The sequence below is a fragment of the Misgurnus anguillicaudatus genome, chromosome 22 (genome assembly GCF_027580225.2).
Source record: "Misgurnus anguillicaudatus chromosome 22, ASM2758022v2, whole genome shotgun sequence".
NCBI lineage: Eukaryota > Metazoa > Chordata > Actinopteri > Cypriniformes > Cobitidae > Misgurnus > Misgurnus anguillicaudatus.
In genome coordinates this window covers 36,125,747-36,588,229 of record NC_073358.2, presented here as the reverse complement: position 1 = coordinate 36,588,229, position 462,483 = coordinate 36,125,747, and the positions used below count along the sequence as shown (strand labels likewise).

General features: G+C 37.3%; 14 protein-coding genes across 44 annotated transcripts; 8 read left to right on the top strand and 6 right to left on the bottom strand.

The window, feature by feature from the left end:
• Positions 1-1,009: 1,009 nt before the first annotated feature.
• On the top strand, positions 1,010-12,765 carry naaladl1 (N-acetylated alpha-linked acidic dipeptidase like 1). Its single transcript, XM_055199155.2, has 19 exons — positions 1,010-1,342; positions 1,502-1,674; positions 1,854-1,975; positions 4,724-4,843; positions 4,931-5,120; positions 5,216-5,309; positions 5,474-5,578; positions 5,662-5,747; positions 5,837-5,956; positions 6,664-6,749; positions 6,858-6,921; positions 7,013-7,080; positions 7,157-7,245; positions 7,696-7,789; positions 7,887-7,968; positions 9,244-9,417; positions 10,774-10,861; positions 11,470-11,562; positions 11,716-12,765. The coding sequence occupies exons 1-19, from the start codon at positions 1,146-1,148 to the stop codon at positions 11,891-11,893; spliced, it is 2,223 nt and encodes a 740-aa protein (XP_055055130.2). The 5' UTR covers positions 1,010-1,145; the 3' UTR covers positions 11,894-12,765.
• arvcfb (ARVCF delta catenin family member b) lies at positions 12,642-304,913 on the bottom strand. Of its 17 annotated transcripts, XM_055199147.2 has the most exons (24): positions 304,625-304,913; positions 234,255-234,334; positions 197,896-198,006; positions 173,450-173,565; positions 172,879-173,113; positions 107,528-107,686; positions 107,170-107,190; positions 104,670-104,798; positions 97,289-97,908; positions 84,666-85,168; positions 74,679-74,862; positions 63,917-64,034; positions 63,167-63,338; positions 62,025-62,042; positions 59,573-59,644; positions 35,449-35,576; positions 31,571-31,721; positions 30,750-30,942; positions 28,039-28,150; positions 27,847-27,934; positions 22,985-23,038; positions 22,349-22,428; positions 18,743-18,855; positions 12,642-14,817 (listed from the first exon to the last, which is right to left on the bottom strand). In XM_055199147.2, the coding sequence occupies exons 5-23, from the start codon at positions 173,092-173,094 to the stop codon at positions 18,754-18,756; spliced, it is 3,120 nt and encodes a 1,039-aa protein (XP_055055122.1). In that variant the 5' UTR covers positions 173,095-173,113; positions 173,450-173,565; positions 197,896-198,006; positions 234,255-234,334; positions 304,625-304,913; the 3' UTR covers positions 12,642-14,817; positions 18,743-18,753. The 17 variants fall into 17 exon arrangements, with proteins under 17 accessions (XP_055055122.1, XP_055055120.1, XP_055055124.1 ...); XM_055199145.2 differs by lacking the exon at positions 173,450-173,565; XM_055199149.2 differs by lacking the exons at positions 104,670-104,798; positions 173,450-173,565 and having other exon boundaries at positions 304,625-304,912.
• A 690-nt stretch (positions 304,914-305,603) lies between these two features.
• tango2 (transport and golgi organization 2 homolog (Drosophila)) lies at positions 305,604-336,033 on the top strand. 2 transcript variants are annotated; one of them, XM_055199156.2, is made up of 10 exons: positions 305,608-305,761; positions 306,282-306,402; positions 306,808-306,927; positions 312,162-312,250; positions 317,775-317,894; positions 323,432-323,546; positions 330,266-330,333; positions 330,518-330,665; positions 335,280-335,384; positions 335,474-336,033. In XM_055199156.2, exons 3-10 carry the CDS (start codon positions 306,872-306,874, stop codon positions 335,592-335,594), a joined length of 822 nt encoding a protein of 273 aa, XP_055055131.2. In that variant the 5' UTR covers positions 305,608-305,761; positions 306,282-306,402; positions 306,808-306,871; the 3' UTR covers positions 335,595-336,033. The 2 variants fall into 2 exon arrangements, with proteins under 2 accessions (XP_055055133.2, XP_055055131.2); XM_055199158.2 differs by lacking the exon at positions 306,282-306,402 and having other exon boundaries at positions 305,604-305,761.
• A 5,214-nt stretch (positions 336,034-341,247) lies between these two features.
• Positions 341,248-355,533, top strand: tmem150aa (transmembrane protein 150Aa). The gene is made up of 8 exons (XM_055199166.2): positions 341,248-341,457; positions 344,221-344,465; positions 344,856-344,903; positions 344,986-345,072; positions 345,156-345,223; positions 345,830-345,957; positions 346,367-346,544; positions 352,840-355,533. Exons 2-8 carry the CDS (start codon positions 344,401-344,403, stop codon positions 353,133-353,135), a joined length of 870 nt encoding a protein of 289 aa, XP_055055141.1. The 5' UTR covers positions 341,248-341,457; positions 344,221-344,400; the 3' UTR covers positions 353,136-355,533.
• A 1,137-nt stretch (positions 355,534-356,670) lies between these two features.
• On the bottom strand, positions 356,671-359,774 carry rnf181 (ring finger protein 181). Of its 3 annotated transcripts, none has more exons than XM_055199168.2 (6): positions 359,656-359,774; positions 358,971-359,072; positions 358,746-358,879; positions 357,283-357,398; positions 357,045-357,119; positions 356,671-356,931 (listed from the first exon to the last, which is right to left on the bottom strand). In XM_055199168.2, the coding sequence occupies exons 2-6, from the start codon at positions 359,054-359,056 to the stop codon at positions 356,872-356,874; spliced, it is 471 nt and encodes a 156-aa protein (XP_055055143.1). In that variant the 5' UTR covers positions 359,057-359,072; positions 359,656-359,774; the 3' UTR covers positions 356,671-356,871. The 3 variants fall into 3 exon arrangements, with proteins under 3 accessions (XP_055055143.1, XP_055055145.1, XP_073716398.1); XM_055199170.2 differs by having other exon boundaries at positions 359,583-359,718; XM_073860297.1 differs by having other exon boundaries at positions 358,971-359,081; positions 359,656-359,710.
• Positions 359,775-359,877: 103 nt separating this feature from the next.
• On the top strand, positions 359,878-375,093 carry LOC129440079 (uncharacterized). Of its 5 annotated transcripts, none has more exons than XM_055199163.2 (26): positions 359,878-360,042; positions 360,434-360,493; positions 360,711-360,817; positions 360,906-360,969; positions 361,748-361,849; positions 362,059-362,310; positions 363,257-363,370; positions 363,501-363,608; positions 363,742-363,811; positions 363,939-364,068; positions 365,923-366,015; positions 366,114-366,226; positions 367,028-367,157; positions 367,294-367,416; positions 367,738-367,863; positions 367,979-368,167; positions 368,448-368,510; positions 368,794-368,895; positions 369,025-369,216; positions 371,056-371,288; positions 372,345-372,471; positions 372,552-372,635; positions 372,790-372,998; positions 373,074-373,149; positions 373,263-373,481; positions 373,629-375,093. In XM_055199163.2, exons 2-26 carry the CDS (start codon positions 360,436-360,438, stop codon positions 373,692-373,694), a joined length of 3,150 nt encoding a protein of 1,049 aa, XP_055055138.2. In that variant the 5' UTR covers positions 359,878-360,042; positions 360,434-360,435; the 3' UTR covers positions 373,695-375,093. The 5 variants fall into 5 exon arrangements, with proteins under 5 accessions (XP_055055138.2, XP_055055139.2, XP_073716394.1 ...); XM_055199164.2 differs by having other exon boundaries at positions 363,501-363,614; positions 369,025-369,207; XM_073860293.1 differs by having other exon boundaries at positions 363,501-363,614; positions 372,793-372,998.
• A 580-nt stretch (positions 375,094-375,673) lies between these two features.
• Positions 375,674-380,586, bottom strand: ccdc117 (coiled-coil domain containing 117). 2 transcript variants are annotated; one of them, XM_073860295.1, is made up of 6 exons: positions 380,434-380,586; positions 379,625-379,835; positions 379,489-379,536; positions 379,142-379,417; positions 378,674-378,820; positions 375,674-376,675 (listed from the first exon to the last, which is right to left on the bottom strand). In XM_073860295.1, the coding sequence occupies exons 2-6, from the start codon at positions 379,762-379,764 to the stop codon at positions 376,423-376,425; spliced, it is 864 nt and encodes a 287-aa protein (XP_073716396.1). In that variant the 5' UTR covers positions 379,765-379,835; positions 380,434-380,586; the 3' UTR covers positions 375,674-376,422. The 2 variants fall into 2 exon arrangements, with proteins under 2 accessions (XP_073716396.1, XP_055055154.1); XM_055199179.2 differs by having other exon boundaries at positions 379,489-379,539; positions 380,434-380,585.
• Positions 380,587-380,738: 152 nt separating this feature from the next.
• On the top strand, positions 380,739-386,946 carry tcn2 (transcobalamin II). 2 transcript variants are annotated; one of them, XM_055199177.2, is made up of 10 exons: positions 380,739-380,906; positions 381,328-381,397; positions 383,502-383,685; positions 383,847-384,016; positions 384,110-384,262; positions 384,439-384,611; positions 384,712-384,886; positions 384,996-385,176; positions 385,322-385,440; positions 385,608-386,946. In XM_055199177.2, the coding sequence occupies exons 2-10, from the start codon at positions 381,337-381,339 to the stop codon at positions 385,667-385,669; spliced, it is 1,278 nt and encodes a 425-aa protein (XP_055055152.2). In that variant the 5' UTR covers positions 380,739-380,906; positions 381,328-381,336; the 3' UTR covers positions 385,670-386,946. The 2 variants fall into 2 exon arrangements, with proteins under 2 accessions (XP_055055152.2, XP_055055151.2); XM_055199176.2 differs by having other exon boundaries at positions 384,712-384,901.
• A 1,077-nt stretch (positions 386,947-388,023) lies between these two features.
• Positions 388,024-402,831, top strand: rabl6b (RAB, member RAS oncogene family-like 6b). Of its 4 annotated transcripts, none has more exons than XM_055199173.2 (16): positions 388,024-388,158; positions 388,377-388,511; positions 389,117-389,164; positions 391,813-391,842; positions 392,240-392,292; positions 392,382-392,473; positions 393,665-393,805; positions 395,614-395,719; positions 396,042-396,145; positions 396,374-396,753; positions 397,332-397,497; positions 397,584-397,778; positions 399,672-399,987; positions 400,073-400,253; positions 401,338-401,393; positions 401,474-402,831. In XM_055199173.2, exons 1-16 carry the CDS (start codon positions 388,026-388,028, stop codon positions 401,657-401,659), a joined length of 2,322 nt encoding a protein of 773 aa, XP_055055148.2. In that variant the 5' UTR covers positions 388,024-388,025; the 3' UTR covers positions 401,660-402,831. The 4 variants fall into 4 exon arrangements, with proteins under 4 accessions (XP_055055148.2, XP_055055147.2, XP_055055150.2 ...); XM_055199172.2 differs by having other exon boundaries at positions 392,379-392,473; XM_055199175.2 differs by lacking the exon at positions 391,813-391,842.
• Positions 402,832-402,951: 120 nt separating this feature from the next.
• Positions 402,952-405,111, bottom strand: LOC129440085 (uncharacterized). The gene is made up of 5 exons (XM_055199180.1): positions 404,955-405,111; positions 404,495-404,791; positions 403,963-404,052; positions 403,812-403,831; positions 402,952-403,410 (listed from the first exon to the last, which is right to left on the bottom strand). The coding sequence occupies exons 1-5, from the start codon at positions 404,995-404,997 to the stop codon at positions 403,357-403,359; spliced, it is 504 nt and encodes a 167-aa protein (XP_055055155.1). The 5' UTR covers positions 404,998-405,111; the 3' UTR covers positions 402,952-403,356.
• Positions 405,112-405,941: 830 nt separating this feature from the next.
• On the top strand, positions 405,942-413,956 carry imp4 (IMP U3 small nucleolar ribonucleoprotein 4). The gene is made up of 9 exons (XM_055199181.2): positions 405,942-406,092; positions 408,989-409,097; positions 409,183-409,266; positions 409,364-409,473; positions 409,953-410,085; positions 410,293-410,447; positions 413,297-413,391; positions 413,483-413,556; positions 413,634-413,956. The coding sequence occupies exons 1-9, from the start codon at positions 406,090-406,092 to the stop codon at positions 413,744-413,746; spliced, it is 876 nt and encodes a 291-aa protein (XP_055055156.1). The 5' UTR covers positions 405,942-406,089; the 3' UTR covers positions 413,747-413,956.
• Positions 413,957-414,870: 914 nt separating this feature from the next.
• Positions 414,871-431,791, top strand: araf (A-Raf proto-oncogene, serine/threonine kinase). The gene is made up of 16 exons (XM_055199182.2): positions 414,871-415,013; positions 421,446-421,658; positions 421,826-421,929; positions 422,044-422,146; positions 424,194-424,348; positions 424,440-424,532; positions 424,629-424,773; positions 424,981-425,005; positions 425,188-425,315; positions 425,397-425,599; positions 425,732-425,908; positions 427,275-427,321; positions 428,702-428,820; positions 430,220-430,351; positions 430,502-430,636; positions 430,769-431,791. The coding sequence occupies exons 2-16, from the start codon at positions 421,551-421,553 to the stop codon at positions 430,907-430,909; spliced, it is 1,815 nt and encodes a 604-aa protein (XP_055055157.1). The 5' UTR covers positions 414,871-415,013; positions 421,446-421,550; the 3' UTR covers positions 430,910-431,791.
• Positions 431,792-438,435: 6,644 nt separating this feature from the next.
• Positions 438,436-447,129, bottom strand: LOC129440089 (tetraspanin-9). Of its 3 annotated transcripts, none has more exons than XM_055199185.2 (8): positions 446,848-447,129; positions 445,966-446,043; positions 443,457-443,645; positions 441,614-441,688; positions 441,412-441,519; positions 440,794-440,904; positions 440,561-440,644; positions 438,436-439,237 (listed from the first exon to the last, which is right to left on the bottom strand). In XM_055199185.2, the coding sequence occupies exons 2-8, from the start codon at positions 446,020-446,022 to the stop codon at positions 439,169-439,171; spliced, it is 693 nt and encodes a 230-aa protein (XP_055055160.2). In that variant the 5' UTR covers positions 446,023-446,043; positions 446,848-447,129; the 3' UTR covers positions 438,436-439,168. The 3 variants fall into 3 exon arrangements, with proteins under 3 accessions (XP_055055160.2, XP_055055159.2, XP_055055158.2); XM_055199184.2 differs by having other exon boundaries at positions 445,966-446,063; positions 446,776-447,126; XM_055199183.2 differs by having other exon boundaries at positions 446,776-447,122.
• A 4,527-nt stretch (positions 447,130-451,656) lies between these two features.
• lman2lb (lectin, mannose-binding 2-like b) lies at positions 451,657-456,227 on the bottom strand. Its single transcript, XM_055199186.2, has 8 exons — positions 455,986-456,227; positions 455,520-455,638; positions 455,254-455,371; positions 455,085-455,167; positions 454,653-454,814; positions 454,460-454,574; positions 453,092-453,211; positions 451,657-453,005 (listed from the first exon to the last, which is right to left on the bottom strand). Exons 1-8 carry the CDS (start codon positions 456,188-456,190, stop codon positions 452,863-452,865), a joined length of 1,065 nt encoding a protein of 354 aa, XP_055055161.2. The 5' UTR covers positions 456,191-456,227; the 3' UTR covers positions 451,657-452,862.
• Between the last annotated feature and the right edge of the window lie 6,256 nt (positions 456,228-462,483).

The following is a 462,483-nucleotide window of genomic DNA, read 5'->3' as shown; positions in this document are numbered from 1 at the left end:
TATTGGTATTTTAATGGAGACCATTAGAATTTTCTGTAATGGTTTTATTGTTTTTTTTCAGCAGGGTAATAATTTCTTAATGGCGACTTTAAGTCCTGTTTCATTGTGACTTTAAATACAAATAATCAAAAAATATATAATTTTAAATTAATCATTATAGGAAAGTTTTGTTTAGTAGTCTTTATACCTCTTACTGGTTTAGATTATTTTTGTCCAGATTAGGCTATTGTAAATCCAATATGTAAATAAATACGCAATGGCTAACCTGCAAATACAACCAAACATTATTATTTTTATAATAGTGTTATTATGCACTTGTAAGTTATTTTAACCAAAAATATATCACCAATTTAACAAAAATAAAAAAATGCAACAGTATTTAAAAAAATACAACACGGGGTGCCAACTTGGCACTAACCAAATGTCAAACTATGAAAATGAACAGTGCTCTAGTTTTAGTATTCAGTCCACAAAATCGAATCTGCTGCCACATCCGAGGGTGCTTTCACACAGGCAATGTGTTGGAAAACTTATGATCTTAATATAAAAATACTTTTATGATAAAACAAGACATTCAATTTTTTCGATCTCCTGAGGTTGATAACAGTTTTTGAAAGTTAAGGTCCTTTCACTGACAGATTTCACTGTTTTTATAAGTTCAATTTGTAACCTCTTTGTAGAAAGTGCCATATACCTTTATTCTTCAAATTAGCTTTAGTTACACTGAAGAACTATTATACATTACTTTTTGTGGTGGTCATAAAGTGTGATAGTCAATAAACTGAGTTATGTTTATAACCTCGGTGTGTATTGAAATTGAAGTGTGACGTCTAAGTGTGTCCAAAATGTCGGTGTATTTTAAGCAAGAGGATAAAGTTCAATATTGACCGTTCATAAACATCATTAATGAATACATTTTATGGTTAAGATGGGTGTCTCTTATCAGCCAGTTAGAATCTTTATCTTTACACATTTTAATCTCTATGATCTACGGTCAAAGCATTTATTTCACACCCTCCTGCCTACAACTCCCTTTACAGACTAGATTAGAGGAGGATAAAGCTGAGTGGAAGTTGACACATTCAGATCTTCACTTGTGACTAGTAACCATAGAAGTGTGAATTCAGGTCTCAGATACTAACAATATGCTTAAGGAAGTGCTCTTGGGTCTCCTCATAGCAGCTGTAGCGCTCACTGTAGGAATCCTGCTTGGTCATTTTGGCATTAAGAAGGGAAGTTCGGTACCAGAGTGGGTCCAGGATGCATCCAAGGATGTGGATGAAAGGATTATTGAGGAATTCCTTGAGAAACTGGACAACATTCAAATACAAGAAAATCTTAGGTGGACTACTCATTACACATTTATTGTTTAGACATTGTGGATAAATTGTGTGTTTTTTTTTTAGGAAATACAGAACATCTAAGAAGCTGACATTAAGCAGGCTTGTGAATATAGTAGTTGATCAAAAAAAAGATTTACTTCTGACTCTTTCATTCAAAGGGAACTGACCAAGGTTCCTCATATGGCCACAACCCCTGGAGATGAGGCAACAGTGAATTTGATGTTGAAAAGATGGCAGGACCCAAAGACAGGCTTGGACAGCGCATGGAGGGAGGACTACGATGTGTATCTGTCATTCCCAAACAAAACTAACCCCAATAAAGTATCTGTTGGTAAGATAGAATATGTCTGCAATGAAAAACAATCATTCAATACTAATTGTCATTACTGCTCCTGTATTGATTTAGCTTTTAACATACTATACAATCATATAGGCTACAATTGTAGTATTTTTAAGAAAAATAAGACTGAAAGGCATTTTCCTTAAAGTGTAGTGTTTCTTTTATAACAGTTAAATCAAGTGACAAAGTACTGTTCACGGTAAGAGAGAGAGAAAAAGCATACTACCCAGAGCAGGACGATCCGGAGGTGGTGCAGCCTTATGCAGCTTATTCTCCAGCAGGACACGCCAAGGTGCACATCCTCATACATCACTTTAAACATTGTACACGTACACTTATGTTTTATTCTCCATAGTCTCTTTTTAAGAATACAACCAGAAAAGACAGGAAATTTGTAAGCAGTATTAAAAAACGGTATAAAATTATAAGTTAAATTGTCAAGTAATGAAACCCTCATTTCTAATTCTGGACCAAATAATTTTTTCAAAAGTCATTTTGCTCTGAATTTTTTTTATTTTAACTCATTCCCCACAATTGAGGAGTTATCTTGTCAATTAAGAGAAAACCTTTGCCTGACAAAACTTTTATGGTAATCTGTAATACCGCGATTATCCACTAGACCCAATTTATAGCAAAACATTATTTATTTATTAATTTTACACTACGATTATGTTTTGATAACCGTTCTGAATCTGATCTCTAACAAAAATCCTTCACAAAAATGCAATTATTTTTTAAGAAAAATACCCATATTTAAGAGTTTATAAACAGAGAAAAAAATAAAGATAGGATGAAACGGTTTTTCCCCATTTTGTATGTTTGTTTGTTTGTTTGTTTATTGTTCATTTGAAAGCAGAGGGTCTGTTCTTTCATTTGATATATTTGTATGTTTATATATTTTTAGAAGAACATTTTCCTGGAAGTCATTTTGTAAATATCACAAAAAATGCTGGCGGGCAACTTTAAAATAATAATAAGGCTGTCGGGGAATTAGTTAATTTTGTGTACATACACTGGCTATAAAACTATTATATCATATTGAGGCAGTTTCCCGGACAGGTTTTAGAATAATCCAGGACTAGGCCTTATATAAGGATGTACAGTACAAGTAGTTTTTACAAACATACCTTACAAAAAACATTACTGATGTGCATATTGAGATTAAACAATGGCACTGATACATGTTAAGATATGTCAGGGCAAGATGTTTTTAAATTAAGGCAGCTCAAACATGCATTTTAGTCTGGGACTAAAATAAGCCTTGTCCGCAGTGGTGTATACGCCGTATGCCCACTAGGAAAGGTCAAGGATTTCCGTATACCCACTTAAAATAGCGTGAGGATACGTAAAACGTCTTGTGACACATTTCACACTTTCGTTCATAAATTTAGATCTGACCATTTGCTACATTGGCGGGTAGAACCGCATATACAGTAGGCTGGCTATATATTTGGTGTGTTTGATGAACTGCGCGATCCGATCGCTGTCTGAAATCAAATTACCTTGGCGGCGCGAAAGTGACTGGAGAGCAGACTGGTGTGGCACAAAAAGAACCGACAAGCGCATGACATGAAATGCGAGAGCGATTCGATAAATCAAAAGGAGAATTCCTTAAAGCAACACTAAAGAGTTTTTGCTCTTTGCTCCCCCTACAGGTTGGAAGCGGAATTGTCCATTACCACTGTCGTAAATAATTTAGCCTACTGCAGCAAAGCTGGCTCTGATTGGATTGTAGGTTTGCCGTAAAGCAAGTTTTTGTAGTTTTCACTCGAACTACAAGACCGCGACCCGACGGTTGGAAACTTCTTTAGTGCGATTTTGGCTGATAGAGGGCTGCAAAGCGAATGTGAAAGTGCCGGTCACCCTGTTTCGAGTGGGTGAACCACTGAAACTTTTTTGGAAATATTATTTTAAGGTAAAAAAACTCTTTAGTGTTGCTTTCAAGGGACTTTCCATTTATTTGGAAATATGCTCATTTTCCATCTCCCCTAGAGTTAAACACTTGATTCTTACAGTTTTGGAATCCATTCAGCTGATCTCTGGGTCTGGCGCTAGCCCTTTTAGCATAGCTTATAGCACAATCTATTGAATCTGATTAGACCATTAGCCTCATGCTAAAAAATAACCAAAGTGTTTGGATATTTTTCCTTTTTAAAACTCGACTCTTCTGTAGTTACATCGTGTACTAAGACTGACGGAAAATGAAAAGTTGTGATTTTCTAGGCAGATATGGCTAGGACCTATACTCACATTCTGGCGTAATAAACAAGGACTTTGCTGATGTAACATGGCTGCAGCAGGCGTAGTGATATTAAGCATTGCCCGAAAATAGTCCACTGCCATTGAAAGTAACCAAGGGCACTATTTTCGGGCAGTGCGTAATATCAGTTAACAGTTAATAACAGTTTATTACATTTTTGTCCAAAATGGTCCATTATTAAATTTTGTCTGTGAGTTAGATGTTGTTTAACACTAAATCAGTCCATTTTCCCCAGTTGTAAATGCCATTGGCTGTTAAAGTATTTTCTTGCTTATACATTCGGTTCATGTGTTTACATGTACACTTTCATAATGCTCTCAATTACATAAAGATGCATACTATATGTATCTGTGAGTGTAATTTTGTTTATGGGGTGTTGCTCTGGAAAAATGAGCATAAGGGTGAGAGAGGAAAATCACAGTATACTCACTACAAAAATCTAGACTACACCACTGCCTGTCCGGGTAACCGCCCCATAGTTTATTGACATTATACAGATGGAATACTGACAAAGGTCACACCGCATGGCACCATAATAAAGTTTCCTTGCAGCTATTTATCCTTCTTTAACTGACGCCCTGCTGTTGACTTTTTAAACCAAAGAGTTTGATGTTACATCTTATCTTGCTTTCACTTGGTTTATTATTAAAAGCTGATAAGATTATGTCATTGTAGTCATATTAAAGAGATATGTCTAAAAAAAAAATTCTTAAATTAAATGCAATTTAACTGTTTTGATATGGCTCAATATATTGACATATCTATCTTTATTACATGCAGGGAAAACTAGTGTATGCGAACCAAGGTAAACTGAGTGACTATGAGCTGTTAAACGCAACACTGAATCTGACAGGAACCATCGCCATCACCAGATACGGAGGAGAGGGAAGATCTGGAAAGGTGAGAAACATTTCTGGGACATAAATGAAGAAAATCATCAAATTACAAGTTAAATGCACTCTCATCATTATGTTATCATTGTAACAGGCTATCAATGCAGCAAAGTTTGGAGTTGTCGGGGTGCTGGTCTATACAGATCCATATGACATTAATGATGGAAAGTCAGATGAAAGTGAAACTTACCCTCACTCCTGGTACCTCCCACCCTCTGGTGTAGAGCGAGGCTCATACAACATTGACTTTGGAGACCTATTGACACCCTACCTAGCTGCAAAGAGTAACCAGTGATATTTTATTTAACATTAAAGCACATAAGTTATATATGAGATAAAGGAACAACATTGTATATTATGTAAATGGTTTTATTTGTAGAGGACACCTACAGAATTCCAAAGGAGCAAATAACAGGCATCCCACCAATTCCAACACAGCCGATAGGATTTGAGGATGCCTATGTATTAATTTGGTAAGTGAAATATCTTCACCCTTCTGTGACTCATTTTCTTTTCTATTTTTTACATTTTTGTCATTCTTTTTTATCGACTGAGCTCTGTTAAATCATACAGTGTGTATGTTCATGGTACACGTTTATATTTATGTGTATTCAATTCTGACTCTATTGTATGACAGTGAACTTGATGGGAACGATGCCCCTGATGCATGGCAAGGAGGTTTCAACTGCACATACAAGTTTGGTGGACCGGGCTTTAAATCCACATCTCAATTCAGTGACAGGTATAAACGTTTTCATTTCACACTAAAACTGCAGTATTTGAATTAGTTTGACAGTGTTGAAAAATAACTAGTTTGTCTGTTAGCGATGTACAGTTGGACATTTACAACAGAGAGGAGATAAAACCTTCAGCGAATGTTATGGGAATAATTCGAGGCAGTGTGGAGCCAGGTAGATTATATTTATCATAACTAGCCACCATAAATGACTGCCGTTCTCTTAATGGACTTCTAAAGTCAATATACATGTGTGATGTTTAGACAGGTATGTGATTTATGGGAATCACAGGGACAGCTGGGTGCATGGAGCCATTGACCCCAGCAGTGGGACAGCAGTGATGCTAGAGATCACCAGAGTGCTGGGGACAATGGTAAAGGAAGGCAAGACGTCATAAGATGTCAAATACATTTTTGGTGTCCCCAGAGTACATATGTGAAGTTTTAACTCATAATACCATATAGATCATTTATCATAACATGTTAAAATTGCCACTTTATTGGTGTGAGCAAAAACGTGCTGTTTTAGGGTGTGTCCTTTAAAATGCAAATGAGCTGATCTCTGCACTAAATGGCAGTGGCGTGGTTGGACAGTGCAGATTAAGGGGCGTTATTATCCCCTTCTGACATCACAAGGGGAGCCAAATTTTAATTACCTATTTTTTCACATGCTTGCATAGAATGGTTTAGCAAAACTAAGTTACTGGGTTGTTCTTTTTCACATTTACTAGGTTGATAGAAGTACTGGAGACCCAATTATAGCACTTAAACATGGAAAAAGTCAGATTTTTATTATATGTTTTCTTTAAATTTTCTTTAAAAGAGTATTTACACAGCAATGCCATAGAAAACCATTTTTGGTTCCCCAAAGAACATTTTACTTTATTTGGTGACATCATTTAGATGTAAATATAAGAAAATAAATATAAATGTACATTTAAATTCATTCTCCTAATAAGAACGCACGTCGTTTGATCTGTAAATAATTTTAGCTGAAACAAATGCAATTGACAAAATTGATAAAAGTTGCAAGTCAAAATGAATGATAGACAAAATGGAATATTATTGTAATTTCATTCCCTATCTGAAAGGCAAATGGAGACCTCGACGGTCCATCATCTTTGGCAGCTGGGGAGCTGAAGAATTTGGCCTTATTGGATCTGCAGAATACACAGAGGTGGGTTGATAAACATTATTACACAGATTTTGCAAACACCAGTGCTGTTAAAGGCTGATAAAAAATAAAGATTATTCCCCAACATTAACCAATGCGCTCCACCTTCAGGAATACTTCAGTAAGCTGATTGAACGTACTGTGGCCTACATCAATGTGGACATCTCAGTGTTCGGTACTGCTGGATATGTTTTTTCTTCAGACTCTATCCTTCACCCTGGGGAAACTCATTTTAGCTCATGTTTTCTTTATCCATCATACTGTAGCTAATGCCACCCTGAGGGCATCTGGATCCCCTTCAACACAGAATGTGATTTTTACAGCATCCAAACAGGTAAGGATGGAGAGCCCCGCATTACACTTCCTGCAGGGTGACTTTTATGTTACTTTGATGAGTCATATGCTTTCAGGTAAATGCACCTGGTACCACTGCATCAGTCTACGACAACTGGATAAAATATTTCAACAGGACCAGCCCAAATTATGGGTTAATACCAAAGTATGTTCACGTTATCTAATGCCCTGTCCCAAATGGCACACTCCAGACTTTTGATGACATGTAGTGTAGACCTTAGGGACCCTCGCACCGGAGTCGTATTTTGGGATAGACTCGAGGGTCACGCCGGAACTAGTGGTGATAGTGTTATTTCGGACTCCTCCCATCAGTCATCTGATTGCTCTTTCGCAAGGACTTCTGGGTTGGTAAAGTCAAGTGTGTGGAGCCAGTAGCATCAAGGGTGCGCTGATGAGCACACTTCAGAGCCTAAAAATGACAAATGGGACATCCTACGAACTCGTAGACTAAGCGAGCACGCGCAATTTAAGGCCACAAAACCGAAAGTTCATATGAAGTGCGCCCTTTGGGACAGGCACTGCCAAATTTATTATAGTTACAGATGATTAGCACTACGGTATAATAACTCCTAATAGATGTTCATTGTATCCGCAGTGTGGGGTTTTTGACAGGAGCAGGAAGTGATTATGCTCCTTTTATGCACTACCTAGGAATAACATCTATGGACTTTTCTTATACCTATGATCGGGTATTTAGCTCTTTTATGATCGAGCACTTGGCATTTCACAAATGTAACCCAAGGTCTTATTTTAAACACATTTTCAATCATTTCAATCATATTTCAGAGCCAGACAAGAGCACGCATCTACCCCGCCTACCATACTGCTTATGATACATTTGATTATTCATCTAAATACATTGATCCAGGTAAACTGAATACCAAACATTCTCCCAGAGAACAGCATGTATGCCTGTGAAAACCCAGCTAAAACCATTTTTTTTTATTACAAAAATCATCCTACATAAAGGACATTCTGTGAAAATATAACCTTAAAGGATTAGTCTATTTTCTTAAAAAAAGAAATTCAGATAATTTACTCACCACCATGTCATCCAAAATGTTGATGTCTTTCTTTGTTCAGTCGAGAAGAAATTATGTTTTTTGAGAAAAACATTTCAGGATTTTTCTCATCTTAATGGACTTCAATGGACCCCAACACTAAACAGTTTTAATACAGTTTAAAATTGCAGTTTCAACAGAGCTTCAAAGTTCTCCAAACGATCCCAAACGAGGCACAAGGGTCTTGTCTAGCGGAATGATTGTCATTTTTGACAAGAAAAATAAAAAAGAGGCACTTTTAAACTACAACTTCTCGTCTATCTCCGGTCCTGTGACGCGCCAATGTGACCTCACGTAATATGTCATCACGCTGAAAGGTCAGGGATGACCTATGCGAAACTACGCCCTAGTGTTTACAAGTGTGGAGAAAGACGGCCATTCCAAAATTGTTGTATATGCAATGATACTAATTAATGTCTTTGTGTCAGTTTATTGTTTAAAATGGTCCACAAATGTGTGTTTCATATATGTAGCACTTGACCTTTCCACGGCATTACGCAATTACGTGAGGTCGTGCTGGCGCGTCACAGGACCGGAGATAGACGAGAAGTTGTGGTTTAAAAGTGCATATTTTTATTTTTCTTGTCAAAAATGGCAGTCGTTTCGCTAGATGGGACCCTTGTGCCTGGTTTGGGATCATTTAGAGTTCTTTGAAACTCTGTTGAAACTGCAATTTTAAACTGTTACATGTTGGGGTCCATTAAAGTCCATTAAAATCCTGGAATGTTTTCCTCAAAAAACATAATTTCTTATTGACTGAACAAAGAAAGACATCAAAATTTTGGATGACATGGTGGTGAGTAAATTATCTGGATTTTTTTAAGTAAATGGACTAATCCTTTAATATCTTTAATATTAACTGAGTAAGGCCATGTCAAAGATTGAAACCAAACTTTGATGCTCCAAATTTCATAATTAGATTATTAGACTTTAGCATGAAGTTCACAGACATATATTTAATCATATTGTTTATTTTATTGTAGTGCTGAACCACTATAACCCCTCTTTAATATTAAAGCATAACTGCAGGCTTCCTATATTCTTGTTCTCATTTGTTGAATTTATTATTTTCCATTATGCAGGTTTCACGAGTCACCAGGCGGTAGGCAGGACGGCAGGGAACGTGCTGGTGCGACTGGCTGACAGTCTTCTGTTGCCTTTGAACTGCATTGACTATGCTGAAAGTCTGGAGCAGTATCTAGATGAGGCTGTTAAAACCTTTGGCACCAAACTTACAAATAAAGGGATCTCTATGGGTGAGCTAACAACATTTACAGTACATTTATGCACCTTTATTCGAGTATTGCACTGCATATACATTTTATCAGTATGTGTGTACCATGGGACTCGAACCCAGGGTGCATCACACTTCCAGCTATACAGGAACAAAGTGGAAATGTTTTGCTTTAAAAAGGAGAATAAATCATCCAAAAATAAATATTCTATTTTAATTTACTCACCCTTGTGCCATAGATGTGACTTACGTACCTCAACTGAACGTTAAAATTCAATAATGGCTGCATGTCGATAACACAGAATCTCATTGGTTCTTATATGTCTCGTAAACAAAAGATGCATACTGTATGAAGATATGAGAGAAAGAATGAGATATTAGTCAGATTTGAATTTACCGCATTCATCTGAATGTTTCCACAACATGATCTCACGGAAAGTCGTGCAAAATTTGATTAATTTATTCATGCCCATGGCACGAACTTCAGCTTTTTTTCGTGCCTTGAATGTCTTCTTTGTGTCTTTCGCATGAATTTCTATAAATAGTTTTTCGTGTCCATGGCACGACTTTCTTTTTGTGTCATTTTATGTATTGTTTTCTTTTTTCCCCCTATTTTTAAATCATTGTCGCTTGAGGTTAGATTTGGGTTAGGAGGATGTCCTTTTATGTATTGGTTTCTACATGTTTTTCTTCTGCTTTTAAAACTATTCTCGCCTGGATGTCTAAAATGTGACAGAAAGTGATTCTAACCTCAACCCCAAGTGACAATGCTAAGAAACAATGAGGAAACAATACATAAAATGAAATGAAAAAGAAAGTCGTGCAACGTACACGAAAAACTATTAATAGAAATTTGTACGAGTGACATGAAAAAGACATTTGTGGCACAAAAAAAGCAGAATTTCTAGCCATGGACACGAATAAATCAATCAAATTTTGCGTGACTATAACACACCTTTCCGTGAGATCAGTCTGGTTTCCCTAGATACGCTAAATAGGCTCAAAATGTTTATAATTTTTTCCCACAAACATATAATTTCACTTTAGAAGACAAATTTTAACCCATTGGAGTCTTGTGGATCTCTGCATTTTGGAGTTTCACTATATTAGCTCCCATATACAGTAAGATAACATGACGGCATTTTAATATAAAATTATTTATTTGTTTTCAACTAAAGAAAGTCATAAACATCTGCGATGGCATAAAGGTGAGTAAATTATGAGAGAAATGTCATATTTGAATGAACTATTTCTTCAATTTTCCAAACTGTAATATATGTCAATGGTAACTCATTACTAATATTATTAATAAGTACAAGTTAAGAAATTGAATTAAGGATCGTAATGTTATAGTGACAATAGAAGTTTCCAATCCCAGAACCCTTGAAGAACGCTGTGCAATTATTCCGCAACGCAGCCACAAAACTTGACACTGTGATCAGGGATGCAGATCTCGCAAATGAAACGTAAGTTAATGTGACCAGTTTATATCTGCTTAAAGGAAAACACAGTTTTTCAATATTTTACTATGTTCTTACCTCAACTTAGACAAATCCAAACAGGGATGAATTTAGAAGCCACCAAACACTTCCATGTTTTCCCTATTTAAAGACTTTTACATGAGTAAGAATGGTGGCACAAAATAAAATGTGGCGATTTTTAAGCGGATAAAAACTTCCATCAATATTACTGCACTCGAGGTTGAAGTGCTCTTCTGCCATACAATATAGTTCTCATTTTTATCTGCTTAAAAAATCTCCACGTTTTATTTTGTGCCACCATACTTACTCATGTAACTACTCATGTAATGGTCTTTAAATAGGGAAAACATTGAAGGCTTCTAAATTCATCCCTGTTTGGATGCTAAAGAATGAATGGGGCTAGGCTAAATGCTAACACAGTCACGACACGCTGTACAAAGATTAAGTGCACGCATTGAAAAAAGATAGGTATGTATTAATTCATCTAAGTTGAGGTAAGAACATAGTAAAATATTGAAAAACGGTAGTGTTTTCCTTTAAGTCCTCAACACACACAACGACACCTACTGTTTACCCTTCTGTCTCAACAACAGGCCCCTGAAGGCACGCAGAATTAACGATCAGCTCATGCTGTTGGACAGAGCTTTCCTCGACCCATTAGCGTTCCCAGAAAAATACGCTTTCAGGTACGCTATTATCAAAACATCCTGGTACTAATGATGTGTCCCTTATGAATAGTAATGGTCTTCTACCTGACCGCCCTCCATTTGCTCATGCTGTGGTCACACCTGTTCACTTTAACTACCGGAGCACTTCTAACACTCTGTGCCATCACACAGGCACGTCATATGGACCTCGAGGTCATCGAGTGTGCCCACCTTCCCCGGACTAGCAGATGCGGTGGAGAAGGCTGAGAAAAGCGGAATGAAAGATGATTGGGATCTGGCCCATAAACACTTATCCATCGTCACACAGGCCATCGCGGGAGCTGCACACACGCTGGACGATGTCATTTAATACTAGTTGAGATATAGTTATTATTAGTCTTATTTTGACATCCACAAAATACACAAAGGGAATTATGAAGCACACTAGAAAACCATGTTACAGTATGACTACCATAACCAGTGCTTTTTCTGAAACTGATAATGAACAAATATAGTGATCCAGGTAAACTGAATTCAGATGCAAAACCCTCTAAGTGTGTTTTTTTGTAAATGAGCATTTTTTATTAGGCTCTTAGGTTGAAAAGGTTATATGTCAGTAATATGCCTTCATTTTACAAATGTCTTCTTTTTGTGACTTCTTTTTTCGAGGGCGCTCAATGCGAATGGATGTTGCCTGTCATGTGTGTGGTTCCTTATTTCAAAATATGTGTACTGCGCATCGAGTGATCCTATGTGCATCGCGTGTCTTGTCAGAGTGGGCGCCTGCTGCGGACGCGTCTAGAGGGTTTATGATGGAGGATACGCTCACGTTTACCAGATACTCGCATAATCTCACGCGTAATCAAAGTTTACTGTTAAGGGCGTGTCTTGTGTGTATTTTGTGAACGTGAGCGTCTCTTTCGTCATAAACGGTTTTGGCGCGTGTGCAGCAGGCACTTGTTTTGACAAAACACGTGATGCACATGACGCAACAAACACATATTTTGAAAACGCACATGACACTCCGAACACATATCTTGAATTTGCGCCCCTCGGATGAGGAGTCACGAGCCGCCACTGGTATTTAACAAAAAAGAGAATACATTTAGCAGACAATACACTGTTTTCAGGCATGATTTATTGAAAACACACCAAAGTGATACTCTACAAACCTGTATTTTTCATTAACAAGAGCAATTCTCTCTTTTGGGTATTAGTAAAATTAACAATACATTCTGTCAATGTGGCTTTTTTCTTTAGCGCTACGAAAGCATCAACAACTAGAATCAAACCCTTGTTATTGTCTCTATCTTTTAAAAGTTTATAATACAATGTAATACAAGGCAAAACCCACCACCAGTCTATAGACTACATTGAGAACACAGAGTGAGTTAAAGTGGGGGAATAGAGAAGAAATCTGTGTGTATGTGTGTGCGTAAAGAGAGAAAGAGGAGGACAAGAGAGAGAGAGAAAGGACCAATAAAACATATAAAACACACTTATCGTCATCTAACATGGAAAAGGTTAAGGCACATGATAGTTACAAACACATCTGCTACCAAGTTGTACACGTATTTGATTTCGATGGTCTGAATTAGTGATATCTACAGGTAGGTTTCTCTTGAATCCACTTCAACATCAGTTTTATAAATATACAGTCTGAGGCAAATTCACAACCTGGGAACCTCTTGTACTACACGGTACCAAAATCCTTTGGTATTCTGCAAAAAGGCAGTCAGGAACAGACGGTCAAAATGAATGACACTACACAAGGCTCAAGTTCACAACGTTTTCATCTTTCAAGTTATTACACACACAGTTATTTTGTTATTAGACATCTCTGTTAAAACACTATGGTAAAAAGTTTGCTCTAGCGAGTTATATAGAGTCACATTACAGAAATTAGATATCAATGGAGACACATGCTGCTTGCCTCATATTATGAGGAATCTGTCTTGAATTAAAAAAGAAATAATTTGTTTATTTTGTAAAGGCTTTAAATCCAGCGTACTGGCGCCTGTTTTTATCTCCACAGAGATTCAGATTTACAAATGTTCTCTGATGGCATGCAATCTGGCAACCGAAAAAAGTAAAAAAAAACACCATTTTGATCATGCCTTCCAATTGAAAATGCATATATGGTACAAAAGAAAAGATACAAAAAATACAAACTATAAATAGACAATGACTCTCGCTGATACACATTTAACTAAAGTGATTATCTTTTTATTATTATTATTATATTATTTTTTATACAAACATGACCATGCTTTGGGGAATACTGAATGTGCTTTAAACAAACTGTTATGGATTCACATCTATCAATGTATAAAGAACATAGCAAACTGTTTTTCCCGCCTTTATATCTTTGTAACCTAATATACATTTATAAAACAACAAAATATAAAATGCTTTGAAAATCTACTTTTATGACAACAGGAGCAACCGAATCCTCCTACCATCTCTCATCTACATATTAACAAATGGAGTTTCTCCCACCTCTTAAATAAACCAAAAACACTGTCAACCAATAGCTGATAAGTGCTGGTGTTACCCAGCATGCCTCTGCAGCTCATCAAGATCAGCAGACCAAATTTGAGTCGAAACATAGCAGCTTTCAGCTCCACTATGAGCAGATGTCAGTGTGCAGGGCATGAGCCTGCTGTTAAAGTACAGTTCTCGGTGAGAAGAAATGAACACAGTGATATTATGTCTTTAAAGTTGCTTTATAAAGCCAGCACACAGAAATTGCAAAAGCGTGCATTTCGATATAGACCCCCAGACGTCTAATGTGCCCCCACACCGTTGCAATGAACAAAAAAACCTTCATTTTACCTCCATGACACCATTTCACAAACCCCAAACCTTCATAAAAAAAAATTCACCGCACTTCTGGGAAAAAACATCAATTCACAAACAAAACAGTAATCAGGCAGATACGTACAACAAAAATAACGTTTTGACATAAAAATATGTTTTTTTACATCCCAATTCCTTTCAGTACACTTTCTCGTCCATGACATCACTTCCTGTACACAATCGAATCCATTTCAACAATTGCAGATCCTCTGTTCTGGGTTCACTACGTCCAGCGGGAATGTACATATGACAAGTGGTAGTTTTTACGAATGTTTTTTGAGAAAATCTCAAATTATTGGCTGTTGAATGAAAGTTTCGCTTTTTTAGGTAAAAGTCTTCGGATGAGTCCACATCACGGTGAGTTCTGTGGTTAATGGCAGTGGTGACTTGTGAAATCCTTGTGTAGTAGAGATGTAGCACTGTTGATAGCTAAGCCTGAGGTGAAGAGGGCAGGAAAGCCAAAGACATCAGACAACATCATCACAGATATCTGAATAAAAGTGTGTTTTGAAAAAATAGACATTTTACACAATACAGACCTGATCACGTTGGAGACATGCTAGAGATGATGTTGAATGCTGATGAAATGATTTTATGAGTTGAAATTGAACGAAGATTTCTCTATAACTTGGGTCATTCTATGAAAATGGTGGCTTTTTGAACAGACAACTTTTTAAAAATGGAATTCTTTTTTATACCAAAACTCAGATAAGTCAGATTATAGTTAACCTCTTAACATTATAAATCAACTTAAATGACAGCTTAATGTATTTTTATATTTTTACTACATTACATTAAACAAATTAGCGTCGCACACCTGAAGTCAATAGATAGGTGCGTAGGATAAGACGACAAAAAGTCTCAAAATATACAAAGAACAATTCCCGCACACTATCTGCTTGCTGAAAAAAATTTTTTTATGAAAGTTGCGTCATCAGGCAACTGATGAAGATCAGTTGATCGAAACGTTGCAACGCAACTTTCATTAAAATTTTTTAGTGTGCGGGAATTGTTCTTTGTATTGCTTACTACATTACATTAAAAAATTGTGCTACATTACATTAAAAAAGCTTGTGCTGCTTTTTTTGTCATGGATGTTACCTATATTTTAGATGACAATTCAGGCTTCCCAGAATGTATTTTGACTGTTTTATTTGCACATAATCAAAGACAGAAAAAGTTAATGTAATATTAAGAAATTGTCTTGATTAGGAATAATTTACTTTAAACAGGCACGCGTAAAGTTCTATTGTGTAACCTTTTTCTATTTCTACCATTGTGTTTTTTGTTGTAACATTAGAAATAATTGAGGTTGAGTGATCAGAATTGAATGATGATATCCTTAAAATGCTTACATATGAAAGCAGCAACAATAACACCAGTGACAAATCTGCAGACACAATGCCATATCTAAGATTGCGGCCACAGTAGCTCAAACACACTTCTTAAATTGTAAATAAATCACTTAAAGGAATATTCCATTTTCTTAAAAGAAAAATCCAGATAATCTACTCACCACCATGTCATCCAAAATGTTGATGTCTTTCTTTGTTCGGTCGAGAGGAAATTGTGTTTTTTGAGGAAAGGCATTGCAGGAATTTTCTCATTTTAATGGACTTTAATAGAGCCCAACATTTAATACTTAACTCAACATTTAACAGTTTTTTTCAACAGAGTTTCAAAGGACTATAAACAATCCCAAGTGTCTTATCTAGCAAAACGATTGTCATTTTTGACAAGAAAAATAACAAATATACACTTTTAAAGCACAACTTCTCATCTAGATCTGGTCGTGATGCGCCAGCTGACCCCACGCAATACGTCATTACGTCAAGAGGTCACAGAAGACGAACGCAAAACTCCGCCCCAGTGTTTACAAGTGTGTTAAAAGAGGACCGTTCCTACGTTGTTGTATGTCAACTGATACCAATTAATGTCTTTGTGTCAATTTAATGTTTACAATGGTCCGCAAATGTGCGTTTTATATATGTAACACGTGACCTTCCTACGTCACTACGCATTTACGTTAGGTCGCGCTGGACCGGACCTAGACGAAAAGTTGTGGCCCAAAAGAGCATATTCCCCATTTTTCTTGTCAAAAATGACAATCGCTCCGCTAGACAAGACCCCCACGCCCCGCCTGGGACTGTCCACAGTCCTTTGAAACTCCGTCGAAAAAAACCGCCATGTGCTGAGTCAAGTGTTCATTGTTGGTGTCCATCAAAGTCCATTAAAATGAGAAAAATCCAGCAATGTCTTCATCAAAAAACATAATCTCTTCTCGACCGAACAAAAAGAGACATCAACATTCTGGATGACATGGTGGCGAGCAAACCATCTGGATTTCTCCTCCAAGAAAATGGACTAATCCTTTAATTATGCAATTTGAAAAATTATATTAATAAAATTTCCTTTCCTCTTCCTATAAACTGTAGAACACCAGTGACACATCTTAAAGGGACACTTCACTCATTTGCATTAAGCTTTGTATATTAAGAACCCCAATCATGTTTTTGAATGGTCATGCATCATTTTCTTAGTTGCCGCTGAGACAGGAGAAATACAGATTTCAGTGTTGCACTTCCTTCTTTCAATGATGTAAAAATCATCATTTTGCATCATTGAAAGCAGGAACTCCAATATCTTTGTTGAGGGAGTGAGACTACAAACACCTTTTTTCTCGGTCAAATAGGCACCAAATTCTAAATGTATGTTAAATTTCACCTACAAATATAACACACTTTCAATAAAGATTAATGTTTCTATGGGTGAGATGCTCCTTTAAGTCCTCGCATGAAATTATCAAATTATTTATCAAATTGCTAAAAGATGAGGAGAGAGTGCACAAATGTGCTTTTCAAAACAGCCATGCCTACAATGAATGTTTGACCCAGGAAGAATTTGGCAAGGATGTTGATTTTTTTCAAAGTGGTGGTTTTTATAAATTGTAACACCAGTGACATGAAATTGGGGGACAGGTATTCCCTGTAAATTATTTATAATATTTAGTTGATATTTTAGGTTTTTAAGTAGTCTACTAAATAACTGTACTACTTCCCTTTGTATTATGACATTTAAAGGGGGAGAATTATATATTTTTTAACTCAAAATATGTCACTAAACCACGACTCCTGACCCGAGGGACAAGCCAATTTCATGGTACTGACCGTGTTATAATACAATATATATAAAAATGGTTTGCAATATAACTGTCTTACATATGTTTTATTAATAATAAAACACTTCAACTAAAGCAAAAATATATATTTTGTGTCATTATCTGACAATTTTAAGTGTTTTTCCTGGTGGTTGGGGCTGGGACAGGAAAGCCAGCATTTTCATAGAATGACCCACTTACCAGACATTGAAAATATACATATAAAGAAAAGCCCTATATGTATGATTCACCATTATGGTGACCCTGATTTTCTGTGAGTTGTATATGAGATGAAGAATGTGAGGATGATGAGCAGATGTTTGCCAAGCATGAGAGTAAAAATAATTTGAGGATTTCGATGCTAACCTGCAGAATTTGAGTATTTTACTGTGGAAAAACTGTGTGAATTGCAAAAGCATTGTGCCAAGTTTAAGTGTGTGTCTCATTATTGCAATGGGTTGGTTTAATTATGCATAAGTGTAAATGAGATTTGAGATGAATGGGGAAATGTCTGATGAACAACTTCATCGAAATTCGATCTGTTCCTCACGTATGGGTAATCTGACCCCACTTGATGAATGGAGAGGGGCACTCGTCTCACACATCAGTTTTAGAATTACTTTAAAGAGATAGTTCACCCAAAAATGATGAAAATGTTGTCATCATTTATTCACCCTCATGTTGTTTCAAACCTGTATACATGTCTTTATTCTGCTGAATACAAAGGAAGATATTTGTAATCAAGTAGGAAACAAGAGCACCATTGACAAAAACACTATGGAAGTCAATGGTGCTCAAGAACGGTTTGGTTACAAATAATACTCAAAATATTTAACTTTGTGTTTACCGGTTTAGAACAACATGAGAGTAAAAAATGATGACACAATTTTCATTTTTGGGAGACCTATCCCTTTAAGGTATAGATGAATCCTTTAGTTAGTTTTTGTGCTGCTGTTATACTTTACATGCACTTGTGTAATCTCATTCATTCTGAATAAATCTCTGAATCTATTAATAAACAAGCATCATACTAGAGCAGATAAAATATGATTTTTTGTCAGGTGATTTAAACATTTAGTGACTGACACACAATGCACTCAAGCTGAGAAAGGGATGATGAAGGATGGGAGTTATTTTAATGAACAAGACGAGCAATAACAAAAACACAAAGATAAAAACATCCGAGTGAAACACAGGACCTACCATGCATGCATTTAGACCCAGGAGTCAACAGGCTGAGGTTTAACATCACAAGCATCCACCAGACTGACAGTTGGCCTGTTGCTCCTGATATAGTGTTTCCTATTTGTGTCATTCTGCAGCGGTGGAAAAGGGTTTCAAATCAGCAAAACCAACAGTTAAAACACACAGGAAAAAATAAAGCCAGAGTTAGTCCTTGCAAAGAGGAAGTTTGGGGAAAACTTAACAGTGAGAAATACATGCAAAACTGAAATGTTAAATGCGGAAAGAATCACAACTTCAATCGTTGTTATATTCAAGTGTACAAGCAGGGATTGATACAAAAAGAAACCCTAGAGCGCGCAAATTCAAAATAACATGATCAGTGCCAAACTATCAAAACTGTAAACTTGTCACGACATCCATTAGGGTGTACTACAAAAATGTAGTCGTCAATAATGCAGCGTGTCTACGATTATGATCATCTATAAACACAGTGTGTGGATTCTTTCAAATGCAGATGCGCAGCAAAGTATTTCAGCCTCACGCTGGGCTCTAATAACACTTATATGATGCAGTCAAATGGGACTTCTGGTGATGTACTGTAGCCTTAAGCGGAGGCACTTTATATGCAAGCCGCCCTCTCGTACAGACGCCGGTCATCTCCATGAGGAGAGAAGAGCACCAGGCAACCTCTTATTTATGACTATAATGACTATTTAAATCACAACACTGACGTTAAATTATTGGTTTAAGCACGGCATGGGGTTAACAGTAAACCATCTAAGAGAAAGCGTTGTTCACCAGTGTTCATCACATTATGTGACCAAGTAGGTACTGTTGTTACCCAAATCCCAACACCCGTCCTAACTCTAACTCCGACCATCATTACAGCCTACATACATAATTCGATTGTCAGAGACAAAGGTACACTCCGCTTTCTTTGAAAATATGCTAATTTTCCAGCTCCCCCAGAGCCAAACATTTGATTTTCACAGCCTTGGAATCCATTCAGCTGATCTCCGGGTCTGGCGGTATCACATTTAGCATAGCTTAGCATAAACCATTGAATCTGATTAGACCATTAGCATCGCGCTCAAAAATGACCAAATAGTCTCGATATTTTTCCTATTTAAAACTTGACTCTTCTGTAGTTACATCGTGTACTAACAGTACATTTACAAGTTAACTCTTCCCATTCACTTACTGGGTAACGTCAAGCGTTGGCGAACTGAATTGTGGATCCGTCGGCGCTGCATCACTGTAGTTGCTTGCAGCAGAAGTTGAACATTTCTCAACTTTTCAAGCGACAACGTGTGCATCAGCCAATCATTTCGTCTTATGCAAATAACCTAGGCAGAGTCAGCCAATTACGTTTATGGAAGACCGGAGAATGTGTTGCGGCCACTGTGACAAGCCTTCCGTCAAGCGTTAATGTTTACGCCCCATGTGAATGTACTGTAAGACTGACAGAAAATGTAAAGTTGTGATTTTCCAGGCAGATATGGCTAGGAACTATACTCTCATTCTGGCGTAATAATCAAGGATTTTTCTGCCGTAACATGGCTGCAGCAGGCGCAGTGATACTACGCACTGCCCGAAAATAGTCCCCTGCTATTGAAAGTTACCAAGGGGACTATTTTCGGGCGCTGCGTAATATCATTGCGCCTGCTTCAGGCATGGTACAGCAGCAAAGTCGGAGATCGACTGAATTTTAATTCCAAAACGGTAAAAATCAAATCTTTAACTCTAGGGGAGCTGAAAAATGAGCCTATTTACAAAAAAGTGGAGTGTCTCTTTAAGCCCAATTTATACTTCTGCATCGATTGTACCATGTAGCCTATGCATAGAGGTGTACCCTACCACCGTTGCCTGACGCGCACCCCCACAAAAATGTAACGATGCATAAATTCTATGTGGACCACAAGCGTTGTGATTGGTCAGCTAGTACCCCTCCCTCAGGTCAAAAAAATACACAATATATAGCATTGCATTTCCTTTGCGTTTTTGCCTGCGATGGTTAAAAACAAAGATGGGCCAAGTTTAGGAGCGATAGGCTGTAACAAAAGTTGCTGTCTATTTATCGCCTTTACCGTAGATGCTTCTCCAACAACATACACAACAATCTGCTTCTTCGGCTTTTGCTTTGATACTACAGTTTACAACAGTAACTAGGGTTGCCAACTGTCCCGTATTAGCCAGGAACTCCTGTATTTTCGGCTTAATTGATTTGTCCCATGCGGGGCCTCATGTGTTCTGTTTTTTGATTGCTATGCTGATCTAACCAGTGACTGATACAACAGGCTTGTTCGACTTCATATGAGGCCACAAAAACCAAGAGGCAGATGACATCAAAATCTTGCAAGAGCGATTGGAGAAATCATACCGAGGAGATTGCTTCTCGCGGTACTTTGATGTCATCCACGTGTCGGTTCTTGCGGCGCAGCATAAAGTCTAACAAGCAGCAACAGCAGTAGTGCCCTCAAGCACAATTTGTATACATTAAAGGGGGTCATATAGACCGTTTCATCGGACGCAGATGCGGTGACGCAATTAAGCATCTGGTCAGAACTTTACTTGCGGTTTCTGTTTGTTTAATGGTTTGACTAGTTGCTAAAACTGACTATCTTAAACAAATATCTCGTCGAAAATAACAAATGTTTTGGTTTCCTAGGTTATCTATGTTTTGTTTATTTTGCTTGTTATATAAATAAACTACGTTTAAAGTACTTTGTTGTTATTTATTCTTAGCGGAGTTTACCTGAAGTTACGTGTTGACCACAAAAGCCGCTTGTTTATGTTGTTACTGCTGAAACCGTCTATAATACGATTACATGTTTTCTTTTATAGATAGTGGGTTATTAAGCTGTTTGTGTATGTACGCATCTAAAATGCCTCAATGAATTTCCAACTTTGCTAGGACATTCACTCGCTTCTGATTCACAGCTTGTAAGTGTATTTTTATTATTTGTTCAAATATTTGATGTTGACTCTATGGATACAGGATCTATGTTATTTTTAGTTTGTCACAAAGATATGCTAGTAGCCTTTAAAAGAAGCAGTGATAAAAGTACACTGTAAAAAATACTTTGCTGCCTTAAATTTTTTTGTTAAATCAACTCAGATTTACAAGTCATGTCAACAGAGATGAGTTGTCACAACTTATAAAATATAGTTGAGAAAACTCAACTTAGTTTAAGGCAGCAAAGTATTTTTTACAGTGTGCCTGCTGTAAATTAACAAGCTATTAATAAACTTACCGTATGTCGCCAAGGCATAAGTGTTATAAATTAATATTAATTAGGAGATTAGCTATCGTTTTGACAAATGGCTAAAAAAATATGCATAGCCTACGGCGTAGATCAGATGCAGAAGTATAAATGAGGCTTTAGACCAGCTTATATACAGAATCTAACCAAAATAATGTCTCATATACAGCCTGGATGTTGGGGTGTGTCTAAATGTCATCTAGATAGGTACTGAAACAAAGCCATTGTGTATGGTCCGTGTGCTGTAATGGCATATAACATTCTGCTTTCTATTTCCATCATAAAAGTCATTGTGGCACCTTGAAAAATCTAATGAGAATGAAGTTATTGCTGCACTACAGCGTATCACTTCTGCACTGACCTTTAATGGTTCCCGTTCCTGCTGGTCAGAAGAGCCGTCGCTGCCTTTGTACTCTCTCTGGTCGATGGTTGAATAGCCATCTAATGAGAAAGAGAGAAGTGATCGTGTTATTACAGTCAGTGTGTCAACACCCTGAGCGTAGCTTCTTCAAACAAGCAGCAGCAGATCCTTTATCCTTCGGCACGTGCATCGATTCCTACGCATCCGGCTGAGATGTTTGTGATATGTGTGTGAGCGTCGTGTTGGTTTGTGTATGTGCAGGTGGACGGTTCTGCACTTTCTTAACCCACTCAACCAGAACCTCGCCTCCAGCCTCTGTCCAATTATTGTCAGTCAGGCTTGGAGACGACGCTGGCGCAGTGGAGAAGATCAGAGAGACTGCGGCGTAATGAAGAGGTGCTAGCAAACAAACGCTTTCGTTCAAATCTCCATTGGCCCAAAGCATAACAAACATGTTACACCGCAGGCATCTTATTAAGAGAGGGGTTGTGCAGACAGCGTTGGAAGGAACCTTTTAAGGAAGTTATGTACTGATGTTGGGGGGATATTAGAGGAATTATGTTCTTGTTTTCGCACGAAACCACATTAGTTTGTTGGGTTGTTTTAGTTTTTGAGATCATGCAAGCATCGACTTACCTGGACCGAGTTCATCCATAGGTATCATATCACCACTGCTACACCCTCTGCTGCCTGCAAACATTTTACAGGCTCGATTTTTTAAGACAATGAGACACAAACTCATTTCAAAAGCAATGGTCTGGGTTCAGTACAAGTTAAGTTCACAAATAAAGAAATGTTAGACCTTTCCTTTAGTTTGCAAAATTAGGCAAAAGTTGTATTTGCAATAAAGTACTTGCAATGGTGGTAAGGGATATAGACAAGTATAAACAAGACTTTTTAAGTATTAGGGTCAAATGACATTAATTATTTTGTGTCTGTATGGTTCAATTAAATGTAAAAGGGTTAAAATTCCAAAATAAATTTGCTGATTATTTGCATAGTTGCTTACATTCTCTTTTTTTGAGCTCTAAAATGTCTGGTTTTATTTAATTTTGAAAGAATATTTGGGGGATAATTGCAAAAATGTCAATGTGGTGTTATCGGTCTGTGTCAACTAGTATTTTTATATATTCATAAAAAATGTGGAATAAAATATAATCATCTAGTTTAGAGTAATATGATTTTTTTACATACATTTTTCATAATTTGTCAAAGATTATTTAGAAAACAGAGCTATTTTCAGCAGAACACATATTATAAAAACGCATAAAAATTTACATTTAGAAATAATTAATAAAATTATATTTTAATTATTCTATTTTTATGATTATGCTTACATGCCATCAAGGTGGATAAAATATTTAATATTTCTCATTCTTTAGCGCAATTGGCAGTTACACCATTTGACATTTCCGGTCCATTCAGTCTTAACTTTCATAAAAATGGTGCAAATGTAATTTTTTATTGCATAAAATTAACATAAATAGGGGAGAACCTTGGCAAAAGTAACGTGGGACAAACGTAACAAAGCGATTTTCTCTGAGCCCTGATAACATTTGCATCTCAAACTACAACAGCATCTTAGGCACACAACTCCTGACAGAGCTGACCAATATCGCGTTATTTACTCAACGTTTTCAGCGTGTAGATCCAGAAAGGTGTTTTCAACCATGATAAGTAAATTCCTAAAGCGGTCATTTTGTTCTTATAACTTGTTGTGTTTCTGGTTTAATGTGTAAAGTACGGATCAATCTACAGGTTATTTAGTGCTCTAACACAGTGGTTCTCAAACTTTTTCAGCGTGCGGCCCCCCTTGTGCATGGTGCATTCCTTCGCGGCCCCCCAAAGAAAATTTGCGAACAAAAACTGTTCTAAAACTCAACATTTTAATAAAAAAAAACATTAAATTATACAAAAAAAGTAGTGCTTTTGGTTAGTAGCCTATTTTTTAGGTTTAATTACCCAGAATTCATGATAAATTAATGTATTTCATAAAATGTCATAAAACTGGGGCCCCCCTGGCACCATCTCGCGGCCCCCAATTTGAAAACCACTGCTCTAACACATCCTGAAGTTTGACCTTTCTGAGTTTTTCAAAATAAAAGTAAATCGGGTTCAAATCATAGACAGTAAAAGTTTAAATGTGAGGAGATCCTGTCGGGTCGAAAGTAACAGTTGTTACTTTTGTCCCGCTGCTAATACTGTTGTATATGTTGATATGAATTGATATTATTCTAATTTGATTTAAATTAGTTCAAAACTTTAAATTTAAATTGTTCAAACTGTTGAAAAAATATTTTATTCTCAACAATTTAAGTTTGTACTGTTGGTTGCTTTTGAAACATTTGATAAAACTGAAATTTAAAATGAAAATGTAATTTCATTATTCTTTACAAAGATAAATTACAAAATATATTTGCAGTTACATATTAACGAGGTCATAGTCATGTATATATATATATATATATATATATATATATATATATATATATATATATATATATATATATATATATATATATATATATATATATATATATATATATATATATATATATATATATATATATATACATGACTATGACCTCGTTAATATATATATACAGTGGATATAAAAGGTCTACACGCCCCTGTTGAGATTGCAGGTTTTTGTGATTTGGGAAATGGAGACAAGATGAATCATTTTGGAACCTGTTCCAACTTAATTCCGTACTTCCAACCTATATATTGAAGCTAATAACAGTGGGAGGACTTTGGTGGTGGGGGAATGGCAAGTGAAGTTGTGCAGTGGCCAGGTTGCATAGGTGTGCACACCCTTAAACTAAAACTTAGTTTAAGCACCTTTAGATTTTATCACAGCATTCAATCTTAATGGGAATTTGTCAATCAATTTCACACTTTTGAATTTGCAATATTTTGCCATTTCTCCTTTCAAAAGCATTTTAAATCTGTCAAATTGGTTGGGTGTCTCCTGTGCACAGCCCTCTTCAGATCACCCCATAGATTTTGGATGGGATTTAGATCCGGACTCTTGCTGGGCCATTATAAACCTTGATCTTGTTTTGGTGAAGTAATTCCTTTGTTGATTAGATGTGTGCTTTCTGTCATTGTCATGCTGTGAGGTGAAATTTCTCTTCATTTTAAGTGTTTTAGCAGAAGCCTTTAGGTTTTGGGCCAAAATTGACGGGTATTTGGAGCTATTCATTATTCCATACACCCTGATTAAAACCCCAGTTCCAGCTGAAGAAAAGCAGCCACAAAGTATGATGCTGTCACCTTTATGCTTTACTTTGGGCATTGTGTTCATTTGGTGATGTGATGTGGGTTTTATTGCACCAAATATATATTTTGGTATAACGGCCCAAGTTCAACTTTGGTCTCAATTGACTATAGTACATTATTCCACATGGATTTGGGATATAGAAATATTTGTTTTTACAAACTTTAGATGGACTTAATGATATTTTTGATTAAAAATGCTAATAGCCCAAACATGAAGAATTCAGGAGATTTTTGTCACATGTAGGGAGCAAAAAGTACTTGCCAGATATTGTTACAATTCTTTTAATGTTGCTGTAGGCCTCTCGGCAGCCTTCCTTACCATTTTTTTTCCTGGTTTTCTCATAAATTTTAGGTGGATGCCTGGTCTTAGTAATGTCAATGTTGTGCCATATTTTCTCCACTTGTTGATTATTGTTTTTACAGTACTCAATGGTATATTCAGTGTCTTGGAAATGTTTTTAACCCTCTGTTGATTGATATTTTTCAACAATGGGATCATGTACCTGCTGAGTAAGCTCTACACAGACAATGTCTTTTTCAGTGGGATAATACACAAAAAAAATCCTTTAGGACCAGGCACACTTCATTAATAGTTAAAAAGTAATTTTAATTGATGAGAGGTATGTACTACTTCATATTTAACTTAAGTCTAAATGTGATTGGTTGCTTTTGAACACTGCCACAATCACTAGGGGTGTGCACACTTATGCAACCTGATTGTTGTGCAACTTTGCTTGCCATTTGTTCACCACAAAATCATTCCCAATGTTAATCACTCCAATATATAGGTCTGAAGTAGGGAACCAAGCTGGAACAGGTTCCAAAATGATTCATCCTGGTTTCATTCTACAAATCACAAAAACATGCAATTTAAACAGGGGCGTGCAGACTTTTTATATCCACTGTATATATATATATATATATATATATATATATATATATATATATATATATATATATATATATATATATATATATATATATATATATAAAGTTTAACACAAAAATCTATCTTGTTTCATTGTGTTACTTTCGTCCCTGCAAGTGGGGTCGAAAGTAACATTTCACTACTTATGTTTAAAGTGAAATTATACTGAAGTTGTTTTACATTTTTACAAAATTCCACCTGGTATTGATAGACCACACTTGTGAGTTACTGACCACAGCAAAAATATATCTCTGTCTATAATATTATCTTTTAAAATTAAGTTTTTCTGAAAGATTTTACTTCTGCCCCTGCTCTCCCCTACACTATATGCATTGAAATAAACTTGATGCATTCTTTTAAAAAAGTTTTTTAAAAAGATTTTGGAATTACGCATCTTGCCAAACAGTTTTTGTCACTGACCCATTAGCATAATAAAAAATGTATATACATTATTTCAATTAATTACAGCTGGCAAACAACTGAGGGAGGAGTTCAAATTATTACCAATTATTACATAGTTTCAGGAGCTTAACGCTTACTAAGGTAACCAGATTTTATAAATGAAAAGCGGGGACATATTTTAGTTCAATGATCAAAATATTGAAATCTTATTTCTATGAATTAAAATACGTTGAATAATGTTTTCATCTTTTTATTGTTGCAGGTTGGTGGAAAACAGAACATAAAAAAAAAAAAAAACGAGACTGTCCCCGGAAAACAGGGACACCTGGTCACCTTAACTTGTACTAAACCCAAAACAGTCCTTTAAGCTGATATTACTTTACATGAAATACTTTTAGGATCTAGCTTTAGATGACCACAAACATGAAATGAAGTGGTACTGATGGACGACATGATCGAATGTATTGTAGTCATGAGCATCCACACCAACAACAAAAATAAAACCAGTGAAGCAAATAAAGCCAAAGCTGTCATGCTAACTCCTCTCTCAATGAGATGTGTTGTGCTCGGGTGGACGGATGGGACTCTTTATGGCAACACTGCAGTCATTTCCTATCACTTGAATAATAGGCTGCTATACCAAGGCCCATTAATCTGCTGTCTGATCCTCATAAATCATTCTGTATCATATGACCGATTAAAGCACAGGAGATGGAAGCGACTGCACATGGCAGCAAAGCAGCGAGGGTGAGAGATCAAGCGTTGTGTTATGTGTTAAAACACAGAAAGTGGTGGAGTTTACAACATATGCTCGCCAAGGTGCACCTGAACCTCCAGAGGTCCCCTGAGCACCCGGACTTATCTCTGTTTGGTGTTTTACGCTAACCTTGGTTCTTTTCCATCAAGGGGAGCGTTGTGTCATCGTAGCCTGGCTTGCAGCTCTTGGACCCTTTGGGAGTGCCGGTTGCTAGGGGCTAAGAACAGTACAGAATCAAAGATGACGTCTGTATAGAGATACATTTGAACTGAACTAAATTTACACAAAAATGAATGTGTCTTCTGAAATGTTTTGCTCTACCTGGAAATGTGTTTTACTCCAGCCATCCTTTGTCAGGGTATTTCTCAGGTCCTTATAGCTCCAGACCGTCTGTAGTACATGGGAGGCAGCTTTAGTCTCCCGTGCTGACTGGCTGCAGTGCATAAACACAAGGGAAAGAGTTCAGAGCTCAGTGGAGAATAAATCTCACCTCGAACAACCCAATGTCACGAAGACTCAAATTTCTAACCCCTATAGCCGAAGATTTCTCTCGTTTGACTTCATTAACTTTCTCTGTGATCCTCTCTTAATTACCAGGAGTCTCAAACTTCAAAGCCACATCTCCAGAGTCAAAGAGAGAGAGAGAGAGAGAGATGCGGGCCATGCAGCCACACTTCAGGCAGACATGTACTAGTTTATAAAGTTAATCTCTCACATTTTATATTTAGTTTTGAACAAACTCACACCCAGGCAGATATAATACATAAATGATGTAACGTTTTAAATGAGGTCACATGTAGAAAGGTTCAAGGAGGTTTGTTTTACATGGCGTTCCCTCCAGAGATCAGTGCTGCTTTTGATATCTACAGCACTTTATTTAATATTCAGTTTTTCACATGCATATATTAAAGATGACATGTGTTGATAAAAATAAGTCACTTCAAAGAGCACCGTGGTGAAACTCTTGTTGGTGTTTTTCTAGTTAAGGCGGAACCAAAGAAAAGATCAGAAACATGTTGCTCAGTACTCACAGCCTTTAACAAGCCTTAAAGGAATAGCTAACTAAAAATGAAAATTATTTACGTTATTTTAAACCTGTTGTTTTTATATGCTGTTATACTTTAAGTGCAACACAATGAGAAATGGATCTCTCCTCTGAATTCTTATTTGACATATAATGGAAGTAAATGGTGATCAGTTACATCTTGCATTTAATGTCATGTGAAAATGTAACAAACAAAGATAAAAAGAGCAGAAAATTGATGTTGAGCACTCTGACTTTACTTGGTGATCACGAACATACTGTAGCCTTCATTTACATTTAGATTCATTTAGCAAATGCCTTTATCCACAATGACTTAACAAATGAGAGAGCGTTTAAGATGTTGTTTAAAGGAAAACACCACCATTTTACTATGTTCTACCTCAACTTAGATGAATTAATACATACCTATCTTTTTTCAATGCATGCACTTAATCTTTGTACAGCGCGTCGTGGATGGGCTAGCATTCAGGCCAGCCCCATTCACTCCCATGGCTCCAAACAGGGACGAACCAAGAAGCCACCAAACACTTCCATGCTTTCTCCATTCAAAGACTTAAAGACATGAGTAGATACACGAGTAAGTATGGTGGCCCCAAAAAAAAAAACGGCGATTTTTTTAGCGGATAAAAATGAGAACTATATTGTATGGCGGAAAAGCACTTACTCCTGACTATTCCCCCTCTCGCTCAAATTTCTGTCAATATTACCGTTCGAGATTGAAGTGCTGCAAACTTAGTGCTCTACTCGTGTAACTACTCATATAAATAGGGAAAACATGAAAGTAATTGGTGGCTTCTTAATTTATTCCTGTTTGGATCCTAAGGAATGAATTGGGCTAGGCTAAATGCTAACACATTCACGGTGCTCTGTACAAAAATTAAGTGCTTGCATTGATAAAAGATAGGTATGTATTAATTTGTCTAGGTTGAGGTAAAAACATAGTAAAATATTGAAAAATGGTGGTGTTTTCCTTTAAGAACCAATAAAAGGCATAAGGCCAGATTTACTAAATTTTCAAAAAGTGCAGTTGGTAAATTTCTGCGGGTAATTTTAGGGCACACGTTAAAGAACACAGATTAAAAAATCTAATTTCCATAATGATCAACACAATCTACCAAGAGCAGGCAAATTCGTAGGTTTAACACATGCTTTTTTATGCGTTATATAATGACGCAAATACCAGTAAACTGACGAGCACACATCTTAGTAAACTGCATTGCGTGATTCATCTAAATACTTTCCTCCAATACATTCTGTGTCTAAAAGGGAAACTCCTACAAATGCATATGCAATAAGGAGTCCACACCTAATTTAATCCTAACAGTAGTTTTTTTTAAAGGTGCAGTGTGTAATTTTTTGAAGGATCTTTGGACAGCAATGCAATATAATATATATATAACTGTGTTTTCAGTGGTGTAAAACACCTTACAAAATGAACTGTATTGTTTTTTATTACCTTAGAATGAGACGTTTTTATCTACATACAGTACATGAAGCTAGATGCTAAGGATAGCTAGGAAAAATTAAAGGCGCTCTAAGCGAATCGACGCGTTTTAGACCATAAAACATTTTTTATTACATACAGCAAACATCTCCTCACTATCTGCTTGCTGCCTGTCCGCTGATCAAACTGTAAAAAAACGCGATCTCTGTAGACAGCTCAGGCTCGACAAACGGCAATATCAACATAGTGGCCAAACCTAGCACAACAAAACATAACAAAGTGTTCCAGCCAATAAACGACAAGAAGGATTTGGGGGTGGGGGTTGGGCGCGTTCATGAAAGCACGGACGGGAGAGGGAGGGGGAGGTGTTAGCTACGCTCCGTTTGTTTGAAAACAGTTCAAACATCAACAGGAAGTGACGTCGCACATTATTCGCTTAGAGAGGCTTTAACATTAGAATGTTTAACAAAAGTTAAACTGTTTAAAGTTAGGGTGTCCTGTGTCTTTCATCATAATCTTGTTTTTTCTTCATCCATTTCCTACCTGGTCCTATTGATGGCCACTAGTTTGTCAATAGCTTGAGCGGTAATGAGGGAGCGAGCGTTTTCAGAACTGTCAGTGATGATTTCATGGATGGTGTTGAGAATGGCCACCACCGTATCTTCCTCTAGGTTTTTGGCTGGCCGCTGCTGGCCACTGGGCAGGTTGCTAACCAAGTCCCTCATGGCGTAACTCCCTGGAGAGGAAATAACAGAAGAATAAGAGAAACAGCTCTAGAAATAACAAAACAAGGCGCAGACACACCGAAAAAATACAACTGTGTTATGCCGTAAACAGATTTATTTTAATACATTTTCTATATTCCAATAGTTTATTGTCATTGGTAATATTGACTGTCTTATTTGGGTAAAGTAATAATAAAACTTAATTGTTCATCTTTAAATTCTGAGTCTTATATCAGCTAGACTTGTATGACTCCCTTCTTTTTATAGAGCACAAGAGGAGTGTCCTTGAAGAATTACTTTCCTTGCAATTTCACTGAGGGGGAACTGTTAGTCCAGCATCAAAATGGATTTTGAAGCACCATAAAGTGTAATAAAAAATGTCTTCGGCACTCAAGAAAAAAGATATAAGAACTGTCATATATTATTATCTCAAAGGCACAAATGTATACATATTAGGACCTTTCTAAAAGGTACCTTTAATCTGAGAATGTTAAGTTATACGATAGACTGAAATTCAGACATTTTTTCCCTCAGAAGAAAGTATAAACAACATGAGTGTTAAAACTGAATTTTTATTTTTGGGTGAACTGTTTCTTTACACAAGTAAAGTAGTGGTAAGATTTAATGTGCGGCTCTTGCCTATCAGGTCTTTGTTGCGGCGGTCGATGGACAGGTTCCTCAATGCAATGGCCACAGCTCGCACCACCTTATCCGAATCAGAGCGCAAGAGCTCCACGAGGATCGGCAGACCCTTTTCCTTACGTACAGTCGCCCGGATATAGTTGGACCACTGCAGAAATAACAAAACAAAAAAGCAGTATGAAACCAATATGGTTAATACATTCTTGTGCATTTAAGTCAGACATAATACACAGGTCATCAAATGTAAAAATGAAAGCTAAAGTTATTTATTGGTGATTTACTATACATAAAATCATCCTGTAAAAATATAATCTTGATTTATTTAATATTGACTGAGTAAGACCATGTCAAAGATTGAAATCAATGAATGAAATCAAACTTTAATGCTACTAATCTCAATTCAATAATGAGACTTTAGTCTGGATTTCACAGACACGGTCACAAATCCTTCCTCAGATAAGACAAACATTACAGAATGTGAATCAGTACACGTTTTACCCTGTTAGGATTTACCTTCATATCGCACAAAAAATTAAGGTGCAGCAATACCAATTTATGGCCACTAGGAGGAGTTAGTAGGCTTTGGAACATTTACTAAATACTACAAGGCAAAAACACATTTGCAAAAAAGAGGGGGAAATAAATTAAGAAATAAACCTCTCAAATCCTCTTATAGACCACAGCCACGAAATGTCCGTCTCCCTACGGCAGGGGATTGCGATGTGCTTGGGACTTGTTTGCATGTGTGTGGCCAAGCATAGAGATGAGGTCTGAGGTGGTGTTACCGCACAGAGAAGCTATCTGCTTATGCATGACCGCACTTGAGGTCATAAGCTGCTCCAGGAGGCACGGAGCAGGAAGCAAGGTGCGGCCGGTGCAGTTTAATGGGATTTACTCCTGTAATAGGTATGGGGGAATGTGTTTATTAGGAGCACTTCCTCTTGAAGTGCTTTTGCCACAAGAAGCGCAGAGAGCCCCACCTGCCACCGTGATGCAGAACATCGCAATTATACTCAGAGGAAATAGGATGTTTTGGCTAGGAAGTGGATTGCAAGGAGACGCAAACCCCACATGAATTACAAATATAAAGTTATAAGGATTTACTTGCAGAGAGGAATTGATTTGTATAATGCACTTTAGGTGGCCAATCAAAGTCTTGATATGGCATCTACATTGTAAAAAGTGAAAAAAGTTGATAACACCTAAAAAAATGAAGTTTATTCAACTTAAGTTTTATTTACAATGTTAAGGAGTTGGATTCTCATGCTAAATATGGGCAAAGTTGGATGTATGACAGAGTATTTCTGTGCTGAAACAGTCCATCAGGATTCGCATACACTTCAGATTTTTTATAATATGGTCCTGAATTACATCATAAAGGGCGGAATTCCTTATATGGGCACAAGAGCGAGCACACACACGACGTAACTCGCTGCTCATTCTCAACCAACATAGTACGATGCATAGTTGGAGAAACTAACTACCTAGTCACGACTGTTTTCCGAAAGCATAGTAACTTTGTCGCACATTCGTCGTTTGAACCATGTTGGTTTAACAACATAGTTGATGATGTCACGTGAGAGGTAAAATACTAATTAATCTGTGCAAATCGATTTAATGTCAGATTATTGCTGTAAATAACATAAATTGCATCAGAAGACTGATTTTGTTATCATGATTTATTTATCTGTTGTTTATTTTCAAGATATTTCATTCATGCGCAAGTTCACTCTTACGTCACTCCTCCCAGCGATTCCCCAGGGTCTTAAATCTCAAAGCACTACATGTGCAGTTTTCAAATGCAGCGCTTTAATTCTGTTTACAAACTTAAAGACGTAAAATAAAAATGTTATATATTTAGAATGATGGATATAGAATGTACGACATGTTATTTGCTTATTTTGTTCAAAAGCAAGATCAACGTAAGTCTACATATTTTAATAACAAGGAACTATGCTTCTAACGACAGGTGAAGAGCTGTCGTTCAAACCACACACGTTTGCGACGGTAGTTGGCTAACAATGTTTTGGGAAACGCACCCCAGAGCGAGAGCACGCCCATCAATGTGCTTAATATGGGTTACGGAAGTCGTCGGCATCGCTGCACAGGGCTTGATCAGAAAAAGTTTGTTGTTTTGTTTTTAGATCACAAAATCAACAAAGAAATATGCTTTTGGTTGTGAGGGACATTTAACTTTGTTCAGCTTCTCAAAAAACGTGTGTAACACACCTAGGGGCGGTTTCCCGGACAGGGTTAGGTTAACCCAGGACTAGGCATTATTTATATAAGGTAATTTAAGAAGTTTTTATAAAAATACCTTACAAAAAACACTACAGGTGTGCATCTTGAGACAAAACAATGTCACCAATAATTTTTCAAATTAGTCAGGACAAGGTGTTTTTAACTTAAAGGAGTAGTCCATTTCTTTAAAAAAAATCCAGATAATTTACTCACCACCATGTCATCCAAAATGTTGATGTCTTTCTTTGTTCAGTCGAGTGTTGTTTTTTGAGGAAAAGGATTGTTCTCATTTTAATGGACTTTAATGGACCCCAACATGTAACAGTTTTAATGCAGTTTAAAATTGTAGTTTCAAAGGACTCTAAACGATCTCAAATGAGGCATAAGGGTCTTATCTAGCAAAACTATTGTCATTTTTGACAAATAAAAATATGCACTTTTAAACTACAATTTCTCGTATATCTCCGTTCATGTGATGCGCCAGCGCGACCTCACGCAATACGTCATCACGTCAAGAGTTCACGGAGGACGTATGCGAAACTACGCCCCAGTGTTTACAAGTCTGGAAAGAGGACCGCTCCGACGTTGTTGTATGCCGAATGATACTAATTAATGTCTTTGTGTCAGTTTATTGATTTAAATTGTACGCAAATGTGTATTATATATATGTAACACATGACCTTTCGACCTCATTACCCAATTACGTGAGGTCGCGCTGGCGCGTCACAGGACCGGAGATAGACGAGAAGTTGTGGTTTAAAAGTGCATATTTTTTATTTTTCTTGTCAAAAATGACAATCGTTTCGCTAGATAAGACCCTTATGCCTCGTTTGGGATCGTTTAGAGTCCTTTGAAACTGCAATTTTAGTGTTGGGGTCCATTAAAGTCCATTAAAATGAGAAAAATCCTGGAATGTTTTCCTCAAAAAACATAATTTCTTCTCGACTGAACAAAGAAAGACATCAACATTTTGGATGACATGGTGGTGAGTAAATTATCTGTTATTTTTTTTAAAGAAAATAGACTAATTCTTTAAAGCAGCTCAAACAGGCCTTTTAGTCTGGGACTAGGATAAGCCCTGTCTGCCCCTCAGTGTGTTCTCGACATTTCAGTGACGAATGTTTTACGCTGGATTTGCAGATCGTTTAAAACGAAAAGATAGAGCGGATCCACCGATGAACGATCGCGGTCATGAGTCGGATCCACAAGCTGTAAATAAAACTGCATATAAGGTCCCTGTGACTAGCTCCATCCACGACATATCTTCAGGAGCTTGGCTGTTTTCGAAAGGAAGTGGTACAGTATGTGTATTTTATAAATGAGATAAAACTCAAGTCTCTTTGGAGATATGAAGGATTCACTTGATTACTACATTTTATTACTGTTATCGAAAGAGGAATGCAGACTTACTAGAACTGTTTCTTTTTATGTCCAAGTTATTTTTGGCCTTTATAGCTTTTATTAGATAGGATAGAGGAGAGAAGACAGGAAATCATGTGCAAGAGCCAGGAGTCGCACTCAGGTCGCCCGAAATGCTATTGCACAGTATGTCAAAACACAGCCCACTTGACTATTGGCTCGTATGTCATCATGTAATTATCTGATGCTGTTATTCACTATATGCAGTGACTTACTGTCCACTGTCCAGCGCTGAGGTTCTGCAGAGCTCCAGCTGCTGCTTCTAAAGTGTTATAGTTCTGGCTTTCTGTAAGCAAGGACAGGTAAAGACGAACCACCTCTGGCTGATAGAGTAATTCAAAACCTGCAAACAGATTTACAATAAGATTAGAAAAAAAAACAGAAAACAGCAAGGCATAACACAGAGAAGCACACACAGATTTTGATTGATTTCCATCAATGTTGTGTTTCACCTGCGAAATGAAAAGTGGACAAAATAACAGGGTTGGACAAATGCATGATTATCAGGACAGAAAATCAAAGACAGAAAATCAAAAACACTCCACTTTTACAGATACAGTAAGCGGTGCAATAGACAAAATGTCACACAGCCTGATGGAAGCTGGACTGCTTGATAGCACCACAATCTTAAACCAATGAAATCAGAAAGTATACCGATACGTGACTTGAGGTCAGTTATTCAGTAGATTCTTTCTGCAGATTTTGGGTCAGCACAAAGTTATTTCGAACTAAAGTTGGAGAGGTTTGCAGCGCATTGAATAATTAGCTCTAGAAATGCTAAATGAACCGGCAGAAGTGCTGATGTATGGATCACTGCATGCTGTTCCTGGGATTTGCTTGCATGGTTTTTTGGAAAGTTGTTCGATTGTCTGATGCTGTGATTTCTCGCAAATTAGGATTTGAAGACTGAATTGGATCTGCTGCGGTGTTGAGAATTGCAGAATATTGAGCGATCTAACAAAAACAAACAAGCATATCAAAGAACTTTGATTGTTTATTCAACACATTTTTGCAGGATATACTGACTGTATACTGACATTGTAATCGAGTTATTTGCAGACAACAGCAGGATCTATTGCTGAGCTCCAGTTAACACATCATTCGCTCTAAGGAGAAACTTGCGGAGGCGACTTTAAATTCAAGATTAATCTCAAATATGATGAAGTCTTAAAAATCATTTTTGAAAGGAACAACTTTTGTACCTTTATTTCTGAGATTGTACCGAGCCTCTCTCCATAGATTAAGATCCCACCAAGTGACATGTATTACAAAAAATGTGAATTAATATTAAAGGTGCAGTGTGTAACTTTTACCGGCATCTAGTGTTGAGACTGTTAACTGCAACCAACCGCTCAGTCCACCATTCACCCCTCCCTTTCGAAGCACATAGAGAAGCTACAGAAGCCAATATAGGATAAACATGTCGTCTGAGACAACGTATTGACGAAACAAGTTTGTAGAGCAGTTTATCAGGTTATGGCTACATGGTGGTGCAAAATGGCGACTCCCATGTAAGCGTTCTCATTCTCATCTTAAAAAAACATTATGGTTCATTATGCAAGGTCTTTGTGTGGTCCCAGTTGTGATTGATTATATGCACAATTTTAAAACATAGTAAGGGGGTTTATTTATTTATATATTTTATGCTACCATTTAATGATGTTTTTCTTTTTAGTGTTGTTTCTTATTGTCTATTATATGTATGAGGAACTGTCTGAACTTGTTTACTGAAACCTACACTGTAAAAAGATTCCGCAGAAACCACAGCATCACTGGCAGCTGGCCGCCAGCAACTCACTGCAAATCCAAATCTATGCAATTACCTGCACCATTTTGTTCAAAGTTAAATGAAAACCAAACATCAGCAACTCCCTATCCTTACAGAACAAAACCAAAATAACAGCTTCATGCAAAGCATTCTGGGAAACAAAATCTGAAGGAAAAAAACAGAAAAAGGTTGATGATAATTTTTGGTTCCCAGAATGCTTTGCATGAGGCTGTTATTTTATATTTTTATTCTGTAAGACAAAGACTTGTTAATGTTTAATGTTCATTTAACTTTGAACAAACTGTTGTCAGTAAATAACATACATTTAAATTTACAGTAAGTTACTGGCATCCAGCTGCTAGTAATACTGTCATTTCTACGGAATCTTTTTACAGTGTATAATTTACCTACGGGAACTTGAACTTTATATAGTTCAAGATCTGATAATATAGTTATGTATATTATATTGCATTTCAGTCAATAGATCCTCCTAAACTTTACACACAGCACCTTTAACACATCAAAAACCTCAACAGTTACAGCTCGTGAGAGGCGCAAATTCAAAATAAGTGTTCGGGGTGTCACGTGTGTTGCTTGAGTTTTCAAAATATGTGTTTGTTGCGTCATGTGAACCATGTGCATCACGTGTTTTGTCAAAATAAGTGCCTGCCGCACACACATCAAAACTGTTTATGATATAAGAGACGTTCACGTTCACAAAATACATGCAAGACACTCCCTTAACAGTAAACTCTGATTACGCATGAGATTATGTGAGTATCTGGCAAACGCGAGCGTCTTTTTTTATCATAAACCCTTTAGACGCGTCTGCAGCAGGCACTTATTTTGACAAGACACGTGATGCACACAAGATCTCTAGATGCGCAGAACACATACTTAAAAAATTATGAACCACACACATGATGGGCTGCTACATACATGTTGTGACGAACTTCGAACCGAGCGCCCTCGAAAAAAGAAGTCACCGGCCGCCACTGAACCTCAATACTATACAAGTTTCTATTTTATGAGGATAACAAATAGGTGGTTTGCATAACACCGAAACATGAGTTATGTGCTGTGGTTGTCTTCTCTTTCACTGCCACGTCAAGACAAGGAGCTCATGGGATCTTCAAAGGCACCTGAGCAATGATCTTTACGCAAAAGCAGCACCAAGTTTATAATAAGGTGTAGTGCAGATAAAGAAAAGATGACATCCTGTTGCATTCTAGCTTATGTGGGACTGTATTACAATATCTCAGACAGTGCTTGGCCCATCTGTGCTTCCTAAAGCTGCATCTGCAGTGCAACACCTTTAATTTAGGGAGGAGTGGCCTGCTGTATGTGGGCCTGGCCTAGAATCGCTCACTATACGATTTTATTTCTGTCTGACTGGCGGTTTATATAAGAGAATGACTGTCTTCGCCTTCCCAGTTTCCACACACTCAGAGCCTCAATTACCATTTAAAGCTATTTTAAGTCTTTCTTCTCCACACCACTTAAAAATTCATCTTGAGTGAGTGAAAAAGACTTCAGAGGACCTCTAAGAGAGAGAGGTCATGTGTGGATTAGCTTTGTAAATGCATGCGTTTACTCCAGTACTGCACTTTTATAACACTTGGCAGCAAAGCTTTTTGTCAGAAGCCATACATCACTAGTCATTTACATGGAGTGCTGTATCGCTTCTGTTTGACAATAACAACTTTCTCTTGTATCTTTGTCAAAACTGAGCGTCCCCCAAAAATCTTTGATTTTTTCGGGAAAATGTCTGTGTGCTAGTTTAACTCAAAGCACTCAATGCACAGCAACTTTAGCAATATAAAGACTTTTGTCTTGTGGGAGACTGCTGACAGATACATCTGCAAATGAAGATTTCTTTACGTAAAACTGACATTTGCGATAAACTTGCATTGCAAATTCACGTTATGACAGCCCTTTGAAATACAAAAGTCTACGTTCCCTTTTTGCTCAGCTCTTGGAGGCCGGATTTGTCTCAGGCAGAGCTGTAGTTACGAAACGGCAAATTGTAAGCTGTGATTCGGGATTAGTTGCCAAAAAAATTTTCTTCCTTCAGAGACAGATCAGAACAGAAAAAATGCACCATGCTCTGCAAATAACATCAATTCATATTGGGACCCAAAGTCCATTATATGAACAAAATTAAAGCCGAAGTAGAAGAAATGCTGTCACTTCACACGTGCACCAAAGAAACAGATATATGCTACCCCAACATAATCCCAAGGAAAAGAAAGAAGGGAAAATGAGAACAGTATGTTTTAGAAAGACTACACTAGCAAGAAGATGACTAAAAGTAGGTCACTAGAAAGTAAAGTTAAAATGAGTGAGTGACACCAAGCAATAAGCATGAAGAGACAGCTGTATTGACTCACAATTGGATGACAACGTTGCCTGTGAATCCCATCATCCTACATAATGTAAAATATAACCGTGATATATTTAATATTGAATGAGTAAGGTCATGTCAAAGATTGAAATCAATGTGACTGAAACCAAACTTTGATACTCTTAATCTCAGACATCAGGGTGGATTTCACAGACAGGGCCACAACTGGTTTAAAGGGATAGTTCACCCAAAAATTTAAATTCGTTCATCATTTACTCACTCTCATGTTGTTACACACTTGTATAAATGTCTTTGTTTTGATGAACACAAAAGAAGATATTTTGAGGAATGTTTGTAACCAAACCGATCAGAGATACCATTGACTTCCATAGTATTCTGTGTTCCTACTATGGAAGTCAGTTGGGCCTCTGATGGGTTTGGTTACAAACATTTATGAAAAATCATCCTTTGTGTCTTTCAGAACAAAGACATTTATAGTTTTGTAAAAACATGAGAAAGAGTAATTACAGATTTTTTATTTTTGGGTGAACTATCCCTTTAAATGATTTCCTTACTGGCTGCAATTAAAGGGGCCATAGTATGAAAATCTGACTTTTTCCATGTTTAAGTGCTATGATTGGGATTGCCCCAGTGCTTCTATCAACCTAGAAAATGTGAAAAGGATCAACCCAGTAACTTAGTTTTGGTAAACAATTCTCTACAAGTACATGAAAAAATAGGTCGTTGAAATTTGGCTCTCCTTATGATGTCATAAGGAGCTCTTATTATAATAATACCACCCCTTAATCTGCACTATCCAACCACAGCACTGCCATTTAGTGCAGAGAAAAGCACAATTGAGTTTTTATTGCAACAAACCACCATCATTGTGATCAGTGTTTGAATTTCATCAGCTCATTTGCCTTTTTAAGGACACACCCAAAACGGCACATTTTTGCACACACCTACAAAGTGGCAATTTAAACATGCTATAATAAATTATTTATATGGTATTTTGAGCTAAAACTTCACACATGTTCTCTGGGGACACCAAAGATTTATTTGACATCTTAAAAAAGTCTTGTGCCATGGCCCCTTTAAAGCAGTTTGACAAGTGTAGAGAATAAATCATACATTTCAAAATTCTGTCATATTTTGCTTCATACATTTCTATCAATAACCTCAAATAGCCATTTTACAGCAGTAAATCTAAGTAACTAAATGATGTAATAAATAATGAAAAATGTTGCTTGCCCTCCAACAGTCATAAGCACTTATATCTGCGGGAGTTTGTTTCAACTGAGAAAGCCGATACAAAGTTTAAACCTATCCATCTTAATATGTAAATACAGAAGATAAGAAAGGATGGATTGTTTTCCATCTCCCCCGAGGCGACCCCTGAGGGAAAACAAGCCACGTCAACTCGAGCAGCCTTGAATGACAGTCTATAGAGTCTACAGAATAGAGTTCACACTTTTTCTTTATGCGATGGCTTGTAAGTTGAATCCAAAAAGTTGCAGGAAGTTGGCTTAGATTGTTATAAGGTGTTATTTGCCTTTGCACCAAATGACAAAACATCACAGCATCTGTGCACACAAGGGCCGCCCATGGAGACAGGAACTGGGATTTTCTTTAGGGAACCAACAAAGCACCTTTCTTTTCATTCTTATCCTGAATCCCTCCACAGGCCATTGGAACAGAATGGACAAGCATGTCAATTTTATGATTTCCTCTTTATAAATTGAAAGCCTCTGGCTAGCTCCTAAAATGCTTTGGTTCATTCCTGAAAGTAGCATCTCTCTTGTGCTCTGGCTGGCCAAATCCCACTGTGACATCCCAGAGTGCCATGAGGCTGCTGAATCCAGCTTGTCACTGCTCACCCGAGGAAGTCTTTCACTTTTCACTTTTCCTCAGTGGTCCATATTAAGCAGATGCCAATCTTCAGTTCCAAAAAGAGACTTTCACTTTAACCTTCCATAGCAAAACCCCACATTTATTAACTTTTCTATGTCAATAATATTGATTTTGCACCGATAAACAAGCAGATACTATCGTAACCAGCACAGGCGTAACACATCAGTATGTACAGGAGTAATGCACTAAACATTTATGTATTCATACAGTTTTATTCGGGTTGATTTTAATCTCTATAGGCTTCTGAGTGAAGCAGGATGTTTATTTGAGACATTACGTTTGCCAATAATAAGTTTTTAACAGATGTGATCTAAACCTTCAGCTGCCTATTAAAGATTTGTTACATGTCAGAGAAAGCAAAGGAATGTCATTGCAGATATCCATGTTTATATCTGGAAATGGTGGTTAGGCACACACTGGCATGACTTGGAACGAGAACCAGAATGTGAAAGCAAAGAAAGGGCCTGCTGAAATAATATATACATATTCCTTAATCTCATGGTCATTTAATAAAGAACCCTGACAAAGTAAATTTGTCAAAAAGTAACAGTAAATTCTAGGGCTGTGTATGGGCAAGAATCTCACAATACAATACGTATCATGATACATGGGGTTGCGATGCAATATGTTGCTTTACACTGTGAAACTGTAAAGCGAGAAGATATAATGGGATATTACTTTTTTTAAGGAATATAATAGAATATAATATTTGTGGCGTGCCCCCATGCTATTAGCCTGGTGCAACCAGACTCTCGTACATTCATTTCATTTGTACAGAGAGTCTGGCCACGCTCCATTGCAAAACGTTACTTCCGTTAAGGAGGGTCCTCTGTTGAAGTTTAAAACTATTGGATCTGCCCAGAGTCACTCTGAATCTGCCATAACCAATTGCTAACGTTTGGTCGTGACGTATGTCACTCAGTCTGGCGCACGACCTCAACGTCTGCGTTCTTAGCCACTCCCCGCTGTTCGCTGATTGGACCTGCAGATTTTTTCCCGGGAAAACAAAACTCTACACAGCAGTCCCAGACGTTCTTCTGAAGCGGAAGAACTTAGGAGGGCGGAGCCAGACTACCATGCTATTACTTCCTGTCACTGTTTAAGACATGAAGAATGCTATGTAGTAGATGTATACCGATTAATCGGTTTTACCTATTAATCGGCACCGATAATTCAATGGTTGAACAATCGGCTATTGGCAAAAAAATCCATGGTGATATTTTTTTCAAAAAAAAAAACAACAACAAAAATTTATTTGCTGAATAGATGCTGCATTAGCAAAGAAACAACAGCAGGAACCTAAGTTTGTCGTCAAGGCTGACAGGACAATAATCAGGGTTCCCACATTTAGTTAACTTCCAATTCAAGGACCTTTAAAAAGACTTTCCAGGTCCAATACCCTCAAATTCAAGGACTAAATTTGGGGACACATTTCAAGTGAGAGCAAGTTACATCGTGTTACCTTTTAAGATACATTGGTACAGTTCCCTTTCGAGGGAACTCGCGCTGCATCACTGGTGTGACACTTTGGGGACGCTTCCAGGGGTAAGTGCGTCTGAATGTGTATATCAAATTCAACCAATGGTGCAGGCTTAACGACAATAACAGGGTGACGCGGGAGCCAAGAAGTATATCGCTATCTGAAATATTGTCAAAGACGGCGTTACAGGGACGCAGGAAGTATGACAAGGGAGACACAGCGCGAGTTCCCTTCTCAGGGAACAACAGTTACATACGTAACCTGAGTTGTTTTCATGTGTCAAACACAACATGCAAAAAAAGCATTGCGCTTACAAAAGATATAAGCATTTAAAGTGAACAGTTTAGCACGTGTGCTTAAAAAGTCTAGAATTTGTATGATATTATCCTACACTACACAGGGAATAATATGGATTTTTTCCAGAAAACTTCTTGCATAAAATAGATTCAAGCATGTAGATGTATGTATATTTTCACAAACTTCCCAGGGCCTTGAATTCCCCCCCCCCAGATTCACAAACTTTCAAGGATTTCAAGGACCCATGGGAATGTATGTAATAATATTAGTATTCCCTCAAACAGTTACACAAAAATACACACGGATAAATCCATCCCAAATGATTAATGTCATGATTATTATAATTGATTTGAATTCTGTTATTTCCAGCTGGTTACTTTAGTCCATAATTTAGCGGGATAAGCTGCATAAGTTTATAATGAGAGAAAGCAAACTATATGCAGCTGTCGGCTACATTAACATATCCAACTAATCAAAATCTGAATTCATTTATTTTTTTATCATCACTGCAATACATCTTTTGTTATTTTGATTAGATAATCATTAAATGTTTAAACAGAAGCAGAAGACTACACATATAATATACATCTATCTAATTTCAATTTTACCAGTGGGAGTATTTCACAGAAGTATGTACTTCAATACTTATTAATATAATTAATATATATTTTTTATTTATACAATTATTTTATTTAGCACATTTTCATGGTTCAGTGCTGTTGTTTTATTACTTTTGTAATACATATCAGGACTGTTTCACTTTGAGTGTTATGTTTGTTTTTATCCAGTATCTGTTTTAAAAACTATTGGTCGATTAAATCAGTATCAGCAAAAAGGGACCAACTTAGTTATCAGTATCTGTAAAATTCACTATCGGTTGACTGCTACTAGTGGTCGAGATGTAAACTCCAAATAAAACAATTTACATTAATCTTTTTTGAAATAACAAAATATTGCAATGCTCGCATGTATCAATATTTTCTCAAGTCCCTAGTAAATACACTAGTTATCAAAATAACATTAGCTGTAAGTTAATTGCAACTGATTAAGTTTTAAGTTGGGAAATTTAATTGAATAATTTAATTACTAAAGATCCAAAGGTCAAAGATCAGGTCAGATCACTTTAATCCTTAAAAAAAAAACTACAAATAGATTTGTAGAGATGTGTGTGTATGTGTGTGTATTCTAAGAGTAAGAGGAGATAAGAAAGCTGTTTTGTGTGTAAATTAGGTAGACCTGACAATCGTCCAGCAGCACTCCAATACAACAATCGCCTCCATCACCTTGACAAATAACCATCCATCCACACTAAAAAAGCCCTTCATTATTACACTTAAAAAGGACTTGACAGAGAAAAATTGACACGATACAAAGAATATAAATGCTTTCTAAAAATCTGATTTGTAGAGAGCTGCCTACTTAAGACTTTATTTTAAGGAATTATTGACAAACCTCCAAAGTGCAACCTGTTTGAAAAGGCCTTCATAACAGCAAGTAAACAACTAGACATCTAGGTTGAACAGAGCTTCTGCATCTTTCCTGTGTCTTTCCAAGCAATACTGAGAGGCTGAGCACTACACAAAGCATGCTGGGAAAACACCCTCCCCGCCTCTCTGGAACCCCTAATGTTAAATGGGTTGTCCAGACTATGCTACATTTTACCATTTACAAACAAAAGGCTAACGGGTTTCACCTTGAGCATGGGCTCATTACACTTTCTCACAGACAGAAATGGCAGTGCATTGAAAAACAAACAGCATGCAGAACACACAGCAAAGCCATTTAAAGGGATAGTTCACCCAAAAATGAAAATTCTGTCATCATTTTCTCACTCTCATGTTGTTACAAACCTGTATAAATTGTAACGAAATCGATCCAAATTAAGTCACAACCTCGATCTTCGAATGTAAAAAATGGAATCGTCGATGCCGCCACACCCCTATCACGTCCGGTTGGCTTGCCAAGTGGGAAAAAAAACACGTGTTGAGTGTGAGTGCGCGTCAACCTCCTCTAACTTAGCTAGCTACAGCCAGTTAAAAGATAGCATGGCAGATGCAGGAGACACCACGCGAGCTGCTCTTTACATGGGAAAAAAAAAAAAAAACAGCAAGCGCCTCCCGCCTTCAGCTGAACTCAATCAGAACAGAGAACGCATGCGTGCGCAGTAGAGCAGCGTCTGTGACAGGACCGGTCATTTTTCTGAACTGAGATCTGTTTAAGTTTTACAACAACTTATTTCAGTGTTATGAATACAGCATTTAAACATGACTTATTTGGGTATAGTCTCACAATCTCGTTCTACGGTAATAAAAGCGCGTTTTGAAGGTGCAAAGTATTGACAGGAATGTTCATCTGACAGGAAGTTTCGTTTGATCAGGTATGTGCCTGTACCATAGTTTTCCACTGGCAGCAGCACGACTAACATGGCAGGGCATCTCCGGGTTCAAGGTCAGATATTATATTTCATAAAAGTCTAGTCTACAAAATGGCATAACATTTTTGTGCTTTAAAAAAAAATGTAAAAACCGAGAATTGAATCGTGACCTAAAAAAATCGAAAATGTAATCGAATCGAGGACTTGGAGAATTGTGACAACCCGTAATAAGTTTCTTTTTTATGGTGAACACGAAGGCAGAAAGGAATAGAGACTAATATGGAAGCTAATGGGGCTCATTAACGGTTTGGTTACAAACATTCCTCAAAATATATGGCAGAATTTTCATTTTAGGGTGAACTATCCCTTTAAATCGAGCTCAGCATCTTCCAATAAGGAACACTTTTAATTTAATAGTTACAAGGCACATGTACAAATTGCCTCATAAAATACCAAACAGAAAGACCTGACAGAGATTATTAAGGATAGATGTGGTATACATACTTATTTTGTATCAGGAAGAACATGATGCACCAGACAGACTGGTGCATACAGGCCAAAACCTTTGTATAAGATCTTCGTCTTAAGTACAATAAACAGTTTTGTCTGAATTTTCCACAGAGAAATATTGTTTTAAAATCATCTATCTGGTTTGACAGACATCTCACACAAGATTGGAATAAACATGGAGTTTCAATGGAACAAGACAAAAAGCTACCGCACTTTTTGAACAAGCTGTTATGAATTCTGTGGACGGCTTCTGGCAGTATTCGATGATATGAATTAGTTGGGAAATGTGGTTTACAATTCAATAGACCCAATGCCTTTATACTGTACGAACTGTATATTATATTCCCCTAACCCCAACCATCAGAAAAACCTGTTGGCAGTCTTAAATCTATAAAAAAAAGCACCATTTAGTATGTTTTTTTAAGCTGTTCACTTCGTGTTTCCCTGTAAACCATGTTTATAGCATAGTAAACATTTCATTATACACTATTCATGTCCCCGTAAAGCACATATGCCAAAACCCCACCACACACACACACATGCAGTTGTTTTTCTATCATGGTTGAAAATGTTAAAATGTTTTGAAAAGAACAGCCAATTATATTTTCTATCCCCTGAACCTAGAAATAATTTAGTATGTTTATTAAGCTTTTATTTTGAGATGTTGGCTGGTCTATACAGTATGAGTTACTGGGTTTATGCAGAAATAACTTGACCTTGTTTAATAATGAGTGTGCACAAAGGGAAAAAAATTAATTGGAGGATTTGGAGAAAATGCCACAAAATTTTAAAATGTCCAACCTACTTTTCTCTTTGTCTCTCTCTCTCTGTCTCTCTCTCTCAGGCTGATACACTTTTTCTGTCTTCTAGCTGCACAGCGTCTTTGTTAGGCTTGTTTGAGTCATTGCTGGGATGCCGGCAGCAGATGATATGTCTGATCTGCTTTGCCTGGGGAAAGATGTCCCATTGCAGGCTTAATGTCATATCCCATTCTTCACAACCCACCTTCCTTCTGTCTCATGCTCTAGCATGTGATAAATAATCACACAGTCTCAGTTTCCTTCCCTCACCTGCTCCATATCTTCCTCTCTGGCACTTCATCTCGCATCCACAAGCCTCTGACGCCTCATTCTTCATCGGCACAAAAAACCTGCCCGGTGTGTGCCACCACAAATTACAACCTCGAGAATAAAGTGCGGCCCTCACGGACACATCGCACACTCTTATGATCAGCAAATGACAGTTTTGCTTTAAAAAGGTAATTTATAAAGTGACGTGTTTGCGAAACAGGAAACAATAAACTCTGGGAGCCCTTTGTGTAGACGCCAATGACGGCCTTTCTGGTAATCTGCGTCTAATTGCATTTGAGTATGTGTGTGTGTGTGAAGCATCTCTCTGAGAAACAGAAACATCCTCTTCTGGCTGAAAAGCAGCGCACAACGGCCCCAATGGGAGGGTAAATCTCACTCTATTCCCTCCCGGTAGTTTAATTCAGCCCTGTAATTATTGCATAAGCCATTAGGCCAGTGAAGAATGGGTTGCTGTATCATATACATGCGCGGGATAATAATGCAGATGGATGAATGCATGGCTCTTCTTCTGCTCGGCCAGGCTCTATTGAAAGATAACTTAACAGCTATACTAATAAACATAAATGCTATTAATTAGCACTTGTTGAATAGAAACTAAACAACCCCCAATCAAACACTTATTTTATATAGAGGTTATACACTGGATGAATATATGTATACTGTACATATGTATATATACACATATGCAACTTATTACAAAAATTTTATGATATCAAACTTCTGTGTTTACCTGCAGCCCATCACGTACCCACTGTCTGCCAGACCTGTTTTCACAAACAATAACATGTATGTGATGATGCATATCACCTTTTACATCCATTATTAAGTTTCATACAACCTTCTGGCATCACATACAGTTTGCAAGATCTTACAAAAGATGCAGGTGGAAGGAAACATTCTGATTAGATTAATGCAGGGCCATGACCTGCATGATGGAGCAGGTGCCCAAAAGATGGGCAGTGACAATGAAATATTTCTGGTACAATGCAAAGAAGGTAATGAGGGGCAGACCTCAAACTATTTGTGCCTACTTGTGAGTGCTGCCTAAATCCATCTTAGATGAGATTACTAATCACAAAAAGCACATAAACAGCATAGGAACAAGTGTACATTAATATATCACTTTACAGGGGCGTCTTGCAGCAAGGAAAATAAGTATTTGACACATCAGCATTTTTATCAGTAAGGGGATTTCTAAGTGGGCTATTTCCACCAATTCAATATCGAATTCATACAAAGAAATCAGAACATTTAAGTATACAAGTTGAGTCATAATAAAGTGTGTAGAATGACTGCCAAAAATGTCAATTTTGCTTTCATCTGACCATACTATAGTTTCCCAATAATCCACAGGCTTTTCCAAATGCTATTTCGCAAACTTTATGTTCTGATTTCTTTGTATAAATTCAATATTTGGCTTGATGACTACATCTGGTGGAAATTTTGTGTCAATATCCCACTTAGAAATCCCCTTACTGATCAAAATGGTGATGTGTCAAATACTTATTTTCCCCGCTGTGTAATGCCTCTCAGCATCATGCCACATTAAAGCTGATGGTCTGTTGTTGATCATAAGCTGTGCTGCTTGCTGTGGTACAATAGTAATCAATATATAATAATCAATAATAATCAATAGTACACTGAAAAAAGTATTAATTGAATTTAATCAATTTTTTTAAGGTAAGTGGTTGCAATCAATTTATTTAAGCTACATTTAAACAAAAGTTTTATATTTTATTTTACGTTACTAATCTTTTTTGTTTAAATGTAGCTTAAATAAATTGATTGCAACAACTTACCTTAAAAAATTGATTAAATTCAATTAATCATTTTTTTCAGTGTAGGAGTAGGTGTGATAATGATTGTCTGGCTATGGGATGCCAATGCCAACTTTCCCTAATCACTGTCATCATTGTTCCTGGCACACACTCAAAAATGAATTCCCCAAACACAGGCAGGATGTGTACATATCAGCGTGTTGATGTCTTTAGAGGAACTACTTTTCTTTAAAAGCTTACCAAGACCACCTAATGAGTACTAATGTAAGCCATCTCCACGTGTGTCTTCAACTTGTCTGTGATGATCAGAGGCTCCAGTCATCTTCGGGGCGATATGTGTGTTTTGCTCTTATTCCACTCTCGGGAGCGTGTGATTTCTAACATGGGAGAAAGAAGCAGTAATGGAGAGATGCCGTGAAGGGCGGATGGGAGATGATGACAGAGTGCTGTTTGTGTGAATGTCTGGGTGCTACATTCCACATGGGCGGAGAAACGGGGAGATGAGTAGAAGATGGAGGCACGATGCTACCCTGCCCATGACTGGGGTGGGATGCTGTGGTTCCTGCTTCATGCGTTATTCAGTTATATCGTGGCGCCAGCAGGGATTAATTCCCAGAGAACAGATAAAAAATATACTGTACTTTGAATTCACAAGTTGCTTTGAATAAAAGCGCCTGCCAGTACAGTAGATATAAATGTTTGGTAACCAAACTGTAGCTTATATATCCTCATATCTGGGTTACTACTTTACTTCTACATATAAACTACTTTGGTATCTGATCTGCCCCACTGCACTGTGTACACAAGCAATGGTAATGCTGAAACCGGTCATATTACATCAAAGCTAAAATCTACAACTTTTGCCTCTCTATCACCCTACAAAAAGATAAAATTGCAAATTACTTTACGTACTTACATGCAAATCTGTAACGTGGTCTGAGAATCACATGTTCATTTTCTCGTATTTGAGGTGTGGTTTACGAATGCCTAGAGCCGTTTATTGGGTGCTACCAATGTCTATCAAATGCGTCTGTACGTAGTTCATAGCCAATCGGTGTGTCGCACAGACGCCATCATCGTCTTGCTGCCCTCTCCTCGTTCTGTCATTGGTTCCCTATTTATTAAATTTGGGCCATGGCTTCCATGCTAGACTTGCAGCGTGAATAAATTCGCACGCAAGGCAGCATGGGGAAACCGAGGCTACCATAATAGTGACGAAATGTAGCTTTCGAAGTCCACTATGGAGATTTTTAGAGGCATCTAGGGGAAAGACTGTGAATTGCAACCAACGGCTCAGTCCACAGCTCACACCTCCCTTTCGAAACGCATAGTACGGCAGCCGCCACAGGACAAACATGTCATAATCTGAGACAATATAGTAACAAAACATGCTCTATAACAGTTTGTTATAATACAGGTATTTAACTCTTTCCTGGCCATTGACGAATTATCTCAGCGAGTACAGGCCTTGTCCTTGGTTTTATTTATTAAATTATGTTAACTAAGTAAATCCCTTCAAAAGTTAACTTAAAGTGTTATAGATTTAATAGTCGGGAGCGAGAGAATGTGTTATTTCAAAATCACAGCGGTGTCTCGCAGCATGTGAGAGGGAGACAGTGTTGACATAAAGTTGGCCAGATGAGGCATGTTAGTGTAAATGCGAAATGTACAGCTCAGATAAACAGAGGAGACCGTAAAGAGTTTGAGTTCATTAACAAAACATCTGACAGATAGGAAAGCGAGATCTTCAGTTTAATAGCTAAGGACTTAATCTCAGCAGTTTCCATTACGCTACTAATGGAGGACTCGAACAGATAACACAAATGGATCTCTCAAGTGTGGATTGCTGTAAAACATCCCAATTAGGAATGCCGTTCCTGTTGTTAAGAAGCACTCTAAATTAAATCGAGGGTTCACAAACAAAGCCTGCCGGCACCATGGGAAGACGGTGTTCACGAGTGAGCCATCTCATCAGATTTGTTCAGCTCTGTTCGGAGAATACGTACATCTCCATACTGGCGGAGTTGTCAGCAGGCAACAAAGGCAAATTAAATGAGATACGGAGCAATGCGATGAAAGGCATGCACGTCTCTATAGTATAGGAGAAGACTGAAAAATGTATTATTTGTCTGAATCAAAGTGATATAACCTTGGGAGATCGCATTCAATGTGCCAACAAGCGATGTACTTTGCGATGTCAATTCTAAGTAAATTATTCATCTCTATAATTAAAAAGGCATAGATACAGCACAGGTCTGGTCGCAACCTAATCAACAAGCTAAGAGGAAACCATTAATATACACTGTAACAAGATCCAGTGACAACACTTCATATTTCAGTAAACACAAAAAGGAACATCTACAATCAATGTATTAATAAAAATCCTTATGTGTACAGCTTTTGATTAAAATCTAAAAGTGCAAGTGTGTGTGTACATACTAAAAGTCCCACTATGGTGAAAATCATATGCAAATTCATCATTCAACACCATTGCTGAGTATTTTATTCATAATATTTGAGTTTTCCAAAGACATTTTATTTTCTGCCGTTTAAAATTGCCTTGGTTTGCTATGTCACACACTTGTAACCAATCACATCATACGTTTTTTTACTCACACATGCTGAACTCATGTACAATGTGTAATAGTTTAACTTGTTAACTCTTTACCCACCAGCGTTTTGTTTTAAAGTTGCCAGCCAGCGCCAGAATTTTTCGTGATTTCAAAAGTTTAATGCCTTCCAGAAATATTATTCTTTAAAACCCGTTAATTGGCGCTGTCCCGTGAGCGGGACACCTACGTTTATTTCAATATTTTCTATGTAAATGTTAATCTATCACGACAAACTATATATTGTTGGAAAGGTCTAAGAATTCATATTTCAAAACCTTTTAGCAGTAATAATAATGCAGTAACTGCAATTTATTCATTTGTGACACAAGTATGCAGCAAACCTCAAAGCAAACCAGCACAAACCTCAGTTTTTTGACAATTTTATGTATTAAAAATTATACTATATTGCATTTTTATTTATTACAAATAAATGTAAACTGCTTTAAAAAAAAATATTTTCACCTCCAGACACTTCCCTAAAAAACGTTGAAGTGTCTTCTTTAAAACCAAAAATTACCAAAATTAAAACCAAAATTAGGCTTCTAGACCAAAAAAAAAAAAATGCCAGAGTCATATTAATTTAAAGGTGTATATCACCTTTTCACCAACCCCCCACTCAAAAAGGGCTGCTCCAGTTAAAGGGTTAAATATATAAACATACAATACATCAAATGAAAGAAGCGACTCTCTGCTTTCAAAAAAAAAAAATCATCCTACCTTCATTAGTTCTCTTGTAATAACCTCTCAAATATGGGTAGGTTTCTTCAAAAACACCAAATTTTGAGCAAAAAGCTGAGATAATTCCATTTTTGTGAAGGACTTTTGATAGAGATTTTGCGCGATCCTCAAAACATACACAGAGTTAACTCGTCAATGGAGGGGAAAGAGTTAAAATCAGCGCTAAAAACAAATGTTGTTGTTAAGGGCTGCATAGGGCATCACGATTAATCATTTGCAGAATAAAAGTTTTTGTTTACATCATATATACAGTATTTGTGTACTGTGTATAATAATTATGTATATACGCACACATGCATGCATAATTTTAAGAAAAATATATATTTATATATTAAGTACTTATATATCATATAAATGATATATAAATATACAAATGTATATACACATGTAAACATTCCTTAAATATACACATGCATGTGCGTGTATTGACAAAATTATTATACACAGTACACACATATATATGATGTAAACAAAACTTTTATTCTGCAAACGATTAATCGCGAATAATCCTTATGCAACCCTATTGCTGTTCACATATGCATTGTGAAACTGGACTTGGCAGTTACGTGTCTGAAACTACCGAAATTAGCATCGATTTACTAGGGGTGTCAACGATTCTCCAAATCCTCGATCCGATTACATTTTCAATTGTAAGGTCAAGATTAAATTAGATTCTCGATTTTTACATGTTTTTTTGAAAGACAAAAAAAATGCTATGCCATTATTATTTATTATTATTATTATTATAGTTTCACATTAACATGCACATCATAAGCAGCTACGCTTTTCTCTGTCTCATGTGCACGCGCTCATGCATCTGTCCAAAGTCTAAACATAAACGAAAGTAGTAATCCTTAAGCATTTGTTCAGTTTTATGTGTTTCATGCGAGCTGGGGAAAACTATCCCTTTTGTTTAAATATAACCCGCTGCATCTTGGCGCCTCTCTCACGCACGTGCAGAGAGCTGCGCTCTGTCCGAAGTCAGATCAGGTAGTAATCCTGTTATGATATGCATTTCAAGGAGTTGTAGCAACACATCCCTCGTGTTTCAAAAAAAATCACGTTCCGCTGGACCGATGTTTTTAAAGGCACCTCTGAGGTTTGTTTCCACTTGGCAAGCCGAGCGGACGTGACATAGGGGCGTGGCAGCATCGACGATCCCGATTTTTTAATTCGAAGTTCGAGGTTGTGACTTAATTTCGATCGATTTCGTGACAACCTTACTATTTACGCATATGAAAGGGTGGAGGTGGGGACTAATTCGCATATTCATATTTATGGTCTGAGTTGTGCAATTGAGTAGAGGTGGTAATTTGCATATTCAAAAATTTACAAATACTAAACGAGGGATTTTAAAGCATATAGAAATTACTGTCACAGTAAAACGTTATGCTATTATGATGCTCAAAGATGAGTTTTAAGTGACTACAGGGAGACTTTAACTATATGTCAGTCACCATCGGACATTGACAGATTGTTTAAAAACAGCCGATGATCAGGGCATATTATATACTGGCAATCAAAATGGGCAAAAAAAAAAACGCATCAAAAGTCATGCTGTGTGATTATTTTGAATGAACACAATTGTAGTTTGTACACTCTGCACTTCTAGGATTTATGACATCATAATTTGAAACGAGGGGTAAAAAGCTAAACTATCGGTATCGTTAGATGTCTTCAAAGTAATCAAATATCTGTATTGGCACAGAAAAGTTGTACCGGTTCAACCTTATTTATGACTAGTGCTCTATAAAAACAATAGAAGTCTATAAATGTGTCTTATTTAGATTGATAAGTAAATGTGTGTTTGTGTGTGTGTCATCCCATCAAAACATGGAAACACAACATTTAATAAAGTTCTATTTAGGTTATGATCCTCCCAACATACACATACACAACAGACACTAGCAGTTATTTCACTATAAGCTTTAAAAAAGAGCTTAGGTCTTCATGTTTAAATTATAGGGTACTTGTAAAGTAAATCTAAGGCTGATTCATCATTTCTTCCTGCACCTAATGTTCACTTTAATGAGAAAGTGCTAAAAAAGGAAGAAGCCAAAGTCGGAGAAAAAAAATGTAAGTGATTACAGTAATTCTCCATCTCTTCCTATTCTTTCACACGTTTAGAGATCAAGTTTAGGCTGTTTCACGAAACACAATAGCTACGCTCACAGCCGAACTTTTGGAGCGACTCTGTAATTATCCTATTTTATTTATACAATAGCCTACTGGATCAGTGCAAATTATGAATGTGTAACACAACCCCTAAGCATATTTGATATTTTCACGATAGCTGTGAATGACAACTGGAAGTTAGTGACAATGATTCAAGTAAATATAAAAATGGCACCTCAAATAGCACCCAAAAATTATGACAAACTGATAAAATTTTATTTAAACAGTGTCATTCAAGTTGATTCCTTATATTAACTGACGGAAATCTCAAATGCTTTTTTGAAAATAATAGCATATTTGGGTCGAACCCACAGCTAAAAACTGGTGGGAGAGATAAAAGTAAAATCAAAAACTTTTAGATGACACACAGTCTCTGGGAATTACCATAAAAAAAAAAACACGACGTGCATGTGACTACACTTATAAAAGGGCTGGGTTATTTTTAACCAAGGGTTGGGTCAAAAAGGGACAAACACAACTTGGTGGTTGTAATATAACCTAAGCTGGGTTATTTAAACCTATTGTTGGGTCCAGGGGGGGATTGGGACCCAAAAATCTACCGGGAAATTTCATAGACCACCAGCCCTCTGTGGTCAAAAAAAAGAAAAAAGAAAATGGTTCGCTGAAAATAAGCAAAGACTGAAATCTAAAATTACAATAAAATGACTGCAAAACAACATGAAATACCAAGTGTAATAATTATTATTTAAAAGATCTTAAAGGCAACAGTTCCCTAGTTTTAGGTACTCTACCCATTTCCACTCCGCCACTGGTTGGGTCAATCATAAACATTTTCTGGGTTTATTTAATCCAACGGCTGGGTTTGTCCATTTTTGACCCAATGTTGGGTTGAAAATAACCCAGCATTTTTTTAGAGTGTTTACCACAGTGGGAGTGGCTATCCCACATTGCAAGACAGACACATACCACATACTAAATAAACTCATTCCCCAAAAATGTAGGGTGGTCACTTTGAAATGACTGTCATGCTCCTTTGTAACCAAACTTTAACACATTAAGAGAGACAGCTGCATTCTGGTGTTGTGTGAATGTACGGTAGCCTATGGCTTCACTGTATTGTTTACATGATAGGCACATTAGCAATGGCAAATCTCTGTTGGCACCTACAACACACTGTTTATGACCTTTAAATGTCATTACAGTCAACACAGAGAACATGCTCTCATTGTCCACTTATTGTCATTCATGATATCATTCATAATCTCTAATTACAGCTCTCCTGTCTCTTCCTTTAACGATATGAATCGTGCCGTGAGAAGCCTTGATGGCTTGCGGTTTTCATACAGGTTCTCTCTGAGGTACCAAATGCTAGAGGCAGAAAGTTCAACAATGATGCTTAGTGAATAAACAATGGGTACCCAGCTTCACTTAAGCGACTGAAATCGCTCAATGCTCCATACTCAGCCAGTCACGACTGCATCTAAACCGCAAGGTTGAAGATCAATGGAAACATCACTCACCATCAGATGGATAGCATTCCAGTGCTCAGTATATCCTGCTCTTGGTCCTTTCATTGAAAATTTCCAATCCAATCTGACATCGGATCAGAATTGCTGTTTACTGTATATTATCTCTTGGCTTTTCTAAACCCTAATAGCCTCCTCATGGACAAATATAAATCCTTAAAGCCTGTGTGCTCATTACATCCCGAAAAAAATCAGGTGAGGTTATGTTTTCCGTTTTGAATTCTAGTACAGGTCTATGACCTCTTATGTGCAACACTAAAATCAATGTTTTAAGAGCCCTATATATACTGTGTTATACTAGCATCCCAGACAAACAATTACAGATAGATTTAGGGGCATGCAACATTTATTTTTGGTTTGGTTTGTTTGTTAGCATTGGCTTCCTTTCACTCTATGAGAATGAGAGTACAGTTCCTAGCCATATCGGCCTAGAAAATCGCAACTTTTAATTTTCCGTCAGTCTTAGTAAACGATGTAACTACAGAAGAGTCAAGTTTCAAATAGGAAAAATATCCAAACTATTTGGTCATTTTTGAGCGCGATGCTAATGGTCTAATCAGATTCTATAGATTGTGATAAGCTATGCTAAAAGTGGTATCGTCAGACCCGAAGATAAGCTGAATGGATTCCAAAACGGTAAAAATCAAATGTTTAACTCTAGGGGAGCTGGAAAATAAGCATATTTTCAGAAAAAGTGGATTTTCCCTTTAAAAAACAACATCCCATTTCCAGTTGGGCTATAGGTGCTTATGGCCAAATCACAGTAATGTTAATATTCAGTGCAAGCTCTTGCTTATTAATTGCTTGGGTAATTATGTCTCTATCAGAATGATCTTTTACAGAATATGGTCATAAAGAGTGCATATTAACTTGTGGACAAGGCTTTTAAAACTTCACCCAACTTGACTAAATGAACCTCCGATGATGGCAGGAGATAATTAACACCTCAAAAAGTCAAAATAAATGAAGTAGATATGAAGTGAAGGTATTTTGCATTTGCTTCCCATCGAAACGATCTCTTAATTATAACCTGGGGTTCGAGTGGGAGCAAAAAAAACGTGACATGTCATTTTTTGAAGCTCATCTGCTTGCTTGACTTAGGTGATAAAAGGCTAAATCACCTCACATCGATAAACCGCTAAAATTAAATGTAATCCAGTTCAATAACATCCTTACTTTGCATGCTAATGTGGCTAATTAAAGAGAGAAATGCTATTGACCTTTCTCTCTCTCTCTCTTTCTCTCTATCTCTCGCTCTCTCTCTCTCCCTTTATGAGAAAGTGAATGACCGTGTACTCTAAAGTCCTGCCAGCATCTATTACACACACACACACGCATGCACGCACAAACGCAAAAATGGTTCTGGTACGCAAAAAGGTCATTCCTGGGGGTTTGAACCCCTTTAGCTTAAATAAAATATGCCTGTGTTGTAATATAAGAAAGTTTCAAAGTATTAAATAATTGGGGCTGCCTCATAGTGGCATATGTATACTATGCTTTATCTTAGGTGGTAGGTCCTATGTAATAACTGTGTAAAATGCAACACTTTGTTTCACAGTCCTGTTTCCATGCATTTAATATAGACTTACTGCTGAATGTACCCAGTAAATAATGCGTACGGTATTCAATGGTTGGATATAAAGGGTACAATAAATAACAAAGATAAAATGGCACATCAGTAATGTTTGTTATTAGTTATCATATATGTACCATGTACACTATATACAATTTATAAGTACAGTAGTGTTTCTCGTTAGTTACAGTATACATACACTATATGTGCTGGTCATTTACGTACACTGGCCAGTATATACTATACACCTACCATGTACTTACAATTTGTAAGTACAGTAGTGTTTCTTATCATATACACTATAAGTACCTGTCATTAGCCCACAGTTGCCTGCAAGTACTAGATACTTATATTGTACATTCATTTATAAGTACCATAGATATGTACACTAGATGTCGCCTTGGCTACGACAGTTCATTGGACCGAATGCGTCAAATAGAGCCGCCATCTTGAAACAGGGGGGCCCCGCATCAGCGTCACTGTAGGCAATGGTGTAACGAAAATAAAATCATTATAAATCGTCATAAATGCGATTTTCTTGGTTTTCTTTTGGTTCGTTTCAACAGTCAGACATTTATTAAGCATTGAGTCCAGAAAAAAAGAAAAAATTGATATTATGAAAATCTACTTTTTCTAACTATAATGCATAGTGCTAGGCCTAATCCATACGCAGCACAAAAGTCCGGCATCGTCCATGAATTCGAAGTACAGGCGGAGATAGCAACTTTACCTAGCTACTTCCTATGACAAGACCCCTGTTCCAAGATGGCGGTGGTTTGACGCATGCTTAGAAACCCAAAGCGACATCTAGTGTATATATCTATGGTTAGGTACAATATACATACACTGTAAGTATGTATCTGGTATTACCTACTGTAGTACTTACCTAGAGTTACATATTTACCATGTAGACACTCAAAAGTAAGTACCACACAAATGTCTGTAAGTACAACATATTTACCATATATGTACAAGCTAAGTACACATACCGTAAAATAAAATGCAACCCTTAAGGGTAATTACCTTAAATAACAATGTATTCCCACCAAAAATAATGTCACTTCCTTAAAGATGATGTCATTCTTGACTTTTGTTAGTAAAGCCAACTACTGGTTAGAGAACTCACTAATATGACGTCATCCAGTGTACTGGCATGCAGTATGCTTGAATAATGTGTTTACGACCCATAACAGAAATGACTGAAAACATTACAAAACAGTTCCTCAGCACATTCCCACTACTTCCTTCAAGCCACACACCAGCTTGCAACAAAACATCTAATGACACATCTGAAGTTTGCTGTCTTTATTGCTTTCATTATTTCCCAATATCATCATTAGCCTTTTCAATATAACAAACATAACCATGGTGTTTCTCTAATAAAAGAGAGATCAGTAAACTGTTTTCACAAGCATATATCTTTTTCAAAGAAGAAAGGTCATTTTACAATACAATACGATAAACTTTCTTTCCTCTTTACGGCTCGACTACAGTAATATATAAAAAATTAGCCTCAATACAACCTTTTGCGTGGCTCACTAAGTGCAGCTCTCGAGGTAAAATGATCCTAGATCAGTCTGTCAGGAGGCAAGAGGTATTCATGAGCTTCTGATGACTGATCTCTTTTCCTAAATCCTTTGTGATTCATTTTCAGACAACCACTAGCTAAAGGTTTAAGCTTCTCTTACAAAACCCACAAACAGCGCAGTGAAGTTCAACCTGGCTTGTCTATAATGGTAAATCAACCTCATTCTACCTGAATGTACTCAGTTAGAGATATAGCTAAGATTTACGACTCATAATGAGAAAATGCTTGGGCAGAAGAAGAGTACTGCTACTTGATACCTAGGAGCTCCCGGAGGATCTACGTATGCACTCTTCGACATACCTTACAGCTCAGTGAAAACAATGTTAATGTCCTATAGCTTTTTCATATCCCACAATTCTCTGCAGCAGGATCCTCGGCAGTCTTCTACAGTAACGGCGCATTGGCCTAGCACAGCGTTTGGGGTAATAAGGGCTAAGTGTAGAGTTGAATTATGCATGTTGCATGAATTGACTTTCCCTGAGCAATTCACCTGCGTTCTGTGACTAGATTTCTCACTTAGAGACCAAGGAGTCAGACATTTCATGTACCTTTTCCAGAAGAGTGACAGCTTAAAGATGTAATAATTCGGGGGTGTCAAAGGAAGACGTACCTTTAGTGGGTTCTGTACGCTTGGGTAGGTCCAATGTGTCATAGTTTTTGTCGTGCTCTCCGTTTTTCCTCCCTGTGTGAAGACGAGAGTGAGAGAGTATGAGAGGGAAAGCAGCTGTAAGTGTCACTGTATGAGAGAAATTACTATATGGGTATGAAAACGTCAGATTCAACTCAGTCTTAAATACACACACAGACACATGAATCGAGCTACTACACAGATATGCAGAGACAACCTGACCCTTCTGACATCAGCTCCCAATAGAGAAAAACCAAATCAATAATGCAAAGCCTTCTGCATGGAGGACAAATGTCTATAACTAAGTGAAGTAATGGGATACTAGTCCACTATCATGTTTTAGTACACACACCAAAAAGAAGAGTCATCATTTACCCCATCACATGTCATTCCAAACATTTCATTTAATTGCATTTCTTAATCGTAAATGAAGAGTGTATTCAAAGATACAAGATCACTATAGGTTTTATGTCAATGATGCCTAATGACACAGGTTTTTCAATTTTATAAAATTGTTTATCAAACTGAAACTTTGATTTTATTTATTAATTTCAATTAGGGCTGTCGTATGTATAATTGCATACAAACTTTTATTTTGTATGTGCTAAATCGTGCTTAATCATTTGAGAGCCCTAATTTCTATAAACTTTGACTAGGGGTGTCACAATTCTCCAAATCCTCGATTCGATTACATTTTCGATTCTAAGGACACGATTATATTAGATTCTCGATTTTTGCATTTTTTTTGAAAGCACAAAAAATGCTATGCCATTTTTAGATTAGACTTTTATGAAATATAATATCTGACCTTGAACCCGGAGATGCCCTGCCATGTTAGTCGTGCTGCCAGTGGAAAAATATGGTATACGCACGTACATTGAGAAAAATAAGTTTTTGAACACCCTGCTATTTTGCAAGTTCTCTCACTTAGAAATCATTGAGGGGTCTGAAATCGTCATTGTAGGTGCATGTCCACTGTGCGAGAAATAAATAAAAAAAATCCCAAAATCACAATATATAATTTTTTTAAAACTATTTATTTGTATGATACAGCTGCAAATAATTATTTTAACACCTGTCTATCAGCTAGAATTCTGACCCTCACCTGTTAGTCTGCCTTTAAAATGTCAACCTCCACTCCATTTATTTTCCTATTACCTGTTTGAGGCCGTTAGCTGCATAAAGACACCTGTCCACCCCATACAATCACTAAGAATCCAACTACTAACATGGCCAAGACCAAAAAGCTGTCCAAAGACACTAGAGACAACATTGTACACCTCCACAAGGCTGGAAAGGGCTACGGGGAAATTACCAAGCAGCTTGGTGAAAAAAGGTCCACTGTTGGAGCAATCATTAGAAAATGGAAGAAGCTAAACATGACTTTCAATCTCCCTCGGACTAGGGCTCAATGCAAGATCTCACCTCGTGGGGTCTCAAGAAAGGTGAGAAATCAGCCAAGAACTACCCGAAAGGAGCTGGTCAATGACTTGAAAAGAGCTGGGACCACCGTTTCCAAGGTTACTGTTGGTAATACACTAAGACGTCATGGTTTGAAATCATGCATGGCACGGAAGGTTCCCCTGCTTAAACCAGCACATGTCCAGGCCCGTCTTAAGTTTGCCAATGACCATTTGGAGGATCCAGAGGAGTCATGGGAGAAAGTCATGTGGTCAGATAAGACCAAAATAGAACTTTTTGGTCATAATTCCACTAAACGTGTTTGGAGGAAGAAGAATGATGAATTGCTGTTTTTTTGTTTCCCATGTAAAGAGTAGCTCGCGTAGTGTCTCCTGCATCTGCCATGCTACCTTTTGACTGGCTGTAGCTACCTAAGTTAGAGGAGGTTAACTCGCAGCACTTAACATATGTTTTTCTCCTGCCTGGCAAGCCGACCGGACGTGACATGGGGGCGTGGCAGCATCGACGATTCCATTTTATAATCGAAGTTCGAGATTGTGACTTCATTTCAATCGATTTCGATTTAAAATCGAAGTGACACCCTTATCTTTGACATGTTCTTACTCAGTCAAGGTTATAATGTTCTTTACATTCTGTAGGATGATTGTATGTAGAAGATGGTAAATGACTAAAAAAATACTTAAGCTGTATTTTTACAGGCAGCGTCACATATGAGGGTGAGAAAATGATGAGCATCCCTTCGAAGCAATGGGCAGTACGACAGGCAAAACCTAAACCTCATTAACAGATAACAGCACAGACACTTATCTCATTTTAAAGAGGGTATGAATGAGCCTATTAGCCCAGGTTTGACATTTGCTTTAAGATAAACACTGGCCAGTATTACAAAAATTTGAAAGAAGTGCAAAACGGTGGTAATGAAGATTTTAGTCTGATGAGGAAAAGGGAACATGTACTGTATGTTGAGAGAGAGAAAGTGACATTTAAAGGAGAAGCAGAAAGAGAGACTCACCTTGATTAAACCATTCCTCTAAAGTTAGCCAACACAGCAACAGCAGCAAGACCAATAAGAAAACAAAGCAGGCAGGGAAAAAGAGGGGATATTTCAGAAAGTGTGTGCATTGAAGGACTTATTTGTGAACCACTTAAAAATACATAGTAATGGGGAAAGAGTGTAAAAAAAATTTGTTTTATTCTGTAAGCATGTGTGCAGTCCAGTGTGAACTGGCACAAACTGCCCGCACCAAATTCATACTTGTATATGACATCACTGTGATTCTTTTCAGTACATATTTGCTTCTAATTATGTAAATTAAGCTAATTATAGATATGCCTTATTTAAATATCATGTCCCTGATAACATTAGGCTATCACAGTGTGCGTTCCTGGCCTAAATTTACACAACGAATTCACAGTAAACAAGAAAAGCAGCTTAAACTGTTCTGCTGTTTATAAAGAAAGTGTCAAGTTTTGTGAGCAAGACTAATTTATGCCATTACTTTAAAAAAGTGCTCAAAAATTGGGTCTGTCTTAATATCTTTCCCAAACATTCCCTAATGCTTTTAGGGGTGTGTTCTTCTGCAAATATAGATGACTTAAATCTTCAAAGTATGTCTCAAGGGCCACTAACAGATAAACAAACCTCATTAAAAGGGTCCTGTTTACATGCATTTTTGGTCATTTGCTCCTTTGGGATGTACAAGAGGAATCAATTTCTCAATTCAAGTCATTAATGTATTCGAAAACCTACACACCTGTCAATGTAAGAGAGGAAAAAATCTTAATCCAGTTGCCATGTAAAGAACTGGATGGTATCCAGACAACCCTTGTTGTCTCAGTCATATTGCAGAGTGCAAAATCGATACAATGTAATGCCACAGACGTAAAACTTACACCTAGATCCATGCAAAGATAAATATTGATTCAGTGCTGATATCCTAGACACACACTACAGCTATGAGTCATGAGCCCCATAAGATCAAATAAAGCCTCTAGCACTATTTAGTTTCCTATTATCTGCCGGCAGTGTTTTTATGATGCTGGATGAAAATGGCTTTGCTGAACCTGCTTCTCCTTATCACGACTCAAAAAAGTTCAATATGGTCTTAAAAGAACAAATCACATATATGAGATGATGTCGAATTCAATAATGACCTTTGGCCTTTTTCCCTCCGAAGCAGCCTGCGTCATCTTTCTTCTTCCTCTGAGTGCCCGCAGAGCCGGGGCCCTGAAGAGCAGAGGGGTCCTGAAACTTCTCCGCCCCTGGGACCTCCTTGTGCACGTGGTAGGACAGGTTCCTCATGATGCAAACACAATTCTCCACAGACTGAGAAGAAAGACAGAAAGAGAGGATTATTTAAGCACACTAAACTATACTATTGCATATTAGTATATGATTATTTATTACAAATACAGCATCAAATATTTTTATTTAATGACATTTAAACTACAAAACTGACTATTGTCCCAGGCTAATCTGACCGATTCCCTATATACAGTAGCTCTGCTAGTTTCATTCTGCTTGTGGTCTCTTTATTCTCATATAGTAATATAAAACAGCATTAATTTAAATCAATAATTTATGTCCATTTATTTATTTATTAGGAAGCAGCAGTTTAATAAGCATGGTAATGTACAGTCAGCAAGCCACTACTGTAAGGGGGACATAAGACCCCTCTAATTCATGTCAGGGACCAGATCATGTGTCAGGATGTGTTTTGCATTATTAATTGGCTAACTGTACATCAGCCATAACACACACGCACGCACGCACACACACACACACACACACTTTACACAGTGCATAATTGAAAATGTAGATTTTTTTCTATATTTTTTATATAGATATGTTTTAATACAGACTGATAGAGATGCCTGAGCTGGTTTTCTGCAGATGAAACTCACCTTATTGTCCATGTCTTTTTTCCCCACAGCAGACTGCAGTGCATGCAGCAGGGCATCCACCAGCCCCTCACACTCCCTTAAGCGTCTGCGTGCCTCTGCACCATCTGAACTCACATTCCTGCAGAACATAGCACAGTGTTGCCATTAGTACTTATTATGCATCATTAGATGATTTTGCTTGGTAAACTGCTTACTCTTATTTTTAATGAAATAGTTAAACTACAACCCCTCTATGTAGATATATGACAATCTGAACCCCCCAACCCTACATCAAGTTTCCTTTAGATTTTTTACGTTGACAAGCACACTGAGATTAAACTTTTTTTGCTAAATGTACTTTTAGATGCTTCAACACATTCTAACTGACCCACTGATGTCACAGGAACTACTTTGAAGACGTTTTTATTACCTTTCTGGACATGGACAGTATACCGTACGTAGATTTTCAATGAAGGGTCAACAAGCTCTTGGACTAAATATAAAACATCTTAAACTGTGTTCTGAAGATGAACGGAGGTCTTAGGTGTTTGGAACGACATGAGGCTGAGTCATTAATGACATTATTTTCATATGTGAACTATCCATTTATGTATATTATAAAAATGTCATTATTCTCTTAAATTGTTCTTTTACATATCCGTGCATAAATTTGGAGGAATATAACATTTAAAGCAACACTACAGATTTTACCCTAAAATAACGTTTTCAAAAAAGTTTCAGTCGTTCATCCACCCGAAACAGGGTGAATCGCACTTTCACATTCACTTTGCAGCCCTCTATCAGCCAAAACCGTACTAAAGAGGTTTTTAACCGTCACGTCGCGGTCCTGTAGTTCGAGTGAAAATTACAAAAACTTGCTTTACGGCAGACCTACAATCCAATCAGAGCCAGCATTGCTTCAGTAGGCTAAATTATTTACGACAGTGGTAATGGACAATTCTGCTTCCAACCTGTAGGGGGAGCAAAGAGCAAAAACTCTTTAGTGTTGCTTTAAATATTAAGTAGATAAGTAAATATTAAGTCCCTGTGTGTTTACATTAAAACTAAAAACGTTTCATGAAGTTTATTGAGTTGGCATGTGCGACTTAAGTTGGAGAGCTTGAGAAAAGTTCACGTGATTTCCGGTAAGGGAACATCGATGCTCACTGGTCATATCTCTAAATATATGCGCATATCTCTAAAGAGTCTTTAGTTCTATCAGATTTATAAAAGACAGTTTAGCTTTACCGATTCGAAAGGAGGAGTTACTAGCTGCGGGAGGAGCGAGTCACGAGTCAACACTTTATACAACACTGACTGGTTAACTTATGGTCAAGTTCTTCCTGATCGCATTTTTTAAACCTTAGTTAGTGTGTAATGTTGCTATAATAGCATAAATAATACCTGTAAAATAATAAAGCTCAAAGTTCACTGCCAGGCGATATATTTTCTTTAACAGAATCCCTCTTTCAAAGCCTACAGCGAACGCCCGGTTTGGACTACAGCCCTCTACTTCCTGCTTTAATGATGTCAGTAGAACAGTTTGTTGACTAAACTCTGCCCACAAGAATACGTCAGTCGTCAGCTAAGCTAACGGCAAGCTAAGCTGCTATTGAATCACAACACACTTAACAAACTACACAATCAGATCTCGATACGTATTTCTGAGGGAGGGACTTCATAGAACAAGGAAGACATCAGCCCGTTTTGAGGACAGTGAAAACAACGGTATACAGATAAGTAAATTGTGTGAAAAATACAGCGTTTTTACACGTGAAGCACGAACACACGTTATATTGGGCACTGTAAACACAATCAAAGCTCCAAAAACACAGAGAGAACGGGACCTTTAATATGCCTATTTCCAATATAACACAGAAGTCTTACTTACTGCATGCAACTCATGACCCGGTTGGGACTTTTCAATGAAATCCAGCGTTAAACAAACACACACGCAAAACTCCGCTGCTACCCCGGAAAAACAAACTATATCCATTGTATCCATAATCCTAGCTTTTTTCTCCTTACTGTACATCCAAAAACACACTTCTTATTTTGTGCCATTGTTGAGTTTGATATAAAACAAAGCTGGCGCATGAAGTGATGCCTGTAACATAGAGTCCTTGGTTCTCGCTCTCCCGCTGATTGACGTGTGGGTGGGGTTTTCTGGGGAAAGGCAAAGTGCATTCTGCACAGAAATACTCTGTAACACGATCCAACTGCTTTTTTGACACTTTGCATTTGTTTAGCATGAGGCCAAAATCAGTGAGGCAGCAAGCTGACTTAAGTTAAGGTAAGAATAAATAAAAATACCATAGGGACCAAAAGTAAAACTTTTACCTCTGGACCACACAAACACACTTCTAGTATTGCACAAGAACAGTGCAATTCTTACTAGTTTATGGCCTATTGAGAATATTAAATACACAAAGGCAATCATCTCTGAGCAGTGAACTAATTTAAAAAAAGCTTTAATGGTTTCACGCTCATCCAATCCAATTAAACCCACATTCAAGCCCCGTTCAGCAAAGGTACTTTCGGCTACCCATCATTAATGATCTCAGACCAGCTCTTATCATCATTATTTATGACCAGGAACAATATCGGCCAGCAGCGTGCTATAAAACTCATAGACGGCAGATCACAAGAGAAAGTTATAAGGTTAGTGTTACATAAGAAAATTACAAGAATGTCAGATGCATCCACAGCCTCAACAGACACCAAAAGCCATCTGGGTTTCTTCATCCTTTACCCCAGCGATATTTCCTGCCAGCTGCTCAGCTGTAGTTCTTTATAACTAGATTCCTGAGACGAAATCCTACCCATTAAAAACTCCACAGACATCACTATCAAAAGACAACAGAAGAAAACGTATATTAATCTTACACCCTGCCAAACAAATGGGTCCGTTTTCCAGCTAAAGACATTTAAACACATTTGCAGTAAAGCACCCACATGGAATACATATAACGTTTTCCAGCTGTACGTTGTGGCTCTGGTCCAAATATACGAGTGGTGAGATGCGGTTTTACAGCTACCTGTCTTTAATGCTTGAAGGACAGTAAGCACAATGTAATAATCGGCCTCCAATTTCTTTTACGTAATTCATGGTTTTATAAAAAACATTAATACTTGACCTGAAAGTGCACCACACATGGTAAATTCGTATGTAAACATCCAAGCATAATATTGTGATGCTTCATTAATATACTTTTCATCTAAATTAAGTGTGCAAGGACATTCAAACATCTCCAGGTCAAATAAATAATAATAAAAAAAAACCCGTGCACATTTGTCACAATGAGTGAATCAATAAACAAATGAATAAAATAATGAGGCCAGACAGGAAAACTCTTCATTCCAAACAAGACTCTGCCTCCAAGCAGCTTACTAGGCAACAGATGTTACTGGAAACAGTTTCCATGGATACAGCCCGAACTGAGGCTTTAAAGGCAAAATGAGGATGGAGCGGCGTTGCGCACAACCGCATGTCTGAGATGATGTGTGCTGGTACCCTGCTGAGAGCGGGCATCATGTGGAAACACATTCTCATTTCGGTGCCCGTCAGACTACAACAAATACACAGCAGTCGTGGTTATACTACTGTACCAGCTGTCACTGAAAAAAGCTTTATACCCATTGAAGCACTGGCTAGCCTAATAGTATTGATTCATCTGACACAGGGCAAAAGTCAGGCAAAGGAGAATGAGCTAAAGAGAGGTAAGCAGGTAAAGACAAAGTGAGAGAGGAAGATAGATGGGAAGACAATTCTAGTTAACTTCAACTTCATCTTTGGGATTTGTGGATGTACCTTACAGTAAGGATGGACAAAAGACAAAAACAATATATATGAAGAGTTTCGTTGCAAAACGAGATAACCACCGTTTTTTTAATTGTTCAGAAATCTCGTTTTTTGGTTGTGCATTCCAATTAATTTCAATGCAACTGCAGTTGGTTTGTTTTGATTTAAACCTTCATAACTTAAAAAATACAGCTAAGCAGCACCATAAAACAAAATAATAACATGATAACATAATAATTAACATGTTTTGACAAAAATGTTAAAAAATGGATTTATCTCGTTTTGCAACGAAACTCTTCATATATAAATAAATAATACACTATTGATTAATAATAAGAAATCTATATAAAACAATGTATTTTTTTACAGTGTAGCGGTGTGAAGTGTTTTAGCATTAAACCGTGATTTTTATGGATCCAGTGTTCTGTCGAAATCTGATTCCCCTATGTTTCCCTTTAGTGTAATGTTTTTTATAGCGTTTTAATCACGTTACGTTTATTTTTTAGATAAATAAAAGTTTAACTGGCTTGGCTACTGATACTGTATGCATGAATGTAATGTATAGACGATTTCAGCAGTAACAACATAAACAAGCAGCTGTCGTGGTCCGCACGTAACTTCCGGTAAACTCCGCTAAGAATAAATAACAACAAAGTTCTTTAAACATAGTTTATTTATATACCAAGCAAAAAACAACACATATATTACCTAGGAAACCAAAACATTTGTTATTTTCGACGAGGCATTTTCGACCGGAAGTAAAGTTCGGATCCAGACGTGTATCGTGTCAGGGCACGTGTGTCCAAAGAAACCGTCTATATGTATTGTTCTTTATTGGTAAATCAATTATTTTTACAGTGTGAATCGCTAAAGTACATATAAAAGCAATAATATCATGTATTCTATATAATACCATTTATTAAATATTTCATAATTTTCCTGTTTTCTATTATTTCTTCCTTATATTTATAGCATACGTGATTTTTCTAAAACTATTATAAAACTATTTTGTTTACATACAAATTAAAATGCATAGGCCTGTTTATATACGTATAAAAAACATCATGTGTGTGTTATATTTATATATTTATTAATATGTAAACATAATAATTTGAGAGCACACAGGAAGAAGACATAAGCTAAGATATAAGGTGAAAAGAAATAATAGAAAACGAAAAAATTAAGAAATATTTAATAAATGGTGATATTATTACTTTTTCAGTATAAAAAAACATTTATTTTAAATAAATTATAAATTAAACGTGATAAAAACGCTACAAAGAACACATAGAGGGATCAGACTTTGACAGAACACCGGACATCTTCTCGAATTATTTTCTATTCTAATTATTAATAGATTTCCAGATAATTTCATTACTCCAGTCTGTCCGTTTAAGGGCAACCATAAACACCTATGTTTTTCTTCAAATGGTGTCTTCGATGACGGTATTTTATGAAAATGAAGGACATCTTTTTTTGGCATTCCTATTCTGACACTCAACATCACAACAAGATATTTTCTAGTGAGTTTGGGGTTGTGCACACCAAAACTTGTAAACGCGGCTGAAAACGCCTGGACAATGCCGAATGCCAGCGCTTTGGTAGCGCTCTGATACGTCAGCTGTGAGATGGTTGGTTGCTGTGATACTTGTCCCGCCTCTCCTCCACTGTGATTGGACGGCCGCATGAGAACTGACATTGACGAGCGGAGCTTTTTACCCAAAGTTGAATATTTTTCAAGCGCCAGTTTTCAGCGCGGGCAAAAAACACTAGCTGCTGGTTTATTTGAAAAACACAGAGCTTCCATTGGAAACAATTGAAAACATGCGCCGGCTGTGGGCGTAAAAGCTTTGGTGTGCACGCCCCCTTTTCTTCATTTTCACTGTTTTTCTGCAACCACATTGCGCGCAGCTTGCAGTGACGTAACTGTGGCGTCTACTTTAAAAGGGTCTATATTATCAATATGTATGTTCCCTGGGATCAAACCCATGACCTTTGCGCTGCTAACGCTGTGCTCTACCAACACTACAGTAGACAATATTATGTACTACCAATGCTATAGAAAAACGCTACTGTTCTGTATCAATTTGGTACCAATTTAAGGATACTCAGACATGCCAAGCACTGCAATATAGCACACTAGAAAAGAGAGCGAACGCATAGATAGACACAGAGAAGAGCAGATTTAAACGGGGAGGTAGAGCAAACACGGAGCAGAGAGTAGATGTTGGATGTGGCCCAGCAGGTTGCAGCACAACCGGCAGCAGGAGATTAGAGGCCTGGCTGCTATAGAGGAAACAGAGGGAGGAAAAACACAGCCATATCCCTCTGGAGCTTCAGAGCTTAGCTCATACACAAGGCAGAACATCTCAAATTAAAAACTGGCCATGGGAGAAAATAGCAAGGAATTAAAGGAAAAAGGGAACAAAATATTCGCTCTGTGGTGACATACCACACACCATTTCTGAGGCAAATTTTAAAAAACTTAACTAGCATCCCATCCTATGCCTGGAGTCCATCTGATATCACACAGTATGAATAGTTGATTGGCAGAACTGGATGCTGTTAGATGACTTCTTCTAAGTGGCCTTGTATCAGCTAATTTTTGTAAGAATGAAATAAACTACATGTTTCAGTGCAAGCAACATCATGTTGTAGACTGTTGATAGACAGTAGATAATGACTGTGGCTTTATAACATTGTTTAAATTTCAGGTCACGGTTTCATCTGTTGTACAAACACTAGAAAGTTTTAGGTTTGGGTTTTATACATTTTTTGATGGCGCAGTTGTGCCCTAATGGTAAGAGAGTTGAACTTGTAACCGGGTCGAGTCTCCCAGCCAGGAGGTTGAAACCATAGACTCCAAAAAATATGGACGTAGTGTCCGTGACGTCACCCATAGGTTTGTGAAGAGCTTTTTTGAAGCCAATAGTTGGCAGAGCCTGCTGTCACCATCACTTGCACTAACCGAAAATGGGTAAAGAGGTGGGACGTACCTTATATGGCCAAAAGTTTTGAGACACTTGCCTTTATATGCCAGTGGCGGCTCGTGTTTTCAAAATATTTGTTTGTTGTGTCATATCTTATTTTGACAAGACACGTGATGTCTTGACTCGCAGAACACATATTTTGAAATTACGAACCACACACATGACGGGCTACATACATGTTGTGACAAACTTCGCATCGAGCTCCCTCGAAAAAGTCGCAAGAAACTCCTTAAGTGAGGGTTTTCCTTAGGAAAAAAAAATCCCTGAGGTAAGACATTTCTTTAAGAGCGTTGGAACAAAGGTCTTAACTGTCACCCTTACCTTACGGCAGTCTATGCCAAAACACGGTAGTGGAGAAGCGGTTGCTATAGTTACGAACAATTAAAGCATAAACAGATCAACGCACGCAGCTCAACAGACGGCGGATTTGTGTACAATGAAACGTCGCAAATAACAGACTGTAAAGTACGACATGTATAAAACCTTAAAGTAATTCAAACTTGAAGCACTTTAGATTGACTGACGATCAAACCGCTATTCTCCTAATAAATGCGCATCACTTTTCTCTATGGGATTATTTTGATCGTTAGAAATGCGCATTGGAAATTTATTGGTAACCATAAAATCAGCCATCGCGTGTGATGTTAAGAGACCTGTTCTAGTCCCTAAAGTTTTTAAGGGAAAATGGGACTTAAGGACTTTGTAGCAACCCATAGCAGAACTTAAAGGTAATAATTTAGCATTTAAGGGTAAATAATTATTGACAGCCTTATGGTTCCCTAAGTGAACACTTAAGTTTTTTTTTTATTAAGGGTACCCATAACCTTATATTTAAGGGATTTCTTTGCAGCTATAATGGCTTCAACTCTTCTTGAAAGACTTTCTACAAGGTTTACGAATGTGTTTATGGGCATTTTTGACCATTCTCCTAAAAGCACATTTGTAAGGTCAGACACTGATGTAGAACTCGCTCATAGTCTCAGCTGTTCTATTGGGTTGAGGTCAGGACTCAGGCCAGTCAAGTTCCTCCACACCAAACTCGCTCATCCATGTCTTTATGGACCTTGCTTTGTGAACTGGAGCACAGTCATGTAAGAACAGGAAGGAGCCATGCCCAAACTGTTCCCACAAAGTTGGAAGAATGAAATTGTCCAAAATATCTTTGTATGATGAAGCATTAAAGGGGATCGCACACCAGCCGCGCAGCTCAGCGTCGTCAGATAGCGTCTACTTCAAAATGCAAAATATACGTTAGCAGCCAATGTTAATCGTTAATGATTTGGGACAAATATGATGTTAATTTTAAACTATGTGAGTGGCGCTGTGGGGCGCGACAGGAATTTGAGCAACTTCCTGATTCAAAGCTGGGCGGCGTGGACAGGCGCCACCTGGCGGCGCCGGTGTGAGTATACTCATAGAAAACAATGTGTTTGATTTTTTTAGGCCGGTGTGCGATCCCCTTAAGAGTTTTACTTACACTGGAAGTGATTGGAACACCCGAATTCAGTGATTTGGAGGGGTGTCCCAAAACTTTTGGCAAAATAGTGTAGATGAAGCTGAGGTGGCTGGTTGCTGAAACCACTCCTGCCTAGCTCGATGGTAGTGACAGCACTTCACTCAAGTGGCCACACCCTTATTTATGCAGAACTTTAAGGCTTAATATCATTTGAAAAGCATGAGTTACAAAAAAAAATATCCCCTTACAGTTGTCATGAAGGATAAAGTTATCTATATAGACCAAAAACACTTTCTGTAGCAGACTGTAAACATATTTGTTTCTGCTGTAAAGTTGGGCATTTTAACATGGGGGGGTCTATGGGATTGACTCCCTTTTGGAGCCAGCCCCTAGCGGGCCAGTCGATGAATTTCAGTTGCACTAGCTTAACGACAGAGATCAGAAGGTTGCCCTTCTGAGGTGCCTTGAGTAATGCATGTTTCCCTCTAAATGCTACTTGGGTGTTGCAGCGATACAGTAGCTACCCACTGCTCTGGGTGTGTGTGTTCACTACTCACTGGGATGGGTTGGTAAATGCAGAGGTCACATTATGAGTATGGAAATACTTGACAATCGTGTCATATCTGGAAATATTATACAACTAATGTATGTCAACTAGAAAGCTGGATATCAACTGTCTGTGAAAGCCCAGTAATGAATGGAGGATCAGTCATCTCAGGGCTTGCCTTGCAAACCATGAACGTTATGAAACTGACACAGTTCAAATAATGGACCAACACCCTATTTACTATTGTAGAGACAGGAAGAGTACAAACAAGTGCAGAATCAACACGGACTTCTCTCAGCTATTTTCTCTTGCCTTTTTGAGACGAAAGCGAACGAAGAAATGACTCTGGTTATTATGGCAGAATGCAGGGTAACCATGGCAATATAAAGCCCTTTAGTGACTGGATATCTTAATCAAAAGCTGAGCTACTAGTATCACCCCCAAAGGACAGGATCAGTTCCTACAAAGAAGCTTGTAACACAATAGCAAATACGCCTAAATACAGGAGAGACGGCATTGATTTTAAACTGTAGTTACAATGTAGAAATTTTAAAAATTGTATTGTGTAATGCGTTTTATATATTTTTTTATTACTGACAGAAGACAAATAAGATAATTCTATACAGCCTATTCCCACCTTATCTATTACTATATGTATATAGAGTACATCCTATATATCTACAGCAGGGAAAATAAGTATTTTATGACACATGAGCATTTTTATTAGTAAAGGGATTTCTAAGTAGGCTATTGACACAAAATTTCCACAAGATGTAGCCTATAACCATTCCCATCAAAATGCTTTTCAACGATAAGATTACGAAGATCTTGAGAGAGTTCTTTGCTTTTAGGCATCATGAAGTCTTCCTGTGTGCCTCCTGGTTAATGAGATGCCTTTATAGGCCATCAATTAGAATAAAGCAGCCAATATCAATTAGTACTGATAGGGGCAGGGTTTCTCTCTCAAAACTCACAGATTTCAGGTGATCTCCTGGCTTTCTATACCATTTTGCACCTTTTTCTCTTCATGTGTTCAATACTTATTCCCCATTTCATTTCACTTTACTTATTATGACTCAACTTGTATACTTAAATGTTCTGATTTCTTTGTATGAATTCAATATTTGGTTTGATGGCTACAATCTATACAGCATATTCCCACCTTATCTTGTACTATATGTATATAGAAGATGTACATAGCAACAGAACAATTTGGACTGCTGGTTTCATAAATGATAATAGAGATATTTTCAAAGCTATTGCTATCGAATAGCCCTTTGTGCACAGGAGACATCTAGTTATTGCCATATGGCTATATCCCAAAACACAACCGCATAAAAATAAGTTATGACAGCAGCAGATTTGCTCATAACAAGAGAGTGAAATACAATTCCAATACATGCAAATGAATTCCTTCTTTTGTTCATCTGCAACCTTTTAGTAATCAAATTAGAACAAACTACATGGGCAAAAGCTTTTTGCTGTAACCAAATAAGACATTTAAGAGAGAGTTCAATAATATTGTTTTAGTCATTACACAATAATATCATGGTGGAGGTAATTCGGTCTTGCCCATAAAACTTTGTAAATGTGATGGCTGATTGTATTTTGTTTGTGAGCTGTGTACTGTAAATAAAGAAAAGCAATAAAGCTATGGCAAAAAATATCATTTATTTAGCCAGGTAATAGGGTAACCGGCTTGTGGGACAAAATTTCCCATCATGCCCTGCAGCAGCATGGGAATAAAAGAATAGATGAATAATAAAGAACCGTCGCACCCAATGCCTATCATTTACTTTTCATATTGTTGCATGGCAGCTAAAAAGCTCTCTGTTATTGTTTAAATATATAAAAGAGAGAAATAAACAAAAAATCTCCCTGCAAATCACTTGATCACAGTGGCATCATAATTACTATTCCCACAGTTGTAAGTTAAAGTGAGAGTAAGGCCAAGTAATTAATCACAAGCATAAGTAAAATCCCAATACCTTAGACATCCCGATGTGTTCTTGAAGACCGTGGTCCACTCTGCGTCGCGTGGCTTCGAATCCTCATTGGGTTCATGTTCCCACCCCGAATGAGGGATGATGACCTCATTAGTCATCGTCTGAAGCCCGTGGTTAATTATCACCATCTTCAGCGGCTCATAGGAGGACAAGTTCCAAAGCGTTCCTATCCGGTGAAGTGAGAAAAGAATAGAGATTCAGTAGAAGGAAAAACAAAAGAAAAGAAAAAGTGGAAGTCAGCGTCTCATCCTTAAAATGACACCAGCTATACAAACCTCCTGGCACCACTTTTAGATCAGTTGTCGCACGCCCAGCATTACAAAAGCGTGGATTCTGTGTGCTCTCACAAGAACCTCCATTACAAACCAAGACTTACATGAATTGAAAAGAGGAAACCAAAGATAAAGTTTGTGAAATATCACTCGGAGCCAACAATACGTGTAAAGCCAGGCTGTTATTTCCAAAGCAATAAAACAGGAAACCTTGTTCTATAAGCCAGCAGACATATATATACGCCTACACAGTTAAGACTGGCCTTTGTTTTATTAACTTGGCAAGCCTAACGCATCTACTGCAACCTTTGGAAATGCAGAGTGGATAAATAAACTGCCTTCTTTTGAGTTTGTGAAAGCCAAGTCCCAGGACCGCAGGGCATTATTGCTAAAAACAGAAATGCTAAGTGTGTTTACATTGTTCGACTACAAACTCGAACAAATGTTCATATATAGATACAGCTCTAAATCTGTCTGTTTTCTCAGCTCTTCATACATTTTCAGATGCATTTCTACTGAAAAAAACGGGGGACAAGAGGTTTAAAAGCACATCACAGTCATCTCTTGTGGTTCTGGGTTCTTTAAGCCCCCTAAAATAAATCTGTTTGGGCAGTGATAATAACCCATCTGTATTTCCATCTACCAGCAGGTTACATAAACATCATCTCTTAGGCTCCGAAAGGCAATTACACCCTGTTTAAAGCCTGGATAACAGGTGAGGTACACATGGTTCTTTCCGAACATGGGTACATCTATTTGGTAAAGTGGACCATGGTTCATTAGCGGCCAGCTCATATGCTCAAACGTGCTTTACTGTGTTGTAGTCAGAGAGGTAGAGATCTATACACATGATGCTTAAAGGACAAGTTCGGTAGTTTACACTTAAAGCCCTGTTTTCTGATTGTTTATGATGAAATAGAACGGTTTTGACTGAAATTTGGACATATGATGCTGGCCCGAGAATTTTCGGGTGTTTTGTTGTATCACCCCCCACCTCTACAATGGCTGCATAGGGGCACTGGAACAATCCTTCCTAAAATGCATTAAACTCTCGTCTACAAAGACGCGAAACCCACCGAGTGGCCAGGGGCGCCCACCGACACGCTCACACAAAAACCGCCGCAAAAGATGGTTTTATCGTAGTTTTTGTCCAACTCCATTGACTTGTATTAGATGTGCTGTGAGGTACGGTATTACTCCGCCGCCGGGAACTTTGTTTGTATTCTTGCAATTGGCAAAGGCGGATTATCGCCACCAACTGGGCTGGAGTGTCTATTATTCAAGCTATCAATGGAAGAATATACGGGTGTGAGGCGTTTGGAAAAATAGGTCCACAAGTTTACAACGAATGCTAAAACACCTGTTGGAAAGCATCTTTTGCAGTGATCCTTGTGTGAGCACATCAGTGAACACCCCCGACCACTCGGCGAGCCCCACGTCCCTGCAAACGAAAGTCCAATGCATTTTAAAAAGGATTGTTCCAGTGCACCTATACAGCCATTGTAGAGGTGGTGGTGTAATACAACAAAAACCGAAAATTCTCGGGCCAGCATCATATGTCCAAACTTCAGTCAAAACCGTTCTATTTCATCATAAACCTAAAATAAATCTAAAAATAGGGCTTTAAGTGTAAAATACCGAACTTGTCCTTTAAGTCCAGAGTATGAAAGGTTGATCCATTGGTTTTATTTAGAGACAGGCAACTGACAGGTTGACTATTTTTATATCTTAAATAATTTTAAATTCATGGGAGACCACAGACATTGGGACAGTGTCAAATGATTTTAACAACATTTTTAAAATCCTCTGAATGCACACACATTGAATAATTCGACCAGATGCAAGCACGTGATGACTGTAGTAACGATTTCAAACTGACACGAAATCTCACGGAAACGCAAATGTGACTTCAGAAAAACAAATGTTGTACAAGTCAATATTCTTTCACAGTACTGTGTCTTGTTTCAGCTATAAAAGCACAAAACATCCCGATCAAGAGTCGTTAATATAAAACTTGTTTGATATTTATGATTTGGGATCGGGGAGGCTCCAACACAATTGGGGGCAGCAAAATAATCGCAATGAAGATTATCACACACCGGAGGTTTTTTGGACAAAAAAAAGTAAACGCATGAAAAAAAAGAATACAGTGAAGTAATGGGAACCTGTGGTTTTTCTTTTTTTGCACAGAGCAATTAACTTACACCAGTCTGTTTACATTTTCGACAGAACCATCAGCCATTGTTTTGTATATGAATTTAACTTTCTTTCTCCATTTCTGTTTTCTGCTGCATCATTTGTGACCCGTGCTGGCAAATTGAGTTGGAATGAGCAAATTTTCAAAAATTAGTTATTCATATTTTGTCATATAAAACAGTTATATGTTAAACTTTTTTCTCTTTTTTTGTTGTTTAATTGACATTGAGACAGACAGCTTTAAGATCTACTGTAATGCAGATCTAATATAATGTTACATCAGATATTTTTTCCTCAAAAGTTAATCAAACTTTCACTTAAGAAGACATAACAGATATGCGTGTATTCTTGTTAAAACAGTTATTTTTAAAACTGTAATTTTGTGTATATGGGTGGTTATCGGGGTCGGGCACTCACACATCTGTGCACACGCTTCAGAGTCTTGTCACTCTTAATAACTCTTTTAACATCAGTCAGGTGCCAAAATGTATCTCTCTTGATAATTATTTTAACATCAAGCAATTCCTGCACTTTATTTTCTCATTCCTGCCGTGACGCTTCTTGTCCGATGTGCAACCCCCTTAAGGCTGCATCTCAATTTAATCAACTATGGGCTAGACCAAGGGTCAAAAAGAAATTGCACACTGAGTTAATAGCACGTTAATAAAATTTGTGGCATTAAAATGAATATGCGTTAATGCGTTTTGACAGCCCTAATATAAACATACATGTATTCTTACATACAATATTCATATTAGTAAATAATAATAAAAAAGTTAAATGATAAAATTATTACAATTTATACAGATCCTCGTAGAGGAGGACGTACATTTTAAGCGTGTCTAAAAATCCCTATAATCTGTTTGGTTCCACTTTTTTGTCTTTTACAGGTTCCAGGATACCGACAAACCTGATACAAAAGCAGCCAATGAGATCACCATGAGGAAGGCAGAACCTTGTCAGAGGTGCAGTCTGATTGAGTTTACTCCTTCCGGCTTGTCATTGGAGCCTCCCAGCTAATTTAATTTCCTGGGAGCAGCAGACATGCTGGTCTAACAGGACATTCACTTAGGGCTGCTATTACAGTCCTGCCCTGCCCCCTGCCATTCATCATACATTGATTGGGCAGGAAAAACAGTGGGGGAAGAACGGGAAGGAAGGGTAGATGAGATAATCAGCTGAGAAATGCCACCATACTCTTGGACTCTTGGATTGAAGGTCATGTGCAAAATATGTTAAGTGGTCCCTTATTCCATTGTAAAATTCTAAAAATATTTTCAGGTGAAGCAATATATTCTATGTGTAAGTACATATTTCTGAAATGTACTAAACTACTGTATTTAAAAAACATTTAAATTATTTATTCATGATTTAGCTAGTAATTTACTGCTCAAAACACACAAGCAATATCACCGCTACTGTAACAAGTGAAAACCTATATACAGTGAGGAAAATAAGTATTTGAACACCCTGCTATTTTGCAAGTTCTCCCACTTAGAAATCATAGAGGGGTCTGAATTTGTCATCGTAGCTGCATGTCCACTGTGAGAGACAATCTAAAAAAAAATCCAGAAATCACAATGTATGATTAACTATTTATTTGTATGATACAGCTGCAAATAAGTATTTGAACACCTGTCTATCAGCTAGAATTCTGACCCTCAAAGACCTGTTAGTCTGCCTTTAAAATGTCCACCTCCACTCCATTTATTATCCTAAATTAGATGCACCTGTTTGAGGTCGTTAGCTGCATAAAGACACCTGTCCACCCCATACAATCAGTAAGAATCCAACAACTAACATGGCCAAGACCAAAGAGCTGTCCAAAGACACCAGAGACAAAATTGTACACCTCCACAAGCCTGGAATGGGCTATGGGGAAATTTCCAAGCAGCTTGGTGAAAAAGGTCCACTGTTGGAGAAATCATTAGAAAATGGAAGCAGCTAAACATGACTGTCAATCTCTCTCGGACTGGGGCTCCATGCCAGATCTCACCTCATGGGGTCTCAATGATCCTAAAAAGGTGAGAAATCAGCTCAGAACTACACAGGAGGAGCTGGTCAATGACCTAAAAAGAGCTGGGAGCACCGTTTCCAAGGATACTGTTAGTAATACACTAAGACGTCATGGTTTGAAATCATGCATGACACGGAAGGTTCCCCTGCTTAAACCAGCACATGTCCAGGCACGTCTTAAGTTTGCCAATGACCATTTGGATGATCCAGAGGAGTCATGGGAGAAAGTCATGAGGTCAGATGAGACCAAAATAGAACTCTTTGGTCATTTTTCACTGAACGTGTTTGGAGGAAGAAGATTGATGAGTACCATCCCAAAAACACCATTCCTTACTGTGAAGCATGGGGGTGGTAGCATCATGCTTTGGGGGTGTTTTTCTGCACATGGGACAGGGCGACTGCACTGTATTAAGGAGAGGATGACCGGGGCCATTTATTATGAGATTTTGGGGAACAACCTCCTTCCCTCAGTTAGAGCAATGAAGATGGGTCGAGGCTGGGTCTTCCAACATGACAATGACCCGAAGCACACAGCCAGGATAACCAAGAAGTGGCTCTGTAAGAAGCATATCAAGGTTCTGGCGTGGCCTAGCCAGTCTCCAGACCTAAACCCAATAGAGAATCTTTGAAGGGAGCTCAAACTCTGTGTTTCTCAGCGACAGGCCAGAAACCTGACTGATCCAGAGAAGATCTGTGTGGAGGAGTGGGCAAAAAATTCCTCCTGCAGTGTGTGCAAACCTGCTGAAAAACTACAGGAAACGTTTGACCTCTGTAATTGCAAACAAAGGCTACTGTACCAAATATTAACATTGACTTTCTCAGGTGTTCAAATACTTATTTGCAGCTGTATCATACAAATAAATATTTTATTTATTAATCATACATTAGATTGTCTCTCACAGTGGTCATGCACCAATGATGACAATTTCAGACCCCTCCATGATTTCTAAGTGGGAAAACTTGCAAAATAGCAGGGTGTTCAAATACTTATTTTCCTCACTGTATAATGTATTCTGAGTCCTACTTTTCTTTTACTTTGTGTCATTTTGTTCATAGATTTCAAAAATGAGGACATGTCATGTTGCCCATCCATGCTGGCATCTGCCTACAGTACAGTAATTTGTTAGTCGTTTACCCAAAAATACCTTTTTTGGGGGCCTGATTGGGCACGCCGATGTTAACAACAAACAACATGAAAATTACTTTATCCTCTATTTTAAAAGTTAATATGCTCATTTATTTATTAATTATATAGTTAGATGCTTTTTATTATCTGCATTACTTTTGTTTCTTCTCCTGTCTATGACCCTGTCAGAATAAACCAGCAACCCAGTTTTTGTCCAAGGTGGCATTCTTATAAATGGCAAAAACACTACAACAATGCTGTAGTATACAGAGGTACATTATAGTGCGAGAGGTGCAGAATGTTTTACATGGCTTAATTTGTTCGCAGGAGCCATGTTGTTGTTTTAGTTACAAGAGAGAGAGAAAGAATAAGACAAAGACAGACACACAGAGGTACAATGGAGAGTGCAGAACAGAAAGCAAAATACACTATAAACACATTGTAGCCTGAATCCTTTTAATTAAGTGATAAATTTGTTCAATAGAAGAGGAGGAAATGAAAGAAATTATTACGCTTTAAAGCTGTTCCAGTCCTAAGCACCTAAGTTTAAAAATATAAAAATGAATTAGCAACTATTCAGAGTACACTATAAAAACATTTACCAGAGGGTCACCAAATTAAAATGGGAAGTTTAATTAAAAATACCACTAAAAAGAGAAAAAGATAATGTAAAAACAGATGCGTCAGCACTAACACGATAAAAAAAGAAAAGCAATTTTTAATGTTGTAGGATGGAATGGGGGTGCAGCAGCCCTTTCAAGGGTACAAACCATAAAGTGAGAGCTATTTTAAAAATCCAGTAATTATTTTAAATTGTAGAAAAAACATTCTTGTTTCCATGCCGCTGAAAGTCGAGAGACCACTGTGAGGGCCATGTTTTCATAGGGGCCTTTCGGATGAAGCATATGGCCATTCCAAGACTTGGTTTGGAACTGACACACCATATTCCCTTCTTTTGCAGAAGGAGAGCTATTTTTAGTGACTGAAAGCAACATTGTCCTGCAGTAAAGTTATTCATCACTTAGCTGTCTCAGACTCCAGATTTACTCAGGTATTTTACACACACCAGAAACTTTTTTCTGTGGTCTGTGAAAAATCTGTAGAACCATCAATCAATGTCATTACCAGAAAAGCTTTTCTCATTCAGTTCATTAATTCATCAATCCTATTAAAAGAATGCTCAGAGTAAAAAAAAAAAGGGCTGGGCTTTATCGACAAAACCTGTGGGATATGTTACTCATTACAGACAGACAAAATTCTGTGGACCATCCTGAGTAGTGATGTGCGGGTCGGGGGTTTTTCCCAACCCGCGGGTCCTGCTTTTATGAAATTATTTGGCCGTACCACTATATGTATTTTTACAACCCGCCCTGTACCCACGACCTTTAAATAGACATACTAGGCATTGTAAGCCTTAAAGTGCTTTGAAACAGCCATGAGATTACATCGGCAACAACATACACTTATGAACTATAGAAACCAGCATGGTCATATTAACAACAAGATAGGATAATGATAAACATTTTCAACTTTTACAAAGCAGAGTTTTTGTATTATCTATTCATAAATTCCCAGCCTTCCCGCAACTCATCTTTCATCTTCACTTTTATTTTTCCGTTTGTTTTGTTGTTGTGGCTGGCACTGCGAGCTGCTTGGCGTTTTCGTGCCGTGAGGTCAAAGGTTTGGGGACATCACGCAAGTTATGTTGCTATGTAGCCGTTAATATTTTAACATATGAAAATATATATTCCCTTACAATTAATATAGACTAAATGGAATCGCACACAACATACATGATTTTCTATTTTGCTTTTAATGACACACCATAACCAGCCCCGCAAATAAAGTGACAATTTCTTTACCCGCCTGCACTGTAAAAAATACTTTGCTGCCTTAAAATTGTTTGTTAAATCAACTCAGATTTATAAGTCATGTCAACAGAGATGAGTGGTCACAACTTATAAAATATAGTTGAGAATTTTATAAGTTATAACAACTCACCTGTAGTTATAACAACTCATCCCTAGTCAAGATAAATAATAGTAAGTTGAAATGACTTGTAAATCTGAGTTGATTCAACAAAAAATTTAAGGCAGCAAAGTATTTTTTACAGTGTGAGGGTTACCCGCGGAGCCCGCAGGTTATGAGACGACCCGCGCATAACTTCTCCAGAGGGATTAAAACCAGAAATGTAATGCTTGTATTTTTTATTTTTTGAACAGACCAGAATTAATTATGTGGAAAAGTTTTCCTTAACTGAATTAAGTTTATTGAACAAGATATTTTTATGACCAATCAAAATATATTTATTAAGTTGGTTCAACAAAAGATTATTTGTTTAAATTAACTATTTGTATTCTTGTTGTACAAGCCAAAATAAATTTCGTGGAAAAGTTTTCCTTAATTCAATTATGTTGAATGAACAAACAATTTTTTTGAGTGTGCATTGAATCATACAAACGCATAATCAAGTTTTTCTGTAGGGACTGAATTTAAGCCACACTGTCAGAAAAAAGGTACAAAAAATCTACAAAACTGTTCCCCCATGAGTATACATCAAATTGAAATGTTGTACCTATTGTGTACCTTAAGGATCAATTTTGTACCAGTTAAATTTTCGGGTACCTTTAAAGTTACACAATAGAGAACATATTTAATTGTTAAAAACAATGGTATTTTTCGAATTTGGTATAATACTGTATATTATACCAAATGTAATAATGTGTTTGTGTGGTTTATGGTTAAAAAAACACATTATTTTGCACACACTGTGCATTTTTGTAGCTCAAGATTTCACTCTCTTCCTGAAACGCACGGATTTGAAAAGCGTTGTGTCCTTGATTGACCCGCTAATCTGTACGTTGTAATTGACCTCTGACGTCAGCCGGAAATGTGACACTCCTTACTCGCGTTATCGTTTACTTTGGGATTTGTACCTTTTGCATATCATTAACATGTACTAATACACACTTACACACTAAAGGAAAGGAAAAATCATGAATCGTACCATTGGTGCTTTTTAAAGTACAATAATGTACCCAAAAAGGCACAACATTGTATTGTTTTGAATACCTGTAAAGATCCAAACAGAACCTTATGGGTACCACCCCAGCAACAGAAAAGATCAAGTTTTGTACCTTTTTTCTGACATGGGACTACTGTTCTAGGCATATAAACTTTTGTTTAGGTGGTACAGAGGGGTGACGTTTACTCCATGTAAACAGAAATTTGCTGATAGTTACTCTTCACCCCTTCCTTGCACTTTTATGCGAAAAAGGTTTACTGTCTTAACACAATCTTCACAAGAGTACATAACTCTACTCCCATGTCAACAATAAAACTTGATGCTAAACTTAAAATAGGTGCATTTTAATGTAATGCTCTGCCTTGAGCGATAGACTTTTATAATAAGGGCATTCCAATATAAACAGCCATTACCTATTTTTATAAAACGTAATTACTTTCCGTTATAAATTAAATGCTGTCAATTGAGCTGAACTTGTATCGAACCTTAAACATTTAATTAACTGCAAAGGCTTGTGTTACATACTGACTGCCAATGTACTATATATGGAATAAGACTTAACTTATAGATGCGTGTCTATTAAATGAACAAGTAGTACATGATTTTTTATTAATGCTAAACAGCTACAGAAAGCCAGAATATTTTAAATACAGATTCCTGTAAATCCCTGAATCTGATTACTATGAAATCGCTACTCCAGGGATACAGTAAGAGCTTTTGATGTCTTTGGCGCCTCTACTTTCGATTGTCCAGTCTGAAACCTCTTTTGTGTTTGTCACATCCTAACAGACGTGTGTCAGGTCATGGAGATCATGTTGAGGAATTAAAGTGCCAGACGGGGACACAAACCCGGTTCGTACAGTGACATTAAGCAGGTCAAGATCCAGCTGATGAAACACTGACCTGGAATCAGTGGGCCTGTACTCATCTGGCATTCAAACTTGGCAAAGGGCCTACAGCGTGGCTAGCAGAATGACTGCCAAGCATGACAAGATGAAACAAGAATAATAAAAACGAATGAATCATACAAGATTTAGGATGAACAATACAGAAGGTCCACAGGGACTCTTTTTTCCTGGAAAAGCTGTGCTCCATCTGTTATTGAATTGAATATTATTATTATTATTGGTCAGGCAGTCACACAAGGGGACAGCCTAATGAAATTGTAATTGAATTTCGACCAGTATCTTTCTTTCTGTTGTCTTCCTTACATGGACCACAATTTATAGGGAAGATTGATAGATAGACATACGCACAGATATCCACAAATATCTGTAAACAACACTGAATTCCAGTATGAGTTAAACCGATGGAGATAGATAACCAGTGATTACCTGTGATGAGTTCACGAACTTCCATGTCATTGGTTTTCCTCAGCAGGCGAACGAGAGCGGGAATCCCATCGCAGTTCTTGATGGCCACCTTGTTATCGTGGTCTTTGCCGTAGGAGATGTTTCTCAAAGCTCCACAGGCCTTGCGGTGAACTTCGGATTTAGGATGATCCAACAAGCCCACCAGCACGGGGATCCCTTTCAGCTGCCTGACGTCCTTCTTTATCTTGTCATTCTCGTAGCAGAGGTGCTGCAGGTAGGCGGCTGCATTGGACTTAACCGGATCGATGGGGTGGCCCAGCATGGCGATGACCTCGGGGAGGTCGGGGTCCCTCCAGCGCGGGTCTTTGCGGATGCTGTCGATGGAGGGGGAGCGACGGCCGCCCATGCGGTCAAGACTGGCCAGACTGCCTCTTTCGGGCTGGGCGAGAGGAGCAGGGTACATGCCGTGGATGTAGGGGTGCCTTTCTTCGATTAATTCTGCCTCTATGGGGTCATCGTAACCTCTGTAACAAATGTGGAATAGAAGGGGTTTTAGCCAGACACTTAATCAGTCACATGCAGGGATTAAAATCAGGCAGGGTGCGGGAGAGTGAGAAAGTTAAAGGTTAAGTGCCTGCGCTTCAGGGTTCAATGAAGTACTGAAGACCTGCAGTTATGAACTGAAGTTAAAAGAAAAAGAGACAGAAATTAGAAAACATTTTAGACTGAGAAAGAGAGTCTTTACTCAGAAATTAAAGTGTCGACGATCTTCAGTGACCTAAATGTCTGCCTGTTCCTCACACAAACTATCGTACAGCTCAGAATATAGTGACCTTTTATGATACTTCAATGGTGCTTTGAAGTCTTTTCAAAGCTTGAAAGCTTCAGTTTCTGTTCATTATAACTGCATGGAAAAAAAACAACCATACTATCCTCCAAGTCATACAGGTTAAAAGGGAGTAAATGAGGACTGAATTCCTTTTTTGGATGAACAACTACTAACCACAGTGTCAACGAATATATGGAAAAACATCTCCTGTCAATGAGATTAAGTGCTTTCATATTTTTATTAACTATAAACAACTCTGTCTCTCTTTTATTAATGATGAAGGAAGATACAACATGATGGGAAAACGGAGAGCCTGCAGGGCCTAGAACAAATATAGAAGAGACTGCATACAGAGAGAGAGAGAGAAAGAAAGCAAGAGAGACAGAAACAGATGGATATATTAGAGAGAGAGACAGTTGTCTTCCCTGCTATGAAGAATCTGAATACAGGACATCATAAAATACTAGGAGAAACCCTCACGAGTCATACAGTATGCAGGCATGGGCTTCAATAACAAAAGTTTCCTTCTATGTCCAGTATTTCTGGTGAGCAATCCGATACCAATTCGTATATTTTGTACACTTACTTTCAACCCAGCATTGGGACAAAAAGGGACCAACAATGGTTTAAAATAACTTTCAGTGTATTGCTTTCAGTGCATGTCTTATTTTCTGTCAGGCCTAGGCCAAACCTACTGTATATGCATTTTTTGTTCTGCTGAACACAAAGGAAGGTTTTTTGAGCAATGTTTGTAGCCAGACCGTTTTTAAAGAAACATGCTGACTTTTTCAGACTTTAGCTTATTCACCGTATCCCCCAGAGTTATACAAGTTCATACATACCTTTTCTATCTCTATGCATGCCGTTACTCTGTCTGACGCACCCACCGCTAGCCTAGCTTAGCACAAAGACTGGAAGTAAATGGCTCCAGCTAGCATACTGCTCCCAATTTGTAAAGTTTATATATATTCTCAGAAGACGAAGCACTGCTACTTGGGCGGAGTGATTTGCTTGCAACACCTGAGAAGTTTGTGCAAGTGTTGTGCTAATCACCCCGCCCAAGTAGCAGTGCTTCACCTTCTGAGAATATAGTTTCCAGTATGTATACTGTTAAAAGATAGCTGTGTCTCATATGACCTTGTTATTTGTACATGCTGTGATTATACAAATCACAACATATAAATAGGAAAATGTTGGCGTTGTTTTGTCACTTATTTGGAGCAGTGTGCTGGCTGGAGCCATTTACTTCCGGTCTTTGTGCTGAGCTGGGCTGGTGGTGGGTGCATCAGACAGAGTTGCAGCACGCATTGAGATGAGAGGGGTATGTATGGACTTATCTAACTCTAGGGCATACGGTGAATAGAATAAAGTCCCAAAAAGCCGTCATGTTCCTTTAAAAGCCACATTCTTTCTAATCCCATTTTTTAAACCAGAGTTAGTGTGTAATGTTGCTATAATATCATAAATAATACCTATGAAATGATAATGCTCAAAGTTCACTGCCAGGCGATATATTTTCTTTAACAGAATTCCCCTTTAAAGCCTACAGCGGAAGGCCAGTTTGGACTACAGCCCTCTACTTCCTGTTTTAATGACGTCATTAGAACAGTTTTTTGACTAACCTTTGCCCACAGGAATACGTCAGTCACCAGCTAAGCTAACGCAAGCTAAGCTGCTGTCGAATCACAACACACTAAACAAACTACACAATCAGAACTCGTTACATATTTCTGAAGGAGGAACTTCATAAAACAAGGAAGACATCAGCCCGTTTTTAGGACAGTGAAAACAGCGCTATACAGATAAGTAAATTGTGTGAAAAATACTGCGTTTTTTACACTTGAAACATGAACACATGGTATATTGCGCACCGTAAACACAATCATAGCTTCAAAAACACAGAAAGAACAGGACCTTTAAGCACCACTGACTTACATTGAAGAAAGAAAAATATATGGAAGTCATATATATATATATATACAGGTACAATTTGAAGGTGATTAAATTATGACATAATTTTCATTTTGGGTAAACTATCCCATTAAGTTTTTTTGCAATAAATGTAGATTTACAATCAATACCGAAAAACAACAAATTACAGTAAAGAAAGAAAGAGAGAGAGAGAGAGAGAGAGAGAGAGAGGGAGTTAGAGAGAGAGAGAGAGAGAGAGAGAGAGAGAGAGAGAGAGAGAGAGAGAGAGAGAGAGAGAGAGAGAGAGTGAGATAGAGAGAGACAGACAGAAATGTGATGTCATCTGGGAATTTTTTTATGAATTTTAGGTTTTGATAACATATCAAAGTTATGGTTATTTGAAGTCGGATGATTGCTGTGATTTTCAGCAATGGAATTTTGAGAAAAATGGGTTTAAAGAGAGGCAGTGAAAATAAAAGTACAACAATCAAGTATTACAGGTAAAGAAATCACTTTACTGTGGGAAAATACTTATTTTAGTCACAATACATGTGTCACTTTGACCCCAAGGAACACACAACACTTATTATATTATTATATTATTTGAATAACTTTTTTTATTTTACTGTTACTTTTAGTGAAGTTTTACATTTACATACTTGTATGTTTAGATGACATGACTACTGTATTTTAAATCATAGTTTACATATAGTATAGCAAGCACAGTGCAGGTTGCCACAATATCAGCATTACTAGGGTACCTTCATCTGACTCTTCTTCAGTAACGTCTCAATCACCTGATCCTTTATCTCTGGATGTGAAATAGTCCATTACAACATCGTTTAGGGCACTGGCATCACCAGGATTGATCAGACTGACGCGATCATGTTTATCATTAAAGTTAGCAGCTACTCATTTCGACTCGTTGTTCTTATGTGCTCCGTGGTCTTATGATAACTTTCTAAAAAAAACTTTGCATGCACACCTTCAATCTACATTTGGGTTATTTTGATAAGTAAACTTTTAACGGAAAACACCACTGTTTTTCAATATTTTACTATGGTCTTACCTCAACTTAGATTAATTAATACATACCCATCTTTTTTTCAATGTATGCACTTTTAATATTTGTACAGCATCTCATGAATGTGTTAACATTTAGCCTAGCCCCATCCTAGACCATATGGCTCCAAACAGGGATGAATTTAGAAGCCACCAAACACTTCCATGTATTCCTTATTTAAAGACTGTTACATGAGTAATCACAAGAGAAAGTATGGTGGCACAAAATAAAACTTTAGTTTGGAGCCATAGGAATGAATGGGGCTAGGCTAAATGCTAACACATTCAAGAAGCGCTGTACAAAGATTAAAAGTGCACTCAATGAAACAATATAGATGTATTAATTCATCTAAGTTGAGGTAAGAACATAGTATAATATTGAAAAACTGTTATGTTTTCCTTTAAGAGAGAAAAAGCAATGTGTGACTGTATAGCACCTCTGCTGTTCTGGGCAGATACTATTGCATTAAAAATGCAGTCTTTTAAGCCTGTCATTATGAATAGCTTTTTTCTGTACTAAACAAGTGAAAATTGCTTAGATATTTTCAGAGATGATAGGCAAGATGTTATAGAAAAAATAATTTAATGAAAACCCAATTTGACAAAAAATTACATTCAATTGACAATTGACAATTTTTTTGGGAATTGTTCCAGGACCCCATCTGATGGGTTTTCCCAGAACTATCACAAATAACCAGGAACGGAGAGTTAATACTTTGAAAAAAGTGAATTATTACACTGAAAAAAATTTGCCACACAGTGAACAGAATGAATCTGAGGACAAAAAGCTCAGGAGGAACAGAGAGTACAGTACAGTACAGTACGTGCAAAAGTCATATAAGTCACATACATAGTGATTGTAACCTACCAATGGCAGGCCAATTTAAAAAAGTAAATACCGGAAAAGTGTAACATATCAGATGGTATTACCATGGCATTTTCAATTTGATATATATACTATGGTACTGAGTTTTTCACTGTGAATAGTATCACTGTATTTACAAGGTACATACTATAATGTACATATACTGCATATTACCATGGTAACGTTTCATTACAAGTTTTTGTTTGCTCTTCAATCTTACAATGCTATTACTCTTTCCAAGTGTTTGATGACCATCACTATCTTGAATTGATCAGATCGCCAGGAGAGAGCCGAGCCAGTGACACATATTTTGATTAGCGGTTTGACAAAATGGGCCACAGCTGAGAATGCACTGGGACGCACTTTTAATGAGAGTTTTATGTAAATTACACGCTGCAACTTCGGAGGTGATTTGGGAGCACATTACAGAGCGAGGACATCGTAGCAAGCTGTTCCTTGGCAGCCTGGGCATGGTTTCAACACACGGCAATGTGATGGTGCATACATCCGACGTCGCAAAAACACAGGTTTGATGATACGGCTGTGAAAGGAGATGTTAACTGCGTGAAGAGGAACACATCATCTGATTGATCTCAGAAGACACAGAGCCTTAGATGCACTAAAGACAACAGGTAACAAACACGTTAGATGAGATTTTTCTATAAAGACTGCCCTGGACACATACTGATTATCTAAAATGATGGGGTTCTATAGAAATTACAGTATGATACAGATGGGTATCGATTCAGATGTTTCAGATCGATTCAATTTCGATTCACAATCAATTCGATTTCAATTCTCGATTCAATTTTCGATTCCGGTTCTCGGGTTGGTTTTTATACTTGATTCTCGATTCAAATCAATGAATATAGATTTAATACAAATATTATATTAATAAAAAATAACAGTGAACATAAGTTTACAAGTGGGTAATTAATAAAAAGAAATTAAAAGCTACAACACTATTGTTGTCGTTTTGCTTGCGAAATCTAAAATGCTTCCATACCTCTTACTTTTTATGGGAAGGTGCCATCAATGTTGAGGAAGCACCTAAAACCACCATTTTAAGCACTGAATGAAAGAATGACAGGCTCCTTGGTAACCTCGCAAGGCAAAAAAGAGGGTGACATCTAGTGAAAAAGACTAGTAATTTGATTAATGTTAATCTTACGTTCAATGTTTGCGGGAAAAAAATCTGAAAAAAAAAATCGATTCTGCTCTCTGAGAATCGATTCTGAATCAACCACGTTTAAAAAAAAACAGATTAATCGAAAAATCGATTTTTTTTTGCCCAGCCCTACTTATAATGTGACTTATTTTGTGAAACCCCATTTTATGTGATCCCTGGTCTTTTTGAACTAGACTGTATAATGTATGTGCATTAGCTGGACATGCCTGTAAAATAGTTCAGCATAACCTAAACAAGCCACTGTTAGATTTTATTGGCGAGATGAAATATATTATTGAATCAAAAGCTCAGCCAAGAGAGATTTCATTCTTTCTCCATTCAAGCACATTAGATAAAATCAGTACTTGAATGACTGAGATTAGCTAGCCATGGGTATTTCTGAAATGGCCACTGAGCGAACCTTTAAAGCATTTAGATGCAAGACAGACGTACCTGCGCTACAATCAAATAATACAATATAATAAAATGCAATAAAAAACTATTACTCTGCTCAAGCAGATAGATATCTTAAACGTCCAAGCCCCAGTCACCACCGATAACCATCAGCATTTGTTTTATTATTGTAACATGCACACAGATTTCATGCAAATTAAGTGAGTGGTTTCTGACCGCATGGTAAATCTGGAAAAGATTTATTGCTCTAAAAAGGCCATCCAGTTAGCAGCCATCCAAGTACCATTCAGTGTCAGAATAACGAAATAACCATTATGTGACAAAATGTCTGAGCGGTGACCGCAGCCAGACCTGTTGGCAGGGTGCGACCTGGGATGCGAACCTGCATAAATATTGCTTTACAAATTCATCCCGCCACGTCTCATTATGATATGAATAATTAACCAAAACAACTAATATGTAAACCGATATATATAAAGGTCATACAGATGTTTGTTAGTATGTGTTGAAAGACTTGGCTCTGTTCTGGAGTAAATGGGAACTTTTTCAGCTTTTTGTTAAGTTTAATAGGGCAGGGGTCATCTCATTATCTCATCACACTCATGAAACACCTTTCTAAAAACTTTAAGAGCTCCAAATAATTCAAGAAACAGTTAATTCACTTTCACTTTAACTGGAACCATAAGTCAAGCCAAGCTCTTTGAAGTTTAAAGGCTCATTTTAAATTGTCTAAGATCTAAAAGATTGGCATACACTTAATGTCGGTCCTCACATCCTAATTTAAACACCAACAAATAGAGGGCAACTTTAATGGTGTCACAAAACCAGACCGATCTGGTTTTTGCTGATTAAGAGCAGTAATTAAGATACTGCTTGCCAGTTTTCTGCGGCCGGCTTACACTTTAACTGCCAAACAAGGTGTATTGGAAATATATAGCGGCTCGAGAGCCAAAGAGTTTCTGGCAGAACTCATCAAAGAGATGTCGCAATGGTGTCAGGTGCTGATTGAAAATGGATATGACCAGGAGAAAGGTTCATTGTGAGAGACGAGAGGTCCTAACAAATGATTCATCATTAGCATAATCATTCAGGCTTCATCTCTTCCCTTTAGTCTCTCTCTCTCTCTCTCTCTCTCTCTCTCTCTCTCTCTCTCGTGCAATAAGGGCTTTGGAGATTGAAACTATTTAGACAGTTCAGATGCATGCAAAACACTGCGGCCTGTCAACAGGAATGTCAAGATTTGCATTTAAATTGGCGTCATTTTGCGCACCCGGGAATTCGGGAGCACGTGAAGAGCACTTCGACTAGACATGATGCTCTGAAGATATTTACGACAGCATCTACACGTCTATAATGGACAAACCTCTTCACTTTCAAATAATGTGTGTTTGTTGCAAACAAAAACCACATGGTAATACGCTCATTGCTGCCTCCTATCATTTTCTTTCTTTGAATTATTTATTTGTATATTTTTGGGAACATAAATAGGCCTCAGAATCAATCCATAAAAGGAATAAGAGAGGAAAATATTAGCGGATTCGGTTACCATCATTCAAAGAGGATAACGGTACTGAGACAGCGGCAATTACTTTCGAATTTACCAGACTAAAAACAAGTCGTAAAATAGGCACAAATTTTTTACTTTAAGATAAATCTCACAAAGGTTTAGGGTATAACATAACAAAATTAAATTTTTGTGTGAACTATTCCTTTTACAAGTGACACACCAATATAAGGCAGCGCAACATAGACTATGTGTCCGAAAACTCTAGGCATCAAGGCATGTCTGAATCATAGACTGTAAAAAAGATGGACGACGCGACGTCGCCTCCCACCATTGTAATGAATTGAAGCCAAAAATGTCCGACCACGGTTGGCGCCATGTTACGTAAAAACGTCAGTTTGGAGCCAAGGCGTGCGCAGAAGGAATCGTCCGTGGAGCCAGAGTCGGAGCCGCGGTATCAAATTTCCGCCCAAACGCTCGTGCGGCCAATTCAACCACTCCAATCATAACGACACGCCCCATTTCTATAGCATCAAATTACAAGCTAAAATGAAACTTATCACAAAAATAAACACTTGAACATATATCAGTGTGATAACAACTACTTGAAAGGACCAAAACCATCTTTCGAAAACTTTTACTGGAAGTGTAAATATTTTTTTTATTTAGAGCATAGTCCCATTCATTTGAATGGAGAGGGCGGGGTTATGACTTGTACTGCAGCCAGCCACCGGGGGGCGATCAAAGAGCAAGGGGCTTCACTTTTCAAGGCTTACGAGGCAGACCCGAGCCATTTCTCAATACCAAGTACGCCAAACTCGGACTTGTGTCCTTCGTAGTTCGAACTTGCAAGTTCAGACTCGGAAGAACGAACTCCCGACGCAAAATGCATTCTGGGAAACCTCGCTGTCATAAGTCCACACAAGTCTCCTCTGATGCATCCTTGATAAAATGGGCGGATCAAGAACACATCCGGGGATTTTATGTGAACTTGGGCTTGATGCGAACTTTGAATTGGAACAGTACTTGGGCCGCGACTGATGACGTTTCACAAGTCCACAAGAACACAAGTACAGACAAGAACGCATATTGAGAAACGGCTCCGGTCTGAATCTAATGTTAGGTTTACTTCCTCCTTAGATACCTCCATCGTCCTGTCCCACAATTCTATGCGTGTGTGCGCATAGAGAATGTGATTGGTCAAGCCTGGTCGAGTTCGAAAAAATAAAATGGCAGCCAAAAAATTTTTATATTTTCCCTTTTTACACCTTTTAATTGCATTTAATTGTTTTCAAATATGTGATTAGTTATCACAAAGGTGCTCTCTGTTTATATTTCAAACACGCTGTCTATGAAGTGTGTCCGAAAGCAATTCTTTGAGCTGCCTTCATGCCTCCGAAGTCATTGCCTCATGAGGCAGCGAGGCAACAAATCAGCTGCATAAGTTTTCAGACGCAGCCTATGTTTACATGCACCCTCATAATGTGATTAAAATACGATTTCGGAAATATTGCGATTACAATTCATCTTACTAAAAAATAATGCGGTTAAGCTCATAATCGCAGCAAGTGTAATTGTATTAAAATGTGGCGTGTGCCGATGTAAACACTTTAATCGCATCTATACTGCACCAACTGAAGAGCGCATGTGTTTTTGAATAACGAAAAACATCCTTAGGAACAATTTCAACCTAAATAAATGAAAGCAATGGCCAGTAACACACCTATATGTGAGTGCATCATTTGTGCTGTGCATTGGGCAATGTGAATAATAACCACGATTATCAGAAAAATAAAAAACGCATGTAAATAGGAGTGAAGAGGTTTGCAAACATCTTATGTAAACATCTTACTGCGACTAGAAATAATCACATTATTGATGTACATGTAAACGTAGTCAGACATTACAATTTAGCTGCACTCTGCAAATAATAATGAAGTATTCAAGTGTTGTGTAAGATAACTACTGTATAGGTTTATTATCAAAGCCTACATTCGTCAAGCCTTAGTACAGTTTTTATTAAAGATAACGCATCTTTACTTTCATATAAAACATATAGGATGGGCTGTATGCTTTTAAACTAATGCCATTTCAGTATATGCACATACTGGGAGTGGTTCCTGGTGGTCCCCAGAGAAATGTTGGCATAACAATCTTATGGCTACTCTACCGTGACACTGGTGGCAGGTGCGAGGAGGATCAGGCAAGGAGAGATGAACCATTAGAGATATGGCTGGAGACGACACAACCCCATTGTCTGGCAGTGTTCACCAGAGACTATAAATCACCCTGACAACAACAGCTCCATAGAGATAAAGAGAGATAGAGAGAGGTAGAGACAGACAGAAAGAGACCTTGGGTTTTTGTGACAAACTAACTGCACAGTATCTGTGTTTAAATCCATGCAAACATTGGCAACCATTTCTTTGCTGAATGTCAGCGTTTTGGCAGTTTACCGATTGTTGGTTTCCAAACTGCAAAACAATAGGCTCTTAATTAACATATTAATATTTGGCATTCATTAGCACATTTTCGCCCAAGTCTATTATACTGCAAATGTTAAAAATGGATGCAAAATCCAAACCTCTGACATTCAGTGTAAATGTACGCTGTAGCTCACTAACGTGTGCATTAGCAGGAAAAAAGGTTGAGGGTTTGATCCCAGGGAACACACATACTAATATATAATAAGTAATAATTTGTTACATTTCTATAGCGCTTTTCTGCAGCACTCAAAGCGCTTTACATATGAATGGGGGATTCTTCTCAACCACCAACAATGTGCATGATCCACCTGGATGATGCGACAGCAGCCATATTGCGCCAAAACGCCCACCACACACCAGCTTATTCATATATGTATATATGGGGATGATATGTAGGCCAATGGTCAAGTTTTGGCCAGAATTCTAAATTTTCAAATGACATCCTGGGATTTTTAATGACCACAAAGAGTCAGGACCTCGGTTTAACGTCTCATCCGAAGGACAGGACAAAAAATGTATACATGTATATGGACTGTAAGTCACTTTGCATGAAAGCATCCACCTAATGCATAAACGTCAATGTGTTTCCCAATGTGACAGCTGAAGGAGTTTTGTTTCATAGGTTCGGTTAGGTTCAATAGACTCCCGACCGGACTTTGTCAGTTGCTGATGCTGTTGTTATTAATTAATTCACTGACAATGAAGAAGGGAGTATGGGAAGAATGTTTTTTAGATTAACCAAGAGTTCCTCCTGTTTCTGGATGACGGATATAAACATTGACATCCTCCCTCTTTATATCTGCTCTCTCGAAAGAAAAACGTTTAATAAATCCATCTGTCAAAAAGTTAAAGATAACTGGTCAAGAAGAAGAGCTATTTAACATTCCTCTCTGCTTCTGGTAACTGTCATTAGCTTTGACACCGCTCTGCTCAATGTCCCGACAAAAGGATGCTAAGGTCAGAACATCTGAAAAATACTTGTGTTTTAATGGGAGAGGAAGTAACTCATTGCATTGATGTTTAACACTGCCTTTCAGTAAAAGGATCTGGAGGTTTTGGTTGTCTTAACAAATGTCACATAGCTCAGATGAGTTTAGGGGAGAAGAGGAAACTGAGCTTGAGCTCTAACAAAAAATCAAGAGCAATGTGTGATCTTAATTTTCCCCACTTTTCCTCAATTCCTCAAAATTATTTAATCTGATTTTGGTACTCCCAGTATGCGGCAGTCCTGTGTGTGAAAATGCCTTGTTGATGCTCGAGGTCAGAGTAGAATGGGCCGACTGATTCAAGCTGATAGAAGAGCAACTTTGACTGAAATAACCACTCGTTACAACCGAGGTATGCAGCAAAGCATTTGTGAAGCCACAACACGCACAACCTTGAGGTGGATAGGCTACAACAACAGAAAACCCCACCGGGTACCACTCATCTCCACTACAAATAGGAAAAAGAGGCTGCGATTTGCACAAGCTCACCAAAATTGGAAAGTTGAAGACTGGAAAAATGTTGCCTGGTCTAATGAGTCTCGATTTCATTTGAGACATTCAGATGGTAGAGTAAGAATTTGGTGTAAACAGAATGAGAACATGGATCCATCATGCCTTGTTACCATTGTGCAGGGTGGTGGTGGTGGTGTAATGGTGTGGGGGATGTTTTCTTGGCACACTTTATGCCCCTTAGTGCCAATTGGGCATTGTTTAAATGCCAGGGCCTACCCGAGCATTGTTTATGACCATGTCCATTCCTTTATGACCACCATGTAGCCATCCTCTGATGGCTACTTCCATCAGGATAATGCACCATGTCACAAAGCTCGAATCATTTCAAATTGGTTTCTTGAACATGACATTGAGTTCACTGTACTAAAATGGCCCCCACAGTCACCAGATCTCCTAATAGAGCATCTTTGGGATGTGGTGGAACGGGAGCTTCGTGCCCTGGATGTGCATCCAACAAATCTCCATCAACTGCAAGATGCTATCCTATCATTATGGGCCAACATTTCTAAAGAATGCTTTCAGCACCTTGTTGAATCAATGCCACATAGAATTAAGGCAGTTCTAAAGGCGAAAGGGGGTCAACACAGTATTAGTATGGTGTTCCTTATAATCCTTTAGGTGAGTGTAGTTATGTATATTATATTGCATTTCTGTCAAGAGATCATCCTAAAAATGACACAGTGCACCTTTAAATATCTCGAAAAATACTGTAGACCTGTTTAGCAATAACATTCCATTGTGCAAATTAAAACCTCAATCTCTGTGTTTCTTTAGGGACAACACGTTTGAATACCTCAAATTGGCAATCACATTAAGGCTGCTTACAAACATCCACACATATTAAGTTCACAAAGGCACTGCAAACCCCCAGCAAACAAATAAATCGATAGCACGATTTAGCCTTACCTTACACGTGGGCCGTTCCTCAGCGGCTCTCGAATGGTACGTCCGGGCAGCGTGCGACGGCTAGCTGTGGAATAATCGGGCTCTAGGTCATACGGCTCTTCGTCATCTGGGCCGAGGCTGCGTCTATCATCCTCTAGGCCGTAGGGTTCTGGCTGGAAGCGCTCAGGCTGGGAACGATTGAGATCCACAGTGCTACTGCCCATAGGGACCTGCGGTTGTGCCATATGGCCATAGTCTTCCTTACGAATGGGAAGCGTGTAGCTGTTCTCAGGCCGGTATCCTCCAGCGGCCATATAGGGCCTATAGGGCCTGTAGTTGACTCCACGCGAAAGGCTTCCGTAGTTCTCGGGCACGTCCCCGTAGCCATCGTGAAGTGGGTAATGGCGAAACTGGCTGTCTGGAGTGTCGTTGTAGGAGTCGACGTAATTGTTGTAGGAGCGCGTGAGGGTGGAGGTGGCCTGGGGCGTGATAAAGCGGTCGCCGTTTTTCATATAGCGACGATCGATGGAGTCGGTGTAGCTCCCAAGTGGAGATGAACCTTCTGGAAGAGGAAGGCCATCTGGACCCAGCGGCACCTGTCGGACCGTCCGTGTCGTGACTGTCTTGACCATTTTAGTCACCTGCAATGATGGAAAAAACAGCAAATCAGAAGAAGGGCGAGTTTTATAGTGACCGTAATAATGGTTTAGTGTACAAAAGCCAGTCACCAGTCTGCTTTATATGCCCTAAGACAGGACATATATACATGATATGGAGCCATTCAGAAAGCCATTATGTCAGATTGCTCAAACCACACCAGGCAAAACAACCACAGGCATTTATGTGTGAAATGCAGTACACTGATTTAGTGGTCTAATATCGACAGGGAAGTGAAGTGTCACACTGAGAGTTGGCTGAACGAAGTGACTGCAGATCTTTTCCAGTCCCTCAAAACATTTTGTTTTGATCCATAATGACACAGCTGGAACTCAAAATGGATGCATTTTAACAACCATCTCTGTTTCTCATCATGCAAGTTCTTTTTATCGGTTACATTTCTCTACTGTATACATATTTTGTCCACTACAAGGAACTACGCTATGCTCAGAATGAAATACAAGCGTCCTGCTTTACAGTACACTCTTAAAAATGCTGGGTTATTTTTAAACCAGCATTGGTCAAAAAGGGTACGAACCCAGCCGTTGGGATAAATTAAGCCGTAAAATGTATATGAAGAGTTTGGTTCCAAAACGCAATAAATCCATTTTGACTATTTTGGTAAAAATGTGTTTTCTATACCATCTATTTTTTATTTTCTGTTACAAACTTTCACATAGCATCTTTAGGTTATAATAACAATAACAAAAAAAAATTCTAATCCATAATTTGATTTTCAGAGATTTATTATAAAAACTTGATTATTTTTTTCCGCAAAATGCAATAAATCCATGACAAGTTTTGTTTTTTAAAAATGCTATAAATCTATTAAATCAGTATATAAATGTGCATCCTTCTTTGCAATGTTATATTCATTTAGTTGACTAGTTGTATACACTGATTAAAATTGTTGCTGTCATCCTTGGGACATTGTCGCTGAAATTTTTTGACAGTGATCAGCTGTAAAATGTTTTGGTCCTGCTCGATTTTCGTTGACTTCAAGTAAAATATGGGAAAGTTTTTCATAAAATCCCCTGGGGTCAATGTGTTAGCATGACAGGAGCTTGATGCTGTCGTGTGAGAACAAGCAACAGACGGCATTTTTCCATCGCCGAGTGGCTTACATTCTTCCCCTGGCAAACCTATCAATGCCAACAAAGGAATTATTTTGTTTTTGTTTGTTCGTTGATCACGAAGTACAAAGTAGATGAGGAAAACTAGGATTATGTGTGTATTCAACGCGCCGCCATTGTTGTTTACAATGCGTGTAATGGTGCGCTGTGATTTGTTGAGTGGATTTATTGCATTGTGCAGAGAAGGAGGACTGACGTTTATCACGTTTTGGTAAGAAAGTGAGAAAAGATGACAGAATAACAAGGTGGATATCAGATTTTGCGTAAAATTAAGAATTTACTTTTTAATACTGACCAGATACAATACTGATTTTGGTGGTATCTAATTTTTAAAAACAGTTTGGAACCAAACTCTTCATATATTTGACCCCAAAAATGGTTCAATCAATCAACCCATGCATTGTTGTTTTTGCAATAGTATAGTGACCATATGTTATTATTTCTACACTCTTAAAACGAATGCGTTAAAAAAACACATCTTGTGTCTAGTTATGGACAACACATCTAGTGTGTTGTCCTTAATTTAACACATCTCTCTGTTATTTTTGGAACAACACACTTTGTGTTGTTTTAACACATCTTGTGTTGTCCCTTTTATTTACATGAACTTCAAATCAACACGAAATGACACATGATGTGTTAAATAGTTTAACACAAAACAATGTGTAACACATTGGGGTGGTTTCCCGGACAGGGATTAGCTTAAGCCAGGACCAGGGGCCTATACCATGAAGCCGGTTTAAGTGGATAGCCAGGTAAGTTTAAGATTAGTTTGCGCCAACCCTGGGTTTTAGGTACCATGAAAGTAGCGCGGCTTTAATCGGTGTTGGTCGCCATGGTATCTTACGGGGCAGGTTATGTTCTGGATTCGAGATCTGAGACTGCAGTTTGACCAATCAGCTGCGAGCAAAGAAATTATAGCTGACGTAACTACAGCGTCTCCGCGCAAATTTTATTTCTTTGTATTTTTTTATTTAACTTTTATATTCAAATATAACATTAAGGCATATTTAACAATCACTATTTTTCGTGTTGATACCGCATTTTAATAAAAAAAGAGGACAAAACTAAGAAAAAAAGGAGGGCTTAAACATCCAAAGCAGAAATAAGTCTCAGAGGTCTCCGCGCAAATTGTTAGAAGAGCACTTCGTAGAGAGAGTTTTTAGTTTTCCCTTGCCCAGTCATTTGTATGAAATATCTAGATTTTCCACGGAAGGAATCTCTTATCTTTGCAAACTTCTTGCCTTACATAAGAAATGTATCACGTTAAATTCGTGCACTTACTGTACCGTAAAGGATGTGTATTGCGTTGCGCTTTTTTGCAAGTGGTACATACTTGTATGCGGTTGGTGGGGAAAACACGGTTTGTCGAACCATCCGCAAGGTGGTCCTCGCACTGTAAGAAAGCCTACATTAACAGCTTCATAGTGTTCCCCAGGACATTTCCTTACCATGTCTTTAAAAGAGGGCTTTTATAAAATTCCCTGTAAGATTATTAACAAATGTAACAATGTAAATTAACTTAAAAAAAGCATGTTTCACTTTGGGTACCTAAATAAATTATACAATAAAGTACATGTTAATGTACATGTTATATTAAAAAGAGCAGAGGCAGTATTATTTCACTCTTGAAATAAATTTTTATAATCTCTATATTATTTTGTATAATTAGCTCATGCTCCTCCGCTAAAAAAAATACACTGCTCGTACGTGCTCTCTCTATTTTCTATTCCGATTGGTTGTTCGGTGCCGACGTCACTCTTTTATGTGCACGCGCGGGTGGAGTAATCATAGCCTAAAGATCAAAGCCTGAGTATACAGAGAAAGTTGATAAGCCGCTTCATGGGACCAATAAAGCCTGATTGCATCGGTTTGGTTTTGTCAAGTCAAAGCCAATCCTGTAACTCTGAGTTTGTTCAGCTACCTTCATGGTATAGGCCCCTGGCCTTAGTTTAATTCGGAAAAATAACTAGATTTAACAAACATGCCTTACTAATAACATTACTTGTGTGCATTTTGATGCAAAACAAAGGGCACTGATGTATTTTAAGATGTCAGTGCAAGTTGTTTTCAGTTTGGACACCTCTAACATTTATTTTAGTCTAGGACTAGTCTAATTCCTGTCCGGGAAACCGCCCCATAATGTTTTAAGAGTGTAAGTCTCTTTAAATGCTGGGTTAATTTTAAACCAGCGTTGGGTCAAAAAAGGGACAAACCCAGCAGTTGGGTCAAATAACCCAGAAAATGCTATTTGACTCAACAATTTCATTAAAACAACCCAAAATTTTGGGGTGAAGTAACCCAGCAAAGGTTAAATTACAATCCCCGGGCTGGGTTCGTTCCTTTTTTAATTTTGTTTTAAAATGTAAAATTTTTCTCTTAATTTCTGTTTGTATCTTGATAAAGAGATCTGGAAAATATATATGGATGTTTATTAAAACTCATTTTAAAAAACATTACTGCACAGTACTGCATATTGTCTAATGTTTATGTGAAACATAACAAATAATACTGTTTTAAATGGTGGTATGCTACACTGTAATTCAGCACAGCATACGTACTACAAACAGCAAAAATAGCGAGAGTAATGTGAACAAGAAGTTACATAAATATTTTAGAAAAAAAGAAAAATTGCTACTTATCAACCACTAATCTGACTAACGCACTCTTCCTTAAAACAAATAAAACCTTTACAACACGTGTAAGAAGTGTGTAAAGTGTGCATGAGAAGAGTAAATCAATCTGGATGATTGAATGAATGTTGTAATATCGACTGACTGATGTTCTGGCTCTGTGTGTCTATCACTGGACAATCAGTGCCTTTATGACTCAACTAAAATAAATCACTGTTCCCATCTGAGTCTACCTTATTTCACAGAATGTGTGTGTCAGGACGATAGACGGCCTCTGCTCCTAAAGGTTCAGTGCTGATACAGAAACCAATTTGCTGCCCAGTAAATTCTGTAGTGCAATTAAATGGCTATTGTGTCCATGACTGTAAATTCATCTCGGAAATTAATGAGCTTGATAAAAATGAATCGTCACTGGAGATGAAGCATGACTGTTTGAATGTGTGTGTGGGTTCTTATAAAGCACATGTACAGCTGTCAGTGCATAATATCTCATGGGAGGTGTTTCTGTCTATAAAGGGAAAAGAATGGTATGATCTCAGATGTTTTCACTTATTCAAGTATGCAGCTATTTTTAGAGTTATGCTACTCTGACATATAATTACTCATTCATTTATTAGTCAAACTGAACTCAATGTCGGTTCACATTCTCATGAAAGGCTTTTACACTGACATTGATTTAGTTGTATAAGGTTTACAGGTCACTGCGCTGTTATCTGCTAGTAGACTGAAGTGTCCAACTATATTATGAGGTGAAGCACATAAATTCAGTTCTTTGTACATTGTCATGTCACTATCAGTCTGTTTCTCATGACGCATATTAAAAATAAATGCTTTCAGGTCACTTTGTCATTGCAAATCACTGTCAGTGTAAACAACTTGCATATGAAGTTAGCATGAAGCAGAATGTTAATACAGACACGACCATTTTGGCTGTGAGATGCAGAAATCAAAATTCGTCCGTACTTTTTTGTAGCACGTTTTATATAGCTAACATTTTTTTACTGCCAGGTTATTTTTAAATACACTTCTTCACAGTACGACCTATGAAACGATTTCAGAAATAAAGCACTCAATGAACTTTTGTAAATACTGCAGCAGGTCTGGTATTGAACATCTTGATTAATGTTGAATGATTCTCACTTTCTCCCTATAGTTTGAAAAAAATTAAGCAATGGACATTTAGAGGTCTTGTTTTTCAGTAAAATACCTACAAACATCCTGTAAACCTGTAAACATCCTCTAACAACCTATAGTTACTTGCATCATGCTGCGTTCATACCAGACGCGGTAGAGGCGTTAAGCGCGAGTGATTTCAATGTTGAGTCAATGTGAAGACGCGTTGGCGCGCATCTGGAGGTCTCGCGGCGCGAATGAGGCGTTTAGCGCGGCGCGGTAGACGCGATTCCCCCTCGTTAGCGCGAATGGTACGAATTAAGCGTCTGGCGCGGTACACGCGAATAGTGCTTTTTGTGCATTTTGCTTTTGACGCGAATTTGTTAACCAATCAGGAGCCTGCTTGCTGCTGTGGCGGCAGCCCCGTCCGGAGTCACTCATTCAATATGGAGGAACGCTTGATATTGTCCGTGAGCAGTCACCCGGAGCTATACGACACAAGTTCTTATTTCTATAGAGACAGGAATAAAACGGACCTCGCTTGGAAGAGTGTCAGTGAGGACATTGGGTAACCTGGTAAGTTGTAAATACACATTTCACTTTTGAGTCACGTGACGTTTATCGACCCCCGGCATTCCCGCCGTTTTTTTAACTATTTATCCCTATAGTAAGGTGACCAAATACAAATCGGTAACTCTCTTGATGAATGCACGATCAACATCAGCAATTTTGCAAACAGACAACCGCATAGCACTTGCCCCTCCCACAAGAAGCGGATTTCGCCTCTGACACGCGTCAAATGCTTGCTTTTTCCGCAGGTCTAATTCGCTCTAGACGCGTGAATGCATTCAAAATGTTGAAGCGGCAAACTAGACACGATTTTGACGCTTCAAGCGCGGCTGGTGTGAACCCACGGTCAGACTTTAAAAGAACATAGACTTACAATGCATTATTATGGTACAGCATGGTACTAACAAAACCATGGGTTCGACAAACTGATACAATGTATACTGTACACTGTTAGTTAAAAATTGTCAAAATATGTACCCCAGCTGTAAATGGGCCGCAGTACCTTTAAAAATGTCCTATATGTACCATTAGGTACAGATATGTACCTTTGAGATACTAAAATGTATAAGCTCTTTTTGGTACCACATTGACAGCTAGGGTATACATTTTGACAATTTTTTGTGAAAGTGTACCTTGAATGTAAATGAACAATAATAAGTTTACTTTCAAAGTTTACTTACAGTTTTTTTTTTCAAAAAATGTACGGTATGTGGAAAATAATGTATTCTTTAAACCATAAACCATGCAAACACAGTGTATTATACCAAATACACAAAATAACGGTAGCAATGAAATAGGTGCTCTTTAAAAAAGTCCTAATGTATACATTTGGTACCAATATGTACCTTTGAGGTACTAATACAGCAGTTAACTCTTTAGGTGCAAAGCTGTACTTTTTAAAAGGGTACAGCAGTGACAGCTACAGTAGGGTGCATATTTTGACCATTATTTTCTGATAGGGTACAAAAGTCTGTCTACAATACAATCCAGTTTAAAGAATTGGATACTGTGTAAGAGAAGCAGGCGGGTTTAAAGAATCTTAAATTAAAAAAAGGTTTAGCCTGAGCTTAACCACCAAGGCTACTGCTGCCTTTAATGAAGGTGTCTATCTACAGCACCGGCTGTGTTTACTACTGTTCGCCTGTTAAAAAGTGCACGAAGGCGTCATGGCCAGATTTTACAGTTCTGTAAGGGTTTAATGATCACTCTGGTATTTAGTTTTACACAGCGCAGCCACAACAGCTGTTACAGACACGGTTAGTGAGGTGAGGAACGGGAGACAGAAACACTCTTTACTGGATTTGTATCAGATGGTGGTGGCGTCGATGGAGGGATGGGTGTGGGTATGGGAGTAGATGGTTTGGATTCAATCAGCATCACTGGCTGGAAGGTTCGGCGTGTGATGGTTTTAACCACCTTGGTCACCTACGGTGAAAGTTATGTGAGATCAGGAGGCATGGATTAGAAAAGCACAGTTATAATGAAACTGTCAGCTCTCATAAGAGTCAAAAGAAAACTGGTAAATGAAAGCCTGTCTGAATGTATAAAAAGCAGGGATATTTTCCCCAAAACATAGTTAACAATCCAGAACAGTTCAAAACAAAAATAGGGCCAGAGTATTTTTGTTAACACCTTAAACTCCACCAACATTTTTTAAAATACATAAGCTTAATTTTTTTTACCAATTTACTCCCAAGTATGTGGGTAAATTAATCTTTTAAATATAGGAATACACAAATTATTATTACGGTGGGTTCACACCAGCAGCGTTTGAGGCGTCAAATTCGTGTCTACCACTTGCCGCTTGAACATTTTGAGTTTACTCGCTTCATTCGCGCATGAAAGCCGCACATGAAATTCTAGTCATCGAGACATTCATGCGGAAATTTGCGTCATGGGAGGGGCTTCTGCGACTCTGCTCGTTTCCTGTAATCACAACACTACTAGAGTTTGGTTAACACTGCGTTTTTCTGCCAATGTTCAAATTTTTCAAGTTGCGCGTTTGCCGCGGCAACACTCAATTCGTGGCATTCGCGAATGAGCCGTTAAGCGTGCCGTGGTACGCGCAATTCAACCTCTTTTGCGCCGCGAGATCTCCAGACGTGCGTCAACACGTCTTCACATTGACTTAACATTGAAATCACTCGCGCTTGACGCCTCTACCGCAGCTGGTGTGAACGAATGCAAAACATAATTATCTAGCAAACAAGGAAAAAAGAATACTATAAATGTTATTGGGGCTGCTTATTGGTTTGGCTACAAACATTCCTCAAAATATCTTCCTTTGTTCATCAGAACAAAGAAATTCATACATATTTGTAACAACACGAAAGTGAATAAATGATGACAGAATTTCCGTTTTTAGCGAACTATCTTAAGTCATTGACGGGCTGTTAGGTGGGTGGTTTTCTTTCGTAGGCTTGCGTGCTGTTTAAAGTAGGGATGCTCCGATCGGGATCTGCCGATAATGGCATTAAATGACTCGATCGGTGCTCGCTAAATCTGCCGATCTCATAAACCGATCTTTCTGTTTACTTTTGTCATCAAAAGGATCTTGAATGCTGCTGCAATTAGAGACATTTTTACGTAGTGTGAGAATTTTTACAACCCGTTGCTTATGTGTGACATGCAGATTTGTATTTTTCTCTCTGCCTTTACAGAGGTATGCGTATTTTCTATGATAAGGATGCGCTCCGGTCAACAGCGCGACGCGTCTTCACATCCCCATCAAACAGCGTATATCAAACAACACAGCTATCGCGGACAATTGCATCCTCATGTTAAAAGTTTATTATTTGCATGCGTTTTAAAGTTTTTGAGCGTTTCAACTTTTATTTTCCTCACAGCTGCTCTTGTCTGCGTTCAGCCGCCGCGCACACACCGCAGCCTGTCATCAGTGCACGTGAACAGAGCGATCTCTCTCTCTCACATCTTAAAGCTGCAGTAACCCGATTCATCTCTCAATAAATCACTCTCTGCTTTAAATAACTGTTATAATTCATACGAATGCGTGTATATTTAATTTATACAGTAAAGACTGTGAAGTGTTTTATTTTCATTACTTTTAGGAGACAAACCTTTTTAAAGAGATATTAAATATCTATTTGCAGAAAAAATATTTGTTGTACTTATTTATTTAAGTCTCTATTAAACCAGTAATATACCTAATTTCTGCAAGTAATATTACAAAGGCAACATCTGTGGTGTTACTTATCTAGAAAAAATGTTAACAGTTACAGTCATCAAAGAGCTTGCATATCAGCTTTAAAAAAAAAATCGGTATCGGCCGATCACGAAGATCACAAATCGGTAATCGGTATCGGCAGCAAAAATCCTGATCGGAGCATCCCTAAAAAAGAGTAATTTTCCTATAACTATGAGCTTGTCCACACATCCCTGATATCACCACAAATACACCAACAAGTTCAAAGAAACACCAACTTGTATGTGCACACTACTTTTATTCCTTAGTGTTTTTATGTGTGAATAGGTTATTGGTGAAAAACCCAGTTCAGCAGAATTATACTTTACCTTTTACTTCCTTCCGCTAAGTCTTACAAACTGTGTGCAGATTAGTTGATAATTAAAAAGAAATTGCTTGTGCATGCATATAACTGTAGTATTACAGCATTAAGGCATGAGGGGGTGACCGCTGGGCGAATTAAAGCTATATGCAGTGATTAAGTGGCAAAGATGCTACACATTGTTGAGCTTCAATGGTTACATATAATGGTGACTGACAAAGGGCAGCATGTGCGTGTGAAAATGCCAATGTGAGGTAGAGATTGTAACTCACCTTAATATTAGTCAAATTGTCCTTTTATGAAATACAAAACAAAAGTAAAGGGCAATCAAGAAGATGCGGTTTCCAAGACTACAGATAGAATAAATGGATGGAACTAAAAGCTTTAATGTTATAATACAGCATATATCATAATTTAGATTTGTTCAGCATTGTACTCAAACGTCAACACACCCTCATATAAAAACAGTTGTCTTAATAGTACACAAGCACTAGTCTGCCATGTGACTCTTGTTTGATATATAAAGAGCTGACTGAGTGGAATTCAATGCTAGTTTGTTCTGGAACTCTCTGACTACTGTAAGCCACACCAGATAAACACAACTCTTTTGTCTCTTTTAAGCATGGATACCTTAGTCTCTGTGCGGCGTGTGGTCCCGTCATCAGAGGTAACCACGGAAACGTGAGAGGTGGGTGTGCCGGGGTCCTCCTCTATAGTTACAGTTTCCTCAACAACCTCCTGGGGCTCCTGCATCATGGCCAGTGATGTCTGATTACTGGGGCTCTGCTCCTGTGGGATAAGCAGAGGGCAGTGGTTAGAGGTCAAAGGTCACTGACATGGGATTAGACTTCATGGGAGGGTTAAAAAGAACATGAGAGCTTTAAGTAATAGGAAATGTTGTATTCTTTAACATTGGTAAATGTGTTAGGTGACATTAACTAAAAATGAGCAATATCGGTTTTAGTATTTATTCATCGTTGCCAATACAATTGTTCATGTTTATTGTGCACTTTACACATTTTAACAGTTGCAACTTTTGATAAAAAATATAGCAAATGCTAAAATTAACATAAAAAATATTAATAAATATAGAAGTATTGTTCACAGTTAGTTCATGATAGATAATGCATTAACTTATGTTAACAAATGTAACCTTTTTGTAAAGTGTTACCAGATTATTTTCAAGCTTCATGCATACATTCTTTCTACATTTTTATCACTGATATAAAGATAGAGGCTGTACTTGTATGACTTTTGACTAGATTGAAAGCAGGTGCCTTGAGATGTTTCCGAAATGTCCCTCTTAAAGCGTGCCTATTTTTTACAAGGTGTAATATAAGTCTCAGGTACGCCCAGAATGTGTCTATGATGTTTCATCTCAAAATACCCCACAAATAATTTATTATAATGTTGTCCAAAATGCCCCTATTGGGGTAGGAGCAAAAATGCATTGTTTTCGTGTCTGTACCTTTAAATGCAAATTAGCTACTGCTCCTCACCTCCCCTACCAAAAAAAAAAAAAAAACAGTGGGCGCATTTATTTAAAATAAATCTGATTCTTGTCAATACAGTCTGAGACAATTGTATCTCACTATTGAGATATGGCAGACAGCATACAACCCACTATGGCAGAAACTTTGGTAATGCAGGGCTGTCAGTCAGTGGCTATGGGCGGGGCTTTATCAGTGTCATGTCACATTAACAAGAGAATAAAAATAGCATTTCTGGATTTTTTTCATTGTAGAGTAGTTGTGTTCACACCGAGGGGCAACCTTCCAATCTCTCTGATGAAGCCAATACAGAAGTGACTTAAACTGCAATTCATCGACTGGCCGGTTAAGGGTGGATCCAAAAGGGAGTCAATGTTAAAATGCCCAACTTTAGAATAGAAAATAATGTGTTTACAGCCTGGTACAAAAAGTGTTTTTGGTCTATATAGCCAATTTTGCCCTTCATCAAAACATTTTTTTGTAACTCATCTGTTTAAATTATATTTAGCCTTAAAGTTCTGCATAATTAAGGGCGTGGCCACTTGATTGAGGGGTGAACTGACACTGCTATTACTAGAATTGAGCTAGACGGCCGTGGTTTCAGCAACCAGCCACTTCAGCTTCACCCATGTCCCACCTTTTTACCCATTTTCGTTTATCCGTGATGCGCGGTGACACGTGGCCAAGATGCCGACAGCAGGCAATGCTACTTTAAGCTTCAAAAATGCTCTTCACAAACCAATAGGTGATGTTATAGACACTACGTCCATTTTTTTTACAGTCTATGGTTCACACACTGCCAACACGCATTTATGTCCAAACACAAAATGGGTGCCCTTTAAATTGACTACAATCACCAGCATCTGACTGGATATTATTGTAGAGTCCTTGAAATACAGCAACAAAATTCAGCTAAAGTAGCAAGAAGAACCCTCTGGAGGCAAGATGTCATTTACTGAAGATGTATGACTTAGAGCAAAAGAGTGGGGAGGTAAGCAAACACACCAAAATAAAATATCAGCTGCACCTCCATTTATATAAAAAATATGAAGCAAAGGTGGGTCGAGGCAACAGTTTAGCACAACAAATTAAACATGATGAAACACTGACAACAAGTGCTCAGGATAGAATAAGCTGTATGTGTGTGGAAAAGAGTGTGTGATTGCATTGGCAGCAACACAAGATGAGGAATGATGCCAATGTTAGCCATGTGTATTCCATCCATCTTTATACGCATTAACGGGTGGACAGTTTTCATTGATTAGCATAGAGGAAGGCTTCAAAGTCTGCGTGAGGCCAAATTGATCCGCAGCCCGTCTCGCTAATCATTGACTTCTAGCCTTTCATGTGCCTGTATCATTTCTCAGGGCTGGCAGTGAGAGCGTCTGCCCACCCTACAGTACAGTTCATTCCTCTGAGAGAAAACCAAGTCAAAAGAAACTTTTTTAAGCGTTCGAATAATTGAACAAAGGTTTCGAGCTCTGGAATTGATGAAGAATTGGATGACCGATGAAGCAAAAGCATCTCATGTGAAGTGGCTCACTCCTTACAGCCGAGTGGCATATGGATTACTCAGGCATGCCGCACAGAAACAAAGCTTTGATTAACTTTCTGACAGCTCACAAGCAGCCTTGAGCAGAATTTGAAATGAGAAAATAATGAGCGATTTCTAAAGAGCCTATTAGCACCCCTGTGAAAGCAGAGATAAATATTCCTCTTTTCACCAATCATGAATTCCTACTGGAAAACCATGGCATAACATGAATAATGGACACTAAATGTATCAATTTCTAATGCAAAATAAAAACAGAAACATGCATGGTGGGAAAGCGCTATGCAAACTGAAGATTTGACCCAAACTGACTCACATGCATTGAATGTAGCCCTATACATTTTTCATAAGAGATAATTTGATACTGTCGGTCAAACGTCATAATGTACATTAGGAGCATTAAAGATTGATTTTAGTCATTAATTTCACATTGATTTCAATCTTTGATATAGCCTTACTCAGTCAGTATTAAAGATATCAAGATTATATATTTTCACAGATCGTTCCTTATAATATGTACCGATAGGTAGGGATGTAACGGTATTATAAATTTCGTGGTATTGCGGTAGAAGATTTTCCCGGTACCACTGTGGTCACATGATCGGTAAAACGTTAGGTCTTCCGGGCAACAGGTGTAGTTTTTTTCCGGTCAAGTAAAGCGAGTGGCGGGACGCGGGAACTACAATTCCCATAATCCCATGCGTGCTACTCTGACGCCTCTCTACAAGTGGAGCGGCAATGGCGGAAGCAAAAGAAACACGGATTTTACATCTGATGTGTCGAAAAAGTTCGCGTTCGCTGTGACAAGAAACGAGGAAGGACAACATGTGATGGACATTCAAAAAACGAGTGAGTAAATCCGTGAATGAGCAGAGTGTGTATGCCGTTTCGCAATTAGAAGGTTGCAGCCTACTTAGGTCGCATATGCAGGCTGCATCCGTCATTAAACGCCTGGTGTATTTAAGTTAACTGAGTATTACATTCGCAAGTCATAAGCGTGTTACAATAATATACGATTAAATAAGAATAATAGTCAACTTGAAAAAATGTTAATATTTTGAAATGAGACGGTCTTCATTACGTATGCAGCCTACAAATGCGACCCATAGAGGCTGCAGACTTCCGATTGGGAAATGCGCCCCTGTATTAAGTGAGCTGACCTCAGCTCTAAGTCCAGCTACAATAAGTAAGCAATTTTCATTTTTTCCTGGGTTGTTTTTGTTTTCAGGAATTGACCCATCTTAAAACCCATCATCTTTTCTTGATTCTACAATCACAACCGTTGCTTTCATATGAGTACCAAGCATTAGCATTAATATTAATAATAATAAAAACTAGGTCAATTGAGGGACTCACTCAATTCTTAAAACCTGACTGATTGGGAGTTGTTTAAAGTCGACAAACTAAAATGAAACTTATTTTTTTTGTCCTTTTTATAAAAATTGTAAACACTTCACTACACTTTGTACATTGTAATGTTCAGTCTTGTTTAATAAACACTTATGGGAGTTTTTCCAAGTCTTCATTTGTTTTTTTCTTCCTGCAAATATTTCAATAATTACCGTACCGTGGGCATCATACCGAAATACTACCGTACCGTGAATTTTTGATACCGTTACATCCCTACCGATAGGGTGATTTTTTTATGTGATTAAAAGTTAATTACAAAAACAACTTTAGCTGGGTTTTCACATACTGTGGCACATTTTTAAATTGTTGATCTAAAGCCAGAGTTGAAATACTGTGATGGTAAAAGAAAATACTACAGCTGTTAAAAATCAGTAAAAATATTATTTAAAAAAGGAAAATGGTGCAAAATATTCCAGTGGGCCTTACTGGTTGAATTACTATGAAAAGAAAGGTAAAATAAAGCAGCCAGACGCTGTCTAGAAAAGGTCGCCCCAAAAACTTGACGGTCGAGGAGAAAGCTCTTGGGAGGAGCTAAAGAGAGGCCAAGCATTTAATATCAAAATGCACTGAAATAAGTAGTGCTTTGCCTTGGTTCCCAGTTAAATTTTCTTAAAAATGAACCCTGAATGAAATAAAAGTGTCTTCCATTGTGGTTTTGTGAGTGCTTCAGATAAGACAATTAAATCTGACTAAGGGGTGGGGCAAAAGGTTTGTATTTATGATACAAAGGAAGGGTTTCGATGCAAAACCCCATAAGTGCATGTGGCATGTTTTTTTATTTAAATGAGCATTTTTATCCTGCTCTTATGTTTCGTTATTAGGTTATTAGTCAGTGATTAAAATTTTCATTAATCTTAGTTTAAGCATTTCATTGCTATTTAACAAATTTGACTGTCTTTAGCGGCAAAAACCTCTAAGTACATGTAAAAATATGCACTACATGCCGTCGTATACATGTGCATGCTGTCGTTCACCCCAATTAATCTTCCATGCACTTAGAGGACTTCGCTACTAAATCTTTGTGGTGTTTAAAAATGTCATATTTCTCTGGGATTAAGCAGAATTTAAGTGAATGTATTTGATGAACGTACACTCACCTAAAGGATTATTAGGAACACCATACTAATACATATTGATAGGATAGCATCTTGCAGTTGATGGAGATTTGTGGAATGCACATCCAGGGCATGAAGCTCCCGTTCCACCACATCCCAAAGATGCTCTATTGGGTTGAGATCTGGTGACTGTGGGGGCCATTTTAGTACAGTGAACTCATTGTCATGTTCAAGAAAGCAATTTGAAATAATTTAAGCTTTGTGACATGGTGCATTATCCTGATGGAAGTAGCCATAAGAAGATGGGTACATGGTGGTCATAAAGGTATGGACATGGTCAAAAACAATGCTCAGGTAGGCTGTGGCATTTAAACGATGCCCAATTGGCACTAATGGGCCTAAAGTGTGCCAAGAAAACATCCCCCACACCATTTCACCAAAGGTAACAAGGCATGATGGTCTTCAAACAGTCCAAGTTTGGTGAGCTCGTGCAAATTGTAGCCTCTTTTTCCTATTTGTAAAGGAGATGCGTGGTACCCGGTAGGGTCTTCTGCTGTTGTAGCCCATCCGTTTCAAGGTAAGTTGTGTTGTGGCTTTATAAATGCTTTGCTGCATACCTCGGTTGTAACAAGTGGTTATTTCAGTCAAAGTTGCTCTTTTATCAGCTTGAATCAGTCTGCCCATTCTCCTCTGACCTCTAGCATCAACAAGGCATTTTTGCCCACAGGACTGCCGCATACTGGATGGTTTTCCATTTTCACATCATTCTTTGTAAACCCTAGAAATGGTTGTGCGTGAAAATCCCAGTAACTGAGCAGATTGTGAAATACTCAGGCTGGCCCGTCTGGCACCAACAACCATGCCAGCTCAAAATTGCTTAAATCACCTTTCTTTCCCATTCTGACATTCAGTTTGGAGTTCAAGAGATTGTCTTGACCAGGACCACAGCCGTAAATGCATTGAAGCAAATGCCATGAGATTGGTTGATTAGATAATTGCATTAATGAGAAATTGAACAGGTGTTCCTAATAATCCCTTAGGTGAGTGTATAATACGCATTGAGAGCATTCGGTTAATATCATTATCACATGTTTGACTGAGGTGGCGTTTAGTGGCTTTTGCATCTGAGCTCTTCAAAAAATTCTTAATTTATAATAATAAATAGATTTTTTTCTAGGCAGTTATCTTTTTTTAGGTTATATTTATTTATTTTAACAGATTTTGCTCATCTGAAACTGGCTATTTTCTAGAAATTCAACTTTTTTCAGTTCTTTGCATTAAAACATGTTACCCAGAAAAAAGAAACCGCAGTCGGATTCTCCCTTGATGGGACCACTTTTAAAAAATATACAAAGCAAAACCAAGATCTGTAGGAGAGATGGAGCAAGACCTCATTTATTTACAATATAAAATAAACACCTGTCCATGACATCAACACCACTCAGGAAACACACAGGACATGAAACAGTATCATATTCACCATCCAACCATGAAGTTTGTTTTCCGAGTGAATTCCAAAAATGGACTTTATATGATGTGGGATTAACCAAGAAATCCCCGCCAGCACCAATATTCCCAAAAAGTCCCTTAGGTCAGCCAGACAGATAAACGATATGGCCCAAAGGCAGGTTGAGGATTTTTGACCTAAGCATCATACATTGGGGTCATCATCGCGGATGATCTGCACCATGGGGGGGGGGATCTGCTACTATCTGATGAATCTGATACCAGCTTTGCCTCCATGACAGCTATTACACAGATGAACTCCTGAACCTAGCACTGTGTTAGTGTTTACATGCGTGCGCTGGGATAGCGTGCCTTGCAGGATTGCAAGGACTTTATGGGTAAGCCGCGGGGTTTGGAAAATGAGCCGGGTGCGCAGTGTTTTTATGCAATCTAATTTTAGAGAGAATGGTGCTCCGGCAATCTTTCATAAAGCAGAAAGTAGATGGGTGATAATTATAAACATTTGGTAGCTATCTAATACATTAATCACTGGTTCTTTTACTTCGGCACCAAAGTTTTGCATATAGAAAATGCTATTATATGCACATTTTTAAGCACACACTTAAAGCTGTGAAAAATAGTTAAGCTGAACCGCAGGGCTCTTTAGAGGGTGTTCCTTAGCAACAGTCCAGAGAGCGACTAGTAAAAAAAGACATTGTTAAGGAAACAAGTTAAAGAAAACAGCAAATAAACCCCAAGAGTTCAACTAGAGTTTTTTGGTCACATGAGAAATCCGAAGCCAAAGAGTGCAATATCACATTTTAAGCCCTCAATAATCTCGTGTTGTCCTTGAATTTGCACATAATTAAGGGGTTCGGTAATTGCACAGCATGGTTTCATAGTAAAAAAAATCAGCTGGGTTTTAATTTCATCCTTCTTCCTGGTATGGATGAATGAGGTGGTGTGTGAGATAAACATCAGTCTTTCACAATGGCAAATTGAGACGGAGCTGAAGGAGATAAGGTGAGCAGCAGAAAATAGGTTAGATAGGCAAATGAGAAAAGCGATTGGCAATTAAAACGCCACTGAATAGCTGAGTCACTCAGGAGGTTATCGGCTCCGTTCCTGATCCGCACTGGATAAAAGACCACCTTATGTGCACAGTTGGAAGAGCGACGTTTCTTGCACTTTACACCTAAAAACAACAACAACCATCTAATAATGCTGTAGGGCGGTGCTTACATTTGCGTGCACACAACTTTTGTTTTTCATTTTGATTCAGTTTTTAAATAGTAGGAAGTAGGAAGTCCTTATCAATCTAAAATCACTATGAATTTGAGTCATTTATAATGTGCATTTAAAAAAGCAACACTTGTCAAACACAATCATTTAAAATATTCTTTATTCAGCCTGGTCTCACTGTTAATAGACGGTTTCAGCAGTAACAACATAAACAAGCGGCTGTCGTGGTCTGCACGTAACTTCCGGTAAACTCTGCTAAGAATAAATAACAACAAAGTTCTTTAAACGTAGTTTATTTATATAACAAGCAAAAAAACAACACATAGATTACCTAAGAAACCAAAACATTTGTTATTTTCGACGAGGCATTTGTTCAAGAGATCAGTTAAGCAACTAGTCAGAGTTAAGTTCGGATCCAGACGTGTATCGTGTCAGCGCACGTGCGTCCGATGAAACCGCCTATACATAGTATTTACACGTAACTTTAAAAAACAAAAAACTTATTTTTTGTACATTTAAATAGATGCTAAAACGTACAATGTTGACGTATTTACAACATTTAAACGTAGCATTATTACGTTTTTACAGCTAAAAAACTTAAAACATTTACGTTTCTTTCATTCCATAAAGCTGTATAATTTCCCTTTAACCATTTTAGCGATACGTTACAACCTTAATCCTACCCCAAACCTTACCCTAAACCCCAACCCTTTTTATACAAAATGTTTAAATACGTAATGTATTCTTTTTATATTATGCAACGTAACGAACAGATATGTTTAGGAACATTTTAGTAAGAAGAATAGTAAAAATATAGCATTCAAAAGATATTTTTAGCCACTACAGTCCAACGCAAAACAGTTTATTAAAATCATTTAACGTTACTGTTACAAAAAGCATAACAGACAGACAAGTGTAATCACATCAACTTATTTATTGCGAATATTAAAATCAGTACCAAAAGTAGTAAAAAAGATGATGTGCTCTCTGGAGGTCCTCTCTGGAATATATGAAGTAAAGTAAAGAGAAGTATTTAAGTTATTAATCCAAGAAAACGCTGATCCGGCTTACCTCTGTCACGGCGCATTTTTTTTTATTTCAAACGTACACCAACGAAAATAACGCAAATATGTCACGTGGCACGCAAAGAGCCAATGAGCTTTTGATATCTCTGCCGTAAAGCAATGTGTTGTTGCACGATTAATCGTCACAGCCCTACTAAATATAGATGGTTTCAGCTGCAATTTTCTGTTCCTCTGATCTATTCATTGCAGATTCATCCCAAGCATGTATCACTGGCGCGGCAGCCTTTTCCCTTAGAAGCACTCTGGCTAACAGGATTTCGGTCAAACCTCATGGCAGCAATCATCAGTAAGATCTCACACAATTAATCCCTCTGTCCAGGACGTTTGTATAACCTTGGGTCATAAGCGTTTCCCATCAGATCGCTACCCTCCAGTATCTGTCTTCATGACGGAGAGTCTCGGCACGCAGGGATGCGACAGCGAGCGGGAATTAGCTTCCATCTCACTGCGCTGTACTTGTGGAAAATTGAGCAAATAAATCAGACAATTTATAAAACAAATAACTAGGGAAGGGCACAGATATGTCTTCTCTACGGCTGCTTGGGGAGTAAAATGTAGGAAGGTGATCGAATGGAGGATACAAGAGCTCTGCTCTTAAATAAAGGGAGCTGTCTATGCAGGCAACATTTTAAGGAGTCAGAAAGATTTGTCCATTAGGGAAATGGAAATTGCAAAACGCATTTCAACTGGCAAAATACTTCGTTTAGTGAAAACGTATATTCAAGATTGATTAAATGTTGATCTTAAAGGTTTTGAGTGTCTGCATCAGCTGGCACCTGTGTCATCTGCATCCATGATTTGTGAGTTTTGCGCATTCCCCCGCCCCAGCCTTATTTTTTATATATTTTTTACTCAGTAACGGATATGATTTCAAATGTACTGTAGCGAAGTACAATACTTTAAACAAAACATACTTAAGTAAAAGTACAGATTTTAAAAACTTACAGTACAGTAACGCGAGTAAATGTAATTCGTTACTCTCCACCTCTGGTTAAAATAACCCACCGCTGGGTAAATATTGGAGATAACACATCGGGATAAAACTGACCCAATGTTGGGTTGTTTTAAACCAACTGTTGGGTTATTATAACCCTTGGCTGTATAACAACAACAACCCAGCATTGAGTACAGGGTTCCCACACCTTAGTTAACTTCAAATTCAAGGACATTTCAAGGACTTTCCAGGTCCAATACCCTCAAATTCAAGGACTAAATGTGGGGACACATTTCAAGGGAGTGCAAGGTTACATTGTGTTACCTTTTAAGATATATTGTTACAGTTCCCTTTCAAGGGAACTCACACTGCGTAACTGCGGTGACACTTTGGGGACGCCTCCGGGGGTAAGTGCGTCTGAATGTGTATATCAAATTCAACCAATGGTGAGGCTTAACGACAAAGACAGGGTGACGCGAGAGCCAGGAAGTATATCGCTATCTGAAATATTCCCAAAGACGCCATTACAGGGACGCAGGACGTATGGCAAGGGAGACGCAGCGTCTCGTTCCCTTCACAGGGAACAACAGTTACATACGTAACCCGAGACGTTTTCATGTGTCAAACACAGCTATGCAAAAAAGCATTGTGGTATGAATCCACATTCACATACAGAATATATAAGCATTTAAAGGAAACAGTTAAGCACGTGTGCTTAAAAAGTCTAGAATTTTATGATATTATCCTACATTACACAGGGAATTATATGGACTTTTTCCAGAAAAATTCTTGCATAAAATAGATTCAAGCACTTTCAATGACCTGTATCTATGTATATTTTTAAAAACTTCTTGAATTTTTTCCCCCAGATTCACAAACTTTCAAGGATTTCAAGGACCCGTGGGAACCCTGTGATTAACTTTAACCTGGCATCAGTTCTGTCAAAAAATAAATAAATAACCCAGCTGTTTTTAGACTGCACAATTTAAAAATAGATGGTTGTGACATCTCCTCAAAGCTTTACAAGAAAAGTGCTATTTTTGTGCTGCCTATGTAGAGTGCTTCGAATCAGTCACTTTTGTGGTTCAGTTTGTTGTATATAAGGACGTTGTCCTACGTTTTGTGCTCAATAGGTTTTGAACCAGCGCTAACTAGAGCTCTTTTCACCCAAAGTGTTGCCCACTCAAGAGCATGCTCTGGATCTGTCAGGCCTGAGCCGACAGACAGCTATGTCCTAATGGGGCAGAATGATGCAAAGAAAGAGGAGGGAGGGGCCGCCATGCGCCATTCCACCGTGAGCTGTGAGTAACGGGTGGTCAGATGTGTTTTGGGACGAGGGTTGGCAAAGAAGCTTAACTTAAAAAGGGAACCGAGATGAAAGTGAAAAGGCGACGAGCAGAAGAAGCTAGCAGCCTGTATTGGCTTTACTAATCTTCTTGTCCGCATGATTGATCCCGTGCCAAACCTCCATCCTCTCATTTTCTCTGAATGTAATTTTAGACATTCCTCCCTCTCTTCCTGGCTGCATCCGTTTCTTTAACAACAGCTTTAAGAAGCCCCTTTTTCTGACTGAGCTGACCACCCCTTTTGTTCTTTTGTTCTAGGTTTAGACAAAAAAAAGTGACCAATAAGGACAAACCTCCAAAAATAACCTTCTAAACAAAACAAAAAATAAAAGGAGTATTTATTCAAGGTAGCACAGGTTTTTTGACTGGCAAGTTTCCAGATTGTACCTGCCTCATAAATGATAATAGACCATCAATGTGATTGCATTTACCCCCAACTAGACTTGCAATACGAAAAATATTTTTGCAAAAGTAATTTTGAACATCTGGAAAGAATTAGTCACGTTTCCAAGTTACACACTTCTGAAAGATTTCTGGCACTCTGTGGCTTACAGTGGGGCCTGAAAAAGCACACACTCGCCTGCACTCTCACACTCTTACGCATATAATTCAACTTACGGTCAGCGCTCCCTCGTTGGAATGCAACCCTGACAACACGGTTAGAGCGTATATCACTGCTTTTTGACCCGAAACGATAGTAAACTCAGAGAAAATGAAGCAGCGGGTAAACGAATCTCTCCCGAAAAACCCGACACAACTATGAAAACAAAAACAGGAGTTAGCTTTAGGTGAAACCTGTGAAAACAAGTGGGCTGGGCTATGGGAGGTTAGATGGTCTGGCAGTGGAGCTGTTTGTTTGAATAGAGGGTGCGAAAAAAGAGATAAATCGAGAGTCATGAACAATGGCATTGCATGAAAAGGGTGAAGTAACTTCAGGCTGTTGCTATCCACGGTTTTTAGAGGGCAAAGGTCCATATGCGCACACATCAACACAACACCACAAATATTGTTTTCTGGACGTGATTCAACTATGCGGTCTTCAATGAGAGGCGCTCGGAGGTGGTGCCAAGATATCGGTTCACGCAGGGTCTTCGGGCCACGACCGTGGACATGGCAGGAAAGACGTGTGTTTGACTTCCTCCTATCTCTGCTCTGGCTCTCCCTACGGCAGTTTTGGCTCCTGCTGTCCTGTTTGCTGCTTCTGCCACTGAATGTCCAGCTGTTAACAGATCAAATAACAGCCTGCATGGCTCTGAAATACAACACTGCAATACAGACACACCGAAGGGCAGGATAGTTGGAAGCCAGGCACCATGGGACGTAACTTTAACGTTTTGGAATGAGTGATTATTCACTTACAAAATACGTAAATAAGAAAAACATGTATGGTTTCGTGACATAACACAATGGTATATTACTTTTGGATTAGTAGAATTCATGTACCATGCTATTTATTGTACAGTGTCAGAAAAAAATTATCAAAAATTGTCCCAAGCTGTCACTAGGTCAGTACCCTGCAAAGGTGTACTTTTTGAAAGGGTACAACTAGGGACAATTTTTTGAATTTTTAGTTGCACATTGTGTTAGCACAGGAAAAGTCAGTCTCTGGGTTCGATACCTTATAATGCACTGTAAGTACTGTAGCTTTGTATAAAAGTGTCTGCCAAATGCATAACTGTAAATGTAACTCTTATCAACCTATCTAATATCATAATTTACTAATAGTACCACCACATAAACACTTCTATGAAGGAATCATATTCTTATTCTAAAGTGCAACCAATGAAATGACTGAATCAGCAATAGACTTCTTGATTATGTGTGCGCGCAAAATGCTCCCCAACATGTTTCAGGAAGCACATGCTGTCATGGAAACACTTGCAGATTTACAGCACAGTCAGATAAAGGCTGTGTAGTATATTCAGTGATATAAGGCATAATGCACAATGGACATACAGTATTGTTCAAAATAATAGCAGTACAATGTGACTAACCAGAAGTGGCTCAAATCAGAATCGAAAAGATCAGATTCCATGTGGTTTGTGCTGTTCACACTGTCATACAAAGAGAGAGACATGGGTCACATATGAGCAGAAAATCGGATTTTGATGGCAGTGTGAACGTAGTCTATGGCTACATTCACACTGCAGTCCAAATCCGACTTTTGGCCCATATCTGATTTTCTTATGACAGTCTGAACAGCACAAATCCGATTTTTTCTAAACAGACCCAGGTCACTTTCATATGTGGTCTTAAATCAGATACATATTTGTATGTATTGCAATTTGACTTCAGTTTAAATGGCCATTTAAGTAATTCAAATGCAACACAATCCTGCAATGGAGGAAGCTGGAAGATGACATCACGTCGTCTTCTGAGCATGCGGGTCACTTCAGGGCCAGATACGGTTCACACGTGAGACTGATGGCAGTCGAATTTAAACGATAATGTGAACAACAGCGCAAAAAGTCTTAAAGTAAGTGCAGTGTGAACTAAGCCATAGACTTCAATGCAATCTATCATGCTTTGCCGTGACCCCTTTAGAGCAGTAACATGAAATCAAAGAATTTTTTTTATGGTTCCATACCGATACGGCCTTATGCATCCCGTACAAAGATGTATAGCCATATGTGCATTGGCCATTCATCTCACCATAACTAAAGTATTACTGACGCATGTCATGAGCACCTGAAGTATGGTTTAAAATGCACCTGGTATTTTACGGGCGTTCAGTAACACGCTGCAATGCTGTTGTGCATGAAAGTATGTATGCAGTCCTGCATGATACAGCATCACAGAGACGGACTGTGAAATCGAGGAGCCAGACGCTCCATTAGAAACCCTCTCCGACGCTGTTGTGATGGTGTGGCTATTCATGCCTCATGTCAAAGGCCCATCTGTAAGTAATATTCTCACAGGATCCCTATAAACCTTAAAAGCACAGGCTACATGAAGAAACTGGATCTGATCCTTTGGGCTTTGGAGGTAGTGGAGAAGAAATGCTCAATGGCATGAGCTATTCTTGGTGTAAAGGAGAGGAGTGATAACTGATGCTGCACTTATCTATATTATAATAATTAGATGTTATATCTATCTTTCAGCACACCAATCAATGAAGTTGAACTGTACATCTATGTTTGTATATGTATGCATAAACCAGTGTAGGAAACACAAACAAAGCTGATACTCTGTGTGAGTTATTGTCAATCATAAAGTATAAGGGAATGGAAGAAGATGAGAACAAGAGTGTGAGATATAGAGAGAGACTGCAATGGAGATAGAGAGAATAAAACATAACAAGTGATGCTAGGGCATCATTCCTTCTAATGTATTCCAGCCCACTGCCATTCAATTTGAGCTGCCCACTACGAAGGTGTGTTTGATTAGAGGCAGATTGGATTTTGATTTTTGGAATATTGCCTCCTAATTGCCTGTTTAGATTTCTAATCATAGATTAATGGCACACAACAAAAGAGCTTGTGGCTAATAAACCAATAGCTGAAGCGTAGCAAATTCATTCCCACTACTCGGCTATGGAGAAGGAGTGCTCTTCCATTCCGCAAAAACAAAGGGGATCGTTGCGCGTGCCTTGAGTATATAACAGTCTGTGAGCAGCCGTCGGCTTTCGCACCAACCGTGACCTGTAAAACACGCTCTGCGTGACAACATCACTGGATCTAGTTTCAGAATAAATGATTGTTTTATTTACACCTCAAAGAAGTTGGATAACCTCGTCTGTTTTAGCACCGAGACAATGCACTCTAAAGGGCTCATTATAGTTGTGCGTAAGTCCTAAAGCGTAGCCTCTACATTTTCATATACTTCTGCGTTGTTGTCTAATTACACATGCAGACCGCTAGTAAGCAATATCCACATGTGTACGCATGGTAGCAATGAAACAGCCAAAGACGCAGTATGCCCATAAACGAAAAAGCAGAGGCAACTTGTTGTGTATGTTTTTTGAGAAGACCAGCAATGATGAAGGTAAATGTAGACAGCAACTTTTGTTGCAGTTTGAGTTCAATTCAATTCAATTTTATTTATATAGCGCTTTTCACAATTGTTTAATTGTGTCAAAGCAGCTTTACATTAATAAATGCAGGAGAAAACAAAGACAAATCTGTGCAACATAAGCAGCAGTACTAGCCTGGGTTTCCCCATGCTGCCTTGCGAGCAAATATATTCACGCTGCAAGTCTAGCATGGAAACCATGGACCTATTTTTTCCCTGAAATAGGGAACCAATCACAGAACGGGGAGGGGGCAGCAAGATAATGAGGACGTCTATGCAACACACCGTAGCAGTTTTGTTTATCCAACACGGCAGCAGGCGCACAGTTACTTTTTGATGCAGCCTTAGGGGCCAGTCACACCAAAAGCGCTTTAAACGCTTGCAAACGCAACGCGTGACGCACTGCCTATTTTTTAAAAAGAGCAGTGGGACGCGGCTTTTCATATTGCTAAGCAACCACCGAGTCAGCTGTCTTGTCAATCAAATATTGAAGCGTGAACGCTCTTTTGCTGTTAACTGTCATATTAGCAGAAACTTTAAAAAGAGGGCGCTTGCTCTGACCTTGTTTGAGGATGAGAGGTGCACAAACACGAAGGAGAGAGTGAGCGAGTGGAGTCCGGTTCTTCAAAGCAACTGTAAACTTCCCTCACCACAACGTAAGGCCCGCCTCTCCCCTGATTCGATTGGACAATGGAAGACGCGAATGACGTCAGGCGCTTCTTCGCTCTCAGCGCTCCTTCAAAAACGCGTGCGCGGCAGGCGGCAAAAAACCGCAAGGCGCTCGGCGCGCATAAACAGCGCGCAAACGCGCCCTGCCCATAGAATATCATTCAAAAAAGGCGCCTGTAACTGCCATAAACGCTTTTGGTGTGACTGCAGCCTTAGATAGTGTTCGAAGTAGTTTGGAACGCAAGTTTATTAAAAAAAAAAAAAGCAACTTCTGGCGTTAACCAATTTCATATCCAAGAAGGATGTTTGGATATGGCAAGACATTATAGAAAAGGAGTTTTATAGGACCAACTTGCTAGGCATCGTCGTCGATGAAGTCCATTTAATTTATAAATGGTAAGTGGTATTTATTAATATCATATTGTCATTATCTCTGTAGCCTACCTACTGTGGTTGTCACAGTGCCACTAAGTTGTGTTGGTTTTCAATATCAATATAGAGCTACTGGTTTAGTTCCATAGCTTTCACGTACCCGTGGTTCCCAGACCACGTCTCATTCTCTAGGAGACTGGTCTGGTGTTAGCCAGGCGAGCAGAGTACAGCGGCTAAGATTAAACAGGAGCGAGCGTAGTAATAATGTAATGTATAGAAGAGGGTGCTAAGTTAAACCAACGTCAGCTGACTCCCTAGTGGTTGAAAAAAACTCCTAGGAGGAAAGAGGAAAGGAGGAAAAAGTCCTAGGGGTGAAAAAACCCTTAAATCACTCCTTAACCTACCAATCTTTGTTGTCACGGATGCAAACAGAAATGCCTAAAGAAATGCGACACTGATTTTTTTGACCTGACGGAAAGGGACCAATTACATCGCTTGCGGTCCGCGTAGAATGGAAGTGATGTCAAAATTTTGTAGAGGTGTGCGTCAGCGCGACTATAACTTGCACTTAAACCTCTAAATGAAGCCGAGGTGATGCTGAGTGGTTGAGATCTCTAAATATCTAATGGAGTAAGTGCATTGAAGTTTAATCACCTCTAAGGTCCTCTTCATGTAGTATTCATGCAGTTGGCTGGTCCATTTTCCTCCTAAGATGCCCGGAGTTTGAACCGACCCCAGGGAGGATAGGACCAGGGCATGCCACTGATGCGGATGAAATATGAATTTTTCTGTGAGGTTGTAAGATCTCCCTGACTCATCTTCAATTGTGCTTCGGCTAAACAGGGAATAACAGTAAGTTACGGAGCTGGACTATCTCCTTTTTTCTGTCACCTTATTATGTAGTAATGAGAGACAGCACTGATCTCCTCCTACCTGATCTTATTTTGGATTTACAGTGTACTGCTGCGTTTTCTCTTATTAGTGGTGGCCTTCAGCAGAATTTTTTGAATTTGGCACGTGACTGTTGCTAAGAACATCCTCCTACACTGTCAGACAAAATGTTCAAAAATGGTCCCTAGCTGTCACTGGGGAAGAACACTTTGATAAGGTCCTAATGAACTATTTAGGTGCAGATATGTATAAATTTGTTACAAATATATACGAGTGGCGGCCGGTGACTTATTTTTTCGAGGGCGCTCAATGTGGCCCGTCATGTGTGTGGTTCCTTTTTTCAAAATATGTGTTCTGCGCCTCAAGAGATCCTATGTGAAAAATAAGTGCCTGCATAATCTCACACGTAATCAGAGTTTACTGTTAAGGGAGTGTCTTGGGTGTATTTTGTGAACGTGAACGTCTCTTTTATCATAAACGTTTTGACGCGTGTGCAGCACTTATTTTGACAAAACACGTGATGCGCATGGTTCACATGACGCAACAAACACATATTTTGAAAACGCAAGCAACACATGACACTCCGAACACTTATTTTGAATTAGCGCCCCTCTGATGAGCAGTCACGAGCGCCACTGATATATACCTGTATGTAACAATATAAGGTACAAATATTAAGTCTTTACAGTGCAAAAGTGTACTTTTTGAAAGGGTACACCCTCAGTGACAACTAGGGACCATTTTTTTCTGACAGTGTAGCATTGTGACAATGCGTTTGCTGGGTAAGAAACATAAAAATTGTGTTTATTAAGCCATTAAACACATTAAAAAAGGAAAAAACAGGCAATTTGGGGTATTTATAGGCACAGAACAACCATTATCTGGTATTCCAATAAGTAGCAGATCTCCAGCAGATATCGCATCTGCCCACAGCCGGTCTGATATCAAACCCTCATTAGTGCAAGAAGTGGCAGTACTGGGTGTACTAAGAGAAATGGCTTGTTTGTGTGTGTATCTGTTTTTGTGTCTCGTCCAGAGAGATCCAGCATGCTCAATCTAATTACAGCTGGATTCTTGGAAGTGTGACCCAAACAGCTCAGCCATACAGCTGCCAAAACACTTTAGTTTCACTTCAACACCTCTCCCTTACATTGGCCAAATGCAAGAAAACTCCAACACACCGAGCTTTCACGGCGGTAGTGCATTGTCAACCAATCATTATTGTAATACCAGCAAATAAATTACTATCACACCAGAATAACTGTTCAGTGAGCTTGTATTCATAGCGGACTGTGATGTATTCCTGGAGTTTTGATACAAACACAGATAGACTCTGAGCATTGTATCACCGTGGGAAGGAAATGCTGAGAATCTCTGAAGACTTCCTCTCTTAACCGCCTGGAATTCGGCTCCACCCCTACCGTTCAGGAAATCAGTTAATCTCATTATTATGAGAGTGCATATCACAAACAAAATGACTCGATAGGACAGGCACAACAAACAAGTCTAATGACGTGTTTGTTGTGATGTTTGTTGAATAACTCAATTGGTAGAGCATAGGTTGTGGGTTCGACTCTCAGGGAACACATATATTTGGATAGAAGTGTCGGCCAAATGCATTAAAAATGCTGTATATTCAGTCAGATATCTGATGACTTATTAAGGGAGGTTGAGAGTCATTAGCAATGTAGCAGCAGTGCGACGTGAGTTAATAGTGCAAATTTGTTCCAGTTCCTGTAGCCTTAAAATAGAAAATGAAGTAAGAGCATTTACTGTAATTTAAAATCTGTATTTAAAGGAAACCTACACCACAGTTTCGAACTGATGTAAGTAAAACTGGAAAATACCAACATAGACATAATAATTACTGTATATAGAGTTCACAAAAGTGAAAGTCCTGTCATTAGTCCCTTTCACACATACAGTCTTTACTGGTAATTTACTGGTAAATTGCAGTTAACATGTCATATGTGAACAGAACCTTTCCGGTAAATCAGTGCTCCCAATTTACCAGTAAGACAGCTTGTAAGATTACAATGTGCTATGTGTGAACAAAAAATATAGGATTTCCGGCATTTAGATCGGATGACGTCAGACCGCGCTGACAGATCGGGCCAATCAGAAAGTTTTTTATACAGGTGACGCGCCGTTTACCCCCGAACTGTTTACGGACGTTTCCACATGCTGCTTAAAAGTCAAGCACACCTGAAGTAAACATCCACATTTCTTCACCAAAGTTGTTGAACACACCTTACCGTCTATTTGCCATATTGCCGACGTCCTTAGCACACCATCTGTGAAGCCTAATGTGCAAACGCAGGTTGACGCCGCCTCACGCAATTTGCTTGGTCACGAGCAACTTCGCGACCGTTTGCCACAGATGTGAAAACAACAAAATACGGAACCGTGGATATGAAGTCATAACCCGCCGTTGTTTACAAATACGACACGGAGCTCGCCGGCCGCGCGCCACAGGTAACTTCCGCTTTCTCTTCGAGTTTACCAGTATTTTGATACTGATGTGTGAATGATGTCTTACTGGTAAAAAGACGGAACGTCACTGCATGTGTGAACAGCACATTTTTGTATTTACTGGTAAATTCATTCTGGTAAATTCATGGTAATTTAACAGAATTACTGTGTGAAAGAGGCTTATGTCACCTCACGTCATTCCAAAATCCACGACTTAAAAGATTTTCCTTACTGCTGTTTTCCACATTAAAAAGAATGGGAACAGGTACTGTCAAGCTCCAAAACCAATATGAAAGCATATCATCACATTTTGTTTGACGTCAATAGGATTTGCACAAGACATTCGAGAACCAATGACATTTGATGTCATTGACATCAAACCAGATGTGCCATGATTCAAAAGTCCAAGGCAAAAATTCAGAATAGCAAATTAAAACGGAATATAATGTGAGAGTTGCACGGGCCACATTTATTATCAATTTTCTTTGTCATTTTTAATCTTCCAATGAATCCAGAAATTTGTATTTTTCCTGAAAATATTATGTTGTAGCAGCAGCACTTGTAAACTAATTGACATGTGTATACTTCAAGCAAAACGTTTAATAGCTATGTACTGGAAAAAAGTGGAAAGGCCATCTGTTGTACAGTGGATTAATAATATGTCTTTTTGTTTGTCAATGAAAAAGATTACATATATTCTAAAAAATAAATTGTCCCTATTTGAGGATATTTGGAAACCCTTTATCTCAAACTCTGATTTTAGTAATGTAATGGGTGAGGTTGAAAGAGACAAAATATCTTGATTCTTAACGTATTTACACCCACATTATATTAGTAATCATTCAGTTTTTTTCCAAGTTACCCCTTTTTATATTTGCTTCCTGGTTGACTATTTTCAACTACTTTCAACTCTTCTTGGTTTGATATTTGTATTGACCTGTGCCTTTTTTATTTTATTTTTTATTACTATTTTTTATTTAATTTTATTATTTTTTCTTCTTTTCATTTAATGTTAATTAGTGTCTTTCCTTTATTGTTATGTTATTTATTGTTAATATGTTAAAAGAGATCTAACTATTTCATTTAAAATATATTTTTTAAATATACTGGGATAATTTGTTAAATCTCAATAAACAAATTGTTCAATATTTTTTGTCATTTTTGTCAACGCCACCAGTCCCCAATTGCTTTTTATTATATGCATAAAAAAACAGCCTGGATTTTCTTTAAAAATGTCCTTTTGGGTTCCATGGAAGAACAAAATTCATATGGAACGCCGTGGTGTAAATGATGACAGAATTTTCATTTTTGGGTAAACTATCCTTTTAACCTGAATAAGCTGGAGTCCAAATTAAACTTGCCAATCCAATCTATGTGCAAATCAGGTCTGGGATCCTTTCTCAGTTCTGAAATATACACAGGCATGAGCCCACACACAATTCGAACCTCCCTTTAGACTCTTGTCTGCTCTGGACACCCAGTTTCAAATGCTGGATAAAAAATAAAGTATTGCAGAGCAGGAAGGACAAGAAAAGGTGGAGAAGGTTCCTATAACACTGTTGACCGGGAGAGCACTTCAAAACAGTCTCACTTAGCTTTTCTCACCCTGTCTGACAATAACACAGTGTCAAATCAAATAAATGTTGACAAAGAACACTGAAAAGCAGTATCTCTTCCACCAACTTCCTGTTGGTGTATTGTTTTTCTCACACATGCTTTTTCTTCAAGTGCAATACAATCAAAGTTAACTTGGGTCCAAAATCCCTCCATACACTGTCAGAAAAATTGTAAAAACTGAACCTAAGCTGTAACTGGGGCATTGCCCTTTAAAATGGTGCTAATATGTACCATTTAGTTATAGATGTGTGTACCTTTGAGGTACTAATATGAACTCTTTAGGTCCCGTGACAGCTACTGTAGGGAAACTTTTTTGAGTCTAACAGTGTACTATGTGGTTTTCACTAAAAGAGTCGTATACTCAATAAAAAAATAACATTTTATGGAGAAAATGCTGTTTTAGTTTGCTGAACCTACATGTGACATGATATACAATATTTACAGTCACTGATTTAAACAGAATCAGTAGCGTGTACACAACTATACACATGAGAGATGACAAGATCGCAAACAGAGCTCACAGCCATCCAGTGTAAATGGCGTTCAGACACATGAGAAGTATCAGAACTCTTTGACAGTATTTATATTTGGACCATATGCATGAACTCAGCTAAACAAATCTGATTTCTTATAAAAGTCCACCTGTTCTGTGACAGATGGGTGGTGGACATTGACACGTGTGATGGAGGGTTGTCCCGCGGTTCCCCTCTCAAAGCACCGACAACATCTGACTTGATTATGTTGTTTTGAGTGGCATACCTGTAGCTGGACAGACTGTGACTTAATCAGTGCCAATTTTATGACTGAATTTGTAAAATAGAGCGAGTGAGAGAGAGATGGAGAAGGATAAACTCATTCAGCTTTTGACTCCGTTATTCAAACATCTGTTCTGTCTTACACCTCAGTCACTTAAACCCCAAAGTCTCCACATCGCTTGAGCACAGAGTCTCATAACATGACGACTCGTAGCAACAGCACCATAGCAACACAGAAATGCATTGGAATGCACTTTAAGGTAAGCCGTGTAGATTTGAGGAGCACTTATTAAGGTGAAGTGTCATTTGCTGCACATATGGTTTATGGGTGGGCGGTATGACCAAAAATCCATTTCACGAAATTAGTAATTTTTTTCGATGGTAGCAACGTTTATAGCGTTTTTGGAATATACAATTTTGCCATTCACTGATTAAAGAGAACCAATGGTCCAATTCACGATCTTTGGTCTGTAGGTGTTTAATAGTACATGTTAACGATATGCAAAAGGTACAAACCCCAAAGTAAACAATGACTTGAGTTATCGTCTCCAATGTAAACCTCTTTTCTTGGACTACAACAAACACATGGATTGTAGCCAACAGTTTACTTCCTGGGATTGGTGATGTAAACAAGACCGACATTATCATATTTCTGATTCGCCAGTCGCGACATTCCAAGGTATGTTATTCCGAGATAACAACCGCCTGAAGCTAATAACGCACGGTAAACTTAATGATGCAAATAATTTTGACAGGTACAGTTAAATATTACACAAATTAAATTAAATATAAATGTATTTTAAAGAATTAGTCCATTTTCTTAAAAGAAAAATCCAGATAATTTACTCACCACCATGTCATCCAAAATGTTGATGTCTTTCTTTGTTCAGTCCAGAAGAAATTATGTTTTTTGAGGAAAACATTGCAGGATTTTTCTCATTTTAATGGACTTTAATAGAGCCCAACATTTAATACTTAACTCAACACTTAACAGTTTTTTCAACGAAGTTTCAAAGGACTATAAACAATCCCAAACGAGGCATAAGGGTCTTATCTAGCAAAACGATTGTCATTTTTGACAATAAAAATAACAAATATATACTTTTAAAGCACAACTTCTCCTCATGTAGATCCGGTCGTGATGCGGCAGCTGACCCCACGCAATACATCATGACGTCAAGAGGTCACAGAGGACGAACGCGAAACTCCGCCCCAGTGTTTACAAGCGTATTGAAAGAGGACCGTTCCTACATTGTTGTATGTCAACTGATACTAATTAATGTCTTTGTGGCAGTTTATTGTTTAAAATGGTCCACAAATGTGCGTTTTAGATATGTAACACGTGACCTCCCTACGTCACTACGCATTTACGTTAGGTCGCGCTGGACCGGACCTACTCGAAAAGTTGTGGTTTAAAAGTACATATTTTTTATTTTTCTTGTCAAAAAAGACAATAGTTTTGCTTGATAAGACCCTTATGCCTCGTTTGGGATTGTTTATAGTCCTTTGAAACTCCGTTGAAAAAAACTGTTAAGTGTTAAGTTAAGAGTTAAGTGTTGGTGTCTATTAAAGTCCATTAAAATGAGAAAAATCCTGAAATGTTTTCCTCAAAAAACATAATTTCTTCTGGACTGAACAAAGAAAGACATCAACATTTTGGATGACATGGTGGTGAGTAAATTATCTGGATTTTTCTTTTAAGAAAATTGAATATTCCTTTAATAACATATATGACATTATATTTACAAATGATTAACAATAGTGCTTGTGACTTTTTAACGTCTTGTCTCATCTTAAAACCGAAAGCAAACGTGTTTCCCCTCAGAAGGTTTGCATTCAATAAAAATAGCAAATAAAATATTTCAAATCCATATTTGATGTTCCTTACCTTACTTATGAGGTAAGTAGCTGTGTAATAAGCATTTAGATAGCATTTTGATAGCATTTAGCTTAGTCCCATTCATTCAATGGTCCCAAACAGAGATAAAGTTAGAAGTGACCAAACACATCAACGTTTTTCTTATTTAAGACAAGTAGTTATACGAGCAAGTATGGTGGCACAAAATAAAACGTAGTGCTTTTCTTAACGGATTTAAAAAAATAATCTCATAATGAGAGGGAGAGTGTTACTGCACCGAGTCGAAGTACTCCCAAAAGTGCTATTACGCCATACAATGTAGTTACCCTTTTAAATCCGCTCAGAAAAGCGCTACGTTTTATTTTGTGCCACCATACTTGCTCATATAACTACTCGTCTTAAATAGGAAAAACATTGATGTGTTTGGTCACTTCTAACTTTATCTCTGTTTGGTACCATTGAATGAATGGGGCTACGCTAAATGCTATCAAAGTGTCGTCGCGCGCCCCAGCGCTTACGTTCACGCACTAAGATGATAGAGGTATGTATTAACTCTTCTTAGTTAAGGTAATAATATAGTTTAATATGGAAAAAGGATAGACTATTCCTTTAATATCAATAGTACTACACATTTTGTCTTTAAGTTAACTATTGCATAAAGTACGCAGCTTGTTTGTAAGGAACGGACCAAGGGTCAGGAGCTAGTTGGCAAGCATGCGCCAGCCAATAGACTACAGTGTAAAATAAACTCAAAAAGAGAGAAAGCAATGACGGGCAATGTTTTTCTACACCCTAGAGGTTGATATGTCTACAAAAATCTCAGCAGATCCGCAGCTTACCCAAACTTTTCCACCACATTTAATACAGTATAAATCCTGCTGTTAGCTGGGACACTGAGGAAAACAGCTCAAGCCCAAAAGGATGATACCAGTCTCCTTGCTTCTAAAATGAGATAAAGATTCAATTGAAATATGTCTGTCTGACCATAACACTTGAGTGATGGGGGGTGTAAACGTTTACCGAAACAGCTTTAATGCTTGGAATGTTCCCAAAAGCTGCAGGCAACTCAGTGGGGTCACACGCGAACAAATTTTACGATAAAATATCTGGATTATTCCCGCATTTGGAATGTAAAATAAAACTATATGGAGAAAAGATTGTTTTAATATAGATGGACTTTACATAACCCTTCGGACATCTGCAGACGAGATGTGGTAGATCTGCTAAAGTTTGCTCTAGCAGAACAAACAACAATATCCGTGAGCTTCGTAAAATGAAACCGAACCACACAATGTAATAAAAACCGAAAGGCTTCATACTGGTATCACATTCAATAAATCCCATTTTCTGTCAGAAAGCCTTCTCTCTAACAGGGCTAAAATGAAAAAAAGAGGACGGATGATGGACCAAGCATGCAATAAAAAAATCACTACGACCGAGGTTGTTAAAAATATCGAACATACTCGTTGGAGAAAAAGAAACAAGAACAACTCTAGAATTGAACTGTATTGACAGCGAAGATGAATGAGGAGTAACAACAAATAATGTATGCAAACAAGCTAAGAAAAATGCTATTGGCTCTGGAAAGGTCTGTTTAGTCAAGGATTAAGTCAGCTTTGAACCACTGGCAAACCTCAAATCTCATCTGTAAAGGCAACTCAATACAATAACATTGGACCTAATCCCTCTCAAACACAATGAAGGGATATCAGCATGCACACGTCTCATTGGTTGAAGAGGAGCAGACTTTTTGCTCCGCCCCTACCGTAGAACCCCAACATGGGGCAGCAGCCAAAAGGGCAGCACATAGTAAGCCAAACTGGACTCCTATTTTCTGCATGAAAACAAGGCACTCAAATTCAATCCATGCTGAGAAGATTAAGAGGCTCTTCAGTGGCATTCCTGCTCCATATGGCTCCAAGGTGCTTGTCTCTCTACACTTTGAAAGGGTTTGAAATGCTGTGCCAAGGGGCTGGAGTACCTGTCAGTAGCAGATAAAGGAAATACTCTCTAGTTTTAGTTAAGCATGAAACAATGGTACACTGCAAAATAGCTGTTTGAATGCTTGTGCTGGTTATTATGCATTAAGGAAGATGCTTCAAAATAAGACAAAAACTGTATATTGTAAATGCATATTATTGCATGGTTTGACTTAAAGGACAAGTTCGGTATTTTACACTTAAAGCCCTATTTTCAGATTGTTTATGATGAAATAGAACGGTTTTGACTAAAATCTGGACATATGATGCTGGCCCGAGAATTTTCGGGTGTTTGTTCTATCACCTCCCACCTCTACAATGGTGTATAGGTGCACTGGAACAATCCTTCCTAAAATGCATTAAACTTTTGTTTACAAAGACGTGAAACCCACCGAGTGTCCAGGGGCGCTCACTGATATGCCCACACAAAAAAATGCTTTCCAACAGGTTTTATCGTAGTTTTTGTCCAACTCCATTGACTTGTATTAGATGTGCTGTGCGGTATTACTCCGCGCCGGGAACGTTGTTTGTATTCTTGCAATTGGCAAAGGTGGATTATCGCCACCAACTGGGCTGGAGTGTCTTTTATTCAAGTCTCAGCGGAAGAATATACGGGTGTGAGGCGTTTGGAAAAATAGGTCCACAAGTTTACAACGAATGATAAAACAGCTGTTGGAAAGCGTCTTTTGCAGTGATTTTTGTGTGGGCATATCAGTGAACACCCCTGACCACTCAGTGAGTTTCACATCTTTGTAAATGAAAGTTTAATGCATTTTAGGAAGGATTGTTCCTGTGCACCTATACACCCATTGTAGAGGTGGGAGGTGAAAGAACAAACACCCGAAAATTCTCGGGCCAGCATCATATGTCCAAATTTCAGTCAAAACCATTCTATTTCATCATAAACAGGGTAAAATACCGAACTTGTCCTTTAAAGATCAGTCTGGTTCAAAAATTAACGTTAGTTCCTCTACTGGTTTCTATAGTAAGTAAAGTGCTATGACTCAGAAAGGTTAACTTCCTTAGGGGCAGTTCACATTTCGCGCCTAAAATCGAAACGTGACTGCCCCTCTTCCCCTCCTTCTTCCAACGCACTTTCGGCACGGCATTCTGAAAAGTTGAAGCATTTTCAACTGAATGTGGCATTGCCACGCCTAGAATAAAAGAGCGTCTCGCTCTCTATTTGAGCCAACTTGCCATGCAGCTACATTAAAAAAAATATTATTCGCTTGGGGAAAAGATGCGAAAAGACCCCTTAATCTGTTTTTTACTTCATTATTCATCTCCCTCTTTGAGTAGGCCAACAGCAGATGTAAAAACTGTTGAAGATGTAAAAGCGGCAAGAGACTCGAGTCATTCTTAAATTTTAAGGCAATGAAGTATGATTACAATCCAGATAATGTTATTGCATACTGTGAAATTAGCCCGCAGAACATAATTACATTTAAATCACATCCTGTCATAGCCAAATATTCACGTAATTAAAGTCCAATGAAATCAAGACTGGAATTTTGTGGTATTAAATCCATTTCTCAGCCATCTTATATTATAGTCTACTTCAAAGAGAAACGACTTTTAGATATTTATAGTTATATTTATTCATTTGACAGATGCTTTAATCCAAAGCAAATGAGGAAGCATTTAGCCAAAAGAGCCAACATTATAGCCAGCATTTTATCACTGTTGTGAGGAAACCTTGTATCTCCACACTAATTTGTTCATAAATCAAAACTATCAGTCACGCTTTATGTCTGTCTGTTCGTTTTGCAAATACTGAAACATATTAAAACGCATAGGTGTCATTTACACTGGGGACGCTGGGGACACGTCCCCACCACTTTTTGAAATGGCTGATTTTGTCCCCACCACTTTTTGAAAGCATTTGTTTAAAATGTTCTGAAATATCAAGCGAACCAAGAAATGTTAAAGGTTTATTTGCACAAAATAAAACATGCAATCCGGTTTAGAAACAGAAAGAAACAATGTACATTGTCCAAAAAGGTAACTTAAACAAATTACTGATTACTGATTCTAAAATGACCCCAAAACACGAATGTGGCGATCAGTAACTTGAACAAATCCTTGACACAGTTTCTTCTTGTCCAAGTTGTACATTCTCTCTCTCTGTGAACATGACAAACAGCCACACTGTTGAGTTGGGTTTGTGACATTAAAGAGTCAATTTTTTGTCCATTTTTGATGTGCCATTATTCAATATTTTTCCCGTCCTGCTGTAATGTTTTTTCATCTGATCTTTGTCCCCACCACTTTTTAACACAAACTGACGCCCCTGTTAAAACGTGTGTGACTAAACCTATTATTATTAACTTTATTAACACTACTTTAGCATCTAAGGCTATATATATGGCGAGAACTGGTTAATGTACACACAAGTTCATTTAAGTTTCTGTACACATACAGTACTGTGCAAAAGTCTTGGGCCACCACCACCAGACTTGTTGTTTTAGAAGTTTTAATGTCCCTCCATATTTATTTTTCAATCTATTTTATGAAGATACAAACATAAAATACAAGAAATATGTACAAAATATATATATATATTTTCAGGACAAAATGTCTTCTTTAGGCATCGTCACAGCTTTTTAAAGCAAAATAAAGTACTAAATAAAGACTTATTTCTTTAAAATTAGAAATTAGTATTTAATTTGGTTTAAGAGATCCTGCAGTTTCCGGTTATTGCTCAAGTGGAAGGGGAGTTTACCATAAAAACTTCACACATCAGTCTACATGTTTATACTGTTTTTAATACTATATACACATTTCCTGTATTTTTTGGATGTATTCTATTAAAAAGACTGAGAAATAATTATAAATGATCACTATAACATTGCAAAAACCACTAATCTAATTCTTGCATGGTGGCCTAAGAATTTAGTCATGAAAATCTAATTATTATTTTTTTTTACATATTTCCTGTATTTTCTGTTTGTATCTTAATAAAAAAAGATTGAAAATAAATATGGATGGACATTAAAACTTCTAAAACAACAAGTCTGGTGGTGGTGGCCTAAGACTTTCGCACAGTACTGTATATAATCCATTTTATAGAATTTAATGTTCAATGTTAGGGTGTCTGGGTACAGAGTCTGGATTCACCTTCAAGGCTTGGAAGGCATGAAAGGTTTCTTCCCTCCTCCTGAGTGTTATCAGGCCCATGTGATCTGTCTGATGGATGCTGCTGGAAGAAACCTTGCATCAGTGAGCCTGTCTAGATGATTTTACCTCTCCAGACCTGCCAGTGTAGAAATGTAACGTAACTCCAGTCTTATCTCATCCATAGTCTTTGACAAGCAAATGGAGGAAAGGATAATGAACATCTATTATCTGTTTTTCAGATGGGTGAATTTTAATCAAGTCGTATTCCTCAGATGTTAAACCAGCACAGGCACTGTGGAAAACACCCTGCTGGATGTCACTATAAATAGCTACTATCACTCTGCTTCACAAACGGGATTCTTCATTCATGACTATGAGCTCCTCTGGTATCCTGCATATAAAATATCACAGCTCGTGCAGGAAAATCAATTCAAACTTCATTCAACGTCTTTTATCTTGGCGAGGTCTGACATTCGACATCCTGTTAGCAAAACAAGCATTTTCCAAATCATTAATGCACTATAATAAAAACCAACTCAGGTGGAAAAGTGATTCGTATCTGCTTCCACAGCTAAAGATGTTCTGCTAAGAATAACATTTATTTATTAATCGCTGCATAATTTATTATTTGGAGCAGAAATTCTTCCCCTAAGCATTTCACAGCTCTAACGCTATAAGAGCTCGCTGGGATTCGGATCGTTTCCGAACAATTCATCTTAATGCATTCATGATAAATGGACGTACATTTTAAGAACCCCCCCTCAAATAAACAAGCTTTTTTGAGGACAGATATATCATCCACGGCTTTAATATTCTTACCATACAGATGCTCAAAATAGACTTACAGTATGCTGGAATCATATCAGCATGGGAGATTGCGTGTTATGCTAAACTCTGCTTCAAACTCAGACTAGAAGAGCTGCTACTCCTTCGGATCAGAAAGATTAACTGAAGAGGGGCTGCTGACCCAATTCAGGGCAATAGCAGGCAAGCAGCAGGGCAGAACATTACGGATTTATGTTTATACAACATGTCAGACGTTAGCGCTAGGTATTGCGACCAAATTTTGTGATTCAAATCTTTTGTATATGGTTTTTGAGTCCATTCGATGTAATGTAAAATGTAAATAAAAGTGCATACTTAGAATCTGATTACAACATAGCGCAGAACGTAACAGTGTCAGGGTAGGACCGTAGGTCACTTTAAGACCTAATGCAAGGATCCAACATACTATTTCACACTTTTTACCTTTCTGAATTGTTTGCCTTCACACAACAGACATTTACTAAAATATTTGCGGCATTTTGAAAACTTTTGTGTATATTTGTCCATTCAAGGTCAAGGAAACAAAGGTCAAGGAAACCAATACTGTTTTTTCTTTAAGCAACAGACAAGAGAGACTGAAAGAGTCCATGAACAAGATGTTAATTTTGCTTGTTAACAGGCTTACAATGGCCTTAAAACAACAAGATACAACTACTGCATCTCAAGCACAATGATGAAAGATACAACATATTGTGGCATCAAAAAATATTTTGTTTTAAATTGGATTTCCCTTTTTTGTGCGAGACGTCCGTTTCAATAGCCAGCCGGTAGAAAACGTGTCGTGGGAGCACGCATAAAACATGATTTAAACAGTTATGGTAAATATTTACTACACCTGCATGTATGACCCAGTGTGAGGATGAAATGAAGATATATTCAATCATATCATGTTGTTGCTCCAGGGTGACGGGTCTTCAATGGGCAACTATAAAAGCATATCAGTATCTTTACAATGGAAAAGTCAATGGAGTGTTTGTACAAGAAATAGACCAAGAATTTGTGTTTTTAAACTTTTCATGCGAAGATTTAAAATGTCACAACTGTCCCTCTGGTGTGAGGGTTTTTTTAAACAGCAATTTTTAATTGACTTGTTTGAGTTTTTATGGCGACACATCAAGCTTCACACGGTCTGAAAGTCAGCTGCATCTTTTTCATTCAACACATTCAAGTTATTTAAACAAACCGTAATGGTAAAGCATTAACACTTCCCAATCACTTTTAATGGGTGACGTCATGCGTTGCCGAACTGAATTGTGGATCCGTCGGCGCCCAGTCAGTGCAGTTGCTCACGGCAGAAGTTGAACATTTCTCAACTTTTCAAGCGGCAACGCATGCGTCAGCCAATCAGATCGCCTTATGCAAATAACCTAGGCAGAGGCAACCAATTACATTTATGGAAGACCGGAGCATGTGTTGCCACTGTGATTGGCTGTTAGCCATGCTCCAGACAAGCCTTCCCTCAAGCGTTAACGTTTTCGCCCCGTGTGAACGTACCGTAATAAACATATTAAACTATTACATGTATTCAGTATTGTTAGCGTTTTATCGCTTATTATGCAATAGATGGAGACATGAGCTTATTTTAAAATTATTTGCTTTTTCATTGAAAACATAACCAAAGTATGCGCAAACACATAAAAACTATTATAAACATGAACTAATAGGGACGGTTCACATTTCGTGTCTAAATCCATCGGTTGGTTCTTGTCACATGACCTGTGTTTGCAGCATTCTAGAAAGTTGAAATGTTTTTACCTCGTTGCGGTGCAGGCGCGCCTGGAAAAAACGACACATCGCACCCGCATTGCTTTCACTATAAGCTTGCATTCTGCATACCTACATTCGAAATAACAAACTTGAGCGCGCAAAAGCCACGAAATGTGAATAGCCCCATAAGCAGTTTATGTCGTATATATTCTGTACTGTAATCATATTTTTGAAACAATATGTAGTAGCAAAATAAATAAACCAGCTAAATCAGCATATTTTTATCAAAATAATGAGTTGTTTTTTAACAATTATTGTATTTATTGTTTCCTGGCAGTTTCTATGAAAGGTTTTACTGGATGGATGTGTGGATACAGATCATGGGTGCCCGTGAGCCACATACACATTCAGCTTTGGTGCATGGATTATGGTTAAAACTATTACTGTGTTTGTATTAGCTATTATGGCAACCCCTAACTGTACAAATTTTGCCGTTCTTCTTGGATTTCCTAATAAACATTTAAAAGCCAGTCAAAACGGCACACTCGTGTCCCTCGCAATACGACTACCATTAGCTTTAGTGGCTCACTGGAAGTCTTACACAAAAGAGCTTAAAATGGCGGCGCACAAAAATAAGGTGGATAACGTTCAGGATTTTAAAGACAAAAACAGGGTGGTATATTTTAAGTAAAATATGGCTGTCATTATTGCTTATTTTGGTAATCAAATAATCTACAGTTTTTATTAACGATTACTAGAGTAAACAGAGTAATATTTTAATTCACAATAAAAACAGACCTAAGTGAACAGGGCTAAATACAGGACTATACAGTGCAACATATGCAACAGAACCCGTGAAGTTTTGGGGCCCTACGCAAGATCCTGAAGATGGGCCCCAGTGGTCTCTGCACGGCCCTGCTATAAACCCTTCTGCTGTATGTTTTGAGGTCATAGCCAAGGGCTACTTTTAAACCTCTTGACACAGCACTACATGCTTACAGTACTGTATGTGTCAATCCTGACAACCAATGCCCTTGAGCATTCAGTAAACATCAATTACTTAGTCATATATCTGACACTTCAATTTTAGGGACAGTCCGTCTGGAGCAACCTTAGGTTAGTGTCTTGTTCAGAGACAAAATGTGTGGGTGACAAGTCATGGATCCCTCCATTTTATTGAAGAAGTCCAGGAGTCAAGAAGTATTGAAAGTGACAACATTTAAAGACACAGTATGTAAGGTGTTTGTAATAAAATATCCGCACAGTGTGATATATTTCATGCAGTTGTGTGCTCACATAAACCTGAAAGTTCCCAATGATCTGTAAATAGAGTTACATATTGTGCCTTTAAATACAAATGTCCACTTGATGACACAGGTGCTAATTAGAGTTAACAAATAATCCATCCCCACTGTATGACGCACAATCCTGATACAGACTCTGACTGTATAATTTTGTTAACTAGATAAGCATACAGCATGGTGGAAGACTGATGAATCCTGCCAGTATAATTATAACATAAAATACCCATTAACCTCAGATCTGGATGTACTGAAAACCTCTTAAAGCACACGAATGCAGCACACCAATCAGAAGGCACTTTTTGACAGCTGTAATCATTTACCGTGGACCCCCAGCAGAAAAAGCATTAACCTGCTGGGACTTTGTGTACCTCAGCAGAGGTGCGAGCATGTTACTCTACCCATGCATTATTTATCATTCATTATCTGTTCATTAGCTTTACATGTATTCAGTTTTAGCTGTTCCAAAGAGCCTTATCTCTGGGTCTAATCAAAAGAATGAGACAACCTTTATGTATCTGTGATGCTTACTTGGAAATATGTTAATGTGTGTTTCCAAGCAAAATGGATTTCTAGTTTTTGAATCAATATATAGTATGTACTTAAACAGCGTGTTCTTTTGATACAGAAGTGGACCAAGCAGACCAAAGCAAATATGATGAAAAGGCTCTCAGAAAGCCACACGGGCAAAGCGGCGTTCACGGGATGTTCCATTTGCCACATTGATTACGGCGAAGCCAAAGAAAATACAAGCGCTAAAAACACAATGCACTATGCGCTATCTTGAGGACCGTATCAAATGAAAGAGCACAGAGATAACGGCGAATAAATGCTTTTCAATTTGTGCCTTGATAGGAAGACAACCAATTGTATGATAGGTTTTTAGTAAAGGCCTTTAATAAAGGGAGAGTCACCTTTAACCTACTCATGTCGTTTCAGGCCTGTTTTAAAAATCTTTTACTGCCCTTTTTTTGTTATTATTATGAATAATATGCTTTAAGAAATTTCCCAAAATTCTGATATTTACATTTGGTATCCTGCCTTTTAGCTCATAACAATATTTAGAGTACTTTCAGAATACACGAGCAGACTTTAAATAAATACAGGCTATAGATTTTTAAAGGGAGAGAACTTAAACTGCAGCATTTTGTGATATAGCTGTTGTTTGCCTTAAAGTATTTTTGCAATTTTTAGTCTTATAGGAAAAGGTGTGTGTGTTTTTATCACGGGAACGGAGAGAGTCACCTGCTCTACAATTTGATTGACTGCTGTCACAGCCTCCTAATAACAGTGTTCACTGCTTTCCTCTAAACCATTGAATAAAGCCAGGCTTTAAAAAAATCACCCGTTTTATTTGCGCATGTTCGGCTTCATGCGTCACCGCAAGAAGCATCAAAGTACTGCGAGAGCGATTTGAAAAATCCTAAAAAGGAGTCTGATTTTGAATCACTTTGATGTCATCCGGCTGTCGGTTCTTGCGATGCCCCGTGAAGTCAAACGCACCTATTTGTGTGAGCAGGGTTGCTGTTTTTGACATACCGCTGTCAAATAGTGGAGATTATATGCCACCTTTGTTAAGATGTTTTAAAGAACGCATGATTTAAAAAAAAACACCATTGATAAAAATGCACGACACTTTTCCTAATATGTGACGTGTGGGACAAAGATTCAAAATGCTGGGATGGGTGGTCACTCTAAACGATGATAAAGTATCTTTTCTAATGAGGGCTTATACTGTGCAAGCTTTAGCCCACCATGCCACCATCAGATTGTTGTTTTTCCTATGGTAGTAACAATCGATCATGATTTCTTATACTCTTTATTACAACACAACCAGAACATACAGGAAATGTGTTTGCAATAAAAAAAAAAACGGAATAGGCGGAAAAGCTAATGTGTCAAGTGTTTAGTGTGACCTCTCCTTACACGTGAGCTAGAGCAGGAACCTACAGACTCCCTTAAAGGGACACCTCACTTTTTTGGAAAATATGCTTATTTTCTAGTACCCTAGAGTTAAACATTTGATTTTTACCAATTTGGAATCCATTCAGCCAATCTCCAGGTCTGGCGGTACCACTTTTAGCATAGCTTAGCATAATCCATTGAATTTGATTAGACCATTAGCATTGCGCTCAAAAAGGAGTTTTGACATTTTTCCTATTTAAAACTTATGTAGTTACATCGTGTACTAAGACCAACGGAAAATTCAAAGTTGCGATTTTCTAGACAGATATGGCTAGGAACTATACTCTCATTCTGGCATTAATCAAGGACTTTGCTGCCGTAACATGGCATGATATTACGCAGCACCTGAAAGTAGTCCCCTTGGTAACTTTCAATAGCAAGGGACTATTTTCGGGCACTGCGTAATATCATTGCGCCTTCTGCAGCCATGTTACGGCAGCAAAGTCCTTGATTATTACACCAGAATGAGAGTATAGTTAGTACACGATGTAACTACAGAAGAGTCAAGTTTTAAATAGGAAAGATATCAAAACTCTTTGGTTATTTTTTTAGCGCAATGCTAATGGTCTAATTAGATTCAATGAATTATGCTAAGCTATGCTAAAAGTGATACCGCCAGACCGGAGATCGGCTGAATGGATTCCAAAACGGTTAAAATCAAATGTTTAACTCTATGGGAGCTGGAAAATGAGCATATTTTTTAAAAAAGTGGAGTGTCCCTTTAAACCAAAATGAAATGGAACTTTAATTTCTAATTTAATGCCTTCAGCCTCTTCAGATGTGCTTAGTGTCAAAGGAGGTCACACTTAATACTGACTTTTGCCAGAAGAAACCATTTTGTTCAGAAAATTGTGTACATATTTCCTGTATTTTCCACTTGTATCTTAATAAAGAGAGCAAAAATAAATATGGATGGTCATTGAATCTTTGCTAAAACAATGTTTGTGGTGGCCTAAGACTTGCTCAACACTGTTAAGCGTCGCTGTCCCGAATACGGGACACCTAAATTTGCATTAATATTGTTGATGTAAATTTTAATTTATCACTACAAACTATATATCGTTGGAAAGGTCTAAGCCTCCAGAATAGACATTTCAACAGTGTTTTATCAAATAAATTATGTAGGGAGAGTAATTGATTCATTTATGAAGAGAGTGTGCCTCAAAACATTTATTTTCTGCTAAATGTCACTGTCCCACCAGCAGGACGACTACATTTACTTCAATGTTTGCATATGAATTCTTATCTAATCATGACAAACTGTATATTGTTTGAAAGCTCCAAGAGTGTAGATTTAACTCAATAGGGTGGGGCTTAAAAGGTTAACCCCTATTTAAAATCTGGAGCTTGCACCCAACGCAAGCTATTTCACTTGCACCTACACAAACTGAAAGCTCCACCCCTAAGTAAAGGGCTGCCATGTGTTTGACTGTTTTTCAGGTCGGCGAGTCAAGTGAGACTAATGTAGGATGTGTGGTGTATGCTAGGTCAGTCACGCTGTCCCTCTGCAGTACTGTTACCAAAGTTTATGGCCTCAATTAGCTTCAAATGGCCTCTAACGGAATGTGGGTTTAATATGGGTGCATGTTGAGGTGGAAGAGAGGTGTAGGTGGGAGAGTAATGAATTACACTCTTTATACTCTTCGGTAATACAAACTAATATGGATCTGCAAGGGCTCTCTCTCACTGTCTATTTCTTTCTCTTAAAGCAGAAAGAGCAGATGTAGGAGGAGTGGCTGGAGGAATCTTCCTGGGTCTGATATTGTTGTGCTAAAGCATAATGGGAGAGAAACTGAAAGTCAATGAACTGTATTTGGTTAACTTCAGTATGGCCTCAATCTTGCAGGCGTCTGCATTTCGAGACTGCATATTGCTCTCTATTTGAACTCGAAGGCTGAAAAATCCCCACAGAATCCTTATTGTACCCATTCTCCATGCCCACATAAACTTTACACACAGCACATACTCAACCTTTAATTTTGAACAGCCAAGTGAGTGGATTGGCCTGCCTCACTGCGGGTTACCACAAACAATAAGCAGAGATAGCTCTGCGAGATCAAAAGATGCTATGATGTCATTTGAAGGTCACAAACAATCATGTTGAGAAATTGTATGGTGAAGTGGAAGGATCTCTCTGTCCTGGTGAGAAAATGCTTGTTATACATGGCAACAAGCTTCTTTCATCTCTAGGTTTCACTCAGTGTCATCTCGACATCGGAAGTTTCATCCGTGGCTGGCAGCAGAGATGAAAGCTCTTTCCTCTATCTTCACGGAAACCAGGAAAACGAGGGCAATGCATAATGCGCATCGCAGCCCAATAAATACCCACAAGAATTTAAATGCATGAGAAATGTGGAGGATGCTTGCCCGTGCAAAAATTGCCTCAACAATGCGGAGGGTTGCCGGGGAGTTGCAACATACAGTAGTTGATAAAGTGCACAGAGAGGTTTTTGTTGCGTTGCTATGCAGTTGCTCGCTGAAATTACACATTAAATCTTTCAATATTCTGATATTTCCTTTTTAAAACGTGACTCTTCTGTAGTTACATTGTGTACTAAGACCGATAAAAAATTAAAAGTTGCGATTTTCTGGGCAGATATGGCTAGTAACTGTACTCTCATTCTGGCGTAATAATCAAGGACTTTGCAGCCGTAACATGGCTGCAGGAGGCACAATGATTTTACGCACTGCCCGAAAAAAGTCCACTAGCAGGGAACTATTTCCGGGCAGTTCGTAATATCATTGCCCCTCTTGCAGCCATGTTATGGCGGCAAAGTTCTTGGTTATTTTGCCAGAATGAGGTTATTTTTAGCAATGTTAATGGTCTAATCAGATTCAATGGATTATGCTAAGCTATCCTAAAAGTGGTACCGCCAGACCCGGAGATCAGCTGAATGGATTCCAAAACGGTAAAAATCTAATGTTTAACTCTAGGGGAGCTGGAAAATGAGCATATTTTCCAAAACTGTTTGGTTACAAACATCAAAATATCTTCCGTTGTGCTCAACAGGGCTCGAAATTGCGACTATTTTGGTTGCATATGCGACCGAAATTTAATCTGTGCGACCTTAAAATATATTTGGGAGCATTTGTGCGACTGCCCATTTTGTTGTGGTGCGACTTGATTTAGATTATGATGCTGCGTCCTGCTGTCCCAGGTTTAGTGTTCTCTCCAACGTTACATAACCAATCAAATTTCACCATTAAGTTCTTTCGTTTAATGAAGACTGCAGATTGGCTAATATAAGCGTCAGACATTCCTTGCTGCCATGCTACGTTGATACGTGAAGCGCGAAAATGTGAAAAGACGAACCGCGAGCATGACGAGAACGAGCCGATTACAGCCAAAGTTATTACTGTAATTAATGACGACGATCCGGATTCAAATGCGACTTCACCACCGGAAAATAAGACTTGACGCTAAACCTTTCGGAGAGAGTGGCTTAAAGATTTCGAGTGTCTCCGCTATGAAAATGGCTCGATGTAACTTACTGTGTTTACTGTAAATCCTGTAAAACGGTGTTGGTGCCGGAATCAAAACATTTTTAGACCTTGCTTAAACATGGCGTTTATGTGCGCATGCGCTGGTGAACGGACATCCGACAAACATCCTTGTGGTCCATGTTGATGTGGAACACGACAATGCTGATGGTATGTTTTTGTTGTATTTTTTTAAAACATTGCCTATTTAGTAGTAATAGCATCCTGGTAATGCAGTTATCAATACCAATATATATTAGCCTTCTATATTAAGGTCACTTTTGTAATGTCACAATTAATCAGTGTTTTACGTGTTTGCTAGATTTTCTATTGTTATCTTAATCATGTTACCTGTAATTGTTAAATTATTATTGCTGCTATACTATTTCAACAGCATTTGGGTATTAATTTAGGAATCTATGCAGCAAAAAAATTAATAAATAAAATAAAAGACCAAATTTTAAATGCTGGCCATAGGATGTGTAAAGCCCGGTGGTGGCGTTTTATTTTTAGTAAAATAAATCTATTAACATATACATTTTAGTTGTGGTGCTTTTTAATAAATTTTTGGATGGATGCGCCTACATTTTTGCTGGTGCTCCTAACTCTTTAAAGTTGGGAGCACCAGTGCTACCAAATAAAAAAGTTAATTTTGAGCCCTGATGAAGGTGAGTAAATAATGGGACAGAATTTTAATGCGTGGGTGAACTATCCCCAAGTTTAATAAACCTATATTATCATAAGCAAAAATATCAGTGATGCTTTCCTAAGAAAACATGGATGTTTAACAACAACAGAGACAATGGCAATTAGCCCAGCCACGCCAGCCTTACTAAGGTGCGTAACTATTCAAGGTTCATTAGACAACTCTTAAAGGAGCCCCTAAGCTGTGCCTTGCACCATTGTTCCTCCAGGACCCCGTTGAAAACAAACGACTCATACACAGAAAAAGCAGAAAAAGACAACATGAGTAACAATACTGTGCAAATACATTTAACAGAACTTGACAGCTTCCTTCTGGCAGATCTGGAATGCGCTATTGTTAATCTTGTGTGCACTATTGTTTTTGTGGCTTGTGGAGAAACATCTGTGAAACTAGCCTGTTGGGAAGCTTGGATGATGAAAGACAAAATTCCAAGTACGGAAAAAAAGACACATAGATTCGGTTTGAACATGTGGGGGATTGAACTGTCAACTGTACATATGTTTTCATTATTCATTGCATAAATATTGGTTGGGTTTTGATATAAATATTTGGATTATTGGGGGTGTTACCTCCTCTAGAAACTACGCCTCCGGCAGTACAAAATGCAATCACGGCAGAAAATGAATAAACTATCCATATACTGCTATTATATTTAAAAAAATTCACAATGTGTTAACCAATAAGGCCTTCAATTAGATGAAATTAAAACTCTGCACTATTTACATTGAAGTTAAAATAGGTCTAAACAAGCATTCCAGTAAGTATTGCGGGAATTACGATGTTGTTCAAACTTTAATAATTCACATTTGGACCTGTCAGAAATTTGAGTATTTTTCATTTCCTGAAACCAGAAGGAATTATAGCCTCAGAAGGGAGTTGTTTGCACTAACCAGAATACTATAAACGATAATCATGTGCTGAATTTAAATTCACAGCTGCACCATTGTATGTTTGCAGTAACACCACAACGACAATTAATTGCATGAAAGAAAAACATCCAGAAAAACACCCTCCACCCCAAACTGTTAGCGCTAATCTGTCATGTCCGTCAGTGGTGACTGCGCCATGCTAAAGCGTTGTCAGAAGATCTCATTAATCCCGCAGGACCATCACAGACAGATGGCATGATGGAAAACCAGCAAGCCACCTTTTCACTGAAAACAGACCGCTTTTGCAGTTTATTTTACCAGAAAAGAAGCTGATCCTGAATCAGTAAATACGAAAAGACCTTTACCAAGAGCTTAAGATCAATGGTCAAACCCCCTTTCACACAACCATCAGAGAACATCAAGTTGAATAAATCTCCTAAAGAAAGCGGCAAATGTAACAGACCAGAAAGTGGCACAAACACTTTTCAATCACCCGGAGGCCACGTGGCTGGTTTTAAATCTGGCAAGATATTGTGGATGCTATGGACAAGGGGTTGGGTATATAGGATGTGTGACCTCATCCCTCAGGGCCTCTTACCTTATCATTGGGGTGGATATAGTCTATACATAACCATCAATGTAGCCTCAAGACCCTTGAAAAGCTTCACGAGGACAAGTGCAAACTGAGAAGCGGGGGGATATAATGGAAAAATAAGGAATGGAGAGGGGGGAATGAACTTCCTTCGAGCTCTTAATCGATCCTCATGGCCAACAGTGGGATAATGTCTTTAAAAAGACAGCAAGCGGCTAATCTATCAATCCAACTCTGAGAGGATTTCTCAGTAAAGTGCATTGACAAAAGCTGCACCCCTGCTATGTAAATATTGCAATATGGCTGAAAAAATTGAAAATCTATTCTGGTTTCAATGGCAGTGTTGCTTAAGTATACAGTTCTTTATTCTCTCTCTCTCCTGGGCTGCCACCACCGTCCGAGCCGGGCAAGACTGTGTATGCCTGTGCATTTCGGTTGACGGGCAAAAAAAAGACTGCCGTTGAACTAATGAAACAAAAGCAAACACACAGCGGTTCAATGCTGCCCGCCAACATCCAGCAGGCCAGTGTCATTAATCATGAGATCTAGGGGCAGAGGGCTCTTCATCCACTCCTGTTTCCATGGCAGACCCAGCAAAAGTGTCACATATGCACCTTTTCGACTTTTCCTATGGCCTCACTGGCTGCCCGCCAGCCAATTACAACCGTTATTTAAGAAAAAACGCCACAAATACGGCTTCACACATGCACTTTTGCACACAAATGCACTGTTTAGTGTTGCCTACATTGTCTCTCTCACACAAGAGATAGGTCGTGATGGTCAACAACTGACTAGTTGATTAATAATGTCTGTTGTTTCTATGCTTTAGCTGTTAAATGGTTTACATGCTAAAACCTGAAAATAGTCCTCGACACATAAAAACCTGAAACTTCTATTACATTTTTAAAGGATTAGTCCATTTTCTTAAAAAAATAAAATAAAAATAAAGATAATTTACTCACCACCATGTCATCCGTTGATGTCTTTCTTTGTTCATTCGAGAAGAAATTATGTTTTTTTGAGGAAAACATTCCAGGATTTTTCTCATTTTAATAGACTTTAATGGACACACACCAACACTTAACAGTTTTAAGGCAGTTTAAAATTGTAGTTTCAACGCAGTTTCAAAGGACTCTAAACGATCCCAAACGAGGCATAAGGGTCTTATCTAGCGAAACGATTGTCATTTTTGGCAAGAAAAATAAAAAATGTGCACTTTTAAACCACAACTTCTCTTCTCAGTGCGACCTCACGTAATTATGTAATGCCTGGAAAGGTCACGTGTTGCATATATGAAACGCACATTTGCGAAGGATTTTAAAACAATAAACTGACACAAAGACATTAATTAGTATCATTCCACATACAACAACGTCTTTCTCCACACTTGTAAACACTGGGGCATAGTTTCGATACGTTATCCGTGACTGCTTGACGTGATGATGTATTACATGAGGTCGAGCTGGCACATCACAGGAACGGAGGAAGACGAGAAGTTGTGGTTTAAAAGTGCATATTTTTTATTTTTCTTGCTAAAAATGACAATCATTTCACTAGATAAGACCCTTATGCCTTGTTTGAGATCATTTAGAGTTCTTTGAAACTGCAATTTTTAACTGCATTAAAACTGTTAAGTATTGGGGTCCATTAAAGTCCATTAAAATTAGAAAAATCCTGGAATGTTTTCCTAAAAAATATAATTTCTTCTCGACTAAACAAAGAAACACATCAACATTTTGGATGACATGGTGGTGAGTAAATTATCTGGATTTTTTTTAAGAAAATGGACTAATCCTTTAATTCATGCATTTGGCTGACACTTTTTTCCAAAGCGACATACAATGCATTCAAGTAATACATTTCATCAGTATGTGTGTTCCCTGGGTATCGAACCAATAAACTTTGCACTGCACCAACAAAGTCGTTCTTTACATGCATAACACATAAACACCTACCCAGAAAAACATTCTCTGTTCCATTTTGCACATCAATTCTTTCCCTGAGATAGGGAGAGACATAGCAGAGCCGAATATAGGATAACCCAAGCTGAGATAGCGGTCTGGGTCTATTGCCACTAATCCTGTGTCGTCACCTGCTATCACACGCACGCACACACACACACACGCACACACACTCTCTGGTTCCTGATCAGCTTTACCCATCCTGCCCTTTATGTTTACAGACAGGATTGCTCTGCCGTTATCAGCCTCATCTGAACCACTACGTTTTTTATAATCTTCCTTACAAATAGATTGAGAGCTACAGGGGGACAAGTCCACCTAACAAGCAAGAGGAACAGAAACATTACCAAACAAACAGAACACACAGGCTGAGTAAACAGGCATGGGAAAGGCACAGCGGTACCCGTGCGTGTGTGATAGAGAACTGGGTTCCCTGCAGTGGACTATAAAACTGTGGATTCAAAACCTTGAAGATGCAATTTATAAACTACCACCAAAGCGCCATTGAGTAATCTACAGTCCAAAAGCTACCTCGACTAAAAGATTTTTAATGATCTTAAAGGATTAGTCCATTTTCTAAAAAAATCCAGATAATTTACTCACCACCATGTCATCCAAAATGTTGATGTCTTTCTTTGTTCAGTCGAGAAGAAATTATGTTTTTTGAGGAAAACATTCCAGGATAGTTCTTATTTTAATGGACCCCAAAACGTAACAGTTTTAATGCAGTTTAAAATTGCAGTTTCAAAGGACTCTAAACGATCTCAAACTAGGCATAAGGGTCTTATCTAGTGAAATGATTGTCATTTTTAGCAAGAAAAAAAATGCACTTTTAAACCACAACTTCTCGTCTTCCTCCGTTCATGTGACCTCACGCAATACGTCATCACGTCAAGAGGACATGGATGACGTATGCGAAACTATGCCCCAGTGTTTACAAGAGTGGAGAAAGAGGACCGTTCCGACGTTGTTGTATGTTGAATGATACTATTTAATATCTTTGTGTCAGTGGTTTAAAATGGTCCACAAATGTTCGTTTCATATATGTAACACGCAACCTTTCGACGTCATTACGCAATTACGTGAGGTCGTGCTGGCGCGTCACACGAACGAAGGAAGACGAGAAGTTGGTTTAAAAGAGCATATTTTTTATTTTTCTTGCCAAAAATGACAATCGTTTAGCTATATAACACCTATATGCCTCATTTGGGATCGTTTAGAGTCTTTTGAAACTGCATTTTGAAACTGCATTAAAACTGTAAAGTATTGGGGTCCATTAAAGTCCATTAAAATGAGAACAATCCTGGAATGTTTTCCTCAAAAAACATAATTTCTTCTCGACTGAACAAAGAAAGACATCAACATTTCCTTTAAAAACATTTAGATCTGATGGTGTATGCTTAAATGGTTAAACGTTGATTTGTGCACAAAAATATAACAGTGTCAACATATTAATATTTTTTCATTACAAAACTAAAATGTTCAACTTAGAACAAATAAGAAAAAACAGCCAATAAATCTCATTGCATAGACACCTGCTGAGGGAAAAAATACCAACAATTACCAACAACTCAACTCAAATTGACCTACAATTAGTCGAAAAACAATCATAAACACAATTATTTGCCACAACAGTGCATTAACAATGCTTGATGAGCACGAAAATAAATGAGATGATAAACCTGTATGACAAACGATTCATGCTAATAAAAATGCAGTCCCTTAACACGCAAGCTTCTCCATTAAACAGCTTTCAGAGTATGAGAACAGATATTCATGAAAACGATTGAGCGAGAGGCCAAGAAGCAGAGACAGTTTGACACGTGCGTTATGGAGGGGTCAGATGGTGCAACTGTGTGTGTGGGTGTCGCATGAGAAAAACTAGGCAAGCAAGTCAGGTCTATATTAGGCACACAGTAAGCATGCCAAATAGGTTACTGGACAACGTACATTAATGTGATGTGACCGACCTCCAGATAGCATGCCAGGTTTTCAAGACACGTCCGGTGTTGCACAGGTCCCTGAGAGCAGATACGATCCAAGACTGGGCTGCTAATCCAAAACCAGCCACTCATTTGCAGGTATGCCTTTTGCAAGTTATCAGGGCTGTGGTATCGGAAGGGAGAAGGGTTTCTAAGCATAAAATGATAAATGATATTTAGCTGAGGCCCAGCTGTTATTTTGAAGCCATCACCTCTTCTGCAGCCCTGACACCCACTCAACCTCAAGAGGTGAAGTGGATCTTTGTTCCAGCATGCCTGAGATTCTGAAATGCCCTGATATGGGCATTGCAGCTGCAAGAGCGATACATCTGAACCCTCTCCATCATGCCCTCGTGCACCACCCCCGTCCATCAGACCAGATTCAGACTCCCCCTGGAGTCCTATAGTGCCACCAGCACTATTACCAAGGAGTCTTTTGGGTCACTGACCTTTCCTGCACCATTCACAACCACAATTCAGCTTCTTCTGCTCTAATTTGTCTTTAAGTACTGATTCACACCATGGTACAGTGAATAGCGAATGTCTTACAAAAGCGAGACTTTTCCAGACAGGAAGGTGAATTAAGAGGAATAGACAGAACCGCTGAGCTAATGGGGGTTAAAGCAGTTCACCGGAGTCTACACACCCAATTTGTCCCACAAAAGTGTGAAATAACTTTGGGAAATTGCAACGTTTGAAATGATCAACCACGAGTCAACAGTCTTAGCCCAAATGAAATATGAATGGTTCTTTGAACTAAAAAAAAATTATTTCTGCCCGCAGACAGCTGGCAGTTTTGATGAGGCTAAATCTTTTTTGCAATAATGTTACTGCCACCATCAACTGAACTATCAGACGTTTATATTTAACTCAGACAGACTTAAGCAGGCCAATGTGATTCACCCCAATGTAATTGAGGGCTGAGGATGGTAATCTCTGTTGGACTTGGGCTCACCGTAAAGCAGCCAAAGTGGATGTCGGTTAAGAAAAGGCATCGCAAGCATTTCCTACCCAGTCTCGTACTGGACACGTGTAACTGGAAAGTGTAAATATAAATGCATTTCTCTCAGAGATGTGCACAGAGGAGGAATGGCATCCATCAGTTGCTGGCTCAGAGGCAATACAAGGCAGAAAATAGGAAAGATGTTTAGTCAATGTGCAATGTTTTGAATGCTAACTTGGATCCTTTGTGAATATCCCCTTATACTGTAACTGAAAGCAGAGGTATTATCTCCTCTCCTATATCCATTGTAGTTCGGAATTTGATCATAATGTAACCCGAGCGGTGAATCCAGCACAAATAAAATCACTTTTTGCAGCAACTGGCTTGTAATATTCAGTTCACTGGTGTTTGATGTTGTACTGCATATTTAACCTACTGGTCTGACCTACAGCAAGAAATTATGACTAAATCTTGTAAAAATATACCATAGGTAGGATACAGCACTGTAAAAACTACTTTAAAATGTTCTCCCAACAAAGGTAATGGAGTAACTTGAACAAAGGTTTTTTTTCAACCTGGCGTTGGGTCAAAAAGGGACAAACCCAACCCGTTGGGTTGTTATTTGACCTAAGACGGGTTATTTCATCCGACAATATGCGGGCTGTTTAACCCATTCTTGGGTCAATTACGAACATTTTCTGGGTTAATTTCACCCAACGGCTGGGTTTGTCCCTTTTTTAACCAAACCCAACATTTTTTAGAGATCATGATGCTAACAAAGATTATTTTGTTGACTAGACCTACTTATCTATATAAATGACTGGATTGCACATAGAACGCTTAACGTAACAGCATAAGGGGAAGCCATAGATATATACACTAGATGTCGCCTTGGGGTTCTAAGCATGCGTCAAAACCGCTGCCACCTTGGGACAGGGGTCTTGGCATAGGAAGTAGCTAGTTAAAGCTGCTATCTCCGCCTGTACTTCGAATTCATGGACGATGCCGGACTTTTGTGCTGCGTATGGATGTTAGGCCTACTAGCACTATGCATTATAGTTATAAAAAGTAGATTTTCATATATCAAAACTTTATTTTTTTACTTTATGTATTTAATGCTAAATACATGTCTGACTGTTGAAACGAACCAAAAAGAAAAACTAGAAAATCGCATTCATGACGATTTACGTTGATTTTATTTCCGTTACACCATTGCCTACAATGACGCTGATGCGGGGCTCCCCTGTTTCAAGATGGTGGCTCTATTTGACACATTCGGTCCAATGTTAATGACACGGGTATAAATAAAGTTTTTTGACAGTAAGTCAACTGTCCGCTGATTTGATAGTGTAATGAAGATGAATGAATGGTAAATTACTGTTTAAAAAGCAAAATGTACAACATTTAGTAAATAACTATGTACTTGATTAGTTATGTTTTTTGTCATTAAAATCTGATAACGTACATTGATTTAATAGAATGTTTGGGCTTACCAACATGGCGGCACGTTGGCTTCACAATTGTGACGTCATGCGCAATCCAGTCATTTATATAGATCAGTCCCTAGACCAAAACATGTCAAAAAGTTTCCTTTTTGTGTAATCTGAAAAACAAACTGAAATTAAGCAGGTTTGAAAATTCCCAGCATACAATTTGCTTGTTGGTTCTTTTTTTAAGATGATGCAACGTTAAATTGATCTGGCCCAAAAGTTGAATAAACTCAAAAAGCTTTGCAGCAAGTTGCCTTAAAGAAACTTTTTTTACAGTGAGGTCATACAAATTGCAGTTTTCCATAACCCATATATTTGCTGACCCTGTGGGGTCATGACCCCTGCATCATGATGTCATATTTAGCTCTTCATCGTCTCTATCCCTCCTTACTGGCAGTCTTAATCTAGCCACCAAAATGACAGACGACATCAACTTTAACAGAAAGCAGAGCCTCTTGATCTTCACGCCCTTCTGCGACACATCTGACCTCACAAGCAGGTGTCAGTCTTAAGGAATGTTTGGCTGGGTAAAGAGGTTAGCAAAGGTTAGATATAGCGTGAACGAACCTCTAAGAATGGCAGGAATGTCCGTCCTGTGCCGATAGGGGGTTCGTGGACATATACGCTACAAATTCTGTGCCTTCAGAGTTTGTTTTGCTTATTGTGTATGTGTGTGCGTTGAAGAAAGAAACTTCCACTATAGATTGTGTGCCATTTATCCAGCAGCAGTCATCTGCAAGACGGCCGTTAACAGATTAACGGTGCCAAGCGGACGGTTGTCAAAATGTCTTTCCACAACAAGGAATTCTCAGCCTGTTTATAACTCAACAGTGTCAGAAATTCATTAGCACAGACCAATGACAATTGCTTTCATTCAGAGCCTTCCAAACACACTATTTGCCCGTTATAATTGGCACAATCATACAGCACCGGATGACACAGCACTCTTTCGGGAAGACGTCTTTAGAAAATCCCCCAGCTTACACAAACAAGGAGATAATAAAAGCACATTCCTTTGATCTGCCCATTGCTCTGCCCGGCAATGGGGTAGCTCCAAAACAAAGGGAAGAAATAGTTGGTGACCACTGATGAGTCCATCACGAAGCAGGAAGGGAGGATGTCCACCAAGCCACTACATCTATTCTGGTCTCTTTTCATCAAGGAGCAACTTTCAGTACCACTTTACATGTTTGCATCATCAATCTGTCTATGTTGTCTTTATCAGATCCTGCTTTTGTCCTCGCAAAGGACAACAGCTTAAAATCTGTCTTCTGCTTGACATAACGGGAACATTATTGACAGCTATCTTCTACTACCAAATGAATCTGAATACAGTACTGAATGCATTGCATAAAATGGACCAGGATGAGTGTTGACAGCGCAAAGCATGTGACCACAACAGTATTAATTTTGCACGAGATGCATAGGTTATATCAAATCGGAAAAGATTATAAAAGAAGAATAAAAACAGACCGAGAAGCCTAGTTCTTTCCGAGGCAGAGAAATGAACATATGGGGAGCAAGCAAACAGTGAAACTGACCTGCTTCACTTCAGCCGGCATCACGGAAATCCTGTTTGGTTAAGCCTCTGGGAAAAACGCACGGAGAACAGTATTCTCTTGTGAGTGGATATCTTTTTGTCAGCCTTATTATGTGAAAACGTCCTGCGAGAGCCGAGGCAGCTCAGAGCCACAGAGCCATCCTTTCCCGACGGTCACATGCGCGAAAATACTCCGTCTCTCGTCTCCTTGCGTGTTCTCTGTGTCTGTCTCTCTCTCTCTCACACACACACACGCACGCTCTTTCTAACACATGCTCGTAATCCTCTCAGGGAGAGAAAAACCCGCCTCCACCTTCATAGAGTGAGGATGCTGCATGCGTTGGTGCAAAAAAAAGGATTTCAGAAGGATTCTCAGGGATGCTCTTGACAGTCCTATGTGATGCTATGAGAATAGTCCCTTAATGAAATCAGGAATCCGAGAGAAGAGACGAAAAACAAAACCGCTCACACACGGAGAGTGCGGGGAAAAAGTTGTCCGGTGCAGGAACAAAACCCTAAGAGAGGGGGGGTGAATGTGTGTGCGAGTGAATAGATTCTTCCCAGAAGGCAGTTGTGCCGTGTTCACAGCGTAGAGTTTTGTACTCTTGTTCTCCACAAACAGCATCTATGCAGACGAGGGTCAGACGAGGGGGGAGGGGCTGACAGACAGACGCAGCTGGAGTGGAAAGAGAGAGAGAGAGACACACACACACACAGAGAGAGAGAGAGAGACTCCACCCAGCCGACATGCCAAAAGAGCATGGCCCTGAGAGGGGGGCAACGCTGCTGCACAAAACTTTGTTTTTCTTCCCCACTTTTTTACCCAAGCACTCTCGTGCTCTATTCTTTTCTTTTCTCTGCTTTTGTCCTTTTGTCTGCTATATATGAGAGAGGGAACGGAAAAAAGTTGAGGAATGATTTCGGACTCACTGACTGATAGCGAGAAAGAATTTTAATCAGAACTGTGAATGGCTTGAGCACAAAGCAGGAGGGATTGAGGGTTCAGGGGCGGGCACTTTACACTTGGGGTGTCACGCACATTTTGGGTTTTATGGGTGGGAATAGACTAAACATCATTTTTGTGGTACTTTTTTATTTATACAGTACTGTCCTGGGCCAACACAATCAGCTTTGTTGTTTTAGCGCAGTTTTAATGTCCATCCATATTTATTTTTCTCTCTTTTTATTAATATCCAAACAGAAAATACACACTGTAAAAAATACTTTGCTGCCTTAAAATCTTTTGTTGAATCAACCTGGATCTACAAGTCATTTCAACTTACTATTATTTATCTTGACTAGAGATGAGTTGTTATAACTACGGGTGAGCTGTTATAACTTATAAAATTAAGTTGACTTTTCTCAACTATATTTTATAAGTTGTGACAACTCATCTCTGTTGACATGACTTGTAAATCTGAGTTGATTTGGCAAAACATTTTAAGGCAGCAAAGTATTTTTTACAGTGCAGGAAATACGTACACAAACCTAAAAACCAAAACAAGTTTCAGAACTAAATGTCTTTTTCAGACATCAGTCAGTATAGTTTGACCTTTATAGGCATTAAGCACATCTTGAGCTTTTATGAGGTCATTTGATTAGGATCATAAATTAGGATTTAATTTTATTTAGGTTTAAGAGATCCCGCAGTTTCCTGCTATTGCTCAAGTGGAAGGGGAGTTTACCCTTAATACTCGACACTTCAGCTTATACTGTTTTTAATACTACATATACACATTTCCTGGTTTTATTCTAATAAAGAGACTGAGAAATAATTATATATGATCACTATACCATTGCAAAAACAACCAATCCAATCAGGGCTCAACGCAAATAATTTTTTATACTGCCCCGGTCGGGCCAGTGGTTCAGGTTTTCAGTTTCCCTTCCAAAATTTTCACTGGCCCCCATAAAAAAAATTCAGTGTCTATTACATATTTAAAAATAATAATTCAAAAGTCAAATATAATTGTATATATATACAACAGACATGTTCCAACGAAATAAGGCTGCCAACTTTTCGGCTTTACCTGCAAACTGACAGCAAACTGCAAAATATTGCATTGTTTCTTTCGTTGAGTTTTACCCAAGTAAATGTCTGCTTTCAATATGTTAAATAATATACATTGATGACAATATATTTTAGTGACTGAGGGTGGCAAGTGACAATACTTTTTACTGGCCCGATTACGAACGTCTTTCACGCTTGCCCCCGGGCCACCAAGCAGTCCTTTATGTTGAGCCCTGCTAATAATGGCAATAAAGACTTTTGCACAGTACTGTATATTGATGTAACCACAGAGAGCACAATACACACTTTTTTGAAATTAATAAAAAATATTTTTTGTTGCTATAATAAAAACAAAGGTAGCACTTTGAATTCACTCTTTTCATTCACCAGGGGCTTCAATATAGAGTCCATATGTAAAATATATAGGAATATTATTAAATAACTAAATGAAACAGAATGTTCAGCTCATCAGCAGGTCAAAACAGAATCCGTGCCCTCAGATTTCCATGGAAAACTGCGAATTCTATGGATTTAATGCGAGTCATTAACAAGCACACAAAGGCCGTGCTTGTGCGTCTATGTAGCCGTCTATGATAATTTCAAATCCATTTACCAGACGAATGCTCTTGTTATGTTTAATTATAAAGTTTACATTGCGTTGTAAATATGATAACTCATAATGAGAACGTATTAACACTAAGCTAATTGTAAGCTAATTAAGTTTTTTATTGTGCTATAATATATAACACTATAAACAATAACACATGTCATTTTATACACAAAATGTAATTCTATCTTGACATGCACGTTGTCTCATGTTGGTCCAGTTTATTTCAGTCATTGGTTTGGTGTATTCATTTTCATTGTAAGCCTTTAAAAAGTAATTATTTTAGATGCAATTTTTACATGTAATATGATTTATAAAATGTACAGCTTAAATTCTGTAATATCAAACCATTTAAAATCATTCTGCAGAATTCAGCAGATTTAAAAAAAAAATTCGCAGAAAAAGCAAAAAAAGTCTGCTGGTTCCGGCTGACCCTGCTCAACAGACAAGACAAATACAATATGCGACCCATTCTGTGAAAACCCCCATAGAAAGTATTTTTTGTGTGATGCTGTTTTCTACATAAAATCCTCCTACATAATGTAAAGAACACACACACAAAAAAATGAATCATTCAATTTACTAAATTTTTTTAAGTTAAGTGGTTGCAATCAATTATTACATTTAAACAAAAGTTTTTATTGTATTTTATTTTTCTAAATGTTTTTGTTTAAATATAGCTTAAATCAATTGATTGCAAACCACTTACCTTAAAAAAATTGAGTAAATTGAATGAATAATTTTTTTCAGTGCATTCTGTGAAAATATAACTTTATATCTAATACTGACTGAGTACGGCCATAACAAATATTAAAATCAATGTCAAATCAAACTTTGATGCTCCACAACTTATAATATGATTAAGACTTTAGTGCGGATTTCATTCTCACACAGAGTCACATACTGTAACTATTTGTATATAAAGTGACCTGTGACTTATTTAGAAATGAACTTAAATGAAGGTCAAACTTTAATAAACATTATTAATTATTTTTAATTATAACTTTTTTTTAAGTTATAATATTATATTACAATATTTATATAAATCATTTGATTAATATTTTTCTTCAAAATGGTCCCACTGAAAAAAATTATTCATGCAATTTACTCAAATTTTTTAAGATAAGTGGTTGCAATCAATTTATTTAAGCTACATTTAAACAAAAAAATTTGAAAAAAAACTTTTGTTTAAATGTAGCTTAAAAAATTGACTGCACTTACCTTAAAAAATTAGTAAATTGAATAAATAATTTTTTTCAGTGCAAGTGATTCACACAAACGTTCCAAAAATGCTATGGGTTGCCGTAGGACTGTTGTACACCATTCCCTGGGCCTGGCATCATAATAAAGCAGCATAAACACATTCCACCTCCGTTAACCCGCCAGCAAATGATATGGAAGTAAATCCGACTCCCACCTGCATCTTTCACATCTAAACCAATCCTTCTCAAACTCCAAACGGCTGCGCAAATGCACGCCCATGCAAAAGTGCATCGTGCCTTATCAAACAGTAACAGCCTAAATTTATTCGCATTTTGGCCTAAAAGAACCACGTTAGGAACGTTTCTTTTACTACAAACGACACAGACACCAAACAGACTGCGGCAGCAGCCTCGTGATCACTGAACCGAACAAACATGACAACAGAAAAAGTGTTACTAAATAAATAAACAAAGTTATCTATGTGCTTTAGTTGTTCAGAGCGGAGGAAAAACTGGGAAGAAAGGTTAACGTACTGCACAGACAGAGAAAACGAAGGCTTAAGTTAGATACGCAATGCACATGCAACTGTTCTAGTCTCGTAAATATATTTATAAGCACAGAATATTTAAAAAGCATCTTACGCAAGGGGATGTACGATGCTTGCTTAGAGTCCCAGCACTTTAAGATTTGTAAAGCAATGAGTTTCATCATTAGAAGTTTTGAAAGGTGGCAACTCAGCAAAGATCACATTTTAAATGCATCGCCGCTGCAAACAAGCGCTGATTATGGTTCAAACAAAATACTCTAAAAACATCACAGCTTGTTCCTATCAAATACTGACAGCAGACAAGTAAAAACAACTATTTGATTTCTCCTGATATGCATGATCAAATACAAAAATGTCAATCTTGGGTTTCTTTACAACAGATGATCAGAAACACAAACCTGCTAAATGAGATCCTGCGAGAGAAAAAGAAAGAAAGAACAAAAAAGGAAAAACATACATAGATCCACTGCATCTCTTCCTGTGGTGATAAGGGCCACACTACAAGGAGATCATTTCAGGCCAGGAGTTTCTTTTGAGCACACAGAAAAACTCATTGTTTCTTACTTAAACCTAAATCACACAGTATGGCCATCCTTTAAAAATATAAACATGGACATTGAAGCATTGAAGCAGTCCGTATTTACATACAGTATCAGCTTAGGTCTTCACCGAGCATTAGACTGAGAATTTAACAAACACTAGACAAGCCAAGCTGTCAGTTACTCTACATCTACATTACAAAAGCAGAAGCGATTACTTATGAGACTTACAGTAGCACTGAAGGTCAGCGATTGGCTCACGACTTCGCTGCTCTCAGCAACTTTATCGATAATGTTGTCAATGTTAGTTTCACAAATAATTTTTCTCTCCCTATTAATGTTAACATAAAATTCTCCTAGGTCTAATACTGAACATAACATTGTCTTGTTTGCATTAATACATGGATGGCTCCTTTAAATCTCAATTTATGTTGTATATTTGTCTCATAAATTACATTGTAATGTAACTAATGTATACAGTATACTAATGCTGTTATTTAGCATAATTTGAGTGACAAGAGAAAATTTCACTAACATTTGTTACAATGAATAAGAGTAAGTAGTAGCATTTTCATGCTTATAACGATTATTAAGGATTTCCTGCAGCTCAACTGTGCTAACAAAACATAAAATTGTGGGTTTGAATCCCAGGTAACACACATACTAAAATGGTATACCTTTCATGCACTGTAATCAAATTTTTTAAATAAAGTTTTAAATAAAATTTTGAAAAATGGTAACGATCCCACCCTCAAGTCAAATCACCATCCAAAATCAAGCCTCTTTCAAAACACATGAACACGCACAGATCAGACGGTCACATCTCATGTCTCATTCAGCAGTGAGAAAACTTTGCAGTACTAAGTGAATAACATTTCCAAAATAACCAACATAAACAACGTGTTTACATCAGAATAAGTTTAAGCACACTTTCAGTTGTGTAGTAACTATATCGTTACACTAATCCGTAAAGGAACACAAATTTCATAAGCAACACAATGTTTCATCAAAGTAGAATTAGGGATGCACCGATATGGAAATTTTGGCCGATAACTCTTTATATTTGCTTTTTCTTATTTGAAGTGGAGATGAGTGGTACCCGGTGGGGTCTTCTGCTGTTGTAGCCCATCCGCCTCAAGGTTGTGCGTGTTGTGGCTTCACAAATGCTTTGCTGCATACCTCGGTTGTAACGAGTGGTTATTTCAGTCAAAGTTGCTCTTCTATAAGCTTGAATTGGTCGGCCCATTCTCCTCTGACCTCTAGCATCAACAAGGCATTTTCACCCACAGGATTGCCGCATACTGGATGTTTTTCCTTTTCACACGATTTTTTTGTAAAAACTAGAAATAGTGAAATACTCAGAGCAGCCCGTCAACAACCATGCCACGTTCAAAATGGCTTAAATCACCTTTCTTTCCCATTCTGACATTCAGTTTGGAGTTCAGGAGATTGTCTTGACCAGGACCACACGCCTAAATGTATTGAAGCAACGGCCATGTGATTGGTTGATTAGATAATTGCATTCCTAGAAATTGAACAGGTGTTCCTAATAAACCTTTAGGTAAGTGTATGTGTCACTGATAATATGGTTATCTACATTATATTGCATTTCTGTCAAGAGATCCTTCTAAACGTTACACAATGCACATTTAATATAAATGCAAGTCCATAAATGTTGATAAGTTCAAAATGAATAAAAACAGAGTATCTACAACTAATAAGTTTTGAAATCATGAAAATGTAATTTACTTCAGCAAAAATGTTTTCTTTAATTTTTATGCAGCCATAATACTGTGGCACTAAACCACCATCAGATTATCTATTGATGATCAGACTGACGCACTGACATTCACACACACACACACACACCACACAATGTACCTCTGCTTTTCAGTGTAAGCTGTCCTACTGACATACCCGTACCTGCGCACAACCAAACGTTCACTTATTCACAGCTCATTATCCACTTCTCTGCTCAAATCAAAGTCTTGTTATGACACAACACGTGTAAAGAGAGCCGAACCCCAGTAATAAGGTAAGAGACTGACAGTCCAGACACGTACACCAATCTCTAGATAAACACCAGAGCGGTAAGAAGTCTATCCACGTACACACAGTCAATAAAGCCACCAGAGACCAGACAGAAATATTACACAAAATGTATTGGGAACAAACAAACAAACAAACATGTACTGTAATGTGACCTTACATTCTATGACCTGGCACATGAGGACGCCAATTGAAATCATTTAGGACAAAGTCAAACATAAATATAAGAGCAATTTGTTACAATCCGTGATGTTGGAATGAGCACTTCAAATTTAAATGTCAAGCAAACGTGTTAAGTTGTAAAATAATCTCTGTAAAAAACACACGAGCAATTATCAGATACTGTATCTTTGTCTGCCAATGTGCTTGAAATGCACACGTTATTAAACACTCAAAATAAGAAAGCATTTTACACACTTCAAATGGTTTCAATTAAAGTTCCAACATGAGTATCACCACACACTTGTTTGGTTATGAACATGCCGAGTAAAAGGGTCACATTCCTGGAGAGGCTCGGAGGTCTCGTAAACTGAGGGATTCTTATTTTAAACACATGAGTCTATCATTTAAGTGGCTTTAAAGTCTGCCTTTCTGTTTTGATAAGCAATATATGGTATTGAAGAAAGACCTTCAATTCTCAAGACTACTCACATTATAGACTCTTGACTAATAACAGGATTAGTTAGGGCAGGGTAATACATTTGTAATATACTTTACACAACAAATCTGTAGGTAAATATCATGATTATCTTGTATTTCAAATGAAATGATTTTAGCTATTATGCAACAATCATAACTACACTGCATGCATATACCATTCCAGGTTATGTTTTTCCATGCCAGCAGGTTAGTATCACATCAGTTATGTCAATAATTTTGTCAATTATGACTATACATATTAGAGCAAAGACATACATATCATCAAATGACTGAAAATATAAATGTTTAATATATATATAGTTTTTGGATGATTAATAATTTGATGGATTGTGCATTGGATATGAGAGTGATCTGAGCAGCTCTCTGTAGAATATGAATAGCTATGGGCACCGGCTTCTGCTCTGAATATAAAGAGTGCAAATACTCCCAGTCTCAGAAAGAGGTATTCAGTGTGCCAATGTTATGATCGAACACATAAAGAGAAACCTAAAGGGTTTAAAAATCAATTGTATTCTTTCACAGTTACATAAAGACTGCATAATGCAAATATTAAAGGGAGGGTTTAATGCTATTTCATGCATTCTGACTTATTAACACAGTTCAATAATGTATTCCCACCAGCCGCGGTAGAGGCGGCAAAAACACGCTATTCGCACGTAGTTGGACGCTTGAACATTTCAGTTTACTCGCTTCATTCGGGCATAAAAGCCGAACGTGAAATTCTAGTCATTCGAGACATTCACACGGAAATCCGCTTCATGGGAGGGGCTTCTGCGACTCTGCTGAGACTCTGCTCGCTTCCTGTAATCACGTCACTACTACAGCAAGGTCCCGATTGGTTAACGCGGCACGGAAATCTGCAGATGTTCAGATTTTTCAACGTGCGCGTTTCCCGCGGCAACGCTCAATTCGCACATTCCGCGTCATGATTACCGTGTGTACCGCACCGCAGGATGCCTAATCGTATCTTTGCATTGACATGTAAATCACTTGCACTTACCACATCTACCGCGTCTGGTGTACACCCTGCATACTGTAAGAGTTGTAACCCTCATTCTAAACATAGGGGAGAGTGGGGTAAAGTGAGACATCGGGTAAAGTGAGACACCCCCTGTATTTAGGCAACGGAACACATTTGTGGTCCTATGACCATTATGTTTTTAAGCCCCTCAAATTTCCCCTTGGCCATGAAGGACAGGACCTCATGCTGCTATGGTTAGCATGTTTTTTTCACAAAAATATATTTTTTGCTGGTAAAAGTAAATTTTCTTGCTGTCAACTTAATCAACTATTGTGCCAAAGCAAATTGATTCAGGTAGAAAAACTTATATCACACATGTTTATTAACTACCAACATATAAAACCTTGTGTGGATGCTAGCTGAAGATTAGCCTGAATTTCCAAGAGAGAAATTACATATGTTTTATTTTTTATGTTATAAACATTGCAGAAAAAACATTATGCCTAGTTAATACACCAGGAAGACAGCCTGGGGAAAAACACCCCTTGAGGAGATGGAGATTGCAGCTGCTTAGGTCAAGGAAGGAAAGAAGTCTCTAATGCTATGTACACACCAAACGCGAGGCATCATGGTACTGTGGGTTCACACCAGACACAAGTTCAACAATTTGCGCAAGTAGATTACATACAAAGTCAATGCAAAGACGCGATCAGACACGTCCTCGCGTGTGGCGATGCGAAGGACATGATATGGGTGGCGCGTTTGCCACGAAAAAACGGGCTATTCGCCGCAAACACCTCTTCGCCAAATTTGAAAATATTCAACTCGAGCAAAAAATTCACATTACACAATGTTAAATCCTGCGAGTAATCTAGATCAAGTAACGCGATGCCCTGCATTTGGTGTGTACGTAGCATTACTCACTCTAGATTGCTCATGGGATTTAACATTGTGTCATGCAAATTTTTCGCTCGAGATAAATATTTTCAACTTGGGCGAAGACATGTTTGAGGTGAATAGTGCGTGTTTTCGCGGCAAATGCTCCGCTCATATGGCGTCATTTGCATCGCCCCAGGCGAGGATGCGTCTGATCGTGTCTTTGCATTAACTTTTTGCACAAATCGTTGAACTCACGTCTGGTGTGAACCCACAGTAAGAGCAGCTGCAAGGGATAGAAATATTGATAGATGGTTCTGATTGTCTTTTGCGCTGACCCACAGACACTAGCTGGCTCTAAGGGTCCTTTGTTCTGACCCCCAGACTGCGTTCTAATCTAACTGGTTCTATATGTCATTTGAATGTTAATTTAAAAAAATTTAATTGTCGGAGCCAATGGTGTATAGTGGGCAGCGCTCCGACATGTGGTGCTTTCGCACTTTCTGCGACCCGAGTTCGAATCCCGGGTCGTGGTCGTTTGCCAATCCCATACCCCTCTTTCCTCCCTGTACTTTCCTGTCCTCTCCTTAATCACTTTCAAATAAAAGGCAAAAATGGCAACAAAAAAAAAAAAAACGGAATGGCCGTTCTGTTTTCTAATAATCTGACAACACGTCTTTGGACATATGAAGGATGAAATACTACTCTATGGGTAACCAAGATTAACATTAGATCTGCAAAAACGCTGTGTGTTATGTGAGCATTACAGGGACAGTTGACCCAGAAAATCTAAATTCTGTCACCATTTACACCCCCTCATGTTATTCTAAACCTATTTCAGTTTATTTCTCTGTTGAATACAAAAGAAGATATTTTGATCAATGATTGTAAGCACACAGTTGACAGTACCCATTGACTTCCACAGTATTTGTTTTTCCTGATATGGAAGTTAATGGGTACTGTTAACTGTGTGGATACCATCTTTAATCAAAATATCTTCTTTTGTATTCAACAAAATAAAGAAGCGCATAGAGGGTTAAGAACAACATGAGTCTGAGTAAATGGAGACAAAATGTTTGTTTTTGGGTGAATTGTCCCCATAAAACTAAAGCATTTACAGTAACGCTTACTTTTTGTCAGATTTGTCATTTTAAAGAAAATATCTAATATGTAACATCTAAAACTTGTTCTGTTAGTAGTAATAACATGTAGTTGTTATATTTATGTGTGAGAGCACAAAAACACAATAGAAGGTGTGACAGAGATTATAATGAATGGAGGCAGTTTTACTGCTGGTTTAATTATAGTTTTACAAGAGGTTTGACTTTCTTCTAATGGCACGGGAAGTGAAGATTGTCTATGCGCGATAGGGGTAAGTGTGTGTGTGGGCAGAGGGTGAGAAGGTCATTGTTAAGCAGGTGATTTACAAGACCACTGGCCACCCAGTCTTTACCCACAGCGAGGGACAGATCTGCAAAAGTTGGGCGGCTTCCTTCCATTATGCGGCTTAGACCGAGAGACCTGGGAAGCGCTGTATCACTTCAACCCAGCGTGTCTTAACATGGACTGCACAGATCAAAAGAGCGACTATTCCTCCAAATCTCTCTGCAAGGCTTTTAGACTTCTCTAAAAACATTCAGACAGCGCTAGAAAGTCCAGCTACAGCAACCAAGCTGCACTCCATCAGGAACGCCGGCTGAATTTTAAACAACGTTCTCTGAGATGAAACGATGGGTGAAGTAGATGCTATGTTGCACGTAACGCCTCAGGTCATGACTTTGGAACTTTCTTCATATTTGGGACAGTCGAGGTTTCTGTGTACTGTGTTGGTATTATGTGAAAAAGACAAAGTATGCCATTGACTGAGTGCTATTGTGACACTCTGTAAGCCTGTGACCTTCTAGGCCTTATGTGAAGAATTACAAAGGCTAAAAACAAAATACATCAAAGTCTCCCCAGTAACGGAGCAAAGATAAAGCCGTAAATGAGCTCTGTCCTTGTTTTTATGTACCTTACAAAATGCATCAACATGTTATTCATGATACCTCTACAAACAAAGTGAATAAGTTGTAACAATTGATTTTAGAAAGAAATTCAATTTCTATTTCTGATTTTTCAATTTCTAGCAATGTTGTGGTAGATGCTATTAACTCTTTCCCCGCCAGCGTTTTAAAAAAAGTTGCCAGCCAGCGCCAGCCTTTTTAATGATTTTCACCAAAGTTTAATGACTTCCAGAACATGTTCTTCTTTAAATATATAAACATACAATATATCGAATGAAAGAACAGACCTTCTGTTTTCAAACAAAAAAAACGTTTCATCCTACCTTCAGTACTTCTTTTGTAATCAGCTTTTGAATATGGGTAGGTTTCTGCAAAAACACCATATTTTGAGCAAAAAGCCAAGATAATTCCATTTCTGTGACGGACTTTTCATAGAGTTCCCATTCAGAGCGATCTTTAAAACAGACACGGACATACAGCTGCTTGCCATAGGGTAATACTTCCGGGTTTAAAAAGTTGCGGAATAAACCTGGTGGATAATAGTGGTATTGCGGAAAGACGGAAATATTTGTCATTGGCGGGGAAGCGTTTTCTCTTGATTGACGAGATATCTCGTCAATGGCGGCGAAAGAGTTAAGAGCCTTAAGAAAACAAGAGAATATTCTGAGAAATTGTAGGATTTTTACCAGTCCTTCCAGAAAAACGCTGAGTTTTTTTGTGATTGTTGCGGGCAAAAATCCTTAATCTTGCATCATGTTTTCTTAAAAAATGCGATGGAATATGCGGGATATTTATGAGATTTTATGCGATGAAATTGCGGGAACTTGCAAAAATTGCGGGAACTTGCAAAAATTATGGGAACTTGCAAAAACTGCAGGAACTTGCAAAAACTGCGCTAACTTGCAAAAACTGTGCGAACTTGCAAAAATTGCGGGAACTTGCAAAAACTGCGGGAACTTGCAAAAACTGCGGGAACTTGCAAAAACTGCGGGAACTTGCAAAAACTGCGGTGAATTGCAAAAAATGCGGGAACTTGCAAAAACTGTATGCAGCTTTTGCAGCTTTTCAATGATGTTCACAGCACATAATAACTTCACTTCATAACGTTCCCATGGCAACAGGGGACATGGCTGCGTTTGTGTGAACTTTCTGATAAGATATATGTGATTTTTGAAACGAAAATGCTGGAATTATGAAATCATGCAAGTCCCGCATATCTTGCGCACGAAAATCTGTAATTTATGCTGCGAAAGTGCGGCGTATTTGAAAAAATGCGGCCCCTGCTTAAATATGCGGGCTGATTATGCGTTGAATCATGCAATCGGATAATGGCTTTTTCTGAGGGGTTGGTTTAAAAGGCAATATTAGTTGAACATGAAATATCAATGAAAAATACTTTCACAGCATTTACTATTCTTATGGCAGTAAAAATGCTGACATTATAATCCCATTTAAGATCTTTTTAAATGCTTTGAAAATCCCACAATCATACTGTAAAGTGTTACCAATATTAAAAGTTTATAAAACACAATTATAAAACATTTAATTTAAAAAAGTGAAACATGGTAAAATATTTTTGATAAAAATTAAGATACAAGTGTGACAAAGCATAAACAGGGTAGCCTAAAATATTTCATAAACAAATATGCAATGACTATAAATGACAAAGTAATCTGCAGGGTTCTGTGAGTTAAGCCTCCACGTAGCCCTTTGTATAACATCTTAAATTAAGTTTAATACCAAGTTTAGTCCATTCTAAATTCAGATTTATTTTAGATCTGCTCGACTTTTCAACATTAATTATTCTTTTTACATTAATTATTAAATAATTACAAGTTCATCACAACACATTTATGAACACTGCTAAACTAACCCAAGATAAAGCGATCATACAGTTACACCACCAGTTACATTACATCACCTCTCTTTTACACACATTATCAACATTACCCAACAGCTTCTGGTCCAAATCACAGTGCATTACAATTCTAATTGAGAAAGGATGTGAAGACAGCAGTCTAGCCAGATGATAATGACCTGTTCTTGCAAACTGATCCTTTGACACGCTAGTCTGTCTGACAGAAACCAACAAGAGAAAGGGCAAACTAATTTTTAAGCTGCCATGTTTGTAAGAAGGTAAGCAAATCACAGAAGCTTTAGAGGCAGGTAAGGGCATCAGACAGTCTTACAAAAACCTGAAAATGCAGATGACATGGAGTCTGGCTTTTTGCTACAGTGTGAGAATTAAACTGACAATCAACTTATTTTCTAAGTGTCTTTTGCTAGTTTCAACCCACCGCAATGATCATTTTCACGTTAAGCGCCACGTCGTTTAAATAGAAAATGCATTTGCGCCCAATTTTGTGCCCATGGCACAAAAATGTAAAAAATATATTATTGAGTCTCTTGGACATAAATGCAGATTGATTATGAGACGTTAGAAGCCATAAGGAGCAGCTTCACCTGTAGCTTGTAGGTAAAAAAAGAATTTTTTTTTAAATGCATCCCCCATGGATTTATTGTATATGATGACTTGTACCTGTGGATATGATGAGATGAGAACCGTTTTTAAGTAATGCTTTTCAAAGCACTCACAGCACTGTCCAAGTGCTGAAGGCTCTCCACACGTTTGTAAATTCTTTATCTCCTGTTTGTTACAAATAAAGTATTTTTAGGGCCCTATTTTAGCGATCTAAGCGCATTGTCTAAAGCGCACAGCGTACGTTCTAAAGGGGTGTGTCCGATGCCACTTTTGCCAACTTAACAACGGGAAAAAGGGTTTGTGCGCCTGGCGCACCGTCTAAAAGGGTTGTTCCTATTCTGGTAATGAGTGTGTTTTGGGCATAACGTGCAATAAACAAATAAGAGTCTCATCCCCTTTAAAAGCCAGTTGCGCTGGTTCTATGTCTAATCCCTATTTAGATGACAAACTTTGTAAACGAAGACTACCAGTTTAAGATTAATGTTAAAAAAAATTTGTTGTTTTTATTATTATTGAAATAATTTTTTTTTTATTAAAACCTTTAAAATCCCATTTCTTTCATTCATAGAACTAAAAATAGCAGGCTTTTAATTGCTGTAAATGTATTGATATCCTACATAATCACTGTAATCTCATAAAATAATATGCAAATATGCAAGAAAAGGTTTGTACTCTAAAAATATTTTATTTGTAACAAACAAGAGATAAAGAATTTACAAACGTGCAGAGAGCCGTTTCAGCACTCAGACAGCGCCATGGGATTTTTTAAAAGCATTACTTAAAATGTTTCTCATCTCACCATATCCACAGGTTCAGAGTCATCATATACAATAGATCCTTAGGGTAGCATTTAAAAAACATTTAAAATATGCAAAGCATTTATTTACTTAACTGGCTACAGGTGAAGCAGCTCTTTATGCCTTCTAACGTCTCATAATCGGTCCTCCTTATGTCTAAGAGACTCAATAATAATCTTTTACATTTTAATCCTTTAATTTTTCATATTTAAAAGCGTTTTTTTGTGCTGCTGCGCATTCATGTATGTGATAAGCAAACCCGCGTTGTCGTCCCGTTTATAGGCGCATATTACTAACGCGCTCCTTAAATAACAAAAACATATTGCGCCATTGACTTTAGACTTTAGACCAGGTTTTAGTTGGTCAACGGCATAGTCTATTTTAGTTGCCTCAAAATAGCAACGCGCCAACAATGCACCTGAACACACCTCGTTTTCAGACCAGAACGCCAATGGGCTCAAAATTGGGTGCAAATGCATTTGCTATTTAAACAACGTGGCGCTAAACGTGAAAACCATCACTGCACTGGGTTGAAACCAGCAAAAGACACTTGCGTCGCAGATTGCGCTGCATTGTGCCGGTTGTATGATAGAGCCCTTTGAGTTCAAACCTTTTCTTGCATATTTGTAAATTATTTTTTGAGATAACACAGATCATGTAGGCTATCCATTCATTTACAGCAATTAAAAGCCTGCTAATTTTACTTCCATATGACTGAAGAAAATGACTTTTAGAGATTTTAATACCAAAAATAACATTTGTTTGTCAATACAAATGAAAACAACAAAAAAAAATTATTTCAATCTTAAACTGGTGGTCTTCTTCCTCCTCAGTTTACAAAGTCCGCCATTTAAATAGGGAATCGGCATGGCGCCAGCGCAATTGCCTTTTAAAGGGGATGAAAGCTGAGGCTCTCATTGGTTTATTGCACGTAACGCCCAAAACACTCCCATTACTCATTACAAAAATAGGAACAACCCTATTAGGCCATGCACTTGGCACACAAACCATTTTTCCTGTCGTTAAATTAGCAAAAGTGGAATCGGACACCCCGACGTGTGCTTTACACAATGCGCTTAGATTGTTAAAATAGGGCCCAGTGTGGTATACAATAATTCCACTACACTAAAATAAACACTGATTTGACTGCTGACCGCTAACAATTGAGGGAAATTCATGCTTATCAAAAACAGAAAACAGAATAATGTTTTGCTCACACTAAAGGTTTTGATGTGGATCCAAACTCAACTAAACTTGCACAACAAGAAATCACATATTTCTGGTTAAAAAAGAGATGAAAGGTTTTTGTCTTGTGAAGCAGTGCTTGATCTTGATGCAACGAAGAGGTAAACTTCTAATATTGTACATATTTTCTGCATTCAAGTGGTATCCACTTTAATAACAAAAGCATACTAAAAAATGCCTTTCAAAACAGCATAATAAAAGCTAACCACCAAAAGGGAAGGAGAATCAAACCTGGGTTCAGACTAAAACATGGCATATGTATAAATTATATAGTTAGTCATAGACCACAGAGCACCATGAGAAACCCAAAACAATCGGGAAAGTCACACCAGTGGCGGCTCGTGACTGCTCATCCGAGGGGCGCAAATTCAAAATAAGTGTTTGGAGTGTCATGTGTGTTGCTCGTGTTTTCCAAATATGTGTTTGTTGCATCATGTGAACCATGTGTATCACGTGTTTTGTCAAAATAAGTGCCTGCTGCACGTTTATGATAAAAGAGACGCTCACGTTCACAAAATACACGCAAGACACTCCTTTAACAGTAAACTCTGATTACACATGACATTATGTGAGTATCTGGCACCTTTAGACGCGTCTGCAGCAGGCACTTATTTTGACAAGACATGTGATGCACACAGGATCTCTCGATGCGCAGAACACTTATTTTGAAATTCCGAACCACACATGACGAGCTACATACATGTTGTGACGAACTTCGCATCGAGCGCTATCGAAAAAAGAAGTCACCGGCCGCCACTGGTTCACACGGCAACTGAATACAATACAGCTGTCAGTCCTGTTTTGACCAATAAATACAGTTATGGTCACACAAAGTTCCCTTAAGAAGAATGACAACCACATAAATGACTCTTTGACTTTAAAATCTTTAAGACTCACAGGCAGATTCCGAGAGTCAATTTAATTTAGATGCAGTGCGGTGTTAACAAAACAACAGTGAGCAAGTAGCTGTCTGTAACAATGCAATACGATGAGCCTATGAGATGATATGAAAAAACACCTGCCAGACAGAAATGGGACCACAAAGACAAGATTGGAAAAGTAGGAAGAAATCTCATCCTGGGAACAGATAATGAGTGACTGAAGACAACACATCCAGAGTAATAACATAGCCAAACATAACACAAAAAGCCAGGAAGGACTGGCAAGAAGAGGTCTAAAATGAGGCCAAACTGAGACACTGCATCAATCACTCCCATTCATTTTGCCTCAGATGGACCGATTTCATGAAAACAGCGGATATGAAGCAAAATCAGAGGCATGGGCTGATTTGTCCATTCACACATATTGGCGGAGGCTTGGCCAAGCTGGAATGGTTTACCTGCATGACCATCTGTTGCCAGGCCAGCGGTTGGTTGCTCATGCCTGTGGTGGTGCCGCCCGCCAACCTATCAGAAGGCAGGGTGCCGCGTTCCAACTGCAAGGAGACATTGCGGCGTTCCTCTTCAAGGGCCCTGGTCAGACGCTCGAAGCGAGCCTCCTGTTCTTTGACTGAGGCCAGGATGCTAGCGGCCGACGGCACGTCATAGTCTTCCATAGTAGCGTATGAATATTAGCTGAATACAGGGTAGGGGGGAGAGAAGGAGCCGGTGCATAAGAAATAACTATGTATTACCTAAAATGCATTAATGCATACTGTTTTTTTAATATTTAAAAATCACATGCACAAGGCACACACACACAATCCAAATTCACAATACAGATATGCATGCTGAACTCTCAAGTCACCATAATAAAATTATTCATTCATGCTAAGCACAATGGCTCAGACTTCACTCGTATAACCAAAGGTGACGAAATAAAGACAATGGCAGCTTTACAGAGAGAATAAAGGACAAAAATGAGGTTCAAACTCGAGGCACGGTTCACAAGCAGTTCACCTGCATACACACCTATCGGTTAGTGCAAAGAGAGTCGGTTAAAGGACAGACATTCCCCTAGATGTACAGACAGAATGGGATGTGCCCAGCGGCGAGGCGAGAGAGACAAAGAGAGAGACAGAGAGCGGCTGCAAAGGGAAAGAAAAATAGAGAAAATAAATCTAAGGTTAGATAACACTGACAAACAAAACTGACAAACAAAACAGACAGAATTGTGCTCTAGCTCCTGAGGATTCAAAGAAAGAAATGAGCGAAAAGATGCTATGGAATGATAAATGAGTATTGAAACCTCACAATGTCTGTCTTTAAGTAAAGTAGATTGGTTAGGGCCAACTGGGGGACAGGGGGAAGGAGATGGGTGGCTCCTGAGTGGGTATGGGTTGGTGCAGTTTAATATTTAGCGAAAATTTTATTTCGTTGTTGTCGTTTTTCGTTAAATCAAAGGCACAACTGGACACACACACGGCAACATGAACACGCTCCCTCTATGGCAGTCCGGGTGTAAAGGCCATGTTCCCTTTGAAGCACAGTGCAGCACACACACACCCTTTGATGTTTGTTTCTGGCTGATCATTTATTTATCTTAAGCGCCGTTCTGACACTGCTCTAACGGCAAGGCATAATAATAGAGGTCTGCTTTTTCGTCCGCTCCCACAAGGTTCTATTCTGCACCCACCTTAAAATTCACTCTGTGTTGCACCGCTATCTGCATAGAATTCTTTAATTCTCGACCTGACGGATCCTGGGAAATTTTGATCTTGATTTCAGAATATCACATTTAAATGAAAGCTGGAGATCTGGTATAACCAATATATAATGCATATATACAAAAATTTTATCAGTTATCAAATTGGAAAACTCAATTTTATGGAGTAAATGAAGAGTTTGGTTCCAAAACGCAATAAATTTTGACTAATTTCGGTAAAAATGTGTTTACTATACCAAGAAAGTGACACGGACATGAAAACCACTATTTTCTGTTACAAACTTTAACATAGCATCTTTAGGGTATAATAACATAAAAATGATTTTCAAAGATGTATTATAAAAACAGATTATTCACAAAATGCAATAAATCCATGACTAGTTTTTTTTTTATAAAAATCTATTGAATCAATATATAAATGTGCATTCATCTTTGCCATGTTATATTCATTTAGTTGACTAGAGGTATACACTGATTAAAAAAATAAACATTAATAACATTAATCAAAACACTTACTTTGTCATATTAAGGGAATATTCCATTTTCTTAAAAGAAAAATCCAGATAATTTACTCACCACCATGTCATCCAAAATGTTGATGTCTTTCTTTGTTCAGTCGAGAAGAAATTATGTTTTTTTGAGGAAAACATTGCAGGATTTTTCTCATTTTAATGGACTTTAATAGAGCCCAACATTTAATACTTAACTCAACACTTAACAGTTTTTTCAACGGAGTTTCAAATGTCTATAAACGGTCCCAAACGAGGCATAAGGGTCTTATCTAGCGAAACGATTGTCATTTTTGACAAGAAAAATAAAAAATACGCTCTTTTAATGGACTTTAATAGAGCCCAACATTTAATACTTATCTCAACACTTAAAGGTTTTTGCCAACTGAGTTTCAAAGGTCTATAAACGATCCCAAACGAGGCATAAGGGTCTTATCTAGCGAAGCGATTGTCATTTTTGACAGGAAAAATGAAGGATATGCTCTTTTGAACCACAACTTTTCGTCTGGGTCCGGTCTAGCGCGACCTAACGTAAATGCGTGGTGACGTAGGGAGGTCACGTGTTACATATATAAAACGCAAATTTGCGGACCATTGTAAACAATAAACTGACACAAAGACATTAATTAGTATCAGTTGACATACAACAACGTAGGAACGGTCCTCTTTAAATGCACTTGTAAACACTGGGGCGGAGTTTCGCGTTCGTCCTCTGTGACCTCTTGACGTCATGACGTATTGCATGGGGTCGCGCTGGCACATCACAACCGGATCTATACGGGAAGTTGTGGTTTAAAAGTGGATATTTTTTATTTTTCTTGTCAAAAATGACAATCGTTTTGCTAGATAAGACCCTTATGCCTCGTTTGGGATCGTTTATAGTCCTTTGAAACTCCGTTGAAAAAAACTGTTGAATGTTGAGTTAAGTATTAAATGTTGGGCTCTATATTAAAGTCCATTAAAATGAGAAAAATCCTGCAACGTTTTCCTCAAAAAACATAATTTCTTCTCGATTGAACAAAGAAAGACATCAACATTTTGGATGACATGGTGGTGAGTGAATTGTCTGGATTTTTCTTTTAAGAAAATGGAATATTCCTTTAAGAACACTGTCATTGCTGCTGTCATCCTTGAGACGTCGTTGCTAAACTTTTTTGACAGCGATCAGCTGTAAAAAGTTTTGGTCCTGCTCAATTTTCTATGAATTTGCATAAAATAATGGAAAGTTTTTTATAAGATCCCCTGGGGTCAATGTGTTAACATGACAAAAGCTTGATGCTGTAATGTGAGAACAAGCAACAGCCAGCATTTTGTGCCTTTCACGTAAAGTATTAGATTTTGATTGCTAACGTTTTTTCAGAAAACTACCACAGGTTTATCAATGCCATCAAAGTATTATTTTGTTTTTGTTTGTTTGTTGATCACGAAGTACAAAGTAGATGAGAAAAACTAGGATTCTGTGTGTATTCCGCGCCTCCTTTGTTGTTTACAATTCATGGAATGCTGCCCTGTGATTTGTTGAGTGGATTTATTGCATTCCGCAGAGAACGAGGACTGGCGTTTATCACGTTTTGGGAAAAAAAGGACAAAAGATGACAGAATAACACGGCGGATATCGAATTTCGCGTAAAATTAAGAATTTACTTTATAATACTGACCTGATACAATACTGATTTTGGTGGTAACTATTTTTTTTAAATGGTGTTTATCGCGTTTTGGAACCAAACTCTTCAAATACTCAACAATGGAGTTGAATGAGGAATGTGCATATGGTTTACACTGAACTTTTTTTTTAAGGTAATTGGTTGCAATCAATTTATTTAAGCTACATTTAAACAAACAAAAAAAGTAAAATAAAACAAAATAAAAAACTTTTGTTTAAATGTAGCTTAAAGGACAAGTTCGGTATTTTACACTTAAAGCCCTATTTTCAGATTGTTTATGATGAAATAGAACGGTTTTGACTGAAATTTCGACATATGCGGCTGCCCCGAGAATTTTCGGGTGTTTGTGTTTCACCTCCCACCTTTACAATGGGTTTAATGGTGCACTGGAAGTTCAATCCTTCCTGAAATGCATTAAACTTTCGTTTACGGGGACGTGGGGCTCGCCGAGTGGCCAGGGGTGTTCACTGATGTGCTCGCACGGAAATCGCTGCAGGATACGCATTCCAACAGGTTTTATCGTAGTTTTTGCCAACTCCATTGACTTGTATTAGATGTGCTGTGAGGTACGGTATTACTCCGCGCCGGGAACTTTGTTTCTATTCTTGCAATTGGCAATGGCGGATTAGCGCCACCACCTGGGCTGGAGTGTCTATTATTCAAGCTCTAAGCGGAAGAATGTACGGGTGTGAGGCGTTTGGAAAAATAGGTCCACAAGTTAACAACGAATGCTAAAACAGCTGTTGGAAAGCATCTTTTGCAGCGATCTCCGTGTGAGCACATCAGTGAACACCCCCGACCACTCGGTGAGTTTCACGTCTTTGTAAACGAAAGTTTAATGCATTTTAGGAAGGATTGTTTCAGTGCACCATTAAACCCATTGTAGAGGTGGGAGGTGAAACACAAACACCCTAAAATTCTCAGGGTAGCCGCATATGTCGAAATTTCAGTCAAAACCGTTCTATTTCATCATAAACAATCTGAAAACAGGGCTTTAAGTGTAAAACACCGAACTTGTCCTTTAAATAAATTGAATGCAACCCCTTACCTTAAAAAATTTAGCAAATTGAGTGAATCATTTTTTTCAGTGTACCTTAAAGTATATTATTGTAAAAACAACACATGGACATATACAGTAAACAACAAATAAAACTTGATTTTCACCACAGGGGCACTTTAATGCCAGCTTTAAATATTCAGCATTTCAGTAAAAAAGAAGTTAGAAAACTAAATATAGGTTTAACTGCGCTATTATGATGGCTTTTATGAAAATAGACCAACAGAGGCTGCCTCACCTACACCAAATAAATGCTGGGTTATTTTCAAACCAGCACTGGGTCAAAATGCTTACCCACTTATTTATATTTTATCATCGTTTATTTAAATATTTTATCATATATTTTATTATATTATCATCTCAAAAATATCGCAAGAATTAGATGCTTTGTTTCCAGACAAGACTTAGAGAAACTTGTGCATGCTTTCATCACCAGCAGGGTGGATTATTGTAATGGCCTTCCCAAAAAGACCATTAGACAGCTCCAGCTCATTCAGCTGCTGCCAGGATTCTGAGCAGAACCAGAAAATATGAACACATCACACCAGTCCTCAGGTCTCTACACTGGCTACCAGTTACATTTAGGATTGATTTTAAAGTATTATTAGTGGTATATAAATCACTCAGTGGACTAGGACCTTAATACATTGCTGATATGCTCATTGAATATAAACCCAACAGATCACTCAAAACATTAGGATCACATCAGCTAGAAATACCAAGGGTTCACTCAAAGCAAGGAGAGTCAGCTTTTAGCTATTATGCCAGTCGCAGCTGGAACCAGCTTCCAGAGGAGATCAGATGTGCTCCAACAGTAGTCACATTCAAATCCAGACTCAAAACAGTTTAGCTATGTTTAGCTATGACTTTACTGAATGAGCACTATGCTGCGTCCGAACTGATGGCACTATATTTTATATGCACTATTTTATAACTGTTTTATACTTTTATTCCTGTTTTATTCTTTTTCACACATTTAAACAGTTTTTATTAAAATCACATTTATTTTCTTTTAATTTATATTTTAAATTCATGTATCTTTGATTTTTTGTTTTCTCATTTCTATGTAAAGCACTTTGAATGACCTCTGTGTATGGAATGTGCTACACTGAAAAAAATGATTCATTGAATCCAATCAACCTTTCCAAGGTAAGTGGCCGCAACCAACCCATTTAAGCTACATCCAAACAAAAGTTTTATATTTTACTTTACGTTACTAATCTTTTTTGTTTAAATGTAGCTTAAATAAATTGATTGCAACCACTTACCTTAAAAAAATTTATTAAATTCAATGAATCATTTTTTTCAGTGTATACAAATAAACTTGCCTTGCCTTGCCTATATTTGGGTCAACTATAAACATTTTCTGTGAAAATTTAACAGCTGGGTTTGTCCATTTTTACCTGGTTGAAAATAACCCAGCATTTGTTAGCGTGTATACTCCCTATTTCAGGGTGCCCACACTCTTAAAAAAATGCAGGGTTGTTTTTAACCCATAGCTGGGTAAATGATGGACAGAACACACTGTTGGGTTAAAAATGACCCAATGCTGGGTTGTTGTTACCCACCATGGGTTAAAATAACCCAACAATTGGGTTGAAATTGGGTTGTCAAAATATTCACCCAGCCATGGGTTAAAAACAACCTAGCATTTTTTACAGGCCAGAGGCAGGTGGAAAACTGGTCCCTGCCTCTCTGAGTAACAGCAGGAGAATGACAAACATGTCAAACATGCCCACTGCACTTATCTTGACCACTAGCTGATCATGTCCAACTACGCCTAAAATAGGGTAACGTATGCAATGAGTAAACTATTCCAGGCCTGGTTTGGGTCCTCAAATAGTACTTGTTACGCAAATAGTGTGGAAAAAGAAAAACGCTAGTTAACTGCTCTGGCCATGATATCCAATTTGCATGTTGCATTAATCTCATAGAAAACTTTTATGCACTACGGCAAATGGTTAGCAGTACACTCTTAAAAATAATGGTTGTAAAAGGTTTCTTCACAGTTCTTCAATTTTGCGTCTCCAAAGAAGCATTCAGTAAAAAGTTAATACGCATTTCTTTTTAGCTCCCTTTTCATGGTCTTAAAACATTTTTTTAACAACTTCAACTTCTGCCACTCACAGCTTCAAAGTAACAGCTAGTTAAAGATTTAGGTTTGTAACTGAAAGGTTTTAGGTTCAAATCCCACAAGGCCCTTTAAGAGCCATCACCAATGTGTTCTTGAGCAAACTATTTGACCTCACTCTGCTAAAGGGACTCTCCCTTTAATCCCTTTTATCCAAGGGTGACTGTACTTTAAGTCACCCTTGGATAAAAGTGCAGGCTTATTAGTGACAGGCCACGCAATACATAAATAAAATCCATACCTGAAGTAATTCCTTATATTCCTCATATTCCTGAAGATGAATGAACGCACACCACCATCACATAAACAGCGCCCGTACTGGCACAGTGTTTTCCTTAGGGATAAATATGTTGCAGCATAAACCCTGATGCTAAAAATAGGCCTGTAATAAATTTACAAACACAGTTGGCGCTTTCTGCGTGGCTCGAGTGATGAAACTCTGTAGCGGCGGCGCATTTAGAAACCTGTACTTGAAAAATCCTCAACAACAAATTCATCAGGGGCTGGGAAACTCCTACGATGTGTAGTTACATGCAAGAAACATTAACCTCATTACTGTTAATGTGAGAAAACCCTGTAAGCGGTGTTTAAACAGACAATAAACCGAGAAATGTTAAAGGAGGAGAAATACAGCGGCAAGAAAAAGTAGGTGAACCTTTTAGAATTTCATGGTTTTCTGAATAAATTGGTCAGCAAATGTGATCTGATCTTTATCTTAGTCAAGGCAAACATAATGTGTCTGAAATAATTACACAAAAAATTCTGATCTTTCATGTCTTTATTGAACACACTTATTCAACATTCAAAATGGCAGTGGAAAAAGTAAGTGAACCCTTGGAATTAAGTACTGGTTGACTCCCTCTTGCCAGCAATAACCTCAACCAGACGCTTTCCTGTAGCTGTGGATCAGACCTGCACATCGAGGAGAAATTTTAGCCAATTCTTTATGGCAGAACTGCTTTAGCTCTGTCATATTCTTTGGACGTCTCATGTGTATGGCTCTCTTTAAGTCAAACAATAGCATCTCTATTGGGTTGATGTCTGGTTTTTGATTTGGCGACTCCAAAAGGCAGATTTTGTTTTTCTGAAGCCATTCTGTTGTGGACTTGCTCCGGTGTTTTGGGTTGTTGTCCTGTTGCATCACCCACCTTCTACACAGTTTCAGCTGACGTACAGACATTTCCACCTTATCTTGAAGAATTTTCTGATATATTTGGGAATTCATCTTTCACTCAATGATTGCAAGCTGGCCAGGCCCTGATGCAGCAAAACAGGCCCAAATAATGATGTTTCCTTTAACATACTTTAAAGTTGGGATGATTTTTCATGATGATATGCCGTGCCCTTTCTACGCCAGATGTAGCGCTGTGTTTTTTTTTCAAATAGTTCAATCTTAGGTTCATCAGTCCACAATACATTTTGCCAATACCGCTGTGAAGTGTCAATGTGCTCTTTTGCAAACTTTAGGCATGCAGCAATGTTCTTTTCAGTAAGCAATGGCTTCCTTTGTGGTGTCCTGCCGTGGATACGCTGTTTGTTCAGTGTTTTATGTATTGTAGACCAGGGATCCCAAACCTTTTTTACACCGCGGCCCGGTTTTAGCTTTAAAAAAAATGCGGACCGGGGGGTGAGGTTGGAGGGTCGCTGAGTTGCTGTTTGAATAAAGTGCTAATAATCCTCCTTTGTAGGGATCGACCGATATGGATTTTTCAGTGCCGATGCCGATACCGATTTTGGTTTCATCAGCCTTAGCCGATGACCGATACAGGCTGCCGATTTTCTTGAGCCGATATTTGGAGCCGATACTGCTTTTGCTCACTCAATTTACATCATAAAAATTATGTAAAAAATGGCATGTTGTTAAAAAGTGATGTTATTAGTTTGGACAGACATTTATTTTAGTCTAGGACTAGTCTAATCTCTGTCCAGGAAACTGCCCCATAGAGATGAGAAATAAAACCTGCTTTGTTCAATTAGGCCAAGCTTTCGATGTTGTCCTGGAAAGGTTGGTTGTTTTTAGTCACATGACCTGCAATTGCTTGCGGCTTCCAGCACTCTGTCTGTAAATAATGCCGTAAAAAAATCGGCGAACACGGAAGCCATGTATCGGCCGATGCCGATACACATAAAACTCGCAAATATCGGCCCGATATATCGGCCGGCCGATATATCGGTCTATCACTACTCCTTTGCAAAATGTATAACGTTTTAAACGCAAGTAAAGACCAAACAACCATACATTAGGAAAATTAATAATTGCTTTATTTATTGTTTATATTTTCTATTGACGTGTAAAACCATATTTTGGCCGATTTTTTTACTTTTATTGTTTCACTAGTTTGCCTGCCCATTTAGTCTTAATAATTAACGGTAAACAAACTTGGCTTGCTGTTCTTGAAGGGAGCTTGAACCTTAGGTCGGACTCGAGCCCCAAGTTCAGTAACAGAAAAGAAGAAAAAAAGGAGATGAGGAGAGATGCCAGAATAATTGCGGCATGGGCGCGTAGTACGGAGACTCCCGTTTACAATATGCTTTTAATGATGATTGACATTGGACTGATAATTCCTTTCAAACCTACGTTAAAAGTGTACCCTTTCAAATATTATTACTGCAGTAAAATAGTTCATTTTGATCATGGTGCCACGATCGCTGGATAATTTTTAAGTTGTTTTAAGAAGCCCGCAATTATTTTTCATTTGCTATATCAAAGAGTTAAACGTCTTCACGCATTGACATTATTTGCGAGGTACATTTGCAAATGATTCATAAAGTCATACCTCTGAAATTCTTTGATCGATTGTGTTTGATCGATTGTGTTTTAGAAATGCTCTGTATATCTCTAATGACAGCAATGTGATCGCTGATGGGCTGGTAGAGAGAGAGAGAGAGAGAGAGAGAGAGAGCAAAAGAGAGAGCGCAGCCTAGTACAAAAGTGGAAATGATTGATGTTATTTGAAGGCGGCTCTTAAAGGATAAAATATTAAGTAGATATTATAAAAAAATTCAGGACGTTCTTGCGACCCGGTGGCAACTTGTCCATGACCCGGTACTGGGTCGCGACCCGGTGGTTGTGGCCTCTGTTGTAGAGGTTGTGGCCTCTGTTGTACTCATGAACAGAGATGTTAGCAAGTTCCAATGACGCCTGCAAATCGTTGCCTGTTATTTGAGATTGTTTCTTTACCTCATTGCTGAGCCTTTGTTGTGCTCTTGGTGTCATTTTGACTGGGTGCCCACTTCTTGGTAGAGTAGCAACAGTCCCAAAGATTGTTTGCCTAACTGTAGACTGTTGAATTTCTAAAGTCTTTGAAATAACTTTCAACTCTTTCCAGTTTTATGTAAAAGTAACAATTTTTGATTGTAGCTCTTCTGAAAGCTCTTTTTGGTGAGGCATGGCTCACATAAGCGTGTTCTTTTGCAAAACAAACTCCAGAAGTTTTAGTTTTTTTGTCAGTCAAAGAAGCTGTAGTCCACACACCTCCAAACATATTATCTAAACGAGACTCCAGGTGTGCTAAAACCTGACTCCAATTAGCTTTTTTGAAGTCATTGGCTGTTTCTCAATATGCATTCTTCAGCGATCAAGCTTCCTTGTGTTCTCGCTCTATGTCATCATTAACCGTCAAAGTTTAATTCAAATTCTCAAAAACACAATACAGAGGACGCATGAAAATACCCGGATGTGTTCTTGATATTGAGGATGCATCGAGTGCAGACTTGCGCGCTGAAATCTGAAAAGGTCAGGTGACCAATGGGAAGATCGCACACATTTCAATTCTCACAAGTGCGTTTTGTGGTCATGCGACTCTCTGAGTTCGTTCTTCCAAGGTGGCCTGGCAAGACCGATCTCCACGAGAATGCAAGTCCATTCTTTGCGTTCTTGGAATATATGCGTTCTTCAGCGATCTTGCGTCCTTGAGTTCTCGCTCTTTGTCATCATTAACCGTCGAAGTTCAATTCCAATTCTCAAGAACACAAGTACAGAGGATGCATGAAAATACCCGGATGTGTTCTTAATATTGAGGATGCATAGAGTGCAAACTTGCGCGCTGAAATCTGGGGAGGTCAGGTGACCAACAGAAGGATCGCACAAATCTCAATTCTCACAAGTGCGTTTTGTATTTTCACGACCTTCTGAGGTTGTTCTTCCAAGGTCGCCTGGCAAGACCGATCTCCACGAGAACGCAAGTCCATTCTTTGCGTTCTTGGAATTGAGAAACAGCCATTAACTCAAGGGTTCACATACTTTTTACACAAGCATTATGAGGTTTTTTGGTTGTTCTCAATAAAGACATGAAAGATCAGAATTTGTTTCACATTTTCTGACACATTTATTCAGAAAACTATGAAATTCCAAAAGGTTCACATAATTTTTCTTGTCACTGGAAATAAGCTAGATTTTTGCATTTTCTGGAAAGAATGGTGCCAATGTTCTTGTCATAATTGTTGATAAGAATTTTATAGTTTTACTTCTAATTTTACATGTCTTTATATTATGTTGCTGTCACTGGGGCAGAACCCTTTAAAAAGTTCCTATTTACAGAAGGTACTTTTTAAAAGGGTACTGCCCCAGTTACAGCTAGGGACCATTTTTTGCCCATTTGTTTGTGACAGTGCAAGCTGCACATCTGTGTCTTTCATGTCCACAGCATAAATGGTTCAAGCGGTATAGGGAGGGGGTGACTAGACATAAATATCTCGTAAGAAGAGAAACGCCCCCAATTAGGGAATGGTCTCATTTCTTTAACCCCAGCCAATCCTTTCTTCAAAAAGATAAACCCTCTCATTTCTCCTCTGAGGTCTAGAGGTCCAACATAAATAAATCACTTGCCTGCCTCCACCTGAGGCCCATCTGCGTGTGCAGGATCCGTAAAGCAATAATGGGGATTGCTGTTTGATGCTGTTCAGTGATCAGTTTTGCTGGGATTTTTTGTTACACGGCAAAGCACCGGGCAGATGCAAGCTGATCCTGGATCAAGGATCTCTGCTATAAGACCAAATACAAGGCTCTCAAGAACACCTGCTCCCACTAACACCCTCCTTAGCAATTCACATCCTGGGTTCAGAGTCATCATAGACTAAATTAAGGATGCATTAAGCTCTATAACTCTTTTTGAAACTAAAGGACATTAAGAGGTTGAGCCACTATATAGTTATACGTCACATCACTTATGATAATGATGGGCCGGTGCCTCTCAGTAACCAGTAAAATGTTTTGCTGTGAGCACAAAGGCTGAAGAGAGGTATGATCGAAGGAAGAATCTATTGACTCAATGATACATATGTAACAGAAGTGCTCTTTGCTGTACAGCGTGCACACAACTTCAGATTTAACGCAATTACAGCTTGTATACGACCGCAGTCCCCTAAATTTTCAAGCTAGGAACATAAAATTGAAAAATGTGGAACTAAACTGCCAAGTAAAATCAGTAACATCAGAAATTATCCTCCATGTGCACACAGATGGCAACCAGAAAACTAAAAATTGCATAATGGGTAACCAGAAGGTGGTAAATGACAATTAATAAACACTAGCTTTATACAACATTACGGTTTCATTGCCACTGTTAGGGCTGTGTATCAGCAAGAATATGTTGCGATAAATTGCTATACTGTGAAGCGATTTTTAGGAAGGAAAGCTGTTATTGAGAACACACCACCATATGCCAAACATAGCAAAAAAAGTGTTTCATCCCTATGCAAGTACTTTCTGTCACTGTTTAACTTCAGAGATAAAAAGAATGCCATTTAGTGGTCATTATTGTGTAGGATTTTGTTATTTAAAGCTGCGGTCGGCAACTTATTTTATCATACACTGTAAAAAAAGTCCGTAAAAATTTCAATGTTATTGCAGCTGGGTTGCCGGTAATTTACCGTAGATTTACATTTATGTTATTTACTGGCAAGAGTTTGTTCAAAGTTAAATAAACTCTAAACATCAACAAGTCTTTGTCTTTACAGAATAAAACTATACAATAACAGCCTCATGCAAAGCATTCTGGGAACCAGAAATCATCATCAACCTTTTTCTGTTTTTTGCTTCAGATTTTGTTTCCCAGAATGTTTTGCTTGATGCTGTTTTTTTGGTTTTGCTCTGTAAAGACAAAGACTTGTGGGTGTTTGGTGTTTATTTAACTTTGAACAAGATGTTGCCAGTAAATAACATAAATTTAAATCTACGGTAAATTACCGGCAACTCAGCTGCAATTTCTACGGATTTTTTTTACAGTGTATTTTTTGATCATATTCACTGAAACCAACACTATGCTCCGATAGAACAACGTCAATTAGACTGTTTAAGAAAAAACCCCGCGCTTCTAGCTCCACCTGGAGCCTGTTATTTGTTTTGCAAAAATCCACCGCTCCCGGTTCATTTGGTCCAATAAGCGCAGGGCTGTGTAAAATCTGCCTGTCAATCACAGTACCTGCACGCGCCACAGATCCCCATCCCCCTCGCGCGCGTTACAATATCACGTGCATCCGCCTGAATTCATAGTTGTTTTGGTTTGAACAGCGTGATGGCGGAGAGAACTTTCAGTAACAAACTTCCGATTTCTCGGTTAACAACTAGAGCTGGAAAACAACCGATGAAAAGAAGGAAACAAAGAGCGACTGTGACCGTATTAAAACTAGGATCAATATCGGACCGGCATTTGAAAGAAATCTACGAGATTTCAAGCTGGATGCAGAGCTTGCCACATTTCTTCTCAACAGGTAATTGTGCTTTATCAACCATTGATTGTATTTCGGAGTGTTATGTAAGTAATCTAAGTATTCTTGCTAAGTATGCGTTCACAATAATACTGGTGCACTGGTTGCTCGGAGGTAGTGGGGGAGGGACATGAAATTGTAAACATTTGGAAACTGCTCAATCCTCCAGAGTTGCCGACGGCAGCTTTAACCCTCACAAGCCCCTATTTTCCTGTATACGTTGGGGTAAAAATGACCCCAGAAATTAAAAGAGTGATTACAAAAATATATAAAATTTTTAATAATACAAATAATATATAATTTTGTGTTTACTTTCCATCTATACATTAATGCTGTGTTTTGAGAAATATGAAGTACTTTTGTACCCGTTTACCACAAAATTCCTCAACTACACCATTCGTTTGCCTATAAAATATCAAATTTTTTGTAAATAAAATTAACATGAATTATGATCTACATTGAATTTAAATTGTTTTAAGATATTGATCTAGATGTTATGTGTTGAACTCGGCCATCAGATGTTTAGAAAAAACATAAAAGAATTGCAGTTTAGGGAAAAAATCATTTTGACCAGCAGATGCCCATAGAGACACATTCATTTTACTGGATGTGAACTGCTCACATTACTACTTTAGTCATACGTTTTGTGAATTTATGTTTATAGAAAGGACATTAAAAATAAATATTCTTTTAAATACTAGCATTTTTTTGTAGTTTTTTATGCATTTTTAAATGTCTTTTTTACAAAATTCCACAGAAATATGACTGTAACTGTAAGAAATGTAAGTGTATGTGTGCACGTATGTGTGTGTGTGTGTGTGTGTGCACACGTGTGTTCGTGTGCATGTGTGTTTGTGTCTTTATGTGTGTGTTTGTGTTTTTGTGTGTGTGTGTGTGTGTGTACCTGGTAATTATCACGTTGTGGGGACCAATTGTGTGTGTGTGTGTAAATTTTACTGTGACTTTATGTGTGTGAGCCTGTGTGTGTTTTTGTGCGTGCACGTGTGTCTGTGCACACACCTGTGTGAGCATTAGAGCCCACCAATTTACATCTTTGTTTTGCATGTGTGGCTGTTTTTTTGCCAAATTCTTTGAGAAAAGCTCTCTGTGGCAGTCGTACCTTTTTGTGTTTGTGTATTTGTATGTGATTGAGCATGTCTTTTCTATATTGCATTTGTGCTCTAGTACCAGGCCTACTTTTCTGTGTTGAAATTTTCAGATTTATTCTAGATGCATTGCTTTTATTTTGACAAATAAAAAAAATCATTTCCTATTCATTTTCAATTGGGGTAATTTTTACCCCCGAAGGGCCTCTTTTGGTATTTTTTTTACACATCTTTAGAAAGACAGAATCAAGCCCAGTTTCTTTATATGAATATTAACAGATAGTCTGAAAAAGTCACAAAATCTTATTCCACTGAGATGAAGGGAACCATTTTTTTAACTAAAGAAAAGTTTGGGGGTTAGATTGACCCCAAGGGACTTATAAGGGTTAAAGGGCACCTATTATGACCTTTTTACACAATGTAATATAAGTATCCAGTTTGCCCAGAATGTGTCTGTGAAGTTTCCGCCCAAAAAATACCCCACAGATCATTTATTATAGCATTGTTTTTAATGACTGTACCTTTAAATGCAAAGGAGCTACAGCTCCTCACTTCCTTACAAACAGACAGTGAGCGCTTTAAAATAGATCTGATTAATACAGTCTGAGAGAATAGTATCTAGTGGACAGAGTACAACTCGTTGAGGGTGAAAACAATGGTAATGCAAGACTGTAATTACGTTGGGCTTTATCAATGTGACCTCACATTGATAACAGAATCAACCTTTTTCTTATCATAGGGTGGGTGTGTTTACACACTGGCAACACACATTATGTCCAAACACCTTGTAAAAGTGGATTTTGCATAATAAGCGCCCTTTAAAAAATTTATATCGATAATGCATTTTTCAGAATACATATCATGATACTTACATGTATCAATATTTTCTTGCATCACTGTTTCATGTTAAAAAAAATCTAGTGTATCCATGATACATCATGAGATTAAAGCCTGCAGATTTTGCATTATTAAAGTGTATTTTAAATTAATTATGCAAGATTAGTTTTGAATTTTTTATTTATTTAGCTTAACTATACTATACTGAATTCAAAGTGTTTTCTACAACTACATTTTCCTACTTTCTTCTTTGAAGTGATGTAAGAAAATCCATAAATTATGTCACACATACATCATACACACGCACGCACGCGACAGTGTCAGAAGAACATCCTCAGTTCATCATCCTCAGATTCCACAGCAAGTCTTCAAATAACACTGTGTGTTAAAAGTACAGTAAATAATATCAAAGGCATGCTATGCTGTGATGCCTCTCGCATTTTGCATCAGCATTTTCATTGTATTTCTTTACAAAGACAGAATACATGCACGCTGAATTATTCATACAGACTCCAAAAGCGATTATAGAGAGAGAATAAAATGGAAAAGAGACGTCTTATGTCTGTGTTCCAAACAAACACACACTGTGACAGTATAAGGAATAAAAGTCTCCTCTGCATATCTTAAAATATGACATCAAAGGTATTTATTTATATCTATTATTAATTATTTATAGGTTTATTCTAGTATATAACAGCCAAGACTGTTCTGCAACCAGAACTTTCTTTACTTAAGAAAATCATTAATATAAATAACTACACAACTTTTTGTAATATTTTTAACTGTCACTGCAGCAGTGGTGTAGTGGTGCCTGAAGAAGTGTTTATACTCTTAATTTATGCCCCCATTTTATTTAATTAGAACTAAATATCAAATAAAGAAGTGGGTTATCTCCATATACCTGCGTATACCCTGCACTACACCACTGTGGGTAACTATATACATATAAATGGTACATATTAGAACCTTTTAAAGGGTAGCTACACTCTAAAAAAAATTGGTGCTAAATAGCACTAAAAGCTTTTAATCATAGGGGAACCATTTTTAGTGCTATATAGCACCTCTAAAGCACCTATGAAGAACAATCCAGGGATATAGATCCTCTATGGCACCAGATATGGTTCTATATAGCACAATAGGGTTCTACACAGGTGCTAAATGGCACTTAAAATGTTCCCCTATGATTACAAGCCAGTGAAACACAGTTTGTTTTTAGACTGCACCCTTTAAAAGGTTCTAATTTGTATCATTTATATGTTTAGCAGATATGTATATACATTTGGTACCAATATGTACTTTTGAGGTAATAATATGCACTCTTTGGTACCATTATGTATCTCTGAAATGCTAATATGAGCTCTTGAGGTACAAAAGTTTACTTTTTAAAAGGCTACCACCCAAGTGACAGCAGGGACCCGTTTTTGACTATTTTTTTCTTATAGTGCACTCACTTATTCTATTCAATTGGATATAACGTAAATGTTTATTTATTTATTTATTTTTTGGAGGGGGTGTTTTTTTTATTAAAAAAGACATGTCCTGCTTCAACTGGAGTAAAAATCTATTTTAGCAGAAAACATGTCAGATGCACTTAAAGGGTTTTGCATCTGAGCTTTTCAATCTTTTCTTGGTTTAAAGGGAACGTTTATCCCCAAAATATAAATTCTGTTTGTATGCTTACTTGTGTTATTCCAATGTTGTGAGACAGGTGAAGATATTAAAAGAAAGATGTATAATCCAGTGGTTTTCAAACTAAAATGACATTTTATGAAATACATTAATTTATCATGAATTCTGTGTAATTAAACCAAAAAAAAATAAGGCTACTAACCAAAAGCACTACTTTTTTGTATAATTTAATGTTTTTTTTATTAAAATGTTGAGTTTTAGAACAGTTTTTTGTCACAAATTTTCTCTGGGGGGCCGCAAAGGAATGCACCGTACACAAGGGGGGCCGCATGCTGAAAACGTTTGGGAACCACTGGTCTAATCTGCTCCTTTCTGTACAATGAAAGTGGATCTGACCAATAACATTAGTTTGGGACAGAATTTAAATCGACTTGGGTGGAGTGGGGAGTAAAAAAATTACATTACCAAAATAACCAACATAAACAACTGGTTTACATCAGAATTAGTTAAACCACACTTACGGTTGTGTAGCCATAGTAACTATATTGTTACGTTAATCCGTAAACTAACACAATGTTTCATCAAAGTAGAATATCTTGAATCCATCTCAATACACTCATATTGCGTACCTATCTTACCAAAATAAACAGTGCAACGACCCTTTCAGACCCTTTGCCTCCTGCAGCTGTTTGCGTCTCGTGGTAAAGCAGTAAAGTTAGAGATGTTAATTTTGGTTTTTCTCTATTTGCTGATCAAGGCAGTTTTTGCTGTTGTTGTTTTAAAAAATGTCTTTCATTTTGTGGCTTCTGTGCAGGTTGTCAATTCAGCAGAAAAGTTTGCCCTCTCCCTCTGTTTGCATATGGGAGGTGAGGGCACGTGAACACGCCGATGACGTATGGTGTCTGCGTGAACAGGCTGCGCGGTGGCATTCAAATTACGCTTACGGATGAGGGACAAAAAAGGCAACGTCCGTTCGAACCGAGATCTATGATTGGTTGAACATTTTTGGTCCTACGCCTTTCACAGATTACATACATTTCTACAAATACATTTAAACAACTTAACTCTTTCACCGCCAGCATTTTTCATGATTTTCACAAAAGTTTAATGTCTTCCAGAAAATGCTCCTTTTTAAATATATAAACATATAATATATAAAATAAAAGAACAGACCCTCTGCTTTCAAACAAAAAAATCCGTTTCATCCTACCTTCATGTGTTCTGTTTTTATCACCCCTCAAATATGTGTAGGTTTCATCAAAAACAGCAAATTTTGAGCAAAAAGCTGAGATAATTCCATTTTTGTGAAGACTTTTGATAGAGATCAGATGCAGAGCGATCTTTAAAACATACACGGACTTACAGCTGTTTGCCCTAGGGCAATACTTCCGGTTTTTATAAGTTGCGGAAGATAATACTGTTGGAGAAAATGTATTTTCTTATTACAAATTATGCATTTCTTATTATATTTGAATGTTCTATGTTATCATTTATGAATGTATAATCCTTGGTTTAGATTTATGAATATATAATCATTTGCTTAGAATCAAATTAAGTCTGTCTAGCTACATAGAAGACTGGCAAGGTAAAATAGTGCGTACAATGTTCTTTTGTTATCATATGACCTTTGGTAACTGCATCATCAAGTTACTATCTTGCTTTGGTAAAATGTAATCAATCCTATTTAATCCTATCAAATGTGTGATGTTGTTACAATTGTGAAAATCTGTGAGGTTCGACCTTCGGAACGAAGGGAGTTAACCAGTGATTAAAACCTAAATAAAAACAGGCCCGCAGGAAGACTCAAGTTGAGAGACAGTTGAATGTTTCCTGATGAGACATCTCAATCTGGGTTCTCCCTGCAGTATTTCTACCCCATTCGTGGTCTGAGTGCGTCGTATTTTTGTTAAGGTTCATAAGTATTTTAAACCTGACATTTTGGTCCTTCGAGCCGGATTCCAACACATCCAGTGATCAACAGTGGAGGAGACATGCCGAAGCCCGTCGACGGCCGAGTTCTAGGAATTCGAAGAAAGTCCTGGGTGGTGAAAATTCCTCGCCAGGCCGGCATTTAGGTCTCCTCAGCTGGTGATCTTGGGATTGACGGAATCTGAAGCTAAGAAGACGACTCAGACGCAGTGAATCGGGTGAGTTTCTGATTGGTAATTTGATTTGTTATTTACCATAAGGAAAGGGGACAGCTGAATCGGTTTGAGTCCTACAGTGTCGCCCAAGAACAGAATTGTGGGTTCGAGTCCCCAATGTCTGTCAGTCAGCCGAATGGAGGGTTCGAGTCCCCCAGTAGCTGAAGGGGATCCTGGGGATCGCCCGAAAGATTATACTATATTTGTGTAGAAACCAAAAATTTATTCGGTGTATGCTTTGTATATTATGGGGTTTTTTTGTGTTTGATGTGCTGAAGCAATTGTTTGTTATATTGTATTGTTTTTGTGGTTGATGTGCTGAAGCAATTGTTTGTTATATTGTATTATAGTTGTGTATATAAAATTATATATACTGTGAATTTACCCGGTGTACTGAAACAGCAACAGGGAGAGAAACCCTGAAGGTTCAAAACAACCAACCAGTTAAACGCTGAAGTAAGCACACTGTGTAAACAAACAGAAGGTGGTGTTTAGAATTCCCCGGGGAAAGAAAAGTTGAAGAAATAGAAAAAAGAAAAGAATGAAATTTTTAATTTTTGTTGTTTGAATTTTTTGTTTTTGTTTTTATTTGAAGTGTTTGTGCTAAGGAAGATTTAGAAGGAGATGAGAAGTATATGTGTGGTAAAGAAATTGAAAATGTGAAGGATGGTAAGAAATGGAAAAAGAAATATCAGTGGTCAGGGAAATTAAATGTAGATGAATGTAGGTCATTGGTGGAAATGTTAGAAATGAAAGCAGCTTTCAAAACAGGAAAGAGAAGAAATCTAAGTTGAAAACGTATTGAATTGGCTTACGCTATATGACTAGTGACCTCATTGCCTTAGTAATATTTTATGTGTTTTTTGCGTATGTTTTACGACCTCAGTTCCTTGGTAATGCGTTTTATCTGCTCTTAATTGTGATTATTATGGTTTTATGTCGTCCTATATTGGTTTTATGTTTGTTTTGTAAAACATATTGGTCAACGAAAGTTGTGTTTAATTGTGCTCTAGAAATAAATTGATGGATTGATTGATAATGATAATGGCTATAATGAAAGTTCAAAGTTTTATTTGCCATTTGCAGAGCACAAAGAATTGTACACATTATGGTAAAGTTAATAGAAGAACATTGATGGTTATGGTAAAGTTAATAGAAGAGCATTTCTTTGCCTATGGGTTCAATATTTGCTTTAAAAAAAAAATAATAATAATAATAATAATAATAATAAATAAAATTTGTAGAAAATGTACCATTTGTATAAAACATATCCAGCTAAATTACTTGGTTTGTCTGAAGCAATTCCAAACAGCCATGACTGTGACTTTATAGATATTATACAAACATTAAGTGTTGATGAAAAATTCCAATACCTAAAAAATCTGTCACTTAAAAATTCCAATTTGATTGTTACAATGATGCTTATCTTTTGTGGACAAAAAGGGAAAGGCAAATGAAATCACGAAAAACATGTCAATTGGTTCATGTGAAACAAAAAACCTAACATTTATATTTATGTTTGTTATGTCTGTGGAGCTGTGCTTAACTCTCGAGCAGGTTGGCAGCAGAGAGGTTTCCTGAGATGTCCTGGGAACAGATTACGGTAAAAGCCCACCTGAAGGGAGATACCAGTGAGGTAAAGGGAGTACCCTTGCTGACCAGGCAGCTACGGTTGCCAGCCGCATGAACGGCAAAGAAACTTACTGCTCAAATGTGTCATCTATGGTGACAAACTACTCACAGCTCACAGACATAGCTGATTCTCAAATTCAATGCTCCAGAAAGGAGAAATGAGAACGGATTGAAAATAGTAATTTTAATATCGATTTGTAACTCCAAAAGCCTTTTCCTTATTTGGTCACACAGATACACAGTATGGACGCTTAAACGTTTTTTCAAATGTGTTTACATTCTAATGCGGGAGAGGGGGTTTTAGGAATCATGCAAACAAAATTGTTTGCGGATGCATAATTTCTCAAAAACACAATTCGGCACCCCAATCAGTTCTAAGCAGAACACCCCAGGGATGATTGTGAATTGCAGTATGACTTTATAACCTTTCATCTAAAACAAGGGTTATTAAGATGTTTAACTAATAGATTTTTTTTCGTTTGGTAAAGGTTTTTCCTCACAAAGAAAAACTTTGCTTCCTTTATGGCTAATATGACAACATAATATTGTGCCGGGGCAAATGGTTTTAAAATAAAAGTTATTTTTATAACACTATTTCATATAACATTTTATTTTTTAATTAACACTCATTAATTCATTATACTCCCCAAAATAAGACAGGCGATGTGGGATTAGAGTCATGAGAAGATCTTTGTTTTTTAGTGACGAGAGGGTCACCTCATGATGAAGATACGGGGTGGGGGGCAAATGCTTAACTTTTGATGTTTTGGTCGCCTAATGGTTTCTATAGTTTATATGGGAGTCAAAACTAGTTATTTTCTAGCAATAGTCAAAACAAGATACTTCCTAACAAATCTGTTTAAACAAAGTTGTTTTTTGGCTATGGAGCTCTTTTGTTTTCTTTTCTTTTGTTTTGTTTTTATGTTTTCGCAGAAGTATACGACGGCGGCCTTCAAGAAATTTGCTGAAAAATTCAGGCCAATGGTCATTCTCATTTATTACACTGAAGGGAAGCAGCTGTGAAACCAGGTGATTACGTTTTCATCAAAGTCATCAAACGAAAAACCTGGTCCAGCCCGAAGTGGGACGGTCCCTTTCAGGTCCTCATTACCACACCTACAGCAGTGAAGATTGCAGAAAGACCTTTGTGGATACATCTCAGCCACATCAAGAGACTAAAAGCTCTGGAAAGCTCACCCCTGGATGCGGACTAGTGGGGAAGACTAGGCTACAAAGGGGGGCAGCCTTTTTAGTAGGCTGTGTATCGTATAGAGATACTCAGATTAGCTGGCCATCTCAAACCTAGTGAAGAAACCAACTGATCCCTTTTCCGCCGTTTTAGGAGCCTACAGAGCAGAAGAAAAATGGCTGACAGTTTGAAGATGCTGATGGTAATCCTGGCAATCGTGCTGGTGCGTGAGGTAGACCCTGGTGGGATGAAGAGAAACAACGAAAGAATGAGGAGAAACGGAGAGGAATGGAGTAGTCGAGAAAGAGGAATGGATCAACAGAATGGAAACTACCAGAACACCTACGAGATCAACATGTGGTATCGTTATGCGAAGTACGTCGCACGGAGTGGAAACCACACAAACTGCTACGTTTGTTCAAAAATGCCCAAGTCAGGAACGAATCCGCACGTGGAACCTGAACCGGTATTGAATACCAACGATTTGTTTCCTGAATGCTTGACATCTGCATATACACCAGTACTTCTGAATGCCACTTTAAAGTATCGCCTGCCTCCTCCAGTGGATTTAAACACACTGACTTTTAAGAACCTTAAGAACCTGCCAGAAGATGTAAGTGTTAGAATGAATGGTCCTATTCATGTTTCACCAAGAACAAAGTTCATCTGTTTTGAAAATAATCTAACATTGGGTGTTGTCAATGGCTACCTTGGAAGATTTCCGGAGCAGAACTGTCACATCATGTACACCCTTTGTACAACGAACCACAAAGGAGATTTTAACGAGTCTGAGGCTAGGAAAGGAAGCACATGTACTGAATATTTCACTGCACCCGACGCCATGGGGACTAATCCCCAAACCAACTTCGTCTGGCTATGTGGACTGACCATATACCATTATCTATCGGTCGGGTGGACAGGAAGATGTGCCCTGGTACGGCCTACAGACCATACTGCTACAGAGGTACATCGTGGTAAGAGAGACATTTTCACAAAACATGATTCCATATGGGGAACGGATGTCCCCAATGACCACAAGCTATGGACCAACGGACAGAAAGTGAGCCTCGCCTTGTTCCCTTGGCTGGGGACTGGAAAGCTCATGCTAAGGATGGAGACTTTTGATTACAGGTTGTGAACAGTTTGTTAATTCTACTCAAGCTGCATTGAAAGGCATTCGTGAGGAACTGACAGCCCTACGTATGATGGAACTTCAAGACCGTATGGTGCTTGACCAGTTGACCGCCTCCCTCGGAGGTGTCCGTCGGATTATCGGAGCAAGTTGTTGCAGTTTCATTCCTGCGAATGATGCAGACGGGGCAATTATTGAACAGGCCATCAACAATCTCACAAAGTTGCGCGACACCATGGATAAAGACTATGCTACAACTGAGGATACGACGCAATGGTTGTTTGGAGGATATTGGTGGGAGAAACTGTTGAAAATATTAATTCCAATACTATCTGCTCTTGTGCTGATATGCATACGATTGATTAGTGTGATACAATGTGTGTCAAAAATGACAAAGAAAATGATTCAATCTGTACTTACTGATGCATACTTCTTGGGTAATATTGCAGATGGAGAAGACTATAAATTTGTTGTTCGAAAAACTACTAAAACCTATGATGATAATGTGTAGAAGAAATTAAATTCTGTCTACTGATGAAGGTTTAATCCTAAAGTGCCTAAGCAGGTAACGGGTTACAACCCGAAGTAAAAGACATTATAAATGATAAACAGGAGGGAATGTTGGAGAAAATGTATTTTCTTATTACAAATTATGCATTTCTTATTATATTTGAATGTTTTATGTTATCATTTATGAATGTATAATCATTGGTTTAGATTTATGAATATATATTCATTTGCTTAGAATCATATTAAGTCTGTCTAGCTACTTAGAAGACTGCCAAGGTAAAATAGTGCGTACAATGTTCTTTTGTTATCATATGACCTTTGGTAACTGCATCATCAAGTTACTATCTTGCTTTGGTAAAATGTAATCAATCCTATTTAATCCTATCAAATGTGTGATGTTGTTACAATTGTGAAAATCTGTGAGGTTCGACCTTCGGAATGAAGGGAGTTAACCAGTGATTAAAACCTAAATAAAAACAGGCCCGCAGGAAGACTCAAGTTGAGAGACAGTTGAATGTTTCCTGATGAGACATCTCAATCTGGGTTCTCCCTGCAGTATTTCTACCCCATTCGTGGTCTGAGTGCGTCGTATTTTTGTTAAGGTTCATAAGTATTTTAAACCTGACAAATACCTGGTGGATAATAGCGGTATTGCAGATTGACGAGATATCTCGTCAATGGCGGGGAAAGAGTTAACATAGTGATTGCTATCAGGATGTGAGGAGACTTTTAACCAGCATAACTAAAAATGTTTTTTGGATCAAATCAGATACTCTGCCTTTAAGACTCTTTAGAAATTTACTGTGTATTGAATAATACCTGATAAAGGTCAAGGGATCCAAAACGTTGCAAGTCTGATAGTGTGTGGGATCTTTCAGTTTTTTTTTTTTATTATTGACTTGGTCTTTTATCCGATGCACCTATTACTAACAGAGGTGTCCAAGGGTGATTGTTAAATTTTTTTTTGCTTTCCAATATAAAAATCTATTAAGAAAGAATTTTTTTGCAATGCACTGTTCTCTTTTAAAGCCCCCCTAACCTAAAAAATGCACTTTTGAAAGTGTTTCTAGCAGAAAATGAGTCGCCAGTATGTGTGCAGAAACATCCTGTTATTATAGAAATCCGTTTATTCTGAAACAGGCTCATAACATTATTCATAAAACAGGCTGTTGGGGTCCCCTATCAATGTGATGTCACATTGATTATGCCCAACCATAACAGCTTACAGACTCTGCCTAGTGAGCGCGTAGTTCAACCTTCTGCCAGAGACACATGTTTTGATGTAGTCCAAAGCACATTATGGAGATAGCAGAGACTATTTTTAAATTGCTAAAAACACTTAAGTTAGCAGCCCTTTAAGTTATTTAATGGTGATAAATGCTCATATTCTAACAGCGTAGTTGAATTGTAAGTCTGATAGTGAGGACACCGAACTGGTGAAATGATGTAGTGAGTGGAGTAATGAAAGAGAGTGAGCAGCAAACAAACAATGGGTGGTGGTTACCTTTGATGTCGGCTGGGTTGTCGGTTCGAGTGGACTTGGGGTTGTTAGCTGTTAGAGTGGCCAGACTGGAGCTGAAGATCTCCTCCTGGGAACTTCTGCCTGACACAGCAGCTACAGACAGACAACAACATGCGTGTCAATGCATATCAAATGCACGCATCAAGGGAGAGAGATGCTGCATCAATAGTCAGTTTATTTACATATTACTACTAAGTCACCCTCCCCACGCAGGGTTCAGGCGAGAACATAGTGCAGAGCTGGAATGTGTGGATTTGGATTGTTTACTTTAGATTCATAAATAGTTATTTACTCACAAATATTTCACATACTGAGCCTCTATTCAAGAGGAAGTCTGGGGTGGAGATGTGGCCTCATGTTCTCAAGTGCTTATCCAAGCGACCAGAGTTTGAATCTAACTTGCGTCGTATACCAGTGCCACCTCCTCTGTTATCCCATTTTTAGCCAAGATTAAAATAAAAAGGTGTTTGAGTTCTGTGCTCATAGACTTTATATACTTGTTTTCGGTTACTCCTTAAGCTTGGATCTTTAGATTATGTAACACATTCACTTCTTGACACAGGCAGACTAGGCACAGGCATCAAAGATGTGATTTCTGAGAGAAGCTCTTTTAAATGTCAACATCAGCAACTTCAAAGACAGACTGACCTAGGCAAAGCACTGCTAAAAAATATTTGAGGTGAGGTTTTGTTTCTCAATTGTCTGCTCTATGATCTTCTCGCAGCATTGCAGGGACTCTGGGTAATTTTTCCAAACTCCTTTTACGAAACAATTCTTCAACACGCTTATTCTTATTCTGCAAAGGATTACAATATCTTTCCCACCAGGGACTTTTCACTGGTTTGACTTCAAGGACAGACTTGCTCAAAGCACCTTGGATTTGTGGGACTGACATCAAAGGTGAGCTAAGCCAGAATATATTTGTTATCAAGTCCCTCATTCTGGGTGTCTGAATCAAGGTTGCCGCATTCTGTGCACTAGTATGTTATGTTAAAGTCATGTCAGCATGTAGCTCCGGTTAGTTCATGTCAAAGAATATTAAGTGTTACATAAGGCTTTTACATGTTAAAAAAAATTTAAATGAATTAAATTGTCCTGGAAACAATAATAAAATGTGCTATGGTAAGCTTCCTGGAGGCCTCTTTTCAATCACCTGTCAAAAACTAAGGATGCAACGACTTAAAAAAAAATGTCATTCTCATTTTACTGTCATTTTTGTTGAGTTCTATCTTAAATCTAACCCCTATCCATTCCTTGGGCCAAACATTTTTTTTTTGACTTTCCTTACTTGTGTTTTGGTTTTGTCGTCAATCTGCAAAGATGATTCTTACTGAAGGAGGTTTTTTATTTTTGTTTATTTATTTATTTTTTGTTTGTGTATGATTTCGGGTAGTTGTATTTGTTCCTGTCATGTGATTGTACTGTTTATCTGTCTGTAAATTTGAAAACACTACAATAAATATAATATATATATAAAAAAAATGTGCTATGGTAACACCATATGGTTTTATGACATATGCCATGCATAAATCCATGTCTTGACTACCACAATAATACCAAGGTAACATCAGCAAATAATCATAGTGGTACTTAATGGTACATTTTTGTAAATAACTTTGGATAATAGAATGTAAATGTAATGTAAAATTTAAAGAGGACATATCATGAAAATCTGACTTTTTCTAAGTGCTATAATTGGGTCCCCATGCTTCTATCAACCTAGAAAATGTAATTAAGATCAACCCAGTAACTTAGTTCTGGTAAACTATTCTCTGCACTACCCGTTCTCACCAAGATGCATACAAATGACACGCAGTGTGATTAGCGTGCAATAGACACGCCAAATTCCGATTTTGCGTGCATATGATACTCCAGTCCTTCCCATTCACTTATATGGCGAATCGTTTCGTGTCGTTTTATTTATTGTTTTCTCATTTGGTTTCTGTTTTTTTTCCCATTGTCGCTTGGGTTTAGGGTTAGATTTCACATTTGTTTAAGCAGGTTATTTAATATACAGGTTTCTCCATGCTTTTGTCTATATTAACGCCATGGTCACTTGGAGTTGGGGTTAGAGATGGGGTTTGGGTTAGGATGTCATTTTTATATAACAAAAAGTTGTTCTAACCCTAAACCCAAGCGACAATGGGAAAAAAACAGAAAACAAATGAGAAAACAATAAATAAAATGACACGAAACGATTCACCATATAAGTGAATGGGAAGGACTGGCGTATCATATGCACACATAATCGGAATTTGGCGTATCTTTTGCACGATAATCACACTGCATGTCATTTGTACGCTTTTTGGTGAGAATGGGTTGCTCTGCAAGCATGTGGAAAAAATAGGTCATTGAAATTTGGCTCCCCTTGTGATGTCAAAAGGGGATAATATCGCCCCTTAATCTGCACTATCCAACCAAGGCACTGACATTTAGTACAGAGATCAGCTCATTTGCGTTTAAAAGGACACACCAAAAAACGGCACATTTTTGTGCAGGACTTTTGATAGGGATCAGATTCAGAGTGATCATCAAAACATACATGAACATACAACTGTTTGCACTAGGGCAATACTTCCTAAGATAATAGCGGTATTACGGATTGGCGGAAATACTTATCATTGGCAGGAAAGCGTTTTCTCTTAATTGACGAGTTAACGTTACAGTAAGTCATTTAAACTTCTTATTTTAACTCTTTCCCTGCCATTGACAAGTTAACTCAATGACAGGGAAAGAGCTAATATAAAAAGTTTAAATGACTTACTGTAAGTAATTTTGATTTTAAGGCAGCACCTTAAAAAAACACTTGATCCCTCTATCATAGCAGTTGTAGACATGGTAAAACGAAACCAAAAAAAACTAACCCCGCTTAAAATTATAATAATGGGTTTATGAGTTTAAACAATAGCAGCTGGGATATAGAGTAAAAGCAAGTAGATGATTTTTCGAGCTGAATGTTTTATGACGACGAAACTTTACATTGCTTAAGGATGAAACCAGAGAAATGTAATTAAATTCATCATGCCGGGCAAGCCAATATCTGGGACCATCATTATCATCATATTAAGGTCACATCAGTAATTCATGCCCAATAATAAATGTAACTAATAGTTCTTTAGAAATCTTGCCAGGAAAAATCTGATTGATTCAATTATTCAAAAAGGACTGGCACAGTAATGGATTTTTTCTCTTTGTGTGAACAACAGACAATGTAGCTTTTCTCTGTTTTTGAGCGACGGGAAATGCTCAGACAGTACTGCAGGCAGCATGCCCACAGGAGCATCTTAATTAAAGCCCAGAGAAAAGAAAGACTATGTGCTGCTGAGAGTCTGAATCACAAGTGCAAAGGGAAATTTCCACTAGCCGTAGGTGACAAGGTCAAACTGACCCGAAGAAAGCTAAGTGCATTTTAACAAGCTTAGCTGATGAAGACTTAAGTGTATTTCTTAAAAAAACTTTCTTGTGTCAATTAATATGGGCTGCCTTGTTTAAATGCTGTCTCTAGTAGAAAAGCAGTTACCACATATGCTGTTGAGTCAAGCTCGTTTGAATCTAGGAGGCTGTTTACACTTGGCATTAACATGTGTTTTCGTCGATCGGATCACAAGTGGAAGACGTTAATGCCAGGTGTAAACGGTGTTCAAAACGTTTTGAGCTTGTCCACTTTTGACCACTTTCAACCACATCCAGAGGTGGTCGAAACCACTTTCGATCGGATCGCTTTGGAGTTGCGGAACGCACATGTGGTTGAATGCGTTCGAACAGCCACACGCCACCGCCTTCTCTCCGCCCATTTATCTAATCTGAGGTATAAAACACAAGTTTAAGTCTTTTTTGACTTCTGGCGTGAACATTCGGTGAACAGCGCTATTTTAGCCTTTCATTGATAAAACTAAGCGGCTGATCTCCGTAGTTTCGTTTTGAAAGCGTGTGAAAGTTGCGCGATCCTATTTCATCAATTGCGCTGAAAATTCAAAGAAAGCTCTTACATACTCATGTACAAAACACTGTGCAGCATGTTTACTTGCTAAACAAGCAGTGCACGCCGACATAATATTAGTTTGCGTCCATATAAACTCATAATTACTCCCGCTCGGGTTTGAATGACAGCAGAGAGACTCGCCCACCATCTCACAGACCACCCCCTCATAGTATTCAGCACAGAAGCGGTCGAAAGTGGACAAAAGAGACGGATTTAAATACCATCGATGAAAACACATCTTAATAGCAAGTGTAAACAGCCCCCAGCTTGTCAAGAGATCAGTTTTGTCCTTTTCTTCAGCCTATAAATAAACAACCCATTCTCACTCCCCAAGGCGTCAAAATTTGAAGCATGTTCAAACGCCTTCAGTGTCAGTATGAAGACGCAAAGGGTGTCCCGATGCGTCACTATATCGACGAAATGGGAACTCCGTTGCTTTCATGCTAATCCCTCAGCGTCGGATATAGACGAAAGGAAATCCCGGAAGGTGATGCCGTCACATTATGCAACGATCGGCAGGATCATGCCGCTTCTGGACGGTAACTACTCAATTTTTGTTCCAAATTTTTTACCATTGTCGCTTGGGGTTGGGGTTCTGGAGACCTGGAGATCAGCTGAATGGAGTCCAAAATGGTAAAACTAAATTGTTTAACTCTAGGGGACCTGGAAAATTTGCGCATTTTCAAAAAAAGTGGAATGTCCCTTTAAGCATGGAAATAGTCCGATTTTAATGATATATCCCCTTTCAAATTTTTAACGAACCCGATCGAGCCAGTTATGCATTGTCACAAACATTTATAATTTCATATGCTCCTAGACCTTGCCAATTTAAATATTAAAGCACATAAAGATTGTGAGCAGATCTCAATGCAGTACTCACAGCATGTGACCAGAAGATCACTTCTTAAGCCTTCAGACAGCGCTACTCGAGTTCAGGACATATTAAAACAACATTATCTTAAAATACAGTATATTTTATATTATCTTAATACAGTATATATACAGTATAAATATTCTAATAAACACTTTGTCTGTAAATGTAGTAGAGAAATAAAACGCATGTACAGTAGTATATTGGATCCATCTGTGCACTCTTAAAGTAACAGTATAAACCTGATGCTGTCTGTTTTAAATGTTAATCAAACAACGGACACTAAACTAATAAGAATAAATCTACATTTAATTTATACAGTAAAGTCTATGCAGTATTATTTTACATTTAATTACTTAATTTTATTCCCGTACCTGAAAACTACTGACCAACCTAAAAACATGAAAAGCATTGTTTATTTTATTTAATTTGAGGGTATTTCTCCATTTACATGCCAGTATTTATGTGTGATTTGATGCGATAAATAATTAATCTGCACATCATGTTATTAATTACATTAAAAAAGTGATCACTTCCGAACCCTAGTACGAAACTCAAAATATCTTTAATTAATGCACTTTAATGCAAAGCTTTAAGACACAAGGCCTTTTGCCAATGTCAATTGCTCTCTAATGATGATAACTGCTCACTAACAGTGCGTAACCTTCACAACTCTTTTAAAAGCTGTCTTTTATGTTGCTGTGTGTCTTTCTTGCAAACCTTTAACATATTAAATATGAACTAAACTCATTAGGCCACTTGGCATTTATATCACAGCAGTTCTCAAACAATTATTCTGTCAAGGTCCCACATTGCCTAAGAGACTATTCAAGGCTAATTATATTTATTAACAAAATAGATTTTTTTTGCGCTTTTGTTTTGTGTTTGTTGTGATTTACCACTACAATATTACAAAACTCAAATGGGCATAAATAATTTTCAAAAAGCAGTACAGTAGAATGTTATTCAACAGTACTGTTTGAAACTTGACAATGACCATGTTTACATGCACCCTCATAATGCGATTATAATGGGATTTTGGCAATATTGCGATTATACCTTATGTAAACGCAATACTTTGATAAAAAATGTGATTAAGCTCATAATCGCAGCAAGCATAATCGTGTTTTTTAATCGCAGTATGCGGCATGTAAACACTTCAATCGCATTTATACCGCACTGAAGTGCGCGTGTGATTTTGTCACGCACCTTAAGCGCAAATTCGCATTAAACTCAACATAAGGAAGTTTTCCCTAAACTCTGTCAACACGACTTTAACACGATGGCATTAACAAATTAAAATGCGTTAATATCATGTACATACATCTGACAAAGCCTAGCAGTTAGGGATGGGACGATTACCGGCTTTACGATTAACCACGATAAAATGTCCTGAAGGTTAGTATTATCGTTTAAAATTGAATTATTATTACAACCGTGTTTGATTACCGTGATTTTGAAAACTTACTGTAAATCCTGTCCAGTCAGAATCAGTTTGACGCAAGTGCGCACATGCAACATTGTTTTCAGAAGGCATTTAAGGGATAATGTATTGTATTCATTCACTGTAAACTTATTCGACAAATTTATTTATTTTTACCACAGAAATAATTTCAGGGACATGAAATATTAAATTGTGAATTTCAAAAATAAAACTTGTTCAAATGTTTTCAGTGTGTGTATCAGTTCTTTTTGACATTTCTATCTCATTTTAACAAAGCCATGATAATATTGATAACCGTGATAACTTTGGTCACTATAATCATGATATGAAATTTTCATACCGTCCCATCCCTGCAGTTGAATAAGAACAAAATCACCACTAAGCCATATCACCACAGATCTTTTCCAGTTAATGACTTTTCTCCTGAAATGTTTACAGATAAGCATGTTTTGGTTAATTTAGAAGAAATCTTTTACATATATACAAACAGAAATCTGTTGAGTATAAAACAATTATGGGAATTGTAAGGGAATTAAAATAAACTACTTTTCCCATCTCTGCACACTACAAGATATTATTAAGACTATCGTGCCTGAGGAAATGCTTCAGGTGGCCTCATGGGCAAACAGAGTTAAAGGAATAGTCTACTCATTTTCAATATTAAAATATGTTATTACCTTAACTAAGAACTGTTGAATCATCCCTCTATCATCTGTGTGTGTGCACGTAAGCGCTGGAGCGCGCTGCGACGCTAAGATAGCATTTAGCTTAGCCCCATTCATTCAATGGTACCATTTAGAGATAAAGTTAGAAGTGACCAAACACATCAACGTTTTTTCCTATTTAAGACGAGTAGTTATACGAGCAAGTTTGGTGGTACAAAATAAAACGTAGCGCTTTTCTAAGTGGATTTAAATAAGTAACTATATTTTATGGCGTAATAGCACTTTTGGGAGTACTTCGACTCACCTGAAAAGTCTGCTCCCCTTCTCACTCTCATAATGGGAGAGGGAGGGTGTTACTGCGCCGAGTCGAAGTACTCCCAAAAGTGCTATTACGCCATAAAATATAGTTACTTATTTAAATCCACTTAGAAAAGCCCTACGTTTTATTTTGTACCACCAAACTTGCTTGTATAACTACTCGTCTTAAATAGGAAAAACGTTGATGTGTTTGGTCACTTCTAACTTTATCTCTAAATGGTACCATTGAATGAATGGGGCTAAGCTAAATGCTATCGAAGCGTCGCAGCGCGCTCCAGCGCTTACGTGCACACACACAGATGATAGAGGGATGATTCAACAGTTCTTAGTTAAGGTAATAACATATTTTAATATTGAAAATGAGTAGACTATTCCTTTAAACAAATGGTGACTGTGACACATTGATTATTATTGTTAATGCTAGCATTAGCTAGCTAGTGTGCTAACAGCTTTCTACACTAACCTGGTGTTTAAAACAGAGGCAATTTCTCTTCACCCATTGTTTTTGAGGCGGACCACCACCCGGACGCATTGCAGACATAGCCCCCTAATTAAATCTTGTAGTGGGCAGAGATGGGAAAAGTACACGCATCCTTTACTCATCAAGTAGAAGTACAAATACTTGTGTTTAAAAATACTCACGGATGCGTTTTTCAGTCGTGTCGTTTCCACACATAAGGGACTTTAGTCTGGCATGATTAAAATAGCTGCACCTGGACGCCTTGCAAACATGGCCGCCTAGTGGCGCAAATTCCATAGGCACTTACAGTAATACTATATGCATTCTGCATCACATGTTATCAAAGTTGCTGGAAAAACAAGCTTGTTGCCTATCATTCTATACTTTCCACAGCAAGGCCTGAAAGCTAATTGAGAAACTCTGCTGAAAATGACTACCTATCATTACTAAACCTCTCAAGGCGGTGATAATCTTTCAAAGTACATCAATTTGCCAGCAGCAGGCACTCAAGACCTGGCAGCCTGACCTTTATAATGTTCCCATTTCAGACGAAAACACTTCAGAACTTTACATTGCAAATACATCAAGGATTATAATCCTGCTGGGACGGGTGAAAAACAGCCTGAAGGCTTCAGAAACTTTGTTGTGATGGGTAATTCACAGACCACAGGTTTGCATGCAAGAGATTTCTCAGAAAATGTGGTTATCACCTCATCTGGAACCCCAGGACATTACCCTTCTGTAACATCAAAGCCCATCACTGCCCTGTATACAGTATCCAACACAATCTCATGGCAATTCATAAGTCTTTTACGAATTTGTGTGACCAAATGAGTACATTTTTGTACGATTTGTTTTTGCCATGTGACGCTGGTTTAAGGGGCGGGGAATCATTATTTTTAAATAATATTTTTTTTATTATACTTTGTACGCAATCATACCATAGGCGGGGTTTGGCGTTTCTAATACACAATCCAGCATTTCAGATATTTTTTAAAATTAGGTTTAGATGGTGACTCAAACTGACACAAATGTCTATAAGCCATAGGTTGTTTTTAGTATGTTTCTATCTGTATGGTTAACTTTCTATTTTAGCTATGCTCCATTTTGGCAACCCGTGTCCATTATCACTATGGCAACCCGTGTCTTTTATAAAAAGCATTACCAATAACAGAGCTATCTAAGAGATACTTCCAGTCACCTAATGACAAGTAAAATGCAGAAATATATTCACTATTCTTGGTAAATGCGATTTGGGCTTGCATTGGTTGCATACAGTACAATGGTGCTTTAGCTCCATTTGGGCTGATAAAATGACACGTTCATTTAGTCTCAATCTGCGCCAAAGCACTTAACCAGGGTTACAATCAAGAGGCAGCACCAGGATGAATTACTTACGGGGGCATTCAGAATTTCGGAGGGGCACACATTTGTCATTTTACTCTAACTAAATGTAATGCTGCTGAAATAAGTGGCTGTGTTCGATTGCGGCCATCTGAAGGATACAGTGATTCATGGCTTTGTTAGACATGCACAGGCATAACCAGCAAATGTTCGATATTGAATGATGAAAAACAGCAAATGTTCAATAAAATGTAATGTAAAAATACTAGCATTTAAAGGATCCAGATAATTTACTCACTACCATGTCATCCAAAATGTTAATGTCTTACTTTGTTCAGTCGAGAAGAAACTATGCTTTTTGAGGAAAACATTCCAGGACCCTTCCCATTTTAATGGACCTCAATGGACCCCAACACCCAACAGTTTTAATGCAGTTCAAAATTGCAGCTTCAAAGGACTCCAAACGATCCCAAACGAGGCATAAGGGTCTTATCTTGCGAAACGATTGTCATTTTTGGCAAGAAAAAAATGCAATTTTAAACCACAACTTCTTGTCTCCTCCGGTTGTGTGACGAGCCAGGGCGACGTCACGTAATTGTGTAATGACGTTGAAAGGTCGTAACAAAGGTAACATATATAAAACACATATTTGCTGACCATTTTAAACAATAAACTGACACAAAGACATTAATTAGTATCTTTCGACATACAACAACGTCAGAACGGTCCTCTTTCTCCACACTTGTAAACACGGGGGCGTAGTTTCGCATACGTCATCCGTGACCTCTTGACGTGATGACGTATTACGTGAGGTCGCGCTGGCACGTCACAGGACCGGAAGAAGACGAGAAGTTGTGGTTTAAAAGTGCTTTTTTTCTTGCCGGGGATGACAATCGTTTCGCTAGATGGGACCCTTGTGACTCGTTGGGATCGTTTGGAGTCCTTTGAGGCTGCGGTTTTGAACTGCATTGGGGCTGTTGTGTGTTGGGGTCCATTAAAGTCCATTAAAATGAGAAAAATCCTGGAATGTTTTCCTCAAAAAACACAATTTCTTCTTGACTGAACAAAGAAAGACATCAACATTTTGGATGATATGGTGGTGAGTAAATTATCTAGATTTTTTGAAGAAAATGGACTAATCCTTTAATATTTTTTGTAGTTAAAATTGAAAATGTGTGTACATTTATAATGCCATAAAACAATAAATGTTTTTTATTTTTTTAATTAACATATAGACCACTGTAAAGACATATTCCTTTCTCTATTTTGTCTATTAGATAAGACAGACCAGTTCTGTTTTTGTGGTGAAAACCAGATAGCAGCTGAAGTAAAAAGCATAAGGAGTAAAGTAAACAGGACAAAAAATCTTACATAATAGGAAATCATTCACTTTCAGTGAGTTTATATCCAATAAGCCAGGAACAAATCTAACACAATTCCTTTCACAATAAATTTATAAATCACATACCATAACATATCAGTACGTCTCGCTTGGAAACATCAACTGAGATGCTACTTAAAAAAAGTATGAGGTACTAGTTACTGTACATCCCTCAAACATGAGCTGGAACGTATCGTACTATTCAATGAAAAAGTGACTTAACAGAGAGGGCATGGCCCCTTAAAGCCCCCTGTACCGTTCTGAGAAACAGAAGAAATAAAAACCTGCCACCGACTGCAGACTAGCCTACAGTTACTGCCTTTACCAGGAAAATCCTAATTGTGGATTCAGGTCTTACAGTATGCCATAGATCGGCTGTGGAAAAATACATCTACTTTCCTAATAGAGTTGTAGAACTTTCTAGTTTTCAAGGCTTACCAGGTTGAATAAAAGATGGGAGGATCAGAAAATTGACCCGCGACCCTTAACCACGTACTGATCAATTATGGAAAACCTTAAGATGAAAGCAGGTATCTCTCATTTGAATCCTACATTTGACAGACCATTCAAGACCTGTTTGTGCAATTGTAGGAAAGACTAAGAGAGAGAAATACTGTAGGCAAGAAACAAATAACAAGCAGTTTGAGGGGTCTTTGTAATGGTGCTAACAGGAATGAAGGACCACTGAAGGTTTCAGTCCTATTAACTGCTCCCTCAGATGTTATACAGTAGGTGTACATTAAGATGTTTGCACAGCAACAATATAGTAAGAAACAGGAAATCTTAAGCTCCAAGTAAAGCATGTTTTTTAACGCATATGCGACCGTATGATCACAGTCGAAGTGTTCATTTGACTCATACATGTGTGCTGATGCTCGATGCATGCGCATTGTGACAAATTGCAGTACCTCTCGTGGCCTACACATTACTGTTCACACATGCGTGACCTACGCATACAATACACTCTTCTGATGGAAAAATTGCATCCTGCGGTATGGGTATGTGGCCCCCCGTAGACATATAAATAATGGAATATAATTAGGTCTGAAATTATAATTTGATGTATTATTGTCATTATTAGTTTGAGGGTAAAGAGCTCAAATTTCCCCTTATTCAGAATGATACAGAACTGCATGAAGGATTAAAGCTAAAGTATGGTCAATTTTTATGGTCAAAAGCCTACTTGTGGGTCCTAGTAGTGCACGACGCAATTTTCATCATCAAAAGAGTGCCGCAAACTGTACGCGCACTGCCAGATTTTTGAAACCCTGCATACAATGTACGCGTAGGTCACGCTTGCGCATACAGGAGAATGTAGTATGTAGCCCAGGAGATGCATTGGATTTTTCGCAATGCGCATGCGTCAAATGTCTGTGTATGGGTACTACACTCTTAGAACGAATGTGTTAAAAACAACACATTAGTGTTGATTGTGGGACGACACACTAAATGCGTTGTCCCAGAATTCACCCATCACTGTGTTATTATTAAAAACAACACATTTTGTGTTGTTTTTCACACAACTTGTGTTATATTTTAACACAAAATCAACACAAAATGACACATTATGTGTTAAAATTACACATAATGTGTTAAAAGCTTAACGCACAAAGATGTGTAAAAAATTAACACATCCTTTCTAAGAGTGTAGTGTTGGGCAATATGCCCCATTTTGAGATCAGACTACCGTCAACCTATGAGATCACTGATACACGAAAGTATCGTGGGGCAGGGCAGTAGTTCACTCATTTATTTATTTGTTCATTTTTCTACATATTTATGACGAATCACTTGACTGATGGACAAAAAAGAAGCAAGGGTAACACTATCATGACCGCAACCTTCTTAAAACTGATGCCACTAATCCGAGAATGGAAAAGCGCTAAAATTTCCTGCGTGCCAGGGAGCGGTAACAACAAACTCGCTGGTTTTAACCCTCTGCGTGCTAACAACTTCTCTACAAGGAAATGTCAAAGCTGCGTGTTTTACAAGCTCATGTGCGAGGAAGAGTCTGAATCACGCGCATTACAGAAGCATTCCATGCCAGGAACATTCAGGTCCGAGCAAGAGTCCAAGACGTGCGCGTTAAGTCCAGGTGCATGCGAGAAGGAATCCGCGCGCGTTACAAGCTCTCTCGCGCAAAGTAAACCTCACAAACCCTCTCAGGTGAAGAAAAGCACGCAATGCGCATGTTAATGTGAAACTATGATGATAATAATAACCATCGCCAACTATCGTCATGAAAGCTGGCTTTCGGCGATATGTCTGACGATCGTCGATACACAATACGAATGTCTATCTGGCACAACACTAATGTTGGGTTTACACCAGACACGTTTGAGGCGTCAAATTCACGTCTACCGTGCAAAGTTGGATGCTTGAACATTTTGAGTGTACTCACTCACACGTGAAATTCTAGTAATCGAGACTTTCACACGAAAATTCGCATCATGGGAGGGGCTTCTGCGACTCCACTCGCTTCCTGTAATCACGTCACTACTACAGCAAGTTCCTGATGCCTCATTCCCGCCATGAGAACTCCAGACGTGCGTCAACGTGTCTTTACATTGACTTAACATTGAAATCACTGGCGCTTGACGCCTCTACCGCGGCTGGTGTGAACGCAGCATAACGGGTACGCTTCAAATAAACTTTACTTTGCAAGGCTGTGCATTAGAGCGTGCACGTACATTTGCGTAAAAATAAAAACTGACTACACTCCGGGCATTAGGTGGTTTATTTTGGATAGATACAGGGCTATAACATTTTTGTTCACATCTGCAGTGGAGTAAAAATGCATCAGCCTTTGTATTTTATAATCTTTCTAACTTTGCCAATGTGTTTTGGAAGAACTGCCATTACGTTTCACTTCCATCTCTTGAAGGATAAAAAACCCATCAGACTGGATATTATACCCAACAGCTAAAAAAAGCGACTCTTTCTAAAATAATTGGCTATTGGTTTTATGGTTTTAAAATATCTTTCTGTTTATAGAATGGATAAGTCACCGTTTCCTGAACTGCGTCAAGCCAGACAGTCTGGTGGCTTTACGGAATGTAGTTTATTAGCTTCTGGAAGACACAGGAATAAACATGCTGAGGTCACTGATTTTTTCTATTCACGTAACTGAAGTCTGCACTCTTTCCTTTTATTAAAACCCCCCTCCTTTATAGATGAATCTGATGCAATTCAAGGGATAGTTCACATTCAATTATTTCAGCTCTGCCTGCCTATTCTGAAAAATGTTTGAGAGCCGGGTAAAATAATGAAATTTTTCCATCTCCCCCCAGAAGAAATCTTCAAAAGAAAAGTTGTCTTTAATAAAATCTATTTTCCTTTATCTGCAGATAGCTGCGGCACAATTACCTCATACGCCACGCTATTTCACAGGGCATTTCTCTAGTGAGCAACACGTCTACAAATATACGAAGTAGCGTGGCTCTAACCACATAAAAGCAATCGCATAGTTTATATCAGTGGCAGGTTAACACAATATAACAAAGCTACAGAGCATTACATAAGTTTGACTCAAAAATCTCACATTATTGTGGGTTCACTCCACCTCAAAGCCTTGAAATCAGCGTACAGTATAAAGTATTAATGCTTGCTTGGTCCTGTATGGTATTTCGATCTGGACTTTCAAACTGTATTTCCCCGACCAAAAACTCACTTTTTGTGACAGTGATGAGTGACACGAAGCTTTGAAGCCAAGCGTTGTGGGAAAAGGTAAGTTGAAAGAGAATAAAGGTAAGAGACATTAATATTGCATCAAGATTGTTTCAGGCATGGCTATGATAGGGGAAAAGCGTGGGGTCTTTTTGAGAGGAGAAGACAAAGGGATAAATTCACTATCTTTTGCATCTGACTCATCAGATACTCAAGGACAAGTCACATTTCATCAGCCAATCATTGAGCAGACAGTGATAGCCATGCAGATCCCTGCTGAGTGGGATTGGAGCAATTTACACAGCAAGATACGGAGTATAACTAGTGACGGAGAGGAGCTTTCTTGCTTTATTTATTTTAATAGTTTTTGACATTAATACATGGCAACCTAAGGCAATTTATATCAAGTCTGAGTCGCTGTATTAAAGACTCACGTTCGCAAAAATGTTACCCTTATGCAGAGTTCACACCAGCCACAGTAGAGACGGTAAAAACACGCAATTTTGGACGCTTGAACATTTGAGGTTACTCGCTTCGTTGTTGTGTGAAAGCAGCGTGTGAAATTCTAGCCATTCGAGAAATTCACGCGGAAATTCGCGTCATGGGAGGGGCTTCTGCCACTCCGCTCGCTTCCTGTAATCACGTCACTACTACAGCAAGGTCCTGATTGGTTAATATTATGTTATACGCGCCGCAGGATAATAATCCGCAGGTAATCACGTCTTTGCATTGACTTAACATGTAAATTACCCCTGCTTGCCGCCTCTACCGCGGCTGGTGTAAACGCAGAATTAAAGTTCGATACTTGACATGATTTCTATATTTTTTACATTTTGCTGGTCAAAACTTATACAAACATGTCTAGCATGAAATAGTAAAGAGTACGGTCACATCTTGGTAATTTACACAGAACAGACACAAACCCAGATTAGGCTATAAAACGTTTCAATCGGCTCATTAAATAGCAGGGCCGCTGGAAGTCATTTTGAACAGGGGGTGCTGTGAATTTTTTTTTTTACAAAAAAGTTATGAGCCTATAGGCCTATTTAAAATACATTTTAAAAATAAATACATTGAGATTTACAATTTCTCAGATGAATATACAGTATGCGCTATTAATCAGAAGCAAAAATACTTTTAATAATGTCCATGCGGACAAACATTTTTTACTTTCGTTTTTAAGTTAGGATCACACGTCGATTAACAGTGGTAAAATATTCTCACAGTAACATACCTACTATATTTTTATATCGATCTTTTTTTACTAAATACTATTACTGTCTTTTTTAAACTTCATTAAATAATTCATAATTTGAACAAAATAATGATGGGTTTAGTTCTGATATTGTATACTTTTATAAAGAAATACATGGTGTATAATTACATTTTTTTGAAAATATATGGCTTTATATAAGGTTTGTACTGTAAAAATACTTTATTTGTTACAAACAAGAGATAAAGAATTTACAAACGTGCGGAGAGCCATTTCAGCGAAATGTTTTTTTTAAAGCATTACTTAAAAATTTTTCTCATCTCACCATATCCACAGAAACAGAGTCATTATATACAATAAATCCGTGGGGTAGCATTTAAAAAAACATTTAAAATAGATGCATTTGTTTAAAGCAAAGCATTTATTTACTTAGCTACAGATGAAACAGCTCTTTACGCCTTCTAACGTCTCATAATCGGTCATCATTTATGTCCAAGAGACTCAATAATAATCTTTTACATTTTAATCTTTTAATTTTTCATATTTAAAAGCATTTTTGTGCTGCTGCGCATCCATGTATGTGATAAACAAACCTGCATTGTCATTCCGTTAATACTGTATGCGCAATTGCGCATATTATCAATGTGCTCTTTACTCTAGCAAAAGACACTCGCGTCGCGCATTGCGCCGGTTGTATAATAGAGTCCAAAGTCTCTCATGAGCTAGGGGACGAATGTCCAGGGAGTTCAGAATTTCTGTGTGGGCATGCATCAGCGAAAGGTGTGTGAGTCTTTTCTGGGTCATGGTGCTGCGTACCCATGTCTTCAAAAGACACAAGGTGGGGAGAGTACGCTCGGATGAGGCCACGGATGGGTAGGCAGACAGTAATGAAATTAAAATCCAAAATACACGTAATAACCTACGTGTGTCAAAAATTATTTCCTAAAATATTCATAAGTAATATATAAATTGTGCAAAATATTTTTACTTAAAAAAATCTCTCTCTCGCCAATAGGCCATGGGTGCTGTTTGTGGTGCTTTATGAGAAAGATCAACATGAACTATTTTAAAACTTTTCCAATCATTGATCCCAAGGTGAAACTCAAAGCTTTTGAGTCTATCAAAGTTTATTTGTTTTCAGCAGGGAAAAGCAACTCAATGAATGTTTAATTCAATTCAATTCAATTCAATTTTATTTATATAGCGCTTTTCACAATTTGGTAATTGTATCAAAGCAGCTTTACATAATAGATGCAGTGAAAAGCACAGAAAATCGACAGATAGCACAACATAATAAACGATAGCACAAGCAGTTAAATTTGCTACGGCTATAAATCAACATTATAAACAAACGTATTACTAATGTAACGTATAGAAGTTAAGCCCAAAAAGGCTGCCTCCCCGGGTTGAAAAACCCCCTAGGAGAAAAAAACCCCGGAATTTTAGCCGGGGAAGTAAAAAAAGTCATAGGAGGAAAAAACCCTTGGGAGGTATATATATATATTACACATTGAAACGGAAGGAGATTGAGCGGAGATCAACCTTGATAGAGGCTAACAGGGGAATTGCTAGGTATTAATCTCACTTTCTTGATCTCAGAAATAAAACTATGAATACACCTAGGGCCCATTTCTAAGTAGACATCTGATTTTAAAGGGACACTCCACTTTTTTGAAAATATGCTCATTTTCCAGCTCCCCTAGAGTTAAACATTTGATTTCTACCGTTTTGGAACCCATTCAGCCGATCTCTCGGTCTGGCTGTACCAGAAAATAGTCCCCTGCTTTTAAAAGTAACCAATGGGACTATTTTCGGGCAGTGCGTAATATCACTATGCCTGCTGCAGCCATGTTACAGCAGCAAAGTCCTTGATTATTATCCAGAATGAGAGTATAGTTCCTAGCCATATCTGCTTAGAAAATCGCAACTTTAAATTTTTCGTCGGTCTTGGTACACGATGTAACTACAGAAGAGTCAAGTTTTAAATAGGAAAAATATCGAAACTCTGTGGTTATTTTTTAGGCGCGATGCTAATGGTCTAATCAGATTCAATGGATTATGCTAAGCTATGCTAAAAGTGGTACAGCCAGACCCGGAGATTGGCTGAATGGATTCCAAAATGGTAAAAATCAAATGTTTAACTCTAGGGGAGCTGGAATATAAGCATATTTTCAAAAAATGTGAAGTGTCCCTGTAACTTACATAGAGTATTAAAGGCGGAGTCCATGATGTTTGAAAGCCAATGTTGATATTTGAAATCACCTAAACAAACACGCCCCTACCCCAATAGAATCTGGACCTTCTGTTGATAGACCCGCCCCACACATACGCAAACGGCATTTGATTTGATTTTATTGGCTATAAGTGTGTTTTGGTAGTCGGCCCGTCTCCTTTTCCAACGCTTTTTTCAAACATCGTGGACTCCGCCTTTAATGATTTGCAGTCATTTAAATTGCTAATTTAAAGGACTCACATCAATGCTGCTATTCAAGGCAGATCAGTGTAAAATCTGCAACATAGCAGACTATTACACAGTATCCGAACATCCAGTCTGAACATTTTATCTGCACCGGCCTAATGCGTCTTGTGTCAAACCGGGACACCAGAACCCTGACCCTGCAACACCAGGGGCACAAAGTTTATCAACCAGACTACAGCAAAGGAGCCATTTATCTGGATCAGTACACATTGTGCTAAAACATGCTTGTTTTGCTGTCAGGGAGGTAAAACACTCAGATAATAGACTTGGACAGTGATAATAGATTACGGCACAAAAACATATGTACACTATGAAAATTACTTCTGATTTGGAGTAACTGGTGTTTGTTTTGCCAGCACAGGTTAAAAATTAAATTAAAAATGTGAATAAAAATGTACTGTAGGTATCAGAAAAAAAAAACATTTCAGTTTTATCACAGCAACAAAATTGCCTCGTCCTTAGGACCATTTCTGTTAAAAAGGTCATCCAAATTTCTTCGAGCATGTTTGATGTTTAGTTTTGTTCAATAATTATGCAATGAATTGTACAGTCAGTCGGTCAATATCCCAAAATAAACTCTGACAGGGTCGGCCAGAGTCTAGCTTTCCAAAAAGCCAAACACACACACAGCAGCTGGATATGAACACATTTACCTGCACTGTATGTGGCACTGAGAGACATTTGCATATGTTAATTATAGAAGTGCCTTGCTCAGTGCGTGTTTATGACCATAAGCGTGAAAATACAATAACAATGCAAATAACCCGTGGAGAGGCAGTCTTAATTAAACTTCAATGTGATGACATTTCCATTTGAGTTTAGAACAAGCGAGCTAAATCAAACATTATTCCAGAAATGTTGTAATTAGCGTTATGAAATTACAGGTGAAGAACAACTGTTACCTCGGGTTAGTAAACAGGAGCATTATCCCAAAAAACTATATGAAATACCATACGGCTTTTGAATCGACTTAGAAAGTACCAGTGAAATCTCAAAGCTACTGTATTGTCATTGTTCTTGACAGGTACAATAAAGAAAGTAAGCACACGCACACAATACAAGAAGAATAGCTGAAATAAGCACACACATGGGTTACACAATGACACCTCCAATATTAGGGAAACGCTACAAAAGAGAAAGAATCCTTATTCAGTCCCATCTGTTTGTATGAATGACAAAGTATTGATGGATGGGAGGAATTTTAATTTTAATATTTCCTAACCCCTGAGGTGCATTCAAGCTGACAGCAATAAAATCGCTGAAATTCGCCGAGCTCCTGTAATGTTGATTTCAAGCAGACGTTCCTACTAAACTGAAGTATCCAATATTGTACCCTGAGGCAGATCACGTATCCAATGTCTGCACTGTAGTCACTAGGGGCAAAACAATAAATCGATATAGATCGATATGACTTCTGTGCATTTTATATCTGCAAGATTGTGACATAACAACACAAGTCTTTATAGCATCGAAAAATACACACTGAAAACTCTCTTGTCAGACAATTGTATCTTTTGTAGAGATTTGATACAATCACATCATATTGTGTTATAGGTGTTTTTTAAGATACACTTTCTTAGCTTCATATTCAGAAATAACTATCATTCATTGGTTGAGGGTAAACTGAATAGTGTAAACATGTGTAACAGTGTGAAGTACCTAACAGTGGCTCAACTAATGCAGGGGTTTTCAAACTTCTTTGTCAGCCGATCCCCCTTGACCTAAATTATTTACTTAATTACTTAAGTACCCCCTGAGATTTTAGGTAAATGTTATAATAATTAAATACCACATTTGCATGTTTTGACTGTTTTAAAGAGCAAATATGGTCCGATTCCCGATTTTACATTTCCTTTGGTGGGTAAGTGTATTAGTACATGTTAATGATATGCAAAAGGTACAGACCCCAAAATAAACGATGATGCGAGTTATCGTATCCAACGCAAATCTCTTTTCTTGGACAACAACAAACACACGGATTGTAGGCAACAGTTTACTTCCTGGGATTGGTGATGTAGATAAGACTGACATTATCATAATTCTTCCCGCTTGGACTCACAGCCTGTAAGTAAACTCCTGTTAGCATGGCATTGTGACTGAATCTTTCAAAAATGGTAAGGAGCCTCACATTTCCGGCTCATGTCAAAGGTATTCAGGCCAATCACAAGGTAGCGTTTTTCAGAACGATGAGCTTTGTACAAAATCAGAGCGATTGAAGAAAGCAGTATATCTGGAGCTAGAAAAATGTACAGTGCTGTATGTGAAAAATAATGTGTTTTTTAACCATGAACAACGCAAACATTGTAGGGGTGCGACGGATCGCAAAACTCACGGTTCGGATCACATTACGGTTTTTGAGGCACAAATCGGATAATTTTTCGGATCAGCAAAAAAGATGGGAAAATCTAATAACAAATCAAGAAATTACAAACATTTATAAAAAAGAACAAGTAAGGTCTAAAATGATAATTAGGTACAGAAATCAAATCAATTAAATAATAACACTGTATTTATTGTATTAATTAAATGTAATTATTAATTTTTAAAGCTTTAGAAGTGATTTTCTCTCTTATAATGACACAGACTTAAGTAGGTTAATTGAGGTTACTGTCTCTTTAAGACCAAATAAGCACAGACTGGATTCTGTTTATAATCTATACATACACTTTAGACATAAACAAATGTTTTTATTAGAAAAATAATACTGTGGAGATCATTTAGTTTGTATGTTCCTTGTCAAAAACAGGAACATTTTATGTTTGCTTGCTTTTTGAAACGCGTCTCTCCGTGTGTGCAGTATTGAGTTCCCTTACGCGTGCACACAAACAGACAGAGGGCAAATTACAAACGGTGCAGCATAAACAGTTGTCCCACATGTTTTTCGTTGCTCTATTAGCCAAATGTATTTTAATACACTACAGTATGAGATACAGTGACGCAACTCTCTAAAGTTTACACATCAAGAGTTCTGAATCTGCTGATCTTTGAAGGATGATCATGTCTGACTGGAGCTGGACCGAGCTCGAGCTGACTCAAGCTAAACTGCTCACATTAGCGCCTTATTGCGGTGAAATTGTTTAAAATGACTTGAATTTTAACATTTGCAAACCTTTGAAACACGTGCAATTGATAAACTTTCCCTATTTAAATTTGCATACTAATTCGCGAATCACATGCGAGCCGAACCGTGGGGCGTGATCCGTACGGATCACGGATCAACTGCGATTCGTTGCAGCACTAGAACATTGTATTATTATACCAAATACACACAAAAAAAGATTTTTAGGAATGAAATAGGTGCACTTTAAAGTTTTTAATAGTAGGATTTTACACAGTTATCGTTATTACTACCCATTATTAGACCTTGAATTCTGATAACTTCTGCTCCATTTTATTTAGATTTATTTTTTATATTTATTTCCGTTTGCGACGGTGAAAACAAAGATGAGCCAAGTTGAGGAGTGATTTAATTCAAACTGCAACAAAAGTCGCTGTTTATTTTATCATTGCTGGTCTTCTCAAATCATACACAACAAGTTGCTGTTTCTTCTTCGTTTGTGGGTTAACTTGCCAAGCTTCTTCTTCTTTGAAGGTCGTGCTGCTACTGTGGTTACACACGTGGATACTGCCTACCAGCGGTCTGCGCGTGTGTTTGCACGTCGACGCAGAACCTACGTGGTCGCGGCTACGCTGTAGGACCTACGCACAACTATAACGAGCCCTTAAGTAAGGAATAATTGACTCTGGTCATTTGAATTATTTGAAAATGATGCACAGCCAATGTGGTAATGCTGCACGATGTGAAGCAGACTGTGCATTATTTTCAAATAATTATTCCGCTTATACCACGATTACCACAAATATTGCTCTGGTGGTTATTTTAAAACATTTGACAGGTAAGGTGCACTGTAAAAAAAATCCGTAAAAATTACAGTGTTACTTGCAGCTGGTTGCCGGTAATTTACCGTAGATTTAAATTTATGTTATTTACTGGCAAGAGTTGGTTCCAAGATAAATACATTTTAAATATTAACAAGTCTTTATCTTTACAGAATAAAACTATACAATAACCAACCTGATCTCACAAATTTCCATGGCATAGTCACGGAATTTTGTGCTCATTTTTCAGTGGCAATCTCACGGATCTCTGCATTTTTCCGTGGCCCTGCTATGGACTGTCTTTTTCCGTGGCATTCTCATGGATTGGTTACTCAACTGTTTTGTCCTATTTTCTTACCATTTTCGCTTTGGTTTAGGGTTAGATTTACATGAAATGACATCTCTAACCAAACCCAACTCTAACCCCAACGGCAGGCAACAATTGTTTAAAGTTTAGAAAATATAAAAGAATAAATCAGAAAAAATAGTATAAACCAATAGTTAAAGTGACATACTAACGCAAACACCAAATCTAACCCTAAACCGAAGCGAAAATGGTTTGAAAATAGGAAAAAGCAGTTGAGTAACCAATCCGTGAGAATGCCACGGAAAAAGACAGTCCGTAGCAGGGCAACGGAAAAATGCGGAGATCCGTGAGAATGCCACGGAAAAATTAGCAAAAAATTTTGTTACTATCCCACGGAACTTTGTGAGATCATGTTGACAATAACAGCCTCTTGCAAAGCATTCTGATTACCAGAAATCATCATCAACCTTTTTCAGTTTTTTTGCTTCAGATTTTGTTTCCCAGAATGCTTTGCTTGATGCTGTTTTTTTTAGTTTTACTCTGTAAAGACAAAGACTTGTAAATGTTTCATGTTCATTTAACTTTAAACAAAATGTTGCCAGTAAATAACATAAATTTAAATCTACGGTAAGTTACCGGCAACCAGCTGCAAGTAACACTGTAATTTCTACGATTTTTTTACAAAGTGTGCATTTTACGGAAAATTATATAAATGAAAATAAATGACTTGGGTTCACTTTGGAGCTGCAGTAAGTGTGAACAGCTGAACAATGTGAATTGTGAAGAAACTGATTTCATAGATTTCAGGTCTGAGATAATGACATCTTTGCTTTAGAAAGACACAGAGTGTGTGTGATAGAAAGAGATTGAAAAAGAAGGCAGAACAGAGAGATTAACAGAGCCCCGCCAGTCAGGAAGCGTTTTTAATCTTCTAACTCAGTTGAATTGTATAACCAAGAGTGTCATTTTCCTCTCAGTCCCCTACAGCTCAAGAACTTGAGAATAATCACCTGACTATTCTCCACGTTCACCATTTCTCACATCACACCCTTCACAGAGAACTGCCGAAGGTGCTGGATCAATCAGGTGAGAGGAGATGACAGAGGGAGGCGGCTAGGACGAGAGACAGACAGAAATTGTAGGATGAAAGACAGAGAGGGGGCCAGCTGGCTGGGCTGAAATGAGTCCTGCAGAGTCAAGGTCAGAGCACAGAGGCACAGCCGAAAATGAATGGTTAAGGATGAGCGCGTGGTGGGCTACACCCACCCAGACACCTTCCTTCCTGCAGGGTGGGTGGTCCTTCACAGGGTCTAGATGGCATAACTTCCTCAGAAACAAACCAGTGAACTGGGAAATTACGGCATGTACAGACACCATTCACAAAAAGATTGAAGGGGAAAAGCTATCTGAGTGTGATCTGCCTTTAAGTTTGACCCACGTGATAAAATAAGACAAAGAACGCCTGATACTAAGTTAGATACTGAGTTAGATAGTTACATTTATATTACATTTAGGTATATGGCAGAGACTTTTATCAAATACGACTGGCTGATGTCTTCCTTGTTCTATGAAGTCCCTCCTTCAGAAATATGTAACGAGTTTTAATTGTGTAGTTTGTTTATTGTGTTTAGCAGAGCCGTTTAAGCTTAGCTGGCGACTGACGTATTCCTGTAGGCGGAGCTTAGTCAAAAACTCTTATATTGACGTCATTCAACCTGGAAGTAGAGGGCTGTAGTCCAAACCGTCTGTTCGCTGTAGGCTTTGAAAGGCGAATTCTGTTACAGTAAATATATCGCCTGGCAATGAACTTTGAGCTTTATCATTTTGCAGGTATTATTTAAGCTCTAACAGCAACATTACACACTTCCTAAAGTTTGAAATATGGGATAATGAAGAACGTGACCTTTAATATATTTATATTTGTATAAACAGTAGTCACAAACGTTGACCCGTTAGATATGTTACTATTCAATCATGCTGCCACTCTGATAATTCACGCCTTGACTGATAGAAAGAAAACCTTCAAAGGTAGCGGAAACATCACAGAAATGATTCGCACCAGCCATGTGACTGTTTGGAGCCAGATTGAGCTGACTCTTTCAGAAGACTGCAGTAAAAAATGTGAAAAGATGCTGATTTTGAAGTGTGACACCAATTTGTTATCATTGTGTGTCACCTTCAGTTGTCTGACTTGTGTTATTTCATATTGCTCTGTTTAAAGAAGGAAATAATGTTGTTTCTTTTTGAGGAAGCTGAGTCATGATGAACCTTAATGACCCATAATGTATAAAAAGCCCCTTGTGTTTTTAGTCCTGCGTTATCTACTAAGCTGCCTAGTCATTCTTATTAACATTCCTGAACACTTTCACAGTTCCAAAATAAGAACAAGAGATTCTCTCCTGTGCACACACACAAGTCTTAGGCCTATAGCAAAATAAAAAAGTCTATAGACATTTCTGCAGAATATATATATATATATGAAGAGTTTGGTTCCAAAACGCAATAAATCCATTTTAACAAATTTTGGTAAAAACGTGTTTTCTACACCAAGAAAGTGACAAGATGAAAACAACTATTTTCTGTTACAAAATTTCACATAGCATCTTTAGGTTATAAAAACATAAAAAATTGATTTTCAAAGATTTATTATAAAAACAGATTCTTTTTTCCACAAAATGCAATAAATCCATGACAAGTTTTTATTCAAAATGCTACAAATATATTGAATTAATCGCCTATATAAATGTGCATTCATCTTTGCCATGTTATATTCATTAGTTGACTAGTTGTACACACTAATTAAAAATATAAACATTAATGTCATTAATCAAAACACTTACTTTGTCATATTAAGAACACTGTCATTGCTGCGGTTATACTTGACGTCGTCGCTTAACGTTTTTCACAGCGATCAGCTGTAAAATGTTTTGGTCCTGCTCGATCTTCGTTGACTTTGAGTAAAATAATGCAATGTTTTTCATAAGATCACCTGGGGTCAATGTGTTAGCATGAGAAACTTGATGCTGTCGGGAGAACAAGCACCCGTCTCCCGAGTGCCTCTCAGGGAAATTATTAGATGTTGATGGCTTACGTTCCTTTCCCGTCACAGAAAACCATCACAGGTTTATCAATGCTATTAAAGTATTATTTTGTTTTGTTTGTTGATCACGAAGTACAAAGTAGATGAGGAAAACTAGGACTCTGTGTACTCAGCGTGCCGCTATTGTTTGTTTACATTGCGTGAATGGTGCGCTGTAGGATTTATAGTGTTCTGTAAAAAAGGAGGAGTGGCGTTTATCGTATTTTGGGAAAAAAGGGAGAAAAGATGACAGAATAACACGGCGGATATTGGATTTTGCGTAAAATTAAGAATTTACTTTTAACTACTGACCTGATTTCAAAAATGGCGTTTACCGCGTTTATGATAAACGTTTATATATGAGGAGTTTGGTTCCAAAATGCATAAACGCAATTAAAAAAAAGTTACCACCAAAATCAGTATTGTATCAGGTCAGTATTAAAAAGTCAATTCTTAATTTTACGCAAAATCCAATATCCGCCGTGTTATTCTGTCATCATTTCTCCCTTTTTTTCCAAAACTCGATAAACGCCAGTCCTCCTTCTCTGCAGAATGCAATAAATCCGCTCAAAAAAATCACAGAGCACCATTCCACGCATTGTAAACAATAATGGCGGCGTGTTGAATACACATCGAATCCTACTTTTCCTCATCCACTTTGTACTTCGTGATCAACAAACAAACAAAAACAAAATAATACTTTTGATGGCAAACCTGTGGTAGTTTTCTGTGGTGGGGAGAAACGTAAGCCACTCGGGTGACAGAAAAATGCTGGCTGTTGCTTGTTTTCACAACAGCATTAAGCTTCTGTCATGCTAACACATTGGCCCCCAAACTTTCCATTATTTTACTTAAAGTCAACAAAAATCGAGCAGGACCAAAACATTTTACAGCTGATCGCTGTGTACGACGTCCAAAGGTTGACAGCAGCAATGACAGTGTTCTTAATATGACAAAGTAAGTGTTTTGATTAATGCAATTAATGTTTATTTTTTTTAATCAGTGTATACCACTAGTCAAATAAATTAATATAAAATTAATATAAATGCACATTTATTTATTGATTCAATAGATTTATAGCATTTTGAAAAAAAAAACTTATGGATTTATTGCATTTTGCAGAAAAAAATAATTTAAAAAATGATATATATTTTTTAATTGTTTTTATAATAAATCTTTAAAATTAAATTAGGATTTTAATTTTTTACGTTATTATAACCTAAAGATGCTATGTGAAAGTCTGTAACAGAAAATAGTGGTTTTCATCTTGTCACTTTCTTGGTATAGAAAACACGTTTTTACCAAAATTAGTAAAAATGGATTTACTGCCTTTTGGAACCAAACTCTTCATATTCTTAACATATCGGAAACAGAAATCACTTGTGTAAAACACCTTGAAACTAGGCCTGTTTGGACAGTTCATACAATTTCACTTTTCTCCGCCAGCGATGCGATTATTGCAGATACAGAACGTAACGAACCAATATTGACTCGTCAATGTCAGTTCTCACACGGTCGTCCAATCACAGTGGAGGAGGGGCGGGACAAGTATTACAACAACCAACCGGCTCACAGCTCAAGTATCAAAGCTACCAAAGCGCTCGGCTGAAGAAAGCTGGCGCTCGGCTGAAAAAACAGCTGGCAATCGGTGTCCTCCAGGCGTTTTCAGACGCGTTTAAAAGTTTTGGTGTGCACAACCATACGCTTCAAATTCTCTTCATTCATACATCTTGTCACTAAGTTTAATGGACCAGATGAAGGGTTACTGGCAACCCTTTAAGACACCCTATGTGCTGTCAGCTTTTCTCACGAGCTTCGAGGTTTTGTTTACGGTAGTTGCTTGTTCCAAACTGATGGCAAACTGTGCAAAACATTGCATAGTTTCTTTAATCGTGTTTTACCCGGGTAAATGTCAGCTTCCAAGATGTTAATAATGACTTTTTGTTTGGCCTCATAATTTAGAGGGTGCCGGCGCCACAACAACCAATAAGGTAGGAGAAACATCATGACATTGCTGAGAAGTTAACGTTCGCCAAGCTTAAAATGTCTCTTTGGTAACATTGCATACACAGACAAGCAGCCACAGGCAGGAAAAGGCAAAGCACTGGCCTGATCGGGCAAGTGACAATACTGTTTACTGGCCCGACATCTCTCACGCTTATAAATCAGCCAGCCCATCGGGCAGTTCTTTATGTTGAGCCCTGTAGGCTATTTTGGATAATTGAATTAGGTGGTTGCTTACTAATCAAAAGAGCGCCACTTAAAATGTCTATGATATTTTGGTCTCTCTATAGATATGGATTCATGTACATTTCATATTTTTTGTATATTTCCATTACTTTTTGCCTCATCCTATCATCCCCCAAGCAAAAAGGAATAATTTTCTAATAGCAATTACTTAAAGCAACAGCACACCACACCTCCACAAGCCACACATTTAAAGTTTCTGCATATACAGATGATGCTCTACGAGTTAGTTAGGGAATTACAAATCCCAAGCTTAAGCATCAGAGTTAGCAATATAAATAAATGCCACATAGAATGCTGAATTCATTCTCTAGGGTACTTTAAAAACATTAAAAAGGATGCCAAAGCCCCATCCTCCAACAGCGCACTCTATAAAATAATCAGTAATTTTCATATTCTATTTTTTGTACAGGCAATCCTTGTCTTGTCTCACGCTGCCAATTAAAGCATTAGCATATCAATACCAAAATGAAACACACTGGAACAAAACCCATTTGGGACCCTCGCAGAGACGGCAACAGGAACCTCTTCAAACCTGTTAATCAGGAACAAAGCAAGACACGCTTATAAATCCACATTACTCTGCTTTTAAACTAATGAAGATGTGGCATTGTTCAGCACTTACACATTATTACAATTAAAAGAGTTTTAAGGCTTAAAGAAAATGACCACGGGAACGTTTGTTGATAAATCAGAATAAGTGCCTAGAGCTACAGTAATAAGTCAGAATAGGTACTGTAAGTAGAAAACTGGCTGTAAAATTATAGCAACCATTAGGACAAGCATACAGATCATGCACATGCTAATGCATTGTTCAATTTGAATTCTGCTGTTGTTTGGCTTGGCCTAAGAACTGATGCCTCTCCTGAATAGATTTGTTGTGCGTGTTGGCTTTTTGACTATTTTGGCTTATATTTACAACAACATGATAATACAGCTTTGTAATCTTGTTAATCAAGTATAGCACTCCCAGCTTAAAACAAAAGCTTCTTTTCATCAGGTTGCAAAAAAGTCCTATCACACCATTGATGTCAAATATGAGCATTGTTTTTGTTACTAAAGACAATTCTGACAGACCATGTGTAGATAACTGGAAGAGCGGAAACATGAAAATTGAAAGAGATAAGCGAACCATTAGAAAATGAATTATGTTTAGAGGTTGACCTTTATAGCTTAAGAGACATAATGGAGATTTTATTTAAATGCATTTTGGATTTAAGAGCTGAAAATAATGTGGAAAGCATAGCTCAGATAATTTGGTCTTGAAAGAATGTGGTGAGAATTCTTCGCATTCATCTTAAAATCTCTGCCTTTGTATTTTAGACTTTGGTATTTTGCTTCAGATCTTCATCTTGTTCGAGACATTGTTGAGATGTCTTACGAAACCTTGAAGTAATCTCTGTCTGAGCAAAATCTCCACCTGCTCTCCATTACAAATCAGAGCGGTCTACAGTGTTAAAAAACAATGCTGCACTTACATTTGTAACAACTTTATTCATTATAGTGAGGACTTGCTATGAATTATAAAAAAAGTTGATGAATTGAAAAGTTGAATTAGCTTAAGTTATTTCAACTTTATTTTTATAATTTCAAATTGCAACATCTTTTATTTTACAGTGTAGAGATATTAAAGCAAGTCTCTATAGACTGTTTGCAAACAGAGATGACTTTTTTGTGGGCGGAGCCCAACTGGTGGCAGAAAGTGACAGCTCCGCAATAGGGGTGTGAAGTGTTTTAGCGTTAAACTATGATTTTTATGGATCCGGTGTTCTGTAGAAATCGGTTTCCCCAGTAAGTGTAATGTTTCTTATTTTCACCAAGTTACATTTATTTTTTAAATAAATTAAGAGTTTAAATGGCTTGGCTACTGATATGTGTGCATGTATGTAATGTATATGTATTGTTCTTTATTGGTAAATCAAATATTTTTACAGTATGAATCGCTGAAGTACTTATAAGAGCAATATTATCATGTATTCTGTATAATATAATTTATTAAATATTTCATCATTTCCTGTTTTCAATTTCTTCCTTATATTTTTAGCCTACGTGTTTGTTCTAAAACTATTATGTTTACATACAAATTAATTTGTATAGGCCTGTTTATATATTATTAAAACTTTACATCGTGTGTGTGTGTGTGTGTGTGTGTGTGTGTGTGTGTGTGTGTGTGTGTGTGTGTGTGTGTGTGTGTGTGTGCTATGTTTATATATTTATTAGTAAACACCATAATTTAGAACAAACAGGAAGAAGACATAGGCTAAGATATAAGGTAAAAAGAAGTAATAGAAAACGAAAAAAATATGAAAACTTTACTAAATAGTATATTATTGATATTATGAACTAATTCAAATCTTTAATCTTTCTAAATAAATTATAAACGTAACGTGATAAAAACGCTATAAGAGACCCACAAATGAAACAGACTTTGACAGAACACCGGATATCTTCTCCAATTATTTTCTATTCAAATTATTAAAAGATTTTCAGATGATTTAATCACTCCGGTCTGTCCAGTGGAGGGCTTATTGCAACCATAAACACCTATGTTTATCTTCAAATGGTGTCTTCGACGACGGTATACTATAAAAATGAAGGTCATTTATTTTGGCATTCCTATTCTGACACTCAGTCAACAGGACAACAAGACATTTTGTAGTGAGTTATATTGTTCGTTTCACTCGTGTCTCATTCTTTCCACTGTTTTTCTGCCACCACATTGCGCGTGTGACATAACTGTGACATCGACTCGCAAAAGGTCTATTGTGTATTCCATTTCCAATGAGATGCAAAACTACTGTGAATATAAAAGAAATTAATCATCTTTAAAGGGACACTGCACTTTATTTGAAAATATGCTCATTTTCCAGCTCCGCTTGAGTTAAACATTTGATTTTTACCATTTTGGAATCCATTCAGCTGATCTCCGGGTCTGGCGCTACCACTTTTAGCATAGCTTAGCATAATCTATTGAATCTGATACGACCATTAGCATCGCACAAAAAATAACCGAAGAGTTTCAATATTTTTCCTATTTAAAACTTGACTCTTCTGTAATTACATCGTGTATTAAGACTGACGGAAAATTAAAAGTTGCGATTCTCAAGGCAGATATGGCTAGGACTATATTCTCATTCTGGCGTAATAATCAAGGACTTTGCTGATGTAACATGGCTGCAGCAGACGTAGTGATATTACGCACTTCCCGAAAATAATCCCCTTGGTTACTCTTAATAGCAGGGGTCTATTTTCAGGCACTGCGTAATATCATTGCGTCTGCTGCAGCCATGGTTATTTCTTAGCGCAATGCTAATGGTCTAATCAGATTCAATGGATTATGCTAAGCTATGAGATCAGCTGAATGAATTCCAAAATGGTTAAAATCAAGTGTTTAACTCTAGGGAAGCTGGGAACTCTTTAATCTAGCAAGGGACATAATTACATTTAAAACAATTTTATCTTAAAAAATAGGTTTTCCGTTTTAAATACAGCAGCCATATCACCCTGAAGCCCAAGACTGGTTGCCCACTGAAGCCAAAAAGGGTTGAGCCTGGTCAGTACTTGGATGGGAAATCTCTTGGGAAAACCAGGTTGCTGCTGGTTGAGGTGTTTGTGAGGCTGTGGTCTAACACCTCAGTATAGCGATGGGGACACTATATTGTCATAAAGCACCGTCCTTCGGATGAGACGTTAAACTGAGAGCTCTCTGTGGTTGTTCAAAATATGTAAAGTGCTTTAAATGCTGCAGAAAAGTGTTATATAAATGTAAGAAACTATTATAATAAAATAAATTATTGTACTATAATAACTAGATATATTTTAAATCAGTCCACCAAGAGCATTATATATAAGGCTGTAAGTTTGTACGTATAGATTTTATTATAGATAAGAACTTAGCGATGTTTACTTTGACTGCTCTGGTCATATTTCACTGCTACTGCAGCTACAGTATAGTATTTCATTATACAGTATATCTCATTGATGTGTTTCACCCAGCGCCAGCCCAGAAAGCTGGAGAATGCTGGGCATGTAGTCACATCAGCCAGGCGTGAAGGACAGTCCGAGCAAGTCGGCAGCACACAGGAGATCCCGAAATTAGTCATGCTGCCGACTCTTGGCTCAGCCTGCATTCATATTCACAACCGCACAAGCGCCATTGAAAGCATGCATCTTAATAGTTTCATGAGAGCACTATGCAGCCCATAAGTCTTAACTACACTCCTCTGAGACAGCTAAGAACAGCGCTTTTTAGAAAATAAATGAGCGAGCTAAAGTAAATAAGTCCACATACCGCTGAGACTTTACTGTAGCCCTTTAGCAGAGAGAAACAGAGAAAGCTAAAATGAATTTCCAGCAAACTTTGGGAAAAAAGTTGTACGGTCATAGCATCTATAAAATGATATAAGCTATAATAAATGGAGCCATCTATGAAATACAACATAACTTGGTAATACAACAGTATTTACAACGGGTGCAAACACAGGCTTATGTCATAAATATGCATTATTTTTGAAGATATGACATACAATACTATACAGTAGCACATGCAACTACAATAGGAATTAAGATATTGCCGTGTTAACACAAAACTGAGACAAATAGTAAACCTAAATATAAAAATTCTCTTATAATTTACCCTCATGTCATCCCAGATGTATATGACTTGATATGATTTGAATTATTTTATTAATGGATGTGCTTTTTGGAGCTTTGTCATGCTGAACTACTATATAACATGATATACTATATATCCTTGGAAAGCTCTAAGAATGTAGTTTTTATATTTCGACACCATTTTGCAAAAAAGTTGAAGTAAAAGTAATTTTCTAAAATGTTGCGGCCAACAGGTGGGCCCAAGGTGTTATTATTACGGATTTATTTATAAATATCCTGTAAACCTGAAATAAGTTTGACATACTATATATTGTTGGAAAGCTCTGGGAATGTAGTTTTCATATTTCAAGGCCATCTGATGATAGAAATTGTATAATGAAAGTAACTTTGTTAATTGTCACTGACCCCGTAGTAGTACATATGAATTTAGATATATTCATAATTATAATATTCTTCAAATAAATCTATGAATCTTTAAAAATCTTGACAACCTACCTGTTTACATCACTGGAAATATCTCAGAATGTAGTTTTCAAATTTCAAAACTTTTTTGCATTAATAACAATGCAGAGACAGTAATTTATTAATTTGTGACAAGATAATGCAGCTAACAGTTGACACCTATAGTGGCCTTTGTTGGCAAAAGAACTGAAAGTTTTTTGTGATTTTAACTAGAAATATGGTTCAGAACAAGGTGAGACTTGTTTCTTTATTGTTGTGGTGTTTTGGGAGTAAAACATATTCATTTTTATGATTTTTAAATATAAGGCTACGTTTACACAGAAACGTTCTGAAGAGAAAATCAAAAGTGGAGTTGCATTATCACTTTTTATTCCGCGTTTATACGAGCATTTTGGGGGGGGGGGGTCTGCGTGCATATGGTGACGCAAAAGTGTGTGATATTCGATGTAATATGCACTCCAGGCGGCTAGGTGGCAATGTGCAGCACTGACACAACAACACCAAGTCCCCCAGGCTAGAGTTCTCAACGGGCCTGAAAATTACAACCCGACCCGACCCGGCCCGTGGCTTTTAAAGCCCGGACCCGATGTAACCCGACACATCAACGTGAATTATCTGTCCGAACCCGACCCGTGGCCCGACGCCGCTAAATCAAAGGGCAATGTCATGGGACTTATAAAAACGTGTCAACAGCACTGATTTTAGAATTACAATGCATCACAACCACTTCATAAATTTCAACTACAAATAACAGTGATACATGTTTAGCAAAATAATGATTCAAATAATGATCTAGACAGAGATGTGAAACAAAAAGAGTCTGGGTTTATTTTACAATTTTGTGCCAGATAAGATAAAATGCTTTGAAACCCATCTTCTGCATTACATTAATCCATAACACTAAACTTAAAGAGACTTTACAGAACTGCAGGAATCCGTTTATATCAGTGATATTTACAATTATTAATAAGTTGGTTCAGCGAAACAGCATAAGTAAATACTTAACTGTACTGTATGCAAGTATACTAAAAACAGCCACAATTACACACAATTTCTTTAAAAATGTACCAGGCAAGGTCAGGGATTCATGGAGCTAACATACAGCATATCACACAGATATTAATTAATAGAGATTAATACTACCCTACAAAGGCAAAAGACCTTAACTCGCTAGAGTGTGAAACTGAGAAAAATGACTTTAAAGTTTAGACATATAGTGGGTTTCAATTGTCAGTTAATTTCTTCTTTATTTTTATTTTCTCGAAAAAACATAAAATTTACTCAAAATACTAATGCAAATAATAAAGGAGGTCTTGAATGTCTCAAAAATATCAATAAGTCATTTTGACCAAAAACGAAGTTACTTCCTTTTGCCTTTGAAGGGCAGAATATACACCTAAATAAAGTTACATAATAACAACTTAAGACTACAGGCCAGGGGTGTAGCCACGAGGGGGACTGGGTGGGCCTTGGCCCCCTCATTTACATGTCCGCCCCCTCAGATTTCCAATTGCTTAAAATAAATAAGAAAATGTTGATTTCTTAGTCTGATTGATAGATTGACAAATCAAAATGCTGCACAGTAAAATGCAGCTGTTTTCAAACTTGATTGGATTAGCTCATGTCATTTGTTGTTGTGTGTAACTTACGGTGTCATCTTCGCATGAGAGTTCATTAATTTTCGGTGACAATGGCAGCTGGTGCGCAAAGTACAATATTACGCTTTTTCAAAAAAGCACGGAAAGATGAGCGAGAAGGAGAAAATGTGCTATCTACATCATCTGAGTGTACTTCTTGTTCTGCTGAAACGGTGAAGTAAATATTATGTTGTTTTAAATGTTTACAGGTGTTAAGCTGTTTTATTTATAGGTGTTAAGCTATAAATACACTGGAAAAAATTATTTTTAAGAAATAACTTTCTTAGTATTTTTGTCTTGTTTTTAGTAAAAATATCTAAAAATTCTTAAATTAAGATGCTTTTTCTTGATGAGCAAAACGAAAGAAAGAAAATAAGTCTAGTTTTTAGACCAAAAATATCACATTTAAAGGTGCAGTGTGTAAATTTTAGCGGCATCTAGTGGTGAGGTTGTTAATTGCAACCAACGGCTCAGCCCACTGCTCCCCCTCGCTTTTGAAACACATAGAGAAGCTACTGTAGCCACCACCAGACAAACATGTCATCATCGGAGACAACTAAGCAAAAAAAGTTTGTTCGTTAAAGGCTTCTGTAGAAACATTGCGGCCAAAAATGGCGACTTCCATGTAAGGGGACCCTCGGTGTATGTAGATAAAAAGTTTTGTATATTATTTTGCATTTCTGTCAAAAGATCCTTCTTAAAATTACACACTGAACCTTTAAGTGATTTTGTGCATAAAACAAGCAAAAAAATCTGCCACTGAACACAAGACAAAAATACTAGGAATTTTTTATATAAGATGGGACCCCCCCAAAATAAAATTCTAGCTACGCCCCTGCTACAGGCATGGGATATTAGGGACTTTTTGTACATACTCTCGCTCACTCGCTCTCGCTCTCTCTCTCGCTCGCTCACTCTTAGTTTTTCTCTGTGTATGAGATACGATCTCCTGTTTACAGTTTAATGATACACAGTGCCCTAGTTTTGGTGGGGTTTTTTTTCAAAGTGTATATTGCAATTAAGTAAATTTATGCAAAATAAGAACATTTCCACACTTTCATGATGCAACTCGAGCTTATACTCACAGGCAGAGTCCCAGCAAACAAAAATTGTTATCTACTGTATAATGCGGTGTTACACAACCTAACAAGTGTGACTCAAAGGAGACTTAAAGTGCAATTTAGCCAAGGTTACTGTAATGTGATTATTTTCTATTCACTTATTATGGACAGAAAACCTAAATTATAAAACATTATGGAGTCAATCTAATCCACCTTTAATTCTTGTGTTTATTACTGTACATTTTCAAACTCAGATGCAAGAGATCATGTTGTTGCTTGTACTAATGTCTCAAATGGCATTGCATTAGCAGCAGAAAAGGTTGCGAGTTAGACTCCCAAAAAAGACACATGCTAGTGAAAATGTATACATTGAAATGTCGCTTTGGATAAAAGCACTTGTCAAATGCAAATATATAAATGTAAAAGTCTACTAATTCTGATTCTTTACTTTATAATTTGGTTTCATGTCTTGACAAAGTTTTTTGTTAATATTTATATAAACCATTTAGATGTGTGCCATATCCATCAGTCTAAACTGCAATCAGATAATAATGTATTTTTTAAGGATGCACGATATATCGGCCGACATATCGTTATCGGCCGATAACTGCTTATTTTTAATATTATCGGTTCGGTCTGATAGCAAAATTAGGCCGATAAATGAAAGCCGATAAATGATTGATTATTTTGGTTTGTTGAACCACTTCACTTGCTCATTGCTGGCCATGTGGAGTATTGATTGGTGCTTTCTGTGACATAGCACGAAGATGACACGTGTTGCGAGCTTAAGAAGAGTATGCTAGTCTAGCGCAAAGACAAGATGTCCGCGTTTTTCATTGTGAAAATAATATGAATATTTATCGGCCTATATATATATATATATATATATATATATATATATATATATATATATATCGGGTATAGGCCCCCAAATATAAAGAGTTATCGGTTATCGGTATCGGCCAAAATTTCCATATCGGTGCATCCCTAGTATTTTTGTATTATATAATGTAGTCAAGTTATATAATTTATACTTAGTAGTACATGTGTTTCTGACTACCATACTCATTTTATGACAGAAATCAACTTATTAATAAAATCATTGATCTATTTATTCTTATTAACAACACACACACAATATGTACAAGAAGATCCATTCAAGATTGTGATTATTAACTGTAAATTTAAGCGCATCGATTATATGATTGGTAGTGCAAATTAATGTAATATACCTTTGTGTGTGGATAAACACCCATATAAATGTCCCGCACCATCAACAATGAACCTTTAATCACTACAAGCGCAGCTGCACCTGAAAAACAGAAAACAAAATTATTTAAGGCAGAAATTACTCACAGAGTATTCGTAAAAACATTCAAACACAATTAAATATCACAATGTCTGTGTACTTATAGTTTTTAATTGATTTGATTCAAATAAATATTTTTATAGACTGAAACAGAATAAATTATATTGCATGTGAACATGAAAATAAGTTATTACATCATAAATATTACATTAATAGTTCTCCACTTATTTATTAATTCCAAGCTAAATTAAAAGACTTTAGACTTTGAGTTCGAATGAAACTGTAATTAAAAGACAACCCTAGTCAATGTGATCTTGATAAATAAACCTTTCAGTGTCACATAATTGATTTACCCTGACATATGCAATGCATTGACATCCTGTAGTCTGGGAGAATTAAACAAGTTGTGCATTGGAAGGTCAGGCAGTGTATTACATAACATGCCAGGTGCAGCAGCTCTATGTGTGTTTACTATGTGTGTCAATAGAGTGCCGAAGTAATGGCGTCACTTTGTAGGCTAAAACGCGGAAGTGAGGTAGCATTTTAGCACTACGGGTTCCCTCGCCCTGAAGTCTATGGGTTTTTTGAATGGGTTTTTGCTAAATCGCCTGAAATAAGGTCTGTGGTTAACAAAACCTCTAAATATTTTCACGTTTTGTTCTATGACATAAAATACACCAGTTATAATCTGCTTGTGATTTTTTTTAAACTTTATTGTGCCTTAAAAACGGTGGTTGCTAACAAGTTGCTATTAGGGACTACATCCTTGGCGGGGAGTTTAGACGTCATCATGACAGGAAATCTGTCACTAGCCTTTTAGCCTCACGTTCTCAGAAGTTTACCTTTCAGTTAATATACATAGCGTTATATATTTAGTCTTTTCAAATTGTAGTTTTTCCAAATATTGTTGTACTGTGGAGAGACTGTAGTTTGACATGTTTTGTTTTGTCCGGAGACAAAGTTTACTTATTTTATGAAAATAAAGATGTTCACTACAAAACGTGTTGCAATGTTTCTGTGGATCAGTGATTGGAGCATTTTGTTAACTTTTGTTTAATTCCCAGAGAACGCGCTGATATATATAGCTTGAATGCACTGTAAGTCCCTTGTCTAACAAATACCAAAAATTAAATGTTATACTATTGTAACTATACACCAGTCAGCTCACAGTAATGTGAGATACAATTTACTACACAGGCTCTCACATTGGGGCTTGTGGATTACCAGGTAAAAAAATATAGAAAATGTGAACAAAATTAGTATATATTGTTTATTTAGAGAACATATATGGTTTAATTATAATATATTGTATTTAAGCATTGATGCTATTGGACAATTCTCTTTAAATTTAACATATATAATTATATATAACTATTATATTAAATGTTTGGAATTTAACTGTGTTCTGTTTGTTCAGAGATTGTATAGTTATCTTAAAAATACATAGAACACTATTATAACTCCTCTCTCCATAGTTTTACTTAATGAGACTTGATAAACCTTGTCCCTCATGCTGGCCCTTACAATACCGGTAAGTAAACCAGCATCTAAGCTGCACTGTTATGTCCAGATTTATAGTGGTTCTCTCTCCTCGATCTATGGTTTTCTATCGTCTAAGTATAAGAAAAAGTACATAAGATTGGAAATTGATACGGCAATAGCTAGTGCTTCTAAGATGGGTTTTTTTTCTGGCGAATTAGCAAATGGTATACAAACATACAATCAAACATAATACAGTGAAAGATAATCTTTAAAGTTTATTTGGGGCACAATGATAATATTAAGGTTTATATAAACTAACGAAATAATTAAACTAATAAATAAATAAAACATTAACAAAAAATCACGCGTAAACAAAATTTCTAACATTTTTGGAAATAACGAATGTGCAATATTTCTCATGAAAAAGTGGATAAGTGTCCATAAACAGCGCAGATCACAATGAGCGAGCGTGCTTTTTTAAATAAAGTTTGAGGAAGCTTGATGATGACGTTGATCCGCGACCGGTGCGCTGTAGTCCGATTATAGCATACCGTTAGCATTTTATATCTGACGGCTTTATTTAGGCTTCAAAATGTATACATTTTCGTTTAACTTATAAAGATTATCTTGATAGACAAAACGTGTAAGGTTCATAACTCTTTGTTGAAGACAGATCTTATTTTTTGCGATTTTCCAAAAGTCTATGGGAAAAATGAATGGCTTTTCGATCGAGGGAACCCATGCGCCGCTAACTTCCGGGTTGGCCTACAAAGTGACGTCATGACTTCGGCACTCTATGGGACAAGCGATTCTGCTGTGCTGCTAACCTCATACAAGTTTATCGGATCATTGGATTATTTGAACATGCAAAAATCTGTCAACCACATATTCCACTGTCCACAGAAGAAAAACTACAGATTAGAGATTAAGAGAAATTGTATTTGACAGCAGTACATCCGGTTTAAGCAGCAACAACATAAGCAAACAGCATTTGTGGCCCAAACTTGACTTCTGGTAGACTTCCACAAAGAATCAATAACAACAGAGTCCCTCTAGAGTAGATTATCCCAACCTATCCAAGTGGGCAAATCGGCTTCATGCTTTGCAGTAAAAATTCGAAAACAAATTTCCGTGAACCGTTACGAGAACTAAAAAGAGATGAGATCGAGAGCATGAACCTGAAATATTACAATCCGGAAATCCACCGTGCTGCATTTATCCTTCCAGAATTTGCCAGAAAGGTACTAAGTGAAGCGTAAATGGATTTGTGGTTTCCATTTTATATCGCGCTGCCTTCTGTGAAAGCAGAATCAGAACTCACTACAGCTGCAGTACTTCTCTCTCCGGATCACTTCTTGGCTTCTGATTGGTCAATGAACTGCAACAAGGGGAAATGCTTTCTGTGGGAAATTCTCTGTCTCTTCTTATAACAAGCAAAATGAATAACAAGTAAATGACCTTAGGTCAAATCATAGCTAAAGCGTATCAACTACTACAATAAGTTAATGTTACTATGTAAAATGGTTAATGGACTGCATTTATAACGCGCTTTTAACAGACCAATGGCCATCCAAAGCGTTTTACAAGTTGCCCACATTCACCCATTCGCTCACACATTCATACACAGACGGCGGTGTCAGCCATGCAAGGCGCCATCCAGCTCGTCGGGAGCAGCTGGGGTAAGGTGTCTTGCTCAAGGACACCTTGACACTTGGTCAGGTGGAGCCGGGGATTGAACCACCAACCTTCCAATTAGTAGACAACCTACATGAACCACTGAGCCACTGCCGCCCAAAATGAATGTATACAAAACTGCCGCCTAAAATGAATGTATACAACGTGGATTGCTCCACTTTCTTAAAAAAAATCCAGATAATTTACTTATCCCCATGTCTTTCAAAATGCTGATGTCTTTCTTTGTTCAGACAAATTAAGTTTTTAAAGAAAAACATTCCATGATTTTTCTCAATTTAATGGACTTTATTGGACCTCAACAGTTTACAGTTTTAATGCAGTTTAAAATTGCCGTTTCAACGCAGCTTCAAAGAGCTCTAAACGATCCCAAACGAGGCATAAGGGTCTCATCTAGCAAAACTATTGTCATTTTCAGCAAGACAAAAAAAAGTACTTTTAATCCACAACTTCTCATCTTGCACTAGCCGTGTGAAGCGCTAGCGTAACCTCACATATTGTGTCATCATGTCAAAAGGTCACACATGACATATGCGAAATTACCGCCACACTGTTTACAAGTGTTGAGAAAGAGGACCGTTTAGACATTGTTGTATCGGGGAAAGTTACTTTTAAGTAACTAATTGCGTTACGTGGTAACTTTTCATGTAAAGTAATACTTACGTTACTTTTGCGTTATTTTTGCGTTACTTTTTTTTACTTGGCTGAGGCTTGATCTCTTTCAGGCCTTGCAGGTGTTTTTAATGAATGAGAAGTTCTTCATTCAGAAATTGCATATTTCCATTGCAAAAATGTCCATCTCCGTTTTTGACCAAAACTGTTCCCACTCAGGCATGCACGCATAGAGTGAGTAATTCTTCGTGACTATGCTCAGTTTAATTCAGTACATGTTATTTATCAAATTAATTAAACTGAAAAGTAACTTGCGTTACTTTTTTTAAAAATTAGGTTGCACTGGTGCGTCACACGGTGCGAGACAAGAAGACAAGAAGTTTTGGCTTAAAAGTGCATATACATTTTTTTCTTAAGAAAGTGGAGGAATCCTTTAATGCATACAATGGGGAACCACAAGTTATTTGTCCCGGAGATCAGTGTAGCCACAAGCCAGAACGATAAGCAAACACATTGGAAGTTACCTTCGTGCCAGGTGCGTAACCATGGCAACGTGCATGCATCCGATGAAACCATCTATAGCATGGGATTCAAAACAAAAAATAGCTAAAACCAGTTAAAAATAAAAATGTCATCTTTGCTTAAAAAGTAATGAAATTTTTAACTGCACTTATCTTTTTAAAGAATACATACATACATACATACGTACATAAATACGTACATACATACGTACATACATACATACATACATACATACATACACCATCAGCAGCAGTTCTCTACAGACTTTAGTGAGGCACAGTATACATCAGATGATCTCAGATGTATTATTGCAGCTATTGAAATCATATTGACTGATACTCTAGATACTTTTGTGATCCTTCATCCACAAGCATACTGTATGCAGTGAATAGTACTATTTTGAAAATTCTGTGATCAGCGGAAAGCCCAACCCGCAAGCCAGACTACTTTAGCTGAAATGCAGAGAAAGCAGAAGCAATGCTTAAAATCTTTTGGTTTTAGTGTTACATGTAGTTGCATTATTCAAAGATCAGATGAGAAGCTTTTACAGGCCAAAAGGGAGAAATATGAGGCTCAGTCCACAGAGTTTCACAGGCTTACAACTCCAGGCTTACTGCATACAGAGCAACATTCTTCTGCTAGTCTGTGGTCTCTTCTGTTGTTTTTGGGCAACAAGACTACAAGGCTTCATAAAAATTCATACTTCAAGAATTCTTCTCCACTGGGACACACTGACACACACACACAGCTCAGCTCAAAGGCCTGAGGAGATCTACAGATTTCAGTGGGGTTCCTTCTAAGTCAGTTCCTCCATAGCTCCTTGCATGACGTTTTAGACAGGAAAGCTGTGGACTGTGAAATGAAGGTTGAGAAATATGGGCCAGTGGGCTGAACTGATTTAAGAGCCCTGGCAACATTTATGAGGCATCAGTCAATTGCTGAGTGTCCAACCAAAATTTGGTCAAATGACAGCCACACTAACAAAGATGGCGCACAGTGGGGTCACAAACCCTGCCACGGACTGTTACAGTCTGGTAGACACATGGGAGCTGCTCATGCATGTAGACCAGACACCACTTGACTAAAAAGAAAACGTTTGGTGCGCAAGTTTAAAGATGCCCTCTAATAGAAGGTGTGAAGGGTAAATCTAAACCTACCAGAAGTATGATGTATTAAATCCCCAATAAAGTAATGGATAATGCTTGCAGGGTCCTGATCACCCTGTCGGGATTTATTCTGGGATGGAACCTGTAAATGATCCTGCTTATTACCGTACATGGCTCCTTGCCACATGAGTAAATATATGTACACTGTAAAAACTTTCTGTAGAAATTACAGTATTACAGCTGGTTGCCAGTAACTTACTGTAGATTTTACATTTATTTTATTTACTGGCAACAGTTTGTTCAAAGTTAAATGAACATGAAACATTTTTAGTCTTTATCTTCTACAGTAAGTTACTGGCAACCAGCTGCATAATTACAGCTAATTTTTTACAGTGTACACAAAATATCGATTTGATATATGTTATTAGCTTATTAGTAAGAAATGCAAACCTTCATCGAGAAAACACAGTTTTCTAGCAGCTATAAACCAAAACTTGTTTAAACAGGTCAAGATGACTCAGTAGGTTGATATGAAAGCAATAAAGTACAAGAGGCTGTGCTTGCATGACGTTTTAGACAGAAAAGCAATGGTATTAATGTAAATAAATAAAAAATATAATTTTATCATAAATAAAACATAGCTATTGATATAGCAATCAGAATCAAGGATTGAAACGAACCATTTTATAACTGGGAATAGCAAACCTCTGAAAAGCATTCCAGAGCACTGAGTAATATAAAAAATAATATTTACTATGTCTTAAAACAGGCTTCATTTTCTTAAAGATTTTTCCATTGTGATATGTCACAAATTATATTTTGATGGTATCCCCTCCAAAATGTTCAAAACTATAAATCAAAAAAGTGTATTGCTTACATATGAAAATAATTCCACAACGCAAAAAAAACTCTTAGTATAGTTTTCCTGGAAAGGGCTTGAGGTAGTCCCAGACTAGAATGCTTATTTGAGATGTCTTAAAACTAGGGATGCACCGAAAGGGAAATTCTTGGGCGAAGCCGAATAAAATGAAAAACTCAGCCGAAGGCCGAATACAGAACAACTGATTGTTTTTTTCATTTTCCTAACCATTTTGCCAATTTTTTTACCATTGCACAAGTTACATTCAGAATGTATTTTTTACTATACTTATTCACATTATTTAACAATAAAACATTTTTAACATTCCAGCAGTCAGCGTTACACCTGATCAGATAGCTATAGATAGACTTGTTAAAACTGTAATGAGAAGCTGTCATAGGCCATCAATTAGGACTAAAGCAGCTGATATCAATTAGTACGATAGGGGGCAGGGTTTCTCTCTCAATACTGACAGATTTCAGGTGATCTCCTGGCTTTCTATGCCATTTTGCACCTTGTTCTCTTCATGTGTTCTATACTTATTCCCTGTGTTATTTCACTTTATTTATTATGACTCAACTTGTATACTTAAATGTTCTGATTTCTTTGCATGAATTCATATTCAATATTTTGCTTGATGGCTACATCTGGTGGAAGTTTTGTGTCAATACCCCCCTTAGAAATCCCCTTACTGATAAAAATGCTGTTGTGTCAAATACTTACTTTCCCCGCTGTAAAAAAGTCTAAGGCTAAACGCTGGTTGCTATTTGATCATCATCAAAGACCTCATTATTCGGTAAAATCTATTCAGCCTTTTCACTTGTTCGAATAATTTTGGGTGCCGAAAATTCGGTGCATCCCTACTTAGCTTGAACTAACATATCTAAAAATATATCAGTGCCATTGTTTTGTCTCAAGATTAACACTAGTAATGTTTATTGTATGGTATGTTTGTAAAAATGACTTAAAAGTCCTAATATAACATAATATAATCTAAATATCTATCATCTATAATATCTTAACCCTGTCTGGAAAACCACCACATAATAATTTAAGTAAGTTTAAATTTTCCTTTTGCAAAATATGCATTTATTAAAATATAATTATAGTAAAATATGGATTTTGAAATGAAAGTCGACCCGGACATGTTTTTCATTCACACACACACAACCAGAAAGTGAGAAAGATGGAAGATTCAAAAGACAGGCATGCCTAAACTGTGAAATACTGTACAATTTCTGACCATACAGCACGCGAACCTCATACTTGATTTCGTAATGTGAGAATGTATCTGTATGGGTGCAAGGCATGTGCTTGACTGAAGAAAAAATACTTTTTCACTCTGCAAAGTTTGAAGAACTGCCTTCATTCTGAAATGAAAGTGTGGGACTGTTGAGGGGAGAGTTCAAGGGTTTAAATAAAGCTCGGAGCCGGTGATAAAGGTGAGGAGGGTTAATCTTGACTGACTGCTGTGGTGATACAGAATGAAGCCACACAGGTCACTGTCAGAGGGCAAGAACTGATGCTTTGTGGAGTTCAACACTGTACTGTGACAACACAAAGCAAACGCAAAAGGGATTTCAGTAGTTCTCTCTTCACACAGGAATGACTAAATAGATGCCAGTACTGTGCAGATTCATCCCGTCCCATGAGCCCACTGTTATCATTTACACAAGTGATTCAGTCTTGCAGAGAAAGAACAGGGATTTGTTTCACAGGTTAATTATATTACCCTTCAAAAGGATTAAAGCTAATTATGATGTTAATTGTTTAATAGTGGCAGTGATCCGCATCTAACTGTATCCTTGTTTTCCTCTACGTTCTTTACATTCCTCAACATCAAACTTCAACAGCTTGATTTTGAAGAGTATTTGAAATTAATTCTGACTAATTTCGGTAAAACTTGTTTTCTATACAAAAGTGACAAGATGAAAAACTGTTTTCTGTTATAAACTTTCACATAGCATCTTTAGGTTAATATAACATCAAAGTTAATATAATATAAAAGTTCAAATCCATTATTTGATTTTCAAAGATTTATTATAAAAACTGATTATTTTTTTCCAAAATGCTATAAATCTATTGAATCAATATATAAATGTGCATTCATCTTTGCCATGTTATAGTCATTTAGTTGACTAGTGGTATACACTATACACTGATTAAAATGATGGCATTAATCAAAACACTTACTTTGTCATATTAAGAACGTCTGTGAACTTTTTTGACAGCGATCAGCTGTAAAATGTTTTGGTCCTGCTTGATTTTCGTTGACTTTGCGTAAAATAATGTAAAGTTTTTTATAAGATCGCTGGGGTCAATGTGTTAGCATGACAGAAGCTTGTTGCTGTCGGGAGAACAAGCAACAGTCAGCATTTTTCGGCTTACAGTCGGCTTACGCTTCTTTGCCGCCACAGAAAACCATCACAGGTTTATCAATGCCATCAAAGTATTATTTTGTTTTTGTTCGTTTGTTGATCACAAAGTACAAAGTAGATGAGGAAAACTAGGATTCCATGTACTCAACGCACCGCCATTGTTGTTTACAATGTGTGAAATGGTGCGCTGTGATTTGTTGAGCGGATTTATTGCATTCTGCAGAAAAGGAGGACTGGCGCTTATCGCGTTTTTGAAAAAAGGGAGAAAAGATCAGAGAATAACACGGCAGATACTGGATTTTGCGTAAAATTAATAATTAACTTTTTAATACTGACCTGATATAATACTGATTTTGGCGGTAACTCGTTTTTTTAAATGGCGTTTATCGCGTTTTGGAACCAAACTCTTCATTTGTTATCCACAGACAAAGAGAGAAAACATTTAGATGATAATGCGCATATTCTGTCCATAACCGAATTTATTATGTTTTGTAGGCCAAACCCTCATAGAATTTTCTTATATATTAGACATTTGTGCAATGTATGGCTTAGCAGATATTAATTTCCCATGTCTATAAGAGTTTGTATCCTGCCTTTGACCCCAAAGTTAATCAGCCACCATTTCGCAACAGCTATAACCCACGTGTTGATGGGCACAGCCTAAATCTCACATACATCTCACACCAACCTAAACAAACACTAAATGATTCATCAAATCTATGCATCCAAATGGCTTCATTGGGACAGTGGCATCTACAAAGTCTCGCAAATTACCGCTGACTATTTAAACAATGCACTGTGTCAAATCCGCATTTGTGGAGGGCCCGAGACGGCGCCTTGCGGAGTGAAACAAGTTGGAAATGCTAATGAGAGCTTCTTTAATTCAGTGGCAGGGATACAGTGTGAAAACAATAGCTGCTATCGAAAAAGAACAAGAACGAGAAAAACAGATGGAAGAAATACAACACGCGATCTGTAATAGCAGCTCAAGTGCAGAAAGACCAAACTATGCCTGCCAGGAACACAGTCTTCCCACCGTTTCCTTTTTGGGTTTCCGATCCTCTCCATTGCGGTGTTAACGCTCCGATTAGTGGAATGGCATCTGTATAAAAATTTGGCCCTAATGTTCCTCCTCCGCTTGCAATGAAATAAGTGAGAATGATAGAACACAGTCACGGCCCAGGAAGTCGAAGACAACCCTTGTTAGAGTATCTTCCTCAGTTAAAGTCACTGCATGCTTTTATATGCCTGGTAATTGCTTTCAAACTTCATTTGTAATATTGTAGCAATTAATAGCAGTTGACAAGTTAAATGATTTGCCGGGGCAGCGGATAAATCAATAGTTATCTTATGAATTCTAAATAGCAGTGAATGGGAGTACATGCAGAGTATCAAACCAGCACAGCACTTATAGTCATTACTGGTGGACGTTGGGCAATAATGTGACATTGTTGTTTTGTTATGAATTGGAGGATGCGACAGAGTCCAGCATGCTGCGTAAATGACACTACTTATCTTTCTACCACATACAAAAACAAACACACAAAGTGTATCTGAAATTAGTAAATGCCGAAAAATACTGCAATATTGCAACATGATCAAATTCAGGAAGGGAGTCCGTTTACACCTGTGGTCCTCAACAGGGGGTATGCACCAAGACTGAAGGAGATCCACCAATTATTGCTTGCTCACATACCAGTTTGAATTACAATAAAATATTGGGGTTTTCCATTGCATAGTACCCCACGGGTCACATGTATCAGGAACACCATACCAGTGTTTTCCAGACTTGCAGTTTATGTCGGCACATCCGCCACACGCATGTCCACATGTATGCACGGCACGACTTAAATGAAGCTGCTTTTGGGCCAATTTCCCCCCTTCCGACAATCCTAGCTATGTCCCGATTATCTTGATGGTTCTACAGATTATCTTATCAGATTTTCCCTTGGTGTGAGGTGTTAAGAGTGTTCAAACATGATCAGAAGAACGTCGGAGCCGCCTCCATCGCGAAACATGTTTAATATTTACGATCAGAAATCCTGATGTGTGTGGAGTACCCCGAGGACTAACGTGCACACCCTTTGAGATTATTACATGAAACAAAACAATATCCAATCAGAAAGCGAGATGTTTGAAAACGGAAGCAGTCATGGCGCAGCCCAAAGTGAAGTTGATGCAAGGTGAACTTGTACAGACCATGTTCCCGCTGTCTCCACGACTTCACACACACCCTTTTCTTTATTCCCTTGATGTCTGCCATGCTTATTCTAAAGTCTCACAAGATTTTGAGAGATTTCCTGTGTTCACAGTCGAGACTCTCGCTGCGTCCCAAACCGCTCACTTCCATACTATATAGTATGTAAAAAGCACTACTTCGCCTACTATATAGTATGGAAGTAGGCGGTTTGGGACGCAGCGACAGTCTTTGACACACCACACACTATAGGTGCCAAACGGTAAAATGGACCTCATGTTTGTGGTCCATCACATTTGAAAATCTTATAAGATGTAAAAAATCTTTTGGTCCCTGGTTTTCTCTGTTAATGCAAGAAAACTAATGCTCTTTTAAACAGATCACATAGGGAGAGAGAGAGAGACAATCATCTCAATATTAATGGCTGCAGTATCTTCTCCATTAGCTCCAGCATCATTAGGGTCCTGCCATCCATCTTCCCACAATACAGCAGCGGGAACAACGGGGAAACACATTGATTTGTTTTGGGATTGGAACTATGGCACAGCTGACAGAAACAGACCGCTGACCACAGTCCTGTCAGCCCATGCAGCATTCAGAGATGAAGACAAACTGGGTTACAGAGAGTGAAACTGCCCCCTATGGGTAAAATAGCTGAAGTTAATGCAGGGAAGAGATAAATGTTGCGGGGCTGCAAATTACAAAAACGAATCCAGTGAGCTGTGGTATATTATCATCTAATTCTGCTTTCCAAAATAAATAAATAAATAAATATGAATCGATCGTGGTCTGCTGTGGTCATCAAAGACTTTGGCAGACATGGACACTTCACCACACTTTTATTTTAACCATTGTCTACACTTTAATAAGGCAATTTCTTAATGGAAAGTATCGTAATCAATGTGCTTCCATTTAAGCACATACAATACCGTACAGCTCATGTGTGAGTTTATCCCAAACCTACCAGCAGTGGGTCTGTTTACTTGAAGCTTTTTGTGAGATCCACATTCCTTTGACATTCAAAAATGAAAAAGGAGACAGGGTGAAAAATAAATAAAAATACCTTTTGTCATACTGTAAATAGATCGGAGTTTAACAGCCAGGAACACTGTGCACTTTCGAAAATACGTTTATAAATTATTTATTTGTAATTTACCACTAGGAGTAAACAAAGAGCTCTTTTTTGGGGTTGCGGTGCTTCACTGAGAATGTTTTAAGACAGCTAAAGCTAATGAGTTTTACCAGAAATTCAGCCACTGAACAGCAAAAATCAATCTTGATCAGCAATACTATTTTAATTAGAGTTCTTGAACTCAAATGCTGCTATTTTTATATATTCCTAAAAAATTTGAAGCAACTTCGTGGCTTTTTAGTTGTCCTTTTTGGCAGACTTGGTCACTATGTGGTTACCATAATTTATCAAACACCACCTTCATCAAAAATAAGATAATGATACTAACCGAATGCTCTCAGCACGTATTATATACGTTCATCAAATACTTGCGCTTTAAATCTGCTTAATCCCAGCCTCAGGCCATTCAGAAATACCACTTGGCAAAATCTGCAAATCGCCCTGTTGCTTTTTCAAGCAAAGTCCTCTAAGTGCACAGAAGACGAATTAGATAAACGACAGCGTGCAAAACAACCGTGGATCATAGGGGTGGGCAAAATGACAAAAATTTTATTTCACAATAGAATTCATTTTATATCATGATAATGATATGTATCACGGTAAAGTTTTTATCTTTGAATAAGGTTTTTATGTTATTTTATATTTTTTATGCCATAGAATTTTCATAATTTCACAAAAAACTAATACATGCATACAGGGCCGGCGTCAAGGGGGGACATTCGCCGGCCGTGCCCCCCCCCAAACAGGTTGTTGTGCCCCCCTACACAGTTTTTTTTTTTTAATTTAGTATATATCAAGAATAATTAAAATAAATTAAACATTGAATGTTTCATGACTTTAATGTAATCAAATGAGGAAAATATAGTTGATATGTTTTCTTTAATTAAAATAGACCAGTTTCTCTGATTGGTTGTATTGCGGCGTCTCATGTGTCTTTAGCATATTGATACTAGCCATACTAGCAACGTGTTTTTTCGTGGCATTTTATGGATTGTGTAAAATGGATATAAGAACATTTAAAACGAACCAGCACCGCCTGCCCCATCTAACTTCATGCAAACACCGATTGGCTCAAACTCGGAGATTAGAGGTCAAGGTGGAATTTTCAAATGTACAGGACACTGTTTAAAGGAAGTTTAATGTTCGTACACACCGGCTTCAGCTTTTTTAAAGGTAAGTTAGCGTTGTTTTAATTTACGTATGCTTAAATGTGAAGTGTGGCTATAGACCGTTAACAGCATTGCGACGTAATTATGGTAAAGCGGCTTTCGGTGTGCGCTGCGCTATGAAACCCATTAATTTCAATGGCTTGCGCCGCGCAAGGGCGGTTTGTTGTGTTGAGCAAAGGGCGAGCGCAGCTTGGCTCACGCTGCGTTCAAAGTTCAAAATAGTTTAACTTTTGCGCACAGTTTGTGATCTTCCGCACTTTATACGGGAAATGAGCTGACAGTCTGTACCAGTTGTATGAGTATGTGCTTGCACTGTATTTGTTGTTTTAATGCCTTGTTTTTGCAAGTTATTGTTGCTAATTGCGTGCCCCCCTGTTAGTTATGGTCTGGCGCCGGCTCGGCATGCATAAAACAGAACAAACTAAATTCAGGCTCACTGAAGATAAACAGTCAGTCATGAAATAAGGATATTAAATAATAATGTATATTTTTATATTTCTTATTAAAAGTTAGAAAAGTGATTTAGTCAAGAGCAGTGAGAGATTTTCACAAAAACATGAGTGACAGACAGGAGCAAAATTAGGTAACTTCCCCTTTAAGGGTGTTTTCACATATAGTTCATTTTAAAAGAACCAAACCCAGTTCACTTAAAGTGAACCAGAAAAGAAAATAGCTGAATGTGACCTCAGTCCTTTTGGTGTTCACAATATAGTGGACTCAAAAGAGGACTCAGTTCTTTTTTTGGTCCTCTTCAGAACTGAAGTGATCTCAGACCTTTTCTTGTTCACATCACAACTTCATAAGAACTCAGATCCCAGCTTTCTGTGCAGCAGTTGATTTGATACAATGTCCAAACGACACGCAAAGCGGACCGTGACCTCATTGATTTCACATATCAAAAAGAAATCGAACCACAAAAGAACCCAAAAGCGAACCTGATGTGGTCTGAGTTCGGTTCACTTCTGGGTCCTTTTAGGGGGGTCTGAGATCACTTGGTTTGTTCACATATACACCCTGAACTGATCTGAGAGCGTTTGGAGGGCTCAAACGAACTAGGTGTGAAAACACCCTAAGACCGTATCCAATCTACTGTTACACATGTGTTTTGTTTTTCAGCGGTTTACTTTCTCTTAAGAAAAATGCTCATGAGCTTAATGAGCAGCGGATACACAACTTACACGCTCCTCTCACAGAAAAACAGCACGCACATATAGCACTGTTGTTTGTGTTTCAATGGCTTAAAATCACTTGTTTTAAAACTGTGGTGCTTCTTAAATACGTGTACAAACGTTACCTTTTCGTGACCACGCTCACAGCAACGTGACGTGGGCGCGTAACCTCGATAGAGACGATAGTCCAAAATCTCTACCGGTTGACAAATTTATCATATCTACCGGTTTATCTCCCACCCCTAGTGGATCACATTCAAACTTGGGTCCCTTTTGACTACTCGGACCTAATTACAACCCGAATGTGGCAGCCACATGCATCACAGCGCCCCCTAATGTGTGGTTCAGCTTCTATTGTGTACATGGGTGATTCTCACGAAAACTTGGTTTTAAAAATGTCAAGCATGAAAATGTAAAAATTGCTTAAATTTACTTTTTTCCCACCAGACATTGAAAAACAAAGTCTGGAGTAAATGGGAACATTAATTTAAAAACTTTTACTTATCATTTAACACTTTTTGTAACATAATTTAAAAAATTTGTCCTAAAAAATCTCATTACCGCAACAGTCAGAAAACATCAACACTGACATATTTTCAAAATGACATGACAAACCTGAAAGAACATAATTTGGAGATTCTGCACATGCATTTAAAATCAAAGTATTATGCTTCTATTAATTAAATTAAGATTTAATAAGCATCTGTTGCGGTAATGATAATCAAAATGTCATGTAAGCACTCTGACAAGACAATATTTCAAATTAACTGTAAAAAAATGATCTTACCTGGTAGCCATCTTGAAGTAACTGGTCCATGTGCTTGGTCACTCAAAATCAAACTTTATTAAAATTCTGTATGTGTGCTTAAACTGTTCTCAAAAAGTGTTGCGGAGGATGAGAACATCAGGCATGGACACATCATTTTCCTAATTTTTCTTCATTATTATTATACATGAATATTCAGTAAATATTTTTTCTGTCATCTAAAGTAGTCTAGCAAAACATCCATTTATTTTTTTCTTAATATTTTTGTGTTAATTTGATTAAATTACAACATAACGCATGTTCAAACACAGCCGGACACATTGCGGTAATGAGAATTTCAGCAGAAAATGAGATAAAATTTCCAATTATAAATTATTTTGTTGAAATCACACATTGTGCAAGGTAGAACACAGTATTGTGTTAATTCTGATGCTTTTTAATGTTACTATATTACACATTTTAAAGCTAAAATCATTAGTGCCGTGGTGTTTCAATGGTTTCATGAGAATCACCCACATAAACAAAAGGGAGGCATAATAACACCAGTGAGAAAGTCTATATAAATACACATATTCCCAAAACATTGAGAGATTTCCTAATCATTATGACAATCGGGGGTGAAGTGAGAATTCAGTGAAAATAATTCAAGAAGATGAGCGTCCGGAGCTGTCAGCTGCGCTTTTCTCTTTGGAGAGAGGAGGAAAGAAAGAGTGAGAGAAAAAATAAAGCACAAACTGGCAGAAGCCCAGAGTCATTTGCATAAAGATTTGGTAGAGCTCTGTAGATTTCTCTTGTGGTGCAAGGGGGTAAAACAAAATCCCATTTTGGACTAAAGACTAGTGTAGAGTTTATACACCTACAGAACGAGAAAGAGTGCAAGAAACTAAATAACAAGTTGGGTATGTAACCAGAAGGTCACCGGTTAGATTCTCATAGTCGGCAGGTACAACTGAGGTGTCTTTGAGCAAAGCACCTTTCCCCCAACTAATCCACAGGCACTGCAGTCCCACTGCTCCAGATGTATGTCTGTCGGGGATGGGGTTCATATGCCCATTTTTGAGTCTTTTCAATAAAACTTTTGTTTCCACAGAAATTCCTTTTACAACTTACAAATGAATTCTTTAGGAAACGAATCACCCAACAATTCTCACCAACCTCATTTTGCCCCAAAATTTACTTTATAGATTTTTTCCCATGAACACGAAATAGCGGCCATCTAAATGCTACAGCTGTTTTGTTTTTTAATTCATGAACCAAACAATTATACGGAGTTGGCATTTAAACCAGAGTCCCCTTGCACGCTAAATATAAAAGATGTTAACAGTGCCATGTTTTAGGTCAGGAGTGCCCCCTGCTTCCTGGTTGAATGAAGTCAATCTTAAGGTACATTCACATTATAAGCGACTAGAAGTAGCAGAGCGACACGATCTCATTGATTTCAATGGAAGCTCGGCGGCATCCGGCGACACGAACGACAGTGACCGTTGACGGCTGGATGGTCGTGTCCAGTCCGCGCCAAAGTTGAGAAATGTTTAAAGGAACAGTATGTAGGATTGTGTGCCAAAACTGGTATTGCAATCACAAAACTTGTGGCTAAAACTGGTACTGCAATCACACAACTATAATGACATATACACAAAATGACAACATAAACATCAGTTGAGGGCTGCAACTCCACTTTTTAAATGACAATATCCTGGCCAGACCACTGTTGTCAGTGATATAAGTATTTGAAATTAAAATGATTTCTTAATGTCTAGTGACATAACAGGGCCATTTTATGATTAATTGATATAAATTTCTGACATACTGTTCCTTTTACTTTATGCAAATTATGAGCGATATTCGGGAGCGACTACCAATGTGAACGAAGCAGGGGAGTTTACGTCATCCGTCTCTCGTCAGTTACTGGAGTGGATGTTACTCATTTGTTTATGACAACTAGATATGTGAATGTACCTTAAAGGACAAGTTCGGTATTTTACACTTAAAACCCTGTTTTCAGATTGTTTATGATGAAATAGAATGGTTTTGACTGAAATTTCGACATGTGCGGCTGCCCGGAGGGTTTTGGGGTGTTTGTGTTTCAGCTCCTACCTTTGGAATGGGTTTGGTGGTGCGCTGGAACAGTCCTTCCTAAAACGCATTAAACTTTCGTTTACAAAAACGTGAAACTCACCGAGTGGTCAGGGGTGTTCACTGGTATGCTCACACAAAAATCGCTGCAAAATACGCATTCCAACAGGTTTTATCGTAGTTTTTGTCCAACTCCATTGACTTGTATTAGTTGTGCTGTGAGGTACGGTATTACTCCGCGCCGGGAACTTTGTTTCTATTCTTGCAATTGGCAATGGCGGATTAGCGCCACCAACTGGGCTGGAGTGTCTATTATTCAAGCTCTAAGCGGAAGAATGTACGGGTGTGAGGCGTTTGGAAAAATAGGTCCAAAAGTTTACAACGAATGCTAAAACACCTGTTGGAAAGCATCTTTTAACGCATCTTTTTGTGTGAGCATATCATTGAACACCCCTGACCACTCGATAAGTTTCACGTCTTTGTAAACGAAAGTTTAATGCATTTTGGAGAGGATTGTTCCAGTGCACCATTAAACGCATTGTAAAGGTAGGAGCTGAAACACAAACACCCAAAAATTCTCTGGGCAGCCGCAAATGTTGAAATTTCAGTCAAAACCGTTCTATTTCATCATAAACAATCTGAAAACAGGGCTTTAATTGTAAAATACCGAACTTGTCCTTTAATGCTGAGTTCACGCCAGCCGCGATATGGTGTCAATTGCGAGTGATTTCAATGTTAAGTCAATGTGAAGACGCTTTGACGTATGTCTTGAGGTCTCGTGGCACAAATGAGCCATTTAGCGCGGTAGACATGTTTCCGCCTCAATGCCACGAATTAAGCGTTGCCACGAGAAACATGCGAGATTAAAAAAATGGAACTTTGCCGGAAAACGCGCCGCGTTAACCAATCATGAGTCGCAAAAGCCCCTCCCATAACGCAAATTTCCGCGTCAATGTCTCGATGACTAGAATTTCACGCGTGAATGAAGCAAGTAAACTCAAAATGTTCAAGCAGCAAACTTGACGTGGTAGACGTGAATTTGACACCTCAACACGGCTGGTGTGAGCCCATAGTAAAGAGTATTTGACTAAACTCCACCCAAATAAATATGTCAGTCGCCAGCTAAGCTCAAATGGCTCCGGTTAGCTAAGCTGCTGTCGAATCACAACATACTAAACAAACTACACAATCAGAACTCATTACATATTTCTGATGGAGGAATTTCATAGAACAAGGAAGACATCAGCTCTTTTTTAGGACAGTGAAAGCAGCGCTATAGAGACAAGTAAATTGTGTGAAAAATACACGTGAAACATGAACACATGTTATATTGCGCAATGTAAACACAATCAAAGCTTCAAAAACACAGGAAGAACGCGACCTTTAATATCAGTTGCAACTTTTGATTTTATAAATGTGTTACTAAATGCTAAAACTTACATGAACTAAAATTTAAGGAATAGTCTACTCATTTTCAATATTAAAATATGTTATCACCTTAACTAAGAATTGTTGATACATCCCTCTATCATCTGTGTGCGTGCACGTAAGCGCTGGAACGCGCTGCGACACTTCGATAGCATTTAGCTTAGCCCCATTCATTCAATGGTACCAATCAGAGATAAAGTTAGAAGTGACCAAACACATCAACGTTTTTCCTATTTAAGATGAGTAGTTATACGAGCAAGTTTGGTGGTACAAAATAAAACGTAGCGCTTTTCTAAGCGGATTTAAAAGAGGAACTATATTTTATGGCGTAATAGCACTTTTGAGAGTACTTCGACTCGCCTGAAAAGTCCGCTCCCCTTCTCCCTCTCATAATGGGAGGGGGAGGGTGTTACTGCGGCGAGTGTTTGGTCACTTCTAACTTTATCTCTGATTGGTACCATTGAATGAATGGGGCTAAGCTAAATGCTATCGAAGCGTCGCAGCGCGCTCCAGCGCTTACGTGCACGCACACAGATGATAGAGGGATGTATCAACAATTCTTAGATAAGGTAATAACATATTTTAATATTGAAAATGAGTCGACTATTCCTTTAACAAATGCAACAGAAGTATTGTTCTTGTTAGTTAATGTATGCTAATGCATTTACTTAACAATTATAACGTTATTAAAGTGTAACTTATCAACATGTTACACTGAATATGTAAAATATGATGTACATAAACTACACATATGCGAGCAATCACGGGCTATCACGCAGATGGTGAAATATCCACATTAACAACTGACGCTGTTTAAAATGCTGATTCGTGGTGTAACAAATGCCTGGCTTAGGTCAACACGGCGCATGTAATGAGGGAAGCTGACACCACAGGCATGCGGAAGCTCATGAAAGACAGGGTCTTAATGACATTTATACACTGCTTCTCGGACCACTGCAGGGAGAATGGCTATAGACCCATGGGAACAACATGAACTCACAGTAGCCTTTACTACTCTGCTATGCCTGCCACACTAACACCCGTCACCCTGTCGGGAACCATTTAGCAACTCAGACCTGGAGAATTATATATAAGAGTATGAGGCTGACCGCTGATGTGCGTGTTTACGAATCAGTTCAGTCAGAAATCAAACTTATGCTTGTTCCCTCAGTGTTATCATCAGTCAAATGGACTCCTTTCTGGAGCTTTTTTAGAGTTGGCATGTAAAATCAAGTGCGAATGCCAAAACCAGATCAACAACATGGTGTAAGACTGAAAAGTTTGTGTGTCGGAGTTGCGACTTGCATGTACAGCCGCATTATACTCGAGTCAGAGAATTCCACAGCGGCATGTATGTCAGATCTGTTACATGCCAGCCCTGGTTGGTGAGGCAAGAAGCTGTCAGGAGAGCTTTAAAAATAAACATGTCTAAAGTGCCTTTAAGGAGAAGAGGCACCAGCATGCTTTTCACAACAAGAGTAACCCATGCTGCTGCTGCCCATACCGCAAGAGCTCCAGCCAGGTCGATGAACACATATCAGTTCACTTACAAGTGTTTTGCCAATGAAATCACTCAGCTCCTTAAAAAGCTTTACTTCACTTCAAACCACTTGCTTCTCTTTGAAGGGTATTAAACATAGCTGACCTCAGAACAGGCTGTGGGGCTCTAAGAGGGAAACAACATCAAAAGCCTATATGAGCGTTTTTAAAACATAAGACGAAATAGAATTTAAAAATGTTGATGCTATTAAAACAAAATGAAACTTGTTTTATATATATGAAAAGCTCGGATGCAAAAGCAGCTAAATGCCACCACCATCGAAAATGAGATAATTAAATTAAAAAGTACTGTTTATAATTCGCTAAATGCCATGCCAGAATTGATGATTCTGATTTTAACATTTGCAATGTTTCTAGTTGCATCTTAGTGATTTTGCAAACATGTCAGATGCACTTAAGAGGGTTTTGCAATGGCACTCCTTACATAGAAATGGCAAAAGTACAAATTAATTAGTAGTAAACTGTAAAACGTGATTATGTGAGTAAACTTTATTTACAGTAAAGGTTTTTTTTTACCAAATTTTTAACCAGTTAAAGTGACACTTTGTAGTTTTTCAACCTTCATAATATATTTTCAAGACCCTTGTGATGGTACATCGACTTAAGATAGGTTTAATGACTTGTCTACCGTAGCCCGACGGGGTCTGTATCGCTTTTACTTGTACTTTTAAACTTGGGGTTTTGGGTAGTAACCCGAGCATAAAAAGAACTACAAAATTCGACTGCTTTACGGCATATGTCACTTCCTCCACTTCCTCAAATTCGGATGTGAGAGCGTACTATTTATTTTCCTGATGTTTTGTCATGGCCGAAGCAGCAACTAAGAAAAAGAAACCCAAGGTTTTGTCAGAAGAGACCAGAAAGAGAAAACGGGAAAGTGACAGAATAAAAGGAATGACGAGGATCAATATTGGGCCAGCGTTCGCTCGCGTAACACCGGCGACCCGGGTTCGATTCCTTTTTAAGGCAATTTTTAATATAAACTTTAACCAAGCGACCACCATTACAACTGGCTTGTAAACATGAGCTGCGTGATATTTTGGCGTTTGAAAAAAATAATACCCATGAAATTATATTCATATGACATGCTGGAAGGTACACCGCGGACTTTGTGACCTAAAGAGTTGTCTTCTTTTCCTTTGCGACAGTGCTGCAGCGCTTTTGGCCTCTAGGGGAGTAGACGTGAAAAATACATATCTAGCGCCCCCTATTGGCAAAAAGTTCAGTGGTGTGCCTTTAAATATAACATAAAAAATCAAGTAAGTCTAAATGAACACATTGTTGAGTAAATTCTACTTCATTTTATCATGTATAATCAACTTAAATGGGTAAGAAAGAAATTAACTTAATAATTTGGGTGTTGAAACTACATGAATAATTTTGGTAGACATAACTAACTACAGGCAGTGGACTTCTAGTTCCCAGCATGCTTTGCATGGGACTGCATTAGGAAAAATTGAAATTAAATGCTATTTTGTGTATTCAGGTCTGTTTTTAAATAAAAACTTGTTAGTATTTAATGTTCATTTATCTTGTGTTTTAATTCACTCAATGAACAATAATTGTGCTAATGCCTGCCAGTAGGCCAGTCTCTTCTTACTTGCTCATCATAATGTGATATATAATAATAACTATGTAAAGCAAAGAGAAACTTTTACATGATTAAATCATTAAGGTTCCATTAAAGAAGTACCTTTACAAGTACTTAAAGGGGCCATGGCATGAAAATCTGACTTTTTCCATGTTTAAGTGCTATGAGTGGGTCCCCAGTGCTTCTATCAACCTAGAAAATGTGAAAAAGACCCAGTAACTTAGCTTTGGCAAACCATTCTCTGCAAGCATGTGAAAAAATAGGTCATTTGAATTTGGCTCTCCTTATGATGTCATAAGGAGCTCTTATTATCATAATACCGCCCCTTAATCTGCACTATCCAACCACAGCACTGCCATTTAGTGCAGAGAGGGAGAGACAGAGAAAATACTTCACAGCACAATTAAGTTTCAATTTCAACAAACCACCATCATGGTGATGATCAGTGTTTGCACTTCATCCGCTCATTTGCATTTCAAAAGAACACCCAAAACGGCACATTTTTGCACACCCCTACAAAGTGGCAATTTTAACATGTTATAATCAATTATTTATATGCTATTTTGAGCTAAAACTTCACATATGTGCTCTGGGGACAACAAAGATTTATTTGACATCTTAAAAAGTCTTGTTACATGGCCCCTTTAAAATGTATAATAATGTTACTAAAAATAAACATCACATATTTTTACAGTGTAATTAAACTTAACTTTGTTAAGTAGTTTTACTTAATTTCCAAAAACGTGCGAAATAAAAATGAAGTAAATTCTACTTATTGTTTTTATATAGATATAGTGAGCAGCAGGGATCGCCTCTATTTAGTATAAAAGGCTTCAAACAGGTGCTGCGGATGGATAGGAAGACGCACAGTGGCTGGCACAGAGATTAAGTGATGGATGGTCCTGTGGAAGCTCTCACTGCTTGAAGGGAAGTCAAATGAAGCTTCTCATTCTCTCTCTCTCTCTCTCTCTCTCTCTCTCTCATTCTATTTCTCTCTCTCTCTCTCTCTCTCTCTCTCTCTCTCTCTGCGTGTTCACTAGAAAGCACCTCCTGTCACATTCAGACTCCGAGAGGAGATACAGGCAAGAGGAGTCACAAACAAACATTTAGGAAGCAAAAGGCATGGAGAAAGGTTGGAAAATTCTATGTTAAGACTGATGTTCCCATCCAACCGCCAAATTAAATGGACAAAAAGATGGTGACACTCATGAAAAAGACACTGAGTTTTGAAATAAAAGTAATGCATTCCATTTACTGTTATTACTTGAACAACCTTATAATAACAGCATCACATAAATCAGCCCTTTTTTGTCTTGCTCACAAAGTCAAATAGCATTGAAGGTGAACTTGTCTTAATGCAGTCGGTGACCTCAATCCACTGTATTATATTACAGTATCAAACAAGTTTAAAAAACCAGCTGCATCTGAATTTAAAGATTAACAATTTAAGGTACAACGTTTCAGGATATTGGTTTTAACATCTGGTCCGTCCTACAGTCTTATAAAGCAAGGACCTTGAGAGAATTGCGACAGTTTCATTTAGACAGCCAGGACATCAAAGTCACTTTCAAGAGAAATGAAATAAAGAGGCAGTGGACATTTTCTCTATAGGCAATTTCAAAAGCAAAGAAAATCTATACTTTTAACACAAAAGCGAAAACTTCATTTCTTTTAAAACCATGACGGTTTAGGCATTATAGGCGTTAATAATGTTGATTAAAAACTTTGTTTAAAGTTACACTTTTTGGACCTTGGCTTGGCTGAGAAAGTATATGGGTGGGTGATGGGTCTGTATGAAATATTTAAAAGAGGAACTATATTTTATGGCTTAATAGCACTTTTGGGAGTACTTCGACTCGGCGCAGTAACACCCTCCCTCTCCCATTATGAGAGTGAGAAGGGGAGCGGACTTTTCAGGCGAGTCGAAGTACTCCCAAAAGTGCTATTACGCCATAAAATATAGTTCCTCTTTTAAATCCGCTTAGAAAAGCGCCACGTTCTATTTTGTACCACCAAACTTGCTCGTACAACCACTCGTCTTAAACAGGAAAAACGCCGATGTGTTTGGTCACTTCTAACTTTATCTCTAAATGGTACCATTGAATGAATGGAGCTAAGCTAAATGCTATCGAAGCGTCGCAGCGCGCTCCAGCGCTTACGTGCACGCACACAGATGATAGAGGGATGTATCAACAACTCCTAGTTAAGGCAATAACATATTCCAACATTGAAAATGAGTAGACTGTTCCTTTAACGCACAAAGATGTGTAAAAAATTAACACATCCTTTCTAAGAGTGTACACTTTGAAGCATTGTCAAAAACAGGACTTAGGTAAATGCTTCAAAAAGCTCCACAGTCAGCAGATTTGAACCATAAAATAAGCATAAAAAGACTTGAAAAGATGAAAAGACTACAAAAGCGGCGATGCTTAAGAGGATCAGGTAGACACAAAATCCAGCTCTGACTGACGATAATGCTTTAAAAAAAAACCACTTATTTCATGGAATATGCTGCAAAAACACTGGATTGCATCTAGTTGGAAATACTATGGTGATTCGCATGCAAAGGGATCAGAAATCATCCAAACACAGGGCCACACACAAACACAACCCATTGAAATCCATTAATATCCCATTAATCAGTGACTGTTGAGAAATATTCCCCAGCTGCCGGTTAGGAAGTCAAGTTGAGTAACTCCGAAAGCAGAGTGCAGAAAATGAAGACAAAAACAGACCCATCGCTATCTGATTTTCAACCGTTTTAAACTCTTGACATATTCCCTGGCGTGCCTTATAATCCAGATATAAATGACACACAAGACCTGTAAAAGTATTACAAGACCAGTGCGAGCTGATGAAAAACAGACCATCAGTCTCTGCTTTATTTGACGATTAACACATTCGATGTGAACGACTAACAGCTTGCGGATGGGCATTTAACAATGTCCAGCGTTCTATGAAAAGCTAAATCTCAATTTCATTGCAAGTATTAATTTGTGGCCTTTAGTATGATGATCAACCATAAACCGTGGCCTATTATAGCTGAGCAGGAGGCGTTGAGATGGAAAGCACAGTCCACAAAAGGCTGTAACAGCGTGCGAGACATTAACACATGTGAGTGTGAAGTGGTAATGAAAAAATTGTATGCAAAAAAGGTTGAATCGAGGCTATTGACAAAAATTGGACAGAGAAAAGTTTATAAAACTTGCAGTCTTATTTGTTTAAAGACCTGTCAACTTGCTCAAACACGGGCAACTTGCATTAATTTGGCTGGATGATTGGCTGGAAGCCCAATCGTATGCGCCTATACTGTTAAAAAGTTTTTTCAGCACAGTCACATTGGCTCACTTCAACTCATCAATTTAAGCAATTTCAGCATATTTTTAAATCACCACTGGTCAAAATATAAACCTATGTTCAAATGACTTGTAAAGCCAATTTGATTGCACGTAAAAATTTAAGGCAGCAAAAAATTGTACAGTTTACACATAACTGGATATAGACCGTTTCAGCAGTAACAACATAAACATGCGGCTGTCGCGTTCCGCACGTAACTTCCGGTAAACTCAGCTAAGAATAAATAACAACAAAGTTCTTTAAACGTTGTTTATTTATATAACAAGCAAAAAAACAACACATAGATTACCTAGGAAACGAAAACATTTGTTATTTTCGACGAGGCATTTGTTCAAGAGATCAGTTTAGCAACTAGTCAGACCATTAAAAAAACGAAACCGGAAGTAAGGTTCGGATCCAGACGTGTATCACGTGCGTCCGATGAAACCGTCTATAGATGAAATAGCCAGACTACACACATTTAAATGGGGTGTCCACATACTCTTGTTCATGTTGTATATTTTTTACATTTGAGCTTTGTCCTAGTGGTATATATGAAGAGTTTGGTTCCAAAACGCAATAAATCCATTTTGACAAATTTTGGTAAAAACGTGTTTTCTATACCAAGAAAGTGACAAGATGAAAACAACTATTTTCTGTTACAAACTTTCACACAGCATCTTTAGGTTATAAAAACATAAAAAATTCAAATCCATAAGTTGATTTTCAAAGATTTATTATAAAAACGGATAATTTTTTCCACAAAATGCAATAAATCCATGACAAGTTTTTATTCAAAATGCTATAAAACTATTGAATCAATAGCCTATATAAATGTGCATTCATCTTTGCCATGTTATATTCATTTAGTTGACTAGTTGTACACACTAATTAAAAATATAAACATTAATGTTATTAATCAAAACACTTACTTTGTCATATTAAGATCACTGTCATTGCGGTTACTTGACGTCTTCGCTTAACGTCTTTCACAGCGATCAGCTGTAAAATGTTTTTGGTCCTGCTCGATTTTCGTTGACTTTGTGTAAAATGATGTAAAGTTTTTCATAAGATCCTCTGGGGTTAATGTGTTAGCATGAGAAGCTTGATGCTGTCGGGAGAACAAGCACCCGTCTCCCGAGTGCCTCTCAGGGAAATGATTAGATGTTGATGGCTTACGTTTCTTTCCCGTCACAGAAAACCATCACAGGTGTATCAATGCTATTAAAGTATTATTTTGTTTTGTTTGTTGATCACAAAGTACAAAGTAGATGAGGAAAACTAGGACTCCATGTACTCAGCGCGCCGCCATGTTTGTTTACATTGCGTGAATGGTGCGCTGTGGGATTTATTGCGTTCTGTAAAAAAGGGGGAGTGGCGTTTATCGCATTTTGGGAAAAAAGGGAGAGAAGATGACAGAATAACACGGCGGATATTGGATTTTGCGTAAAATAAAGTATTTACTTTAACTACTGACCTGATATAATGCTGTTTTTGGCAGTAACTAATTTTTTTCAAAAATGGCGTTTATCGCGTTTTGGAACCAAACTCTTCATATACGTCATTAGCGTCTGTTTCTATACGCTATACGAAAGTCGTTCGCCTTATTGGAAAAGTCTAAGGTGTAACGTTAACCAGTGTGGCAAAGTTGGCAGTGATCACATTAAAACTGGTGAGGTGAATAGCTTTTCTTCTGCTTTATGTCTAGTCTGCAATTAGGCCTTTCAAAATGGCGGACGCATCTACATGTGTGGATCTATCATGTATACATATCTATGAGCGCAGATGCTTTAGAATGCTAAAGCATGGTGCTTGTGTGAAAGGTGCATGTTTACACTTTTTGAGTCCTTGATTTCATTTAATTTTTCATTTTATATCCATCCTCTGGCTAATGTCATTAACTCTTTCACCGCCAGCGTTTTTAAAAAAAGTTGCCAGCCAGCGCCAGCATTTTTCATGATTTTCACAAAAGTTTAATGCCTTCCAGAAAATGTTCTTCTTTAAATATATAAACATACAATATATCAAATGAAAGAACAGACCCTCTGCTTTCATACAAAAAAAAAACACGTTTCATCATACCTTCAGTAGTTCTTTTGTAATCAGCTTTTGAATATGGGTAGGTTTCACCACATTTTGAGCAAAAAGCAGAGATAATTCCATTTTTGTGACGGACTTTTCATAGAGATCCCATTCAGAGCGATCTTTAAAACAGACATGGACATGCAGCTGCTTGCCATAGGGCAGTGCTTCTCAAATAGTGGGGCGGGACCCCCGGGGGGGCTCGAAGCGACACCAGGGGGGGCGCCCGAGACCCCAGGGAAAATACTTTTTCAGGAGGTGATTTTTAAAGACATTACACCCCAATCACGCTGATAAGCCACTTGTGTTTTTTATTATTATTTATTGATTATATTTAATTTTTCAGTATCAAATGGTCAAAAAATATTATACTTTAAACAAGGATTGATTTTTTTATTTCAGGCAAATTGATGCATTTTAAGTCTTTTCTGTTACAGACTAAAAAACAATGTTAATAAAGTTATTCTTTGTTGTAAGTTGATCGATATTTCTTTTTTGTGTTTTCTTTTTGTGTTTTCTCAATGTTAATAAGGATACAATGTTTTGCAGATGTGTAATTTTACAGACAAATTATACTATTTACAGTCGCAGGGTAGAGTGGGGAGGCGCTAAATGTTTACATCTTCCTAGTGGGGCGTGACAGAAAATAATTGAGAAGCACTGCCATAGGGCAATACTTCCGGGTTTAAAAAGTTGCGGATAATAGCGGTATTGCGGAAAGAAGGAAATACTCGTCAGTGGCGGGGAAGGGTTTTCTCTTTTGCCTAATGTTTTGCCACTCAACAGGGTGAGCTCCAGCGTGGTCACGTGGAAAAGTGACGTCGTTGCATACCCTCTATATTGCCCATCCCTAATTTCTACTGTTAGCTGGGAGCCATAGAGTAAAAATAAATAAATTGTAGCAAAATGTATTGTCAAGATTGATTTTAAATTATTATATATAAATTCACTATAAATAACCGATAATCGATTTAAACTCTTGTTAAAAAATCTTGTAAACAAAGGGTGTGTTACAATCACAGTACTGTGATGTAGCAGTTAACAGACTTCAGCCTCATGCGGAAAAATCTCTTCCTCCAACTGTCTACTGAATAATTTCCTGCTAACCGTCAAATAGAAGAAAATCAATTAAAAACACTTAAATTAGGTTATATGCCTAACATCTGAGTACACCCTACAGCAATAAAACTTCAACCAAATAAATTCAATACATGATCATGCATGCCTTCACCTGGCTGAATTTAGATATCAATTCAGAAAGTCCATAATAACAAAAATCCTCAGGCAGTACTTGACGATGTGTATGTTATGTTTCGTGCCTATTTTGACCTCAAGTTCTATTTCCAATCATGTTAAACGGTGACAGTAATTTCCAATGCATATCCGAAAGCAACAACAGTGTGCACATGTCAAATTATGCATTATGCAATGTTTTTACGAGAGCTTTATTTGCTGGATTCGAGAATATGGTGAGTGCTGACCTTCTTGTCATGGAAATATTCCGGAAACATCAATAAAAAAAAGAATTAAAATAAAAAACATGTTCACAGACAGAAAGTCAACAAGAGAGTAGGGTCATAGTAAAAGAGAAAAATCAATGGTGGCCTTGCAACAATCTCCTGCAATGGTCTCAGTGTGAGCCAATCACTGAATGCACAAAAAGAGAAACAAATCTCTTGGGCATTGTGTTAGACAACTGTCTAATAAGGCAATGGGCTGAGTAGAAGTAAATCCAGATTACATTAACCTGTAAACTGCAGTATAGACCGTTTTCAATTTTAAAGATTTAAGCATGCATTGCTGCATGATTAAGCAAAGGCAATGCATTAATAGGAGTAGGATGCAAACACCCACATCTTATATAGTAAAACATCAAAATAACAGTAACTGTAAAAACTTCGGTCAAGAAGCAAATGTATAACATTTAAATAATTCAAATCATGCTAAGTGTGCATACCATCTTGTTGTTTGTATCCCTATAATGAATAATTTAATTTGGTCTAATCGAGTTTGATTCTGGGCTCTGTTGAACATGCTTTGTCTTGTAAAAGACCTGCAGTAACTGACAGAGGGACTCTTTTCTGGCATCATCACATCAAAATAAATATCTGTTATCTTGGGCAGAAATTACAGGTTAACCACATTAATAGTCAAAAAGTGTAAAACAATCTTCCTTGACCGTTCTGACAATCCCAACACTGCAACTTTGGCTCAACTAATTGACACTTCGCTGGAAGCTTGACTGACGGGATGACCTGACCAATCATAATAGAGGTGTAAGAAAATACAGATACATGCGAGTAATGTGATATTTTGTTTTTTTCAATACTGTATCCACTCAAAAATGCAATATTGATATTTTTAAATAAAAATCATGATTCATAACAGTTGTTTCGTTTGAAATTTACATCCTGACCACTAAATAGCCGCCTTCTTATCTCTGAACTTAACTCTTTCCCCGCCATTGATGAGATATCTCGTCAATCAAGAGAAAACGCTTCCCCGCCAATGACGAGTATTTCGTCTTTCCGCAATACCGCTATTTTTTTTACTTTTTAAAACCGGAAGTATTGCCCTATGGCAAGCTGCTGCATGTCCGTGTCTGTTTTAAAGATCGCTCTGAATGGGATCTCTATGAAAAGTCCGTCACAAAAATGGAATTATCTCTGCTTTTTGCTCAAAATGTGGTGTTTTTGCAGAAACCTACCCATATTCAAAAGCTGATTACAAAAGAACTACTGAAGGTATGATGAAACGTTTTTTTTTTTGTTTGAAAGCAGAGGGTCTGTTCTTTCATTTGGTATATTGTATGTTTATATATTTGAAGAAGAACATTTTCTGGAAGGCATTAAACTTTTGTGAAAATCATGAAAAACGCTGGCGCTGGCTGGCAACTTTTTAAAAAAAACGCTGGCGGGGAAAGAGTTAAACAGTGAAAGGAAGTACTAACATAGGGGTGGGTGTGTTCTCAATGACAGCTTTTTCTAAAATTATATGCCATTATATTTACAAAAGAGGAAATATTCCAATATATCGCTCCGCTTTACCATGTCACGTATCGTACCATAAGATTCTTGGCAATACACAGTCCTAAGCACCAATATTATGCCCCCGTTGCTACACCATTTTGTCCGACAATCAATCCACAGAGTAAAGTTAAACTGGCTGTACATTATGCAATTCTAAATAGTCCCTTGCGATTGTTGCTTGTCGTCACACTGTATGAGCATAATCCCTGCTAAAAGCCATGTCACACCAAAGTCTCTTTAGGGAAGTCGTGTCACTAGGCGACCATCACTAAAATCGCGTGCTAAAAATGACAATTAAACAACCCATTTCTGACCAACAATTACACTTGATATCAACTGTACCATAACTTTTGTTAAGCTCCAATTTTGCTTACAAAAACATTTTTTAAAGGGCACCTATTTCATTGCTTAAAAACAAAGTTATTTTGTGTATTTGCTATAATACAATGTGTTTGCGTGGTTTATGGTTAAAAAAACATTCGCTCACAATCCAATGCTAATGAGTTATTTTACAGGCGGAAGTCCGAAGCGGGAGGAATTATGATAATGTCGGTCTTGTCTATGCCACCAATCCCAGGAAGTAAACTGTTGCCTACAATCCGTGTGTTTTACTGTAGTCCAAGAAAAAAGACTGACGTTGGAGACGATAACTCGTGTCATTGTTTACTTTGGGGTTTGTACCTTTTGCATATCGTTAACATGTCCTAATACACACTTAGACACCAAAGGAAATGTAAAAACGAGAATCAGACCATAGGTGCCCTTTAAGGGCTCTATCTTACACCCGGCGCAATGCAGCGCAATGCGCGACGCAAGTGTCTTTTGCTAGTTTCCACCCTAATTTTCACGTTTAGCGCCGCGTTGTTTAAATAGCAAATGCATTTGCGCCCCCTTTGCGCCCATGGGCGTTCTGGTCTGAAAAACGAGGTGTGTTCAGGCGCATTGTTGGCGCGTTGCTATTTTAAGGCAACTAAAATAGACTACGCCATTGACCAACAAAAACCTGGTCTAAAGTCTAAAGTCAATGGCGCAATATGTTTTATGTTATTTAAAGAGCGCATTAGTAATAATATGCGCCTATAAACGGGAGGACAACGCGGGTTTGCTTATCACAAAGTACATAAATGCGCAGCAGCACAAAAATGCTTTTAAATATGAAAGATTAAAGGATTGAATTTAAGAGATTATTATTGAGTCTCTTGGACATATTTATAAATGAGGACTGATTATGAGACGTTAGAAGGCGCAAAGAGCTGCTTTACCTGCAGACTGATAAGTAAATAAATGCTTTGCTTTAAACAAATGCATCTGTTTTTAAATGTTTTTTTTTAATGCTACCTCACGGATTTATTGTATATGATGACTCTGTACCTGTGGATATGGCGAGATGAGAAACATTTGTAAGTAATGCTTAAAAAAACTCTTTGCTAAAAAAACCGCTGTCCAAAGTGCTGAAAAGTGATGAGAGCCGTTTGTAATTTCTTTATCTCCTGTTTGTTACAAATAAAGTATTTTTAGAGTACAAACCTTATCTTACATACTTGTAAATTATTTTTTGATGATATTGGATAGCCATACATTTAAAGCAACTAAAAGCGTGCTTTTTACTTCCATGACTAAAAGAAAACGGGTTTTAAAGGTTTTAATAAAAAAATAACAATTTCAATATAAGGGAAAACAACACAATTATTTAACATTAATCTTGAACTGGGAATCTTCTACCTCCGCTTAGTTTTTCAGTTTACAAAGTCTGTCATCTAAATAGGGATTAGACATAGCGCCAGCGCAACTTGCTTTTAAAGGGAATGAGAGCTGTGACTCTCATTGGTTTACTGCACGTTACGCCCAAAATACTCCCATTACAATAGGACCTACCCTTTTCGACCATGCGCTCGGCGCAAAAACGATTTTTCCCGTCGTTAAATTAGCAAAAGTGGATTCGGACACGCCCATTAAGACGTTGCGCTGTGCGCTTTAGACAATGCGCTTAGATCGTTAAAATAGGGCCCTAAGACCGTTTCATGTACTGCACGTGCATTGGCAAGTGCCTCACACGACTCTGTATAAACCTCCTCCCCCAGAAAATCATCAGTTCTTATTTATTGATGATTGGTTCTTTTAACAGGAAGGCGGGACTTCTGTTGCCAAAGCAGCCGTATTCAGCACAGCATTGTCCCTTATTTTTAGTAATCGGTGTGCTCAACCTAGCTATATCCAGTGTCTGGTGGGATCTCAGTTGTCACACTGTACAGCAATAAAGACTTTAAAAAGGAATTCACGTCTTGTCCTATTTCGAAATCATACTGCAGACCTAAATTAACATAATTCTTTTCTAAAAAAATTTTGTTTCACGATCATTTCCAGTGCAGTGGGAGTGCTTTGGCTGATGTTGGACATAGGAAAAGGTTGCAGGTTTTTCGAAAGGTCAACTGCTTGAGTTTGTAGCATGAATATCAACCAAAGGCAGATGAGGGAATGTCTGGAACCATGTCTGAAAACTGGATTTTTGCAATTCAGCTTTGTGAAGTTGGCATAAATGACATACTTCAGCTTTAAGGTGCATACTTCATCTTGGGTGTTGTCCTAATTCTGCACTGCAGGCCGTCTTTGACGTTTCACACAATGCATTCATAAAATATTCTTGCAGTGTTTCTGCCTACAAAGTCCCTGTGAAGTGTTTGTCTCATTTCGTGAGTTCTTGGTTTATGGATATTGCTTGTCACACAGACTTTACAGAAGAGATACGGCACATCGAGTTCTTTCAGTACCATAAAATCTATTTCACTTTGCCCAGATAACAATACACACACACAACTTGTTCCATCTTGATCGTCATCCACGGAACAGACAGACCTCTAAAGGAATCTAAATCAATTCAACCTTAGATAATAATTGCATGCTTACATTTATAGCATGCATAATACCAAAAAATCAGTTGCTGGAAAAAACCCCAATGCAGAATCCAGCAGCATTTTTTTCACTAGAGGGAAGAGGGAGAGAGAGATGAGACGTTCTCTGTTTAAAAAGAGCAAAGTCTTCTCATGATTTCCAAAGGCTGTTCTGGCCAAGACCAAAAAGACCAAGGGGGCAACTCTTCTGAAATCACCTCTTTTTTCCCTCCAGATTGCATGACCTCTGAGGCCCGAAAATCCCTGCGGTAAAGATCATAATAGGAAATAACCGCAGATTCAACTAATTGGGTGCCCTTTAAATTCTCTTATCTAGACAAAGAGTGTGTATGTGTGGTCGGTCATATAATGTGGTAAAAGCACTGCTCTGGGGTTTGAAGTTGGGATATTTTAGTGCCTGAATATGGTCAACATAGGGGTAATTTGACGCTTCAAAATATGGATATATTTTATTCTACGATACTACATAGATATTGTCACAGCAACAAATACGGGAATAGCAAGCCATCATGCAGAAACATCCAAGCGAAAATGATATCACCCAAGGCCTTTGAACCACTGCTTAAAAAAGCTCATATTCTTTATAACGGTCTACATTTAAGTTAATGATAGACTCTTTTTTCCGCAATTCACAACAACACAAAAGAGAAACATGTAGTTTACACATTATCATGTTATTACCATAAGTGTCAGGCAAAGGTGAGCTAAGTGACCCATAATAAACATTCATGCATCCCTGCACTAACCATAACCAGGGTTAAGTGGAATCAGAATGTGTGTGCGTGCGTGTGTGCGTGCGTGTGTCTGTGTGTACATGGTCCCAGATACACAGAGAGAGCTCTAACAGGTTTTAAAAAAGAAACGCTAAGTTACTCGGGTCAGGTGCACAGCAGCTCGCGTGGTGTCTCCTGCATCTGCCATGCTATCTTTTAACTGGCTGTAGCTAGCTAAGTTAGAGGAGGTTGACCCGCAGCACTCAAAACCGGTTTTTACCCGCTTGGCAAGCCGATCAGATGTGACATGGGGGCGTGGCAGCATCGACGATTCCATTTTTAAATTCGAAGTTCTAGGTTTCGATCAGGGGCGTCATGCACCAATTTGTTTAAGGTGATTTCAATCTAAAATCACTACGAGTTTCAGTCGTTTATAATGTGAATTTAAAAAAGCAACACTCGTCAAACACAATCATTCAAAATATTCTTTATTATCATGAAAATACAATCTGAAGAACAGTGATATAAATATACCTTTAGACATTTCCTGGAATAGCGTTTGTATTGTACTTCTTCTGTGGGCACAATTGGAGTTTCTACACGAGAGCGCCCTTTGGCTTTTGGATGTGGCGGCATTTCACAGTAATTCATTCAAATTCATTCATTGAGAAAACACGCATTTTCACGATTAATCGTCACAGCCCTACTGAACACCCCTGCTTTCATGCACAAACCTCCAAAATAAAAGTGTTGACTAACTTTCAAATACTATTCAATCGGAATAACGACATAATAGTATCATATTTACATCTGAAACGGCATGTTTTATTTATTTAAGTTTTAACTCTTTCACCGCCATTGACGAGATATCTCGTCAATTAAGAGAAAACGCTTCCCCGCCAATGACGAGATTTTTTGTCTTTCCGCAATACCGTTATTATCCACCAGGTGGCCCTTCCGCAACTTTTTAAACCCGGAAGTAATGCCCTATGGCAAGCAGCTGCATGTCCGTGTCTGTTTTAAAGATCGCTCTGAATGGGATCTCTATGAAAAGTCCGTCACAAAAATTGAATTATCTCTGCTTTTTCCTCAAAATGTGGTGTTTTTGCAGAAACCTACCCATATTCAAAAGCTGATTACAAAAGAACCACTGAAGGTAGGATGAAACGTTTTTTTTTGTTTGAAAGCAGAGGGTCTGTTCTTTCATTTGGTATATTGTATGTTTATATATTTAAAGAAGAACATTTTTTTTGGAAGGCATTAAACTTTGGTGAAAATCATGAAAAACGCTGGCGCTGGCTGGCAACGTTTTTAAACAACGCTGGCGGTGAAAGAGTTAATAAATGACTTGTTTAATTGTGTCATTAATGCATTTTGCACAACAACTGCATTATCCTATAAAATAAATGTAATTTTAAATCCATAAAGTATATAAACAATGAAAATGACATAAGCTATATCCACGTGATTAATTTTAATGTTCAATAATGATTTAAAAAAAATGTAGATAAAATTATTAGAGGAATGCATTATTGCATCAAATTTTACCTCATATGTGAACATGTGTGATTTCGCGCCCCCGTGAACTCTGGCGAACTTTGCCGTTACCAAGATGAATCTAGAAATCTACGAATATAATGTCGAGACTGTCACATTTTAAACCATGCAATTTTTACACAGAGGAAGTTAACTGCACATTACCGTACTGGGGTTTGGAAATGTAAGCATTTCTTACACGTTTTAATTCCTCAGATAGCAAAATGCAGCAGCAACAGCAAAGAGCCTGTGAACGCGCTCAGAAGCGACTTCTGCGAGCGACTGTGCTGTCTGCAGCGCCTGCCGCCAGAATAAAGTAATGTAACACAATCAAAATGGCGAAAATCTCCGAAAAGTGACAAGGATACAACACAGAATTGATAATTTTGTGAATATTAAACAGATTAAAAGACAAATAACAGATTAATGGACGCTTCTTTAATTTTGAGGTTGCATGCAAAATCCATTTGTCTCAAAAAAAACGAGGGGGCAAGTGCCCCCTTAGTTTGAATGGGCATGATGCCTCTGCCCTTAATTATAAATGTTTGAAATGGTGAAAAACTTTACAAAGACTGTAAACTATGTAAATTGCAGAGTTAGATCGTTAAACACCATTTCTGAGTTCAGGATTTTTTAGGTGGGCCAAAAACGGTGGCTCGATCACACACTTGAGCAACCGCATATTGCCCCGGCCCTAACAATCGTTGAGCATCCATTCAAGTTGTAGCAGTATTCGAAAGTTATCGGCAACTTTCCAGCGAGTGGGCGTGGTTTCAGCACCGAATGCATTTTTCCAAGATTATTTTATTTTTCTATCATTTAAATTTGGTTGGGTGGTTAATAACACAATTGTCTGTGCTGTGACAAACTCAGAACACATTTAATATCTGATTTTACAGGGACTTTATAGGTGTGCAGGTCTCCATGAAAATGAAGTGACCCCCCCCCCCCCCCCAATAACATTTCAAAGGTCTAGTCATTCATGGCTCCAGACTTATTTTTACTAGGAGCATGGTAGCCCCTGAAGCAGATAATTTAAGCATTTAGGCACACCTTAAATCAGCCTGCAATGCAATTATTCACATTTTTCCAAAATAACTCCATTACTGACAAATACATTGATAATAAATAGGCTAACTCTCTATGCATTTGTTGCACATGTCATTATGAACAATTGATCAAACTTTCAGAATATGAAGTTATGAACCTAAGAGAATGATACAACCTCCTTGACTAATTCTAGGCATAATATACTCAATTTACAACAAAAGGTATAACATATCAGCAAAATACAGATGTCTTTTAAATTAGCCATAGATTCCCTATTCTGCTCTAGGTCAGCAGCTAGTAAATGCAATCACTATAGCAAGGTTGCAATTGATTTCATTTACACTACCCATATTTGTACTATATATAATGTACTGCTTTAATAATCGATGAGTAGGTACTTCATATAATTTAGTAAATACTTTCGGTGCAGGGTTTCACTTTTGTGGATGCCAATGTCTGCTTGGTCTTGGGAGAACTAAAAAGATTGAAATATTCAGCGTTTGAGATAGCAGCTATATCTATGAATGCATCACATCTATACAAAAGAGGAGGAGAAGGTCACACCTTCAGGGTTTCATCCCCTCAAAACGTCAGCCTAGCGCAAACTCACTGAATAGAAACCCATTAGCATATGCATACTGTATTACTTCTGGGAGCGCAGCGAGAAGAACGCCAAATAATGCATGAGGTTCTGCTGTCTCCTTGATAGAAGACATCGTTGAATTATAGAAAACAGCAAATTTAAGCAGTCAAATTTATTTTGAATGTAATATGAGACGGGGGAATTATGCAGTAGATACCGTGCAGACAAGCGGTGATCTACAGTAAAACTACTCTGATGTGGAGCATTCCATAAATGAGCATTAATTCATATGCACATTCACATGTAACCACAAGCCCACATAAATACATCAGTTATTACTAATAGCCTGTTACTAAATGGAATTTCCATTTAACACACTCTGGTGCCATTAAAAAGAGAAATATGTCGGCTAATTAAATGGAAGGCAACATCCCTTAATGAAAAGTGCAGGATGGACCATCAAGCCTTCATATTTGACTTGAGATAATTGAGGATAATGCTATCATTTTTTTTAAATGGACCTTTCAAAGAGCGGAGATCTGGCAAGCCTCACATCGTAATTCTGGATATGAAAACACACAACTATACGAAAAGCAAATAAATGAAACACAATTTTCCTTATTGCAGCAAGCATGTAAAGATATAAGGGTAATGTATGTTGAGAATTGAACCCATGACCTTTGAGTTGCTTGCACTAAACTCTCCATAACTTCATGCGCTTAAGGAAATTTTCACCTTGTATTGTATGTATAGCTTTTGTCCCAAATTTTCTTGTAAAAAGTCAGAGGAGATAAAAAAAACCTAGAGAACAAAGAATGATATGGAAACCAGACTCGAACCTATGCCATGCACGTCTGGGTTTATCATGCTCAAAACTATCCATTAAGCCAAAAGACCACATTTCTAAACTTGACAATCAACTTAAATGGAGAAATGAATTCTAGTGTCTCATAGTTCACAGTACATATAAAGAGTTCAGATGAAAAAGCTGTTAAATGAGATAATATATAAAAAAGCAAATCTGTTTTATCCCGGCCTTAGGCCATACAGAAATACCAGTTTGGACGTCAGGGCATACAAGTTTTTACCCGCTTAAAGGAGGTTTACCAAATACATCAAGATATTGACCGAATTTTTGAGCTTTTTACCTTTATTGAGAAAACTTAGAGGGTCAAATTTGTTAAAGAGCACCTATTATCTGATTCACGATTTCCTTTGGCATGCAAGTATGTGTTAGTTGATGTTAAAGGACAAGTTCGGTATTTTACACTTAAAGCCCTGTTTTCAGAGTGTTTATGATGAAATAGAACGGTTTTGACTGAAATTTCGACATATGCGGCTACCCCGAGAATTTTCGGGTGTTTGTTGTTTCACCTCCCACCTCTACAATGGGTGTATAGGTGCACTGGAACAACAGTGTTTCCCCTACCATTATATAAGGGGGGCGCCCCGCCCTCCTTACGGCTCGACCCGCCCCCCTTGAAGGTCAAGTGAATTTGATTTGATTTTCTTTGAAGTGCCAGAGAACAATTTGTTATTTTATTAAACAAACTAAACAGCCCTCAAGTAATATGTTATTTATCTTATTTCCACGATGGCATGATTATGTCAGTGTTTGCGCGTTTACTTACAATTATCCAATTGAGTGATTTTGATTACACAAATCAAACCTAACTATATGATTGTTTTACTAGCTGCTGACCAGCATAGGGAATCTATATGGCTAATTTCTAAGACATGTTGTTGATACAGTACTGTGTGTTGTACCTTTTCTTGATAATTAAGTCTTTTGGGGTAGCATCTTATGCCTAGAATTATTGAAGGAGGTTGATTATTGAAGTTTGATCAATTGTGCATAATGACATGTGCAACAAATGGATATAGGGTGTCAAACTCATAGACTTGCATCATTTAAGACGCTCTTTTTAAAATATTTTGGGTCAACCTCTGACACAGATTTAAAGCTGAAACTTATCAAATCCTATCAGAAGTCCAGAATGTCATTGAAACATTGGCTTTGCTGTCATCGGGATTAAAAACGTTACCCCTCGAAGTACCCCTCCCCACAGAGCTCCCACATAACAAATCACAATTTAACTCCTGTAAATACATACCCAACCAACCCCCCCCCCCCCCCCCAAAGATGTAAACCTAGGGGAAACACTGAACAATCCTTCCTAAAATGCATTAAACTTTTGTTACAAAGACGTGAAACTCACCGAGTGGTCAGGGGTGTTCACTGATACACTCTAAAAAAACAAACGGTGCTATATAGCACCAAAACAGTTGCTTTGGATCGTGGCGATGGAGGAACCATTTTGGTGCCGTGGAGCGCCGGTGGGGCGCCGGTGAAGCACCAGTGTAGAGCCATATAGGGGCCATATAGCACCACTATAGCACCACATATGGTTCTACATGGCACTATGTGGTTCTACACAGGTGCTTCACTGGTGCTTCACTGGTGCTTCACCGGTGCTATATGGCACTAAAAATGGTTCTTCTATCGTTACGATCCAAAGCAACTGTTTTGGTGCTATATAGCACCGTTTGTTTTTTAGAGTGTATGCTCACACAAAAATCGCTGCAAAAGATGCTTTCCAACAGTTGTTTTACCATTCGTTGTAAACTTGTGGACCTATTTTTCCAAACACCTCACACCCGTACATTCTTCTGGAGTTTAATAGTGAATACCCCTGACCACTCGGTGAATTTCACGTCTTTGTAAATAAAAATGTAATGCATTTTAGGAAGGATTGTTCCTGTGCACCTATAAAGCCATTATAGAGGTGGGAGGTGATACAAGAAACACCCGAAAATTCTCGGGCCAGCATCATACACTCTAAAAAACAAACGGTGCTATATAGCACCAAAACAGTTGCTTTGGATCGTAACGATAGAAGAACCATTTTTAGTGCCATATAGCACCGGTGAAGCACCAGTGAAGCACCAGTGAAGCACCTGTGTAGAACCATATAGTGCTATGTAGAACCATATGTGGTGCTATAGTGGTGCTATATGGCCCCTATATGGTTCTACACTGGTGCTTCACTGGTGCTTCACTGGTGCTTCGCTGGTGCTTCGCCGGTTCTGTATGGCACTGGAATGGTTCTTCTATCGTTGCGATCCAGGGCGGCTGTTTTGGTGCTGTATAGCACCGTTTGTTTTTTAGAGTGTATGTCGAAATTTCAATCAAAACCGTTCTATTTCATCATAAACAATCTGAAAACAGGGCTTTAAGTGAAAAATTCCGAACTTGTCCTTTAACAATATGCAAAGTTACAAATCCCAAAGTATACAATGACATGAGTTATCATCTCCAAATAAAATCTCTTTTTTTGGACTACAATGAATGCAAGGCTTGTAGGCAATAGTTTACTTCCTCAGCCTGTTGAGGTGGGCTTGACACACATTGGCTTTCGGGAGTGACAACCACATTTAAATGCAGGAGTGAATCCCCTAAATGTTGGTTTCATGTCTGTATGGAACAAGACTCACTCCTGAAAATGTGATGATTGACACAGAGATAACCATAGCAACGTTCTGCCGTCTTGCGTGCTTATCACTCACAGCTTTGACCAAAATAATTTAACAGTGTAATGTTTTGCAATAAACCTCTGTCTTGGCGTTCTGAATTGTACGCTTTTGTGAGGCTGCTCCACAGCGGGCTGTCTTGCAGTGTTGCCAGATCATCGTCTTTTTTTGTACTTACATATCATTTTGGCGCTTAACCGTTTGTGGTTTTGGCTCACGAAGCGATCGAGTTTTTGGTGTTATTAAAGTGTGAAGATGCCGGTCCCAATATTTTGATCTTTGAGGTAAAGCATTTGGATTTATTTCGGTTTATTATTGGATTTGCTTGTTCGCTGTTTTTTCATGCAAAATCTGGCAACACTAGTCAGCAAACGGTCGTGCCTCTGTCATTTTCTGCACGGTGCATACAGAAGACTTTTTTTAGGCATTTATTTTTTTAGAACGGAGACCTGTCATGTCCATGATGCACGTTCAAATACTTTATTAATTAATTACTTGTTCAGTTCGGTTATGTACACACTATGCAGAGTTTCTGTAAATGAGGATGTCACTACCTGCTTTTTGCGAGATATGTTTAAATATCCTTACCTAACCAATCTGTTACGTTGGCAAAATTGATCAATCAGCTTGGTCATCTGCAATTTCTGGATCAGATTACTGTATGGGAAAACAGCTTGAAAATTCTGCTATAAATAACTTCTATGTTGTTGTTGTTGTTTTTGCCTAAGCACTGTTGTGCAGCTGGTGTTACAGAAAAAGGTAAGGATAAGGTAAGGTAAGGATATTAAAACCTAAATTCATGTCTGCATTTGTGATCGAGAAGCTACTCTACACTGCTTAAAACTAGCGTTTGAATCATGGTTTAAAAAGAACGTTATTTTGTGTATTTGGTGTAATTCAATGTAATCACGTTGTTCATGGTTCAAAAAACATTTTCCACATACCATACATTATCGTTGTTCTCTATGCCCTGCTTCTCTGTGTGTTCATTTTGTACAAAGCTCATCATTCTGAAATGCCCGGTGTGCCCCAATGGCCTGAATACCTTTAGCATCAGCCGGAAATGTGACGCCCCTTAACATATTTAGAGATCCGATCGTGTGCAATACTAACAGAAATTAATATCGTCTTTACTACCTTATCAATACCGTACTAGGGGCTCTTTAAATACCAATGAAATGACTCAAGATTTCCATTACTGACTAATAAGCTTTTGATTGCCATTTTCATTGCCATGAAATTACTGAACCTAAACATAAGAGCCTGAGGAAAAAACAGTCAATTGCAAGACAACATGTCAGACGCACTTAGAGGGTTTTGCAACAGAGCTCTTCCGATTTTCTACATCAATTCGTGCACAATGAAATGGTCGAGGAAGAAATAAAACGGATAAAGAGAGAGAATGTATCAAGAAGAGAAAGTGATAGGGTAAATGAGACAGATTTCACTAGGTTCACAATTCCACCCCGCCATGAAGGCTAATTCACAGAATGTACACAGACTCTACTCTAAAGCATGAAATACAGGCCCATCCATGCTATAAATTGCAGGGCTCTAATGAGAACAGAAAGAGGCTCCCCAGACACCAGCCATTTCACATGGCACTCTAATAGCAAGACTGAGCAGAGGCCATGCTGGTCTATGCCCATTGAAAATAATGTGAGGATTGATTAAATGACTGGAAAAATGCAGTGCAGATTCCCTGTGCTGGTAGAACTTGAAGGCAGAACATGAAAACTGATTAAAACCTTTCCATCAACCAAGAAAAAAAACTAAACTTTTAGCAACTCACCAAGGACAGACAGGCCAGCATGGACCAGTGATAGAATTTTCATTTTTGGGTGAACTGTGCCTTTAAGAAAAAATAAAATCTCATGATTGACAGTTTTGAAGGGCAGCACTGGCAGGCAGAAAACAACAATCACTAAAGAGTCCTGAAGAACAGATGCCGCAGATGATACCTGTATCTCCAATTAAATATGAACGAGCGCAGACATCGCTCGCATTTTTATGATATACCACAAACGTGGAGGATCAAAGAACATTAAGGAGAGGAAGTACAAGAGAAACCTTCGTTTAATCTCATGACTTTTCCCTCTCTTCACCATCTGCTGGAGCGGGTGCGCACACTGTGAATGCCAGAGGCACATGTACTGTACTCTATATGTACTGTAAGCCCAGCTCAGGAGGAAAAGAAGGATGGATTCTGCAGAGGAAGACAACAGCCATTTGCAGTGTTTTTTCTGTAATACCAGCTGCACTACAGTGCTTAAGCAAAAACAACAACAACAACAACAACATAGATGTTATTTATAGCAAAATTTTCAAGCTGCTTTTCCCCATACAATGAAATTAAACGACACCACAGCTTTCAAGCTAGATTTTAGTAAACGGAGGACAGCCAAGCACCCCCAAACCATTGCTCTTTTATAAAAAAAAATGTGTCTGTGACATACCATCAATCAAAAATAAAGCTAAAAATAAAGATGCAGTGGAAGATTCAACAAGGCTTCAAAACTCGGGTATGATTTAAAATGTATAGGGTGAAAGTTTTGCAGTGGTGTTCTCAGTCTCCAGACTTGAATATAATTGAAAACCTGTGGATGTATTTGAAGAAGGCCGTACATGTCAGACAGCCAAGCAATTCTGCTGACTTAGAACAAACATGTCAGGAAGAATTGGCTAAAATGACACCTGAGAGGATACAAAAGCTGTTCAGAGGGAACCTAAAGAGGTTGGATGAGGTTAAAAATACAAAGGCAGGTATTAAAAAGTATTAGAAAACATTTCATGAAGGGGATACCAATGTTTGGACTGATTTCATTTCCATTATTTCACTTTCTCTTTATATACATTTTATAGACCATTCTTGTTCTTTTTGATGATGAAGGAACATTTGAATGTGCACAAAACTCTGAACGTGCACTAAAGGATACATTATAGGGATGTTAACAATTAATCGTTGTTTGATTAATTGTCAATAAGAATTAAATCGATAAAACTTGTTGAAAAAGTGACTGTCGAAAAAGCAAGCATGTGTGTGCAGTGCCTGCACATACAGCCGGTGAAAAAAATGAAACAAGCGCGCAGAAGTTAAACTAGCCATGATCACAATTAGGGCTGGGTATCGATTCAAATGTTCCAGATCGATTCGATCACTGAATGAATGAATGACAGGCTTGCCTCTCACTTCTTGGTAACATCGCGCAAGGCAAAAAAGAGGGTGACATCTAGTGAAGAAAACTAGTAATTAGATTAACGTTTATCTTACGTTCAATGTTTGCGGAAATAAATATGAAAGAAAAAAATCGATTCTGCTCTTTGAGAATCGATTTTGAATCGACCACGTAAAAAAAAACCTGATTAATCGAAAAATCTATTGTTTTTGCCCAGCCCTAATCACAATGATGCTCGATGCCAAGCACACACCTGGGCTTTTTAACATCATGCGAGACGAGGCTGGCTGCTAACGCAACGAAATGACATCCGCAGTGGATCTGATATGGTCCGATACAGAAAATGCAAATACGGTTAGGACACTCAAAGCAAATACCTTCTTCAGGGAATCTGCAAGATTAGCATAGCAACGCTGCTATACACAGGGAAGGAGACCAGAAGCAGTTTTCATAAACAGATTAAAATGTAATCTTAAATTCTGACAACAAACTAAAATTTAAACTGTAAACGACTGTCGTTACACTCTGAACGCCCCCAACATATCACTGATCATTATTGTCTGGCTGAGGCGTTACACGCCAAACACTTTTGCGGGTTTTCTAATGGAAGGTTTAAATCTTCATAATATAAGCATCTTTGCTGAAAGTACGGCGCAGATCTAAGCTGAAGTGACAATGGGAAAAGTGCCATTCATGTGCTTCTTGGATATAATTACAACAAACAGTGTATCAACGACTCGGAAAGCGAGGTGAACAATGCAACTAGAAAAATAACATCTGATGATAATGAAACTTTTATTTTGTCATGGACGCACAGACTTTCATGCGACTGTGCAGAGTGCCCATATAAGGGGGAGTAATACTGTCTATTAGTCATTATATTTCATTATGAGAATAAATTGATGATTTTTATTAATACACCAACTACACTGAATCATTTTACAATCCCACTAGGATGTTATTTAGACAAAATAAAATCTTTTAATTCGCGTGAGTATGCTGGCGTTTTTACGCACACTTTTATGTCATTGGATATATGCCACTTCTTTAAAGGGATAGTTCACTTTAAAATGAAAATTCTGTCATCATTTACTCATCCTCAACCTGTATGAATTTCTTATTCATAAAGAAACACCTATTCAGATATTTTGAGAAATGATGGTAAACACACAGCAGTAAGTGACCATAGCCTTCCATAGTAGGAATAAATATAAATAAATAAAATATGATGGATTTTAATGGGTACCATCAACTGTGTGCTTACCATCATTTATCAAAATATTTTCTTAGTCATTTATCACAATACTTTTAAAATATTTTTTTCCTACTATGGAAGTCAATGGTCAGTTACTGCTGTGTGTTTACCATCATTTCTCAAAATATTTTTTTTTGTGTTCATCAGAAAAATAATTCATACAGGTTTAGAACAACAAGAGGATGAGTAAATGATGACAGAATTTTCATTTTAAAGTGAACTATCCCTTTGAAGGCTTATTGCACTATTACAGTTAACAAGTATTCGATTGATTGATCGTTAATTTAAATGATCATCGAATATGGGAAATTGCATAAATTGACATCCCCATACATTACACATGCTGTTTCTGCTTGAGAACCTATAGAGTAGTATTGTATCCTTTCAAGGACCCGTGGGAACCCTGAGTGAAGACAAAAATCTTTAAAAACTGACACACAAAAATTACAGCAATTATACCAAGGTGTAAGTTACTAAATAGGCCTACGACATTGAGAAGTACTTATAAGAAATGCTTTCATATTCAGACAATGACTCCAACAGCACAGATGTGTGCATGAATATTTTACACACGCTGAAGTAACAGTGCTTTAGACAGCATTTAACAAAGTCATGTCAGGTCACGCCATCCTAATCATGCCAAGACCAAAAAAGTCAAGTGTCACAGATCTAACACAACCCAACTGACACATACTTATACACCTCACTTTGCAGCTTCTAGTTTTCAGAACGGCTTTGACAGGGGCAAAAAATTAAAAATAGGAAACATCCAACTCCCTTCCCCACCCACAAAAAACCTCTCCATCAAAACCGTAAAGTTCTCCCTCTTCATCGTGTCCGTGTTGTCACGACCACAACGGATCGAGGTAATTGGGGTCGCATCACTTGTCGCGAGTTTAATTATTTTCTGATCCACTTCCTGAATATAAAAACACAAGACTAAGAGAACATCTGGACTGGAGGCCGAGGAGCGGCGGGGTGAGAACTGCTGGGAGAATTGTTTGTAGTGCAGCCTGCAAGGGATTTTCGGCATATGGGAGCGGATTATTAGCGCAGCAGTGGGAGACTGTTGAAATAATGCAACCCTACAAGGTCAAACAAGAACGTATTCATATAAAAATTGTGCCTTACTGTTTTTATTCAACTCTTTTCTTACTCTCCGAGGTTTACAGAGGTTACAGATGGAGAAAGATAATTGAAGGAATAAAAAAAGAGGTAGAAAATGGATTTCTGTGGTCGCGTCGCTCAAAATGTTTCTTTGAAAACAGTTTAAATGAAGGAAGAAACTTCTGAAATTGGCTAAAATGAGCATTTAGGTGCCATGTCTTAGGTCATATATTAGTTAAATAAATGAGGCTGAAGTGCTTTATAATTTAACAAACATTTGTAAGTATGTGATAAATAGCTGTGACACATCCAATACATTAACGCTGAATTGAAGTTTATAATTCAGGGTTATATAATGTTATATAATTTTACATTCTCAAGTTATTTACTTCAATGCCTCCATAGAAATGAAGTGCAGTCTCTATGACAGCTGATGTTTAAGCACTAAATAATCCCTCACAAAACTTCATCTCAACTTTTAATCTTACGCTGTATGACATGCAACCCCGCTTCCAGTGTTAATCTCAGCTTCCAGCGTATCCAAAGTGACCTACAGTGCTTATGAAGAGTTTGGTTCCAAAACGCGATAAATGCCATTTAAAAAAAATTGTTACTGCCAAAATCAGTATTGTATCAGGAGAGTATTTAAAAAGTAAATTCTTAATTTTACGCAAAATCCAATATCCTCCGTGTCAGTCTGTCATCCGTGCCGGCTGTTGCTTGTTCTCCGGACAGCATCAAGCTTCTGTCATGCTAACACATTGACCCCAGGGGATCTTATGAAAAACTTTCCATTATTTTACTCAAAGTCAACGAAAATCAAGCAGAACCACAACATTTTACAGCTGGTTACTGTCAAAAAAGTTCAGCAACGTTGTCCCAAGGATAACAGCAGAAATGACAGTGTTCTTAATATGACAAAGTAAGTGTTTTGATTAATGCCAGTAATGTTTTTTTATACCAACTATCAACTAAATGAATATAACATGGCAAAGATAAATGCACATTTATATATTGATTCAATAGATTTAAAGCATTTTGAAAGAAACACTAATCATCAATTTATTGCGTTTTGTGGAAAAAAATCAGTTTTTATAATAAATTAGGGCTGCACGATTTGGGTAATTTATCCCATTGTGGTTATTGATGCTAATATTGCGATGTGCGGTTGCGATGATAATAAATGGTATCATGAGTCAACTTGATGGGTTTTAAGTAAAATGTGTATTTGTAAAACTAGAAATGTTTTCGTATTGCCACGTGATGTAGCAACTGCTCAGTGTCAGTAATCCTAAATCCAAAATACCTTCATACAACAGACGTAGAGGTTTTTTTAGCTACCAGATCACTGTCAATCTTCTCTGTATCCATCTTCGCTCTGGTATTTCTGCGCTGCGCACACACAAGTGACGACGCACGCCACACACGTGCATGCCACACGTGCACTGCCTTTTTTGTTCGTTTTTCTTTTTTTAAACAGCAAGGAAAGTCATCAAACTGTTATCAGAAACTTTGTGTTAACAAGTCCACACATTTATTTATTTAATATAATTGCAACATTTTGCTGTCATATAATCGCACAGGCTGACATTGCGATTGCGATGCGATTATTTGTGCAGCACTATAATAAATCTTTGAAAATCAAAGCTTTGAATTTTTTATGTTATTATAACCTAAAGATGCTATGTGAAAGTTTGTAAAAGAAAATAGTAGTTTTCATCTTATCACTTTCTTACCAAAAATTAGTCAAAATGGATTTATTGCGTTTGGGAACCAAACTCTTCATATATTTCTTATTATATACATCAGCATGTTTCCCTGGGAATCAAACACATAATCTTTAAGCAGGTTATGCAATGCTCTACTAATTAAGCTGCAGGAATGCCAGCAGTTTGATTAACTGAGAGCAATCACACACTACAATGCATCTGCATCGTACTGTAGCACACCATAGAGCTGCATGAACCTGGTAACAATATTCCTTGATACTGTATGTCATGGGTTATATTCATAAAAGCCTCAGGCTTGCTGATTGCCTCCAGAGCCATTCGGTGAGATGCTTGTAATGGTTTCCACCGCGGGGAACAGCTTTGGAGAGACCACTTGCAGCCCTATCCTTTCTGATGGCCCTGTGTTTAGATGAATACATCTTTAAAGGACTCTTGCACTGTTTATGCTGCATGATTTATTTAAACGCTGACACCATTTCTGATGCAATGACAGGAGAAATATTTACAGTAGAACATAAATGTGGCTGTATTAAAGCAGGCCTCAATGTATGCAGAAAATGGTGATGAATATTATTTATCAAAAGCTGGCATACCATATTTTCCGGACTATACTTTAAGTCACACTTTTTTCATAGTTTGGCTGTTCCTGTGCCTTATAGTCAGGTGCGACTTGTAAGTCAGTATGAATTAATCTTATGAAAATTATTCATGTGGTTTTATTTTGGTAAAGTTATATTAACCATGTTTTACAGACCGATTTACACTTGACCATACTTTAGTAATACAAATGATTTTTCTATCAATGTACTTATACTGTAATAAAACATGGTAATTGTGTTTAATATAATTTTACTACATATATCCTGGCCACTGCATGACAGGCCAATAATGATTAATTACTTATTAGCAAAAATGATGCCGATGATATAATTTGCAGATACATAATGACGTGTTGGATTATGGACAATTATGGGCATTTCAGATGGCTTTTCTTGTGTAGTGGAAGAGTTTTGAGAGCATTTATATAATATTTTTATCTTTAGCGGCTTCTGCTGTGCCCACGGAAACGGCAGGATTTTGGGTGCACTGGCACCTGCTTGTGGACCTTGGTTATTTGCCAAGTTAAAGCTGTAATGAATGTTTACAGTGTACATTTTTTAACAGACGGGTAAAAATGACGGTCATTTTCTTAAGTTAAGGCTTGCACTCCATCCGCTTTAAATAAAGTAGTGCTGAAATAAAACCTGCGCACTTTAAAGAGAGACGCACTTATGTCTCGCTCGCTCTCTCTGCAAGTGTAACTGTGTTACTATGGTTACCAATGTTTATAGTAGCAGATTATTTCTAACTGTAATTAAACTGACTGGAACTACCTGTGCATTAAACAGTTTTAATGCACACCTTCCAGCCAATCAGAATCGAGTATTTAAACAGACCATGGTATAATGCAATATAAAGAAATGGTCATTGAACGAATCTGAACAAATAATTTTGTGAAGTAACTGAAAATTAAAGAGGACATATCATTAAAATCTATGTTTTTCCATGTTTAAGTGCTATAATTGGGTCCCCAGTGCTTCTATCAACCTAATTTTGGCTCACACCTACAGATTGGCAATTTTACCATGATATAATAAATTATTTATATGGTATTTTGATGTAGAACGTCACATGTACTTACTCTGGGGACACCAAAGATTTTTTGACATCTTTAAAAAGTCTTGTGAAATATCCCCTTTAAACAAGTCACTTCAAAATTTCCACCAAGAAGTTGGCATGATGCTAATACATTAATACAATACAGGACACTACTTCTTATTCTAATCCTAATCTCCTTTGGGAAGTAAAGTTAGCAATAAGAGAAGAAAGCTTGCCTGGCGTATATTCAGATATGTTTGGAAGGCAAGTGGCATTTACGCAGCAGGGTGTCACATTGAGTTTCCTAACGTGAGCTGACTTGGCCACTTTCTCCAACAGGACCACTGACAGCTCTCACAAGTGTAATGGCAGCGTCGACACTAAATGCTGCACCTATTGGAGGATGCAGAGATTCTGTTTCTAAACACGTGTACTGTAAGGCACATGAACATTGATATTTTAAAGAGAAAGAGTGCATATAAATATTGCAGACTACAAGTCCAAATTCATTTAATCAGGTCCAATATAATTCTGTGCATGTAAACAGTTTGTAAAATCAATTCTTAAGTGCTAAACAGCAGCTTCCACTTCACAACCTCTCAAATACTATTTTCTATTTTTCTCCATCAATTCGGGATTTTGGTTAGTTTCACTAATATTCCTGCAAAGGTGAAGTACATAAAGTGAGCTATGTTTAGGGCTGCAACAACTAATCGAGTATTCAATAATTTTCCATAAAAACAGTGTTCAACAAACGTCATTATTACTGTGGGTTCACACCAGATGCGAGTTCAACGATTTGCGCGGGTAAATTACATACAAAGTCAATGCAAAGGTGTGATCAGACGCGTCCTCGCATGGGGCGAGGTGAATGACGCGATATGGGCGGCGCGTTTGCCGCGAAAACACGTGCTATTCGCCTCAAACGTGTCTTCTCCCAAGTTGAAAATATTGAAGTCAGCGAAAAATTCGCATGACACGACGTTTAATCCTGCAAGTAATCTAGAGGGAGCAAAGCGATGCCTCGTGCTTGGTGTGTACGTAGCATTAGGGTTGCAAAGCTTGGGAATTTTGGAAATATTCCACGGTGTAAAATTGAAGGAATTAAAGAAAAGTATTTGGAAATTTTAGGTAATTTATACAAGCGCGTATCACATACAAACATAAGTTTCCCTGACATCTTACTCATCTTCATCCAATTCGCATATATTCCTGTATATTTTCCATGGAAAGTTTCCGAAAGTCACATTATTTTTCTACCCTACTCATTATCGATTAGTTTGGTCTGTGCTGTGTGCTGTATAACAACATAAACAAATGGCTTTTGTGGACTTCATGCAACTTCCGGTAGACTTCCACATATAATCAATAACAACAGTTCTTTTACAGTAGTTTATTTCTGATAACAAGGGACAAATAAATTACCTTCATTCATATATCATATCTTACGCATATCAACTATTACACTGAGCTAACATTACTATGTAAATATTCTTGCCTGGCTCCCAAACCTCTCTGCAAAGTTGTGATCCACAACTCGTCGTCTCCCCACATCTTTAGCAAACCAAAACATTTTATTTTCGACAAGGTATTTGTTTCAGAGATTTAAGCTACTAACCAGATGATAAATAAATACAAACCGGAAGTTCACTTTGGTTCAGGCGCGTACCGCGTCAACACGTGTGCACAATGAAACCGCCTATAAACAAGGACTTCGTGCTGAATGGTGCAGATGCGCCTTTGCGCAACTCCCACTTTTGCAATGGGGCAGTGGGCAAGTCAGACCAAACTAAATGATGATGACATTCGCTGAACACTTGGGATGGGCACGAGTACTCGATGATCGATCATGAAAACGATGATCATGTGGGTTTATTTATTTATTTATTATGGATATGGCGGCATTTGGATGGCTGGTTAGCATTACAAGCGCATCTGATAGTAAAGACTGGGTCTGGAGATGCGTGTTATACGCCGGTCTGCGTAGCTCGACACGACGTCAGACATTAGTTACGTTACCATGCGTGATTCAAAAACAAACAGCACGGCAGCAACCCGCCGAGCCACGCAAAGCAGGGCAGCCCGCCGATCCCGTGAAGCCGGCCACACCTCACATCACATAGGCCTAGTCCATACGGACACGGGTATTTTTATAACCGTGAGTTTTTTCACGCGGTTCGGCCGTTCGTCCACACGAAACCGCAGTATCAGGGCACTGAAACCGAGCATATTTGAAAACCCCAGCCAGGGTGAGCTTTTTAAGAAACCCCGGTTACAGTGGTGTCATGTAGAGAGTAAAACCGGGGGGTTTGCCTTGTGACGTCAGAGTGTGCGCCGTTATCCACTGTGTTTCACGTCAAGATTGTGTGCCACTGACTGCTTTGTTGATGATTCTGTGCAATGGCGGACGTATCTTGCTAATAATAACTGTGCTAACAGGGCTTCTAACATGTCTACAGATAGATGCTCAGTTATCTCACTATATTGCGGAACACGATTTGGGTTATATCCCCGCCTGCTGGTGTTGCTTGCTCTTGACAGCGCTTGATAGCGTGCTTTTGCTTTATCGTGTGGATGGATATTTAATTTAAACCGAGCATGGACGGGATTTTTTTTTAGGGAAAACTCCGCTTATAAATATACCCGTGTCCGTGTGGACTAGGCCTGAGGCACTATGGTTTAAAAGGATGCCTTGATTTTCGGAAATACAGTCAGTCAGGTGCAAAATGTACAGCGCCGTCAAAAGTTCAATGGGTTATAATCTCATATTTAAACATCAAATATCAAGAGATACCAGAGAGCCATACGAGCATTACATCTTGAACAGGTAAGGGACGACGACACGACACAGCTAATCGCTAAAATGATAGCAAAAGACTTAAAGCTGGTTAATGTTATGAAGCTTGTGCTTTGACTAGATGTGTTTAAAAGTGCGCTGTTTATGATGCACATCCACAAAGGTAGTTAAACTTTCTGTACATAACTTAGTTGAAAACTTCGTTGAAGTCTTGCATTTTATGTAGATAGATGCACGTTGTACATTTATGTTGTATAAAGGGTTAATATTATGCCCCGCCCCTTTGATTGCCCCGTCCCCAGTTAATCGAGTATTCGTTCTTTAGACCTATGGATTAATCGAAATGAAAAAATGACATAAATGCACATCCCTACTATTTTCATTATCGAATATTATTGACTATTATTGAATATCCAAATTTTGAAAAGAGTTGCTGCTCTAGCTATGTTGCTAAAGTTTTACATGATCCAAAAGCTAGAAGCCAAATGTATTACCCACAAGTCGTGCTTAAGCAGATGGTGCTGCAATTACGTGTAGCATTCATCACACAAAAAGCCAAAATTTGTCATTATTTACACACCCTCTTGTCATTTCAAACCTGTATATCGGGTATTTTCAGTGCAACTTTTCTGTGCAAACTGTTGTGGGGTGGAAAGAATTGCTTCAAGAGTTCATACATTTATTTTGTTCCACAAACAAATCCAGCATATTCTTGACATGACATGAATTTTCATTTTTTATTACATTATGGGGCAGTTTCCCAGACAGGGTTTAAGTCTAGGCCAAGACTAAAATGCTTGTTTGAGATGTCTTAACTGAAAACTGCTTGTATAGACAAATCTTAAAATATATCACTGCTATTGTTTTGTCTCAAGATGCACACCAGTAATGTTTTTTTTGTAAGGCATGATTAGGGATGCTCCGATCGATCGGCTGATAATGCTTGCTATGCTTCTCAATGAATTACGCCGAAATGCCGCTACATCCAAAAGCTAGGGGGCGATCTCGTGCAGAAACTCAAAATGCGCTGTAGACGAAGAACAATACACACACAGCTATGATGACACGCAGCTCCAGGAAATGTCTTAAGGATATATTTATATTGCTGTTCTTCAAACCTTTTCAGGTATTTTCATGATAATAAAGAATATGTTTAATAATTATGTTTGATGAGTGTTGCTTTTTCAAATGCTTTGATAAGGACTTACTGATTAAAAGCCGTAGTACGTGAAATATCTGTGAATAAGATCGGCTGTCCGATTCAGAAATGTGATCGGCCACGTATTTTCAGTGGAGATCGGCATTGATCGGAGCATCACTAGGCATGATTGTATAAACCACTTAAAAGTCCTACTACAACTAAGGCCTAGTCCCGTTTTAATCTAAACCCTGCCCGGGCAACCGCCCCTACAGATGAAAAGTCCAGCATGACAAACATTCAATTTAAAACCCATGTTGAATCTTGCTTCTTATAGTCAGTTCAGTACCTGATCAATAGAAATGAATCTAAATCAACACATTATTCAGAATTATGCCTATGTGCTGCACTTTTGACACCAGGCTATACTTCTTTATAATAATAACTGGCACATTTGCAGGACTGTAAAATTAGTTTACGCGCCATGTCCTAGATGTACCCTGTATGCAGGACGTACTCCTGTGAACCAATAAAGCTGCTGGCGAGGAATATTATGATTCATGGTTTGAATCTGCATACACATTATCATATTCCAATTCCTCCGTTCTAATTTAGCGTGCCTCGGAAAAAGAAGCAATCCATTTCAACACCAGCAATGAAGTAACAGACTCGGCTAGTTTGGCTGTAAAGGAGGAAAATGGTATAAATGCAGATGAACCAGAGAGGATATGGTTGAAATAATCGACATTGGGAACAGAATCAGCCTGACAGAAGCTTACAGCCGCACAACCCTACAAAGCAGGAGTCATTTCCTTTCGCAGTGTGACGGATGAGGACTCTTATTCTAACTCGCCCTGCCTCTCGGAGTCTCTATCTTTCAATGTCTCTCTCTCTTTCCATCTCAATCCCTTCACGTTTACATAAGCTCTGTTCCAAAAACTAGTGAGCTGCCTAGCTGCCTTAAGGAGCTGACTTCTATGGCACTGTTCTAAGTGACATTAAACCTCATAAGTGACTGATCTAGAATGCTCGACAAAGGCAGCAATCCCAATTCAATGCAGTAGTGAAATTTCCCAACTTATCTAAGTGATGCAAGCGAAGCAATACGTATATTTAAATATGGGTTACAATGGTTTTAAAGTATTTTTTAGGCTGTCACAATGTTTAAATAATCAAATGTTTTACCTCATCGCGATGATTTCAGATCACCGAAATTATTGCATATCTCTTTAAAAAACACAAGGGGGAGCTGCAGCGCCTGTATAACCTTGCAAAAGATTTTATTTAAATAATCACAACAATGTGTGAAAACTATTTCACGCACAAACAAAAAAATCTATGAGAATTAAACGTCAAAGCCCTAAAACAGGCAATTAATCGTCACAATTTATTAGACAATTAACCGTCAGCCAAATTTCACAATTGTGACAGCCCTATTTGTTATCTATACTGCCCTACAAAGCCAAAGCGCAGTGACTACGCATTTGGTCAAAATTAAGTTATGGGTTGAACTGGGCTTTGTGAGATCTGTTGTGTCTTGTGACAAAGTCTCCTGGTTCAATTTTGTCCCATTTCAGAGAAATTTTTGTTGCAATTAAAACTCAATTGTGCTTTTCTCTGCACTAAATGGCAATGCTGTGGTTGGATAGTGCAGATTAAGGGGTGGTATTATTATTATTATTATAAGAGCTCCTTATGACATCATAAAGAGAGCCAAATTTCAACGACCTATTTTTTCATGTGCTTGTAGAGAATGGCTTACCAAAACTAAGTTACTGGGTTGATCTTTGTCACATTTTCTAGGTTGATAAAAGCACTGGGGACCCAATCATAGCACTTAAACGTGGAAAAAGTCAGATTGTCATGCCATGGCCCCTTTAAGGGCATTTTCCCGGTTTCAGTGTTTGCGTAGATACTGCACTTAGCCTTTTTAGGGCAGTATACATTTCAGCATTTTTAGATATAGTACAGTAAAGGGACAACAGAAAATCATATGGTGTGAGAGAAAGAGGAATAGCAATTGGGTAAGAACCATGAGCCGGGACTCGAACCCATGCAATATATCGACATGCATGCCCACTTTGCAATTAACCCAGACAAAAAAGTATTATTCATAATCAGCTTGTCACAATGAATTCTGGAACAGTATTGTCTAGCAATGCAAGGCTCAATATAAAGGACTGCCTGATGGCGCGAGACCAGCTTAAGAGACGCCTTGGCCAGTAAACAGTATCGTCACCCTCAGTCACTAAAATATATTTTCTGCCTGTTGCCCTTTGTCTGTATGTATTCTTATGCAATGTTACCATCCAGACACATTTTAAGTGTTGCAAACTACTTTATTGGTTTTTATAGACACCATTGCATGTTACATAAGTAGAGCAATGAGACGTACTGTAAAGATGGTGGAGGTGCCCTCTAATTATGAGGCCAAACGAAAACGTAATTATTTAACATCTTGGAAGCAGACATTTACTTGGGTAAAACATGATAAAAGAAACAATGCAATGTTTAGCACAGTTTGTTGTCAGTTTCCAGGTAAAGCAGACAAGTCGGGAGCCTTCTTCGTTGGAACAAGCAACTACCGTAAACAAAACTTTGAAGCTCATGAGAAAAGCCAACAGCACAGAGTGCATGGTGTTTAAAAGGGTTGGCGTTTATCTGGTAACTGAACTTAATGTCGAGACGTATGAATGAAGAGAATTTTAAGCACATCGAGAGACATATCAATACAGCATGTTAATAACACTTTGTTATTAATAACAAACTTGATATACCTGAAACTATTGACCCTTATGAGAGTATTCTCATAAATTTCAGAAATAGACGTTACATTTAAAATTTTCTAAACAAATGATGAAAAAAATAATTGTATATCTATACAATTATATTTTACTTTTGAATTATTATTTTAAATGTAAAATTGGGAAATGTAAAATTCCCCTGAAATTGGGAATTGAAAATAGTCCCAATGGAAACACGTAAATTTTGCAAAAGCTCCCATATATCACCCAAAAGTTTCTATGTTTGCAAGAGGTGGCTCTATTTTTCTTTTACAGCTCTTTATTTTTTACAACTCTTTATTTACTTCAGGTTAACTACTGTCCCCTAGCGCGACCAGCCAACATTGTCAAAAATAAAGGTTCAAAGCTGTCACTGGGCAGTTCCCTTTATAAAAGGTAGTAATATGTACCATTTAGGTACAAATATTTATCTTTGAACTGAAAATATGTACCTTTGAAGTACTAATATATAGTATTATACTAATATTATATGCACTCTTTGGGTACAAAGGTGTAACTTTTTGAAAGGGTACTGTCCCAGTGACAACTTTTGTACCTTTATTTCTAAAAGTGAACATAACATGCATATAACAACAGTACTGTATGCGTGTAGTAAATATATTTAGTAGTACATATTTAGTCCGAGAGCTTGTTGATCCTTCATTGAAAATCTCCAGAAAGGTAATTAAAAACTCATCAAAGTAGTCCATGTGACAACAATGTGTCAGTTAGAATGTGTGGAAGCATTGAAAATACATTTTGGTCCAAAAATAACAAAAATGATTACTTTATTCAGCATTGTCTTCTGTTCCGCGTCTGTTATGAAGCGCATGCACGAGACTAAAGTCACGTAACAGCAGTGACACGGATGATGTGTTATCCTCAGACATGTTTGCAAAGTTTTTTTTAAACTTACAGCGTGCGTCTCCCTCAGACTGTCAATGAAGCCCGGGCGCACAAAAAAAACAACATCTGGGGCGCACCAGATAACATGTCAGCCGCGTCCCTACAGTCATGTGACTTTAGTGTCACGCGTGCACTTTAAAACAGACAATGCTGAATAAAGTCGTTTTTTTTTATTTTTAGACAAAAATTTATTTTCGATGCTTCAACAAATTCTAACTGACACACTGATGTCACATGGACTACTTTAATGATGTTTTTATTACCTTTCTGGACATGGACAGTATACCGTACGTAGATTTTCAATGAAGGGTCAACAAGCTCTCGGACTAAATATATAAAACATCTTAAACTGTGTTCCGAAGATGAACGGAGCGGAGGTCTTACGAGTTTGGAATGACATGAGGGTGAGTCATTAATGACATCACTTTCATTTTTGGGTGAACTATCCCTTTAATCAAAATTCTATCCCGTGGCTGAAGTCGCGCAATCACAGATGCGACAGTCCACTTGCATTCAGCTCCAGCTGGTCTGTGGTTCTTCGGCCCCCTCCCTGCATGCACTGGACTAGGCTTCAGTATCTGCCAGGGAGCCGGTACATGCATAAAGAAAACACTGATAGGAAGGCTGGCAGTTCATCCTGCCACATCCAGCCTCTGACAGAGGCTTCCTTTTATTTCCTGCCCAGTCTTAAGCACTAGCAGAGAAACATTTATCTGACAGCTCTTTTATGAGACCATTCAGCCAAACCTGCATGAAGCTGAACAATCCTGTCTCCTGCTCAAAGACTTCAATGACCAGCAAGAGCTCTTCATGTCCCCGAGGTACAATGGGAAGCCACAGACCCAACAGCGGAGTGAGATAGTAAACATCCCTTCATTAAAAAAAAACTACTTTTCTTAAATATTGATTTACAATAAAGCAGGCAAGGTTTAGAACTTGCACTGAATTTATAAAGATATTATAATAAATGGTGTGGCGAGCACAGGTTTCTTTTCTGAGCTAACATATTTTCTATTGCAACAGGAAGTTTAGGTGGGACACATCAAAAAGTACAGTAGATAACAGGCAGAAATATTTGCAATCAGAAGTCAATATCAAAGATGCCAATTTAAACTCAAAGTTTTAAATACATTTGAGAAGAAACGTTTATCTCAGCTGTACAATCGACCAAAAAATATATAGGGGTGAGCTGGGCACAAACTAACACAGCTACTTTACATATTTATACAGGGCTGAGCACACTGTGCTTTTGTCTTCTTTCTCTTACTGTCAGGAGAAGATCTCCTGTGTATTTGTGAAAAGTTTTGATGTGTTCTCTTTAATATATTAAACAAAGAGTGTTTTGGAGGCATGGAAGTAAATTTCTTCATCTTATGTTTTTTTTTTTTCGATTTCTGAGTTGGGTGTGTAAGTCACCAAATCCAACCTTATATTATTTTAATCACTGTCTTGTTACCCAAAACATAACATGATTTTGAAACATGTCAGCAACTCATAGTAACTGATAGCTGGGATTTATAAATTTTTAATGCGGGGGTTAGTTGTAGCACAGTGTTACAATTAAGCCTTAGGTAAACAATGATAATGAAATGAAAACAATGTAAATACTATTAATCAAAATGATAACCGTTAATATAATTTCAGGGGAAATAAATGACAATTATGATTTTTTTTGTCTTAATTGTAAAGCCTTTAAAAAAACGTATTTATTTGCATTAATGCATACAAGGATGGTTAGATGAAGGGTCATGGATGGATGAATGTGTGGATATCTATCTATTGTAAGGAGATATATAAACAATATCCACCATAGAGTATAAAGTATATATACAGAATCCTATTGAATTATTTGTGATTAAATACATTTTCTAGCAGGTGTTACAACAAATTCTCTGTTTCTTGCAATTAACCCCACCTTGGGAAAGTTGTAACATTTGCACTCCTGTCACTTTCGGTGTAATTGTACGATAACGGTATACGTCCCACAAACAAACTTTAAAGGGAGAATATCATGAAAATCTGACTTTTTCCATGTTTAAGTGCTATAATTGGGTCTCTCCAGTGCTTCTATCAACCTAGAAAATGTGAAAAAGAACAATCCAATAACTTAGTTTTGGTAAACCATTCTCTGCAAGCATGTGAAAAAATAGGTCATTGAAATTTGGCTCCCCTTGTGATGTCAGAAGGGCATAATACCGCCCCCATAATCTGCACTATCCAACCACGGCACTGCCATTTAGTGCAGAGATCAGTGCATTTGCATTTTAAAGGACAAAACCCAAGCACATTTTTGCTCACACCTACAAAGTGGCAATTTTAATATGCTAATAAATTATTTATATGGTATTTTGAGCTAGAACTTCACATACATACTCTGGGGATACCAATTTATTTGACATCTTAAAAAAGTCTTGTAAAATGTCCCCTTTAAGTGTTCACTTGTTGCAGAGATGTACGTGTTGATTGTGTACAAAAAATTATTAAATCTAGCATTACTTTGTGCCCTGCTCTCCCCTATTAAGCAATAGTTATTCCGTTCACATTACTACACTCTCCTGCTAAGTGCGTCTGGAATGACTTTTTGTTATTTAGCATATTTTATCAGACTCTTGATACGTGTCAAGAGCATTCTTTTACCATCATTAGGGATGTATTATATACACTAATAATACCTGGCCGATAACTATTTGGAATTCCAAAGCTGATATTATTCACAGCTATTTCATGTACTATGACTTTTGGTCAGAAAGTCCTTATCAGTCGGAAATCACTGTTAGTTTAAGTCGTTTATAACATGCATTTGAAAAGCAAAACTCGTCAAACATAATCATTATAGATTTTCTTCATATTATCAATGAAATTCATGAAACGGTTTGAAGAACAGCAATATAAATATATGCTTATTCCATTTCCAGAAGCTGCGTGTGTAATGGTTCATTCTTTTTGGCTTTTGGATATAGCTGCATTTAACCGTAATTCATTGAGAAGCATAGCAAGCATCATTGGTCGTTTATTTGTGCATCCCTAACCATAATCATCTTATTTTTGACAGAGGTGGTGTTTAGCAGCTTTTGCATCTGAACTCTTCAAATGGTGCATATTAGGCCTTTTAGCTTTTGTACCTTATTCTGAGAATGTAGTTCTTGAAAGCAATTTTATGATAAACATCTGAGACGACAAAGTTGATACTTTCTGAGCTATAAAAAAGAGTAACCTCAGAGGAATAAAATCTATTCCCTTTTCCTACAAGAGAGAGACAGTATATTTTAAATGTCTTTCTCCTAAAAAGGCAATTTTGTGAACATTAAAGTAAACAAACATGCTAAACAAATCATCAAAATCCATTTGTAATGTTGTCTTAAATGCAAAAAATGCTGCGAGACATTATAGTTTGGTATTTTGAACTGTTTTAAACCAAAGCAATAAGGAACCATGCCGAGAACTCTAGTTTACAGCTCAGACATTTATTTTTAGAGGTCATGAGAAATTAAAAGTTCCTTGATCTTTTAAAATGAGAAATCAATGCACTGTGAAAACATTCAGAATTCAAAATCTCCTCAACTATTTAAACCAATTAATTAAACCAAAGCTTTTAAAATAGCTCAAATTTCTAACAACACACATACTGTAAAAATTCATTAACAAAAGCATTGGAAGTTCAACAGTTCATATTGAGTGTTTAAAAACCTCCAGATTATGCATATGTTCATTAAAGGGGACATTTCACAAGACTTTAAGAAGTGACATAAATCTTTGATGTCCCCAGAGTACATATGTGAAGTTCATAAAATAATGTGCCATGTTTGGGTGTGTCCTTTAAAATGCAAATGAGCTGATCTCTGCACTAAGTGGCAGTGTCGTGGTTGGGTAGTGCAGAAGATAGGGGCGGTATTATCGCCTTCTGACATCACAGGGGAAACCAAATTTCAATGACCTATTTTTTCACATGCTTGCAGAGAATGGTTTACCAAAACTAAGTTACTGGGTTGATCTTTTTCACACACCTAGAAGCACTAGGGACCCAATTATAGCATTTAAACATGGAAAAGTCTGATTTTCATGATATGTCCCCTTTAAAGTACTTCATGTGTCGTATTTCAGGTGAAAAGGCCATTTACATAAACGGTCAGGAAAAAAAAGGTTAATAAATGCTCCCAAGCAGTATCCTCTAAAAAGGACCAAAATATACAATTTAAAGGACAAGTTCGGTATTTTACACTTAAAGCCCTGTTTTCAGATTGTTTATGATGAAATAGAACGGTTTTGACTGAAATTTCGACATATGCGGCTGCCCCGAGAATTTTCGGGTGTTTGTGTTTCACCTCCCACCTCTACAATGGGTTGAAAGTGCACTGGAACAATCTTTTCTAAAATGCATTAAACTTTCGTTTACAAAGACATGAAACTCACAGAGTGGTCAGGGGTGTTCACTGGTATGCTCACACAAAAATCGCTGCAAAATACGCATTCCAACGTGTTTTATCCTAGTTTTTGCCAACTCCATTGACTTGTATTAGATGTGCTGTGAGCAAGGCCGCCTTAATGCACGGGCTTACCTGGGCTGAAGCCCAGGGGCCTCCCAAGTTCAAGGGCCTCCCAAGTTTGCGTTCATGACGAGCTGAAAATCTCATATTGTTTTGTAACTTGTCGGGTTTTCTGTCAATCACTCTAATTGCACGTTACATGGCTGCTGATTGGTCCGTTGTAACTTAACGTGAAATAAAATGTCAGCGGGACGCACCTATAGCCGACAGCTTAGGGCTGGCGGCAAAAAGAAGTCCTGCGGATATTTTTGCTATCTGGGACGTATCATATTTTTTATTCCGCGTAATGTAATTAAGTGCGCGTTGTCAACTTGACATTCCTGCACGTTAGACTGAGTGTGACAGAGAAACGGGAAATAATCCACCAACAAATGAAAGAGTAATTTCTGAAATTTCATAAAAAGCACTATAGTGAGGTGCAGCTCTCTCTCTCTCTTTCGTGCGCGCTCGCTCGTTCGCTCTCTGTGCTCGTTCAGCTGAGTCTCTGGCATGCAGAAGTCTCTGACCCGTGCAAAAGAAATTGTGCCGCTAAATTAAGAAAGGAGTTCCCGCACATAATGCTGTTAGTTGTTATAAAGTTTAAGTTTACTCGCGTTTATATCAGTGATGCGTGCGCAGCTGGAGCGATGTAGTTTGACGCGACGTCCGCTCACAGTACACACATCTGTTGGTAGAAAGACGAGAAAGAGACGCAATGGTAAAGGTGCAAGTCTAAGAAAGTAAAGAGCGACAAAACTCTCAAAAATCTCAAATGATCATCCCCTGATAGCACCATTCATATTTATAATCTCATTATCTAAAGATCTTATATACAGGTATGTTCCCTGTCTGTCTTGTGCATATTCATACTTGGTCGTTTTACATGCTTATGTATGCATAAATACTAAATACAATGCATACTATATCTTCAATAGCCTACAAAATAAATAACTGATTAAAAAACAAAATTCTGTCTATAAAGACTTAGCTTTTGTTATCATTAATGTATTTAACAAGATTATGTCTATAAAGACTTATCTTTTGTTATCATTAATGCATTTTCACTTTAAAACTAACTTTAACTTATTATATTTTTAAAACTGTGGTGAGCATTTAGTTAGTGAGTGGCAATTTTCTGCAAATTATATTCCAAAAACTATATAAACATAAAGCTTATAAACATATAAACTTTCACACATTTTGGTTTTATTATCACCACAAGTTGCTGTGTGTGGTTGTTAAATAAAGTGTCTTGTGTTTATGCTCAAGTGGACTCAGTGATATGTTAATAACAATATTATGGTGTTTTCTGGTTCAAAGAGGGAAAACTCACTGTTGTATGTCTCGAAAGAAACTAATGCATTTTGTGATGTAGATTACCTAGATATTACACTTAAAAAAGAGACTATAAATCGAGGGGAAGGGGGGCCTACAAAACCTCTTAGCCCCGGGGCCTCACATTAGGTTAAGGCGGCCCTGGCTGTGAGGCACGGTATTACTCCGCGCCGGGAACTTTGTTTCTATTCTTGCTATTGGCAATGGCGGATTAGCGCCACCACCCGGGCTGGAGTGTCTATTATTCAAGCTCTCAACGGAAGAATGTAGGGGTGTGAGGCGTTTGGAAAAATAGGTCCACAAGTTAACAACGAATGCTAAAACAGCTGTTGGAAAGCATCTTTTGCAGCGACTTTTGTGTGAGCATATCAGTGAACACCCCTGACCACTCGGTGAGTTTCATGTCTTTGTAAACGAAAGTTTAATGCATTTTAGGAAGGATTGTTCCAGTGCACCTATCAACCCATTGTAGGCGTGGGAGGTGAAACACAAACACCCGAAAATTCTCAGGGCAGCTGCATATGTCGAAATTTCAGTCAAAACCGTTCTATTTCATCATAAACAATCTGAAAACAGGGCTTTAAGTGTAAAATACCGAACTTGTCCTTTAAGTTTAAACAACATATAATATATACCAATATCTTTGAGGTACTATGAACTCTGATCTTTGATCATTCACTAATTAATTAGGTAAGGAAACCAGTTATAAATAACAGAAAGTAAGCTTTGACTAATTATTAGCTTGATATAGAAGCACAACGAGCAGTATAAAAACCCAAAGGAGACATTCTGAAAGCTGTCTTTCCTATCTCTGCTCTGAGTGAAGATCTGTTTCCAAGGGCAAAGATCAGACAGGTCACACAGGGGTTCTGGATGCTTCAACAGAGCGTTCTGAATAATTGGGACATACTTCACCCAAAGCCCTTCCACCAACGGGCCCTGCATACAGATATCTCACAGACCGAGGACACATCATGTTTGGAGTGTAAATAGAGATCTTTACATACACTTACAATTAAGCATATGTCCAAACTGTCTAAAGTGAATTTAAAGTATATTTCATCAATATGTGCATTCCCTGGGAATCAAACCCATTGCCGTTTTGTTGCTCTGCTAACTAAGCTACAGGAACACGTAGAGATAAGCTATGGACAGAATCATAATACCATAACTATTCTAAACTGTCCTAAACTTGGCACCAAATAAAACATAGCCAGGTAAACTACAATGCAACATTAAGCCTTCCTGAATGCTCTAGCGATTACAATTAAGCAGCTCTTATCCCTGGATATCATCAGTCCAGGGTTAATCCACCCACACCATGGCAACCACCGCAGGACAAGTCCCACCAGCCTGTTTGGACAGTGTCATCGTTGGAACAGGGTCAAAAATGACAGGAAGCATCTTTGGCAAACTGGATACAGAGTGGGTGACTGCAGCCGGGCTGGGATGTGCCTGGAAATTTCCAACAAATCACATATTTTTAAATCATGCCAGCACCCCGACACAGCGAGGAGCAGAAAGGATTTAAAAAAAGAGGATTAGTTGGGTGCAGCCCAAACACACGAGTTAAAATGTTATCCAGTATCATCCATACTAGAATGTGACGACATTCTGTGCAAATGATATGAAGAACAGTCTATGGCATGGGTTTTAGATTAGGATTAGTGGCTGGTTGATATATTTTTTACATAATTCTTTACATTCGTCCACCCTATAGTGATTTGTTATTTAGGGGAAGCCAGTCAGATGAGTAAAACAATCAAATATCATTAGCTTTTTTACCATGACGTGATTTTACCAACTCCGGTTTGGGTCTTGTTTAGGAAGTACATTGAGGAAAATAAGTATTTGAACACCTTGCTATTTTGCAAGTTCTTCCACTTAGAAATCATTGAGGGGTCTGAAATTGTCATCGTAGGTGCATGTCCACTGTGAGAGACATAATCTAAAAAAATCCAGAAATCACAATATATGATTTTTTAACCATTTATTGATACAGCTCCAGATAGAGGAATACAGCTTCAACTAGAATTCTGACCCTCAAAGACCTGTTAGTCTGCCTTTAAAATGTCCACCTCCACTCCATTTATTATCCTAAATTAGATACAACTGTTTGATGTCGTTAGCTGCATAAAGACACCTGTCCACCCCATACAATCCGTAAGAATCCAACTACCAACTACCTTTGGCCAAGACCAAAGAGCTGTCCAAAGACACTAGAGACAAAATGTATACCTCCACAAGGCTGGAAAGGGCTATGGGGAAATTGCCAAGCAGCTTGGTGAAAAAAGGTCCACTGTTGGAGCAATCATTAGAAAATGGAAGAAGCTAAACATGACTGTCAATCTCCCTCGGACTGGGGCTCCATGCAAGATCTGACCTCGTGGGCTTTCAATGATCCTAAGAATGATCCTAAGAAAGAACTACACAGGACGAGCTGGTCAATGACCTGAAAAGAGTTGGGACCACCGCTTACAAGGTTACTGTTGGTATAGGACGTCATGGTTTGAAATCATGCATGGCACGGAGGGTTCGCCTGCTTAAACCAGCACATTTCCAGGCCCGTCTTAAGTTTGCCAATGACCATTTAGATGATCCAGAGGAGTCATGGGAGAAAGTCATGTGGTCAGATGAGACCAAAATAGAACTTTTTGGTCATAATTACACTAAACGTGTTTGGAGGAAGAAGAATGATGAGTACCATCCCAAGAACACAATCCCTACTGTGAAGCATGGGGGTGGTAGCATCATGCTTTGGGGGTGTTTTTCTGCACATGGGACAGGGCGACTGCACTGTATTAAGGAGAGGATGACCGGGGCCATGCATTGCGAGATTCTGGGGAACAACCTCCTTCCCTCAGTTAGAGCATTGAAGATGGGTCGAGGCTGGGTCTTCCAATATGACAATTACCCGAAGCACACAGCCAGGATAACCAAGAAGTGGCTCTGTAAGAATGTTATGTTTTTTGTTATGTCTCTCACAGTGGACATGCACCTACGAGGAAATTTCAGACGCCTCCATGATTTCTAAGTGGGAGAACTTGCAAAATAGCAGGGTGTTCAAATACTTATTTTCTTCACTGTACCATGAGTTGTCGCATTGGCAGCTAATTCCAGCAAAACATTTTACCTCACCAACAATTACAAATCCTCCAGTTGGCTCTTCTTCAGGTGTTGTTTGCTTTGCCACCCAACATTAAAATTAAAGAATAGTTCCTCATGCTAATTCATTACTCCTATAATCTAATGTAAGGTCTTAGAAAAAGCAATAATTAGGGGTTACTAAGGGCCAACCTGATGCTTAATACTGTATTCACTAGTCTGATGCATACGTGTGTGAGTGTGTGTGTGTGTGTGTGTGTGTGTGTGTGTGTGTGTGTGTGTGTGTGTGTGTGTGTGTGTGTGTTTAATTCAGAGATTTGGAAAAATATATGCCTGCATCCTTCAATCTGAGTAAGGCCTGACATTTCTTAGACCTTCTCAATCAAACAAACAGTCCCACAGCAGCAGAAACAAAAAGGATTCACTGTTCTGCATACTAATTTCTTGTTTTCCGCAAGTACATTCTAACTTTTTCCACATGATTTATGACCCAATAAAGCCAGATTACAGATATTTAGGGCATAGTAAAATAAGATGTCGGCTTCGCGACACCACCGAAAAAGGCTATTTAGCAGTACGCATTATTCAGAGCAGGTGCCACAAACTGTGCCAAGGAGAGTCAGTATCACCCGGTCGTGGATTTTTGCAGCATACCAAATGGCCTGGGACAGAAAGGCAAGCGGAGCCATCAAACAGGTGTGTGGTAATAAAGACTCATTCACTCTCACACGGAAACCTCCCACTGTCTCCCACATACTATGGCCATTTTACTCAAAGATGGTCAAATAAACAGACAAAAACAATTTGTTGTTGTTAATACTGCATCATGATGTGTGTATGTAAACAATGAATGAGGTCATTTTTTACCACTATTGCTATAATCAAGACTTGTTTATTTAAGAATTACTTCACTATTTGGATAACAGATACAGACCTCCATGACTACAGTTAGCATATAGGATTACAAAACGGCAAAAAAGATATGAGAAAGATTCAATGATTCTGAATAGAGGGTATGCATGCACATGACATCACCGTCGGTGAGAGGGACTGCGGTTACGCCCAATGAGTGGCAAAAGACAGAGCGGCAGCATTTGAGTACAGCGTGACATCAGCGAAAACACGGTGAAAATGTGTCTAAATGGGAAAAAGCTGTTGTGCGAAAGACTGTACTAACAGATTAACAAGAATTCTATCGTTTTACAGACTGCCAAAAAACACCGTAAGGAGAAGTAAATTGATTGTTCATTCCAACGTCCACAGACCAAAGGTGGGTTGACAAGTTGCTAGGGTCACTATTATAGTTTTTACTTTCTGCTTAAACTTATTTTTTCAAGTATTTGTATTTTATTAGTGTTTTTCTTTGTAAAACATACATCCCAACGCATATTATCATATTTTTTACTCCGTTACATTACATAAATAATATGTTTTTGTTTAACATTTAATATTTAAGTACATTAACATACTTTTACTCAAGTAAAAGTACACAATTTAAATGTAATTAGGTATAAAATAAATTTTAATATGCAATATTAAAGAATACACAGTATGATTCTATGATTTAGAATGTAGTGAAGTAACATTTTTCCCAATTAAAACATCCTAATAAAGCAAAGATGCTTGGAAAATGTAACTAATGTAACTAAGTATTGTCCACCTCTGCTATCAAGTCCAACTAAACCCAATTTAAGCTGATAATAGTCAGTTTAACTGGCATTTTTGCAGCAGCCCCTATGAAAACCAGCCATTTTGTTGAACGTTTTGCCACTCAACCAGGCGAGCTCTTGCGTGGTCATGTGGAAAAGTGACGTCAATGCATACCATCTATAAGTAAAAAAGAGACATGGCGATCTTAAAGGGACAGTTCACCCAAAAATTATTAACTCACCCTCAACAAACCTGTATAAATTTCTTTGTTCTGCCGAACACACAGAAATTGATTTGTAATGAAGCAGGAAACAGAAGCACCATTGACTTCTATAGTAGGAAACAATACTACTATTAAAGTCAATGGGGCTCAAAAACCATTTGGTTACAAACGTGGCTAAAAATATATTTGTGTTCAACAGAACAAAGAAATGAATACATGTTTGTAACAACATGAGGGTGAGTTAATGCAAACAAATTTTCATTTTTGAGTGAACTACCCCTTTAACCAAGACACTTCATTAGCATATGAAATGAGCTAGAGGCAAAACTGAGGGGCTTACATTCCTCAGTTATTGTTCATGAGCACAGCTACTGGGGGCTAAAAGTCAAAGTCAAGACAAAGATGCATAGACACACTACAAATCAAAGTGGAGCTCAAATATTCAAACTTTGCTTTAGCATGATTTCCATAATCTACGTCGTATATATGTGAGCTTTATATCAAACATTTATTAAACAGTCTGAGACTCATCCTGTCTGTAATTTGCTCTCTACAGAAGACCCTTTGCAGACTCAAGCTTGGGCTCTGTCAGCTTTCATCTATCTACCAAAACGTCACAGAGCTGAGCTGTAAAATGCTGAAGAAGAGCAATAAAACATATGCATGTATTCTTCACCGGCTGCTCTGCAACAATGATGGCTATAAATTTATGTAAACGCACCAAAATCTCTCCACCTGATGAAATAAGCAGTACAATGACTTTCACAGCATCTCTCTCCGAACCACATTAAAACAATGGTTTCAAAAACAATATAACTTTCACAAACTATAATGAAACAGAAGGGTATCTCTTTGCATAACGCTGCATATTCTCAATATTTCAGCATTGCTCTGACAAGCAAAGCTGCTTAATGTGCCACGAACGACAGCGCTGCTTGATTTAAGCTCACAATCTCAACTACGCTTAGAGTTTTTAAAGAACAGTTCAGCTTAAATATATAAGACAACTATTTCAAAATGTTATGAATATGACTTCAGACATAGTCAAGTGTCCTTGAGCCCACTAATGAACCATTACTGCAAAAAAAGTGAAAGATTTACACATGCACTTGAAAGTCAAGCTGAGAATTACAGGCGGCATGGTTCACATTAGGTTTAAATAAAGGATAAATGGAAAAAAGTAAATCAGGCACCAATGAGAAACTGTATGCCCACCCCAGCACCCACTGCTTTATTAGCATTGACAACCGGGTCTGTGAAGTTACAAGAGATTTTTCATCTCCTAGAGATGAACCCTTCGAGGTACTGTACTGTAATTCTGTCTGAATTGCCATCGTAGTGGATGCAGGGCAATACATATTTAGTTCTCCGCTTTCATTACATGACAATGACCCGAGTGGGTGGTGGGAAATTGCTAATAAAGCAACAGATTTCACAATTACTGCATTAAATGATGACAATATCTTATTAAGTGAAAACATCTGTTTGTGTTGGTCCTTCACAAAAACAGAAATATAACCTCATAAGCCTTTAAATTGAGGACACCTGCTACAGTATCATTCATAATCTGCCATGATTCATCCAGACCAATGTCACTCCAGCTACTTTTCCTCATGAATATAGAGGGAAAGAGGAACATACTGTACACAATGAACTATTTCAACCCCAAAACATATTTCAGATATGGCAATGAACTGCTGGACTTTCACAAATAGAACATTTTAATCAACATGAATGATAAATGCTTTCATATACCCAAGAACAATAAAAAGGATTAAAATAGATTACTGCTGCATTGCATTCATCGTGCACAAAACATAACGCCAACTGTGCAAGTGGTATCTTCATCTGAAATACGTCATGGATACAGCAATGCATCTGGGACCCCCTTTCTACGACAGGCTGTAACCTCAGTGTTTTAAATACGGAGGAGCTCGTGAGTAATGTATCCAGATCAAATGCACTTCATTCTGGTTTATTCGTTTGCATGTTATTTCCAAATAAATTCCTCCTAAATCCTAACTCTAGAACTGTTTCTATGGATAATAATCGTAATAAAACACGATTACGGTCAAATTAAATGGTTATACCTCATTGTGCACGCGTGTTACTATCAAACGTAATGATGCGCTGCCTCCAAACATCGCACCGTAAATATCAGTTGTATACCAAGTGATGCTTGCCCAAATTCATATCGCACTTATTGATTATTAAAACACACTTATTGATGATTTCTATAACGCACTGTAGTAAAATCAGTTGCACTGATGGACAGTAAATACCAGAATCGCTCGATCAGCTGAGATGCGTACACAAATGCAGCAGTAGTAATGCACATAATCTTCTGGTTTGTGATATTAACTTAAGTTTCTAAATGAAATAATATGGTATAGTGGCGCAGAAGAATGAGTAGTCTTACCTCGCTCCTCTTTGAGGACAGCAGTCGCAGCACACTCGTTCAACTTGTCAACAGTATCTGCGGATGAGTCCACGATGATGAGCTAAAGCCTGATGCATCCCTCGCTGATTTAACAACTCAATACTGTTACTTTTTAAATCAAACGTGTATAGTACGAGAACCTTGCAATTTAAATGCTAATAAGTGACTTGTAAAATGATTGTCACGATGCTTCCCAGTGCGGACAACAAAACCCTCCGCTATTGGACTCTTCCGAGGCTGACTGACTGACTGGCTGAGTCTGAAGCGCGCGCGCTGAGCTGTTGAGATAGTAACTTGTTTTTAATTGACAAACGTATTATCAACTTCTAACTTATTTATACAAAATACTACACATACAAAATAATCTTAAGGTTGATATTACCAAATTTCGATTGTAATAAACGAATGGGTTCTTATTATGTTCCCCAGTTAAGATGTCTCGACATCTGTCTATATTATTATAATCTCTGTACACTGTAACTTGTCCGGTGAAACAAGATTAATAGTATTAGAAACGTAATAAAGATTGTCAAATGAAAGACGCCAGTTAAATCCCGCCCCCGTACCGCTGAGGGAAATATTTATATCATTGGTGAATCCCTGTCATCACAAACAGCATTTCATTGGTTAAATCGCTGTCAATAAATGCCTGGGGCATCGAAATCAAATGCTTTACAGAATATTATCTGATCAATTGCAAAAAAGTACTTTTAGAGAAAGTTAAAATAAAAATACGTGACTATATGTAGAACGAAATAACAATAATTAAAAGGAAAGTTGATTTACTGAATAAACATGAAAAAATTTATATTTTTTTCATAAACTATTTATGTTTCTCGTAACTTCATATTCTGATTATTTTAAACATGTTTTTTCTTCTTTTTTTTAAAGATACATTTTTAAAACGAAATGAACGCTTCTCCTTGAACAGCTTTCATGTGGGCGGTGCTACCCTCGCTTTCGAGTTACAGTTCAGCCAATCAGAACCGTGTTCTCAGAAAACGTCAACGTGAGATTGGTTTAGCGTTTACAGTAGTGCAGATTCAGAATTAGCCAGTCTTGTTGGATAACTTACCACTCAACAGCAGAATGATTTGATAATGAACACATGGATCTGTGAGTAAAATCTCAAATCATTTGTTATATCAAAAGAGAAGAATGTAACTCTCTGTGTTCGCTTTTGTTCGTGTTCAGTTTAGCCATCCAGTTAGCAAGTACTGCTAGCATGCTATCTGTCAAACTACCGACACAACTCTGACATTAAACCTGCTAAATAATTTCCCATCATTAATCCGTGTTGGATCACAAAGGATAGAGTGTTGCGTTAATGTAGATCAAATTTAGTAAATGAGAACACAGTTGAACGTCTTAAAATGCTCATTGTTATTAGGTGCGTTTACGCAATATCGTAATTACAAGATTACAACTTGTAAAAGCGTTCACGTCCTCGTAGAGTTCGTAATTACAACTTGTGGGCTGAGGGCTTCCTGAGCGCTACGACTAGAACAGCTGCAACCTCACGCAGAAGCACTTTCAATATGTTATTTTTGTTACCTGGCGGCGCACTTTGTGTGTTCTGCAATAACTGGCAGAAGTATTAAAATGTAATTTAATGTTTTAATTGTGTATTTTACAGCTGCCAACGATATTATTTCACGCGGATTCAATTTGATGTTGCCAAAGAAACATAATTCCCAGTTCGAGGACGTGAACAGCTTTGAGTTGAAGGTCACGTGTCGTGTCATCACAAAATACCGGTAATTACGATAACAAATGACTGGTATTGTGTTCAGCATGCATATCTGTCAACTCATACAGTAAAACTGCAAGAAGTATTATTAAATAGTAAATTTTTCCCTGTGTACAATACTTTGTTTAAAGGACAAATGACAATGGCATATCTGTGCTTCAGTTATTAAATCTGTTAGGTCAACGTCAAGTTTCTAATCCAGATACTTTTGCACTGACACAAAAGATAATTTCTGCTTGTCAGAGTTTCAATAATTTTCTATCGCTCAATATTTGGGCCAGTATATCTTTAAAGTGGGAGCTGACATATATGTTTATTTGATTACTCTCCAATGTCTGCTTGCTTCTTTTGTCTTCTCAAATCCAAAATGCATGATTTCATTATTTTCTTCATCTCTTTTTCTACCACCTAGCACGTCCCGGCTCTGATCTCAGACCTCACTGTGATTGAAAACTCCTGCCATCAGTGACCTCCTCATGTGCATCATCTTTTTGAAATTTGACCCTCGGCCTGCCTCTAAAAATGCCTACAGGTAGTGCACCTGCTCCCAGAAGCCCTGATAGATCTGATATAAGTAGATACTCAAGAAGAGACCTGTCCTATGCATTTTACGCTTTTAGTTTGTTTTTTATAATTATGTAGTTATGGAAATAAAGTAATAAAGTAAATATGTATAATTGACATACATAATAATTAACTTATCTGAGGTGAACGGTGATAAATACAATTTATACCTAAACCAAAACGACTGAATGTATTTTAACCCCCTGGGTACAAATTTTGGTTAAGCTGTTTTGTGTGCTCTGCACTACACTGACAAAGTTTTAGCTGCCTTAAATTTACAAGTTTTTTTTAATTAGCTGTGCCAATAGTAAGTAAACTTAATATTTAAAATTTTATCTACACTTTAACTTATTAAAGTTAAGCAATTTCAGCTTGTTTTTATGAGTTGCTATAACTTTTAACAGAACAGTGTATGCAGTAATATGAGTTAATGAGCAGGACAAGCCCAAATGACCTCTACCCAGTTCCTTAAGGTTTGCATAATGGCAAGAGCCTCTTAGGCAAGCTGTTTTTTCACAATTGTTCTTACATGGTGATCATTGTGTCCCTAATATGTCATCGGTTTGTGTGCTATGCTAATGCCCCCTCCCTTCATTGCAGAGAGGTTACTTCTGTTATGCTGTAAGATTGTAACATGCTATGCTAATCAGAATTCTTGCCCAGCAAGGTGTAATTTGATTATCTAAAAGTGAGATTCAGTCACAGCGTTTCAGTGTCACAGATGACTCTGCCCAGGAGGTGAAATCTAATCAATAAAGTTGTGTCGTAAAGGTGTTTTGGATGGATTTAGGGTACAACTACCTTGTTTACAAATCTACAATGCGCTGTAAGTTTTGTAAGTGCACAGAGTTTACCAACATTTAGTTACATTAATTCACTGACATATTTCTGCTGTTTTGGATCCTGTTACATAGCAACATTGAAAATTAGATCCACATGGACCAGTGATTCTCATCTAGAGGTACATATACAGTTTACCCCAGGAGTGCTTTAAAAGATTTTGGTTTATCTATATTATGGGTAATATTTTGAAATTTAGCTTAAAAATATAGAGCTGTCAAAATAATTAATCATCATAATTTTGTAGTGAGCACCATTTAGGGTCAGATTTACTAACAGTTTGTGCCAGTGCAAACCGTCTTTTGTCTGAACTACTGTCAGGTATAAAGGCATGGGCAGTTATTATTGGAACTGACCGTTTCCCATATGGATTTTTAGAGCGTTTTGCATACGTATTTGTAGGAGTTTCCTTTTCAAATCTTTCCTGTAAATTATGGGAGGAGAGTATTTAAAGGGGACATATCATGAAAATGTGACTTTTTCTCTATTTTTAAGTGCTATAATTGGGTCCCCCAGTGCTTCCATCAACCTAGAAAATGTGAAAAATAGCAACCCAGTCACCATTTTTCCAAGCATGTGAAAAATAGGTAATTGAAAATTGGGTCCCCTTATGATGTCAGATGGGGATAATACCACCCCTTAATCTGCACTATCCAACCACAGCACTGCCATTTAGTGCATTTAAAAAGATACCCCAAAATGGCACATTTTGGCTCACACCTACAAAGTGGCATTTTTAACATGCTATAATAAATTATCTATATGGTATTTTGAGCTTAAACTTCACATATGTACTCTGGGGACACCAAGGATTTATTTGACATCTTAAAAAAGTCTTGTTAAATGTCCCCTTTAAATGAATTACGCAACGTGATTCACTAAGGTTGCACAGTTTACTGGTATTTTTGCCATTATTTAATGCCTAAAAAAAGCATGTCTTAAACCCTACACTAATTTGCGCTGTTCTTGGTAGATAACATGGTCATTACGAAAATTTGATTTTTCCACCTGTGTTTTTTAAAGTGCCCCTTATGAGTAATTCACCCACAAAAATGTCCACTCCCATTGGGGCTTTTTTCAAAATTGCACTCTTACGCTAGTTTGCCCTGTTTAGTAAATCTGGTCCATATTTCCTTTTTAAGGATTAAAATTTAATCTGTGGTAAAGGGAACGCATTTTAGGTTTGGTGTTGCGGATGGTACACGAGTTGTACTATTTGTAAATGTACTTAAGACAAAAAGTTGTTAAACGATGATATAGAACTTTGTCAAATCATTAGCACTGACCTTTTGAGCTTCCATTACCCACATGGGCCACAATTTGGCATTAGAAAACATCCCTGTATCATTAGCTTCATGCTCGGTGATTCATCGCATTCAGGTCAGTTGCATAAATCCATCTTAAAAACCGAAACGCCCTATAAATTAATGATGCCTGAAAAGAAGCATACAATTATTGCAAAGTTTATTAGAGTTCAAAACTGTTCTGCCTTCCATCGGATACATTTGGGGGAATAAACATCTCTTTGAAAGTATTTGATGTTTCATGTTAACATTTAACTTGACATTCCCAGTCAGCAGCTCTGATGTCCCCTTTAAAGGATTAGTCAATTTTCTTAAAAAAAATCCAGATAATTTACTCACCACCATGTCATCCAAAATGTTGATGTCTTTCTTTGTTCAGTCGAGAAGAAATTATGTTTTTTACGCAATTACGTGAGGTCGCAGGACCGGAGATAGATGAGAAGTTGTGGTTTAAAAGTGCATATTTTTTATTTTTCTTGTCAAAAACTACAATCGTTTCACTAGATAAGACCCTTATGCCTCGTTTGGGATCGTTTAGAGTCCTTTGAAACTCCGTTGAAACTGCAATTTTATTAAAACTGTTACGTGTTGGGGTCCATTAAAGTCCATTAAAATGAGAGAAATCCTGCAATGTTTTCCTCAAAAAACATAATTTCTTTTTGACTGAACAAAGAAAGACATCAACATTTTGAATGACATGGTGGTGAGTAAATTATCTGGATATTTTTTAAGAAAATGGACTAATCGTTTAAAAAGTAAGGAAGGAGGATTACGTCGCTTTACATCAAAATGGTCGTGGCGACTGATGTGACTATAACAGATCCACCTAGTGCCAATATTTTGGAAATGATAAAACCTTTCAGGGATAAATTATTTTAAAATATTGCTTAACTTTAGATTTTTGCTTAAGCTTCAGATCATTATATAAAACTTTATATATTTTTTCAATCTTGTATAGAGTGGATAGGGATACAGAGCAAACATAAAACACACAGGTATATTTGTATTTCTGTTTCTCCTTCTGTTGTCCAAAACCTGCCTCTAGATCTCCCCTTGACTTCTTTTCATCTCTCTTTGTGACCAGCCATTTTTCTATTTCAATGAGAATAAATTTCTCTCTATTTGGGCTGACGAAGAGGTTGATAACCTTGCCCAAGGTCTGGTCTAATTGCCATTGTCAGCCACTAAGTTGTTTTCGTATGGAGAGGAGCTTTTCTGCTTTGCAAGCTGTCTTTAGTAGAAATAGCGCATATTCCCGGGGAGCATCAACCATTGCAGATCAATCTATCCCAATCCCCATGATCTTTCTCTCTCTCTCTGTCTCTCTCCCTCTCTCAAGTTTTTGGCACGGAGGCAAAATCTGAGACCTATGCACACTGACAGGCTTCTGTGATCATGGTTTCAGTTCAGGAAATACTTGGTACTGCATATCCCTATTAGGGGTTCGCCAATAAGGAAGTTAGCGACAATGCAATCAGCTAATACAGTTTTATAGTCAATACGCCATTCAGCCAATTGCTATAGATTACACTCTAATGGTGCATTCACACCAGCCGTGGTAGAGGCTGCAAAAATGTGCTATTCGCACGTAGTTGGACGCTTAAACATTTGAGTTTACTCGCTTCTTTTGCGCGTGAAATTCTAGTCATTTGAAACATTCACACGGAAATTCGCGTCATGGGAGGGGCTTCTCCGCTCGCTTCCTGTAATCATGTCACTACTACAACAAGGTCCTGATTGGTTAATGCGCGTGGAAATCCGCCGAAGTTCAGATTTTTTAACTTGCGCGTTCCCTCAACAACGCTCAATGCATGGGGAACGCTCCACCCTCGCCGCGCGGAACACGCCATTCGCGCCCTGCCGCACCGCAAGACGCCTAATCACGTCTTTGCGTTGACTTAACATGTAAATCACTCGTGCTTACCGCCTCTACTGCGTCTGATGTGAACCTTAAATAACCGTCGGTTCACACCAGCCGCGTTTGATGCGTCAAATTTGCGTTTACTGCATCTAGTTTGCCACTTGCACATTTTGAGTTTACTCGCTTTATTTGCGCGTGAAATTCTAGCCATCGAGACATTCACGCGGAAATTCGCTTCATGGGAGGGGGTTCTGCAACTCCACTCGCTTCCTGTAATCTCGTAACTACTAGAGCAAGCTCCTAACGCGGCACGTTTTTCTGCCAAAGTTCAAATTTTTCAACTCGCACGTTTGCGGCGGCAACGTTCAATTCGTGCCATTCGCGTTACCTAGGCCTGGGAATGAGGTGGAATCGCGTTTACCAAAACTGTTGATTTGAATCGTAACCATAGAAGAACCGTTTTTAGTGCCATATAGCACCGGTGAAGCACCTGTGTAGAACCATATAGGTGCCATATAGCACCACTATAGCACCACATTTGGTTCTACATAGCACTATATGGTTCTACACAGGTGCTTCACTGGTGCTTCACCGGTGCTATATGGCACTAAAAACGGTTCTTCTATGATTACGAGCAAAGAACCACTTTTGGTGCTATATAGCACCGTTTGTTTTTAGAGTGTATGTTACTAAAGTATATTTAGATTTATATTAGCATTTTTATTTGTTGCTTAATTGTTACTGTACAACCATTTGCAGTGTCTGTTTACTCATTACAAAATTTGTTTGGTAGAGAAAGCCTCACATCAGCATCACAGCTGAGCCTCCTTTGGGCTTTAGGTGTGTGGCTGGCAAATCATCTACCGCTCCCATGGGATCAGTTTGAGATAAACACATTTAGTTGCACATGTGATCTCTAAGCTCACCTTACACTGGCGGCCTCCATCTTTCTAACTTGCTCAGGAATCCTGGCCAAAGATCAGCCTTATTACAGTATAATAAATTCTGAGTTATCAATGAGAAAGGACATCACATAGCAAAGCATGACGAGTTATGATATCATGAGACTCTACGCTTGTTTCTAGAGGTGGTGTTATGTGGTAGAGATACAGTATGTGTTGTTATGGTAATTGTATGTTTGAGGCATACTGTGAAAGAGATTGTGTTATGTGACCTTTATCCCTTTTGCTTCTGCAGGCTTATTCTGGCTGCTAACAGAGATGAGTTGTACAACAGGCCATCCAAGGCTGCAGACTTCTGGGGCAGCAACAATGAGATTCTCAGCGGTAAGAAAACATTCATTTAATTATTAGGCTAATTGAAAATTAAATAAACTGAAACTGTTTTTTTATCTCATCCTTATTCTGGGACTACTTGTTTACTGTGCAATTTCACAAAGGAATTCAAATTCTGTTTGCTTTTTGTGTCAATAGAAGCAAACGGCAGGTTCTAAAATTAGATTATAAAGAAAAAGTCCTTGATACTTGAAACTGTGTTTTGGATTATTTTTATTAAAAATATAGATTTTTGTGTTATTTTTCCTTGCACATTCCTCACAAACAACACCAATAAAAATAGATAACTTGCAGCATCATTTTGTTATTATAAATAAGGAAATCCATCAGGACTTTCCCAGACAGGGTTTAAACTAATCCAGGCCTTAGTTATATTTGGACTTTTAAAGGGATAGTTCACCCAAAATTCTGTCATCATTTACTCACTCTCATGTTGTTACAAGCCTGTACACTCTTAAAACGGTTGTGTTAAAACAATACATTTTAGACACATCTTTGTATTATTATTAGAACAACACACTTTTTTAAACACATCTTGTATTGTCCCTTTTATTTATTTAAAGAAGTCACATGACCCGATTTCATGTTTTTCTTTGTTTTTAGAGTGTTAAATTATGTTTGTGCACGTAAAAGATCTGTAAAGTTGCAAAAATGAAAGTTTCAAATCCAAAGAGATCTTCTTTTTAAAAGTGAAGCCTCATCCACCCCTACCTAAAACGGCTCGTTCAAGGGTTTATTTACAACACTGTTTCAGAACAGTACAGCTCAAATGTTCGATTGTGTGCTGCACGTTTGACGAAAGGACTACTTTATAAACACGGGGGAGTTACAAGGCTGGATGTACACAAAGCTTCGTCTAAAAAGTGGAGCAATTCCAACTACACTCTGGTTCTGCTGACTGACATCCTGTTAGTAGCCGAAGTTTTCATATTTAATAAATTTCCTACTGACGATTCAAACTCGAGTTTTGTGCAGTGCAGATTAGCGCTTGTTTGTCGTTCACCTTACCTTACCAATCTGTTACATTTTCTCACAACGATGGGCTATGTGCAAAACAACCTGTTACAGATGGGCGGTGCAGATTAGCTTTTGTGCAGTGCAGATTAGCGCTTGTTTGTCGTTCACCTTACCTTACCAATCTGTTACATTTTCTCAAAACCATGGGCTATGTGCAAAACAACCTGTTACAGATGGGCGGGACATCAAAAATGTGCTACAAAAGGTGCTACAAAAATGTACAGTATGTGGAAAATAATGCGTTTTTTGAATCATAAACCACCCTAACACATTGCATTACACCAAATACACAAAGTAATGTGCTTTTTAGACACAAAATATGGGCCCTTTAAACACAAAACCAACCCAAAGGGCCCTATTTTAACAATCTAAGTGCATTGTCTAAGGCGCACGGTCTAAACGGGCATGTCCGATGCCACTTTTGCTAATTTAACGATGGGAAATATGGTTTGTGCGTTGCTCATATTTTCATAATGAGTAATGGGTGTGTTTTGGGCGTAATGTGCAATAAACCAATGAGAGTCTCATCCCCTTTAAAAGCCAGTTGCGCTGGCGCTATGTCTAATCCCTATTTAGATGACAGACTTTGTAAACTGAAAAACTAAGCGGAGGAAGAAGACCACCAGTTTAAGCATAATGTAAAAAAAATGTGTTTTCATTTTTATTGCAATTTAAATTTTTTGGATTAAAATCTTTAAAAGACATTTTCTTTCAGTCATAGAAGTACAAATAGCAGGCTTTTAATTGCTGTAAATGTATTGATATCTTACATAATCACTGTAATCTCATAAAATAATTTGCAAATATACAAGAAAAGGTTTGTACTCTAAAAATACAAAGAGAGAAAGAATTTACAAACGCGCGGAGAGCCGAAGCGTTTCAGCACTAGAACAGCGCCATGTTTTTTTAAAAAAAGCATTACTTAACAACGGTCCTCATCTCATCATATCCACAGGTACAGTGTCATCATATACAATAAATCCGTAAGGTAGCATTTAAAACATTTAAAGAGATGCATTTGTTTAAAGCAAAGCATTTATTTACTTACCAGGCTACAGGTGAAGCAGCTCTTTACGCCTTCTAACGTCTCATAATCAGTCCTCATTTATGTCCAAGAGACTCAATAATAATCTTTTACCATCAATCCTTTAATCCTTCATGTTTAAAAGTGTTTTTGTTGTGCTGCGCATTCATGTATGTGATAAGAAAACCTGCGTTGTCGTCCCATTAATAGACGCATAATTTACTGCGCACTTTAAATAACAAAAAAACATATTGCCCCAGGTTTTTGTTGGTCAATGGCATAGTCTATTTTAGTTGCCTCAAAATAGCAACGCGCCAACAATGCGCCTGAACACACCTCGTTTTCAGACCAGAACGCCCATGGGCGCAAAAGTGGGCGCAAATGCTTTTGCTATTTAAACAACGTGGCGCTAAACGTGAAAATGATAAATGCGCGGGGTTGAAACTAGCAAAAGACCCTTGCGTCACGCATTGCACTGCATTGCGCCGGGTGTATGATAGAGCCCAAAATGACACATAATGTTTCAACACATTATGTGTCATTTTGGGCTCTATCATACACCTGTAGCATAACACAAAAAAAGTGTAAAAAGATTAACAGATTCTTTCTTAGAGTGTATACATTTCTTTGTTCTAATGAACACAAAAGAAGATATTTTGAGGAATGTTTGTAACCAAACGATCATGAGCCCTTTTCACTTCCATAATAGGAAAAAAGAATATGGAAGGGAATGGGACTCGCAAACAGTTTGGTTACAAACATTCCTCATATCTTCCTTCGTGTTCATCAGAACAAATACATTTATACAGGTTTTTAATACCATGAGAGTTAGTAAATAACGACAGAATTTAGTTTTTTCAAACATATCTTAAAAATAAACAATATTGGTGTGCACCCTGACACAAAAAACAATGGCACTGATATATTTTAAGATGTCAGTGCAAGCTGTTTTCAGTTAGGACAGCTCAAACAGGCATGTTAGTCTTGAACTAGACGTAAGCCCTGTCCAGGAAACCGTCGTTTTGAGTAATTCATTTTAGATGAAATAGAGATAAAATTTCTACAGTAAAAATGCTTTGATATTTTTAGCGAAGGTCAACTTGTGTGTAAATTAACCAGTTCTCACCATAGATACTGGAATGGCGTTAAGAATAAAAAATGTATGATTGTGTGACCTTCCTTTATAAAGTTATACTTGGTTTGATATTCAGCCATTTCAAGTAATGCATTCATATATTTCTAAGCATGGCATAAGCGTCCAAGTATTTTATGATGTTGCTGTAGCCTATGTGAGTTAATAAATGTTCTATAGACCTTTTGCGAGTCGACGTCATAGTTACGTCACGCGCGCAATGTGGTGGCAGAAAAACAGTGGAAATGAATGAGACACGAGTGAAACAAACAATATAACTCACTAGAAAATGTCTTGTTGTGCTGTTGAGTGTCAGAATAGGAATGCCAAAATAGATGACCTTCATTTTTATAGTATACCGTCATCGAAGACACCATTTGAAGATAAACGTAGGTGTTTATGGTTGCAATAAGCCCTCAACCGGACAGACTGGAGTGATGAAATAATCAGAAAAATCTTTTAATAATTTGAATAGAAAATAATTAGAGAAGATATCCGGTGTTTTGTCGAAGTCTGATCCCTCTATGTGTCTCTTATAGCGTTTTTATCACGTTACGTTTATAATTTATTTAAAAGATTAAAGATTTGAATGAGTTCATAATATCAATAATATTACCATTTATTAAAGTTTTCATATTTATTTCGTTTTCTATTACTTCTTTTTACCTTATATCTTAGCCTATATGTCTTCTTCTTGTTTGTTCTAAATTATGATGTTTACTAATAAATATATAAACATAGCACACACACACACACACACACACACGATGTAAAGTGTTAATAATATATAAACAGGCCTATACAAATAAATTTGTATGTAAACATAATAGTTTTAGAACAAACACGTAGGCTAAAAATATAAGGAAGAAATTGAAAACAGGAAATGATGAAATATTTAATAAATTATATTATACAGAATAGATGATAGTATTGCTCTTATAAGTACTTCAGCTATTCGTACTGTAAAAATAATTGATTTACCAATAAAGAACAATACATATACATTACATACATGCACACATATCAGTAAGCCATTTAAGCTTTTAATTTATTTAAAAAATAAACGTAACTTGGTGAAAATGTTATAAGAAACATTACACAAGAGAAATATAGGGGAAACAGACTTCTACAGAACACCGGACCCATAAAAATCACAGTTTAATGCTAAAACACTTCACACCCCTATTGCGGAGCTGTCACTTTCTGCCACCAGTTGGGCTCCGCCCACAAAAAACGTCATCTCTGTTTGCAAACACGCAAAAGGTCTATAGTTAGGTCTACATTAAGCTCTTCAACTCTGTGTGAGCTCTGTATTATACAAGTATCATTCATTTCCATCCTGAAATACATTGGATTTTTATCCAATTCCAGTAATCCATTTTTCTCAATGCTTCTTCATGCTTGTCTACATTGTGTCATCCGGCGAGTTTAGAGAAATTAACTTTGTGTTCATATTAACAAAGGTTGCTTTGTACTGAGGAGTCATGGGAACATTCACATGTTAAACTTCCATTATCTAGTACTTGCAATTATGTTGAAGTCTTATAGGTAGCAGTGATAATTTTACTTTTTAGCTAGTGTCAATGATTTTGAATGATTCATGTAACATCAGGATTTAACTGGCCACCCTTAAGGAGTAAAATCTGTCCGACTTGAATGATAGACCCTTGACTGATAAATAATACATCTCAGAACAGAAATCAGTTATTCCCTTGGCACCAGAACATAGTTAGAGACATTTGTTGTTTGTCTGAACGTTCTCCTCTGAAATCTCTGCTAGGGTCAGACAGCATAGGATGCCTTTTTATTGATGGCAACCTTAATGGTGGTAAAAATAAATTCTGCTGTTAAAGATGATGCCCTTATCTGTCTGCTGGGTGAAGTGTTAGGAAGAATGTACTATTACTAAGCCTTTAGATGTGAATGAGGAGTTAAAGGCGGGGTGTATGATCTCTGAAAGCCAATGTTGATATTTAAAATCACCTAAACAAACACGCCCCTACCCCAATAGATTCTGGACCTTCTTTTGATAGACCCGTCCCACACATACGCAACCCAGGTAACAATGTCTGTTAGACATGTCCCTTAATTATTGGTTCAAACCCATGTTGACCTTTTGCGCTGTTAACACAGTGGTCTACCACTAAGCTATACAGGACCTTTTTAAGACCTTTATAAAGGACCTCATAAACGGACCAATGTGCTGAGAGCAACAAATTGCTGTACTTTGTCTCAGAAAAAATCTTTCTGTACTTTCAGTTTACTTTTTTCTTTGCATTTTCATAGCCAGGAGACAAGATTTAATGACCCTTTAATTTTCTGGGGGGTTTTTTTGTCATTAGGTTTGGACATGGAAGTAGGAAAGGAAGGTGGCTCGTGGCTGGGAATTAGCAAGCGAGGAAAACTGGCAGCACTGACCAACTACATGGAGTGGCGGCAAAATCCCGATGCTCAAGGGAGAGGTAGTGCAAATCTTTCACCCATTAATATTAATGTACTTGGCTATTATAGAGCAGTTTACTAGACACGTATGTATTACTCTGACAAATTACACTTAAGATTAAGTTAATGCACCTTTGAAACTCTTCATCATCACTACATTCTGTTCAAGTGAGGATTATGTTCCCGTGTTTCATTTATTAAGGTTTTGTTAATTTTGTCACCAAAAGAAGTTAAAATAAGTTGCACTTTACTACTGCTTGGGATATTTTTCAAAACAAGACTATTTTGGTGTATGACGAAACTTAGCTCTCTACAAATCCAAAGTCTTTTTTCTTTTTATTTGTACATTATATTTGACCATAAAGTTTTAAAAATTTTAGAAAAATACTGAGTAGCATGGAAAGTTTAAAAATTCCCAGAGGAGCTGTACAGTCCTACAAAACAAAAGAAATAAATACAATTTTTATGTTTTCAGGAGGAAATGTGAGAAGTGCTTGCCTGTGCAAAATAAATAAGTTTAGACAGTGTTGGGAACGTTCACTTTCTACATGAACTTCAGTTCACAGTTCATATTTCAAAAATTTAAACTAGGTCACAGTTCCAAAAATGAACGAATTTATAGTTCTTTTTTCCCATATTATTTTTAAAAAATGATTGCCATTATACCCCATATAGAACCACAGACAGCAATTATTTTAAGTTTTAACTCTGAAGCTAAATGCTTCAGATTTCATCTTCATATCCAACTTTAAATCCTTTTCCAACCAGGGTTTACATTAGCATTGACTGTCTTTTAATTTTTGTACTTGCTGTCACATATCTTGAAAGGCTAGCTGGGTGGTTCAAGGGGGTCGCACAGCGGGCGAGAAGCGCTGCGAGGCATCGCGTGTAGGACTAGCAGGTATCGCACACCGCACGTGCACGTCAAATAGCGTGAATTTAGAGTCTATTTTAAGATCCAGAATATGCGTTAACAGCCTATGTTAATTGTTAACGATTTAGGACAAATATGATGTTATTTAATGTTAAACTATGTGAGTGGCGCGGCAGGGATTTCGGCAGCGTCCAGAGTCAGTGTTTTTTTGATGACGCATGCAGCATGAAACACTGACTGGTGGCGGTGTTGCCAGATTGAGTGTTTTTTCTGCTACACATTAAGGCCTGTTTACAGTGTGTTTTAGACGGGTTTTCGCCTGGAAGACTATAGAAATCTGGCACCCTATTGAACAACGTTAAACTGAGAGAGCGTGCCGTTCACAAGCACCAGAATAAACGAGTTCACAGTAACGTTCATCAGGCAGTAATACAGTACGTTCAGTTCAGTTCACGTTCGCCCAAAATATGAATAAGTATGAATAAGTTAAGTTTCATTCAATGAACTTGTTCAGGCACAAACATTGAGTTTAGAGCATAAACACAATATCAGGGTAACTTTGGTTTTCATCTGGTTTATCAGGACATTGCCACTGTATATGGTTGCTAGGGTGTTATGGGTGGTTGCTGCAGTTGTCTGCTGTCCTAAATTGCAGATTATGTTATATTCTGGTCCTTGGATATGATCTGGTCCCTCCTAAAATCTTAAAGCTCACATAACACATGGTGTTTCTGCATTTCTGATATTAATCTAGAGTACCTATAGAGTAGTATTACATCCTTTATATCTCCGAAGAGTCTTTAGTTTAATCAGATAAAAAAAGATTAGCTTTACCGATTCTTTCCGATAACGTACGAAAAAATTAAGGAGGAGGAGTTACTACCGCGGGAGGAGCGAGAACGAGTCATACAACACTTTTTACAACACTGTTTAACTTATGATTCACTACATGTTTGTGTCATTTATATAATATGCATGCGCCTATTTCCAACTTACGGCATGCAACTCATGACCCGGTTGGGAAAATCCAGCCACGGTATGATACAATACGAGATGCATAACGATTAAAGGGATACTTCACCGATTTAGCATTCAGCTTTGTATCTGTAGAAACCCGGCAGTATTACTGAATGACCATGTTTCCCTCCATCATTTCCCCCTGAGAGGAGAGATATCTGCATTTTGGTTCTGCAAAAAAGTCCTCCGATGATGCAAAAATCGTCATATTACATCATCGGAGGACTTTTTTGCAGAACCAAAATGCAGATATCTCTCCTCTCAGGGGGAAATGAGGGAGGGAAACATGGTCATTCAGTAATACTGCCGGGTTTCTACAGATACAAAGCTGAATGCTAAATCGGTGAAGTATCCCTTTAATCGTGATTAATCTATAGCAGAATAAAAGTTTTTGTTTACTAGGGTTGTAACAGTATACCGGTTATGGCGGTATACCTTGATATTAATTTTTACGATTATCATAGCGTAAACATTTGCTTATACACGGTTTTGGAAAAAAAATAAAGCAGATCTCACCTGCGGTACTACACACATGCAACTTCATTGGGTGTTACTGCTAGACTCCACTCGTTTATGTACAGCAGAAAAAATGTCAGAGACTACAAATTCTATCCTCTATCCCCCACCAGAAAAAAAGTTAAAATCTACAGTATGGGAATACTTTGGGTATACGAAAAACGAACGCGGAGTTGTCCTTGAAGATGGATATCCAGTTTGCAAGAAATGTGGACAAGAGTGGCGGCACTAAAGCCCATTTAAGTGATTTATATTACAGATCAATTTAAGTTGATTATACTTATCCCATATAATAAAAACTATATATTTCACTCACTATATGACGATGTGAACAAATGAATATGTCCAGAGCAGCTCTGAGAGAATTTAATGAATATTTTATCATTTTATTTAAAAGAATTAAATTAAAAGAATCAAAAAAGATTAAGAATCAAAGTTTACTTTTTCAAAAGTGTATTTTTTCCCCCCAAAAGTTTAATATAATAAACCATATGTTCAGCCCAAAACCCCTATCTGTTTTTATTAATTTAAGGGTCATTGTAGCTAATGATAATAATAATAATAATAATAATAAGTGTTTAATACCGGCAAACCGCGAAACCGTGATAGTTTCTGAGACGATTATCATACCGTGGAAAATCATACCGTTACAACCCTATTGTTTACATCATATATGTGTGTGAACTGTGTATAATAACTTTGTATAGATAAATGCACACACATGCATGTATATATTTAAGAAATATTTACATGTTTATATACATTTCTATATTTATGTTTAATTTATATTATATGTAAATATAAATACTTAATATATTAATTTTTTTTCTTAGAATTATACATGCATATGTGCATATTTATATATACATAACTATTATACACAGTTCACACACATATATATGATGTAATGAAAACTTTTATTCTGTTATAGATTAAACACGATTAATCGTTATGCATCTGTCCAATTAAACAATTTCAGTACACCAAGAGAAAAATTATAATTTTTATACATTTCACCAAAGCTCTAAAATCCCTATTGTAGTTTTTGTCTAGATGCTGTGTTTAACTTCCACCCAAAACATCATCATAAATAAAAGTCCCTTAGGCAATAATACAATTTATAGGTGACATCTTACCAGCATGTCTTTGCTTGTAACTCCTAATGCTGAAGCAGTCAAGAAAAATATAGTAGATTTACTTTACACAAACGACTTTATTTCATTCGTAATAATTGTTGACATGTTATGTGAATAAGTGCGTCTAGAGTCATCCATCAGCTGTTCACTGCTATCTCATAGCTGAACTGGGCTTTACACTGTCATCACTCTAATGTCTGTTTAGATCTTTCATTGCTTCTTTCCTGTAGCCTGACACCTCACCACCACTTACCATCAAACACACATGTCAAACAGCCCTTCCCATTCTGTTCCCAGGCCATGTCACTAAATATAATGCAAATATTTCAGCTGTCATAGATGGTTATACATATAAACAGTTGTGTGTCAGAGCTCTAATATATGTTGTTAAACATGACTTCAATATGAGCATTAAGTTATGCACCTGTTTCTTCTCATGTAGTTTTGAGTAACACATTGACCTTAAAGGATTAGTCAGTTTTCTTGAAAAAGTCCAGATGGTTTGATCACCACCGTGTCATCCAGGATGTTGGTGTCTTTCTTTGTTCGGTCGAGAAGAAATTATGTTTTTTGAGGAAAACATTCAAGGATTTTCTCATTTTAATGGACTTTAATGGACCCCAACACTTAACAGTTTTAATGCAGTTTAAAATTGCAGTTTCAAAGGACTCTAAAGGGACCCAAACACAATTGTCATTTTTGGCAAGAAAAATAAAATTTGCACTTTTAAACCACAACTTCTCGTCTTCCTCCGGTCCTGTGACGCGCCAGCGCGACCTCACGTAATTGCGTAATGACGTCGAAAGGTCACATGTTACATATATGACACACACATTTGCAGACCATTTTAAACAATAAACTGACACAAAGACATTAATTAGTATAATTCGACATATGTTGGAACGGTCCTCTTTCTCCACACTTGTTAACACTGGGGCGTAGTTTCGCATACGTTATCCATAACCTCTTGACGTGATGACGTATTACGTGAGGTCGACCGGAGGAAGACGAGAAGTTGTGGTTTTAAAAGTGCATATTTTTTATTTTTCTTGCCAAAAATGACAATCGTTTCGCTAGATAAGACCCTTATGGCTTGTTTGAGATTGTTTACAGTCCTTTGAAACTGCATTTAAACTGTTAAGTGTTGTGTTCCATTTAAAGTCTATTAAAACGAGTAAAATCCGGGAATGTTTTCCTCAAAAAACATAATTTCTTCTTGACTGAACAAACCGTGTGTCTCAATTCGTTCCCTAGCTCCCGAGGTCGTGAATCAGTATATCGTGTACACAGGTTCGGGCACTGGTAAGGACCCTAGCTCACTTCACATTGGGACAATGTTCACTTATTTTTCTGTCACGTGGCTGCTTAAGCGCGTTGTAATCACTCACAGCTGTACTCATCAACAACCGGCAAAACCAACATATCTCTGACTTATTTTAAAAACAGTACATTGTGAAAACATATCTGTGCATAAAATTGGAGGCATATAATTACATTTTAAATGTAATAAATATATTTACAATTTTAAATAAATATTATTATTTTAAATATTGAGTAGATTGTGGTCCCTTACTGTGTAGCAATGTGTGTTTATATTTACAACTAAAACAAACGTTAATCTTTATAAAAGTTCTGTAACATTTCATAAAGTTTATTGAGTTGGATCACGTGATGTTCGGTTGGCGAGCTTCAGAAAAGTTCACGTGATTTCTGGTTAGGGAACATAGGGACCATCGATGCTCACTGGTTTTTGCGTTGCATTGTGGGAATTTTTAGGGAACGAACGTTCCAGTGCACTGCACGGATTTTGCGATTGAGGTTGAGACACACGGAAAGAAAGACATCAACATTTTGGATGACATGGTGGTGAATAATTATCTGGATTTTTTTTTTTTTAAGAAAATTTACTAATCCTTTAAGAAAGAGAAAGTTCACAACCAGTTTCTTCTCCTACACAATCCATAGGCATAATAAATTGGATTATTGATAAATGCCTGTCCTCATTTCTACTCAGGTTTTTTGGTGTCCAACTATTTGACGGATAACTTGGACAGTTTTGCTTACCTCCGTAAAGTTTCTTCAGAGGGTCATTTATATAACGGCTTCAATCTCCTGACTGCTGACTTCAGGTAAGTTGTGGAGTGCAAATCTTGGTTGGTGCATTTCATATCCAAGTATCCATGCTTGAGTATTTTAGCTACAAAATATGGTCATAAATGTATGTGAACTTTATTTAAAAGCGTGTGTGCTCATGTTGCTCAACGTGTACAGTTTGGCATTAGCATGGCAAATGTCATGGGTTTTATTCCCAGGGAACAAACATATGTTAATAAAATGTATAACTTGAATGCACTTTGGATAAAACCATCTGCCAAATGCATAAATGTAAAACAGATCTAGAATTATATTTTTTCATGATGTGATCCCTTCCGAGTTGCCTTTGTCCTACCACTATTTAAAGGACAAGTTCGGTATTTAACGCTTAAAGCCCTGTTTTCAGATTGTTTATGATGAAATAGAATGGTTTTGACTGAAATTTCGACATATGCGGCTGCCCCGAGAATTTTTGGGTGTTTGTTGTTTCACCTCCCACCTCTACAATGGGTGTATAGGTGCACTGGAACAATCCTATCTAAAATGCATTTAAACTTTCGTTTACAAAGATGTGAAACTCACCGAGCGGTCAGGGGTGTTCACTGATATGCTCACACAAAAATCGCTGAAAAAGACGCTTTCCAACAGGTTTTATCGTAATTTTTGTCCAACTCCATTGACTTGTATTAGATGTGCTGTGAGGTACGGTATTACTCCATGCTGGGAACGTTGTTTGTATTCTTGCAATTGGCAAAGGTGGATTATCGCCACCAACTGGGCTGGAGTGTCTATTATTCAAGCTCTCAGCGTAAGAATATACGGGTGTGAGGCGTTTAAAAAAATAGGTCCACAAGTTTACAACGAATGCTAAAACACCTGTTGGAGGGCATCTTTTGCGGCGATTTTTGTGTGAGCGTGTCAGTGAAGGCCCCTGGCCACTCGGTGAGTTTCACGTCTTTGTAAATGAAAGTTTAATGCATTTTAGGACGGATTGTTCCAGTGCACCTATACACACATTATAGAGCTGGGAGCTGAAACAACAAATACTCGAAAATTCTCGGGGCAGCCGGATATGTCGAAATTTCAGTAAAAACCGTTCTATTTCATCATAAACAATCTAAAAACAGAGCTTTAGGTGTAAAATACCGAACTTGTCCTTTAAGTAATTTACCACTTGACCCATTTAGTCACATACAGTATTTGTGATGGGCATACCTGCCAAACACAATGTACACATATTTGTGGTGACATCACCAGTAGCTGATAAAGAGAACTGCTGGATAAGCGGGTTTTCCTCACACATGCATTGCACACACAGTCATGCCCATTTAAATCGACACAAAGCGAGGAGTCATAATGCTAAAATGATTGTGCCTTTTTTAAATCTTACTTTATCAATTGTTATGAGGATGATATGAAAGAATAGAGAGGAACAGCAGGCCCTGCATTCACATTGTATGTCCTTTTCAAGTTCAGTGTTTTTACCATTATCATTTAAGGAGAACTGTCCTCTTTATTTCTTTTCTTTTCCAAGATACATTTATCACAGCATTTGGCTGTGCGCTAGAGTCTTAGGGCGAGACATCATCACCCCATCTTTTAGCTCGCTGAAAGGCTGTCTGCTAATGTAGTGATGTATTACTTAAGTCTGTGCTGTCATCTGGGGTCCTGGAGGGGTAATATTTGCCCGTTCATCTCTGTCTCTTCAAACTTATAGACGCAATATATGGGCCGATCTGAGTCCCGAACAAAATATTGAAACTGATGAAGATAGCCACGGGAGTGTTATCCATTTGTTTACCCTTTTAATAAACAAGATCGTTATTGAGCTTATCGGCCTCTCCCTGTCTTTCCTCATCCACAAAGGACAAAATGATACACGTTCAGATAAACTCTGGGGAATTGCATTGGGCATTTGTGCTGAAATCAATACTGCTCTCCTGTAAATAGAGACCTTTCCGAAAGAATAAAGAGATTTTGTTTGCTTCTCTACAGGGATGTGACTGACAAGTCTGATAACAGCCTAATGTTTTATATGATATCTCAGCCTATTAAAAGATTTCCCTCTGTGTATTATCAGGTTTCGTTTTTTAGACTCCACTTTGGCACTGTTCCTTTGGGCTTTCACAGGTTATGGACTATTTCATTCTATTCATTTTAAAACTTTATTCATATTAATTATTAAAGGGGAAAGTTCACCCAAGGGTGAAGATGATGTCATTGATGACTCGCCCTCGGGTTGTTCCGGTCTCGTGGGACCTCCGTTCATCTGCGTTACAGTTTGGGATGTTTTATATTTGGTCCGAGAGCTTGTTGACCCTTCATTGAAAATCTATGTACGGTATACTGTCCATGTCCAGAAAGGTAATAAAAACATCAAAGTAGTCCATGTGGCATCAGTGGGTCACTTAGAATGTGTTGAAGCATCGAAAATACATTTTGGTCCAAAAATTACGACTTTATTCAGCATTGTCTTCTCTTCTGCGTCTTTTTTAAAGCGCATGCGCGAGACTAAAGTCACATGACTGCAGTGATGCGGCTGAAGAGTTATCCTCAGACATGTTTGATTTTTTTTTTTCAAACAGTGTGCGTCTCCCTCAGACTGTAAACGAAGCTCGGGCGCACAAAAAAAACCCCAGCTGGGGCGCACCAGATAACACATCAGCCGCGTCACTGCAGTCACGTGACTTTAGTCTCGTGTACGCGGTTCAAAACAGAACCAGAACAGAAGACAATGCTGAATAAAGTTGTCATTTTTGTTATTTTTGGACCAAAATGTATTTTCGATGCTTCAACACATTTTAACTGACCCACTGATGTAGGGATGCACATATCAGTTAATTTTCCCGACCGACAACCGTAGCTTCTAAACCGAACCTTAACCGTTAACTTATAAGATTTTAATATGAAATTGTCATTGAGTAAAAATACAGTCGACGGTTGTCTGTGAACTAGTAAAAACAGAAGATTTAATTTGAACGTGCAAACAGCAGCGACAGATCAACAACAGAACCAGGATTCATATATTATCAGATATTCACGCAACATTACCTTATTAAAAAGCACGCGATCAGTCCACAGGATTAATATCCAAAAAGGGCAGATTGTCTCCGTTTCATCTACCACAGTGGTCATTTCTAAAGCAGGATGCTTTTCAGAAAGATTTGCTTTTGCGTCTGTTCGGATGTGCACGAGACGGACCGCGTCATCTTGCACGGACACGCGCGCGTCTCCGTTCAGCTTCCAAACACGCATACAAATGATTTCTCATACAAATGATTACTTTATCAGACCATCAGGGCAGCAATAATTTGTGTCATTTACAGGACATTCACAAATTAAAGATAGAAAAAGTGGCGAAATGTCTGTTGGCTCATGACGACACGCACCATGTATTAACACTTTTTTTTTTATTTTAACTGATAATGTTAATCGGTCATAAATTCTTACCTTCGGTTAACGGTTAAACGGTCAATGTGAGCATCCCTACACTGATGTCACATGGACTACTTTGATGTTTTTATTACCTTTCTGGACATGGACAGTAAACCGTAAATAGATTTTCAATGGAGGGTCAGAAAGCTTTTGGACTAAATCTAAAACATCTTAAACTGTTTCCAAAGATGAACGGAGGTCTTATGAGTTTGGAACGACATGAAGGTGAGTTATTAATGACAAAATTTTCTTTTTTGGGTGAACTAACCCTTTAATGTCAAAGAAAAGGTAGTGTTCATAATAGTAGTAGTGTTGTAAAGTGTTCATAAAAACTAGACTATGTAGCATTTATGTATCTACTTTGATAGCGTTATTGTTTTATATTTAAAATTAGACTCTAAACTTAGTTGGATGTGCAACCTGTTTTTTTTTTTTTTACAGTATTTGACCAAGTTCTCTAGCTTTGTAACGCCTTGTCTTGTTTATTCAAATCTCAACGCCAGATCATCTTAGGGTTGTTTGGCATAATGGTGAAATTTAGCCAGGAAAAGTAAAAAGTGGCCCATGAACTGCAGTGCACTGTTGAGTAAGCTACTTAACCTCAGGTCTCTATAATGCAAGTACTTTACTTCGGATGAAAGTGCCTTTCAGATGATTTTAAATGTCTGTGGGAGACTGTGTCTTTCTTTCTTTAGCCCTTCCTTGTTACCACTAATAAAATAATACCTTAAGTTGGTTTCCTGACAATGATCGTACATGATTAGAAGGTATTTGGCTTATGAATTAATTTCTGTTAAAGACTTTGCATTAGAGATCATGGCCAGGACTATTAATAAATCCTCTTGGTTGTGCCAATCCATTTTGGTCAAAGCTGCTTTTATAGACTCTGCTGACATAGTGGATTTTATATTAAAGGGCTAGTTCACTCAAATATGTCATAATTTTCTCACTCATTTTCTCATGTTGTTTCAAACCTCTAGAAATGTCTTTGTTCTGATGAACATGAAGGAAGATATTTTGAGGAATGTGTGTAACAAAACAGAAGGAAAAGCACACAATGCACATGTTAATGTGAAACTATGGTGATAATAATAATAACCATCACCAACTATCGTCATGAAAGCCCGCTATCGGCAGTATGTCCGACGATCGTAGACACACGATACTATCGGCACAACCCTAATTCACAGTAGGAAAAACAATGCTGTGGGACTGAATGAGGCTCATGAACGATTTGGTTACAAACTTTCCTCAAAATATCTTCCTTTGTGTTTATCAGAACAAAGAAATGTATACACAGGTTTGTAAGAACATGAGATACTTTTTTAAACAAATGCAGTATTAGGGCAGGCAACTTATAAGTAGGCATGGGAACTACGTCTTTGGCAGTGCCCACGTCAGGGCATTAGTGAACTGCATTTTAGGCATAATGTTGATGTAATGAATAAAATTATATGAATGTAAAGGGTAACTGGCACAAAGCCTGTAATCATAGACATGGATCTTAAGTTTTAACACAGTTGGTATTTAACACCAGACACCTGGGATTATGGACAGGTATCTGATGTTATAACAGTATAAATGTAAAAGGTGCACAAGACACCTGTGATTGCAGACAGATATCTTTTAAGGTTATAAATATGTTGTGCAGTTATGGCAGTTAATTACACAGCAAGCATTTACCATCTTAATTGGTTTTTTAGCTGTTTAGTACTAACTTTATCGTCTTACTCCAATACTACACCGCATCCTCCAGATCTTCCGTATCTTACCCAGCATGCATTGCATTGCTGATGTCACATTCCAATTTTTTATAACTATTTATATTATATATAACGTCACGATGGGTTTAGATGTATGAAACTTTATACTGAAAGAAAATGAACGTTGCACTGCCATCTTTCCTGCACTCTTAATTCTTCTAAAGAAAGTAGTGCATCTCAGCAAAATGCCATTAACAAACATTCATTTAAAGATGCCAAAAACAGATGTGGTTTTACTGAAAGTCACCATTCTGCATATTTATTCTACATACTTATTTTATCCCTAGTACTTACGCAACAGGCTCTAGTTTTCCAGAGTCCTGCCTGTTTGTCTGTCTATCTGTCTTTTTCTCTACTGTGGTTTGTTACACTGCCAAACTGTTTTAGCAGCACTATTGAGGTGCCTCTCAGATTGCTTTCAAAAACCCTAAATTGGCTATTTCTTATTTCACAGCTATATTCTCCTGCCATCTCCTGGGCCAATAAAATGTAAAGTGCAAATAAACAACACTATGAATTTTACTCCTTTGAAACACACAGTCAGGTTCCAAAATTAATTCTTGCCAAGTGCCGATTGCAAGTAAACTTGGATTTGTCGAGTAGATAAACAGAATTACCCACCAGTTGGCATAAAAACTTAAAAACTCAAAAATTAGACACTGCAATATAATATAATCAGTTTAAATAGAAGAAATGGTAGGAAGTTCATTAGGGACCATGCATGCCATTATTCACGAAAATTATACATTTCTAGGTTTCAAGACTTTTAAGCTATGCACAATTTTTCTATCAGGATTAATAAACTTAACTGAGTATTAATTTACTACATGTATTAAAATGGGAGCATGATAAATGGCAAACTCATGCAGGATTGGCTCTTTTTGCATTCTGGAGAAGTGGAATGATGTAATGTTGGACAGAGAGGGTTTCACCACAGTGTTTTATACTTATTCAGTAGAGTTAATACATAAAAACTGTTTATGAAATGGATCACAGCGCCACCTAATGTATCGTAGGCTATCTTTGGATTCAAGAGCGGAAAAACAGCCATCTTTGAACCTCTCTCACTGTAAGACATAGGACCACCAACGAAGAGCCACAATTTTTTGCCTGGTTCTGGTGGACAAAAACTATTTGTAATGGGTCCTTGCATTAGGATTTTCTCACCATTGAAATACAATTTCTTCTGTCAGCACACATTTTTCTTTCTGAAGCTAATTGCTTACTGCATAATAAACAGAAGTCAACACTGACCAGCTCCTAATAGGTTGAACACGATAAAGCCTTAAGAGTAAAGCCTTATTTGTCATTCAGTGCTCTGCTCATCTTTAAGTTTTATGTACAATATTTTTGCATTTTGATGTAGCCTACTTTTAATTGGTATATGTGTTGATTTGCATGTGCATGCGGACTCATTTACATTAAACACTTTTGCATAACTTATATTTATTTATTGCATATCTAATATAGGTATGCATTTACAATGACAAAAATAAATGTAGTTTAATTATGTTTAACCACTAACTCGTTTTTTCTCGTTTTGTTGTCGGATGCAGGGCCAATGAAGACACGTTGTGTTACTATGGAAACAAGGGCAGTTCAGAACCCATTCATCTCAAAGCAGGTTTGTTCAGTCCCTAAGTTAGTGCTTTGTGTTGAGACGCCAGTCTTGAATAAACCACTGCCGTTTGTATCATTAAAACTACTGTCTACATTACACAGCAGTTTCACTCATTCAGCACCAGATTTGTGGGCGTGTTTCGCTCGGGCAAAGCTTACAGGAGAAAATATAATGTTTGTTTCGGCAGGAATCTATGGGTTGAGTAATTCACTTCTAGAAACTCCATGGAGAAAACTGCAGCATGGCAAACGACTATTCAGCAGTGTAGTGGGTAAAGCACTGCCTCCTAATGGCTTAGTGCAAGAACTGCTGCATATTCTTAATAATGAAGAACTGTAAGTTTGCACACTACTTTATTATGACATGCAATATTCGCTTTCTGTTTTGGTTTCTCTTATTTTCCGTTTTTCATCTACCTTAATAGATCTTAATATTATTTTAGACTATTAAACCGGCATTCAGCCTCTAATAAGACTTTTATGTTTTATAAGTAGAATACAGGCAGACTATCACATAGTAATTTTAATTCATTTATATCTTAAAACATTGTTTGTGACTTCGTTAAAGGACAAGTTCGGTATTTTTCACTTGGGGCCCTGTTTTCGGATTGTTTGTGGTGAGGTGGAGCGGTTTTGACTGAAATTTGGACATATGATGCTGCCCCGAGAATTTTCAGGTGTTTCTTGTATCACCTCCCACCTCTGTGGTGGCTGTGTGGGTGCACTGGAACAATCCTTGCTGGAATGCATTGGACTTTCGTTTACGGGGACGTGAAACTCACCGAGTGGTCGGGGGTGTTCGCTGATGTGCTCACACAGAAATCGCTGTAAAATACGCATTCCAACAGGTTTTATCGTAGTTTTTGTCCAACTCCATTGACTTGTATTAGATGTGCTGTGAGGTACGGTATTACTCCGCGCCGGGAACTTTGTTTGTATTCTTGCAATTGGCAAAGGTGGATTATCGCCACCAACTGGGCTGGAGTGTCTATTATTCAAGCTCTCAACGGAAGAATGTACGGGTGTGAGGCGTTTGGAAAAATAGGTCCACAAGTTAACAACAAATGCTAAAACACAGCTGTTCGAAAGCATCTTTTGCAGCGTTTTTGTGTGGGCGTGTCAGTGAGCGCCCCTGACTACTCGGTGGGTTTCATGTCTTTGTAGACGAGGGTTTAATGCATTTTAGGAAGAATTGGTCCGGTGCACCTATGCAGCCGTTGTGGAGGTGGGAGGTGAAACAACAAACGCATATGTCGAAATTTCAGTCAAAACCGTTCTATTTCATCATAAACAATCTGAAAACAGGGCTTTAAGTGTAAAATACCGAACTTGTCCTTTAAGACCTTTTAAGCACTTTTTTGGATGTTTGAAACATTGGAGCAAGGAAAGACAAAGACCATCTATCTTTCACATTTAAGAGTCAAAGTCAGAATTACTTTATTGTCATTTTTACCATATGGGTGATTTATATAATTAAGGAAACCAAAGTGATTTTTTTTTCATATGGCTATATTTTTTATTTTACTAATTTGGTACTCATTGTCAAGGATCACAAGATGTTACAGGCCATAATAATGTATTTTTTTCCTGTAAACGTGTCTTATATACACTCTCAGAAATGAAGGTACAAAAGTTGTCACTGGGACAGTACCCTTTCAAAAAGGTACACCTTTGAACCCAAAAAGTGCATATTAGTACTTCAAAGGTACATATTGGCAGTTCAAAAGCACTATTAGGACGGGATTAGTTTTCCAAACAACGTTTGAGTTTCAACGTGTCCCCCAGGACATTTGATGATGCAGGCTATTCCAGAGATGGGAGTGTCTGTTTTATGCGTTTGGGCATTGCAGAAGAGCACGTGCTCTGGATACGCGTGTTTGTGGTTTAATATTTTGCTTTAAATAAAATTATGACAGAACATGTAATTTATTAATTTAATTTTAACAAATCAAAATAAAATATACAAATCCTACTAAAGTAACGTTAGCCTACGTGTTTTATATAACTGTCTGCTTATAATAAACCCAGAAATGAAGAAATAATGATTAATAACAATTTATTATCTTTATTAATTAACATTTCCATTCCGGAGTTGAACAACTTTGAACGGAGTTTCTTATAACGTTAATTACAGTGGCCAGTCTTAACAGTGTATGATATTCAGCTCGTCTTGATTTAATTATTTTATTTTGCCGAATGCGAAAAAACATTCATATTTGAATGAATGGGACTCAGGAAATACAATATACGCGCATTAGTAAGACCTTACGGCAGATCACGTTGGCCAAAACACGAAATGAACCGCGTTTTCAAAAGATATTGCGGGCAAACACAGACATTTGCATCCGGACGGGATTAAATTTCTCAGAGGACCTCTGAGTTCGGCCAAAAACAGTAGGTAAATTGCTCTGGAATTCTTACGGAGGTCGTCAGAGAAAAACATAGACATGGCCGATTCGGACGGGATTAAAAACACAGAGGACCTGTGAGAAGCACGATTTGCTCAGAGGTCCCCCTGTAAAACTAATCCCGTCCGAATAGGGCTAAAGATACATATTTGTACCTAAATGGTACATATTAGGACTTTTTTAAAGGTTATTGCCCCAGTGACAGCTTTGTACCTTTATTTTTGACAGTGTAGCTGAAAATCATGATTTCCTTCCTGTTGTCTGTATTAGTCAGTGTCAATTTGGTTACTGTAAAACTACTGTTGACATTATGTAACAAAACTGGCAGTCACAGAAACACACAGTTTTTCTCACACACATACTGTACATGACTGTCAATATTGTTACCAGTGGCGGCTCGTGACTGCTCATCCGAGGGGCGCAAATTCAAAATAAGTGTTCGGAGTGGCGTGTGTGGTTCCCTTTTCCAAAATATGTGGTCTGTGTGTCGGGGGATCCTGTGTGCATCATGTGTCATGCCAAGATGGGTGCCTGCTGCACACGCGTCAAAACCGTTTATGATAAAAGATACGCTCACGTTCACAAAATACATGCAAGAGTAAGCGGGCACTTGTTTTGGCATGACGCGTGATGCACACAGGGTCTCTCAAAGTGCAGAGCACATGTTTTGAAAAAAGGAACCACACACATGACGGGCTACATGTTGTGATAACCTTCGCATCGAGCGCCCTCGAAAAAAGAAGTCACCCCCCGCTACTGATTGTTACTCTTTATTGGTAAGTTTGACAATGACTAATTCAAACGATAGGAAGGAAATTTTTCAGCTATATAAGAGAATGGTATTGTTATGACTGTAATATCTTGTGATCCATGAAAATTGGTACCAAATAATATAACTATTTGAATAAAGCAGAATAAAATAATGACTTTGGACTCCAAATGTACCTGCAATTATACAATCACCCATATACAGCTTGTGCACTGTGAAATGACACAAAGTTTCTCCATGTCATTTGAAGCTGTTAAAGGCAGATATTCGGCACACTCATGTCAGTAATGACCTTTAACAGGAGATGCATTTATAAGAGTGCAACACAGATGTCTGATTAGACATTATGAATCTGTTTGCACTCAGCATCACTGAAATTGAATGTAATGGCACAATCAGAAAGGTCTATTAGTCCAAATCTAGGGATGATCGTAAATAGTCATGAGCACTTGGAAAAGCTTTTAATGCTTATTTGTCCCTTTCTTGTATTAATATGTGACCCGTAACATTTTAACAGGTTTAGTATGTTAGACATATATGCATTTATTACACGGCTCGTTAGAATGCTTGATTCTGATTGGCCAGTCACGACATTTGCCGATTTGTTATTCCCAGATAACAACCACTTGCTTTTGGTATCGCAGAAATAAGCCCCTTTAGTGTGATACAACACCCTCCGCTTCACATTGGGTCCTGATTACACTGTCAGGGCTTATTTTTGCCATTACAACCGGCTGCCTCTGCATTATCCCTTATTTAACAGTTTGTGATCTCAAACTTCAAAATTACCTGTCTGCATATACGGTGAGGAAAATGGGTGTTTGGACACCCTGCTGTTTTGCAGGTTCTCCCACTTAGAAATCATGTGAGAGGCATAATCTAAAAAAAATCACAATGTATGATTTTTTAACTATTTATTTGTATGATACAGCTGAGGATGGGTGTTTGAACACCTGTCTATTGGCTGGAGTTCTGACCCCCAAAGACCTGTTGGTCTGCCTTTGAAGTGTCCAATTCCACTCCATTTATTGTCCTAAATTAAATGCACCTCTTTGAGGTCGTTAGCTGCATAAAGACACCTGTCCACGCCATACAATCAGTAAGAATCCAACTACTAACATGGCCGAGACCAAAGACACTAGAGACAAAATTGTACACATCCACAAGGCTGGAAAGGGGTATTGGGAAATTGCCAAACAGCTTTGTGAAAAGGTCCACTGTTGGAGCAATCATTAGAAAATGGAAGAAGCTAAACATGACTGTCAATCTCCCTCGGACTGGGACTCTATGCAAGATCTCACCTAGTGGGATCTCAATGATCCTAAGAAAGGTGAAAAATCAGCCCAGAACTACACAGGAGGAGCTGGTCAATGACCTGAAAAGAGCTGGGACCACCGTTTCCAAGGTTACTGTTGGCAATATACTAAGACATCATGGTTTGAAATCTTGCATGGCACAGAAGGTTCCCCTGCTTAAACCAGCACATGTCCAGGCCCGTCTTAAGTTTGGATAATAAATGGAGTGGAGGTGGACTTTTTAAAGGCAGACTAACAGGTCTTTGAGAGTCAGAATTCTAGGTGATAGACAGGTGTTCAAATACTTATTTGCAGCTGTATTATACAAATAAATAGTTTCTAAGTGGGAGAACTTGCAAAATAGCAGGGTGTTTAAATACTTATTTTCCTCACTGTATCTAATGCATGTAGTATTTTACTGTATATTTACAATAATCGAATCTCCTTTAAAAAAAACACTCATTTTTGCTCTTCTCAGAAACAGCCCAGACTCAGCACAGGAGAGTCAAGGTGTGGGTTACACTAAAGCTATGCTTCAGGCCTTTTCTGCAGTGTTTGTGCGGACACCAGGATACGGCACAAGGTCAGAGTCCTATGGAAACAATCTTCCAATTAATATGGTAGCAATTAATTACTGTGTAACCAGTGTCATACTCTGTCCTTCCATGACAGGACCAATACGGTAATCCTTATCGACAGAGAAGGGAACGTGAGCTTCACGGAGCGTACCATGCTAAACTGTGACATCACCCAGTGGAGCACCAATACCTTACACTTCAAACTGCAGGAATGAGGACCAGAAAAACCTCACGTTGTGCCTTTGTCCCTATACTCCTCAAGTTATGATGTAGCACTTATGTTTCTGTGCATCATGACTTTGTTGTGACTCTCCTGAATTAGTGCTATTAAGAATTGTTTTAAATTATTGCTACGGCTGTGTTTTCAGAGAAAGCATCATTTGTAATTTTCTTGGTAATTTTTTTTCTTGGTTTCCACTGAGTTGGATGGGATTTTGGGTGCATGAGATCCTCTCTGCACCTCTAAATTATAAAGTATGAAGAATGGGAAGCGATGTTATTCCTCTCCACGATTTATTCACTCAATCTTTGTTTATCAGTTGTCATTAGCTTGGAATGTTGGAGTAGACTGGGGAACAAAATGTTTACTGCCAAAGAATCATTATGTCAGTCAGTCGTTTATAAACAGAACTAAATAAATCCACTTGCACAATATACTGTTAACTTTACTTGACTATAATGTCCAGTATTTGTTTACTGTAATAGCAGAACTTTCACTCAGGAACACATTGAAAAGCTACTGCCAAAAATATGAATATTGAAAGTAGGGATGCACCGATAGGATTTTTGGGGGGGGCGATACCGATTTAAACAGACAACTTCTGACCGATGCCGATATTAAACACTTGTATAGAATACTATACAGTTGGTCTATTAGCTAGTTTATTTCTGCATCAAATTATTTTTACTGAACATGGATTGGATCTAATTAACATTCAACTGACCAACATAATAAGAGAGGCACAAATTAAGCTAAAACAAATATAACAAGACAGCATGACAACCTTCAAAGGTGGTTTTTGCTATTCAGCATTTATTTTATTAACAACATTAACTCATTTTTTACATATAATGGATTCAGTTAATTAATAAACAATCGGTGTCGGCCTTTCTCGTGCTATTGCCGATATGCCGATGGTTTCAAATTCATCAAAAATCGGCCGATAAATATCGGCGGCCGATACATCGGTGCATCACCAATTGAAAGTATTGAAGACTAAACGGTGTTCTTGGACATTCGTTTAAAAATCTAGAAATTATCCAATAACTGAAGTTTGAAGTCTGTTTTTAGCCTTACAATCCACATTTCATGCTTCCTGCTTTCTGAGACCTCATTTTAAAGGGGACATGTCATGAAAATCTGAAGGGCTAAAATTGGGTCCCCAGTGCTTCTATCAACCTAGAAAATGTGAAAAAGATCAACCCAGTAACTTAGTTTTGGTAAACCATTCTCTGCAAGCATGTGAAAAGATAGGTCATTGAAATTTGTCTCCTCTTGTGATGTCAGAAGAGAATAATACTGCCCCTTAATCTGCATTATCCAACCACGGCACTGCCATTTAGTGCAGAGATCAGCTCATTTGCATTTTAAAGGACACACCCAAAAACGTTTAAGCATTTTTGCTTATACCTACAAAGTGGCAATTTTAACATGCTAATAAATTATCTAAATGGTAGTTTGAGCTAAAACTTCACATATGTACTCTGGGGACACCAGATATTTATTTGACATCTTTAAAAAGTCTGAAAGTGAAATGTCCCCTTTAACATCATATTTGATGTAATTTAATGGCAGCTTGCCTGATATTTAGCTTTTACATTTAGATCATCATAGTCTTTTACTCATGTATTCTTCCCTAAATCTGAAAATGTGCAATTGATACCTCAAAAGTTGCCATTTATTAGATGGAAAAGAAAGTTTCCTACTAATTTCTCATTCAAAATCTGGACTTTGATTTGACTTCTTTTTATTATTTTGGGCATGTTCAATTTTGTTTTCTTTTTGATGATAGTTCAGAGACGCATTCGTACCCAGACCTAAATATATTGTCTAAACACCATTTTTAAAACCAAGGTAAGTTTTTGTTCCTACATGTAGCTCATATTGGCTTCTCTTGTCTTCATTTGTGTCATTGCTTTTCAATGCAGACGTTAGTTACTAAACTTTGAGCACACATTACACGAAAATAACATGAAAATGATGGTGTTGTATAACATGTTGCAACTGCCATTTAATGGTGGTCTGCTGCCATCTAGGGATGTATCTGTAACTCTAGTGCATTAATATACTACATGAAATAAAAACAATACATGATGTCTTGTTTGCAATGTGTGAGCATTTTCTTCATTTGTGAAAGCTTCATTTATGTGAATAGTTCTTTTCAGGGAATTCAGGGGAAAAAAACAAAACGTTTTAAAAGAAATGTCATTAAAATGTAATGGTTAAATAATTTACACTTTCCTAACCAAATTGTTTTAAAGTGACAATAAATTATTTTTTTATCTTTAATGTTTTAGATTTCTAGACTTTAGCCTATACAGTTGATTTGATATTTTTAACACACAGGTGGGGACTTGGCATGCTTCACGATGCCATAAAATAACCTTTTTTTTTGCTAAATAGTTCCATAAAGAATCTTTATCCTCCGAAAAACCTTTCTGTTTTACAAAAGGCGAGAAATGTGATTCTTTAGATTATAAAAATGCATGAAAGAAATTGTTATTTTATGAAACTTTGATGGAATGGTTCATTGTGGAACCAAAAATGGTTCCTCTATGGCATTGCTGTGAGAAATCTTTTAAGAACCTTTATTTTTAAAGGCAGGGTGCACGATTTTTGAGAAACGCTTTGGAAAAGAGAGTCGGGCCGAGTACCAAAACACAATTGCAGCCAATCGGCAGTAAGGTGCGTGTCTACTAACCGACATCATTGCCTGGGTTGCGTATGTGTTGGGTGGGTCTATCAAAAGAAGGTCCAGATATTTGGATAGGGGTGTGTTTGTTCAAATGTCAACATTGGCTTTCAGATAGGGTTGTGCCGATAGACGATAGTATCGTGTATCGACGATCATCAGACATATCGCCAATGGCAGGCTTTCATGGCGATATGACGATAGTTGGCTATGGTTATTATTATTATCATCATAGTTTCACATTAACATGCACATTGCATGCTTTTCCTCCCATGAGGGTTTGTGGGCTTCACTTTACTCGGAGAGCTTGAAATAAATCCAGCATGTCATGAGCAGCTGTGCTTCTCTCTGTCTCACGTGCACGCGCTCTCGCATCTGTCCAAAGTCTAAACATAAACTAAAGTAATAATCCCTATGTATTTGTTCAGTTTAATGTGTTTCATGCGAGCTGAGGCAAACTATCCCTTTTGTTTAAAATATAACCTGCTGCATATTGGCGCCTCTCTCGCGTACGTGCAGAGAGCTGCGCTTCGTCCGAAGTCAGATCATTAGGTATTAATCCTGTTTATGATATGCATTTCAAGGAGTTGTAGCAATACATCCCTTGTGTTTAAAATATTATTGTGTTTAAAATATGAATGCGTTCCCACTGGACCGATGTGTTTAAAAAGGCACCTCTGAGAGCACCACTGCTTGACACGTGTAGCTTTCTGCAACAGCACTAAACAAATGCATTGAATTGTTTGTATGTGCGCGCGTGCGTGTGCGCGCAGATGGGTGTTTTTACAGTCATTAATAATAAATTAATAATACTCTGAATAATGGCATCAGTTTTGAGAAGGTTGCAGTCGTGACGGTGTTGCTCTTGTTCTTTTTTGTCCACCAATCAAGTAAGTGGCTTGAAAAAATGAACAAATAAATAAATGAGTAAACTACTGCCCCGCCCCCTGATATTATCATGTATTGCCGATCTCACAGGCTGACGATAGGACGATCTCAAAATTGGGCATATCGCCCAGCACTACTTTCAGAGATCTTGCACCCCGCCTTTAAGAGTGTATTGCAAGCAACGTATAAAGAGAACAGTAATGTAATGAGTTAAAAAAAAATGATTTTTTTTTAACCAATCAAATCTCCAATATTTTACATAATAACTCTAAATATACAAACAGTAGCTTTCTTGAGCTTGCTTTAATAATAAAATATCAAGTAATGGTGTCAGTAATAGAGTTGCTAATGCAAGTAATGTAAATTAATCTGTTAGCTGGGATGACATATTTTCAACCTAATGTTGTTGGTTCTGCATGTCAAAATTACAAACCCATAGAAACTTAATTGTCAAAACTTTTCTGCGGAGATTTGCTCTAAAATTAAATTTATATAAAATGTTTAGATAGTTGGAATACATTTGAGCTTTCTTAGATGACAATTATTTCCTCCAGTAAATACTATGGGTATTGTTACACTTAAATGCAGGGTGCATGATTTTTGAAAAACACTTTGGAAAAGTCGGGCCGATACCATAACACACTTGTAGCCAATCAGCAGTAAGGTGCGTGTCTACTAACCAGCATCATTGCCTGGGTTGCGTATGTGTGGGGCGGTTCTATCAAAAGAAGGTCCAGATTCTATTAGGGTAGGGGCGTATTTGTTTAGGTGATTTCAAATGTCAACATTGGCTTTCAGAGATAGTGCACCCTGCCTTTATGAGTGTATTGCAAGCAACGTATAAAGAGAACAGTAATGTAATGTTAAAAAAAAGGAAGCGTTGTTGAATCAATCAAATCCTCAATCTTTGACATAATAGGACATAACAGATGTGCATATACAAACAGTAGCTTTCTTGAGCTTTCTTTAATAATAAAATATTAAAGGTGCAGTGTGTAAATTTTAGTGGCATCTAGTGGTGAAGTGGGAACTGCAACCAACGGCTAAGTCCACTGGTCACCTATCGCTTTTTAAACGCATAGAAAAGCTACGGTAGGCGCCACCGGACAAACATGTCATCGTTGGAGAAAACTAAGTAAAAAAAGTTTGTCCGTTAAGGGCTTCTGTAGAAACATGGCGGCACAAAATGGCAGCTTCCATGTAAGGGGACCCTCGGTGAAAGTAGATAAAAACGTCTCATTCTAAGGTAATAAACACATAACGGTTCATTATGAAAGGTCTTTATACACACCTGATAATATAGTTCTATATATTATTTTGCATTTCTGTCAAGAAGAGATCCTTTTTAAAATTACACACTGCACCTTTAAGGGGTGGTGTCAGTAATAGAGTTGCTAATGCAAGTAATGTAAATTAATCTGTTTGCTGGGATGACTTATTTTCAACCAAATGTTTTTGGTTCTGCATGTCAAAATTATAGCCCTACCATTTTAAAACAAACCCATAGAAACTTAATTTTCAAAACTTTTTTGCGGAGTTTTGCTCTAAAATGTAATTTATTTAAAATGTTTAGATAGTTAGAATACATTTGAACTTTAAATGACAGGTATGTTGCAATTATTTTCTCCAGTAAATACTAGACAAAAGTATTGTTACACTTAAATGTTGAATTCATGTGTTTCAATCAGACCCATTGCAACAGCATAAAACAGGAAGTTCGGAAGTAACATAATGAGTTGCTCCTCCCCCTTGTAAAGTAGCCAATAGCGTTTAGGCTACTACCTCACGGCCTGGAATCTGATCAGATGCTGAAGCACAGAATGATGTAATAAAACGTTTATTTTACTGGAGAGAGTAAAAAACGGTAAGTTTTGGGTACTTATACCCGATGTCATGTTTGTCATTGTTTTGGACCATGCTAATTTATAACATACTTACCTAAAGCCAATTTTTTATTTCATGCGGACTTCAAAATAAAAGCATTTTTTATGGGGTGATATTTGAAAAATCACATGTTTTATATATCTGACCGGGTGACAGTGCAGTTATGTTTTTCCTTTAGATGGCGCTGCAACACCGGTCTCGATGGTCTAGCCCGCGAGTCATTATGGGTAATGTAGTTGAAGTCAACAAGTCGACACATTTAAAAGTATGCGTTTTAAAGTGAGAAAAAACTACAGTTACAGTGAGGGGCGAATAGCGGGCTCAATATCAGTGCCTTATCGTAAAGCAACACCAAGGTTGTGTGAGGTGGGAACCGGGAGTAGCAGGACTTAAGGTATGTGCTTATCAACGTCTTATTTGTTATTTAACATCAAGTTCACGCGGATGTTATTGGCAGAACTCAGTCGCGTCTTTTGTAATGGTTTACATAATGTGATATTTTAGCTTTTTCCGACGCTAGTACTCGTTTCAAACGTTTGTGTGACTCTGTGGTTGTTTCAGTATCTTGTTAGCCAGTGTTTTGTACATCACAGGCAAAAATGCTGTCTAGAAAGGCAGCTCATTGGATTTTTAAACACAGCCTGTTAGCCTAACGTTAGTTAGCAAACGAGCAACACGAAATGGCTCATTTACACGAAAGAAAATAAATACACAATAGTCCGATTTGCTTGATCAAAAGGTTCACTGAGTTCAACGATGGACACCTGTGTGGCACATTAATTTATACTGCACTGCTTATTGCAAATGAGTACAGTAGACATCAATAGCAGCACACTAACCTGCTGGAGTTGTTTATGTCAACAGTGCTTTTGTATCTTAAAGTTAGAAAAGAAATCTGATCAGATTCGTAGTTTAAACGACCACAAATGTTTCTCCAATAGAGTTTAGGCAACATGAATGCACCTGCTGTGTTAGCATAATAAGCTAACGTTACCTAATGAGCAGACTTCTCAGACACCATTGTTCCCTTATTAATAACCGTAGTTTTATTATAGCTAAAGTATGGTAACCATGGTTTTTGGTGGATTGCTTAACATTTGTAATGCGATAGTTATAATAATATGAATCTTATGGTTAAACTATGGTTCCTGTAGTTAGATGCTACATTTATGGTTACGAATGGTTTTGTTACAAACACCATAGTTAAACCATATTTGTTTAGTAAAGCCATTGTGACACTCATTATTAATGGTATAGGCCAATGTATAATCACAAAATCAACGCAATTTGTACGTTTTTAAACAGAATCCTCATGTGGCAGTCATGTGTGCAGAATTCCAGTAAAGCTTTTCTTTTTTAAACCAAAGTCAATAAACCTCTCATGCTTTTGACTAGAAGTGATGTTGGTTATCTATTAATCAGTAAGTGGAAAGGTGACAGACTGGATTTGCTTGGCCGTGGTAGTTAATATCCACATGAAGGTTTAATCTGTTCATTTTTTAATCTTGTGTAAGATTCAGCAGTGCAGGTTATTCTGATAGAACTCATATCTTTGTAATCTTAAATCAGAATGTATTAACAGGAAATCATATTCATTTTCATCTGACATCACTTCTCCTTTTAACCCCTCGTTTCAACCACTTGTCATTTACAAGATGTGGCAGTTCTGAGAAAAACTCAAAACTTCGTTTTTTTTTGTTAAATATATGAGAAGTTCAGACGCAAACCCCACTAAGTGCGACTGACATGTGTTTTTTTGTTTTGTTTGTAAATTAGCATTTTTATAAGAACTTATGGCTTGTTTAATAACTTATTTTTACAAATGTCACCTTAGTCATTTCATTGTTAGGATTATATACCAAATTACAATGCAAAATCTCTAAAGATGCAACTAGAAACATTGCAAATGATAAAACTCAGAAAGTTAAAGCAACACTAAAGAGTTTTTGCTCTTTGCTCCCCCTACAGGTTAGAAGTGTAATTGTCCATTACCACTGTCGTAAATACTGCAGCATAGCTGGCTCTGATTGGATTGTAGGTCAGCCGTAAAGCAAGTTTTTGTAGTTTTCACCCGAACTACAGGACAGCGACCCAACGGTTGAAAACCTCTTTAGTGTGGTTTTGTCTGATAGAGGGTTGCAAAGCGAATGTGAAAGTACCGTTCACCCTGTTTCAAGTGGATGAACGACTGAAACTTTTTTGGAAACGTTATTTTAAGGTAAAAAGACCTCTTTGGGGTTGCTTTAAAAAGAGGAAAATCGAACCACAGATTAGTGGGTGATGTGATCCATTCATGTAACTGCCACATTTGGTCTGTATTCAGGCAACCAAGTTTGGATGGGAAACACGGTCGTGCACCCACCGTCGTTCATCCTATTCATCTTCTTTGCACTTAGAGGACTTTGCTAAAAAATTTATGTGGCATTTGCAAACAAACCGTTTTTTTGAATGGCCTAAGGTCGGAATTAAGCACATTTGAATTGAAAGTATTCGATGTAGGGCTGTCACGATGATTAAATAATCATCTCATTGCGATTGTTTGACCTCATCAAAATGATTTCAGATCACCACAATGATTGCACATCTCTCTAAAAAACACAAGGGGGCAGCTACAGCACCTGTAAACGAGAAAGTATCAGATGCCACTCCTTAACTGACAGTGTAATAATGCAATACATTGCAAAGCCATTCAATACAGTGGAAAAACAGCATTTAAAGAAATGCTGCTAAACTTTGATAAGGTGTATGAACTGCCAGGTAAAACATACATTTCCAAAACAGCAATTCCAAATTTAGGGAGGCTATTTTTTAAGGTTTTGTAAGGATTTTTTGTAGCCACTACAGACATGTGGTCCAGTACTAATATGACTTTAGAAGGATTGGCAACTATTTAAGGCCTGTTCTGGTATATTTTTTGTTTTGTTTTGTTTTTTTACAGACACTTGTAATACGTGGCAAGAGCATTCGGTCAATATCATTATCTTAATTTTTGTTGACAGAGGTGTCGTTTAGCAGCTTTTGCATCTGAGCTCCTCATATCTTTTAAAAATTATTAATTTATCGACTTCAAAGTTTATATTTGCTGGTTTGATAATAATATGATAATTCACTCTGTATCTCTTTTATCCTTTATACATATAAACCCCACATGGATTAGGCCTGGATTTGGCATTCGGAAGGAAGGAGCATTGTGGCATCCCTCTCCTCCTCTCATGTCCCCTCCCTGTGTGTCCTTGGATGTCAGTGCCCCCTCGTCATCCCCCCTGTGTCTCCCCTTGTCAGTCCTCTGGGTTCCTCCCCCTCATGCTTGGGACAGAGGGACCTCACTGTCAGACCAATGACTGCCTGGATCATCCTGCCCGTCAGCCTGGCTGCCTTCTCTATCACGGGGATATGGATAGTGTGAGTGTTTCAGTCTGCTATCACGTTGGAATTCACAACAATCTTTGTTTAGTTTATTATTAAACATAACAAACTGTGTCATGTTAGTATTTTTAAACGCCACATGGATCACATCACCCCCTAATGTGCGGTTCAGTTTATTCTTTTTTATTCTGACTGTCATGTTTCTAGTTTCAACTTTAGTGATTTTGCAACTTGTCCAAAGAAGTGGATTTTATATTGATTTTGAGATTTTCACCAAAAGCTTGCATGTACTTAGAGGGTTTTGCAGTGAAACTACTGAACCTAAACATAAAAAAATGCTAATTTTCAAGAAAACATGTCAGACGCACTTAGAGGGTTTTGCATCTAAACTCTTCAGTTATGACTTTTTATGTGTTCTCTTCTCAGATATGCCATGGCTGTAATGAACCACCATGTCTGTCCTGTCGAAAACTGGTAAGTGGGGCTTGTTTTGCTCAGTGTTTTAAAGTACATATGGTTAACATCATCTGATGACCGCGAACATGATTATTTTAAGGTCGTACAATGTGACATGCACAGGGGAAACTGCCAAGCCAGGCTTTCCAAAAACATGTTGTACTATTCAAGACATCCCCCTCATTAGGTAATTATGCTCGCTTTATTCTGAGCTTTTGATTATTTCCAGCATGACCTCACTGTGTCATCTTTATCTTTATTTTTATTTAGCAAATGTGGATCTTACCCTCCGGAGAGCTGTCTGTTTAGTCTTATCGGTAATGTGGGAGCTTTCATGGGTAAGAGTGTGTATTACAGGCCCTATAAAGTGTTTGGATACTTTTAATAATCAAATGTCTTTGCAAAGTGTTTCAGAATATGTAAATACGTTCTGAGAAAAGATCAAGCATCATTTGTTTGCAAATTCAAATTGGTTTGGTATTTAGTTTGTTATGGATAGAATTGTATAAATGCAATATAACCAAAATTCTGATATTTAATTGGATTACAGAAATCTTACTTGGTACAAAATGTAAATCCTGTTGCTTAGCATATTGGCAGAGTTAAAGGCGGGGTGCATGATTATTGAAAAACACTTTGGAAAAGGGAGTCGGGCAAACTTCCAAAACACACTTGTAGCCAATCAGCAGTTAGGGGTCTATTTGCCGACATCGTTGCCTGGGTTGTGAATGTGTGATGCCTGTCAATCAAATGAAGGTCCAGATTCTATTGGGGTAGGGGCGTGTTTGTTTAGGTGTATTTCAAATGTCGACATTGGCAGCCTTTTAGAGATCATGCACCCTGCCTTTAAGTTAAAAAGAGTTAAGATACTCTGTTACACAACATTATAGAACTGAAAGAAGAAATTTGCCATGTGAGATTTTCGGTTCTTCTTCTGCATATAGTGGTTATGGTGTGTCTGCTTCGGTATGCTCAGATCATCGAGCACAGGAACCACTGCTGGCTCAACACAAGTGGATTGGTGTCTGGATGCACCAATGCTGTGGGGCTGGTCATAGTGGGCAACTTTCAGGTTTGAGACCTCTTAGATCATTATTAGTATGTGGTAAATGGAGTCTGTGCTGTTATATGAGATGATGAAGATATTAGGGGCTGACTCTTCCTCACGGGTCGTAAATCCAATGCATCAGACTGATGCGTCGATCATCAGCATCACTGTTTCAAGGAGCTTGATGTTCTCAAAGTGATTAGTATTGATCCATCTCATCCCTCAAAATGGATTTTAGGAGGAATTTCACTCCCTCCCCCTCCTCATAAGTGCCTTTATCCACATGCTGAGTGTGCAGTTTAGAAGTTACTTTTTGGGGGGAGACAAACTTGAGAGTGGTCTAAATGGTATTTGTTGCACTTTATCCAAGTCTTTAAATTTTGCGATGATTTGTTGTCAGTGTTTGGGTATTAACACGTGCTTTCTTGACCAGGTGGACCATGCTAAAACACTGCACTACGTAGGTGCGGGTGCTGCCTTCCCAGCAGGCATTCTATTCATATGTTTGCAGTGTGTGTTGACCTATCGGGTGGCTGTCACCGCTCTAGACCACTGGATGGCTCATGTACGCGTGGCACTGGGCCTTGGTGCTCTTCTTGCTTTGGTTCTCAGTATCCTTCCTTGTTGAGTGCATATGTATTGATTTTTACTTTTTTTTACATAATTTCACTTGACATGCATTGCTTACTTGACTTTAAAGCGACACTCCCCTAGGGATAAACATTAAATTTTTACCGTTTTGGAATCCATTCAGCTGATCGCCGGGTCTGGCGCTAGCACTTTTAGCATAGCTTAGCATAATCTATTGAATCTTATTAGACCATTAGCATGGCATTCAAAAATAACCAAAGAGTTTCCATATTTTTCCTATTTAAAACTTGACTCTTCTGTAGTTACATCGTGTACTTAGACAGACGAAAAATTTAAAGTTGCGATTTTCTAGGCAGATATGGTTAGGAACTATACTATCATTCTGGCGTAATAAGCAAGGACTTTGCTGCTTTAACCTCTTAAGCATCGTCCTATCCTTTAGAGTGGGGGGGTGAAAAGTTGAAGTGCATCTTCAAATGAATATAACTCTGGCACTTTTTGGTCTAGAAGCCTAATCTTGGTCTTGTTTTAAAGAAGACAATTCAAGGTTTTTGACTGAAAAATATTTAACAGAAAAATTGTTATAGCAGTTTACATTTATTTTAATAAATAAAAATAATCCAATAACATATTAATTTTATTAAAAAAATTATTAAAAGTTACATTTTTTAAAAAAGTAATAATGTAAACATGAAGCCATATGTCTCAAGCAGTTGTGATCCAAATTTCAAGTTAAAATCACAAAAAATGAGGTTGGTGTTACAGTTTTAGTGGTTTTACCAACAACGGCCAGTAGGTGTCAACGGTTTGCTGCATACTCTTGTCATAAATGAATCAATTACTTTCACTGCATTATGTTTACTGCTAAAACATTTTGAAATATGAAAACTACATTCTAAGAGCTTTCCAATGATATATAGTTTGTCAACATTTTTTAAGATTTATAATAGGATATAGCATTATGAATAAATAATAATAATATGTATTCCTATGGGAGGGGGGGGGGCATGTAACAAAAAACTGTCACTAAATTATTTCTATCATCAGATGACTTTGACATATGAAAACTACATTCTGAGAGCTTTCCAGTGATATATAGTTTATCAAGATTTTTGGGGTTTAGGGTGGGGGTTTAGTGTTAGAAAAATGTAAAAACATATTGGGCCTACATGTGGGCCCGTGACCTTTTTGAAACTGACTTTCACTACGTCATGTTTTTCTTAAAATGGTAAAGATATATGATAACTACACTCTTAGAGCTTTCCAATGATATATAGTTTGTCAAAATTGTTTAGGTTTGGAATAGGATATTAGTGCTATACATATGTAAAAACAAACTGGGTCCACCTGTGGCCGGGTGACATTTTAGAATCTGACTCTTACTCTGTTATAATTTCTCCAAAATGGTGATAAAATATGAAAACTACACTCTTAGAGCTTTCCAATGATATATAGTTTGTCAAGATATTTTAGGTTTAGATAGGGTATTTGTGTTACCAATATATAATAACAACATGGGCCCACCTGTGGACCCGTGGCATTTTAGAAAATGACTTTCACTATGTCATTCCTTTCCCAGAATCCTGATAATAAATGAAAACTACACTCTTTGAGCTTTCAAACAATATATATTTTGTCAGGATTGGATAAGAATTCATATGGAAAACACTGAAGTAAATGAGGCGCCACACTTGCGAGATAGTGACATTTAGCAGGATATAAATGTTTTGAGGCGCACTCTCTAAATAAATGAATCAATTACTCTCCCTACATAATTTATTTTATAAAACACGGCTGAAATATGTATTCTAGAGGCTTAGACCTTTCCAACAATATCTAGTTTGTTGGGATAGATTAACATTTACCTCAACCATATTGCAGTAATCTTAGGTGTCCCGTATACGGGACGTTGACGCTTAACAGGTGTTAACATAACTGCAGCAGGCGCAATGATATTACGCACGCCTGAAAATATTCCCCTGCTATTGAAAATAACCAAGGGTATAGTCCTACCCATATCAGCCTAGAAAATTGCAACTTATAATTTTCCGTCAGTCTTTGTACACAATGTAACTACAGAAGAGTCAAGTTTTAAATAGGAAAAATATCGAAACTCTTTGGTTATTTTTTAGCGCAATGCTAATGGTCTAATCAGATTCAATGGATTATGCTAAGCTATACTAAAAGTGGTAACGCCAGCCCAGGAGATCAGCTGAATGGATTCCAAAACGGTAAAGGTCAGATGTTTAACTCTTGGGGAGCTGAAGGGTTATCATATTTTCAAAAAAAGTGGAATGTCCCATTAAGGCAACAAAACCTGCGCATGCACTCATACAGATACAATGAAGGTTGATTGTTCGACGATGATCTTATTTGCCACAGGTCGCAAATCCTGTTTACACTGGTGTATATGAAGATGACAACAGTGATACCATGTGTCACTGGTAACATACTGTGCCCAATTTGAACATGAGCATGCTTTACATCACAATCAGCAAGCCCCTGACTCTAATATCATAGTGCGGGTATAATCCAATTGCTTAACTAAATATTGGCATGGAGACGGATGAGCTCAGATGGAGTCTTCCGGCTTTATTGCTTCATCTCTCCTGTGTTCATCAATGATTTATAAATTGTTTCTTACAAACTGGAGCAAAAAGGGGTGGCGGCTGGATGATGTAACTGTGAGCAGCTAATTAACAAGTCTGTCCGTAAATAATCCATAGATTTCATCACTAGTTCCATAGCGACCAGCGGTTTCATCAGCTATTATTGTGAATCGTAAGATCTTGCATTTAGCAGGTGCTTTTATCCAAAGCGAAGGAAACAATGGAAGCAATCAAGCCAGTACACGATGCCAATAACATCAAATTATTATTTATTTTAGGAAAGAGTAGGAGGAATAGAAATAAGTGCTAGTATTACTGGGTAAGGTGTCAATGAAAAAGATCTGCCTGAAGATTGGTAACAACTAAGCTGATCTTCACACAGATGTAGTTCTAACGTTCTGATTACCTCCAAGTCTTGTCACATCCGGCCAACATAACACTAGACATTTCTGTTTTTCCCTAGTCCTAAGCTTGATTGATATAATTGTTTGGTGCATGTGGCCACATCTCTCATTAGGTGGCTAACAGTCGCAGTGACTCAATTCCCTGCTGAGTTGATTGTTCCTGCTGACCTTTACATAACATCCAGTAAACGAGTGTAATATTATCACACTCATATTGTAAAGTGGATGGCTCTTATAACAGTAACCAGTGAGCTGCTTCTTTTACAGAAGAGGTCACAAGCCATTGTTCTTTGCAGATCTAAAGCTGCAATCTGTAACTTGAGTTTGTTAAAAACAAAATCAGTTATTGAGAAAGTACATACAAATTTTGAAACTCTCTCTACCTTTCCTTCCATTCCCCACCATAGGTTTATAATAATGATTTAAATGCAAATGAAGATAATTTGAAAAATGATGGTAGGCACACAGTTGACTTCCATGATATTTGTTTTTCCTACCAAGAAAATCAATAGGTACTGTCAACTGCATGGTTACCATCATTTATCAAAATATCTTCATTTGTATTCAACAGAACAAAAGACAGAAACTCACTGGTTTAGAATAACATGAGGGTGACAGAATTTTCATTTTTAGGTGAACTATCCCTTTAAAGGAAAACACCACCATTTTTCAATATTTTACTATGTTTTTACCTTAACTTAGATGAATTGATACATGGCTATCTTTTTTCAATGCGTGCACTTTTAATCTTTGTACAGCGCTTGAATGTGTTGGCATTTAGCCTAGCCCCATTCATTCCTATGGCTCCAAACAAAAGTTTTATTTTGTGCCACTGTACTTACTCGTGTAACTACTTATGTAACAGTCTTTAAAGGTAGGGTAACACATTTTGAAAAATGCTAACGGTAGCCGCCTAGCAATGAAATCCCGATCCCACCCTCAAGTCAAATCGCCATCCAAAGTCACGCCTCTTTCAAAACACATAAACACGCACAGATCAGACGGTCACGTCTCATGTCTCATTCACCAGTGAGAAAACTTCGCAGTACAAAGTGAATAACACTTCCAAAATAACCAACATAAACAACTGGTTTACATCAGAATTAGTTTAAGCACACGTTCGGTTGTGTAGTAACTATATCGTAACGCTAATCCGTAAACGAACACAAATGTCATAAGCAACACAATGTTTCATCAAAGTAGAATATCTGAATCCATCTCAATACAAACATATCGCGTACCTACCTTACCAAAATAAACAGTGCAACGACCCTTTCAGACCCTTTGCCTCCTGCAGCCGTTTGCATCTCGTGATGAAGCAGTAAAGTTGCCGATGTTAATGTGGGTTTTTGCTCTTGCTGATCCAGGCAGTTTTTGCTGTTGTTGTTATAAAAGATGTCTTTAGTTTTGTGGCTCCAGTGTTGGTTGTCATTTCAGCAGAAAAGTTTGCTGTTCTCGCTGTTTACAGACAGGAGGTGAGCGCACGTGAACGCGCCGATGACGTATGGAGTCTGCGTGCGGGGACTCGCTGCGCGGTGGGAATTCAAATTATGCTTACGTATGAGGGACAAAAATGGAAACGTCCGTTTGGACCGAAATCTATGATTTGTTGAACATTTTTTGGTCCTACGCCTTTCACAGATGACATAAATTTCTACAAATACATTTAAACAACTTAACACAGTGATTGCTATCAGGATGTGAGGAGACTTTTAACCAGCATAACAAAAAATGTTTCAGGATCAAATCTGTTACCCTACCTTTAAATAGGGAAAACATGGAAGTGTTTGGTGGCTTCTAAATTCATCTCTGTTTGGAGCCATAGAAATTCACAAGGCACTGTACAAAGATTAAAAGTGCCACATTGAAAAAAGATAGGTATGTATTAATTTGTTGAGGTAAGAACATAATAAAATATTGAAAAACGGTGATGTTTTCCTATAAGGTATGATGATCTATTTATAAAAAAGGCTATGATAATAATTATTATTATTGAGTGATTTTTCAAGAAAGAAAAATGTGTAATCATAACAGTGACTGTAAAATGTATCTTAGGTATGGGAGTGTTTTGTTTTTTTGGGTAAGGTCATTGGCTAGTTTTGGGTTAGTTTTAATATACAGTATAGGCCATAGGGCTGGTTTTGCTATGCAGAGCTGGCCACCCTTCATTTAAGCAACAAATTATCTTCTCACAAAGTGACAAGTGCCAAAACATAAATATTTTAAGAATAAATTTATTCTTTGAATCCCATCCTAATTCAGACAATCGCATGTTTTTGTGTTTACCAGGGGTTATTTACACCTGGTATTAAATCATTCCCCGCCAGACTTTTTTTTTACAGTATTAAAGATTACCATAAAAACTCATCAGGAACACGTTTTTCTATGCAAATGTTTTCTCCTAATTGACGAGATAACTCGTCAATGGCGGGGGGAAAGTGGTTAAGATGCGTTTTGGTTGATTGGATCACAAGTGGACGATGCAAAAAACGGGTGTAAATGGGGTGTGAAATGTTTTGAGCTTGTCCGCATTCGACCACATTCAAAGGTAGTCGAAAACACATTTGACCGGATTACTTCCGTGGTGTAGACGCTAACGTGGTCGAATGGCTTCAAGCAGCCAGAAAAGCCTATTGATCTAATGTGTGATGTATCAAGCACAATGTTTTTACATCGGTCCTGACTTCTAGCGCACAAACGCAGTGTTCGGCACAGTCTTTAGGCTATCATTGACAAAACTGAAGCGGCTGCTCTCCACCTTTTTTATTTGTGTTTTATTTTGCTAGTGTGTAATAGCTGTGTGAGCTTATTTCATCGATTGCTCTGAAATATATAAGAAACACCTACATAAACATGCACAAAACTCTGTGCAGCACGTTTCATAATAACACAAACAGCAATGTTAGAGCCCAACAATGTAAACCTGTCATTTCTCCTGCTTGTGTTTTAACGATTTGCCCATAGGCGCCATGTCCCTCAAAGTAATCAGGACAGAAGTGGTCGAAAATGAACCGACGGTGTAGTGGACATTGCTCCGTCATATGGTGCGGGCGCATTTCCAGCGTCCCGAGTTCGAATCCTGGTGTAATTCGAGTCCTTTGTTTATCCCATACCCCTCTCTCTACTGTGTACTTTAAAAAAAAAGGCAAAATGCTTTAAAAAATCTATTAAAAAAAGAAAATGAACAAAAGAGACGGATTAAAACACCCCTTGTGATCTGATCGACGAAAACGCATCTTAATACCAGATGTAAACGGGGCCCCATATTAAAAACAGTTACAGTCCTTGACCAACTCCTTCAGGTGGAGTATTCTTCATCCACGAGAGCTTCATGCTACAGCACGCGGCAGCCATCTGCGAGTGGGTCTTCACCGTAGTGGTCCTTGTATTTTACGGAACTTTCACCTACGAATTTGGCACCGTCACAACGGACACCATGTTGGCCGGCCTCCAGCGCAGTTTCTCGCATGGGTCTATTGGAGACGACGTCCAAGTAGGGTCCCTGGGAAGTAGTGCAACAAAGGGGTTGAAATCCCCAGGAGGAAGCAGTACCTCCACCCATCTGAACTGCACTCCTGAGAACACGGCAATGCTTTAACCTTTTTACTATCACACACATCAGCACACACACACGGTCATGTACTGCCGGGTGGGAGGCCTTACAGTTGTGATCGGATCAGAGGCAGAGATAAAACGATAGAAGTGTAGAAGTCAATAAAGATTAAAATTCAATTGGGTTTACAGTGATTGTTCACTTGATATACAATTTGAGATTTTGATAAGATTTGTCCGCCTAATTTGTCTTTATTTCTTACAAGATTTTGTTATGTAGGTTGTTTGTGGATGAGGACAGATTGGATATATTTTTAAAAATTGTGGCAGAATAAGTATTTTTAGCTCTATTTTAAGGCTATTGTTTTTGTAGTGTGGATCACATAGTTAGTAAGGTTAGTTTATTTTGCTTAAACTGATGCACTGCGCGATTGAATATATTTTAAACAGTCACGTTTGCACAAATGTTTCAGGGGTGTGTCTCATTCAGCTTGCTTATAGATGATTTGCACGTAACGCAGTTAATTAAATTACATTTTTAAATTAATTTCACTTTAATAGTTCATAGAATTGCAGACTATCAGAATTCAAGTATTATATTTTCAAATAGTGAATGTTTAAAATGTGGATGGGGCTGTAACCTTTGTGCACCTATAATTTTGGAATTAGAAAAAAGTTCAAATCTAATTTAAACTGTTATATTAAATCGTAATATAATAATACAAAATAATTTATTGTAAATTGTATTGGTGGCCTTTTTGTTAATCTAGTTGGCTTGTTTCGATTCTGTTTTATTCTTGTTTTTTGTTTTCTGATGATGATGTGGATTTTGTTTTCCACTTATAGGGGGGAAGTGATGTAATGTGACACCAGCTGTAATTCCGCTCTTCTTGTCATTTAATACATTTTAGAGTTCTGTACCTTTAAGGCAGGTACAGGTGAAAGTTTTTTTTTATATAGTTCTTCTTTTAAATTAGTTTTTTATATTGCCTCTGTCTTACGGGTCATGATAACCATTCACAAAATGTCACATCTGGTCACACAGTGACTGCATGCATATCTTTATACATTGTTACCAGTTGTTTCCTGCATAACTACTATTTAACCGGTGTTGAGAAAGTTATATTTTACATAACCACAAAGTTTTTTTATTTTGTTGTTGCCAAAGGATGCGTTTCACTGTATGCCTTTTAATTTGATAACCTTCATGGATGCCATTGTTTTTTTGTTACAGGACACGGCATAAACTGTGTCATTTACAAAATTATGCCAGTGCAGTACAGCAATATTATTACATTTCAGAATGATTAATGAATGACAACTAATCGCTCTCCAGGCTGGAACCTGGGAAACCATATTTGTACCTTCTGAAAGTTAAGTGGTTATGGTGGCCTTAATGTTATTGTGGTATCTGTGTGATGATTTCAATTCAAACTGTTGATCAAAGGGTTCCTATTACTTTTAAGGTGATCGCAGATTTATTATGCTTCGATGTTTAAACTTCACACAGTATGTTACTCTCTCTGTATGCGTTTTTCAGTGGGACAAATACGTTTTACGCCTTTGATACCATTGTAAATTTAAACGTGGTCTCTAGGCACCATAGCATATGTGTTTATCTTTGTTGTCACTATTATTGGAATGGAAAGCTGCTCTCACGCATTTATTTCATTGCTACCTCTACAATTATTAGTTGATCATTACATCATACCCAAGTCAACTCAAGCCAAACTGCATACGTTATAGAGGTACAGTGAAAGTAAATAGTTAAAAGTTTGTTTTTTATTGTATGAACCTAAAGATTTTGTCATTTCTCATTTAATGCCTCTTTAGTCACATCAGTGTGTAACCGATGTGATGGACTACAACAGTTATTATACTACACATTTCATTTAGTGCACATATTTGCAATCATGTATAGGTCACTTTAGGGCAAAAAGTTGTGTTGGGATTATAGACTTTTCTTTTTGTTCAATTTGACAGGCCAGGTCGGTAAATTGACTATTTTGTTTAATTCTTTTGCCAACACTTGCATTATATGTACTTGCCAGCCTACACACATTATTTGCATTCAGATATATTAGGTTAAGTACCACTGTCTAAAAATTGGCCACGCACTAGTAAGTATTTTTAGATAAGTAAAATTGCTGGCTTTGGTTTATGATGTTTCTTTTTTCTTACTTTCATTTGTTCAATAGGAGTTATTTTTCCGATGCCTTTCAATGATGTAGTTGATGTATTTTTTATCAACACAATGTCTGTTGGGAATGGAACAATGATGTAAGGTTCACACTCCAAAAACAAAACAATGCAAAGAATATTTTTATTTTATAAATATACTTATGTACTCAGATTTATGCATCATTTCAATGATTTCTTTCGACAAAAGATTTATATTGAATAGCTACCAAAACATCCAACGAGAATAAACAAGTGTATATGTATTTTTGTCTGTGATCATTTAAAGATTAACGACATACACGGAATGTATACAATTCAATACGTATAAGAAAATATGTAAAAGATGTCATTTGCAATTCATTTTTAACAATCTAGATATGTTCTGCTTCATGTGCAGTCTTTACAACATTTAGTGAACGTGCCTGAGAAATCCAGGCTAAATGTCAAGCTTCAAAGTTTGATTTCAATCTTTGACATGGCCTTACTCAGTCAATATTAAAGATATCAAGGTTATATTTTCACACAATGTTCTTTACATTATGGATGAATTTATGTAGACAACAGTTAAGCACAAATAAAAATGACTTTAGCTGGGTTCTCACAGGCTGAGTCACATTTATAATATTAAATAGGGCACTTTGGGGAGGTTTCCCGGACAGGGATTGGACTAGTCCTAGACTAAAATAAATGAATAAAAAAACATGTTAAAATAGTGTCCTTTGTTTTGCCTCAAAATGCACATAAGTAATGTTTTTAGTAAGGCATGGTTGTTTCAAGGGATAGTTCACTTTAAAATGAAAATTTTGTCATCATTTACTCATCCATCTAAACCTGTATGAATTTCCCCCCTCCGATGAACACAAAAGAAGACACCCTGAAAAATGATGGCAAACACACAGCAGACAGTGACCATAGACTTCCATAGTAGGAAAACAAATATTTTGGAAGTATTGTGATAAATGAATAAGAAAATATTTTGATAAATGATGGTAAGCACACAGTTGACGGTACCCATTTAATTCCATCATATTTTTTATTCCTACTATGGAAGTCAATGGTCACCATCTGCCGTGTGTTCACCATCATTTCCCAAAACATCCTCTTCTGTGTTCATCAGAAAAAAGAAATTCATACAGGTTTAGAACAACATGAGGATGAGTAAATGATGACAGAATTTTCATCCCAAAATGAACTACCTTTAAACTAATTATTTTTTCTAATTAAACTTAAGGTCTAGTCCTGGCTTAAGCTAATCACTGTCCAGGAAGCCACCTATATGGATGACACCGATAAAAGGTTTCTCAGCACTACAGAAATCGCTTTCAGAAAGCAAAACATATTGATACTAAATTATGGATCAACTAAACGTCATTTCACACAACAACATTTAAACTCCTTACTATGATCAATAAAACATTTAATAAAATTGAAGCTATGTTGCTAGTGACATATTTCATACAAACAGCTCGGTGCATAGCAATACAAAAAAAACTTTGCTGTTTCTTCAAGTACGAGCAAACTCAATGATTTCAAAGTGTGGTCCCTGCGCAATTAACTCACTTTTAACAAACTGAGTGTCATTCATATTCAGTCCTCAGAGGTCATGTATACATGGCTCCATGTAGATCTTCTAGCCTGTGTTCTCTTTGTCTTCTCCGTTCCTGTGAAATATACATACATTCAGTAACAGAAGAATACATTTAATATAGAAATTAACGATGAACGTGCAAAGTACTGGACAGTATGGTCAAATAAGAAAACAGCCATGTCATACCTTATCTTTTTTAAACTCCTCATAGTCTGGATTGTCAGTGGGTAATTCAAGTCGACACAATGGACAAGAATTGGTCTGTAAAAATATAACATTTATGATTGCATCGATTCTAAAATACTAACGATTCTAAAAAAGTAAATTACCTGGTTCCCTTAAAATTTTAAGTTGATTCGACTTAAAAATATTAGTTTTTAAGTTGAACTAACTTTTATTTTTTCAGTGATCAGCATAGACATACCTTACTAAGCCATGGCAGGATACACCCCGTGTGAAACATATGCTTACATGGCATCTCTCTTACTGTCTCTTGCTCCTCAAACTCCAATAAACACACCGGACACTTCAGTCCTTTATCTGCCAAATGAAGAATGTGAACCAGAGGAAAGTAGCAGACATGGATTTAAGGGACACTCAAATTTTTTTGAAAATGCTAATTTTCCAGTTCCCCAAGAGTTAAAGATCTGATTTTTACCATTTTGGAATCCATTCAGCTGATCTCCGGGTCTGGCGCTACCACTTTTAGCACAGCTCACCACAATCCACTGAATCCGACCAGACCATTTAGCATCACGCTCAAAAACAACCAAAGTGTTCGGATCCCTTTCCCATTCAAAACTTGACCCTTCCGCGGCTACATTGTGCACCAAGACAGACAAATTTTTTAAAAAATTGCAATTTGTAGGCAGATATTGGTAGGAAATATACTCTCATTCTGGCGTAATAATCAAGGACTTTGCTTCCGTAACATGGCAGCAGCCGAAAATAGTTCCCTAAGTAACTTTGGCTGTTTCTCAATATGCGTTCTTCAGCGATCTTGCGTTCTCGTGTCCTTGCTCTACGTCATCATTAACAGTCGAAGTTCATTCCAATTCTCAAGAACGCAAGTACAGAGGACGCATGAAAATACCCGGATGTGTTCTTGATATCGAGGATGCATCGAGTGCAGACTTGCGCGCTGAAATCGCTTCACGCCCCAGAAGTCATTGCGGCAAAACAATGGCGGAGGTCAGGTGACCAACAGGAAGATTGCACAAATCTCAATTCTCATAAGTGCGTTTTGTGTTCTCGCGACCTTCTGAGTTCGTTCTTCCGAGGTCGCCTGGCAAGTACGATTTACACGAGGACGCAAGACCGTTCTTTGCGTTCTTGGAATTGAGAAACAGCCTTTCAATAGCAGGGGACTATTTTCGGCATTGCGTAATATCATTGCACCTGCTGCAGCCATGTTACAGCAGCAAAGTCCTTGATCATTACGCCAGAATGAGAGCACAGCTCCCACCCATATCTGCCCAGAAATTGCAACTCTTACGTTTTTTGTCGAACTTAGTAAACCTTGCAACCACAGAAGAGTCAAGTTTAAATAGGAAAAATATCAAAACTCTTTGGTTAATTTTGAGCATGATGCTAAACGGCCTAATCAGATTCAATGGATTATGTTAAGCTATGCTAAAAGTGCTAGCACCAGACCCGGAGATCGGCTGAATGGATTCCAAAACGATAAGAATCAAATGTTTAACTCTAGGGGAGCTGAAAAATGAGCATATTTTTAAAAAAAGTGGAGTGTCCCTTTAAATGCTGGCATTACCACCCCCCCCCCCACTCTTACTGCAATATTCAATAATGATTTGTTTGATTTACAGTGTCATTGTCTTGAATGGATGTATTGTAATAAGAGCAGACTGTTAAACAATAGATGGTTACCTGCTTGTTCAGGTGAGATAATGACGACAGGAAGACTCTGAACCACAGTCTTTGCTGCAGGAGGGGGGAGTCGCTGGTCCCAGTCCGACAAATCAAATGAACCCGAGTCTATGTCAAGGCCCTGCATTAGAGACCTACACAAACGTTAATAACATTAATAGCAAGTTCAGGCAGAAATGAATGAAATGTTTTTAGACCATCACGATGGTGTCAAATTTTAGTTACCTTGCAAGTTCCAGCAGGGCATTCTGTCGGTACTGTTCTTCGGGATTTGTTGGTTCACAGTCATGTTCATCAAAGTATGAAGTCATTTCTGAACTAATTCACCTGATAGACCCATAAATAAAGTCTGGATGACATTTAGCACTGAACTTGAATTGTGATGGCCTAAAGATTCTAACCCATGTTTTAAAATGTTGCTGATTCACTCCCACACAGCATTAGTCCAGGAACTGAAGAGTAAAAAAACTATTGTATCACCATGATGTCCTTTATCTGTTACTATTGTTCATAACAAACGTTTGATTTGTTTAAATATAATAGTAATGAAAAGCCATACATTTATTACCCTGTCCCTATGGTTGTACTATGGTTACAATAAATAAACCACTGTGTTATTAGACTGAAAAAACATATAACGTTAAACAATACACAAGGTGTAGACAACACTACCCGCGATTAAATTAATTTAAGCGATTCACGTGTTTATTACAGATAAGCTGGCATCAATGTTATCATTAACACAAAAACCCTGCTAGCCGGTTAGCATATGGTTTCAAACTTATTTACCATTACAATACTCACTGAACCTAATAAAATATATAAACTATAACTAACCTTGCTTGTGTAAAAGGGGGAATATCACAGTAAATTCGACCACAAATGACTTTTGTCTTGTAAAATCGCTTACTGTTTTGAAATTGCTGATCATCAGGGATGAAACTTGTTTCGCTTTACTGTCAGCGCGAACAAAACAAACCCTCTCGCGATATTTGCGGGATGACAGGAGTTGCCAGATTGTGTTACAAAAAAATCCCAATTTTTTTCAATGTCCTGTTTTATGTGAGGTAACATATTCACATTTTTACGTATTTATTTGCTTATTATGTATATATTATCTTAATAATATTTTAAACAACATGAATATACATTAAATTAGGAATAAAATGAATGTTGTGCTTTGCAAACAAAAATCTTTGTGTTCACTCATAGTGAGTGTGTATGGTTGCCATGACGCTAAGCGCAGGCATCTCAACCAGTTTCTGAGGAAAACTTCGAGCGGAGGCACTTTTTTGAGGTAAGTGCAAAACTAAATTAAAGTCGCATAATGTACACTACAAATATCTGAAAGTCGATGCGATTTAAAAAATAGTGTTTGCATCTGTGTGTGTATTTTTCTTCTAGAAGAGTCACGAAATTTATCATTTTGTGGATTAAAATGCAACACCGGAAATTACCTTCAGTTAATAAACCGACATGAAATATGTATCTTTGCATTGTGAAATGTTGGTTCTAATATAACTTTTTAAGGTTCTTTGTTGGGGTTCCTTTCAGTTTCCTAGACAACAACCCTTCCTTACCCAAACCTGTCTTTTTGCTCCAGTATAGGCCATAAATGCTCTTAAACAAAATAAAAAAAGATTTTAGTTTAAATGTATGAATTAATTTTTGTTGTCTTTTTCGGTCAGTTATGGAAATTGTAGACCATGAGGGTTCTGGAGAGAACACTGATGAGCTGCTCTCTGCAGGTCAGATCCATACATTTACATTTATGCATTTTGCAGACACTTTTATCCAACGTGCATTAAACGCTATACATATCATCAGTATGTATGTTCCCAAGGATCAAACCCATGACCTTTTATGTTGCTAACGCAATGTTCTTATCTACATGAGCACATAAATTCCCTCCCGTGCTGATGTAAGACTATATTTTATTGTCGTATGTTTTGTTTGTCTTCTTAGAAGTGGATGACGAGGTTGATGTTTATGAACTCATTCCTCTGGGATTGTCCCATGACCACTGCGATCGTCTACTGGATGCCATTGATGCGCAACTGAATCATATACAGGTCAATGATTTTAAGATATAAATAGTAAGCACATTGTTTTTAATCGAAATGATAAGTTCAGGGTTTTTATTTTGTCTTTCAACCATAGACCCACAGTCAATTCCAAATGCGTGAAGGCGCCTCCAAGAGAAATGAATTTTCTTCTTCGACCGGTAGGCATGAACCATTTTTGTGAAATAAGCCTTACCATATGATATGGACATACATGTATGTTGGCAGTGTGTAAACACAACAACTCTACAATGAAAAACATTCACCATTTAGTTCTGTTTAAATCCTCATTAAACCAAAGCAGTCTCATTAGACATGCTGTTTTGATTGTCTTGTTAATGCGATGTCACACAAACAAAGCCCCGCTTACTGACTGGTTAACTTTACCCAAAAGCTTTTCTAAATGTGTTTGTTAGCACAATGTTTTCTAGTGTCTCGGACTGTATTCACAGGAATCAGATCTATTTTTAACCACAAGCGCTCACTGTCTGTTGGAAAGGGAGTGAGAAGTTGCTCATTTACATTTAAAGGTACATGAAAACGCCCTTTTTGCTCCGACCCAAATAGGGGCATTTTGGACATGCCATAACAAATGATCCGTGGGGGATTTTGACCTTGAACTTCACAGACACATTATCTTATATTACATCTTGTAAAATAGGCATAATATGTGCCCTATAACTTGACATTTCAAAAGACTTTTAGTGCAGCAAAGCATTACGTTTCCCATGTGACACTGTCTCTAAAATCCTGGCTAAAGTTTCATCAAAGTTGATTTCAATATTTGACATGCTCTTTTCTAAAATAAAGATTTTAAGGTTATTTTTCACAGATTGTTCTTTAGATTATATTTTGTAAATCACAGAAAATGGCTTTAGCTGGTTTTTCACAGACTGGGTCATATATGGAAAAAAGTTCTTAATGATCTCTATGTCCCAGGTTATCTTGATCGCGGTTTGTCTTTAAGTAAAGACACAGGCCTGGGAAGCACTGTTCCAACAAATGATAAAACACCATCCACCCCTGACTGGACTCCTTCAGGTAATAATCAATACAAAGTAGAAAAATTATTAATATAGGAATCTTGAATTCTACTACTTCCTTGTTGCCTATAAACAGGCTCGGATAGAATCTGCATTTGAAGATGGTCAAATTTGTTTAACCGAGCCATGGAGTACTACATACTCCATTTTGGTGGCCAAAAAGAAGCCATTACTATACATTTTTATATTGTCTTTTATAAATTTCAGAAGGAAAATGTGCCCAAGCTGAACATCAGACAGTGGAGATTCTGAAGGTCACAGATGTGTGGCATCCAGACGGAGATGACTTGTGCTCAGCGTCCAGGAACGAGCAGTGCCGATGGAGGTTAGAGAGGCTTCTTGGGAAAAGTTCTGAAGTAGCAGAGATAAGAAATGAGGAGGATGAACTCACAATGGACAGCATCTGTACTGAGGATTTCTTAACACGCTTCAGAGATGAGATGATAGATCCTGGCAAAGGTATGTAGAGTGAACAAGGAAAGGTTTTGTGTGGCTGTATAGGCCTTATTTTTTTAATTGCCTTTTACAAACAATAGTACTAAAATTAAAGCATCAATCAACTTTAGTGTTTTAATGTCACTGTTGTTTGTAAGAGGCATTTCAATTATTAAAGCCTGTATGGCCCTTTATTAAAAGTGTAATGTAGTTACTGACGGGAGGTTCAGAAAGGCCTTTATATACCAATACACTGTCGATAAAGTTTGGTAACATGGGCTTTGTTTTTCTTTTAAACTAGTCGCCGTAAAATATTGCCATTGAGGTGCTAATGAAATGAAATTTTGGTAACAGATGTTGGTAAAAACCTATGCAATCAACACATGCAAAGAAATCAATAGATGTCCATAATTAAGATATGTGTAATCATGTAAAATGACACAGGCAAAAGTATTGGACCCCTGAAGAAAAGAAGGTGCAAAAATGTGAGGAAAGCCAAGACAGTCAGTAATAAAAAGCAAACCTGCCCCTTGTCAGTGCAAATAATAACAGCTGGTTCAGTCCCAACTGATGACCTATAAAATAGTTTCTTATTGCCAAGGTGCCATGCAAGAAACATCTCATAATGTATAAACCCCAACCCAAATACACAGCCAGGCAAAACTCTCAATTGGATTTAAAGAATTTCTGCTAGAATGAACCAGCCATGAATCCTGACATGAATCCAAGTGAAAATCTATGGAAAGAACTAAAGATCAGAGTTTATAGAAGAGTCCACAGAACCTTCAAGATTTAAAGACTGTTTGTGTGGAAGAATGGGTCAAAATCACACCTGAGCAATGAATGCAATGTTTGGCTTAGTTTAAAAGATATACAAAATCCTTATTACCAAACTTTGTTGACAGTTTATTGGCAAATAAATACATCACAGGAATTGGCATAAATAAGATTTAAAAACGAATCTTGTTAGGTGTGGCTCCACCCCCTGATGTACCCACCACCAGCAGTGACCCTGCAGATGATAATGAACTGTCAAATAGTCACACCCAGCATCTATCCAAAACACCAATCAGACAACTCACAGGTACGAGTCGTACCGTACGACACACTTTTTTTTCAATCGCTGTGACCTGTAGTGCAGGATCTTCATTAAATTAAGCTGTATGAGCAGATCTGACAAACTCTATGGATGTTTATTATGTGTTCTCTTATAGGAATTCCCATGCAGAGTTTTGATTCTATCACCATAGACACTGATCTGGACACAGTGTGCTCAGAAAAGGTTCAACGGTACCTGAAATCTGCACTCAGCAAAAAGACAGGTACAGGTGAGAGGCCCTCTGCTCTGCAATATAATAGTCTTTGTCAAATTTTATATGCTTGCACTGTAGACCTGAAAAAACGTGATTGGTACAACACTTTCTAAAAACCTTGTGTTTGTCTGTGTACCAACAGGATTTCGTTTTAGCAGAGAAAGTGTATTCTCTACTGGACCGGCCATGCAAAGCAATACTCAATCTTTCAGGTACTGTTCAGAGCCTTCTTAATAGTTTAAGGCAAGTCTTAGTCTTATTAAAGTTATCTATAGTCTTAAACAATGACAATTTTTTTAGCAGACATAAATATCTCATTATAATTCTGTGTTTGTATAGCTCTGATGATGAAGAGACGAGCGGTGAAGGTTCTGTGTCAAAGCGTTACTCCAGAGGCAGGAGACATCCACCCAGCAGGAACAGAAAGAAACAGGGTTCTCACCAGAGCAAAAGAAATCTCTCCTACACTGTGAGAGTACTCAGTGAATTTATCACCTTACATTCGGCTTGCTTTCTGTAAACAACGAATACTCAGTGCTAAAGGAATACTTCACCCACATATGTATAGATATACTGTATGTCTTCTGAAGCGAAATAATACATCTGTGAGAGAAACTATATTTTTAGCATATCTGTGGAAACATGGGCGCATTGATAACCAGCGGCGGCTGGTGACTTCTTTTATCAAGGGTGCTCGATGCAAAGTAACAACATGCATGTTGTCCATCATGTGTGTGGTTCGTGATTTCAAAGTATGTGTTCTGCGTGTCGAGTGATCCTATGTGCATCACTTGTCTTGTCAAAATAAGTGCCTGCTGCAGACGTGTCTAAAGGGTTTATCATAAAAGAGACACTCGCATTTGCCAGATACTCGCATAATCTCATGCGTAATCAAAGTTTAGTATTAAGGGAGTGTCTTGCATGTATTTTTTGAATGTGAGCGTCTCTTTTATCATAAATGGTTTTGACGCATGTGCAGCAGGCACTTATTTAGCCAAAACACGTGATGCACATGGTTCACATGACGCAACAAACACACATTTTGAAAACACGAGCAGCACACATGACACTCCGAACACATATTTGGAATTTGTGCCCCTCGGATAAGCAGTCATGAGCCGCCACTGTTGATAATGTTGAATTTCATTGGATGTGACCCTGAACCAGAAAAACCAGTTATAAGTGGCATGGGTATATCTGTAGCAATAGCCAACAATACATTGTATATCTAAAAAAAAGAAATTTCAAAAATCATTAGCATAATAATTAAAGATAATGTTCCATGAAGATATTTTGTACATTTCCTACCATAAATATATAAAAAATACATTTATCATTAGTAATATGTATTTGTAAGGACTTCATTTGGACAACTTTAAAGGCGATTTTCTCAATATGAAGAGTTTCGTTGCAAAACGAGATAAATCCATTTTTTTAATTTTTTCTCAAAATATGTTTATTATTACGTTATCATGTTATTATTTTGTTTTATGGTGCTTCTTAGCTGTATTTTTTAAGTTATGAAGGTTTAAATCAAAACAAACCAACTGCAATTGCATTGAAATGAATTGGAATGCACAACCAAAAAATGAGATTTCGGAACAATTAAAAAAACGGTGGTTATCTCGTTTTGCAACGAAACTCTTCATATATAGATTTTTTGCACCCTCAGATTCCAGATTTTCAAATAGCAGCCGAAAATAGTCCCCTTAACTTCAATAGCAGGGGACTATTTTCGGGCACTGCGTAATATCATTGCACCTCCTGCAGCCATTTTACGGCAGCAAAGTCCTTGATGATTAAGCCAGAATGAGAGTATAGTGCTAACCATATCTGCCTAGAAAATCACAACTTTTAATTTTCTGTCGGTCTTAGTACACAATGTAACTACAGAAGAGTCAAGTTTTAAATAGGAAAAATATTAAAACGTGATGCTAATGTTATTTTTGAGCGCGATGCTATATGGTCTAATTAGATTCAATGGATTGTGCTTAGCTATGCTGGGGATTAGCTGAATGGATTCCAAAACAATAAAATCAAATATTTAACTCTTGGGGAGCTGAAAATTCCCTTTACTATTATCACATACTCTATTGTTACCGGCATAATAGGCATTAATGTTTTATGAAAATGGTGTTAATGTGTGCTTTAAAAACATCATCTTTAGCAAACAATAATTCATATTACTAATGCTGAGCAAGCCATTTGTTTGATTAAATTAATTGACGTAATTAAGAAACATGGCATGGACAGCAGGATCCATGCTGTTAAGATCATCTCTGTTGGTTGTTTCAGTGGATATATAATTTTTTTTTTTTTATAGAGCTTAGAGAGACCTCGGGACCAGATCAGAATAAATGAAGATCAGCTCAAAGAGTTGAAGGTCTCGGTTGCTAAGCTTCAACAGCAAAAAATAGTATGAGTATTATAAAACACACACACACAAATGATCAGACTGTAATTCCCTTAAAGCTTTTTCATCTGACAATTTATTAAGCAAGCTTATATGCTCAGGCTGTGGTTCACACTTTGGGAAAGCTGAGAGAGGAAGTGGACCAAACTAAGACAGAGCAGCAATCTCTACAGATCATTATGAGGGACAGCAGAGCACAGGCCCAAAATATCAGGTATGTTTTAATACCACAGAAAGCTTCATCATGTTTGTTCTTCTGTTTTCATGACTACCACTTGCACATCAGTATATTTCCCAAATCTTTGTGTAATATAATTTGAGTGTTATTATATTAATATTAAAATAGACTTCTGCATACAGTTGTTATCATTGTACACCTGCCTGTATGTAACAGATTCAGACTGATCTCACGGAAAGTCGTGTTATAGTCACAAAAATATTTATTAATTTATCCGTGTCAATGGCTCAAAATTAATCTTTCTTTCACGTGCCTTTGGCAGGAATGTCATGTGACTCTCAATTTCTATAAATAGTTTTTCGTGTCATTTTATGTATTGTTTTCTCCTTGTTTATACTATTTTCTTACCATTGTCGCTTGGGGTTAGAATCATTTTCTGTTACAGTTTTAGACCCAAACCCCAACTCCAGGCAAGAATAGTTTTAAAAGCAAAGGAAAAACATGTAGAAACTAATACATAAAAGTACATCCTAACCCAAACCCCAAATCTAACCCCTACCCCAAGCAACAATGATTTAAAACTAGGGGGAAAAATTAGAAAACTATACACAAAATGACACGGAAAAAAAGGCGTGCCATGGCCACGAAAAACTATTTATAGAAATTTGTGCAACTGACACGAAAAAAAAACATTCATGCTCAAGCCACGTAAAAAAAGCTGAATTTCGTGTCATGGACACGAATAAATTAATACATTTTTTTGTGACTATAACATGACTTTCTGTGAGATCATGTTGAACAGATTTGTATTTAATTGTGTGCTGTATTGAACTGCAGGTGTGAGATAAACCGACTGCAGGTCCAGAAGGACATATGTTTGGAAGAGGTCAGGGTTCTGCAGGAGCAACAGGAGAATTTAGTTCAGAGGTCAAAGATGGCACAGAACTATGACATCAGCTGTCACAATGTAAAATACGGGTTTTTATTATAAATCAACTCAGTTCATCTTTTGATTTGAAATAATAATGCAAATACTATATACAGCAGATATACTTCTTGAACTTGAATGTGATTTGATCTGGTCTCTTTTTTTAATACCGCAGTGTGTAGGCCGCAGTGTGTCCATTCTGGAAAGGGAGGAGATGGACAGATTGCTGGATAATGCAAAATCTGAACTGTTCTCAGAACAGAGGCGTTTCAGACACACAATAGACTCTATGCAAGAGGTAAAGTGCCTTGAATAAGTATTCTGATAGATTTTACTAAATTAGAAATTATCCCTGGTAATTTTTGTTTTTCAAAAACACAAAAACTATCAATTATTTTATATGATTGTGTTGTAGTATACAAAATGGGAGAACCAGTGAAGGGGCACAATATCTTATATATATATATATATATATATATATATATATATATATATATATATATATATATATATATATATATATATATATATATATATATATATATATATATATATATATATATATATATATATATATTTGTCCTATATGTACACATATATTTTCTCAATCTCTACTCAGAGGTTGGATGAGGTGATTCAGGAGATGGAGCAGAAGGACGAGGACTTTAGATCCCTTCAACAGAAATGCATTAGCTTGGAAAAACAGCTGGCTGATACCATCAGAGAAACAGACCGAATTAAACAGGTAGATTTTTTTACAATTCTTTCTTTTAAGATCTTTATCTTATTTTCATTTTTAAATAATGTATTATCCATAAAGATAACAGACACTATAAATTCAATATCTGTATAATGTATAGTCTTCACAGCAAGATCTAAAGCAGCAAGTGAGCCGGTTTGAAGTGCTGGAGCAAACTGTTGCCCAGAAGGATCTGCTGCTGCGGGGGCTGGAGGAAGAAAAGAAGGCCCTTCATCTGGAGCTCTCTTCACTTAGAGAAGAACACAGTTTAAAGTTAACAGAACTACAGAACAGGATAAAGAAGGAAAAGGTAGGAAAGATACAGATATTTATCAGTCCTCAGTGGTGGGTTTCAAATGACTGATCTGCATTGTTGATTCCCAGTATGGGATGCTGGTGTGCTGGTGCCCCTACCAGGATTTCTACAGTAACAGTACAAAAAAATTTCTTTAATTAAATTATGCTGATAATGCATGAAGTACTAACCAAATCAGCACATCCAGCCTAGATATTCATGCTGTTAGAGGATGGTCTTTTTCAGGAGGGTAATGTATCAATGTCAGATAAACATATTTTTAATGCTTTAATAGGAACAAGAGATCAATCAACTAAATCTACAGTTAACAAAAAGACACCAAGAGGAACTTCAAATGGTAGGAAGCCGCTAAATGTCACCTTTGTCAAAAACCAGATGATATTAATTGAATGCTCTCGACACATATCATACGCTAATTAAATGCTTGCAAATCCCTTAATCCCGGCCTCAGACTATTCAGAAATAGCGGTTTGTTGACATACAGTATGATAAAAATAATACTAATTTTGCTAAAGTAAACTTAAAGGGTTTTGCATCAGAGCTCATCTGCATCTCAAGGGTGCTCAGAGCAACCTGTCTTACAGCAGTCCTGCTCTTCTCACATTTACCTTTCTCTCCAGATGAAAGATGAGGAAGTCAAAAGACTTAAAGGAGCTCTGGACCAGCATGCAGGGGAAATGAGAAGGCAAGCAGAGGAGCTGACAAGTGAAACACAGGAAAAGGTCCAGTACCTGAAACCGCCTGAAAATTGCATATCTATGCTTTTTTAAAGAAACTGTATTGTTTATCCACCTTCACTGTTCAGATACTTGTTTATCCTTCACTCTACATATCATCATATCTACTGACAGATTGAAAAGGCTTTGAAGCAAGAGGAGAGAAAGTGGGTGGAGCAAAGAGAGAAGGCTCTCCGAGAGCAGCGTGGGATTCTGGAGGAACAGATAGAAGAGGCCGTGAAGAGAGGAAAAGTGGAGGTGGAGAAAGAGAGAAGGAAAACACTGGAATTGCAGAGTAAAGTCTCTGAGCTTCAGAAAGTAAGTGAGGTCAGAACTATTTTTATTATTTGGATTTTTGTGCATTATTTATGCATAACTGTGACATAAATGTACTTATTGGCTATTGTTATTAGAGATGCACTGATATATCGGCCAATAAAAGCACATTTTCACACTATCGGCCAATAGTTCAAAGGGCACCTATCACGATTTTACATTTCCCTTGGTGTGTAATTGTGTATTAGTACATGTTAACGATATGCAAAAGGTAAGTACCCCAATGTAAATGATGACTCAAGTTATCGTCTCCAACGTAAATCTCTTTTATTGGACTACAACAAACACACAGATTGAAGGCAACAGTTTACTTCGTGGGATTGGTAATGTAGACAAGACCAACATTATCATAATTTCTCCTGCTTTGACTCACAGTCTGTAAGTTAAAGGAACAGTATGTAAGAAATGTATTTCAATTAATCATGGCCCAGATATATCAACTAGACATTAAGAAATCATTTTCATTTTAAATACTTATTTCACTGACAACAGTGGTCTGGCCAGGATATTGTCATTTGAAAAGTGGAGTTGCAGCCCTCAACTGATGTTTATGTTGTTATTTTGTGTATTGGCCACCAGTTGTGTGATTGCAGTACCAGTTTTAGCCACATGTTTTGTGAATGCAGTACCAGTTTTTGCCACAATCCTACATACTGTTCCTTTAACTCCTGTTAGCATTGCATTGTCAGCGAATCTTTCAAACATGGTAAGGAGCATCACATTTTCGGCTGACGTCAGAGGTATTCAGGTCAATCACAACGTACAGATTAGCTGGCCAATCAGGAACACAGCGCTTTTCAAATCAATGAGTTTTGTACAAAATCCATGCGTTTCAGAAAGAGAGTGAAATCTGGAGCTACAAAAATGTACGGAAAATAATGTTTTTTTACCATAAACCACACAAAAAGATTGTATTATATACCAAATACACAAATAATAATGTTTTTTAGCAATGAAATAGGTGCCCTTTAAATACAGCCGATAGTCATGGCCGTTATACAGTACTGTGCAAAAGTATTAGGCCGCCACTACCAGACTTGTTGTTTTAGAAGTTTTAATGTCCATCCATATTTATTTTTCAATCTATTTAATTAAGATACAAACAGAAACTACAGAAAATATGAAAAAAAAATTCATGACTAAATGTCTTCTTTACCCATTGTCTGTGTTTAGTGTGACCTCTCTTGGCACTAAACACATCTTGAGCGTTTTTGAGCAAAATAAAGTAAAAAGATTAATTTCTTTAAAATGAGAAATTAAGTTTTAATTTAATTTAGGTTTAAGAGATCCTGCAGTTGCCTGCTATTGCTCAAGTGGAAGGGGAGTATACCCTAAAATCTTGAGACATCAGTTTACATTTTTATACAGTTTTTAATACTATATACACATTTCCTGTATTTTCTGGATGTATTTTATTAAAGAGACTGAGAAATAATTATATATGATCACTATAACATTGCAAAAACAACCAATCTAATTCTGGCATGGTGGCCTAAGACTTTTGCACAGTACTGTATATCCAGTAAATTAAAAATGAACAAGAAACTGCAATGAATGAGCTCTGTGTATAGAAAATGTAGAGAAACCTCACTAGTATAATGTTCAAATTTATTGAAAATAAAGTAAAATTAGATGCCCTTAACCACATAATTACATTATGAGGCTTTAGCCGGGATTTCACAGACAGGGTCACATTTAGGCTACATGTTTTGCAAAATATAGTTTATTTTTCTTTAATAATAATAATAATAATAAGATTCACCCATTAACTCTGTATTTAAATGACCCAGACCTGTCCCCAGCACTTATATGCTGTTTGATTATTAACAGCAAACTGAGAAAGATGTGGTGCATCTAAAGGAGAGCTTGCAGCGCTCTGAGCAAGAGCTTCGGCACCTGAGGGCAGCCCTCTCGGAGAGAGACCAAAAACACCAGAGAAGAATAGCCAGACTCGAGCGGCAGATCGGGAACTGGGCACAGGACATACACACTGAATGTGTCTCCCTACAAGAGCTGCTTAAGAACAATGGCCTGACTGTCGAGAGCAAACACCTGCCAGACAGGTGTGCTCAGTTTGCAATAGCCTATAATGCTTATACAAATGGATGCATCTCATAATATTTTTTATAAACGAACATGTAGTGGTGGCATAGTAGTAAGATTAGTTCATATAGGCCTACAGAAGATGGAAGTTTAAATTGAGCCATAATGTCATGTCTGAATCGTATCCCTTCTTTTCATTCTATGCAATTTTTAGTCTTTGTCAATAACGATTAAAGTGATAGTTCACCCAAAAATTTAAATTCTGTCATCATTTACTCATTATGCCTTATGTTGTTATACGTCTATGTGTTTCTTTGAACAGAAAAGAAGATATTTTGATAAATGATTGTAAGCACATTGTTGATTGTCCCCATTGACTTCCATAGTAGAAAAAACAAATATTATGGAAGTCAATGGGCACTGTCAACTTTTGTGTTCAACAGAATAAAGAAACTCATAGAGTTTTAAAACAACATGAGGGTGAGTAAAATTATGACTTTTCATTTATCCGTGAACTATGCCTTTAAAGGAAAATACCACCGTTTTTCAATATTTTACTGTTTTCTTACCTCAACTTAGATGAATCAATACATACTTATCTTTATTCAATGCATGCACTTTATCTTCGCACAGCGCGTCTTAATTGTGTTAGCATTTAGCCTAGCCCCATTCATTCCTTAGGATCCAAACAGGGATGAATTTAGAACCCACCAAACACTTCCATGTTTTCACGAGTAAATATGGTAGTACAAAATAAAATGTGGCGATTTTTTTAAGTGGATTCATACTTACTCATGTAACAGTCTTTAAATAGGGAAAACATGGAAGTGTTTGGTGGCTTCTAAACTCATCCTTGTTTGAATCCTAAGGAATGAATGGGGCTAGGCTAAATGCTAACACATTCACGACATGCTGTGCAAAGATGAAGTGCACATGTTGAAAAAAGATAGGTATGTATTAATTCATCTAAGCTGAGGTAAAAACATTGTAAAATATTGAAAAACGGTGGTGTTTTCCTTTAACTAATCAAAAACAATAGCTGTGCGACATATAAAAATGTATATTCTCTTATTCAGTCCTACAGTGCCTGAAGCTCTTCTGGCTCTGCAATATCTCACAAAAGCCACACAACGTCTTATAAATGATCTTAAAAATGAGATAAGCTCACAGAAACGCACTGCACAGCATCTCAGTCTTGATAAGGTGAGAAAGAATACATGTACATATACAAACCCACAATAACACACTGCTTTGAGCAAATGTTATTTATATCTTTGTTTAAGGAGCGAGAGCTTCATCGGCAGAAAGAACAGATGACTGAGGAAAAGAAACAAGCACTGGCTTCACTAAAAGAAAACCTCATACAGGTACTCATATCATACAAGCCAAGTTATTGATCATTTGAAAGCATCTCCACTTCACAGGATGAAGATTAGATCTGGGGCTTTCAACAGGGAATGCTTGAACAGGTGCAAGTTATTGTATGACGTTGTTTATGTGTGTATTAAATCACGGATTAAGGAGCACATGAAGGAAATGAGCGGCCTTTGTACAACCAACATGGCTGATGCCAATGAAACAGATGGACTGTTAGCACGTATGCATAGGCAGCTGCAGGCGAAAGATGATGAACTCAAGATGGTGCAGAAAAGCATGGCCGAGTGGAAAGAAAAAAAACCTGCAAGGCTCGCACACAAATTTCAGCTGGAGCGCACAGCCGGGATGGATAGGTAACACACTTTTACTAAGATCAAATTGACATTAAAGTTAAACTGTTGCACATTAACTTTTATTCCACAAAACAGGAGGGTCGCAAAACCCCAAGCAGAGCAGCAGAAGAGATTGGAGAGACTGGAGAACGAGATGAGACATTTGACTGGGGTAAATCAATCAATATGAACAGTAAATATACGTGTAATAAAATAAAATGACATCACTCCTTGACCCCAGATTTTTTATTATATACAAATCCCTGTTTTTCACTCCCATTGAAGCAGTGCAGAGACCACAAAGAATCCCAGTTATCCTCCACTGCTCTTCAAAGTGGCCCAGACTTCCAACAGTCCCCAAATACCAAGGATCTGACCTCATATAAACTTCTGCAGCACCTTCAGAGTCGCATTCGTCAACTGAAGGAGAGCCAGGCTCGCTGTCCCAGCCCAGTGAAGTGGGACAGGGATGACAGAAAGCTGGGAGGCTCATATCTTGATACAGTATGTAACATGTATTTTCAGTTCATTGATTTAACTGTTTCAGACAATAAAAGCCATGATTTTTTTCTGATACCTAACAATAAATGTACATAATGTTTTCAAAATGTGAAAATAGATTTTAATTTTAGATTTTTATTTTATTGGCAGATTGCTCCAGCCCAGGAATGCTGTAAGACAGAAGGTTGCATTCCAACAAGGACCTCCTGCAGTTGACATTTACTTTAAACGCTCATCTTAGAATCAACAGAATTCTTTTATAGGGTAAACTTTATACAAAAGTAATTTTTAAATACTAGTTTACAGCTTCTCATTTTATCATTGTTGTGAATGTCAAAGATATTTAATATTAATAAGATGCGTAGTGTTGGGGGTAACGTATTACAAGTAACGTGCATAACGTAATAATATTACTTTTCTGAAGTAACAAGTAACGCATTCATTTTAAATATACACATTAATATTTAAGTTACTTTTTCAAAAAAGTAATGCAAGTTACTTTTTTAGTTTAATTAATTTGATTAAAAAAACATTATGTACTGAATAAAACTAAACATAGTCACATTATGCACTCTATGCGTACATGCCTGTGTGGGAACAGTTTAAGTCAGTAACTGAGATGGCAGGCCAGAGCTCGAAATTTTTGTGATGAAATATGCCATTTCTGAATGCAGAACTTTTCAGTCATAAAAACACCTGCAAGGCCTAAAAGAGATCAAGCCTCAGCCAAGAAAAAGTAACGCAAAAGTAACTAAAAAGTAACGTTAGCATTAGGGCTGGGTAAAAATATCGATTCATCAATGCATTGCAATTATTTGCTTTTCAATTCAATATCGATTCATCAAATTCTATGAATCGATTCAGCCCCCCCGGCAAGTGGCGCCGCTGTGGGCAACACTCTAGTGAGAGCGTTCAGCATTGTACAAGACGCGCTTTATCAAAACAGAAAGATCAAAGATGGCAAACAGCAGCACTTCTTTCAAGCCTCCACCATCAACGTGATCAAACATTAGTACTACTACACACATTATTTAAAAATATACTCAGGTACTTAATTGCTATTTACTTATTATTGAATCGATATCGAAGCAAACGAATCAATATCGAATTGAATCGAAGCCTCAAGAATCGAAATTGAATCGAATTGTGAAATTCCTAACAATACCCAGCCCTAGTTAGCATTACTTTTCATGAAAAGTAACTAAGTAACACAATAAGTTACTTTTTTGGGGGAGTAACTTAATATTGTAATGCATTACTTTAAAAGTAACTTTAAAAGTAAAGGATTTATGTGAATGGGGAAGAATAGTCCCGCCTCCCAGTAAAAAGAGCCAATGGTCAATCAGAATCCTCTGTGAGAGGCACTTTGCGCATGCGCAGAATCGACAGGTCTTGTTGATCTTGTTCTAACAAGACCTGGGAGAGTTATGTGACTTCCTTAAAAGGACTTTGGCATTGTACACTTTGCATGATGTTTTGGATATTTTGTCTGAAGCCTTTTTGTATGCACTTGAATAATCAATGTAGTTGTCACCGTCATAATCAGGGCCATTTTAATTTGATTTTTACAAAATTTTAAGTTCTTATGCATAAATAAATTATTAAGCCAAACTGATTTTTTTAAAAACATTTTTTTTTAGGTCAACTTTTTTATAATGTGGTACAATCAAATTTATTTACATATTTTTTATTTAGAATTTGGTCAAAATTGATAATTCACAAAAGCTGCAAAAATGTTTAAATCATATGCCAAATGCATTTCCAGCTTATTTTACTTTTTGGGGTTAAATGTGCTGTTTATTTTTAACATGCACTGCAAAAAAAAAAACTACTTATTTTTACTGAAAACAAGACAAAAATACTATCTAAAAAATTCTTAAATTAAGATGCATTTTCTTGATGACCAAAATGAAACTAATGAATATATTTCTTAAAATACGTTTTCTTTTTTCATTAACACTTAATTCAAGAAAATCTCTCTTATTCCACTGGCAGATTATTATTATTAATATTATTATTATTAGCTTGTTTTAAGCACAAATTGGCTTAAATTTTACATTTTTGGTCTAAAAACTAGAGTTATTTTCCTAGGTCATTTTGCTTATCAAGAAAATGCATCTTAATTTTAGAATTTTTTGATACTTTTACTGAAAACGAGACAAAAATACTAAGAAAGAAAGTCATTTTTTGCAATATGGTTAAACAGAACCAGGTTATATTAACCAAAAACAGATTGGTGCGGGCCCATGCATTTTCTTATCTCCAACAATATGTTGTATCATTTTTGACAACTATTATTAGAGCAGTTTCCCGCATTCAGTCCAAGACCACCCATGAGTCTTTCCTGGCTCTATTAGACAATCAACAACATTGAAATTCATCAACAGCAACCAAATATTCTGTTATACTGATCAAAACAATACGGCCATCAAAATGACTATCAAAATAAAAATGACTTACAGGTTTTGGCCTATTCACAACAAAAATAATCCATGTATGGCAGTTTGTCACATATCAAACATTCTGAATCTGTTTCTTATACTAGTACACTGCAATATTATTAACTTGGCATTGAGACAATATATTCAGTATTGAGACGAAACCCAAAAATCCAAGCTTAGATATGAATAGCATCATGATATGAACAGCAAACAGAATACTTTAATCTATGCATTGAATCTAAAATTATAACTGCACATTTAACCAATGTACCGCAGGAAAGCACGTTCACATAGGGTAGTAGTTCTCATTTATGCTAGTGCAAGTATGGTCCCAACCACAAAGTTAACTCAGATGGCCAATGTGTGGGTTGAAATAAACAAACAAAACAGGCATGGCATGGCACAAACAAATCACATTTTACCCCTGTGCTATTCTTCATTTGATGTATTTCATACAAAGGACACTACGAGTCAATCAGACTACAAACTGTTTATAGATTTCCCTACAACTCCATGTCTTCTTCTCCAGAGTTAGGGTCCGAAGGGCTGCTGAACAGGGGACTGAAAGTTTGCTCATTGGTTGCTGTGAACTGGGGCTGGGACGGGGGGCTGATAGGGTTGCTGACCAATGGTATGGGTGTAGGGGTCTGTCTGTTTAGCTGCTTGCGCTGCTGTCTTTGTAATGTGTCTTTTAGCCTCTGGGTGAGAGGGTCCTCTGGGGGGCGCCATAACACCAGTTCCATACAAGAGTGGTTCCTACAGACATAAGAGAAGAAGAGCATGCTAAACATTGGGCAAATAATGTGTAAACTATGGTCCACACTCCAAAACAGTAGATGGCAATAATGCACCTGAACGTTGCTGCCACCCGCCATATAAAGAAAAAAGAAACATTGGACATTTTCCAAACAGCATTTATGCACCCTTCATGAAGGGGATTCCATCTGTAGGGGCGTTCCAAACGAAAGTGAACATCTGAATACCTTCTCGAAGGGCCCTTCCAGAAGTCTGTTAGCAAAGTGTATGGTCACTTCAAGGACGTAGGTTTTATTTTTTTGTTTTTAATACGTTTTAAGACAAGCTATGTGAAAATGTATCATTCAACACCATTGCTGACCAGAGCTGTGAGGTACTATGCAATGGAAAAGCGCCATTAAGTGGGCAAGGGTGTAGATTAACATTCAAGCGGTTATAAAGCATAAAGACATTACTGTGGCATCTAAAACTTTTATATATGCTATTATGATGCTTAAAGGAATATTCAATTTTCTTAAAAGAAAAATCCAGATAATTTACTCACCACCATGTCATCCAAAATGTTGATGTCTTTCTTTATTCAGTCGAAAAGAAATTATGTTTTTTGAGGAAAACATTGCAGGATTTTTCTCATTTTGATGGACTTTGGTGGACACCGACACTTGACACTTGACTCAACACGTGACAGTTTTTTTCGTTGGAGTTTCAAAGGACTATAAACAATCCCAAACGAGGCATAAGGGTCTTATCTGACGAAATGATTGTCATTTTTGACAAGAAAAACAAAAATATGCTCTTTTAAACCACAACTTTTCGTCTAGGTCCGGTCCAGCGCGACCTAATGTAAATGCGTAGTGACGTAGGGAGGTCACGTGTTACATATATAAAACACACATTTGCGGACCATTTTAAACAATAAACTGACACAAAGTACATTAATTAGTATCAGTTGACATACAACAACGTAGGAACGGTCCTCTTTCAACACATTTGTAAACACTGGGGGGGAGTTTCGTGTTCGTCCTCTGTGACCTCTTGACGTCATGACGTATTGCGTGAGGTCACACTGACGCTTTCAGGACCGGAGAAAGACGAGAAATTGTGGTTTAAAAGTGTATATTTGTTATTTTTCTTGTCAAAAATGACAATCGTTTCACTAGATAAGACCCTTATGCCTCGTTTGGGATTGTTTATAGTCCTTTGAAACTCTGTTGAAAAAACTGTTAAGTGTTAAAGTGATACTTCACCGATTTAGCATTCAGCTTTGTATCTGTAGAAACCCGGCAGTATTACTGAATGACCATGTTTCCCTCCATCATTTCCCCCTGAGAGGAGAGATATCTGCATTTTGGTTCTGCAAAAAAGTCCTCCGATGATGCAAAAATCGTCATATTACATCATCGGAGGACTTTTTTGCAGAACCAAAATGCAGATATCTCTCCTCTCAGAGGGAAATGAGGGAGGGAAACATGGTCATTCAGTAATACTGCCGGGTTTCTACAGATACAAAGCTGAATGCTAAATCGGTGAAGTATCCCTTTAAGTGTCGGTGTCCATTAAAGTCTATTAAAATGAGAAAAATCCTGCAATGTTTTCATCAAAAAAACATAATTTCTTCTGGACTGAACAAAGAAAGACATCAACATTTTGGATGACATGGTGGTGAGTAACTTATCTGGATTTTTCTTTTAAGAAAATGGACTATTCTATTAAAGATGTGTTTTAACTCATACAATTTTTGACTACAGAGAGACTTTTATAGTAGCTGCTATGTTTACTGAAACAAATCAGTAAAAATAAGACAAAAATAAACAAATATAAAAAAATATATTTATATATTTATATGAAACAGCTCAATCCTGGATTCCATGCATATATTTAAAAAAAAAAAACGGATGAAAACCACTATGAAACACTGTTCTTTATAATGTTTGAAATGTTTATGTAGTATATTGTGAATGTGGTAAGGTTTACTGACTGTAACAACAATACACTCACATTGACTGTGCTACTGTATGGGGCAGAATGTCAGCAATCCCTCGCTGAAGCCCCTCCCTCAAGCTGTCAGATAACACCAGCACTGGTCTGCGCTGAGCTGGTTCAACATCCAACTCCTCCTCATCACTGTCATCTTCCAAAGTTATCCTAAATAAAAACACAAGTATATACAATGTAAAAACAGCATGCACAGTGGGTATATCACATTGTGCTTATGTTGATTTCAATCTTTGACATGGCTTTATTAAACAAATTAAGGTTATATTTTTCACAAAACATTTCACATGTTCTTTACATTATGTAGCAATTTTACGTAGAAATCAAAAAATGACTTGAGCTAGGTTTGCACAGGCTGCTGGATCACATACAGAAAAAGTTACTGAACATGGATACATGGATATGCACAACCAAGCAAAGATAAAATGTTGACGTTTGTACTGTTTGAAACAAGCTGGAATTCATTCGCACCTATCTTCGATCTCCTGCAGTCTCCTTTGAGCAGCCTCTACCTCCATGCCTGACCCCTCTGTATGAACTTTGCGTATTGGGGAAGGAGAGGCTGTAAAGGGCAGACTTCTCAGCACTGCCCTGGGTTCAGTCTGTCGCTGAACCAAGCTGGACTCTGTGGAAGGAGAAGTGGCGATGGAGTCCACAGACCATCCCCGTCTCACTTTAGGACTTGGTTGCTCGGCCACATCTTCTTCTTCCTCTCCCATCAGCTTTGGCCTTTTTGGACTGCAGCTTCTGTAGGGAAAGAGGTCATGAAAACTCCGGTCTACTTAATCCATCTGATCTATGTGTAAAAATGCACTTACCCATCATCCGTCCTCCTTCTTTGCTTCCTCATACATCTTCTCTCCCAGCTTCTAAGTTGAGCATAGTGAAAAAACATTTGTTAAGGCCTTTAACTTCATTAATTTAAGTAATTTGGCTGAATAAAGAAAAGCTTACGCATTTGGCATGGGTCCTCCAGTCAAATGATGTGAGCCTTTGTTTGGCCCACAAATTGTGCTCAAGTTAGGGTTATTAAAGTTTGCATGGTGGGAAAACACAAGGAACTCCAACTCGCTTCCTGATCTGGGGCTCTGCATCCTCAGGTGGCCGACAAAGACATGTAGGTGAAATGACCACTGCAGCTGAGCAGTGTGGATGGACAAACAATCTAGAAAACAGATAAATAAATAAATAAATAGTCTTGCACTTTAGGATCCCAAGAAACTCATACTGATAAAAATGTAGATTTCAAATGCACTTTCAGGATTTTTGGTAAAAGGCTTTGCTTTTTGCATAAATGTGAATATGATGTAATGAGTTTCAATTTTTTTTCTGTACAAGGCAAAAAAAGTTTATAAGTTAAACTTTGTAAAATGCTTATTTTGCTCTCTAGCACTATTAACTAAACAAGTGCTTAATGATATTATTTTATTCCCGCAATATGATTGGATGCTAAGCAGAGGAACTATCAAATTATTGTGAGAACTGCTGGTTTTCACTGCGTAGCGCGCTTACTGTAACTATGTATGCATTTTCCTCACAGTAGGCCATGACATGTAAATGCAAGTCTATTATTATCTGGAGAAGTTATAATTTCTGCTAGTTTTAGCTTCAGTGATCTAACACAATTTGCCCAAGAAGGACATTTAGTGTCATTTCGGGTAACCATAACATGAATTGCTCGCTGGCTGCAGCGTGATCCCTTACACGCCCCAAAACATTCAAAACACCTAATCTGTGCTTTCATAAGAAAGATACACGCTTACCTTTCACCCCTTCTCAGATGCTGAAAGTCAGTTTTGCTTAAAACGCGTGAAAATACCTAGAGACAGTTTGCACGAGAAGTTGTATGATCCTACATTTTACGACGCTTTTCTGGAAAGATGAGCAGACTTGTAGCTCTTGGGATTTGTAGTCTATACGTTTTGTAGTTCTTTCACCGGAAGTGCACTACAATAACAGTAAACAAACTCGCTTTGTTTGAGAGAGCGACGAATTTTTATTCTGACAAATTTTAAAAATACAAAAAAGTAAAATGTTAAGATAATAGAGCGTTTAACATTAACGTACAATGTAACGTTAATGTGAAACTACAATCTCTGTAGATAAGTAACTAACGTTAGTGATCATCAGTTAGTTCACTGAACTCGGGATGAGTCTATAAACTCCTCCTGTGACAGTAAAAGTCGCTTGTTCATTTCAACAGGAGTCATCTTCCCTCTAACTAAGCATTAGAAAGGTAAGAAACTGGTTTATTACATGTTAGTTAACTTAACGTGATTACAGAACATTTAACTGCAAAATCTTTAAAAAAAACTTAAAACTATACTGTTAACTGACAATCAACATGACAAAAACACTGTAACGTTAGTGTACTATAATTTTTATTGTGGCAAGACACTAAAGTATCAAAAATAAAAAAAATTATTTATTTATTTACTATGGTAAATATTACAGTTTAATTTTATGTGAGTACTCACTACCACGAAAACGACAATATTAGTTTGATTGCGTTAATTATAATATCGTTGAAGACGAAGGTTGGTGTGATATAATGTTACTTATAGTATATATGTATAGGGTTTCTTGTTGGTTTAGTTACATTGTAATACATTGTAATAAAACATTCAAGCAGTTGTTTGTATTGTTTTTCGCCTCAGATCAAACTAATGAAGGGGATTATCATTATTGTGAGTGCGCTCTTGGCGCTAACCGCTGGAAAACCTCTTGGTAAGTCTCATTTAAACTTTTTCGTTTTATATATTTTATTCCTATTGTTACTTATGTTTTAAATAATTTCCTATCAAAGTTATTTTGACGTGTAATGTGGTGAGGTAATAAAATAAACCCCGTCATTGCACAATACCCTTGTCATATGGCAGTACTCTTGCATAAACTACTGTGGCAATATCATCATGATACATTGATTATATTGACAATGGGGCAATTCTTGTTTGAATCCAGAGGCGGACACTACTTGAGTACTTTTATGTAGAAATTAAAAATACTTAAGTAGTGTCCGCATCTGTTTGAATCCATTATTTGACTCATATAAAAATATACTGTGCTGTTAAGTAAAGTGTTTCTCAATCCATTTATGCTTATTCTGTCTATTTTTTGTCTTGTCAGCAGAAAGGGAAACTCTTTGCCCTCTCTTTTGTGACTCTTGAGAGTTTTGAGACAGACATTTTTATGGGTTCATGGTTAGGTGAAAAATGTCACTGTGACCTTTTTTGCCAAGCCAGCAGTGCCCATAAACCTGTGTACCTGCCCATACAGCAAAAAATATATATGTACAATATACAGTGCTGTGCAAAAGTCTTAGGCCACCACCACCTGTTGTTTTAGAAGTTTTAATGTCCATCCATATTTATTTTTCAATCTATTTTATTAAAATACAAACATAAATACAGGAAATATGTAAAAAAAAAAAGGCTAAATGTCTTCTTTTGGCATCGTCGGTGTTTAGTGAGACCTCTCTTGGCACTAGTAAACACATATTGAAAGTTTTTGAGCAGAATGAAGTAAAATGACTAATTTCTTTAAAATAAGAAATTAGGATTTAATTTTATTTATGTTTAAGAAATTTTGCAGTTTCCTGTTATTGCTCAAGTGGAAGGGGAGTTTACCCTAAAAACTTGACACATCAGTTTACATTTTTATAGTTTTTAATATTATATAAACATTTCCTGTATCTTCTGAATGTATTCTATTAAAGAAACCGAAAAAACAATTATATATGATCACTATAACATTGCAAAAACAACAAATCTAATTCTGGCATGGTGGCCTAAGACTTTTGCACAGTACTGTATATTGAAACATATTTGTAAGAAAACTTTGTTTATGTTTACTTTTAAAAATAACAGCTTTGAATGGGTTTATAATAAATATATTTTCAACTTTAAAAATATAAAATTAATTGTATTTAGCATATATTTCTAATATATTTTGGCCAAGAATACATTTCTTGCTATATAGATTGTAAAATTAGAAATGTATTTACTTGCCCTTGAAATAAATTTTGATATGTTGATATGAAAGTTAAAGCTAAATACATTTTCAAATTCACAAAATTTATAGGGATAGTTCACCCAAAAATGAAAATTGTTACAATTGTTGCAAACCTGTACAGATTTTGTTGTTCTGGTGAACACATAGAAGGATGTTTTGAGAAATGTTTGTAACCAAACCGTTTGTGGACCCCATTTACTTCCATAGTATTCTTTTTCCTACTACGGAAGTGAATGGGGTCCACAAACAGTTTGGTTACAAACATTTCTCAAAATATCTTTCTTCGTGTTCATCAGAACAAAGACAACAGAAGAGTGAGTAAATGATGACAGAATTTTCGGGTGAACTATCCCTTTAATTAGGCTTTACTTTCTACAAAATGTATTTGGCATATATTTAAAACTTACAAGAAACTTTTTTTTGCCATATGGGTGTATTGTAATTGTAGAGTATTGGGTTAGCAGTGTAAAGGGTCATATAATTTATAAATCGCCTTGTATGGAAGTGTTTGCCTGTGCAATGCCACTGATTTACATTAGACTAACGGTTCAAGCTAAATATCAAGAACAATAACTGTACTTATATCAACCCCTGCTGCAAAATGTGTTTTTTTTGTAATTGCATCTAAATTATGAATTTTATTAAACATAATCAGCGGTTTCTTACTTTAGCATCTCCTCCAGCCTCAACAGGTAGCCTAGATCCTAGATTAGAAGAAGGGCCCCGGAAAATGTTTCTGGTTGTCCACCTTCATTTGTATTTGTAGGTTTGTGTCTCCATGTGCTTTCTTACTCATCAGTTTATCTTTATCATCCTTCAGAATCGGATCATGAGGAACTCCACCTGTCCCTCAATAAGCAGCTGCTGCGTTCTGTGGACATTCAAGATAATCTGCCCAATCCGAGCGTGCACATCGCCCTGCGGCTCTCAAAACAACATAACCTAGCTAAAGAAAGCGAACATCTCAACCGTCTCAAGACAGACTTTCATAATGATATTGAGAAGTATATTTCAGTTTCAGTTTCTTCTTTTCATTTAATGGCAAAAATGCTTCTTTTTGCTTTTAGGTCTTATTTAATAATGGCTTGCTAATTTTCATCTTGTGTGAATTTAAGATAGCTGTGGCAGATTTATGGTTAAACATTTTTTTGTGTTCTATATGTAGATCTCTCAAAAACAATGAGTTGGCGGTTGGCCGTCTTGCCCTATACATCTTGGCATTGAAGTCTTCCTGCCATGACTTGGAAAGCCTGTATCTCGCTGGTAATGATGATCGGGAACCCCTCTTTACTCATCTGAAGAGAGAGATGGAAGAGGAGAAACAGAACATTGCATGTAAGAGCATATCTTTAACTTGTAGTTGACCCAATAAATGATGTACGTTTAGCAGGACTTTGGTGATATTTCAATGTTTATTCTTCTCCGCATTCAGTCACCGCCCAAAGACCAACTACTATCAGTATTCTCTAGGAATCCTGGCTTTGTGTGTAAGTGGCATTAGGGTTAATGCCCATGTCACCCAGAAACTCATTCATGCTGTTGAACACGGACAGATTAAACATGGAGAGTCCTTATGTGTGGGTGAGTTTAAACAGCGTAGTTTGCATTGATAAAAGCACATTGATTTTGTTGGAGCAATGACTTAGTGTTATGATAGGTTCCAGCATTCCCCACGTCCCCAATAGGGATAAAAGATATAGATGATGGATGACACTCTGATACAAGTTTGTAACCTCACTTCTTTCATCATATCTCAGACACGCATGCTATGGCAGGCATGGCCCTCCAGTGTCTGAAAGATGAGGGAACTGGCTTTAAAGATCCAGAGGAGCTGGACAAGGCCCTTGCCACCATTAAGCAAAGGCTTCTTGACTCTAAAAGAGCTGATGGCCACATGGGTAATGAGTTTAGCACTGGACTAGCAGTGCAGGTAAGACTTTTTAGTAGGACACAAAAATGCTGTGCTGAGTAAAATTTGTGAAATGTTTTAATAAATGAGCAATTTTTTATTTTGCATATCTATTTTGTAGGCCTTATTGGCTATGGGCAGTCCAATGAATGAGTTCGCCACTGCTATGGAGGCTTTAAGGGCAGATGCAAGACAAGGAACCTATCATAACCCCATGGCCATTTCCCAGGTCCTGCCTGCCCTACAGCAAAAATCATACCTCAATCTGAAGAAGAAAGAATGTCGCAGCGAGGACGGTACATCCAAACTCTGTAAAGTGTTAATAATAAAAGATTCCTGTATACGTTCCTAATACTGTAAGTTTGTTATATCCTTGTGCTTTTGGGTTTGATGTCTCTTATTTAGACACTCTTGTTTTGGATGCCATTACCGAAACAGAAGTTCCTCCAAGTAAGGAAAAAGTGTCTCTAGAGGTGGAGGTCATTAAATCAAACGGTGAAGCATCACTTTATATTATTCACGTACCCCGAGGCTCCTCGCTTTTCGAAGCCCTCAGTTTTCTCCAGGACAAGCAAAAAGATTTCAAGTAAGTTTGGATTGACCAATTCTTTGATGCTTAATCTAATGCGTTAAGGTATACTGTAACAATAGCAAGCATTTGCATTGTGCATTAATGCATAAATTAGAACTTATTTATTATATTTAAAAGGCCTGTGCTCTCTGCATCACAGCTTTAGTACACAAGAGAGCTTATGGGGGCCATTCCTGAGTATGGTGAATGGCGAACAAGCACGTCAAACTGATCGCAGATACTGGCATATTTCCACTGATGGCACCTCTCTGAACCAGGGTGAGTAACACACATTTAATGCATTAAAAATGAGGGGCACAAATTTAATGCATCTGGTTGTAAAATAAATATTGATGCATAAACATTTGTGTAAATTAATTGACTGATTGTATAGTTTTTATCTTTCTTGATTGGCTTCATCTGCAATGCTTTACTTTTCTCCTCAGGTATCAAAGACTATAAGATTGACTCGGCTCAAAAAATCACCTTTAAGAACACTGGGTACTGAGTCCTTTGCGAGTACCATGGATGCAAGCAGAGATGAACAAGAGGAAGTTAATATGTAAATCCATTGAATTCCTCTGTTGTAATTGACTTTTTATTTTCTATATAATTTTTACGTTTGATGGTTGCCTCATTGAAGTTTGGTTCCCTCCTAAAATAAACAGAACAGTATTGTACTGAAAGATTTTACATAAACAAATCTTTGAGATCTAATCTGTTGAATGTACCTACTGCCATTTTAAAACAGTAAATAAAATTAGAAATGTTTTATTCTTTATTTTATATACATTTATTATCATTAAAATGTCTGAAATCACAGTGTCTTTTACTTGATCAGGAGATCAGGCTACAGTGTTTAACAACATACTACTTCAAAAATTGTTTAATTAAATATGTTATTCACAAAATTAAACAATTGAATGAAAGGGTGAATCTCATGTCAGTTATTTCATTTGACAATCAGCAACAAGAAAACATTGCAAGAATTTTGTTTTGTATTACTTTTATTACAATTACAAGCACAATGCTTTCACAAAAGGAGCACTGGTTAAATTAATTTGTGGATGAATTAATGAATAATTCCTTGAAGTATTGTAATTTAAAAAATCTTTGGGTATATTTGTTCAGGTTTCATGAATAACTGATTGATAGGTGCGTTTCAAATGCAAGTGTTAGTGACTTTTATTTTGAATTTTTGCTTTTTTGAAATTATTAAATTGTACTTATTTTATTTGATTTTTTCGCTTGAGTTGAAATTTTTCAATTTGCGCAAAGACGCGTTTGAGGCGAATAATATGTTTGCGGCAATTGCGCCGCCCAATTCACATCACTCGGCTAAAAAAATCACAAGTAAGTTACCATGGATGCGAGCAGACATGAATAAGAGGAAGTTAATATGTAAATCCATTGATTTCTTCTGTTATAATTGACTTTTAATTGGATCTATAATTTTAATGTTTGATGATTGCCTCATTGTTTGGTTTCCTCTTAAAATAAACAGAACAGTATTGTACTGAAAGATTTTACATAAACAAATCTTTGAGATCTAATCTGTTTATTTTTTGATGTGAATGCACCTACTGCCATTTTAAAACAAGATATATTAAATAAAAATGAGAAATGTTTTATTTTTTTTGTTTTATATAAATTTATTATTAAAATGTCTGAAATCACAGTGTCTTTTACTTGATCAGGAGATCAGGCTACAGTGTTTAACAACATACTACTTCAAAATTTTTTTCATTAAATATGTCATTCACAAAATTAAACAATTGAATGAAAGGGTGAATATCATGTCAGTTATTTCACTTGAAAATCATAAACAAGAAAACATTCCAAGAATTTTATTTTGTAATATTTTTATGACAATTCCAAGCACAATGCTTTCACATAATGAGCACTGGTTAAATTAATTCGTTGATAAATGAATGAATAATTCCTTGAAGTATTGTAATTTAAAAAATCTTTGGTATATATTTTAGTTTTATATTGTTCAGATTCGGTGCGTTTCAAAGGCAAGTATTCGTGACTTTTATTTTGAAATTATCGGGTCGTGTGTGCAGCGCGCTTCACACATACAACAGTGTAGCGCTACCATAATTTCATTATTCATGACCTGTGTATGAACACACTGCACTGTATGGCAGATATATAAGATGCGAAGCTGGATGTAATCTTTCAGTTTGTCTAGTATAAACTACAGAAACACTGTAAGTACACGAGCATCATAAATCCGTTATTTCAGTTCCGCGTTAGCAAGCTAGTACAGTACGTATCTGTCAAAAACCTACAAGGTATCGACATTAGTGCGGTTAAGCAAAAATATATCTTACATTTTTTTTCTAAAAGCAGTTTTAATAGATATTAAATCTAACTGATAACCATATTAAGATGGATTATTTCTAAATGATAGAAATTGCAGTGTCAGGTTGTGACTCAAAACCTAGTGAGCTGCCTACCTAGGCTGCAAAAATCTAGGTGTCTCACAACTGACAAGCATCCCTACAAATTGTAATTACTGCAGCTCATTGCAACGTGTTAACCTATAGAAGTCTTATTATAGAGCAATAATAGCAACATTAAAGCTGCAGCTGTGCTTATGCATTGCAATCTGATTTTTCTCTATATGATGTGCCTGCAGAAGCCGATGTGAGATCCAGAGATGAAGATCTGAATATATCCAGAAACGTTTGAGATGTTGTGCAACACAAAAGGAGATTTTACTTCCCTTTTAAAGCAATGTTAAAATGATTCATGTGCATTGCGAGAAAACTGTCCACCCACAGACAGAGGAACACAGGACACCATAGAAGCCAATTTGAGTCCAGAATATAAATAACACATCTAGAGGCAAAGTCAAGATGTTTTCCGCCCTCAAGAAGTTGGTTGGCTCTGAGCCAGCTGGTCAGGTGAAGGACAAGATCATCCCTGCTGGCCTACAGTCCATGAATCAGAGTCTGCAGAGACGATTCGCCAAAGGGGTTCAATATAACAGTAAGTCACATGCATTATCTTATGTGAATGCATTGTCTTATCTATATTATTGCATTTCATTCTTTTCTCTCTCATGTGTCAAGAAAAACAATCACAAATTAAAAATGATAAATCATATCTGTATTGCATTGTTTAAAGCCTCTGGGCACTGTGTGCTAGAGATAAGTTTGTTAATACATGCTCTTACATGTTATGTGTACTTTCTGTCTGCACTACAGTGAAAATAGTCATCAGAGGGGATAGAAACACAGGAAAGAGCACCCTGTGGCATCGACTTCAGGGCAAGAAGTTTCAGGAAGAGTACATTCCCACTCAGGAGATCCAGGTCACTAGTATCCACTGGAATTACAAAAGTAATGTTATTTATTTGTATGGAAATTCATTAGAATCCAATAGAAATGCACCTGTGACTTTGTTATCTAACGATTTTTGTTTTTTTTATGCTTCTTATGTCAAAATAGGTTTACATCAAGGTAAACGGACAGTCTATGAGCTGCTACTGTACTGAATCGGATAAGATATGACATGTAGATGAATAGCTTTAATAGCGTGTAACATTAGAGGCGTAGAGGTTTCTAGACTAAGTGTTTATGTTTTCCTGTTCATCCATCCGTCAAAAGTTCTCTTACCTCAACATCATCACAAGATGTAACATGTTCACTATAATAACAGGTTGACTTTGATAGCAGGCTTGGCCATACTTGTATCTAACTGGTTGCAAAGCACTGTTGAGCTCATGTTTAAAAGCATACTTATTTACCTGGAAAGGGAGCCATATTCTGCACTTTTGTATTATTATATTTTTCATAACATTTAAACTTTATCAACTGTAAAATTAGGTACTGTACAGTACATTGTACTGTTAATGTATTATGGCTAAAATCTATTTATCAGTTGCCGCAAAACAAACTGATCTCTGTTTTTCCAGAACTGCAGTAATTCATTTATTTCTCCTCAGCTACTGATGATGTAGTAAAGGTGGAGGTGTGGGACGTGGTAGATAAAGGTTAGTTTCCATAAGTCGATCTCCATTTATTTTTCATACATACATCAGGTATACTTCATTTACTTTACTGTTAAATTTTTAAATTAACATAATTGCAGGTAGATTTGGTGTCCCAAAGTCTATTTTATTTCTTATTTTTTGCTTTTTTGAAAATGGTTATTTTTATTTATTTTAATAATTTGGTACTCGTTGGGTCAGGTGAATTTTTTCAATTTGCGCAGAAGACGCCTTTGAGGTGAAAAGCGAATGTTTGCGGCAATTGCGGCGCCCAATTCACATCATTCACATCGCCCCGTGTGAATTTATTTGCGTCTTTGTATTGACAATGGCTGCGTCCAAATAACCACACTTGCGGTCTTTGCACTTGACTACTTACATGACGTATTTCCTGTATTTTGCCCAAGTGTTCTAGTGGGCGTGAAGATCCCAAGCATGCATGTAAAAATTATTTACCCGATGGGACACACTTAGCAAGTGTAAAAATGTCAATTCAGGTAGTGGCAGCAATTTGCACCAAAACGTATACATTTTTTTATTTAGGCTGTACTTAAAATATATATTTTAAAATATATACGTTTTTCTTTAAATAAAATAAAATAAATAAATGAACATTTAGACTGCGTTTACACATGGGCGACTATTTTAATAAACTAACATTTCAACCTCTCCGTTTTTAAACGTAACTTCGTGCACACACGTCAGTTTTCAGAAAAGTGTTCATTGACACGTACCCGTGTATATATGCCGTCAACAGGGTTCCCACGGGCCTTGAAATCCTTGGAAGTTTGTGAATCTGGTGGAAAAAATTCAAAGCCCTGGGAAAAATGTTTTGTAAAATATACATAAATAGATACAGGTCATTGAAAGTGCTTGAATCTATTTTATGCAAGAAGTTTTCTGGATAAAATATCCATATTATTCCCTGTGTAGTGTAGGATAATATAAAAATTTTAGACGTTTTAAGCACACGTGCTAAACTGTAAATGCTTATATCTTCTGTATGCGAATGTTGGTTCATACCAAAATGCTTTTTTGCATAGTTGTGTTTGATACATGGAAACGTCTCGGGTTACGCATGTAACTGTTGTTCCCTGAGAAGGGAACGAGACGCTGTGTCTCCCTTGCCATACTCCCTGCGTCCCTGTAATGCCATCTTTGGCAATATTTCAGATAGTGATATACTTCCTGGCTCCCGCGTCACCCTGTCTTTGCGTTAAGCCTCACCATTGGTTGAATTTGATATACACATTCAGACGCACCTGGAGGCGTCCCCAAAGTGTCACTGCAGTGATGCAGCGCGAGTTCCCTCGAAAGGGAACTGTAACAATGTATCTTTAAAGGTAACACAATGTAACCTTGCTCTCACTTGAAATGTGTCCCCATATAAGTCCTTGAAATTGAGGGTATTTGACCTGGAAAGTTCTTGAAAGGTCCTTGAATTTGAAGTTAACTAAGGTGTGGGAACCCTGCGTCAAGAGCATGTCAAACCTCTAGGTGGCGGTGTAACGAGAAGCTCAAGCCCACGTAAGCCAATCAAATCCCGAAAACAGCAACAAATCACTTCCTGTTCCTCTTTTGAACAAGGTCGCACTTTTGGTGTAGGTGCGAGCTTTGGCGCATACTGTGACGTTGGTTGGCTAAACATCCGTTTGTCTCAGTTTACATGCAACCGTGTAACCAAAGATTTTCCAAATCTCCACTATGGCAATCTTAAAGATTATTATCTACTTACCTGAAACTTTCAGAAGCAGAATTCTTTGCACATGTAAAAAAAACTCTTCATTTTGTGAATGCAGCTTTATTAAAGTTTATTGTTTATTCAGTAGGCCTTAAATAAATGACACCATTAATGATGTTTCTGATTATGTGATAAAAGCAGTTGCAGATATTTTACAAAATACATGCTGACACCAATGAAATACGTAACACTTTTCATTTAATTACCAACATAATATGTAATATCTATTTATTAACTTACAACAAAAAGTTTCTGCGAAATCTCACGAGGTTTGGGCAAAAGTCTCACTATTTACATCCAGAACATGATTCATGATGGTATACGGTTAGCCTTGAATACCACTCTGAAGCGTAGGTTTAGTGTACGTTAAGGGCACTGAAGTTTTAAGACATGGGACAGTCTTGCGCAATTACTTCCTGCCAAGACGTGGGTATGCAAGTGTTGGTATGTAATCTACTTGCGTTGAATTTGCATTTGGTGTGTACGCCCCAAGCTACTGCCAGTTCTGTTACATACTTTCAACACTATTACTCTACACTGTTAACATTGACAACAACAGAATATACATTTTACAGAAAATATTATATTGCATATTGTGGCCACGTAACTTCTTGTTATCCATGACAATGAGTACCAAATTATTAAAATAATAAAAATCGAAATAAAATAATGGCTTGGGACACCACATGTACCTGCAATTATATAACCACCCATATGTGTATTATAAGTCTTTCTGTGTTTTTTAATGCCTTTTTGACTTAAGTAAGCAGGTACAGCATGCTATTTTTGCATATATATCCTTCATCTCATTCTAGTATAGAATACATAAAGCCATTTCACCTACCTGATTCCCAAGTCCTTTATATTAATTTATAATAATAATATGTTTTCTTACCTGCTATCCAACCAGGCCAAAAAATCCCTCTTCCTGAAGGTGTAGGTGAGAAACTCCATAGATTGTAGACTTTAGGCTGTGACATGCTTGTGTTTGGTGTCAATTCCCTGTTTGTTATATTATCCGGGTGCAGACATTTTGTGTTGACCAGCTGTTTGGTGGAATGTGCACATGTACTGTATCTACCTGTACTGCTGATAAAGAAAGTCTGATATATTTTGATGTGAACGCACTGCAGAACCTCAGCTCATATCTCTTAAACCAATTCCTGTGTGAAAGGAAAGCCACAAGCGTGCATGCACTTTAAACTATGTTCTTGATGTTAGAGGTACCAGTTACTAGCATCAAGTTCCTCCATCTTGAAGTTAAATTTGTTCATGTTGTTTTGTACTTATTACTTGCTTTACTTAATGTTAAATATCCTGGTTGTGCCATTTTGTAGGTAAGGGAAAAAAGAGAGGTGAAACATTAAAATTGGAGAATGAACCTCAAGAGGTAATTCAGTTATTCTGTTTATTTCATTATATGAGGCCTTGAATAAATGTTCATGACTTTACCTTTAAATGTTTGTGTGCCTGTAGCAGACGGAAAGTGAACTGGCTTTGGATGCTGAGTTTCTAGACGTGTATAAGAACTGCAATGGTGTTATCATGATGTTTGACATAACCAAGCAGTGGTAAGTAAACAGAGACACCTTTACCGCATCTCCAGCGACTACTACTCCATAAAAGAAACTTCCCTTGTTATGACTTTTAAATGGTTGTAGACCACATGAAATATTCTAATAATAGAAGGTGTTGCAAAAAATCATAATATTGAGAAAATCGCCTTTAAAGGAATAGTCTACTCATTTTCAATATTAAAATATGTTATTACCTTCACTTAGAATTGTTGATACATCCCTCTATCATCTGTGTGCGTGCACGTAAGCGCTGGAGCGCGCTGCGACACTTCGATAGCATTTAGCTTAGCCCCATTCATTCAATGGTATCATTTAGAGATAAAGTTAGAAGTGACCAAACACATCAACGTTTTTCCTATTTAAGACGAGTAGTTATACGAGCAAGTTTGGTGGTACAAAATAAAATGTAGCGCTTTTCTAAGCGGATTTAAAAGAGGAACTATATTTTATGGCGCAATAGCACCTTTGGGAGTACTTCGACTCGGCGCAGTAACACCCTCCCTCTCCCATTATGAGAGTGAGAAGGGGAGCGGACTTTTCAGGCGAGTCGAAGTATTTCCAAAAGTGCTATTACGCCATAAAATATAGTTCCTCCTATAAATCCGCATAGAAAAGCGCTATGTTTTATTTTGTACCACCAAACTTGCTCGTATAACTACTCGTCTTAAATAGGAAAAACGTTGATGTGTTTGGTCACTTCTAACTTTATCTCTAAATGGTACCAATGAATGAATGGGGCTAAGCTAAATGCTATCGAAGCATTGCAGCGCGCTCCAGCGCTTACGTGCACGCACACAGATGATAGAGGGATGTATCAACAATTCTTAGTTAAGGTAATAACATATTTTAATATTGAAAATGAGTAGACTATTCCTTTAATGCTGTCCAAATAAAGTCCTTAGCAACACATATTACTAATGTTAAATACATTTTTTATATATTTATGGTAGGACATTTACAAACTATCTTTATGGAACATGATCTTTACTTAATATCCTAATGATTTTTGGCATAAAAGAAAAATTTATCATTTTCACCCAAACAGTGTATGGTTGGCTATTGCTTCAAATATACCCATGATACTTGTAACTGGTTTTGTGTCTAGGGTTACATATGTACCACATAGTATGCTTGCTTACTGCCATTATTTTGAAAACAAAATGTATGTCTTTTATGCATCTCTAGGACTTATAATTACATTCTGCGGGAACTGCCCAAGGTGCCCAACCATGTGCCAGTTTGTGTGCTTGGCAATTACCGGGACATGGGAGAACACCGAGTCGTGTTGCCTGATGATATCCGTGACTTCATTGCAGGCCTCAACAGGTTCAATTCTATTCTAATTAATCCCAATTAAATAAATAAATTCTGCTCCATTTATTTTTTCACCTTTTCACTTGAAAATGCATCACATTACTGTGTTAAAAAGTGTAGCCAATGGTGAAAACCATTTCTTGCTTGAAAATTCCCTTGCTATTCTGCCCTACAAAGGCAACGGACCTTAAAGGGATAGTTCGGCCAAAAATGATTTACTCACCCTCAAGCCATCTGAGTTACATATGTTCATCCTTTATCATACGAACACATATTCAGATTTTTTTACAATCTTTATAAAGGATGAATATGGGGTCCAGCTTTGTCAAGTCTAAAAAAATGTGCATCCATCTTTTACTAAAGTGATCCACACAGCTCCAGGGGATAAATAAAGGCATTTTGAGGGTAAATGATGCGATTGTGTAAGATAAATATCCTTATTTAAAACTTTACAAACGAAAAGAACTAGGACTGTCAAAAGATTAATCGCGATTAATCGCATACAAATGAAAGTTTGTGCTTGCATAATATATTTGTGTGTGTATTGTGTGTAATTAATAGGTGTATATAAAAATACATACATACATGTATAAATTTAATAAAGTTATTTATGTATATTTTTTACATTTTATATATTATATTGTGCTAGGCAAAGATTAATCGCGATTAATCTCATACAAAATAAAAGTGCATTTTTGCATACTGTATGTGTCTGTGTGTAATAATTCTGTACATTTAAACAGACAAGTACATATATACATTTCAAAACATTTGAAGAGTTTCGTTGCAAAACGAGATAACCACCGTTTTTTTAATTGTTCAGAAATGGCGTTTTTTTGGTTGTGCATTCCAATTAATTTCAATGCAACTGCAGTTTGTTTGTTTTGATTTAAACCTTCATAACTTAAAAAATTCAGCTAAGTAGCACCATAAAACAAAATAATAACATAACATAATAATAAACATGTTTTGACAAAAATGTAAAAAAATGGATTTATCTCGTTTTGCAACGAAACTCTTTATTTTTATTTCAATATATAATTTTTTTTGTTTATATATAATGTAGAATATATAAAAATAGAAAAAAAATATCGTTGCAAAACGAGATAAATCGAGATAAATCCATTTTTAAACATTTTTGTCAAAACATGTTTATTATTATGTTATCATTTTATTATTTTGTTTTATGGTGCTACTTAGCTGTATTTTTTAAGTTATGAAGGTTTTAATCAAAACAAACCAACTGCAGTTGCATTGAAATTAATTGGAATGCACAACCAAAAAAACGCCATTTCTGAACAATTAAAAAAACGGTGGTTATCTCGTTTTGCAACGAAACTCAAGCCATCTGAGTTACATATATATATATTGGTTATATATATATATATATATATATATATATATATATATATATATATATATATATATATATATATATATATATATATATATATATATATATATATATATATATATATATATATATATATATATATATATATATATATATACTGTATATATATATATACATACATATATATATATATATATATATATATACTGTATATATATATATATATATATATATAAATCCATAATAATGTCACACAGCACACACTTTTTTATTTTATGCAAAAATCACTTTCATTTTGTATGCGATTAATTGCCCCTAATCTTTGCCCATATGTCAAAATCTAAATATATATATTCATATAAATGTCTTTTAAATACATATGTGCATGTGTTTGTATTTATATATACAAAATATGGTCTTCTTTTCTTCTGTTTCAATAATGTTTGAAATCTCCATGATTTTGTAGACCTCTCGGCTCCTCTTACATCCATTACGCAGAATCTTCCATGAGGAACGGCTTCGGTTTGAAATATTTGCACCGATTTTTCAACATTCCATTCCTGCAGCTTCAGGTGGGAGCGTGTTAATGCTCTTGTGTCTGAATATCACTGTAAGGTTAGACACTTACTACAATGTGCTTTAAATAGGAAGTCAGCTAAGTCCTAAAATAATATTGGTCATTTTTACATCCTCTTTAGATTTGTTAAAGAGCACCTATTTCATTGCTTAAAAACAATGTTATTTTGTGTATTCGGTATAATACAATGTGTTTGCATGGTTTATGGTTTTAAAAAGCATTATTTTCCACATACCGTACATTTTTGTAGCTCCAGATTTCATTCTCTTTCTGAAGCGCTGTGTCCCTGATTGTATGTATCAATGTAACCTTCACAGAGAGAGACCCTGTTACGACAACTAGAGACCAATCAGTTGGACATTGATGCCACGCTAGAAGAGCTAACAGTCCAGCAGGAGACAGAGGACCAGAATTATGATATGTAAGAAACAAAAAGACATTACAATACTGTCTGCTTGAAATTTAGGTTTAAATATCAGTGACATACCATGCAGATACCACCACAGCCTTGTGCATCTCGTTGGCATCACCGGTGTGGCTGTTTTAGATTATAACATCTGTACTGATAATCTAGCATTAGCATTGGCAGTTTGTGAACTGCCGACTAGCTTGCTATTATGATACAATAGGTGTCTGTTTCAATCTGCAGTTTTCTGGAAATGAACGACTCCCGCAGTAAAGGCTACAACTCTCCTGGCCCTTCTAATGGACAGAGCCCATCCTCCGGCTCGCAGTCTCCCATCGTACCTCAAAGTGGATGCTCCACCAGCAGCTCCAGTCCATGCAGCCCCCAGCAGCCCCAAATTCCCTCCCAGACCGCCAAGTCTTCGTCACCCTCTCCTTCCCCTCCTCCTCCTCCTCTTGCCTCAACCCAAGCGCCTGCTTGTTCCCCCTCCCCTTCTCCAGCACACCCCAGCCCTGCGGTCTCTGCTCCAGCCCAGGCTTCTGCTCCTCAACCCCAGAAACGCAGCTTAATTTCCAGGCTTTTCGGCTCAGCTTCCACTCCGGAGCCTTTGGAAGTCGCCCAGGGTGAGTTTTGATGTTGTGTGGTTTAAGATGCATCTCTTTTTGTTGGTGAGATGTATCCGACGGTATGTGTAATGTTCTTGAAATTATGAATTAAACATTAGGTAAGTTTTACATTCAACAAAAAGCCACATTTTTAGTCTTAAAAATTAAGCTCTTTAAATGTTTATGTCTTGTGACCCCATACTATGAAGTCTTAAGCTTTGAGAGGAATTATCACACACACACACAAAAACCCTCTTTTAGAAAGAGTTTTCCTCCAGCTAGACTGCACAGATGTGAAAAAATGGAGCGGATTAAGACTCGTGCAGATCATGAGGGTGCATTGTGGTTCGATAGAAAATCACAAGACTTTGTACATTCCAGAAGTATGGAAAGGGTTGTTAACGTTAAGACCCCATTTGAAGGAACACGAGTATCAAGCAGGAGCTGGTGATAAAAATCTACATATTAAACACTGGAATAAAAATAAGTATTTGCTTATCAGTGTAGTCTTTGTGAGTGTGGCCGTGTCTAAATCGTCTACAGATATTGCACTTTCACATAAGATGATCATGTGATCTCTCCTTTGATTTTCACAGAGCCAGATCCAGCAGCTTTAGCCGCTCCTCCTGCAGTCCAGAGCGTGGATGATTTTGTGCCGGATGAGGGACTAGATAAAAGCTTTTTGGAGGACGGTCTGCCTTCTAACACAAGACAAAGCATGAACAACCAGCCCTCTGCAACAGGCGTTGCAGACAGTGACAGGCAAGATCATTGAAACGGCTTGATCATATCATTAGGATTGTATTATAATCAACATGCCTTTAAATTCAATACTGCTTTTATTTTAGTGATGGTGAAGGAAGAGATGGAAATCCTATGGTCGCCGGGTTCCAGGATGATCTGGACCCAGATGATGCAGAACTTGAGCCCAGAGCATCTGTTACCAAAAGAGACTTGGATATCACTCTTTCCAGTGATGAGGAGGGTCCCAAACCTACTGTAACTCAAGATGAAGATCTGGACTTTGAACCCCACAAACACCTGTAAGCACTGCATGAATTCCTGCCTTTAATCATGTGGTTCTCTAATTGGGGGGTGGGAGGTGGTGCCAGCGGTCCACGTTTTATTATATATTATAAAATGCATTTATTTATCATAAATTCTGTGTATTTAGACATTAGACAAACAAGGCTGCTAACCGACAGCACTACATTGTATCATTAATATGATTGTTTAATTTAAAATCTTAAATTTTTAATGGAATAAATTTTCTTTTGGATTGTTCAAAGGGATACACCCTACACAGGGGTAGGGATGTTTGAGAACCACACCCTTAATGTATAGTATATTAACCCTCAAACCGTCCTCGTTTCCTGTTTACACTACTGGCCTTTGGGGTCTATAATATATCTATTTTTTGTTTTGTTTACTTCTCATCTATACAATGAAGCTGTGTTTTGAGAGATTTGAAGTACTTTTGTATCCATTTACCACAAAAATCTTCAACTACACCGTTAGCTTGCATGTGAATTTTTTTTTTACAAAAAAATCCTTAAATGATTATCTAAATTTAATTTAAATTGTTAATATATTGATCTAGGTGTTAGGCAGTGTTGGGGAAAGTTACTTTTAAACGTAATGCATTACAATATTAAGTTACTCCCCCAAAAAGTTACTTATTGCATTACTTAGTTACTTTTCATGGAAAGTAATGTTTACGTTATTTTTAAGTTACTTTTTCTTACTTGGCTGAGGCTTGATCTCTTTCAGGCCTTGCAGGTGTTTTTTATGATCGCAAAAATGTCAAGCTCTGGCCTGCCATCTCCGTTTCTGACTCAAACTGTTCCCGCTCAGGTGCACAGAGTGCGTAATTCTACGTTAATATGCTCAGTTTAATTCAGTACATTCTTTTATTTTTAAATTGAATAAATTAAAGTGAAACGTAACTTGCATTACTTTCAAATATTAATGTGTACATTTATAAAGTAATGCGTTACTGTACTCGTTACTTTAGAAAAGTAATAATATTACATAATGCAAGTTACTTGTAATGCGTTCCCCCCAACACTGGTGTTAGGTGTAGAATTCCACCTTTTGCTGGTTAGAGATAAACCTAAAGGAATAGTACCATTCCATTAATTTTACTGGATATGGGCAACTGCTCACATCACTACTTTAGTGATACATTTTGTGAATTTATGTATATATAAACATTAGAAAGGACATTAAAAATAAATATGATTTCAAATAGTAGAATGTTATTGTAGTTTTTGATGCATTTTGAAATGTATCTTTTTACAAAATGCCACAGATATTTTTTTTTTGTGTGTGTGTGTACATGTGCGTGCATTAGGTCACACCCCTTTATATGCATTTGTGGCTAATTTTATTTGCCATATTCTATACAAATGCTCTCTGTGGCAGTCATACCTGTGTATATTTGTGTGAGCATGTGTTTTTTGTGCACAAGTACCAAGCCTTCATTTCTGTGTCAAAATTTTCAGATAATTTTTTTTTGACAAATGGAATTATTTTTTTGCATTTTCAATTGGGGTCATATTGACCCCAAGGGACAGATTAATACATTTTTTACATGCCTTTAGAACAACCAAATCAAGCACAGTTTTTTGTGTATGTATAGATAGATTTTTTTAGGAAAATTCACAAAATATTAGATCTCTGAGATGAAGGGAACCTTTTTTTAGCGAATGAAATGTCGTTTGGGGTCATATAGACCCCAAGGACCGTTTGAGGGTTAATGAAGATATATGAATGATAGTTAAAAAAAATTTTATATTTTCATTTAATAATAACATTTTACAGGTAAATTGCCTGATAAGCTCTCTGACTGCACTTTGTGGGAACTAGATAATCTAACAGACATTTGAATAAGAGTATGATTGTAATGTAAATAATAATATTATTTGGTCACTCAGGGACGCTTTGGATTCGTTGTCACTGGAGGACGAGCAGCAAGCTGTAAACACAGAGTCCTTAATCCAGGCACAAGACAACATCAGCAGTCAGAATACAGAGACTTCTATCCTCAGCCCTACTCCAGTACATGCTACTCAACCACAGCAAGCAGCCTCAGACACCCAAGCACAGCTCGTAAAAGAGAAAGAGATATCTGCTCAGGCCGAGTCCTCTGACACAGACCCAGAAGCACCTGTGGCCAAACAGCTGCTTTCTTTTGTCATGGACGACCCTGATTTCGAGAGCGAGGAAGAAGTCAGGCCGAAAGTGACTAAGGTGATTCTTTTTATTTTCATGCTTCATGCTTGTTAATTTTTTACAAATAGAGGGTCTGAATAACCCGATGTCTTGTTTGCTCAAGGACTCTTTCCCAGTTAGAGATCTTCCCGATCTGTCCGATGATGACATCACCACGGCTAAGATCCATGAGCCACTGAAACCTGCTGTGCTCTCCTTTAAAAGCAAGAATGACGGTGACCTCTTTGGCCTAGGTATCGAGGAGAAGTCGATCAAAAGCAAAGACAGCAGCGAGGAGCAAGATGGCAAGTTACTTGAATTATAACAAGTTTTTTATGTTCGGTATAGAGTATGTGGTGCAGGGTTTCCGACAGCACTTTGCAGTTCGGGCGGCCCACCTAAGCTGGGAAACCCTACTGCCTTGACTAGTTTGTACCAAAAATATTAAATTTTTGCTGCACAAAAGGCTGTCAAGTGCATCTGGAGAATAGCGCAGACACGCTTCACACCACGAGTGGGCACGCGCGTCACATGCCCGAAATGAGAAAGACGTGGTTCGGACCGTCACTGTCTGGAGGATAACTAGCCAGTTGATAAAACAATTTGGAAAAATAAAGTTTCATTTGAGTGTTTTAAATAAATATATTTAAATTTTCATGACGCGTACGCCCCGCCCCTTTGATTACCACGCCCCTGGCCCTGCCCACTCGCCCAACCCTACCACCTTAACCCGATAAGGAACACTGTGCCGTACACGGTACACCCCCTCCCTTGCACGTGAGGCTGCATAAACGTCATTGTAACTTTGAAGCATTAAATCTTCAAAATATACGGTCATACGGCACATCGTTGGAAAGCTTAGACTTTCGAGATTCCATTAAGCGCACACAAAGCATAATATGATTTTTAGCAGTCATAAAACTGTAATCTAGTTGTTAGTTACCTGAATCGGGCGGCGCCGACTTAGGATATTTACTTACCTTCAAAATCTTCCCTTTATCCACTTCGGTGAAATTGTCCAAAACAAATTGTTCATAAATCCCCAAAAGTCCAAGGAAATGGAATATCCAAGACTTTTAATCCACAACGATTTGTTCATCTCACATTCTTGACGTTTCTGACCGAATTACGATATAAATAGAGTATACAATTAGTTCACTAATGGACATTCGTTCGAATCTCACTTTTCATTCACGATTTATAATGAATATATTCGGATGTCACGTTTATTGTGCAACGTCTGAGGAACAAATACGCCCCCTTGTGGAATTTCAGCCGTTCCATAAGAGGCTACCTAACAAATTTTCTGTGGGAAACTCTGTGGTGTTTTATAAAGCTGGTTAAAATAGTTCAAAAAGTGTAAATAATGTTCTGTTTTTCTTCCCACAGATAAAGAAAGCAAGCATTCTAAAGAAAAGAAGAAAAAGAAAAAGAAGAGTAAAGAGGTTAATTATATTCATTTATAATCATTCATTAAAACTATCGTGATGTCTTGTTTATTGACTCGGTTCATGTTTCATTTCAGGAGGAGGATAAAAGCAGCAAGAAGAAACACAAACACAAGAAAAAAGAAAAAGACGAGGCAGGAGGGACCGGAGATGAAAAGAAAAAGAGAAAATCACGAAGCAAGAAAACGGACGATCTTGAAGCTTTTCTGGCTGGTGAAGAAGGCTCAGTGCAAAGAGAGGAAGGCGACTATGAGGAACTTTAATGCTCAAGTGTACATAGATTTCTTTGCTGATAAAACATTTGTGCATTGGTACCACAAGCTTGTAATACATCATGAAACAAGACGAAGATGCCTTTCTTGGCGGCCTAATCGTGACTGTGATCTGACTGACAGTACTGTCAAATGTTACACACTGCAAATTTTCCATTTTTGCCACAAACGTCCAATCCACCTTCCATACGGAGAGAGGTTTGGGGGGTGGTCCTCACTCTTTGGGCTTAAACTGCAATAAATGGAAAGCCATGCAAAACTGCTACATGTTGCATGATATACAGCCTTTTTATTGATGTTTACATGCCTGTTTTCATTTGTGTCGTCTTTTGAATTCATTTCAAAGTAAAGCACTACCACTCCAAAACAATATTTTTCTTTTTATTGCTTTGTTGCCTTGTTTATGATGTGGTATTTATGCTCCATGGATTTTCTGAGACCTTGGCTTTGTGTAGTTTTAGTTTAGTGTTTAGAGTTTGATATATGAATATACTGTATTTCATGGCAGGATTATTGGTTTTCCCAAAATATATTTGTGACACTGTCTGTGAAAACCACGCTATAAATAAGATGAGCATCAAAGTCATTATGATTTTAGTTTTTGATATGCCCTTACTCAGTCAATATAAATAATATCAAGGCTATATTTTCACATATAATATTTATTACATTATGTAGGATGAAAGCAGTAAATCTAAAAAAAAAGACCCTAGCTAGGTTTCCACAGACGGTGTCATATGAGAAATGTAATGATAAAAACACGCAGATCTTGTGAATAAATGCTTGAAATGTAGGCACTTTCTCGTAATATGAGAGTAGATTTGGCAACAGATAATAAGATGATGATTATCACATTCTTACATTCAGGAAATGCCTTCAAGAGGACTTTGCTGAATGTGTAATACTAAACTTCAAAGGCCAATAATCTGTTCTTGTGTTTCTTGTATAATGAAAAAAATATCTGCTGTGTGATTATGCAAATTTTATCCTACTTGTATTTTTATTTGTTTGTACATGTAACAATTTTGCACTCCATCTGTTTTCGTTCTTTAAATGGTTTTCAGTGATGATAACTATAGTAATGAAAATAACTATTATGTTGCAATCTACCCTTTTTAATTGATTTAATTAATTATTTGTCAATAAAACATGTTTGATTTAAATTACATAGTTTAAAAAAATAATTTCACTGCAACGATAGAATAAGTTTCTAATAGAGACAGTTTCTGTTTTTTTCCGTATTTTAGTTCTTGTACTAATAATGAGAGTTAACAATGGGAAAAGACTTTAAAGAAATAGGCATTTTATTTCACAGACAAACACTGGAAAGTCTTTAATGCAACCAATGTACAAAAAAAGATTAAATGGTTATTATATTTCTCAAATTCACATTGTGTTGTGTTATTAAATGGTGTGAACATGGCATTTTTATAAGACATACAGTAGGGTTTACTTTAAGCTGATGCATAATTATTTAACTCCTAAAATGTAAATGTTCAAGGACTATTTTTTATTTAAGAAGAGAGCAATTGTTTCGAGTGTTTTAAAACAAAAGCTTTACAATCACAATTTACAAGGGAAAGCAACAATCAGAACTGTGCTTATTATTTAAGGAAAACAAACATTTACATCTACGGCGTGGTGATGGCTCACCATGTTTTCTTACGTCTTCAGCAAATCTAGCTGCTTTATTCCTTCACCTGCATCCTAATATCTTCATAAGTTGTATCTTCATTTGTTTTCTGCCAAAACATTTCAGTTAAAATAGCACCAAAATATTTCCATACATCTTCAGCTAAAACATGTTAGTTTTGCAGAAAAGCTTTTTGTTAGTGTTTCCAGTTGTTAACAAGGAAGACTTTATGGGGCGGTTTCCCAGACAGGACTTATGCTACTCCCAGACTTAAATGCATGTTTGAGCTGCCTTAATATAAAAACACCTTACTGACATACTTTAATGTATATCAGTGTCATTGTTTAGTCCCGAGATGCACACGAGTGTTGTTTTTCGTGAGGTTTGCTTGTAAAAACTACTTAAATATTTTCTAATATAATATAAAATAAGCATAGTCTTGAATTAATATAAACCCCGTCTGGGAAACTGTCCCTATGTGTTATAAAGCAAATGATTAAAATATCCTACCTTAGCATTTCCATTTTTTCCTAAATTAAGTAAAGAAATTATCCATGGTTAGCAAATTATAAATCAATAAATCCTTAGAAGTGCTTAAACTAAACTAAAAATGTTTCTGATTAATATGTTATGAAAGCAAAGAGTTTGTGTCAACACTCACTGTTTATATAAATGTACGTTGAGATAAACACCAAAAACATCAAAAGAAATACAATCCAGCGGAGAATAGACCACACAAAGTTTAGGGGAGCTGAAAAACGTACGATAAAAGATCATTTTCAAAAAAATTATGTTTTTAAAAGTGTAATAAAACTGCCTGCAATTTTTAACACTGCACTGAAAAAAAACACAACAACTTGGTTTTGCAAGTCAATTTAACCTACGATTTTAAGTTGACATAACTTATAAAAACATGTTAAAATTGTTAAATTGTTTTGTTAAGTTAAAGTAACAAAACATATATGTTGATTTGATAAAAATGTCGCATATTTTTTACAGTGTAAGTAGATATTTTAAACTGAAAATATTTCCTAATTTCTCTGTTGTACAAAAATTAGAAAAATTTGAAAAAAACTTTTAAAAAGTAAATTGGATGCCTTAAAATGTTTAATTATTTTTTACAGTGTAACAAATAAACTGTTTAAATTCGTTTAAATTAACTGCAGAAATAGTCTTACTGAAAAACAACTTACAGGAAAAATATTTCTCTCCCAGTTTAACAATGGTTTGGTCTTTATCCATCAGCCCACACCAGTAAACTCCTTCTCCTTGTGACAGTGCCAGCATAGAGACAGTGAAGGACTTTTCATCATTCTTTACACGTATTTGACCCTCATCAAGACTTTCGATGCCTGGCCTAAATGCGAACCCCGTACAGCAGTTTTCATCCTGGACATCTCTCTTGCACCATACTCTGGTTCGAGATTCATTCCTAGATTCATTTGGATATGGGCAACTGATGCTTTGAACATATTCTGACATGCTTTGTCCTGTGAAGAAGATTGATATTTGGTATAAAATATGTTTAATTGCTGACTATTCACAAAATATTTGCCTTCTGGTCTTTACCAGATTACGCCATTAAAAGTTAAGCTGTTTTTTAAAGGTTAAGATGATGGTTTAGATTTAGTTTTATGTATTCATTGACCTTACCTGTTAGGATCATTAGTAAAAATGTTGGTAATAGTAGATTCATTGTAGGTGATGAATGGCGGACAGGTCTTTAAGTGTGCAAAAGTTTACGGCTCTTATGAAGGTTAAAGGAGGAAACACCCACAGGAAATAACTAGCCACGTCTCTAAATAGCAGGAACTTGGGTCTTAGTTCTCTTTTTTATTTAATTTCCACATGCCTCATCTGTTTCTGCAGCCTGTCACAGGAAAAAACTATTTTATAGCTTTTATTGAATAAAATGTTCAAACTGCACTTAACTATTTTTTTATTTAGTAGTTTGAAAAAGTAAACTTCAAACTTACTTTTTTGCCCTTAATAAACGTAATATTTGCCCGTGCCCGTTTGCGCATTAATAGCCCATTTTTATAAATTAACTTTCACAGATAGAATTACTTGTCAAATCTTGTGTATTTGAGCCAGATTAACGGCTGTGTTTGTTTAAATCAGAAGTGCCCAAACTAGGGCCCTCGGGCCAAAGTTGGCCCGTCATGCCACGTGAGATAAGTAAAAAGAATAAACGTCATGCTGCAGATGTTCATATTTCTAATTAAACATTATCTGAAATGTAGCTTTTTTTTATTTGTACATTACAAAAAAGTAAATTGAAATTAAATGCAAGTAATTAAAGTGAATGTTTTTTATGTACATGCATACTTTAAGTTGTGTAAGGCTATTAATGGAGAAGTTGAGGCAGTGGCACACAGACAAAAGAAAATGTAAAAATGATTGGCAACACTTACCTTAATAAATAAATAAATCTGCATTAGTTATGCATAAACAGAGTAATGTTTGCTTATTTATAGTAGAAAATTATAAATTAGGAGAATTAGGGCAACTTTAATTTAATATAACACAGCATTTACTTTCGGCCCGCGGCCCTCAGTCAGATTTAATTTTTGGCCCTTGGACGGAAATAGTTTGGGCACCCCTGGTTTAAATCTTACAAAAATTAGTCGTACATTTGTTTATTTTGAAAGTCTGTGCCACATTTTGAACCTTTATTATGAAATATCGCGTCATGTTTGTTCGCGATCAGTGATTGGATGAACGGATTGTCCAACAGGAAGTCGTGATAGTAGACCGTAAGGCGAATTATCACGTGTAAATCTTCAAAATGGTGAGTAAAAGTTATGGCCATTTATTCAGTCTAGGCACGATATTGTTTTAGAAAGTATACACATGATTAGTAGATTATTAAATTATGATATAAGTGTCAGTTTTTTATGGGTCCCAGCGCATTTACGAGTGCGGGGAAATGAGTTAACGTTAGCTGATAAGAACGCAAAGGAGGCATGCGAATCTCTTGAGATCACCATGAATATCATAGTAGTATCATAATATCATATCATCAGTCATAGTAAATCTAAAATTAAAAACCCGAATCAAGTCAAAGTCTTAGGGAAAATGACAACGTTAATGGGATAATGCTATTACTGGTAGGAAATATTACAGTATCCAAATGTTTGTGGTCATAGCAAGACCAACTACTACTCACCTACTCACGAGGAAAACATTATCTCTAGTATAAGGTTTGGGAATATTGGTTTGGCTAGTATTTCTTTTTTAAAAAGCATGCTGATGGAAAGTGTAGCGTATGTGATGCTGCTAAATTGTAGAGCATGTTATAGAACACTCAACACTGTAATAATAAGTTTAACCAGGAGAGACAGCAACTCATCCAAGAGATGGAGGTAGAAAGTGAACTTTTAAAGGAAAACACCACCTTTTTTGTATATGTTCTTACCTTAACTTAGTTGAATTAATACATATCTATCTTTTTTCAATGCGTGCACTTTTAATCTTTGTACAGCGCCTCGTGAATCTGTTCGTATTTAGTCTAGCCCCATTCATTCCTATGGCTCCAAACAAAAGTTTTATTTTATGTAACGTTAGGGCTGCAACAAATATTCGCGTGTCCCATTAAAAATGCCTCTAAAATCAATTCATAATCGATTTTGAATCGATTCTGTGTTTCATGCACAGCTTGTGCGTGTACTACAGCATTTGGTCAGTAGGAAGTTCTTATAAATCTAAAATCATTATCAGTCGGAGTCGTTTATAACGTGCATTTAAAAAACACTCATTAAACAAAATCATTCAAAATATTCTTTATTATCATGAAAATACCTGAAACAATTTGAAAATTCATATAGACATTTCCTGGAATAGTGTTGTTAATGCTGCTACTTCTGTGGCAAAAAGGGAGTTTTTGCACGAAACTTTTTTAAATGCAAATGCTCTAATGTAAACAGGGCCTAAGTATGGTGGCACAAAATTAGGGCTGTCAAGATTAATCGTGCAAATGTGCATTTTCTCAATCAATGAATTTTAATGAATTATGTTAAAAAGAATCTTCATCCACACTATACACGACCATAAACGCATGAAACATGACCAATCACATAACTGGGCATGCGTATAAAAGTGTAAAATAACTTATTACTCTAATAATTGCTTACCTTTGCATTCTCCGACAAAAAAGCGTGGTCAGCTAAAGTATTAAAAATTAATATGACGTTCATTTTTAAAAGTGTGCGAGGTCCGTGCACGTCCTCCACTAGCAACAGAGAAATAGCAAAAAGCGCAATCGGCTAAACGAGCATTAAATATTAATATGAAGTTGATTTTATTGTTTTTATTAATTTATATACACAAAACTTATCAACAAATCATCAATTAAAATTAAGAGACAAATTATATGTAACGAAATTCATTTTAAAGTAGCAAACAAAACTTAAATTAAACTCGAAAATAATGTCTGACCATTACAATTCTCCCTTCATATTGGCCTTTACAACTCCCTAAACAAAACATAAACAACATTACAACAATATTCAAACCCAACAATATTAACATAAATATAAAACAGACATTATCTATAAGGATAATGTTAAAACATTCTGATATAGCGTTTATAATAGCTGGTTGGTAGATGTTTACTATTTTTAGCAAAACCTCCGTTGCAAACCTCCATTTACCTGAATAAAATAATTTTTACTTTGAAAATGATGCGCTGTCATTTAAACATCAGCTGTTCGTTTACATAAGACTCTACGTTCATTTACACTGCAACGCAACGTCTGAGTTCTCAAAAACTAAAACAGGGTCTTCTTCAGCATTTGCAAACGAACCCGTTTATCAGGGTCGAAAACGGTATTGTAGTGTAAATGAAAGGCGTAAACGTAGCAAAAGTAACGCGTTTTAAAGGATAAACGCATTAATGTAAACATAGCCTTACTCATGTAACAGTCTTTAAATAGGGAAAACACGGAAGTGTTTGGTGGCTTCTAAATTTATCCCTGTTTGGAGCCATAGGAATGAATGGGGCTAGGCTTAATGCTGGCGCATTCACGGGGCGCTGTGCAAGGATTGGAAGTGCATGCATTGAAAAAGATAGGTGTGTATTGATTTGTTTAAGTTGAGGTAAGAACATAGTAAAATATTGAAAAACGGTGGTTTTCCTTTAAGAATAAAAGCAATTCTTCAGAAAAGTTCAGGTAAAGTTTGTTTTAGGTCTTTGTTTCACTTCTTGGAAGAAACTGGTCTGATTAGAAGAATAGAGAAATTCCTTATTCTTTTTTATTGTTTTCTTTCTTTATTTATTAAAAGGAATTATTTTTTTAAGCTATTGTTAGGATTTAAATATATCCAGACTCACACTCCATTTCGGTATGTTGCGGTAATGCTTCGAAAGTTGTTTGCCATCCACCATTAAAAAGGAAAGAAGAAGAAGAAGAATTGCCTTTTATTTTTCTTAACATATTCGACTAGATAAGATGCCTTTTGGGTTTGTCGCCTATATCTATTAACATGAGGTATTTTTTACAGGAGTATGGTTTTAGTAAGCCAGTCAGTGCTACTCGTTGGTACTGTATTATGGTCAAACTTGATATTTATTCAAATCTTAGCTTAGTTTTCTTTATTTCCAGAAGCATTCATTTTCTTGGTCTCTTGTGCAGTTAGCAACTGTATTCTGTGTATTTAAATGGATGTGTTTTTATTTTGTGATCTAGCTGCGCCGCGAGGTGAGACAGAGGAAGGAATACCTTTATAGAAAGGCTCAGGAGGACAGACTGCGCACTATTGAGGAGAAAAAACAAAAGCTCAAATCTTCTCTAGATGGTAAGACTTTACCCATTTATCTCCTCAAATGTGTCACCTGTCATTTGGCGTTGTCATAAAGTTATGTTGTTGTTATGTTTTGCAGAAAATCGTCTGATACCCACTGAGGTTCGTAAGGAGGCGTTGAAATTACAGAAACTTTTGGAGTTTGATGATGAGGGTGCAGAAGGTGATTAGAGACCTCCATTGTTATTTATATATTTTAAAAGTCTGTTGTAGTGACCATCTGTCATATAAATGTAGTATTCATTCTTCATATTGTTTAGGTGTCAGCTCTCATATGGATGATGAGTACAAATGGGCAGGAGTGGAGGACCCTAAAGTCATGGTCACAACATCAAGAGACCCGAGCTCGAGACTGAAGATGTTTGCCAAAGTTTGTAACATCACTTAATTTGAATGATCCTAAATGGGTTTGATAACTGTAGACCAGTGGTTCTCAAACTTGGGGACGCGAGATGGTGCCAGGGGGCCCCAGTTTTATGACATTTTATAAAATAAACAAATTCATCATAAATTCTGTGTAACTAAACCTAAAAAAATAAGGCTACTAACAAACAGCACTACTTTGTATAATTTAATATGTTTTGTTTAATTAAAATGTTACGTCTTAGAACACATTTGTCATAACTTTTCTTTGGGGGGGGGCCGCGAAGGATAGATCTGTACACACGGGGGGCAACACGTTGAAAAAATTTGTGAACCACAGCTGTAGACGAACTGCTACATTGCGTTTCCTTTCTGTGTTTACTGTATTGTTATTGTTTTCTTGTGACCATATTGAAATGGTGTTTAAACATGATTCAGAGAAATGGTGAGGTTGTGGTTTTATTTATGGTATTTTTACTTTCACAGGAAATGAAGCTCATGTTCCCTGGGGCCCAGCGTATGAACAGAGGAAACCATGAAGTTAAAACATTAGTGCATGCGTGCAAAGCTAATAACGTCACTGACCTCGTCATCGTTCATGAAACAAGAGGCCAGCCAGGTATGCGCTATTTTAAATGAGTTTCCACGTGGAACATTTTTATTTTCTGATCAAAATACACTTTTATGTATTGTGATTTAAAACCCTCACATATTAGGTATGGTACAGCATTGAAGTGTGGGTGTGAGGGAAATTCTCTGCGTGGTTTTCATTTGTTATATTTCAAAGGACATGGAGAATCTTGATTTTTGTATTTTCCTCCTTTAGATGGTTTGGTGGTATGTCACCTTCCTTTTGGACCAACAGCCTACTTCACATTGTATAATGTGGTAATGAGACATGACGTTCCGGAAATTGGCACCATGTCTGAGGCCTATCCTCATCTGATATTTCACAACTTTACATCACGTCTTGGCAGAAGGGTAAGAATAAAGGATAAAAAATAAGCCTTTCTCATGTAGATTATCTAATGGTTTCTGAATTAAAGCACCATTGGCACTAGCAACTTATAAAAAGTTTGAAATTACGTAAAGAGGTTACATCATTTTATAGCATTTTGCAGTTCATTGTCACATTTAGTTATTTGCATGGTTTGAAACTAGGGATGTAACGATTTAACCGTGTGTCCCATTAAAAATGCCTGTCTGAAATCGATTCTGAATCGCAAGGCTGCGATTCTTTGTTTCATGCACAGCTTGTGCGTGTACTACGGCATTTGGTTAGTAGGAAGTCCTTATCAATCTAAAATCATAACGAGTTGGAGTCAATTATAACGTGCATTTAAAAAAGCAACACTCGTTAAACAAAATCATTTAAAATATTCTTTATTATCATGAAAATACCTGAAACAATTTGAAGAACAGTGATCTAAATATTCCTGTAGACATTTCCTGGAATAGCATTCGTAATACTACTTCTTCTGTGGCACAAAGGGAGTTTCTGCACGGCGTTCGAATGTGCCTGGATTTCACCGTAATTCATTCAAATTCATTCATTGAGAAAACGCGCATTTGCACGGTAATCGTTACACCCCTATTTGAAACTAAACTTAATATATCCGCTTATGCTTGAAAAAATGTGTATGTGACTTTGTAAAGAAGGTTGAAAGGCTCCATAGTTTCTGCCTGATCTGACATGAAATTCAGCATTGTCATATTAGAAGAGTTTAAAATATAGTGCTGCCTCACGATTAGTCGCGACCAGTAATTTACAGAATAAAAGTTTATGTTTGCATAATATATGTGGGTGTACTGTGTATAATAATTATGTGTAAATACACACACACACACACACGCACGCACGCACGCACGCACACATGCGTATATAATTAAGAAACATTTGCATTATATAAATATATTTTTTTCTTAAAATTATACGTGTGTGTGTGTGTATTTATATATGAAGAGTTTGGTTCCAAAACGCAATAAATCCATTTTGACTAATTTCAGTAAGAACGTGTTTTCTATACCAAGAAAGTGACGAGATGAAAACCACTATTTTCTGTTACAAACTTTCACATATCATCTTTAGGTTATAAAAACATAAAATTGATTTTCAAAGATTTATTATAAGAACAAATTATTATTTTACAAAAATGCAATAAATCCATGACAAGTTTTTTTTCAAATGCTATAAATCTATTGAATCAATATATAAATGTGCATTTATCTTTGCCATGTTATATTCATTTAGTTGACTAGTGGTATACATTGATTAAAAATAAACATTAATGGCATTAACTAGGGATGAGCATTTATGTCATTTTTTCATTTCGATTAATCCATAGGTCTGAAGAACGAGTACTCGATTAACTGGGGGCGGGGCAATCAAAGGGGCGGGGCGTACATGTCATGGTGAAAATGAAAATATTTGAATTAACAACACTCAAATAAAACGTAATTTTGAAGAAACTATGCGAGAACAATGAACACATACTAGACTATTAATGAATTAAATGTTTTTAAAAGAACCCCCTTACAGGAAAAGCTGTGTGATGAAGTAAAACTAAAGGGTTAAGTTAATAAACACAAACCGAAGCGCTTTCTACATGACGCACTCTATAAAATATTAAGCCTTTATACAACATAAATGTACAACGTGCATCTATATGCATAAAATGCAAGACTTCAACTAAGTTTTCAACTAAGTTATGTACAGAAAGTTTAACTCCCTTTGTGGATGTGCATCATAAACAGCGCGCTTTTAAACACATCCAGTCAAAGCACAAGCTTCATAACATTAACCAGCTTAAAAGTCTTTTGCTATCATTTTAGCGATTAGCTGTGTCGTGTCGTCCCCTTACCTGTTCAAGATGTAGTGCTCGTATGGCTCTCTGGTATCTCTTGATATTTGATGTTTAAATATGAGATTATAACCCATTGAACTTTTGGCTTCCAGAAAATGTTCTTCTTCAAATATATAAACATACAATATACCAAATGAAAGAACAGACCCTCTGCTTTCAAAAAAAAAAAAAACGTTTCATCCTACCTTCAGTAGTTCTTTTGTAATCAGCTTTTGAATATGGGTAGGTTTTTGCCAAAACATCACATTTTGAGCAAAAAGCAGAGATAATTCAATTTTTGTGACGGACTTTTCATGGAGATCCCATTCAGAGCGATCTTTAAAACAGACACGGACATGCAGCAGCTTGCCATAGGGCAATACTTCCGGTTTTAAAAAGTTGCTAGTGGATAATGGCGGTATTGCGGAAAGACGGAAATACTCGTCATTGGCAGGGAAGCGTTTTCTCTTGATTGACGAGATATCCTGTCAATGGTGAGGAAAGAGTTAAAGTATTATTTTGTTTGTTTGTTGATCACGAAGTACAAAGTAGATGAGGAAAACTAGGATTCCGTGTGTATTCAACGCGCTGCCATTGTTTATTTACAATGCGTGGAATGGTGCACTTTGATTTGTTGAGTGGATTTATTGCATTCTGCGGAAAAGGAGGAGTGGCGTTTATCGTGTTTTGGGAACAAAGGGAGTCAAAAGATGACAGAATAACACAGCGGTTATTGTATTTTGCGTAAAATTAAGAATTCACTTTTTAATACTGACCTGATATAATACTGATTTGGCAGTAACTAATTTTTTAAAAATGGCGTTTATTCCGTTTTGGAACCAAACTCTTCATATATACATAATTATTATACACAGTACACACACATATATTATGTAAACAAAAACTTTTATTCTGCAAACGATTAGTCGCGACTGGCAGCACTATTAAAAGAGTTTGTGTGTTAAACTTAAAATGTTTTTTATGTAGGTATCCAACATCCTTAAGTATTTGTTTCCTGTACCCAAAGAGGATAGTAAACGTGTTATGACATTCGCAAATACAGATGACTTCATCTCTTTCAGGTGAGTGTTGACATTAACTGGTGTAGTAAGACTTTTGAGCAAAATATGTGATACATTTTGTGTCTGACTGTAATTACCTTGTATATTGCAGACACCACACCTACAAGAAAACGGACCACAAGAACATTGAGTTATCAGAGGTTGGTCCCAGATTTGAAATGAAACGTAAGTGACACTTTTTCTTGGTTTTAGATGAATTAATGTTAATGCAACAAATACTAACAAGTTGCACTCTTTTTTAGTATACATGATCAAGCTGGGCACACTGGAAAATGAGAGTACTGCAGATGTTGAATGGCGACATCATTCTTACACACGCACTTCAAAGAAGAGGAAGTTCTTGAGTGTAGAATAACCACAAATATCTGTTTTTTACTTGGCATGGACATAATCACTCAAAATATACCTAATCCCATTTATTTCGGACACTGAAAAAAATCTGAAAGAAATGTGGGACATGTTGCTCTTTGCAGACTACATGTGATTTTGTTTACTTGTTAACAAACTTCCAAAAACAGCTTTTGTACCAAGGTCACTAGACAATAAAAAAAAGTATTTTAACAAAGGTTTTGCATTAATTTTTTATGCCGCTTGACTTATATTTTGTCATATTTATATGTGCAAGGTTTGTATTTAAAGGGGACATATCATAAAATTCTGACTTTTTTCACAGTTTAAGTGCTATAATTGGGTCCCCAGTGCTTTTATTAACCAGTAAAATGGGGAAAAGATCAACCTCTTAACTTAGTTTTGGTAAAACATTCTCTGCAAGCATGTGAAAAAATAGGTCATTGAAATCTGTGATATCAGAAGGGCATAATACCGCCCCTTAATCTGCACTATCCAACCACAGCACTGCCATTTAGTGAAGAGATCAGCTCATTTGCATTTAAGGACACACCCAAAAACAACAAGTGGCAATGTTAACATGTTATAATAAATTATCTATATTGTATTTTGAGCTAATGCTTTTAATAAGGAATTTTGACTGCAAAATAACTTCTCTTTATATTGCTCAGTCCCCGTTAAACTGTTTGGCTGTTTAACTTTTAAATTGTGTTCAAAGAAAATTATTTGATGATGCAGCAATAATCTAGCTAGTTACATTATACCTTAACAATTTAGTTTTTAACCGATCAGAACTGTCATCTATTTCAATGAATAAACAAAAAAATAGTGAGCATCTGACAAATATCGCCATCGATAAAAATTAAATAAAATCGGCGCATCCGTAGTTGTCACGATTTATGGACTTTATACCAAGAAAGAAGCCATTCATACATTAAAGTTAGGTTCTATGGATAAATGTGATGTTTAAATAAAAAACAGAAAGTAACCTGCCTTGGATATAAGTAATTAATATTTCAAACAATCATTTGATGATGACATGTCGCTGAGAGTCGTACAGTTTTTTTTAATCCTTGAAAAAACGTTGAATTTGCTAATCGTAGCACACGCCCCTTTCTCATTCCCTTGCTACACAGTAGTACAATAGGTGACCAATCAGCGCCGCGAATCACAGATCCCTGCCAATCAGAGCGCCAGATTTCGCTGTTCCGCTTTCCCTGAAATTCTTTGCTGATCCGACTTGAGACTGAGAGAATTCAAGATGGCTGTCTCAGGTGAGTATTTACTTTGGAGCAAAAATGAAAGTGTGTTTTGCCAACGGGCAGTGTAGTTTGCCGGAGTATTATGACAAATGTAAGTCGTAGTAATTCATAGCTCCGAGGCTGAAAAATAGACTTAAACGCCTTTTCCACAACTAAACAGAAGGGCTGGTCAGCTTTAGCAACACTAGCTAAGTTAGCTAGCTGCTAGTCGTCTAATCCCTTTCCGCCTCATGAAAACAGCATTCCCTCCTTTTACACGAAAGGGCACATGACAAGGCTTAAGAATCTATGTATAAGCAGTATCGTGTTAAACGAAAATGCATCATGATATTGACTAATACTGATTTAAGTAAGCTAAGATTGCATGGCCTGTGTCACACTTAAACCACCCAGTTCATCTTAACTGCAGGCTGCTGCACATTTCTGTGGTTAAGCTTTCAGTAAAATGTTGTTTGAATACAACATCTTTATCGTTCCTCTTTACCCACTGCGGTTATGCCGCAAATGCGATATGAACCGTCAGGCTGTCACTTGTATAATGTTAACTGACAAGTGCATTTAAAGAAGGGTTGATCATAGGGCTTGTGCGAAGTTTTTCTAAGGTTTGTGATTCTTCGGATGCCAATGAAATATGCAAAGTTACCCATTTTAAGGTGTGATCCTTAGCTTTGCGACTTACTTAATGCCTAACTGTATTTAAACTTCAAAGCTGTGAGGAGCGTTTCTGAGGTGTAGCGTGAATGCAGGTAGATTGGGAAACTTTTTCACATTAAGATGACTGGCAAATTGCCTCTATAACTTGATCATATATTACAAGCTGTTTTTGCTTTATTTAGTACACCATAAAGTGTCTGTGTATGCCTATTATTATGTGTTGCAGTCTTTCAGTGTAGTTTTACCTACTTCAGTAGAAAACAACATGTATAGCATACTTGTGGTTTCAGGTTGTAAAGACTGGATATGCCATCAAATATTCAATCTAGAATGCTTGTCTTTATTAAACATGCTTAAATTTGGGGTGTGACGCCTTAAAGACCTACATTTTAGTGGTGTTTAAGTATAGACCAAGATTTTGAATGCGTATAAGCAACATTAGTAGATTGCTTCATTTAGGGGCATTGCCTCATCTGTTTCATATTAGTTTTGTTAGATTACCAGTGTAGAAACAAGTCCCAAGTATTTATGTCGACACTCAGTGTTTTACTGACATATGGTTCTATGTTAGTTAATTTGGTTTTTATGAGCTCGGGCAGACACTTTAATGTCATTTAAAGCCGCAATCTGTAACGTTCAATTAAAAATTATTAGAAATCGATGCTTGGTTAAATGCATAACAAATCAGTGTTCCTTACCTTACTTTGATTCACAGTAGTAAGCAAGCATATAATGAGATATCATTTTAGCTGTCACGTTGGATTTTGTTAGAAATATAGCTTAAACTTTTTAAACTTATTGTGTGATTACATCATGTCTGTAAACAGAAAGAAGAGCCCTGTAAAGAGTTTGTAGCTTGTTTAGCAGTTGTTTAGAATTTAAGCTTGTCGTCTAGATGGCGGCGTTTAATCTGTGAAGTTTTTAGTGGCTATCGTCTGGGGAATATCATGTAAACATGTCTATTTATTATGTCCTTGCATCTGGTGAATCTTCTGTTGTAAAAAAAAAATGGAAAGCACAAACTGTGGACTACGGAAGTCGAGAGAGGACATGCACTAGGGCTGCACGATTTGGGTAATTTTTCCCATTGCGGTTATTCATGCTAATATTGCGATGTGCGGTTGCGATTATAATAAATGGTATCATGAGTCAACTTGATGGGTTTTAAGGAAAATCCACACACAGTTTAGTGATAATGCTAAAATGTGTATTTGTAAAACTAGAAATGTTTTCGTATAGCCACGTGAAGTAGCAACTGCTCAGTGTCAGTAATCCTAAATCCAAAATACCGCCATACAACAGACGTAGAGGTTTTTTTTAGCTACCAGATCACTGTCAACCTCCTCTGCATCCATCTTCGCTCTGGTATTTCCGCGCTGCGCACACACAAGTGACGACGCACACCACACACGTGCATGCCACACATGCACTGCCTTTTTTGTTCGTTTTTCTTTCTTTTTTTAAACAGCAAGGAAAATCATCAAACTGTTATCAGAAAGTTTGTGTTAACAAGTCCACACACTTATTTATTTAATATAATGCAACATTTTGCTGTCATATAATTTTACAGGCTGACAACGCGATTGCGATTGCGATGCGATTAATTGTGCAGCACTAACATGCACAATTATTATTTTTGCTTGCTTGTTTTCTCGTGATCACAACTTAATTTCTTGTGATCTCGACATAACAAAAGTTGTATTCTTGAGATGTGATTAAAGCTTACGTCTACTCGATAGAACGTGTTGTTTTGTAAATTAGCATGGATGAACAAATGAGATTTTACTTGGATCAGAGATTTGCTCAAGCTGAAATAGATTTGTCAATATTTACAATTTTACAGTGGTGAATTTAGGGACCATCTTAAAGTTACTCAATATTATACACATTTCTACTTTTAACAGCATTTAAATGGAATGACTTAAAGTCAACAAACAGTCACAAAACCAACGTTTTTATGTGGTTGTCAGCTACAATGCACACTTTTTAGATTTTAAAGTTTAAAATAAACATGTTAAATACTATTGAAGATAGAAACGTGTACAATATTACTTTAGAGATGGTCCCTAAATTCACAAACATGAAGTGTCCAACTTAATAAATAAATAAATAAGTCTATCGGCTACACATTAGCTACATGTGTGGTAACGGCGAAGACCCCAACTCGTATGCGTTAGCAGTCCACTTTTTTTACATTATGACATTTGGATGTCAGGATAACGAGAAAACAACTTTTGTTTTCTCAGATCATGAGAAAATTAAGTTGTGATCACGAGAAAACAACCAAGCAAAAATAATAATGGTGCAATAATGGACTCTCTCGGCTTCCGTAGTGGACAGCCTCCAGTCATAAGGGAAATGCGACAGAGCTCATGCTAAAATATTTTAAAGGTCCCATTCTTCCTGTGTTTTTGTAGCTTTGATTGTGTTTACAGTGGTCAATATAACACATGTTTCACATGTAAAAAACACATTATTTTTCACACAATGTACTTATATGTATACTGCTGTTTTCACTGTCCTCAAAACGGGCTGTTGTCTTTGTTTTATGAAGTCCCTCCTTCAAAAATACGTAACAAGTTTTTGTTTGATTTTGTAGCTTGTTTTGTGCGTTGTGATTCGACAGCAGCTTAGCTTAGCCAGAGCCATTTAAGCTTAGCTGTCGACTGACGTATTCCTGTGGGCAGAGTTTAGTCAAAAACTCTTATATTAACGTTATTCAACCAGGAAGTAGTCCAAACCGGTCGTTCGCTGTAGGCTTTGAAAGGAGACTTCTGTTAAAGAAAATATATCACCTGGCAGTGAACTTTGAGCTTTATCATTGTGCAGATATTATTTATGCTCTAACAGCAACACTAAACACTATGGCGCTTTTCCATTGCATAGTATCTCACGGTTTGGTTTGGGTCAGGTCGGGTCAGCTCACCTCACTTTGGCTTGGTTAGCTTTTCCATCGAATTTAGTAACACTTCGGATTGGGAGGGATTATAGGCGTGGCTTTATATTTGTGCTGCCTACTGCTGTGACATCATGTGAGAGCGTTGTTGTACATTCCCAAACATTCATTTATTTCTTAGTCCGCCACAAAATTAAAATTGACCACCACAAAAAGATGTTTGCACATTGTGTTTATCACTACCTCTTTCTCACATGACAGTTCCTATACAAACACCCGTGGCGACGGTTGACGCGCTCTACAGAGCCTCATTTAAGTTGCATTTAAGCATATATGCGGACGTGCTTGTCGTGAATTTGCCGCCACAAACTGCAAGTCTGGAAAAAACTGTTATGGTGTTCCTGATTTACAGCCTGTGGATATTTTACATCGCTAAAAGAGAGTTTGGGAACTTCCAGCAAAGCACAGATGACAACAGGTTTACTCGAGTAAAGCTAATCTTTTACATTATAGCGATGATGGTGGTTGTGACGTTTCTCTTAGACCAATCAGTGATCTACAATGTTTTCACATCACGTTTTGGTATCAGGTCGGGTCGCTTGGAACCCCAACCGAGGTACTAAAAAAATATTGGGTACTACGAACTGAACACAGTGGAAAGCTCCCAATAGTAAGCTGACCCAAACCAAACCCTGGGGTACTATTCAATGAAAAAAGCGCCATAACTAAAGTTTAAAAAATGGGATCATGGGGAACGTGCACTTAAAATTTTCATTTAGTCAGAACATATGTGGCAGATATTACTTGTTTAGATAAAATCTTTTGTATATATGAATTTTAGGATGTACTGTAATGTTGATGTATAATGCCTAGTGATGCACCAAAAGACTTTGTATAATTGTATTAATATTAGATTTTTTTTAGTTTAATTAATTTAATGAAACAGAGTTGACTACCAACCCACAACTAAAAAACAATAAAATAATCAGAATTCTTTGAAAATAACACACCAAAAGTGGATGAAAATGTAATTTTTAAAATTAAATGAAATGTTTTTCATTTAGTTACATGAGACGCATTTAAACACGATCATGTGCAGTGGAGCATCACACAGAACTTGTCATTTTAAGTATGAACACAGCTGTCATGATCGTGCTTTGCTGTGTAGCACTGTGATGATAACTGCACTAAAAGAGGAGTGTCATTTAGCACAGACATCAGATTTAGTCACACAGTCTTGAGGGGCTAAACAACGCATTTACATAAAATTACTTCATAACTAACTGCAATTTTACGTTTCAAGCAAAGATGGCGATAGAGAGGCAAAGGTTGCAGATTTCCATGTAATTCAGCACAATTGAATTACACTTCCTATAGTCAACACAGATGAGATTCTTTAAATTGATTTTAAATAGACTATTCACTAGAGCCCGACCGATATGCGTTTTTTCGGGCCGATGCCGATACAGATATTAGGGAGTAAAAAAAGACCGATAACGATATATCGGCCGATATTCTTTATGTGTACATTATAGTTCAGTATATACTACAGTATATTATACTAAAGTACTGTACATAGAATACACTATGTACTTTAACATAATATACTATGAATAAATACAATGCAATGCAATGATCACTCACATATGTGGTGATCACTCACAAATGTGGTGATCCAACACTTATATTGATGTGACAAAGATATGTACTATAGGCAAGAAGTTAACAATAAACTTTATTATCCAAAATTAGTTGGATATCAGTGCACTAAAAAGTAAACTTGACTTATTATAAATAACTTTAAAACACAAAGAGAACAAAATACATAAAACTTGCATCATTTGCAGTTTTGACGAGAATAACGTTATAAAGAGAAACTTATGAAGTCATTGATTAATATTAGCTTTACAGTAAGTTGTGTACTTCACAAATTAGTTAGCCACTCACAGTTACGAAGACAATGCTTGACGGAGCACATACTAATGTACACTAGTAGTATGTTTAATGTTGTGCTTGTGCACAACGTTTTTATAACACAAACCCAGGGTTCCGTGCAAACTTTAGACTTTAATAAAACTAATGCGTCTTCGCTCCGCCTCTTTTATTTAGCAAGGGTGTAGAGTTGCGCGAGCTTATTGAATCAATTGCTCTGAAATGAGCGTGTTAACTAACAACACAAGCAGCAGTAATCTCATATAGTGTTATATAAGTGCACGGCTGCGCGTAGTTTAAACGTGTCATTTCTCCGTCTCGCGTCATTTCTCCCGCTTGCGTTTTAAGTCGACAAAAAGACAGATTGAAAACACCAAATGTAAGCGGGAATGCGTCTCTCTTGTCCATTTATAATCCAATCGACCAAAGCGCGTCTTAATACCAGGTGTAAAAATGTTGTGAAGAAGACACTGCGATACTGCAGCCACCTGAACTGAGAGACTGACTGACTGAAGTGAAGGGGGTGGGGGATTGGCTGGTGTCACTACAGTGAGTGATCTGGGTCGCCATTAGCAACCAGTATGGCGCACTCTGCTGGACAAACAAGTACTTACATCTTTCAAAGGCATTTAATGTGTTCTGTAACAAACGTTCATATCGGCGCATATCTGCGGCTTATGCGCCGATACAGATATATCTGCGACATGCTCATATCGGCCGATAAAATCGGCAAAACGATAAATCGGTCGGGCTCTACTATTCACAAACATCCTCTTTCATATCCCCTTTTTTTCGGTGTGTGCTTCAATATATTCAAGATATGTTTCAGTGCTTTGTAAATCCTAAGTGATTATTTTAAAAAGCTCAGAAAAGGTGAACACGAGAGATTTTGTCTGTCAGGGCAAAGACCATTAAAAATCACATGTAAAAGCCAATTTATCATTATCAATATGCCTTCACAGGCTCCAGATGAGGGCTCCCTCCTGCTTTGCCCTGGTGTGTGAATCTTTTTTGCGGTCGACTGAGTTTCAGTGCTGCCAGGCCCTCACTGCCCCTTTGCAGACACCATGTCATCCACCTCCTCCTGTTCTTCCTCGGGGGAAAATAGCCCGGAAGACGTGCCCCGAGGTGGGGGCACCATCCGTGTCTACCTCCCTAATAAGCAGCGGACAGTGGTGAGTTTTTGTTATTTTTTTTAAATATTCATGTCTTATTCACTGGAGCCTTGTTTGCAACATTTTAAACTAAAGATCTTGCTGGAACAACTGCTGTTTAAAGGTGTTAACATAATCTGCTTCTGATTAAACATGTCTTTTTTATGTTAATACTATCATCCGTTCAGGTAAATGTTCGGGCCGGGCAGACCGTCTATGACAGTCTAGACAAGGCTTTGAAAGTCAGAGGCCTGAGCCAGGAGTGCTGCGCCGTCTTTCGGCTACTTGAAGGGTGGGTCTCCATAAATGCAGCCTAATGGATACTTCGAACCAAAATGACAACACGTCTCTCTTTAGTAGAGTTGATGCTTACATTTTGTTTGTTTTTCTTTCCTCTTTTTGCCAGCCGTAAGAGGCTTACAGAATGGAACACTGACATCACACCCCTTGTAGGGGAGGAGCTTTTAGTAGAAGTGCTGGATGATGTTCCCCTTACCATGCACAACTTTGTAAGTGTGCTTGTGCAACCAGAAGCAGTGTCTGTTTGGGAGGGAGGCTTGCTTCTCATTTTTAGGCTATTTTTAATCTGTAATGAAACCTATATTTGAGAAATTCATAATTTTTCTTTGCATGTTGTTTTTTCATATGTATACGAGCAAATTATCACGTTCAAGTATGCTTATGTTTAAAGGGACACTCCACTTTTTTTTGAAAATATGCTCATATCAGTAGTGATATTACGCAATGCCGAAAATAGTCCCCTTGGTTACTGTCAATAGCAGGGGACTTTTTCAGGCTCTGCGTAATGTCACTACATCTGCTGCAGTCATGTTACAGCAGCAAAGTCCTTGATTATTACGCCAGAAAGGGTTTCCCACAGAAAATTTGTTAGTTAAGGTGGTAGGGCTGGGTGGGGCTTGGCAATCAAAGGCATTATGATAAAAATTAAAAACACTCAAATAAAACTTACGTTTCCAGAAACTTTGACAGAAAATAAACACATACTAGATTATTAATGAATTAAATGTTTTTACCTCTGACGGGAATAGCTGCGTGATGAAGTGAAACTATAGGGTTAATAAACACAAATTATATTTAATCAACAGGCACATGAAACCTAGCTAGCAGGTTGCTCAAACAACAAAATCACCAAACTTACTTTAAATTTAAGAACTATAGACTAATAGATTAAAGACAATAACAGGCCTAAATAAACCCCAAACATAAGTCCCCTTACAGTTCTCACGGACACGGTTTTTATCAACTGGCTATCCTTCAGACATGACAGACCACGTCTTCATCTCATTTCGGCCGTGTGGCACGCGTGCATGCTGGCGGTGTGAAGCGCGTCAGCGCTATTTTCTGAGATGTTTTATCAACTGGCTAGTTATCCTCCAGACAGTGACGGTCCGGACCACAGCTTTCTCATTTCGGCCGTGTGGCGCGCGTGCCCGCTTGCGGTGTGTAGAGCTTCCGCGCTATTCTCCGAGATGCACTTGACGGCCTTTTTTGCCATGAATTATATTTTTTGTGAACGACCTAGTTAAGGCGGTAGGGTTTCCCAGCTTAGGCGGGCCACCCGAACTGAAAAGTGCTGCGGGAAACCCTGCAAGAATGAGAGTATTGTTCCTAGTCATATCTGCCTAGAAAATCCCAAATCGCTTAGTACACGATGTAACTACAAAAGAGTCACGTTTTAAATAGGAAAATTTCGAAACTCTGGTTATGTTGTTTAAGCGCGATGATAATAGTCTAATCAGGTTCAATGGATTATGCTAAGCTATGCTAAATGTGGTAGTGCCAGACCTGGAGTTCAGCTGAATGGATTCCAAAACGGTAAAAATCAAAAGTTTAACTCTAGGGGAGCTGGAAAATGAGCATATTTTTTCAAAAAAAGTGGATTGTGCCTTTAATGTCAGTGGTAATGGTTACGTTAAAGCAATGTAATTTTTACTAAATATTGTAAGATTGCGAAGTGATATTGTGAACGAACCGATTGAACCCCTTATGTTTGCATTTAAGAGGTCAATACTGAATTGACACACATTATTATTCATTCACAGATGTTTCTCAGTTCAACTATATTCCTATTGTTTGCTCCTTTGACAAAATTTTAAATCTCAGTGTTTCACACAGGACTTTGAGGAGACTGTGGTGGTGATGACGTCACCCGCTAATTAGCATATCTGTGACGTCATGATGTCGTGTTTGCGTTTGATCTAGTGTTGGCACCTGAAATATGTTTCACTTCTACTCTTTAATCTGTATCTGTATTTGATCTATATTATATATCAAATTATATTTTAAACCGAATTAAGCTGTTTTAAATGGTGAAATAAAAATGTAAATGGGAATCATGAAAATTCTATTTGTGGGGGCCAGTGTTGATTCTGTGGTGGGCCACCACAAATAAATCAATGTATGGGAAACACTAAAACTCTCATTAATAAGTCGCTTTAGATGAAATATCTGCACAGCACTAAATGTAATTGTTTTAATACAACAATCTTTATCACTGGTAAATGAAGCAGTCTTGTCACAATCTTCTTTTCGCAGGTTCGTAAAACATTCTTCAAGTTAGCATATTGTGACTTCTGCCACAAGTTCTTGTTCAATGGCTTTAGGTGTCAGACATGTGGATATAAATTTCACCAGCACTGTAGCAGTAAAGTCCCTACTGTATGTGTGGACATGGATACCATGACAAAGCGGTGTGTGCATATGAAATCTTACACGAAACATAGCTATGTGCATGTCGTCGTCACACATTATGTACTAAATTGTTGAATATGTTGCCCACAGGTGTGGTCCCTCTACAGAGGACTACCCTCGGATATCTTTATCGATTATGCCAGATGCCATACCTGACACACCGCTAACCTCAGAACATTCTGGGTATGTTTTAAAACTTAGATTTAGATACATGCACTAAATTAGCCACTGTTCTGCTTGATTTCTTTAACAAATTGTGTTTGGTTTGCCGTTGTGTAGAGAGGAGCTGCTATCTCTTAGCCCTAATTTCCGCTCATTAATGCGAGGCGAGGATGGTCAGTCTCTCCAGAGGCATCGCTCAACCTCAACACCAAACGTCCACATGGTCAGCACGCTGGATCCTATAGCTGCTAGCCTAATGGAGGTTAGAGAACAGGACCAACATCTATCTGGTCTAAACATCAAACATTGTCTCATTTTGTTTTTGCTTAATGGGTGAAAGAGTATTAGCTTGGCAGCGAAAAATAAATGCTTTTTTAGAGATGATGTCTACTAATGTTTTGTAAGCATCTCACTCATCTTTCCTCCATCATTGCACGTATTTATTCATTTCTTTTTCATTCTCATTTAGGAGTCATTAAAAATCAGCACAATGGGTGAGTTTTTTTTTTCTATTTTATTTATTTTTTCCTCTGGTAAGTGATGTTTGCACATTTGAGCACATTCATTATTCACACCCACTCTGTACGTTTTGTTTCTGGACCATCATGGATTATAATTACACATTCATACATCCAGCTACACATCACGTGTCTGAATCGGGCCCTGTTTCCCACAGGACCAGATACCTCTCCCAAGCCTTCTACTAGTCCACCCCGTCTAGGGTCACCAGGAAGAAAACCTCCTAAATCGCCAAATGAGCCCAAGGATCGAAAGCCATCTTCATCTGATGATAAAAAGAAAGTGGTGAGTGTGCCTTTTTAATATGAACCCTAAACCCTAAAATTTTGCTACAACTTTTATTTATTGACATGGTTGGGTTTTTAGCATCGGGGAGGTTACAGAGACTCCAGCTACTACTGGGAGGTGCACCCACGGGAGGTGACCACGATAAAGAGAATTGGGGCGGGCTCTTTTGGGACGGTCTTCAAAGGCAAGTGGCACGGAGATGTGGCTATCAAGATTCTTAAAGTGACAGATCCGACACCAGAGCAGCTCCAGGCATTTAAAAACGAAATGCAGGTTTTACGGTAAGTATTGACGGAGGTAACCTGTTTGGTTATTTACAGAAATAAATTAATTAACAACACCAATTTGTCTCCAGTTCAAATAGCATCACTTTCATTCTGTTCAGTGTAACTAATTTGACCTTTACTCCTTAGGAAAACGCGTCACGTCAACATTCTGCTGTTCATGGGCTTTATGACAAAGCCTAATTTTGCCATTATTACACAGTGGTGTGAAGGCAGCAGTCTGTACCGCCATCTGCATGTTACAGAGACCAAGTTTGAAACGATGCGTCGCATTGATGTGGCTCGACAGACTGCACAAGGCATGGAGTAAGAATTAAAATTTTCTTTTTTAGAATTAACATCTTACTATAAAAACGGTGGTGTGACGTCATGATCGACAGCTGTGATATGCGCATTCTGCGAGGGCGGGGGGTTAATTTCGCGGCTTTACTTCGTGCTCACTATTGCGCAGGACTGGTCTCGAAATCGCAACTGCGCAGACTCAAGATCCAAGATGGCAGCGCCGTATCACAAGGCATCTTAATACAAGGGTGAATAACCTTAACCCTTTGATTGGCGCAGCCCTTTTAAATGAATATAACTCTGGCATTTTTTGGTCTAGAAGCCTAATTTTGGGCTTGTTTGTAAAGAAGACACTTTAACGTTTTGTACGTAGGTGTCTGGAGGTGACTTTTTTATTAAAGCAGTTTACATTTATTTGTATTAAATAAAAAATGCAAAATAGTATTATTTTTAATACATAAAAATATCCAAAAGCTGAGGTTTGTGTTGGTTTGCTGTGAGGTTTGCTGCATACTCTTGTCACACATGAATAAATTACAGTCACTGCATTATTATTACTGCTAAAACGTTTTGAAATATGAAAACTACATTCTTAGACCTTTCCAACAATATGTAGTTTGTCGTGATAGATTATCATTTACATGAAAAATATTGAAGTAAACGTAGGTGTCCCGCGCACGGGACAGTTAATGGGTTAAAGGCGGAGTGCACAATGTTTAAAAGCCAATGTTAATATTTGAAATCACCTAAACATAACATACACACCCTTTCCCCAATAGAATCTGGACCTTTTTTTTTTTGATAGACCCGCCCCACACATACGCAACCCCGGCAAGGATGTCGGTTAGTAGACACGCCCCTTACTGCTGAGTGGCTACAAGTGTGTTTTGGTAGTCTGCCCGACTCCCTTCCCTTTTCCAAAGCGTTTTTCAAACATTGTGTACTCCTCCTTTACATTACATGGACGTTAGTAATTAATGTAATATATATTTTTTTACATAAAGACAATATTTGAATTATCGGCACATGTAATCCGCTTGAATAACGTTGTTCATGATGTTGACAGTTGATAATACAGGCACCTGTAACTTCAGCAACAACATTGTTGCCTGGGTTGCGTATGTGCGGGGCGGGTCTATCAAAAGTAGGTCCAGATTCTATTGGGGTAGGGGGGTGCTTGTTTCTGAAAGCCAATGTTGACATTTGAAATCACAGAGATCATGGAGCCTGCCTTTAATGCACTTGTATTGGAAAACAGTCTATGTTATTTCTTTATCATTATGTAATCTGTTAGTTCTGCTTGGGTTTAAAGAACGTAGATGAAGCATTCATACAAACTTGGAAATGTAATTTAATATGTATTTAATATGTGACTTCTCTCCTTTAACAGTTATCTTCACGCCAAGAATATCATTCACCGGGACTTGAAATCCAATAGTATCCTTTCTGTAATGCATTAGCAGAGCTCTTGTATTGTAAGAGAGATCTGTGGATGGATTGATTGTTAAAGGAATATTCCATTTTCTTAAAAGAAAAATCCAGATAATTTACTCACCATGTCATCCAAAATGTTGATGTCTTTCTTTGTTCAGTCCAGAAGAAATTATGTTTTTTGAAGAAAACATTGCAGAATTTTTCTAATTTTAATGGACTTTAATAGAACCCAACATTTAATACTTAACTCAACACTTAACAGTTTTTTTCAACGGAGTTTCAAAGGACTATAAACAATCCCAAACGAGGCATAAGGGTCTTATCTAGCGAAACGATTGTCATTTTTGGCAAGAAAAAGAAAAAATATACTTTTAAACCACAACTTTTCGTCAAGGTCCGGTCCAGCGCGACCTAACGTAAATACGTAGTGACGTAGGGAGGTCACGTGTTACATATATAAAACGCACATTTGCGGCCCATTTTAAACAATAAATTGACACAAAGACATTAATTAGTATCAGTTGACATACAACAACGTAGGAACGGTCCTCTTTCAAGACGCTTGTAAACACTGGGGCGGAGTTTCGCGTTCGTCCTCTGTGACCTCTTGGCGTCATGACGTATTGCGGTGACGTAGTGGGGTCAGCTGGCGCATCACGACCGGATCTACACGACGAGAAGTTGTGCTTTAAGTGTATATTTGTTTTTTTATTGTCAAAAATGACAATCGTTTCGCTACATAAGACCCTTATGCCTCGTTTGGGATTGTTTATAGTCCTTTGAAACTCTGTTGAAAAAAACTGTTAAGTGTTAAGTATTAAATGTTGGGTTCCATTAAAATTAGAAAAATTCTGCAATGTTTTCCTCAAAAAACACAATTTCTTCTGGACTGAACAAAGAAAGACACCAACATTTTGGATGACATGGTGGTGAGTAAATTATCTGGATTTTTCTTTTAAGAAAATGGAATAATCCTTTAATATCATTTACTGCCAGCAGATGGCAGCATTACTGCACCCTAGTGAACTTGTAGTTTGCCACATGTTTTTGCCACAGACATTTTAGCTCAAAATCCTGTAGGTGAAGAAACTGTCTTATTCAACCTAAAATTGTTCATTAGATTAAGAAAATGTATTCTTCATAGTAAGGAACACTATGGGGCGGTTTTCTAGACTAGGCACTTATTATTGTCCCAGGCTAAAATGCATGTTTGAGCTGCCTTCATTTAAAAACACCTTGTACTGACATATATCAGTGCCATTGTTTTGTCTCAAGATGCACACCTGCATTGCTTTTTGTAAGGTTTGTTTGTAAAAATGACTTAAACGTCCTAATATAATTAAGTCCAGAAATAAGTGGTGTTCTCCTGAGCTTATTTGTCAGACATCTTTCTGCACGAAGGCTGGACGGTAAAAATCGGAGACTTTGGGCTGGCCACAGTAAAGTCTCGCTGGAGTGGCTCTCAGCAAGTTGAACAGCCTAGTGGCTCCATCCTGTGGATGGTGAGTCATTGGCATCAATACCAGATAAAGTAATTAAGCAGCCCCCCCTGGATCTTATACAGGGTTACTACAGGTTCTTGAAATCCTTGAAGGTTTGTGAATCTGGGGGTAAAATTCAAGGCCCTGGGAAGTTTTTAAAAATATACATGCATAGATACAGGTGATTGAAAGTGCTTGAATCTATTTTATGCAAGAAGTTTTTTGGAAAATATCTATATTGTTCCCTGTGTAGTGTAGGATAATATCATAAAAATTCTAGACTTTTTGAGCACACGTGCTAAACTGTTCGCTTTAAATGCTTATATCTTCTGTATGCGAATGTTGATTCATTCCAAAATGCTTTTTTGCATATTTGTGTTTGACACATGAAAACGTCTCGGGTTACGTATGTAACTGTTGTTCCCTGAGAAGGGAACAAGACGCTGTGTCTCCCTTGCCATACTTCCTGCGTCCCTGTAACGCTGTCTTTGGCAATATTTCAGATAGCGATATAATTCCTGGCTCCCGCGTCACCCTGTCTTTGTCGTTATGACTCACCATTGATTGAATTTGATATACACATTCAGATGCACTTACCCCTGGGGGCGTCCCCAAAGTGTCACTGCAGTGACGCAGCGCGAGTTCCCTCGAAAGGGAACTGTAACAAAGTATCTTAAAAGGTAACACGATGTAACCTTGCTCTCACTTGAAATGTGTCCCCACATAAGTCCTTGAATTTGAGGGTATTGGACCTTGAAAGTCTTTGAAAGGTCCTTGAATTTGAAGTTAACTAAGGTGTGGGAACCCTGCTTAAACCATGGAGGCATAGTCTTTTTACGAAGTACTTTAATACAGTGCTTCTCAATTATTTTCTGTCACGCCCCCCCTAGGAGGAGGTAATCATTTCGCGCGCCCCCCACTCTGTGCCGCGACTGTAAATAGTATAATTTGTCTATAAAATTTCACATCTGCAAAACATTGTATCCTTATTAACATTAAAGAAAACACAAAAAAAGAAATATCAATCAACTTACAACAAAGAATAACTTTATTAACATAGTTTTTTTAGTCTGTAACAGAAAAGACTTAAAATGCATCAATTTGCCTGAAAAAAAATCAATCCTTATTTAAAGTATAATATTTTTTGACCATTTGATACTGAAAAATTAAATTAAATATAATCAATAAATAATAATAAAAAACTCAGCGTGATTGGGGTGTAATGTCTTTAAGTGACGGTGCAAAAAAAAACCACTTCCTGAAAAAGTATTTTCCCCAGGGTCTCGCGCGCCCCCCCTGGTGTCGCTTCGAGCCCCCCCTGGGGGTCCCGCCCCACTATTTGAGAAGCACTGCTTTAATATAATGTTTGTTGTTGTATAGCATTTCCTATAATATACTAAATTCTGCTGTTGTTTTTCAGGCCCCTGAGGTGATCAGAATGCAGGACACTAACCCGTACACTTTTCAGTCTGATGTTTATGGATATGGAGTGGTGCTATATGAACTGATGTCTGGGACTTTGCCTTATTCAAATATCAACAACAGGGACCAGGTAAAACACACACCAGTCACATTTGTGCATTTATAGTATACAACTGTAAACATTAGTTGTTTATATACACTTAATGTTTCTTTTTTGTAATTGTTTTGTAGATTTAAACTAAAATGCAATGTTTGATTTTGAGGTATTTTCCTCCTCCAGATTATATTCATGGTGGGTCGTGGGTACTTGTCCCCAGACCTCAGTAAATTATCCAGCAGTTGCCCTAAATCAATGAAGAGGCTCATCATCGATTGTCTGAAATACAAACGGGACGAACGGCCTCTCTTTCCACAGGTGAGAATAAATCGGAGCCCTTCTCTGTATTTCAGTGTGGAAACAATCCTTCCACCAGCTGTTAGATAAAGATGAATAACAACAAGCCTTCCATAATAAGTCTTTTTATGTTTTGTTTCTCATAATCCTCAGATCTTGGTGAGCATCGAGCAAGTCCAGGATCTGTTGCCAAAAATCGAGCGGAGTGCCTCCGAGCCCTCTCTACACCGGGCTGTACATGCAGAGGATCTGAACCCGCTTCTTCTTCACACCACACGCCTGATGCCTCTGTGAGACTCCTGGAAATGCTGTTTTCTTTTTCCAAACGCCATCATTCCCAGCACGGATTCTGGAGATCCTCTTGTTCCACACTTTTCCGAGAGCCAAGCTTTTTTGTTGGTCTCACATATACTCGTGCACAAACTCTACATTTATCAACTCATTAGCATCCCTCCCCTTCACAGTTCCAAAATTCTCTATGCTGCTCCTGTTTAAAGCTGCTTATAGAGAATGACCGACAACAGAAATCCGTTCAGCTGCTTTTTAGCACGGAAAGCAGCTGTGATTACACTTAATGGGTTTCAAAATCCAGGCATCATATCAGCAATGTATCTGCACAATCTTAATTACCTCATTTTTTGAGGTGTGTTTTAAAATGATTGTGCCTTTTTTACTTTGAGATGAAAGTAGCTATCTTTTTTTTATAGAACCTGCAAATTTTGAGATTTTTTTATTTTATTGATTTTTGTTCCCCTCGCATGAACTTCTTTACGGTCGAGCCTTAGCTCACTGTGATTGCTCAGTTTATCGGTCTCGGTCACACAGACTTTCTGCTCACAACAATATCACAGATTTGTTTGCAATCAATTGTTTACAATTTACAGTAATCATGTTTTAAAATCATCCATCTGGACTGTTTTCAGCTTTTTTAAATTCCGTTATTTTTTGGATTGGCGAAATCCGATGAAAACTATTGCTAAAACACTCGCCTGGTTTCACATTTGGTTGGATGTTCATGTCACTAGTGCCCTTAATATTTGTGCTGTGCATTTGTGATTTTGGAAATCTATCTAAATGTTTTATCTTTGAGCTTGTGCTGTGTTTTGGTCAGCTTGACTGTGTTAAGAAATATTACAAGAATGGCACAAATCTTTAAACTTAAAAAATGGAACTTATCATTGTGCTGTGTTAGTAGTGTAGTTTGTTTTGTACGTGTACATGAAAGTATGTGCACGGTTGAAAGCACAGCCTTGCAAAGTATAGTTTATTTGACTCGTACACATGCTTTGCAACAAAATGCAATACCTCTCCTGGGCTAAATACTACATTATCCTGTACGCGCACATTAGACCTGTGCATAAAAATTATGCGTAGTTACAAAATTTGTGGACCCTTGCTATGTGTAAAAATGGAACTTAAGCTTGGAGTAGAGTTGTTTTTATTTGTACGTAAACGTACGTGCACAGTCGAACGCACACCCTTGCAAAGCATTGTTTATTTGACTCGTACGCATACGTAGAAGTTCAATACGCTTTACAACAAAATGCAATACCTTTCCTGGGCTAAATACTACATTATCATGTACGCGCACGTTAGACCTACACATAAAAATGATGCGTGGTTACAAAATTCGTGGACCCTCGCATATGTGTAAAAACAGAACTTAAGCTCGGAGTATAGTTTTTTTTTACTTGTACGTAAACGTTTGTGCACAGTCTTGCAAAGGATAGTTAATTTGACTCGTACGCGTATAAAGATGTTCAATACGCTTTGCGACAATGCAATACCTCTCCTGGGCTAAATACTACATTATCCTGTACGCGCACGTTAGACCTACGCATAACAATTATTCTTGGTTACAAAATTCGTTGACTCTCGCGTATGCGTAAAAACGGAACTTAATCTCGGAGTATAGTTTTTTTACTTGTCTGTAAACGTACGTGCACAGTCGAATGCACAGCCTTGCAAAGCATTGTTTATTTGACTCATACGCATACGCAGATGTTTAAAGCGCTTTGCGACAAAATGCAATACCTCTCCTGGGCTAAATGCTACATTATCCTGTATGCGCACGTTAGACCTACGCATAAAAATTATGCGTGGTTACAAAATTTTTTGGACTCTCGCGTATGCGTAAAAACGGAACATAAGCTCTGAGTTTAGTTTTTTTTACTTGTACGTGAATGTACGTGCACAGTTGAATGCACAACCTTGCAGAGCATTGTTTATTTGACTTGTACACGTACGCAAATGTTCAGTACGCTTTGCAACAAAATGCAATACTTCTCCTGGGCTAAATACTACATTATCCTATACGCGCATGTTAGACCTACGCATAAAATTAAGCGTGGTTACCAAATTCATGGACCCTTGCGTATGTGTAAAAATGGCACTTAAGCTCGGAGTATAGTTTTTTACTTGTACGTGAACGTACGTGCACAGTCTTGCAAAGGATTGTTTATTTGACTCGTACGCATACATAGATGTTCAATACGCTTTGCAACAAAATGCAATACCTCTCCTGGGCTAAATACTACATTATCCTGTACTTGCACGTTATACCTACGCATAAAAATTATGCTTTGTTACAAAATTCGTTGACGCGCGCGCGTGTGTGTGTAAAAATGGAACTTAAGCTCGGAGTATAGTTTTTTTTACTTGTACGTAAACTTAAGTGCACAGTCGAATGCACAGCCTTGCAAAGCATAGTTTATTTGATTTGTACGACTACACAGATTTCAAAGCGCTTTGCGACAAAATGCAATACCTCTCCTGGGCTAAATGCTACATTATCCTGTATGCGCACGTTAGACCTACGCATAAAAATTATGCGTGGTTACAAAATTCATGGATCCTCGCGTATGTGTAAAAATGGAACTTAAGCTCGGAGTATAGTTTTTTTTACTTGTACGTGAACGTACGTGCACAGTCGAACGCAAAGTATAGTTTGACTTGTACGTGTACACCGATGTTCAATGCGCTTTGCAACAAAATGCAAGACCTCTTTTGAGCTAAATACTACATTATCCTGTACGCGCACGTTAGACCTTAGCATAAAAATTATGCGTGGTTACAAAATTCATGGACTCTCGCGTATGCGTAAAAACGGAACTTAAGCTCGGAGTATACTTTTTTTTACTTGTACGTGAATGTACGTGCACAGTTGAATGCACAGCCTTGCAGAGCATTGTTTATTTGACCTGTACGCGTACGCAAATGTTCAGTACGCTTTGCAACAAAATGCAATACTTCTCCTGGGCTAAATACTACATTATCCTATACGCGCATGTTAGACCTACGCATAAAATTAAGCGTGGTTACCAAATTCATGGACCCTTGCGTATGTGTAAAAATTAGGGATGCACCGAATCCAGATTTTTTAGGTTCGGCCGAATCCCGAATCCCGAATCCACCGTTTAAGATTCGGCCGAATCCGAAACCGAATACCGAATCCTACTCGCATCCTTATTCCATTAACACAGTAAAGCACATTAATGAAGTAAACAACGTCCACAGCAGTGTATTTTTCATTTTATTTAATTTTAACTGTACATTATGCCAGGATGACAAGTTGGAAAACTATTTTGACAATTACCATAAGCCTATGCATAATGAAAGCGATGCGTTGCGACACGCTCGTTTTTCCAATAAGCAAGCAGCTCAGCGCTGAAAACTATATACTTTGAGTTAGAAGCTCCGCTCGTCAATGTCACAGTCTTCACACGGCCGTCCAATTACAGTGGAGAAGGGGCGGGACATTACCACAGCAACCAACCGGCTCACAGCTGAAGCATCACTGCGACCAAGCGCTCGGCTGAAAAACAGCTGGCATTTGGCATCCTCAAGGCGTTTTCAGCCGTGTTTAAAAGTTTTGGTTTGTCCATCCTCTAAGGCTAACCGAAATAAAAAGCTCATCTCCACGTCAGCACCCGTTGTGTGTAATCAACGGCTGCGTGACGTCGACCAGCGTAGCGCAAGCCTAGGGTTCGGTTCGGTGGAAAAAAAATCCAGGATTCGGCCGAACCCGAACCCCGTCAAAAAGCCCAGTATTCGGCCGAATCCGAATCCTGGATTCGGTGCATCCCTAGTAAAAATGGCACTTAAGCTCGGAGTATAGTTTTTTACTTGTACGTGAACGTACGTGCACAGTCGAACGGAAAGTATAGTTTGACTTGTACGTGTACACCGATGTTCAATGCGCTTTGCAACAAAATGCAATACCTTTCCTGGGCTAAATACTACATTATCCTGTATGCGCACGTTAGACCTTAGCATAAAAATTATGCGTGGTTAAAAAATTTGTGGACCTCGCGTATGCGTAAAAACGGAACTTAAGCTCATAGTATCGTTTTTTTTACTTGTATGTAAACGTACATGCACAGTCGAATGCGCACAGCCTTGCAAAGCATTGTTTATTTGACGCATACGTAGATGTTCAATACGCTTTGCGACAAAATGCAATACTTCTCCTGGGCTAAATACTACATTATCCTGTGCACGCACGTTAGACCTACACATAAAATTAAGCGTGGCTACAAAATTCATGGACCCTTATGTATGTGTAAAAATGGCACTTAAGCTCAGAGTATAGTTTTTTTTTTACTTGTACGTAAACCTACGTGCACAGTCGAGCGCACAGCCTTGCAAAGCATAGTTTATTTGAATCACACATATACTATTCTGATATTTTCGTCATGCACACTGTACTTGGACCCTCGCTTATGCGTAAACACAAAATGCAATACCTCTCCTGGGCTAAATACTACATCCTCCTGTATGCGAATGTGCGACCTATCCATAAAAAGTATGGTTACAATAATTTGACTGTGCATGAATACTACACACACACGCAGTGTACGTGGACCCTTGGATAAAAACTGAACTATACTTCTAACTTATCTTTATCTAAATTGACTAGTAAAACTAGTGCACTGTGTTAGTATTCGGCACAGATTGCTCATGCTCAGAAAAAAGTTGCAGTTAATTCTCTTAAGCAATGCTTGAGGAACAGATTCTATTTAATCTTTGCAAATTACAACGGCTACTGATCTCTGGTTAAGCACAGCTCCAGCCAGCTGCAGTGTTTGAAAGGGGTGATCAATCTAACCATGTTCTTCCATTTCTACAATAATGCCTCTCCCAGGAAGAACAACTTCATTTGAATCTCATGTGTTCACGACGGGCAGCAGTAGTGTGAGAAAATGCTTTTTGGTTTATTACATTAACTCAAAAGCATTTGCTGTGTAATAGCAATATTAAAATTCACTTTCCTCCCATTAACTGGTTTCAAGACCGATTGAAACCTAAAACGATGGGGCCTTACGTCATCTACATTTTTTTACGTAGTCTTAATATTTGTAACTTATTGATTCATAACTGACAGTTTTACTAAAGGCAGAGCTTCTGTTCTTATTTAGCAATATTTTAATGGGGCTGGGTACCCTGTTGAGCTGTACTCATTCCAAATATGATGTCTTTAGAAGACTCTGGGGGTTTCTGTATTTGTTGTGAAGGGATTTAAGATAGTTTCATATCCCCTGATCGATGGATATGTAGTTTTGAACAAACCTGGCTATCTTAATATATAGTTGTATTTTCTTATGTACTTCCTCTACTTTTACATAGAAACAGGGTGTGTGTGGAGAGAGAACATGACTGAAGTTTTTCTGGGCTATTATAGAGAGATGATGTGGTACTCTTCAACTGTATGATTTATTTTCCTAGGAAACCAATCGTAATAATATTTTTTAGCACAAAATGAGGTAGATGGCAACACATGCTCCTCTCTTTCCGTAACGATTAAGAAAGCAAAATGATTGGCTTGTATTTACTCTGGATGGACACCTGTTAAACTACGATACGTTTTTAAAAGTGGGTTTCAAACCAATAATCTTTATTTTCAAATTAGAAAAACAATGCTGATTGTAAATGAAAACATTAAGTTGTACCAATTTCTAGATTTTTGCAGCATAGCCTTAAATGAAAACACCATCGTTTTTCAGTGTTTTGCTGTGTTTTTGCCTCGGCTTGGATGAATGAGTGCATGCCTGTCTTTTTTCAATGTGTGCACTTTTAATCTTTGTACGGCGCTTCTTAAATGTGTTAGCATTTAGCCTAGTCCCATTCATTCCTATGGCTCCAAACAAAAGTTTTATTTTGTGCCACCATATTTACTCATGTAACTACTCACGTAACAGTCTTTAAATAGGGAAAACATTGAAGTGTTTGGTGGCTTCTAAATTCATCCCTGTTTGGATCCTAAGGAATGAATGGGGCTAGGCTAAATGCTAACACATTCATGACGCGCTGTATAGGGATTGGGTGCATGCATTGAGGGGAGATAGGTATGTGTTCATTCATGTAGGTTGAGGTGGAACATAGTAAAATATTGAAAAACGGTGGTGTTTTCCTTTAAAGGGCACATATTATCCCATTTTTACAAGATGTAATATAAGTCTCAAGTGTGCCTAAAATGTGAAACTTCGCTGTCTGTGAAGTTTAATTTCAAAATGCCTATTTGGGCGGGAACAAAAAAAGTACAGGTCATGTGTGTACCTTTAAATGCAAATGAGCTACTGCTTTGGGTTAAAAATAGATCTGATTCCTGTGAATAGTCTGGGACAATAGTATCTTTAGCTGCATTAGTGAGTGCTACAATGTGCTAACAAACACATTTAAAAAAAGCTTTTGGGTAAAATTAACCAGTCAGTCAGTGGCTGTGGGTGGGGCTTTGTTATTGTGACATCACATTGACAGAGAGTCCAAACAGCATGTCTAATGAAACTGCTTTGGTTTAATAGGGATACAAATGAGTAGTGGGTGGTTGTGTTCACACACTGCCAACACACATTTACGTCCAAACACCTTGTAAAAGTGGATTTTGCATAATATGTGCCTTTGAATGGCCCTCTAGATATACATGGCACAAATACACTAATACTCTATTATATTTACCTGTCCTTGTATCGGGTCAATTCAGATTTTTCTCTTTCCCTATCCATGTAAGCACACGTGGACATGTTGGCCTCATATATTTTCCAAAGCTCAAAATAGATAAATGTGATATTAGGATTTTTTTGTATTAAAGTGCATGAATACAAAAGGGTGAGTGTGCAAGCCACAACTTTTTAGAGCAGAAACCGTAAATGCTCTATTTTGGTTTTAAAGAATAGATATTTTAAGTGAATTGCAATAATGTGTGTATAGTCTAAAGGTGTTGGCGAGAAATGGTTTATTCTGTGTACAGTTACTTTTTTTTTAAAGATTACTTTAAATTGTATTTGTTTTCTGTGATGACTCAAAAAGAACAAAATTATTTTAAAACACGTACAATAAATCGTAGTATTTTTAAGTTGGTTTTTGGGGGGGTTCTGAATATTGTGGAGATCTGGATATTGTTCAAAATAAAACTGTTAAATTCTGATGATGCTTCTGATGCTTTATAACCAAAATATTTTTTACAAAACTTTCATGATAAAAAATTTGTTCTTTTTTACACATAATTTTTGTCATGCCATTTAACACAATTATGTGTTATTTTGTGTTAAAATAAATGAAAGGGCCAACACAAGTTGTGTTAAAGTAACACAAAATGTGTTGTTCCAATAATAACACAGAGATGTGTTAGTTAGGGACAACACATTTAATGTCTTGTTCCTAAACTAACACAGAATGTGTTGTTTTTAACATGTCTGTTTTAAGAATGTACTCTCGTTGGTGTGCAGTAGTGTTCTGTAATAGGAAGTGCTGGCTTGGTGGTACTTCCTGTATCTTTAACCATAAACTTCATATTTTACGTATACTGTTACAAAAAGGAGGAGTTATTATTATTCTTTTCACTTTATTTCATTTACATTATTTTAAAGAGCAATAAAACATATTATCAGCATTAGAAATGTCATATCAAACTGGTAGAATTGTTAAATAAGGAAGAGATAGCATGACGTGTGGTTTTACCCGTGTGCACATTCTGGGAAATCAAATGATTTAGCTTTAAGAAGTAAGAAAAAGGAAGTAATCAAAAATAAATGCTTTCCATTGTCCAATATACAAAAATATGCATATATAGTCTCCGTAACAGTTCAGTAGAACATACCAGGTCATATTCAACATTGCTTAACATTATATCTGAACTTATATACAGTAAAATACAGATAGATGTGCATGTAAAGATAACTCATAAAAGCCCCCAGACTTGACATTAGAATTCACAAGGGTGAATTCAAAGTCTGAAATCCCCTTTTAAGTTTAGTCAGTCACGGTCAATCTAAAATAGTACAGCTGTGAATGGGTTAGTTTTAGAAACAGTTTCTGTAAGTTATTGTTTCACATCTCTAATAAGGGTTTACAAAAAGGAAACGAGTGCGTAAGAAATACGTTTATGAAATCCGCATGGACCACCAACGGTGAACACAATGTTTGATGGCAAATTGGTCTGACAGTGGTGGTAATGGCTCTATGTATTCGCTAACTAGTTTCCTAAAGGGGGCACTAGTATGCACACATATAATACTATATCTATAAAAATTGTTAAAGATCTGTGAAAATATTTGATCACTTGTATTGCAACCCGGACCGACTGATGTGGCAAAACAGGGTCATGGAGAAACACATTCCCAAGACCTAGAAAAGAAGAGAAATGATTAGTCAATTGTAAAACAAGACCACTGAACATTCATGTTTTGTTACAAAAATGATTCATTACCACAATCCTTCTAAAGATTTCACCTCGTTATGAACCATAATAAAAAGTGTGATCAAGTCATGGCAATGTGTTTTTACATTAACTCACATAAAATAAGTTAAACAAATAAAACAATTGAATTTAGTAAAGCAATTCTTTACTAATCAAGATTCAAAACAGTACATTAAAATAAATTTTACAGCCAGTCTGATTAAATTTTCCAGCAAAACCATTTCAGTGTGAGAGGACTGGAGACCTCCATTAGCTTTTGAGTTGTAAAAAACTGTAAAATAGTAAATTGCCTGGTTGCATTAAAGCTCACATAACACAAGCTGTTTCTGCATTTCTGATGTTAATCTGGAGTACCTTTAGAGTAGTATTACATCATTTATATCTTTAAAGAGTCTTTAGTTTAATCAGATTTATAAAAGAAAGATTAGCTTAATCGATTTTTTCAGATAACGTACAAAAAAAAGAAGAAGGAGGAGTTACAACCGCGGGAGGAGCGAGTACGAGTCATGCAACACTATACAACACTGTTTAACTTATGATTCACTACATGTTCATGTCATTTATATAATATGCACGCGCCTATTTCCAACATAAGACAGAAGTCTTTCTTACCGCGTGCAACTCATGACCCATTTGAGACTTTACAATGAAATCATGGGTTAAACAAACACACACACAAAACTCAGCTACTACCCCAGATAATAAACTATATCCATTGTTTCCATAAGGCTGACTTTTCTCTCCTTACATCCAAAAACACACTTCGTCTTTCGTGCCATTGTTGAGTTTTGAAATTAAACAAAGCTGTCGCGTGATGTTTGTAGTGTCTCCCGCTGATTGATGGGTGGACGGGGTTTTCTGGGGAAAGTGCCCATAAAAAGAAGTGATATGTATAGAAACCCCTGAAACGTCAGCTAGACCCGTAATTGAAAAAAACTTTCTGAAACTTGTACGAACCCTGGCGAAGTGCATTCGGCAAATAAATTACTCTGTAACACGACCAACTGCTTTTTTGACACTTTGCCTACGTTTAGCATGAGGAAACAACTCTATAACTGTGTTAATAAGTCAGAATGCATGAAATACCATTGAACCACCTCTTTAAAATGTTAATTCAAATAAAAAAAAAGTTGAATTTGAAGGCCGCCAGGTAATTTACCATTTTTAAATTGAACCAACTTTTGTGTTGATTGAACAAACATTGTGGTGATTTTGACAAGATATAAATCCTTCACAAGGAATGTTTATACCTCAATAATGCAGACAACAATGACGCCAATCCCTGTGTTCAAGAGGTTACTTTCAAATGTAACCTTTAGCTTTTCGTAACAACCCTAAATAAATAAATAAAACATATATAATGGGATCAGAATTATAAAATAAATATGTGTATCAATGTTAATATAAGAATACAGGCTTCAACATCAAGCTTATGTATAAAAATGTTTTGTGGACACAAAAGGTGTTTTGAGTGCTGTATTACCTGGGACCAGAATTCTGCTGTAACATTTTTATTGCAGGGAACCTTCTTGCAACAAGAGTCTGGTAACCATTTCTTCCAATCTGTGTAGTTGGAGATCCCACAGCACTGAAACTATTGAGGAATTTATTAGAATAATTTTTATTGAATTTACACTAAATGTGAGTGGTGTTTAGACATGCAAAAACTGTGGATGGTTGTGAAGGCATTGTTATCCCTACATATAGGCAATGCATTAGTAAGGCTAAGAGTTTTTATTCATTTCAATTTTATTTATATACCGCTTTTCACAATTGTTTCAAAGCAGCTTTACATTAATAGATGCAGGAAAAAACAAAGAAAAATCATAAAACATAAGCAGCAGAATACAGCGGCTAAGATTAACCATACTAGCGAGCGTAGTAATAATGTAACATATATAAGAGGGTGTTAAGTTAAGCCAATGTCAGCAGACTCCCCAGGGGTTGAAAAAAACCCTAGGAGAAAAACCCTGTGGGAAAAGTACTAGGGGAAAACCCCTTGGGAGAGAGCCAGACATAGCTGATTCTATAGAGTATATATTATTTAATAGATTTATATTTATATATATATAATGTTTTATGATCTTAAATACCCACTTACTGTTTCATGCACAGTGTCCCAGTCATCTTTAGCTGTGCTATTGTTTTGTCTGTTGGTTAATGATCCATCTAAACCTTTTTTAAGATCTTTTTTAATGAATGTATCAACCTGTACAGAAAAAAACACATTTGATCATCTTCTCTATAACAATCTTCATTTAGATCCACATCATTGCATAATTTCATCATAATGTGTTTTGTACCTCTCCCTCAAATACTAGAAGAATGCATGCCATAGCCAACTCTGCCAGCATTAGAATGAACAGCAAAATGAAGAACTAAAAAAAACCCAGACATTTTCAGTTGACATATTGAAAGTTGTGCACTTTGGTGTCATTATAGTGTAAATGATAGATGTTGTAAACAGTGAGTGACAATTCCATAGTTTTCTGAATACATTTGCCATAAAATGTGATCTGATCTTCAAATCAAGGGTGTTGACAAACAAAATGCGTCCAAATCAGATTTTTCATGTTTTTATTGAAAACAACAAAAAAACCTCAGTGCTTGTGGAAAAAGTATGTGAACCCTTGAATGAATGACCTCAAAAAAGATAATTGGAGTCAGGTCTAGCATAATGGAGTCTTTTTAAGATAATACGTTTGGAGGTGTGGACTACAGCTACTTTGACTGATATAAATCCCTGAAACTTTTGGAGTTTGCTCTGCACAAGGACATGTAAGGAATAATTGATGACGGGCCATCGAATTATAAGAAAATAATGCACACCCAAGGTGGTAATGCGGCACGACGTGAAGCGGAGTGCCGTTACACCGCGGGTGTGCATTATTTTCACATAATTAAAAGGGCCGGAGTCAATTATTTTGCATAGAGACAGAGAGCAGTTATGCAAATTTGAAAAACACGCCCACCGGGGGGGGCAATCTAACCGTCTCCATTGACCCTGCACCGCGAGAGGCCGCCTCCCCGTCATCTCTGGCCCACAACAAAAAACAGAATAATGCCTAAAAGCTGCTGTGTGACAATATGAACAGCTAACAAGCCAAATAACCCACAAATAATTTTTTATAAGCTGTCGAGCAGTAAAACCCAACATTAAAGGAGAAAAAAGTGGATCGCCGACTACATTTCCCCCTAGTGGGCGCAGTTCTACTAATAGGAGTACTATGAAAAGTTGCCTGTTTTCCACTTTTGTGTCTTTAAACGCTCGTTTTTTGAGGTCGACAGCTTATAAAAACTTATTTCTGGGCCACTTGGCCCGTCAGCTGCACACACTGCCACACAGCAGCCCTCAGGCATTATTCAGCTCTTTCTATAAGCCAGAAATGACAAGGAGGCGGCCTCCCGCAATACAAAGCCAATGGAGACGGCCGGATTGCCAGCCCCCCCCCCCCGGTGGGCGTGGTTTTCAGGTTATGACTCGCTGCGCTCTGTCTCTATACCGCGGTTACCTCAAACATCGCTCTGGTGCCTTTTTTTTAAGACATTTGAAAAGTTAGGTGTGTGGTTATCGAAAAATAATGCATGCCAATGGAACATTTCTCAAGCAATCTGAATACAGCATTCAACAGACCCGTGGTATAAGCTTATGTAAGCCATACCTCGCCAAAAAGAGTGTCAGAGGAGCTACAAACAAGAATTGTTGCTTTACATAAAGCTGGAAAGGGTTCACTTACTTTTTCCACTGCCATTTTAAATGTTGATTAAGTGTGTTCAGTTTATTTTATGGGACGGTTTCCCGGACAGGGATTAGACTAGTCCCAGACTAAAACAACTTTAAGAGCTGTCCAAACTGAAAACAACTTGCATATCTTTAAATACATCAGTGCCTTTGTTTTGCCTCAAAATGCTCACAAGTAATGTTTTTAGTAAGGCATGTTTGTTAAAACTAGTTATATTTCCTAATTAAACTAAGGCCTAGTCCTGGATTATGCTAATCCCTGTCCGGGAAACCGCCCCATTATGTTTGTCAATACCCTTGACTTCGATAAAGATCAGATCACATTTTATGACACATTTCTTCAAAAAACCATGAAATTCTAAAAGGTTCACATACTTTTTCTCGCCACTGTATATTTGACTTACAGATATTAGCAGGCAACGGTTTTCTTTCAGGGCTCCAAGAAAGCCCAGGAAGGACACGCAGGTAATAATGATTCCTGTGATGAAGAGACTGTTCGCTATATTCATAGCTTGAAGGCTTGGAAGGAGAGATGCAAACCTAGACGTTGTCATCAAATAGGTGCCCAATCCAAAGATGGCAGCGCCACAGATCTGTAATGACAATTTTAAAATCACATTTACAAAAGCAGAGATATACAGTATGTGCATGCATCACCTAACTACACTCCCAATAACAATAAGGTGTTACACAAACACAATACTATAGCAGAGCCATTTTGGAAAATATGAGTGCGCCCTAAGTGGTTTCATAAAAAATCTTTTAACATTTTTATAAAACAGAAAGCTAAAGTAAAAAAGCAATACCATTAGCAATGTCAATAGCACTAATACGAGATTATATCATCTCAAATAACCACTTACTGTTTAATTTAAGAAAGAAATGATTCTTTAACCCAATGGTTATTTGGGAAATCAAAACGGTTCTTCTATGGGACCACTGTTAAATTTTTCTTTTTAAAAATGATTTATATAGCGCTTTTTACAATGTTGCATTGTTTCAAAGCAGCTTTACATGAAAGAAAAAAGTACAGAAAAATATAAAAATATATATGAAAAATAATATCTAATTTTAGTTTAGGAATAGGATATAGTATTATTCAATTTTTATTTTTCTCATAGATTATAATTGAATAGAACATACTTTACATCAAACATTAAGTCACTTAATATGATAAATAACAGGTGTCATATTAAACTAGACAAGCTTTTTCATATTACATGGCCTTAAAAGAAGAACAAAATAGAACAAGTTTAACATTACAAAAAAATGTACAACAGTACCATGAGCAGGAGTGTAAAAAGCATAGAGAAACTGTAAAGTGCACCCACACTACACACCTACAAAATGGAAATAGTGACGTCTTTAAGACTGTACCTAGACCATTACAATAGAAGCTATAACAGAATTTACAAAAAAGCTAAATAAACCTTTGTAGCACCTATATTTTTAAGAATTTTAAGATTTTTTTATTTTCAGCAATAACAACACAAACAAACGGCTTTCGTGGCCCAAACTTAACTTTTGGTAGACTTCCGGAACTCTCATTAAAAATGGCTGCGTTATTTTTGACCCATAATGGGTAAATATTGGACAGAACACATGCTGGGTTAAAAATGACCCAATGTTTGGTTTTTCTGTAGAAATTACAGTATTATTGTGTATTACTGGGAACTAGCTGCCAGTAAATTACTGTAGATTTTACATTTATGTTATTTACTGGCAACAGTTTGTTCAAAGTTAAATGAACATGAAACATTTTCAGTCTTTATCATCTACAGTAAGTTACTGGCAACCAGCTGCATAATTACAGCAAATTTTTTACAGTGTGGGTTATAATAACCCAGCAGTTGGTATTGAGTCAAAAATAACCCAGCCATTTTTAGAGTCCATGCTTGACGTCTCCCCTCGTCTTTTGAATGCAAAACATTTTTATTTTCAACAAGGTTTTTGTACCAAAGGTCAGTTTAGTCGCTAGCCAGACCGATAAACAAGCACAGACCGGAAGTTAACTTTGGGCCAGGCATGTAACCGCGGCAGTGCGAGTGTGTCCGATTAGACTGTTCATTATTTTCAATATCGTAAATTTTACGGTTAATCTTTTTCATGCAGGTGGTTCAGATTAATGTGTTTCATATATTTTAACCCTAAAATAAAATAAAATAAAAAAATAAAAGTCAAGTTAAGGCTAGATTCCTCTTTTTATTGTAATTTAAAAAATAACACGCCTTCGTCATCTTCCCTGAAAAATGTTACATTGTTTCTGTTTGAAGTCTTTAGTCCTATAGCCTATTAGTTGAATGAAGTATCAATAAATAAATAATTGTCTGGTCTCTTCTTTCAGCTGTTTATTTTGATTTCTGTTATTGTATTTTTCAACAATGTGTTTTTGCTTGGGTCAAACTGACCCTACCCTTTTTTTAAATATACATCAACTTTGCTGTAAAACAGAGAAGTAGGGCCACAATAATAATAGGCTATATGCCTTTGCGTTTTGGAAAAAAAGAATTTAAAAAGCAGAGCTGATTTAAATATTTTTTAAACACATATTTTACACCTTGGCTTAAAAACCCCCAGCTAAGGTCATGTTTTTTGATTTACATAAAATCATCCTACATGATGTAAATCATTCTGTGAAAAATAACATTGATATCGTTAATACTGAAATTGAAATTTGAGTAAAATCGGTGATCAAAACCAACATTGATGCTTACAATTATAAGACTTTATCTTGGGTTTCACACACAGGGTCACAAATTCAATAACAGCACATTTAGTCTTAACAGAACATAAGGTTTAAGTATGCATACAAATAAATATTAGTGTCTATATGCCGTAACAGCGTCACAGAGAAAAGAGTCACATCAACAGCCTGCATATGAATCATGTGACTGACCTAAAATGGATACTTACAAAAAAGATGAAGTTCACCACACACATGGTGTACTTCAGACACTTGAGGCAGGACATCTCTGAAGGTGGTGTTCAGTTCTGAAAGGTTATCAGACACACTGGACTTCAGGTTAAATGGTTATCTCACCGTGTTTTTCCCCCCAAAGTACACGCATCAAAAATGACTGACTCAATGTCAGCAGCTCATTTCCTGTGTCAAAAGTAAAGGCGGTGCTGATGGAACACAATCTGACGCATGAACTACTAAACAGTTTCATATTCATTTAACTGTCTGCATGCATTTCCTGCGTAACTTCCTTAAATGAAACAAACCGAAGTAAAATTCTTTACAGCACTGCATGATGATTTTGTCCAATTGAGAGGACACAAAACTTGATTTGAAGACTAATCATAAAAAATAATTTAGCCATTTAACTACCCAAGAGCCATTTATCTAGTTCCTCTTTGACATGAAGCTGTACGTACATACATTTTCATACTTATACAGTAGCCTATACAGAACTAACCACAAGAAATGAGGTAAAATGTAAAACAGAATGTTTAAACTGAACATATTTAAAGAAACACATTTTGAAATTATTTACTAAAAATTGTGTCCAAATCATATTTCATACGTACAATTTAGAGCATAATGCTACAAACACAAAGATCATGGGTTTGACCCAGGAAAACATATAGGCCATAGTATACACTGTAACATATTTTCATGTATGCCAGCCAAAAACAAAAGTGTAATTCATATTCTTACAGTAGATAAACACTTATCAAATCATAAATATCCAAAAAAATTTATTGATCTTATTGTCTTACCTTGTTGAGAAATGTACTCTGTAAAAATACAAAAATACTCCAAAGAATGATCCTCAATTAAGACAGACTCACCCGTCTGACTCTGTTACTGGCAGTGGGAGGGCATGAGCCTCTCTTACTTCCTCTGTGAATGACAGCGTGTTTATCAGAGAGTGCACGCAGGGGGTGTAAAAAATGACGAAAGGACAGAAAAAATGAACGAACAAACAAACGAATAAAAGGTGTGTATCAGTTAAGAAGATAAGAAATGGTCAAAATGAGGTGCTAAATAAGAAAGAATGAGAGAAAGTGTTTAACAGTGAAGAACGTATGAAAGGGTTCAAAGGTAAGCTATATAAAACTAAGGAGAAAGAAAGAAAGTGTGCAAAAGTTAAAATGGTGAAAACCCCTCTGATCAGTTTATGATTCACTGTCACTAACTGTCACAAAATACCCACAAGCCCAACGTGCCCAAAATATCTTTGCTGAGAAGAACAAAAAAGTGCAGAGTGCATTTGCTGTATGCATTACGTTAAAACCACAGATGGTGTCTTTACCACAGTGATGATAAAAATATATAAAGATACAAATAGGGTTAGAAACAGAAACTAATTCTGATCAATGGGAATTTTATTCTAATGAAACACTTCAAAGCTGTTTGCTTTTAGATATAGCATATCTTATTCGGAGGTAGGTACACTGTAAAAATGTATTTAACTAAATGTTGGTAAACACGTGTGTGGGTTTTAACATATCATTTTTAAACCAATTTAAAACTGGTGTTTCACTTTAAGACAGTAAAAAACTACGTAGATCCTTTCCTGAGTATATCCACATGGGACCTATAAAACGAAGTATGAGATATTTCTTAGTCATGTTTACCAAAATACATCTTATTTCAATGTCATATGCAAACAGATGTTTGGTTTTCCTGTTTCACAGAGAAACTGGAAAAGAGGAAATGAAACATTAAGACCTGGGAAATTCAAAGTATGAGCAACATTAAAAATTATTTATACTGCGCTCTATACTAAACTAAAGTGTGGTCTGGGTTAAAGGGATAGTTCACTTAAAAATGAAAATTCTGTCATCATTTACTCATCATGTTGTTCTAAACCTGTATGAATTTGTATGAACACAAAAGAAGATATTTTGAGAAATGATGGTAAACACACAGCAGATAGTGACCATTGACTTCCATAGTAGAAAAAAATATATCGGAAGTATTGTGATAAATGATGAAGAAAATATTTTGAGAAATGATGGTAAGCACACAGTTGATGTACCCATTAAATTCCATCATATTTTTTTATTCCTACTATGGAAGTCAATGTCACTATATGCTGTGTGTTTACCATCATTTCTCAAAATATCTTCTTTTGTGTTCATCAGAAAAAAGAAATTCATACAGGTTTAGAACAACATGAGGATGAGTAAATGATGACAGAATCCTAATTTTAAGGTGAACTATACCTTTAAAGGTGCAGTGTGTAAATCTTAGCGGCATCTAGTGGTGAGGTTGCGCATTGCAACCACCTGCTAAGTCCACTGCTCACTCCTCACTTTTGAATCGGATAGAGAAGCTATGGTAGCCGCCACCGGAAAAACATGTCAACGTCAGAGACAACTTAGTAAAAATTGTTTGTCTGTTAAGGGCTGCTGTACAAACATGGCGGCAGAAAATGGCGACTTCCGCGTAAGGGACCCTCGGGTATGTAGATAAAAAAGTCTCATTCTAAGGTAATAAAAAAATATGGGTTTATTATAAAAAGGTCTTTATACACCCCTAATGATATAGTTTTGTATATTATTTTGCATATCTGTCAAGAGATCCTTCTTAAAATTACACACTGCACCTTTAACAATACAGATTTACCAATGTTTTACAGCACATAGTACAGTGCGCCTGTTGTGTGTTTCTCTAAACTTTATTTTTATTTGATATATGAACTCTACAAGAAGTGAAGTAAACATTCAAAAGCATGAAAAAGGTATTTTAATACAGCACCAATTCTCCTAAATACACTGATGCAGTACATCAAAAATATGAAAGAAATGCTACTGGGGTATAGAGCAAATACGTCGGTGCCCTTTGATGCAAGATTTTTTAATGTGTTAAAAAACTTAAAACGCAAAGGCACTTGGAAATATAACGAAAGATAAAAAGCCTTTATTCTCACATGGCTTCAAATTAAAAATAAGTCACACCAAAACATTGCGGCTAACAAGACGCTTTTGTTAGGGTGTCTACTGATGCAGTATTTTAAGGTAGTTTATATTTAACTTGATCTTTCTTACTCTCTTTAGCTACCAATGTGAAGAAACACAATGGAATTAATTTTTGTGCCTCACATGCAGGACGACATATGTAAACATATGAAACAGAAATGTAACTACAGTATACGTTACATAAATACTGGTTTGATTAGGCCTACAATATTATATGTGTCAACCTCTTTCTAATCTTTCTGATTCCTAATCAAAGTTTACTGTTAAGGGCGTGTCTTGCGTGTATTTTGTGAACGTGAGGGTCTCTTTTTTAACATAAACGGTTTTGACGCGTGTGCAGCAGGCACTTATTTTGGCAAAACACGTGATGCACACAGGATCTCTCGACACGCAGAACACATATTTTGGAAAAGGCAGTCCTTCCAGAAAAAGAGTTTTTTTGTGATTGTTGCGGGCAAAAATCCTCGATTTTGCCGCACGTTTTCTTAAAAAATGCGATGGAATATGCGGGATATTTATGCAATTTATGCGATGGAATTGCGGGAATTTGCGAAAATTGCGAAACTTGCAAAAGCTGCAATGATGTTCACGTCACATAATCACGTCACTTCATAACGTTCCCATGGCAATAGAGGACACAGATGCGCTTTTGGGAAGTAAATGCAACATTTGTCAACTTTCTGCTAATATGTGACTTTTTGCTACGAAAATGCGGAGATTATGAAATCATGCAAGCCCCGCATATTTTGTGCGCGGAAATATGTAATTAATGCGGCGAAAGTGCGTCGTATTTGGAAAAAATGCAGCCCCGTATAAATGCGGACTTTGGCTGATTATGCAATAGGCTATATCGCGCGATCGCACAATCGCGTTTTTCTGGAGGGACTGTCTGAATGGAACCACACACGTGACAGTCCGAACACATATTTTTAATTATAGCTGTCACTGCTCTTTTGTCTTTATCACATTGAGGGAATATAATTTGGCACACCATTGTTGACCTGGAAGGCATTAAACTAAAACTGGGTGGCAACTTAGCCCTTGTGCATCCTTAAGGACATTTTTGGCATTTTCAGTTTTGTTTTTTGATAACTTTGCCTGCGTTAATGCTAACTGCATAAAATTTGCCACAGGTGTGTTTTTTTATTGGAATTTTAATATTTCACCTTCATTTCCTTTAAAAAATCTATTTTCTACTAGGTACACAAAATACTTCCTCTCAGGACCTTTTGGACAAAAATGTCCCCATTGAAACCCATTAAAACTGCAATTTTTAATCCCGGTGCCATTCAACTATTAAATTATGCAATCTTTGTTAACAGGCTTTCATTCTGTTGGCAAGGCTTCAAAGTTTAAATTTTTACTATTTTTTACCAGATGGTGCCATTTTTTTAGGTTTGGCATATAAAGCAAATTATCGCTTTATTGTTGTTTTCTGCTGTTTTCGGCTTATGCATATTATAGAGCCAATTAGATATATTATGAAGCTATAATTGTGTGGGTGTGTTGGTATGGATGTCAGAGTGTGGTTTGTATGTGTGTACTGAAAACTTTATGTGTGTGTGTGTGTGTGTGTGTGTGTGTGTACCTGGTAATTATCACGTTGTGGTGACCAATTGTCCCCACAAAGATAGAAATACCAGTATTCATTTTGAGGTCCCCATTAGAAAACAAGCTTATAAATCAAACAGAATGATGTTTCTTGAAAATGTGAAATAGTAGAAGGGTTTCTGTGATGGTTGAGGTTAGAGAATGGGGTAGGTAAGGGGAATAGAATAGACAGTTTGTATGGTATAAAATGCATTAAATCTATGAAACATGGAAACCAGAATGTGTGTGTGTGTGTGTGTGTGTGTGTGAACAGTTTGAATGAAAAAAATATATATTGTACTGGAAATCACAAGACTACAACCGCTGCACGACTCTGCAAAGGAGGTGTTGTTTTTTCATAAAAAACAACAGTGGCATTGTGTAACTGAAAATTAATGAATGTTTGGTCATTGTGATTAGACCTGATGTTGGTTAAAAAATGGCATCAGTGAAAGTGGAAAAAAATATTAATCTATAATATTTTTATGACACTTTTTTGACATGGACATTTTTGTCCTTTATGGACCTGAGAGGTAAGTTTTTTTTAACCTGATACTGCATAAAAAATATGAATGCATAAAAATTAATGTTGTTGTTAATCATTGACATATCCAAGGCTGTAATAATCAAAGAAAAAAAATCTGCTTAGCATTTAGTAAATTGAAAATAATTAAAATGTTTATTTTTTTCATAAAAAAACAGCAGTGGCATTATGTAAACAAACCAACATTTAAAGGGTTAAAATTCTGAAAATTAATGAATGTTTGGTCATTGTGATTAGAGCTGATGCTGGTTAAAAAAATGGCATCAGTGAAAGTGGAAAAAAATATAAATCTATTATATTTTTATGACACTTTTTGGACATGGCCTTTTTTCCCCCCTATGAACCTATGTGTAACTTTTTTTAATTGATGCACAAGGGTTAAAAAAAATGCTGACAGGGAAAGAGTTAAGCATGCTTCCACGCATATTTGAATATCACTTCAACAGGTGCACGATATAAATGGTAATGTATAAATTAGATGAATGTTGATTTATATAAAATGCTACTTGAAGATGCTTTCAATTAACAAAACTTAAAAATGAGAAAAGAACAAAAAACTTTAATTTAGGCATTCAACACAATTGAGACGACCACATCAGTCTGATACAGCACCTTGCTCAGTCACTGAGCTGATAATAACAGCAAACAATCTTTTCAAGTTGTGAAACAAAGTCGAGAAGCTGCGTAACTGCACACAGCTGTGAAATATTGGAACATGGTTATATCAAATTGAACAAAAAACCCTTGCAACATTGCAATTAATAAAGTAGTGCATCTCTGCCTCTAGGCTACATGAATTAAATATATTATCACCAGCATTATATTTATTAGCAAATCATGATTATTAAACATTGTATTCAAATAAGGCAATAAAAACACAAACTAAAGGTTAAAGGTTCCTGGATAAGCCACAATAGGGTCAAAAGAGCTTATTTAGTTCAGTGCAGTTTTGGAAAGAGGGCACATGTAACAACAGCGACACTTATCAAATTATATTTATTACAAAACATGTGTTTGGGACAATGTCTTTCACATTTCTCATTGATGGTTATTGCTGACTTTTTAAAAGAGAACAGCCAGTCAGGCAGCATTATTTATATATAAAGCTACTGGATGACAATGAAATTAAAGGTTTTAAATTTGCACACTGTTTAAAACATGAATGTGATAGCTAAGAGATGATGGTATCAGATCAGAGTTACTTGGCATAACGATTTACTGGTTTACCAATATTGTAATATTTCATGTTCAAGGTTCACATTTTCATTTAATTGATTTCTGTGCAGTTGAAAAAAAATCTTCAGTGGTACTACTAGACAACCTGAGTATACAGCATTATGATTAACTGATTCACTTGGTGTCATGCGCATCATTTCCTATGCTGCCTAAGGGTGAAAGGCCAACTTCAGTGTAACTGGTCAGGTATAAAAATACAGCACAAAGATCTGAAGAAAAAAACAAAGCCTGTATCATCACACTCTCTCCCTCTCCCAAAAACAGACTCTCTCTCTTTCAAATACTCTTTTAAGTTTCTTCGAAAAGATGATGGTGAAATCACAAATGAGGTTGTCGGTTTCCACTTGTGGAGGGTAGGTTTGGCTTTCAGCTTAGCACTGACCTTCAGGTCCTTTCTGTTGGTGATGGGGCAAGAACAAGTAGCATTCTTTTGATCTTCACGTAAACGTCAGTCACACTCACGTCGGATCTCTCATCCGGGTTCCTTCCTCTTTTTTTCTTCGGTTTGGTCAGTAGAATCGCTTACGGCTGTTTTCTTTATACTTGCTGTACAGAAAGATAATAACCACGACCACCACAACCAGCGCAACGACGGAAACAATGAAGAGAAAGAAGGTTGTGATGATGCTCCTTCCTTCACTAACTGTACCAGCTGTGTAAAGAAAACAATTGTGAGATACACCCTTCGATGCATCAGATCGCACTACTCTATATAAAACGCTACAATGTTTGCATTACCATTAGGGTCCACTCTGTAGTCCACACTAGGTATTGTGATCTCCATCTGGTCGTCTTGTTCTTCTGGACTGTATTCCACTGTAAGTTCATATAGCTTGAGGGAGATCACGTCATGGTTATCTAGAAACAAAATATGGCAAGAAATAGCAAAACAAATATGACTATTAAAAGTTAATATTATTGCAGGAAAGATCTTTTTTTTAAAATATGGATCTAAAGCATCCTCAAATGCTTTGATAACACAGGAAGACTTTATAACGTCTGGTGCACAAATCTATCTACATGAACTGACTGAAATATTATTAATACACAAATGGATGTAATTTATTAGTTTGCACAACATCGAAAAAACACTTTTGGATTGCCCTAAATGTTTAAGAGTTACAGTTAATGCACTTAAAAACATCTTTTAAAGGAAAACACGTCCGGTTTTCAATATTTTACTATGTTCCTACCTCAACCTAGACAAACCAATACATACCCATCTTTTCTCAATGCGTGCACTTCATCCCTGGACAGCGCGTCGTGAATGCGTTAGCACCTAGCATAGCCCTTAGCATAGCCATTTAGCTCATTCCTTAGGATCCAAACAGGGATGAATTTAGAAGCCACTAAAAACTTTCACGTTTTCCCTATTTAAAGACTGTTACATGAGTAGTTACACGGGTAAGTACTGTATGGTGGCACAAAATTAAACGTGGCGATTTTTTAAGCGGATAAAATTTTTTAAACTATTTCTCATGATTATTGATGTCGATGGGAAACAAGAGTGGAAGGAGTGTCTGGATGTTTAATAATATGGCAGAAGGGCACCTAGTTTGCAGCACTTCGACCTCGGCATGCAGTAACAACATTACTCCTGACTTCAGAAGTTGATGATACTTACTCGTGTAACTACTTATGATACTCTTTAAATAGGGAAAACATGGAAGTGTTTGGTGGCTTCAAAATTTATCCCTGTTTGGATCCCAAGGAATGAATGGGGCTAGGCTAAAAGCCAACACATTCACGACGCGCTGTGCAAAGATGAAGTGCACGCATTGAAAAAAGATAGGTATGTATTAATTCATTTAAGGTGAGATAAGAACATAGTAAAATATTGAAAAACGGTGGTGTTTTCCTTTAAGCACGTTTGCGTAAAATATATAAGCCACCAGGAGGTTTCAAAGAAAAAAAGACATTAAAAAAACAGAAAAGAAGTAATCATTTAAATTTGCTTTGTATCTTTCTGTTAGTCAGGGGGTTCCTCACAAATGGTTCATCATATTTGGGGGTCCTTGGTACCATAAAGTTTGAAAACCTCATCCAATCGACATCTTTTTTTAAAACACCCAAAATAAAGCTTATTCATTTTAGGGTGATCCACACCTGATAAGTCTCCAGTGGCTGATGAGGCTCCAAAATAATATCCCTGTGGCAGCTTTACACCAGGGATGTCCAGACACTCCTTCCACTCTTGTTTCCCATCGACATCGGTCATCACCTGAAAGACAGAACAGGACATGAAGGTGCACACAGAACCATACGAAAATAGTTGGAGAAGAACAAGAATGCTTCTTACTGTAAGTCTGTTCTTCATGTATCTGACCAAGAGGAAGGTGTCATAGTCAACATTTCGTATGTGACCGGTGCATCCACCAAGATCAGTAGACCGTCCATCACGGTCATGATCGTACGCGACACTCCCATTGCCGACCATTGCAGAGATGAAAGGGAAGGTTCTCTCATCGAGAGATGAAGCCGGTTAGGTGATTTTTCCACTTATACAGAACAAATACAGATTGTAAAATATGTGACCTAACCTGTGAAATCCAGGATATAGTCTTATGATGTAATTTTGAGATTAGGAGCATCTAAGCATGATTATTAATTTTTGACATGACCTCACAGGCAAGTTCACAAATATGCATTATGTATCGATTGACTTGGACCGGACACGCAAGATCGTACTCTAGTTGGCCATGTTTTTTTTTAATGTGAAGTGGCCACATACCTCATGCTGCTTGTCATCATTGGGATACGTGTCCACAAAAATACCCAAACCAGTGAAATAGTTGATGTTTCCAAATACTGGACCTATAAGAAACCCATAGAACAACAAAATTACTATCAAAATAAGAACCTCTGTAAACATGATGATTATAATATTGTCTATTTCATACCAATTTGCATTCGCTCTTTGGTCAGCCATATTGCAAGACCATCACCATGTAGATTTTTCTTTCCATCTCCATGTATCCTAAATTGTACACGCAGTTCCCAGTCCCTAATGTAGCAGGGCTGCACATAAAAACACATTGGTCAACAAGCCTTCTCACCTTCCTGATAGACATTATGCACTGAAGCTTTTGGTCCTTAATATCCTAAATTGGTGCTGTGCTGTTTTTTTATGTTTCATTTTTATGTTAAATTTTTTATACAAACTCACAATACGACTCCAGACGGCTCCTTGTCTGCTTTGCAAGTCTGGTGTCAGCCGTAGGGTATCAGGCATGATCATTGTGTTACCCATAAACTCCCAATGAGAAGAGCTGGATGAACCTAGCCCTGTGTGTATACAGTTAGAGATTTCACAGTAAATCTAATGAATAGGTGAAAATCTAATGAACAAAAACATTTATTGTGCTACACACACTGTATACAAGTCATGTCAAACAGAACATAAACTGTCCTCTACTTCCGCCCCATGGACGTGAGATTAAATCACTGCAGTTGCGAAATACAAATGTCACAAAGTAAAGAGGAAATACAAAAGTGAGGAAAATAGAAAAATAAAGACACTGTAAACGTCCTGACAACAAGCTAGTTGTCTAACTAAAGTATGTTTCTAAATAACTAATCGACTTTGTTCAAGCAGGTGCCACACTTTTGGCAGTGACATGCATCATGCTTACCTTGGTATGGCTTACTCAGCGAATACTCTCGCTTGAGAAATTCATAAGTATTTTCTTCATAGCTGTTTTCTCCATAAGTACTATTTGCTAACGTGAGTATTAAAACTAACAGCACAGACACTCTAATTTTGTTTATCAGACTGTACGGTAAATTCATGACTGTTGTGTAAATACTCCGGTTCAACTTCACGGCGATGGTCGCCATTTTTCCTCGCTCACTTCAAAATGTCCGCCCCTCGTCGTTATTGGTCGGTTTTCGTTCGTGCGCTGTGATCATTTGTTCCCTAAAATGTCAATCATCTTTCCGGCCAATTACAGTTTCTCTGTGCTTTTGCGCTGATGTGTATGTGGGCCAATAAGAATGCTCAGGAAAATTAAATTATCTCTTTCAAAATATCTGTATCTCTATCTTAAAAGTATTTTTACAGACACATTTCTAAAAAACACACATTAATGTGTTAATTAAAACTCGGTAGCATGTTATAAACGACACAATATACAGTTTTGCACTTGTAAATGTAAAAATGAGATATAAATCTAAATCTAACGCTAAATGTTTAAATATCTAAACTAAATGCAAAATATCATGTCCTTTATCTGTTATCCTAAACCGCAATAACTGGCTGGTATGCAAATATTGTAATTTACATGGCAAGTTGAAACCATTGCAATCAGCAGGTAAGAAAAGATTATCGAGACCACTGTTATAGAGTAATCCTTTTCTGTCAAATCTTTGCTTTTTAATAGCTGAACGTAATTTTTTTTGCCATTGTTCGAATAAAGGAGAGATATGTATATGAAAGCAGATCCATTTGGCAGTAAAGAACTGTAGACAATGACATACGAGCTTTATGTTTTTGAAGCAGTTGTTTAAATTTTTTAATTTTTTTGGCTGACCTGCTGTAAGCGTGCACACTGACTGCTTAAGCCAGAAACAATAGAAACAAACGAGTCATATTAATGCTTGTATGTAGTTGTTTTGAATATATTTTATATACAAATCTCGGATTGTAGTTCATGTTACTCGCCAATAGATGTCGCTTGAATTCTAACATCGTCGGTCTGTGTGATTTCCTTAGACTATTTAGTTCACCTTCGTCATTTTACTCTTTAAACAGATCCTCAATACTTCAATGAATTTCTTCAGTTATTCCTTCAGTGAAATCCATCAATAAATGATATAGTCTACTAATGGTATTTATCCATAGCTGTTTCTCAGACAATGGTGATCATATCAAGAGATACAATGACCTTTTCTACCACTTTTATAGTCTTTCCCAATTATACTATTTCATGACAGGACTGCATCCATATCTATTGTACAGGAATGCCATTAGGTCACTTTACCAGCAGTAATGATCTCAGTTCATTTCTGCAAACCAAGTCGCTACAATGTTTGCACAGTGATTTGTTTTATTAAAATGACCATATGATGGCATAAAAACAATTTAAAATAATAATTCATGTATTTCAAATGTAAACATTTATTGGTGCCTAAAATTTGGTGTAGTTATGCTCATTAGAATAGACGTTAATGACTCAATGGAAAATATTTTATGGTATATTTGCTCTACATGAAAGACTAAAAAAAAAAACACACCAGTAAAACAATTCAGAATATTAAAGTGATTTTTTTTCTTCTGTGTAAAATTCATCCAAAAAAAAAAAAAAATGAAATGTGAAAATAACAATTATACTTCACATCATTACGCAGCCTAAATCAGCCACTGAAATTAAATCAGCCAGAATTAATGTAAAGTATAAGGCTTTTATATTAAACAAGGCACTGTAAAGGTACATGTTTTTCCAGTTTGTTAAGTGCACAATAGCCTGTAATACAAAGAGAGGTCTACAGCATACAAAACATTCAGCATACTAGCATACCTGTACAGTTCAAATCCAACTAGCATTGCAAAAGAGCGAGAAGATTGAAAAACGCTCATACAGTTAGTTTAGGTTTTCATCCTAGTAGTTTCTTTGGCCTGTAAAGCAGACAGCACAGTGCACTAAGTGTGAGTTTGGTGTGCTCTTTAGGATATATTTATAGGCAATGTGTTCACACAAGCTGTCATACCTAATCAGGTTAAGATAGAAGATCTGTTCACTCCAATTCAGGTAACTTTCCTGAGCCATTTCTTTTTGACATTTTTATAGTCTATAGAAATGTATGCCATGTTTTCACGACAGCATTGTAGTGAAAACTGAAAAGTAAACGTTTCAGACTACAATGATGTATTTTGTATGCCAGGCCAGTAGATGGCTGAGTTACACTATGTTACAAAAATAAAGGTGCTTTACTATGCCATAGATAGAAGAACCTTTTTTAGCTGAATGGTTAAAATTCCTTTATCATTTAAAGATGCTTTCTGTTTCGCAAACGGTTAGTAGTGAATAAATGTTCTTTAGACCATAAAAGTAAGAAATGTTTTTTCTAAGAACCTTTAATGGTTCTGAGGAACCAAAAATTATGCTTCTTTGGCATCACTGTGAAGAACCCTTTAAGCACCTTTAAAAGTAATACAATGTTTTTAATTAAATCTAAATATTATAAATATAATGCCTTAACCGAGCACATGATGTCACCCTTATCACAGATTCGAAAATGTAGTTTACACAAATACACCTTAAATTTTTAAACTCATTAACAAATGTTTACGTTTTCCTCAAAACACTGGTTGTGTAAAGCAGAAAGGTTTTTCAGATAAAGGTTACCCATACAGACAAAAAATTTAGTTTTAGTTTTAAGAGTGCAACTTTGTATATAGAGTAGAATATAAACTTGCTCTCATTAACAATTTATATGTTATATTGGTGAACTTTTCATTTGTGAAAGTTTTCCTCGGTGTGACTTGTTTTAATGGAAATGTTGGCAGTTGTCATAAAAAACTGTGTATTCCTTGCACATAGATATGATATGTAATTTGCCTTGTATAGATACTGAATCCTTTAAAAAAAAATAAAAGTTTCCCCCCTTTTTGTTTCCCCAAAGAACCTTTCATTCAAAGATACATTTCTTTTATGATAAAAGAGACGCTCACGTTCAAGACACGCAAGACACTCCCTTAACGGTAAACTCTGATTACGCATGAGATTATGTGAGTATCTGGCAAACACGAGCGTCTCTTTTATCATAAACCCTTTTAGATGCATCTGCAGCAGGCACTTATTTTGTCAAAACACGCGATGCACACATGATCTCTCAAAGCGCAGAACACATATTTTGAAAAAAAGAACCACACACATGATGGGCTACATACATGTTGTGACGAACTTCGCATCCAGCGCCCACGAAAAAAGAAGTCACCGGCTGCCACTGTAATGCTGTATTGTATGCTGCTGACCTTTGAACTATATGATTTGTGAGTCTGTAGTGTGGCGTTAGTCTTTCTATAATAGATTTTTAATTAACATCTTTTAGTTTAGCAAGCAGGATGCCGATGTCTGTATATCAGTGTTAACCCTAACACGAATAGCATGTCTTGTACTTGCCAACACTTTCCATAAAGGACAAGATAAGGAGGTGTAAAGCTAGTCATGGATTAAGTATGGGGGCCAGAAAATTGATCACATGAGCACTTCCTTGACAAACATACCCCAGTTAAGGCTGAAAAGACATAAAATGAATAGTCTGTATGGACAATCTCTGTTTAGATTGTGTAGAAAAGGGGTCCAAGCATTAATGTAATTATTTCATTGGTTCATTTAAACTGATTTTCACACATGCACTGCTGGCTATCTGCAGGAAAGCGATACATCTTATGTAAGTGATACCGATTTGGGGCAAGTAAAGTATTTGGCCTAGCTGAAAGTAGATTTTCACACACACAACTTTAACCCTTTACAGACTCTTTGTTCTCTGGAAGCAGACCATTGCATGCAGCTGCTTTACTGAACCTCATTCAGTGAAATCTATATTTGTGAGGCCAATATCCCCCGCTGTTTTAATACTCCATCACCAATCATTCAGGGCCTGTAATTGTGTTTTTGTGACAGATCCTTTCACACCAGGCTGCACCTGTTCATTCTGTAGTACACATAGCAGATTTCTTTATTTAATAAATGTATTGCTAACAATATCATTTACGTTGTACAGTAGTAAGTCTTTAAAGCTGAATATATTTGTGACACTGCTGTAAAATCCCAGCTTTAGTAATTTTTTGTAATTTACTGTTTACATAAAATGTCTACATAATGTAAAGAGAATTCTATGAAAAATATATCCCTTAATATCTTTAATATTTACTGAGTAAGGTCATGTCAAAGATGGAAATCAGTGTATGGAAGTGACTGAAACCAAACTTTAGACTTTAGAATGATTTCACAAACAGGGTTACTTTCCCCCACATATTTACATTTATTCATTTAGCACACATTTTATCCAAAGTGCTTTACAAATAAAAGTGAATGTAAAAAATGGTCTATTTATGAGACACAATCTTTATGGGCTCTATCTTAGACCCGGCGCAATGCAGCGCAATGCGCGACGCAAGTGTATTTTGCTAGTTTCCACCTTGCGCGATTATCATTTTCACGTTTAGCGCCACGTTGTTTAAATAGCAAATGCATTTGCGCCCACTTTTGGGCTTATTGGCGTTCTTGTCTGAAAACGGGGTTGTGTTCAGGTGCATTGTTGGCGCGTTGCTATTTTGAGGCAACTAAAATAGACTACGACCAACAAAAACCTGCTCTAAAGTCTAAAGTCAATGGCGCAATAATGTTTTTGTTATTTAAAGAGCGCATTAGTAATATGCGCCTATAAACGGGACGACAACGCGGGTTTGCTTATCACATACATGAATGCGCAGCAGCACAAAAACGCTTTTAAATATGAAAGATTAAAGGATTGAATGTAAAAGATTATTATTGAGTCTCTTGGACATAAATGAGGACTAATTATGAGACGTTAGAAGGCGCAAAGAGCTGCTTTCACCTGTAGCAAGGTAAGTAAACAAATGCTTTGCTTTAAACAAATGCATCTGTTTTTTTTAAAATGTTTTTTTCAAATGCTACCTCACGGATTTACTGTATATGATGACTTTGTTGCTGTGGAGATAGTGAGATGAGAAACATTTTTAAGTAATGCTTAAAAAAACGTATGACGCTGTCCAAGTGCTGAAATGTGCGGAGAGCCGTTTGTAAATTCTTTATCTCCTGTTTGTTACAAATAAAGTATTTTTACAGTACAAACCTTTTCTTACATACTTGTAATTATTTTTTGATGATATTGGATAGCCATTTAAAGCAATTAAAAGCCTGCTTTTTTACTTCCATGACTAAAAGAAAACGTTTTTAAAGGTTTTAATAAAAAATTACAATTTGAAAAAAGTGAAAAACAACACAATTATTTAACGTTAATCTTAAACTGGGGATCTTTTTCCCCCGCTTAGTTTTTCAGTTTACAAAGTCCGTCATCTAAATAGGGATTAAACATAGTGCTAGCGCTTTTAAAGGGGATGAGAGCTGAGACTCTCATTGGTTTATTGCACGTTACGCCCAAAATACTCCCATTACTCATTAAAAAAATAGGAACAACCCTTTTCGACAATGCGCTCGACGCACAAACCATTTTTCCCGTCTTTAAATTAGCAAAAGTGGATTCGGACACGCCCATTTAGACGTTTAGACGTCTGCCTCTTAATAATTTGATAATGAAGATTCCTTAATTCTTCTTGTATCGGCTTGTGTCGCCCATGATGTACAAGATTATCCACAGTTGTATCTGCCTTGTATATCTTAGTGCAGACAGCAGACATTCAGAACACCTTTAGACATAAATTTCTCACACTGTGTGAATTGAAGGCTGTAATTACAGGCAGGATGAAGATCCACATGAGGGATGATGGGCTTTTTATGCTGAAGTGCCTTCAGCATCTGTTCTTTCATTGAAATGTTTGTGCTGACAAAAGAGAAAGAAAGAGAAAGAGCACATTTTCTTAATTAAACAGCACAGATCCAAACAATCCTTATCAGCGTCTATCAATCAATAATTCACACCAACAGTGTTTTCTTAAGTGTCTATTTGACTGTTAAAGTGCATGTTTTTAATTATTTAATTTTGTCTAGGGTACTAATAGCTCACTTTTTTATTCATAGTGTACACAAGTGCTGTACATAGAAGGTGCATTTTGTTTATCAGGATATTACGGCAAGTAGTTAACACAAAGAATTATATAATAATAATAACAACATAAATAAAAAAAATTTTTTGGCAACAAATTGTCAGAAATGTTTTTATTTTATGTAAATCTAATAGATAAACATAATAAATTTTTAAATGAAGTATTTAGTAAGTTGTTTAAATTGTTTGATTTGTTAAGCTGATGAATATCAATACACTATCTTGCAATATATTTCCCGATTCATCTTCCCCAAAGAAAGGCTCTTATTTAAGATGTGACGTGTTGTCCCAGAAAAAGCCTGCACTTAACTATTATCTGTCTGCCGATTTTTATTGTTGAATCTGATCAATACGCCTCATTAACATTAGAGCAAGCCTGT

Bases quoted from the DNA above. Each gene is read 5' to 3' on its own strand.
- arvcfb (XM_055199137.2), bottom strand. From the start codon at position 119,444: ATGTGTGCGCATATGGACCTTTGCCCTCTAAAAACCGTGGATAGCAAC. The intron at 107,191-107,527 runs GTATCCATGCTT...ATTTCATAAAAG, and splicing joins CACGCCGCACAGAGACTAAG to GACAATTTGACTAATATTAA. The intron at 30,943-31,570 runs GCAAGAGCCGCA...TTTCCTCTCCAG, and splicing joins CCGCAACAAAGACCTGATAG to GGAGTTACGCCATGAGGGAC.
- ccdc117 (XM_055199179.2), bottom strand. From the start codon at position 379,764: ATGCAGAGCCCCAGATCAGGAAGCGAGTTGGAGTTCCTTGTGTTTTCC. The intron at 378,821-379,141 runs GTGCGAATGAAT...GTTTTTATTTAG, and splicing joins CTGCAGGAGATCGAAGATAG to GATAACTTTGGAAGATGACA. The intron at 376,676-378,673 runs GTGAGTGTATTG...TTATGTCTGTAG, and splicing joins CATACAGTAGCACAGTCAAT to GAACCACTCTTGTATGGAAC.
- rnf181 (XM_055199168.2), bottom strand. From the start codon at position 359,056: ATGACTTCATACTTTGATGAACATGACTGTGAACCAACAAATCCCGAA. The intron at 357,399-358,745 runs GTAACCATCTAT...TTCATTTGGCAG, and splicing joins TATCTCACCTGAACAAGCAG to ATAAAGGACTGAAGTGTCCG. The intron at 356,932-357,044 runs GTATGACATGGC...TATATTTCACAG, and splicing joins AGGAGTTTAAAAAAGATAAG to GAACGGAGAAGACAAAGAGA.
- naaladl1 (XM_055199155.2), top strand. From the start codon at position 1,146: ATGCTTAAGGAAGTGCTCTTGGGTCTCCTCATAGCAGCTGTAGCGCTC. The intron at 7,969-9,243 runs GTAAACTGAATA...TCCATTATGCAG, and splicing joins ATCTAAATACATTGATCCAG to GTTTCACGAGTCACCAGGCG. The intron at 10,862-11,469 runs GTAAGTTAATGT...TCTCAACAACAG, and splicing joins GCAGATCTCGCAAATGAAAC to GCCCCTGAAGGCACGCAGAA.
- imp4 (XM_055199181.2), top strand. The intron at 409,098-409,182 runs GTAAGACTTTAC...TATGTTTTGCAG, and splicing joins GCTCAAATCTTCTCTAGATG to AAAATCGTCTGATACCCACT. The intron at 409,267-409,363 runs GTGATTAGAGAC...CATATTGTTTAG, and splicing joins TGATGATGAGGGTGCAGAAG to GTGTCAGCTCTCATATGGAT.
- araf (XM_055199182.2), top strand. From the start codon at position 421,551: ATGTCATCCACCTCCTCCTGTTCTTCCTCGGGGGAAAATAGCCCGGAA. The intron at 424,533-424,628 runs GTATGTTTTAAA...GCCGTTGTGTAG, and splicing joins CTAACCTCAGAACATTCTGG to AGAGGAGCTGCTATCTCTTA. The intron at 428,821-430,219 runs GTGAGTCATTGG...GTTGTTTTTCAG, and splicing joins GTGGCTCCATCCTGTGGATG to GCCCCTGAGGTGATCAGAAT.
- tmem150aa (XM_055199166.2), top strand. From the start codon at position 344,401: ATGACTGCCTGGATCATCCTGCCCGTCAGCCTGGCTGCCTTCTCTATC. The intron at 345,073-345,155 runs GTAATTATGCTC...ATTTTTATTTAG, and splicing joins CAAGACATCCCCCTCATTAG to CAAATGTGGATCTTACCCTC. The intron at 345,224-345,829 runs GTAAGAGTGTGT...TTCTGCATATAG, and splicing joins TAATGTGGGAGCTTTCATGG to TGGTTATGGTGTGTCTGCTT.
- LOC129440085 (XM_055199180.1), bottom strand. From the start codon at position 404,997: ATGAATCTACTATTACCAACATTTTTACTAATGATCCTAACAG. The intron at 404,792-404,954 runs GTAAGGTCAATG...TCTTCTTCACAG, and splicing joins TTTACTAATGATCCTAACAG to GACAAAGCATGTCAGAATAT. The intron at 403,832-403,962 runs GTGAGTGTTGAC...TACTTAATTTAG, and splicing joins AACGTACATTTATATAAACA to GAAAAAATGGAAATGCTAAG.
- LOC129440079 (XM_055199160.2), top strand. From the start codon at position 360,436: ATGGAAATTGTAGACCATGAGGGTTCTGGAGAGAACACTGATGAGCTG. The intron at 366,227-367,027 runs GTATGTTTTAAT...ATTGAACTGCAG, and splicing joins GCACAGGCCCAAAATATCAG to GTGTGAGATAAACCGACTGC. The intron at 371,289-372,344 runs GTGTGCTCAGTT...TCTCTTATTCAG, and splicing joins AGCAAACACCTGCCAGACAG to TCCTACAGTGCCTGAAGCTC.
- tcn2 (XM_055199176.2), top strand. From the start codon at position 381,337: ATGAAGGGGATTATCATTATTGTGAGTGCGCTCTTGGCGCTAACCGCT. The intron at 383,686-383,846 runs GTATATTTCAGT...TTCTATATGTAG, and splicing joins TTTCATAATGATATTGAGAA to ATCTCTCAAAAACAATGAGT. The intron at 384,612-384,711 runs GTAAGACTTTTT...TCTATTTTGTAG, and splicing joins GCACTGGACTAGCAGTGCAG to GCCTTATTGGCTATGGGCAG.
- tango2 (XM_055199158.2), top strand. From the start codon at position 306,872: ATGTGCATCATCTTTTTGAAATTTGACCCTCGGCCTGCCTCTAAAAAT. The intron at 330,334-330,517 runs GTTTGTTCAGTC...TTGTTTCGGCAG, and splicing joins ACCCATTCATCTCAAAGCAG to GAATCTATGGGTTGAGTAAT. The intron at 330,666-335,279 runs GTAAGTTTGCAC...TGCTCTTCTCAG, and splicing joins ATTCTTAATAATGAAGAACT to AAACAGCCCAGACTCAGCAC.
- LOC129440089 (XM_055199185.2), bottom strand. From the start codon at position 446,022: ATGTCCTGCCTCAAGTGTCTGAAGTACACCATGTGTGTGGTGAACTTC. The intron at 441,520-441,613 runs GTACAAAACACA...TTTTCTGTACAG, and splicing joins TTCTAGTATTTGAGGGAGAG to GTTGATACATTCATTAAAAA. The intron at 439,238-440,560 runs GTATAAACATTC...CTTCTTTTCTAG, and splicing joins TTGTTGTCTGCATTATTGAG to GTCTTGGGAATGTGTTTCTC.
- lman2lb (XM_055199186.2), bottom strand. From the start codon at position 456,190: ATGGCGACCATCGCCGTGAAGTTGAACCGGAGTATTTACACAACAGTC. The intron at 455,639-455,985 runs GTAAGCATGATG...GTATACACACAG, and splicing joins GCTGAGTAAGCCATACCAAG to GGCTAGGTTCATCCAGCTCT. The intron at 454,575-454,652 runs GTAAGAAGCATT...TCTGTCTTTCAG, and splicing joins ACATGAAGAACAGACTTACA to GTGATGACCGATGTCGATGG.
- rabl6b (XM_055199172.2), top strand. From the start codon at position 388,026: ATGTTTTCCGCCCTCAAGAAGTTGGTTGGCTCTGAGCCAGCTGGTCAG. The intron at 397,498-397,583 runs GCAAGATCATTG...CTTTTATTTTAG, and splicing joins GGCGTTGCAGACAGTGACAG to TGATGGTGAAGGAAGAGATG. The intron at 397,779-399,671 runs GTAAGCACTGCA...TTGGTCACTCAG, and splicing joins TTTGAACCCCACAAACACCT to GGACGCTTTGGATTCGTTGT.